The following is a 559,825-nucleotide window of genomic DNA, read 5'->3' on the forward strand; positions in this document are numbered from 1 at the left end:
GCCCCAGACAGCATCCATTATCATGATAATGCTTTCATCACTGTAAGGATTCCTCTGTGAGACTGTATTTGGCAGATGCTGAGGGTAGGGATTGTGGCATTTTATCTCTAGCACAAGGTTTGTCCCAGTAAGCAATGAATAAACATTTGTTGAGTGAATGAACGCAAGAACAGGGATGTTGAGCCAAGTAATAAACTACACAAAACAAGAGGAATGGGAAGGAATTTTTCTGAGATTTTTTTTTTGGCCGCTCTGCGAGCAGCTTGAGGAATCTTAGTTCTTGACCAGGGATTGAACTCAGGCCACGGCAGTGAAACCGCCGAGTCCTAACCACTGGACTGCCCGGGAATTCCCACATTATTTTTTCATACAGCTTTTGAGATGAAAGGAGTCCTGCTGACACCATTATTAGCTTACTGAGCCTATCGGCCACTGCTTTCCAAAGTGTAGGTCACAGGCCATCATAACACATTTATTTTAGGAACTCATAGCTAGGATTTTTTTTTAATTAAATTTTTTTTCATAGCTAGGATTTTTTAAGTCACAAAAATAAAAGAGAAAACAGTGTATTACAGGTAGTACTGAGTAAATGATGTATTGAAAACTTTTTGATATGTGTGTTCCAGGTCATGGGTCCAAAACGTATGGGAGCCCTTGCTTTAAGCAGTTGGGGGATACAGGAAAGGGCTTCAAATAGAGGGTGAGAGGAGATCAGATTTGCATTTAGAAAGAGCATTTACGGGTCGAGGGCTTGGGAGTCCAGCCAGATCAGGTCAGCAGTGGGGGAAGAACAGGCAGGTGAAGGTGCCGGTGCCTTTTCCTACCAAGGGCACTAGGGAGGGTCACAAGTCCGGTTAGGAAGGAAAGAGAAGTAAGTGGACTTGAGGTAAGTAGAGTTGTGAGTTGCCGGTGGGCCATTCTAGGTGAATTCAGATGTGGGGCAGGAATTCAGGCGAGATATTCCTATCAGTAACGGGAATTTGGGAGTTCTCTGCCGTAAGGCAGGAGGCCAAAAAAGTACTGCAGGTGGGTTTCACTGTTCAGGAAGCACCCGTGAAAGAATGGGCGGGGGTGGGGGGTGGGGGTGCGGTTTCTGCTAGAAAAGTTTGTTATCCCAGAGCAGACATTTAACCATGAGACAAGATTTAGCCTGTGCTCAGAATACCATCCTACAGAGCTTGTTACCCAGCACAAACCAGGATAAACACAAATTATGTATTAGAATAATGTGTGGGATCTCTGGAATTCAGTGGCCTTAAAAGTCATTCAGTTAAGTGGTTCCCAAACCTGTGTTTCAGAACAATTCATAGAGCTTTCTGATTATACAGATTCCAGGCAGGGCCCTACACCAAGCCTATGAAGTCAAAATATCCAAGGGAGACCAGAGAATCTCTATTTTCAAACAAGCTCCCCAAACTGGTAGCCATTAAAAAAAAAAAAAAAAAAAAAAAAGAGGAAATTTATCTGCTAATATGGAACCAACTCCAAGATGTATGAAGTGGAAAAAAGCGAGATTCAGGACAGTGTTTATAACATGTTGTTACCATCTGTGAAAAATAAAAAGTATGTGTGGCGGAATATGTACATGCACTTGTTAGCACAGACACAGGCTCTAGGAGACACACACACACAAAACTGGCCAGTGATGACCAACGGGGAGGAAACAGGGTAGACAGGGATGGGAGGGAGATTTAGTCTAGGCCTTTTTTGGTATCATTTGAATTTGTCTCATGTAAATGGATTGTGAACTCAGTAAATAAATAACTAAATAAAAGTCAAAGCTCCCCAGATAACTGTAATGTAGAACTAGGATCTGGGAACCCTCGATGCTAGGTACTCCTCACCCCCACAGCATCTAAGACCCTGGTTATACAGACTTGTGGACTGCTCATTCCACCTTGGAAAGCTTTGTTAGTTCTGACTTTCCTTTTTAGTGTTAATCTGAAACCTTGTAGCCTCCAGGGAGGCTCACGCTGCCTCAGGAGACCATGCAGAATAAATCCAATCTGGCTAACAGCACAGGTGGGTGAAAGAATGGGCACATGTAAAACATTAAATCAGCCAGGGTTATCTTTTTCAAATATAAATGTAAACCTTTCAATTATTTCCCATTGCCCTTGAGATAAATTTGCAGAATGTGGTCTACAAGCCCCTGCAGAGTCTGCGCCCTCTGCGTCATCCCCTCCCACTCGTTCTCTGCCATAAGGTGGGGAGGGGGGGACTCCTCCCAGCCTCAGAGACTTTGCTTAGGGTCTGTCCCTCTGCCCAGAACACGCTTTCTTCCACCTCCTAAGGACTTATCCTCCCGGACACTTCCTCAGAGATTCCCTGACAGTACCAGACCAGATCAGATTCCCTTCTTAAACACTCTCAAAGCAGTCACACTTTTTCTTCGCAGCATGTATTTGATCTATATGTACTGAGGGTTTCCCTGAATCAGGCACTAGAGTACAGAAAAGGAAAGGCGGGGGTCCCTATCCTTTTGAGTTTATGATCTTTTTTTGGGGGGGGATTAAATTTTCACAGAAATCAGTGTAAACACGTGGTGCCTGGAATGTGGATGGTAACAGGGGAATGTGTCAGTGAGGGTATCTGAGGGTAGAGCTTTCTCGAAAGGGTGGGTGTTAGCTGAGTGAAGAAGAGTATTCCAGGCAAATATCCAAGGAAGCATTAACCCTGTCTGTTTGGATCTGGCAAATTGGTAGGCTCACAGTAGAGACTGAATGAATGAGTGAACAAAAATCGACTTGCCCCAAAGCAGAGCTAGATTAGAATTCAGACCTCTCAATTCACAACACAGGGCTCTTCCCTTCCCCCCAGAGCTGCTCCAGGACTTTGGAGAGCATTCCTGAGTGAATGGGGAAAAGGGTTTGGTTAAATTATTCCTTTTCTTTTGCTTTTATTTCACAATCCATGGACCCAAACATAAAAAAAAAAAAAGTCATCCTCAACGTTTCATCAACCTTTTTTTTTTTTTTTTTTTTTAATATTTATATATTTGGGTTTCCCTGGTGGCGCAGTGGTTGAGAGTCCGCCTGCCGATGCAGGGGACGCAGGTTCGTGCCCCGGTCCGGGAGGATCCCACATGCCGCGGAGCGGCTGGGTCCTTGGGCCCTGGCCGCTGAACCTGTGCGTCTGGAGCCTGTGCTCTGCAGCGGGAGAGGCCACAGCGGTGAGAGGCCCGCGTACCGCAAAAAAAAAAAAAAAAAATTTATATATTTATTTGGCCACACCGGGTCTTAGTTGCGGCAAACTGGGATCTTTGTTGCTGCGTGCGGGATCTTTAGTTTCGGCATGTGAACCCTTAGTTGCGGCAAACTGGGATCTTTGTTGCTGCGTGCGGGATCTTTAGTTTCGGCATGTGAACTCTTAGTTGCGGCATGTGGGATCCAGTTCCCTGACCAGGGATCGAACCCAGGCCCCCTGCATTGGGAGCATGGAGTCTTAGCCACCAGACCACCAGGGAAGTCCCCAACAACATTTAAAAAGGAAAAAAAAAAGGTTCTCTAACATTTCTGACACTGTTTTCATTCCAATACTTGGATTGCTGGTGGAAATGCTTCAGTATGTCAACCTACTTGGGCAAATCTCATTCAGGAAATGTCTGCTCAGGCAAGGACTTTCCATTCCTTTAACCATGAAAGAAATATTGACTGTATAATTATAGTGTATGTCCATAAAAAAAGTTCAAAATGTTGACCATTGTTTCTTTGAAGATGGTAGAATTATGGATGATTTTTTAAAATTATAACTATCTGTATTTTCTAAGGCTGTAATTATTTTGTATTATTAGCATAATACAAACCTTTGAAAGCAAAACTTTTTATTTTTTTAGTTGAAGTATAGTTGATTTACAATGTTATGTTAGTTTCAGATGTACAGCACAGTGATTTAGTTATACATATATATATTCTTTTTCATATTCTTTTCCCTTACAGGTTATTAAAAAATATTGAGTACAGTTTCCTGTGCTATACAGTAGGTCCTTGTTGGTTATCTATTTTACATATAGTAGTGTGTATATGTTAATCCCATCCTCCTAATTTATCCCTCCACCTCAGCAAAAGCCTTTTTTTTTTTTTTGCGGCATGCGGGCCTCTCACTGTTGTGGCCTCTCCCCTTGCAGAGCACAGGCTCCGGACGCGCAGGCTCAGCGGCCATGGCTCAAGGCCCAGCTGCTCCGTGGCATGTGGGATCCTCCCGGACCGGGGCACGAACCCGTGTCCCCTGCATCGGCAGGCGGATTCTCAACCACTGCGCCACCAGGGAAGCCCAAGCAAAAACTTTTTAAAGAAATATTTAATGAATTTAACAGTAGGCCCAAAACAGAGGTAGTGGTCATAATCTCAACCAGACACCTAAAACAAATATACAATCTAAATAAGCAAGAGTATTTGCTCTAAACATGCTATCTAAAGACAAGTCCTCTTAAGGATTGATTGCTGTACCTCTGCCTCTCTCATAAAATCATTCATTCTAGGAGTCGCCACTGGTACAGGGGATGTAACAACAAATCTGGTCATCTATAAAATGGGGACAATTCCTGTCTCATAGAACTGTTTAAGAATTAAACGAATTAGAGCTTCCCTGGTGGCAGAGTAGTTAACAATCTGTCTGCCAATGCAGGGGACATGGGTTCGAGCCCTGGTCCAGGAAGATCCCACATGCCGCGAAGCAACTAAGCACATGTGCCACAACTACTGAGCCTGCGCTCTAGAGCCTGTGAGCCACAACTACTGAGCCCATGTGCCACAACTACTGAGCCTGTGTTCTAGAGCCCATGAGCCACAACTACTAAGCTCGTGCACAACTACTGAGCCTGAGCTCTAGAGCCCGTGAGCCACAAGTACTGAGCCCATGTGCCACAACTACTGAGCCTGAGCTCTAGAGCCCATGAGCCACAACTACTGAGCCCGTGCGCCACAACTACTGAGCCTGCGCTCTAGAGCAACGAGAAGTGAGAAGCCCGTGCACCACAACGAAGAGTAGCCCCTGCTCCCCACAACTAGAGAAAGCCCACGCGCAGCAACGAAGACCCAATGCAGCCAAAAATAAATAAATTTTTAAAAAAAGAATTAAACGAATTAATAGATAAAGCCCTTGGAACACGGGGACCTAAGCGCTACATAAGCGTTAGTTATTATTATATTTACGGTATTGCTATCCCAATGAGGTAAGAAAGGGTGGGAGAGAAGGAAATGACTCTGAGAAAATATACAAGGGCTAAAATGGAGGTGAGCAAACAATGCCGAGGCCCACAGTCCAGGCCGTAGGGTTAAGTCTTGTGGTCAGCGGCTCATGGCCAGAACTACCGGTTGGACAGGAGTCAGCGGTCCAGAGTTGGGCCCTGGTGTTCAGGAGGCAGAGCCCAGTCCTTGGGTCATTCACTTCCCTCTCTCGTGATAAAATTAGGGCCTGGAGGCCCAGGGTGGGAGAGGGGCCCGGACGGCCTTCTCCACCCTCCACATTTCCTCAGCTTGCGGAGCGCGGGACGGGGGGCCGATATAGCTTTGGCCTAACGGGGGTAAGTAGTGACTGGACTGCTGCTGGCTGTGGGAATTACGCTTCCCAGCATGCAATGGGTCAAGAGGTGCTTCCGGTCTCCCCCGGCGCCTCGCAGGTTCAGCTGGGAGTTTTCATTGACCTCCGAGCCCCTCTGGATCAGAGGAGCTCGGGTCCCCTCTAGGCCCCTCCCCTTTCTGAGGAGGGGTGACCTCGCGGAGTCCTGCGAGCTGCTTCCTTCTTCCCCTCTCACTGGTCCAGCCTAGCTGCCATTCCTGTGCGAGGAGGAGAACTGGTTACTGATTGGTGGATTCCGTTTGGCGCCAACTAGGAAAGGGAGGGCGGGGCATTGGCAGGCCCCAGTGAGCAGCTATTACCGCGAAAGGCCACCACGGCAGCGACAGCCCGGGAGGGGGGTGAAGGTCGGCCTGGTTTTCTGCACTCCCGGGCTGGGCAAGAGAGTGAAAGAAGAGTGAAGAGAGTGTGAGACCGGGCCGTGGCCTCGCGGTCTAGCCGCTCTCCCTCCCAGACCTGCCCCGCTTGTTTGGATTTAATCTTCAGGTTGCCGGCGCCCGCCCGCCGGCCTCGCGGAGTGAAGGGAAACCCTCGCGCCTGTGGCTGGCGCCTTCCGAGTCCGGACACCCACCCGTCCTCTTCGCTTGCCCGCGGCAGCAGCGTCCCTGAACCGCTGGGTCGTGTTTGTGTTTGACCCGCGGGCGCCGGCAGCTGAGCGCGCAGCCGAGGCTAGTGCCGGCGGGGCGGGCGCGGCGGAGGCGGAGGAAGAGGGAGCAGGATCCCTGGGAGGCAGGGCGCCGCCATGGAACTGGGCCCCGAGCCCCCGCACCGCCGCCGCCTGCTCTTCGCCTGCAGCCCCCCTCCCGCACCGCAGCCCGTCGTGAAGGCGCTGTTCAGCACGCCAGCCGCCGGGGGCCTGTCGCCTGTCACCAACCTGACGGTCACCATGGACCAGCTGCAGGGACTGGGCAGGTGAGGAGGGACCGAAGAGCGGTGCCTGAGGCCGCTGGCCTCCCAGACGGCTTTCGGGTAGATCGGGCCGGGAAACCGGCCGGGAGAAGAGCGAGACCTGCCTGTCCGCCGCTTGGGGGCGGCCCCACCGGCGGGGGCCCGCCACGTGCACCCGCCCCCCCCCCAGGCCGAATGTTGGGCGGGAGAGGCCGTTCGGACCCTCTAGGGCCGCCCTCAGCCCCGAGCCGGGCCCGGTAGGGGGTGGGGTCTGCCCCGACTCCCCACCTTCGCCACCCCTTTCGGATTGCCCTGTGCTCTTCTGTCCCTATCCCAGGAAGCTCTTTGAAATCTCCCTCCACGCGGGAAGAGCATGCCCTCCTAGGCGCTCACTTCCACCCTTTGCTGAACCACCTCGTAGGAGCTTAGTTTCCTGTGAGCTTTGTTTCCTTTTCAGCAAAGGGACGTGACATTTTCTTTCCTGGCGTTTGCAGAATCGTCGCAATCCCTCGCCCCGTGCACCTTCCGGATGTCCACCCCGATGCTTTCCTAAGACCAGGTCTTTTTATTCAACTTTCCATGCCCCAAATCTCCCTGCTCTTTTCCTTATTGCAAAAAATGCATCCCACTGTTTTTCTGGTGAAACTGCTTTCTCTTCAATCTTGGACGTCACATTTTCTAAATAAGCACATGTCTTTTCCAATCTCTGAAAAGCAGGAACTTGTCCTATTCACCCCTGCTCCTAGCTCAGTACCTAGAACACATGCTCTCATTTCAGGAAATACTCCAATAGTCATCTTTGTCGTCCTGTCCTCTAGTGTGACCCAGGCCATGCCAACCCACTCTTTTCTCATCTCCTTTTATGCTCAAGTGCTAACTGGGTGTTCTGGGTGGCCAAGTGTTCCGTGGTGTGACGTAAAAGTAATGATGGTTGATGGCAGCATGGCAACTTGCCATGTCATGGCCTGTCTCCTGTATGTAACCTTTTAATTATGTCCTAGAGCTATAGAGAGAGTTACTTTTCTTGGTTTCAGTGAGTATGAACAGCCACTGGAGGTGAGGAATAGCAGTCTGCAGAGAATGGGCTCCTCCGAATCAACTGATTCAGGTATTCTTTTAGTCTTAAACATTTTTATCATGTGTCTGCCGTGTGGGAAGCAATACTTGGAATTTGCTGAAATGTGCGCTTTCACCTAGAAACTTAGTTTGGTGAGTTGAGATAGTAAACAGAAAAGTCCGGCATTGAGTGACAAACACCCTTAACAACAGTACAAAGGAGCCCCTGTGGCAGTTTATGAAGAGAAGAAACGTGTCAAGTGGCCACAAGGAGATGGCTTGTGTTTGGTGTTGAGGATGAGTAGTAGTGTGAAATTAACCATACCACTCTACCTGGCATTCAGGAAATCTTACTGGTTAAAATGCTGGGTCAAATTATTGGAAGTATAATGAAATTATTTCAGTGAGCCTGCTATGGAGAAACCGTGCTAGTGCATTTTATTGTAATCTGTAAGTTCATGTTACTGCAAGGTATATTTGCACAGATGCTTTAGGTTAGGGAACTGCAAGAGCAAAAGTCTTAAAATGTAGGCTTCTTAAGAACCAGGGATAGGATTGTGGCAGTGTGGCAAGGGAGAATGTCAGGAGCAGTAACACCTAACTTCCTGTACGATTATTTAGACATCGTGGAGGAAAGGTGTGCGCTAGGCAGGCCCTGGTGGCTCTGGGCCACGCTGAGCAGTGTCTCCTCTATTCTGCTGCCGTTGGTGAGTTGAGCACCTCACTTGACGTTATTTTGTTGAAGGCAATAAATACTTGCCTTGCTTGTCAGAGAACATAATTGTATTTTCCAACCCCCTGAGTTGTGCACATGATCTGACAGGGTATAAGATATTTGAAGCCAAAACTATTCCAGAAAACGAGTACCTATTCTCGAGTTCCAACTCGTTCCGTGGTTGGAACTCACAGAAAGTTAGCCTGGGTAACCTCTATCTGAATAACGAAGCAATCATGAGGTTTGGTTTAGGAACTTTTTTTTTTTTGATTGAAGTATAGTTGATTTACAATGTTGTGTTAGTTTCTGGTGTACAGCAAAGTGATTTAGTTATACATATATATAGTTATACATATATATAGTTCTTTTTCATTATAGGTTATTACAAGATATTGAATATATAGTTCCCTGTGCTATACAGCAGGACCTTGTTGTTTATCTATTTTATATGTAGTAGTTTGTATCTGCTAATCCCAAACTCCTAATTTATCCCCTCCACCTCCTCCTTTTCCCCTTTGGTAACCATAAGTTTGTTTTCTACATCTGTGAGTCTCTTTCTGTTTTGTAAATAAGTCATGAGGTTTGGTTTAATTCACTCTCCTCAAATCCTATTTTCCATGATGGTATTTGCAAGTAGGAAAGGATGAGTAGATATACTATGAAAATATTTAGACTTTTACAAGTTTTGGCAATCATAGAGACTCAACTTCAATTCTGGCAAAAGTCCAAGCCATGAGCCTTTGTTGATGGCCTTAAAGAAACAGTACTAGTAGTTTTATTTATTTATTTCAATGACAAAGTGGTGTATCATGTATTAAATCCTGAGAGGTGTTTTGTTTGTTTGTTTGTTTGTTTGTTGTAATTTCCCACAGGCTTCTGTCTGGATTCTCCTGGGCCATTGGATAGTAAAGAAAAGTATGTATTCACTGCTTTTAAATATTTGTGTTTAGAAAAACTTTAATTAATTAATTAATTAATTAATTAATTATTTTTTGCGCTACGCGGGCCTCTCACTGTTGTGGCCTCTCCTGCTGCGGAGCACAGGCTCCAGACGTGCAGGCTCAGCAGCCATGGCTCACGGGCCCAGCCGCTCCGCGGCATGTGGGATCCTCCCGGACCAGGGCACGAACCCGTGTCCTCTGCATCGGCAGGCGGACTCTCAACCACTGCGCCACCAGGGAAGCCCCAAAAACTTTAATATTTTTAATGAAATTCTTCATGTTCTGGGCTGGAGCTCTGGATTTAGCTATCCCTAGTAAGATCCCTGGATCCTATAAACAGTCTGGTATCTTTTGAGAATGAGTAGTTTGTGTCAGCAGTTTTCAGAACTTCCCTTCCTTTGTTTTAGCTGTAATTTGGTGTTCTGTTCCGGTCTCACCCACATCCTTGCTCCGACTTCTGACATCATTGTCTTAAGAAAACCTTTTGTTTGTTTGGTTTTTGTTTTGTTTTGTTTTGCTGCACCGTAGGGCTTGCTGGATCTCAGTTCCCCGACCAGGGATTGAACCCAGACCATGGTAGTGAAAGCCCAGGATCCTAACCACTAGGCCACCAGGGAACGCCCTAGAACTTGTATATTTTAAAAGAAGACCTGGGCTTGCTTTTTTCACTAGAAGCCCAGTGGTGGGTATGTTTATGAGAACAGGACAGCTTCAGAAATCTATTCTTCCATCTTGCCTAAAATGGGAATGTTTGACTCTCCCCTCACCCCACCAATCTGTAGGTTTGCATCTGCTAATATGTATACCTCTTTACTTGCTTTATTCTCATTATTTACTTTCTGATTTCATTGCAGCCTTGAAAATCCCATGAGGAGAATAAATTCCCTGCCTGTAAGTTAGTTCCCTTGTTTATTTTGAGCCAATACCTATTATCTGCCCCTTAGCTACCAGTATAACCTTGATAGTAGACCTTAATTTATACAGACTGCTTTTCCTTACTTTATCTCATAAACATTCAAAACACTCTACCTAAAGCAACTTCAATAATGGCTACCTCTTGAGGGCTTTTTCTTCCATCTCTAAATATTAGAGTTTTATCCAACCAGGAAGGGGGTTCTTTTTATGTAGTGATGTTATTTTGGGGTTGATTTGGTACCTAAGTCCTTGCTGAGAGGGCTGTAGATGTTGTGAAGTTAGGTGTAAATCCATGTAGTGGGAACTTCTATCTTGTGTTCTTGCAAGGTGGAGCCCTAGCCACATTTACTGGTTACCCACTGCAGTGTATGAGGGGCTACGTCTCCCTAACCCACCACCACCATATGTTTTTTCCTTTAGAACTGAGTTTCCATTGAATTTTCATTTATGTACCCTAATTCCTCTTTTCACTTTGATAGCAGAAGCTCTTGGGGTGTAGCCCAGCTCTGAAGAGGAGCCATTCTGATTCTCTTGACCATGATGTCTTTCAGCTAATTGACCAGGATGAGAACAAGGAAAACGTGAGTGTGGCGTTAATCTACTCACCTGGGGGCAGAGGTCAAACCGACAAGTGTTCATGGCTTATGGAGAAGTAGCTGGGCTGGCTGCTTCCTGGGAGACTAAACCTTCACCAAAGTCATGATGGTCTTTGGAGTCAGAAAAACCTAGATTTGAATCCTACTGCTTGCTAGCTGTGACCTTGGCTTTTTTTTAGGCTTCTTTGTTTCTTTGTGAAATAGGAGTAACAGTCCCTCATAGGATTATTGTGGGAATTAAATAAGGATAATGTAGATAAAGCATTTCAAATGGTTCCTGGCAGGTAGGAGTTGCTCAGAAGGTAGCTCTGAGGAGGAATTATATCCATGAATACTTTATCTGGAAGGGTCTGGCCAGGCCTTCCTTGCCTCTTTGTGCTGACCCTGGGATGAGTTAGAAGTTTAGAGAAAGGCTTCTTGACAGTATTTGAAAGAACAGAGCCAACAAGTCCCAGGGGATCTCAGAGTAACTGAAATGGTAGCTTAGAGGGTGAGTTGGAGTGGTGCAGCCAAAAGTCCAAGAACTCCCTGGCCTGGCTTTTCTCACACCTGGCGGGGCCCCTTGCACAGAGTAGGCACCAAAAGAGTTCAGTGAATCAGCTCAACTTTCCCGGTCTTCTTTCTCACTGTATTTCCATATCTATGTATTTCCATAGCATACTTCTTATAATCTTCCAGACTTAATACTTCCAGAACCTACTGCTTCCATGAACTCTCCCAGTGATTCCTTTGGCAACTTGCAAGATGTCCTGAGGGAAGTACAGAAATGAGTTCCTGCCTTGAGTGCTTAGAACACTACATCTCCCTCTGTGTAGTACATTTAACCAAGCAGTCTAACGCTATTGTACCCATGCCTGGTCTCTCTCCCCACAACCCCAGGTTGGCTTCTCCCAGGTTTGCCTGCTTGGAGCTTCATTCTGGAGGGGAAACAGCATAGGTTAAAGAGCTCTTGCTCTGGAGTTGTCCAGTCGGGTTACGAAGCCAGATCTTCAGCACATCACTTAACCTATGGGCCTAGTTTCCTCATCTGTAAAGTGGGGATGATCGGATGGATAAATGAGCTAATGCACTGAAAGCACTGTATGGGCATGTAAATACTCTGTGATGTTAGCTGTGCTTAACAAGTTCTTCAGTGGATATTTTAGGGTAGGGGAATTATTAGTGCTATTAAACTTTAAGTAAATGAAATCATACAGTATGTATTCTATCTCTTCTGGCTTTCACTCAACATTATGTGAGATTCATCCATGTGGTTGAATAAACCAGAAGGGTTTTGGGGTTTTTTTTTCTCATTTTATTGAGAAATAATTGACATGTATCACTGTAAAGTTAAGGCATACAGTACGATGGCTTGATTTACATGTATTGTGAAATGATTACCACAGTAGGTTCAACTAACATCTATCTTCTCATATAGATACAATAAAAGGAAAAGAAAGGAAAAGGGGAAACTTCTCCTTGTGATGAGGGCTCTTAGGATTTACTCTCTTACCATCCAGAAGTGTTAGCTATAGTCATCATGTTGTCATTAGTTTTTTTCCCCATTGCTTTTAGTATGGAAAGCAGTAACTTTAAGTGTTTTTCACTTAATTATCTCCTATTGGTAGGAAGAAGATGGAAAATATAAAGGCCTCTTTTAAGTTTAGACTGAAAAGTTTTTATTCCTATTCAATTATATTGAAATGAAATTGCTTTCGATTTTAGAAAGTTTTTTTTAATTGAAGTATAGTTGATAGAAAGTTGTTGATTTAGTTTTTAACCCATAGTGTTTTGTGTACCTGGCAGATACTCATGTGTTTATTAGGAAATAAAGTGTTTGTGGTAAGAGAAAAAAGTGCTGTATCAGTAGTTAGCTTTTGACAGAATCTTTGAAATTCTTAATTACACAGATCCAGTATTGGAATTAGATCAGAAATGGGTTTGGAGGCAGGTGATCAATACCCACTCCCTTGCTTGTCTCCTGAAGCTATAGCTGAGACCCTAGAGCTGTTTTTCATAGACAGTGGATGATGTCTCAATTTATACTCTCTTGCAGGAAGGCTTTGAGTTTAAGAAGCCAGTAAGACCTGCATCTCGAGGCTGCCTGCATGCTCATGGAGTGCAGGAGGGTAAAGATTTCTTCACACAGAGGCAGAACTCTGCCCCAGCTCGGATGGTACGTGCTCTGGCTTTCATAGTCCTGGGAGTTCCTGACGGGAAGAGATGGAAGCACCCTCTTTAACCTGGAGTTGAAGCAGTAGCTCTTGCTGTCTTTACCTTGACTTTGTTTTTTGAAACTAGGCTCACATTTTTGGTGTTTCTGCTGTGTCTGGAGAGCAGACAGGCAGAAGCAGAAGTGAGAGGTGATATGTTTGAAATATTGGACTTGAGCAAGGAATATTTGACCTTGTCAATTATGGGAATTCTGCAGGCGTCCTGGGTCATTCTTCTGAATGTATGTATGGTGGGATTGTATGTCTTACTTCAAACTTGTCTTTTACAACGCGTCCTGAATGCTGAGAGGTACTTCCCAGAGTGATTTTGTTTGGAGAGAGCACTTGTCTTCTTCCAAACTTGGTTTATTAAGAACTATTATGTATCCCAGTGAACCCATTGCCTATAAGGCTACTTGACAGTATTTGGGGCCACTTGTCCCACAGTTATTTACTTGCCAGAGACTGTCATTACTTCCTAATTTCCTACTGATGATCTGACAGATAGCTATGGACTAGAGAGGCCCAGCTTGAGCAAAATGACCGCATTTGGTTTCCAGGTTTTCCTGGGAACTTGCATCTGAAAATACAGCTTTCCAGTCTGGCTTACGGTCTGAGGTTCAGGTTCAGCTAGTATCGCTACTCTGTCTAGCATTTGCACAAAGCAGTTTATGTTCTCCTGTCTTTAATCTTCATAAGCCTGTGAAGTAGCTGGAATTACCCCACTTTACAGACTGGGAAAGTGTGGTCAGGGAGGTTGGGTGATTTGCCAAAGGACACAGATAAATGAAGACCAGAATTAAACAGTCTGCTGATTCCCAAGTACACAATAACCCTCTGAGAGCTGGGTATCCAAAACTAAATATCTCTAGTGTACACCTGAAGAACACAGCACCAGGGTTTCCTGTAATCACTTGGCCATCCCTAATTGTAGGTGCTGAGGGTACAAACTGAAAGAAAGCCAGTGCTAAGTGCAATGGTTTGGCTTTTGATCATGTCAGAGGGTATTTCTTTCTTTTAAAAATATTTATTTATTCATTTGGCTGCATTGGGTCTTAGTTGAGGCATGTAGTATCTTCGTTGTGGCATGTGGGATCTTTTGTTGCAGCACACGGGGCTTCTCTCTAGTTGACATGCGGGCTCAGTAGTTGCAGTGCACAGACTCTCTAGTTGTGGCACATGGGCTCTCTAGTTGTGGCACGCGGGCTCTAGAGCGTACGGGGTTAGTTGCCTTGTGGCACGTGGGATCTTAGTTCCCAGACCAGGGATTGAACCTGAGTCCCCTGCATTAGAAGGCGGATTCTTAACCACTGGACCACCAGGGAAGTCCCAGAGGGTAGTTCTTTTGTATCCTTGCTTTTAGTCTCCAAGCACCATCTATATTTCCTCATAATGGCTTCTTGGTGTAGGAATCATGGAGAAAGAATTAGATCCTGTCCAGAGATTGTCATTTTCTATAGCATATCTGCACCTGGGGACGCCAGAAGCTGGGTTACAGAAATTGGTATTATACCATAGGGTGAGCCTTCAGTGGGTGCTGCCCCATGATAGAGTTACCTGCTCCTAGGCTCTGCTGGCTAAAAAACTGCCAGTGTGCCCAAGGTGTGCTCAGGTACACTTGTGGAGGATGAGAGGCAACCCAGAACTTGTTTTATATTGTGAAGCAAAGCTAGTGCCTGAACCAGAGTAGGCCAGCTGCAGAGAGGACCCCTAGGTGAGGTATCTACTCAGAAAAGCAGAGGGCTGCTTGAGGATTAATGCATTCATACCCCAAAGAGATTCGTTGCTATGGGAGAGAAAAAAATCTATCTCTGAACTTTTTTCCTGGCTTTGGGAAGTACCTGGAAAAGAAATAATTCATTATCATCAATGTTTGTATTAGCAGTGTTTATCTCTAGATGGTAGATTTTTGAGTGGTTTTTATAAATTTTCTATACTAAATATATATTCATTTTATAATGGGGGTTTTACCTGAAAAACAAGATAGGGTTGCTTAATGAGATATACTCTATATTTTGACTCCAGGAATGGTCTCTCTTAGGGAGAGTATAGTGGGGAGAAAAGCTTGGGCTTTGTGGTCAAACAGGTGAGCTGTGTGATCTTGGTAACCTCTCTTAAGCATCTGTTTCCTGATTTATTAAATAAAATGAACAGGATTAACTACCCTTAGTGTATTGTGAGGCTTAAATGGGATTATACATAAAAGGTTATATCCTAGTGTCTGGCACAAGTAATTCCTCAGTTAAAACTGAGCAGCTGTCATTTAAATTCCAGTTCCAAGTCTAGGATGGACTTTCTTTGTTGCGGCACGTGGGATCTTTCGTTGCAGCTCGCAGGCTTCTCTCTAGTTGCAGCACACGGGCTCCAGAGCGCGTGGGCTCTGTAGTTGGCGACACGTGGGGTCTCTAGTTGTGGCGTTCTGGCTTAGTTGCCCCATGACATGTGGGATCTTAGTTCCCCAACCAGGGATCGAACCTGTGTCCCCTGCATTGGAAGGTGGATTCTTAACCACTGGACCACCAGAGAAGTCCCTAGGGTGGACTTTCTAGAAATTTCTTGACTTTATATCCCTCTGTCAGAACTGGAGTTACAGAAGCGTTCTCTAGTCCCTTTTGTGGTTTCCATAGCGACCTGGTATCTTCTCACCCTTCCTCATTTTAGCAGATTATCACTTTGTCACAACCCCCATGCTGATCCCTGTTCACCAATTATAATCCTCAGAAAAAACAAACCTTGTCCTTCACAAGAGGCTAGCCCCAGATCTCATTGTAAGGTGAATTGCTCCTGGGGAGAGTTCTTTGTGAAGGCTACTTGGCCTGACTCTACTCAGAGCTGTGTGTGGACATCAATTCATTTATAATCTTAGGTTTCATTTTCCTTTGATTAGAGCTGCTAAAACTTCTTACAAAAAATATAACATGTTTTTCTCATAAAAACTAGTGACCCATCCAAGGAAGTCAAAGCTGATTATTTATTAACAAGCCATGAATTCTGTCTTGTAGCTTTCCTCAAATGAAAGAGATGGCAGTGAACCAGGGCATTTCACTCCATTTTTTATGCCCCAGTCACCTGTGACTGCCACTTTGTCTGATGAGGATGATGGCTTCATGGATCTTCTCGATGGAGAGAATCTGAAGGTACTATGTGTGTGTGTTTTCCCATCCATTTACTAACTACCCTGGAGAGAAGTCATCTGAAAAGGAATAGTGATCCCCCAACTGGCAGATATTTTTATTCATTTGTTGGGAATTTATTGAGACTGCTTCTAGCCTGATTAAATCCTATGGAGGAGTTCAAAAGAAGACACTGATATGATCCTTCTTACCCTGAAGGAGCTGACAATCCATTTTTCTGGCAAGAGATGTGAATCGGGAACAGTGGAAGAATAGCTGTCACGTGGTGTAAAGCTGAGGAGAACACGGTGCCTCCTCATGGCCCCTCAGGGGCATACCTTTAGCTATGCTCAGATACCGGGACTGTTAAGTGTTACTCTTTTCTGACCTTAAAATGTTGGGGACGGGGAAGGGGGTGAACATTAGAATGCTTCCTATCCAGGTCTTTCTGGTATTCTACAGGAAGAATTCTAAAGTAGTTAAACCAATGTTGTCTCTGCTGGACCTTTGTGATGCAGTTTTTCTCTGTTTAGAATGATGAGGAGACCCCGTCCTGCATGGCAAGCCTCTGGACAGCTCCCCTTGTCATGAGAAGAACTACAAACCTGGTAAGTCCCGGTGTGTCTAGAGGGAGCCACAGGAATCAAAATTGTTTCTTTTGAGATTCTGTGGTTGGGTCTTTGGGCCTTTCCCTTGACTGGTCGCTAGTGTTTCCTGGTGTTAATGCACACTGTTTTTTCAAGTTTGTTTGTTAGGAGTTTTTTTGGTTTTGTTTTTGTCCTCATTGGTGTGTGAGGAAGTCTGGGTAATATAAAATGCATGCAGTTCTTGTTTTTATAATTTCTAGTTCATCTCAACTGTTCGTGGTCAGTTAATGTCTTTTCTATACAACTCTGACCTCTCTATTAACTTCTTTAAGATCACTGGATAATGCTGGAAAATATCTGCTAAATTGAATTTAAGAGACTCAGTTATTCTCAAACTCTGTCAGATTTGGTATCAGCTTAGATTTTAACTGACAGCTTCATGGGTGAGCAGTTTGTATCTGACAAGGAATTTGATCTCAGGCAGCAGGAATAGAAAGACTTTTGCTACAGGTACCATCTGTACCCACCCAGACGATGGCTCTGTAGCAGATAGGGCTATCCTTCTTTAGGAGTGTTGACTGGAGAACCCTGGCCCAGAACAGAAAAAGGAGATGCTAGCCCTGCCCTGTTCTGATGGGGAAGGAGAGAACACACTGGACTACCATATTGTTTTACTTTCCACAGCTGAGAGAATGTGGAGAGACTGGAGCACATTCAGAGAACACCCAGTAGAAGGAGGAGACTCAGACTGTGATAGATATTATGGACTGGTTGAATAAGTTGGGATAGAAAGGCTTCGTTTGAAGAGGAATTAATTAGTCTTTTTTTTTTTTTTTTTTTTGGCCTCGCTGCGCAGCTTGCAAGATCTTAGTTCCCCGACCAGGGATTGAAAGCGCCGAATCCTAACCATTAGACTGCCAAGGAATTCCCTGAAAAACCTTCTCAATCTGAAGCCTTTAGTCTGAAGACTGTTTACTTTATATCATTCTTATTTATTTACATTCCTTAGCATCAGCACACTTGGCAAACAACAGTAACTCACAAAATGTCTCTCTCTCTCTCTCTCTCTGTCTATCTCTCTCTCTATATATATATATATTTTTTTAAATACCCACCTATCTATATAGACTGTAGGCTTCTGTTTCCATCAGGGACACTTTCAAACAAAGTCAGACGCAAGGCTGTGCCTATACAGGAACATATCCTCATTTATGCAAACACCTAGGGAAAGTGAGATAGCATCACAATACAAATACAGTTTTGAAGCCACTTACACATTATAGTAGATTAATGTGCAAAGTCTTGAAGCCACTTACACATTATAGTAGATTAATGTGCAAAGCTTTGAGGGAATAGGCTACCCCAATACAAATGTTATGATGAAATTTACTAGGTCCTTTTGAAAGACAAAATTATATACAGTGTGAGATTGCTTAGGAAATGGCTATCAGTTTTTTGTTTTTTTTTTTGCGACACACGGGCCTCTCACTGTTGTGGCCTCTCCCATTGCGGAGCACAGGCTCCGGACGCGCAGGCTCAGCGGCCATGGCTCACAGGCCCAGCCGCTCCGTGGCATGTGGGATCTTCCCGGACCGGGGCACGAACCTGTGTCCCCTGCATTGGCAGGCAGACTCTCAACCACTGCGCCACCAGGGAAGCCAGGTTATCAGTTTTATAAGTTGGATTTAAAAATCATGAATAGTATGTGTGGGCCCTTCACAGTTGGGGGTTTCCTTTCACAAACATAGTAGATTCACAATTGCTAGGGGCTGAGTTGGAACTGGGGTTTCTGCCCTTGAGGAGCTTACAGTTCTTCTGAGATCCTATTGAAAGCAGTAAGCCCTCTTCCCAAAAATGCTTCCAGCTCTCCTAGGTAAAAAACAACAACAAGACAAAACTGACCTTGCTTTTCTGAACAACATATTGTTAAAATAAACTTCTGTTAAAATAAACTTCAGAAAAATAAGGGGAAAATCCTTGGTCTCTAGGAGAGCCAGTGTGGGAGTGACACACTTGCTGGGGGACTATCAGGAACATTTCAAAGAAGAGGCAACACTGAAATTTTAGTATCAGCTTGAAAGGGAGTGGTTTACAGGGTATGAAAGTGTATTCAGCACAGAAGGAAAAGCCCTGCCAAGGAACACTGAGTTGTGAACGGGCTGAGATGAGTTTAGAGAGCTGAAGTCAGACTGTCTCTACCACTAGTCAGGTGGGCTGCCCTCAGACTCTGAGAAATTAGTCTTTAAAAGATCAAGTACTATAGCACATCTTCCTGTATTTCTTTTGGCTTTGTAAGTCTTTTTTTTTTTTTTTTTTTTTGCGGTAGGTGGGCCTCTCACTGTTGTGGCCTCTCCCCTTGCGGAGCACAGGCTCCGGACGCGCAGGCTCAGCGGCCATGGCTCACGGGCCCAGCCGCTCTGCGGCATGTGGGATCTTCCCAGACCGGGGCACGAACCCGTGTCCCCTGCATCGGCAGGCGGACTCTCAACCACTGCGCCACCAGGGAAGCCCCTGTAAGTCTTGAATTAAAATGCTCTGGTACAGGGCTTCCCTGGTGGCACAGTGGTTGAGAGTCCACCTGCCGATGCAGGGGACACGGGTTCGTGCTCCGGTCTGGGAAGATCCCACATGCCACGGAGCGGCTGGGCCCGTGAGCCATGGCCGCTGAGCCTGCGCGTCCGGAGCCTGTGCTCCGCAACGGGAGCGGCCACAACAGTGACAGGCCCACGTACCGCAAAAAAAAAAATGCTTTGGTACAATCCAGAAAGAAAAACAACTGAGTAGAGAGAAGGACTTTTGAACACAGTTTTGAAGGCACCCCTGCCCCCTGCAAACTTAGACTCAACTCTATTTTACTGCCTTAACTGGCTCTGATTTATAGTATAATCCAGCTACCTCACACCCTTCTGGATTAAAGTGGGCTGTTAAAGCCTGTTCAAGCCGCTCGAGCAAAGTGCAAATAATAAACTAGAAGGGAAGAGGAAGCCAAAAATGTGTCCCTGGCTGGAAGGTAACAGTTATTTGACTCTTAGGACCCTGTGCAGACAGTAGGCTTTTGAGGGCATGGATAGTCTTCCTCATTTCCGTATAATGTCAGCTTTAGAACATGTTCATTGAACACCAGGGACTTGGTGTCTACAGTGTGCGAGGGACTAGATAAATGGACAGTGTCTGTTTCCTAATTCAGGATGGATCAATCTTAAACCATCCCAGGAAGTCCTTGGTCTATTCTCTTTACGATTCAAGTGAGTGTATGTTAATGAAATACATTAAATGGGTCTCTTTCCCCCCCCACCCCCACCAAGGGCAATCGTTGCAAGCTGTTTGACTCCCCTTCCACGTGTAGCTCCACCATGCTGTCAACGTTGAAAAGACCAGACCGATCGCAAGAGGAGTCCCCACGTGGAAATAGGAAGCGGAGGAAGAGTGTGGCTGGGGCCAGTCCCAAAAAGGCAGCCAGTCCAAAGAAGCCCCAGGAGGTTAGTTATGCGGGGCGGGGGGGTTGCTCAAGGACTGTGATATTGTATCTTTCAGTTCTAAATTGTCCATTTGATTCTTTTTCTCTGCTGAGACTTACTGTTCTTGTTTCTCATTTGTTTCAATCATGTTCATAATTGCCTGTTGAAGCATTTTTATAATGGCTACTTTAAAATCCTTGTCAGGCAATTCCAACGTCTGTTTCTGGTGTGGCTTTCTGTTGATTGTCGTTTCCTATTCAAGCTGAGATTTTCCTGGTTCTTGATATGACAAGTGATTTTTCAGTTATATCTATATTCTTTGGGTATTATGAGGCTATGTAACTCTTCTGTTTTAGCAGTCAGTCCTCTGGTACTGCAGGAAGGTGGGGATGGAAGTTCAGGTTCCCTTGATATGCCACCTAGGGTGGGGCAAGCCTCATGTTTGCTGGGCAGGATTGGGAGTTCAGGCTCCCTTCTAGGCCTCTGCTGACACCTTCCCAGTGGAGTAGAGATTGGGACACTTAAGTACAGCTGAGCAGGGGTGGAAGTCTAAGCTCCCTACTTGTTGGGCCATGGAGTAGGGCCATAAATTTTTTTCCTTGGTGTTAGTTTTAATTTTTCTTGTGTCCTGTTCTATATAGATCTATAAATTTCCCACTATTTTAGGTTTGTCTCACAACTTTGATTGTAGTGTTTTTCATTGTCAATTAGTTCTAGGTATTTTAGTTCTTTTATTTCCTTGTGATGAGAACTCTTAGGATTTATTCTCAACAACTTTCATATATACAATACAGCAGGCTTAACTATAGTCATCATGTTGTACAGTACATCCCTGGTACTTATTTATATTATAACCGGAAGTTTGTACGTTTTGACCACCTTCATCCAATCCCCCTCCCCCACTGCCTGCCTCTGGTAACCACAAATCTGATCTCTTTTTCTATGAGTTTGGTTTTTGTTTTGGTGGTTGTTGTAATGGTTTGTATTGTGTTTTTAAAGTTTTTTCATTCCCCATATAAGTGATGTCATACAGTTATTTGTCTTTCTCTGTCTGACTTACTTCAGTTTCACTTGGCATAATGCCCTCAAGGTCCATCCATGTTGTCGCAAATGGCAGGATTGCCTTCTTTTTTTTTCGGTATGCGGGCCTCTCACTGTTGTGGCCTCTACTGTTGCGGAGCACAGTCTCTGGACACGCAGGCTCAGCGGCCATGGCTCACGGGCCCACCCGCTCTGCAGCATGTGGGATCTTCCCGGACCGGGGCACGAACCCGTGTCCCCTGCATCGGCAGGTGGACTCTCAACCACTGCGCCACCAGGGAAGCCCTGCAGGATTGCCTTCTTTTTGTATGGCTGAGTAATAATCCATTGTGTGTGTGTGTGTGTGTGTGTGTGTGTGTGTGTGTGTGTGTGTGTATCACAACTTTGTTATCCATTCATCCGTCAATGAACACTTAGGTTATTTCCATTTCTTGGCTATTATAAATAATGCTGCTCTAAACATGGGGGTGCAGATATCTCTTTGACATAGTGTTTTCATTTCCTTCTAATATATTCCCAGATGTGGAATTGTTGGCTCCTGGTTAGTTCTGTTTTTGATTTTTTTTTTTTCTTTTTTGTCTGTTTGCTGCACCACACAGCAGGTGGGCTGTTGGTTCCTTGACCAGGGATCGAACCCATGCCCCCTGCATTGGAAGTGCAGGTTCTTAACCACTAGACCTCCAGGGAAGTCCCTATTTTCAATTTTTTTGAGGAATGTCCATACTGTTTCCCATAGTGGCCATCCCACTTTACATTCCCACCAATATTGTACAAAGGTTCCCTTTTCTTCACATCCTTGCCAACACTTGTTTCTTGTTTTTGTTGTTTTTTGTTTTTGGCATCACCACGGGGACTGCGGGATCTTAGTTCCCAACCAGGGATTGAACCTGGACCCCCAAAGTGAAAGTGTGGAGTCCTAACCACTGGACCGCCAGGGAGTTCCCTCTTTTTTTTTTTTTTTTTTTAATTTATTTATTTATGGCTCCGTTGGGTCTCTGTTGATACGTGCGGGTTTTCTCTAGTTGAGTCAAGCGGGGGCTACTCTTCATTGTGGTGCTTGGGCTTCTCATTGCGGTAGCTTCTCTTGTTGCAGAGCACAGGCTCTAGGCCCGTGGGCTTCAGTAGTTGTGGCTCTCAGGCTCTAGAGCACAGGCTCTGTAGTTGTGGCACATGGGCTTAGTTGCTCTGCGGCATGTGTGTTCTTCCCGGACCAGGGCTCGAACCCATGTACCCTGCACTGGCAGGCAGATTCTTAACCACTGCACCACCAGGGAAGTACCCCTCTTGTCCTTTTGATGATAGCCATTCTTATAGTCATGAAGTGATATCTCATTGTACAATAGTTTGATTTTCATTTCCCTAAACGATTAGTGATATTGATCATCTTTTCATGTACCTATTGGCCATTTGTGTATCTTTGGGGAAATGTCTATTCAGGTTCTTTGCCTGCTTTTTAAAACCAGATTATTTTAAAGATGCAGACGTAGAGAATGGACTTGAGGATACGGGGAGGGGGAAGGGTAAGCGGCGACAAAGTGAGAGAGTGGCATGGACATATATACACTACTAAGCGTAAAATAGATAGCTAGTGGGAAGCAGCCGCATAGCACAGGGAGATCAGCTCAGTGCTTTGTGACCACCTAGAGGGGTGGGATAGGGAGGGTGGGAGGGAGATGCAAGAGGGAGGGGATATGGGGATATATGTATACCTATAGCTGATTCACTTCATTGTACAGCAGAAACTAACAACATTATAAAGCAATTACACTCCAATAAAGATGTTTAAAAAAACAGATTGTTTTTTCTCTATTAAGTTGTATGGATTCCTTATATATTTTGGATACTTACCCCTTATCATATAATATGTTTTGCAAATATTTTTTCCAATTCTGTAGGTTGTCTTTGCATTTTGTTGATTTCTTTTAATGGGCAGAAGCTTTTTAGTTTGATGTAGTCTCAATTATTTTTTATTTTGTTGCTTGTGCCTTAGGGGTCAAATCTAAAAAAGTCATTGCCAAGACTCATGTCAAGGAGCTTTTTTCCTGTGTTTTCTTCTAGGAGTTTTATGGTTTCCTGTCTCACATGTAAGTCTTTAAGCCATTTCAAGTTATTTTTTGTGAGTAGTGTAAGATAGGGGTCTAATTTCATTCTTTCACATGTTTATATTCCATTTTTCCAGCATGATTTATTATTGAAAAGACTGATCTCTTCATTGAGCATTCTTGGCTCCCTCGTCAAATACTAGTTGATGGTATTTACACAATTTATTTTGTAAACATGCACTTTCACTTTTCTTGTGGACTTGCTGGGTCCTAGGCTAGGCATGTGTTTAGCTTTAGCAGACACTGCCATATAGCTTTCCAAAGTGGTTGTCCAGTCAGCCCTCCGTATCTGGGGGCTCCGCATCCATGGATTTAACCAACTTTGCAATGCATTCTTACTGAGCACTAGCTGTACTACGTGTCATTTTACATGAGCATCCTTGGGTGCCCTGAAACCTATCTCACAGATACCGAGGGCTGGCTGTACTCAGAACAGTGTGTGAGAGTTCCAGTTCTTCCACATCCTTACCAGTAGTATCCGGTGTTGTTCATCCCTTTAACTTTAGCCATTCTGGTGAGTGTGTAGTATCTGATTTTAACTCTCATTTCCCTGATAGTTATTTTTCTTGGTCTTAGATTTTCTTCTCTATTACTCGGCCAAGTTTCTAGCCCATATTTCTATTGGGTTGTCTCTTATTTGTGGGAATGCTTTATATATTCAGAGATGAATCTTTTATTGAGAAGAATGCATATCTGCCCACTCTGGCTTGCCTGTTCTTACCTAATCTTGTTGTTTTGATGAACAATTTCTTGATTTTTTTTTAAACATGTTTTAATTTATCAGTCTTTTTATGTTTCGTGTTTTTTGTGTACTACTTAAGAAATCCTGGGACTTCCCTGGTGGTCCAGTGGCTAGGACTCCACGTTCCCAATGCGGGGGGCCCGGGTTCGATCCTTGGTCAGGCAGCTAGATCCCACATGCTGCAGCCAAGAGTTTGCATGCCACAACTAAGACCTGGTGCAGCCAGATAAATAAATATAAAATACACTAAGTGTATAAAAGAAATCCTTACTTCCCCACGATTAGTCCTTTTGACGTGTCCTTTGAAATATGAGTGCTTCATTGCTACTAATGACAAAGTGTTCCAGGTTTATCTTGTACATTTCTTGTCCCAGCCTGGAGTCTATCAAAAAGCTCTGGTTTCTTTTAGTGGAAAATACAGTTGACCCTTGAACAACATGGATTTGAACTGTGAAGGTCCCCTTATACGCAGATTTTTTTCAGTAAATACATACTGTGGTACTGCACGATCTGTGGTTGGTTGAATTCAGGGATGTGAGATGGTGGCCTTAACCCCCGTGTTGTTCAGGGGTCAGCTGTATTATTTAGGGAGCACACTGACCTAGGGGCTACTTACTGCAACCCTGGAGCTTCTCAGTGGGTAGAGCTAAGAAATACCTTTTTTTAGACTTAGCCCTAATTTTAATCCTCCTTTTTTTTTTTTTTTTTGCGGTACGCGGGCCTCTCCTGTTGCAGAGCACAGGCTCCGGACGCGCAGGCTCAGCGGCCATGGCTCACGGGCCTAGCCGCTCAGTGGCATGTGGGATCTTCCCAGACCGGGGCATGAACCCATGTCCCCTGCATTGGCAGGCGGACTCTCAACCACTGCGCCACCAGGGAAGCCCCCCTCCTTTTTTTAAAAAAAAAAAGGAAGTTTCAGAGCAATTCAGTTAGAATTGAATTCAGTTCAAATAATAGTATATCTAGTCAGTAACCCATATTCTTTTTTTCACTCTAGATTCAGTCAAATAAGAAAGGTATCTTTTTGCTAAATATGGATGTTAACATTTCAGTCTCTTCTTCCTGACATGTTCCAGGTGAAGGTTTTCATAAGTTCTGTTCAGAAGCCTGGCCTCATCCTCCACCTTTGATTTGTTACAGATTCTACATCAGTCTTTATGCCTGGTATCTTCCCCAGAAGGGACCATTGAGAATATTTTGGATAATGACCCAAGGGACCTTATAGGAGACTTCTCCAAGGTAATTGCACGCAGAACTGCTCTGTGATGCAGGATTGGCAGGGGGGTACCTAAAACGCCCCCCCTCAGCCTTCCTCCCTCCCTGAAGTGGCTCCTGGGGTTCCCCCCACCCCACCGCACTAAGGGGACGCAGTTTGAAATTTTTTTTAAGATAAGGAAACACATTCTTGATCAGGTGTATCTCAGTCTCTGTGGGACTATAGACCTTACTGGTGCTGGTCAGAGGTTTCAAGTAGGGAGCCACCCACCAGCCGCCTTGACACCAACCCAAAGACCAGGCTCTCTTGGAACTGTGTTTGTGATTATAAAAGCAGTATTGCAGAAAAGTGTAAAGAAGCAGAAATAAACCTCTAGCCTCACTGTATATAAGTCTGTATATCAAAAGGTTCTCTTAGAATGTCCAGGACTGAGACTAAATTTCTCCATTGTCCAGAAGAGCATGGCCCTCGAGGGAAAGGTCCTTAGGGAGGTCCAGAGGAAGGTCTGCTGATGGCCTGATACAGGTTGGCTGCCTTTGAGCTGTGGTGAAATGTGACACATTCCTGTGTCAGTAGTAGCTTGTTTAGCCACATATGATTTGAAGGTCCCCAGGTCAGTCTTTTACATATTAATGTAGCTAACATTTATGGAAACACTTATTATGTGTAAGGCAAAGATTCCAAAATGAGACACAGTTCCTTCCCTCAAAACACTTAACATATGGTCAGTAAGACATCATGCCACATGGACATGTACTACATGTATCACATGGTGGATTGAAGTAAACATCAGCACAGTGAAAGCAGCAGACTAAGAAATAAAAGGCTTGTCTCAGTCTCAGCTAGGCGATTAGGGAAGGTTTGGATCTGGACTAGATATTTCAACCAGGTGGGAGAAATAAGTGGATTAAAAATAGAAGACAACAGGGAGGGGGAAGGGTAAACTGGGACGAAGTGAGAGAGTGGCATGGACTTACATATACTACCAAATGTAAAATAGATAGTTGGTGGGAAGCAGCCGCATAGCACAGGGAGATCAGCTTGGTGCTCTGTGACCACCTAGAGGGGTGGGATAGGGAGGGGGGAGGGAGACGCAAGAGGGAGGGGATATGGGGATATATGTATACATATAGCTGATTCACTTCATTGTACAGCAGAAAGTAACACACCATTTTAAGGCAATTATACTCCGATAAAGATGTTAAAAAATAAATAAAATTTTTAAAAAAATAGAAGACAGTTCTAGTCTGAAGGGAAGAGCAAGCCAAGACCTGGGTGTGGTGTGTTCTTGCTGGTAGAAGCTTGCACCTGAATTGAAGCTGTGGTTGGTTGTGTTTGTCATAATAACCCCACATAACGGCCATGGGATTGGGTGAGCACTTGACTCGGCCAGTCAGCCCTAGTGAGTAATTACTGATGTGCCTGTCCTTCCCCCTCAAGTCTGGGCCCAGCCTCACTCATTCCACCTCCAGTGTCTAGCACCATGCTGGACATAGCAGGTGCTTAGTAAACAATGAAGTCATTCCTCTCTGTGTCCTTTATGTGCTGCACACAGTCTGGCTGCTGAGGTGAGGGTTCCTAACAAAAGCGGGAGAAAAGGGAAATCACCTGAGGTTTCTGTATTCAAGTCTGGCTTACTTGCTGGCTAACCTTGGACAAGGTACCTAGCTTTGACATATGGAAATGGGGATAATGTGCCTTATAGGTCTGTGTGAAAATTCAATGTCAAGATATTAATGAAGTGCCTAGACAAGTAACCAACATAAGTATTTCTCTCTCTCTTTCTCTCTCTTTTTTTTTAAGTGTTACCTCTTTCATACAGTTGCTGGAAAGCATCAGGATTTAAAATACATCTCTCCAGAAATTGTAAGTCATCCTTTTGGAACCTGCCACACATGGAATCTATGTGTTCCTGGCAGCCAGAGTTGATTCTCCTTGGCTTTCTCTCCACAGATAGCGTCTGTTTTGAGTGGCAAGTTTGCCAACCTCATTAAAGAGTTTGTTATCATTGACTGCCGATACCCATATGAATATGAGGGAGGGCACATCAAGGTATGGATTCCTGAGGCTTGTGGGCGAGCCCTGCTGTTGGAGGCATAGCAGGATCCCTGGACAGCATCTGTGATTTTTTTTTTAAAGGGGGAGGTGACACCTGGCTGCTCATTATAATGCTCACATGCTGGTTCTGAGAATTGTAAAAAGAAGCAGTGGGCGTGAAAGGCATTTGACTCCTGGTGCACTGAAAGAATGTTCCCTGGTCTGCACTAATCTCTACCACACTGTACGGCAACTGCTTCCTGTTCTGTCCCTCAGGCCATCACTATCACCATCAGGCATTTCTAAATGGTACCCACTGACTTCTAAGCCATGCCTGGACATGAAGCCATGAGGAGAAGCCAGTCTCTGGCAACATGTTCCAGTCTGTGCCAAGCCTAGTGATGCCTCTTACATTTATAGTTGCCTGGTTAGGTGGGTGTTGGAACATACTTTCCCAGGAAGAAAGTAATTGGTTGTGCCCTCTTAATCTTTTAACCAATAATATAGTGTTGAAATACGGTAAGGATGTACTTTAAATACAGTGTTAGTGTTTGCCACTGTCATGGCTGTGAAAGTCCCGGGCATTCACAAATACCACTCATACAGTGCACACAGTCATAACAGAATTTGGGGTGCCCATTTGAAGACCACTCTCGAAGAATCATTACTGCGAGTGTGAAACGAGAGTCTCTGGTGCCTTCACAGGGTGCAGTGAACTTGCACATGGAAGAGGAGGTTGAAGACTTCTTACTCAAGAAGCCCATCGTACCTACGGATGGCAAGCGTGTCATCGTGGTGTTCCACTGCGAGTTTTCTTCTGAGCGAGGCCCTCGCATGTGAGTGGGCTCCAGGGCATGGCCCCCGTGGTGCTTTTGTGGGACCACCTGTTGCACATCGAATGTCATTTCCATGCCTTAGCCTACACACATGGTGTGTAAATACCTAGTTTTGTAAAAGTATCAATTCACGTGTAACAGGTATTCTCTCAAATCCTTACCTGTTTTGCAGTCAATTGATTTCATGAACAGCTTCCTGGAGTGTAGTTTATAGGCTTGCCCTAACAGTTTCACAGTAGTCGTCGTGGAGGGCTTTCTGGCTTCCCCAGTCCAGCCTGTGACACAGGTGTTCCCTGTGCAACATCCCCCGAGGATCTGGCCTCTGCTTCATCACCCCCACTCCTGAGTTAGTCCTGGCTACTGCTGGGCATGGCTCACTGTCCAACCTTCCTTTGTATTGAATTAAACTCTGGCTCTTCCAGTTTCCCCCACTGTCCTTATTTCTACCTATGGGGCTACTGTTCTCAGGTGACATCCTTCAGGTACAGTGTGGTTGCTCCTTATGCAAATGCCAGAAAAGTGTGATGTCCTCTCTGCAAAACTTGATGTGATGCTCTCGAACACTTGTCAAATCCACGTTTGCAAAGGAGTGGGTTATGTTACCTTCACGTTATCGCCACATTAGAGGTGAAAAGAAATGCCGCCCACCCCCCCATCCCCACCCCTTATTAATAAGAACCTCTGTTAGGGCTTTGTTGACTAAGGCCCTGTTATAGTTTACTACAAAGATAAGTTTTATACCAAAATAAGTGAAAGTATAATTACAATAAAATAACATCACTTCAGATTTAAAATAACACTCTGATGCTCTAACAACATCTTTCCACACTCTCACTAATGGTGACAGGACTGGTTCTGAAAATGTGGTCAGAAGTGTGTGGTGGTATTAAAAAGCTAGGGGGGGTGCCAAACAGCTGCCCATCTGTGCTAGGTCCCTTCAGAAAGGACTGCCAGCCTGGACGTGTCAGGGGCTATTGAGGCAATGAAGGTACAGCAGTGAGTAAACAGGACTGACCTGCCGCAGGGGAGGTCCCAGTGGAGAGACGGAAGATGGTTGTGACAAATGCTGAGCAAACAGGGACAGAGGTGGCAGGGAGCAGTGCAGCTTCACTAGAAGTTTCCAAGAGAGACTTTTCTCATGGGGCTCAAGTTCTTGTGCCACCTTTTTATTTGGAACCATTTCAAGCTCAGAAAGAGTGCATGCTTCCCCTGATTTCATCGACTGGTGATATTTTGCTGCATTTGCACACACATAACTACAGGAGTATACAGTACACTACACAATAGTCCATTTTAGTACAGGATGCAAGTAGGTGCCCTGAGACAGGAACAAAGCTCAGAAGGAGGTAAGGGAGAGACACTGGTTGTGGAGGGTGGAGAATGCAGAGGGAAGCTGGCTGAGAAGCTGTCACCGAAGATTAGGTGCTGGTGGTGGCAGGGAAGATGCTGGGCAGAGATCAGTTGCTAGGGCTGTTTAACTTGAAAAGTTGGGAAGAGACCATCTACCTGCCAATACGAGGCAGTGGCACGGGCTGTGAACACTATTCCTGAAGATAATAGGTGGCCAGGAAATCACAAGTCGACACTGATTGTTTCCAAGAATGAAGGTAAAGTTGGGGAGATGTGTGTAAGGAACACTGCTTTTACTGTGTAGAGCTAACCATGCTTTGGCTTTCCTTCCCCTTTATAGGTGCCGATATGTGAGAGAGAGAGATCGGCTTGGTAATGAGTACCCTAAACTCCACTACCCGGAGCTATATGTCCTGAAGGGCGGATATAAGGAGTTCTTCCTGAAATGCCAGGTAAGATGGACTCTCTGAAGGGCAGGGGCCGCCTCTCCACCCAGATGTCTGGTGGTCATGGGTGTTTCTTGCCAGGGGTCTGGGGATTTGCCCTGCACACAGAAGGGCCCTAGAACCTGCTGAGCAGAGCTTTGCAGCCCCCAGCAGGGAGGGCGCAGGAGTGTGCTTATGAAGCAGGTGTGCCCTGACTTCGTCCTATCTTCCCGCCAGTCTCACTGCGAGCCCCCCAGTTACCGGCCCATGCACCACAAGGACTTTAAAGAAGACCTGAAGAAGTTCCGCACCAAGAGCCGGACCTGGGCCGGGGAGAAGAGCAAGAGAGAGATGTATAGCCGTCTGAAGAAGCTCTGAGGGTCTCAGTGCCAGACAGCAGCAGCCTGAGCCTCCCTCCCTGTCCCCCTCCCCTGTTTGCTATAGAGAAACTTGAGCAAAGGGGCCAGCTGTGTGACATTTGGAGAGAAGGCCTGAGGCTTCCATGTCTTAAACCTACCTCCAACTCTCCCAGGGCTGGAACCCAGAGCATCCTGCTGGCTCTTCTGTCCCTGTAAGTTGTCCTCCTTCTGCAACAGGACAGTCTGCCAAGGCTGTCAAGTGCCACAGCACAGTTCCAAGCACCAAGTCAAGATGTTCTGACTCCTCATCCCCCACAGCTGGATGAGCCGCCTGGGCCTCGTTGGGCAATGGCCTTCTTTCCTGAGGGGAGGGGTAGGAGAGTCCGAATGGAGAGAAGACTCACAAATGCTGCTGGCCAAATACCAAAGACAGCCTGCGAAGGAAAGGTCTTTGTGGGATAACCCATATCATTAATTTATTCAACTTTATCAGTCACTTTTGTTTCTTTCTTTTTTTGTAATCAACTCCTGGAGACTTTTATTTAACTGCTTCTTTAAGTTACAATACTGCCATCCTAGGTGGGGTTTTATCATCCCAGGGACTACCTCTGCCTTTAATTTAAAGAAAAAAAAAGAAAAAGGGAGGGGGAAGAAGAGGGACATGAACTGTGGGACAGAGTGTCACCCCCAGGAGGCGCTGCAGTACTGGGGCTGCTGCTATTTACAGCCAAGGACTGAGATACTGGTGGGAGCAGGCCCCAGACTCAGGCTTGGCTGCAGGACATAAGCTAAACCTCCCAGACCTACCTCGAAGGCCCCTGAGATCTACTGGGGTGACCCTGCTCACTGTGATGTTGCTGGTCTAGGAGTCATGGTCAGGAAAGCACTTGAGGCGGCTTCCATTGGGCCACCCCCAGGTCAGTGTTGGAACATGGTAGAGCAGGTATCCCAGTGTAGGCGGGCAGGGATGGGGGGCTCTACCAGATGAGGGAAGGGAGTATATATTGAGTGTCTTTCTTCTATTACTCTGATACTCTTTGATGGCTTCTATTTTAATTTTTTTAAAATAGTCATTTTATGAGTCAAGGAGTATCAAATCAATGTTGGCTGGGCCACCCAAGGTTGGGGAGAGGGGCTGGAAGCCCTGGGCATTAGAAGGGAGTGGGTGCTGGCAGAGATGACTATAGAATGTGTTTCTCAGGAGGCAGCGTGGTGGATTTTGAAGGTAAAACTTTGAGTTTATCATGTTTTGAGGGACAGGGAGAGATGGATTATCACCAGTTGCCCCTCATCTCATCCCACAGAAGTAGGGGTCTCAAAGGAACACCTCCCAAGGAGCTGGGGCTGAGTTGATTGATTCTAGACAGGCCTGTTTGGTTCCTGCTCATCCCCACCCTTAGGCGCTGGCTTCCTCACCATCTTTGCTCCATTGGGGTATAGCGAAGTTTTTCTTATACAGCAGATTCCGTCTCCCCTCTTGCCCCGGCTTCCTGTTCTGGGGGCGGGGAGAGAATCAGTGATACTGGAGATGACTGGTTGCTGTGTTATGGGTTTGAGTTGCATTTGACTATAAAGCAATCTTGTTAGAAAAAGTATGTGGGGAGGAGGGGAGCAGGGGGAGAAGGCCTCTTCCCCCACACACATTGAGACACATCTTAATTAGTCTGTAATCTTGTTTGTAGGGATTCTGTTGGTTGAATGCCTGAAAAGGGAGGTGGGATGGCCTTCAGAATGTACCAGCTTAGTAACACTGGTAACCAACTGTTGCAGGCTCTGAAAATAAAAACAGTCTTGAACCCCATGCTCTCTGCCTACTTCATAATGTATTTAAAGGGAATTGTGAGTCCCTTTAAAAGTTCTGGGACCACACTTGACTAAAAACCAGAGGCTGGGGCAGCGACATTTCTTTAAGAGGCCAAAGAGCTGTCATGTGGCCTGGCGTCAGGGATGGCCAGATGACCTTCAGTTATTACTCTGAGTCCAAAAACAAACTTGTGATTCAGGTTGATTTACAAGATGCAGTAGGGGCATGAAAAGCCTGCCTGAACCTCTGACATTCTCTTACAAGATGTATTAATTCATAGGATTGAGCAACAGACCAAAAGAGGGGCCACTGTAAAGGAGATAGGAGTTTCAGTTGTGTTCTGAAGGAGCCAGAGAGGATACTGCAGAAGGAAATCAGGCAGATGGTGAGTCATGGGCCCACATGCAACCAGAGAAACTTGGACCTGTAATGCTGGGGGCTATTGCCACAACGGATACCAGCTCGAGCAAAAGTCTATTACAAAATAGAGTGGTGCCAAGATAGCAAGTAATCTGTGTTCTTTTTTTGCGGGGGGGCGTACCACGTGGCTTGTGCGATCTCAGTTTCCCCACCAGGGATGGAACACAGGCCCTCAGCAGTGAAAGCGCAGATTCCTAACCACTGAACACCAGGGAATTCCCTCAAGCTTCATTTAGACATAGTTCCCTTCTGATTTGCCTCCATAGTAGAGGCATTATTCCAGCCTTTAAAAAAAAATTATAAGACAATGTGTGAAGAAAGGAAGTCCCCTGTGATACCAACCTCCAGTGAGTGTTACTGTTAACGTGCTCATAAAGATTTGGAGGAGAGAGCACTATCTCCTTCATCTCCCCACTTCCTCTCCCAGATGGTTTATTAACCCTTCCAAAGAGACACTGCATGTCTAAGCATGGCCACCCTACTCTCCACTCAACTTTTGTCACACCATTTTTTTAAACAGTATATATATGTAGGTATATATACATGTACATATATAAAGAGTTATGTACAATAATATCTAGAGGTGATCTTCAACTGCATATAAAGTCACATGGCTGTACTCTGTTTAACCCATCCCATATTACAGTACCTTCCCAAAGACAAGACTCCATATTCCTAATGAGAAGATTAGAAAGTTTTGATTAGTTAGACCACAAACTAAGTTTCATGGCAGAAATAGCTAAATATCTACCACAGCTATAAATATATTATTTGTACACATTTAAAAGTATATAAATGTTAATTTAGATATGCTGCTTTTTCTCAGTCTTTCAGAATGAATTGTTATTTAAACTCTTCAACATCTATTTCTATATCATGGGCTATTTCTGTATCATGTATTTGAGGTGAACAGTACTTTTCTAATTCATTTATGAAAAACTTTATGCCAAAACCAACTATCCTTTCTTGTAATTAGGGTTTTTTCATTTGTCATGTCAGTGTATATTTATGACTTCTATACGTGGACCTCTCACTGTTGTGGCCTCTCCCGTTGCGGAGCACAGGCTCCGGACACGCAGGCTCAGCGGCCATGGCTCACGGGCCTAGCCGCTCAGTGGCATGTGGGATCTTCCCAGACCGGGACACAAACCCGCGTCCCCTGCATCGGCAGGCAGACTCTCAACCACTGCGCCACCAGGGAAGCCCCACTACCTTTTTTAATCATGAGGAATTTCAAACATAAAAGAATAAGAAGCCCCTTTTCTGTGCATCACACAGCTTCAACATCTACTCAGAGCAAGTCTTGTTTCTCTTCACCTCACCCCATTTTGCTTTTTAAATTTACTTTGAGGGAATTCCCTGGTGGTCCAGTGGTTAGGACTCCGCATTTCCACTGCAGGGGGCAGGGGTGCGATCCCTGGTTGGAGAATTAAGATCCCACAAGCTGCATGGTGTGGCCAAAAAAAAATAAAATAAATTTACTTTGAGCAGGTAATACTTCTGGATTGTTGCCAAAGCTAGCTGGTCTCCTGTCTGGCCCGTTGTTGCCACAGTCACCTTGCTAAAATGAATAATTCGTTCAAACCATTCTTCCTTGAGAATTTAGTGTTTCTTTGCCTATAAAATGAAACCTGAACTCTAGCCCATGTGCTAAGATATAATCCCAGCCTTATTTGTGTTCATCTTAAGCTCCAATAACAGGGTGGTATTCTGTTTTCCAGAATGCACCCTGCCCTCTGAACTTTGCTTGTTAGAGCTGGAAGCTTGCCATGCAGAAAGTTTACATTTACTATTAAAAAAAAAACAAAAAACTTAATGGGCACCCACAAGGTTGAGGGCTGGTTAACTGAAAACCTTCAGCAAGAAAACTCATTAAAAAATTTGAGGACAACTGTGTGCAAGGCATGATCCCTTGGTTCAGATAAGAATTTTTAAAGGACAAAAGTATGTATAAAAAATAATTCAACACTCATATTCCACACACAGCTTAAGAGTAAACAGCATGGCTGAAGCCCCCTGCCTACCCCAGCTTGGTTATAAACCCTCCAGTCTTCCCGCATCCTCCTCAAGGTAACCATTATCCTTCACTGGCATGACTTTCCTAAGCAAGAAGATACAGAATAGTTTTTCATGTTTAAAACTTCTACATAAGTCTCTCCATTTTGTGCGCATTCATCTGCAACTCTGGTTTTTACTACTCTGCTTCTCACACTAAACCACATGAGGGCACTTTGCTCCAGGAAGGTCAAAACATGGGTCAATAGTGACTCGCTGGGCCAACCACTCCAGGGAACGAAGCTGCAAGTAAGCCACTTCTCCTTCTCTGGGGCCTTTTCTCATGGATCACAAAGGGCATTTGAAGTAGATGTTTCCCTGTGGCCACCCCTGTCCTAACATTCTGTGGCTCAGGTATTTGGATGGCCCTTTGGATACCCCAGTACCCACTTCAGGATCTACTGGGAAGAAGTACCTCTGTGGAAGAAGAGCTTGTTTTTTACATGCCCATTCAACAGACATTCGAATTGTTCCAGGCACTGCAGATAAGGAGGTGTGTGAGATGCAGGCTTTCCCTAAAGGAGCTCACCAACTAATGGGAGGAGGAACTCCTTAAAGATCAGGAGCCCTTGGGAGTAACACTTGCATGTAACTGAAGCTAGGATAAGAGGCAGGTTCAGAGGAAATGGCGCCCAAGAGGAGTGGCAGGAAGCACACCACAGAAGTGACCATTAAGCCTAATCTCGAGTAGAAGTCTCAGGAGAGAGAGGGCATTCCAGGAAGAAGGAGTAAATGGTACAAAGGTGACAGCATACCCTCATGAATGCAGGTGAGGTAAGAATGAAGTGTGGGGGTCAGGGGTGGTAGAGAGGGACACTCCTTCAATATGGAGCTGAGGGATCTGCTTCAGGGATCTCTGAGAGCAGGACTTCTCAGACTTAGCAGAAGAAACACTTGGGGAACATGTTAAAATCCAGGTTCTGGACTTCCCTGGTGGCGCAGTGGTTAGGAATCCGCCTGCCAATGCAGGGGACATGGGTTCGAGCCCTGGTCGGGGAAGATCCCACATGCCGTGGAGCAACTAAGCCCGTGCGCCACAATTACTGAGCCTGTGCTCTAGAGCCAACGTGCCGCAACTACTGAAGCCTGCGCACCTAGAGCCCGTGCTCCGCAACAAGAGAAGCCACCACAATGAGAAGCCCTCGCACCGCAACGAAGGGAGACCCCGCTCTCTGCAGTTAGAGAAAGCCTGCGCACAGCAACGAAGACCCAACGCAGCCAAAAATAAATAAATAAAATATATATTTTTAAAAAATGCAGGTTCTGATTCTGTAGGGCTGGGGCCTGAGATTCTGCATTTCTAACAAGCTCCTGATGCTGCAGGTCCTTGGACCACACTTTAAACAGCTAGCTTGTGTGAAGCAGTACAGTCGCTGATGGCAGGGTGGAGGATGGCTGGTTGGTGAGGAATGATGAGGGCATTGAAGAGAAGGGCAGTGGGCATGAGGACCTGATGAGGGCTGGGCAGGAGGGACGGAGGGAGGGATCTAGGTTCCTAACCTGAGGAACTGGGTAGATCCTTGGCACTTAGAGCAAAAAAATGCAGGAGGAAAGGAAGTATCTGCACTGAGGAACTATATAAAATTACCAGCCTAGATTCTTCACACATGTCAGTGTCATACACAACGGAGAGGCTAAGGAACTGTTCAGATTAAGGAGACTCAAGAGACATGACAGGGCTTCCCTGGTGGCGCAGTGGTTGAGAGTCCACCTGCCAATGCAGGGGACGCGGGTTCGTGCCCCAGGTGGGGAAGATCCCACATGCCGCGGAGCGGCTGGGCCCGTGAGCCATGGCCGCTGAGCCTGCGCGTCCGAAGCCTGTGCTCCACAACGGGAGAGGCCACAACAGTGAGAGGCCTGCGAACCGCAAAAAAAAAAAAAAAAAAAAAAAAAGAGACATGACAAGTAAATGAAATATGTGATCCTGGATGGGATCTGGGACCAAACAAAAAAACAAAAAGTGCTAGATAGGACATTTTGGGGACAACTGACCAAGTGGAAATATGGACTATTGATTAGGTTAAAATATTGTCTTGATGTTAAATTTCCTGAATTTGATAATTATAGGATATCCTTATTTTCAGGAAATAACACACTGAGGTTAAGGTTAAGGACTATGATGTAACCTACTTCCAAATGGTTTCATAAAAGAAACTGTGTGTGTGTGTGTGTGTGTGTGTGTGTGTAATAGGAGAAAGCAAATGAGGCAAATGTTAAAAAATAAATGACTTGGTAAAGTGGGTAGGGGAGTTCTTTGTACTATTCTTGCAGCTTTTCTGTAAGTATGATATTTCAAAAGAAAACATTTTAGGAGGAGGGGACAGCAGTGGACAGGGCGGGGTTTGGACAGTGGACTGTCCAGATTCCTGGGTGGTTAGGGGATGAACGTGAGGGGATTGCTCTGGAGAAATATCCAGGCTGGTGACAGCAACTTGTCCCAGGCATGCAAATGGCAGTTGAAGGGACAGGTGGAGAGAGGTCCCAGTGGGGGCGGGGACCCGAGGGAAGGGGAGCCAGAGGCGGGAGGGATGTCAGATCTCAGGGAGAGGGGGAAGGAGAGGGCGTGGAGCTGCAGGCCAAGTGCCCCAGGGAGGATCACAGAGATAAGGTAAACTCCGCTGCCTGTGGCCGGAATGTCTCTGAGACCTTGATGAACAAAGGCTGCCCACACTGGGGCGGGGCGGAGGAGTAGCCGGAGCTGAGTGATCTCGGGCAGTTCTCAGCCCCTTGTGACTGTGACCTGGCGGCAGGGGTGGGAGTTGGGATTACCTCCTCGATGATTCTAATATCTTAAGACTTTGGCCTTTCTGATTTCCAAGTGATGACGCCTGGAAGTAGTGTAAAGCCCAGTCTAGGGCTCCCTGTTTGCACACTCTCAGGACAGGGAGCTCAGCCCTTCCGGGGGGCGCATCACCTTCCAGTGATGGACAAAGCGGGTCAGGTCTCCGGGCAAAGTCAAATAGCCCACCCTGGCCCCTCCGCCCTCATTTTCTTTGTTCTCTCCTTTCGCCTCGCGGCGCTTGCAGGCGCGACCACTGCAAGAACCGGAGTACGCCACCAGGTGGCGACGGTGCCCCAAGGTTAGCCTCCTCAAGCATCTGCCTTCCAGCCTCTCTTCCCGGAATCAGCAACTGGGAGGAGTTGGGGGGGTCCGCGGGAGCCCCGCACCGCGCCCTGCCTTACGGCTGCATTCAAGGACATCCTGCCTGCCCCAGTGCAGGCAAAGTTGTGGCTTCTTTTTCAGCCTGCAGTTCCCAGTAGCCTAGTTTGAGCGTGTGCTTCATGTACCACAAGGCAGGGGCACCAAAAAGGGAAACAAAAAGAGGAGGATTCGGGTGGTTTATCAGTGTATATTTTTAATAAATACGTCAAAGTAGTTATTATGGAAGAACAACTGACTTTTGTTGCGTTTCTCTATGCTTCATTCGTAGTTTATTTTGGACGACACAGGGTGGAATCCATCTCAGTCTTTTCAATACCTAATTCCTTCCCTCTTGGATGGTTCTGACCAATTGCTAGACTCTAATCAAGAAATAAGAAGGCGGGGGTCAGGGGTGGTAGAGAGGGACACTCCTTCAATATGGAGCTGAGGGATCTGCTTCAGGGATCTCTGAGAGCAGGACTTCTCAGACTTAGCAGAAGAAACACTTGGGGAACATGTTAAAATCCAGGTTCTGGACTTCCCTGGTGGTCCAGTGGTTAAGAATCCGCCTTCCAATAAAGGGGACGCAAGTTCGATCCCTGGTGGGGGAACTAAGATCCCACATGCAACTAAGCCTGGGTGCCGCAACTACTGACCCCTTGCGCTCTAGAGCCCTCGCATGGCAGCTAGAGAGAAGCTCACAACTAGAGAGAAGCCCGCGTGCCGCAACGAAAGATCCCAAATGCCACAACGAAGATCCTGCATGCCGCAACTAAGACCTGATGCAGCCAAAGAAAGAAAGAAAAGAAAGAAAGAAAAAAGGCCTATGTTCTAATCCTGGCTCTGCCCTTAGCTAGCTGTGTGACCCCTGTGTGACTCTCTGGACTTCAGAGTTCTTATCAATAAAGAATGGGCTTGGATAGCACCCCCATCCCTCCAACCCAGGACTCCTCTCCCATTCTTGCACTCATGTTCTCACCTTTGCTGACACCTCTGGGGAATGCCCTTCTTTTTCCAGAGAATTTATTTATTCTTGTAAAAATGAGTAATATAATTGTTGAAATTTAAAACTCAGTTGATAGGTTAAGCTACAGATTAGACCCAATTGAAAAGATAATACACTGGAGAAATGTGCTAGGAAATTATTTAGAATGTAACTGTAAAACAGGTATTTATCATAACACTGATCAGGAGAGTAGGAAAGAGGTGGAAAGAGAAGAAATAAAACATAACGGAAAGGTCTCTCTACATCAAATTTGAGTCCCAGAGGAAAGAGTAGAGAAAATGGAGGAAAGTTAATTTTTAAAGAAAGAGTGCCTGAAGAAAAATTGGAATCCACAAAATCAAGAAAACCCCATGAATCCTAAGCAGAGTAAATAAGAAGAAATCTTCTGCTGGGCATGTAATGTGGGCAGAACACCAACGACAAAGGATCTTAAGCACACACTGAATCAAAGACTAGAGCCCTTAACACAGGGACAACTCAGCAGCTGCTCACCAGCAACAATGGGAGACTTAAGACTCTGGGAGGCTGTGCACAACGTGTTGAAAGTCAAGTTAGAATGGTGTAACTGGCAAAACCACCTTACAAGAACGAGTGTAAAACAAAGAGAATCACAGATAAACAAAAGAAACGAGTTCCCCACCAAGAGAACTGAACTAGGTGAACTTCTAAAGGATACACTTCAAAAGCATGGGAAAGGATCCCAGAAGGTCAGGGATCCGAGGAAAAGCACAATAATAAACATACAGATGTGAGTGTGGGAACAGGGTAGGTGGGCATTGCTGGCTCACATGCCCCCTCTAGGCTGTGTGCTCTAGAGACCAGGGACTATGAATGAAAAACAGACAAACTGACTCTGAGGGTGCCCCACAACATCACAATACTTCCATTCAAAATCCACTGCAGAATCTGCACCACCCTATTCACTGGAGATTATTACTAGGGTTATTTCCAGAGAGAGGACTGGTCAGGTTAACCAAGGTAGCTCTGACATCTTTCTTTCAAGATATTTTTTAAGTGGTATGTTATACATTATTGCAATCTTCAGTATTTTTCAAATACAAACAAGCAAAAAAAAAGTGTTTTTATTTTGAAACCAAAAGCAGTGAATCTGGGGATCCAATAGTCATTCAGTGCTTATATTCATAACAAACACCCATGGCTCCAGGTTACAAAAAAACAAAGGCTTTGAGTTGGCTACAAAAGAAAAGCCATCCTCCTGAGCCTTGTTTTAGTGTTTTTTTCTACCAATTAAAAGACATCTGGACTTCCCTGGTGGCGCAGTGGTTGAGAATCCGCCTGCCAGTACAGGGGACACAGGTTCGAGCCCTGGTCCAGGAAGATCCCACATGCCACAGAGCAGCTAAGCCTGTGCGCCACAACTACTGAGCCTGTGCTCTAGAGCCCACGAGCCACAACTACTGAGCCCGCGTGCCACAACTACTGAAGCTCGCACACCTAGAGCCCTTGCTCTACAACAAGAGAAGCCACCGCATTGAGAAGCCCATGCACTGCAATGAAGAGTAGCCCTCGCTCACCGCAGTGAAAGAAAGCCCTCATGCAGCAATGAAGACCCAATGCAGCCAAAAATAAATAAATAAATAAATTTTTTTTAAAAAGACATATTTTTCAAAATTTCAAAAGTAATGCACGTTCACTGTAAAAAATAAAAACAGCATGGAAATGCTGGTAAGTCTCATTGTCCTTCCCACCCTTCTTCCTAATCCCACATTCCTCTGAAGAGAAAGCCCCTGTTAACTTTGTGATGTCCCTTTCTGGACACTTTTCTATGTATTTATAATATATGATATGTGGTACATATGGATATGGATGTGTCATTTCTATTTAGATACATATACACCCATATATCTTTGTATAAATACATGTATATATACACATTTGCATATGTGTATATGTGTGTTTATATATATAACATATGTGTATATATACATATTACACAAATAAATATGTGTAGATATATGGATGCATACGTGCATCCGTATCTATATGTCTATCTCTGTCTCTCTCTATATATATATCTTAAATTTTTTTTGATATGGCAATTTCACTTCTAGGAATTTATCATATATAAATACTTACATGGGCTATATGTACAAGAATGTCCACTGAAGTGTTATTCATAAATATAAAAAGCCAGACATATATTATATCTATGTGTATATACATAGAGAGAGAGAGAGAGAGAGAGGAAAACAAAGTTATTTTTCTGCTGAAGTGCATATCTAGGAGGTCTTGCATGTCAGAGTGCGCAGCCACGCTTTATCCATGGTAGCGACCCAGGCTGCCATATGCACAGACAGTCATCACTCAAATGCTCCCCTAGGGCTGGATGTCTAGATTGTTTACTTCTTTTTTTTCTTTTTATATTTACATGTGATGCTTCAGTGAACATTCTTGTACATATAATTAAGTGCAAGTACTTATGCAAGATAATTTACTAGAAGTGGAATTACCAGATCAAGCGGTAGAGACTTCGACATTTTAATCAGTGTAGTCAAACTGTCTTCAACGCAGCCATGTCCATGTCCACTTCCACCCACTGTGTAGGAGTGTGTTGAAGACCTACCTGGTTTCCACATTGCTGTCATCCTTCTCTTGGTTGAATCCTCTCCCCAACGAAAGTGGGCTACTTGCCGTTTTCCAAACACCACAGCCACCTAATGTTCACGTTCAGGGCACTCACAGCACCACCCCACAGAACACTTCTTTCCTGGGCCAAGTTTGGGAAACGCTGTGTTAAACAATTTCCACCTGCTTTCCTTATTGCAGGGCTTCTCTGAATCCTTCACCTGTGGCACACATTTCAGGAGAGGAGAGAACATTTTCCAAACCTATTTACCCACAGAGCACTTCTTCCATGGAGCTGGGTTCCTGAGGACTGGCTTTGTGGACGCTGGTTTCTCTCCTCTGTGGCCATTCTCGCTAGATTCTCATGAGGTGGGGTTGCCTCCATTTCAGGGACGCGGACACTCGTGCTCATCGATGGGTGAGTCACTTTCGCTTACTTGGCCACCAAACAGCAGAGGTGGGAGTAGACGTTTGTGCTTCAGGTTCCAAGTCCAAGACTCTTTCCTGACTTTCTCCTAGTACGTCCAAGCCCCCTTCCTAAGACCATCAGTTCTGGATCTGGGCTTCAGCTTCTTGAGCCCAGAAGCCACCTCTGAGTGACTGCAACATTGCTGGATTCCTGTGAGACTTAATTTCCTATTTTATGCAGGAAGCCCCACTTTCCCTCTCTTTCCTGGGCTCGTGATGGGTCCTGAACAAATGGTTCTGAAGAAAGGGAGAAGTTGGGACCACTTGATTTAAGTTTGAAGAGGGAAGTAAATTGCACCTGCACCTGGGCGGAGGACACCTCCTGGCCACTCATGTTACTAGGATGCCAGGTCTCTCCCTGTACACGCACAGGTATTTTGTTTTCCTGAGCCCCAGTTCTAGACGAGTTAATACTGTGATTCAGTTGAGGTTCCCTCTCAACAATTCTGACCTGGGAGACACCCTGTCTCTCCCCTACTCCCTGCCCCACACCTACCCTGCACCTGGAAGGCGAGGGCAGCTGGGCTGGTGGAAGCTGGGGCTCCTCACCTGCCTGGCATTTGCCGGCACCCAAACAACTGGGTTGGGGGGGAAGCATGACAAGCCTTGGCAGCTGCCGAGCTACCCAGGCAGGTAGGGAAGGAGGCCAGTCGGGGCTGAAACAGGGTGTGACGACAGGTCTAATAACTAAGAGCTGCAAGTCCTGCCCAGACATCTGGCTGTCTCGGAAGGCCAAGTGTGCTGACAAGTGTGGGCTGACCCGGAGCCCAGGCCACTGGGCACCTGATGAGCGTGCTGGGTGAGGGAATGGGTGGATGGAAAGCTCACATTCATTATCTGCAAAATGCGGATAATAGCAGGGTGGTTTGAGAATGAAATGACAATACATATAAGGAACTTAGAATAGTTCCAGCAAGTACTCAAAAATGCCAGGTCTGACTGTGGTGAGTCCAACACAGAGGGTCCAGTTGGTTCATCTGTTATCCTCCACAGAACTCAAAAACAACAGACAAAATCAAGAGAGCAACAAAAATCACCTAACACCTTCAGGAAACCCCATAACGGAGCCCATTTTGTAGATGGGTAAACAGGCCGGGAGGGGCTGTGAGTCACCACAGATAACACCTGAGGCTGGCACATAGCAAGAGGACCTAGTCCATACCCCGGCTCAGGCAGAGCTGGTTCCTTCCCCCCCTCCACCCTCTCCTTAAATCCAACACCTTGGAGAAGGCTGCTGAGGCAGGAGAAGCTGCTGTTCACAGAGGAAAACACGGCCCTGAGAGGTGGGAGGGCGCCAACATTCTTTCCTCCACCAGACCCGTCCTCACTCCTGAGCCCACCTCCCACTGCCCCCTCCACTTACCCCCCCCCACTTCCGTGGGGTCACCTAGGCCTCTCCTACTCTAAGAAGTCTTCCCCCCACCCTGACTCAGCTGCCTGCGGGGCTCTGGCAGCACTCCCACGCTGGGCGGCCCCGTGGAAGTGGAAGGGCCCCTTCCTCTTCTGAATGACTTTGGTGAACCAGAGAGACTGGGAGTTACTTCCTGAGGTGTTGGCCAAAGCCAGGAGACAACGAAAATAATTCTTTACAGAAAGCTTCATCCAACAGCTATCACTGAGCACCTGCCAGGCACCAGGCACGTGGGCCCTGCCACTGAGAAGCCTCAGTGTGGGTGTTTCTTGACAGGTGGCTCATTCAAGGTGTTGGGTGTGGTGACCTTGACAGCGTTATGGTGGCCCAGAGTACGGACCAGGTTTCAGGTCTTAAGATCAGAAGAGTGAACTCTTTAATAAGCTCCAACTTGCTTCCTTCCGTGTAAGGGGGTCCTCACCCTCAAGGAGCTGCTATGGCTCTGCCGAGCTCCCTTCTGCCCTGCCTCCTCCTTGGACAGGGCTTATACCATAGAAAAACCATGGCTCTGTTGTGTCTGCCCCTGTAAAATGTGCACATTGCGTGATGTGGAGAAAATGCCTGTAAGCCACTGGGCACAGAGGAGGCACTCCATACACAGCTTTATGTCTCAGCCCAAATGTTCATTTTCCTTTCAAATGCAAACTTGGAAATGGAAAGGAAAATGTTCATTTTCCTTTCAAATGCCTCAACTTCCCAAGCAGTTTGGTCTCTGTCTGAAGGTCACAGCAAGGTCTCACGTTCCGGTTTGCCCTGCTGGCCTTTCCTGCCTGCTTCCTGCCTCCCGTGCATCCTCAGCGAGCCTCAGTGATTTGCCTATTCACAGATCTATGTTCCTGAACTCTGTTCCCTCTCATGAAACACCTTTCCTTCCCCCGCTTTGCCAATCCTTTTCACTGGGTTCGGTCCTCCTCCCCAGCATTCTCAGGCCCCCCAGGCAGCATTAATCAGCTCTTCCTCTGCTCTCCCAGGGGTTTTTCCATGCACTTATCTCATGTTTATCTTAGCTGCCATTTCTCTCATTCTCTTTGTGTTTCTCTGGCTCTCCCTATTCTCAACAGAGTTGGCCTAAGAGAAACTGAGCTGGGTAGAGGAGTTGTGTACTTTTTAGGGTATCATAGGGTATCAGAGCATGGAGAACGGGATCACCCCTGGAACCCATAGCTCAGCTGGACACAGTTTGTGGAATGCTCAGGGTCAGACTCGATGACTGCTCCCAAAGCTGGTGTCCAGGAAGGAGCTGCCTCAGGCCCCTCATTATTGAGGTTCCCACCTTGCCTGGGAGTGGCCACATGCCAGTGAATCCTGCCCCTGCACATGGGTGGGGCAAGGCCAGGAGGCTGTGTGTCTCTGAGCCTGTGCAGTGTGAGGCCTCCTTGGCCAGGAATCCATCTGAATACCTTTGGCCATCAGAAGTCTTGGATCCTGGCCCTAAGCCCCCGTAGAGTCACTGAGGCTCTGCTGGAAGGATTCCTTACTCTTTAATTAGGCTAAACGTATATAGGTCTCCCCAGCCACCCAGATTCAGTTTCAGGCCAGGACACAGTACACGTGGATTCTCTTTGGCTTCCCAGAAACTTTGAACATTCTCCTGTGCTGTGGACTCCCCCACTCTGAGTCCCACTCCTCTAGGTAGAAGCCAGACCTAAGCTTTACCAGACTCTTTACAGCTGGGGCACCACCTGGGCCCTGGGCCCTGCCCCATTATTGGCAGCTGAGAACCCAGATGGACACAGGCATCATCCAGATGCCATACCATGTTCTGGGCAGACTCCTGGTGTCCGGAGATAAATCAGAACAAGCAACTCTAATAGAGCCCCGGGGAAAAGACTACAGTGAGGGGAGGTGTCCTGAGTTCTGGGAGCAGAGACTATGGAGACTGGCAGGGAGAGGCCCCGTCTTACTCATTTATTAATGACCCTGTCCTTCTGGCAGTGAGGTGTCCTATAAAGTAAACTGGATTGAATGTCTGAAAACATGAGTTGGGGGACTTCCCTCGTGGTCCAGTGAGTAAGACTCCAAGCTCCCAATGCTCCCAATGCAGGGGGCCCAGGTTCGATCCCCGGTCAGGGAACTAGATCCCACATGCATGCCACAACGAAGGCCTGGTGCAGCCAAAGTAAATAAATAAATAAATAAATATTAAAAAAAAATTTTTAATTGAAAAAAAGAAATGAAAACATGAGTTGGAGGGAGTTGTGCCACTGTTTATTTGGTATCTTAGGCAAATCACCTCATCCTCAGAGCCTCTGTTCTCTTAACGTCACCCTGAAGGTAGTGGGAAGGTAAAACAAGGCAATGCATGTAAAAGAGCTTTAAAAATGGTCAAGCACTGTATTATTTTCTTTTTCGAGTGCATTTCATAGATTCTGGCACACTGTTAGCACTTGAAGGTTTCTGCTGACTAGATGAACGAACAAGTGAATGAACAAACGAATGGATGACCGAATGGATAAGAGGCACTCAGGAAATGCTTTATTAAAAATAAAACATAAACAAGAAAATTGCCACTCTTGACACACTATCAACTAATGAGCTGAGAATTTCACACACATTCCCTCACTTAATTTTCACAGTAACCTTGTAAGATGATTACTCCCATTAAAAAATATATATATATTTATTTATTTATTTTTGGCCGCATTTGGGTCTTTGTTGCTGCGCGCGGGCTTTCTCTAGTTGAGGCGAGTGGGGGCTACTCTTCGTTGTGGTGCACAGGGTTCTCATTGCGGTGGCTTCTCTTATTGCAGAGCACAGGCTCTAGGCACGCAGCCTTCAGTAGTTGTGGCACGTGGGCTTCAGTAGTTGTGGCTCATGGGCTCTAGAGCGCAGGCTCAGTAGTTGTGGTGCATGGACTTATTTGCTCTGCGGCATGTGGGATCTTCCCGGATCGGGGCTCGAACCCGTGTCCCCTGCATTGGCATGCAGATTCTTAACCACTGCGCCACCAGGGAAGCCCTACTCCCATTTTATAGATGAGGAAACGGAGTCCCAGAGATGTTAAGTAATTTGCCTAAGGTCACACAGCTAGTAGGTAGCAGGGCTAGGATTCACACTCCAGGCCTTCGTTCTCAGCTACTCGTTATAATCCCTTCTGCAGTATATGCACAGACATTTCCCAACCTAAGTCACCCAACCTCTCATTACTAGATAAAAACACAACTATAATCCACCACTTTGATGCACCTCTTTAACTCCTGTCAGGGCCACCATTTGACTTGGCAAATCCGGAGAGCAAGTCAAGGATGGCAGTTCCTGAGAGGCCATTTCTCTGAAAAGGTCCTTGTTTCTACACTCACTGGTGACAGGAGTGAAGTCTTTCCTGCTCTCTGAATCCTTTTGACCTGGGGCCTACATGTGCCCCACGGGTTTCCAGAGCGGTGCACCCAACAAATCTCTTCCTGTTATCTCATCTGCACCCGGAGGCCGGCGGGATGAAAAACATCAATTTCTTCGTGGTATAGAGCCCGAGGTCACTGCTGCCACAAGTCCGCACAGGTATGCAAACTCAGATCTTTGAGCCCTGAGGCCAGAACCTCCTTTACCAAATGGCATGGCTTAAGATTTGAGCCCGGAAACTACCTGGACATGGGAGAGGTTTATTGGAATGGGAGAGGGGAACTGGCTCAGGGCAAAGGGTCTTAGGCAGTCAGCCTTTGCTCAGTCGATTCTTTTGGGGCCCTTGCAAGGGACAGTGTGTGTGTCCAGGATAACAGCTTTGGTGCCCCCCTCGTGTGGCAGATGGAAGGACTCGGAAGTGGAGCAGGAAAAATACTTTCCCGTACAGCGGCTGGGATGTCCCTGGGAGAGAAGGAATAGAGTCTAGGTGTGTCAGACATGAAGTCAGCCAAACCAAGGGGAGCCAAATAGCAGCAAGAATCAGGGGCGTTGGGGTAGAAGGCCAGTGTCTGGGTCCTCGGTTTGCTCTGACCGCTGTGCACATACAGAGGATGCTACTTTTGGACCAGACAGTGCTGTATCCATGGGGACATCTAGTCCTAGTGATGCTCAGGAGAGATGAGAAACCCCAGGACTTTTAAGAGATCTGGGTCAATCCTGTTTTCATTCTCTTCCCTGCTGGCTGCTTTGAGCAGTTTAATTTAACTGAAAGGCAAAATCCTTTAATCACCAGTTCTAAATCAAGGCATGACATTTGGGGTAATGGAGGCGGGGAGGGCCGTGACTAGTGGGTAAGGTGAGGCTGCAGGGAGACAGGGCCTGGGGAGGGGTCTGAGTTTGATCTTAGCTGCTGACAGGAGAGCCTGGGCTTCCCATTAGCCCTTAGTCGCTAACAGTATTGGCTGCAGACGCTCCAAGGACTGGGAAGGAGAGACTTGGTAAATTACGATTTACCTTTAAAGACAGCATTTGGAAACACATGTCCACACAAGGGCACGTGTGTGAATGTTCATAACAATATTATTCATAATATCAAAAACTGGAAACAATTCAGGTGTCCATCGTTGGCGAGTGGATAAACCAATTGTGATGCACCCACACGATGGAATAGTACTCAGCAGTAAAGAGGAATGAACTCCTGACACATGCTATGACATGGATGAACTTCAAAAACATTATGCTGGGGCTTCCCTGGTGGTGCAGTGGTTGAGAGTCCACCTGCCGATGCAGGGGACACGGGTTCATGCCCCAGTCTGGGAAGATCCCACATGCCGTGGAGCGGCTGGGCCCGTGAGCCATGGCCGCTGAGCCTGTGCGTCCAGAGCCTGTGCTCCGCAACGGGAGAGACCACAACAGTGAGAGGCCTGCGTACCGCAAAAAAAAAAAAAAAAACAAAAAAACAACATTATGCTGACCAGAAGAAGCTGGCCACAAAAGACTACAAATTATATGAGTCCATGTATGTGAAATTTCTTGTAAAAACAAAACTTAGAGACAGAAAGCAGACCAGTGGTTGCCTGGAGCTTGGAGTGGACATGGATTGACCACAGATGGCCCAAGAGAACTTTTTGGAGTGGTGGGAATATTGTAAAACTGGATTGTGGAGATGATTGCACAGTTCTGTAAATTTACTAAAGCTTATCAAACCGTACACCTTAAAATGGGTGAATTTTTTGATATGTCAATTATAATATAATAAATACTTGAAGTCTTACACTTTTTTTTTTTTTTTTTTGCGGTACGCGGGCCTCTCACTGTTGTGGCCTCTCCTGTTGCGGAGCACAGGCTCCGGACGCGCAGGCTCAGCGGCCATGGCTCACGGGCCCAGCCGCTCCACGGCATGTGGGATCTTCCCGGACTGGGGCACAAACCCGTGTCCCCTGCATCGGCAGGCAGACTCAACCACTGCGCCACCAGGGAAGCCCTGAAGTCTTTCACTTTTGACAAGTCCATCCTGGAGCTCCCCTGTGTGCCAGGCTGGGAATAGAGACCCTCCACCTCCTCCTCACAAGGGAGATGAGGGTTCTCCAAGAGTAGCCTCTGGACCACCGGAGCAGCAGCCCCTGGGGGCTTGTTAGCAATGCAAATCTCAGAAATGCTGAATCAGATATGTGGTGGTGAGGCCCAGAAATGGGAACTTGAACTCCCCTCCAGGGGAGAGAGAACCATGGTCTAATGGAAGGGGGAGAGGAGAGCAGAAAGGTCATTGATGTTGAGCACCCACTGTGTGCAGCCACCGGACATGCCCGGAATGATACCATCCTCACAGCAACCTTGTGACATCAATATTATTGGCCCCATTTTGCAGACAAAGACGCTAAGTTTCAGAGAGGCTGACAGACTTGCCAGTTAACGAAAGGAGAGAGCTGGGATTGAACGACCAAGTTTCTGACTTGAAACACACCTGCTGCACTTGTGTGGACCTTGTGAATGTGAGCACCTTTCGCAGCACCTGGAAGCCCAGGGAGGAGACAGGAGAATCTCAATAAACACAGCCCCTCAGGTTCTATCTTGGCACTAAGTGTGGGTATGAAGAAATAAACAGTCAGCAGAGCACTGAAACTGGCCCAGGATATTCCTCAAGGCTGAGGCAGCAGTCTTTGTTTAAAGTTATATTGTTTACTCCCGAGGGACGAAGGGGTGGGGGAATTTGGAACTAGATGCTTGGACGGAAGCCCAGGAGGTCCTAGCTCAGTTCCTTGGGAGCCTGGAATGCAAAGGATTGGGGATATAGAGAACGGAACTTGGGGATCCTGGCCAGAAAACATGAGAGCCGCTGGAGACCCAGGAGGGCTGGTCTGTGGTTTCCAGATGCACAGATGACATCATGTCTGCCTGGCCTGCAGACACCAGTCCTGCACGGAGTGGCCCTTCCAAACAGTGGTGCCAGCTTTGTCCTGGAGCTTCTCAGGAAACTGAGGTTGAGCTGAGGTCTCCCTGCTTAAACCCAGCACTGCCAGAAGCTTGGCTCAATGCCGTACTTTAGGCCACCACACGTGAGGTCTCTTCCTGTGGTCTTTCAGTGCTGGTTGCTGCTGTCCGTTTGCCTTTGCATGGCCCTCCCACACAAGGTTCACAACCCCTGCCTTTCCTACTCTGATCTTGTTGACTGTTAGACTGAATCAAATAAAGAAACTCTTCTAGCCCAATTATTTTTTTGGTTGCGCCAGGTCTTAGTTGCGGTAGGAGGGCTCCTTAGTTGTGACATGCGAACTCTTAGTTGCAGCATGCATGTGGGATCTAGTTTCTAGACCAGGGATTGAGCCCAGGCCCCCTGCATTGGCAGCACAGAATCTTAACCACTGCACCACCAGGGAAGTCCCTAGCCCAACAATTTAAATGGGCAGAGAGGCTAGGGACTTACTCTAGGTAAAGGCAGGGCCAATACCAGAATCCAGAATCCTGGCCATGGAGTTATTTAATAATAATAATACCTATCCTTTGTGTAGAGTTTGATCATTTACAGAGCACTTTCATGTGTTGTCTATCTCCCTTGACCCTCTCACTAACCCTGTGCTTGATTTATAGATGAGCAACTTGGGGTTTATGGAACTTAACTGACTTGCCCAAGATCACTCCCTGGTGAGTGACAAAGCCAGTGCTCACAGCCAGGTGCTTTGGCCCCAAATTACTTGTGCAGTGCTTCATTCCTGATGATGTGAGCAACATCACTGGCACCCAGGGAAGAGCCAGGGGAGTCGCATGAAGCACAGCCCCCTTAGGTTCTATCTTGGAACAAAGTGTGGGTCTTTTTCTTGCCCATTGGCTGAACAGGGTCTTCTCCAGTGACTTTCCAGTCTAAACTGGGCAGGTGAGTCCCCAGCTTGAGCAAGTGACCTGGGCAAGAGCTTCTTCTGACTGCTGAGAATGGGACTGGACTGGTGAGTGTGTGACCTGCCCCCCAGGTCCATGGCAGCCTGGAAACAGCTCTCTGCTCCTGCTCACTGTGTTCCTTTCCATTGGTCTTCTCTGGTTTTTCGCATGCTGTAGATGACAAAACCCACAACCTCTCATGGTCAACCTACTCTCCCCTCCAATAGAGCTGCAACATGATGTCAATGAGCCTTGATTCCACTTACCAAGGGCATGCTGGGTTCTGGTACTTTTATACATCATCTAAAGTCCTCATAGCTCATTATGAAGGAGCCAGAACTGGAGCCCAGAAACAGGGTGATGCTGGCGTGTACAGCGTCATACTTATCTCCCATGCTTTTAAGGAAGGATGCTGAACACACCCATGAGTCTCAGGTCTGGGACAGGCAGGTACAGCATGTGGATGCTGTATCCCCTTGTGGGATCTCAGAGAAGTTCTCTGGGGCAGGGGCTTCCTTCCATACATAAACTGTTAACCATGCCTCTAGGCAGTGTTTTTCTCACCTGGGTGTCCTGAAGAGCCAGACTAGGCTGCCATGTCCCTCTCTTCAGGCTGGGTCTTGGGCATGCTGATTGCCTGGGATTCCCCATTGACATCAGTGCTGATCTCTGGCTGGGTTCTGGGGTGATATGTGCCAGGAGAAATGCCTGGAGGTGGTTTTCACCAACCTGCTTGAGCAGAGAGGGGTGTGGCCTGTCATGATGCAAGAGTCAGATGTGTGTTCCTAGCTATGGCTTCAGACTCTCTGAGTTCATCTCCTTCGACTCACTTGTGCACCCTTTTATTTTTATTATTAAAAAATATTTTAGTTGAATAAATTTGATGTGTAACGTTGTATAATTTTAAGGTATACAAGGTGTTACTTTGATACATTTAGATATTGTGATATGATTGCTGAAACAGCAATATTTATCTCATTTATAATGATAGTACAATATTCTTGTTTATATTTATTATACTGTGCTTACCCACCCCTTACGATGGGCTTTCCAGACCAAGAAAATGTGCTGACCAAGGTCATATCCCTTCTCTGTCTAGAGAACACACAGTCCACCCACTCCTGCCCAAGGGACAGATGGAGTCAGGGCCCAAGTCTTCAAGGAAGGCAAAAGCCAGAGTCATAGCTATAAAGAAGACCCAGGTGAGCCCTTTCACTGTAGAGAGAAACAGGCACTGACAGAGGTAGAAGGATTCGGCATGTCAACACTGAAGCATCAAGAAACACACATTATGCTCAAAGTAAGGATGCTCATAACACAATCATTTTTATCAAAAAGCATTTGAGACTTCCCTGGTGGTCCAGTGGTTAGGACTCCATGCTTGCACTTCCGGGGGCTCGGGTTTGATCCCTAGTTGGGGAACTAGATCCCGCATGCCGCAACTGAAAGATCCTGCATGCTTCACCGAAGATCCCAAGTGCTGCAACTAAGACCTGGTGCAGCCAAATAAATAAATAAATAAATATATATATTCTTTTTAAAAAGACATTAGCAATTATACTCCAATAAAGATGTTTAAAAAAAGACATTAAAAAAAGAATGCAGGGCTTCCCTGGTGGCGCAGTGGTTGAGAGTCCGCCTGCCGATGCAGGGGACACGGGTTCGTGCCCCTGTCCGGGAGGATCCCACATGCCGCGGAGCGGCTGGGCCCGTGAGCCATGGCCGCTGAGCCTGCGCGTCCGGAGCCTGTGCTCCGCAACGGGAGAGGCCACAGCAGTGAGAGGCCCGCGTACCGCAACAAAAAAAAAAAAAAAAAAAAAAAAAGAATGCAGTTCTGATGTATGCTACAACATGGATGAACATTGAAGACATTATGTTAACTGAAATAAGCCAGCCATAAAAAACAAATACTGTATGATTCTACTTATATGTGATACCTAGAGTAGTCAAATTCATAGATAGAATATAGAACAATGGTTACCAGGGACTGGGGCAGGGAGACTGGGGAGTTAGTGTTCAATGGGTAGAGAATTCCAATATGGGATGATGAAAAAGTTCTGGAGATGGATAGTGGTGTGGGTTGCAGAAGAATGTGAGGGTACTTAATGCCACCGAACTGTACACTTAAAAATTATTAAAATGGTAAGTTCTATGCTACATATATTTTACAATAACTTTAAAAAAATGTGTTAAGAGAGCTTAATGCTTGAATCCAAACTCTACCACTGAGAAAGTTCAGGAAGATAAGCTGTTACTTTGTCAAGTAAGTTTGGCAAGTAAAATGCTGCTCTGTACTTGTTTGAAATCCCACCGCCCAATGAGACTTTTCACTGTGATATTGTGATTTATAATAAATATATATTAGGCCTTCATCTCCATTCCTGGCTCCATTAGAACTCCATTAGAGTTCCTAAATCTCTTGAAGTTTCCTAAGCAGAAAGATCAATAAAGATATCTTGATATTCATAACAAACTCTGGTCAACCACACCCTAGTTTACATCAACCTAGTGACTTTTGGAAAGCACCTAAGGATGGAGGCTGGTTGCCAGGGAAACTAACCAGGTGATTAGAGGTTGGAACTTTCATCCCACCCCCTTGACCTCTGGGGAGGGCAGAGGGGCTGGAGGTTGAATCAATCGCCAGAGATTTAATAGATCCCATCTGTGTAAAGCAGCCTCCATAAAAATTCTAAAGGAGGGGTTCGGAAGGCTTCATTCACGTGTTCATCTGCATAATGTACATTTCTTGAATGATAACTATGCACATGACACTTTGTATACTAGTTATGTGGGGAATACAGACACATATAAGACATCTTCCCCAAGGGGACTACAGCAGCTAACCTGAGAGGTAATAAATAGGAATAATCATAATACAAGGAAGATGCTAAGTGATCAAGCTAAGGTTGAGATAAAGCTTTATAGGAGTTCAGAGATGAGAAGACTCATTTCCAATGGGGCAATCAGAAAAGGCTTCGTGGAGGAGGTTCAGGGCTGAAGGAGAATGGTCAATTCAAAAATGTTCAGGATCTAGCTATAAGGGGTGGGCTGGGGCAAGCTTTCTGGGTGAGGGCACAATGTGGGCAAAAGCAGGATCTGTAAATGTTTGGAGTGTGTGGCTCCTTAAGCTCCTCAGGACAGTGGCCATGCTGATCTAGCCGGTTCACTGCCCTATCCCGTGTCTGGCCTGGGTTGGCACACAAGGTACTCAGCAGAAATGTGTTGCTTTGAACATGGAGTGGTTCAGTATGGCTGGAGCAGAGGGAGCTTTCTGAGAGGCAATGGGGAGGAGGGTAATGTCTTAGTTATCCACTGCTGTGCAACAAATTACCCTAAACTTAGTGGCTTAATTCAACAAGATACATTCATTATCTCTCACAGTTTCTGTGGATCAGGAATTCGAGAATGGCTTGGCTGGCCAGTCCTGGCTTGAAGTCTCAAGCATTGTGGTCATGCATGGGCAGGGGCTGCAGTCATCTGAAGGCTTGGCTAAGGCTGGGGCATCCCCTTCCATGGGACTCACTCACTCACCTGGCCAGCTGGTGCTGGCTTTGATGGTGGGAGACCTCCCTTCCCACAGGGGCTCCTCCACAGGGCTGCATAAGTGTCCTAAAGACATGGTGACTGACGTCCTCCAGAGTGAGCGGTCCAAGAGGAAGGAACCAGGAGGAAGCTATAACTTTTTGTGTGTTGGCCTCCAAAGTCAGAGCACTGCTTCTGCCACATTCTAGGCAGTAGAAACAAGTCGCTAAGTCTGGCCCTCATTCAAGGGGAGAAGAATGAGGCTCCACCTTTGAAAGGGAAAAGTGTCTAAGAATTTTTGGACATATTTTTAAGTAACCACAGATAATGAGGATGGGAAGGTTTGTCTGTTCAGAAGTCATGGGCTCTCTGAGCTGAGTGGGACTCCAAGGGACCCAGCCTCCCATGGGGATCAAGCAGTCCTGCCCGCATGTCATCTATTTAGGGGACCATGAGCCCTGGCAGTAGTTGAGGCAGTATAAGTACACAACCCAGTGAAGACACAGCACCACTTGCTGTGGATGGAGGAATCAGAAGTGGCTTGGACCAGGGCAGAAGGTGCTCATCCTCTGGTGAACACATAACCTGAGGACATGAACCTCTTCCCCCGAGTAGTCAGGGAAGGGCCGCCAGGGGTGGCATCTGAGCTGCATTCTTCCGAAGATTTTATTGAGGCCACAAGTGCGGTGCTGGGGTTATCCGTGGAAGGTTGACCGCACATGGCCTGCCTGCTCAGATAGCATGGGAAGCTGCTCCTGGGAGCCGAGGCCTAGAGGGACCTCCACCCACCAAAGGGAGTCTACTCTCCTCTCTGCTCCTACTTCTCTGAACATGCCCGCCCTGCATGTGCCTTGCCATTTTTCAGCTTGCTGACTCTGCGTCTTTGAGAGACCTTGGAAGGCCCTCCCTTGCCTCTTCCCCACCAGTTGACTCTCAGGTGAAGCTTCAGGATTAGCTTAGTGAAAGGATGAGTCTGGGGAAGTCCTACTGTCCCTCAGGAAGCAGCAAATGCCACCTCTAGGCCTTTTCCTTTTGCCACCCCAGACTGGTGAGCAACCCTGCCCAATCCCACCTTCCCATGTGTGCGCCAGGACCCCGGGGCAGGCTTCTCAGGGCCTGAGTGGACTCTAGCTGTGGGGATTATAGTATGTATGTATATATATATATATATATTTTTTTTTTTGCGATATGTGGGCCTCTCGCTGCTGTGGCCTCTCCCATTACGGAGCACAGGCTCTGGACACGCAGGCTCAGCGGCCATGGCTCACGGGCCCAGCCTCTCTGCGGCATGTGGGATCCTCCCGGACCGGGGCACGAACCCATGTCCCCTGCATCGGCAGGCGGACTCTCAACCACTGCACCACCAGGGAAGCCCAATATAGTATATATTTTTAAAAGTCGGTGCTGGGCATATAGGACACCAAGTAATTCTTCCTTTTGATACTTCGGTTGTGAATTTCTGGGATTTGGCTGTGTGACCTTGGACAAGTTATGTAGCTTCTCTGAGCCTTCAGTTCCTTAACTGTCAGAAGGGGAACAGATACCAACCTCAGCCTCACTGTGAGAATTAAAGGAGATTATGTGTGTGAAACTTTGAGCTTTTCCTAGAACTCAGTAAGAGTTGGGGAAATGGGGCATTTCTGTCCTGTCTTGCTTGCAGGGCTGGTGTGAAGATTGGAAACAGGTGTCATGGGTGCTGGACCAAGGAGGGCCGTGACTGTCCTGTATCCTTTTCAGGTAAGTCACTACCTGTCCTCTGTGAACTTGGGGAAATGGAGGGAAAGTGTGGAGGAGAGAAGATAAGTCCCCAGGCTGTGCATTCACACATCACTTTCTTGTTATTCTTACAACCAGGGCAGTGGGAATTGTTACCCCTTTCACACTTTCAGCCCCTGAAGCTCAGAGGCTCCTGACCTGCCAGCAGAGCTCTTTCAAGCGTCAGCCCAGATCAGCCAGGAGCTGGAGCTGGACACCGCAGTGACACCCCTGACCGGGGAGGAAAGAGGTAAGATAGGAAAATGACAGTGGGGGCTGTGATCAGAAAGACACCTGCACATCAAGGGGAAAATTAACATTTGAGAGAGAGCCTGGCAGGCTGGTTGCAAGAAGCCTGGAGTAGGGAATTCCCTGGCATTCCAGTGGTTAGGACTCTGTGCTTCCACTGCAGGGGGCATGGGTTCGATCCCTGGTCAGGGAACTGAGACCCTGCAAGCTGCGTGGCAAAGCCAAAAAAAAAAAAAAAAAAGAAAGAAAGAAAAGAAAAGACTGGAGTAGAGAAGTCTCCAAACTGGAAGGAACCACAGGGAACAGTGGGGCCAGCACAACTGATTTACAGGTGAGGAATCTGGGCCGCAGAGAGGGATGGTGGCAACAGCAGGACTGGAAAGCAGGCTTCCCGACTCCCAGTGTGTTCATTCCGGAGGGTGCTGAGGGTGAGCTGCAGATTCTGGGCTGTGGCTGAGGGCCAGAGGGGAGGTCAACGGGCAGCCTAGACCTTCAAAGGGAACAGGAAGTCTTTAGGGAGATCAAAGTTACTAGAGAGCTGGGAATTAAGACAAGCTGAATTATCTCCCTGATTCACTTTCAGACTTCTCAGCTCCGGGAAGGTCATGTCTTGACCACTTTTCTGTCACAAAAATTGCCCCCCTTGTCAGCTGGCTAATAAAAGCAATAGAAAACTTTGACTTGCTGTTCTCCCCACTGCTGGCTGTTCTTCGCATTGCTGGCTGTCTCCACTGCCTTCCTCTACTCCTGCTGTCAGATGTCAAAGCCTTACACATACACACACTCAGTGGCTTCCCATTGTTTACTGAGTCAAAACCACATGCTCTTATCTGTCTTTTAATTCCCATCCCAGCCTGAGCACAGTTCAACTCATCGGCCTCCTCTCTTGCCATTCTGCCCCCAAAGTCTCTCTGCTCCCTTGCAGCTTCCCAAAAGAGCCTAGCATTTTCACGCTACCCTGTTTTATCTACTGGGATGCCCTTTTCCCCCTTTCCCTCTTCTGCGTTTAAAATCTTATCTTTTAGGCCCATTTCCTAGGACTCCTCCTCTCTGAGACTCTGCTTGACCCCTGCCACCATCCACTCCCAGCAGAAGTAATCACTTTCTCCTCTCCACTCCCACAGCAGAGAAAACTGGTTATTTCTCTACCACATCATTTATCAAACTCTGACTCACACTGTACAGTACTGGCTTTCCACTGCAACATTTTATTATGAAATATTTCACACATACAGCAAAGCTGAGAGAATTTTCCAGTTAACTCCCATTTCTCTGACATCTTGTTTCTACCGTTAACACTTTATCATCCTTGTTTTATCACATATCTGTCCATCTCTCCATGCTGCTATCCATCTATTTTTAAAAATAATTTTTTTTATTTATATTTGGCTGCGTTGGGTCTTTGTTGCTGCGTGCGAGCTTTCTCTAGCTGTGGCTACTCTTTGTTGCGGTGTGCGGGCTTCTCACCGCAGTGGCTTCTCTTGTTGAGGAGTGTGGGCTCTAGGTGCGCAGGCCTCAGTAATTGTGGCACTGGGGCTCAGTAGCTGTGGCTCGTGGGCTCTAGAGCGCAGGCTCAATAGTTGTGGCACACGGGCTTAGTTGCTCCATGGCACGTGGGAATCTTCCCGGACCAGGGCTCGAACCGGTGTCCCCTGCGTTGGCAGGCAGATTCTTAACCACTAAGCCACCAGGGAAGTCCTGCCATAAACATTCTTGAAGAAATTTTTGTGTGGATGTATGTTTTAATTTGGGGAGGGGGTAAGTACTAGGAGTGGAATTAAGTTTGTCTTTTTCTTCCTCTAGATTGTGAGCTTTTTGAGGGCTGATATATTTAGTCTCTACCTCTAGGCTAGTCTTTAGCCTCCACCATAGTGCCTTGGTACGTGGTAGATTCTCAGCAGATGTTTGTTGAAATGAAACATAATTCAAGCACAACCTAATTTTCCTATATTCCGTATAATATGTACCTCTCATTTAGCACTCTGTGGGCCCAGTAAGATGAGCATTGTTTCTTAATCTTCCCAATGAGCCTCTAAGGTAAGAATTAGGAACCAGAGGCTGAAAGAAGTTAGGTGAGCTGTTGGAGGTTACAGAGCAGGTGAGGGGAAGAGACAGAGACAGAATTTGAAACAAACACTGTTTTTTTGTTTGGTTTTGTTTCGTTTTATAATTTTTTAAAAAATATTTATTTATTTAGGCTGCGCCAGGCCCCCTGCATTGGGAGTGTGGAGTCTTACCCACTGGACCACCAGGGAAGTCCTGAAACAGACACTGTTTGTGTGAAGCCCCTGCATAGAGGAATCTCTGTGCCACTTTACTTCTCTGAGGGTCTCAGCTCCTTTAGCTGAAACCCTTGGAGTTACTGTTCCAGTTCACCTTTATCTGCTCTTAGGGGCTGGGCAATGTTGGCTATGAATGATTGTTTTCTAGTGGAACTCCAGATCTCACTTACCTTGATAGAGATCAACACTGCACCCATCCAGAAGGGACAGATATAGTTGACAACAAAATGCTGAGTGTCAACAGGTAACTGTGGTAGGAGAGGTGGAATGGAAAATACACCACTGTGCAGTCATCATAGGAAAGGTTGGTTTAGGCAAGACTCATCAATGGGTGACGAATCTGGGGAATAACTTTGATGAGGAGCAGGATCTGAGCATGTGGTAAAGCATCTCTCCACAGATTGCATATTAGTTGCAAGGGAAAAAATAGTAACAGTACACTGGAGAAATCAGAACACACCTTGTCTCAATGATCAAAATTAACATCACCAGTGATGGGCAGATGGTCACAGCATGCCTCCTAGTATGATATTCTGAGGACATGCCATTGTTCATGCAGTATTCTGACTGGGATGTATTGATATAAGCTGAATCTAACCACGAGAAAACATCAGACTCCCCGGATGAGATACATTCTAATTAAAAAAAAGGGGAATATTGAAGAATTTGTATTCTTCAAAAATGTTAATGTCATTAAAAAACATACACATATACACACACACAAAGGCTGTGAAAATATTCCACATTAAAGGAAACTAAAGAGACATGACAACGAAATGTGATGTTTGATCCTGGACTGGGTCCTGTTTTGGAGGAAGAAAAAAAATACTTTAAGGGACATTACTGGGTCAATTGACAAAATTGGAATATGAATGGTAGATTAGATAGAACTGAGTCAATGTAAATTTACTGAAGTTGGGACTTCCGTGGTGGTGCAGTAGTAGTTAAGACTCCGCGCTCCCAATTCAGGGGGCCCGGGTTCGATCCCTGGTCATGGAACTAGATCCCACATTCACGCTGCACCTAAGAGTGCACATGCCACAACTAAGCAGTCCACATGGTGCAACTAAGAAGGCCACATGCTGCAACTAAGAAACCTGTGTGCCACAACTATGAGCCTGCATGCCGCAACTAAAAATAATAAATAAATAAATACATTTACTGAGGTGAAATCTGTATTGTGGTTATAAGAAATAGCATCATTAGGAACACATGTTTGAACTATTTAGGGGTAAAAAGCTATGATGCATGTGATCTACACTCAAACTCCAAATATATTATTTGTGTGTGGTGTGTGTGTGTGCAGCACATAATCAAGCAAATGGGACAACTCTGAAAAAGAGGTGAATTTTGGTAAAGGGTACATGAGAGTGCTATGCACTATTTTATCCTTGCAACTTTGTATGTTTGAAATTATTTCCAAATACAGATTTCAGAAAATGCTTCCCCGCAAAGTCCCCGGAATCCTAATTCAATCAGTGTGGACTGTGCCCACAGGAATTCCATGAACGTGGGCAGCTCTTTCCTAAATATAAGTTAGTTTGTCCCAACCTGCCAAATCTTTGATCCCAAGCTAAGTGAAGAAGTGCCATGGAGCTAAGGCCGGCATCTTTTAAAAGAATCCCTTCATCTTTGTCTCCTCTCAGAACATCTTTCTAGAGCAGGCTCTCACCAGAGGCTTGTTAAATTGGCCAAAACTGCTTTCTGGCTTCAGAGTGACGGATGGTGAGCTCTGAATAGAGGGTCTGAAGTCTGGGTCCTGCCTCCTTCTCTCCTGCTGATCTGGTGCATGATGTTGGCCTCTTATCTGTGGGTGAAGGATTTGGACCAGAGCACAGGTTGCAAATTGGCAATCCAAGAGCCACTGGTCCACAGCTGTGTTTGGCCTAGACAGTATTTTTTTTTTTTTTTTTGCGGTACACGGGCCTCTCACTGCTGTGGCCTCTCCCATTGCGGAGCACAGGCTCCGGACGCGCAGGCTCAGCGGCCATGGCTCACGGGCCCAGCCACTCCGTGGCATGTGGGATCTTCCCGGACCGGGGCACAAACCCGTGTCCCCTGCATCTGCAGGTGGACTCTCAACCACTGTGCCACCAGGGAAGCCCGACAGTATTTTTAAAAAGGCTTAATTAGTTGTCGACACTCAACAACCAGGATACTGTACATAAACGTTTGGCTCCAGTGTGACCACACTGGGCCCACATTTCCAGGAACAGGCAGCAATTGGCTGGAGTTGGGATCAGCACCCTCCTGCTCCTCACGGCCCCCACCCCACTCTTTTATATTGTGACTAATCAATTTCCTCATTTTCAACTTCTGCTGGGCCTTTGGACTGGAAGATCTCTAAGGGCCTTCCAGTTAACATCTTCTCTGACCGTGGCTTATCTCTTTAGGGGCTTCAGATGCTGAACAAGAGGTTGGATGGAGTGAAGAGTGAGGTGAAGAAGCAATATCAGAACCAGGATGAGAGTTGTCTCAAGCATATTGAGACAAAGGGCCAGATTCTGGTTCAACATGGTGATATATCCGGTGGAACTCTAGATGGGGTGTGATGTTTGGAGTCAGAGTTGGGGAGAAGCTAGGAGGTTTTATTGAGACTGAGGGTTCAGAATGGAAAATGGAAGAAGAATTGGGGGAAAGCCAGGTGTCTGCTGAGCTGGCCAAGTGCCTGGAACTGAGGGCATTACTCTGAGCAGTCACAGTGATAGGGTCACAGTTGAGAGCAGTTTTGACTTGTAGCCAGGAAGTGGATCCTGGAGAGAAAAATGAAAGAGGAAACAAAATAATCAAGGTGTAGTGGAAAGAGCACTGAACAAGGAATCAAAGGATGGGGCTTCTAGTTCCAGATCTACCACTTACTAAGTGTTTGATGATAGGCATATCACTCCACATCCCTGAATCTGTTTCCTCAGTTTCCAAATAGGGATGATGATACTAGCCCTGCCTATCTCAGAGTTATAGAAAGCTTAACTGTAATACCAGAGAGCAAATCATTTAGCAACCAGGGAAGGACCATCCCAATGTGAGATGAAATTCAGAAGGTGTAATGCAGTGTTAGAATGTCAGGGCTTGAAGGGCCCTTGGAACATCTGCAACCCTCTCATTTCATAAACGATGAATTCGAGACCCCAAGAGGAGAAATTACACAGCAACTGTAGGGCAGAGGTGGGCACAGTGCTCCATTAATTTTAGAGTAAAATCCCCTTTGTGCTCCCTCTAGTTGTAGGTAAATGAAACTCACCAAAGGAAGAGAGAGCAAGGACCTAGCTAGGGGGATTTTGTGTTCAGGGAATACCCCAAAGTTGTGTTTTGTATCACATGCACTCAGAAGGAACAGGCCCTTGTAATTACTCCAGAGGTCACAGGAACAAGGAAACACTTAGTGAACCTTGAAAGAAGTAGTCTTATTTCAAGGGAGAGGAAGTCCCATCCTGTACATTACACAGCATGCAAGTGAGTGAAGAGAGAGGTGAGGCCATCTTGTTCTACTTCCCCTGATAGAGGTGAGCAACCTGAGGCCCAGGGATGGGAAATGGCTAGCCCAAGGCCATACAGCTTGTTCCTGGCAGAGCTGGGACTGTAACAGGGTTTCTCAATTTGGAGTCCAGGACTTTTACTCCATGTACCATTTGGGGTTGCATTTCACTGCAAATGGCATAGACCAATGGGGGCTTACACCAATGGAGATTTATTGACTAATGATGGCTTTAAGAGATAGGGGTTACTTTTCTCACTTCACAGGAAGTCCGGAGGTGGGCAGTCAAAGATTAGTGTAGCTGCTGGAAGATGTTAAGGACCTAGTCTCCTCCTGTCTTCCTATTTTCACCCTCAGCCCATAACCCATAGCTTTTGTCTTTATTGTCATAAGATGGCTGCTTTACCTCTAGGCATTGTGTCCATATTCTGGACAGGTGGAAGAAATGCAGCTGAGTTTGTCTTTTTACAAAGGCTTACCTGAAAGCTCTATATAATATATATAATACATATATAAAATATTCTATGTTACATATTAATATGTTGTATTATATATAACATGTAATATAGATTAATGAGTATACATGTATGTACATATACATGTTTTAAATATATATATATATATATATATATATATATACACACACATACATACGTATGTTTGCTGAATCACTATGCTACACCATTTTAAAGATGAAAGAAGGGGTGGGGGCAAAAAGCACCCGCCTGAGAGTAGGAAAATGGGTTTAAGTCTGGATTCTGCCACTTTTTTGTGGGTCCTCGACATGTTCCAATTACCTCACCTGAAAAAGGTTTGGGCTAAATGACCCCAAAAGACCCTTCTGGCTCCTAAGTTCTATTTCTCTATCCTATTTGAATTTGAATCCACGTAATTATATTTCCCTCTCCTCATGGAATTCTAACATAAACATCATAAATTATGATAAAAACTGGTATGTAAAAATTGTGTATTTATCTGACAAATGTTGGTACCAAGAAATTTCAGCCAGAGATTCCTACCTTGAGTGCATCAAGATATCTCCCTATATTTTCTTCTAAAAGTTGTAAAGTTTTATAACATTTTTCTATCGGAGTCTTACAATTCTGTTGTTAGGTTTATTCCTAGGTTCCATAACAATTTTATTGTTTCACTGTGATGAATGAGATTTTTTTTCTATCCCATTTTGTAATTGATGATTTTTGGTATTTAGGAATGCTATTCCTTTTTGCATGTTAACTTCGTATCCAGTAACCTTGCTGAATTCTTATTAATTCTAATAGTTTGTAGATCTTCCCTAATTTTCTATGCAGAAATTCATATTACCTACAAATCAGGATAGGCAGAGAAAACAGCCTGAGGAAGGTCCTGAGAGGGGAAAGTTCAGGAAACAAAGAAGGCAGATAATGCTGGACATATTGAGAAACAAGGCAGATGATGAGGGGTAACAGAGACAGCATCATTGCACAGGATCTTGGAAGCCATTTTCAAGATTGTAATGGAAAGGAAAGCTACTGAAGTAGTTTAGGTTAAAACTAGAGGGAAGGCTCTATGGTAAGCCGCTGGACTCTGCCCATGTTTGTGTCCTGGCCAACATTTTGATCAAAATTTGGATGAATAGGGCCTTCCCTGGAGGTCCAGTGGTTCAGACGCCATGCTTCCAATGCAGGGCGCTGGGTTCGATCCTTGGTCGGGGAACTAAAATCCCACATGCCCACGTGCCACCTGGCTCCGCCTTAAAAAAAAATTGGATGAATAAATATAAAGCATGATTTTCATGGATAATAAATATATTGGATAACCCTAAAATGTCTTCTTGTGAACTTGTAGAGCTTCAAGAATATATCCTTAGGGCTTCCCTGGTGGTGCAGTGGTTGAGAGTCCGCCTGCCGATGCAGGGGACACGGGTTCGTGCCTCGGTCCGGGAAGATCCCACATGCCGCGGAGTGGCTGGGCCCATGCACCATGGCCGCTGAGCCTGCGCGTCTGGAGCCTGTGCTCCGCAACGGGAGAGGCCACAACAGTGAGAGGCCCACATACCGCAAAAAAAAAAAAAAAAAAAAAAAAAAAATATATATATATATATATATCCTTAGACATGGGACTAGGTGTTTGCTAAGATTCCCTTCCAACTCTGAGATGCTGGGGATCTATGTTTTGTTTTTTTGGCCATTCCGTGTGGCTTGCAGGATCTTAGCTCCCCAACCAGGGGTGGAACCCCCAGCCCCCAGCAGTGGAACCTCGGAGTCCTAACCACTGGACGGCCAGGGAATTCCCTGGGGCTCTATGTTTTCATCCTGGGGACCCTGGAACTGAAGGGAATGTTCTTTCCTATTGCAGGTGTGCAAACAGAAAGTACCTATACCTTGAGAAACAATTAGGGCAGATCTATGTTTACACAAATAATTACCACATATGTGGTGAGTACTGTTAATAGAGAGGTATATAAGGGGTGCAGGAGGGTGTATATGAATTGGAGGGGGGGTGTCCAGAAGGTTGTGAAGCTTGGCAGAGGGCTTGGAAGTAGCCATGGCAGTATACAGGAAAGAGAACAGGGAACAGCATCCGTGTTGATGGAGGTGTTTCTGAGGCAGGAGGAGCATCTGGTAGGCCTGAGAAGGGAGAAGGAAGGGAATAACTGAGATGGTTGTCTAGCTTGGGATACACAGAACATGGTGACTCTATTACATTAAGGAAGAAGTGGAGGATTCCAACACTTTTGAATCTTCCTAGCCATCTGTCTTCTAAGGATTTCAAAGCCAATTCTATTCATAAAGCCTGGGATAGGCCTAGGGGCTGGTTATTCCAGGCAGCAGGGAGAAGGAGCAAAGTAACTTTTTTAGCTCCCACCTGTGTGTTTTTCTTCAATAGTAAATTCCTGCTTAGACCAAGTCAGTGGGCTTTGGTGTGAAGTAATGCTAATTTCACGAGAGGAAACCTATCTTTTTTATCTTTGTACATGTGCCGCTCACTGTGTGGCCCTTCCTGATGTGCAGGTACTCAGTCAACATCTGTTGGATGAATGAATTCAGGCTCGCAATGGTAGTTCCCCTACTTTGGAGTCTGGGTAAGGTGAGAGGGGGAAATCTCTGGGTTTGGGCCAAGACACCTGTCTTATTAGTTGGTGTGTGATCCAGATCAGTCATTTTAGTTTTCTGTGTTTGGCTTAAAGTCCTTTCCAGGGCTCCAAATTCGCAGTGCTATCCCTTTTCCACTTATCCTTTAATTTATTTAATTTTATTAAGTATAGTTGATATGCAATATTATGTTAGTTTCAAGTGTACAACATAGTGAGTCAATATTTATTTATTTATTTATTTTTGGCTGCACTCCAACGCTTGTGGGATCTTAGTTCCCCGACCAGGGATTGAACCCACATCCTCAGCAGTGAAAGTGTGGAGTCCTAACCACTGGACCACCAGAGAATTCCCAGTGATTCAACATTTAAATACATTACAAAATGATCACCACAATGTCTAGTAACCTTCTTTCACCATACAAAATTATTACAGTATTTAGTATTATCAACTATATTCCTTATGCTGTATATTACATCCCTGTGACTTACTTATAATTGGAAGTTTGTACCTCTTAACCCCCTTCACCTATTTTGCCCAACTCCTCACCCTCCTCCTCTGTAGCAACCACCAGTTAGGTAAGTCACTAAAGTTCTGTTTGTTTTCTCATCTGTAAAATGATCATAAAAACATGAATACCAACCATATAGGACTGTTGTGATGATTTAAATGAGTTATTAGGTATCACATACTTAGAGTGCCTGGAATATAGTGAGCATTCAATACAGTGTCAGCTATCACTTTTAACTTCTGGACCAGCGTTACCCAGCAGAAATGCAATGTGAACCAAACAGTAATTCTACTTTTTCTGGTAGTTACATTTTGTTTATTTTCTTTATTTGGCTGTATTGGGTCTTTGTTGCTGCGCGCGGGCTTTCTCTAGTTGCAGCAAGCAGGGGTTACTCTTCGTTGCGGTGCGCGGGCTTCTCATTGTGGTGGCTTCTCTTGTTGCAGAGCACAGGCTCTAGGCGCGCGGGCTGCAGTAGTTGTGGCACGTGGGTTCAGATGTCGTGGCTCGCGGGCTTAGTTGCTCTGCAGGGATCGAACCCGTGTTCCCTGCATTGGCAGGCGGATTCTTAACCACTGCGCCACCAGGGAAGTCCCTCTAGTAGTTACATTTAAAAAGTAGTAAAAAAGAAACATGAAATTGTTTTAAAATATATTTTATTTAACCAAAGATATTCAAACCTGCAATCAATTTTGTAATGACCCAAATTGTAATCAATGATTATGAATGAGCTATTTTATATATTTTTTAAGTCTCGGAAATTCGGTGTGTATTCTACACTTATAAAGTATCTCAACTTGGAACAGCCACGTCACTTGTGGCTGGTGGCAGAGCAGCCCAGGAGAGGCCCCCCAGCTGCGTCCTCATCCCGCTAGGGTTCTTTCCAGCGACCAGCTGGCCAGCGCCCCAGGCCCCGCCCCGCGCCCCTCCCAGGTTACGTCATGGAGCCACAGGCCCGGCCGCGTGTGTCCCGCCGCTCACATCCTCCCCGCTCCAGGCACCAAGTTCTAAAAGGAAGCGACGATCAATGCACAGAGCAGCGGACTAGGCCGGTCTGTCCTCCCGCCACTCTGGCGGCAGCAGGCGGGCGGGAGGCGGGCGTCTGAAGCCCCCGTGTGTACCTCGCCCCCAACGGCCCTCCGCTTGGCCGCTACCCCGGCGGGGTCGAGGCGGCGGGGCCGGCGCCTATTGGTCCGCCTCTGTCGTCCGCCCGCCCCCTCACCGCGCTTATTGGCCGGAGCCGCGGCGCCCGCGGGATAGGCGGTGGCGGCGTCCCTCCCTCGCGCCGGCCCTCAAGAGGGCGACGAGGAAGCGGCCTCTCCCTGCGTCCCGCCCCTCGGGCTCGCTCGCTGGCTCCCGGCTCCTCCCGGCTGCTCTCGGCCCTCTCCCGGCTCCCTCCGGCTTCGGCTCAGGCTCCGGCGCGGCGGCGGCGGCAGGTAGGTGCAGCGGCAGGCGGGGCCCGATCAGAGGGCTGGCTTCCCCACTGCCCTCGGGACTGCCCGAGCCTCGCCCCGCGGCCGCCCGGGACCCCACGAGGCCCGCCCGAGGCGGGGAAGGGCGGTGGCCGCCGGCTTCGGGACGCGGGGGCGGCCGGGCGCGGGGCCTGCGGGCGTGATCTTCCAAGTCTTCGAGGCGCTATCCGGGGACCCGCCGGGCGGGGCGGACTGAGAGTTCCAGCTGCTGGGGTCTGGAGCGGTGGGGCCGACAGGCACGCCTTGGGCGCGGGATGGGGCTGAGCCTGGGGAGCGAGGGTCGGCTGCAGCCTGGGGCCCTGGGTGGGGCTCGGGGACGTAGGAAAACTCAAAGGTTGTCCCGTGAGGTTTGGGGGGTCAGTTGAAGTGGGGCTGAGGCGAGCCTTAGAGAGGGTGCAGGGTCAGGCCCTGGGTGGGGCTCGGGGACGTAGGAGAACTCAAAGGTTGTCCCGTGAGGCTTTGGGGGTCAGTTGAGGTGGGGCTGAGGCGAGCCTTAGAGAGGGTACAGGGTCAAGGGTTACGGGAGGGGCTGGAGGGTGGTCGGGAGAACGGGGCCCCAGGCAGGGCTCTCCCTGCGTGCGTGGCCCTAGCACTGTTTGGGACTAAGCAAGTTTCTGGCTGCGGGAGTGCGCAGGGGTCGCTCGCTGTAAAGGGTGGGGATGCGAGGATAGGACAGGCACCTGGGGGTCAGTTGGAAATGTTACCCAGAACAGAGATTGTGATTTAGCACATGGGCCAGGTTCTCCGCTGGTATGTTGCTTGAGCTCTTCGGTGAAATTACCCCGTTGGGGGGTGGGTGGGGGCGATGTTAGGGTTTTGCTTCCATCCAGGAATGGGTAAATTAAATGCATTTGCTGCTTTGGGGAGGAGACAGTGATTACGCTTAGGTCTGTGTTTTAGGACCCAGACCTAGAGTGAAACGTGCTTCTCGGAATGGTTAGTGTTACCCAGCTTTCTCCTGGGAACCCCCTTTTCTCCTCACCCTCTTCGGTCCAGTTACAGTATTGCTCCCCAGGGCCTCTCGATTCCCTCTCCCTGGCTCCCTAGGATTGCAGTGTTTCTTGCTCTGCGTGTGTGTGTCTCCCGCCCATTTTCCTGCTGCTGCGCTTTTGGCAACTGCCTCTGCTCTTTCCCAGGGATGGTTGTGGCATTGCATCAGGGGATATTTGTGCTTGTAATTTGCTCACTCAGCCCGGGAAGAGGGAGAATAGTATGCTGCAGAGATGGGGGTGGGGTGGGGTGGGGGTGCCGTCAGCTCGGCTGGGCAGACAGAGAAATGGGTGTGGTGAGGGAATACAGCTGCTCTAGACCTATAGGGTAACACTGCCCAGTCATCAGCTCAAAGAGATTCAAAGAGCGGCAGCAGCAGCTATTTTTATAAATCAGTTCTGAATCCAAGTTGAGCACATGGATTTAGAGTGAACAGTTGTCATGCTCTAACTATTATGGGCTGGGTGTTTGGTAGACAACACTAGAGTTGCTAAGCAAGAGACTCCATCTGTACAGTGCAGGGGGTACTTTACTTGTAGCATTTTAACTGCGCTTCTCAACTCTCTTGCATGGGACATCTCTTGTCAGGGGATGTCTTTTAAATTGATGTGGTTTGGTGGTCCATACCGCTGCTTTTTTTAAAAAAATGAATTTATTTATTTATTTTTGGCTGCGTTGGGTCTTTGTTGCTGCGTACGGGCTTTCTCTAGTTGCAGTGAGCGGGAACTACTCTTCGTGGCAGTGCGCAGGCTTCTCGTTGCGGTGGCTTCTCTTGTGGAGCATGGGCTCTAGAGCGCAGGCTCAGTAGTTGTGGCGCACGGGCTTAGTTGCTCCGCAACATGTGAGATCTTCCTGGACCAGGGCTCGAACCCGTGTCCCCGGCATTGGCAGGCGGATTCTTAACCACTGGGCCACCAGGGAAGTCCCATACCGCTGCTTTTTAAATGAAATGTTTTTACCTCAATTATACACTTCCTTTCAAATTTGCCTAAATATAATAAAGCTATCATTTTTTGAGCACTTGCCATCTTCCAGGCACTAGTTGTTGGTGTTTATTTACAGAGGAAGAAATTGAGACTGACAGGAATCAAGGTCACACAGATAAAGTGGCATCCACACCAAGGTCCCTCTGACTCCCACAGTAGTTCAGAAACTGGACATTTCAGAAACTGGACATTTTTGGTTCACACAGGGGTGATTCAAGCACTTAAGAATTTATTCATGCAGAGTAATCTCACTGGAGACTGATAAGCCAGATATCAGTTTATTTACGTCAGGGACTTCCCTGGTGGTCCATGGGTAAGACTGTGCTCCCAATGCAGGGGGCCTGGGTTCAATCCCTGGTTGGGGAACTAGATCCTGCATGCATGCATGCCACAACTAAGAGTCCACATGCTGCAATGAAGATCCCGCGTGCCGCAGTGAAGACCCAGTGCAGCCAAAATAAATAAATATTTAAAAATTTAAAAAACTTATTTATGTCCAAAGTTTTAAGTGCCATATGCACATGGGAATTAATTATCCACTGGCCAGGGCACCTCCTTTGTTTCTGGGCAGCCAAATCAGTAATAAGGATGCAGTTGATTATAGAATTGAAACTAAGGGCACTGTAGGTTCTTAGGGGATGTTTTAATCAAGTCACAGAAACCTAGTGGGTCTGCTTTCTTTCTCCACTATGCAAACTCCTATTGGGTTGGCCAAAAAGTTCCTTTGGGTTTTTTTCCGTAACTTATGGAATATTTATGTTGGACAGTGCTGGGGAGGTTCTCACACATTTCCCCACTGTCTCAGTTTTTTAAGTCGTCTCTTCATATATTTGTCATACCAGCATATACTTACTTGAGTTAAAATTCCCAAATTTATAAATAAGTTTATATTACATATTAAAAAAGGCATTTTCCATTGTTTGCTGACAGTGAAGGAAACACCTGTCTTTCTTATGACTAGTGGCTTAACTTTATTTTTTAGAGGGTATGAAAACTTTTATTAATTAATTGGCTTTCAGGGGAGAGTAGGACAAGTTTGTCATACTTTTTCAAAATGGCTTGAGAACAAGGAAAGATACTTGCTTGCAGTTTTTATTTTTTTATTTTTAGCTGTGTTGGGTCTTCGTTTCTGTGCGAGGGCTTTCTCTAGTTGCAACGAGCGGAGGCCACTCTTCATCGCAGTGCGCGGGCCTCTCACTGTCACGGCCTCTCTTGTTGCAGACAGGCTCCAGACTCGCAGGCTCAGTAGTTGTGGCTCACGGGCCTAGTTGCTCCGTGGCATGTGGGATCTTCCTGGACCAGGGCTCGAACCCATGTCCCCTGCATTAGCAGGTGGATTCTCAACCACTGCGCCACCAGGGAAGCCCTTGCTTGCAGTTTTAATTTTGGTTGTAGGGTGGGGGTGGGAATGAGTGTTCCCTTGTGTGGTTTGAACCTCCCACCTACATCAAGATAGGTTGCTTAGTTTTAGAGATACGGTTCCTATTGATCTTAGGGTCTTGTTCTTTTTCCTAATCTTGTTTCTGAATTTGATGGTCCATCCTTTGGCTGTGTAAACTTTTGCTGTTGATACTTCAAATTTTTGACATGGCTATTTTCCTCCTCCTCCTTTTTAAATATTAAGCATCAGTCGTTGATATGTAGGTTTTATTTTTCTTTAAAAAGCGAGAAATCTGAGAGGAACATTTTGAAGTCATCTTGGTGTAGTTCATTTGACTTGCTCAGTGTGAAAAGGAAACCGAGTAGATATCAACTGATTTCACTTTGTCCTTCTAAATGGCACTCTTAGAACCAGGTTACTGTGGCCTTATTGCTAGGAGTGAGTATGTTGAGGACAGTGAGGGTCAAGAAAGGGGACAGAGCAAACTGATATATATGAGGGGTTTGTACATACTACCTTCTTAGAGCATTGTAGGCTAATTTCTCAACGCAGACCTTAGGGGAACTAATTTGTATGTCATTAAAATTTTAAGCTTGAAAGTCAGCCGAATGTACTTTTGTGATTCTTTACAGGTTGAAAAGTTAATCTTCTCACCGTAAAACCCATTAAAAAAATAATAAATAATTTTTGGCTGCGTCTGGTGCTGTGTGTGGGCTTCCTCTAGTTGCGGAGGGCAGAGGCTACTCTTTGTTGCGGTGTGTCAGCCTCTCATTGCGGTGGCTTCTCTTGTTGCAGAGCACAGGCTCTAGGCACGCAGCCTTCAGTAGTTGTGGCACGTGGGCTTTCAGTAGTTGTGGCTCGTGGGCTCTAGAGCGTAGGCTCAGTAGTTGTGGTGCACGGGCTTAGTTGCTCTGCGGCATGTGGGATCTTCCCGGACCAGGGCTCGAACCTATGTCTCCTGCATTGGCAGGTGGATTCTTAACCACTGCGCCACCAGAGAAGCCCCGTAAAATCCATTTTGTTAGTTTGCATTTAAGTATCGTTTGAAATGTATTTTTTTTTTTTTTTTTTTTTTGCGCAGTACGCGGGCCTCTTACTGTTGTGGCCTCTCCCGTTGCGGAGCATAGGCTCCGGACACGCAGGCTCAGCGAGCATGGGTCACAGGCGTAGCCGCTCCGCGGCATGTGGGATCTTCCCAGATCGGGGCACGAACCCGTGTCCCCTGCATCGGCAGGTGGACTCTCAATCACTGTGCCACCAGGGAAGCCCTGAAATTTATTTATAACCTTTCCTCACTCTCCCTAATTTTACAAGGTAAATGCAATTTTAAAAAACCTTTTATTTTGAGATAATTTTAGATTAGAGAAGAGTTGTAAAGATAGTACACAATTTCTGTATACTCTTTATTCAGCTTCCCTTCATGTTAACATCTTATATAATCATCATACATTTATCAAAATTAAGAAACCAACATTAGTTTTTTTTTTTTTTTTTTTTTTTTTTTGCGGTACTTGGGCCTCTCACTCCTGTGGCCTCTCCCGCCGTGGAGCACAGGCTCCGGACGCGCAGGCCCAGAGGCATGGTTTACAGGCCCAGCCGCTCCGCGGCACGTGGGATCCTCCCGGACCCGGGGCATGAACCCACGCCCCCTGCATCGGCAGGCAGACTCCCAACCACTGCGCCACCAGGGAAGCCCCCAGTAATGTATTTATTTATTTTTGGCTGTGTTGGGTCTTTGTTACTGCGCGCAGGCTTTCTCTAGTTGTGGCGAGCGGGGGCTACTTTTCATTGCGGTGCGCGGGCTTCTCATCGCGGTGGCCTCTCCTGTTGCGGAGCATGGGCTCTAGGCACGTGGGCTTCAGTAGTTGTGGCACACGGGCTCAGTAGTTGTGGCTTGTGGGCTCCAGAGTGCAGGCTCAGTAGTTGTGGCGCATGGGCCGAGTTGCTCCGCGGCGTGTGGGATCTTCCCGGACCAGGGCTCGAACCCGTGTCACCTGCGTTGGCAGGCAGGTTCTAAACCACTGCGCCACCAGAGAAGCCCCAAGAAATCAACATCAGTTTAATGGTATCAACTAACTTAGAGACTTTCCTCTGGTTTCCCCAGTTTTTCCACACTGGTACTCTTTTTGTGTTACAGGATTCAATCCAGGATACCACATTGCACTTTAGATGTCATGGTTCCTTAGTTTCTCCCAACCAGTGACAGTTTCTTGGTTTCTCCTTGCTTTTGACGCCTGACACTTTATTTATTTTTTATTTTTATTTTTTTTCCGATGGAAGAAGTTTAATTACTTTATGGGCGCACTCTGAGTCCAGTAGGAAGGGGAAAGGATCTGACAGCAGGACTAGGGGTTAGGGCTCAGGAGCTCCAGGTTCTGATCCATCTCTGTCATTTATCAGTTGTGCGGTCACAAGCAAGGATCTTTTTGTTGTTGTTGTTGTTAGTTTCTGCTTTATAACAAAATGAATCAGTTATGCATATACATCTGTTCCCATATCCCCTCCCTCTTGCGTCTCCCTCCCACCCTCCCTATCCCACCCCTCCAGGCGGTCACAAAGCACCGAGCTGATCTCCCTGTGCTCTGCGGCTGCTTCCCACTATCTGTCTACCTTACGTTTGGTAGTGTATACATGTCCATGTCTCTCTTTCGCTTTGTCACAGCTTACCCTTCCCCCTCCCCATATCCACAAGTCCATTCTCAAGTAGGTCTGTGTCTTTATTCCTGTCTTACCCCTATGTTCTTCATGACATTTTTTTCTTAAATTCCATATATATGGACGCTTGACACTCTTGAAGAATAGTGGTCATTCGTAAAGTGTTCCTGAATTTGCATTTTCTGTTTTCTCTTGATTAGCCTGAGGTTAGGCATTTTAGGGAAGATTACCAGAGAGATCGTATGCTCTTCTTGTCCCATCATATTTCGTATCAGAGGATATCTGATATCAACACGATTTATTACTGATGTTAACTTTGGTAGCTTGATTGAAGGTCGTGTGGCTGCCTGCTTTCAATAAAGTGACTCTTTTCCCGTTTCCTTACTTCATTTGTTAGAAGCTAGAAATGAGTCACCAAGTCAAGCCCACACTCTAGGGCAAGGGAATTTAAGCTCCACCTCCTGAAGGGATGAGTATCAAAGAATTTGTGAGCATAAGTTAAAACCACCCACAGTAATTAGTAAATATCTCTGTGAGGCTAAACAAAGATCTGATATTCTTAAAGTTTCATCCACTAATTTTAGCATTCGGCAGTGAAACTTGCCTGCAGCAGCAATTATTGTGTTATTCTAGTGGTGATTTTCTGTTTCCCTCATTCCTCCTACATTTATTATTTGGAATTCTTCTGTAAGGAAGATTTGTGCCTGTCCCCCATTTATTTATTTAATCATTTATATCAGTATGGATTCATGAATATTTTTCTCCCTTTGGATTGTAATCCAGTACTATATTTTGTTGCATAAATTCTTATAGCTTTGGCCATTTGCCACCTATGTTCTTTTGACATGAGGCCCCCCCCCCTTTTTTTTTGGATCACATTTTTACTTTCTGGTGCTGCAAGATGCTCCAGTCTCATCTTTATTTCCCCTGCCCTGGCCCTAGAACCAACCATTTCTTCAAGGAGCTCTGGTTTCTTTTATTGTAGAAGAATATTTAGAAACCAAGGTCTGGTTTCTAAATGAACTGGGTGTACCCATTGCTATTGGGATATCACTGCTTCCTGGCACTCTTAGGGAACAGAGCTGGGAAATATATGTATGTATACTGACCCAGGTATACACATACCTGTTTTGTTTTGTTTTGGCCATGCCTCGCAGCTTGCAGGATCTTAGTTCTCCGACCAGGGTTTGAACCTGCGCCCTCAACAGTGAAAGGGCAGAGAGTCCTAACCACTGGACCACCAGGGAAGTCCCTACACAGATCTGTTTCTGTATCTGTCTGTATATAAATATAAACATGGCTTCATACTGGTCTCTTCTGACTCTAATCCAGCACCACAGAGTTCATTCTAGCATTCACCTCCTTGCTTATTTGTAATTTCTTTCTCTGACAGTGAGAAACTTGGCTCTTATTATTTATAATAGATTTACTTAATAGTTCAACCGTAGTGTATGTGTAAAGTAGGAAAATGCAGGGTTTTTTTTTTTAGTATTTCTTTTTTTTTAATTTAAATTTTATTTTATATTGGAGTGTAACTGATTTACAATATTATGTTAGTTTCAGGTGGAAAATACAGTTTTAATTGTCACATAAGGTAAATTCTAAAGTATTTTGCAGTTAACTAAATTATATTCCTGTAATATTGGTATTTTAAATTACTATATTTCAGTTCCAGTGGAGAGGTGAAGTCATTTGCCCCTGGCCAAACAGGAAGTGAGTGACTGTAGCTGGAATTGGTGACCTATTCTCACTCCCAATGAAAAGCTTAATCCCAAGCAAAGCAGTCTCATCATATTAAGTATCTTGACCAATAGGTCAACCTTTATCCCTTCTTGCTGGGATTGTTCCTTTAAATTAAAGAAATTTCTGGGTTTTAGGGTTTTTTTTAAACTTTGGCAGTGTTGAGAGCAAAAATAATTCCTTTACTGGACTTCTTCCTACTTGTAGAATCATAGACTTGGTAGAGATCTTAGAGATAATCTAGTGCAGTTTTTCACAGAGTATAAGTGATTCATCCAGTCCTCTCTTTTAGGAAGTATTCCCCTAGACAGGGACTTCACAGCTGGTGGCTATCAATTCCAGGTTTGCAAATTTGTCATTTAGAAAGACTTCCTTGATAATTATCTCAGAGCTGCGTCCCTGCAGGTTTTATTCACTGGTTCTAATTTTGCTGTCTACAATTATTCCTTGTAGCTCCAATCTCCACTTTACAGCTATTCAGTGACAGTTATTTTGTCCCACTTAAATTTTTTGTTTTCCAGACTAAACAGTTTTTTCCTTCTAGCCACCTCTTCTGAAATGTGCTTTCTAAACTTTTTACCAGGTTGGGCATCATCCTCTGGACATGCTACAGTTTGTCAGTTTGTCACATATGTTCTGATCCAGATACTACTGTATTAGGCCCTGAAAGTAAAGTGATTAAGGAATTTAAAATGATCCCTGCCCTTGGGGAGCTTAGTTTCCATCAATATTGCTTTAGAATAAATTAGGTTCTTTTTTCTTTCAATATCCACTTTTCAGTGTTAGTTTATACTTGTCTGGTAGTAAGGTCACCTGTAAGTCTTTTTTTCTCTAGAACTGCTATTAACCCAAGTCTTTGTCCTCAGTTGGTTGTTTGTTTGGCTTTTTAAAATTAATTAATTAATTTATTTTGGGCTGCGTTGGGTCTTCGTTGCTGCACGTGGGCTTTCTCTATTTGTGGTGAGGGGGGGCTACTCATTGCGGTGCGCAGGCTTCTCGTTGCGGTGGCTTCTCTTGTTGTGGAGCACGGGCTCTAGGCGTGTGGGCTTCAGTAGTTGTGGCATGTGGGCTCAGTAGTTGTGGCTCACGGGCTCTAGAGTGCAAGCTCAGTAGTTGTGGCACACGGGCTTAGTTGCTCCACGGCATGTGGGATCTTCTGGCCCAGGGCTCAAACCCGTGTCCCCTGCACTGGCAGGCGGATTCTTAACCACTGTCCCATCAGGGAAGCCCCTGGCTGGTTTTTTGAATCTATGTGTTGGACTTTTTTACACTCCTATATTCCGTCTGTAACTCCTGATTTCTGTCCATTGTTCCAAAGGGGAATCCTGATTCTGTTATCCTTTGCCTTTGTTATCCTTTCTATGTCTATAACTTTGATATGTTCTTTCTTTATTTTTCCTTGAATAGATTAAGAAAATATTCACCTAGAGAATGCCAAGATCAGATCCTAGTAGTAGGTAATTAGAAATAAAACTTTATGCTTTATTTTCTCCTTACTTCTGACTTTATCACTTTATTTTTTTTAATTAAAAAAATTATTTACTTATTTGGTTCCACTGGGTCTTAGTTGTGGCAGGCAGGCTCCTTAGTTGTGGCATGTGAGCTCATTAATTGTGGCAGGTGGGCTTCTTAGCTGTGGTCCATGGGCTCCTTAGTTGTGTCATGCAAACTCTTAGTTGTGGCATGCATGTGGGATCTAGTTCCCTGACCAGGGATCAAACCTGGGCCTCCAATATTGGGAGTCTTAGCCACTGGACCACCAGGGAAGTCCCCTGTTCTTTTGTTATTGTTTTGTCTACCTTTCATTACCAGACATGAAGAAATTTTTTTTTTTTTGGCCGTGCTGCCTGGCATGTGGAATCTTAGTTCCCTGACCAGGGATTGAACCCAAACCCCCGTTAGTGGGATCTCAGAGTCTTAACCACTGTATCACCAGGGAACTCCCAAGAAATTCTTTTAAAAAAGCATCCTTGGGGGAATTCCCTGGTGGTCCAGTGGTTAAGACTCCACACTGTCACTGCAGAGGGCCCTGGTTCAATCCCTGGTCGGGGAACTCAGAATCCTGTAAGCTGCACAGTATGGTCAAAAAAAAAAAATTATGATAGATTCTTCTTTTTTTTTTTCAAATTCATTTATTTTATTTATTATTTTTGGCTGCGTTGGGTCTTCGTTGTTGCGTGCGGGCTTTCTCTAGTTGCAATGAGCGGGGGCTACTCTTCCTTGTGGTGTGTGGGCTTCTCATTGCAGTGGCTTCTCTTGTGGAGCACGGGCTCTAGGCACGCGGGCTTCAGTAGTTGTGACTTGCGGGCCCTAGAGCGCAGGGTCAGTAGTTGTGGCGCATGGGCTTTAGTTGCTCCGCGGCATGTGGGATCTTCCCGGACCAAGGCTCGAGCCCATGTCCCCTGCATTGGCAGGCGGATTCTTAACCATTGCGCCACCAGGGAAGCCCTAGATTCTTAAATATATATTTAATTACTGAGTCAGACAGTGTGTAAATTTAAGGCTTTTGATACATTTTGCAAAATTGCTTTCTGGAAAATTATACATTCTTACCAACGCTCATTTCATCATACCCTTGGTAGCATTGAGAATTATCATTAAGAAAATTTTATCATTAAAAAAATTATACATTAAAAATTGCTAATTTAATTGGTTAAATAGGAAAAATCTCACTGTTTTAATCACATCTGTCTTTTTTTAAACGGTGACAGAAAAAGTATTGCATAGTCATATACCTAATAATCAAGGGTAAGATTGGATCACTAAGAATGAGGTTCTCTGAAATAGCTGGTTGCCTAGTACTCAATCACTGTCCATTTTAGTGTGATTCTCTTGGGTTGGGTATAATTTAAGGTGAATGTCAGCAGGCTACCCAGACAGCTCTTCTTTAGCAAACTAAAATGGGGGTAACATTAATAATGGAGACAAAGAAATGTTTGAAGGATATTCTGAACAATTTTATATGCATAGTGTAGCTGAGGCTTGCTGAAATGCCTCAGGGGCAAACAAGCCAGTTCATCAGTCAGGAATAGGGGTGCCTTTCAACTAGTCTATCTTACAGGGTTGTTGTGAGAATTAAGAGATATGTGAATGGGAAAGTACCCTTTAAAATGCTAGTGAGATATTGCCTAGTGATTCATATGTATAGTCTTGGTGGATATGGAATTGGTGGTGTATTGGTGTTTTCAATGGAAATTACATTGTCTCTAAGTTTCGTTTTTATCATATATATAGTAAATTGGCCGTGAAACATGAAATTCATGGACTCATGAAACCACTTTGAGGCCCAGAATAATTGTCTTCTTTAAGGTCACATGCGACATTTGTAGCTGAGTCAGGACTTGAAGTTTAATCTCTAGCATTCTTTTTACTATGTTCAGCTTAATACCACAGGTACTTCTGTTATCTTCTTTGTGCATAGCACTGTGATACCTGCAGCAGGTGATTTTTTTATTTTAATTCTTTGTTTGTTTGGTTTTGTTTGTTTGTTTTTGGCCACAGCTTGTGGCTTGAGGGCTCTTAGTTCCCGACCAGGGACTGATTCCCCCCCCCCCCCCCCCACACAGCAGTGAAAGCACCTACTGGACTGCCAGAGAATTTCCTTTTTTTTTTTGCTATGTTGTTAAACTTTTTTTCCCCACAATTTTTAAAGCTTATAGTCCATTTATAGTTACTATAAGATATTGGCTGTATTCCCTGTGTTGTACAATATATCCTTGTAGCTTATTTTCTCAATTTATTTATTTATTTATTTATTTTTGGCACGTTGGGTCTTCGTTGCTGCAGGTGGGCTTTCTGTAGTTGCGGCGAGCGGGGGCTACTCCTCGTTGCGGTGCGCGGGCTTCTCATTGCGGTGGCTTCTCTTGTTGCGGAGCACGGGCTCTAGGTGCACGGGCTTCAGTAGTTGTGGCCCATGGGCTCAGTAGTTGTGGCTCACGGGCTCTAGAGCACAGGCTCAGCAGTTGTGGCACACAGGCTTAGTTGCTCTGCGGCATGTGGGATCTTCCCGGACCAGGGCTTGAACCTGTGTTCCCTGCACTGGCAGGTGGATTCTTAACCACTGTGCCACCAGGGAAGTCCCGTAGCTTATTTCATATGTAATAGTTTGTACCACTTAATCCACTACCCCTATCTTGCCCCTCCCCCCTTCCCTCTCCCTACTGGTAACCACTAGTTTGTTCTCTATATCTGTGAGTCTGCTTTTTTGTTATATTCACTAGTCTGTTGTATTTTTTAGATTCTACATGTAAGTGATATCATACAGTTAAATATGCTATTCTTTAAAACAGTTCTTCAAATGCTTCTTTCTTGGCCTTGGGGTGGTAATTAAGAGATGGTATTATTCAGGCAATCAGAAGCATAAAGATTATAGATTCTTAGGATTAAAAATATAAGGACGAACCCGTGTCCCCTGCATCGGCAGGCGGACTCCCAACCACTGCGCCACCAGGGAAGCCCTGTAAGTGGTTTTTAATATTATTGAGTACAGATCCCTTTGAGAATCTAACACCTTCTATGTATGCATATGTCTGTTTTGCTCTCATCCTTGAAAAGTACTTTTTCTGGGAATAGAATTGTATGTTTGCTTATATTTTCTTTCATATTGAATTTGTCATTCCATTATCTTTTGGCTTACACTATTACTGTTGGGAAGTTACTCTTGGTGTTCTTTTCTGTCAAGTATTCTATGGCAGTCCTAGTAGTTGATTATCTAAAAGTGTACAATTTGAGGGTACTTGGCTTATCCAGATTATGAGAACCTTGGGTGCCAGTGCATATAAGGGATATTCTGTGGCAATAATTTCTCAGGAATTTTTTGTTCTTTTGCCACTACCGCAGGCTTCTCTGTGTCCCCTGGGGTTGTGGAAAATTGGGTCTTGGTTTAAATCTGGTTCACCTTGAGAGGTAAAGTGGGATGTCTCTTTATAAGACTTAACCGTGGGAGGGCCCTGATTTCTGTCTCCCTTGCTCTGCTTGGCCCTTGAACTGAAGCTCTAGATTAGGGCTTCTCAGATTTTAGTGTGTATATAGAGGATATGGTTATAATGGAGATTCTGATTCTGAGGAACCAAATTCACCTATTGAAGAATATCTTGGTTGCTTCCAAGTTTTGACAATTATGAATAAAGCTGCTATAAACACTAACGGGCAGGTTTCTGCATGGACGTAAGTTTTTAGCTCATTTGGGTAAATACCAGAGACCACGATTGCTGAATTGGATGGTAAGACTATGTTTTGTAAGAAGCTGTCAAATTGTCTTCCTAAGTGGCTGTACCATTTAATATTCTCATTAGCAATGAATGAAAGTTCCTGTTGCTCCACATCCTAGTCGGCATTTGATGTTGTCAGTGTTTTGGATTTTGGCCTTTCATTATAATAGATATTTGGTGCTATCTTGTTGTTTTAATTTGCAATTCCCTAATGACATGATGTTGAGCATCTTTTCATGCTCTTATTTGCCATTATGTTTCTTCTCTTGTGAGGTGTCTGTTCAGATCTTTTGCCCATTTAAAAAAATCTATTTGTTCAAAAAATTTTTATAGGGCTTCCCTGGTGGCACAGTGGTTGAGAGTCTGCCTGTCGATGCAGGGGACGCAGGTTCGTGCCCCGGTCCGGGAAGATCCCACATGCCGTGGAGCGGCTGGGCCCGTGAGCCATGGCCGCTGAGCCTGCGCGTCCGGAGCCTGTGCTCCGCAACGGGAGAGGCCACAACAGTGAGAGGCCCGCGTACTGCAAAAAAAAAAAAAAAAAAAAAAAAAAAAAATATATATATATATATATATAAATTTATTTATTTATAGATTTATTTTTGGCTGCATTGGGTCTTCGTTGCTGCACATGGGCTTTCTCTAGTTGCGCCGAGCAGGGGGCTACTCCTCATTGCAGTGCACAGGCTTCTCATTTGTGGAGCACGGGCTTTAGGTGCCTGGGCTTCAGTAGTTGTGGCACATGGGCTTCAGTAGTTGTGGCTCGCAGGCTCTAAAGCACACGCTCAGTAGTTGTGGCGCACGGGCTGGTTGCTCTGTGGCATGTGGGATCTTCCTGGAGCAGTTATCGAACCTGTGTCCCCTGCATTGGCAGGTGGATTCTTTTTTTTTTTTTTTTCTTTTTGCGGTGTGTGGGCCTCTCATTGTTGTGGCCTCTCCCGTTGCGGAGCACAGGCTCCGGATGCGCAGACTCAGCGGCCATGGCTCACGGGCCCAGCCGCTCCGCGGCATGTGGGATCCTCCCAGACCGGGGTACGAACCCGTGTTCCCTGCATCAGCAGGCGGACTCTCAACCACTGCGCCACCAGGGAAGCCCGGCAGGTGGATTCTTAACCACTGTGCCACCAGGGAAGCCCTGTTCATTTCTCATTGTTGAGTCTTAAGAGTTTTTTGTATATTTTGGGTATCAGTCCTTTATCAGATTTGTGTTTTGCAAAAATTTTCTCCCAGTCTGTAGCTTATCTTTTCATTTTCTTAACAGCCCATTTTGCAAATCAGAAGTTTTAATTTTATTTTTATTTATTTTTAAAATTTCTTTGGCTGTGCTGCACAGCTTGTGGGACCTTAGTTCCCCAACCAGGGATTGAACCTGGGCCCGCGGCAGTGAAAGCGCAAAGTCCTAACCACTGGACTTCCAGAGAATTCCCTAACCTTCCTTAGTTTTGATGGGTTCTCTAGGACTTTGTTCTGTTGCAGTTTCTGCAGCATTCAGGAGCATAACTGTTAAGACTTTTTAGTAGGCAAGGAAGGTCAACATAATGACTTGCCTTGTGTTGTATAACATTCCAAAGGAAATGGATTAGTAATGTTATGAATGCCTGAGTTTGTACTAGTTGGGATGTGACCCAGGTATCTTTTGGTGATGGAACTGTTTATTGTTTACTGCAGAGTTCTGCTGCAAACTGACACTTCCTGAACCTGTGTATATTAAAAACTATATGATTGGGGGGGAAAGAAAAAAAGCTGTATGATTGGGATTTTAAAGACCAGAGGTTTGAGAGAGACATTCAAGAGTAGTTTAATTCTGAAATAATTAAGGCTTCATATGTCCATAGATTTAGTGGACCATAAAGAATCAAAGTAAGGATAGTTGGCCATTATTCTAAAGTTGATATCCTGGGTAGTTTTTATCTTTATCAACTTAGTTTATGTAGTTTTGGCTGTAACCCTGTACTTTTACTTGCATTATTCAGTCATGAAGTCTGTTAATTGGCTGTTAACTCTACTTTCACTTTCATTACTAATCATGAAGGCTGCTGATGCTGCACCTTTATTTTCAGATCAGGTGTCCATGCAGGGGAACTTATGTCAGAAAAGATGGCTGTTTTATTGGTTTTAAGTGAAGTGACAACACAGGTCCCTGTATACATTTTTTTCCTTTCATTAATGAATTGATTGGGTCTTTCTGGTAGAATAAGAGACTGTTTTGTTATTAAATGACGGTTTTGTCAGGTAAAAGGAGATGGTCACCAATTGTGACAGTTAATCTTAAAGACATTCTGTTCCAGATACATCCCATTTAGCCAGACCAGGTGAAATCAGACACACTGACGAAGAGTTAGGCGAGTAGAGTGAGGTTTTTGGCCTAAGGACATTTGAAAGTGGGTGGGTATACATAGTATTTATGTGTGCTTCTTGGTTTCTAAAGAATCTCTGCTATATGGTAATTTCAAATTTCATATGTGGTACTCTTTTTTTCAATTTAGGTTTATATTTTGTTATTTTTATTGAAGTATAGTTGATTTACAATGTTATGTTAGTCTCTAGTGTATAGCAGAGTGATTTTAGTTATACATATATATATATATATTCTTTTTCATATTCTTTTCCATTATGGTTTAAACAGGATATTGAATATAGTTCCCCTGTGCTACACAGTAGGATCTTGTTGTTGATCTGTTTTATATATAGTTCTTTGTATCTGCTAATCCCAAACTCCTAATTGTTCTCTCCCCTACCCCCTTTCCCCTTTGGTAACCATAAGTTTGTTTTCTATGTCTGTGAGTCTGTTTCTGTTTCGTAAATAAGTTCATTTGTATCATATATTATTTTAAAATTTTATTTATTTTATTTATTTTTGGCAGTGTTGGATCTTCGTTGCTGCACGCGGGCTTTCTCTAGTTGTGATGAGTGGGGGCTACTCTTCCTTGCGGTGCGCAGGCTTCTCATTGCGGTGGCTTCTATTGTTTCAGAGCACGGGCTCTAGGTGTGCGGGCTTCAGTAGTTGCAGCACGCAGGCTCAGTAGTTGTGGCTCGCAGGCTCTAGAGCGCAGGCTCAGTAGTTGTGACGTGGGCTTCCCTGGTGGTGCAATGGTTGAGAGTCCGCCTGCCGATGCAGGGGACGCGGGTTCGTGCCCCGGTCCGGGAAGATCCCACATGCCGCGGAGCGGCTGGGCCCGCGAGCCATGGCTGCTGAGCCTGCGCATCCGGAGCCTGTGCTCTGCAACAGGAGAGGCCACAGCAGTGAGAGGCCCGTGTAACGCAAAAAAAAAAAACCACAAAAAACAAAGACTGTTAGTAGTTGTGACGCATGGACTTAGTTGCTCCACAGCATGTGGGATCTTCCTGGACCAGGGTTCGAACCCGTGTCCCCTGCATTGGCAGGCAGATTCTTTTTTTTTTTTTGCGGTACGCGGGCCTCTCACTGTTCTGGCCTCTCCCATTGCGGAGCACAGGCTCCGGACGTGCAGGCTCAGCGGCCATGGCTCACGGGCCCAGCCGCTCCACGGCATGTGGGATCTTCCCGGACCAGGGCACGAACCGGTGTCCCCTGCATCGGCAGGCGGACTCTCAACCACTGCGCCACCAGGGAAGCCCTGGCAGGCGGATTCTTAACCACTGCACCACCAGGGAAGCCCTGCATCATATTTTAGATTCCACATATAAATGATATCATATGGTATTTGTCTTTCTGACTTACTTCACTTAGTATGATAATCTCTAGGTCCATCCATGTTGCTGCAAATAACATTATTTCATTCTTTTTCTTATGGCTGAGTAATATTCCATTGTATATATGTACTGCATCTACTTTATCCATTCATCTGTCGATGGACGTTTAGGTTGCTTCCATGTCTTGGCTGTTTTTTTTTTTTTTTAATTTGGCTGCTCCAAGTCTTGGTAGTGGCAGCAGGCTTCTTAGTTGCAGCATGCATGTGGGATCTAGTTCCCCGACCAGGGATCGAACCCAGGCCCCCTGCATTGGGAGCATGGCGTGTTACCCACTGGACCACCAGGGAAGTCCTTTGGCTATTGTAAATAGTGTTGCTATGAGCATTGGGGTGGACATACATGGTACTTTTAAGCCCTGCAAGCTTTCTTTCTCTTTCTTCTTGTTTTTATTTTCCCTAACAAGCCAGCAATAAATTGACTAAAATGATGAGGTAATATCTTTCTAGCTCATTGTAGTCTAAGTCTGAGTCACTGTTCTCTTTGTGGAAAAATTCCAGGATACTTTATTTTCTTGAAAGAGACTTTTTTTTTGACACTTGTTTTAAGGTTGTTTTGTTTAAAGCCAATGAAATGGAACTGTTCGGTTTTTTAAGCATCTTATTTTTGAAATGTTGCTTATATTATTCAATCTAATTCAATAAGTGTTTCTTTTCTTTTTTTTTCTTTCCTTTTTCTTTTGGCCGTGCTGTGCAGCTTGTGGGATCTCAGTTCCATGACCAGGGATTGAACCTAGGCCACGGTGGTGAAGGCTCAGAATCCTAATCCACTAGGCCACCAGGGACCTCCCCAATAAGTGTTTCTTGAGTGTCTGATATGTTCTAGGTTCAGTTTAGGTGCTATGGCTATAAGACTATGTAAGTCCTGCCTTAAGAAGTCCAAATATTTAGTATATTTGTCAGTTTTTTTAAAAAAATTAATTTTTATTGGAGTATAGTTGCTTTACAATGTTGTGTTAGTTTGTACTGTACAGCAAAATGAATCAACTATACATATACATATATCCTTTCTTTTTTGGACTTACTTCCCATTTAGGTTACCACAGAGCATTGAGTAGAGTTCCCTGTGCTATACGGTAGGTTCTCATTAGTTATCTACTTTATACATAGTTATCAATAGTAGTTTTTAATATAATTTTTAAATTCTATTTTTTAATTAAACCTTTAACTTGGAGATAATTGTAGATACATATGCAGTTGTAAGAAAACAATACAGAGAGATCCCTTGTACCCTTTGTCCAGTTTCCCTTCTGTGGTAGTATTTTGCAAAACCGTATAACAACCAGGGTATTGACATAGAAACAGTTAACAGTAAATGGTACAGCTCCTCTGGAAAACAGTTTGGCAGTTTGCCTGAGAGTGTAATTGCTGGGTCATGTGGTAGTTGCATGTTTAGTTTTTAGAGAAACGCCATTTACATTGATATAATATGGTGGTAGTCCAGGCTCTGTAAGTGGTCTTCACTGACACTGTGGTGCCTTTGCCGACTGCAGGGGTGAAGTCCTGGCTCCCCTCCTTGGCCTCTGACTTCACCCTGGAGAGGGTGTTGGGTGCCTCATTCCAGCCTGGAGAGGGCTTGGCCTTTACTGTATGGGTGGTGTTGGGCCCACTGTGTTTTCTGTGGTGTTTGGCTGGAGTAAAATGTTTATTGTCTAAAAGTTTTCTATCTTGCTAAGCTGCCCCTTTCCTGGTCCTTTGGCTGAAGTGAGCAGGCTTTTGTTGGAGTTTTTCTTGTCTGTACTCTTAGGTGTTTCTAGGTTGCCAGGCTCGTCATTTCCAATATTGAGATCTGTAAGGCAAAAAGGAAACCCAGGGAACTCATCACTTTTTTGTTCCTCAGGTTCCCAAGGTCCCTTGCCATTCTAACTTATTCTCTCTACCTTTCAGAGTGTTAACGTTTGTTTTATGTATGTATAATGTCCAGGGTTTTTAGTTGTACCTAGTGGAAGGAAGAGGAAAAGGTAGATCTTCTCTGTTTTCATAAAAGCAGAAAAGTTTTTATATTGTTTTTAAAATGATATTTATTTTTCTGTTTATGAGAATATATATTTAATGTAGAAAATTTAGAACATACAAAAATTATAAAAGAATAACAACATTTTGACATACATTCTTTCAGCTATTTTCTGTGAATATGCATACATATTTTTCTTGCTAAAATATGAATTGTTTATACTATTTAAGAACTTTCCACTTAACTATTATAAGCATCATTCTTTGTCAATAAATACTTACATATAATACCATTTTTTGTGGTATCAATTAAGTTGTAATGTAATCACATTCAGGAGGTGATCCGTATGTATTACTCTGCTAGGTTAAGTACCTGAGAGAGAGTTCCTGTACAAATAAAGGATGTACTGTTTCACATGAATCTCAGTGTTTAGACATTGCTTTTTTACAAAAGGGAGACTGAAGTAAACCAGATTTAGCCATTAGTTTCAGATACTCTGGGTGTATGGGTAGGTATTTAGATTTTAAAGTTTAAAAGTATCCACATGTCTTTATAAATGCTATTTTGATTAAAATTCTTGTTCATATTTTCCATTATGTCATAAGAGGGGTCATTATACTCTTCAGGAGAAAATCAGAGATAATAATGGCTTTCTTGTTTTTTCTTGGAGGAAATAGGAGATACCAGCAGTGTTTGTTTCAGTGAACCCTAGCATTAGTTTTCTGCTGGAGTTTGCAAAACATAAGCCAGAATGATTTAAATCATTTTCCATAGTGCAACTTTTTCTAATTGCTGTGTAGTATAATTCCAGATGTTCAGATTTATTGGGAAGTTTAAATTTCATAGATTGGAACTTTTAGTATTAGATGTCCAGGTTCATGTAGCAGATCTAATTAAAAATTATTACTCTTTCATTTTTTTCCACTTTGTATAATCTTTTTCTTAGTATCATGTGAATAGTTGCACTGTATGTCAAACTGAAACTAATAATTATAAAATCACTTTACAAATGAGCATAGATGTAGAAGTTTGTAATATATAGAGTTGTTTTAGTTTCTATTTCTTGAAATATGAAGGTGCATATGTCATAATTTGTTTAACAAGCAATCTTTCAACTTAGCATGGAGTCATTAATTAGACATGAAATTGAGATGTTATTGATCATATTTTTAAAACTTAATAATCATATTTATTTACTTTTTCCTTTCCAAAAGGGATAAGTAATGCTATGAAAAAAAATGTAAATTTAGAAAAAGGAAAAAAAATTACCAAGTTACTAGTTTTCATATTCTTTTACAAGCAGTTTACCATTGAGAAGTGCTCAGCAAGCTGTTTCCTCTTTGCCAGTCTCTGCAGCTTGTGGTTTGGGATGTTCATCACTATCTGGTAGTGAACCCCAAATGTCCCACACCAGCTTCATTGGGATCACCTGGAGGGTCTTTTAAAATAGTTTTGGCTTTCTGCCTTTTATTCTCATTTATTAGATCTGAGGTGGAGTCTAGGATCTGAATTCTTAAAAATAGCTTTATTGAGATATAATTCACATACCTTACAATTCAGCCATTGAAAGTGTACCTTTCAGTGGTTTTTAGTATTTTCAGAGTTGTGTATTTATCACCACAATTGATTTTAGAAGGTTTTGTTAGACCGTACAAAACCCCTGCCCCTCTTAGCCATTACCCCCTTAATTCCTCTATCTACCCCCCAACCCATGGGCCCCAGCCCTAGGCAACCACTAATCTACTTTCTATCTCTATAGATTTGCCTATTCTGGATGTTTCATATAAATAGAATCATACAACATGTAGTCTTTTGTGACTGGCCTCTTTCATTTAGCATAATGTTTTTAAGGTTCATCTGTATTATAGCGTGTATCAGTACTTCATTCCTTTTTATGGACACATAATACTGTATGAATATACTGCATTTTGTTTATACATTCATAAGTTGATGGACATTAGGGTTGTTTGTACTTTTTGGCTGTTATGAATTATGCTACTGTGAACATTTGAGTACACATTTTTGTGTGGACATTTGTTTTAATTTTTCTTGGGTATGTACTTAGGGGTGGAATTGCTGGATCAAATGGTAACTCTAGGTGTAACCTTCTGGGGAGCTGCTATATTGGTTTTCCAAAGTGTCTGTACCATTTTTCAGTCCCTTTAACAACATATGAGGCTTCGTGTTTCTCCATATTCTTGTCAACACTTAATCTGTCTTTTGGTTATATCTATCCTAGAGGGTGTGAAGTTGCAGAATCTGAATTTAAAAACAAAAGTTTCTCAAATGGTTTTGGTGGTCTATAGAATAGTAGTTCTCAGTGGGGGTTGGGGTGGAGATGTGGTTTTGCCCCCTAGGGGACATTTGACAATGTCTGGAGATGTTTTTCATTGTCACAACTGGGAGGGTACTTTTGGCATCTAGTGGGTAGAGGCCAGGGATGCTGCTATGCACAGGATAACACCCCACTACAAAGAATGATCCGGTACAAAATGTGAATAGGACAGGGGTTGAGAAACTGGTCCAGAAGAGAATTAAACAATTACAGATCAAATTTTTAGCTCACACATTGGCAGTAGGACATTATTTTCCATGCAAGATCTATATATCAAATCTAGAAAAGGGAACCTTAGGGACCTAAGAGCCTCAGTCTAGTTTAGTGTATAATATGTGCTCACTGAGAGCAGTGGGTCCTAGCCCAGAGCCTGATTTGGTACGTATTTGTTGAATGAAAAGATATGTGGTGGTAGTTTGAACTAAAGTGATTCTTAGTTATTTTATAATGAATGTCTAGATTGGTAGCCTCCACGTAGCTATATTGATTGTGTTTCCTCTCTTAAATTCCTCTACCCTACCAAAATCAATGATTGCATAAAAGAGTGTACATAAGGTCTGATTTTATAGTTTGTTTCAAAGAAAATATTTTAATGGATGTCATTAAAAAAGTCTCAACAGCCCTATAAATGAAATTAGAGACTGGCTGTGGTATGGCTTACTGGCAGAGGATATGTGTGTGTATTTTGAAATCTTGTGCTTTCCAGAGGTGGTGCTATTTAATGAGACTAAACGTGAATCCAAGATCTGTTTGTCTTCTCTCCCCTTATGTCTTCATTTTTTTTCTCCATGTTTGTCAGTTTTTGTCCTGTATTATGTTTGGTGAGAGGAAGGATTAAAGAAAGGTAATCCCTCTCTTAAATGTATTATATTATTATTATTTTTTAAATTATTAATTAATTTATTTATTGGCTGCTTTGGGTCTTCATTGCTGCGCATGGGCTTTCTCTAATTGCAGTGAGTGGGGGCTTCTCTTGTTCCGGTGCACGGGTTCTAGGTGCATGGGCTTCAGCAGTTGTGGCTCGTGGGCTCTAGAGCACAGGCTCAGTAGTTGTGGCGCATGGGCTTAGTGGCTTTGTGGCATGTGGGATCTTCCCAGACCAGGGTTTAAACCCCTGTCTCCTGCATTGGCAGGCATATTCTTAACCACTGTGCCACCAGGGAAGCCCCTTAAATGTATTATATTTTTGAGAAAAATCAGACATGTAATATAATATTTTTGAGAAAAATCAGACGTGTAATATAATATTTTTGAGAAAAGTCAGACATGTATTTTGTGGATATTATAACAACTTTTTTTCTTGTAGAGAAAAATACAGTGATTAACTGAAGTGAATTTTTCAGTTAAACTCTTTTTAAAGTCTTCACAAATGTGAAGTTTTCCAAATTAAAAAAAAAATTTCCAGAATGTGGTACATGTTGAGTGTTTTTTAAAAAGTTTATAATAAATTAAGACAAACAATACTAAGAAAATTTAGTACAGGAGTATTAAATGAAAACTGAAACTTTCTTCCTGGCAAGTGAAAATTGGTTTCTCATTGTTTAATTTGTATTTTTTGTAATGTGAGAGAGTCTGAATATCTTTTCATAAATTTATTAATCATTTGAATTTCTGTGAAGAGTTTGTATCCTGGGCTTATTTTTCTATTGGGTTGTTGATATTTTTCTTATTTATTTGTGAGAGCTCTTAGTATATAATAAAAATTAGCCCTTTATGTATTATTTGTAATACAAATATTTTTCCCCTTGTGTGTTGTTTATCTTTTGACTTGTTAGTTTTTAAAATGAGATTTCAATATTTTACTTTGATTTCTGGGCTTTTGAACTTTAGTAATAAAGTATTTCTTCCATATACACAAAGGTAATAAGTTCTGGAGAGCCTTCTTGATAGGGAAGTTTGCATGTGAGAAATTTAGTAAGATTTTAATAATTATCTTCTTTATATAGATGAGGAAACTGAGGTATCAAGAGATCACCAAACAGTAAATGGTGGTCACTTCATGCTTTTAGCCACTGTGTAATGCTTTTCAGTGGAACTTGAAAGTAAATCCATGAAAAAGTGAATCCATAAAGGCCCTTATTTTATTTTTTAACTTTTTATTTGTAAATATTTTGAACTCACAGGAAGTTGAAAATAGTAGAGTCTTGTGTACCCTTCACCCAGCTTCCCCCAATAGTGACATCTTAAATAGCTGCAGTATAATATCAAAACCAGGAAACTGACATTGATTGGTACATTACTGTTAACTACACTGCAGACCTTTTTCAGTTTTCCCTAATTTTTTTAACCTGCATTTGTGTGTGTGTGTGTAGTTTTTGTGAACCCCTTTCTTCAACCTGTCTTGGTCCTCTGGCAACCACTAATTTGTTCTCTGTCTGTCATTTTGAGAATGACATCAAATTGGAATCATACAGTATGTGATCTTTGGAGATTAGCTTTTTTTACTAAGCATAATGCCCTTGTGGCCCATTGTATGTATCAATAATTTGTTCCCTTTTATAGCTAAGTAATATTAGATGGTATGGATGTCATGTGTTTAGCTTTACACTGTTGACAGTTATTTGGGTTGGCTCATGTTTTGTTGTGAATAAAGCTGCTATGCACATTTGTGTATAGGTTTTTGAGTGAACACACGTTATCTTTTCTTTGGAATAAATACCCAAGAGTGTGATTGCTGGGTTGTATGGTAAGGGTATGTTTGATTTTTGAAGAAACTGTCTAACTGTTTTCTGGATTGGCAGTTCCATTGCATTCCAACCAGCAGTGTAGGAGAAGTCCAGTTTTTCTGCATCTTCACGGGCATTTGGTACAGTCAGTATTTTTATTTTAACTCCTTTAATAGATGTGCCTTTATTTTTTATAGTTTCTTCAAAAAAAAAAGAGCAGACAACTCATAATAAAACAACTTCAAATACCTTAAATTCATAATTTTTTACTTTCAGTTAAGTTTGTACTTTCTGTATTTGCATTTAAAATTTCAATGTTTTATTGCATGTGTGCATACAAAGACTATTTTCTGTATGGTCTTACATTTAATTATATTTAATTACTTTTAAAATTTGTTGTTTCTTTAATTAATTAATTAATTAATTAATTAATTAATTAATTAATTTTTGGCTGCATTGGGTCTTCGTCGCGTGCGGGCTTTCTTTAGTTGCAGCAAGTGGGGGCTACTCTTCTTTGCGGTGCATGGGCTTCTCATTGCGGTGGCTTCTCTTGTTGTGGAGCACGGGCTCTAGGCGCGTGGGCTTCAGTAGTTGTGGTACATGGGCTCTAGAGCAGAGGCTCAGTAGTTGTGGTGCACGGGCTTAGTTGCTCCGCGGCATGTGGGATCTTCCCGGACCAGGGCTTGAACCCGTGTCCCCTGCATTGGCAGGCAGATTCTTAACCACTGTGCCACCATGGAAATCCCCCTAAATTTTGTTGTTTCTTAACTACTACGTTCTATCCTGGATCAAATTGATAGGGAGATGCAAAGTGACCTGGGTTCTTGATATGGGTAAAGCATAAGTTAAACCCATTACTGAGCAAATCCACATGTATTCTGGGATAATTTCTCAACTTTCCCCACTTCATTCATTCATTCATTCATTCATTCATTCATTTATTTATTATTTTGGTGGGGGGAGTGCTGCGTCAGGTTTTAGTTGCGGTGTGTGGGATCTTCGTTGAGGCATGCGGGATCTTTCGTTGGGACAGGTGGGTTTCTCTCTAGTTGCGGCGTGCAGGTTTTCTCTTCTCTAGTCATGGTGCGCAGGCTTGGGCGTGTGGGCTCTAGTTGTGGCGAGTGGGTTCCAGAGCACATGGGCTCTGTGGTTTGTGGCACACAGGGTCTCTAGTTGAGGCATGCAGGCTCAGTAGTTGTGGCACACGGGCTCAGTAGTTGTGGCATGCGGACTTAGTTGCTCTGTGACATGTGGGATCTTAGTTCCCCGACCAGGGATTGAACCCGCGTCCCCTGCATTGCAAGGTGGATTCTTTACTGCTGGACCACCAGGGAAGTACCCCCACTTAATATATTACATAAGGATTATGACCCATGCTAATTTCATGTTCGCAAGAAGGTAATAACACTGATCTGGCATTGTTTACCCTATTTATTCACCTCTTCTTCCTGTATAACTGCAGTTCCACAGCCAGCTGTCTCCATCTCTTCTAAGACTGCATTACAAATATGTCTTTAGCTGTGTTGTCCATTTATGTCCATTTTCTTTACCCAATTGCCCAGTTCCCTATTTTTATATATCCTAGTAGGAGTGACTTGGGAATTTCTTATGCTTAAATTGAATCTGTTTTATCAAGTAAAGTGTAATCTATGTATTTTGAACTTTACATAAAAGGAATTCAGGGGCTTCCCTGGTGGCGCAGTGGTTGAGAGTCTGCCTGCCAATGCAGGGGACACGGGTTCGTGCCCCGGTCCGGGAAGATCCCACATGCCGCGGAGCGGCTGGGCCTGTGAGCCGTGGCCACTGAGCCTGCACGTCCAGAGCCTGTGCTCTGCAACGGGAGAGGCCACAACGGTGAGAGGCCTGCGTACCGCAAAAAAAAAAAAAAAAAAAAAAAAAAGGAATTCATATATAGGAAGTGATTATTATAACCTAAATATAATATTTTCCAGTGATTTGTTAGTCATCATTTCGTACAACAAATATGATGGCTCATAATGTAGAATCATATCCTTCACACTTGTTGAATCGTGTAGGTTTTACCCCTAAGCGCCTCACATGGCTATGATTTTGAGTGCTTGCTTTGTAGTGCTTCTGTCTCTGTACTTTATTTTATGGGGGGGAAAAAATCTTTATTTTTCTTTTCTAATTTTTTTCTTATAAGCTGCTGTGGTTTAGGAAACCAGATTTTAGAATTGAGTTTGAGGGGTTTTATGACATACTTTTGTCTGGTCCAAGGCAGGCTTGTACTGGGTGTTTCATGTATTGTTTCATTCAGTCCTTATAATATTTCTGTGTAGACACTTTCCTCATCTATAAAGTTGGGAATGATAGACGTTAGAGAAGATAAGGCCCAAGGTTGCACAGCCAGTAAAAAGACAGATTCAAATCTCAATCTTTTGACGATAAAGTGTATGTACTTGCATAGTACCATGCAGCCTTGCTTAGTAATTCCTTTCAGGTTTTTACTTGGTTCTTAAATACTAGATGTTGCCAGATATATGATGCTACTTAAACTAGGTGTGATTAGGAGGCACAGCATCCAAAGCAAGTGTATGAGATTGTAATACAAGGAGGTGATGGCTTGCTCTGTTATCCTGTGGCTTTCGTGTGTTGGTGTAATGGGAGAGGATCAGTGCATCATGATCAGTTTACAGCTCAGGAGCAACTCTACAGCCTATTTTAGTTTCAGAGTTATTATTGTCTGCCTTGTTCTTTGTCCTTGTTTTTTTCTTTTCTCCTTCATCCTTTTCTTTTAACTTTTTCCTTTCTCTCTCTTTGCTTTTAAGAGACAGGAAACCAGGGATGTGTTGTTGAAGACCTAGCATTTTTTCAAATACCTAATATTTATGTAGTTGATGAGTAGGCTTCACCAGGAGTTTCCTTTTGTTAACAAGTTCAAGAGAGACCACCATTCCAAATGAAATTTTATTTTGAAAATGAATGCAGTGAACACTGGCACTGAGAAAATAATGAACAAACATTGAAATGCCAACCTACTTCCAAGGAATCAGGGTTACCAGTTGTGTATTGTCATTTTGTCTACTTGCGATAAGTTGTTTTCTTTTTAAAGTTAAGCTTAATTATTCCCCCTTGGACTATTATTTATGTTTCTTCAGTTTTGAAATTCATTTGATCTTTTAAAATGGTAGCTATCTTCTGACCCCGTATAAGTTAAATAAATTGGGCCAGGCCACCTTACCATGTGAATTCCTGCCTTACCCTAACTTGGTCTTTGACACCCTGCTCTGGGCCACTATGGCTCCCTCCCCACCCCAAAACAAGGACTCTGACTTTGCTCTGCCCTACCTGATGCTTTAGGCTGAATTGTTGGCAAGGGGAAGAGGGTCAGATTCGATTTTGAGGGGTATAATTCTGATGACCATATGGAGAGTCGGGTGAGAGACTGTGTCTGAGGGCTGGTATAGAGTCCAGGTGACGGAAAGGGTTTGAATGAGGAAGGTCAAGCACTGTACAGTTCATGATGGTGATATGATTAATTATACAGGCTACCACTTATTGGACACTTATTATGTGCTAGAATTAATAAGTACTGTCTATGAATTTAACTCTCATAACAGTCCCATGATTGCAGGTCATAACATTTTTATTTTACAAATGAGGAAACTGAGTCATGGAGAGATTACATAACTTTCCCAAGTTTACCTAGCTCTACAAAAGGAAAAGCCAGGATGGGAAGTCAGGCAGTCTGATTCTAGAACCTGTGCTCTTGACTGCTTGGGGGTTTATTTTTCTAATCATTAGAGCTGTTCATTGGTGGAAGAGCTACCCTTTGACATAATGTGTGTCACGTGATGGTCATCAATCATCTACATCAAGGGTGGTTTGGTTAGATTACCCTGAGGGAGCTTTCTAGAAATGCCGAGATTCTGTGATTTGATATACAGGGACTCCTTGGTTTGCATGGTTCTGATATGCACAAATTTTACTTACCATGATTCAGTTAAATAACACCCATTCCCTAATAACATATACTACCTGTAATTGCATAAACTACAGAACTGCCGCTAGCTCTTCTCTCTACAGATTACTATGTAAATAACAGGTGTACATCAGTATCAGTGATCTGTCATCTCACTTCTTTCAAAGCCTGTTGGTGACTGTTCACTGCACATGTGTTATTCAGTTCATGCACAAATAGCAAAGCATGCAGTTCCGTTGCCTCCATGTCACCCAGTGATAAATCCATGTGACATTTTACAAAAATGGATTATTGAAATAAAGAAAGAACAAAGAAGAAGGTGCAGCGGGCTTCCCTGGTGGCGCAGTGGTTGAGAGTCCGCCTGCCGATCCAGGGGACGTGGGTCCGTGCCCTGGTCCGGGAGGATCCCACATGCCGCGGAGCGGCTGGGCCCCTGAGCCATGGCCGCTGAGCCTGTGAGTCCGGAGCCTGTGCTCCACAACGGGAGAGTCCACAACAGTGAGAGGCCCGCGTACGGCAAAAAAAAAAAAAAAAAAAAAGGTGCAGCAAAGAACCAAAAAGTTCACTTCCAGGGTTGGAAGTGAAATGCAAATCATATGTGAATGGAGTTACAGAAGAAATAACTTCACTGTGGGAATGTTGACACTACTGTCATTCAAAAGACTCTGGATATGCAGCTAGAGAAGCTCAGTGAAGGTGAGCTTATCTATGTAAATGAGGAAAATGGTTTGGTGAAAAAGATGAAGATATCCCAGAGGAGAAAGTGACATGGGCAAGAAATTTCACTTTTTTTTTTTCCTGTACGCGGGCCTCTCACTGTTGTGGCCTCTCCCGTTGCGGAGCACAGGCTCCGGACGCACAGGCTCAGCGGCCATGGCTCACGGGCCCAGCCGCTCCGCGGCATGTGGGATCCTCCCAGACCAGGGCACAAACCCGCGTCCCCTGCATCGGCAGGCGGACTCTCAACCACTGCTCCACCAGGGAAGCCCGAAATTTCACTTTTATTAAAAGAATTCTCAAAGATACTTTGTGACATTGAAAACACAAAGGATAAAATGCTGGAAGCTGATCCATTCCACATCATAAGTTAACTTACTCTTGATAAGTTTTTTCAAAGAAATTATAAATAATTTTCAATGTTTCCAATCTTTTACAGCATTCTAAATAAATGTTAGTTTTCCTGTTTTTTATTCTTATACAGTTATAAATGACAGAATCTTTAATGTTTCAACAAAAATTTTTAAAGATAAGAGAACAATTGTAATTTTCCCCATTTATTATTACTATCATTTTGCATGGTTTCAACTTGCATTGTCACTTTTTTGGTCTCACACCACTGCAAAATGAAGACTGCCTATACATAACTGTTGAAAGTTTAGTTTTTCTCTTCATCTTCTAGTGGTTCCCTCTAGCCTTTTCTTGCAGAAGTTTTTTTTTTTTTTTTTTTTTTTTTTTTTTTTCGGTATGCGGGCCTCTCACTGCTGTGGCCTCTCCCCTTGCGGAGCACAGGCTCCGGACACGCAGGCTCAGCGGCCATGGCTCACGGGCCCAGCCGCTCTGCGGCATGTGGGATCCTCCCAGACCGGGGCACGAACCCGTGTCCCCTGCATCGGCAGGCGGACTCTCAACCACTGCGCCACCAGGGAAGCCCGCAGAAGTTTTTATATGCATCTAACAACAAAGCATGTTTCTTTAAGCAAGCTTTGCTTTTTTTAAAAAAAAAAATTTACATACTGGAAAAGAAATAACATATCTATCTTCTGATAACAAGAAAGGAAATATCCTTTAAGTTGGTATTAAGGGCAGTCTCAGGAAAGAAGATGTTAGTTTCATGTGTTTGGTGCTCTGTGTCTCTTTTTTAGGGGGTAACAGTTTTATTGAGGTATTATTCACATACCATACAGTTCACCCATTTAAAGTATAGAAATCAATGGTTTTTAGTATATTTACAGATATGTGTGACTATTACCACAGTTTTAGAACATTTTCATCACTCCCAAAAGAAACCCAATACTCTGTAGCCATCAGTCCCTAATCTTTTCAGCACCCCCTCTTCCCAAGCCCTTGAGAACCACTAAACTTTCTGTCCCTCTAGATTTGCCTGTTCTGGACATTTCATATAAATGGAGTGATACAGTATGTAGTCTTTTGTGACTGGCTTCTTTCACTTAGCATAATATTTTCAAGGTTCATTTGTCTTGTAGCTTGTATTACTACTTCATTCCTTTTTATGGACATATAACATTCTACAGTTTGGATATACCACATTTTGTTTATTCATTCATCTGTAGATGGACATTTATGTTTCCACTTTTTCGCTATTATGAATAATGCCACTGTGAACATTTGTGTTCAAGTTTTTGTGTAGACATAGGGTTTCACTTCTCTTGGGCTTATACCTAGGAGTGGAATTGCTGGGTCGTATGTTTAACCTGTTGAGGAACTGCCATACTGTTTTCTATTAATAAAATGGCCACACCATTTTACATTTCCATTAGCACTATATGAGGGTTCCAATTTCTGTCCTTGTGATTATCATCATCCTAGTGGGTATGAAGTGGTATCTCATTGTGCTATTGACTTTCATTTTCCTGATGATTGATGTGCTTACTGGCTATTTGTGTATCATCTTTGGAAAAATGTCTGTTCAGATTATTTGCCCATTTTTTTCTTTTTTTGGTTGCACCCTGCAGCATGTGGGAACTTAATTCTCTGACCAGGGATCAAACGCACACCCCCTGCATTGGAAGTGCGGAGTCTTAACCACTGGACCGCCAGGGAAGTCCCTACCCATTTAAAAATTAGGTTATTTTGTCTTCTTATGACTGCTTTGTAAGAGTTTTTTAAAAAATATATTCTAGATATAAGTTCCTTATCATAGATATATGATTTGTAAATATTTTCTCCTAGTCTTTGTGTTGGGTTGTGTCTGTCTTTTCACTTTCTTCTCAGCTTTTTTTTTTTTTTTTTTTTGGCGGTACGCGGGCCTTTCACTGTTGTGGCCTCTCCCGTTGTGGAGCACAGGCTCCGGACACACAGGCTCAGCGGCCATGGCTCACAGGCCCAGCCGCTCCGCGGCATGTGGGATCTTCCCGGACCGGGGCACAAACCCGTATCCCCTGCATTGGCAGGCGGACTGTCAACCACTGCGCCACCAGGGAAGCCCTGTCTTTTCAGCTTCTTGATGGTGTCCTTTGAAGCCAAAAAAATTAAAATTTTGATGAAGTCCAGTTTAATCTTCTTCCCTTGTTGCTTACACTTTTGATGCTAAATTTAAGAAATTATTGCCAAATCCAGGGTCATGAAGATTTATCCCATGTTTTCCTCTAAGGGATTTATAGTTTTAGCAGTTGAATTAGGTCTTTGTTCCATCTTTTTTTGTTTTAATTAATTTATTTAATTTTGGCTGTGTTGGGTCTTTATTGCTGCGCACAGACTTTCTCTAGTTGCGGTGAGCAGGCCTCTCATTAAGGTGGCTTCTCTTGTTGTGGAGCACAGGCTCTAGATGCGTGGGCTTCAGTAGTTGTGGCACATGGGCTCAGTAGTTGTGGCTCGTGGGCTCTAGAGCGCAGGCTCAGTAGTTGTGGCACACAGGCTTAGTTGCCCCGCGGCATGTGGGATCTTCCTGGACCAGGGCTCGAACACGTGTCCTCTGCACTGGCAGGTGGATTCTTAACCACTGTGCCACCAGGGAAGCCCACTTTGTTCCATCTTGAGTTAATTTTTGTATATGGTGTGAGTAGGGGGTCCGACTTCACTCTTTTGCTTCTGGATATCCAGTTGTCCCAGCACCGTTTGTCAAAAAGACTGTTCTTTCCCTATTGAATTGTATTGGCACCTTTCTTGAACATTGACTGTAAATGTGAAGATTTGTTTTTGAACTTTCTGTTCTGTCCCATTGATCTTTATGTCTGTGCTTGTACTAGTACCACATTGTCTTGATTGCTATGACTTTGTAGTATGTTTTGAAATGAGGAGGTGTGAGTCTTCCAACTGCATTGTTCTTTCAAGATTGTTGTGGCTGTTCTGGGTCCTTTGAATTTCCCTATGACTTTTATTTTTTAATTTTTAATAAATTTATTTATTCATTCATTTATTTATTTTTGGCTGCATTGGGTCTTCATTGATGTGTGCAGGCTTTCTCTAGTTGTGGTGAGCGGGGGCTACTCTTCGTTGGGGTGTTCTGGGGTCTCATTGCTGTGGCTTCTCTTGTTGTGGAGCACGGGCTCTAGGCACGCGGGCTTCAGTAGTTGTGGCACGTGGGCTCAGTAGTTGTGGCTCGTGGGTTCTAGAGCGCAGGCTCAGTAGTTGTGGCACACGGGCTTAGTTGCTCCATGGCATGTGGGATCTTTCCAGACCAGGGATTGAACCCGTGTTACCTGCATTGGCAGGCAGATTCTTAAGAACTGCACCACCAGGGAAGTCCCTCCATATGACTTTTAGATTTAGCTTGTCAGTTTCTGCAAAGAAGCTAATTGGGATTTTGATGGGGATTGCATCGAATCTGTAGATGAGTTTGGGAGAAGTATTGCCTTCTTCCATTGTACCGATGGGGAATTCCCTCTTAACAATGTTAAGTCTTCCCATCCATGAATTTGGAAGATCTTCTTTCTCCATTTTTTGTATTTTTCAGAGTGCTATAAGTTTTGTGCTTCTTTTGTTAAATTTATTGTTAAATGTTCTTTTTGATGCTGTTGTAAATGGAATTGTTTTCTGAATTTCATTTTTGAATTGTTCATTGCAAGTGTTTGGTGCTATTTTAGTATTGACTTTATTGAATTTAAAACTTTCAGGAATCAAGGGTCTTCTTATTGGCTTATAATTACAAGACATGGAGGCTTGTATAGTAGCTTTCAAGCAGTTTGTGGTCAGACTTTGAGTTATTTAGTGATCACTTTTGAGCTATAGGCCACTTGTACTTAGGAGTTCCAAACTGATGACTACATATGCCACTTGTATGGCCAATGTGACTGGTTTTCAAAAGCCCTTTCAGTTATAAAGCAAATGACTTGGCAACAAAAATGCCTTTCATTCATATCATTCTTTTGTTTTTCTTGGTGCGAAGAGCTGTAGTTAAGAGAACAGTTAGATTTTAGTGGTTTACCAATTGCATTAGAGAAAGTCTATAAAAGGATTGTTGAGCCAGACAGCTTTCAGATGAAAAACCAGTCTCTTAGCAAGGCAGGAACCTCTTGCAGATAGTTTGGTTAACCTGTAGCTAGTGTAGGAAGAGTTGAAACTATGTCTTTTGAGATTAAATCTTAAATTATATGGGCATGTGTCTGATAAGTATAGTATTATCATCTACATCAGAATGATTTGGGGTAATTTGAAAGGCAGATTCCTGGGCTTCTACCCAGACTTACTAAATCAGATTCTGGGCATAGTTCTCTGTAATCTATTTTAAACCATCTTCCCAAGGGATGTCCACATTAAAGTTTGAAAACTGCTTTTAATTGTGTACCTGCTTCTCTTAAGAGATTATTTTTACCAGAAATTGAAATTTTCACAGGAAGCCCTTAAAAAGCAGGAACAGAAGATATTAGTACATTTTACATACTTCTGTTTCATTTATGTGTATGTGTGTGTGTGTAACTGTATCTGTGTGAATATGGGTCATTTTATGAAATGATTTTTCCCCCATGGGTTGTGATATAAAGAGAAAAAGATTAAAGGCCTCTGAATTAGAAAAATGTGTAACATATTTTGCATTATTTTTGTATCTGCCATGTTCATGGAACTGAGATAGGTGCTAGAGAATAACCAGAGATTACTGAACATTATTGCTCTTGAGCTCACAGTTTATAGTGGGTAATAGGCATATAAATAATAAAGTTGGTTGGTGGTGTACTAGTAGCACACATCATATAGCTAGAGTGCTCTGGAAGCCATGGAGGCTTTCATAGAGACAGACTGAGAGAGTAGAGGTAGGCCTTGAAAAGGTGGAAAAGAAAAATGGCATTTTAGTTATTAAGTGAGAGAGAATGATTTTAGGACTGAAGAAGAAGAATTGATATCTATATCTATATATCTTTGTAAGTTATTCCTAATTCAGTGTAGTGATGTACTTATCCACTCTTATTCATATACTGCCTACACTCATTCTTGTGTAGCACCCAGAGTGCATGGGCATCTTAAGGGAGCTTAAGGGAGGAGCTTAAGGGAGGTTCTATAGCTCTTATCACAGCTTTCCTCTTTCTGGAGGCACTCTTTCTTTCCTGCTCTTGGAACTTTCTTTACTGGAGTTTACTTGTTTCCTTTTCAAATTTTATTTCATGTTAGTGCTTGTATTACTGTCCTCATTAGATGTACTTGGACCCACTAAGAGTCCAGGACAGTGGGGGAGGTCTAGTTGAGATCTGGGGAAAGCTTTATGCATTTCAGAAGGGTAAACTGTGTGTACTTCTGTCTTTAGAATTCTTTTCAGGCTCTAGGCCAGTAATCTAACTTTAGCCTTTATCTCTCATTAGACTTTGTAACCATTTTTTTTGTTTTATCTTAAGGTAGGCTAACATTCACCTTTTGAATGTCCCACAGCTGCTCCACAAACTATCAAAGATTGTTAGCTTTTGTTCCTTATAGTTGTCTGCTGTAGAATCCTTTGTTTACATCAGCTGCCTTTAGTCACCTGATTCTCACATGCATACTGACACATACAGATTTAGGACGATTCACTCTAAATAGTGCTCTTGATCTAATTTGTTTTTCCTGAATGTTTTAGAGTAGAGGCTGATCACCTACCACCTAAGCAGAAGGAACTGCCTGGGCAAGGCTGTGGCGGTCCGCACCCTGTGTCACAGCATTTGGCCATAGCTGCATCTGTGACAGTATGCTGCTTGGAGGCCAAGCAGAGAAAGGGCACATCCATGTGCTTTGAATACCCAGGTGTATAATAGATGATGAATCACAACTTTTTTTAAGAATTAAAAAAATAGGGACTTCCCTGGCGGCGCAGTGGTTAAGAATCCACCTGCCAGTGCAGGGAACCGGGTTCGAGCCCTGGTCCGGGAAGATCCCACATGCTACAGAGCAACTAAGCCCGTGGGCCACAACTACTGAAGCCCCTGCGCCTAGAGCCCGTGCTCTGCATCAAGAGAAGCCACCGCACTGAGGAGCCCATGCACTACAATGAAAGAGTAGGCCCCACTCGCTGCAACTAGAGAAAGCCTGTGTGCAGCAACGAAGACCCAACACAGCCATAAATAAATAAATAAATAAGTTTATTTTTTAAAAAGTTGCTGCGAGAGACAGTGTGGGGTAACAGTTAAGAGTGGGGGTCCACTATTTACTAGGCAAGTGACCTCAGGCAAGTTACTTAACCTCTGAGTGCCATAGTGTCCCTATTTTAAATGGGGATAATAATGTACCTACATACTAGAATTGTTCAACATATTCTTTTTTTAAAATTAATTTAATTTATTTATTTTTGGCTGTGTTGGGTCTTCGTTGCTGTGTGTGGTCTTTCTCTAGTTGCGGCAAGCGGGGGTTACTCTTTGTTGTAGTGCACAGGCTTCTCGTTGCGGTAGCTTCTCTTGTTGTGGAGAACGGGCTCTAGGCATGCAGGCTTCAGTAGTTGTGGCACGGGGGCTCAGTAGTTGTGGAGAACGGGCTCTCGAGCGCAGGCTCAGTAGTTGTGGAGCACGGGCTTAGTTGCTTCGCGGCATGTGGGGTCTTCCCAGACCAGGGCTTGAACCCGTGTCCCCTGCATTGGCAGGCGGATTCTTAACCACTGCGCCATCAGGGAAGTCCTCAACATATTCATTGAATTGTTGTATGTAAAGTGATTAGAATAGTACCTGGAACATAAGCACTCAGTAAATGTTGAGGTAATGTTGGAGAAGAATCCTTATTTTTTCTTACAAATCTGACCCAGGGTACGTTCAATATTTGGTCTAGAATATGAAGTTTGCTTTTTAATTGTCACAATAATGATTTTTTGGGGGGCATTGAAAAATTCTAAAAGTCTTTTTGTTCACTTGCAGCCAGATATCAAAGAATGGGGGAAGTTCTGGAGGATAAGTAATTTTTTAAAATGGTCAACGTGTGAGCTGTTTTTTTCCTTATGATTTCTTCTTTTCCTTTTCTGTGCCTGTACAGTAAAAATAGATCTGGTTTCCTAGGTTATCACAGCTTGTAACAAAAAGCTTTTTTGATAAAGTTGGCTGTTGGGTCAGTGGGATGAGATCATTCCTTCCTAACTAGTTTGCAAAGTTTGAAGTATTTGCTGAAACAAAAGCCTGCCGGGTTGGCTAACCACACAATAAGCCTGACTTTGTGGGTATGTTCAGGGCAGGAGAGTGTGATAGAATACTACTGATATGTGGAAGAAGGTGAAAGGTGCTTGGCACAATACCTCCGCACTGTGGCTGGCCACGTGTGGAAAGAGATTAGAATGATAAAGGGGCTCAGGCCACACTTAAGGTTGGAACCTGGGTTTAGGCCTTCTCTGAGATGTGATGAATTAATTGAAAACAGTAGTCCTTCTACATTTGGATTAGTGCATCTCTAATGAAAAATATTTGGCATTTTGAAACTAAAGAAAGGTTGATGCCATGGAATTGTATACTTCAACATGTTTTTAAAAAATTTAAAAAAAAATAAAATGCTCAAGTGTATGTTCTGTAAATTTCATCTCAATAACAAAAGAAAAAGAAAAATTATTACGGATAACTGGGAGGAAAACTAATACACTCACTCTTCTGTTTGTACCAAATTGAGTTGAACACTTACAAGCTTTAACCAAGGCTTCAACTTTCACATCATGGATATTGAATAGTGGCACAATTCAAGAATTGATAATTAAATAGGAGACAAGAATCTGTGTCAGGAGGGCATGTCACTTAAAAAAAGGATAGCTATTTGGTGCTATTTCCAATAGGTAGGCTGGCTTATTTTGTTGACCTCTGAGGAAACTAAAGCTTTCTAACCTAGCATAGGAAGTGGTCAGAATTATAATACCCTTTATCTTGCCCTTGTTTCCTTCTTTGGAATAGTATAGGGCTGAGAGGAAATCCTGGTTCTAGTTGAGATTCAAGATGACCTTGAATAAGTATCTTTGTTAATCCCCTTAGCTCTTTTCTCACTTATAAAATAAGGAGTTTGGATTCAAATGCCCCTTTTTTGTGATGTGGTTGGAAATATCAGACACACATTGCTAAGTTATTTTGTTTTGTCTCTCTGAGTGTAATAAATAAGTCTTTATTAGAGTTGGTCACTGTTTGTGAATCTACAAATTAAGTTAGAATTAATAGTGAAACCGTGCACCTCAGATTGGGACTTGAACGCACACAGTTGGCACTCGAACCCAGCCAAAACCCAGATTGGGACTTGAACCCACGCGGCTGGGACTTGAACGTGGCCAAAACCCACAGTCTTCCAACTGAGATCACACCTGGTTTCAGGACTTAATGAAGCTCAGGTTCTTGATGTCTCATCACAGAAAGAATTCAGTGAGAGACAAAGTGATAAGTGGATTTATTTAGAGAGAAACACACTCCACAGACAGAGAGAGTGGGCCATCTCAGAAGGTGAGAAAGGAACCAGGATATGGGGTTGTCAGTTTTTATAGTGGTGGGTAATTTCATAGGCTAGTGAGTGGGAGGAGTATTCCAGCTATTTTGGGAAGGGGTGGGGATTCCCAGGAATTGGGCCACTGCCCACTTTTTCATCCTTATGGTCACCTTAGAACTGTCATGGCGCCTGTGGGTGTGTCATTTAGCTTGCTGATGTGTTACAGCGAGCGTATACTGAGGTTCAAGGTCTAGTGGGAGTCGACCTGTCCACCATCTTAGACCCATTTGGTTCTAATCCGTTTATGTCATGTCCTCAGGCTATGTCATTCTTTCAGAGGTTATGCCCTGCTCCCTTCTTTCCTGTTTCAATAGTACCAGTGGTAGAACTTCAGATTTGAAGCTTTAATGGAGAGCCAGCTAGTTTTCAGTGATTAGAGACTTGGACGTTACTTATACAGACTTTCTTCCATAGTAAGTTTCTCCATGGAATTGTAGATTGTGTGAGAGTGCAGTTTTTGGTCACGGGTCAGATTTAAGTTGGAAGTGAATACAGTTTGTTACTAGAATGTTAAAGACAGACGTTGTATACAGTTGTCCCTCGGTAGTCATAGGAGATTTGTTCTAGGACCCACTTCAGATACCAAAATCCCCTGGTGCTTAAGTTCCATAGCCAGCCCTCTGTATCCATGGTTCAATGTCCATGGATTCAGCCGACCGTGGATTGTATAAGTACTGTGCTGTTCTTTTCTTTAGATCTGTTTCTGAATACCTGTCCTAGGGAAAATAGGGGATATATTGTAGGCAATTTATATTTTTCTGTATTTCAGAAATTTCTGTAAATAAGGCCCAGGTTCATGATTTTTGATGCTTAAACAATGTTAAATACTGAAACGGCACTAGCCATTCAAGTGCTTACCTACAGCCATAGAGCAAACCCCCTGATCACTTTGGAAGTGTACATTTTGACCATGTTCAGAAGTAAAGACAACTTATAATGATTGCATCAATATTTTTATGTAAATAAGCCCATCTAAATATTTTTAAAATTAATTTTGTAGCTTATGGAAAATAGATTTATAGAAAAGTTGTTAGGATCTCCTTCTATTATTAACATCTTACATTAGTATGGTATATTTGTTACAATTAATGAACCAATTTTGATACATTATTATTAATTAAAGTTCGTACTTTGTTTGGATTTAGTTTTTACCTAACGACCCTTTTCTGTTCTGGGTCTCATCCAGGATACCGTATTACATTTAGTTGTTATGCTTAGGCTTCTCTTGGCTAGGACAGTTTCTCAGACTTGGTTTTTGATGATCTTTTTTTTCATGATCTTGACAGTTTTGAAGAATACTAGTCTGATATTTTGTAGAATGCCTTCAACTGGGATTTATCTGATCTTTTTCTTATGACTAGACCAGGGTTACAGTTTTTGAGAGGAAGATTATAGAGGTAAAATGCCATTCTTATCACATATCAAGGGCGCATACTATCAACATAACTCATCACTGTTAACGTTAATCTTGATCACCTGGTTTAGGTAGTGTTTGTCAGGTTTCTCTTTTGTCTCCCTTTTCATATTGTACTCTTTGGAAGGAGGTCACTATGTGACCCACCCACACTTAAGCAATCAGGGTTAAGTTCTACTACCTAGAAGCTGGAATGTCTAGACTAATTCTTTGCAATTCTTCTTCATGGTAGATTTATTTATTCTCCATCACTAATTTATTCAATCATTATTTATACCAGTATGGATTCATGAATACTTATTTTGTATTTTGGGTTACAATCCAATACTGTATTTTCTTGCTCAAATTTTTCCAGCTTTGGTCATTGGAAGCTCTTTCATTTGACCCCTGTGTGCCTTTCACATTCCCTCATTAATTAATTAATTATTATTTTTATAGCATTTCCTAACTTTCTGGCATTACAAGATGTTTGAGGCTTTGCTTGTATATTTTCTGTCCCAGTCCTAGAATTAGTCATTTCTCCAGGGAGCCCTGTTTCCTGTGTAAGAGATGGTATTAGAAACCAAGCCCTGGACACCAGGTGTGCTTGTTGCTTACTGGAATGCCCCTGAAGATTTTAATTAAACTTTATCTGTGTTTTTAAAAAATTAATTAATTTATTTATTTTTGGCTGTGTTGTGTCTTCACTGCTGCACATGGGCTTTTTCTCTAGTTGCGGCAAGTGGGGGCTTCTCACTGTAGTGGCTTCTCTTGCTGTGGAGCACGGGCTCTAGGTGCGTGGGCTTCAGTAGTTGTGGTGCGTGGGCTCTAGGGTGTGTGGGCTTCAGTAGTTGCAGCACATGGGCCCTAGAGCGCGCAGGCTTCAGTAGTTGCGGTGTGTGGGCTCAGTAGTTGGGGCGCACGGGCTCTAGGGTGCATGAGCTTCAGTAGTTGTGGCAGACGGGCTCAGTAGTTGTGGCTCGCGGGTTCTAGAGTGCAGGCTCAGTAGTTGTGGCACACAGGCTTAGTTGCTCTGTGGCATGTGGAATCTTTCCGGACGAGGGCTCAAACCTGTGTCCCCTGAATTGGCAGGTGGATTCTTAACCACTGCGCCACCAGGGAAGTCCCTATCTATGTTTGAACAGAGTGGAAATGTCATATTTATGGGAAAATATTTTGGCTTGTTCCTAATTTAGACTTCTTTCTCCCATTCTTTTCTCTTTTCTGTCTCTCCTTTTGCTGTGGTTTTATTGCAATATAGTACTAAATCTTAAAATATGTATTATGTAAAATACCATTAAACTAGTGGTCTGTAGCTGTAATATATAGAATTTTAAACCATTAGATTACTGCCTTAGGAAATAGGAGTATGCATTCTTGCTCTTTCCTTAAAGCAGAGGTATCAGGACAGAGCTTTTCATGTCATTGATTAAAACTCTTCAAAGGAGTTAGTGGTTGTTACTTCCAGAAAAGTAAGACGTTTTTTTTTTTTTTTTTTTTTTCTTTTTGCGGTATGCGGGCCTCTCACTGCTGTGGCCTCTCCCGTTGCGGAGCACAGGCTCCGGACGCGCAGGCCCAGCGGCCATGGCTCACGGGCCCAGCCGCTCCGCGGCATATGGGATCCTCCCAGACCGGGGCACGAACCCGTATCCCCTGCATCGGCAGGCGGACTCTCAACCACTGCGCCACCAGGGAGGCCCTAGTAAGACGTTTTTTAAAAAATTAATTTATTTTATTTATTATTGGCTGCGTTGGGTCTTCGTTGCTGCACGCAGGCTGTCTCTAGTTTCGGCAAGCAGGGGCTACTCCTCGTTGTGGTGCGCGGACTTCTCATTGCGATAGCTTCTCTTGTTGCAGAGCACGGGCTCTAGGCGCGTGGGCTTCAGTAGTTGTGGCACGTGGGCTCAGTAGTTGTGGCTCATGGGCTTATCTGCTCCGCGGCATGTGGGATCTTTCCGGAGCAGGGCTCGAACCTGTGTCCCTTGCATTGGCAGGTGGATTCTTTTTTTTTTTTTTTTTTTTGTGTGTGTGTTACATGGGCCTCTCACTGTTGTGGCCCCTCCCGCCGCGGAGCACAGGCTCCGGATGCGCAGGCTCAGCAGCCATGGCTCACGGGCCCAGGCGCCCCGCGGCATGCGGGATCCTCCCAGACCGGGGCACGAACCCGAGTCCCTTGCATCGGCAGGCGGACTCCCAACCACTGCGCCACCAGGGAAGCCCGGCAGGTGGATTCTTAACCGCTGCACCACCAGGGAAGTCCCCAGATGTAGGATTTTTGTAAAAATATGTTCATTTGGCTCTAAGTGTTGTCTTTGGAATAAAGTATCTTGATGTTAGGCGATTTGGTTAATAAACATATCTCTATCCTAAGGACCAGTCTAAATTCCTGTTTTGTATGGATTGCCAAAGTTTTTGTATTTGATTAGGTTGTAACATGAGCATTCGTGACTTAGTCTTTCATGGGAATGGCTATTTACGAGTAATTTAATCCTCTGTGAGCCTCACAAGGCAAACTTAATCCTAAATCTTTAAGTAGCAGTCTCAACTGATGGAATAATAGACAGGTGGGATTTATGTTTACCCAGTTACTGCAGCAATTTTGGCCAAAACATTTGAATTAGTATTCTGATACAGTATACTAATTAACAGAAATTGTGTCGCTTCTTTGTAAATAGCACATAGCTATAAGTACTCAGGAGAAGAGAGTATGTGAAAGGTTTTTCTGGTCAGATGTATAGACTTTGCTCTTTAGATCTAATGACAGCAGTCAGGAGCCCCTAAATCAACATACTAGTTTTTTTCTAAAAAAATGTACATTTGTATACACACCTAAAAAAATTAGTTTTTTTTTTTTTGCTGTACACGGGCCTCTCACTGTCGTGGCCTCTCCCGTTGCGGAGCACAGGCTCCAGACGCGCAGGCTCAGTGGCCATGGCTCACGGACCCAGCTGCTCCGCGGCATGTGGGATCTTCCCGGACCGGGGCACGAACCCGTGTCCCCTGCATCGGCAGGCGGACTCTCAACCACTGCGCAACCAGGGAAGCCCCCCAAATTAGTATTTTTTAACATAGTGCATAGTGCTTAGTATTCGGTTAAGCCATACAAAAATGCAGTTTTTCTAGGTCAAAAACAATCAAATATTGGGCTTCCCTGGTGGCGCAGTACTTAAGAATCCGCCTGCCAGTGCAGGTGACACAGGTTCCGTCCCTGACCCGGGAAGATCCCACGTGCCGCGGAGCAACTAAGCCTGTGCGCCACAACTACTGAGCCTGCGCTCTAGAACCCATGAGCCACAACTACTGAGCCCGCATGCCACAACTACTGAAGCTCACGCACCTAGAGCCCATGCTCCGCAACAAGTCACCGCAATGAGAAGCCTGTGCACTGCAGCGAAGACCCAATGCAGCCAAAAATAAATATATTTTAACCCCCCCAAAACCAATCAAATATCAATAATTTTATGTCGTTCCACTTAATAAATATTCAATACATTTTTTTTTTTTTTTTTTTTTTTTTTGCCGTACGCGGGCCTCTCACCGTTGTGGCCTCTCCCGTTGCGGAGCACAGGCTCTGGACGCGCAGGCTCAGCGGCCATGGCTCACGGGCCCAGCTGCTCCGCGGCATTTGGGATCCTCCCGGACCGGGGCATGAACCCGTGTCCCCTGCTTCGGCAGCGGACTATCAACCACTGCGCCACCAGGGAAGCCCTTCAATACATTTTGTTGACCTGAACAGAGTGAGATCATAGTCAAAATGGTAGGCTTAAAAAGGACTTCTGTATAATTCTTTTTTTTTTTAAATTAATTAATTAATTAATTTTTTGGCTGCGTTGGGTCTTCGTTGCTGCGCGAGGGCTTTCTCTAGTTGCAGTGATTAGGGGCTACTCTTCATTGTGGTGTGTGGGCATCTCATTGTGGTGGCTTCTCTTTGTTGCGGAGCACAAGATCTAGCGCGTGGGCTTCAGTAGTTGTGGCTTGTGGGCTCTAGAGCGCAGGCTCAGTAGTTGTGGCACATGGGCTTAGTTGCTCCACAGCATGTGGGATCTTCATGGACCAGGGCTTGAACCTGTGTCCCCTGAATTGGCAGGTGGATTCTTAACCACTGCGCCATCAGGGAAGTCCTGGATAATTCTTTTTACAAATAAAGGGAGGTGATTTGCCTGAGACCTTTTTATCCAGTTTATGGCTGAGGTAAAGAGAGGCCAGATGATCTGCCAATGGCAAATTATTTTAAATTTGACTTGAGATACTGTTAAAAGCTTGGATTTTTTCTTTCTCCTGTAGAAATAAAGACATAACCTGAAGCTGTGTATTTGACCGTAGACCTAGTGCCCACGGTACTCTTCATAGAAATGATCACAAATACTGTTTTCACATGATGTCTACTTACATAGTATAGTATAGTATACATTAATGTATACTTACATAGTATACATTAAAATTACTTCTTAGAAAATAAGGGGTTTCCCTGGTGGCGCAGTGGTTAAGAATATGCTTGCCAATGTAGGGGACACGGGTTCGAGCCCTGGTCCGGGAGGATCCCACATGCTGTGGAGCAGCTAAGCCCGTGTGCCACAACTACTGAGCCTGTGCTCTAGAGCCCACGGGTCACACCTGCTGAAGCCCACGCGCCTAGAGCCCATGCTCTGCAACGAGAGGCCACCGCAATGAGAAGCCCGCACACCGCAATGAGAAGCCCGCATGCCTCAACAAAGAGTAGCCCCTGCTCACCGCAACTAGAGAAAGCCCGTGCAGCAACGAAGACCCAACACAGCCAAAATAAATAAGTAAAATAAATAAATTTATTTTAAAAAAAGAAAATAAGGGGCTTCCCTGGTGGCGCAGTGGTTGAGAGTCCTCCTGCCGAAGCAGGGGACACGGGTTCATGGCCCGGTCCGGGAAGGTCCCACATGCCGCGGAGCAGCTGGGCCTGTGAGCCATGGCCGCTGAGCCTGCTCATCCAGAGCCTGTGCTCCGCAACGGGAGAGGCCACAACAGTGAGAGGCCCGCGTACTACAAAAAAAAATAATAATAATAAGGAGGTAATAGAGTAACAAATTATACAATGTTTTATGTAATTTATTAGTCTGTTGTGGTGTACAAAGTTTTTAATAATTTCAGCCATATTTTAAGATACAAGTCAGATATGAGAGCCAGTGTCAATCATACTGTTTGGGATGGATGCCTCTGAGATTTTCACAAGCATTTTTAAAAAGAAGTTTAAGACCCCTCATGTTTATGTGAGCAACTGTTTATATTACTGCCTTTTCTGTGGTCTTGTAACAAAAGAAGAACCTGGTTCTTTCAACAACTAGAGTAATTTTTGGAAAGTCTCTTTCTCATTTTATTTGTAAAATGAGTATGTTAGATATGTAAGATCCCTGTATTAGTGTAACTAATGCTGTCTAATATATCTAGCATTTCAGTGCTTTAACACAAAGTTTATTTCTTGCTTCATGTGGTGATTGAAGAATTCCAGCTCCTTTGCATTCATTTGGTTGACAACAAAGAGCACCAGCAACAAAGATCTCGTTGAATGTTTTGTGGGGAAGCATATTACTTCAGCTGGAATCCTGCTGTCTAGAACCTAGTATGGTTTCAACTGCAAGGGAGGTGGGTGGGAGATGTTTTTCTGAGTGCCTAGGAAGAAGAAAGGGGATTGGTTGAGCATTGAACATCTATGCTGTACTCCCATTCAGTTTGTATAATACATTCTTAGATTCTGTATTCACCACAAAAATCTCCTATTGCGTGCTACTTTTTGTACCTTTGATTACTCAGAATTTACTTCCAAATTTTCTTAGAAGAAATTTAGTTTGGGACTCTGTTATTTTGGTTTGTAAACTCTTTGGTGCTTGCTATATTTAGGAAAGTTTTTTGTTGTTGTTGTTGTTTTTTTACCCCAAGATGGTTATATCATGTTATTTTCTTTTGTAATTTCATTTCTGCTTAAACTTTTTTTAAACCTCATTATGCCTTGCTTATTTTTGAAGGATTAAAAATGCATCAATGGCAAAAATCTCCCATTGCTTATACAAGAAATACACTAGAATATTGAACACAGCCAACACCAGAGCCACCAAGTCATTGTCCACCCATGTTCAGTCTGTCAGCCCACTAGCAGAAGGGAGAACAGAGAAACCTTACACTGTCTTTTAAAGGTCAGCACATGCAGACTTGCAGACCAATAAAGAAGCACATTCCAGTGAGGAGGCAAAGTTCTCTTTGCCTTCTGCCCACTTAAGATTAAACTTAGAGTCAGCAAAAGCCTTTCAGCTTTGATTTCGGCTGCTGTTTTAGTTATCCCCCCCAACCCCCTTTCTGTGATCCATTATATATACCATTTTGTACTTAAGACCAAAACATATCATTCCTCATGCATCCATCCTATGTTAGTAAATCTGATGAGAATGTTGTAAGCCTAAGTATTAAATTCATTTTTTTCTTAAAATATATAATTATCTCAAAATAATGCCACAGTTCAGTTTGCACTGTATGTGAATCAATACTTTCTTGTGTAGTTACCCCTCTGGTAAATCAAACCCGCCCCCTCCCTGAAGTTGCCTTTTTTTTTTTTTTTTTTTTTTAGTTCCCGGACCAGGGATTGAACCCGGGCCCTTGGCAGTGAAAGTGCGGAGTCCTAACCACTGGACCGCCAGGGAAATCCCAGTTGCCTTTTTTTGTTGTTGGCAGAAAAATATATGCTATCTGTACCAAATGTCTAAGTCTGTAGCTTTTAAAAATTATACTGCTTTTGGGGACTTCCCTGGTGGTCCAGTGGTTAAGACTCTGCGCTTCCACTGCAGCAGGTATGGGTTTGATCCCTGGTCCAGGAACTAAGATCTCGCATTCTCAAGGGTGCGGCCAAAAAAAAAAAAAGACAAAAATTATGCTGTTTTTGGAAAGATTAGTTTTGTACAGAGTTGTTTCTAGATCCTAGTGCATAACCATCATCCTGGGATTTCTTTTTGTTTCTCATATAGGTTAATTGTACTATTACTTTGATACTGTGGCTTTCCTAGGATGCTGTGTTCATTTGTCATTTTCCTGGAGTCTGTGCTGAAAGTTCATTTTTAGAAAGGGTGTCTGGAAAGTAAACTTTTTGGATTTACTGCATGTTTGAATTTCCTGCTTTGGTACTGACTGCATAGATGGGTCAGGTATAAAACTCTAGGTTCAAAATAATTTCTCTCAGTTCTCAAGGCGTCACTCCATTGCTTTCTAGCATCCAGTGTTGCTATTAGAAGTCAGAAGCAAATCTGTTTCTCATAACTTGGTAGACAGTGCTTGGGGAAATTTTCTTTTTTTCTCCTTTCTCCTTTCTGTCCCTGTCTCTCTGCTCCCTCCATCATCCCTGTCTCCCCCATCCCCTTTTTTGCTGTGATATGTTATATGTACCTTTTTGTGTGTAAAATATGTGCAAAATTTAAAGATAATAAAAAGATAAATATCTATGAATCTACCACCCAACTTACGAAATTGGACTTTTCTAAACCCCTTATTGTCTCTTCCTTTTTGATTTTCTCCACGCCAGAGAGTATTGCTATTCTGAATTTGTGCCTCTGTTTGTGTTTATTTTATTGTTTATTTAATAAATGTTTTATTATGTTCCTGCCACATCCAGACTCTGTGCTAAATACAGTAGATTCAAAATAAAATGCATAGAAGATTATAAGAATGGGTCTAGTAGTGTGTCACACTTTATGACTCCTTTCACGCTGAATTCATATCTTACAATATACATATCACTAGGAATTAATCTTTGTGTTTATTTTAATACAGAGTACAAATGTATGATTCCATTAACACTATGTGTTGAAATTCAATCATGTTGATATGTATATCTGTAAATTTATTTTCAATGCTGTATTGATTTTATTATATGTATTAATGTAAAATTTAATCTGTTCTCTGTTGATGTACATTTGGGTTGTTATCAGGTTCTTGTTATTATGAATAATACTGCTTTCACATTCTTGTACATGAATGCAAGAGTTTATATACAAATTCTTATAAACAATGATATACTGTTGTGTAAAATGATTGTATCAATTTACAGCAGTGCAGGAGAGGCCTAGTTGCTGGTCATCCTTCCTGACGCTTGATATTGTCTGACTGTTTCATTTTAGCAATTCTGGCAAGTACTTATTGGATCTCAGAGTAGTTTTAATTTACCTATCCCCTGGTGATTAGTGAAAGTAAGCACCTTTTATGTTTATTGGATTTTTGGATAGGCTCCTATAAGAGGTGACTGTTATGTTTTATTGTGCTTTTTATTTGTAGAAGTTCTTTATATGTCCCATATATGAGTTCTTTCTTTTTGCATATTGCAGATATCATCTTCAACTCTGTGGCTTTCACTCTCTTAATGGTATATTTGGATGGATATAAATTCTTACTTAAATGTTGTCCAATTTATCATTTCTAGCCCTTTATGGTTAGTGAATTGTGTGACCTGTTTAAGAAATCTTTGCTTATTACCACATGAGCATGAAGAAGATACTCTTCATATTATCTTCTAGAAGCCTTATTTTCTTTTAACATCTTTATTGGAGTATAATTGCTTTACAATGTTGTGTTAGTTTCTGCTGTATAACAAAGTGAATCAGCTATACATATACATATATCCCATATCTCCTCCCTCTTGCGTCTCCCTCCTACCCTCCCTATCCCAGCCCTCTGGGTGGACACAAAGCAGGGAGCTGATCTCCCTCTGCTATGTGGCTGCTTCCCACTAGCTATCTGTTTTACATTTGGTAGTGTATATATGTCCATACCACTCTCTCGTCCCAGCTTACCGTTCCCCCTCCCCGTGTCCTCAAGTCCATTCTCTATGTCTGCGTCTTTATTCCTGTCCTGCCTCTAGGTTCTTCAGGACCATTTTTTTTTTAATTCCATATATATGTATTAGCATACGGTATTTGTTTTTTTCTTTCTTTCTTTTTTTTTTTTGCGGTATGTGGGCCTCTCACTGTTGTGGCCTCTCCCATTGCGGAACACAGGCTCCGGACGCGCAGGCTCAGCGGCCATGGCTCACGGGCCCAGCTGCTCCGCAGCATGTGGGATCTTCCCGGACTGGGGCACGAACCCGTGTCCCCTGCATTGGCAGGCGGACTCTCAACCACTGCGCCACCAGGGAAGCCCTGTTTTTTTCTTTCTGACTTACTTCACTCTGTATGACAGTCTCTAGGTCCATCCACCTCACTACAAATAACTCATTTTCGTTTCTTTTTATGGCTGAGTAATATTCCATTGTCTATATGTGCCATATGTTCTTTATCCATTCATCTGTCATTGGGCACTTACGTTGCTTCCATGTCCTGGCTATTGTAAATAGAGCTGCAGTGAACATTGTGGTACATGACTCTTTTTGAATTATGGTTTTCTCAGGGTACGTGCTCAGTAGTGGGATTGCTGGGTCATGTCGTAGTTCTATTTTTAGTTTTTTGAGGAACCTCCATACTGTTCTCCATAGTGGTTGTATCAATTTACATTCCCACCAACAGTGCAGGAGGGTTCCCTTTTCTCCACACCCTCTCCAGCATTTATTGTTTGTAGATTTTTTGATGATACCATTCTGACTGGTAGCCTTATTGTTTCATCTTTCACATTTAGACCTGCTATCCATCTGGAATTGATTTTTGTGTATGGTGTGAGGTAGAACTCAAGATATATTTTCCCCAATAGTTGGATATCCAGTTGACTCAACACCACTTATTGAAAAGACAGTTCTTTCCCTACTGCTCTGCATTGTCACATTTGTCATAAGTTAAGTGTCCATATGTAGTGGTTCTGTTTTGAAACTGTTCTCTTGTATTGGGCTCTTTCTTGGTGGTTGTGCCAGTACCACAGTGTCTTCATTATTGTATTTATATGTAGTAGGTTGAAGCATATGAAATGGGCACATTTTTAGTTCATCAGTTTTTAGCAATTTCATATGATTCAATCCAGTAGTAAGTTTTGATATACAGTAACTTAAGTTCTTCTAAGTTTGTTCTCTAATATTGTCTTGGCTATTCTTGGCTTTTTGCATTTTTATATAAAATTTAGAATTGGCTTTTGAGTTTGAATTAAAAAGAAAAAACTGGGCCTCCCTGGTGGCGCAGTGGTTGAGGGTCCGCCTGCCGATGCAGGGGATACGGGTTCGTGCCCCGGTCTGGGAGGATCCCATGTGCCGCGGGGCGGCTGGGCCCGTGAGCCGTGGCCTCTGGGCCTGCGCGTCCGGAGCCTGTGCTCCGCAGCGGGAGGGGCCACAACAGTGAGAGGCCCGCATACCGCAAAAAGAAAAAAAAAAAAAAAAAAAAAAAGAAAAAACTATTGGAATTTTGCTTGGAAATGTTCATTCTGTAGATAAGTTTGGAAATAGTTGACATTTTAAAAAATACTGAGTCTTCCAGTATATAGTACATAATCGTGATATATCTTGCCATTCTTTTTTTTATTTTTTTATTTTTTGCGGTAATGCGGGCCTCTCACTGTTGTGGCCTCTCCCATTGTGGAGCACAGGCTCCGGATGTGCAGGCTCAGCGGCCATGGCTCACGGGCCCAGCCGCCCCACGGCATGTGGGATCTTCCCAGACCGGGGCACAAACCCGTGTCGCCTGCATCGGCAGGCGGACTCTCAACCACTGCGCCACCAGGGAAGCTCCTGCCATTTATTTAGGTCTTTAATTTCTCTCTCTTTTTTTTTTATATGTTTTCTAGTGGTCATGGGTATCTTTCATTAAAGTTATTCTTAGTTTTTTTTCAAAAATACCATTGTCAGTGGTATTTTTGAAAAATTTGTTTTCCAGTTATTTTTGCTGTATGTGGAAATGCAGTTGGAGTTTTAGCAATTTACCTGGAGTTCAACAACCTTGCTAAATAAATTCATTTACTAATTCTAACAGTTTATTTGATTTTCTCTATATTTTTATAGTTATGTTTCCTGCAAATAATGCCAGTGTTTTGTTTTTGTTTTTTTTTTGGCTGTGTTGGGTCTTCGTTGCTGCGTGCAGGCTTTCTCTAGTTGCCGTGAGCGGGGGCTACTCTTCGTTGCGGTGCGCGGCCTTCTCATTGCGGTGGCTTCTCTTGTTGCAGAGCTTGGGCTCTAGTCACGCAGGCTTCAGTAATTGTGGCCCGTGGACTCAGTAGTTGTAGCTCGTGGGCTCTAGAGCTCAGGCTCAGTAGTTGCGGCACATGGGCTTACTTGCTCTGCGGCATGTGTGTTCTTCTTGGACCGGGGCTCGAACCTGTGTGCCCTGTATGGGCAGGCGGATTCTTAACCACTGTGCCACTAGGGAAGTCCCCAGAAACTTTAAAAGTTCTCTTGTTGCCTGTTATAAATGCATAGGGAAATGAAAAAAATAGGAAGATTAATATTTAGTACACTGTAATTTAAAACATTAGAAACTTTGAGAATTAAGATATTTTATTTCTTAGTAAAAAACTTACCAAGAGTAGTTTCTTCTCTTCTTGTGACTTATGATGTGGAATGGGCATCTTTTCTCTGCCTTGGCATGTTGTCATACTCCTTTCTAAGTTTGGATCTGCTTCCAGGATTTTATCGTTTGGGTTTTCAGTGTCACAAAGTATATTTGAGAATTCTTTTAATGTGAAGTTTCTTGCCCAAGTCACTTCCTCCGGGACATCCTCATCTTTTTCACCAAACACACATAGATAAGCTCACCTTCACTAAATTTCTCCGGCTGCATATCCAGAGTCTTTTTTTTTTTTTTTTAATTTATTTTATTTATTTATTTTTGGCTGCGTTGGGTCTTTGTTGCTGTGCACGGGCTTTCTCTAGTTGTGGTGAGCTGGGGCTACTCTTCGTTGCAGAGCGCAGCCTTCTCATTGCGGTGGCTTCTCTTGTTGTGGAGCACAGGCTATAGGTGTGCGGGCTTCAGTAGTTGTGGTGCATGGGCTTAGTGGCTCCATGGCATGTGGGATCTTCCTGGACCAGGGATCGAACTCGTGTCCCCTGCATTGGCAGGTGGATTCTTAACCATATCCAGAGTCTTTTGAATGACGGTAGAGTCAACATCCCACAGCGTAGCTGTTACTTCTGTAACTCCGTTCACATTCGATTTGGATTTCACTTCCAATGTTGCTCCTTTTTAGTTCTTTGCTGCACTTTTCGTTTTTGTTGACCAGTTCCCTCTTACAACTATCCTTTTTACAAAATGTCACATGGGTTTATCACTGGGAGACGAGGCAACACAACTGTTTGTGTATGAACTGAATAACAGATGCTCAGTGACCAGTCACTAACATACTTTATGATGTGAGAGGTCACTGATCTTGATGCACACCTGTTATTTATGTAGTGATTTGTGGACTGAAGAGCTAGCAGCAAATTTTGTGCTTTATGCAATTACTTACAGTTAATATACCATGGTAACTGGAACTTGAAACAGGTTGTTGAAGGACTCGTGTTATTTAGCTAAACTATGGTAATTGAAATTTGTGGATGTTAGAACCTTGCAAAGCAAGGACTGCCTGTATTTGTGACAGAGATTATATGGGCCTCAGAGTTTAAACAATTTATTATCTGGCTCTTTACAGAAAGTATTTGCTGACCTGCGATCTAAGTTCATAAGTTTACTTTTGCTTATAATTTTCCATTACTGTATTCTTGTCTGGTTTTGATATTGGGGTATATTACCAATAATCATATAGTAATCACTAGCAAATACCTAAAGCACATACAGTGTTCCAGGCACTGTTCTAACATTTTAAATATTAACAGATCCAGAAGTAGTTAATTCTGTTATCCCCAACTTATATTTGAGGAAGCTGAAGTAAAGAAGTTAAGAAACTTGCCCAAGGTCACATAGATACTAAATGGTAGAACCCAAATTTGAACCTCTGGTGGTCCAGTGTGGACCCCGGCCTCTACTACATTATACTTATATTGATATTAGTTTCATAAAATGAGTTGGGGAGCATTCTTTTTCTAATTTCTAGAGCTTGTGTTAGATCAGCACCTTAAATATTTAGTAGAACTTCTATATAACCCTTTGTAGGATATGTGTGTGTGTTTGTGTGTGTGTGTGTATTTGGAAGATTTAAAAATACTGTTTCAATTTCTTTAATTGATTTTGTACTGTTTAGGTTTTCTATTATATTTTGGATCAGTTTTTGTGATATATACTCTTAGGAATTGATGTTTTTTATCTGATCTTCAAATTTGTTGGCATAGTTTTATATTATCTTTTTTTCTCTCTCCTGCATTTGTGGCATTATTCTTTTTCCTTCCTGAAATTGTTCATTTGTGCCTTCTCTTCTTTTTTTGTCAGTCTTCCCAGTGGTTTGTTAACTTCATCAGTCCTCAAAGAGGAGTTTTGCTTTGCTGATCTCTTCTGTTTCTTTTTTTTTTTTTTTAAAGGATCAATCTTTTTTTTTTTAAAATATATTTATTTATTTATTTGGCTGCATTGGGTCTGCGTTGCTGCACGCGGGCTTTTTCTAGTTGCAGCAAGCGTGGGCTAATCTTCATTGTGGTGCACAGGCCTCTCATTGAGGTAGGTTCTTGCTGCATAGCACTGGTTCTTGGCATGCGGGCTTCAGTAGTTGTGGCACGCAGGCTCAGTAGTTGTGGCTCGCAGGCTCTAGAGCACAGGCTCAGTAGTTGTGGCACACGGGCTTAGTTGCTCCGAGGCATGTGGGATCTTCCCGGACCAGGGCTCGAACCCATGTCCGCTGCATTGGCAGGCGGATTCTCAACCACTGCACCACCAGGGAAGTCCATCCTCTTCTATTTCTTTGTGCTTTATTTTTGTTCATGATTTTATTTCCTTCCTTTGATTTTATTCAGATTTATTTTTATCTGACTCTTAAGATGTATGTTAACTAATTAATGTTTTTCTTCCTTCTCTAATATAAGCACTTAAGGCTGGAGACATTCTTGAATTCCCTCTTTAGATGTATTCCACAAACTTTGCTATATAATATTTTTGGTATTATTCAGTTCTAGTATTTTTTCATTTCTATTATGGTTTAACTCATGGGTTATTTGTAGTGTTTTAAAATTTCCTAATACATTAAAAAATTCAGGTTTTTATTTCTAACTTATTTATATGTTTCATAAATGTGGATTGTATAATAATTTTTAAAATATGAGACTTTATTTCCTAGTATACATTTATTTTAAAAAGAAAGTTTCATGTGTGCTAGAAGAGAAAGTGTCTTCTCCAGTGTACTCTGTAGTCCAGTAGTTGAAACCTGTATACTGAGTTGCTCAAAGCTTATATTGTATTTGCTGATTTTTGTCTACTTGACAAAAGTTGCTGGGAGAGGTATATTACAGTATCCCCCTATGAAGGAGGATTCATCTGTTTCTCCTCATTACTATCAGTTTTATGTATTTTTGCACATCTGTGTTGTTAGGTATGTACAAGTTTGATATTTAATATTGATAACTCTTAGTGAATTAAACGTTTTGTCATTTTATTTCTACTAGTGTTTTTTTGCTTAGAGTTGATTTTGCTTGATATTTATATACACCAATCTGGTATGCCTTTTTGTTACACAGTTGAATGTTTGGATCCACTTAACCAGCCAGTGTGTCCCTCAGCCAATGAGTGCCTTGACAAGGGTTACAGAAACCCGGCCCCCTTCCCTCATGGCGGCACTGACTCAGTGCTGCTGTTGTGCTCCACAGCTTCCCAGGGAAGAGGCAGAGAGGGGGACTCGGCTGAAACCAGTGCTGGCTCCCTTCCTTCTACATCTTTCTCCTGAGGGCACTCCCTCAATAAACCACTTCTATAAAAATCCCTGTTTCAGGCTCTGCTTCTAGTAAACTGGATCTAAAGCACCTACCCTCCCAACAAGGGAGAACTTTATCTCTTTCTAGTGTTAAGTTTTACAAACCCTGTTTTATGTTTCATTTTGATGAACTTTATCTTTAGTGTATTAGGTAGATTATTGCTTAATTCAGTAGCTCTCAATTGTGGGTGTCCTTCAGAATTAACTCTTAAAAACTGAAATTGCTCAACTCTGTCTCTGATTGATTCTGTTCCAGTGGCTTTTCACTTTTAACTCAGATCTTTTCCTCTATTTCAGGTAAAACGTTCAAAGTTATGGTAAATAATAACTTGAAAGATTCCTTTGACTTTTTACTTTGCTTGTTCAGTTTTCACTTAAAAGTATTGTTTCAGAGTCCAGTATTATTTCAGAGTCCAAGGCGGGCTCTGAAAGAGACACACATTGTAGATAAATAATTACAGAAGTATCAGCACAAATCCCTATCTCCTCTTAGTTCTATCTTCCATTTCCCCTCACTTTCACTGACATTTTCTACAATGAAGTGTGGCATACTGTGGCTCTGAACTTCAGAGAGAAACTTCACTTGTTGGAGAGGTTTTTTTTTTCTTTCTTTCTTTTTTAAATTTATTTTTGGCTACGTTGGGTCTTCACTGCTGCACGCGGGCTTTCTCTAGTTCTGGTCAGCGCGGGCTACTCTTCGTTGTGGTGCGTGGGCTTCTCATTGCGGTGGCTTCTCTTGTTGCAGCACACAGGCCCTAGAGCTTGCGAGCTTCAGTAGCTGTGGCACGTGGGCTCAGTAATTGTGGCTCGCGGGCTCTATAGCACAGGCTCAGTAGTTGTGGCACACGGGCTTAGTTGCTCCTCTGCATGTGGGATCTTCCTGGACCAGGGCTTGAACTGAACCTGTGTCCCCTGCATTGGCAGGCGGATTCTTTTTTTTTTTTTTTTCCGGTACACCGGCCTCTCACTGTTGTGGCCTCTCCCGTTGCGGAGCACAGGCTCCGGACGCACAGGCTCAGCGGCCATGGCTCACGGGCCCAGCTGCTCCGCGGCATGTGGGATCTTCCCAGACCGGGGCATGAACCCGCATCCCCTTCATCGGCAGGCGGACTCTCAACCACTGCGCCACCAGGGAAACCCGGCAGGTGGATTCTTAACCATTGCGCCACCAGGGAAGTCCCGAGAGGTTTTTCTTAAATAAAATAGTTCTCAAAAGCTAAGAGCTGATCAAGTGTGATTACTTCATCCAATTTCCCCAAGCCTAAGTAGCTTAAAATTCTATAATATATTTGTTACTCCTTGACAGAGACATGTGAGCTGATACTATAGAGATTTAAGCTATTTAATTATAAAAGTGATAGTAACATGATGGTGGTAGCTGATCTCTTGAACAAAAAACGATTTGTTTTTGTCACATTGCATCATGTTGTGCTTTTCTAAAAGCAGAGAGCTATTTTTGTTGCCCTGCCTAATAATGATAAGATGACCAGCATGGAGAGCTGGCTTGTCTGGTTACTCCTGGTTGGCTTTTTTTTCATGATTGCTCTGGCACGGGACATGTTTAGAAAGTAGGAGAAATGAGGTGAATATTCTTAATTACTGATGACCTTCCACCTTTAATCTGTTTATTCTTTTTTTTCTTTGAGGTTTTTTTTAAAAATTAATTTTTATTTATTTATTTTTGGCTGCATTGGGTCTTCGTTGCTGCACGTGGCTTTCTCTGGTTGCGGCGAGTGGGGGCTACCCTTCCTTGTGCTGCGTGTGCTTCTCATTGCAGTGGCTTCTCTTGTTGCGGAGCATGGGCTCTAGGCATGTGGGCTTCAGTAGTTGCGGCACGCGGGCTCAGTAGTGGTGGCTCACAGGCTCTAGAGCACAGGCTCAGTAGTTGTGGCGCACAGGCTTAGTTGCTCTGCGGCATGTGGGATCTTCCCGGACCAGGGCTCGAACATGCGTCCCCTGCATTGGCAGGCGGATTCTTAACCACTGCGCCACCAGGGAAGTTGCTGTTGATTCTTTTTCCAGTTCTGACTTTTTGTAGCTGTGGCATCTCTGATTAATTTCAGATTAGACATGGTTTTTATTAACTTCCATTTACCATTTTAGAACTATCTGTTTAGTTATCCCCTTCATTTTGTTGGCTTTTGCTGTTTCGGCCCATGTTCTGTATAAAGTAATCCACTCAGAGAAGATATACACATCACTTAGACATGGTCTTTCCCCTTTGGGACCTAGTAGGTTATAGGAGCTGCTAGTATATTCAGCTCTCTACAGTATAGATCTGACTGTACTGTTTGTTACAATAGAAGTATAGACGATGTATTCGTTCTGAATGGTACTGGGAGAACCGATTCTAAAAAGGAATCAGAGGAAAGGTGATAGGATGTGGACCTCAATTTCAAGACTAACAAGGAGGAAGTAAAGAGAATTTGAAGTGCAGAGAGCAATATGAGCAAGAGTACACAGTGATAAAGTCAGTGGTCTGCTTGTAAAATGGCAGCTGGTCCCATGTGACTGAAATTTAGGGAGCCCCAAGTGGAAAACTGCCGATGATTGTAGTAGGTGGTAGGACTGGGTCTTCTAGGATTGTTTGGCCTTGATATCACACTACTAAGGAGTTTTGTTTTGTTTTTAAGTAGGCATTGGGGTCCTTTTAAATCAACTGATATGTTTTCCTGATATTAGGAGTCTTCCCAACTGCCTTCATCCTTTAAGAAGAAAAGGTAGAGCAAAAAAAATTGATTTTGAAGTATAGTGATATCATTGTGTCAAGTTAAAGCAGAGACTGTAAAATTCCAAGATTTTGCCAGTTTCGTCACACCCTGATCTGTGTCTGGTGTTCACTGGGTCTCCTCTTAGCCTGATCCTCAATCCCGGTTTCATTTATAAGTGATTCATTTTCTCTGATTCTTTTTTTGTCATCTGTTAAAGTGAGGGAATTGGATCCTAGATTATTTGAACTGGTGTTTTTTAAAAAGCCTTTAGAAATCTTAAGGGTTTAGAAATAATTTATGGGTAAGAGTAAGCAAACTCTGAATAACTTTTTATCTGTTAGACTGAGGTTAGACTAACTGGGATGAAAGTGTTAAAAAATACTTTCTCTTTTTTCAAAATTTGGGGGCATTAGGTATTGAGAATCATCTTAAGTTTCGCTCTTCTTTTAAAAAAATTGAGATAAAATTGAAGATTTGGTCTTGAGGACAGTTATAACAGAAATGTAAGTGCTGTGTCATTGTCATCTCTTGTTTTGGCGCATATAACTGGACTTAAGCAGACATCATGCCATCTGTATCACATGGCTAACAGTGGGAGGTATCTAGTGTAGATTCTTCTTCTTGGGGAAATAGATTCAAATTCACTTGGATAGAAATGTGGCAGGTGCTTGTTTAGAGATCCAAAATGCATTCAGTCAGGACCGAATCTAAGCTGCCTGGATAGTCCCTGTAAGTAAGTAAGCTAGGCTTTAAGCCTTGTGCTGCAAGGTCTTGGGTATGTGAATATGTGTGTGCATGTGTGTGCAGTGGTTTTTTTTTTGTTTTTTTTGTGTGTGTGTGTGCAGTGTTTTTATACTTACAGGACAGGGCTTCCTAAACTAGCAGTGGGAAAAGGAACACTTTGTTTTGGGGACTACATGGAAGTAATGTGTATCAGTGTGTTCTTTCATATAGGAATGTCACTGGTTGATGGCCTCAGCTATTCTAGTAATCAAGGGCTCTCTCCTGTTGCTAATCCTGTGATGAGCAGGACAAATGGTGGTGATGAACAGAACCCCGCTGAGCCTGGAAATTCCATCACTTGGTCATAGTACAGCTGTTGTCCTTGTAGTGGGTAGGGAGGCACCTGGGGGTGGAAAGTTAATATATTCGACAGGGGGTTTGGAGTTTATTGCTTAGGACAGTCAAGATGTTGCTGAGCTGTCTGTTGCTGTTTCCAGTCTGGTTCTGGGGAGGAGCAGCAGAAATTTAGCTCAGCTTCAGGGATTATAAGTGCCTGTGAGCTGTATAAGGACCCCTAGAGGTCCTTAATAAATATTTGGTTTTACTTCGAATGAAATACTGTTTCACTTGAAAGTATAAATCAAGGTGTTCTAGTTAAATAAATTAAAAAGAGAACACAGCCTCCAGACAAATAAGGTTCTGCTTGATATGTAATAGGCCTCTGAAAGAAATTCATTAAAACAAATCTGAGGAATAAAGTCCCCATTTAGTAACTGAAAGCTTGCTAGGCAAACTAAAAAAATCTCATGTTGAATGTGAAATCTTTATGATGCAGACTATACCTTTAAGCATGTCAGATTATAAATGGTCTCTGGGACTGTTTGGGATGCTGGGTTTCTTCCAAGCTTGAGGAACAAGCCCTGCATTTTTGGCCACAGCACTGTCCTGGGATAACAGCTTAGTGCTGGCTTCAGAATTCTCTGTCATGGAAAAAAAAGTGTAGAAGAAAATATTAGCCCACATATCTTTACAGTTCTGTGTCTTGTCCATAACTCACCCCTCCACCCCACCCCCACCCCCCAAACAAAACAGAATATCCATCATGGGTACAATTTAAGTGGGTATTATGAACAGTCTCCTACCTTTAAGAATTATTATTAAATGTTTCTTTTTTAAATTGGTTATTTGGAACTCAGAATACATTTTCCTTAGATAAACAATGTTATAAATGATAATTTTGGTTCTAAACTAGTCCCAATTACTGAGAAGAAAGTTTTCTTTCTTTTTTCTAAAACTGACAGGCAGTGTTTTGAAAGGTGTTGAGCTTGCCTTTGGCATTGTCACCTCCCTTTCTCTTACCTCCTAGGGTCTCTGGGCCCACATACCTTCTCCCTACTTTGGTACCTTATCCAGGTCTGCTTTTTTCCCTGAAATATTCCATGTTGCTCAATTATGTCTCTTCCTTTTTATCCTAAAACCAGAAACTCAGACACTTCCAATGGAATTTATCTCTGGGGTTAGGAGGAAAGCTACTTGATAACTAAACTCACATAAGGTGGAATGATGGTCCTTCAAGGGGTGTATGTCCCTTTATTGCCCCCTTTAAATGGTGAAATAGGATTCTGTACTTTTAAAGAGAATGCTGGCTGCTGCATTGAGTGAATCTTGGTAGAAGTTTGGCTAATGTGACCAAGTGAAATGAAAATATTACAGTGGTTATGAAAAGTGTGTGAGTATGTTGGTGGGAATTAGGCTTCTCTTCTTCCTTTTCATGAGTTTTCTTCCTCCAGTTTAGTTTCAAAGCAGCACCTTTGGTCAGGGGCGGGGATGCGGGGAGGTTAGTAAGGGAGGACAGAGGCAACAACAGGCCATTTGCAAACTAGAATGCTAATTTCTCATCAGCCAGAATGAGCACAGATCCCAACTGAGTGACTATAGATATGACTGACCTAAAATTTTCACAAGGACTTCTGGGAGTTTGAAAACTTGCCCATACTTCTGTGCATTTAAGTTAGATATGAACACTATTTAATCTGTATAGACCTAGAAAATATTTTTAGTTCAGTAATTAATTCCGGAGTTTGTGATCTGAAGAAAACCATACAACAGAGAAGGCACTTGTGATCTCATTATGTATTCTTATTTATTCTTTATGAGCACATAGCTATTAATAGTAAAAGAATAGTCAAGAGGCCAAAATTCTCTTCTGTGCTTCATCATCATGTCCTGTCATTTCCTCTTGCCTTGGTTTACCTAGGTATTTTCAAAACGTTCTCACCAGATAGTCTCACATCAGGCATGAAGTCAGAATGAAAGATCAGATGTCCAGAGTGCTATGCTTGAAAACGGTACGCTCTTGGTGCCTGGTTAAATAATATGGGGCTTATTTTCTGGCAGAGTGGTGTCAAGTCTCCTTTGATGTTAGCCAGAACTGGGTGGAGTTTCTTAAGCTCCAGTCAGATTTGCTCAAGCAGGCACTGTGCACTGTGTAGTTGGTTTTTAGTCTCTCCCTTTGCCGAAAGGCTTTTTACCTTTTAATAAACCTGAACCCAGTTATAACTGAGAGTACTTGATGTATAAAATAATAGTCACACAGAGGATCTATATGAATTTTGTTTGTTTATTTCTAATTTAAGTGATGAAACTGAATTATAAGTAGCTTATAGAATAGTCAACCTCAAGAATCGTTTAACATACCACTCTCATTTTACAGCCTAGGGAACTCAGCCCCGGAAGGTGACTCACTCAAAACGATAGTGAGAATCAGACTGAACTAGTGAAGCATGGAAACTTCTTTAACCGGCTTTCGTTTCTTGCCTCCTATCAACAAATCCATTTAAAGTTAACAGAACAGGGAACTATATTCAGTATCTTGTAATAACCTATAACGGAAAAGAATCTGAAAAAGAATATGTATATAACTGAATCACTTTGCTGTACACCTGAAACATTGCAAATCAACTGTACTTAAATTTAAAAAAATCCAAACTCAGTTAATTTTCTCTATTATCTATACAAATAGAGGAGGGAAAGCATAAATAGTCAATGAGAGAATTTTTTTTAAAGTAGATACTTCTCATTAACAAGGGTATGTTTTTGAATTTTCCTGTATATCCAGATTTGAGAAGAACACTGTGTCAAATCCGTTTGTCCATAAAATACATAACTAAACATTTTAAGGCATGAATAAATATTGTGACCTTAAATGATTCCGTTAAATGTGGGATGACATTCAGTCATGAAGTTATTAAGATCAATTCTGGAGCACTTGCAGAACCAGCTTAACAGATCTGTAGAGCACCTAAGGAATTTATTATACTTACACATATTTTAGAATAGAATAACTATAAAATTGAGTAGTCTTCTCTTTAATTTATTGAAAACTGGGGCTTTTTGGCTAAAAGCCAGTATTTTCACTTCCACTAGCTAGTATTGCTTTTACAGGGTCATTTTCCGTAAGTAGATTGTGTGTGTGTGTGTGTGTGTGTGTGTGTGTGTGCTTAAATCATACTTCTATTTATATGTGATGACATGAAAAGAATAGCTAAACTGTTTTGAGATACAGATACTTGGTGGTTGGATGCATGTACTGGGAGCCAAGTGACCTTCCCACTTCCAGCTGTCTAATTTTCTATCAATTTTACCCTCTTAGGCTGAATTTAAGCTGCTGTTCATATTCCATGAACCACATGTCAGCCCAGAAAATGGTTTGGGAGGTTGGGAGGCGGGGAGGAGGGGAAAGATTACAGTGAATAAAAAGTTGCCCTTTGAGGGCTTCCCTGGTGGTGCAGTGGTTGAGAGTCCGCCTGCCGATGCAGGGGACACAGGTTCGTGCCCCGGTCTGGGAGTATCCCACATGCCGCGGAGCAGCTAGGCCCGTGAGCCATGGCCTCTGAGCCTGCGCGTCCGGAGCCTGTGCTCCGCAACGGGAGAGGCCACAACAGTGGGAGGCCCGGGTACTGCAAAAAGAAAAAAAAAAGAAAAGAAAAAAAAAAGTTGCCCTTTGAGAATCTGCACTCAGATAAATGAGGTTTAAAATGTATTGCTGGGCTTCCCTGGTGGCGCAGTGGTTGAGAGTCCGCCTGCCGATGCAGGGGACACAGGTTCGTGCCCCGGTCCGGGGAAGATCCCACATGCCACGGAGCGGCTGGGCCCATGAGCCATGGCCGCTGAGCCTGCGCGTCCGGAGTCTGTGCTCCACAATGGGAGAGGCCACAAGAGTGGGGGGCCGGCGTACCGCAAAAAAAAAAAAAAAAAAAAAAAAAAGAATTGCTGGTTTTGTCTGTATTTTCACCAGTGTCATAAATTAGGAAAAGTCTGAGAAGATTGCATGAAGTAAGTGTCATAATTACATATTTCTAGGACAAATAAATCTGTTGGGCTCTTATTGTATGTTGTTAAAGATGGTACAGGTGTTCCTTACAAGTTCTCTTTGACAATGAAACTGCTTAATTATAGACATTCTTTATTGTTTTTTGTTCATAACAGCTTTCAAAGGCTAACTGGTAATAATAGCTATCATAGATAGAAAAGGGAAAAGCAGTTCCTCTTTATGGAACCCTTTGACATATGTCAGGCCTTTGCAAAGTTCTTTATTTTTATTTTATTTATTTTAGTCTTGGCTGCGTTGGGTCTTCGTTGCTGTGTGCGGGCTCTTCTCTGGTTGCGGCGAGTGGGAGCTACTCTTCCTTGTGGTGCGCGGGCTTCTCATTGTGGTGGCTTCCTCTGTCGTGGAGCACAGGCTCTAGGCGTGCGGGCTCAGTAGTTGTGGCTTGCGGGCTCTAGAGCACAGGCTCAGTAGTTGAGGCTTAGTTGCTCCGCAGCGTGTGGGATCTTCCCGCACCAGGCTTAGTTGCTCCGCGACATGTGGGATCTTCCCGGAGCAGGGCTCGAACCCGCGTCCCCTGCATTGACAGGCAGATTCTTAACCACTGCTCCACCAGGGAAGTCCCCCATATACTTTTTTTTTTTTTTTTTTTGCCGTACGGGGGCCTCTCAACTGTTGTGGCCTCTCCCGTTGCAGAGCACAGGCTCCGGCTGCACAGGCTCAGCGGCCATGGCTCACGGGCCTAGCGGCTCCGCGGCATGTGGGATCCTCGCGGACCAGGGCACGAACCCGTGTCTCCTGCAAAGGCAGGCGGACTCCCAACCACTGCGCCACCAGGGAAGCCCCCCCATATACTTCTTAATTTCAGGTTATGTTTAAAAATTGAAAGCCTGGTGTTCTGCAAAGATGCTAATGTTCGAGACCACAGAGAGGGACTGCCTCCCCTAGGTAATTCAGAGAACATTGTCTGTATTTTTCATGCCAGCAGGGAACTAGTAAGAGTAGTTCAGTTGACAGAGCCATGTCCAAGTGATTCATGAAGCACTGCTTACCCCTACAAGATAAGGTCCATATTCCTAGTCCCTGGTAAAGAAAAGTGACTTCATTTGCCTGATAGTAATGAACCGTTTTTTTAAAAAAATGGGAATATAACCTAATCTGACCTCCTTTTTTTAAAGAATTATTCTGTGACATGATTTGGAAATTAAGATAAATGGAATAGTTGAAAGGTTTTTAAGACTTGAAATCAAAAGACCTGATTTGAATCTTACTGGCTGTAACCTTGGATAAATAGAGGGGTTTTTTTGCACTTCATTTTTCTTATTAATGAAAAGGACAAAATGGCACTTGCTCTATTTACCTCCCAGAGATGCAAGAAAAAGTGTTTACCTTGGGTAAGACTGTTACGGAGCTGTGATTTTCTAATCTATAAAATGGGGGAGGCTCTTTTAGCTCTAAAATTTTAGATTTTAATTCCTTTTTTGTTTAAAATGATGACAAGAGTTTCTAGGAATGTTTTTCCCTTTGCAGTTCTCATCATATGAAACATTTTTTCCCCCTTAACCAGGCAGTTGCAGTGGTGCAGAATGGCAGACCTCAGTCTTGCAGATGCATTAACAGAGCCACCTCCAGAAATTGAGGAAGAGATAAAACGGGACTTTATTGCCACCCTGGAGGCAGAGGCCTTTGATGATGTTGTGGGAGAAACTGTTGGAAAAACAGACTATATTCCTCTACTGGATGTTGATGAGAAAACCGGGAATTCGGAGTCAAAGAAGAAACCATGCTCAGACACTAGCCAGGCTGAAGGTAAGTAATTAAGCCAGACTGGATAGATAGGTTCAGAAAGTAGATAAGGGATTACGCTTTGGGTCATAATCTTAGAAACCTTTGAGGAAACTGAACTGAGTTTTTTAGTATAGGCTAGTAACTTTCTCTTTATCTAAATTTCTTGGAAACCAAGGAGGTAGGTTCATTACCCTTCAGTAGAGTATGTGTTCTTGAAGCTGTAGATTACTCTTAACCCTAAAGTTTCTTCTATAATGTCTCAATGGCTATATAATTTGCCTCTTAATTTCCTAAATTAAACTGTCTGCTGTGCCTTTTCTTTGAAAGTAGCTTTGTAAAGTTAGATACTTTAAATTCTGTATTTATACCACGACAATTTGGAACAGAGTTAGATGCCACCTGTCTTTGAGAGTAATCCTAGGTCAGGATTAAAAAATGGGTTAAACCCTTTAAAAGAGATTTGCTGTCTTTATATATTGCTGGGTCAGATTTGCTAACATTTGAATGAGGATTTTTGCATCTATGTGCATGTGGGGTATTGGTCTGTTGTTTTCTTGTGAGGCCTTTGTCCGGTTTTAGAACTGAGGTCATGCTGACATCATAGAATGAGTTGGGAAGTGTTCCCTCCTATTCTGTTTTCTAGAACAGTTTGTGTTGAATTGATGTTTTTTTCTTTAATGTTTGACAGACTGTCAGTGAAGTCATCTGGATCTGGAGTTTTCTATGTCAAATTTTTAACTAGGAATTCAGTTTGTTTAAGAGATACAGAACTGTTCAAGTTTTCTTCCTTTTCAAGTGAGCTTTGGTGTTTTGTATCTTTCAAGGAATTGGTCTATTTCCTTTAAGTCATCAAATTAATGGAGATAAAATTATAATATTACCTTATTCTTTTAATGTCTGTAGGATCTCTTGTCATATCCTCTCTGTTTTCAATTCCTGCTTGTATCTTTTAATATTTCCTTCCTTCTGCTTACTTTTAGTTGATTTGCTCTTTTTCTAGTTTTTTAAGGTGGCAGCTTAGATAATTGATTTGAAACATTTCTTTTCTAAAATAAGCATTTTTTTTAAAATTGAGATATAATTGACATAAAACATATTAGTTTCAGGTATACAACATAATGATTCAATATTTGTTTTTATTGTGAAATGATGACCACAAGTCTAGTTAACATCCATCACCACATATAGTTATGAATTTTTTTCCAATTGTGATGAGGATTTCTAATATCTACTCTCTTAGCAACTTTCAAATATAGTACAGTGTTATTATTAACTATAGACACCACGCCATACATTGTATCCTCAGGACTTATTTGTTTTATAACTTTTTTATTTTATTTATTTTGACTCCTTTCACCCATTTGCCCACCCCCACCTCTGGCAACCACCTAAAATAGGCTTTTTAAAAAAAAATTTACTTATTTTATTTTTGTCTGTGTTGGGGGTTTGTTGCGGTGCATGGGCTTTCTCTAGTTGCGGTGAGCAGGGGCAACTCTTCATTGCAGTGCGCGGGCTTCTCATTGTGGTGGCTTCTCTTGTTGCAGAGCACGGACTCTAGGCACGCGGGCTTCAGTAGCTGCAGGATGTGGGTTCAGTAGTTGTGGCTCGTGGGCTCTAGAGCTCAGGCTCAGTAGTTGTGGCACACGGGCTTAGTTGCTCTGCGGCACGTGGTATCTTCCTGGACCAGGGCTCGAACCCATGTCCCCTGCATTGGCAGGTGGATTCCTAATTTACTGTGCTGCCAGGGAAGTCCCTGAATATTTTTTAAAATACTGTTTTAACTCCAACATTGGCTTATTATATATATTTCTTTTAAAAATTGTTTTATATTTGACCTAGAGTTTACTGTGTATGTCAATTTCTTCCAGTTTGCCTTCCAGTAATATTCTACCATTTCATGTATAGTGTAAAATTCCATGCAAAATAGTAAATGTCCAGTTCCTCTGTCATTTTTTGTGTTATTGTCATACATATAATTTGACTTATGTTAGTTACTTACCTTGTTACTATTTTTGCTTTAACTTGTCAATTATCTTTTAGAATGAATAAAAATATGGGGAAAATATACCTTTAATTTTTACCATTTTGGGCATTCTTCATTTCTTTGTATAGACCCAAATTTCTGTCTAGCACCATAGTCCTTCTGCCTGAAAAACTTGTAACACTTCTTCTCTTATAGTACAAACCTGCTTAGCAGTGAATTATCTCAGCTTTGTTTTATTTGAAAAACAAACCTTAAGTTTTGGAAGGTACTTTTTGCTAGGTGTCCTATTCTGTGTTAGTTTTTTCTTTCAGTAATTTAAAGGAAAATTAGTTGTCCTACTTGCATAGTTTCCTATGAGAAATCTGTTACAATCTTGATCATTGTTCTCCCCTCACCCCCGCCACCTTCAAGGCTATCTTTATCTTGGGTTTTTAGCAGTTTGAATGTGTTGTGTTTAGGTGATATTTTGTTATTTGTCCTTCTTGGCTTCTCTGAGCTTGATCTGTGCTTTGCCTCTTTCTTTCTCTCTTCTCCTTCTGGGATTCCAGTTACATTTTTGTTAGATTTTTGAGTATTGTCCCACAGTTCTTGGATGCTCTATTTTGGGTACTTTCTTTTCATCTATCTTCAAATTCCTTGATTTTTTTCCTGGTTGCGTTGAGTCTAATGATGAGCACTCAGTGGCATTCTTTATCTTTAATATCTTTACTGTTTTTAACTTCTAGCATTTCTGTTTGACTTTTAGAGTTTCCATCTCTCTGCTGAAATTATCCATCTGTTAATGCATATTTCTATCTCTTCCACTATAGACTTTAACACATTAATCATAATTATTTTAAATGTCCGGTAATTTGAACATCTGGGTCATCTCTCAGTCTGATTATTTTGTCTCTTTATTGTTTTTTTCTGGTACTTTTTATGTGTATCTTAATTTTTGAGTGAATGCTGGACCTCACATGTAAAACAGTAGAGACTGAAATAAAATATTTATGCCTGGAAATGAGTGTATGGTCAGGCCACTCAAGATGGCTGTTCTCTTGCCCTCTGTACATTCCCTTCTCGACCAGTGCCTGCTTCACCTGTACCCTACTCACATGCCCAAACTTCCTACACTCTTGCCCCTGCTCCAGCTGGTGATCGTTTTTATCAAAGGCGTAATGAGGGGCGTGCCCCTCTGCTGGTTTCCCTGGTAACTAATGAACCCACCTGACATAATTCTCTTATAACTGGTAATCCTATGACTCCCTAACCCCTGCCGGCAGTGAAGACTGCTACCATGTCCTGCCTGCTGTCTGCCACACATGGTGGGGTGTTGCTCCAGGACCTTGCTTCAGCTGTGTAAGGTCCCCCATCCATTACACCGTTGATGTCTCTGTTGCTGACTCTGGGCTTTTTCTTTGATTTTAGAGCTGGGCAAGCACAGACCTTGTAGGCCTGCGAGGTACAACCCAACAATGGGCAACTCTTTTCTTTTACTAGTTAATTAATACTTTCAAAGGGTTAAGTCAATTTAGGGCACGGCTGAGCTAGGGTTGGGCTTTGTTGTTGCTATGATGGTCTTCAGTGCACTACTGGCTTCAAATTCTTCCATTTCTGGTGCGTAGAGTAGGGACTGGGATGCTGGAAAGCTTTTCTCAAAAGTTCTTTTCTGGGGCTTCCCTGGTGGCGCAGTGGTTGAGAGTCCACCTGCCGATGCAGGGGACATGGGTTCGTGCCCCGGTCCGGGAAGATCCCACATGCCGCGGAGTGGCTGGGACCGTGAGCCATGGCCGCTGAGCCTGCGCGTCCGGAGCCTGTGCTCTGCAACGGGAGAGGCCACAACAGTGAGAGGCCCGCGTACCGCAAAAAAAAAAAAAAAGTTATTTTCTCAAAGTTCTTGTTCCACTCCTAGCTTTTGGCCCTGCTGTGCACCTGTGCCTCAGGAGGATTTCTCTCCATGCTCTCCTCTCCCTTATCAGAAGAGGGATACCCTGGTAGTGGGCAGGAGTTTTTTTATTTTTGTTTTTTGGTCTTGGTTTAGGCTCAGGCCTGTGTGCATGCATCTTGTGGTTGAGTCTTTTTCTCAGTCATATTATCCCTCTTACATGGATGGTGTTTTCAAAAGGTATTGGCATAGGATCCTGGGCTAGGGCTCTTTCTGGCTCCTCCCCTAGGGTAAGAGGGGGTTTTCTTGTTAACTTCTTCCCCAGCTGCAGTGGGTCTTCACCCGGGCCCTGGGGCTGACAGGGTTTGATACTCCTCCCCCAGCAGCTTAAAGCTTCTGTTTGCCTAGGAGAGAGGAGTCCTAGGGCCCAGGGCTTCTTGCCTTTGCTTTTAGTGGCAGCTTTTTCCAGGTCTGCACCACCTAGAGCAGCTCTCTGGTCCCCCCTCTGCCTCCAGTCTTTCTAACCTGCAAGTGGGTATGAACTCCTTTTGTGTCTGTGGATCCCAGGGACCCTTTACTCTCATGCTAGCCTTCACTTAGCCTTTAGCAAATCGTTAAACTCTTTAGTTGAATTCTTCTCACCTGCTTGCATGGCACATGAGACACAGGAGAACCATTGCTTACCTCACATATCTCCTTGAGGGGAATGTCTTTCTTTGGATTCCACACTACTTGGTTGCCCTGAAACCTCAGCTCTCTGGTGAGTTCGTTTTTGTAGTTGAGTTGTAGTTGAGTTCGATTTTGTAGCTGATCTGGGTTTTTTGTTGTTGATAGGGTGGGAGTGACATTTCTTCTGGCTTTCTGTAGCCTGAGTGGAAGAGGAACTCCTGCTTCTTTTATATGTGCTTTATTTGGGGGGTGGAAGGGTAACCACAAGTGATCAGAAGAAATATTATTGAGAGTTTAAAATCAAATTATATCCGTATAAATATTTACTCTGAGAAAAAAATTGGATTCGTTAATGGAAAATGGAAATGTCTGTTCTCTTTTAATCCGTAACGGTCAGTGGAGTTATTTGTCCTTTGATTAACCTAAAAGGAACACTTTAGTTGGAAGAAAGGAAATGGTACAGAGTAAATATTTTAATAACTTGAGTCATGGCTAAGATACTCTTCCCATCCACATTAACTTACCCTCATCAGTCATAGGTGGAGGAAGCTTGCTCCTTTTCATTTAAAATCTTCCTTTAGCTGTGTGTGGCTCCTACCACCTGGGACTCAGCTTAGGTGGGTGAGGATAATGAGATAGATGGTAGCAGTAGATTTTCTCGTGGTTCATCTTGGGTGACTTGATCTATGTACCCTGAACTTGACCCAAGAGGAGGAGAATTTTTTTTTTTAGGAGTTTATTAATTAATTAATTTATTTTTGCTGTGTTGGGTCTTCGCTCCTGTGTGAGGGCTTTCTCTAGTTGTGGCAAGCGGGGGCCACTCTTCATCGTGGTGTGCGGGCCTCTCACTATCGCGGCCTCTCTTGTTGAGGAGCACAGGCTCCAGACGCGCAGGCTCAATAGTTGTGGCTCACGGACCTAGTCGCTCCACGGCATGTGGGATCTTCCCGGACCAGGGCTCAAACCCGTGTCCCCTGCATTAGCAGGCAGACTCCCAACCACTGCACCACCAGGGAAGCCCCGGAGGAGAATTTTTAAGAAACTGTTTTGCTTATAAAAATTATTAAATTTTTCCTGCTGATATTTTTAATATTTGAATAACCTGTAATTAACCTTCTTAACCACTGCGCCACCAGGGAAGCCCCATCACTGGTGCTCTTGATATGATTTTACAACAGGCTAACTTAGGCCAACTACTGGAAATTTATCAACCAGCTTCCTTCATCTAGATATAGAAAGGTTAGTTAAGTGGGTTACACATAATGGAACTCTCTGGGCAGTGGTATTTTTATTTCTTTTAATTATTATACACCTACCGTAATTGCCCTTAGCTTTAAAATGAGAGAGAAGGAAAGTGAGACTGGCACTTAGCACAAAGTAGGAAATGTTGCTTTTTTCCCCCCAGGTATAGTTCTTGCCCCAAACCTGGAAAAAATGATTTCTCCAAGAAACTATGATATTTCAGGTTTACAGTGTGGGTGCTAGGGATACCTTTTCTGTACTATATTCTTTCCCATTTTACCCCCATTTAGTTGTGAGTCTACAAGTATTTTCCCATAGCATTGCCGCCATAAAATACCTAAATAGGGCTTCTCTGGTGGCGCAGTGGTTGAGAGTCCGCCTGCCAATGCAGGGGACGTGGGTTCGTGCCCCGGTCCGGGAAGATCCCACATGCTGTGGAGCGGCTAGGCCCATGAGCCACGGCCGCTGAGCCTGCGCGTCCAGAGCCTGTGCTCCGCGACGGGAGAGGCTACGGTGGTGAGAGGCCCGCATACCGCAAAAAAAAAAAAACAACCTAAATAGCCAAATACCTAGAAATGAAACTGTTTTTAAACTTCTTCTAAAAATGCCTGTCTCCTTGGGAAACAATTCTCAAGATACTTTTTCAGAACATATGTATTACTTTTTTTTTCCTTCAGAAATGTTATCTTCCTAATACTTGTTCATTATCAGCTCTGTATGGCTCTGTTTTCAAGGCTAGGAAGACAAAAGACAGAAGCTTTCTCTCAGCTGTAACAGTATAACCTCTGTCACTCTTGTTCATTCAAAACATTGTCACAGATGTTTGAATGAACATCTAATACATTGTTGACCCTTAAACACAAATAGTTGGCAAATTTGTGGGTAAGCCACTTAATTTTTCTGTACTCCATGTGCTTAGATAGAGCACTTATGATATTGAGAGGATACTTACTCCCCAACATTCCAGGAGGTTTTTGAGGCTAAGAACTTATTTCTATAGAATGTTTTAATCTTAGGACAGTGGTTCTCAAAGTGTGGTTCTTGGACCAGCAGTATCACTTGGGACCTTGTTCAAAATGCAATCCTTAGGCAAACGCTGGGGATAGGACTTAGCAATTGGCTTTTTTTAAAAATTTATATTTATTTATGGCTGTGTTGGTTCTTCATTGCTGCACGCGGGCTTTCTCTAATTGGGGAGAGCAGGGGGCTATTCTTTGTTGCTGTGCGCAGGCTTCTCATCGCGGTGGCTTCTCTTGTTGCGGAGCTCAGGCTCTAGGCGCGTGGGCTTCAGTAGTTGTGGCACGTGGGCTCAGTAGTTGTGGCGCGCGGGCTCTAGAGCGCAGGCTCCCTAGTTATGGTGCTCAGGCTTAGTTGCTCTGCGGTATGTGGGATTTTCCCGGACCAGGGCTCGAACCCGTGTCCCCTGCGTTGGCAGGCGGATTCTTAACCACTGAGCCATCCGGGAAGTCCCAGCAATCTGTTTTTTAAACAAGCCCTTGCAAGTGACTTGGATGCATGTCCATGACTGAGAAACTTTGATCCTGGAGAAAGGTCCTAAGTAAGTCCTGGGAAGGATTATAACTAGATACTACAGAACTTTTCCTTGTTCAACTGACTGGGGCTTTCTGTTGTGGAGCTTTGTAACTACCTTCATTGGCCACCAGAGGGCGATGTTGGTACAAGCCTGACTTTTACACAAGAAGGAGGCCATGCATTGAGACCATGCTGAAGCCTCCCCATTTTGCCCAAAGCGCACTCACTGTGTGTCTCTTCTTCACAGCACACGTGCCCTCTCACCTTCTTCCTACTTCCCTTCTCTGCCAAATTGATTTGCCAGTGGTGGGACTCTGAAATCCCACTGCTGGGAAAGAGAAGAGATTGCAGGAGAAGAGATTAAAAAAAAAAAAACGTAAATTTCAATATCCTTATATCTCAGAGCAAGTGATTAGTTTAAAAAACTTGTGTTGTTTTCAGTGCTGTATGTATTTAGCTGAGAAAGTTTTCACTTCATGAAATAGGAGTCTGTCCCTCTGGGATATCAGAAAGAAGACAGTATAGCACCTTTCGAATGAGGACATACCCTACTGCGTATGTCCAGTAGGGTACGTCTAATCATTTCCAATTATTAGAGCCCAAGCCTTATCTCCAGAGAAGTATGCAAAGCTTTTTCCTACTCTAAAACCTAATTGTTTTTATGTTGTAATGTTTTTATTCTTCTCTTCTGAGCGTAGATTTTGAGATCGTTAGGTGTTATGTGTATGGTAGAATCTCTATCTCCCTTTTATTTTCTTCTAACCTCCTTGTGTTGCTTTTATTTTATTCTGGTAAATTGCTTATTTCTTAGTCTTGCAGTTATTACCTAGTCTGGTAATGTCATTTAAATGGGTTTTATATAAGGCAAAAGTAAATTAATTTCAGTGTTCTCTTGAGGTTACTTTGTAGTTTAGTGATCAATCTACAGTCAACAATCTATAATTGTTCTATAGGTAGGTCAATATAGTTGATCAATCTACAGTTAAACAACAATGAGAAGAATAATAGTTAACATGTACTTAACACTGTGCAATTGCCACGGTGCTGCCTCCAGTGTTATTGTGTTTAGTCCTCTTGGTGACCATGGGAAGTAGATATTATCCCGTCTTTCAGGTGAGGCTATTCAGGCTTAGGGAGCACAAGGGAATTGCATTTGATCATTTAGTTTATAGTGACAGAACCACAACCTGAACCCAGATCTTTTTTTTTTTTTTTTTTTTTTTGCGGTACACGGGCCTCTTACTGTTGTGGCCTCTCCCGTTGCGGAGCACAGGCTCCGGATGCGCAGGCCCAGCGGCCATGGCTCACGGGCCCAGCCGCTCTGCGTCATGTGGGATCTTCCCAGACTGGGGCGCGAACCCGTGTCCCCTGCATCGGCAGGCGGACTCTCAACCACTGTGCCACCAGGGAAGCCCTGAACCCAGATCTTATGATTTTTAAACCCCATGTTCTTTCTGTGAACCCTTACCATCTTCCTGAATGCATACTTTCTGATTGATTTAATGTCTCATAGATAACTATTTTTCAAAACTAAATGTTCACTTATTTAGATCAAAAGGCAGAATTATTAGACCTATAAACATTATGTTCAGGAAATGTAAATGGGAGTCTTATTTGCATAAAGAGCATGTACTTGAGGACTCTGCTACTAATTCATATGAATTTATAAAATCTTCCGCTTTCCTAGACAGCTATTTCACATCTTCTCTCTGTTCAGACCTCCAGCACTTGCTTTCCTGTTCATATTCTCAGTTGATGCCTTTTAGAACAGATAATCAGTAAACTCAATCAAAAGAGAGTTTATGCACCCCCCCATCTCCTAAACTACTTTTATCTGTGCCCTTTACTCTGCTATTACTTTTATTGTCATGAGTGAACTGCTCATGCTCTCACTCAAGGGTACTGCTATAGCAGTTGTCTCTTCTGTCTCCTGCATCATCAGTTCCTCTCTTCAGCTGGGCCATTCATCAGCATCAAACATACAATAATTTTTTCCTTCATAAAAAATCCTATCTCAATCTATGTCTATCTCATTTACTTTCTTTTATTCTGTTCCTTCTTTGAAAAAGGTGTATCTACTCCCTAATCCCAATTCCTTTCCTCTCATTCTTTCTTCTTTTTACAAAAATATTTATTTATTTATTTGGTTTTTCTGGGTGTTAGTTGAGGCTCACCAGCTCCTTAGTTGTGGCACGCGAACTCTTAATTGTGGCATGCGAACTCTTAGTTGTGGCATGCATGTGGGATCTAGTTTCCTGACCAGGGATTGAACCTGGGTCGCCTGCATTGGGAACGCGGAGTCTTAACCACTGCACCACCAAGGAAGCCCCCCTTTCATTCTCTCTTGAACCCACTGCCATCTGACTTTAACCCACACCATGTCACCCAGCTGCTCCTTTGAAGGTATACATTGCCAAGGATGAATCCAGGATGACTCAAGGTTTTGGCCTGAGCAACCAAAAGGAAGGAATTGTCATCTTGTAAGATTGGGAAGGCTGTAGAAGGAGTAGATTTTGAGGGAAAGGTAAGAATTTCAGCTTATCTGATAGTGGAGAAGATACCTAGTCGAGAGCAGTAGGCAGCTAGATAAGAGAGTCTGGAATTGAGAGGAGAGTTCTGGGCTAAAGATACATATTGGGAGGTTGATGATAAAGCATTGGCTAAAGGTGGTCTTCTACAAAAAATCCTTTACGAATGGGTTTAGATGTAATCTTCCAAGAACATTCCCTGACTTCCCTCTCCCATCTTCTCCCACAACCCCCTTTATCTTTTCGTCTTCCCCTTGGTAAGTGCCTTTCTTCCCTGAACCTTCCTTTCTCATGGCACTTGTAAGGTCATAGTTAAGCTATTTGTTGTCTCACACTTAAGCTACTCTAGAGTAGGGATAGTGTTTTGTTTATTTTTATATTCCTGCAGAATGACACATTTAGGAAAAGCAAAGAGGCACAGAATAGTTTAGAGTTTACCAGCAACCTCAAGTTGCACAGTGATAAGAAAACAGAGGTCAAAATGACAAGTGAGACAAGTGACAGGGTGGAACATGGAGAAGCACATCCAGTGACATCATGCAGAGTTTCACAGTCTGTGGGGAGATAAGGTGGGACTGGGAAACATGGTCAGATATGCGTTAAAGAGAGATCACTGCTCTTGGCACATGGTAGATATACAATCATTGCTCGTTAAACTGAATTGAAGTCATTTTATCTGTTATTGAACTAGAATCATTTTGTTCAGGTTTGGGTTATGTTAATGTGCAGACTAGCAAGTAATGAATGTCTACAAACTAAAGTGGTAGGTCTTGGGACTTCCATGGTGGCGCAGTGGTTAAGAATCCGCCTGCCAATGCTCAACATCACTAATCATTAGAGAAATGCAAATCAAAACTACAATGAGGTTTCACCTCACACCAGTCAGAATGGGCATCATCAAAAAATCTACAAATAATAAATGCTGGAGAGGGTGTGGAGAAAAGGGAACCCTCTTGCCCTGTTGGTGGGAATATAAATTGATACAGCCACTATGGAGATCAGTATGGAGATTCCTTAAAAAAGTATAAATAGAACTACCATATGACCCAGCAATCCCACTACTGGGCATATACCCTGAGAAAACCATAATTCAAAATGAGTCATGTTACCACAATGTTCACTGCAGCTCTATTTACAATAGCCAGGACATGGAAGCAACCTAAGTGCCCAATGACAGATGAATGGATAAAGAACATATGGCACATACAGACAATGGAATATTAGCCATAAAAAGAAATGAAATTGAGTTATTTGTAGTGAGGATGGACCTAGAGTCTGTCATACAGAGTGAATAAGTCAGAGAAAAACAAATACCGTATGCTAATACATATATATGGAATCTAAAAAAAAAAAAAAAAAAAGGTTCTGATGAACCTAGGGGCAGGACGGGAATAAAGACGCAGATGTAGAGAATGGACTTGGGGACACGGAAGGGTAAGGGTAAGCTGGGATGTAGTGAGATAGTGGCATTGACATATATACATTACCAAATGTAAGATAGATAGCTAGTAGGAGGCAGCTGCATAGCACAGGGAGATCAGCTTGGAGCTTTGTGATCACCTAAAGGGGTGACATAGGAAGGGTGGGAGGGAAATGCAGGAGGGAGGGGATATGGGGATATATAGCTGATACACTTTGTAATACCACAGAAACTAACACAGCATTGTAAAGCAATTATACTCTAATACAGATGTTAAAAAAAAAAATCCGCTTGCCAATGCAGGGGACATGGGTATGATCCCTGGTCTGGGAAGATCCCACATGCCACGAAACAACTAAGCCCGTGCACCACAACTACTGAGCCTGCGCTCTAGAGCCCGCGAGCCACAACTACTGAAGCCCGCGTGCCTAGAGCCTGTGCTCCACAACAAGAGAATCCACTGCAATGAGAAGCCTGCGCACCACAACAAAGAGTAGCACCCACTCGCTGCAGCTAGAGAAAGCCGTGCACAGCAACGAAGACCCAATGCAGCCAAAGATAGATAGGTAGATAAAAAATAAATAAAAAATGGTCCACATAAAAAAAAAACCCTTAAATTTTAATTTAAAAAGTTTCTGTAACCAAAGGCTCCTAAGCATTAACTTGGTCCAGAGGAGATTTATCATCACAATTATCAATACTAGTAGTACCCAGTTGATCACAGTTTTTTTTTGACAAATTATTAACAACCATAAAAGTTGAATCTGATTGGAAATGTTTTTCTGATGAGATTATGGGGACTATTAATTTCCTTGATTAGACCATAAATCTGGATAACTATTTTTTGTTAGGATGGAAAGGTTTTAACAATATTTAGTCCTATTGTTTTTATAGATAATAATAGCCGAAAAACCTTATTCACTCAGCTAAGTATGTGGGAATGGAAGCTTTATTGTGGTAATATCTTTAAATCTTTGAGTTACATGCTAAGCATTCCATAACTCAGTATTATTAAACATTATGACCCCTTTGAATTCTGGAAAAGCAAAGAATTGAGAACTACCTAACCTGGAAAGGATTTGTTAGTCATTAGATAATTCACTTTGTTTAGGGGTTTGCTTTTGTTTCACAGATGTGTGATAGTTTCTTTCATCCACAGAGGAAAATGACATATTTCTTTTTAAAAGTCTCCTATTTGCCGTATCAACATTGTTTCGCTGGGTGACATTTATTCTCTTTGAACATGATGCCTTTCTTTTTTGGTAGTAGTTTTCCTCAGTTGTTTGGCAATACTTGAGATTCCCTGTGATAACATGACTTTTCTACCACATGCCTCTGGCAGGGGTGTGGCAGTGCTGCCAGGCGTGGTGTGGGGCTCCTCCCCCCCAACTCCTCTGGGTATCACCATTCACCCGTTGGCTTCCTCTTGTGCCAAAGCATTCAGTCTCTGTTCCCATCTTGGGTTTGGCACAAAGGTGATTATGGTGGGGTGAGGGAAGGAAAGCATGGGGGAAGTGGGGACTGACCTGACAGCTTTTAACTGAGTCCCATCATCGCTGCTGTCTCTAAGCCTAGAGTACCTTGGAGTCCTGTTTTCCTGTGCCTTCTTTGGGCTGGGGTTTCTCCTTAGTGTGGTCTATCTGCTTCATTTTCTTGGATATTCCTTGTAATTTCTGCTCCGCTGGGGGGGGTACCCTTCTTGATTTCTAGATCTTTTATTACTTAATTTTTTTAGCAATCTTTCCTGCTGCTTCTAACTGCTTGTGATACTATGTTGAAGCTGGCCTGTGTGCTTCAGTTGGCTATCTATCCACTATTTAAGGTGCTCAGTTAAAACAGGACTTTACATCTGTGAAAGTCTTCCTTTTTATCCCCATCTCTGTTTCCCTGCACTCCATTCCTTAGCAGTTACCAGTGGTGTTTGGTATATTTTTTTCCCCACACCTTTTCTGATTATTTATGTGTGTTGTATGTCTTTTTGTGAACTACATACCTAAAATGGATTCCTTTTTTTAAAAAACATCTTTATTGGAGTATAATTGCTTTACAATATTGTGTTAGCTTCTGCTGTATAACAAAGTGAATCAGCTATATGCATACGTATATCCCCATAACCCCTCCCTCTTGCGTCTCCCTCCTACCCTCCTTATCCCACCCCTCTAGGTGGTTGCAAAACACGGGGCTCATCTCCCTGTGCTGTGCAGCTGCTTCCCACTAGCTATCTGTCTTACATTTGGTAGTGTATATATGTCATTGTTACTCTATCACTTTGCCCCAGCTTACCCTTCCCCCTCCCCGTGTCCTCAAGTCCATTCTCTACCTCTGCGTCTTTATTCCTGTCCTGCCCCTAGGTTCATCAGAACCATTTTTTTTTTTTTAGATTCCATATATATGTGTTAGCATATGGTATGTGCTTTTCTCTTTTTGACTTACTTCACTCTGTATGACAAACTCTAGGTCCATCCACCTCACTACAAATAACTCAGTTTCATTTCTTTTTATGGCTGAGTAATATCCCATTGTATATATGTGCCACATCTTCTTTATCCATTCATCTGTTGATGGATACTTAGGTTGCTTCCATGTCCTGGCTATTGTAAATAGTGCTGCAATGAACATTGTGGTACATGACTCTTTGAATTATGGTTTTCTCAAGGGTATATGCCCAGTAGTGGGATTGCTGGGTCATATGGTAGTTCTATTTTTAGTTTTTTAAGGAATCTCCATACTGTTCTCCATAGTGGCTGTATCATTCCCACCAACAGTGCAAGAGGGTTACCTTTTCTCCACACCCTCTCCAGCACCTAAAATGGATTCTTGAGTTAAACTGGTATTTCAGAATTTGATAGACTGCCAGATTTTCTTATAAAAAAGTTGTTTCAATTTATATTCCTCCAGTGGAGTATGAGATTACCCATTTTCCTACACCTTTGCCAACACAGGCTATTATCAAATTAAAAAAAATATTTTATCACTCTCATGGCCAGAAGACGGTATCATTTTTGTAATTCGCATTTTCCTATAGTCTGCATTTTATTTATTTTTTTTGCAATTTGCATTTTCATCTGAGGCAGAGTTTTGAAAATATGCATTTTTTCTTGAGCTAGGAAGAATAAATTTTATAAGCTTACTGTCTGAGGGTAAAAGGGAATTTATTTAGGCCAAATATGTTCTAGCTCATATTTGTTCTATCTCTCTGGATAAGTAAAACAATATGTGAAGCCCTAGCATGGTGCATACTGGGTATTTAATAAAAGTCTGTTATCTTTCATTCCTTTATTTTCCTCTTCTTCTTCCAGTTAGTTGATATTTTCTTTCAGTCTGCCTTGTTCTTTTAGGTTGTTCTCTTTAGTTGTTCCTCTGTTACCTGAGATTACAGAATGAATGATCTTTTCAATGAGTTTATATGAAAGATTTCTGCTTTGGATTTGTGGGACCCAGAAGCTTGGACATTGTAGTTTGCTGTCTTCCAAAGTAAAATCTTGCATTTTATATTTTAATAGCATATGTTCTAGATTTTTACTTGTCTTATGAAAAATATGTCTGTGAGGTTTTTTTTTTTTCTCCTAATCTTAGGGAACTAAGCATTATTTGACTTAGTTCCCTAATCTTTTTTTAAATTAATTAATTAATTAATTTATTTATTTTTGGCAGCATTGGGTCTTTGTTGCCGTGCGCGGGCTTTCTCTAGTTGCAGAGAGTGGGGGTTACTCTTCGTTGCAGTGCACAGGCTTCTCATTGTGGTGGCTTCTCTTGTTGCAGAGCATGGGCTCTAGGCACGCGGGCTTCAGTAGTTGTGGCTCGCGGGCTCTAGAAGCGCAGGCTCAGCAGTTGTGGCGCACAGGCTTAGTTGCTCCGCGGCATGTGGGATCTTCCCTTACCAGAGCTCGAACCCGTGTCCCCTGCATTGGCAGGCGGATTCTTAACCACCATGCCACCAGGGAAATCCCTGTGAGGTTGTTAAGTAAGAGTGATTTGTAGGCACCTCTTGGGTTGGCAGGCTGACTGCAGACTAAGCAGGTTGCTGAAATGTTAGATATCGTCAGAGCCTTTCAGAAAAGGTTGTATGTCCTCAAATTGATCTATACAATCAGTGCAGTCAAGATCCCATCAGGATTTTTTTGTATAAATCAACAACTGATTCTAAAACTTACATGGAAAAGCAAAGACACTAAAATATAACCAAGACAATTTTGGAAAAGACCTAATTTGCAGGACTTGTGTGACATCATTTCAAGACTTTATACAAATACAGTAATCCAGACATTGTGGTACTGGCAAAATGTATAGATTTATAGGTCAGTGGAACAGGAGAGTCCAGAAACAGACCTACACGTAATATGGTCAGTTGATTTTCAAGAAAGGTGCAAAGGAATCAGTGGAGTAAAGGAACAATTAGATGTCAACGTACAAAAATATGAACATAGACCCATATCTTATACCACGTAAAAAATTTAACTCCAAGTGTATCATAGACCTCAGTGGGAAACCTAAATGAAAACTATAAAACTTCTAGAGGAAAGCATAGGAGAAAATCCTGTGACCTTGGGTTAGGCAGAAATTTCTTAGATATCCCACCAAAAGCATGGAAGCATGAAGGAAAAAATGATAAATTAGACTTCATCAAAATCGAAAGCTTTTGCTGTTCAAAAGACACAGTTAAGAAAACAAAAATACATTTCTTGGATGTATTTTCTTGGAAAATACGTTTATGGGAGAAAATATTTGCAAAACTCATCTGATAACGGTTGGTATTCAGAACAACAAACAATCTTCAAAATTCAATAATAAGAAAATACACAACCCAATTAAAAAAATAGTCCAAAAAATTTGACTGTTCAATTCACCAAAGAAAATAAAAGAATGACACGTAAACAGGTGAAAAGTTGCTCAACATCCTTAGTTATTAGGAAATAAGATACAACTATAGTCTATAAGGATACCTTAAAAAAAAAAAAAAAAGCCCTCTGCTTCCAGAGCTGCTGGTGACTTCCAGGTAATCCTCATGTACAGGAGTAGTGATGGTGCCCTGGACTTTCTACATGGGTTGTTGTTGTTGTTTTAATATTTATTTATTTGGCTGTGTTGCAGCATGCGGGATCTTTCATTGCAGCGTGCGGGCTTCTCTCTAGTTGTGGCACTCAGGCTCCAGAGCTCATGGGCTCTCTAGTTGTGGCGCGTAGGCTTAGTTGTCCCACGGCCTGTGGGGTCCTGGTTCCCGGACCAGGGATTGAACTCGCATCCCCTGCATTGGAAGGTGGATTCTTTACCACTGGACCACCAGGGAAGTCCCACGTGGGGGTTGTTTTAAACGGCTCTGTGTCCTTGGACCATTTGGTTTGAATCACAGGTTCTAAACCTATGGTGCTTCATGATGGTTTTATTGAGTATAATAGTAACCTTTGACAATGTACAGAGCAGGAAAGACTTAGACTTGTTATTAGGAAAGCTTCTCCTGTAGTCGTGGTGCTTATCAGAGTTTGGATGCCATAGAAATCAATGGCTCAGTTCTATTCTGTGTTTCTAGATTTCCTTTTATTGGATCTTTAAATTTTGGACAGATTTTATCTGCTTTAAGCTAATGCTATGAAGAGTGACAAAAATTCTACTAGTTAGACAGTAGTTGCGTCTGTTTTTCATTTTTCTATCTGTCACAGTGGGTAATTATTCTTTGTGGTCATTGCAGGTACTTCATCTTCTCAAGCAACAGTGCTTGCCAACGGTGACCACGGAATAGAAGGGAATGATGCCACTGGTAAGTGATTTCCAGGAGTCCCCAAATGTGTGGGTGAAACAGTCACAGTAAACACCTTGATCAGCTCCTTTGAGGAGGATTGTTAGTGGAAGCGTATGGATTATTTCTAAGGGTACTCTTGTTCTTGGTGGTTGTATTTAAACCCAGGGCATCTGCCCCATAACATTTCCAACAATGGAAAGAGAGAATTTCATTTGATATTCCTTGAATATCTTTTGTAGTTGTACCACATAGGCGCTGGATCAGTCTTAACAATATGCTTTTGTTGCAGAATGACCAAAAAATTGTTATTATAATGGAGTCCTTTGGCTGCTACAGTTCTTTGGGCAGGTCTCATCCCTGAATGCACACTGTACTCAGTTTGCTTTCCATGGCTCAATGTTAGGAAACTTGTGAGCTGGAAATTAAAAGTTCTTTCCTTTCTGTTGTGCCCTCAGTCTGTTTTTCCTTTATTTTCCCCTTAACTGTTACTTTTGAAATCTGTCTCTGATGCCTAGCCCATTACCAGGACTAGCACTGAGTTCCTGTGGGTTCCCCCAGTGTATCTGAAGTGAGGAAAATTCTTGAAGCAGTAGCAGCGTCCATAGGGATGTACAATACTATGTAAATCTTTGTTTAGGTAGCTGATACGAGAGCCATGTTGAATTTTAAAAAATAACTGCACTTAATTAGCTTAAGTGCACAATCAGGCTGACACTGTTGACCCAACTGAAAAGACTTTTAACTGGGCATAACGTTTGCTTCACATTACTGCAGGGAGGCAAGTGCTAGCCATGTCTGTGTTCCTCTTCTTGCACGCATACCTTAGCCTTGAGAAGCCTTTCCTTGAGCCACCATAGGATTTCTCGGTTTCTAAGGCTTCCAAAAAGCCTTCTGTTATCACTAGCGGTTATTCCAGGATTTACTCTTTATTCTGTGACCTTTAGAAATGTTGTATACATCTTTGTATGTTAGGTTTACTGATGACTAGGTTCTATTAGTTGTGAATGATAGTTTTACCCAGTGACAATAAATCCTTATTAGCAACTCATTAATTAGGAACTCTTTACTTCAAAAGCTAGAAACAACCTGAAGTGCGACCTTATTTATCTTCCAGTTTTGTGAACTGAAATTTTTTTGTTTTTTTGATAATCTTAGTTCGTATGTAGTGTTGACTGTTTCTGTGTCTGCTTTGAAAGCAAAGGTCTATATAATTTTGGTTTTAAGAAAATGTTTGTAGAAATATCCCCATGATGAAAGGAGAAGAAGCTTGAACACAAACTTTTAAAAAATGAATAAATTCAGCTTTCTTTAATGAGGAGGCAGTGCTAGGGGAAGGAATGGCTTGAAGGGATTGATTTGGTTAGCCATTTGGAAGAATGAATGCCATTTTCATCCGGGAAGGAAATGACTACCACACTAGAGTAGGTTTCTTCTCCAGCAGGATGTCAGGTCTGACCAGAGGAGACTCAGACTTTATGTAGCAATTGTTTCCCACTGCCACAGCTTAATTGTGCAGGAAAAAAGAACAGGAAGAACATGCAGCCTGGCCCTTACCGTTTGAAGACTTCAGTTCTCTAGCTGCAAAAAAGAACCCAGCTGTTTATGAACTGCCCAGTGCCATTATGAGAGCAGGTCTTTCTGCTCTTGGACACCTCTCCACCATTGTGTAGAATATAGTTTGCACACCTGGGGAGATGTTGTGTTCTCAACCTGACCTCTTGACTATATTAAAGAAGGTGCTTTACTGAAAATATGCATGTTTCATTGGGGGTGGAAAGGAGTAGGGAGGGGGCCAAGAGTGCATGTTTTCAGAGCATGTTGTGACATCATTCTAATTTGGCCATCACTAACTGGAGCATGTAGCTCCATGCTCTTTTGGAAATTCCTACTTCTGCTTCCTTCAGAGTGTTAATCTGTAGTCCTAAGAGCAGACCCGCTCTGCTGACAGTGTATAAAGGGTTTATGAGCATCTTGCAATGTTGAACTTGCTGTTTACTAATGATCTGTGCTTTTCTACCCTTTCCTTCCCTTTCCTACTTCTTCCTCTCTTTCTATTTTTCTCCTCCTAGAAGCCTAGCGTGTCTCTCAACACTGGGGCTGCTGCAACACCAGACCAGTGATCTTTCCTAAGCACCGTTACACTTGTAAAACCTTCAGCATTTTGCAGAGCTTTGCTTTCCTTCCTGGACACGATATAGAAGAAGCTGAGGGTAGTTCTTCGGGGCCCATTTCTGCTGATGCCTGAGCAAACCACCTGCTTCCTTTTGTGCTCCGCAGGGCTTGATGGAACCTCGTTTCCCTTTGTGAGCACAAAGTACCAGATGAATTCTTTTTAATTTTAGTATTTTTATGAAGGTCATCTAATGTCTTTTATTTCTTGTTCTCTTTTAAAACTCATTTTTTAATTTAATTCAGTCTCACATTTTTCTTTTCTTTAAACATTTTTAGTTGGCCTTTTTCATTTGGTTTTCAGATCTTCAACCTGAATCAGGGTAATGTAGCAGCAAATGAGAAGGTGTGCTCTCATAAAGGGATCGAGGCCACCAGCACTGCCGTGAACCTCCCTTCTTCTCTCCCTCCTCCCTCCCTCTGTGAGCTCGCTTTTAGGGTAGATTCATCTTTCAGGCTACCTATGTTTCTCTCTACCTTACTAACATCTGAATAATTATAGCTATTTTAATTTAAAGTTCTCTAATTTAGAGTAGTTCTGATTAAACTTTGAAAAATATTTCCTGAAATGAAATCATCCTTTGTTATTTGCAAGTTGGGCTGAAATTGTTTCTATTACGAAATTATGATCTATTTGTCCAGGCTTAGATTCTCCTGAAAATTTGACAGCCTTATTATTGTGTGTGGAATTTCATATCCCAACTTTCTTAACATGATCATGAACTATCAAGATAATAATTGGGAAGTTAAGGAAAATGGAATCCTGCATTGTTAGAATACTGGGATGTTGATACAGATAGAAAATAACTTTTTCTGTAGCAACCTGAGAATGAAGTTAAATTGCAACACATTGAAGAACTACAACCAATTATTAGGTTTCTAATGAAATGATTATCTGACTGGACTCCAGCTCTGTTCAGTGTTAGCCTCCCTATGAACTGTGGAGGTGCCTTTGTACACCCTGAGGTGGGATTGGTGGGTCACATATAAATACCTGTGTGTCAAGTCCTTTACCACGAACCTTAGGATTTACTTTCACACATTCTGAGGATTGTCCCAGTAGGACCTTCTTTTTCTCATTCCTCATTTTCCCAAACTAAAAGCTAAAAAAATCTGAAACCATCTGGGACAAATACTGTGGAACTTTTCAAATGATAAGCTTTGATCGGATTTTTAGAAATAGAATATAAAACATGGGCCATGTTTTGAAATTGTAGAGGAGTTCTGGTTTAAGATCTGGAATGTGAGATACTCTTTAAAATTTTCTATCCTCTTACTGACTATGCAGGTTTGTATAATCACTAAGCTACTGATTATTTCAGATTAAATATTTGGCACCATGTTCTGAGGAAGATTTGAGATGTACATTGTTTTAGGTCCCCTGATACAAAACTACTTTGGGGATGGGAAAGTTAGAATATTATGAAAGTTTAAACCAAGACCCTGCAATGACTTCTGGAATTTAGGAAGCATTCCCTCCTGTGGTCCTGTGGCTTGTTCGTCTGCCAGGAATTCCTTCTGTGGGTTCTGGAGAGAAGACGCTAAGGGAGGCACATTTTAGAGGGAAGTGCTTATGCTAACATTCTAAGCAGTTGGTAAATATGAAAACTCTTAGCAAAGGAGAAAAATATGAAAAATACCATAGGAGAGCGCACCATCAAATAAAACATAGCTCTTTTCATTTGGCATGTAGTTGTTTCATATTTTTTTGTGACTTTTTTTCCCTAGCCAAGGAACTTTTCACAACTGTTAGTGCTAACTTTAAAAAATCATGCTTGACATCCTTCCATCACTTCTAACTAATCTCTGCAGTTTATCTAGGTGACAGGTGGGTAGAAAAGCCTGGGTGTGACCCCTGTGGTATAGCTGTGGTCAGAAACATACACTCACACTTCATTATTGACATTGATTTATTCCACTTTAATTTCCATTTTGTCATGTTTATTTCTCTTTGAAATTTGTTTTTTTCCAAATGTTTCTCTTTGAATTTATGGAATTGTTGAACATTTCTACTATCAGCCAGCTAAAATTTAGTGTATATTGTTAGCTCTGTTTCACTTGGATGTTTCATTTTGAAGGAAATAAATGTAACGTTTCACATATAGCTTCATATGAAGTAGCCAGTCCTGCAATGAAATGCTATATTGCCATCATGGTCACACCCAGTGGCCCAGGAGGATCTCACTGGTGAGGTAGCCAAGACCTGTCAGGGTTGCTCTATTGAAATGTGTTGTTTCTTATGTGCAATCTCTCTCTTTCTCTTTCTCTCTCTCTCTCTCTTGTTTTTTTCCTTCTTTGGCCCAGTGTTGAAGATGTAGAACTTTGTTTTTAAATAATATTTTTATAACTTTATTCACTCGCCTAAGTTTGTATTTTTTGTGACTTTAGATTTCAACAGTTTTGTATATTGGGACATTTTAATGTGATCATTGTGCTAAATAAATTACACTAATAAACATCTTACACCAACACCGTATGGACTGGATTTTGGTTGGGGTCTTAATTATTGAAGTATAATGTGGCCAGAACATGAGTTTTGTAATTAAAGACCCTTGAGACATGAGCTCTTGGTCTGACAAAGCTTCTAATCCGATTCATAGTAATTCCATAATTATATGGGCTTTTTACTTTTTGCCAGGCACCTTCACTTACGTTGTCATTTTGGATTATCAGAGTGAACTCCCTTTTATCCGGAATCTATAAGAGTTAAGAAGCCCAAATGACTATTTGATATTTTATAGCATCTGATGAGAAAGACAGTTGGCAGAGTAGCAATAAGAAGTTATTCCAAAAGACAGTTTCCATGGTGTATCAATTACTGTTAGATACTTTCTAACACTATACTTATGTTTTGTTTAGTCCAATTAAAATTCACATTCACAGTCTTCCTAAAATGCCTTTTGAATTAATATATAAAACGTGTTACATTCAATAACATTTTAATTTTGTAACCTTATTGTTTGATAATCTAGTAGGCTGTATCTGGGAAGAATTCAATGGAATGCCCAATTTCCTAGCCATTGTGGGTTAGTGTGTCTTTACAGTAGATAGATTTGCAAACGCAGTATGTTGACTGAATTAAGACGTTAAAAGACTGAATACCTAAGGTAATTTTCATGGCATAAAGAACTTTTTTAGCTTGGCAAACATTTCTTTTTATTAAGAAAGCTCAATTTAATGTTCTTAGGTTTCTTTGCATTAAGAGAGCTCAATAATCTGTTCTTAGGTTTGAAGCACAATAATTTAAGTACTGTAAAGAATAATTCTCAATCTTGACTAACCTTATAGGTACCCTAGGATTAAACTTTTGGTGATGGGAACAACTGTTGGGTTTTATTAGTGTATTCATTTTGATGAAAGTGAGATGAAACCCGGCTTCAGGTGGATTCTTCCTCCTTGTTGGCCTGGTAATATGGTGGGGCTGGGAGACTAGAGAGGGTTCTGGACAAAGACACAGGACTGGTGGGGCAGGAACAGAGTGTTAGTTTTATTTCTAAGTCATGCGTAAAACTGGATTATCCTCCATTTTATTTTGATGCTGTTTTCATTACAATGAAGGCTTAACAAGACTTAACCACAAATAAACATCCCTGCTGCCATGGAGCCAAATTACTGTTATTTACACTGGGGCTAGATGCAGTACACTAAGTGCTCCACAAATGGCAGTGTTACTGGTGGTTTCCATTGTGATCAGAGTCATGGCTTTTTATTGTGATAACTCTTCTGAATGGGATGTGTTATCATTCCCTCAGGTCAGCACAGCAGTGAAACAGTAAAACTGCTTTGTTAGAATGTCATGACACAGAAAGTATCCTAGGTGTTTCATCCCTGTCACTTGTATCATCAGATGGAATGCAAAGGATTTTGTATTAGATAAAATTTAAGTCATCAAAAATGTGAAATCTTATCAGAAAAATCTGTAATGTTAGAGTTTCTGAACAGCTATTGTAACCAACCCATATGCTGGCATTATAGCTCATAAATGAAGCCTGAACATAAAGCTGCACACTGTGTTCCTAGATGTAGACACAGCAAGGCAGCCATTCCCACTGCCCCTCCTCAAATCCTGAAAACAAAGCTTTAGTTTTTTTTTTCCTTTCTTTTTTCAGATATGCATTGCATTTTGGAAACATACCAGTAAAATACCAACATCTAATGTTTCTTAAAGTTTTTCTTTTTTGGTTTATTGTTTTCTGGTAAAAATATAAAACTTCTCAGGAAAATCCACATGTACCCATTAACACACATGTTATATTTACTTCTAGGGCGTTTAGGACTCCCTTGAAACCAGCTCAGGGACTGAGCTTAAGAACCTTCATCTAAGCAAAGCATTTAATTATACTGTGAGCCATTCGATTTCTATTTCTGTTGGAGTTTTGTGTTAAATGAAACAAAATAGCTTCTTCCTGAGCTTTGAGTGAGTCCATAATTCTGAAATACTTTTTAAACTGTTACCTCGTTTATATAATTTGCTTCTCTTTGTGGAATGATACTCTACCCTATGTCAAAAGGCATTTGTAAGTATGTAAAAGGCATTTGTAAAATACTTTATTTGTAATTCGGTAAGTAATATATGAATACATTCTCCTTTCTCAGAAAAACTAAAGCATTGTAGATAGAGCCACACTCTATCAGAGTCCAGAAGATTTTTACTCATAGAACTAACATTCACACACAGCTACTATAAGTTGATCTTGTATTTTTACCTGAATCTAGACATGAACAGATTCTTCTGTCTGATACATCTCATTAGTAATAAGGGTAACTGTCATTTGTATAACACATTAGAGTTTGTAAAGTGCTTTTGAATGGATAACAGTATCCATTTTTCATTTGAAGAGGTTGAACTTAGGTTAATAAGAGAGCTCCAGGCTGTACCCAGTCTGGGAAGAAGTGCTGTGCTCTTTCTACCACAGTGTCATGTCTCAGTGGATCTTCTTAAGTGCTAACTAATCATCAGAAAGGTAGTTGGAAGGAACGGAAGTTTGAAGGCCTATTTAAAGCCTTTCTTAGGCACTATCTTCTGGGAGAAAATCTAGGCTGAGGCAAGGGTTTTGCATGTAGGTAGTTTATTTTGAGAAGTGATCTCAGGAAACAAGAGTGGGAGACTGCAAAAAGTGAAAACGGAAAGATGAAAAACCAATACAGTAAAGTATTACTAACTTAGTCACTGCTGTGGACAAAGACAGCTTAGTCCTGTTGGATGGGATTTAAAGGGTGAGAGGCGGGGGGCACAAGTGGTGTCCAATTAACCAAGAGGTTAATTCAACAAAAGATTTGTCTGCCTGTACTTTATCATGGAATATGAGATCTTTGATTTCTATACTGGGAAATTTGACTCAACTCCATCTATCATGGAACTAATTTCCAAGCCTAATTGTTAGAAACTGTGTAACTAACCACAATTTTAGTTTTGGAATTTTCCATCCTAATGTTTTCTTTATGAATCAGTTTCAGTAATTTCTGTCTTTCTAGAATGTCCATTTCAATTAGGTTATGTATTTTGTTGACATACCATAGTTCTTGGTGTTCCTTTAGAAACCTTTTTATTTCTGTAACATTGGCGTTGATGTCTTCTCTTTTATTCCTGAATTGAGTAATTTGAGTCATCTCTCTTTTTCTTGATTGGTCTAGCTAAAGATTTGTCAGTTTCATTGAGCTTTTCAAAGAGTCAACTTTGGTTTTCTCTGTTTTTCTCTTTTTTATTTCATTTCTCTATTTCATTTATTTCCTCTCCAATCTGTGTTATTTCTTTCCTTCTGCTTGCTTTGGGTTTGGTTTGCTCTTCTTTTTCTAATTCTTTAAGGTGGAACGTTATGTTGTTGACTTGAGATTTTTTTTTTTTCCTTCCCTGTTATTGTAGGTATGTACAGGTATAAATTTCCCTCTGAGCAGTGCTTTAGCTGCATCTCATAAGTTTTGGTTTTCCTAAGTGTTGTGTTTTCACTTTCATTCATCTCAAAGTATTTTCTAATATCCTTTGTGATTTCTTTGACCTATTGGTGATTTAGGAGGGTGTTGTTAATTTCCACATATTTAGGAATTTCCCAAATTACTTACTGTTGTCATTTCCTAATTTCATTTCATGGGGTTGGAGAACTTTGTGTAATTTCAATCCTTTTGAATATATTCAGGCTTGTTTTATTGCCTAACATATGGTCTGTCCTAGAGAATGTTTCATGTGTATGTATGTTCTTCTGTTGTTGGGTGGAGTGTTCTATAAATGTCTGGTAGGTCTGCTTGGTTTATAATATTGTTCAGGTCTTCTGTTTCTTGTTGGTATTCTTCCTAGTTGTTCTATCCAGTATTAAAAGTGGTGCACTGAAGTCTTCAACAACAGTCATTGATGAATTATCTATTTCTCAATTTTGTTAGTTTTTGCTTCATATATTTTAGGGCTCCCATCGTAATGTTTTAAGGAGAAATTTGAATAATACTAATTTTTATATGCTTTTTACATTGTTCAAGGATTAATGCCTTGTGAAAAATTCTGGGGTGTGGATAAGAGGATGTATACAAATGATTATTCCAACTATGAGCTTCCAGCAACAGTAGGGAAATATCAGTCACTGGTAGAAGATTCAAAGTGCTTTTTCAGGATGCTCATCATTGCTAATTATCACAAATCAAAACTACAGTGAGGTTACCACCTCCCATTGGTCAGAATGGCCATCGATGAAAAGTCAAAAAATAACAAATGCCGGAGAGGGAGGGTATGGGGGAAAAGGGAACCTTCCTACACTGTTGGTGGGAATGTAAGTTGCAGCCACTATGGAAAACAGTATGGAGGTTCCTTAAAAAACTAAAAATAGAGTTGCCATATGATCCAGCAGTCCCACTCCTGGGCATGTATCCAGACAAAACTGTAATCCAAAAAGATACATGCACCCCTGTGTTTATAGCAGCACTGTTTACAATAGCCAAGACATGGAAACAACCTAAATGTCCATTGACAGATGAATGGATAAAGATGTGGTACATATATACAATGGAATATTACTGAGCCATAAAAAAGAACGAAATCATGCCATTTGCAGCAACATGGATGGACCTAGAGATGATCATAGTAAGTGAAGTAAGTCAGAAAGAGAAAGACAAATACCATATGATCTCATTTATATGTGGAATCTAAAATATCACACAAATGAACTTACCTATGAAATAGAAACAGACTCACAGACATAGAGAACAGACTATGGTTGCCAAGGGGGGGGCGGGGGAAGGGATGGATTGGGAGTTTGGGATTAGCAGATGCAAACTATTATATATGAACAGACTATGGTTGCCAAGGGGGGAGGCGGGGGAAGGGATGGATTGGGAGTTTGGGATTAGCAGATGCAAACTATTATATATAGAATGGATAAACAACAAGGTCCTACTGTATAGCACAGGGAACTATATTCAATATCCTATAATGAACCATTATAGAAAAGAAAAAAAGTGCTTTTTCAAAGGATTTTTTCCCTTAAAATATCAACTACCTTTTTTTGTAGAAATAGAAAAATCTGTCCTAAAACTCATGGAATCTCAAAGGATCCTGAATAGTCAAAGCAATCTTGAAAAAGATAAAGTTAGAGCTCTCAGTCTTCCTGATTTCAGAATTTACAAAATGCTACAGTAATTAAAACAGTGGTGATACTGGCATAATGACAGACATATAGTCTAAGGAATAGAACAGGGGGCCCAGAAATAAACCCTTGTATATATGGTCAAATGATTTTAGACAAAGGCGCTAAGACCGTCCAGTGGGGAAAAGATAGTCTTGGTTGTTGGGATGAAGGTGGATCCTTACTTTACACCGTATACAAAAATTAACTCAAAATGGATCAAGGATCTAAATGTAAGTGCTAAAACTGTAAAACTCTTAGAAGACAACATAAGGCAAAATCTTCATGAAATTAGATTCGGCAATGATTTGTTGGATGTGACACCAAAAGCACAGGCAAGAAAAGTAAAAATAGATAAATTGGACTCCACCAAAGTTAAAAACTTTTGTGCATCAAAAGACACTATCAATAGAGTAAAAAGGCAACTCATGGAATGGGAAAAGATATTTACAAAACATACATCTGACAAGGGGTTAATATCCAGAATATATAAAGCACTCCTACATTTCAACCACATGAAAACAACTTGATTTAAAAAGAGCAAGGGACTTCAATAGATACTTCTCCAAAGAAGATATATAAGCCAATAAGCACATGAAAAGATGCTTAACATCACTAATCATTAGGAAAATGCAAATCAAAAGCACAATGAGATACTACTTCACACCCATTAAGATCTAGGCTATTATTTTAAAGCAAACAAACAGAAAATAACAAGTATTGGTGAGGATGTGGAAAAGTTGGAACTCTTGCGCACTGCTGGTAGGAATGTAAAATGGTGCAACCATTATAGGAAACAGTATGGGAGGTCCTCAAAAAATTAAAAATAGAATTACTGTATGATCCAGCAGTCCCACTTTTGGATATGTACCCAAATGAAAGCAGGGGCTTTGTACAACCTTGTTTATAGCAGCATTATTCACAATAGTCAAAAGGTGGAAGCAACCTAAGTTATATATACATACAATGGAGTGTTATTCAGCCTTAAAAAGGAAGGAAATTCCAACATGTGCTCCAACCTGGATGAGCCTTGAAGACATTATGCTAAGTGAAATAAGCCAGTCACAAAAGGACAAATGCTGATGCCACTTAATATGATTCCATTTATATGAGGTACTGCCTATAAGTAATCAAATTCATAGAGACAGAAAGTAGAATGGTGGTTGACAGGAATTGGAGGGGGGGAATGGGAAGTTATTTTTCAATGGGTACAGGGTTTCAGTTTTGCAAGATGAAAAAAAAGTTCTGGAGATGGATGGCCGTGATGTTTGCCTAACAGTGTGAATGTACCTAATGCCACTGAACTGCACGTTTAAAATGGTAGACATAAATAAATAAAGCTAGCTCATTTAAAATAAAAGGTGACTTTCAAATTAACCATCGTGTACGTACAGACCTCTTTAGAATTAAAGTGTTGCTTTATATGTTAGCTGCCTTGTGGGTTTGTTCTAATTTTTCCAGTTGCAGGGAGAAATGCACAAATTTATAAACATTATTTAAATGCTAACCAGAGTTTAAAGGAACATTTTGTAAGAACATATGTAATATTAGCTAAATTCCGTGAGGAGGTTGGATGAGAACTAAGAAAATTTGAAATTAGAGCTTGAAATCTCCATTTAGATGTAGAGTTGGCATCTCAAATTTGAGGTCCTAAACTGTACTTCTGATCCCACCCCTGCAACTAAAACAAACAAAAAAACTAAAACCTTCTCCAGCTCTTTAAATAGAAATAGAATGTTCTCCTAGTTGCTCAGGCTGAATGTTTGCCTTCCCCTATCTTGCATCCCGCATCTATTTTGTCAGAAAAATAGATCTGGAACCTGACCACTCCTCACCAACCTCCTGCTCTTCTCTGATTTGAGCCACCAGCTCTCACTGTGACTATTGCAGTAACCTCCCAAATTAGTCTCCCTCCTTGCATTCATTTGCTCCTTATAGTATATTCTCAAAAGCACCCAGAGTGGTCCTGCACATAGATCATGTTATTCTTTTGCTCAGAGTCTTCCAGTAGTTTCCTATTTCAGAGTAAAAGCCAAAGTCCTTACCAGATACCATAAGGCCATGGGACAGGTGACCCCTGTCACCTCTCTGACCCCGTCTCCTGATTTTCCCCTTTGCTAACTTTGCTTCACTGGTGTTCTCACCACTGTTCCTGGACAAGCCAGGTGGGCCCCTGCCTTGGGCTCTGAGCACTAGCTGTTTTCTCTGTCTGGAATACTCTTCCCTCATATATACTCGTAGTTCGCTCTCCACCTTCTCAGCGAGGTCTTTTCTATCTTACCTAAAATTGTACCCCTTCCAGTTTTCTCCCCTACTTCTCTGCTTTAATTTTTCTCCATGGCACCTGTCGCTTTATTATTTGTACACATTAATTATTTATATTGTTTATTGTCTGACTTTCCCCACTAGAAGATAAATGTTATGAGACGGTGGGGCTTTTGTTTTGGTCACTGCTGTGGCCCAGCACCTAGACCAGTGTCTGGCATAGAGTAGGTGCACAGTAGCTATTGAATGAATAATCTTGTTGAATGTGTTTTTAAAAAAAAAAAAGTGGAGGAAAGAAATGTGGTTCTAAGGAAGGAGTCTGTTCTAAACTGGCAGTGTTATGTCTCCTAAGATGGAAGTTAGGTAGGCGAAAGGCTGGGAGGAGGCACTGATGGGAGCAGAGAGGGGAGCTCTGGGGGAGGAGCCACAGCAGAGCCCCTCTAGCAGTGAAGGAGGGGATTTCTGGGTCATTCTAAAGCATATCAAGACTTTGGCCCAGGGCTTCCCTGGTGGCTCAGTGGTTGAGAATCCGCCTGCCAATGCAGGGGACACGAGTTCGATCCCTGGTCCGGGAAGATCCCACATGCCGCGGAGCAACTAAGCCCGTGCACCACAACTACTGAGCTTGTGCTCTAGAGCCCGCAAGCCACAACTACTGAGCCTGTGTGCCACAACTACTGAAGCCCGTGCGCCTAGAGCCTGTGCTCTGCAACAAGAGAAGCCTCCACAATGAGAAGCCCGTGCACCGCAACGAAGAGTAGCCCCCGCTCGCCACAACTAGAGAAAGCCCGCGCACAGCAACAAAGACCCAATGCAGCCAAAAATAAAACAAACAAATAAATAAGTAAATAAATTTATTTAAAAAAAAAGACTTTGGCCCATAGATCCCTTGCTGTGTTTCTGTAGCATTTAAGAGACGTGGCAGGGAATTTTACATTTGTCCTTGAAACAGACATATCCTTTCCCCTCTTCCGTGGCAGAGCCTGAGCATGTGCCATTCAGCCCATTTGCTCTGATGTTACTCTCGTATCCCTGACAATGTTAAGTCTGTTATGGTTTTCCATCTCCCTCTTTACCTAATACATTTTCATGGCTATAACATTGTCACTGAGGTAAAAAAAAAAAAAAAAAAAAACTTTTTAAAGTAATAAAGACTTGCGCTATGATCTTTCTGCGCTATTGAGAAAATTACAAACTTTTGTCCTAGACCATAACAGCTGTTTTGTTTAACGTTGAAGAGGAGTGGGCCACCTTGCTGTCTTGTGTATAAACAGATTATCTAGCTTACATTTTTGTATATTGTGAAGTAGCCTGAGCAGTTTGATTATGTTTTCTTCCTTTCTCTTCACCAGCATTTTTCTCTGAGTAGGTGGTTCTTTCTGTTTGTTTCAGGCCTCATGTAGGCAAAGAACGTTAAGAGCAAGGTCAGATATAATTGCAATAATTTTTGACAGGTTATTGGTACATGTCTTTCTGGAAATAAATCCCCTTAGTGGTTTGTTTAAATTTGAGAAAGCTGTGTAAAGAACAGGCCTAGATCTACCACCTGCTAGCTTTGGTCTCTTAGGCAAGTTATTTGCCCTCTTTAAGCCCAAAGTTCTTCCTCTATAAAATGAGAACGAGTAATAAAAGAATTGTTTGTGTTAAGGGACAGAAAATATTTTCAGTGCTTTGTAACCTGGTTGAAGGGGTTAATAAATGTAAAATGATATTGGGATAATGATTAATGTCCACATAGAAAGTTCTTACGGGTTCAACCTAGTATATAGTTCTGCCAGTAAATCATTCTTTGGCCGTCAGCCCCTTTTCCTATTTAAATGAGTGTATAACAGTATTTTAATTGGATGTAACTAGAGCGCGTTTGGTGTCCTTTGTCTTTGGAGATTCTCTATTTCTAGAGGACAGAATTGAAGGCGAAACTTTAAAGGATTCCAGGCAAACTGAAGGAAGAGCCTTTGTTTTGTTCCTTGTGAGAAAATTAATTTAGGACTTTGTTACTGCAAAAACCTGGGACAGCTGATCCTCCAGTGGGGATTACAACAACTTGAAATGAGCTGAGAAGATGCAAAGATGTGTAAATTACAAATTTAAGTATTGACATTAGACTTCTTAGAGGTCTTCACTGAAGAGTTCTGCTCTCTGTTTAGTAAAAGTTAATATTTCTGGTCTTTGCTTTTCCGTGTAAAATAAAGAGCTAGTCTGCTGTTGCAGCTGCTGTAGTTGTTGGTCGTGAGCAGCAAAGATGCAGTGTGTTCTCTCATGCACACGATAGCCTTTTAACTAGAGCTTAGCATGTGCCCTATGATTTATTTTCTTTGCATTAAACGTCGCTCATTCTTTCCCCCATTTTTTCCTATAATGTGGATTTAAGTCATCTCACGGGTTGGTTATTTATTTATTTATTTATTATTGAGGTATAATTGACATAAAACACTATTAGTTTCAGGTGTACAACATAATGATTTGGTATTTGTACATGTTGTGAAATGATCACCACAAAAAGTCTAGTTAATATCCATCACCACACTTAGTTACAAAGTTTTTTTTTTTTCCCCTTGTGATGAGAACTTTTTACTCTTCTAGCCCTCTTGCTGATTTAATTCTCAGTATCTGTATCAATCAGGGCCTAGTCAGGAGACAGAAACCACACAGTAGTTTGAACAGGGAATTAACTACTGAGGGGTAGAGAGAACTCTAAAGAATCCAAGAATGGCAGGGGAGCAGTTACTACCTAGGGGAGCAGTTACTACTCCAGGACTGAGGCAGAGTACAAAGGAAAGAAAAATTTGGAAGAATACCCTCCTCCTCCAAAGCCAGCTTCTTATCTTGGATATCTTCACTGGATGTTTGCTGAGGAGATGTAGACCAAGGTTGGCAAACAGGAAACCGTACATGGAGGTGCTGCTGAATCACCAGAAAGCCAGCTTGGGGCACTGGCAGAACTTGCCTGAGAAGATGCTCACAGGAGTGCCCACTAAAACATGTTGGGATGAGTACCATTGGGTGTTCTGCATACCAGCAGAGCACCACAGGAGCAAGAAGATGGAAAAGCACGCTGGAAGCAGGAAGAGAAGCCCCTGCCTCCATCACCTTCTAGTAACCTTAGTATCATGCCAACTGGCAAAGGAGAAATGTTTACAGGGTCCAGCTCCATTATCACAAGCAGGGTAGTGAAGGGGCAGTTTGGAGCTGAGAAGCAATAAATTGATAACTGGCACAATCTACCCCTTTGGCTACTTAGCATCCATATGTACTTGTCTACATATGTTTGAGCTTTCACATATCAACAGAACAACTCTTTTGTTTGCATCTAACAAGATATAGCTGTCTCTCATATGATGAAGCAGCTTTCATCCTTTCCCCAAAATGAGATGCTCAGTACCAGTAGTCATGGTATTCATTGCTGGATATATTAATCACTCCTCAAATCACAGTTCCACTGAATATTCTTTTGTCAAGAGACTGATTGAAAAGTTAACCTTTGACAACTTATAATAATGGGAAGAAGGAAGAAAAGAAGAAAATGGTTAGAATGTACAAATAAACAGAATATAACAAAGAGAAAATATACAAAGCCATCAGAGTTCTCATTTCTGTAATTAGTCACGAGACCAGAATTGATATCTGTGAGTTCTTTCTTCAGCTACCCATTTTATGTTTCCCTTTGCCCTCAGCCAGAACCTCAGCTGGTAGAAATTCTTTACCTGGTGAAATGATCCAGAATTTCAAATTTTCATTTCTTCAGTAGTCTGGCCCTTTTTTTAGTTGCCCTAGTTTTCCATGAACCTTTATTATTGGCATGGAAGTATTAAGAGGTACCTCAGAGAATCCCTTGGGTTCCAGACATAGTCCTCCTTGCTTTTATTGTGTTGCAGCAACCCAGTTTTCCGTTGATAATGAGGCTCAATCATTCCAGCCAGTAAAGTAACCCTCTTTTTTCTGCCTGTTGGTTCAGTGGAATAAGGAGTCCCAAATGGCCATGTAGGAGTCTCATTTTCTAATGTGGTTGAACCGTTATATATGCTGGTAGGTATATTTCCTCCTTGGGGACTAAGACCTTCAAACTAACAGAACTCAAAGTTGCCAGGAGTTGAAGTGAAAATTCGATGAGTGGGTTATTGGATATAGTACTATTCCTCTTGATTCTCAGACCCACATATTATGGCTGTTGGGGAGATAGCACTCTATAAGGGTCTCTGATGCAAAGCATTACCCCATTCTTTTAGGGTGTTGTCTCCCAGCTGAAACTGTAACTGAGTCTTCAGTAGGTGATTATTCTATCTTTTAGTTAGGCCAGCCGTCCTGGGTGATGGGGTGTGACAATACCAGTTAATTCCATGGGCTTGAGTCCTTTTTTTTTTTTCAATTTGTTGTGAAATGACTTTATTGATTGAAAGCAGTGCTGTGTGAAATGTTATGATGGTGGATCAGGCATTTTATGAGCACTGGCAGAAGCAAGGTAGGCAGAGAAGGCAAATCTATATCCAGAATACATGTCTAGTCCACTGAGGACAAATCTCTGCCCCTCCCTAACTGCTCCCACAGTCCCCCCCATGATATAAGTTTAGTGTAATCAACTAGCTGGTCTCCCTGGGAATGGTACCCTATAGGAGGCTGAGTTCGGGTCTGTGCTATTGGCAGATTAGACACACCTGGCAGTAACTTTAGCCAGGTCAGCCTGGTTTAGGGGAAGTCCGTGTTGTTGATCCAATACATAGCCTCTCTCCCTACCATTGAGGAAGCACTGGTGGCTGGGGCAAGAGGCTGACTGATATCCATAGAGCATGTCATTCTGTCAACCTGGTTATTAAGGGCTTCCTTTACAATGAGTGCCCTTTAATGATTAGTCACTTGGGGCACAAATATGTTAGTATAAACAATGTAAATCTGTGCTCTGACCATCTCTCACTGCAGGCAGAGGGGCAACCAGATGTGCTGCTCAGAGTTCCACCCGCTTGGAGGATTTTCTCTCTGCACTGTCCTTCAGGGTTACCTTTAAGTGGGGCTGTAGTGCTGCATCTGTACCAGCATATTGTGCAGATCCATGTGTAAACCAGACTTCCCCATTCAGCTGGTCATATGGAACTCTTAGGAGGCTCTTGGCGTGGGTTAAGGGAGAGGGGGCTTTGCAACAGGAGTCAGAGTTGAGGGAGGCTGAGCCACCTGCTTAGGTAACTTACTCATATCTTTGGACCTGCTTGAATTTGGTCTCTTACATGTTTCCTCCTGATGATGGGTTGGTACTGCACATGCCCACCATTATGGTTGCATGAGTTAGACAACATCTAGTTCATGATGAGTAGCTCATGGTCGTGTGATCACATTATGCCCCATGGTTAGGCATTTAGTCTCTAGCAAGGCCCAATAGCAAGCATGAAGCTATTTTTTTTTTAAGGTGAATAGTTGTCTGCAGAATATAGATTTTCTCCCAAAATGTAGAGGTTTGGGCTCTCTAATTCTGTTATTTTTGCTTGCTAGACGCCCCATTCAGCATCCCTATTTGCCATGGACACTTCAACTGTCATTGGACCTACCGGATCATATATTTGCTGTGTCCTACTAATCAGACCCAATTAGCATAATGCCAATATATAGTGGGCCTGTGTGATATTTTTTGTTCAGCATCACTGTGGGCTATATTATAGGAGAACTGAGGTAGGTCCGAGGCAAGACTCAGAGGCATATAAAGGGCAAGTAAAAGCAAAGTGCTTCTGGTGGTCCTTGCAAATGAGTATAGAAAAAAAAGACACTAGCCGGGTCAGTAGCAGTATGCCAAGTGCCGGGACCATGTTAATTTACTCCAGTAAAGGTGCTGGTGTATCAGCTGCCAGATGGAAAAATCTAATTAGTTTAGGATTATCCATAGTCATTCTCCAAGATCCATCCAACTTCTGCACTGGCCAAACTGATGAGTTAAATGGGAATGTGGTAGATATCACCCACCTTTGTTTCTTTCAGGTCTGTGATAGTGACATTAATCTCTTTAAATCTCCTAGGTACAGAGTATTGCTTCTGGTTTAATATCTTAGTAGGGAGGGGATGTTCTGGGGGATTCCCACTCAGCTCTCCCTATTTTAAAGACCCTTGTCAATTATGTCTGTTCTCAATTATTCATCTAGGAACTAAGGAAATAACCGTAAAATGGGTCCATGGAACAATTGGGTCCACTGTGAGTTGGACTTGAGTTAAGCACTCCATCTGTTACCTGACTACCATAAGCCCTCACTTTGACTGGTTGGCCACAGTGGCACTTTGGAACCTCAGGAATTAGTTATCCCTAAAAGGTCCGGGTATTTCCTTTTCCCTAATCAATAGTCACTCTTATAAGTGGCCTTTGGGGAAGCGTAGAGGCAGGATTCACAGTATGCACTTGTGGGAACAATGCAGGATCCTTCCTTAAGGGGTCCTGGGTTTGTGAATTGACTTGGGTCTGGAAACGGGATGAGAGATCTTGATCCTGACTTATCAAGAACAGTTTTTACTACCAGGGGTAAAGTTTTTTCCTATTATACAGATCGATCTATATACAACAGGAAAAAACTTTTTAGCAGGCTCCCTATGGAACACTGAAATCAATTAACTACCACTAAAGCTCCTGGTGGGCCAAGGCATTCTGATTACTAATACAGCCCTGCTGCCTTTTATGGCAGATGTACCCACCTTGTCTTTGGCAAGTAAGTGCTGCCACTTGGCCTCTGCTATTCTAGGATCCCATGATCCCTATTGGAATCAGAGAATCCACTTCAGTGATGACATCCCCCATGGTCATACCTGGGGGTTGTGACAGCGCCTGTATGGCCTGCAAAGCATAAATACTTACATCTGGCCCTTTACAGATAAAGTTTGCCAACCCAGGTCTAGGGGAACCAGGTACGTACTACACAGGAGAACAACCACAGAGCTTTTCAAGGATGCAGATGGTCCCCCTGACTAATGTATTTCTCAGTGCCTTCTGGGAATTCTTGTGCAACTTAGATCACAGATGAAAAATCTATTGAACATTTCCATCTTCCTAAGCCTTTGGATTCTCTGCCGTGGAAACTTTGGCATCTCTCTCATTAAACGTAGGTCACTGTTGAGTCCAAATTTTAGTCAGCCAACTGAGTGAGCTGTTAGAGCCACTTCTAGCTGCATAAGTTAATTAAATTTGGAATATCTAGTAGGTGAACCTGTATCAATAAAGTAGGCCCAATATAGAATTATATTCTACCCTCCTTGGTCAAATGTCCTTAGAATCTATTTCTACACATGTTCCCCAGGTTTCTGCCAATATATTATTACCAGAGTCTTTTTTTGCTGTGCAAGCTATTTCCTTCAGAATCATAGTGTGTACCTGTTTCCCTAGACCTGGGTTGGCATTTGGTCTCTGTCACAAATACTCAACTCTGCTGCTGTAGCACCAAAGCAGCCCTAGACAGTACGTAAGCAAATGAGTGTGTCTGTGTCCATTTGTTTGTGGACACTGAAATGTGAATTTCACAAATTTTCTTTCCTCTTTTAATTTTTTAAACCATTAAAAAATGTAATAACCCTATGGACTTCGGGTGATAATGATGTTAGTGTAGGTTCATTGATTGTAACAAAGTGTACCACAGTGGTGTGGATGTTGATGCAGGGGGGTGGATGGTGGTACAGGGGGTATTTGGGAAATCTGTGTACCTTCTATTCAGTTTTGCTGTGAACCTAAAACTAGTTTAAAGTCTTGGGTTGTGGGCTGTACAAAAACAGGTGGCTGGGTGGATTTGGCCCATGGACTGTAGCTTACCAAACCCTGCCCTAGAGCATGCTGAGATTTGACCTGGTTATGGGTCTCCGGCAACAGAGGGTGGTTGTGGTGGGCGACGAGGGAAATGAGCGTCCTCTTTGAAAGTATCTGCCCCGGGTGAAGTTTTCTCAGGGATTTTAATCAGGAAGGCTAGTATCCGAGGCACCAAAGGGCCAGCTCCTTCTCTGGTGTGGCCCAGAGTGACTTGGGGCATCAAGGTGATAAATTTCATCTAGCTATAACTAGTTGTCTCCATTCCAAGTGTCATTATTCCATTCTTTTCCAGTCAGTGTCCTAATTTCACATGAGAAACTTGGTGAGACTGTGAGTTCAACAAATTTTGTAATGAAAAAAAAATTTATTGTTAACAATTTTAGACCTGTGGCTACAGGAAATAAGAGATTCTTTGGGGCTGTGATATACACTGTCTGGTTTTCAGGCTAACTCTCAGGGCTTGAGAGACCTGAGTTTGTCATTTTCTTTCTGTGAGCACTCAGTGTGTGCAGTAGGATCTATCCATACTACAGTTATTGTAGTCATTGTTACCACCATAACATTCAAGTACAACAGCTGGTTGGGCGGGCTCCCCAGGTACTTGCTTTAGTTTACACTTCAACACAATCACAGTTGATAGCTCAACTAATTGTATTGCCACTGTGTGCCATGGATTACTTAGCATCCTATTTCCCATTGGTAAGGTGCTTGTTAGCATTGAATTTAAACCCAAAGGTGTGACAAAAATCAGTCCCCACATCCCATGTTTGTAAGTCTGTCTTCTGGAATCACCCTGCTTTTGGTACCAATTCTGTGTTGGGTCCAGTCAGGAAACAGAAACATAGTAATTTGAACAAGGGAAAGTTAATATGAAGAATTACTAACACATAGAGATTACCCACTAAAGGGTAAAGAGAACTCTGAAGAATAGAGGAATAGCAGATATGGGAACTGAGGCAGGGTATATAAGAAAGGGATATATGTAAAAGAGAGCCCACCCAAGGCTGAGATTCAGACATCTTTGAAGTCCACTGGAGTGTGGAGAAGTTCCTGAGATGCCACAGGCTGAGGACTACCACTTGCTGGGGTACCAACAAAACTCTCTAGGAAACTCACTAGGAGTTGGCCAGGGTGACAGCTGAACTAACGCAAGGTCACCTGTGGGGTGACACTGAAACTCGTGGGGGTGAGCACCATTCGGTGTCCCACACAGCAGCAGAGCACCGCGGGAACAAAAAGAGAAGAAAACACATTGGAACCAGGCACATTTTATTCATTGCTTTATCCCTGGAACATGGAACATAGTATGGATACTTAAATGGTTGTTGAAGGAATAAATGAGTACAGCTCAAGATAACATTAGATTGTTGGTATCTTTGTTACGTTTGAGTCATTCCACTTAAAGAAAAACTGTAATTTGACCTGGTCCACCAATTGAAATTGTTAAATGTGAAATTCTGAATGGCTGAGTTAAAGGATACCTTCATTTGGCTTAAAGAAAATTGATCACCTGCTAGGGCACTGATGGACCCCTCTTCTGAAGATTTGGTGTGTGTTTGCATGCACTGTTAACACACCCTTCTTTAGAAGAACGGGCCACAGTTACAACCTGAGGGCACAAAAGTGAGTTTTCGTTGCATTTTTTTTCAGAGCAGAGAGGAAGCTACCGCATCAGGTGCCTGCAGTGATAATCCTTTTATCAGGCATTAGTAAACCAAAGAAACAGAGGTGTGTTGGGTCTAGGAGGATTCTGGCAGATTATTTGGCCTTGCCTCCCTTGTCTTTGTCGTTGTATGGTAGTTAGGCAGAGTAGGAAAGAAACGTGCCTCCGGTTGTGTGTGGAGAGGAGGGGGATTGACACCTCATCCTGCACCTAGCTGGCTGCCTCTCAGTGCTGCCCCAATAGAAGGTCTCACTACATGTTAGCTCTATGTCCGGAGGAGGAAGGGGTACAAAAGTCGTGGGAAACCAAACCCTTCCAAGACCCCACACTGCTGACAGACTTGTTATCTGAGTGTGAAGAAATCTTTTTGAATCTAAGGGAACCAGAAACAGTGAGAGTAAATTGTTTGGACATTAATTTCCTTCTTGGGCTTCCCTGGTGGCGCAGTGGTTGAGAGTCCGCCTGCCCATGCAGGGGACACGGGTTCGTGCCCCGGTCTGAGAAGATCCCACATGCCGCGGAGCGGCTGGGCCCGTGAGCCATGGCCGCTGAGCCTGTGCGTCCGGAGCCTGTGCTCTGCAACGGGAGAGGCCACAACAGTGAGAGGCCCGCGTACAGAAAAAAAAAAAAGATAATTTCCTTCTTGATTCGTGTGTGTTGTAGTGTTCCAGATCATATTCTATAATGAGAATGTTAAATATCCATGAATAATTTGCCCTACTTGGGAAAGTGTTTTTTCATTCTCAGTTTAGAGCTGGAATGTCAAGTATCCATAATTGTCTGGAACAAATTGGCAGGATGAGTAGAAGTCAGTGAAATATGGACTGTGGACATGAATGCAGTTTAATGTTCACATGTGATTTCTACCACAGTTGAGTTTTGATTATGGCTACTTGTAAAATGTTTTCTGGCTTTAAACCAAAATAATTTAAATACTTCCATTTATATACCCTGTTTAGCAGAATGTGGAAATAGAAATGGGGCTTATTATGAGTTATTGCTATTTTGAGGGAATATTTTAATTCCTATTTTGTCTGAAGAAAGAGCCTAGTTTTTATCTCTCTCTACTTAGGATATAGCTGTCTATCATGTCACAGGTACACAAACAGTCATGGTTTATGATGTCTGTTGCCCTGACATAATTATTAATTGTACTGTTTTTACTCTCAAGTGTATTAATCTGCTCTGACCAGGCAGACTTAAGTCTTTGAATAGGCTGATTTAGTTTAACATAAATTTCGATTGTTTAATAGCCCTGAACATTTAGAAAAAGTAAATTATATACTGATTATATTTTAGTATTCAGCAAAAAATATAATGTGAATAAAATTAAATGGAACAAAGGTATTGCAAAAAGTAGAATCTTAATTTGCAGGTTGTATCTCTAAGAAAAGCCCACCAGAGTTACCAGTATTTTTATGTCCAGATTAATCTTTTCCCCTCCAAATTGCAGTCAATTGTTCATTCAACAACCATTTATTGGGCACCATCTAGGTGTCAGGCACAGCATATGGGGCTGGGAATACTGAATGGGAAGACACACTCCTTGCTCTCAGTTGGCCAGCCAGAGAGCCATTGAGCAATGTCTTATATCACGTGTTTACGTGTAAGCACAGGCTGCCATGCAAACACTGAGGAAAGAAGTCCCTGTGTTTAAGAGGAGTGGTACACGCAGATGTTTCCTAGAGGGTGACCCTGGGAGGATGAGTAAGCTTAGAGCAGGCAGACAGTATGGGGGAGCAAAGTAAAGTATTCTAGATGGATAGAGCAGCTCATGTGAAAGAGTAGAGGAATGTGGGTAAGGAATAGTATGGTTAGCTGGGAACGACACTGAAACATTAAGACTGGCTTATATAGGATCTTATGTGATAAATTTTCTCTGTAGAGTCTAGGTTATGGGGAAACATTAAAGGGTTTTAAACCAGGGACTAATATGAACATGTTTTATGCTAAGAAGAGGAGCGTCAGACTAGAGGCAGAGACTCTTTAGTTGGTTGTTCAACTTTTCAAACAGATGGGCAATCTGTCCCTCACCCAACCCTAGATGTTTTTTGGAAGCAAATTCCAGGCATCATATTATCCTATCTTTATACCTGTCTGTATCTCTCAAAATCGATTCCTTTTTAAAACATAATTACCCATTCACACACACACCCCAATTCATAATATCAGATGTCCAGTCAGTATTCAATTCACCAGTATTTCCCCCAGTTATCTCACTTGTTTGTTTTTTAATAACTGGTTTGTTAGAATTAGAATCTAAAGTTCTTTTAATCCATAGATTCTTCTATAGGGATTTTTTTTCTTTAACACAGTTTGGATTTTGTTTATGTTTTAAAGATGCTTGAGATTTAATTGTGCTTATAACCAGAGGAGGAGAATAGAGATTAAAAAGCAAGTCTGGGGGCTGGAGGACTGAATGGCAAGGGACAGTGTGAAGGGCATACTTGCATAAATGCTGTCCTTGGAAAGGAGAATATAAGAATGCATTTCTTATATTCTCTAGTTGGGCATGGGTTTTTTTTATTATTAAAAAAAAGGTGGAAGATTATACCTCTCATAAATAGGAAGGAAAGGAGTAATGGTGGACTCATGTAGGTAAGTTTTCAATAGAGGACAGGGCAGTGGAAGAATATTATTTTCTATAAAGTAAGAGTTTATATGTTGGGATGGAAAATGCTGGAGAAGAGAGTATATGTAACAACCTCTTTGGAGAACAAGAAAGGAAGTTGTGTAGAGATACATGTTTTTATAGGAACAGTGTACATTCAGTATGATAGTCGAGTGTCATGGGAGGTAAAAGGAACAGCTGAAAACAATGTAGTGTTTATAGCTAAACTATTGCTAACTTAAGGTGTATTGTGGCCTCATGGTGGCATCCTTCACCTGAGCCCACTCTGGGGAGCATCCTGCAGGATTTCTTGTTTAAGCAAAACGAGCATACTGTGGGGTTTTTTTTTTTTTTTTTTTATGACATTTCCAAGACAAGCATGCTGGTTTGTTTTACAGCAAACCGAAAAGAAACTGTTAACTCAAAGTCATCATCTCTTTCCTGCTTGAGACCTTCAATGCTTCATTGTTTTCAAATATTGTTAGAGCTCTGGAAGTCTTTAAAAAAAGTCTCCGGCCATTTTAGGGATGGTCAAATATTATTCAAATCAGGAAGGTTGGTGAGCTTTTTGCCTGTTTAGTACAAAGGAGAAAGACATCCTAATATAGTTGGATATGAGCATTTAAATCTATTAAAGAAAGTAGAGTTGGTGGAAAATCTGAGAAAGGAGTTAGCTTTCTTCTGTCACTTTTTTTTCTATTTTTAGAAAATAGAAGTACTTAAATTTTGATTTTGAAATAATTGCAAATATACAGACAAACGAAAGAACAAATAAAACAAAGAACTTTTGTGTGTTTTTCCAGATTCACCAATCAATAGCATTTTGCCACAACTGCTTTGTCTTTCTACAATCAATGTGTGTATGGATATACACGTTATTTCCCTGGCCAATTTTGTTTTATATTTGTAATAATAATCTAAGGCATTCTCACATGTATTATAGTGTCAACAATAATTGAAAATATCACGTTCAAAGATTGCCTCCTGTCTTATCTGTGAAGCCCTCTTGCCAGCATTAATTTTCTTACTTCTCTTTACTTGTGTACTTTAAACATCTCCATCGTACAGTTTAGCCCTTAGTGAGATATTGTATTATTTTCTCATTTCTAAGATGGCTAAATTTCTATCACAGAACATAGTGAAGCCTGAACTTTGTCTTTGACTTCTTGACTCCAGGGGGAGAGAGGGGAGGTGTTGGGGGAGGGGGCTAGAAGAATGATAGTGGTAATACATAAGCCTACAGTGTAGTATGGAGAGGTGTGGACTAATATAATAGACTTTTATAAGTGGAAGGGAGCTTAGATACCAGATATTGGTGCAATGTTTTGATGATGTGGGTGAGAACATTGAGGTTTGAAGTAATTAAATGAGTTAATAACTAAGGTCTCTCCAAAGAGCTGGACTAGAACCTTAGTCTGCTGCCCCAATCTATGCTCTTTTTTGCTTCTTTATCTTTTTACTTGACTCTCCAAGTAAATAGCAGAATTCTCCAGAGGGACAATGTCTCTAAATACTCTTAAGGCATCAGCTCTCAAACTTTTTGTTATCAAGACCACTTTTCACTCTTAAAAATTGGGAAACTTTGGAGGGTGACGAATAGGTTCTCTCTCTTGTGGTGATGGCATACATAGTCAAGATTAATCAAAATATACAGTTTAAATATGTGGAGCTTATTGTATGTTAATTGTACCTCAGTAAAGCTATTTACAGAATTTTTAAGGACCCCAAAGAGCTTTTGTTTATATGGGTTATATCTATCAATATTTTTCAAATTAGATATTACAACTGAGAGACTTTAAAAAAGTATTCGTTAAAATAACAATAAATTCATTATACGTAATGTTAACATTCCCCCCCAATGTTTTTAATAAGTATACTTCTTAAAAAAAAAGTTTAGGGGCCTCCCTGGTGGCGCAGTGGTTGAGAGTCCGCCTGCCGATGCAGGGGATACGGGTTCGTGCCCCGGTCTGGGAGGATCCCATATGCCGCGGAGCGGCTGGGCCCGTGAGCCATGGCCGCTGGGCCTGCGCGTCCGGAGCCTGTGCTCCGCAACGGGAGAGGCCACAACAGTGAGAGGCCCGCATACCACAAAAAGAAAAAAAAAAAAAAAAAGTTTAGTAGAAGTTTACTAACTTAAAGTTAGTAAGTAAAACTTTAGTAAAAGTTTAGTAAGTTCAATAAGTATACTTCTTTTAAAAAGTTTAGTTCTGGTGAACTGTCTGGTTTAATAGAAGACAGCTGCATTCAATCTGTCACAATATGTTGTTTGAGTTGAAGTATATGAAGAAAATCCATTTCACTTATATGTGTAAGCTAAGAGAAAGGGTATTTTGATAGTTTTTTTTCCCGATAACTGTGGATATTCTTTGATTTGACATCAAAACTGGACAAGTGGTAGTTTCTTAAAGGTTATTTGCAATGTAGAATCTGAAACCATATCAATGAACTTTTTATATTCTCTTAAATATTAAGATCTCTTGGTCTGTCTTAGACTTGGAATGGGTGTTACCTGATAGAATTATTCTGGCTTTGATATATATACACAGATATTACTACTTGATTAATTGATACTTTTAAAATATTTAGCCATTTGCCCCTTCTGTTAAATGCTTCCAATTCACAGAAATAGAAACTGGCCACTATTTTTTCCCATTCTACATTTATAGGAGAACCAGGGTATCTAGGGTTGTTTCCAGTGCATTAAGTAAATTGCTTCTTTTTTGAATTTCATTTTTCATTCTTTTACTGAAATAGATTCTCTGAGTAGATTGCAATTATGCTAAAAAAAAAAACCACCACATTTATTCTGAAGGCTGTTGTTCCTGCAAGGGAGTTTTCCTGCTTTTGCTTGAGTTTTAAGAAGGAAATCTAGGTCAGTAACACTGAATGAAGATGTGGGAGTGAGCCTCTGTCAAACATGCTGTTTAATAACACTGTTGGCCAGGGGCTGTTCTGAATGCTGCTCCCAGGAGAGCCTCTCTAAGCTGTGCTGCGGCACCAATGTGGAGGGGAGATAACCAGAGTTGCATGTTCCTTCTCCAGAATGTGCGGGCAAAATGTACCCACTTCTCTGATTAAAAACTACTTTTCTCCAAAAGGTTAAGAAATGTAAGGAGAATCACAGCCTTTTAAAGTTTATTTTAGAACTGAGATAAATTAATCCTATGAAATATTACTGTTTTTAAAATATTTTTACTAATTTTTTTAAAGTTTTAAAAATAAATATATTTTTTTATTTATTTGTGGCTGCGTTGGGTCTTCACTGCTGCGCACAGACTTTCTCTAGTTGTGGTGAGCGAGGGCTACTCTTTGTTGTGGCACATGGGCTTCTCATTGCATTGGCGTCTCTTGTTGCGGAGCATGAGCTCTAGGCATGTGGGCTTCAGTAGTTGTGGCTCGCAGGCAGTAGAGCGCAGACTCAGTAGCTGTGGCGCACGGGCTTAGTTGCTCCGCAGCATGTGGGATCTTCTCGGACCAGGGATCGAACCCGTGTCCCCTGCGTTGGCATGTGGATTCTTATCCACAGCACTTTTACCAATTTTTAAAAAATAAATTTATTTATTTATTTATGGCTGTACTGGGCCCCCGTTGCTGCGCACGGGCTCACTCCAGCCGCGGCACTACTCTTTGTTGAGGTGTGCAGGCCTCTCGTTGCGGTGCACGGGCCTCTCATTGCGGTGGCCTCTCCCGCTGCGGAACACTGGGCTCCATGTGCGCGGGCTTCAGCAGTCGTGGCACGTGGGCTCAGCAGTTGTGGCTCTCAGGCTCTAGAGCACAGGCTCAGCCGCTGTGGCGCATGGGCCCAGTTGCTCCACGGCATGTGGGATCCTCCCGGACCAGGGCTCGAACCCACGTCCCCCGCACCGGCAGGCAGACTCCCAACCACTGCGCCACCAGGGAAGTCCCACTTTTACTAATTTTAAGAGCTATTTATTTCTCCACGTTTTTGTTTCCAAAGAGAATTATTAAGCGCATATTCTATTAAAACACCAGGGACCTGGTAGAAATCCAACCGACAATCTTCTTTTCTTTTTTTTAATTGAAGTATAGTTGATTTACAGTGTTGTGTTACTTTCCAGTGTACAGCACAGTGATTCAGTTTATACATATGTGTATATATGTGTGTTTGTGTGTGTGTGTATATATGTGTGTGTGTATATATATATATATATATATACACACACACACACACACACACACGGATATATATTCTTTTTCAGATTCTTTTCCCTTATAGTTTATTACAAAATACTAAGTATAGCTCCCTGTGCTATACAGTAGTGTGTATATGTTAATCCCAACCTCCTAATTTATCCCTCCCCCCTTCCCCTTTATTTATCCAAGTTTTTACCACTTTTTCTTCTTCCCTCCTCCATATGCTTGTGAACCTTCCCAGTGACACTGTGGTTTGTTCTTTGATTCATTGTAATTTTTCTGGCTTAAGCAAATGACCAGTACTTCCTGCTGAGTACTTTTGCGCAAATTGTATCTTGCCAGGTTTTGGGGGGATATAAAAAGGAATAGATAAATCAAAGGTCTTAAAATTTAATTTTAGAATTAAAATGCATTTTAAAAATTATAGGGCTTCACAGGTTTGTGCCCTGGTCCGGGAAGATCCCACATGCCGTGGAGCGGCTGGGCCCGTGAGCCATGCCCGCTGAGCCTGCGCATCTGGAGCCTATGCTCCACAGTGGGAGAGGCCACAACAGTGAGAGGCCTGCGTACAGCAAAAAAAAAAAAAGAAAAAAGAAAATTATATATATAGCACAACCCTATTGTGTTTCATGTTTTTTTTGTGGATTTGGTTTGGTTTGGTTTGGTGTTTTACTATAGATGAATGGTTTGTGGTTCTAAAAGTCTCAAGGTTACACCCAAAGTTAAGTGGGAGAGCCAGGACTGGAATCTAGATCTCCTGATTTGCAGTCCAGTTTTCTTTCTTTAATATCATATTTCTTTCTGATTTAGATTTCTAGCATGTGAAGAAACCTTTAGACAGCTCTAGGCAAAATACATATTTTTTACTTTTTAGACTTTTCCTCAATTAAAGGAACTGGGCATTGCATTTTCATCTTTGTTGGCTGCCTACAGCTAGTTTTTTGATTTTTTTAAACATGTAAAGTTTTTAGAATAACATATTTGGCTCAAAAGTCTCTTTCTTCTCTCTTGCTTTTCTCACCTCCCCCTTTTTTCTCTCTTCCTCTACCTCTCCTCCTCCCTCTTTTCCATTCTTCCTTCTCTCCCTCTGTCGTCCCTGCCCCCTCTTTGGCCTCATTCTCAGGCAGATTCTTTCAAGGTGGGAAGAATGATTACTGGCAGCCCAGGTGTAGTGTAGCCTTATGGCTCAAGTTCTAAAATGTCTGTATATCAGATTTCCCCAAAGGACTTTGGGACTGCCTGAATCACAGGTATACTCGTTTGGCCAGGAAAGCAAAGTACCACGATGGACAGCCATACCAGGATCACCTGGAAGGGACTGAGGTGGTTCCCTTTAGATGGGATACAGGCAGACAACTCTTGGATGCCACTCTGTTTGGCATTTGACACCCTAGCTATTCTCTAGCTGCCCTCTATGGAGAACTGCTGCCCCCAGTAAGTGTGTTCCAGCCAAATTAGTGTGCTCCTTACTTTCCCATTCTTGCCCGTGGTCTTAACTCATATTTTCCTCTGCTGGATATCTTCTCCACTTTGTCTCTTTCTCAGTCTCCCAGCTCCATTTAATTATAACCTCCTAACTATCCTTCCAGGTCCAGTTAAATTCTAATCTCCTGTGGAAAATATTCCTGATCATCCCATGACCATATTATGTGACCTTTAAACTCCAGTAGCAACACTTAATACATGTTATTGTAGACACTTATCCTATATGACCCATTATAGTTGTGGGACTATCATGTTCATAGTTTTCTAAGCACTTTCACATATCCTCCCTCAGCCTTATGAAGTGAGTAAGATAGGTACCAGATGTGAAAACTGAGGCTTGCAGAGGTTTGCATTGTTGGGTATATCTTAAACCCTCAGCTAGACTAATACTTGCTGCTCGGTTTCCATAGTGCCCAAGTAATGGTGTAATGGTGATGATAGTGATCAGTGTCTGTGAGAGCAGGACCTTTCACCGTTTGGTTTGCTGCTGTATCACTAATACCTAGAACAGTGACTGGCATATAGCAGGTGCTTAAATAGATAATTGAATGAGATATGGTTTAAACTTCAGGGGCTTGGACTAGGTGATCTCCTAGGTGCCTTCTTCTCTAAAATTCTAAGGTTGCCGCTAGGGCAGGGGAGGGGGGACGGATAAGGAAAGAGCCAAGGACATGAAATAGAAGCGGTCACAGATTTGTTTTTTTGTTAGTAATATGCAAATTATGACCACTAATACTGTTCATAAGAAATCTATCTGTCAATTAATAATTCAGAGTAAAATAATTCTTATTGGTGCTTCTTGTTTTTCTATTTCTTTTTTTGAACTCCCTGTAAATAACCCAAATCATGTACACCAGCAGTGTACAGCAGATAGGGAAAGAGATCAAAAAGTATTGAAAAGGTGGGAAGTTTGCCTGGGGAAAACTGAAGTGAAGAACCTCAATCTCTGTTTTTTTTTAATATTTCATATTTCTTGGTGCTGTTAATTCAGAGCTGCGTAATTACCAGTTGATTGGTTCTTGCTGTCTTATTGCTCTCCTGAGGATTTTACGTCTTTTGTTTCCATCAGCCTTGCGACTTTTTCTCCAGCACCATCTAAAAATCAGAATGTGGCAGATATCAAACTGGACCTATATATATATCTGCTGAAATAATGATGAGTACATATAAGCTACTACGAATATTAAATCACACAGTTAACCCAGTTGGACTATAGTCAGCAATGGAGAACTTCCTTGTGTTGAAATGCCATTTAAATTTGGCTCTCTTAAAGCCAAAGGAGGGACAGAAAAGAGAAAGAATCCTGGGGAGAGACCAAAAGGGGGAGGGAGGGAGTGCTTTGAGGGGATGGAGAGGTTGCATTTCAACCTCTGGAGGTCTTAGACATGAGTTTGCCAGGGCCACATTGCAGGATGTTTTAAGTCCCTTCTGGTAGATGCCATAGCTGAGCTGTATTGCTGAGTTTTTCTCTAATCCCTGTCCCCAGGTTGTACCATAACTAATGGTGTATTTACTTCTGTACCTTTGTCATTTATTGATAGTTGACCTAGGGAATAGCTATGTGTGGAACATCCTCTACATCCATTGTAAACTGTTACTGATGAAAGATGATTATGATGATCAGTTTCCATCTTAAAAAGATATTCATGACAGATACTGCCTAAATTTTAGAAAAAGTCTCTTCTGAAGAATTGATTTGCTTCCTTCTCTTATAACTTATAGCAGAAGTTTCTTAGTTGTATGCAGGTCTGGAGGCCTGGAACCTTCAGAGAAGAACAACTGCCAGAAGCTCTCTTTGCCAGGTGGAACTTGGGAGGCTTTGTCATGTACAGTCTACCTTCAGCAGATAAGTTTCTCAGAGATTAGGCATTTCACTTACATAAGAGTTTTAATTATAAAATTATAATTGAAATATCTTAAGTAAAAATACAGTATATTATCCCCCTTCCATTCTTGCAGGCATGGAAGATAACTTAAAGTCCACAGATTTATTATGCTTAAGTAAAAATGTTTAGAGAAAAAAAAATAACCTCAGATATCTAACATTCTCTTGGGATGTGTTCCTGAAGGAACATTTCAGGGAATGTAATCTAGGATAAAATTTTTTTTTCATTCCTCTTCCTCCTCTTTCCTCAAACGCTTCATGTAGTTGAAATCAGATTTAGGTGATTCTATGAAACATGAAAATAAAGGACAATCATGAAGGGGAAAATTTGCACTTCAAGGCAACCTGATGAGTTAGCTAGTAATAAAGGAGGGACAGTTCTGCCACTTACCCTCGAAGTTTGTCTTGAGACTAGCAGCAGGTATGTGGATCTTTTTGAAGTACCCTGTGGCTGAGCCTTCTCCTTCTCCCAGGTACATCTTTTTAAAGTCCTAGTCTTTTTTCCAGAAGCAGAGCAGTAGGGAAGCTTCAACCGTGTTCGTACTGTAGCTATTCAGCCTTTCAAAACTTCTTTCCTCGCTCACTTCCATACCCTTCTCCACAAAAATTCATAGCCCCCAACAAGGGAAGTATATGCTAAAGGCACATACCTGGGAGTCCTAGATTTTTTTTTTAACCACTTTATTGAGATATAATTTACATACTATAAAATTCACCCATTGTAAATTTACAGAGCTGTGCATTCATCACCACAATCCCATTTTTCAAAAATTTTTTTTACCACCCTTAAAGTTATCTTGAGTCCATTTACACTCAGTCCCCATCTCTATTTACAGTCTAGGCAACCACTGATTTGCTTCTTATCTTTATAGTCATCTTTTCTAGAAAACTCATATAAACAGAATCATACAGCATATAGTCTTTCATGTCGTGCTTTTCTCACTTAGCTTATTAATGCTTGTGAAGTTTATCCATCCATGTTGAGGTGTTTATCAGTATTTCATTCCCATTTACAGCTGAATAATATTCCAATATATGTACCATATTTTGTTGATCCATTCATCAGCCGATGAATTTTGTGTTTGTTTCCAGTCTTTAGCTATTATGAATAACATGGCTGTGAACATTCATATATTGTCTTTGTATAGATATTTGTTTTCATTTCTCTCGGGTAGACACCTAGGAGTGGAATTGCTGGGTCATGTGATAAGTCTAAGTTTAACAGTTTAAGAAACTGGCAAAGTCTAGATGTAAACTCTTACATTTTTCAGCAAGGGTGCCAAGATAAGTTAATGGGGGAAGCACAGTCTTTTCAAGAAATGGTGCTGGGAAAACTGGATAGCTGCATGCAAAGGAGTGAAGTTAAGACCCCTACCTAACACCATATAAAAAATTAACCCAAAATGGATCATATACGTATATGTAAGAGGTAAAACTATAAGACCTCTTACAAGAAAACATGGGCATAAATCTTTGTAACCTTAGATTAGTCAATGGTTTCTTAGATACGACACCGAAAGCACAGATGACCGAAAAAGTAGATAAACTGGACTTCGTTGAAATTAAAAACTTTTGTGTTCCAAAGACATCATCAAGAAAGTGAATCTTACATTTCAATAATAAAAAAACCAAGTAGCTTAATTTAAAATTGGGTAAATTATTTGAATAAACCTTTCTTTGGGGAAAGAAAAACATAAAAGTGACCTTAGATAAGCACATGAAATAATACATAACATCATTAGTCATCCGGGAAATGCAAATCAAAACCATGATGAGATACCACTTCACACCCGTATCTAGAATGGCTAAAATAAAAAAAGATAATAGTAGGTGTTAGTGAAGATGTGGAGAAATTGAAGCCCTCAGACATTACTGGTGAGATTATAAACTGGTACAGCCATTTATATACATTTATGGAAAAGTTTGGCAGATCCTCAAAATGTTAAACATAGAATTGCTGTATCACCTAGCAGTTCAACTGCTGAGCATATATACCCAATAGAATTGAAAACGTATGTCCACACAAAAACCTGTACTTGAATGTTCATAGCAGCATTATTTACAAAAGCCAAAAATAATCAGATGTCAACAGTGGTACCTTATAACTTTTGTTTCCTGTTTCTATTTGAAGGGTCTCCAACTGAATTCCTTGAAGAGAAAATGGCCTACCAGGGATATCAGAACAGCCAGAACTGGCCAGAAAATACAAACTTTTGCTTTGAACCCGAGCAAGTGGTGAATCCTATCCAGACTGGTAAGTGCAAGGCTTGCTTGTGACTGCTGAATGTGAACTATGACATAAACATGGAAAAGCCACAATCACCACTGTTCAAGCTGTTTTCCAAAGCAACTGCAACATTTTATATTCCCACCAGTAAATGAGATAAAACATTTCAGCCTAAATATAGCTTGTAAAGCACAACCAAGGTATAATTATTTCCCCTGAACATTTAGTTGACCCTTTCTCCTCTCTATTTATCCCTTCTTCTGAGGCAGGTACCCCTTTGTTTTCGCCCCTTCAAAACCTGTTTTGAGTAAAAAGCTGAAATTCATATTCATTGAGGACTAAACGATCAATAGTACCTTAGAACCTTAGTGCTTCCAAAAGGAATTATTATAGCACTAATAGCACCATTTGTCAAATGCCTATTTTGTGCCAGGCACAGTACTAGAGCCTCAATATACATATTATCTGCGTTTCTTACCTAACTCTGCCAAGTATATATTATCCTCATTTGACAAAAAAAAGAAAACTAAAACTTATACCCAATTTGTATAAAATTCAAACTAATTTATAGAGACAAAAAAAGCCTACCTGTAGTTGCCTAGAGCTGGAAGTGGTGGGAGGGATGGACTGCAGAAGCACCTCAAAGCAGTAGTCGATACCTCCACACCAGAGTTAATCAGATTGAGAGCTCAAGTTATTTGTTTCCACTTATATATGGTTTCTTTTTTGCTATCTAACTTATAAGGTGCCCATAACTGGTTCCAGATGATCTAGTGCTTGATGTTCTGTACCACTCTCCAGTCATTGGCTGTCCCAGATATACGTAATTTTTGAAGAAAGCTTTAATGAGATGTAATTCACATACCATACAATTCACCTATTTAAAATGTACAATTGAGTGGATTTTAGTATATTTACATATATGTACACCTATCACCAGAGTCCATTTTAGAATATTTTTTGTCACCTCATAAAGAAACTCAGTACTCCTTAGATTTCACCCCCATCTCCTTATCCACCCCAGCCCTAAGCAACCACTAAATCTACTTTCTGTCTCTATAAATTTACCTATTCAGGACATTTTGTATGAATGGAATCATCATGTTAATATGTGGTCTTTTGTGACTGGCTTTTTTCATTTGGCCCAGTGTTTTCAAGGTACATGCTTTTTTTTTTTTTTTTTTTTTTTTTTGCGGTATGTGGGCCTCTCACTGTTGTGGCCTCTCCCGTTGCGGAGCACAGGCTCCGGACGCACAGGCTCAACAGCCATGGCTCACGGGCCCAACCGCTCCGCGGTATGTGGGATCTTCCCAGACCGGGGCACGAACCCGTGTCCCCTGCATCGGCAGGCGGACTCTCAACCACTGCGCCACCAGGGAAGCCCCAGTACATGCTTTTTTTTGGCATGGATTAGAACTTCATTCTTTAAATGGGCATGTAATATTTTGTATGGATACACTGCATTTTGTTTATTCATCAGTTGACGGACATTTGGGTTGGTCTCCCCCTTTTTTTTCAAACTATTGTAAATAATGCTTTCTAAAGCATTTGTGTACAAGATTTTGTGTAGATGAAGGAATGTAACCTGGATTGGAATTGCTGATCATATGGTAACTCTGTTTAATCATTTAAGGAATTGCCAAGCTGTTTTCCAAAGCAACTGCAACATTTTATATTCCCACCAGTAACGTATGAGGTTTGTAATCACTACATCCTTGACAACACTTGTTTTCCCTTTTTAAACAACTGTAGCTAACCTAATGGGTGTGAAATGGTATCTTGTGGTGATTTTGATTTGCATTTTCCTAATGACTGATGATGTTGATTATCTTTTTATCTTTTCATGTGCTTATTGGCTATTTGTATATCTTCCTTGGAGAAATGTGTATTCAGATCCTTTGACCATTTTCTAATCGGTTGATCTTTTTGTTGTGCTGTAAGAATTCTTTATATATTCGACATACTAGATGCTTATCAGATTTATGATTTGCAAATATTTTCTCCCATTTTGTGGGTTGTCTTCTGATTTTCTTGGTAGTGTCCTTGGAGCACAAAAATTTTAAATAATTAATTAAATTCATTTATTTTTGGCTGCGTTGGGTCTTTGTTGCTGCACATGGGCCTTCTCCAGCTGCGGCAAGCGGGGGCTGCTCCTCGCTGCGGTGCGGAGGCCTCTCATTGCGGTGGCTTCTCCCGTTGCGGAGCACGGGCTCCAGGCGCACGGGCCTCAGTAGGTGTGGCACGTGGGTTCAGTAGTTGTGGTGCATGGGCTCAGCTGCTCCGCGGGACATGGGATTCTCCCGGACCAGGGCTCCAACCCATGTCCCCTGCATCGGCAGGCGGATTCTCAACCACTGAGCCAGCAGGGAAGCCCAGTTTTTAATTTTGATGATGTCCAGTTTATCTAGTTTTTCTTTTGTTGCTCAAGCTTTGGTGTCATATCTAAGATTCCATCGCCAAATCTGATGTCATGAAGATTTATCCTTATGTTTTCTTCTAAAAATTTTATATAGTTTTAGCTCTTATATTGAGGTCTTTGATCCACTGTGGGTTAATTTTTGTGTATGGTGAAAGGTGTAGGGGTCCAGATTCATTGTTCTTCATGTGGATATCCAGTTGTCCCAGCTCCATTTTTTGAAAAGTCTATTCTTTCCTCATTGAATTGTCTTGGCATCCTTGTTGAAAATTTGTTGACCATAGATATACAGTTTTGTTTCTCAGCTCTTAGTTTTGTTCCATTGTTCTGTATGTCTGTCCTTATGCCAGTACTACACTGTCAGGGTTACTGTTGGCTTTGTGGTAAGTTTTGCAATTGGGTAGTATGAGTCTACCTACTTTTTTTTTTTTTTGCGGTACACGGGCTTCTCACTCTTGTGGCCTCTCCCGTTGTGAAGCACAGGCTCCAGACACACAGGCTCAGTGGCCATGGCTCATGGGCCCAGCCGCTCCGTGGCATGTGGGATCCTCCCAGACCGGGGCACGAACCCGCATCGCCTGCATTGGCAGGCGAACTCTCAACCACTGCGCCACCAGGGAAGCCCGAGTCTACCTACTTTGGTCTTCTTTTTGATGATTGTTTTGGCTATTTTGTATCCTTTGCAATTCCATATTAATTTTAGAGTCAGCTTGTGAATTTCTGTAAAGAAATCAGCTGGGGGACTTCTCTGTGGCGCAGTGGTTAAGAATCTGTCTGGCAATTCAGGGGACATGGGTTCGATACCTGGTCTGGGAAGATCCCACATGCCATGGAGGACTAAGCCTGTGCACCACAATTATTGAGCCTGCGCTCTGGAGCCCGTGAGCCACAACTACTGAGCCCTTGTGCCACAACTACTGAAGCCCACACACCTAGAGCCTGTGCTCTGCAAAAGAGAAGCCACCACAATGAGAAGCCTGCGCACCACTGCAAAGAGTAGACCCCGCTCGCTGCAACTAGAGAAAACCCGTATGCAGCAACGAAGACCCAATGCAGCCAAAAATAAATAAATACATTAATTAATTAAAAGAAAAATAAATCAGCTGGGATTTTTGATAGGAATTGTGTTAAATCTGTAGATCAATCTGGGGAGTTTTGCCATCTCAACAATATTAAGTCTTCTAATCCTTAAACTTAGAATGTTTTTCCATGTGTTTATATCTTACTTCTTTCAGCAATATTTTTGTAGTTTTCAGAGTGTAAGTTTTATACTCCCTTTTGTAAAATTTATTCCTAATATTTTATTCTTCTTTATTCTTATGAATGAAATTGTTTTCTTAATTTCATTTTCAGATTGTTCTGAATCTGAATTGGTTTTTGTATATTGATCTTGTATCTTCCAACCTTGCTGAACTCATTAGTTCTAATGGTATTTTAGTTGATTCCATAGGATTTTCTGCATATAAGATCATGTCCTCTACAATAAAGTTTTACTTCTTCCTTTCTAATCAGGCTGCCTTTTTTTTCTTGTCCTTGCTTAATTGTCCTGACTAGAACCTTCAGTACAATGTTAAATAGAAGTGTCAAGAGCAGACTTCCTTGTTTGTTCCTGGTCTTAGTTAGGGAAAAACATCCAGTCTTTTACCATTAAGCATGGTCTTAGCTGTGCGGTTTTTGTTGATGTCGTTCATGAGATTAAGGAAAATGCCTTCTATTCCTAATTTGTTGAGTGTTTGATTTATCGTGAAAGGGTGTTGGATTTTGCCAAGTGATTTTTCTGCATCTATTGATGATCATGTGGTTTTATTTTTTAATTCTGTTGTTATGTATGTATTCCATTAATTGATTTTTGGATGTTAAACCAATGTTGCATTCCTGAGATGGATCCCATTTGGTCATGGTATATAATGAGTTTTATATGCTGGCACATATGTAAACATTTGTTGAGGATTTTTTCCATCCATGTTCAGAAAAGATACTGGTCAGTAGTTTTACTTTCTTGAGATGTCTTTGTCTAGTTTTATATTGGTCTCATACAATGAGTTGGGAAGTATCCTCCTCTCTTTCATATTTTTGGAAGTGTTTGTGAAGAATTGATTTTCATGCTTCTTTAAATGTTTGGTAGATTTCATCAGGGAAGCCATCTCAGCCAGGGCGTTTCTTTGTGAGTAGTTTTTAATTACTAATTCAGGGCGATGGCTCCAGTGATCCCCACCTCCTAGTATTCACACCCTTGTGTAGTCACCTTCCACATTGTACCATGCTTGGGCTATGTGACCAATAGAATAGATGGCAGAAATAATGGTATGCCATTTCTAAGATTAGATTACAAAAGACACTACAGTTTCTGTCTTGGTCACACTGGGTTTACTCACCCTGGCGATAGCTGCTGCTGTGGAGAGGCACACGTGGGGAGGAACAGAAGCCTCCAGTTAACAGCCATGTAAGTAAGCCATCATCATGTAGGCAGGTTCTCCAGCCCGAGTCAAGTCTCCAGATGATCGCAGCCCTGGACAGTGCCTTCACTGCAGCCTTGTGAGAAACTGTAGTGGAGGTGGGGAAGAAACAGATTCTGGGAGACTTTTTTTTTTCATTTTATTTATTTATTTTTTGGCTGTGTTGGGTCTTCGTTGCCGCACACGGGCTTTCTCTAGTTGCGGCGAGCGGGGGCTACTCTTCGTTGCGGTGTGTGGGCTTCTCATTGCGGTGGCTTCTCTTGTTGCGGAGCTCAGGCTTCAGTAGTTGTGGCATGCGGGCTCAGTAGTTGTGGCTCGTGGGCTCTAGAGCGCAGGCTCAGTAGTTGTGGCTCACGGGCTTAGTTGCTCCGTGGCATGTAGGATCTTCCTGGACCAGGGCTCGAACCTGTGTCCCCTGCATTGGCAGGCAGATTCTTATCCACTGCGCCACCAGGGAAACCCCCTGGGGGACATTTTGAAGGTCAAGTCAGCTGGATTTCCTGACGACTTGGATGTGGTGTATGAAAGAGAGAAATCAAGGATGACTCCAGGGTTTTGGACCAAAAAGATAGAATGCCATCAGAGATGGGAAGACTGTAGGAGGAGTGATTTGGGAAACAGGTTACATTTTGGCTTTATTTTATACATTAAGTGTTGGCAGTTTGATACAGAAGTCAGGAAATAAAGGGAGAGGTTGAGATGACTGGAGATACAAATTTGAGTGTCATCATCTTATAGATGGAATCTTAAACTGTGAGATGGATGAGATCACTAAGAGAGGGAATGTATGTAGGTAGAGAAAGAAAAGGTCTTCCTCTGTCCCGCAACCACTCAGTTCTTTAGTGCTCAGATTAAGTATTTGTCAAGTGAAGACCTTCCTTGACTTGAACTAAAGTATATCCATCTCCTAAATGTTTTCAACCCTGATCTTGTACATCTTTGGGTTTTTAGAGCACACAGGGTCTGCCATATCATATGCACCTAGTAAAATAGTAATGAATAAATCACAGAACTTTGTAGAAACCTTTGATTTTTACATGTGATTTAGCATTCTTCCCCTCCTAATGTGCGAACCATACCACAGTTGTTCTCATTGCTGGTTTAAGTGTCCTGTTTTCCTTCAGCAGAAGTGTGAGAGGCAGAGCAAGCAGCAGGTACCCCAAACCAAGTTAAGACTGGGGAGAATGAAGCTTTCTAATCTGTCTAGATTCTAGCTCCTCTGCTGTTCTGAAGCAGCAGCACTGGGGCCTCCTCCAGCCCCAGCAGTTTCTCAGTTTCCTTTCTGCTCGTTCATATTCTGCAGTGCCACGCTCTCCCCTAAGCCTGAAATCCCTTACTAGAAGAGGGAGGGGCAGCTGCCTCAGAGCCACAGGAATGAACATTCACTTAAAGCCTGGACTTCAGTGCAGCTGCCTCTGACAATGGAAGTGCCTAAAGGGAATTAGCATTCCCTGAGGAACTAGTTAGAAATGCAGGTTCTTAGGGCCCAGCAGCGGGTTTTTATAAGCTTTCAGGCTAATTCAGATGTGTGTTGCATTTCAAGATGGCCTCCTTGGAGAGCAGAATTCTTGCTTGGCCTGAATGGCTTTGCTCTTTTTTCATGTAAGAAGGTACAGAGTTTACCTGATGTTTTCAGTGCCTTTACTCATGCCAACTCCTGAGTCTAGAGTTCATTCTTTCCAGGTGCCAGCAGTTCACCTTGTCTCATTCAGACAGGTGTTTTTTTTGTTTTCTTTTTTTGCGGTACGCGGGCCTCTCACTGTTGTGGCCTCTCCCGTTGCGGAGCACAGGCTCCGGACGCGCAGGCTCAGCGGCCATGGCTCACGGGCCCAGCCGCTCCGCGGCATGTGGGATCTTCCCGGACCGGGGCACGAACCCGTGTCCCCTGCATCGGCAGGCGGACTCTCAACCACTGCGCCACCAGGGAAGCCCTCAGACAGCTTTTGAAATGCAGTTTTCTTCATGCTCTCCACAGGAGGTGAAAATGTCTCTTTTACTTGTTCTGTGTTTTTTTTTTTTAATAACCTAAAATGAATGTCTGCTCTGTAAATACATATTGAAAGTTTAATTATATTTGTACTCTCACCTCCTAATATATTATAGACTCGAGCATTAGTTGTAGTTTTAGTTTTATGTATTTGTTGGCTGTCTGATTTAGATAATTAAATCTTAGAGAATATGAGATTATGTATTTTTAACCTGTCACAAATGAATTAATGAATATTTGATTCCCCACCACATTCAATCACATATTATCTCAACATATTTAACTCACTGTTGGTGACACACATGTAGCTAATCAGTATTCATCAGAGGATAATAAGGAATGATAATCTTTCTAGTTGTGTTCATTGGGAATGAGTTTTAAATTCCTTCTTTATTCCAGATCCCTTTAAGATGCACCATGATGACAACCTGGAAGATTTGCTCTTTCTCTCCAGTGGAACAACCAGTGCTTCAGCATCTGCAGAACAAAATGATCCCCTGAAAGACAGTTATGGTATGACTTCTCCAGCTGGATTTATTTCTTAACTCCATCAATTAATTTGGCTTTTCACCCATCACCTTTGAAGTGAATCACTAGGCAAAGTCATGTTTAGGGGCTCTGGCTCTGACAAGGCTCCTTCTAGATTAGTCACAGAGAATTCACAGTTGGGCTGCTCAGGGTCAGCTCACCTCCTCTCATGGGATCTTGAATCCTATATCCTAGGGCCAGGTTCTGTCTCCACATTTTTATTAGTTCATGGCCTTCCGCAAGTTATGTCCTCCCTAAACTTTGGTTTCTTTATAAAATGGGGCCACCACTTGTTCTTACCTTAAAGATGTGGTGTTGATGAAATAAAATGTATGTAAAAGTACTTCGCATAGTTTCTGGTACATGGTAAACTAAACGTTAAACAGATCTTAGTTATCAATTAGTAGTTTCCTCATTCCTGGTTTTGTATAACTTGACATGAATGTGGCCAAGGTACTGTAGGGCAGGCAAAACTTTACTTCTACCCATCTTTGGTTTTCAGTTGAGACTCTATAGACAGGTTAATAAGAAAAAAACCAAATAGTTTATTAACGCATGCAACATACATCACATGGGAGGAAAGTAACTCAAAGGTGTAGCTTAGAAATTCAGTTTGGGACTTCCCTGGTGGCACAGTGGTTGAAAATCCGCCTGCCAGTGCAGGGGACATGGGTTCGAGCCCTGGTCTGGGAAGATCCCACATGCCGCGGAGGAGCTGAGCCCTTGCGCCAGAATCACTGACCCTGCGCTCTAGAGCCTGCGAGCCACAACTACTGAGCCCGTGTGCCACAACTACTGAAGCCCACGGGCCTAGAGCTCATGCTTCACAAGGAAAAGCCGGCGCACCTCAACGAAGAGTAGCCCCTGCTCGCTGCAACTAGAGAAAGTCCGTGTGCAGCAACGAAGACCCAACACAGTCAAAAATATATAAATAAAAAAACATATGACCCAGCAATCCCACTACTGGGCATATACCCTGAGAAAACCATAATTCAAAAAGAGACATGTACCAAAATGTTCATTGCAGCTCTATTCACAATAGCCCGGAGCTGGAAACAACCTAAGTGTCCATCATCGGATGAATGGATAAAGAAGATGTGGCACATATATACAATGGAATATTACTCAGCCATAAAAAGAAACGAAACTGAGCTATTTGTAATGAGGTGGATAGACCTAGAGTCTGTCATACAGAGTGAAGTTAGTCAGAAAGAGAAAGACAAATACCGTATGCTAACACATATATACGGAATTTAAAAGAAAAAATGTCATGAAGAACCTAGGGGCAAAACGGGAATGAAGACGCAGACCTACTTGAGAATGGACTTGAGGATATGGGGAGGGGGAAGGGTGGGCTGTGACAAGGCGAAAGAGAGGCATGGACGTGTATACACTACCAAACGTAAGGTAGATAGATAGTGGGAAGCAGCCGCAGAGCACAGGGAGATCAGCTCGGTGCTTTGTGACCACCTGGAGGGGTGGGATGGGGAGGGTGGGAGGGAGGGAGATGCATGAGGGAAGGGATGTGGGAACAGATGTATATGTATGACTGATTCACTTTGTTATAAAGCAGAAACTAATTAAAAAAATAAATAAATAAACTTTAAAAAAAAAAATAAATAAATAAATAAATAAATAAATTTATTTAATAAAAGAAAGAAATTCAGTTTGTGTAGCATCCTCAACAAAGAATATTAAATTTGTAGAGAAATGACAGGATAAAGGAAAGCAATTTTATACTTCCAAGAGTCATACTTCGGGAAGGTAAGTATATGGGAGGGAACTAATGGAGTCAGGTTTGTTTGCATATTCCTTTGGTGCCCTGTCTGGCCTGATAAGTGTCTCTTGCCAGTGAAAGGAAAATTTATGTCCTGCCTTTAGGCAAGAAGGGAGGAGCTTTTTCTCAATTTGCTGTTTGCTTAATTGCCTTCAGCTCAAAATTTTTATGTCAAAGGGGCATATTTTGGGGTAACGTGTTCTGGTTTCCTTCAGTACCCATCATCAGTAAGTCCCACTTCAAATAATGCGTATAATTTTGTATTTGTAAAGATCCTGGCTAGTAGTTATATGTTTCACTTATGCTTTTCTTTGGCCTGATGATCTCTTGCAAGAGGGTTGTTAAATGAGTTGACTTTGATGCTATCCATCTAGTCTCCTGATTTGATTTTGGTTTTGACTCCTGTTTTTTCAGCTCACTACCTAGGCAGTTACTTAGTTGCATTGACTTCTTTCTTTACAGCATCTTTCTTCTCTTCCTCTGTGCTCCCTCTGCTTTACCCCAGTGCAAGCCCCTATCACTTCATACCTAGACCACCTCAGTAGTCACCTATCAGACTTCCTGCTCCCCTTTAAAATTAAATCTGAATATACCTGATCATCTGACTCCCTGTTTTGTATTCATTGTCTCATTTTTATGTTTAAGACCTTAAGACAGCACCCCCCACACACTTTTTTTTCTTTAAATTCTCTGGTTTTCTGGATTCTTTCTTCTACTGTTTGTTCTAATCCCATTTTCCCTCTCTGGTATACAAGATCTGTTTGAATCAGACTAATCTCATAGTCCCAGAAACATTCTTGTCCTGTTGGCATCCTTGTTCTTTTCTTTGCTCAGTGAGCTCTCCATCCTTGAAATTGACTACTCTCTCCTCTCTTCCTGCTCTTGCTTCTTCTCTGAAGCCTTCTGTGACTGTGCTGGTCTCATGGTTCTTTTGAAATTCTTATAGCATTTAGTCCATACTACACAGTTTACCTTATTTGATATATGTCTGTCTTGCCTCTCTACTAAATTGTAATAATCTTGATGGCAAGGACCAGGCGATACTAAATCCCATGTGATATTAGGTCTGGCAGAGGACAGCATAATAATAATGCTTTTACATCTGTCTAGTTCTTAATAATTTACAAAGCATTTTCACAAAAGTGTCTTCTAATGTTGGAAAGGGTTGTATGTTAATCTCACTGTACAGATGAGGAAACTGATTCACTGTCCCTTACTGTATGTTACATTCTATCAGTTGTGATGTAGGAGCAAGAGCTCGTCCTTTGCTATTTTTTATTTATTTATTTTTTAAATATCTTTATTGGAGTATAATTGCTTTACAATGGTGTGTTAGTTTCTGCTTTATAACAAAGTGAATCAGCTATACAAATACATATATCCCCATATCTCCTCCCTCTTGCGTCTCCCTCCCACCCTCCCTATTCTTTGGTGTTTTTGAATCTTTGTAAAACATTGTAGAAGGTGGCCAGTCAATGTCCATCAGCAGCGCAACAGCCTAACAATTAGCCAAAACCTGGAGAATGTCAGCGGTTTTTACTTCAAAACTTTCTTGCTTTGTTTCTCGTTGGTCCTTTTGGCCTATGTCTTTTTTTTTTTTTTTTTTTTTTTTGCAGTACGCGGGCCTCTCACTGCCGTGGCCTCTCCCGCTGCGGAGCACAGGCTCCGGATGCGCAGGCTCAGCGGCCATGGCTCACGGGCCCAGCCACTCCGCGGCATGTGGGATCCTCCCGGAATGGGGCACGAATCTGTGTCCCCCGCATCGGCAGGCGGACCCTCAACCACTGCGCCACCAGGGAAGCCCTGGCCTATGTCTTTATGGCAATATATAAAGCTGGTTTTAAATATCAAATGTCTTTTTTCCCCAATGTTGACTGAGTCTGAAAAATGTATTTGTGTTTCAATATTAGGTGTGTTTCCCTGTGACACATTTGCTCCTGCAGCTGTTGTTCCTCAGGGGTGGTCTGTGGAAGCTCCAAACCCTCCACGTTCAGAATCCTTCATTTCCCCTGAGGCCATTACACAGCCTCTGCAGCCTACAGCAGGTACATTATTAGGATCCCTGTTTATCACTTAATAGTTACAGTATCAATAATCAATATAAAGCATCAGACATTTTTGAGCCTTGTGCAGCAGTATAGGTAGGTAAAATTTTCACAACTGTCACAGATGTTTCTAAACTTAAATTACTGATTTCAAAGCTGGAGGAATTAAGTTGTAGTTGAAATATAACACTTAGGGCCAATGGGCAAAGACAATCCCTCTGTAATTCAGGGCATATTTAGACCTCTGGGGGGTTTTCTTGATATCCCACAGGTTCCCTTCCTGACACTAATTGTGTACCTGTGTTGGTTTTTTGGACCTGTGTTTTTTTCTCTCCTTTGCCTTTCCTCCTCCACTCTTTGTTCTGCCAGTATTCTATTCTTCTAAGTATCAGGACTGTCGAAGAGTAGGCACGAATGCATTAAGTGGACAGCTTTTTAGTTATGTTTAGGATGTTATGGTCACAAAAGCCAGATACTCTCGTGCCCTAAGAAAGTAAGTTTTGAATGAAGAGCTATGAGCAGACAATGATGGATCCTAAATGTCCAATTTATTTCCCTTAGAGCCTGCTGAGGAGGTAGAAATGGCATCAGCAGAAGAGAGAGCACCAGCAAAAGCATTGGAAATGATGATGGGACTGAAGCCTGCTAACATGGCACCATCTCGAGAGTCAGAGATGGTCCTGGCCAAGGATGTGGCGCCAGCCACAGAAACAGAGGTGGCATTGGCTAAAGACACGGAACCACCTACCGAACCAGATGTGGCCCTGGCCAAGGACATGGAATCATCCATCGAACCAGATATGGCCTTAGTAAAGGACGTGGTACTACCCCTAGAAACAGAGGCAACCCCAGTTAAGGACGATGTATTGCCCACAGAAACAAATGTGTCTTTGGCCAAGGACATGATACTGCCCACAGAAACAGAGGTAACCCCAGCCAAGGACATACTACTGTTCAAAGAAACAGAGAGGACACCACCTGTAAAAATGGATTTGGCCCCAGCTGAGGGCATGATACCACCTACAGACCGAGAGGTGGCCCCACCCAAGGGTGTAGAATCACTTTCAGAAATAGAGGCGCCACTGGATGAGGACGTTGTGTCATCCACAGAAATATCCTCAGCCAAGGAGGTAGCCCTGTCCTCAGAAACAGAGGTGGCCCTGACTGGGGATATGGTACTACCCCCAGAAACAGAGGTGGCCCTAGTCAAGGACATGGCTGCACCTCCAGAAACAGAAGTCACCCCAGTCAAGGACATGGCTCCACCCCCAGAAGTAGAGATGGCCCTGAGCAAGGACGTGGCTCCACCTCAAGAAACAGAGGTGGCCCTGGGCAAGGACGTGGTTTCATCTCCAGAAACAGAGATGGCCCTGGGCAAGAATGTGGCTCTACCCCTACAAACGGAGGTGACCCTGGCCAACAATGTGGCTCCAGCCAAGGATGTTGCAGCATCCTCAGAAGCAGAGGTGGCACCAGTTCCTGTTAAGGACGTGGAAACTGCATGGACACAGGAAGAAACAAGTGAGGATTCCCAGTTAGAATCTCTCCAGGATGAAGGACAGTCAGCTGTACCTCCTCTCATGATTTCAGCAGGTATGGGCTTACACTTACTTGCAGTATTTGTCTACAAGGGTGTAATCTCCAGAAGGGTAAGGGACAAACGTCATGCCAGGTAAAATAAAGACAGTCAGTCACACTGTACTTCGCAAGTCTATACACATTCTTGCTCCCCTAAACAGTTCTTTCTCACCTTTACCCTCCTCCAACCGCCAACACCTTCTCCATCCTTGTTCTGTGCTCATCTTCCTGTTTTTCTTATAGATGATTGAAGCAATAAAAGAGAACATTCACAAACTTCCACTCTCTCATCTACCTAACTACTTGTATCTTTATCCATAGACTCTGCCTTCCCTCCTGTTGCCATCAGCAAACAGTCCCTGCTCCTAGTCATGAGGGGCAGCATCTTTGTCTTGCACTAGATCCCGTCTTCTCTTGTCTGCTTACACACATTGCCCTGGCCATTCTCTTTTCTTGCCTCTCACCATGTTTTTCCCCCTTTACATTGGATCATTCCCACCACCATAAAAACATTTGTTATTTTTCCCTTCTTTTAAAAAAAAAAACCCAACCCTCCCAACTCCCCCTTCCAAATGCCACTCCATTTCTCTCCTGCCCTCATAGGAGCGTCCCTCATTCCTCAAAAACTGTGTCCGTTTCCAATTTCTGGAAGGTGGAGAAGTAGCTGAAATGGTGCTTCTCTGAAACCTGTGTGGTTTTTACTTTTACCTTTAGAAGCAGTCACAGCCATGGGCCAAAAGCACAACTTGCCAACAGATGAGGATTCTGTGCCAGAGGAACTAGAGCAAAAGAAACCGTTCAGTAGTCAACCTTCTGAACTTCCTTCAGAGACCTCAGGTATGTCAGGAAAACCAGGTGGCCTGTTTGAAAACGCTTAAACTGGGAAAGATGGGGAGGTGGTGGAAGACATTGTTCGTGGTTATAAGGTGGTGATCAGCAGGACCGTTTACGAAGTCAGCTGTCTTTCTTAAACAGACTTCAGTGAGCTTTATACATTTTTGATGGTAAGCCAGAAGCACGTGCATGTGATTATCAACTTAGTGATTCTCTGCCTCCTTTTCTGTGATTGTGGTGAGATCGTGAACTTGAGGGCAGGGACCAAGATTTACTACACTTGGAATCTCTACTGCTTTGAACACTGTCTAGCACCAAGTGGGAGCTAAATAAATGTATGATTTTTAAAATACTGTTTTAGTGACTCAACATATCATTAAAGATTTCTCAAGTCCTTATTGTGTATACACCATGCTAAGGCACACAGATACTTAGGCCTGGGTCCTGGTCCTTTTCTAGCGTGCATAGTGAGAGAAGTTCCCAGGCGTGAACTCTGAAACCAAAGATTTATATAATAATTGAATTAAATAGTATTAGAAATGGCACCAAATAGCTGCTGATTAATTGCCAAGTTAAATGTTATAAATGCTGTGGGTTGCTAAAGCCTAGCAATTTTTCAGGAAAAAAAATAATTGGCCTGAGGTATTAAGTAAAGGGTAGGATTTGGAGGACATTGGAGGGATAAAGATAAGGACAGAAGTCACTATTTGAGTATTTTAATATTCTGTGAGGTCATTTATTGCATCAAACTTGACAAGAGTTGTCCTAGACCTGCTCTCACCGGGTCTCTTTCCAGGATCTTGGATCCATACTGCATTCATTGACTTAGAGGCAGGAGGTTGGACTAATTGACTTCCTGAAACTTTTCCAAGGGTGCTCATCCTAATTGTTTTAATTCATTATCCTATACTTGGCATTATGTATATATCTCTGTCTTTTGGGAAGTACCTTTAGCAACAGAACATTGAAATCTAGTACATTTGTGTTTCAAAGTAGGAGGCTCTGGTTCTGAAATAATGTGACTTTTTCTCTGGACAAAATACTAATTCAGTATCTTTTCTTTTTTTCTTTCTTTTTTTTTAAAAAGAAGTATAATTCTGTCCTTCTGGTCTGTTTAACAAGCAATCGGTATAATACTGATAAGTAATTAGTATAATATTGGTGACAGACTCTTAGAATTGTAAAATCATACTCAATCAATTAATCAATGTCACCAAAAAGAGGAGCTTACCATCTTGTTACTATCCTGGGAATTATGTACTTATTAAAAATAATAACAAATATAAATAAGTATCAGAGGAGATTTATAGGCAGTAGGTGCTTATTATACAGATTAGAAGATCTCTGTTTGAATTTCTTTTATCAAGTTTCGAATATTTTGTAAATACATTTTGTAAAAAAAAATGTCTTTACCCAAGATGATGATCTTTGATTTTTGTTAAATATTTACTAATCCCAGTTAAGAGTGAGAAATGTTTTGGAAAAAAACTGTTTTCCTAAATGAATTGGTATGTGGGTTGGTGAAAATAGACTACTTAAATGAGTCACTAAATGGACACTTTCTTAAAGAAACAATAACAAGGGGTTTTCTGTTTGGAATTTTGGCCAACTTCATGTATTGCAGGTACCCTTCCCACACAAGCCAAAAAAGCGTGCAGACCCAGTGATCGCAGGTCCGCCCGGTCCGCCCGGCCCGCCCGGCCCAGGCTTGCCAGGGTCCCTCCTGAGCTGCTGGGAGGCTCTTCTCCATGGAAGACTCTTGATCCTGGGCTGGGCCCCTGCCCTTTGTCTGAGTTGGGTTGGGTTTCTGGTTCGTCTTCCTGTGGTGAGCCTGGGAACCAGAGGAAAACTATTCATGGTGACTTCCTTGAACCCCAGAGGGATCTTGGCAGGGAGTCCTGGGATATAGAAAGAACACCAATGATGATGAAGAAAAAAAAGAAGAAACCAAAGCAAAAGAGATACTCTCAGCCCCGGGCTGGGGGACCTTGGGATGATGACAATGCAGATGAGCCTAAAGGTCATCCCTTTGCCACTGACCCACAAAAGTCAGGTGTTCCCCCCAGCCAGCCTACCACTGTGGGCACAGAACATGGACTGGTATCCAGAGAAAACTTGAAAAAGGGATGTGAAATTGACTCCAGAGCAGCCAAACTGGTAGCTGAGAACTTTGTTTCACAGGGTCTCAGCATTCCTTTGTGTCCTTTGGAAGAACCCCCGAAAACTGCAGTAAATTCTCAGCCCAAACTGAGAGTAGAGGCAGAGGTGAGAGGTAACAAGTCAGCACCACAGAGCCAAGACAAGAAATTGCTGCAGCAAGATGAGTGCAAACCACAGCCCGCACCCCACCTCAAGACTCCTGTGGATAAAAACCAGACAGTAGGCTCCCTCAATCTGAAAGGACCCCTGACAGAAGTTTTTTCACACAAAGTAGAAATTCCTTTGGAGATCAGACCCAAAGAGGGTTCCTCTCCTGTCTTGGACCAAGAGGCTGTGGGTGGAGTTTCAAAACCCAAAGCAGCAAAAGAACTGCCTAATTCCATACCCACTTTGACAGCAGGTAATCCATTAGTAAGTAGTCTAAAAGAAGGGAATGATGAAAGTAAAATGACTAAACTGCAGAATGACAAACAGAAAGAGTTTTCTGAGGGAGCTGAAGAGGTTAAAGAACTAAAAAAGGAAAGTATTCCCAAGGAAAGACAGGAGAACAGCATCTTTGCTTCTGAGCAGCCGCAGGACACGGTGTTAGCTCAGGTTCCTGGACTAGGGAATGAACCATTTAAGAGAATGGCAGGTGATGGCAAAAGCAGGAAGGGAAAGGGAAGTTCTGGGAAGATGAGAGCAAGTTCTGGGAAGGTGAGAGCAAGGTCTGAGCTGCTGTTGCTTGCGGACAGCCAGAAGGACAGCAGAGCTGTTCTTGTGCCAAGTGAGCCAGCGCCTAAAACGGAAAGAATGGATAAAAGCGAGGAGCTGGGGCTGGGTTCTTCAGAGCAACCAGGGACCGTGGCTGAGCTCACTGAGGCAGTGGTGATGCGGGACCTTAAGGAGATGACTGACCTGAGGGTGGCAGGCACCTTGCAGGCGTTGATTCCTTTGGGAGATGGGTCAGGCATGATTCAGACTTCCGGTGCTAGAACAGAAAGAGGAACTATAGCCATAGACATGCATGTCGGCAACCAGAGCGAGGAGGAAAAATGTCCTTGGATGGATCATGAGGCAGCTCCTTGGATTTCTGAAAAGCCTACAAAAAGAGGCAGGGAAGACAAAAACAAAAAGTTTAAAAATAGTTATTCCACACAGCCTGCTAGAATGGAGAGGAAGGAAGAAATCCTCAACCCACCTTTTGTAGGGAAGGGTGGGGATATTGGTAGTACTCCCCATCAAAACAGAGAATTAGAACTTACTTTCCCCATAAATCATGACCCTTTGTTCTCACGTATATCAGATACACCCACAGTGGAAGGAGTTGACCAAAAGGGTGGAAATGTTGAGGTTAATTCTTCTAAGCTTGGGGCTCTTGGCAGGAACAAAACAAACGCAGGCAAGGATTTTGCTGTTACTGAACCAGCTACCAAGGTGACAGATGTGAGCTGCCAAGACCAAATCCAGGGGGCAGGATTTGTTCCTTCAGTACCATCTGAGGAGAATAAGACAGGTGTGGCCAAGGGACATACTGCAGTTGCTGACAAACCAAATAAAAGGAGTAATGATGGAAAAAGCAAAAAGATTAAAAATAGTTTCCCTGAGAAGCACATTCTGGAGAATAAGATAGATGCAACAAAAATACATGTTCCCATGGAAACCATAGGGGACCACAGAATTGAAGGAATGGGCTATGTGGATGAAAATAGAAATATTACATTTACCTGCCCTAGAACACCACCAGGATTGATGAATAAGACAGTCCCCCTAGAGGCTCAGGAGTCAGCAGCCTGTGAAAAACTGCCCCCTTCTACTTTTCAAGTAGTAAAGGAAAGTGATTCACTTCCAGACACCTTGGCAGAAAGCGGGCAAGAGACAGCTCCAGCCCAGATTTCCAAATTATTAGAGGTAGATAATTGTAGCAAAGCTGATGAAGAAAGACCCAAGGCTCCCTGTGCTGTTGTGCCCTCTATGAGCACAGGAGGAGTTGCCCTAACTCTGACAGCAGCCACAGAAACAGTTAACAACCATGGAGTTAGCTGTCTTCAGAATAAAGGTGAGCTTGCTGGTCCCATGAAAAATGAAGCAGGGGTAGATGAAGGGCATGTGATAGGAGAATCTGAGTCAGTGCCCAGTGGTGCATCAAAGCACTTAGTAGAGGAAACCACAGAGCCAGCAGAGGGGCACCTTCTTTCTGGCGTGCTCATAGAAGATCAAAGCCTGGCAGGTGGGGTCAGAGTCCTAGAAGCATGTGCAGATAGCAGTAATTTTCCAACATGTCCAGTAAACAAACAGAAAGAGTCTGAGGAAGGTTCTGCTCCAGTTCCAATTCTTGACCTAATGGGAGACAAAGCACAAAAGCCCAGTTTCTGTGAGGACCAACGTGCTGAAAATAGAGATTCCCAGGGCCCAGATAGTTTGAATAAGGAGGTAGATACGACTCTTTTGCCTCCAGAAAGTGAAAAGGATAAATTGGAAGAAATCAGTCTGGATTCTGAAATCAGAGAAATGGCATGTGTTTCCTTGGCACCACCAGAACTCCAGTCAGGTGTCTTAGATGGCAAAGTTGAAGTGACTCCTTCAAGGGTGGTAGATGAGTTAGTAGTGACTGCTTCCAAGGCTCTTCAACTCCCAGAACCCAAAGACAAGATCTTGGAGGCACCTGAGAAAATGACAGAAAAATCTGAACCAAAGGCACTGGGACAAGGGAAGAAGGAAGATAAAAGCAGAGCAGCAGAACCCATGAAAGGCTACATGAGACCCACCAAGTCCCGAGGACTCACTCCACTTTTACCAAAATCTACAGTCCAGGAACGAGAGCGATCCAAGCAACTCAAGTCCAGTGGTATGAACCTGCCGTGGGGAAATGTGTGTGCTTGTGGCTTTTGGTCAGCATCAGAAAGGCAAAGAGCTTGTGCTTGGTTCCATCCAGACTCTAATCATTCTTGTTAACCATTGGTTTGTTGGCATGAAGACCTGTAACTGCTAATTATGTGTTTTCTGCAGCAAAGGCATGCCTTGTGTCCAGCTTGGGAGGCTGGTGACTTGGTTGCATGCCTTTTTACCCAGCACTGAACCTTGACTTTCAGGGGAAGTTGAATTTCAAACAATAAATTGTTTAGCAGAAAGCCTATCACCATCCACAATATTCTTAAATTTAAAAAAAAAAGTGTGCCTCCTATGTGTAAAGTTTACAGCCAAATTTTAATCATATCATTATTTTGTATAAGGATTCACAAGAGGAAAGAAAACATTTCATGTCCAGCTGTGTGGGGGGGGGATTTTTTCTTTTCCAGTATACATATGTAACTTGTGCTGGTGGGACTAAATATCCAAATTGCTTTTGGATTGAATGAAAATGAAGCCCTTATGGTAGCCTCCACCCAGATTGGTAGGCACAGACTTTATTTGTGTTTCTAGAAGTGGGAAATGATCTCTCAGTGATGCAGTTCTATCTTTTACCAGTTTGTTGCTTACAGCCATTGGCCCACGGTTTCACAGGGGTTAGAGTTTGGGTATAGCCTATGTCCATGAAACATAGTCCATATCCATGGGCAAGTCTGTAAAACTTGCCCATATAGGATTCCTCATAATTTTGCCCTTTTTGCCTCTAATCAGTGAAGTAATTGAGAGGAGACTGAGAAGATGATGATTCCTTTAAGATTTAGAAATGTTAAGGTTTTTTTTTCCCCTGAAAAGTATACATCTAATTATGGCCTTTGAGGTTGTTCACAGCCTAAAAATGATGCTATTACTTAATCACTGTTTCCCAGCTTGCATGATGCAGCTACTAACTCCAGAAATGAAAAAACACTGGTTGGCCTTGGTGTAGCCAGTTAGGCTTTTGGAGAGGCTTCATCATGAGATGGTGTTCTGCATGGTATGGACTTGTTTTGGGTAAAGCTTGTGCTATGCATGAATATGTACCCAGGAACGTGTGTCGTGTGAGTAGAGAATGCTAGAAGCTATTATTTGCATAAGACATTCTGATCTTTTCGGTTTTTATCTTCCATTAGCTACCCTGTTGCCAAGGCAGAAAATGATGTTGTATGTAAGGTGCTTTCCAGCTTTCATTAGAGATTCCCAGCCCTCTCTCCAGTTCATTAGTTTTAGGTTCTAGACCAGTTCTTTGGTTTCAGTGGTAATTAAAGGATAACATGTAAGTTTTCTGAAACTTAGGCATCTCTTTTAGCTCAGTATTACTGAAAAATGTAGGAAGAGGATTTATTCTGATTCTTGAGGAGGCAAGCCAGGTGCTGTAGAACTTTGGGGCTCCTACCTTGACCAGGCCACCCTCAGCGACATGTGTTAGGAGTAACCTTGTAGAGTGGCTGAGGAGGGAGTGATGTATCTTGGACAAAATATCTTCTCTAAATTCTATCACACCCCTTCCCTAAGAACAATCTATACTTTTTTTATTTTGGTAGGTAAAATTAAGATTTTCAAAAATAAACTTTTGAATAGGTTAATACATTCACATGGTAGAACAGGATATGCAGTAAAATGTAAGTCTGCCTCCCTCTGTTAACCCCCATCCAAGTTTCCCTCTCCACAAGCAACCAGTGTTAACAATGTCTTACAGTCCTTCCAGACAATTTACGCATAAAGAATCAATGATATATATATTTCCTGATTTTATAAAAGTGAGACATATCATGCATACTGATGTGTACCTTGATTTGTAAGCCTAATTATTTTAGAGCTCTTTACAAATCAGTACAAAGAAAGGGGCCTCAGTCTTTTTAAATAGCTGTATAGTATTTCATTGTATGGAGATACCCTAATGTATTTTACCACTTCTTTATTGATGGATGTGGAGGTGTTTTCCTTTTTTTTCTATTAGAAGCAAGGTGCGTAAACTAATCTTGTATATACAGAATGTCAGACTTACGTATGTACATACTTATACAAATACATCTGTATAATAAAATGGGGCTCTGGGTTAGAACCTCTGATTTGAAGAACATATGTTTATCTTTTTGGTAGGTGTTGCCAAATTGTTCCTCATAAGGGCACAGAGATGCACCAGAACTATACTCCCACCCTGAGCGTAGACCAGTACCTGTTCCCCTGTACTTTCTCCTACTAGTGTGGTTTTTCTTTTTTGTTAAGGTGTGCCAATCTAATAGGTAAAAAATTATTACTTGGTATAAATGTATTTTGTGTTTTACTTCTTAAATGACTTCCTTTATTATCCAGTTTATAAAAGCCATCCCTGCTCTGAGTTTATAAAAATATTTTAAAATTTTCACATTTTTAATCTTTGATCAGTCTAGAATTTGCTAATTTGTTTCTGTGTGTGTGTGTGTATTTTGTTTATGAAATATGAGATACGATTACTTGGTTGTCTCACTATATTTGTATATTCTGTCTCCCTCTGAAATGCCGCCTTTGTCATGCTCTAAGTAACACAGTGTGACTTAATAATATATTTTAATATCTAATAGGTCTAGCCCCACATGTCACCCTATTTTTCAGAGTTTTCCTGACTATTCTTGCTTGTTTATTATTTCATATGAACTTGACAATTGGCTCATAGGTTTGTGGGGGGAAAATCCAGTCAGTCTTGTTCTTGAAATCACATTAAATGTATAGATTACCCTAGGGAGAGTTGTTGCGTATGTTGAGTTTTTCTGTCCAACATGTAATACATGCCATATTCAGTAACATCACGTGTTCAGGCTTACGTGTCTTAGTCCCTCGCTGGTGTTTTCTTTGTGCAGATCTTGTATGTTTCTTCTCTTTTCTTTGGCCTCACGGCTTGTGGGGTCTTAGTTCCCTGACTAGGGATTGAACCCCCACCCTCGGGAGTGAAAGTGCGGAGTCATAACCACTGGACTGCCAGGGAATTCGCAAGATCTTGTATGTTTCTAATAATGCTTATTCAGAGATGTTCAGAAAGCAGGCGAATGTGCAGATGCAGAGCTTTAGGCAAGCCTGGGCTCTGAGGCAGGGGACTGAGTGCAGTGGGGAGTGCCTGGATTTGTGATAGGGAACTAGGCAGGGTAACCCCTTGTGGGTTCATATGGGCTCTGATGTTTCATGCATGACTGGTAATAGACCTGGCCTTGGTAAACTTTATTTTTGTTCCTCACTTCGAATCATTCATGTTAACTCTCCTGTGGTCAGATGGTGTTACCCATGGTTTTCAGTGTTTGGACAGTAAAGATATTATTAGTGGTGTCCATAAAAATAATAGCATCTGCCACCTATTGAGTGAATACTAAGTGTCTAGTTGTCTGTAGATAGGTAGGTGGATAGTCGTGTACACACACACACGCACACACACACACACACACACCAGTACTTTGAAGGATTCTCTCCATTTTACATGTGAGGAAATGGAGGCTCTCCATGTTGAGGTCACACTGATAGTGAAGTGGCAGAAATAGAATTTAAACCCAAGTCTTTCTGACTCTAAGGCCCATGCTTTCCTCATTCTTGCCTCAGAGGAACCTTCCAGAAGTTTTAGGTTCTTAAAAATAAAAAGATGGGGCTTCCCTGGTGGCGCAGTGGTTGAGAGTCCGCCTACCGATGCAGGGGACATGGGTTCGTGCCCCGGTCTGGGAAGATCCCACATGCTGCGGAGCGGATGGGCCTGTGAGCCATGGCCGCTGAGCCTGCGCGTCCAGAGCCTGTGCACCGCAACGGGAGAGGCCACAACAGTGAGAGGCCCGCGTACCGCCAAAAAAAAAAAAGAAAAGAAAGCTAATCAGAGGCTAATTTAGGATTAGAATCTAGGTCTTTTAAGTCTGTCTAGCATTTTATTCTCTAGGCAGAGACTGTGTTTGATTTATTCCTGTGTTCTCCCTACCACCCAGCATAGAGCTTTACTGTATATGATGTCTAATGACAGTTTTTAAATTATAATTGAGTTACCTTTTGCTACGCTTATCTTCTTTGGAAGTAGGGAAAGTGAATATACTGCTAAAGTCTCTTCCAGCTTAATGATTCCTCTCCTGTTATTTTTTCATGTCTAAAGTTTAGGGAAACTTTAGCAGAAGGTTTCTTCACATATTATGCATGTTGTTCTAAGTAGGGAACATTGAGATACTTCCGGAAATCTGAGCTCAACTTGTCCGAAAAGGACTTCTTTTGGGACCGTGTGTTTTGTGCAGGGAAGAGCAAGGTTGAAAGGGCGATCCTTACTGGACTCTGGTATATGCGATGGCTCCACAGTAGTCGCTCCCATGGAAGGAAGCCAAGGAGAGCTGTGAGTGGCAGTGCACTTGGCATGTTGTTCTGTGAGAGGGACAGTTATCATGGGTCTCCATAGATAGGCCCTTCCCTTTGCCATAGTGAGAGCCATTTCTCCCTTTTATCTGGCTTCATTTCTTTTTCTTCAGTTTTCTTGAGCCCATCAACAGTCTTCCAACAGCTGGGAATGTCAGTTTATGGTGGGAAATTCTTTTGGTGTGAAACTTGGAGTAATTTATAAACCTCAAATCCTACCTAACAGTTTCAAGGCCCTTGTACATAAATAAAATATGCTCAGCAGATGAAAAAATCATTTGTAATTTTAGAGCTCACTACAATCTTACAACTGGAGAAGTGCCCATTTGGTAATATCTTTTTTTAAAAATTAATTAATTTATTTATTTATTTTTGGCTGCGTTGGGTCTTCGTTGCTGCACGCGGGCAGGGGCTACTCTTCGTTGCGGTGCGTGGGCTTCTCATTGCGGTGGCTTCTCTTGTTGTGGAGCTCGGGCTCTAGGCGCGTGGGCACTAGAGCGCAGGCTCCGTAGTTATGGTGCTTGGGCTTAGTTGTTCCGTGGCATGTGGGATCTTCCCGGACCAGGGCTCGAACCCGTGTCCCCTGCATTGGCAGGCGGATTCTTACCCACTGCGCCACATCTTAAATGTAGTGCCATTTGTGAAGTTTCCTAATCGCTTTCTTCCCACTTACCCTCTCATTCTCTGGCTTGTTTTCTTCTTACTAGCTGTATATTAATGAAATTTATTGGGAGATTCTATATGTTCAATAACTAAAAACAGTTATTGTTTATTGAAACTTACTATATGCTCAGCACTCTCTTAAACTCTTAACCCTCAAACAGTTCTGTGCTACTGTTCACCTTATTTGAGCCAGAGCATCTAAATGTTCTGTGAAACAAGTCCAGCAAATATTGGTTGTTCTACTTTAAAAGGAATTTCTTCCCCTCACACTCCCTCACTTTTACCTTCTGGCTGACAGCACTGGAAGATTAAGAAAGCAAATGGGGCTTCCCTGGTGGTGCAGTGGTTGAGAGTCCCCCTGCCGATGCAGGGGACACGGGTTCATGCCCCGGTCCGGGAAGATCCCACGTGCCGCGGAGCGGCTGGGCCCGTGAGCCATGGCCGCTGGGCCTGTGCGTCCGGATCCTGTGCTCCGCAACGAGAGAGGCCACAACAGTGAGAGGCCCGCGTACCGCAAAAAAAAAAAAAAAAAAAAAAAAAAAGAAAGCAAATGAAAAGCAAAAGCAACTTGCTTCTTACTTTTGGTGTTGCAGAAATTTTTACTCCTTTAAAATATGAAGTGGACAGTAGAGGGGACGTCCATGCTTATTTTTACCTGTGACATTGAGTAGGTCATCTCAGATATAAGCAGATTGAAATTGCTAGTTTTTAAACTGTTCAACAATGATGTAATTTGTATAAGTTTAGACAAAAAGCTGATTGTCATATAAACATTTTCTATTGCTCTGCAGATAGTGAACACTCAACATGATTTGGATTTTTTAATATTTAGTTCATTAATTCATTCAGCAAACACCAGGTAACATTATTCCCACATTCTAAGGGTCAATCAAGAAGCCACAGCTTTTACTCCTCAAGGATTCCAAAGTGGGGAGATAAACACATAAACAGATAATTTTACTCTAGTGAGAGAAGTTCTATAATAGAAGGATGAGCTATATGCCATGGGAATACAGAGCAGAAAGTAAGTCCTCTTAGGAGAGCAAAAGAAAGCTTACTGGAGGAGGTGACATTTGATGGGTCTGGAAGTTTGAAGAGCTGATAAGCAGGGTAAGGCATTCTAGGGGATAGACTGCATAGAGGCATAGTGAAGTGCAAGTGCATGGAATATTTGAGGACTAGCAAACATTTGGGTGTGACTGGTATATACATCATGTGGGGAGCAGGGAGAAACATTCTGAGACAAGATTGGGGAGAAAAGAAGGTAAGCTCTTCAAGGGTCCTGAGAGTCGTGTGTACCTCCATGAACAGAGGATCTTAAACTTTACACTGGAGGTAATTGGTGGAGGGAGTTGGGCTTTTACCTAGTTTCCTTGCATGAATCTCTTATCTTTTTCAGGGAGGCTATGCTAGGTTCAGTGCTCAAAAGGCCTGGAATTTCCAAGTTGTACTTCTTGGGGGACTTTTCATCTGTAAGCATTTTAATGCTTTTGCCTGTTAAATGACAAAAATAATGCAATTTAATAATGAGTGTGATGTCCTTTACTTAAGGGAGAACAATCCATGGATTAGGGGAGTACAGCAGACAACAGTGGACCGCTCTTACCGAGGGATTCTGGGCAAGAGCGAGTTTTATAGAGCGTTATAAGCGGCAACTGGGAGAAATAGGGCATGACTGGCTAGGAGGCCTGGGGTTTCCTTATAAGGCTAACAGGTCCAATTTTTTAGGGTAAGGTGAGCTAACTGAAGCTGAGTCGTAGGATTGTTTGGTGTGTTTTAGGTTTCCTTGACAGTGAGGTGCTTTCCTTGACAGTGAAGTACAGGCTGACTTAGATTTAGATTTGTGGGCCAAGCCACTGGGGCGGCCTCCATTTTGTGGGTCCTGGTAAATGAATTACCTTTATCAAGGGTCACGTAAATCAGATTACTAGCTTCAGTTTTTTCATTCTGTCTGCCTCCCATCTTTTGAAAGTTAATCAGGAAGAATCACGATTTTCTTGAGTTAAACATGTACTTAGAAATTTTTCTAAGATTTAGTAGAATATGGTTTTGAAATGTTTTTGCATACATGTATATTTATATATAAACAAACATCATTTTCTTCCAGGTAAGAAACTAGATTGCAGCTTCACAGTCTTCAGCTTTTATTAGTAGAGTGTCATCCATCATTGTAATCAGTAGACTTATCGACTTTCATTGTAATGATAATTTATTAGAAATTGTTTCCTGGAGACAGTAACAGGGAACATTTGGTCAATCTGGAAAGTAGTTTTGTTGCCTTGGTAAGTGAAAGAATGCAGAGAAACCAGTTGTGGAGGTATCAAAACCAAGGCCCTGAACAGGTTGAGTACTAGCTCAAGGCACAAGGCAAAAACAGAAACATCTGCCAGTGCATATGCTGAGATCAGAGACCTGCAAGCTGTGCCAGAGCCCTTGGAAGCTTGACAAGTTGTTATACAGTCTGATAAAAGAGAGGTCGCCTTCTGACCGGACACATGGGAGTCCATACACTTTCCTCAGACTCAAACAGAATGGAACTTAAAAACCTTCAGCCCAAAGGACATTCCAAATCGGCACCTGTCTACATGAGTTTAACGATGGGAGAGATCAGGTCAAATGATAGAAGTCCGTGAAAGGAATCCGTCCATTCCTCCTTGAGCAGAACTTTTTTGAGAGCCTACTTAAGCACTGTATCAAGCACTGTGCTGGGCACCTGCATAGCAGAGGTGGACAGGTCTTATTCCTGCCTTCTAGAAGCTTCCAGGAAAGGCACATACAGAAAAGATTATGGTGTAGTTTCCAAATCCTAAGAAGAAGTAGAACAAGTACAGTTCTGTGTAAACATTAAGGATTCAGTTCAGGAGTTGGGGGTCTAGGAGACTTTACAGAGGAGGTGACATTTCTGTGAGTTCTGAATGAGTAGAAGCAGAACCCAGAGGCAAGGAATTCTAGTGGCAGCTGAGTCTAGAATTTAAGTCTTCAGGTTCTTAAGTACATTTCTTTTTACCTGGGCACGCTCAGCTTTCTAAGACTTCATGTAAGTTCTTCATCCGCCAACTTGATAAAATATCACAGTGACTGGGGTGGGGGATTGAGTTCCTTGATGCAGCTCTCTCCCATGGGTGAATGTGCATTCCTGAGTGAGATTGTGTTTGTAATTCTGAATTGGACTAGGGCACTGACAGGGTCATCCTCAGGTTTTACTAATTATGCTGTACTAGATTTTTCTCATTGTTTGCCATCCAGGTAGCAGTCACCTCATTGGGAGAGAAATAAACACATTAATTCTTGTTCCGTGTGATCTCTTCCTTGGTACGTGTTGCAAAACAATAGTGTAATCAAACTATAAGCCACTCTGTCCCCTCCCCTCTGTAAAAGCCTCTGGATCTCCACGTTTTCTTAGTGAAGCTGGGGGACCTGCTTGCCCACTCAGAAGCAGCAGTGAAGGGATGCTCACAGCACTGAGCACTGTAACAGGACACCAACATAAATGTAAGTCCACTTGAGAATGGAAAATAGTAGCAGACAATTGCTAAGGAATAAGACACATCTTCCTCATTCTTTGAAAGCCAGAATTTGACCATGTTTTTATCACCAAGCCTTTATATACCCAAGACTCATCTCTTATTTTTTCCCATTACTAATTAGAATCATGACCCTCCTGGCACCACCTTCATTTTTCATTTTATTATACATCCTTCCTTGCTTTTCCTTGGTGAGAGCTTTGCTGTAGAGTAAGGTGACCCTAGTTTCTTGCTAATGAACCTTTATTGTGCTTTCGCATGTATTGCTGCTAAGCTACTTAAGGTCAAGGGGAAGGAGAGGTGTATACAAGTTCATTTAATGTTCAGGACAGAGGTTAAGTTCACATTTTTTCCATCATTGCAACACTGCCACTCCTGACCATGAACATAGCTCTGTGTTAGGTACTGATGCTAATGCAGGAAACATATTAGGGTTGGTTCTTGCGCTCTAGTTGGGAATTGAGAAAATTATGTGAAGGGTATGAATAGCAAGTAGAGAAGTTGAGTAATGGGGACAGAGGCTCCAGTTAAGGAAGCTGTCTTGGGCTGGGCCTTGGTAATCTCTTCACTTTTTTTTTTTTTTGTGGCTGCATTGGGTCTTCATTGCTGCACGCAGACTTTCTCTAGTTGTGGCAAGGTGTGTGGGCTTCTCATTCCAGTGGCTTCTCTTGTTGCGGAGCACGGGCTCTAGGCACGTGGGCTTCAGTAGTTGTGGCTCGCGGGCTCAGTAATTGTGGCACATGGGCTTAGTTGCTCCGCGGCATGTGGGATCTTCCTGGACCAGGGCTCGAACCTGTGTCCCCTGCATTGGCAGGCGGATTCTTAACCATTGTGCCACCAGGGAAGTCCACCTCTTGTATTCTTGATAGACTATTTCACAATATCCTATGTTACTTCAATTAGTGACTTACAGGCTAGGCAACAAAAATCAGCTTTGTCCAAGGCAGAGTTTTTCCTATCCTTTCAGTGTAACTTTTTTTTCAAGAATTTTCTCTCGTGGGTCCCTCAATCCTGAAAGTACAGTTTGTAAATTCAAAGCTCAGGGCAGCAAAGGACTATGCTGAATTAAATGGGGGCAGTGGGCTCTGGTGGGCGGCTAAAACCCTAAGCCACAGATAGCCAAGGTCCCTAAGTCCTAGAGTTCGGAGGAAGATGAACTGCTGCAGTGTGTTCCCGTGGCAACTAAGTGATCAGCAGGCTGGAAAGAGCAGGCAGGGCTGGTGCAGGAGGGAGAGACACATCTTGTCCAAGAAACTAAGAGGGATCGGAGCAGGAGTAAAAGTACGAGCATGTATTGTCACACAAGTGTCTTACAACTTGGATACATGTCCCCAAAGTGCTGATCACTGAAACCTTTTAATGAACCGCTTATTAGATGCTTGCACAATGCAGAGCTACAAGATGGAGCTCTCACTGGGCTTTGGGGACTCACTCACGTCAGTTTTCAAGTGAATTTGATAAGTTGTTATGACAGCAAAACTACTCTTCCTCTGAGAAATGAATGCCTCCAATTTTGACATTACATTAAGTTTCCTTTTTTTAAGTGAAATTTTGAGCAATTTTTTGGAGTCTTTGTTCTTTAAGGGTTATGGCTTAGGATTGGCAAATGAGTCTTATTTTTAAAACAGTTTTTTGAGTAGGTGACAGTGGAAGTGTGGGCATAGTGTCACATAAGCGAGTGTGTGGGTACACACGGTGAAAGCCGACATCATTACTATCCTCAGTACCCAGATTAGCACCATCCCGTGTTTTAAATTGCAGATCTAAACAGAGTGCCAGTTAACAGGAAATTACATTTTCAGTTTAACAGTGGCATTCGATTGTGCAGAAAGGAGCAGGTTCCTTGCTTTCTCTTTCTTTTTCATTCATTCCTTCCTTCTTCCTTCGTTCCTTTCACACTAGTAAATATATTTATCATCCAACTGCTTGAGGAGAGAGGAGTGTTGGGTGATAGACAGGTTTAGTCATGAATGCTGGGGACTTGGTGTGATGTCACTGCCAGCTCTGTGATCATAGGTGGTGTTAGAGCTCCAGGAGCGGCGGGGAGAGCCGTGGAAGAGGCGATGTCGCTCTCACACAGGCAGCCAGCCTCACGCACTGCCACTCCCGGCCAGCTCTGTCAGGGCCAGCCTACACAGTGCTGGGTGGATTCCACAAAAGAAATGAGCCAAGCTGGGTTTGAGTGGCAGAGGACAGAGGGCAAGCTGAATGAGATCGGGCTGAATGTCAGCATGGACGGGCAGCTGAAAGACGGACTTGTGAAGAATGCCAGCTTCCTGGAGCAGAATAAGCACTGCTTCTTTGAGGGGAAGCTAGACAAAGAGCTCGGCATTGAAGCACAGGACAAGGAGTATCAAGCCACCTCGGGTCACCTTGCGAGCAGGTATGTGATTGCAGACAGCTGCCATCCCTTGGAGGGGAACTCGGTGCACCAGAAGACGGCCGCGTTACATCTGGGACCCAGAGAGGGGCCAGACAAAAACAAAGCCACTATAGTTCCGGGGACGGTGGCAGGGAAGAATGTGCCGGAGACAGAGAGCCAGCCAGATCTGGATTTCCCTGGGGCTGCTGACATGCCCACCCAGTATGTTAAGGAGCAGGAAACCAGTGTTTGGAACCCCAACTTTCATCCAGTGTCAGTGGCTCAAGACCCTCAGCACTCAAGGGAAGGAACTCCAGGAAAGGAGAATGACATCCCTGCTGGCTGCCAGGTGATTGGGGTGGTGAGTGATAGCTCTGGGCAGCTCGAATATGAGTCCTCCCTAGCGGTGGCTGTAGCCCACCCAGCCCCCACTGTTGCACACTCACCCGCTGCCATTCCACCAATCACTAGGGTCGAGTTCACCCCGGACTATGTGAATGCCAGCTCTCATATCAAAGACCATGATAAGGAGTTGGAGAAATTGAGTTCTACTGAGGGGGGGGCTTTGCTTGACCAAGCCCCCCAGCAGAAAAAGGCAATGCGCCGGGCCCTGTCTGAGTGCTCTCATCTCTCAGTCCCCCCAGCTGTCAACCTTGCAGATAAGTATCCTGAACTTCCCGCCCAAGAAGAGCTTTCTTCTGGCCTGCTACCCCTCACCAGTAGCCCAGTGCTGAGTCCCACACCCAAAAAACTGGGGGCTCCTGCCATCAGGCGCTCCATGTCGGTGGCTGAGGAACAGACAGCCAGCCACAAACTGAACCCTGGAGAACTGCCCATTCTGTCTACTGAAGAGATACCTCCTCTCAACTGCGAGGAACCAGTGGCCAAGAGGAGAGAAGAACTGACCCACTTCAACAACAGCAGCGGCAGCTCTGGGAAGAGGGAACTGGGCACTGCTGGGTTCTATCTCCATGGTAAGCTGGAGCAGATTCCTGAAGTAAGCAGCAAGGAAAAAGGACAAGAAGATACTAGTGAAACTAGAGCGGATTCATGCTTCCAAGTCTGCCGGGGAGGTGAGAAACAGCCAGGACAGACAGTTCTGGCAGGGAAGAAGGAAATTGAGGTCACCACAACCCAGAGCACTCCATCGTTCCTGTGTGAAGAGACCCCACGTGATGGTATGTTTCTAAATTTTGCCTCCATGGGGAACAAGCAGACAGCAAGGAAGGAACCAAAGTGACAGATTACCGGCAGGAACGTTAGGCGGCTCGTTCCTGCTTGGAGCCTGTGACTACCCAGGGAAAGCTGAATTCCCTTGCATCGGAAGGTTGGGGAGAGTGAAGCGAGAGAGTGCACAGAGTGACTCTAGCTGGGTCAACCTGCACGTCTCTTGGTGTGACAGATGGTGTGGACTGAGGGCGTGGGCCGAATCCTGTCAGAGAGGGGTGGGCATAAGACATAGAGCCCCTTACTTGACCTCATGTCACCCTGCCCATCCCTCCCCCCATCCTCCCACCCCTCAGCTCCCTGTTGGTTTGAACCAGATGATTCCCGAGCCCTAAATCATCCAATCACAACTGATTGATTTCCTTGCTTGAAAATCTGTCACTGTGGATTCACAATGGCTTTATCAGCACTAACCTCCTCTCATTAAGTAGCGCAGTCTGGGTGCAAGCTCTGTTTTCCGTTTTGCTTTTGAGAACGTTTTGCTTTTGTTCAAGCTGAAAAAGAGCCTTTTAAAGCTGGCTATTTAATATTCTTTTCCTGTTCTTCATGTTTGACCCGGTCTTGCTTCTAGTTTTCTCTCTGTGTATGTGTGTTAGGAGGATTTGTGGGGAGAAGGGGAAAGTGGACAGTGGAGAGACTTGTGGTTAATAAACAGCTAAATGTTGCGGTCCTTGCGGCTGCCGCTTTGTCTTTTTTCCTGGCCCTTTCTTCTCTTCCCCACCCCCAGCCCTCCACGGGTGTTATTGTTGGTGGTCTTACAAAAGCTTGTTTTCCTGAGTCCAGTTTGTGCACAAAGGACCGTGATTCACAAGCTAGTTAATGGAGATTTACAATATGTGTTTTGTTTGTTATAAAAATAGCCTCTCTTCCTAGGAACCGTTTCCTCTAGTATTTATACCTCTCAGTACATATTTACAAAAATGTTTTACTCATTTTTTCTTAATATTAGCAGTGGTATTTTCTAGGGGTAAGGGTAAGTGGAAAGGACCCTTGAAGACTGGCAGGTGTGTGACGTGGTTTTTTTTTTTTGTTTGTTTTTTTAAATAGAGGTGGGCAAAAAAGCATCATATCTCCTCCATGATTTCTTATGACTCCAAGATGGTAAGACTCAGGCGTTCTATGCTGCCGCTTCCTTCTAACTGTAGCGGAACTGTAAGGGCCTCCTGGATAGGACTGTCTCATCTTTGTTTGCTTGATCCCCAGGTGCCCAGTTCAGTGCCGTATACCTTCTAGGTGGTAATGAGTGAAGATTTTTGTTTATTTCAGAACAAGTTTGTCCTAGTTCACACTAAGAGAAGTCCACGCTGGTAGGAAAAAAATGTCAGATGACTGACAAACCTCACTGATCTGTTCACCTAATAAATGTTTGAACGCTGACTGCTAAACTCTATGTAGATAAAGCTATATAAGGATTCATTGTTCACCATACCTATCATATGCCACTACCTAGGCCCTGGATATTGTCCTTACCCTCGAGCGACTTGTGATCTAGTTGGGGTGGCAGGGGTCGGGGGGGGGGTTGTATGAGAGGATTGTGAATCATGAAAACTTTTGGGAGGAGGTGGCCTTGGAAGCCTAACAACGTGGAGGGAAAGCCTTCCAGGCAAAGGTATGAAGCTCAGACAGCTCATATTAGGTAAAAGAACAATGACGAGTATTTGTGGGGCTTCTCTTAATTATTATTTAGTTTCAAAGAACAGAAACACGCTCATAGGAACTCAAATTTATAAAAAGCTATTTGTTGACAGTCTCAGGGAATCCTATTGCAGGAAGTGTAGCCCAGCTACAGCCATTGTGTGTCTCACTTAGGACCTCTGCTTTGCCCTGAACATGTGTTCCATTCTCTTCCCTTCTGGAAACTGTTCTCTGCCGTCTCCTACTTTTTGCTTCTTTTGTGTCTCTGGTCTGTACAGGACATTGGTTGCCATGGTTTTGGGTTCTGTGCCCTACTTTATATCTCAGGAACCCAAGGTTGCTTGGCTATAGTTTTCATATTTTCTTTCTTTTAGGGAAAGAATGAGTAAATATATCTTATTGTCTCAGCTTGGTCCAGTCACCTGTGTGCCAGGAACCAAAGCCTTCTTCACCAGTCTTGGCCATTTTGAGCTGCCCACTTCATCTGGGGCTCCTCTGGAGAAGGATATGGGTTGAGCAAATATGCCAAAGCCATCTGTACATCTGTGGCAAGAAATAATGGGATAACAAATCTAGAAAGTTGTTTGGAACCCAAGCTTAGTTGTTCCCTGAGTTGTTTAAACCTTACTCCCATGTTCAAAAAACTGTCCTGACTGCCTATGACAATAAATAAAGTGGCCCAAATTTGGCTTTGAGAAGATTCACCTGTTCTCAGTAGAAAAGATAAACTGGAAGACAGAGGATTGAAGGCAAAAAAATCCCATGATGACAGTTGGATTCATGTAGTAGTAAAAGGTGAACTACTGAGGACATGATAGGGAAAGTATACCAGAAGTGAAATCAACTGGACTTGAAAACTGGGTGTGGAAGGTGAGAGGGGGTGGGGGGCGGGGGGGGGAGTTGAAAATGATGCTGTGATTTTGAGCCTGGGTTTTCCAGCGAGTAGTAGTACAAATAATGGAAAGATGCAACAGAAGGGAGCAGTTTTGTGTTCTTTTTGAACATTCTTCTGTGCAACTGTAGGGATATTTGGGTGGTGGTCTCTAGCAGTTGGCTGGTATATACCCCGGAAGCAAAGGAGGAGGGTCATGGTGAGAAGCACTATCTGGGAGGAAGACTGTGGTTTCTGCTTGTGTGGTGGTCAGGCGTTTTTCACTGGGTGACACTTAACTTGTGCAGGTTGAGATCTCAGTTGCATGTTTATATCATAAGCAGTGAGACTTCATGAAGTGTTCATGTTGTTTGCTGAAAAATCCTGTGCTTACTGAAAAATGTTCATGGTGGTCTGAGGCCAGTGGCCAGTGGCAGCAAGTCAGACATTTGGTGAGATATTCTTTCAGCTTGCTGTAGAACAGAGGCGTTACCAATACCTTGCAAGGTGGGGGTGGTTTTCTTTCTTCATATTTTTAAAACTAAAAAAGTTCCGTTTTCAACTAGAAATGCATATGGTTTCAAGCATCAAAAAGTACAAGATGCTATACATTAGAAAATCTCCTTCCAAGGGAAGGTGACATTGATTCACTGTTTCCTGTTCCTCTCTTCTAAATACAGCTAGATACTCTGGAAAGAATGCGCCAGATAATCAGAAAAGGAATCTGAAAGGTAGAAGGGAGAGGGCAGGCTGGATAGGGCTCAGGCCTTGAGGAAGGACAGTGCAGTGAGTTCCCTGGCTTTTCTTTTTAATCTTCCATGTGTCCTGGTCTGGGCACTGGAGAGTGTCTACAACCCGGAATCACCAACAAGCATAGATAAAAAGAAGAAGAAAAGGCAAAAAGAAAGAAAGAAAAACCTGCTCTCTTTTGACCAAAGACCAGGAACGGGGAAGCCCTATTTCCCTCCCCATATCCAGCAGTGTTGGTGGACTCAATCTTCTTGCACGTACAGTGTCAGCAGAGGTCATCAGGGCCTACCTGTTGTGCACTTCACACCTGGCAGCAGTTGCAGGCCTGATCCACTCACAGTGGCAGGGAAGCTCATCCCGCCCCCACTAGGTGGCAGCACCAGCGGCACCAGCCTTCTACCCAGTAGCAGAAGGAAAGGTAGGTAGGTTTCCCGCTACACTCTTTCCTCCATCATCAGGCCAGTTAGGTGCTTCCTGCTCCCAGTGGCTTCAAAACAGGAAGTCCACCAGCATCAGGCAGCCAGAAATCAGGCCAGGAGAAAGTCTGCATTCCATGGGTCCAGCATCACTCATCCCCCACCCAATGAAACCATCTGTCCCACGGAAGTGCCTTGAGCCCTTGCAGGCAATACCAACAGGGATTGAGTGACAGCCTCATGGAACCAGAAAAACACAGCAGGCCTGTATTGCACTACAAGGGCCCTGGGAACTAAATTGTTATTGAAACTACCTGCACACTAAATTTAAACAGTGATTACCTGCTAATATACAAAAAGGATTTTAAAATCCCTTCTTAAAATCCATCATAAAATTATTTCAAGAAGTTATGAATTCTCTTGAAATAAATGGAACTAGAAAATCTCAGCAAAGAAATAGAAGTTATGGGCTTCCCTGGTGGTGCAGTGGTTAAGAATCTGTCTGCCAATGCAGGGGACATGGGTTCGAGCCCTGGTCCCGGAAGATCCCACATGCCGCGGAGCAACTAAGCCCATGTGCCACAACTACTGAGCCTGCGCTCTAGAGTCTGTGAGCCACAACTACTGAGCCCACCTGCTGCAACTACTGAAGCCCGTGCACCCTAGAGCCCATGCCCCACAACAAGAGAAGCCACTGCAATGAGAAGCCTGCGCACCACAACGAAGACCCAACGCAGCACATACACACACACACACACACACACACACACACACAATACAATGAATAAAAACTGGTAGAGCTGAAAGGAGAAATAAACAAATCCACAGTTGTAGTTGGGGGCTTCTACATCCCACTCTAAGCAATTGATAGAACTACTGGACAGAATATTAGTAAAGGTAAAGAAGAATTTAACAGTAACATCAAACAACAGCATCCAATTGACATTTATAGAAATTCCACCTAACAACAGCAGAATATTCTCTTTTTTTAAATTAGAGTATAATTGCTTTACAATGTTGTGTTAGTTTCTGCTGTACAACAAAGTGAATCAGCTATATGTATACATATATCCCCTCCCTTTTGGACCTCCCTCCCAACACCCCCCGCCCCACCCTTCCTACCCATCCAGGTCATTACAGGGCACCGAGCTGAGCTCCCTGTGCTATACAGCAGGTTCCCACTAGCTATCTGTTTTACACATGGTAGTGTATATATGTCCATCCTAATCTCCCAGTTCATCCCACCCTCCCGTTCTCTATTCCTGCCCCACAAATACGTTCATCTGTACCATTTTTCTAGATACCACATATATGCGTTAATATACAATATTTGTTTTTCTCTTTCTGACTTACTTCACTCTGTATGACAGACTCTAGGTCCATCCACATCTCTACAAATGAGCCAATTTCATTCCTTTTTATGGCTGAGTAATATTCCAGCCATATATGGATGTGGTATATATGTACCACAGTGTGTGATGTATGTACCACATCTTCTTTATCCATTCATCTGTCAGTGGACATTTAGGATGCTTCCATGTCCTGGCTGTTGTGAATAGAGCTGCAGTGAACATTTGGGTACATGTGTCTTGTTTGTTTGTTTGTTTGTTTTTCGGTACGCGGGCCTCTCGTTGTGGCCTCTCCCGTTGCGGAGCACAGGCTCCGGACGCGCAGGCTCAGTGGCCATGGCTCACGGACCCAGCCGTTCCACGGCACGTGGGATCTTCCCGGACTGGGGCACGAACCCGTGTCCCCTGCATCGGCAGGCGGACTCTCAACCACTGCGCCACCAGGGAAGCCCAGGAAATTGAATTTTTAATTAAAAAGCTTCTGATGGTTTCAGTGGAGAATTTTACCATACATTTAAAGAATAATTAACACCAATTTTACACGTTCTTTGCCAGAAAATATAAGAGGAAGGAGCACTTCCTAACTCATTATATGATGTCTGTATTATCCTGATAACCAAAATCAGGCAAAGACAGTACCGAACAAACTACAGACTGATATCTCCCATGAACTTAGATGCAACAATTTTTAACAAAGTACTAACAAATCACACCCAGCGGTATATTAAGATGATTATACACAACAGCCAAGTGGAGTTTATTCCAGGTATGCAAGGCTGGTTCAATAATCAAAAACCAATCAGTGTAATCCATATCAAAAGTCTAAAGAAGAAAAATCATAAACACATAAAATTCATTCAACAAAATCCAACACCCATTTATGATAAACTGTCATCAAAGAATAGAGGGAGAACCTCCTCAACTTGAGAAGGAGCATCTACAAAAAACCTACAGCTGACATCATAGTTAATAATGAAAGACTACATGTTTTCACCCTAAAGTTGGGAACAAGGCAAGGATACTTGCTGTCATCACTCTTATTTAACATAGTACTGGAGGTCCTGGTTAGCACAGTAAAGCAAGAGAAGGAAATACAAGGCATATAGATTGGAAAGGAAGAAAAAAATCTGGCTGTGTTTGTAGATGATATGATTGTTTATGGAGAAAATTCCAAGGAATCTACCCTCACAACCCCTAGAACTAATTAGTGAGTTTATCAGTGTCACAGGATACACTATCAACATGTAAGAAACAATTAATTGCATTTCCATTTAGTAACAATGAACCTATTTTATTCAAAATCCTGTAATAAATATTCGTAGCAGCTTTACTTATAATAGCAAACAGCCAGAAACAACCAAAATGTCCTACAGTAGGTGAACGGTTAACCTGTGGTACAGCCACACCATGGACTTCTCATGTACAACACAGATGCACCTCAGAAGCGTGTTGCTGGGTGAAAGAGGCCAGCTACAAAAAGTAGGACACTGTGTGATTCCACTTATATAATATTCTTGAAATAATATTTTAGAGATGGCAAGCAGATTAATAGCTGCCAGAGATTAAGGGATTGGAAAGGCAGAGGGAGTGGGGTGGCTATAAAAAAAAAAAAAAAGGGTAACATGAGGGAGCTCTGTGGTGATGGAACAATTAATGTGTTTTGATTCTTAGTAGTGGTTACATAAAGCTACACATGTAATAAAATGGCATAGAACTGCTTACATACGTGCACACACACACACAAATGAATGTATGTAAAACTGGAAAAGTCTGATAAGCTCTCTAGATTGTACCAATATCAGTTTCCCGGTGTACTATAGTTTTATGCAGGGTGTCATTGGGGGAGACTGGGTAAAGGGTACACAGAACCTCCCTGTACATTTCTTTGTAACTTCTTGTGAATCTTTACTTCAAAACAAAAAGTTTTAAAATAAAGCCTCCTAACGCTCCCTAGTTTTGTGCCTGGTCCTCCACCCCATCCCAAAATTAAGTCACCATTGTTTTGTTTCATCATCGTTCTTCCAAAGACTTTTTAAAAATGCACGTACAAGTATATTTGCAATAGAAGTGTATTGTCTTCTAGACAATGGTTTCATGTTATACCTACTGTTCTGTGCCTTTTCTTTTCACTGAGTAGAGATCGTTCCCTATCAGTCATGGTTTATTTTTTCAAATTCAGAGATAACATTGATACTTCTGCCATATGCTTTAACCAGTTTTCAGTTAACAGACTTCTGGGTTCAGTCCTTTGCTTTTAGGAACAATGCTCTGGTGAAAGACCATACACATTTGCTATTTTGCAGGTATGTGAATATATCTCTAAGATAAATTTCCAGAAGTTGTAATTCTGGATTAGAATTTATTTGTACTTGTAATTTTCGGAGATACTGCTAGACTGCCCTGCATCTGATTTGTACCATTTCACACACTTCCAGCAGTGTATGTCCTCACATTATCCCCAGCAGCTCCTTTGAGATTTTAGGACTTTTTGACAATATGTTAGGTTAGAAATGGTATCTTTTCATATTTTCAAAAGTGATTTGTATTTCTTTTTCTGTAAACAGTGTTCATATTCTTTCAGCCATTTTTCCTGTTCATTTTCTTTTTGGCCTTTATAGGAGTTGGTTGATTTGTAGGAGTAGTTTATGTAATAAGCTCTGTGTCTTTGATGTGAGGTTCAATACTTTTTTCCTGTTTATCATTTGCCTTTTGACTTTCCGTATTGTTTTCTGGGGCACGTGGAAGCTTTTTATTTTTCTGTAGTCCAACTTATCTTTTGTGGCTTCTAGATTTTGTGCCAGTTAGAAAGGTGTTCTCCACACCCAGGTTATAAATTTCATGGTATTTTAATGCTTTCTGGTATAGCCCTATTGAAATCTGGAGTCACCTCCCCACAGTGGTGCTGCTGGGCGTAGCCTTAGGCTGTAGACTTTATTTCTGGCCCTGGATCTGATTTCATGGGTCTCCTCGGCCTTGTTGGAAATCTGGGTCACTGCTAGAACCAGATCAAGTTCCTCTCACATCCTCCATAAAGTGGTGCTTTACAGGGAAAGGAAGGAAGGGGAGGACATTGGATGATCTTCTGGCTCTTATCCCATCTCTCAGCAACCTTTATTCCAAGAGATAAACTCTAGTAGAAGTGGTTTTTGTCCCCTATGTGCTCTGGGAGTTAGTGGTTGGGTGACAGAACCCCTTTGCCAGTCTCCAGGGAAGGGAAACGAAACTTCAAGGGCCATTTCCTTCCACTGAGCATTTGTGCAAATCCTAGTTAAGTTGCTTTTCCACAGGGACAGGCTGCTTGAATCCCTGGAGTCTAAAACTGTCCTTTGTCACAGTGAGGGGGACTTGGGAGTCTTGTCCACTTTCAGCAGCATAGCTCTGGATTTTCTCAGAATGAAGTGCTAGTTAGTGGTGTGTCTCTGCAAAGACTTGTGTTTTCGCAATGGGTGTGAAAAACATTTGCTTAGCATAACTTTTCCCCCTTTAGGAATAGCCAAACTAGAAGAAGGACGGCTTACTGGGAGTGTGACCGGAAATGACATCACCGCCCCTCCAAACAAGGAGCTCCCACCAAGCCCAGAGAAGAAAACAAAGGTAGGTGCCAGAATGGTGGGTTGTCTCTGCTGTAATTTTTAAAAACTATCTTCTGCTTATTATTGCTTGAGTCATGCAAATGAAATTTCTTTTTTCTGAGCTATTATGAGTCCTTCCTCAAGTTTGGACATGCTTAGAAAATATTTTATATTCCCATTTTACCATGGTGGCCTAACTCAAACTTTTAAATCTTTGCTTTTGACCGTATTATCTTGAATATCTGTTCTGTAGATGTTGTTTCTGCTTCCCTTAGCAACAATAAAAAAGGGAATTACAGAATTATTCAGAAATCCATTCTGAAGTCTCTGTTAATGAAAAAGGAGCACAGATTTTTAAGGTGGATCATAGCTCCAGACATTTATTGGTACTTATTGCAAAGTACAAATACCACATTTTAGTGTGGGCTTAAAACAGGACGTTGATATTGCCTCATAGAGGTGCAGATACTAAATAGCCTAATCACCTGCTGGTGACTTTCTTCACAGAATTATTGCAGGCTTCAAAAGTTAGTTAATTGTTTAAAGTTATGACTGAATTTAAATCTTCAGGTGCCAAACTGCTGGAATTTGTGACACTGTCATTAAGAAATAATTCCCAGTTTTCTTTATCTGCATCCTGGCATCTTTCCACTATTTACTGAGCTCAGAAGAAAGGAGTGCTAATTTTCAGTTGCATCTATCCTCATTGCTTATAATTTTACTTTGAATTGTGCAATTTATACTTTTTTTAAAATTTGTTTTTATTCTTGTCTGTGTGTTTGATGTTGGCCTTTAAAAAAAAACCAACAAATCAACTTAAAGCCTTTGGCCACCACTCAACCTGCAAAGACTTCAACATCGAAAGCCAAAACACAGCCCACTTCTCTCCCTAAGCAGCCAGCTCCCACCACCTTTGGTGGGTCGAATAAAAAACCCATGAGCCTTGCTTCAGGCTCAGCACCGGCTGCCCCACCCAAACGCCCAGCTGCTGCCACTGCCAGGCCTTCCACCTTACCTTCAAAAGACGGGAAGCCCAAGGTAAGTAGTCACCTGAGCACCGTGCCAGGGAAAAGTTTTCCCCTCCGAGTGTCAGGTAGTCAGGCTCTGTTGCTTCCAGACATGGAAGCAGGCTGGTGGAACTAGGGGAAAGGAGAGGGCAAAGGGGGAAGGGTAACTCAGATCATTTTGGGAGCTCTTGATGCCGACATGAAATTCGGTGGCCTGTTTTCCTTTGTGCCTTTTCTGCCCTGGCTGGAGGCACTCTTGCCTCTGCTCTGGCTCCTCCTTTCTCCCAGCTCCTCCTCACTCTTCGTCTGTTTACATACTGGTTAACCAGTTTCCCCACATGCCAATCATATACTCATTTTTTGTGTAATTCCGCCGTCAAATTCCCAGTCAAATTCAATTCTTTGTCTTTCTTCTTAATCATCCCGCAGAAGTGAATTTCCTCCATTAGTTGATTCGTGATTAGCTCTCCCAGCTTATCTTCCAGCAGATTCCAGCATCAGGTGGTAACTTACTTTGCTTTTGGCATTAGGCTACCTCTCACTGGGCTCCTTCTGCAGTTTTTCAGTTGTCCGGGTCACCCACACGTTATTGCTTAGAAACGGGTCAGTTTGGAACAGCAGTAGCTTCACAGGTTTGTTCTTGGAGGAGAGGGTGGGTGGAATCTGTGACTTCCTTTTCTAACATCTTGTTTTCTTTGAGAAGGGCCTTTTAGGTCAGCCTGATATTACTCTTTTTTTTTTTTTTTTGCGGTACACGGGCCTCTCACCGCTGCGGCCTCTCCCGCTGCGAAGCGCAGGCTCAGCGGCCATGGCTCACGGGCCCAGCCACTCTGCGGCACGTGGGATCCTCCTGGACCGGGGCACAAACCTGCGTCCCCTGCATTGGCAGGCGGACCCTCAACCACTGCGCCACCAGGGAAGCCCCGATATTACTCTTTAAAATCATGATGAGGAATAGTTTACCATGTTGAAATGTCAGTGTTTTCATTTAATCTTGTAAAGCAAACTGGTGGAACCTAGGAATTATAGGCTAGGTTGAAACCCTGGCCAAGAAACTGAGAAATCCTAGTATAGACTAGGAATTATAAAATCTCATAAAGCTTTCTGATCCTCATTTACCCAGTTGACACTGCTTTTCTTGATGTTTAGAAAACAATTTATTTGAATAAGAGGGCAGAGGGAAGGTGGCTGGAGCCATGGCAGCAGCTCCTCCCTGATACAAATCCTGGGGGAGACAGAAGGAGGCCATGGGAAGAAGGGGGTACTGTCTAGTGAAGTTCACTCTGTAATAATAACAAAAATGAAGCATACTGTAGTGGTGTCTTTATAGACATTAACTCTTTTAATTCTCTCTCTCAACAACCCATAATGTGGATTTTAGTATCCTCATTTCAGAGCTCAGTTAAATAACATTTCTGTAGTCCAGTGCTAATAAGCGGCAGAGCCCGTATTTGAACTTGGGTCTAACTCCAACACTGGTGCGCAAGGCCTCTATCCACACTCTTGTTTCCTGTCTTTTTGCCATGCAGCTTTTAGACAGCATTTTGAGATACTGCTGACCTGAAGAGGTGATGTGCCTCATAATGATTACCGTTGTTTATCTTTTAGATAAGAAACAGATGGAAACATTTTGAGAGATGGATAAAACTAAAGCCTAATGAAATTTGGTTTTTCCCTTATTTGGTAGAAAGATTTATAGGAGCAAACAAAGGGGAAAAAACTATTCAGAAAAAACAAGATCTGTGATTCTGGCAGAGGAGAAAATATAATTGAGAAAACAGGAGAGTGACTCCAACTCTGAGAACAGGCTGGTTCTGCAACCTGCTGAGGCCAAAAGCCTGATGTCTAAAGAACATCACATCCTTTAGAGATTTCTATCTCGAGCAACTTTTTTCTAACTTATTTTATTATTCTTACTCTTACTAGCAAAATATAAGACCCCACCCGATTATTCTGACTCATAGTATTGAAAATTTGAAGGAGACCCCAGATAGCATCTGGTTTAGTCTTTACATTTTAGAGTAAACAGAGCAGGAGTCCCTCTGCACGGAATCCCACGACATGCTCGAGGCAGAGCTGGTAGCTGGACCACTTCCCCTGATTCCAGCCTTAGGGTTCTTTAACACCATGCTTGGGCCCTTCGTTTGTAGGAATGGTCACTACCCTGCATTTGCAGGGTTAGATTTTATTTAAATGCTGCCAGCCCTTAATTTCTGAGAACCTCCTTAGCTGATTTTCCGTTTAAGCAGTATTCTGCTTGTCGCCACCAACATACTACCCTCTGTGTGGCCATTTCTCTTGGAGTATAAGAGCTGGATCCCCTTTGTCTGTTGTTTGGCTTACTCTCTTGAGTAACATGGTATATTTGCTTATCAAAACAGTCTGTTCATTGCCTATTCCTGTAGAAACCAGGCTGTATTGATTCCTTCCCTTCCTTGATAGTGACTACATGCCCAGCCTCCATGGAAGAGGAGCTAGAGTGACCCAGATGGCCTGTGTCTGCACTTGAGAGGCTTTTCCCTTTTGCTTTCAGTCAGAACTGTGGCATTGGCCTCCTCATTCCCCCTGTTGGTCAGGCCTGCACCCTTCACTGCCTCTTCTCACTGTCCCTGTGCTCTTACAGAATCCTCATCCTCCCATCCCTAACATCACTTATTATCAAGGCTGGTCCGTAGCGATCCTTTGTTCCAGCCTCCTTTGTCCAGATGAGGAAATAAAACCCAGAGAGGCTCAGTGATTTGCCCAAGATCACACTGTGAGTTGGGGGCCTGCCTGGGGCTGGAGCTTAGACCTGACTGATTTGGCCAATGCAGTTTCCAGCTGCAGCTCCATCCTGTTCGGAATTCACTGGGTGCATCTTAGCCAAAAGAATGGCTGAATTTGACTGAACATTTTAAATTTTTTGTTTTATGTATTTGTTTGATCTCTGGTCAAATATTAATACCTTAAATACATAAGTATTTAATGCAGTGGATCCTGAGGCAGACATACTTTGTGGTGTGGGGTATTTTCAGGGCTGTTCATTCTCACTGGTTCAGGTTGGATTCAGGTGGTTTGACTCCCTGTTTCCTGATCCCCAATCACACGGCACCCTACATGGCCATTTCTCATGTTGTGTGGAGGACTTTGATCATATAGCCACATATATTTCCTATCAGTGGCTGCCAAACCCACAGTACCCCTGCTTTCTGGCATAAGCTTATATGGAACCATCCTTTGGCGTGACTTCCTCGGCCTATTGCTGACCTGCAGCTCTTATTCCCACTTTCCTATTAGCAGCCTGTTGCAGAGGCAAAGATTCCTGAGAAGCGGGCCTCACCATCCAAGCCAGCCTCGCCATCCAAGTTGTCCTCTGCCCTGGCCGGTAGGCCTGGCTCCAAGAGCACCCAGACTGTTCCAAAAGCCACAGCAGCTGCCACTCTTGCCTCAGCTGGGCCAAGCAGTAGGAGCCCCTCTACACCCCTGCCCAAGAGGCCCACTGGTGAGTACTGCGCTTCCCTCCCACGGGAACCAGTGGGGAGGAGGGTGGGGCCTTGGCTTTTTGCTCCAGCCATAGCGCCAGCCGGCATCACAGACAGCTGTGCAGACCTGTTTGTGCACCAGTCCTTAATGAGGTCTGTTGAAAAGTGATAGCCTCGATCTCCATGTGAGGTTAGTAAGTATGTGTATCCAGAAAAATCCTGAGTGAAGGGGATTCTCGTGAATTCCAAGGTAGAATTTACTATTCCTTTCTTAGTAATGCCACAGCACCCAGCACGTTGTGTTCGTGGACTTTCATGATAAGAAATAGGCCATTCAGAGAAAGGCCACGTAGAAGGGAAGGCATTGTCAAGACTGCAGAAAAAAGTAAGACACAGTGCTTGACCGTGGACGCTCCATCAGGGCGTGGTCTTTACTTGGCTGTCTGATTTACTCGTTTGTTCTCAGATACTAGCACAACCCCTGGCTCAGACAGTTTAGTAATCGTTGAATGAATGCATGAACCTCAGTTTTGGATGAGCCATTCAGTAGGTTATTTTGTTAATCGTGATGTTAAAAAGTATACATTTGTGCAGCGGTCAAGACTGAGGGGAAACCTGCAGACATCAAGAAGATAGCTACGAAGTCTGCACCAGGTAAGACCCCATCCGCCGCTTCATGGATCCCAGATTTAAACCCCCACCTCTTCCATGGCTTTAAGGCTCCCTTTGCTGTCTCCCCTGCACACCTGTTATCTCTCACTCCCACCTTTGCAGCTGACGTGAGTCGCCCAAAGAGCACCTCCACCAGTTCCATGAAGAAAAGCGCCACCGTCCCTGGGGCGGCACCCCCAGCAGGGGTGACTCCCAGCCGCGTCAAACCCACAGCCACGCCTCCCCGGCCCTCTGGGACTCCTTCCGTGGACAAGAAGCCCACGTCAGCCAAGCCCAGCTCCTCTGCCCCAAGGCCGGGCCGCGTGGCTACCAATGCTTCTGCCCCTGATCTGAAGAATGTCCGTTCCAAGGTTGGCTCCACGGAAAACATCAAGCATCAGCCTGGAGGAGGCCGGGTGAGTCCAGGGAGCTTGGGGTCCTCGGCAGGCTGGCCCCTGCTTCTTCCCCTGCCACATCTAAGCACCGTTCCCAGGCATGTCCTTGCATCGGCTCAAGGGGCCCACCATGCAGGGAGCAGTCAGGACGTTGCATTCAGTGTCAGGGAATTTCATCCTGGGCTCCGCCTCCCAGCAGCAGCAAGCAGGTGGCTCTGAGCTTTCTCTTCTCCTCTCCTGTTCTGCATTTTGGGGTTTAGGCTGACATTTTTGGAGGAAAAAGTGTTCTGCTTTACAAAACAAACAGAGGAGGCCTCTGAGCCTTGAACAGGTGAGAGACACTGGGCGGGAACCTGGTTTGTTCTGTTTCTTACCCCTGCACTGTGAACAGCAGGATAGGCAGAAAGAAGATGGACCCTGCACTGTGAACAGCAGGATAGGCAGAAAGAAGATGGACCGCCTCTTTGTTCTCTAAGCTGTGTCTTGGGTGGAGAGTCTGTCTGAACGAGGACTAGTGTCCTCTTGTGGCCAGGGTGACTTGCTGCAAGCCCCTGGCTTTCCTAAACAAAGGACCTAGATAGAGTGTTGAGATGGAGAAGCATGGCTGGCCACAGCGCTTCACTTTAAGGACTTTCTGGGTGCATCCACCCCAGAATTATTTGTTAACTATTAGCAACCACGGGGATTTTATGTGTGAAAAGGTGTTGGCAAAAGTCCAAGTTCAAAGTCCCGGGAGCAGCAACCTTCTCACCTCCTGCCTCATTCTCTAGCACTTAAACCACCACCACCAGCGTGCGCCTCCCCCCGCCCCCCCGCCACTCAGGATAGGATACTTAAATTGCTTCAATCCAGAGCTGCTAAAAAATTGAAGAGGGTCCAAAATGAAGCAGAATCCTGGTGCTGTTGAAAGACACTGATGGAAAACTGGGATAAGCGCCCAAGAGTTGCTTTTGACAAGAGATTATGGCTCTAACATACCCAGCCAGGCATCTGGGGCTGTGGTGCTGATGGCCTGCCCATTCCCCACCCAGCCCATGCTCTTCTTATGTTTTCATGGTGCAAAAGTTGCAGGAGGTCTTGGTGAAGAGTTGAGTAACTCAGTCTGGTGATGAAAGTATTTTCTGTTCCAACGTACCTGAGGGTGTGGCACTTCCCATCATGAGTAGTGGCTCCCTGTGACCATGGCAGCTTGCTTGGGGCATATCAGAACATGGGGCAGGGGGGTGGGACATTGTGATTTGAAAACCCCAGTACACACTCAGAAGAGAATTGCTCACTTAGCCTCCTTCTTGCCTCTTCTCCACGAATGGTGTCTTGAACTCTTCCTCGTGCCTCAAGTCTGGTCTGTAGCCCCTCTCCCTCCAGCTTGGTCTGCCCTGGCAAATCGGTGGTTTTTTTCTAGGAGCAAGGGTGACCTGCTTCTGCATGGTGGCCTGGCCTGGATGCGAGTCCCCTTCAGCCTTCTTCCCTTCTTAGTATCTAGGCTCTTGTCCTCTTGGTTTGAAATTTGCCCTCCCTTTATCTCCATCTAGGCCAAAGTAGAGAAAAAAACAGAGGCAGCTGCTCCAGCTCGAAAGCCTGAACCTAACGCAGTCACTAAAGCAGCCGGCCCAATTGGCAGTGCACAGAAACCGCCTGCTGGGAAAGTGAGTTTTATTTAGACTTTTACCTCTTGAAGGTAAAAGCTGGTCAACTGTTTCTTCCAGCCTCAGTCACTTTCCCTTCTATTGCACTTTTTTCCTATCCTTAACTAGTTTCTACTTCTCCCCGTGTTCCTTCCTCTGTGTTTGATGACTCAGGCATCACAAAATATTCTCTATTAACCTGAGAGTTAACAGAGCTAGGAGCCCACTAGCCCTTTAGGGAATATTTACTTAGCTGGATAAAATGGATCCAAACACTTTCAGTCACTTCCTTCACTCTGACCTTGATCTGAAACACACCCATTATGTACACAAACACACACAGAGTACCCAGCTTCTTCCTCGGTAAGACATGGCACTGGTAACCTTCCAGCAATAGGAACCCTGGAGCCCCTGTGCTTCAAGTTCAACTGAAGGCCCCTCTCAACACCTCTGGGTGTGGAGATAGCTTCATTTGTCCTGGTTCTCCAAGGACCTCTGTACTGAAAGTTAGGATGCTGATTCCCAGCGAAAACCCACTCAGCATAGGGATTGCACCGTCACCTGGATGCAGCAGGGAAATGCTAGGTTCTTTCCCCTTGTCTCCACACCCTGGAGCCAGGGCCCTCCTCTTGCCCTGGGAACCTTCTGCCCTTATCTGTGGCAGGTAGGTGGCCAGGGCAAGGACTTTGTATGGTTGGCAGGTGGGGAAGGCTGCGCCATGGTTCCTGAGAGCTTCTAGAGGTCCTGTAGGTCTCTGGTTCATTAGGAACGTGGTTTGCTCACCAGTTATTCATCATTGACGTTGTAAAGAAGGCAAGAACAGTTGGAGTTTCTCAGGGTAGATTACTTTGGGGAGAACCCTTCAGTTTGGGGGCGACATCATTTGTGAAGTGCTCTAAGAAAAGGAAGGAAGGACGCTGGCAACTATTCCTTCTTGAGAAGGCTCAAAAAGAATTCTTTGTCCCAGATCTTGGATCCTGAGCCTTTGTGTTGCTCCGTTCCAGGGGGAGCCGTTTATATGCAACACAGTGTGCAGGTGCCCCCCCCCAGATTGTGCCTCACTGCAGCCCTGCCCAAAGCCTAGTCTCTTCACATATGAAACAGGGCACAGGATTGGACATCTGGAGGATTGTGGAAGGGGTTTTACCCTGGAATCAAAAAGAAGACTAGACTTAAACCTCAATTGCACTGTGCTTTCTTGAGTCCTGAGACAAGTGGGCTCTGCGTGGAAGTGTGGCTTCGGCCTGTGCCCCCTGGTGCCCAGGGTTCTGCATAGCAGGTCCAGCGGCCTCTGGTCCCTTCCTTCCCATCAGCGTCAGATCTGGGCCGTGAGCCAGCGGCCCCGGGCTTCTCCACACAGCCTTTGCTTCCTAGAGCAGGTCTGGCTGCAGGGATTCCAGGCCCCAGATTTAAGGGAAGTGCCGTCCTTGGGTGAGGACAGGTCCGGATGAGCAGGACCCTTGCAGAGAGGAGCGTCGGGGAGAGAGCAGGCGGGGGGTGGGCCGTGGCTGAGTGGGCATTGGGGCCACTGCTGTCTGTACCCTGCGAACTGCAGCCGGCCCCCAGGAGCAGTGAGGATGCCCATGTAGCGCTCTGGCGACATCTTCTGTCCTTGTGTTGTTTGTTCGTGTTTTCACTCTCTTTCCTGCTCCTTCCAGTTCCTTGGCCTGTGCTTTTCCACAGCTGTTCTGCTGAAGGTGGGGTTTTAACAGCACTCCCTGCCGCTCATCGTGGTCACGTGTGTACTCACTGCCTGCCCCGTGTCGGTTCTAACCAGCCCTCTCCCTTTGTGTTGTTTTTTCTGTTCTCTAACACTCCAGGTCCAGATAGTCTCCAAAAAAGTGAGCTACAGCCATATTCAGTCCAAGTGTGGTTCCAAGGACAATATTAAGCATGTCCCTGGAGGTGGTAATGTAAGTATGCGCTCGGGGCCGCTGGCGTCTGAGGCACCCTGGAAAGAGGGCCGCCCCGCGCTGGCGGGCGAGCGGAGTCGGGGGGACCCCGATGCTCAAATGTGTTCAGACTGAGTGTTTCTGGTGAGCCCTAAACGACAGCTGGGTGACACCCACTTGGCATCTTTTGCCCCTGTGGGTGGGAGGCCTTAGGGGTTCAGAGACCTGGTCTGAGGGACGCGGTCTGTCTCGAGTCTGCTGTTGAGGATGTAGTGGTCCTCACCTGGAGACAGGTGTCCGGACTTCTCCAGAGCCCATCCTTGAGTCCTTGCTGTTGTAGAGCAGGGAGTTTGTGTTCCACGTGCTCCCACCCCTCCTGTGCCCTCCCTTCATCTCTGTGACTCTGCTCTTTCTCCTCTCCTCTCCCTGCTTCCTTCCCCCTCTTTTCTTTCTGCTCTCCTTCCCCCACTCTTTCCCTTTTCCAACCCCTCCCTCCTATTTCCTTTTCTTTTTGGCTCTTTCCCTCTCCCATCCAGACATCCTGTTTATCATGCTGCTACTCTGTGCCACCCGTAAGATCTGCGCTAGGGACACGGGTGACTGGAGCTCATAGGGAGGTCCTGGTCTAGGGAGAGATGGGGTAGGTCACCACTGTCATCCCGCATGTGGAGAACACACTTGCATTTGCCACGTCCCTGTGACAGAGCCCTGCCCTCACCGCCTCTCCCCTCGCTTCTCTCCCACCCCAAGAGGGAGAGAGCTGCCCTGTCCTGGTCTCCCTTGGGTTCATTCGGTTCCTTCTCTCTTCCCTGACCTGGATTAAGTCCCGCTCTGCTTACCCTCTTCATTTTTAGGCTCTGTCCCCCCGCCCCCTCGGTGGTCATGTCGTCCTGCCCATGGCTTACAGAGGGCCTGACCCTGCAGTTCTGCTGTGAGGGTGCAAACATAGAACCCCTCTTTCTTCCCCCCGCACAACTCCCCTACTGCACGTCCTTCCTGGTCATCTCCCCACCACTGGCTCTTCCTGGCGTGGGCAGAAACTGCATCCTTGGCACTCGGGTGGCCGGTTCTTGGCCAACTTGGAAGTTGGCCAGAGATCAGCCATCCCAGTGTGGAAAGGCAGAGGTGGGTGAAGCTTTTAAAGGCAGTGTCTGGTTAAGGTGAGAAAGATCCAACCCGTGAAGGGCACAGGTAGGCACTGGCCCTACCTTTTCCTCTCAGGCTTTGGCCTAGATGCAAACAGAAGGTGAACAGGGATTCTGAGGGAATTGGGTTGCGTGTGTGTGTGTGTGTGTGTGTGTGTGTGTGTGACACAAATGCATTTCTATATGTTGTGTGGTGTATGTCAGAGCTCTGAAAATAGTCCTCGTTTATCCGTCACCTAGTATGGTCTTCCCACACTGCCTACACATGACTTCAAACAAGATTTTTTTGGTGAGGGAATATACTTTTTAAAAGAGTTTTCATTTTAGGAGGTTTCCTTAAACAGCAGAGCATTAGGAAAATGCCTGTGACAGTGTTTCCAGTGGGAAGATGAGGGTAAACAGCCTGGACTAAGGCGCTGTCGTGCCTTCCATCAGCCCCTCCATAAAGCCACTATAAATATACCTGTGTATAAGAAGGGTGGCCGCCAGCCGTACGTGTCTAACCCCATTCCCCCACAGGGCCCCCCTTCCCCCCAGAGAGAAATTCTGGGGTTACCACAGGGATTCGTGGCTTGGAACAGGATACTGGTCAGTACTCCCCACATGTTCCCACGTACACATAAACATGCCTCTTGTTGAGAACTGAGAGGACATTGGGTGAGAACATGGCAGCTACTTCTGTGGCTGACCCCAGTTTAAATGTTGCAGCAGTTTTAGTTCCATTTCACCCTTGCAAGGAGGGGTGTGTATTTATCTATTTATTTATTTATGGCTGACTTGGGTCTTCGTTGCTGCACGCGGGCTTTCTCTAGTTGCGGCGAGCGGGGGCTACTCTTCATTGTGGTGCGTGGGCTCTAGGCCACGCAGGCTTCAGTAGTTGTGGCTCACGGGCTCTAGAGCGCAGGCTCAGTAGTTGTGGTGCACGGGCTTAGTTGCTCCACGGCATGTGGGATCTTCCGGTCCAGGGCTCAAACCCGTGTCCCCTGCATTGACAGGCTGATTCTTAACCACTGTGCCACCAGGGAAGTCCCTAAAACTTTTAATTATAGAAATTTTCAAACATATACAAAAGTAGAAAAAATGGTAACATGAACTGGATGTACTTTTTTACCCAGCTTCATTTATTATCTTTGTGGCCAGTCTTATCTATAAATGCCCACCCCAGTTATTTTGAAGCCAGTTCTAGTTATATCTTTTATCTGCAAATATTCTAATATGTAACTTTAAAAGATAAGAACTCTAATATACATATGTATATAATATAAAATCCCATAGCATGTTAAACAGGTTTGCTTAATCAGGAAACAAGTAAGGTCCATAAGTTGTGATTGGTTGATTTGCATCTTATGATCTTAGGTTTCTCCTACTCTACAAGTTCCCTGTTCATTTTTTCTTTTTTCACGGTAATATTTTTCAAGAGTAAACCGAGTGGTTTGTCCTAGAATTTGGACTCTGCTGAGGATGTCCCCATGGTTTCACTTAACATATTCGTTAGTCCCACAGTTTTCTTTAGATTGATTCAGACTTGATTTTTTTCCCCACATTTTTGCAAGACGTTCATAGGCAGTGGTGGTGTTTCTGTCAGGAAACATAATGTCTCACTCTTCTCGTCGTCTCGCTCCTCGTGATGCTGGCGGCTGTTGATGCCCAAAACCATGAGTTCAGTGAAGGTGCACTGTGGTGAGACTCTAATTCTGCTGTCCCTTCTTCATTTATTGGCTGGAATACATCTATAAAGCGGAACTTCCCCTCATCAACTATTCTTTTTTTGAGGACTAGGTTCAGCTGGGGCACACTGTCAGCAGGTGTGTGGGCTACACACCCTGGCGAGAGCCCAGCCGTGGCGAGTGACCTCTGTTGACTCCTCACAGGTCATCTCAGGGATGGCGCAAGATGAGCCTGTCACCGTTGCCGAGGACACGTGGTGGCTTGCTTTAGCAGCTGCCAGATCTGTGGCTGGGAAAAGTGCATTTCCCCAAGCTCCTGTTTAGGGAGAATTGCAGCCTTGTTGGAAAGATGAGCCAGAGTAGAGGCTGCTGTTTTGATGGTAGTAGGTACGCTATAGATGATGATTGAGCACATGAAGTGATTAGTGTACAGCTGGTGGTGAGGTCCCTCCAAGAGGTGGTATGAAGAAGAGATGGACTGAGGTTAGAGCCAGGGAAGGCTTTGGAGAAGGCGGCCTCTGACCTCGGGTTTGGAGACTATAAAGAGAGCATGGGTTTGGACCTGCCAGTACACCCTCTCTCTCTGAGGCAGTCATTTTTTTATGTGTTTTTCTCCTCAGGTTCAGATTCAGAACAAGAAGGTGGACATCTCTAAGGTCTCCTCCAAGTGTGGGTCCAAGGCTAACATTAAGCACAAGCCTGGTGAGTGGTGCCTCCCTTGTCCCAGGTTTCACCCCTATGTCTCTGTCCTTCCATGAAGATTCCTGGAGCCACACACCCAGGGCACAGCAGTAGAAACAACGTAGTCCTCAGTCCCTGTCAGGGAGGGGGTATTCTGGGCACTAACCTTTTAGTTGGAGGAGGAACAGTGTGTAAGGTTTGCCATTTGCACCAGCAGCATCTTGAGGACCTGCCGTGTGCATATGGCACTGTTGACCTAGGCCTAGGGGAAAGGTGCGCTATGGGCTAAGAACTCTTCTCGGCCTCCCAGGCAAACGTTCAGGAGCTGGTGCTGAAGGAGCTCTGGAGAGTGGTGGCCGGGCCTTGCCTGTCAGACTCAGGAGCAAAGGGTATTCCCCAGCAGTGAAGCATCCACCACCAGCTCCAGCAGGAGATAGGGAGCCATTCAATAATGCCGCCTTGGCCTGCCCATGTGGATCTTGCCACTACAGCAATGAAGACTCTCCTGCCAGCAGCACAGGTGGCCTGGCACCCCCGCGGAGGCCTGTGAGCCGCTGGCAATGTTGTCTGAGCAGGGCCTGCGTTCTTGCCTCGGCTGTACCCTAAGAGCCTCGTGTGTCCTGGACCCTGGGTCAGCAGCAGATTTGGGGCAGGGCCGTATCTGTAGCGGCAGGCACACTGGCTGACAGGTCTGGTGTCTCAGAGATCAGTCTCCACGCCACGGGCCAGATAAGGCGAAGGCAAAGGAAACTCCCTTCCCTCTCAGCAAAAAGTGTCATCCATTTTAGAAGGTGTTCTGTTTAAAAGGATCAAAACACTTTGGCCCTTAACTACCCTTCATTTTTCCTTCTATCTGGAAAATCCACTCTTGTGAGATACCTCCTTCCCTAGTGACACTGAGTGACTTGAGGTCCAGTTTTTGCAAGGGGCCAGAAATCCAGTGGGTAGGATACCTGGAGAATTTGGCAGGAAGCTAGGTGTTGAGGTCGGTGATATGAGCCAAGAGGAGATGGGAGAATGAAGAAGGGCTCAAGGGAAAGCCAAGCTGAGGGCCCGGTTGGCCAGTGACAGTGCTTTTGTCCTTGATCCCGTGGCTTCACTCTGGCTGAGCTCTGAATGTTGCCTGTGTACAGACTGCCTCCCCTCTGTTCCCGCCTCTTGCCTTCCCTTCTTTTCATGACAGTGAGATTCAGTTAAACTGCTCACCTAGACCATACTCCATCCTGTGAGTCACTGGCCCGCTGGTGACTTTGGGCAAGTCACTCCTCTCCTCCAGTATCAGTGCTGGCAGCTGGAACACCAGGATTCCAGGATCCTGACCCTGACCAACAGGGTGTTTATGAGGCTGAAAGCATGTGTTCACTGTGCCTCTTCCTTTGTCCTCAGAGCAGGTCACTTTTTCCCTATTTCTATACTGGGCACATCCCAGTCCTTGGCCAGCCTCCTGGCTTTGCCTGTAGGGGTATTTCTCTGCCACCCACAGTGACCCATTTCTGTTTCATTCCAGGTGGAGGAGATGTCAAGATTGAAAGTCAGAAGCTGAACTTCAAGGAGAAGGCCCAGGCGAAGGTGGGGTCCCTTGATAACGTGGGCCACCTGCCCGCAGGAGGTGCCGTGAAGGTAGTGAGTGGGTCCTGGTGGGGACACAGCTGGGGGGTGGGGTTGTGCGGCTGGAGTCTGGGTCCCAGCAGGTGGGCACCTGTCACCGCCCCTCAGTCTCTTCAGGGGTCATGTTTCACCCACACCATTGCTGTTTCCATCGTCTGTCATCAGTCCTGAGCAAGGCAGGAGAGGTGAAGAGGCCCCAGCCCGGTCACCTCTCACCTGTCCAGCTGGAGACGGAATGTTCTCCTGAGAGCCGTGGCCTGCCTTTTTGAGCCCATCTCAGCCATGTTCAGAGGGTCAGGGCTGGAGTGCAGGTCCCCACAAGGCCGGGTTCTGTGTGGTACGGTTCTCGCAGCACCTCCTGCGACGGGAGTGTTCGGTACCTGCTCTGTGTCAGGCTCTGTTCCAGGCCTGGGAGCGGGATGGCGCATTTTTAGCTGCCTGTGAAGGCAGGCCCGGCATCCACCCCCTCTGGAGGCCTGTGCGCACTTGGGCGGCGGGCTTCCCATCCTGGTTGGGCCTCTCCTCCCTCCCCTCCCCCTCTTCCCTCTGAGCTCCTTCCACAGTACCGTGAGACCTTTTGTCTGCCAAGATGCTGTCTGTCCTTTGTTCAGTGTCATCGGGTAGCGGGGGCCGTGGGGGCAGCGCCTTGCCGGCTTCCAAGCCTGAGGGTGGCTGCAGCTGCTCAGGGAGGGGTGGGCGAGGGAGAGGGGACGTGAGCAGTGCTCCGGGCCTTCCCCCTGCATCTGACCGCAGCGTGGCTCCATCCCAGCCCGCACTTTGTCCCGCCCCCCTCAGTGCTCCATTCAAGCCCGGACTAGCTCCCTCTGTCGCAGCCTCTCAGGACATGCTCCACACCTTGTGAGGGGCCGTTCTCTGGTCAGCACCCCCGGGGCATTAACTTGGGTGTAGTCACTTGTCCCCAGCCCGTCGGCCACACGACGGGCGCACGCAGACCAGGGCTCGCCTGGGCCTTTCTGACCGCAAGTCTTTTCTTTACTCACATCACCTCCCTTTCTTATCACTTCTGGAACTATTTTTCTAACACAGAGGCCCATTTCTTTCACTGCTCTGATTTCTCCTGTTGTCGCCTTTGGGCGTTCCCGGCACGGGTGTGCCAGCTCGCCAGTGCCTCCCAGCAGCCCTCCCTCTTGTGCTCTGGACTCACACTGGGTGTCCACGGCCACCACAAGGTCTTCCTCGCCAGGCCCCCACAGTCTCCCTCACACCTCCTTGGACACCTTCTTCCCTCCTGTGTCCCCAGGCCCCAGAAAGGTGCCCAGCACAGAGGCGGCCTGTGTCAGGGGCGCATGAATGATGGGTACACGGGCAGCGCTGCCCCAGGAATGGCCGAGAAAGCCTCTCCGAACACTCGCATGTGCAGGGAGTGCCCTAGGATCCATTAGGTCTGAGGTGGCGGCCTGCACCCCTCAGGAACTGGTTCAAGCTCCCGGAGCTCCCTAGCCCTAGTGGCTCCAGACCCACAACTTGAGATCATTCCTTAGTTTTTTTGCTAACAGTCTGCTGTCATAAGTGTTTTGATCTGGCATCAGCCTTGTTGAGAAGCCAGGCACCTTTCACTTCTCACGTCAGAGGCTTCATGAAGCCTTTCGTCTCCCAGAGGAGGCTCTCAGAGCGTGTCACTAGCCAGGCTGCACTGCTCTACTGCCCCAGAGCCTGAGTTCTTACCCAGCACCCTGCCACCCAGGCCAGGAGTTGGTCTGGCGGTGGCGGGGGAGGCACCTGGTCTAGACTCCCAGGTGACTGTACCTTGAGCCAATGGGGAGCCGCAGCAGCGGGGGTGGGGACTGTGTGTGAAACCCACCACCATCACCATCCCACGCCCTCCCCGACTGACCCTGCACTGTCTCCCCCACTGTTTCATTTGTAGACTGAGGGCGGTGGCAGCGAGGCCCCTCCGTGTCCGGGCCCCCCAGCTGGGGAGGAGCTGGCCGTCCCTGAGGCAGCGCCCGAAGCTGGCGCCCCCACTTCAGCCACTGGCCTCAGTGGCCACAGCACCCTGGCAGGGGGTGGTGACCAAAGGGAGGCCCAGACCTTGGACAGCCAGATCCAGGAGACAAGTAAGTGGCTGGGCTCGGCCTAAGGGCCAGCCAGGGGCCCTGCCACTGGCTGCAGATTGAAACTCCTTTGTTTTCTGACCGGAGTGTGGCCTGAATTTTAACGAAGCAACCTTTTATTTTCCAGGCATCTAATGATGACATTCTGGTCTCGTCTTCCGTCCCCCGTGTTCCCCCTCTTGTCTCCCCCGTCACCCTCTCCCTTCCCTCCTCCTGTGTCACTGCAGATTGAGACCTACAGGCTGACGTTCCGGGCAAACGCCAGGGCCCGCACCGACCACGGGGCCGACATTGTCTCCCGCCCCCCTCCACTTCCCTGGCGGCCCCAGCTCAGGCACCTGGGCCCCTAGCTCCCTCTCCGGGGCTGCCCTCTAGGCCCTCCCGCCTCCCTCCCTCCCGCCTCACTTGCCCGGGGTAGCAGCAGCCCTGTCCCCACGCTCCCTCCACTCCCAGCCCCAGGCCCGGCTCCCTGCTTGGCTCCCTGTCCTCACCGTTGCGCCGCTGCTCCGCGGAGAAGGTTGGGTGGAAAGTGGAGTGTGGGGGGCTAGTTCAGGACCTCCTGGGATCTGGGTGGCGGGAGCCGGAGTCCAACCTCCTCTTCGTTTGTTTGGGTTTTTTGGACCAAACCCAAGAGAAACTGACATACCCTCCCTGTTCGCTGGTCCATCTGGAGGGAAGAGTGGAAGTGGATGTCCACGTGATGGCTGGGTGCTGACCGCGTACCCTAGAGCCTGCTAAGCCACTGCCTCTTCCTTTGACCCCCCGGTGGCGCCCACCTCGCAGGTGGCGCCAGGCACCTCTTGCTGCCCTCCCCCAGGTCGGTCGAGGCAGCGCTGCCTGTCCCGCTGCTTCCCACACCCACCTGGCTGCTGTCACACTTTATCTTTTTTTTTTTTTTTTTTTTAATAACCTGAAAACCGGTGGAGTAGTTTTGCAGGTTGAAGCCATGTCTGAATGAAAGTCGTTGGTAGGTGTTAAAGGAAACAGGGAGGGGAGATCCTGACGCCTCCAACCGGGAGGTGAGGCATTGGAGGCTGCCCTGGCTTGGGCAGCTCGGGGCCCCCGGCCCCGGAGGTGGTGTGGGCAGGGCAGGCGCAGTGGGGGGCTGTGGGCTAGAGGGCAGGCAGGGACCGCTAGGGGCTGGTCGGAGTGTGGACTGGTGGTTCCGGCATTTTGTGTGTATGCTGCTTTTCTTTTCTAACCAAGAGGCTGGTTTTGGCATCTATGTCTGTCTCATTCCCTGGGATCTGGTGGGAGACAAGGTCTGGCTGGAAAGGGCCATGGAGGTCAAATTCCTCCTAGCCTCCAACCTAGGACACTCGAGCCCTCAGTTGCCAGGGAGCCCGATGTGTTCAGAACTCATGTGGATAGTGGGGAATCAAGTCTGGAAATTTAAAAATAAGTACATGAGATGGGCCATCCAGGCTCCCTTACGGCCTGACTGGAGAGGGGAGAGAGGAGAGGCGAGGCCAGCCTAAGGGGTGTGTCCTGGTTAGGCCTGGTCTTGGGATGGCTGCAATGATAAGTCCCAGGAATTGTATTGACACGAAGATTCTTATTGCACTTGTATTTTTTGTATTAAAGTTTGCATGGTTTCTAATAAAGGATTAAAACGTAACAGTTTGTAGTGAAATGGCCTGGGAGTCTCCAAGGCTTCTCCTCTGGAAGAGCATTTTCCGCAGTGCAGACTTGGCCCCTCACACTCCCCACCTCCTCCTCTGGCATCCCTTGGCACTGAGAAGGTGGGAGCTGTTGACCTAGGATCAGATTCGAAGTCCACGTAGAGGGAGGGTGTCTGGGCTGGGCAGGTGCTCTCCCTTTCTGAGGTAGCATTTTCTCCAGGGAGGTTCGACACCAGCTCCCCAAGCACATACCAAGAAATTGCAGGGGTCTTGTGGAAAAAGCGCTCCCAGGGCCAGAGACTGTCCACACAGTGCTTCAACGGCGCCAGGGACATCAGGGCATCCGTGTTTTGTCTGCAAGAAAGGGTGAGATGAAACCGGGAGGAGCAGTGGGAGGTGGGGTGCCAGATGCAGTGGGCTGACAGTGCTGGGCCTAAAGGTACCTGCACCTGTGTTGATGCTGGGGTGGACAACAAGCTCTCGGTCCTTTTACTCCGTTGGCCAAAAGGTAGGGGTGGGAGAGGTGACCCCGGCGGAGAGCACTCTAGGGGGCGCTGGAGTGGTCAGTGTTCTGAAAGGTGGTTTGGTCACAGCTCCCTTGAAGGGTCCCACAAGCCAGAGAAGCTGAGAAGGCCGCCCTGACAGGTGGGACCAGAGGCCGTGTGTGCTGTGTTCTATTCTGCAGCCGTTGGGGCTGGAACGTTTCTGTACTTCCCCATTTGCTTATGGCTCAGCCGTTAACCATGTTGATCTGTGATTGTTGTTACGATTTCCAGAACAAATAAAGCTCGTATGTCCCACCACGCAGGCCCTGTCTTCTGTATACATCCTGGTTGTCTACGTCTTCAGCATCCGAGGCCCCCACAGCCCCCAGCTTGTCCCCTCGCATCGAGGGACAGCGGGCAGTCTTGACCTCAGCCCCTCGTCTGTGAATCTGTGGCTGTGACCAAAGGTTAAGGCTGCTTGTGGAACTTCTCCCTCCCTCCCGTTTGCCTGGGTTAGCAGGTGGCAGCCAGCCAGAGAGGATCCACGCTGCGGGCCCTGCCGCACACGCAAGGACACTGCCTCCCACCGCGGCTATGACAAAGACAACTAGACTGGGCCAAGCAGCACAAGCCAAGAACCCGCATGAGTGGTTCAAGCTCCTGAGGGCTGGGTTCTAAGCCCCTTGCTCTCCTAAGACTTTGGGGCCCTCCCTTCTGAGCCTTCACTCTTCCTCTTGGTTTGGGGAGCCCCAGCGGATAGCGATGCTCACAAGGGATAAATAGAACTTTATTTTAAATAAACATTTGCACTCTGTACATGGCCCCAGCGGAGACAGGGCTTAGTCGTCAGCTGTCTTCCGCACGTCAAAGCTGCCACAGGGCCCGCGCAGCAGCTCCGCCAGCAGCGCAAGCAGCTGCCCGTGCTCCTCCTGCACGCAGGGCGGCAGTGCAGCCAGCTCGCTGCGCAGGCTCCGCTCCACCATGCGGCCCAGGGCCCGGCGCAGCTCCCGCAGCAGCCGCACGGTGCGTGAGTCGCCCTCCAGCCGCAGCAGGTCGCTGTCACTAAGGGAGATGGTGGCCCGGCGCCCATCATCTGGAGGAAGGGAGAGACGCGGGGAGCCCGGGTGAGTGAGGCCGGACCCCTGAGGAGACAGAGCAGCAGGAGGAGCGGTGGGGCGGGAGGTGTGCAGGTACCCACCACGGATGTGGACGTCCCCGTCGGTCAGTAGCAGCACAGCTAGTGGGTGCACCTGGGAGGAGTCCCGGACAAAGACGCTGCCGTTGGACTTGACAGCCATGAAATACGTCAGCCATCGGCTCCGTAGCCGTGTGGCCTCCCTAGGGAATGAAGAGCTGGGTGAGGCCCCCTGCTGAACCACCCGAGCTGCCCCGCCCCAGCCTGACAGTTCCTCCACCTGTTAATGGTCGACTTGTGCAGCAAGATGTTGCCGGATTTGGTCCTATATGTGACACTGTTGGGCTTGAACTTGCCCTGCCGGGTCACCTTGCCCTGCCTCACCTGCAACGATGAAGGAGAAAGTGGGTGGGATGAGCAAGGAGCTGGGATGGAAGGAGAGGTCGTGGCCTGGGGCCCCCTCCCCAGGGCAGCACCTGGATGAGGTTGGGGTAGAGACCCGCCATCAGCACACCCTTCACCAGCTCCTCCTCCTCACTGTACTCGTTGCACTGGGCAGAGGCCAGGGTGCAGTCCGAGGGCTTCCCCACCAGGAAAGCCTCATAAATGTTCTCTGAGAACTGCTTGATGAGTCCTGGGGAGGCAAAGTCAGGGTGAACCTAGGGCCCCTGGTTCACAGCTCACGGTGCACCGGCCCAGTGCGAGTGGGAAGGGTGGAGGGGCTCAGGGCAGCTCGGGACCCGCTGACCGTGGATGAAGCGCAGGCTGGGCGCATAGAGCAGGTTTTCCTCCAGGTAGTTCTCACGAGAGCTGCGGTCCTGCCAGCGCAGCACCTCCTCCCAGCCGGACACAGCCCGCACGAACGCCAGGTGGTCACTGCCACTGTCGTGGCTCAACAGTGCCTTCACCTGGGAGGGGAGGAGGGTGCCAGGGTCAGGGGGCAGGGACCAGAGGAAGCCACCTCGGGACCGAAGGGAGCGGAGGGCCGGAAGGGAGAGCAGAGGACCACGCAAAGGCACTGGGTCTGACCTTGTCCACCTCCGCCCGGTTCTGCAGGCTGCTGCTGAAGGGGTCCCGGGTGAGGCAGGAAACGACCACTAGCAGCGGGTGCAGGCAACGGAAGATGGCAGCCAACACTATGGCCTTGGCCAGCCGTGGGTCAGTGGAGATGTGGGCCAGGCGCTGCCCCAGAGTGGTCAGGTACTCCCGCTGATCCAGCACCCCTGCAAGCTCAGCTGTCAGTCCCGCCCCTGACAGCCACTCCGCAGCCCAGCCCAGCCCGGCACCACTCACCGATCTCCTGGAGCAAGATCACGGCCTCGTCCACCGCCTTGATGTTTGGACTGTCCACGGCCTTGGAGAGGAACTCCACTGCCTACAGCACCAACGAGGCAGAGCCTGTTAGCCCGCACCCCACCTGCACGTTCCCAGGGCCCACCCCGCCCACCACCGCCGCACCGTTTTCTCTGGCATGTGGATCTTGGCTTGCAGCACCAGGTTCTCAAGGGGCGTGCGCAGGATCTCCGGCACCTGGAAAGGGGCCATCTTCTCCAGCCGGCTCCGTGGGAAAAGGTGATAGGCAAAGCCTGACTGGCAGCGGCCCGCCCGGCCCCGGCGCTGGATGACGTTGGCTCGTGACACCCACACGGTCTCCAGGCAGGACACCTGGGGGAGGGGGCAGGTGAGCAGCCACACAGACCACACGCCTTCCTTCATGCTCCCCTGCGCCTGGCCTTCACCTCACTCAGCTCCTCAACTGCCCCCCACAGCAGGGACACTGAGATCCCACAGGTGTGGCCTTCTCCAGACACACAGGCCCAGGGTAGATCTGGGCTGGGGCGGGGCCAGGAGATGGGTGCCACCTTGGTCTTCAGGTCGTAGCGTTCCTCCTTGTGCAGACCGCTGTCCACCACGTGCACAATGTCATTGATTGTGATGGAGGTCTCAGCAATGTTGGTGGCCAAGACAATCTTGCGCACCCCAACGGGAGGCTGCTGGAATATGGCCTTCTGGTCCATCATGGGGATGTTGGAGTGCACTGGCAGGCAGCAAGAACACACTGGTTACGGGCACTGCTCCAGCCAAAACCTCCCCATATGAGGGCAGGCAAGGATTTTGACCCTATTTTGATGAAACTGAAGTCCAGATCAGTAATATGCCCAGTAGAGGTCACAGAGCCAGCAAAAAAGTAGTGCAGCCTATTAAGAAACCCAAGGCCCTGAGCCCAGGTGAGTCACTCCCCAGGACAGAGGGCAAGCCTGGTGTCAGGGGCCACCATCCGTGCACACATGCTCTCACCTGGCAGGATGAGGTACTTGCTCTCATGCATGCCCAGGGCCTCCTGGAGGCGTTGCTGCACTCCTTTGATCTCCTGCCACCCTGGCAGGAAGCAGAGGATCCCACCTGTAAAAGGCCCTGCAGGCATGAGCTAGTGGCTCCCGGCAGATGGAGAGCAGAGTGGGCACGGGGCAGAGGAGAAAGCACCCACCTGGTTCCCCGCGGGCATCAATGTGCAGAACCAGATCAGTCACGAGGTCCAAATCGAGAGCGCATTCATCCTCAGACTGGGGTGGGGGAAGAGAGGCCAGTCACAGCCCCGGGGCCAGGGGTCGTGCACAGGACACGGCCACCGTGACTCGGTGAGGTCAAGGCACGTGACACGTCACCTCCAACCCTCACCACACCCTTGTCAAGCAGGCCTGATCATTCCCATTTCTAGCAAGGAAACCAAGGCTTGGGAAGGAGGAGGGGAATCCATGGAGAAAAGCCCAGGAGCTGTGGGCAGGACGGGGCGGGCGTATCCCCTCACCTCGTGGTGCCGATGCCGGTGTGGGTACTGGTGCTTGCCCAGCTTGGCCAGGATATCCTCCAGGTAGTGCTCCTTGACAGGGTACATGAAGCCGGGCACCTTGATGACAGGGCAGCCACCAAAGTAGCGGGAGAAACGCTCATTATCGCCTGTGGCACTCATGAGCACCAGCCGCAGGGCCGGGTTGAGCCGCTGCAGGCCCTTGAGCAGAATCAGCAGGAAGTCCGTGTTCACGTCCCGCTCGTGCACCTCGTCCACGATGACGTGGCTCACACCCTCCAGGCTGGGGTTGCTCTGCAGCTTCCGTAGCAGGATGCCCACTGTACAGAAGAGCAGAGCCCCGCCTCGGGCTGGAGGCTTGCTTTCCAACCGCACCTGGAAGCCCACGTTCCGGCGCAGGGAGGGGCCCAGTTCATGGCTGACCCGCTGTGCCACGGACACAGCCGAGATGCGGCGCGGCTGAGTGATGATCACGTTGCAGCGAGCACCTCGGCCCTCGGTCACGTAGCGCTCCAGGAGCAGCTGGGGGATGCGCGTGGTCTTCCCACAGCCCGTGTCCCCGGCGATGACCACCACCGGGTGCTGCTCGATGGCACTGAGGATGGTGTCCCGATGAGGGTCCACAGGGAGCTGGGGGGCCTCCTGCCAGACCGGCCCTCGCCGCCGCCACAGCTCCAGCAGGCTCTGGCTCAGACGCAGCTCCTCTGTTTCTGACAGGGGCACGTAGGGCTTGCCTGTGATAGGGTCACCCAGCGGCCCCGAGTCCTTGCCCAAGGGCAAGATGTCATCACTCTGCAGCCGGAGCTCTGGGGAGATCCATGAACTGTCCATGGGGTACTGGGGGACGGGAGAGGCAAACAAAATGGTGAAGAGAAATACCTTCTTCTCATTTACCCACAGCCAGCCAGCCCCTCCACATAATTCACCTTGGCCAGAAGCTATGGCCCACCCGCTGGGCAGGACTCAGTCCTCAACTGCCCTGGGACCCTCGTGGGCAAGACAGGACTGCTCAGGGCAAGGGTGCGCCCAGGCTCCATCCCCAGTGGGGAAAGCGGGGAGTCACTACCACCTGCTGCAGGTGAAAGCTTTTGGTCTGGGTAGATGAAGGCGGGCAGGTGAGGAGGAATGTGGGGATTCTCTTACGTGGTTCAGGAAGGTCTCTATCTTGCGGAGGATGGGTTCAGGCACCTGGATGGTACACGGCCGGCGCTGGGTCTCACCCAGCTCGCGCAAGGAGGCCAGGTTATACATGGCGTGGGTGAGCGGCTCGTTGTTCCGGTCCACCAGGCCCAGGCTCTGCAGAGGGGACACGGGCGGCTGGTCTATGCCTATCTCTCCAGAACTGACCCAGACCTGCTCAGGAGCTTGAGAGAAGTCGTGCAGAGCAACCTCTTTTCCAAGACATTTTTGGGTTTGGGCCGATATGGTGCAAGAGGGAGAAATTAGGAACCAGGAAAATGTTAGGTCTCCACCAAAAAAAAAAAAAAAAATGTTAAAAATGATTCAAGCAAAACCAGACCTGGCGTGTCTGAGTGTTACAGCCCCCACCCATGCAGACGGGCGCCACAAAGAATCCTCTCCCGAGCAGCCGGAGTCCCCACAGCAGCCCAGGCTCACCTCCATGAATCCCCACCTGAGACAGGCAGGCCAGGCCCTGAGCCACCCCGGAACCCAGTCGCAGGCTCCTGTGCCTTCACTGCCCGCCCACCCCAGCCATCCCTGACACATTTCACGTCCAGCTGCCACACCTCCACCTGTCTCTGCATGACACCCAGTCCACTGTACAAACGTACATGGAAGTTCCCAGAAATACCTACTTATGCAACTTGATAAAATAAACCACTGGAAGGGAAACTCTGTTTTATTTCCCTATATGCCCAAAGCCACCCCACCAGAAATAAGACAAAGCATTCCAACACATTGGGCAAATGTGGAAAACCAGTCATTTTCCCCTATAGTCTGTCATGTCTGGATTCCGCACACCCTCCAAAACCCAGAGCAAACACTCCCTCCTTTAAGAAGTCTACCTGCACAGGGACCAATCTCCCTCCCCCGCCTCCTCGTGCCAGAACAGAAGAGGTGCCAACAGGGCCACCTTGCTGCAGGGGAGGCCTCTGTCCTTTCCTGGGACTGTGAGAATTTACCTACAGCCTCTCTGACCGGGGGCAGTCAGCTGCTCTCAGAACACTGCCGCCACCTAGAAGCTTGCTCCTTCCTGAGACAGGCCTCTAACATGCTGAGGGTCTTCTTCTCATCACTTTTTTGTCTGTTTGTTTTTGTTTTTTGTCAATGCATTTATTTTTCAGTTTCAATCTGTAACGGTTGCTTCATAAAATCAGTCAACGAAAAGTGATTTTGGGGGGACAAATGCAGACTTTAGCAGATTGAACAATGGTGACAGGTGCAATCTTATTCCAGCGTTAGTTTTCACAAATTTGAATTAAATGCTCCCAGGACAGTGGAAATACCCTCCTAAAACAAGAGTTCTTGGGAACAAGTTCATCACTGTTTTTGTCTATCAAATTAAAATTCAGGCTTCCTCAAAGTTCTCCCAGTTAGCCCTAGTTCTGTCCTCTTGAGCCACAGGTAATGACACATCCATTCCCTCTCACCACTTACCTGAGCCCATCCCTCTTCAGTTCTCCAGGATCTTGTTACCCCTCACTATCAGCTCTATCTAAAATTCAGTTCCCAGAGCCAAATGTACACCAAAGGTATATCCGACCATTCAGAGTAAACAGGGGCTCCTTCCTCTCTTATTCTGCAAACCAGACCCCCACGGGTTCAGGTAACTCCCACAACTGGGCTATCAGCTGACCTCCAAAGCCACTTCAAAATGACTGCTAGCTGTAAGCCCCACTGCCTTCACCTGGATGTTGATCCCTTCAATATTCATCCTAGATGAACGTCGCATGGTTTGTTTTGGCCACAAAGCCCAAGTTATCAAGATCTTTCTAGATACCAAGTCTGTCCCTCAACAGAGACATCATTTCTCCAGCTCCATGCCATTCAGAATGATGAGCATGTCTCCTCCTGGCTTCACCCAGGTTCCAGCCAACAGTGCTGAAACGGCTGAGCTCATGGGCAAAGCACCTCCACAGGGACTGTCGAGAAGCCCTGGAAACAGCACCCCACAGCCTGACAAGCAAGGCTGGGACACCAGATACTTATGTGCCCAGGCCAAAAGCCTGGCAGTGGTATATTTCATTTCCTGGAAAAGTGGACCATTTGCCAAGGGTAGCAGTGAGCTCCAAGACATCTCATGCATCACACTAAGGACCTTGCACTCACCTTCAGCTTCTTACAAGCCAGGGCTGCCGCCTTATTCTCTGCCTCTGCTTTGCGACGCCCTTTGGCGACAAAGGTCATGGGACAGGGCCAGAGTAGGGTGAGGGTGGACAGCTTGGTCTTGGTGCCCACAGTATGGAACTGCATGAGGTTCTACACAAAGGGCAAGAGAGATGGTTACAAAAAGGCAGGGAATGAAAACATCCAGGAGTTCTCAGAATGCCAAGGGATACAGAGATGGATTTAACCCCCATCTGAGCAGGTACCAAGCATCAGCCACAAAAGAAGTGCCACTGGACAGGCAGAAGCCAGCTCTGTGGGGCTGCAGCTCCCGGATCCTGGCCTTGCTTCTCCTGTGGTACCACGATTTCACTCCAGGAAACGGCATCTGGGCAATGCCACTACCTGCCCTCCTAGCCCACTGTCCTCTCAGCACTTTCAAAGCAAACAGGTGTGATGGTAGCTGCGGGTTGAAGCTGTCAACACAAGCTAAGAACCAAGCACATCCCGGGGGATCAAAAAGGCCTTGTACCTGGAGAGAAGCTGTGCTTAACCAAAGCCCCTCAGCCTGACAACAAAGATGAAAACCTCAGCAAGTCAGCCACCCCCTCCCCAAACCCTCCTTTCCTGCCCGCAACCCTTGAACAGATATAGGTCTTCCACTCCTACAGTCCCCAGCCCCCTCCCTGTGCTCCAGTGTTCTGACTTCCAATCTGTCCCTGCTGCTTCAACCCTCCGAGGACCCGGAGTTCCCCCAGCTGGCCCAGGCTGGGCTTGGAAAATGGGCATCTTCGGCCCTCCCATACACCTGTAGTCTCCCTCCCACCTGGTCTGGAGGAAAACCAGACTTGACCAAGCCAGCTCCCCAGTCACACATACTTATAGGAGACCCAGCTCACCTTGGCTGTGGAGGACGATGTCGCTATCTGAATCACCTTGGCCAGAAGGTTCTTGGGAAGCGGAAACTGGGTCAGAGCCCTAATAGCACTGTCGTCATCTGTCATTTCAAAGGAACCCCCCCTGGGAGGACCGAAAGTTTAGGTGAAAAAGCACTCTCTCTTCCTGGGCCAATTTCACCTGCTCTGGAGACCCAGGGGCTAGGATACTGCATAGTTGCAGGAAGCTGGGGCATTTCCACTTGGCCTGTGATCCTCTCACAGACACAAAGCACACCTGGCACTCCCTCAGTTCCCCCAAACAGATAGGAGGGTAGGGGCAGGGGGCAGGCAGAGTAGTTACTGGGCCTCTGAAGGACCCAAGTGTGAGCTGGAGAGAGGGTCCGTGCTGCTGCTTCACAAAAGCCCAGCCATACAGTTCATGGCCACAAGTGGCTTTCCCCAAGAACAGGTAGGTGTACCAATGAATAACAGAGACACGGACTGAGATGTGGGGCAGGGGCCCTCCCATCTCAGAGAAGACTCCCTGGGAACACGCCCCACCCCATGTCAAGGTGCAGCCAGCTTCCCCTGTATTCCCTGCCCCTGGCTGTACCTCGAATCCCTGAGTGGGGTGTGGGAGTCCTGCTGGGCCATAGACAGAAATTCAGTGACATCAATGGTCCCCTCTTCTAGCTCTTCCTCCTCATCCTCCTCTTCCTCCCGGCCCAAGGAGCGGGATAGGCCCCCAGGCCCCCCTGGCCGGATGCTCTCAGGGTTCAGCTGCCGCCAGGAAGTAGGTGGCATGGTGGGTTCTGGGCGCCACCAGCTGTCAGCCGGAGAGCCAAAGCGATCAGCTAGCACGCGGTACTTGGCTGCATCAAACAGCTCATTCCGGGGACCCAGCAGGCCCCAGCCCTGGGGAAAAAAGGGGCGTTGTGAGGGCCCATACCACCTCGCACCTCAGGCTGCTCGGAACCTGCCCAGTTACACCATAAGTCCCTCATGTGTGGGAGCCAGGCTTTTTCACCTGTCTACTCACCTCAGGCCCTAGTCCAGAACTGGGCACAGAGAGAGCACTTAACATGTCTGGCTTCAACAGATGAAAATGACAAGGTAAATTCTTACAGCTCTCAAGACAAAAGACCAAAGAAACAAAACAAAACAAAGAAAAACCCCACAGGGCAACAGGAAGCAGATGCATTCACAAAGTGATCTAGAAAGCTTCAGTGAGTGTAGCAATTAGGAAATATGTCGTCTACACCATAAAACAGATATACCTCTGACACAAGAATCCTATGCTGGCAACATACTCTAGAAATCACACCAAACGTTTTTAAAGCCAATTATACAAAAATATTATTTTAAAATATATTACAGTTTCATTCTTTCCTAGAGAAAATCAAATAAGACATTTGCCGAGTCTCTAGCATGTACAAAGCAACATGCTTGCCACCCCGGGCACCATCAGGAGGGATGAGACCTGGTCTCTGCCCTCAAGAAGCTCAGAATCTAAGAGGCAGGAGAAAAATGCAGAAAAACAGAGTCTAAAGAACAAAAAAATAAGCAAGAAGCTAGAACAGGAGTAGCACGTGAATAGAGCACAAGGTCAAGAAATTCAAGTTGGGAGTGGTAAAGACAACATGGGTAAGCCAGGCGCATCAAGAGGGTTTCAGACATTACAGCCATGTGACAGTGGACGGCAGGTGCCAGAATCCAGGCACCGCTCCACAGTGCGGCTTCAGCCACACCTGACTTGTAACAAGCTGAGGAGTGACCACTCGCTTCTTAAAACTCTCTCCTCAGGGACTTCCCTGGTGGCTCAGTGGTTAAGAATCCGCCTGCCAATGCAGGGGACACGGGTTCGATCCCTGGTCTGGGAAGATCCTACATGCCGCGGAGCAAATAAGCCCATGAGCCACAACTACTGAGCCGGCGCTCTAGAGCCCAAGACCCACAACTACTGAGCCCATGTGCTACAACTACTGAAGCCCGCACACCTAGAGCCCGTGCTCCGCAACAAGAGAACCCACCACAAGAAGCCCATGCACTGCAACAAAGAGTAGCCCCTGCTCGTCACAACTAGAGAAAGCCCGCATGCAGCAACGAAGACACAACACAGCCAAAAATAAATAAAATTAAATCTTTAAAAAACAACAACAACTCTCTCCTCAGATTTCTGAAAGAACCAACTGTAATTTTTTTTTTTTTTTGAACCAACTAAAATTTAAAATGTAATCAGGTAGCTAGTGGGAAGCAGCCACATAGCACAGGGAGATCAGCTCGGTGCTTTGTGTCCACCTAGAGTGGTGGGATAGGGAGGGTGGAAGGGAAACACAAGAGGGAGGAGATACGGGGATATATGTATACATATAGCTGATTCACTTTGTTATACAGCAGAAACTAACACAACATTGTAAAGCAATTATACTCCAATAAAGATGTTAAAAAAAAAAAAAAGTAATCAGGAAGGGACTTCCCTGGAGGTCCAGTGGTTAAGACTTCGCCTTCCAATGCAGGGGATGTGGGTTTGATCCCTGGTCGGGGAGCTAAGATCCCACATGCCTCGCAGCCAAAAAACCAAAACATAAAACAGAAGCAATATTGTAACAAATTCAATAAAGACATTAAAAATGGTCCACATCAAAAAAATCTAAAAAAAAAATAAAATGTAATCAGGAAAATTCTATTCACAACAGCAACAATAACCATAGCCTACCTAAAATGAACTTAAAGGAATAGACTTACATATTTTTTAAAAGTATAAAACTTGGTAAAAGGACACAAAATATGGGAATTCCTGATGATGAAACTTTTTTGCGTAAAGAGACAAAAGCCTCCTAAATTAACCCATGTAACATAACTCCAATCAAAGTCTGGACAGACTTTTTGGGCACTTGACAAATTGTCAAATCTGTGTGGAAGCACAGATGCATGAGAACAGTAGGATTCTGTGACAGAGAATGTGGAAAGGGCACGCCACACACATCCACACGCATGAAAGCACAGTCACTCAGGGCAGGGCAGTACGGGTGCCTGGCCCAAGGCTCAGCCTCCACGCTTCTGCGTCATGTCACCGCCTGCTTACAAGGACGATCTGATTATACAGAAAACACATACAGCACCCTCCCCCTTGGCCTTCCCCAGGACGCCAGCATGCTTTACCTCCCTGCCTCCCACTCACACCCGCCCCCCAAGGCCATGAGGTGTTCCTGATGATGAACACCCACCCAACCCGCTTCCCTTCCAGGGCTCCCCGTGCTGGCTCATGCTTCCCCACCAACCCACTCTTCCTCCCTCCTCCATCTGACCAGTCACTGTCTTTTCCAGCTCTTTAATATCCCCAGAAGAAAGCTCCTGCACTGCTGCTGCTGGCATTCTCACCTATCCTGTGCCCCCATCTCTGGTCTTGCCTGACCCCACTGCTTTTGGGGACTATTCCTAAAGGCAAACTCAGCTGTGTCATTCCACCAATTACCACCAGTCAGCAGACCTAGCATCCACAGGATCAATCAAGACTCCTACCTGAGATACCTAAGGGCTTGATGTTCTGGCTCCTGCCCACCTGTTCGCACCATCGCCAAGCACTCAGACCCACGTTCACAATCCTCCAGTTGCTCGCGTGCACCCTGGTTCCATGCCTCTGTGCCCTCTATCTGGAGTGCCCTCTCCATCCCTGTCCCTGGAAAACTTCTACTCACTCTTCAAGAATAGCCTGCTTTATTCAGGAGGCTGAGGTGCACCTCTCCCCTCATGTGGGTGCTTCCTCTCTGGGCTGTGGCTGCCCCAAGAGCACCTTCAGTCACCTCTGTGCTGCCAGCACGTCACAACAAGCCTGAGGGCAATGCTTAAGAAACACATCTAGTTTGGGAGGAAAAAAGCTGAACAAATTTGAGTACAAATATTGAGGAATGAATGGGCTACACACTCCAGAATATGTAAAGAACTCCCATAACTCAACAACAAAAAGATTTGACTAAAAAATGGGCAAAGGACTTAAAGAGACATTTCTACAAAGAAGATACATAAATGGCCAATAAACACAAGAAAAGATGCTCAACATCACTAATCATTAGGGAAATGCAAATCAAAACCACAATGAGATACCACCTCATACCCATTAGGATGACTACGATAAAATAAATAAATAAAATGAAAGAAAATAACAAGTGTTAGTGAGGCTGTGGAGAAATTAGAACACTTGTGCACTGTTGGTGGGAATGTGTAATAGTACACTATGGAAACAGTGTGGCAGTTCCTCAAAAAATTAAGAATAGAATTACCATATGATCTAGTAATTCCAATTCTGGGGATTAAAAGCAGGGTCTTGAAGAGTTATTTTTTCACTGCAGCCTTATTTCACAATGGCCAAAAAGTGGACCCAAGAGTCCATCAATGGATGAATGGATAAACAAAATGTGATATATACATACAATTGAATATTATCAGCCTTTATCAAGAGAGACACTTGCTACAACATGAATGAACCTTGAGGACGTTATGCTAAGTGACATAAACCAGTCACAAAAGGACACTGTGTGATTTCACTTATGTGACGAGTAGTCAAATTCGCAGAAATAGAAAGTAGAATGGTGGTTGCCAGGGGCTGGGGGGAAGGGAGGATGGGGAGTTGTTTACTGGGTATAGAGATTCAGTTTTCCAAGATGAAGAAGTTCTAGAGACTGGGTGCTCAACAACGTGGCTGCACTTAATACTACTGAACTGTACACTTAAAAGTGGCTAAGATGCTAAATTTTATATTTTGTGTATTTTACCACAATTAAACAAACATACAAACAAAAAAGGCTATGAGCATAGATAGAGAACAGAGAACGGGCTGGGGAGGAATGTGATCACAACTTGCTGCACATGGTCTTGGTTTAAAGTGCCTTCTACATCCAGGCAGAAAAGCATCCTCACCCTCGGCACTAGAGACATTTTGGACCAGGTAATTCTTTGTTGTGAGGGGCTGGCCTGTGCATCGTGGGACGTTTAGCAGCATCCCTGGCGTCACACCACGTAGCACTCTTCTCCTTGTGGCTGCCAAAAATGTCTCTAGACGTTACCAAATGTCCCCTGGGGGGCAAAATCCCCCTGAAATTGAGAACCCCTGAGGTAGAGGTGCTCTAAGGGAGACGGCGGTCTCCAAGACATTCAACACAGAAAGGATGGTTGAATTTCTGAGAGAGAAGATTTCCCCAGGCAGAAGGAGTACAGAAAAAGGAGATGTTTATAGAGAGTGGGAGAGGAAGAGAAGCCTGGAGTGACCCAGAGACAAGGAAAGCAGGTATAACCCAGGGGCTGAGGAAAAGATGCCCCGCAGTGCCAAAGCCACAGACCATTCAAGCAGAGCAAGGACTGAGGAGAGGCTGGTGAGCCTGGCAAAGCTGCCCCAGTCAGCCAACAATCACCAGGCGCTATGAGGATGTGAAGGGAACCAGCAACCATGGCATGGGCTATGATGCTGGAGTGGAAAGAATGCAAACCACAAGCACGGAGAGCTGTGTGCAGGGAAGCAGGGCCTGCGGAAGGGGTTAGAACACTGAAGAATTTTTTTTGGCTGTGCTGTGGGATTGTTCTCTCTTCTTGACATGCCAAATGTAACTCTGTAAGTGATGGAAAACATTGTCCTGCGCAGACAACCTCATGACTCTTTTGGCAATTTAAATGTAGTCATTTTAAAGCCTGAAAGCTGCATTTTTTTTTCATCCTAGCTCAGGATGTAGTTTAGTGACCAGAATTGAGAAGAATGTGCCAAATGAGCATCTATCAGGTGGATTTTGGGCTATCATTGCAAAAGTGGAATAAATTTATAAATTTAATATCCTTAGAGTAAAAAGTTGGGGTTGGTTCCCCCAACCAAGGATCGAACGTGTGCCCTCGGCAGTGAAAGTGTGGCATCCTAACCACTGCACCGCCAGGGAATTCCCCAACACTGAAGAATTTTTGATGCTTACAGAAAAGAATCAGATGAGGAAAGATCTGAAAATTAAATAAAAGCGTGGGAGACAAGATGGAGGAGACAGAGAGGACAGAGAAAAGAGAAGGGTCGTGTGGGAGACCAGGACAGGAAGAGGAACCTTGCCTCCTCAGACCCAGGAGGAGCAGTGACAATGAAGGTCTGCAGACCATGAGCGGGAGAGAAGCTGAAGGAATACAGCTTTGTCCTTGTCGAGAGCAAAGACCTAGGAATGTGAGGAAGATTCAAGGTTGGCACAGCCATGAAGGGAGCCAATTAGGGATGGAAAGAAAGGCTGGGAACAACAATGAAGGTCTAGGAAATGCTGCGCAATCAAGAACTGAAAGCAACCCACGTCCAACCACTGGGAAGTGAGAGAAGTGACTATTATTCTTCCGTTGTAAGTAAGAGAGGACTATGTGGCTACAAGGAAAAACCTAAATACATGAAATAACAGGGAAAGAAAAACAGAAACCAAAATAGAAGTCTCACCATGGTGCTGTACAGAGGGAGTGTTCTCCATAAAGGGGTTCTTCTCTGTGGTTTTTGAAACCACAGAAAGTAGATAACTACAGTGGCAAGAAAATAATATTAATCTATTCCATCACTGGCTGAAGCAAAAAAGGAACCACAAGGTGGAAAGGGCTTAGGACAGGTGAGTGGTTGAACACCCTGCCAACCTAAACCTAGGTGCAGCTGACACCAGAAAGACCTCACTTCAGGAAGCTCTCAGGAGGGAGGTTTGCATGGTTTTCGCTAGGGGAGGGTCACCTTGAACAGCTGGCAGGCCGCAGCCGCAGCCTGCCTCTCAGCGTCGATCTTCTTGCTGCCATAGCCTTCTACCTCCACGCTCTTGGGCCACTTTATGTGGAGGGTGACTTTCTGAGGAAGAGAAGAGAGAATCAGGACCGCTGCCTCTCTAGACTACAAAGGTATAACAAACCACATGGAGAATCAACAGCAAAGCTGGAGACCTCACGGCAGCAGGCCTGAGTGCAAGACAGAACCCCAATCCCATCATTAACTCCTTGGAAGGCTCAGACTCCCCCACCCTCAAGCCACTGTCCCACCTCAAGCTGTTCTGCTTCTTCAAAGTGCCATGTTCTAGCCAGAGGGCAAGGTGGGACCCATCTTTATCCTTAAAATTTTTCATTCAGAATGGTTTGCCTGCATGCTTCCTGTGGGTCCCAGGACCTACACGGCTCTAGGAGCAGGAATTATCATCAACTCTAACCCTCTACAGTTCCAGTTAGTTGGAAGGGACCAAATCCAGGGCCCAGTATAGAGGCCTATCTTACACAAGATGAGAACATCTCACTTCACTTGCCCGTGTTCCCCTTCCCTAAACCAGGCTCTTCTCCAGACTTAGCTTTGCTCTGAGATTCTCTGCTGACCATTCTCAATTCAGAAAACCCACTCTATGGCCTCCCTGACAAGAAATCTGAGAAAGGAGCAGCCAGTCTCCTTCCAGAGAATCAGACCAACATGTCTCCTTGCCACCAGCAGAGTTACCTTTTTCTTTGGTCCATTTGTGTGCACGTAGACCAATTTGTCTTTTGCATGTGAGATGCCAAGGGCTCTTCCAATCACACTGTTGAGAAGATTTTTGGGCTGTGGAAACTCTTTTAATAGGTCCCTAGAAGCTAAGAGAATAAGAACAAAAGCATTATAGTTGTGCTTTTTCTTCTAAAAACTCCATGGGGTGTGTATCAGGACAACCCTGGACTGGATACTGAGGATGTTGGCTCATGATCCCAAACCACCCAGGAGCATCTTAAAAAGGAGGGAGAATGACTTCAGGGTTTACAGGGGACAGTGGGGCTAGAGCCAATGCACGATCATCTCCTGAAAGAGAAGGGCCAACGCCCCCCACACCACAGAGGGGAACCAGCCAGGATCCTCTTCCCCACCCAAGCTCCCGACTTAACACATCAGCTACAGAAGCCTACATGGCAACAACCACCCCCCCAATCTGATGTCTGAAAGAACGCACTAAACAAAAAACAAAATCAACTACACACACACAGTGGAGATCAAGACAATGCAAGGCCCCTCCTAAAATAACAGACACACAACAGGGAGGATTGGCTGCGGAGTCTGAATACCAGGCCCCAGTCCTCAACTCTACCTCAACACCATGCAAAAGGCCACCCAAGAGCCAGATTATGTGTAGGGACACTGATTAGAGACCTCCTTAGCTTAGACACGGGCATGAGCTATTCCTCCCGGGAGTTCACTGCAGTGAACCAAGTGGAGGCAGGATGCATCAAACACCGTGAGAAGTTGATTGCACTTTGGATTAATCCCAGAGCACAAATGGGTGAGGTGTCCACCTAGAAGCAGCTTGTGCCAAACACAGGACTTAGACCATGAAGAAGCCTGCTGAGAGTGGCTGAAAACTAAAGGAAGAGCCCCAAAGCACCAGAGTGGACCTTCAAGAGATGCAGAGTCAGAGACCAGCAGAAGGGATGGGAAGCCTTTTCATTCTCCACCCCCAGTCTCTAGCATTATAATTCAGCTCCAAAAAGTAATTTTGTAGGGGGTACATATATGCACCTGTGCACCTGCATGCATCAATCATAAGTCACCTGGGGAGCTTCTTCACAGCACTGCCCACCCTGATCCCCACAGGGCACTTGAGAATGGCAATGATGTTAGGCAAGTCTGTTTTTTGAAAAAGCTCCTCCAGGAGTTCTGCTGTAGCTCTGCTGCCTGGGTTGAGGCTATTTCCTTGGAGCAGACTCCTGTGTCAACTGGCCAAGAGGGAGGAGTCTGCCTGGCCCTGTCTCCCTCTAAATGTTAACTTGTAAAGCAACTGAGAATCGAGTAGTCGAGAAACAGTATGTAAGTAGACTCAAAGGGGTTCCATCCCACAGGACGACCCAACTTTAAGTAGCCCACTAGACACACATATAACAGCAGACGTGCCCTGGTACCCCCTCCAGCTCTATAGGGCAGAGGCTGGCTCTCTCTGTCCATCCTTGATGGGCAGGGATGCTCTTACCAGTTTCATTTCCTGCACCATTCAGGAGGCACCGCGCTGGGGTCCACTAGAGCAATCATTCTGTCTCTATTCGAGATTCTGAAGTCTCAGGTGTATTTTGAGCTCTTTGCCTTTCTCACAACAGCGAGGATGTGCTTAACCTTGATGCTCTAACCCTTGCCACCGACCTGGCAGGAACTGGACGTTTACCTGTTTTCCCCAACTCCCTTGTGGTACGCACCTATCACCTATTGTTGCAAGGTGCAAGCGCTCCAGTCCCAGAACCTCCGCGCTTGGGGACCATTTGGGCCTGAGCCACACTGAGCTTTACAACAGCAGGGCTCCAGCCCGCCACTGAATGGCGGTCTCAGCCATACAAGAGAGGGCCCGACCCCAGCCCGCGCCCCTAGCTCTGTTATCCCCCGAAGTCAAGGGCGTCGCAGCCTGGCTGCCTCTGCCCTCACCGTTCACCATGCTTCCGTCGCCTTCCCCAGGCCCGTCGGGGGCCGCCCCCGCCTCAGCCTCAGCGGCCGCCTTCGTGCGGTCGGGGTGGATGCAGCCTGTCGAGAGGCCGCGCGGGCGTCCCTGTCGCCCGGGGGTGTAGGGAGCCAGCGGCCGCAGGCGCGGAGAGACGCCGGCGGCCAGCGCCATGAGTCTCCTGGCGGCCGCCATCTCGCTCCCGCCCGCCCCCGCGACTCCGGAGCCCGGCAGGGACAGGATAGAAGGACAGGAGCGAGCGGCCCGGGCGCCGCGCTCCCCCTGCCGGACGGGCGGACCCGGGACCGAGCCGAGATGGCTCCCGCCCCACGCAGCCCAGGGCCTCCAGCGCTGCACGCTCCAGTCAACCGGTGCGCCGACCAGACCAGGGCTGGAACCCTGCCGAAATCACTCCCCCAGTAAATCCAACCCACAGACTCGTCATCTGAAGCTGAGGCAGGAAGAGAGAGTGGGGTTTCTTGGGAAATAGTACAGGCCTTAGCTTAATGTCCATCCAAGGAAATGAACTTGAAGTTCCCTCTAGGTCCTACCCATTGTGGATAAATACCTCCCACATGCCTTTGCAAATTGGTCTGCACTCCCAGCCAGCAGAGCGTACGATCATTGCTAAGCTGGGGCACAGCCACCTCATTTAATGGCTTACAAAGTAAACCTGGTGAAGAATCTGGAGCCAGGACAGGGAAGACCTCTTGAACATAAGCAAACCAGGTTTACTCTCCAGAGCTGGAGTCAAAGATGTAACGTACCCAACTTGGACACTGTGCCCAAGAATTGAGCTGTTCCTGCAGTGAAAGTCTGAAGCTGCTGTTCCATGCTTGTTTGAAAGCCAGATGGGATTCTGCTTCCAAACTACTACACCTGGGTTCTGGCCAGGCTCATTCCTCTCCCTCTTCTGGCACTGAGGAGCAGGGTTTTGGGTCAGGTGGGAATCAGACTGGATCTGCATGTTGGGGCAGCGGCGGTGACAGCAAGGGCCTCAAGGTCTCAATCCCTTGGAAGGAGGCCTTGGTCAGAGGTTGGCAGTGCAGTTGGGGTGCAGCTGGCAGTGGGGGGCTGTTTGTTGTTTGTTTTATAATTCTAGATGTGATTCCGATGATCCCCTGAAGAGCTTATTAAAACATTACTGGGAGCCAACCCCCCCCCCCCGAGAGTTTCTTAGTCATTAGGTCTGGAATAGGGCCCAAGATCTGCATTTTTAACAAGTTTCCAGATAATACTGAGGTTGCTGGTCTGGGATCACACACAGAACTGCTGGCCTATGGCAAGAACATGGGATTTGAGTCATAACACTTGGGCTTAGACCCAAGTCTACCACGTGCCAGCTGTGAACCTTGGGCCATTTTATCACTGGGGGAAATTAGGACAAACTTGCTCTACTCATTTGGTATGGCTGTGGTTAATATAAAATCGGAATGTTTGGAAGGGGGCTTTGCAGAGTGCTCTGATAGAGACGCCTCTGCCCTCTGAGATCTGAGACAACAGGGGACAGGTCCCTTAGAAGCAGACCCAGAGCAAAATGGGGCAGCTTCAACTCCTGCTCCTCCATTCCCTCCTCAGTGGGTTTTTAACCAGGAAAGGGCAAAAAAGGGAAGGTGGCCCTGGCAGCAATGGTCTGACGTCACAAAGGGACATCACCATCCATGTCAAACACCCCTACCCAGATCATCCATATAGGGATGGCAAAACCCTTGGGGCAGAACATGATTTACAAAGGCTTTGAATTTGGCCAAGTGGCACTTTAATTGGCCAAAACCTAAGGCATCCACCCAGCTTCAGGAGTACTTTTCAAGGATTGTTAGCAGCCCAAATTCCCTCAAAAGAATCCAGAAACTTAGCAAGCTTGGGAGTGGCAGCAGTAGCTGAGGCCAAATTTGGAAAATTATGGCGTCTGAAAGCTGAAGGAGGCAACAGCCTAAACCTCATCTGGAAAGCAGGGCCTGGGTCTATCTTGGTGCTTCAGGAAGCCCTCAGAATAGCACTCTGCTCTGACAGCCACTTAGGCTAAGGCTGAAATGCTATGATTTCATGGATTTGCTTCCAAAGGGGCCAAAGTGGAAAGATACACACAAAGTAAGATTGTCCATGAGCTGTTCATTGTTCAAGCCAGGTGATAGGTACATAGGGATTTACTATACTATTTTCTCTATTTTAGAAAACATATTTCAAACAGATATTTGAGATTTTATGTATAAAAAAAAAGGTCAGGTGATGCCAACCAACTAGTTGGTTCTCTGGGCGCTCTTTGTCCCCTTTTCCTATTTCATTTACTTCATCTGGGTTCTAACAGCTGGTGTCACCTTGAGCATATATTTCACCTCCGCAAACCTCATTGCCTTTTGTAAAATGAGGGCAACTCTTAGACCAGCTCTTGGAACCATTCTGGTTCTGTGATCTCCCCATTGGTCTAGAGCAGGGGTGGCCAAAGTGTAGTCTGAAGACCAAACCCACCCACTGCCTGTTTTTAAAAATAAAGTTTTATTGGAACATAGCCTTGCTCACTTGTTTCTGTATTATCTATTACTGCTTTCATGCTATAATGGCAGAGTTAAGTAGCTGCAAGGGAAACCATATGGCCTGCATAGCCTGGAATGTGTACTCTCCGATCCTTAAAGAAAGCTTGCTGACTCCTGCTTTAGAGGACCTTGAAGAAAGTTAAAGAGGCTCAGGCATGCCCCTGGTTCCTTTCCACCAACATTAAGCTTTCTCTTCCACTCTCCATTCTTTGGGGAGAGAAAGTTGACTCCTCTGCCTGTGAAAAAGAAGGGAAGTTCTGAAAAAAGGAAGGGTTTACTGGCTCAGAGATCTCACCATCACTTCTGGATCAAGAACAATGTCTGGTACTCAAAGTGCTAAACAATGACATCTAGAAGCACGGAATTAAGGTTAAAGGATCTTCTGAATACACAGGAGGATGTTGTAGTATTCTAAACTTTGGAGGCCCCAGGAAAAAGCAACAGGAGGAAGCCCAAGACAGTATGCACTTTGGGCAGACCAGAGAACTTCTGGAGGGAAAGTGAGAGGGACCACTGACAGCTGAAAAAACCAGACGTCTCAGCCAAAGTTCTGTCAACTTAATCATAGTTAGATATTTTATGGATGGTCAAAATGGCAAGAAATGGTCCACCTGGTTGGCAACGAGAAAGGTAAGGGGAACAAAAAAAAAGAAAGAAAAAAGAAAAAGAAAGGTAAGGGGACCTGCAGGGGCTGGGTGGCCACCCTGACCACCCAACACATTCTCACGGCTCTCCCATCCATGTATGTATAGCCCCAAGGTCCCTTGAGGTAAACCACCACACCAAGAGGTGATACGTCTATATCAGGGAATGGACAGGACCAGTCCTGTGGTCCCCAGAATCCTGCCAGAAGGCGTGTTATCCCATGTTGCTTTCTAGCTGCTCTACATCTCAGATCTGCATGGGTGGGGAAGATTCGCAGGGGACGGTTGGGGGCAAGTTTCTTAATTTATTCATCCTTTACTTTGGAATGTGGCCTTGGTAAGAGGTTGGCCGTAGAGGGAAGGAAGGGTAGATTGGGAAAGGAGGTGATATTTTTTTCCAATTCCAAATCTGACTCTGATGGGCACTGTAACCTATTTAAGTGGCCACTATTTTCTGAGCATTGTTTTCCTATTTGAACACCGGAGACATTGTTTCTGCCCTGCATTTCCTTCTTCTGGACAGAGGTACCAGCAAAGCCTGCAGGGAATCAGAAAGCATGGCAGAAAGGTCCAAGAGTCACGTGGACTAAGAGATTGTTGCTTCCGTGATAAAGGAACAGAGGCAAGAACGCTTTATAGCTTAAAAAAGAAAGAGAAGGCAAAGATGCATATACCCAGATACCTTCTGGAGGTGGAGCTGTAAGGAGACAATCAGGCTGGGGGGCAGGGGGAGACGGGTGTCTGTCTTCCTCTGGGGAAGACAGTGCAGGCCTGTTGGGCTGCCCCACAGGGAGCAGCTGCCCCTTCCAAGAGCAGCGGCCTTCTCCTCTGCATGTGCTCAAGGAGGCACTGCCTAGCCATGCTGCCTGGTTAATCCCAACTAACCATCTTTAAGCTTAGCCAAAGCACATCTGACACTCTCAGAGCCACTCACCTGCCATGTTGGAAATGTTAACGTTCAGCCTTTTCGAGTTACAGGGCATTTTAAGAAAGAAAGAAAAAAGGGCAATCAACTCTTGTTTTGGCAACGGTAGGGGGTGGCATTTCCTTAATACCTAAGTCAAATGGTCACAGGGGCCAGAAGTACTTATTTCTATACTGCTGTCTACAGTCAGGGCCACTGCGGCAGGAGGGCAGTGCATGTAGAAACCACATGGGAACACGGCAGCAGTGTGTGCTGCAGAAACTGAGGTGCTGTGTGTTCCCCGCACCCTTCCTGAGCTCTTGACCTTCAAAGCACTTTACAGACAGAGCCTGAAGTGGACATGCTGTCTCCAAATAAGGGAAAGACTCTATGAACTATAATAGTGTTCTTCCACTAAAAAACTGAGGGAGGCGTGTGAACAGGTGGCCAACGGAGTTGGGAAGAGCAGCTGTCAGGACAAGAGGCCGCCAGGAGCACTGGTCTTAGCAGACCTGGAAAAGATCTAAGTTTGAGGGAAGAGAAGAGACACTCACGAGCAGAGATGCTTCCCTGGGTCCTATTACTGGCCCCATCCCTGGGTACCAGTGGGATCTGAGGTCAGCTGTCACCTGTTGGGGAGCTTTGACATTCTCCCCAATCAAAAGGAGACCCTACCTTGCCAAATGGACTGAGAGACAGATTCTAATGTCAGTAAAGTGCTTTGAGGTGCTGGGGGAGATAGGGAAGTGATTTGTCGGGCATCCCCAAAGCCTCCAAGATGGAGGGCACTAGGCCGAGTCGGGCTCTCTGTTCTGGCCCTGCTGCAAGCGCCCTGAACTTTCTGAGGCACCTGAGCCAGAGACTGCCTAGAAGGTCCAAGCCCTCTGATTCTCCACACTGGTGCCAGACACCCAGACTGAGCCTAGGCTTTATTCCTGGTCACACCAGGAGGCCCGACAAGACTGAAGGGTCTAAGCCAAGTGGCCAAGCATCATGAAATAACCCAGACCTTTCCAAATGATGTCTCCCTGAGGGCTCCGAGAGCTCTGCTAACCCCACTTACTCCTCACCCACTTTCCAGAGGCCTATGGCCCTGGCACCCGGGGTCCTGCTGCCACCCGCCTCCCCAGAGTCCCTGGACCAACCTGGTGATGGAGGCATGGCTCCTCCCTTACCTCGAGAAATGGTCCCTCCAGGAGCAGGGTTGACACACATGGGTGGAAGACGTGGTGGGGGAAGTTTGCACTGACGCTGCCTGTGCTGGGCCCGATCTGGGGAAAGAGAAAGGGCATCAGGGTGACATGTTCTCACCCCTCACAGTTACGAACACCTGGATTGACTCACCCCAGAGCACCCGTGAGGAGCTCTGGGCAGCAGAGCTGCTGGACCATATCTGGAGCCAGTCACAGGTTCTGAGAAACAGTGCCACCAATGCCACACAGAAAGAAGGCATTGTCTTATACAGACATGATACGTGACAGCCTCGTACAGATCCCTTCTTGGCTCTCAAAAAAGCCCTCAAACTCTCCCTGTTCTTTTAGCCACCCTCCATGAGTGTAACGCCCATCCCATGTGCTTCTCTACAGTCTCATGGTACCATGCACATCACTGGGGTTCTTCCACTTATCTCTCCTCCACTTACGTAAGCTACCCCTGTATCTGCTATGGGTTCCCCAGATAAGCCATCAGATCTCAAATTATTCTCTCCCTCTAAGAACTGGTGAGAGAGGGACTAATTGACTGCTGGTGTCCTCCCCAAGAGCCAGTATCAGATCCACCCTTACCAGCCTTCTCCTTCTTTCTAAAAGTTAATGATTTACTATTCCAAATATTTCCATTCATTTGGAGACTAAATACTACCCATCAGTGGGTACATAAAAAACATTTTTAAGGAGTTTCAAAATTTTGATATACATGAACTAAAATTAAGACACTCACTGAGTGTTCCATGGGAAGGTGGAAATGTATGACTAAGAAAGGTTTAAGGTCTTTAAAAGCACTGAAATGGTGAAAACATCAGATAATCACTGGTCTGGGGGAAAAGGTGCAAGAGCTCTCTGCTCTCTCTGCCCCACATTTTGGTATAATAAATGGGGCAGGAGAGGAGCAGGGAGAGACAGTCATACACACTCTACACACTTGAGCAACAGCCTGTAGTGCTAAAATGATGCCCTTTTCTATAATGCAAATTAGCTCATGTACAATTGGTAAATGGGGGAACAATATCAGTAAACATAAGAACCCTTGGTTCAAATCTGATTTTTCTAAGGCAAGGGAACTAAAAAACAGGAGTGAAATGAAAATTTTCAGCAGGAAAAGAAAAAGCCCCTTCAGCTGTATTTTTTAAAAATTAAAATCAAGTGCCTGTAGGGAATCGAGGTGGTAGATACATGGGTGGTCACTATACAACTTCTTCAACATTTCAGTATTTCTGAAATTTTTTCATAATAAAATGTTAGGGGAAAGCAGGTACTTGCACTCAGGTCCCCTTCCCCCACATTCCCAGCGGCACACACTCATTAATGGCTGCCCCACGGGCTCAGAGCTCCACCTCCACCTGCGTGTCTCAGCAACTGCCAGCTCCATTCTCATTAGAAGGCTCAATGTACATTTGTAGCATCACACTGAGCTGCCTGCTTTGGTGGTCCAAAGCTCCTTCCCAGGTACCAATGACTGTTTTTGTCATCTTCTGGTCATAAAGTTGCAGGTGTACAGCCTCAACTCTATTTTTCTCATAAGCCCTCTTAAAACATTGCAGGTGTGTGATTCTGCAGAAAACGTATGTACTGTTACAGCAGAAATGTTGCTACTTCTGGAACAAAGTGCCTAAGATCAAGGTTATCTTGGAACTAATTCCAGCTTTGCCTTGAAGCTAAGGTTGTAAATGACCAGCTCAACCTCTCCTTTCCTGTTTGAGGAAGGTCTTCATTCATATCCAAGGATGCTGGCTTGAAAAATGAGAGAATAAATGATTTGATGATTATTTTATTTCATTAAGCATTTTCAGTAACTGGGGGAAGGTTGTTACAATTCCACAACAACATCACTGAGCCCGCTTCTGACCACTGGAGCTGGAGAAAAATTGAACATTCTTGTGGTTGATACAGTATTTTTCAAAGTTTTGTGCTGACTGTAAAAGACTCAGCTTGCTCTTTGTGGCCTGATTCTGATGGCATTACAGCTGAGAGACAAGAAACCTGTGTTAAGATGCTGGCGAAGGCAATAACAGGTAACTTACCAGGCACACAAGTGTTCTAGTTGGGAGGCGTTGGCAGCTCTGTTTAACTACATAATAGGAAAGATGGTAGCCCCAAGACCCAGTGGGCCACCGTCCACAACGCTGCAGGGAATTGCTAGGGCCATTACCTTCAGAACCATCAAATGGCCCATTCCATTAAGATCGTAAAGCCCTGAGTGCCAGAAAGCATCTCTGAAACACAACTATCTCTACCCTAGTGGCTTGTACACAGCAGGTGCTCAATTTTGCAGCCACACAGCACAGTGCATGTTGAGGCCAGGCTGTCACTCTCCAGAAAAACATGGGCTACAGGGCTGTACCCCAAACAGATCAACCTCCTATCATTTATTAAAGGCCTGCCAACCCATGGCTAAGGGCTGGGGACAGACTACAGCCAAGTGCTTTTCCTATATCATCTCTAAACTTCACTATACCCCTGAAGACAGGGGCTGGGAAACAGGTAAGTTAACACGTTGTTAGTGTTAGTGGGGACCAGATTCGAACCCTAGCCAGTCTGAATCAAGCTTTATACCATGTTAAATTTTCTCTCAAGATTCACAATGCCCTAGGGAGCTCATAATTTCACCATGAGGAACAAAGAAATACATAAAAACTCCATAAGAGATAAAGAAGTCCTATACAACAATAAAGTGTCACAAGGCCACCCATGACCAATTGCCAAGGTCATGATGCAAACCACAAATGAGACCAGCATTCATAAGACAGGAGAAGGCATTCAGCCTTACAGCCATGAAAAGACAGGTTTGCCTGAAGGAAAAATTCAAATCAGCAACTCTTTCTGATTAATGGTTTTCCCGGACACCTTCAAGCATAAAACGGTTCTTGGTAGAAACACAAAACATTTACCTGTGTGGAAAGCGAGGTCCCAAATCAGACTCTGTCCGATTATTATGTCCTGAAGCTACTTAATACCATGGATTTGTGAATTTACCAGGTGTCAGGCCCTGTTCTAAGCTCTTTACACATAGTAACTCATCTGATCCTTGGAACAACCCTATGCCCACTTAAATAGTAAGGAAGGACGCACAGCGAGGCTCAGGCACCACCCAAGCCTCCTCGGCCAGCGAGAGGCAGAAGTGAGATGTGAACCAGGCGTCTTTGGCTCAGGGAGGTCCTGCTGCCTCCCACTAAGCTGAGTGCTGACAGTGTCACCCCTGAAGGAAAACCTCTTGAAGAAATCAATTTCCAGCCTAGAAAGCAAAATCACAAATGCTAGAAAGGAACTTTGCCCCGAAAACTCTCTCATCTGATACCATTTCCCTATCACAGGGAGGAGGAGGACTGTGATTTTATTGGGCTCTCCATCTCTTTATGAAATCAGTACTGTTAATTCAGACTCTCCCACCAGGAGAGAACCTGTCTTCATCCTTTTACAACTGGGTGGACAACAAAGCCCACTGAGGAGGAGATAAACACAGAGCAATTAAATGTACTTAATTTTCAGCTCAAAATGTGCTATCCACACTAAACTCAAGTTCAATGTTTCCCTTTTCAGACACAGTTAACCAATACAACGAGGATGACAGATTAATTTTTTCATGCAATATGTAAACAGATCGAGGGGCTGAAGACAAACAAGGAGACAGGAAGAGGCTGCTCTGAGACCTGGAACATCCAGCCTCCTTCTGGCCCCATTCAGTGGGTTACACAGAGCACCATCTGGCCAAGGTTTTCCAGGCCTCTACGAACATAAGTTGGAGAGGAGACACAACTGGGAGGATCTTTTTCATCAGCAGTTATGACCATAACTGTGGCCATATGACCATCCGTCAGAACCATAACAGGATGGCCTGTTATGGTCCTCATTTATTTGTAAAATGTGCCCAGCTTAGGAGGCTCACAGTCAGCTTCAATACAGGTGACACAGGCCTTTTATTCTTTATTCCCTTAAAGAAGAAAAGTCCTGCTCCTATCTAAGATATACAATGCCCTTGGGATCTGGCCCCTTCAAGTCTTCACCACCTATATCTCTTCCTGTAAGCAGCCCTTGAATGCTACCCTCGCGCCCTGCCATATCTCAATTCTGCTACTGCTTATGCAATCCTCTCACCTCAGCTGCTGGAGGGTACTGATTTCAAGACTTGCCACAATTTCTCTAACCACTAATATAAAACAATGACTCAATCCATTTCCACCAGCTTTTACTGAGTTCTGTCGTGTGCAAAATGCTATGCCAGGTACCATGGATGATAGAAGAGCACAACAGGCCCCGGCTGTGGGGAGCTTCTAATATAGTGATGCAATGAGTAATTCAGATAGACTAAGCACGAGAAAGTACAGATGTGGTGCTGAGGAAATCAGAGAGAAGAGAAATGGTCCTTGGTTGACAGAATCAAGAATGGCTCACAGAGGAAATGGTGTAAAACACTGGCCCAGAAAAATAGTAGGATTTCAATAAGCAGCGAATATGCAGGAGAGGGTATTCAGGGAGAGGGGTGGCTAATGTACACAAAGGCCTAGACAAGGGGTGGCAAGGGTTATAAACACCACGCAGGAGGAAGGCTAAGAAAGGACTTTGGAAAGTCATCCAAAGAGGGGCGTCCAAGGACTACACACTGGTGAGGGACTTTCACAGCCTTCATAGCTGCCTGTTACAGGGAGGAAGGGCCTGAGGCCACAAGCGCAATTACATTCTTACCTTTTCTGAATGAGTCCAGGCTGAACATTTCTGGCCAGGAGGGAAAGCTGGAATCCTAAGAAGAAGGAGGGCCGAGAGACAATGGTTAATATTCATGGTCCAGGAACCCACAGAGAAGATTTCAATAACACAGACAGCACTGTCCAGAAGACAAGAAAAATGAAGCTCTTCACTAATGAGCCCCACCTGCTCCCAGTCTTAAGGATGGAAGGGCCATCTCCACTACAAAGTAATTACATGTCTCTGTTTCTAATTGAGAGCTTTCTTCTTTTCTCTGTCCTAAACTCCCTGATCCCTGCTAAACAGAAAGGGATGCATTCCATCGTGAGAGACATATATTTCCACCTCATCACAATACTTGCAGTTATCCTGGGACGTGTAGGAAGAAATGAAATCCTACATGGACCCCTTTTTTCATGTGGCGTCAGGAAATGGGACTGATGATTGCCTTATGAACAAACTGGTGTACTGGGCTTTCATAAAACCTAGTCAAGCCCCTAGGAATGGGACTTGACTGAGAGTATTCAAGAGTAACTGTAGAGTGATTCAAAATAAAAAGCTTTTCATGGCGGAGTCTCTATGAAATAACAAATATTAAGTTAAGGTTCAACTGCTGGCCAAAAATTTTGCTGCATTTTGCTCATTAGTACATTTAACTGAGGAATATACCTTGAGACTTAAACACACACACACACACACACACACACAAATAAGTAACACCTCTGGTTTAACAATTTTGTTTTAAAAAACACTCCAACTCACACTTACAGATTTTTTTGTTCGTCTGTATGTTTTGTTTTGTTTTGGCTGCCCCATGCGGCATGCAGGATCTTAGTTACCCGACCAAGGATTGAACCCATGCTCCCTGCAGTGGAAGCACGGAGTCTTAACCACTGGACCACCAGGGAAGTCCCTACAGATGTTTCTAATACTGTAGTACTCTTGGGTTGGTGCAGTAATCTTATGTGGCATTAGTTTAAAAACATCTACACAACATTTTAGCAAATCATGATGATGTCCAACATTACTACGAGTCTAATGGGGCCTACACTCCTGTTCCTGACTGCTATTCCCTCTCATTCTCAAATCATGGGGAGGTGGGGGGTGGAGGGCTGACCTGGGGACGAATCTTTCAGGTCCATAGCAGGTCTGCCCTGATGGCCTCCTCTCCCCCAGGGATGCCGGAAATTTCAGCCGATAGGATATGGTAGCTCAGAGAGAAAACTTCAATACAATATCAACAATAATACAATTTACTTTAATGTTACATTCTATAGACTCCTTCTATCCAAATTAAAAGGAGTGTAATTTGAGATTCTAATTTTAAAGAAACTCTGAATATTATAAAATCTAAAACATCTAAGCGATTATTTTTTAAGAAACAATACTTTCTTCCTAAGAAGTTTTAAGTTCATTTGCTCGTAAACAGACTCTTGGTTTTGCTTTTTTAAAAAGCCCCTGATCCTCTCCATGCCAACCAAGGCTCATATAGCACTATCTTTTCATGTATCAGTCTTAAAAAATATACTATGAGATTCAAGATAGGATCTTTTAGAGATATTTTACAGAGCTCTAGAAAATTTCATAGAGATCTAAAAGAAAACCGCCTTCCTGGTTATACAGTATTATGTTAGAAACCTTTATGGTTTAGAGTTTCTCTAAAATAATCTAGAGATAAGTTAAATAATATTATGTCAAGATTTCTTGCATAATGAAACCTAACTCCAGACAGAATCACTATGAGATGATTCAAGGACAGAGAGAGGGTATAATTTAAAATGCCCTTCTTCCAAGACAGTCACAAATGGATTCAATACATGCCTTTTGCTTTACAGTGTGGCTGGGCATGAGACCCACCACTGCTTTGTGTGCATGGCTAGATCAACTTACCTTACAAGAGCAGTGACAGTCTCAGATTTTGTGGGCTTTTGAACTGGAGCTGAATTCTCTCTTTGCTATTCCTCATCACGAGGCTGGGCCTCCTCCTGGGAAGTACAATGCTGGGTCACTAAAGTGATGGCCCCCGCAGGGAAAGAAAGTTGCTCCGGACCACTGAAATTCATCTACTAACTCTGACAACAAGGACAAGTTATGTTAGTGGCATGAAACACACACAGTACACTTTGGCCTCACTTCAGGACCTGCCATGACGCACTCTATACCCATCACATTGTGAGCTGCCCTACATCCACCTGTAAGATACCAAGAAAGATATGTCATGGTAAAGAGGGATGTGTAGTCCCCAAAGCATTTTCTCCACGCCCAGAGCAAAACTTACTTCAGTTTTGAGTTCTACTCCCATCTGACTATCATATGAATCGATCTAAGGTAGATAAAGAAGCTCTTCCAGATTGGGAAAATAACAAAATTAAATGCTAAGTACCATTTTTATAGTTTACAAAGTACTTCCACAGACTTTATCTCACTTAACCTATGCAACTACCCAGTGAGGTAGGAAATATCCTTCCCAGAGAAGGAAATTGAGGCAGATTTTCCCAGAGAAGTTTACACAACTTGCCCAAGATGATATAACTGCCTCAGGGCAGAATGCAAACCTGCAGTTAAGGTACTGAGCTCCAGAGTTTTCCATGCTTATACCATACCACTTATTTCCATGATATCATGCTGTTTCCATGATATCATGCTGTTGCCTATTCATTCTTTGAAAGAATATTTCATACTGACATCTTCAAAGCCTGAAAGAGGAAAGAACTTTGATAAATTCTGGACCACGATTCCATAAATTAAAACACTTTGAGAGTAAGTATCTTTTGGGTAAAGGGACAACCTACATAGGAAGAAAATGCAGCAAAGGATGTACTTCCTGCACCTAAAACAGCTACATAAATAAAGACCACTATATAAATCCCAAATACTACATCAAGAAAAAAAATTCTCCCTCCTGGAAACTTCAAGAGTTAAGTGTAAATTATAAAATGTAGTCAAGACCCACAATGACGGCGGGATTACCGCCTTTAAAGAAACTGCAAGGGAAACCATCAAAGTCTCATTTCGCTCTGGCCAGTAAGTTGCAACCAAAAACAGGTTGAGAATCTGCAAGTAGCCATCTGCAGTCCACTTGCTACAGCGTATGACAAGCCCCTGTGGATGGGGGTTGCAAAGTGGACAACCTCTGCCTTGCAAAATCACAATTAAGGTGACCAGTGTTGCTACACGAGGACTAATTAGACAGCATGCTAACGCCATACTCCTGGCTCAGGGGCTCTGAGGACCCCTGGGACTCCAGTTCACTGCAAACAAAGGACCCAACATGCATTAGGTCTTCCCCTGCGAAATGGGGCAAGTCACCACCAGCAAACAAAGAACACCTCACCCCTTGGCCTCCCCCAGTGACAAGGTCGGTGCAAAAGGGGGCAAACCAGGGGGGCCAGAATGCACCAGGCCTCTTTGTGGAAGAACGGTCCAGGCGGCACGGGGGCAGACAAAGGTCCCAGGGCACTCCGGGGGCTTCCTCCAGGCCCTGCCTCGGGAAACAGAGCATCCCCTGAGACGGAGGCGTCGTTGCGCCAATGAAGCGGCCTCTCCCGCGGCCCCCGCGGTGCCCCTGGCTACGAGGCCCGCCCTGGCGGACCGGTCTGGCCCCCGCCCCCGCCCCCGCCCCGGCTCCATGGCAACGGCAGGCCGAGGCCTGGTTGCTCACGGCTCGGCCCGGCCGGCTTCCCGGGCAGGCCTCGGATGCCCGGCCTGCTCCTCCGGCCCGCCCGCTTCTCCGCCCCACTCTCCGCCAAGCCGGCGGTCGGACCCGGACCCCTCCTCGCGCTGACCACCCACGGCCGCGGTAAGCTCCTCAATGGGGCACGAAAAGGGAGAATCAAAAGCCCAATTCACCTGTTGTTACAGATGTGAAACAAGCCTCGGTGCACCGCGCATGAGCCAAGGGCCCCCCCAACCACGGCCGGACTACAACTCCCACCAGCGGCAGCGCGGCTCCTTCCGGGTCCCGTGGCGGAAGTCCCGCCGGCCGGCGGCGCTCCCCGCCCCGCGCCCCCAGCCCCGCCTCCCGCGCTGGACCTCGCGTCTCTGCGGCTCTCGATGTGGTCCCTCGCCTGGGGCCTGCAGTGGCCGCCCAGGGCTCACGCCGCCGAGCAGCCAACCGGCGGCGAGACCCCGGCGCGTAGCCCAATGGGGGACGGCCGCGGCGGGCGAGGCGGGACTTCCGGCAGGGTCGCGAAGGGGGCGGGCGCGCAGGGGGCCCTGGGGGGTGCCGAGAGAGCGAGTCTGAGTGTCTGGGTTCTCGCAGAGGGTTAGCATCCGGAGTGTGAGAGCGGCAGGGCCTTCGGGTCCTCTGCGCGCCTGACCTGCTCCTCCCGCTGCGAGTGAGCAGGCTGGATCAGGGCTGAGCCAGGAACGAAATCCAGCTCGCGCTCCGGGCTTCCACCCGCCTTCCTCGCCGCGGCTCGTTGCCACGCCTCTTCTCTTCTCCATCTCTGATTTTGTTTCTTTAGGGAGATGAGAATTTCTGCCTCACGAGATTGTTACGAGGATGAAATCTACGTGATGGCGCGTTGTAAACGGTACAACGCTAGGGAAAGGACAAGGTGGCACTTGCAGCTCGGAGTGCTGCTGGGCGGGACCTTCCCCTCCGCCCTTACGTCTCAGAAGTGAGAAAGGGCCTTATCCCCGTTATATGCAGCAGTCCTCCAGGTGAGGCTCCTGTGTGCGTTCAGTGGAATCCAATTTCAAAAGGAGACATCTCGGTGGGGGATACCTCGGAAGCTGGGTCAGGATTTTACAGCTGGAAAGACCTAGAATATGCTTTTAAGATGTGGCCATATCCCTTCATTTTTGTCCAAACAATTAAATTCAACAAGTATTTGTTATTTACTTTCTCTCTGCGTTGGACAGAAGGGTGAGGGAGGTGAGCATGGACCATCATTCATTTAAATAATTATTCTCTATTTTGAGCAGGGCGTGGTGCTATGACGTGTGGGGATGATCCCTGCAAGAATATTGATATATAGCAGTTGATAGGCAGGTGTGGAGAATGCAAAGACCCTGCCCCCAAGGGGCTTAGGGCCTAGTAGAGAAGATGAAAACCTGCGTAAAGCAAAAAGAAAGTTATAAATGCTGGGGAGGAAGAATAAAGTATTCCAGGGGCAGAGAGAACCATGTGAGCAAAGGCATGCAGGTGGAACAAAGGGCAAATCCTAAAACTATTCGGTAGTTCAGTGTGAAGAGAGGGCTGGGTATGTGAATGTTCTTTAGAGGAGATAGAGCAGAAAAAGCAGAGTCAGGAATGCTACGCTAGGATTTTGACTTTATTTTTTTATTTTTTTTTATTTTTTGCGATACGCGGGCCTCTCACTGTTGCGGCCTCTCCCGTTGCGGAGCACAGGCTCCGGACGCGCAGGCTCAGCGGCCATGGCTCACGGATCCAGCCGCTCCACAGCATGTGGGATCTTCCCGGGCCGGGGCACGAACCCGCATCCCCCGCATCGGCAGGCGGACGCTCAACCACTACGCCACCAGGGAAGCTACTTTATTTTTAATCAATTATTTTTTGTAAGACATTTTCATTGTTCTCAGTATGAGAGTAAAATACAGTATTTTAGGGACGTTATTCTGGAAGTGTGAGGGTAGAGTTGGCTGGGAAAATATTAGCTAGGATACTAATTAGATGAGTGTAATGAGGGCTTGAACTGTGCTCAGCAGAGAAAAAGACAAGAAAGATAAGGAGAGGGTGATTGTAGAGCTCCAGGCTGGTCCCTGGCCACAGGTGTGTGGAGACCTGACTTTGTACCCGAGTGACTGGAGGGATTATGCACTGTTAATATGATTAAGTTGGAGATAATAGATTCAGCTTTATTCAGATTGTGTTTGAAGTGCTGTTGTGAATGTTAAATGTTGTGGTCTCTGCTCCAAAGGAAATTCTAATCTGCAAGAGAGGATGAGAAAAGCGTGCAAATAAGTCTTAAATCAAAAGCTAGAGGCGGCACTGCAAGAGGCACAAGTAGAACATTCTAAACTTTTTCCTTCTTGCACATTTTATGTTTTTAGTTTTGTCCCTGAAGGTCTTTTCTTATTCTTGAACCTTGGACTCTTAATGAATGGCTGTATCTGGTGAGGCTGATAGAATGATCCATTTTATATCAAAGTGAGTGCCAGTTAGTGTCTATCTTTTCCCTTCCCTCCCATATATTTTATCTCTTATTTTCTAGTCATTACTTTAACACTGCCTTATTTTTCTCATCCCTGTCCAGTCCCTAGATTTCATTCTTTGCTAACATCTCTGTCTAGAAACCGCCACTTCTTCTGATGTTTCCTACTCATTCTTCAAGGCGCTACTTTGAGCTTCTATTAGCAGTTTATTCTTCCGTGTGTGGTAGCCCTATTGAGAATAGTGCTGCTGTGAACATTGGTGTACAAGTATTTGAATACCTGTTTGTTTTCAATTCGTTTGGTGTATACGGAGGAATAGAATTGCAACTTTGCTTTTTTTTCTTTTTGGCCGCACCTCTCATGCTTGCAGGATCTCAGTTTCCCGACCGTGGACTGAACCTGGGCCATGGCAGTGAAAGCGCCAAATCCTAAGCACTAGCCCACCAGGGAACTCCCAACTTTGCGGTTGTTTTTTTTGTTTTGTTTTGTTTTTTGTCCACTCTGCGTGGCGCGTGGGATCATAGTTCCCCGAACAGGGATAGAACACGCTCCTGCACTGGAAGCGTGGAGTCTTAACCACCAAACCACCAGGGAAGTCCCCCAACTTTGCTTATTTTTAAAAGACAATTAAAACCATGAAACACTCTTAGCATTCTTTCTTCAAGTATTGGTAAGATTTGTTTTCTGTCTCCATCTGGGTCTCTGCTCAGATGTTATCTCAGAGACAGCTTCCCAGACCGCCTATGGATTTATGTGTGTATTCTTACTTACCAACTGTTTCTCCCTAGAATACAGATCCTTGAGAGCAAGAACTTAATGCTTTGTTCACTACTGTGTCCTAAGCACATTGCACAGTGCCTGGTCCTATTCAGAAATAAGTACTGAATAAGTGTTGAATGAGTGAGCACTTTCACCTGGGAGGCTGGTTCCAGTTTAGGGAAACAAGCACTCCTATTGGGGGGACAGAAATTGGTAGTACTTTTTTAAAGGGTGGTTTGGCAGTATCGGATTTAAGATGTGCATGCCCTTTGACCCATTTCAGTTCCAAGAGTGTATCTAACCATCATCATGAATGTGTGAGAAAATCATTGGTGCCTTATACTTAATGTTTAAAAAAACCCTACACATCTCTTATTAGGAGACTAATTGAACGAAATAGAATATATCTGGGACTTCCCTGGTGGTCCAGTGGTTAAGACTCCACACTTCCAATGCAGGGGGCGCAGGTTCAATCCTTGGTTGGGGAACTAAGATCCCACATGCTGTGCGGCATGACCCCCCCCAAAAAAATACATCTGTATTAGTCTGCTTGGGCTTTCAGAGCAAAGTACCAAAGACTGGGTGACTTAAACAACAGAAATTTATTTTCTCATAGTTCTGGAGGCTATGAGTCCAAGATCAATGTGCCATCAGAGTTGGTTTCTGGTGAGACCTCTACTCACAACCTGTAGACAGTGTCCTCACATGGCTTTTCTTCTGTGGTTGCTTGGAGAGAGAGAGGTCTCCGGTGTTGCTTCCTCATGTAAGGACACCAGTCCTATCATATTAGGGCCCCAATCAGAGGACCTCATTTAACCTCAGTTACCTCCCTAAAGGCCCCATCTCCAAACACAGTCACATTGAAGGTTAGGTATTCAACATATAAATTTCAACATATGGACACAATTCAGTCCATAATAAAATTAATTAAATGAAGGAGGAAGCAACAGTTTAAAAGGATGAGCTAGATCTAGTGTACAGACATGGAAAATATACAGGAAATGTCAAGTAAAAAAAGCAACTGCTATAACCAGTACGTTTATGATTCCAAGTACTTTTTTTTTTTTTTTTTTTTTTGGCTGCGTTGGGTCTTTGTTGCTGTGCTTGGGCTTTCTCTAGTTGCAGTGAGTGAGGACTACTCTTCGATGCAGTGCTCGGGCTTCTCATCGCAGTGGCTTCTCTTGTAGTGGAGCATGGGCTCTAGGCGCGCGGGCTCTAGAGCGTAGGCTTAGTAGTTGTGGCGCATGGACTTAGTTGCTCCGCGGCATGTGGGATCTTCCCAGACCAGGGCTCAAACCCGTGTCTCCTGCATTGGCAGGTGGATTCTTAACACTGCGCCACCAGGGAAGTCCTCAAGTGCATTTTTTTTTTTTTTTTTTTTTTTTTTTGCGTTATGCGGGCCTCTCACTGCTGTGGCCTCTCCCCCTGCGGAGCGCAGGCTCCGGACGCACAGGCTCAGCGGCCATGGCTCACGGGCCCAGCCGCTCCGCGGCATGTGGGATCTTCCCAGACCGGGGCACGAACCCGTGTCCCCTGCATCGGCAGGCGGACTCCCAACCACTGCGCCACCAGGGAAGCCCTCAAGTGCATTTTTTATTTTTATCTTTTTATCAATTTTTATTGGAGTATAGTTGATTTACAATGCTGTGTCAGTTTCTGCTGTGCAGCACAGTGAATCAGCTATACACATACACATATCTACTCTTTTTTAGATTATTTTCCCATTATAGGTCATTACAGAATGTTGAGTTCCCTGTGCTATACAGTAGGTTCTTATTAGTTATCTATTTTATATTATATAGTAGTTTGTATATGTCAATATCCCAATTCATCCCTCCCCGCCACTTTCCCCCTTGGCAACCGTAAGTCTGCTCTCTACATCTGTGACTCTGTTTCTGTTTTGCAAATAAGTTGATTTGTACCATTTCTTTAGATTCCACCAAGTGGCATTTTTTTAAAAAAAAAAACATGTTTATATGTATGCTTATGTAAGCACAGGACATTTCTGAAAGGATATATCAGAATTCTTAACTGTACAGCTAGGTCAGATTCTCTCAGTTTTCAGTTAATACTCTTCTATGTGGTTTGCTTTTGGGGAGCCAAAAGTATGCATTCCTTTCATGATAATAAAAAGTAGAAATGAAGTATTTGGAATATGTAGGGCTTCTGAGAAAGAAATGTGGTTACAATGGTAGCTGTTAACACACCTATGCTGGCAGCTGTGCATACCTTTTCAAATATATTCAACTCAGATGTACATTTCTTTTTATTTATTTATTTATTTATTTATTTATTTTTGCGGTACGCTGGCCTCTCACTGTTGTGGCCTCTCCCGTTGCAGAGCACAGGCTCCGGACGCGCAGGCTCAGCGGCCATGGCTCACGGGCCCAGCTGCTCTGCGGCATGTGGGATCTTCCCGGACCGGGGCACGAACCCGTGTTCCCTGCATCGGCAGGCGGACTCTCAACCACTGCGCCACCAGGGAAGCCCTGTACATTTCTTTTTTAAAATTTACTTTCTATTATGAATAATTTCAAACATACACAAGTAAAGAGATAGTGTGTGTTAGGTGAGGCAATCTGCCATGGACCCTGAGCACCCCTGCAAGTTCTTGTTGGGTATATCAAGAGTGCAAGGCCCTGACTGCTCTTTACCTGGGCTATTTCTCAGGATTGTGTTTTCAGCAAGCAACCTTGAGGGAAGAAGTATTATCTCCCCCATGACAAAGGGCAGACTTAGCTTCCACTTGCTATAAAAACTGAATCTACCAAGCTCAGTGTTCCTCTCTGGTAATGAAATCCATTATGTGAGCAGACAAAGGTGGTCAGCCCTTTGTGTCGCACCCAGGAAACTTGCGGCAGGAGAACTGTTGCAAACCAATATGAATGTCTGGCAACTGCTTTTGCTGTGATTAACATCCTTTGTGTCTGACCCGGGGGCTTGTGTCTTCTGCCATCATCAGTGGAATAGTAATAGGGTAGCTACCAGTTTAGCTTGTGTAGGTTAAAATTCCAGACCTGCACCTGCATAGTTCCTGTCAGTACAATGAACACCCATAGTCCCCATCTTTCCCAACTAGTTTTAACAGTTATCAACTCAAGGCCAAAACTGCTTCATCTATAAATCCCCATCAGCCAATGTCCACCACCCCAGATTCTTTTAATTAGATTATACCATTTCATCTGTAAAAATTCTGGGGTGCATTTCTGTAAGATTTTTTTTATTCAGCACAGTCACAAAACAAATATCATACTTTTAAAAAGCTGGTAAATCCTTAATATAATTTTTATAATTCTTAACTATAGATAAATTCTTTTGGGTAAATTTGAATCTTATCCCTGTCCTTTGCACCAATATTTTAAGTTTGGTATCATTGCAACATCAAAACATGAATATAGTTTATTTGTTGACTTTCCATGGGTTAATTTTTTGGACCTCAAAGTGCAAAGATAGGGGAATTTGGGTAATGAAGTATCACGTGTTTAGGTATGCAGTAAACACAGTTATAAAATCAATTACTTCTGACAGAAGCTCTAGTTAATGTCATTGGCCAAATTGTACAAGTCAATTATCCCCAACCTTATAAAATATTTATTGGTAAAACTGGAAAGAGAATGTGTAGCTCCCAGGCTGCTTTTTAGCCATCACTGTTAACCATGGTACTGCCAAAGGACCAACATTTAGGCTTTTTAGAAAAGTGAATGAAACTGACTTCTGGTCAAGATAGTACACACTTTGATGCCACTCCCTTTGCTCAAAACACATGGTAGAATTAACAAGAAAAGATTGAAATTACATATCCATATTCAAAAGCAAGATAAACTCTTTTGTTGACCAGGAACAGGAGCTGTAATCTTGCTGGGCTATGGATCCAGAAATAGAGGCAGTCTGGAGTTTGTAACTTAAAAGGTAACAGATTGAAGGGGTGGGTAAAACCATGGCATGTGGCTAACTGGGGCCTGGATTGCTGTTTGCAATTAGGAATTTAGTTAGGGCTCCCTAAACTCAATAGAGGTTGAAAAAACTACATCCCATCTGTGCATGAAGACCTAGTTTATATTAAGTTGAATACTTAGGAAGCAGACACAACATTGAATCCAGACCTAAGTCCAGCTACCCTCTCACTTAGTGCCTGGAACTCCTGTCTCCCAAATTTCATGGTGCGAACAGAGTCTCAAATTACTAATGTAAGACTTGTTTCTGGTTGGTGTTCCTGGAGAATTGGGTAGAGGTTACCACAAAACCATGAGGGGAGGAAAGATAACATGTACGGGGAAACTTTTTCCATTCATGAAAAGCTTAGAAGTTAAGCTTCCAAAACATACAAGAAAACCTAGCCAAAAGAAAGATAACCAACAAAATCAGGATCAAGAGATGAATTCACTGTAATTGAAATGAAAATAATGGAGCGAACTGATAATAACTTTAAAATAAATATGTTTAAGGACTTCCCTGGCAGTCCAGTGGCTATGACTCTGCACTTCCAATGCAGGGGGTGCGGGTTCGATCACTGATCAGGGAACTAAGAACCCCCATGCCTCGTGGTGTGGCCAAAAAATAAAGTTAAAAAAAAACCTAAAACAAATATATTTAGAACACTCAAAGACATAAAGGAAGGATACCTTTTCTAGAAGAATAAGAAATTGTGAAATAAAAGTGGTCAGAAATGAAATGGTAATGGTAGATATTTAAAGAACCAATTAGAAATCCTAGAAAATAAAAATGCAGTTATTGAATAAGCACATCATGAGCAAATGAACCAACGCTTAGGGCAATAATGCCCACCCCTGATTCAGAAGGAGGACTAAGGTCTTATTTAAGAGGAAGATAAGAAGGTGAATGATTTAGGATTTTGTTAGAAAATTTTATTTAGCGTATAAAAGGAATGTAAATATAACTACTAAAGAAATAGAAATATAGTTCTCCAAGCCACTCAAAGGGAAATAAAACTAATAACTGAACAGAAGGCAGGATATAAGAGAAGCAAAGAAAAAGCATGGTAAACAGAAAAAATACATATATATGAGATGATAACAGTACATCAAAACATAGCAATGATCACAATGAATGTAAAAGATTTAAACTTTGCTCCTTTTTGCCCTTACACCGGGGAAGTCAGTGACCAAGCTAGTCAGAGGTTTTTTGGTGCCAGGCCTCTGTCCTTTGGGTCTTTTGAGTGGGACATGTAATTCTTCTATTCAGCGCTAGAGGTCAGCAGCGTTCACTACTGTATTTCTTCCCCCTAGGACTCTATAGTACTTCGGTCAGATTCTCACAAAGCAGGAATGCGTTTCTTTTAGACCTGACTTATCTTTTATCTAAGACTCATTCCCAAATTAAAAAAAAAAAAAAAAAGTATGGTCCTTAGAGTTTCAGCTGCTCAAAATAGTTGCCAAGGATGTATTTAACTGCCTGGTAGATCTAGGGAGCCAGATTTTTTGATGGGCATTGGTTAGATGTTCTGTGAATATGGCTGCTATAGCTACAGAATGAGGCTTCGAGCCATAGCTAGAGAGCCTTCATTGGATCTTAGGGCAAATAGATTTATACAAGATATTGTCTTTACTGTTGTTGAAGACTGTTATGAATCTTTCTGGCTAACCGTTAACATTGAAAAATCTTATGGTTTGTTCACTCTCTTGGTGGTGTACTACCAGATAGGATTCTTTTTCTGACTTTTGCCTTTATATTTGCTCAAAAGTTTATGGGGCTTTGTCTTAGCCCTTCCTAGGAGAAGCAGAGAACCAGGAGGGATTCATATGTGGGAACACCCTTCTGCTGTGACCAGTTGTCCAATTTTGCCATTTTCATCTTTACTATGTTAATTAGTGTTAGTGGCTGTTAGTCAAGAGTCACTGACTGCAAATAATACTTGGTTACTTAGGCTGAGTTTGAAACCAGTAATTATGTTTAACTTGTGTTTAAGTAGGCAATGGCTCATTTTAACTTCATTTAGCTGATGTCACGTGGGAACAGAATAATTTCCTTATGCTACTAAGACCTTAGTATATTACTATGGCCCATTGTAGATGTCTAATAACTTTATGGAATGAGTATGAATTGGCTAATGGAGTCTTTTCTTTCCAGACTGACTGCCAAGGGAAAGAACTTTTAAAGTTGAGCTGTGAAATTCATCCTTGTTAAGTGGCTTTTCCAGAACTGAACTATGCCATTTGTTAAAGCTTTAAAAGACATAGTGAATGTTCGGAATTTCTACCTTGGATGTGAAGGTACATATTTGTATGCAGAAAAACAAAAGAAAATTGAATTTTAAAAATAAAATTTAATGCTGAAACCCCTGAGCAGTTGAAAGTATTATTAGAACTGGTAAAACGAATCTCTGGTGCAGTAAGTCAGAGAATCTCTGGGAAACAGTAATAATTGGAGAAGGTGTGGAGAGGAGCTTCTGGCTGTCTCCAGTTCATAAGCTGGGTGGTGGTTACACAGGGGGTCCACTTTGGCATAATCTGGCGAGCTCTACACTTATAATTTATATGCATTTCTGTAAGTAAATCACCCTCCACTAAATTTTTTTAAACTGATATTTACTGAATTCTACTTTAATTCAAACTGCATCTTAAAGTTCCTCAGGTGAAGGAAACTTCTCCAGGTCCCTGGTCTTTAGCCTGTCTTGTCAAGACTTTGGTTCCTTCGGGTTCCAGGAGGCCTACTGAGCAGTGAGTCTTCCCCAGTTTCTTCCAACTATTTGGTTGGCCAAAAAGTTCGTTTGGTGTTTTCCATAAGACGGCTCTAGTGGCGCTTAGTTGTCTTTAACTTCATTTGAAACAATCTTGTTAGACTGTATTGTGACAGCTGTCATATCAGCGTGCATTTAGGGAAAAACTTATCAAAATTGGTGAATTTTTGTGTAGCCATTTTAATATTGAAGATGGAAGAAAAAAGCAACATTTTTGGCATATTATGCTTTATTATTTCAAGAAAGGTAAAAGTGCAACTGGAACACAAAAAGAGATTTATACAGTGTATGGAGAAGGTGCTATGACTGATCAAACGTGTCAAGACTAGTTTGTGAAGTTTTGTGCTGGAGATTTCTCGCTGCATGATGCTCCACGGTCAGGTAGACCAGTTGAAGTTGATAACAATCAAATAGGTACATTAACTGAGAACAATCAACGTTATACACACAGGAGATAGCTGACATATTCAAAATATCCAAATCAAGCATTGAAAATCATTTGCACCAGCTTGGTTATGTGAATTGCTTTGATGTTTGGGTTCTGCATAAGTTAAGCAAAGAAAACCTTCTTGACCATATTTCTGCACGTGATTCTCTACTTAAATGTAATGAAAACATTCAATTTTTAAAACAAATTGTGAAGGGTGATAAAAAGTGGATACTGTACAGTAATGTGGAATGGAAGAGATTGTGGGGCAAGTGAAATGAACCACCCCCAACCACACGAAAAGCCTGTCTTCATCCAAAGAAGATGATGTTGTGTATATGGTGGGATTGGAAGGCAGTCCTCTATTATGAGCTCCTTCTGGAAAATCAAATGATTAATTCCAACAAGTACTGCTCCCAATTAGACCAACTGAAAGCAGCACTTGACGAAAAGCGTCTGGAATTAGTCAACGGAAAACGCATAATCTTCCATCAGGATAATGCAAGACTGCATGTTTCTTTGATGACCAGGCAAAAAGTGTTACAGCTTGGCAGGGAAGTTCTGATTCATCCGCCAGACCTTGTACCTTCGGATGTCCATTTATTTCGGTCTTTACGAAATTCTCTTAATGGAAAAAATTTCAATTCCCTGGAAGACTGTAAAAGGCACCTGGAACGGTTCTTTGCTCAAAAAGATAAAAAGTTTGGGGAAGATGGAATTATGAAATTGCATGAAAAATGGCAGAAGGTAGTGGACCAAAAATGTGAATACATTATTCAATAAAGTTCTTGGTGAAAATGAAAAATGTGTCTTTTATTTTTACTTAGAAACCTAAGTCACGTTTTGGCCAACCCAATAAGACTCACAAGGGATCCAGAAGTAATGTCACCACTATCCTTCTGAATGTATTGTAGTGTATGTTTCAATTTAACTGTCCTCTGTACTTTCATTAGAGAATGAGTGGAAATGACCTTGGAGCCATAACTCTGGCCAGCACATATTAACAAATTATTAAACCTGGTTTGATCTTTATTCCTACTGTTATATAAAAAATTGTCATAAGGCTTCGACTGTAGTGTGAACTATATCTAAGTACGTTTTTTAAATTGTTGAAATAATTTCACTAACAGAAAAGTATAAAGAAGAGTGCAGGGCTTCCCTGGCGGTGCAGCGGTTAAGAATCTGCCTGCCAATGCAGGGGACACGGGTTTGAGCCCTGGTCCGGGAAGATCCCACATGCTGCGGAACAACTAAGCCCGTGTGCAACAACTACTGAGCCTGCACTCTAGAGCCCATGAGCCACAACTACTGAGCCTGCGTGCCTAGAGCCCGTGCTCCACAACAAGAGAAGCCACCACAATGAGAAGTCCATGCACCGCAATGAAGAGTAGCCCCTGCTTGCCGCAACTAGAGAAAGCCTGTGTCCAGCAACGAAGACCCAACGCAGCCAAAAATAAATAATAAATAAATAAATAATTTTTTTAAAAAATGAGTGCAAAGATTTCCTGTATGTCATTTACCAATTTCCCCTCTTGTTGATACTTTATCACATTTACTTTATATTTTCTTTCTCTTCTAAAAGTTTGCAGATGTGATGCCCAATTACCCCTAAATACTTTTTTTTTTTTTTTTTTTTTTTTTTTTTTTTTTGCGGTACGCGGGCCTCTCACTGTTGTGGCCTCTCCCGTTGCGGGGCACAGGCTCCGGATGCGCAGGCTCAGCGGCCATGGCTCACGGGCCCAGCCGCTCCGCGGCATATGGGATCCTCCCAGACCGGGGCACGAACCCGTATCCCCTGCATCGGCAGGCGGACTCTCAACCACTGCGCCACCAGGGAGGCCCTCCCCTAAATACTTTAGTGTGTATTTCCTAAAAATAAGGAAGATCTCCACATAACCATCAAAATGAAGAATTTTGATTTCACATTGATGTAATACTATCATCTAATCCACAAACGTTATTCAAATTCTGCCAGTTGTCCCAATAATGTACAGGATCATGTGTTACGTATGTTTGCTATGTCTCTTTGGTCTCCTTCAATCTGGAACAGTTCCTAAGTCTTTCCTTATCTGTCACAACCTGAATAGGTTTTAAAGGTGCCGGCCAGTGACTTTGTAGACTGCTTCTCAGCTTGGATTTGTCTGATGTTTCCACCTGATCAGATTTAAGTCAAGCATTTTGGCAGGAATGTCACAGAAGTGAACTATCCTCTTCTCATCGTGTGGCACGCCATGCTGATTTATCCCATAACTGGCATCGTTGCCCTTTAAAAAAAATTTATTTATTTATTTATTTATTTATTTATTTATTTATTTATTTATTTTTGGCTGCATTGGGTCTTCGTTGTTGCGCACGGGCTTTCTCTAGCTGTAGTGAGGGGGGGCTACTCTTCATTGCAGTGCACGGGCTTCTCATTGTAGTGGCTTCTCTTCTTGTGGAGCATGGGCTCTAGGCACGTGGGCTTCAGTAGTTGTGGCTCTCAGGCTCTAGAGCACAGGCTCAGTAAACTATGGTTTCACTATGATGTGTTTAGGTATGGCTTTTTTTTTTTTCCTTGTTGAGATACTTGGTCTCCTTGATTCTGAGGATTATTGCTGGAAATAAAGCAAAAATTATCAGGCATTATTTCTTCATATATTACTTCTGCTACATTCTCTTTCTTCTCTCCTTCTGGAAATCTAATTAAATACATGTTGTACCTTTACAGCCTCTATGTGCCTTACACTGTACTCTATCTTTTCTTTTCTTATTTCTCCATGCTTCTTTCTAGATATTTCTTTTGATTTTCTAGTTTACCCAGCTGTATCTAATTTTCTATTAAAACTACCCATCAACTTATCAATTTCAATTACCCGTAATGTGTTTTTCTTTGTATTTTATTTATTTATTTTTTAAACATCTTTATTGGAGTATAATTGCTTTACAAGGGTGTGTTAGTTTCTGCTTTATAACAAAGTGAATCAGTTATACATATACATATATCCCCATATCTCTTCCCTCTTACGTCTCCCTCGCACCCTCCCTATCCCACCCCTCTAGGTGGTCACAAAGCATGAGCTGCTCCCTGTGCTATGCAGCTGCTTCCCACTAGCTCTCTATTTTACATTTGGTAGTGTATATATGTCCATGCCACTCTCTCACTTCATCCCAGCTTACCCTTCCCCCTCCCTGTGTCCTCAAGTCCATTCTCTACATCTGCATCTTTATTCCTGTCCTGCCCCTAGGTTCTTCAGCACCATTTTTTCTTTTTTTTAGATTCTGTATATATGTGTTAGCATATGGTATTTGTTTTTCGCTTTTTGACTTACTTCACTCTGTATGACAATCTCTAGGTCCATCCACCTTACTACAAATAACCCAATTTCATTTCTTTTTATGGCTGAGTAATATTCCATTGTATATATGTGCCACATCTTCTTTATCCACTCATCTGTCGATGGACACTTAGGTTGCTTCCATGTCCTGGCTATTGTAAATAGAGCTGTGATGAACATTGTGGTACATGTGTTTTTCAATTTTAGAATTTCTATGTGCTATGTGCTATGTCTGGGAAGATCCCACATGCCGTGGAGCAACTAACTGAGCCTGTGGTCTAGAGCAACTAACTGCGCCACAACTACTGAGCCTGTGGTCTAGAGCCCATGAGCCACAACTACCGAGCCCGTGTGCCACAACTACTGAAGGCAGCACGCCTAGAGCCCGTACTCCGCAACAAGAGAAGCCACCTCAATGAGAACCCTGCGCACCTCAATGAAGAGTAGCCCCTGCTCGCTGCAACCAGAGAAAAGCCTGCACGCAGCAATGAAGACCCAACGCAGCCAAAAATTTAAAAATGAATGACATAAAATAAATAAATCTATTAAAAAAAAGAAAAAAACCCTCAGGCTCTGACACCTCATGCCAGGCTGCTCTCTCCGTGGAGAGGCTTTCCTCACCTGTCTCAGGCTCTGATCAAACATGCCAGGCAGCTCTCCCATGTGAAATCCCTTCTCACTCCACCTAGGCTCTGATATCTCATGGCATGTTGCTCCTCTGTGTCCTGAGCACTCTCCTTACCACATTTGGGACCTGATATCCTGTGCTGGGTTGCCCCCACATGGATGCCCTCCTAACTGTTCTTGGATTGTGACATCTCACAAGGGACAGCCCCTCAATCACCGTGTGGATGCCCTTCTCACCAGGCTCAGACTGTGACACCCCAATCTGGGCTGCCATAGCCTCCTTCCCTGTGCAAACAGATGCTCACCTAATAGCTTTTGGAATAAATTGTTCAGGATAGAAAGGGAAGAGGAAGGAGAGAAAGAGAAATATTTAGTTTTTAAAAATCCAATCTGAAATTTTTGCATTTTAAGTGAAACCTTTTTGTTCTAAGAATTTTAATGCAATTACTGATAAATTTTGGGCCGGAGCTACCATTCCGTTTTCTATTTTTCATTTGTCCCTATACTCAATTCCACTCGTTTACTGCCTATTATTTTCTAACTCTACTATTATGGATGACGTACACAAGTCTCTACTCTTCTACTGGTTCACTAGAAATTAAACGTGCATCATTAATTTTCAAACATTAATGTTAATCAGTATCTTTACCTTCCTTCTTAGAATACTACCATTTCTCCACTCACAACTTACATACTATTTTTGTTAAATATTTAAATTCTACATTTTAAAACCCCACAAGACACACTTTGTTTTATGCAGTAAATATTGAGTTACCCACTGTTTACCACTTTCTTTGCCCTTCATTCCTTTTTGCAAATCAGAAATCATTTTTCTTCTGATGTACATCTTTTAGAATTTCTGCAGTTTTACTGAAATGAATCTAATAGAGAATCTCTTTATTTATCATGCTTGGGATTTGTTAGGCTTCTTGAATCTATGAATACCTGTAGTCATTTTTAGGTAACTCTCAATCATTATTTGGTTATTGCCTCTACTCTCTCTCTCATCCTCTGTGACTCCAGTTCCATGTATATTAGAACTTCTCACTGTATCTTCTTTCTTACCCTGTCCCCCTTGCCCCCTGCCTCCCGTTTTTTGATCTTTCTGAACTTCAAGAATTATTTCGTCTGACTTATCTCCCTAGTTCGCTGATTCTTTTGCTATGTCCAATCTACTGCTCAGTATGTCCAGTAAGCTTATAATTTCATTTATTATATTTTCTCATTGGCTCTTTTTCAAACCTATCACTTCTAACAATTTTCCAATTTTTGGATGAAAGTTTCAAACTTATATTTTATTTCTTAAAAATAAGCATAGTACACCTTAAACTAGTATATTTTATGTCAATTATATCTCAATAAAGCTGAGAGAAAAAAGAGAAAAAAACCATAGTGGTTTTATGGATTATATCTAATAAATTCAATATTTGAAGTCCCTGTTGGTCTCTTCTCTCTTTTTTTCCAAATTTTTAATTGTGGTAAAATACACATAAAATTTACCATGTTAACCATTTAAAAAATTTTTAATTGAGATATAATGGACATATAACATTAATTTCAGGTGTACAACTTGATTCAATATTTGTATACACTGCAAAATGATCACCACAATAAGTCCAATTAATATTCATCAACTTACATAGTTACAAAAATTTTTTTCTTGTTATGAGAAATTTTAAGGTCTACTCTCTTAGCAACTTTCAAATATGCAATACAGTATTATTAACTATAGTCACCATGCTGTACAGTACATCCCCATGACTTATTTATTTTATAACTCAAAGTTTGTGCCTTTTGACCCTCTCCACCCATTTCTCCAACCCCTCACCCTCCACCTCTAGCAACCACCAATCTCTGTCCTCTGTATTTGTGAGCTTGTATTTGTTTTTGTTTTTAGACTCTGCATGTAAGGGCGATCCTGTGGTATTTGTCTTTCTCTGACTTATTTCACTTCACTATCTTAATCATTTTTTTTTAATTTTTAAAATATTTAATTAATTAATTTATTTATTTTTGGCTGTGTTGGGTCTTCATTGCTGTGCATGGGCTTTCTCTAGTTGCAGTGAGCGGGGGCTACTCTTCGTTGCAGTGCACAGGCTTCTCGCTGCAGCGGCTTCTCTTGTTGTGGAGCATAGGCTCCAGTTGCGCGGACTTCAGTTGTTGTGGTGCGTGGGCCCAGTAGTTGTGGCTCATGGGCTCTAGACTGCAGGTTCAGTATTTGTGGCACACGGGCTTAGTTGCTCCGCGGCATGTGGGATCTTCCCAGACGAGGGCCCAAAACCGTGTCCCCTGCATTGGCAGGCAGAGTCTTCTTTTTTTTTTTTTTGCGGTACGCGGGCCTCTCACTGTTGTGGCCTCTCCCGTTGCAGAGCACAGGCTCCGGACGTGCACACTCAGCGGCCATGGCTCACAGGCCCAGCAGCTCAGCGGCAAGTGGGATCTTCCCGGTTCAGGGCACGAACCCGTGTCCCCTGCATCGGCAGGCGTACTCTCAACCACTGCGCCACCAGGGAAGCCCCAGGCAGATTCTTAATCACTGCGCCACCAGGGAAGCCCCATCTTAATCACTTTTAAGTGTACAGTTCAGTGATATTAAATACATTCATCATGTTGTACAACCATTACCCCATCCATCTCCATATCTCTTTTCATCTTGTAAAATTGAAACTCTATACTCATTAAGCAATAACTCCTCATTTTCTCCTCTCCCTAGTCACTGGCAATCACCATTCTACTGTCTGTGTTTAAGATTTGACTACTCTAAGTGCCCCATATAAGTGGAATCATGCACTATTTGTCTTTTTGTGACTGTCATTTTATTTAGTATAATATCCTCAAAGTTTATCCATGTTGTAGCATATGTCAGAATCACCTTCCTTTTTAAAGCTGAATAATATTCCATTGTATGTATCATATTTTGCTTACCCATCCCTCTGTGGATGGATACTTAGCTTTTGGCTACTGTGAATAATGCTATTATGAACGTGGTTGTACAAATATTTCTTCAAGACCCTGCTTTTATTTTATTTTATTTTATTTTTTAAGACCGTGCTTTTAATTTTTTGGGTATATATCGAGTAGTAGAATTGCTGGATCCCATGGTAATTCTATTAATTTTCTGAGGAATCATCCACAGTGAGTGTAATATTTTACATTCTCACCAACAGTGCACAAGCATTCCAATTTCTCCACATCCTTGTCCATACCTATGATTTTCTGGGGGGTTTTAATAGTGGCTATCTTAATGGATATAAGGTGGTACATCATTATACTTTGGATTTGCATTTCTCTGATGACTAAAGATGTTGAGCGCCTTTTCATGTGCTTATTGTCCATTTGCATATCTTCCTTGGAGAACTGTCTAATCAAATCCTTTGCCAATTTTTGAATTTTTTTGTTCTTGCTGAGTTTTAGGAGTTCACAATGTATTCTGGATATAAATCCTTCATTATATGATTTGCAAATATTTCTCCCTCTCTCTGGGTTGCCTTTTTACTCTGTTGATATTTTTTTCTTTAAAAATATTTATTTATTTACTTATTTATTTATTTGGGTGCACTGTGTCTTTAGTTGCGGCACGTGGGATCTTTGGTTGGGGCATGAGGGATCTTTTAGTTGTAGCATGCGGGCTCTTAGGTGCAGTATGCGAGATCTAGTTCCCCAACCAGGGATTGAACCCAGGCCCCCTGCACTGGGAGCCCAGAGTCTTAACCTCTGGATCACCAGGGAAGTCCCTGTTGATATTCTTCTGATGCAAATTTTTTTTAATTTTCATTAAGTCCAATTTGTCTACTTTTTCTTTTATTGCCTGCATCTCTGATATCACATCCAATAAATCATTGTCTTTGGTGTCATATCCAAGAAATCATTGTCAAATCCAATGTCATGAAGCTTTTGCCCTATGTTTTCTCCTAAGAATTTTATAGTTTTATCTCTTATATTGAGGTTTTTGATCCATTGTGAATTAATTTTTGTATACAGTGCGAGGTAAGGGTCCAACTTCATTCTTTTGCATGTAGTTATCTAGTTTAACCAGCACCAGTTGTTGAAAAGATTGTCCTTTCCCCATTGCACGGTCTTGGCACCCTTGTCAAGAAAATCGTTTGACCATACACACAAAAGTTTGTTCCTGGGCTCTCTATCCTTTCCATTGATCTATATGTCTGTCTTTATGTCATACCACACTGTTTTGATGAGTTTTGAAGTCAGGAAGTTGAGTTCTCCAAATTTATTTATTTTTTTAAAACTTTTGTTTTGTTTTGTTTATTTTAGATTCTACATGAAGTTTAGGATGGGTTTTTCTATTTCTGCAAAAAACATCCCTGGGATTTTGATAGAGTTTGCATTGAATCTGTAGATTTCTTTTCATATTGTAGACATTTTAAAATTATTAGGTTTTCCCTCCATGAACAGAGGTATGTTTCCATTCATTTATGTCTTGTTTAATTTCTTTCATTGATGTTTTATAGTTTTCATTGTACAATTATTTTACCTCCTTGGTTACTTCCTAAGTGTTTTATTGTTTTTGAAGCTATTGTAAATGAAATTGTTGAGATTTCCTTTTCAGATTGCTCATTATTAATATATAGAAGAAATGCAACTGATTTTTGTGTGTTGGCTTTACATCCTGCTACTTTGCTGAAATCATGTATTAGTCATACAAGTTTTGTTGTAGAATCTTTAGGGCTTTCTATGTATAAGATCATATCATCTGCAAACAGATATCTTATTTCTTCCTTCAATTTGGATGCTTTTTATTTTTTTTTCCTTGCCTAATTGTTCTGGCTAGAACTTCCAGTACTATGTTGAACAGAAGTGGTGAAAGCAGGCATCTCTGCCTTGCTCTTGATCTTAGAGGAAAACTTTGTCATTTACCATTGAGTATGATGTTCACTGTGGGTTTTTCTGTTATTATAGTGAGTTTCCTTCTATTCCTAGTTTGAGTTTTTTTTTAGATCATGGAAATGTGTTCAATTATGTCAAATTATTCTTCTGCATCAATTGAGATATCATGTGTTTTTTCCCTTTACTTTCTTAATGTAGTGTACTACACTGATTTCTGTATGCTGAACCACCTCGCATTCCAGGAATAAATCTCTTTTGGTGTAAAATCCTTGTAATATACTGCTGAATTTGGTTTGCTAGTATTTTGTTGAGGATTTTTTATCAGTATTCATAAGTGATATTTCTTGTAGTGACTTTGTCTGGTTTTGAGATCAGCGTAATGCTGGATTCATGGAAAGAGTCTAGAGGTGTTCCCTCCCTTCAGTTTTTTGGGAAAAGTTTGAGAAGGGTTGATATTAGTTCTTCTTTAAATGTTTGGTAGAATTCACCATTGAAGCCATCAAGTCTAGGCTTTTCTTTGTTGGGAAGTTTGTTTTTGTTTTTTTTTGAATTTTATCTTATTTATTTTTTTATACAGTGGGTTCTTATTAGTTATCTATTTTATACATATTAGTGTATATATATCAATCCCAATCTCTGTTGGGAGGTTTTTGATAACTGATTTAATAAGTGTATTATCTTGTTTTTTATAATTTATAAAAATGGATACATTGTTTTAGATCTAAATCATTTCAATCTTGACCAGACTGCTTTTAATAATCATCTAATAAAATGTTATGGAATCTATTCCTCAGCAGCTTTGATATTATTCCTTGACTTAAATATTAACACTTTTATTTGAATTGAAAAAGGAAGTAAGACTTTTTCTGACAAAAACAAATTTTTTGCTGATTTGACAATGACTAGCTTTGTCAATTAGGTTATATGACAGACATTTTCCATAAATTGAATAAGCTCAATGTTCGGCTCTAAGGTCTAGATGAAAATATACCTAATCCTTGTGATAAAAGTATTTTACCAAAAATATTGTAAAAGTTCAATGAAATAAGCAATATTGTGATTTTCTCAAGCAGATCTGAGTAAATTGATTTAAACAAGATGCTTCTAAGTTAAAGGTAATAGGTATAATAGTCCTTGTCAGGAGTCAACAAACTATGGCACAGGCCCAATCTGGCCTGCCACATATGCTTTTTTTTGTGTGGTAAAAAATATATAACAATATTTACCATCTTAACCACTTTTCAGTGCACAATTCAGTGACATTAAGTACAGTCACAATCTTGTGCAATCATTACTACTATCCATCTCTTAAACATTTTCATCATCCCAAACAGAAACTGTCTGCCTCCTGTTTTTTTGTTTTTTTTTTGGCTGTGTTGGATCTTCATTGCTGAGCGGGGGCTACTCTTCGTTGCAGTGCGCGGGATTCTCATTGCAGTGACTTCTCTTGTTGCGAAGCATGGACTCTAGGTGTGCACGCTTCACTAGTTGTGGCACACAGGCTTAGTTGCTCCACGGCATGTGGGATCATCCCTGACCAGGGCTCGAACCCGTGTCCCCTGCATTGGCAGGCGGATTCTTAACCACTGTGCTACCGGGAAGCCCCTGCTACCTGTTTTTGTAAATAAAATTTTACTGGGAACACAGCCATACTCACTCATTTATGTATTGTCTACAGCTGCTTTCGTGCTACAATGGTAGGGCTGAGTAGTTGTGAAATAGAACATATGGCCTGCAAGCCTAAAACATTTGCTATCTGACACTTTATAGAAAATATTTGCTAAACCCTAGTCTTTGATACATTTTAGAGAAGCCTTTTGGTATCCTTCCCAGAAACTGAGAAAGCTAATGACTGTAACAACTGGCATCAATCATACAGTTTCCAATTCTTTTCCTCAAAATTGAAGAAACCTAATCAACTCTTCACCTGTTGAGCAATAAAAATACTTCTTGATAGATTGCTATGTGAATTTAGCTTGCAGTTTGGAGAACTGTGTGAAAGGTAGAGTTCACCGCTAAACACTTTAGCATGCATATTTTGAATAAGAGTTCAGTATTTGTTTACTGTTCTTTTTTTTTTTTTTTTTGCGGTACGCGGGCCTCTCACTGTTGTGGCCTCTCCCCTTGCGGAGCACAGGCTCTGGACGCGCAGGCTCAGTGGCCATGGCTCACGGGCCTAGCTGCTCCGCGGCATGTGGGATCTTCCCCGACCGGGGCACGAACCCGTGTCTCCTGCATCGGCAGGCGGACTCTCAACCACTGTGCCACCAGGGAAGCCCTGTTCTTTTCTTTTGAGGGGAAATTTATAGTAAAATGCATACATTTTCTTTACCATTCCATAATTGGTATACATCTGTGTAATGCAAATCTATTTCAAACTACAACTTATTATCACCCCAGGAAACACTCTCATGTCCCTCCTTCCCCTCCACTCCCCAGAGGGAACCATACTTCGGAGTTTAGCCTGTTCTATACCTTCATATATATTGAATTGTACTATATATATCCCTTTGGGTAAGATTTATTTCACTCAGTATAATATCTGTGAGATTCATCCATAATGTTGCTGTACCAAGTTTACTCCATTTGGTTATGTTAATTTGTCAAATGGGTTCTTGCTCTTTTCATTATTGAGTTGTAAGAGTTCTTTCTATATTCTGGATATGTCTCTTATCAGGTATATAATTTGCAAATATTTTCTCTCATTCAGTGGGTTTTTTCATTTTCTTGTCGGTATACTTTGAAGCACAAAAGATTTTAATTTTGATGAAGTCCAATTTATTTTTTCTTTTGCTGTCAATGCATTTTCCTCCAGCCTTTCTTCCTCTACTCTATCATTCACACTGCTGCAGTAGCTACACCGTAATCGGTAATTCTGGTCATGTCATTCTCTCTGTTCAAGCTGGTTTTCTAATGCTTACAGGATATTCCAAATTCACTGCCACCCAATAACATCTCTGCTTCCACTCCATGGGCTTAAGGAGTTTCACCAAGTATGCTTTCACACTTTAAAGACTTTGTTCCAGTTTTTTCACGCGTTTGAAATCTCCTTTCCTCCCTGATCACAGTGTCTTCATTCTTAAAAGTTGGTCTTAAAAACTCACAAGCAATTAGTCACTTGCTGTTCAGGGGTTAGATAGCATTAAGTTCAAAACCCCATAGTGGCCAATCATATTTCGTTAATAATTTAAAATTATTTGTCTTCTGCCTCCCTGTAGGTCATTCACTCATTCATCAAATATTTATTGAACATCTGTTAGATAACAGGTACTGTTCCCAGCACTGAGGGTACACCTGCGAACAAGTCAAGACTAGGCTCTCATGCAATTTATGTGGAAAGTATTCAATAAGAAAATAAGAAAAATACCAGGTCATGGTGAGTGTTACGCCGACAATGTCGAGTATGATTGTTCAAGATTGCATGGTCAGGGATCACTTTTCTGAAGTACCTTTAAGCTATGATTTGAAAGCGCCTGAGTGACAGAGGGGATCAGCTGTTGCAAGGGGTGGTGGTCCCAAACAGGTGTTTACAAAGGACGACAGGGTCACTAGGTCTGAGGGCAAGGGGGCAGGCGCAGATTCCCACCCGGCGTGTGGGTTCCTCCGCCAGCACCTCCGCCACACCCTAAACGGGTTCTTCTCTCGGAACATCTCACGCCAGTCCTTTTCTCCCCGGCGGTGGCAGACGATAACACAGAACCTCCGTGCAGTAGCAGACTGCATAACGATTCGACGCAGGTATCCGGGAATCAGCCACACCCGAACAAGCCGAAGCTGGGTGGCGGAGACTGTGAACTATCCTACAGCCTGGCGGAAGAGGCGGAGGGAGGAGCTTGTCCTAGGCCCGCCCAGAGAGAGTACTGCGCATGCGTATGCGCGTGCTCTCGTCACTTAGGCGCCGGTCCCGAGAAGGGGCGGGGTCGGCTCTCCGCGCCGGAAGGGGCCTGACTGGGCGGGGCCGGGAGGCGGAGGTGGTGGCTGTGCGCGCGCGTGCGAACGAGGAACGCCGCGAGGGCCGGGGCGGGGCGGACGGGCCAGGCGGTGGGGACGACGCACGGCGACGATGGCCGCGGCGGCGGGCGGCGGTGGGCTGGGGGCGACGGCGGGCGCTGCGGGTGTGGGAGGCGCGGCGGCGGCCGCGGGCCTGGCAGTTTATCGGCGGAAGGACGGGGGCCCGACCAGCAAGTTTTGGGAGAGCCCGGAGACGGTGTCCCAGCTGGATTCGGTGCGGGTCTGGCTGGGCAAGCACTACAAGAAGGTGGGTTCGCGCGCTCGTAGAGGCCGGGAGGCCACGCGACGGGGGCCGGGGGCGGCTACTGGCCTCGCGGGCTTCTGGCCGCCCCTCCCCCCGCGCGCCACGAGGGACAACAAAGGCAGGCGCAGGGCCCGCCACGCCCCCGCGGTGCTCTCTCGGCGTCCGCGCGCCCGGGACTCCCCTGGTCCTCCGAGGTCCGCTCTTGGGAGCCCACGCACCCCGGGCGAAAACCCCTGCCTGCTCCTGCAGGAGCAGTTCGAGCTCAGCGACCCGGAGGGTGTGAATCTTCCTCTTTTGTTGGCTGCTTTAGGTGTGTGAGCAATGATTATTAAAACTGTCTGAGCCAGAGGTGTAAAAGCGGCAAGTTTTGTTTAGAGACTAGTCTTCAAAGTCAAGTGAGGTGACTAAGCTTTTACTACCTGCTGTTGATATGCTAAAGACGGACTATGGACGATTGATTGTACTCGGACGTTGGTTACAGCAGGTTAATATAATGAATTACAGTATTCATGAGAACTAATATTAAAAAATGACGGCTTTGAGCTTCCCTGGTGGTGCAGTGGTTGAGAGTCCGCCTGCCGATGCAGGGGACACGGGTTCGTGCCCCGGTCGGGGAAGATCCCACATGCCGCGGAGCGGCTAGGCCTGTGAGCCATGGCCGCTGAGCCTGCGCGTCCGGAGCCTGTGCTCCGCAGCGGGAGAGGCCACAACAGTGAGAGGCCCGCGTACCGCAAAAAAAAACCGCAAAAAAAAAAAAAAAAAAAAAGACGGCTTTTACTTCACTACTTCTGGTTATGTATAGTGGGAGTGCAAGAGTTAATGTTCACTTGTGGCTAATGTGAGGCCTTCCCTGAGAACCCCATTCATGTTAGATCACCCCGCTTTCATATCACCTTTGTTTTCTTCATACCACTTTTTGAGATTATTTTCATTTACCTGTTTGCTCTACCTTTGGAATGTAAGTTCCGCTGAGTCAGTGGTATTAAAAGTTGTAAGTTAGCCTCTTGTTTATAACATGTTTTTTTAGCTTCCTCTTTATGTAACTATTTAGGAATGACTCCCTTAGAAGGTGTAAGGACGCAGACTGCCAAAAATACTCTTTGCCCCCAAATTTCCGGAACACCCTTTTCAGTTCTCTACTTCCCCCGTTGTGGACCATAGCCTGGGGCAAGGACCTTGTTAGGCCTGTTCACTACAACGTGTCCTGGAACATGTTTGATCCTCATTGCCTCGCCCTTAGTAGTTGCTTAGTAAATATTTGTTGGAATGAATGAAAAGATAGTCTAGGAACCTACTCATTTGGGGTGTACAGCGCAGTGGAGCCTGTCAGCTTTTGGAAGTTGTTAGGCATGGGCAGGGATCTTGGGTGCTTTTGCGTTCCATTGTGGTACTCTCAGAAATGACCATTTCTTATCTGAGGTTTTAGGAAGTGAGAGGCGATATATATTTTGATTTACAATATATTTTTTGATTCTTTGACTTTTCCCCCCCCTGAAATTTTGCAGTCACATTTGGGATTGTAGCTTTTTCTCATTTACATGTAGGTAGACAAGAATATTGTTTTCCCTTGTACAATGGTAAATTGGTCACTTTTTTGGTGTTGGCAGTAGAGCTTCTGGTAGTAGCTAAGGGAATTGAATATATTTATATTTTTAAAGTATTGTTTATCATGTGCCCTTCAGCCAATACTTTGGGTCTTAAATTAATATACCTTAATGTATTTTTCCCCCCAGTCTGGATTTTTTACCCCAGTTTTATTGAGATGTAATTGACATATAATATTATATGACTATATCAATGTAGCTTTAACAAAGAGAAATAGGAATATTCCTTTGGGTAGCAAGGAAGGGAAAAGAAAAAGGGAAATACAGTAATAGTAATTTCTACCTCTCCAAACTCTGCATCTATTTGCGCCCAATTTTAAGAGGGCAGCTTTAGGCTTGGATAATCTTTAAAAGATTTGTTTGGGTGGGTGAGGAAGTGGCTGTGAGGCTGATTGCAGGATTTGTCCCAAAGTGTTGAAGACAGTAGGCTAATGTTGGCTCAGTGTGCCTGAGGCCTTAAAGACAAAGTTAGTTAGGTTTGACCTCTCAGGGTTTCATTAAAGCTAGAGTGTGTTTCTTGGGCCTACTCAGATTAAGAATTGTATATCCCTTGGGCCTGACAGTCAGAATCCTATCAGCCTCTGAGAGTGGTGTTGGTGTGGTGAAAATATTTACCAGAAGGTTCTTTGCTTCCTCTGTACAGGATATATCTCTACCTGGTATACACAGTGATAGGTTTTAACTAAACTTTTCTGTTGCATTTAATAGTGTGTTTTCAAATTCATAAATCTCAGCAAATAAATGAAATAAACATGACATTGATAGTAGCATTTTTATTGATCGGTTTATGTATGCACTCAGTGAGCACCTGAGCATCCACCTTACCCAGGCATTTAAAACATAAGTCACTTAAATCCTCACAGCAGTCCTGAATGATAGATATTATTTACTTCATTTTCCACCTGAGAGACACCTGAGGGTGGAGATTTAAGTAACGTCTCTAAGAATTAGTTAGGAGTGGCAAATTTGGAAATCAAAGGTCTGCCTGGCTCCAACCCCGCCTCCGCCTTTTTTTGTTGGCTGCACATAATCCCTCTCTTTAAGGAACTCACAGTGTTGTGGAAAAGATAGACATAGGCACCTACTTATAAAAACCCAGGTGATTTCACATTAAAAGAGAACTTCCTTGTATTCTTTTTGTCTTCTGAATGCCTATAGGAGGTGCTCAGTAAATATTTGTTCCATGAATGAACAGATTAACTAGTATAGAAACCTGTTTATTTAGGCTTTGTTGATCCATTTGGCTTAGCAGTACAGAAAGGAGAGTGAATACTTTTTGACTGGGTTGAGCTTCAACTAGTGAAAGGAGTCCAGAGGAGGTGACCACTTTAGGTACGCGGAAGCTGAAGCACAGAGAGGTTAACTGTTTGCCTGAGGTTGCATTTTCAGCCCACTAGCAGTGCGGAAGCTTGTTTATCTACCTAAGCTGCCTGCTTTATATTACTGGGTGCATATCTTTCATCCTAACTTTGAAAGATATATTTCTATCCATAGTTCAGAGTGATTTTCAGATGATAAAGCCTTGTGAAGGTGAAGTATATCTATAAGCCATTGAGTTAGTTCCCAGGTAAGTTTCTTCCCGAAGTTTGGCTAACCCCTGAAATAAGATTTAAGATTTTAGGATGATTTAAATAAAGATGCTTTGGATTTAACGAAGATTACTAAAATAGAGTAGATTGCCCAAGGAAGGCATTTCAGTGCCCTTTACATGAAGTATTTAACAGTTTAAGACTATTTTTTTTCTAGATGGGACATCTGCTACAATAGAATTGTTTACGGATAAGTTAAACTTTTGATACTATATTAATGTCACAGGGAATATAAAGCAGATTTATTGATAACAACTTTCTAAACATATACTCCTAACTTTTTTTTTTTTTTTTTTTTTTTGCGGTACGCGGGCCTCTCACTGTTGTGGCCTCTCCCGTTGCGGAGCACAGGCTCCGGACACGCAGGCTCAGCGGCCATGGATCACGAGCCCAGCCATTCCGCGGCATGTGGGATCTTCCCGGACCGGGGCAGGAACCCGTGTCCCTTATATCGGCAGGCGGACTCTCAACCACTGTGCCACCAGGGAAGCCCACTCCTAACTTTCTTAATCAAAATACTTTGAGACTAAAAAAATTTTTGTTGTCTTAAATAAAACATTCTGTTGAACTTTTTTTTGATCAAAATATAAAATTTTTATGACTGAAGTAGTCTATATAAATTATTAAATTTTTTTCCCTTTAATCAGGATTCATTATTTTGAAAGCTATTAAGAACGTTTTATGTTTAGGTGAGATTTTTGGAAGCAGTTGAAATGAACTTATGTCTGTATGGGATAGTGGAATGAGCATTACGTTAGGTTGGAAGACGTGCGTTCAGTACTCTTGGCTGCTAATTGGTGTCATTGAGCAGGTGACTTGACTTCCATGTTTTAACTTTTCATTTGTAAGTTGGGAGTAAGACTGTGACTCCCATAGACAGTTGTTCGAATCAAATGAGATAGTCCTCGAAGGTAGGATTATATAAATTTGAGGCGGTAGTGATACTTTTGCCATGTATCATTTGGTCCCCCTGCTTCATTCTTATTGGTTAAATAGAATGTTACTCTTAGAAATTTTTAAAAGTCGATTTAAAATCTTATAGTCGTACATTGACTGCCTTTTGAGAGGGTATGAATCTGACATTAAGTTATTAATGTCAGATTCAATTTATTAGTTAAAAATGTCATCTCTTGGGCTTCCCTGGTGGCGCAGTGGTTGGGAGTCCGCCTGCCGATGCAGGGGACACGGGTTCGTGCCCCGGTCCGGGAGGATCCCGCATGCCGCGGAGTGGCTGGGCCTGTGAGCCATGGCCGCTGGGCCTGCGTGTCCGGGGCCTGTGCTCCGCAACGGGAGAGGCCACAGCAGTGAGAGGCCCGCGTACTGCAAAAAAAAAAAAAAAAAAAAAAAGTCATCTCTTGCGTACATTTTAATGTTTGATCGTTTTTGTGGGTGATTTGGAGAAAGTAAGTGGAGTTAAAAATGTTCTATCGTTTAAAAATTGGATCTTAAAATACCTAAGATAATCATTTTGATTGGGCTTTGAACCTGGCCATCTTTATTCTGAAACTGTAAGGTTGTCCACATGAAATCTTTCTCATTCTGAGTGACAATAAATGAAGCGTGTAGATAGTAGTGAAGTTTAGAATATATACAAAGCTATGTATATAAGTCATTAAAAATTACTTTTTGCCTGGAGGGTTGGTTTGTTTTTCGCCGAACAACCTTCCTCCAAATGGTGTCTTTCAGGTTTAGGATTTGGCGCTGTTCAGTTGTCTGCAGGTATATGAAAAATAAAAAGTTATGGTTATTAATTTTTCACGTTGCTTTACCATGTGTGGAAAAACTTGCAGTACATTATGTGATTCCTTTGAGAAGCTTGTACTTACTAAAGATTATAAAGTTATCTTGTGGGTATGTACAACATACTTTGCCAGTTCTGTGGGTTAGACTTGAAGAGTTTATTAAAGATTATACTATGTTGAGTATTACTGATTACTTTCAAAATTGAGTATTACTTATTAAAGATTTACTATATTGAGTAAATTGGAAAAAAAATCTGATGTTAAATTTTCACTTGAAAGTTTATAGTCCTCAGAGAAGTAAACTTGGTTTTTATGGGAATTGGCATTGTAGGAAAGGGGAATTGTAAGAAGTTTTTAACATTTAAAAATTGCTTCCCTGGGGGCTTCCCTGGTGGCGCAGTGGTTGAGAGTCCGCCTGCCGATGCAGGGGACGCGGGTTTGTGCCCTGGTCCGGGAAGATCCCACATGCCGCGGAGCGGCTAGGCCCGTGAGCCATGGCCGCTGAGCCTGCGTGTCTGGAGCCTGTGCTCCGCAACGGGAGAGGCCACAACAGTGAGAGGCCTGCGTACCGAAGGGGGAAAAAAATTGCTTACCTGGTTTTTAACTTCTTTATAATAAAATGTGTTTTTTAACTGAGATATATGATAATATTTGAAGTGGATTTTTTTTTAAAGTCCAGTGGTTCTTAAAGTGTAGTTCCCAGTCATGTAGTGTCACGTGGGAACTTGTTAGAAATGCAGATTCTTGGGCCTGACTTATTGAATTAATAAGTGGGGCTAAAACTTGAGAACCATTATTTTAGACTAACAGAATTGACATCTTATGTGCTTAATTGTATGAAACTTGTTTTCAGTTTTTGGCTGATGTCTGACATACTTGTTTCACTTTGTGGCCTTAAGGAAATGTGTTTTTACTGGACACCTTTAAATTAAATAAAAGGAAGCTATCTGTAAGGATAAAAAGGAGTAGTGTACAACAGGGATAGGCAGACTTTTTCTATAAAGGTCAAGAGTAAATATTGAGGCTTTGTGGGCCATGCAGTCTCAGCTGCAACTGCTCAACTCTGCTGTTGCAGGAAAGCAGCCATAGACAATGTGCAAATGAATGAGTGTGCTGTGTTTTGATAAAACTTTATTTATGGACACTGACATTTGAATTTTATGTTATATTCATGTGTCATGAAATATTATTTTACTTTTAATTTTTTCCCAGCCATTTAAAAAATGTAAAAACCATTCTTAGCTTGTGGGCCACACAGAAACAGGCAGTAGACTGGATTTTACCAACCTCTGGTCTCGGGGATTTCATGTAAAATAAAGCATTCTGGACTTCCCTGGTGGTGCAGTGGTTAAGAATCCGCCTGCCAGTGCAGGGGACACGGGTTCAAGCCCTGGTCCGGGAAGATCCCACATGCCGCAGAGCAGCTAAGCCTGTGTGCCACAACTACTGAGCCTGTGCTCTAGAGCCCGCGAGCCACAACTACTGAGCCCACGTGCTGCAACTACTGAAGCCCACGTGCCTAGAGCCTGTGCTCCGCAGCAAGAGAAGCCATGACAATGAGAAGCCCCACTCACTGCAACTAGAGAAAGCCTGGACACAGCAACGAAGACCCAGTGCAGCCAAAAATAAATAAAATTAAAAAAAATAAAAATAAAGCATTCCAACAAAATACCAGTCTTCATCAAAGTTAACTGCATGCTGGCTGTTCTATTTAGAGTGGAAAGCTAACATACCTGAACAAATAAAAATTTGCGAGGATACTAAGCTTTAAGAAGAATTGCCCTTTTATATTACGCAGTTTGATTGACAGTAGCACATCTTGAGAGCCAGTCAACCTAAGGCGTAGTAATTAATGTTAGACTGTGTAGCTGATATTTTGCTGTATATGTATCACTTAGACATTATTTATTGCAAGAGAAACATTATCTTGAAATGTTGGGTGGTACTGGGAAAGAGGTTTTTTCCAGGAAGAAAACTTTAGTTTTTTAATGGAAGGAAGTATAGATGTTTTTTCCTGCTCAGAATTGGAGGTTAAAAAAAAAAAATTAATGATGGCTTTTCAAAGTGATAGTGAGTGCTTAATACTAAGTTAAATTTTTACATTTAATTGAACTCAGTAATTTATGCTTTCACTGTCATGTACCCTGTATCTTTCCTTGCTGTAATGCTCGCTTGCTGTCTACCATGAATTTGGCCTTCTTGACATTATTCACATTAGCATGGATAACTTTTCATGTACATTTGTTTTAAAAAAATTTTATTGTGGTAAAAAACTTATAAAATTTACCATCCTAACCATTTTTAAGTGCCCACGCATGTATTTTTTTTAATGCATAAAAACAACCATTTTATTATGCTTAGAGTTCCTGTGTGTCTGGAATTTGGATGGGCACAGTAGGGCCAGTTGTCTCTGCTCAGTGGTGTCTGGGGCCTTGACTGGGGATGTTTGATGATTGGGGGTGACCTGACAGCTGGGGGCCACAATCACCTGGAATCATCTTTACTCATGTGTCTGGTGGTTGTGCTGTCAGTCTTCTGAACAGCAGCTGGGGCCTCTCCATGTGGCCTCTCAGTGTAGCCTGGGCTTCCTCAGTATGGTGATGTCAGAGTGGTTGGACTTTATTGTTTTTCAGGGCTCCAAAGGTGGGTGTCCCAAAAGAACTGTATGGAAGCTGCATGATCTTTTTTGATTTATCTTCAGAAGTCACACAGCATCACTTCTGTTGCATTCTAATGGTTTTAAGCAAGTCACTGAGGATGGTCCTGATTCAATAGAGGAGGGCCATAGATCCCTACCTCTTGTTGAGAGGAGTATCAAAGAATTTGTGGACTTGTTTGAAAAACTGTAATACAGTTGGCTCTCTGGCCACATGCGAAATATAGTGGCCAGTATGTCTCATTCCATTATATTAGGTTGGCCAGAAAGTTCGTTCGGGTTTTTCTGTTACATCTGATGGAAAAACCCGAACAAACTTTTAGGCCAATTCAGTAGCATCAGGCTCAAGTTTGAGGTCCAGGATCTCACCATCTAATTTAGGTCCAGGTGCAGATGAGATGACACTTGGGTTTGGTTTCTTGGGCATAGTATTTCTCATTCTTAAGATGTGTTAACTGAAAGGACATGTTATCTATCCCTCCCCACGGCTCCCAGTATTTATGTAAGTGTCTCAGACACTTAAAAATCTGCCACCAGGCCAGTACTTAGGTACTGGGAAGTAAGCTAACATTGTCTTCCTTTGTCTTCTGCACAGTTGCCCCAGTTTTTGAGTCTCTGTCTTTATCTTGCAGTATGTTCATGCGGATGCTCCTACCAATAAAACACTGGCTGGGCTGGTGGTACAGCTTCTCCAGTTCCAGGAAGATGCCTTTGGGAAACATGTCACCAACCCGGCCTTCACCAAACTCCCTGTAAGTACATCAGCTTATCACACTGGGACATCTTCAGTTTCTGTACTCTTGGGTGCAGGCTACAGCTCTTTATTTTGCTGCTGCTATCCTATAGAATAGGAAAAAGGAGGAATCGCTACAGAATTTTAGCTATAGAACACTATTGCTTTTGAACTGTAGGAAGCATCTCTTTCAGAAGTCATTTAAAATTTGCATTAAACATCACAACAATTATTACCTAGACTTAACTGTTAACATTTTACTATGTTGTAGTTTCCTATTGTCTTTACTGTACTAAGTCTTTTCCATTTTTTCCTCCTGATTCAGTTCTTGTGGCTAGAATGTTGTTTCTTGGAATCTTTTTATATTTTGTAGGTGGGATTCTTCTGAGCTTATGTGAGAATATGATTCTGTTCTCCTTGCAGTTGGTATTTTGACTGAAAGTTTGGCTTGGTATAGAAATATTGGGTTATGCCTTATTTCCTTTTGTAATTTGAAGGTTTTGTTCTTCTCAACATTTGATTTTGTAGAGAAAAATCTGATACTACTTGTTGATTTCCCCCTTTTTTTAATTTTTGAAATTTATTTATTTGTTTGTTTATGGCTGCGTTGGGTCTTTGTTGCTATGCGTGGGCTTTCTCTAGTTGCGGCGAGTGGGGGCCACTCTTCGTCATGGTGTGCAGGCTTCTCACTGCAGTGGCTTCTCGCTGCGGAGCACAGGCTGTAGGTGTGCGGGCCTCAGTAGTCGTGGCATGCGGTCTCAGTAGTTATGGCTCGCCAGCTCTAGAGTGCAGGCTCAGTAGTTGTGGCGCACGGGCTGAGGTGCTCCATGGCATGTGGAATCTTGCCGGACTGGGGCTCAAACCCATGTCTCCTGCACTGGCAGGCGGATTCTTAACCACTGCGCCACCAGGGAAGTCCCTGATTTCCCCTTTTAATACTGATCTTTAAAATTCATAAATATGTCTAGTTATCATATGTCATGATCCGAAGACTCAGTTATGTTTCTTTAGCTCAGGGAACATTCAGTCTGTTAGTCTTCTCTGCCATCCTGTATTTCTTTATATTTTTGAACTCTGATTGTACAAATACTAGATTTCTGGGAACTATCTGTCCTATATTTTCCCATAATTTTTGTCTTCCATTTCTCTGATTCGGGTTTTTGTAGTTTCCAGTCTGCTGTTTGTTGCCTCTACTGAATTTATTATTGGTAGACCTTTTTATAAATCTCCAAAGCTTCCGATTTGTGTGTTCTTATTTCATCACTAAACTTTTTGTTTTAATAACTCACTGATTTCTCAGATATAATTGAGAATAAAAAATATTGTTTTATTGATATTGCAGTAAATCTGTTCATTTCACTTATGGTATTTTTGTTATCCAGAAATTTATTTTCATTAAATATATGGATGTATTTTTTTGAATCACGTTGGGAAGCTTTCTCCACTTGTAGGTGATAAAGGATTTCAGCCATGTGTTCTTCTAGTATTTGTAGAAGAACAAATTTCTACACTATTTGTAGGTGTCATTTTTCACATGTAACTCTGTTATCCATTTAGAATTTATCTTGGTATTCATTGTGAGCAGTGGATCCAGTGCTCACAAAAAAAAAAGCAGTTTTATCTTTTTTCCATATGATCATCTGGTTAACCCAACAACATTTATTAAAGGGTGCTGCTTTTCCGCATGATTTCTTTTTTTAAGATTTTTTTTGATGTGGATCTTTTTTTGTTAAATTTATTTTATTTTTGGCTGTGTTGAGTCTTCGTTGCTGTGTGTGAGCTTTTGTCTAGTGGGGCGAGCAGGGGCTACTCTTCATTGTGGAGCACGGGCTCTAGGCGTGTGGGCTTCAGTAGTTGTGGCGTGTGGGCTTCAGTAGTTGTGGCGTGTGGGCTTAGTTGCTCCGTGGCATGTGGGATCTTCCCAGACCAGGGCTCGAACCTGTGTCCCCTGCATTGGCAGGCAGATTCTTTTTTTTTTTTTTTTTTCGCGGTATGCAGGCCTTTCACTGTTGTGGCCTCTCCCGCTGCGGAGCACAGGCTCCGGACGCGCAGGCTTAGCGGCCATGGCTTACGGGCCCAGCCGCTCCTCAGCATGTGGGATCTTCCCGGACCGGGGCACGAACCCATGTCCCTTGCATCGGCAGGCAGACTCTCAACCACTGCGCCACCAGGGAAGCCCTGGCAGGCAGTTCTTACCCACTTTGCCACCAGGGAAGCCCTGATGTGGACCATTTTTAAAGTCTTCATTGAATTTGTTACAATATTACTTCTATTTTATATTTTGTTTTTTTGGCCATGAGGCATGTGGGATCTTAGCTCTCTGACCAGGGATTGAACTCATACCCTCTGCATTGGAAGGTGAAGTTTTTTTAAAATAATGTTTGTTTTTATACTGCTTTTATTTTAATTTTTAAATTATTTATTTATTTATTTATTTAGTTTTGACTTAGTTGCAGCGTACGGGCTCCCCCTTGCGGTGCGGAGGCTTCTCTCTAGTTGTGGCATGTGCGCTTAGTAGTTGCAGCACACGGGCTTAGTTGCCCCGTGGCATGTGGGATCTTAGTTCCCCAACCAGGGGTCGAACCCACGTCCCCTGCATTGGAAGGTGGATTGTTAACCACTGGACCGCCAGGGAAGTCCTTTCCTCACTGATTTGAGTTCAGCAAATATTTAGCATTTGATTATATGCCAAGTTCTGAGAATTCAAGGAGTAATACAGTGTATTGTTTGTCTTCAGGGGGCTTACTTACCCTCTAGTGACCTATATGAATAGAGCCTTTGACTTTCCTCATGTCAGGAAATGTTTTCCAAGGGAAAGGACATTTGAACTGAGTCCTGAAAGTAGAGTGTGAGTTCTTTAGGGACATGCTGGAAGATCGGATTTTCAGGCAGTGATAGCAACATATAAAAGCCTAAAGGCTTTTAATGTAGTTGCAAATAGTTCAACAGGGTTAGAACTGAGGGACAGTAGGCAGAAATATGGGCCAGAATCAGTCATAAAATGACAGGTTTACTGTGTTAGAAGTGTGGCTTTTATCTTGAAAGTGATTAGGAAACACAGCAAGGGGGTAGAACTTTGTGATTTTTGTGTGTGTGTGTGTGTGTGGGGAGGGTGGGTTGTGGGGCTGAAATAAGAAAGAATTGACTGGGATGACTACACTGAGCAGATTGCTTTCTCCCTACGGTGGAAGCCAGAGTATAAAAGCAGGTTTCTGGAGAAAGGTACTCAGTTTAGTCTGTGTTGAGGTTGGCTCTCCTGTAGGTACCTCAGGTTTAGAAATCCTATAGGTAGTTGGAAATGAGATCTGGAGTTCTAGAGAACAGGTTGAATTAGAGGAAGAGATTTGGGAATTACTGGGTACTGGTTGAATTCACATTTGCAGAGCAAGATCATTCCTTTTATTTTAATTATTTTTTAGCTAATGCTTTCAAAATACCTATTTCTTAATAATATGTGATTTAAGTTATATATATGTGTAGTATATTGGCATTATAGTAAGTACATGCATATAATTTATAAATACATGGTTAGATACTGGAGGTACTTGCTCATTTTTTTTTTTTTTTTTTTTTTTTTTTTTTTTTGCGGTACGCGGGCCTCTCACTGCTGTGGCCTCTTCCGTTGCGGAGCACAGGCTCCGGACGCGCAGGCTCAGTGGCCATGGCTCACGGGCCCAGCCGCTCCGCGGCATGTGGGATCTTCCCAGACCGGGGCACGAACCCATGTCCCCTGCATCGGCAGGCAGACTCTCAACCACTGCTCCACCAGGGAAGCCCTCATTTTTTAACAAATGGGAACTACTCCACTCAATAATCAGAATATTTCATTTTCTGAACTATGTGACCAATTGAGGTTTTTGGGTAACTTAAAATTAATTGAAAGTAAAAATTTGCAAGAGTAGTATAAAGAACTTTCACTTTCATTTAGAATCCCCAATTTTTAGCATTTAACCACATTTGCTTTATCATTGTCTTTTTCTCTGCGTGTTTGGGCATATTATTCTGAATCATTTGAAAGCTTCATGTTCCTTTACCTCCAAATACTTGAGTGTTTATTTCCTGTTCTCTTATATTATCAACTGGATTAGAGTTATCAAATCAGGAACTGGTTGAAGTTTTCATCATTTAAAACACTGTAATATAATACAGATTACATTTTATCAAGTATAAAATCATTTAGAATAAAATTTACATGTAGCTTTATATGAAGTATTATATGTAAGGTGATTCACATTGTGTTTTTGGTATTTCTAATTAGGATTGTATGAGTGTCTTAAAAAACAGTATTTACGAGGGACTTTATTTGTGGAATATTTAACTCCAGGGAAGTAAACCATTATTGTTTTTCCAGATTTTAAAGATTAGAGAAGAATATTTTTAGGAATAAACCAGAATTAAAAATAATTCATGACTTAGTGCCATTGGGACCAGATGTACTTCTTTTTCTCTCAGAATAGTGTTTAGCTTTTTTCCAAATGAAAGGGATTGATATAATGTGTAATGGTGTAAAACAAAGATGGAGGAGAGAGACAGTAAAGCAGAGAATGTTTTAGTGAAACATGTAAGCTATTTACCTTAAAAAGCTTTTTTTCCTGAATAAACTGGACTGGTGTAGGAGTTCACTGTTTGGGCTGGGTTTTTTTTTTTTTTTTTGATTTTTTAAAAATCAGAATGGAACTTCATGTACTAACTTCCTAAGTCATATTGGATATTAAACAGCTGGCTCAACATAGGGTAGGTTCTATCTAGTGCTAATTGAGAAGTTAGAAAGATTTAGGGGAAAAAAGTACTTTGTAAGGCTAAAAATATATTGCATAGGCAAACATAATATGAATTGAAATATTTTTTACCTCCACAAGTAAAAATTCTTGTTATTCCCTAATCCCTTCAAGGCTTAGTACATTTGCATGCATAACACAAACATAATTGTAACTACAGGCTAGACAATTTTGTATTCTACTTTTAAATTTATATTTAATTTATTTATTAAAAATTTTTATTAGAGTATAGTTGATTTACAATGTTGTGTTAGTTTCAGCTGTACAGCATAGTGATTCAGTTTTATATATATATATATATACATATATTCATTCTTTTTCAGATTCTTTTCCCATATAGGTTATTATAGAAAATTGAGTGGAGTTCCCTCTGCTATACAGTACGTCCTTGTTGGTTATCTATTTTAAGTTCATTTATATCATTTTTAAATTTTATTTTATTTATTTATTTATTCATTTTGCTTGCCCCAGGTCTTAGCTGCGGCACGCAGGATCTTCATTGCGGCATGCGGGATCTTTAGTTGTGGCATGCGGACTTCTTAGTTGCAGCATGAGAACTCTTAGTTGTGGTGTGCATGTGGGATCTTGTTCCCCAGCCAGGGATTGAACCTGGGCCCCCTGCACTGGGAGCACAGGGTCTTAGCCACTGGACCACCAGGGAAGTCCCTATATCATTTTTTTAAATTAGATTGCACATATGAGTGATATCATATGATATTTGTCTTTCTCTGTCTGACTTACTTCACTTAGTATGAAAATCTCTAGGTCCATCCACATTGCTGCAAATGGCATGATTTTGTTCTTTTTTATAGGTAAGTAATATTCCATCGTATATATATATACCACATCTTATTTATCCATCCACCTGTCAATGGATATTAAGTTGCTTCCATGTCTTGGTTATTGTAAATAGTGTTGCAGTGATCATTGGGGTTCATATATCTTTTTTAATAAATTTATTTATTTATTTTTGGCTGTGTTGGGTCTTTGTTTCTGTGCGAGGGCTTTCTCCAGTTGTGGCGAGTGGGGGCCGCTCTTCATCGCGGTGCGCGGGCCTCTTACTGTCACGGCCTCTCCCGTTGCGGAGCACAGGCTCCAGACGCGCAGTCTCAGTAGTTGTGGCTCGCAGACTTAGTTGCTCCACGGCATGTGGGATCTAACCAGACTAGGGCTCGAACCCGTGTCCCCTGCATTGGCAGTTAGATTCCCAACCACTGCGCCGCCAGGGAAGCCCCATATATCTTTTTGAATTATGGTTTTCTTCAGATATATACACAGGAGTAGGATTGCTGGATCAGGTGGTAGTTCTAGTTTTAGCTTTTTAAGGAACCTCCATGCTGTTCTCCATAGTGGCTGTACCAATTTACATTCCCACCAACAGTGTAGGAGGTTTCTCTTTTCTCCACACCCTCTCCGGTATTTATTGTTTGTAGACTTTTTGATGATGGCCGTTCTGACTGGGGTTAGGTAATATGTCATTGCAGTTTTGATCTGCATATCTCTGATAATTAGTGTGTATCCTTGCCTCTTTTGTCATGTATTAATTAACCATAGATGCATGGGTTGTATTCTACCTTTTAAAATAGATCATAAGGGGACTTCACTGGTGGCGCAGTGGTTAAGAATCCGCCTGTCAATGCAGGGGACACGGGTTTGAGCCCTGGTCCAGGAGGATCCCACATGCCGTGGAGCAACTAAGCCCGTGCGCCACAAGTACTGAGCCCGTGTGCTACAGCTACTGAAGCCTGCGTGCCTAGAGCCTGTGCTCCACAACAAGAGAAGCCATTGCAATGAGAAGCCCGCGCATCAAAACAAAGAGTAGCCCCCGCTCACTGCAACTAGAGAGAGCCTGTGCGCAGCAACGAAGACCCAACACAGCCAAAATAAATAAATAAATAAATAAAATACCAAAAAAAAATAAAATTTCATTTTACTTTATTTTTTTTATTGAAGTATAGTTGATTTACAATTTGTTAATTACTGTTGGACAACAAAGTGATTCAGTTATACACGCATATATTCTTTTTTTATATTCTTTTCTGTTATGACTTATCCTGGGATATTGAATATAGTTCTCTGTGCTACTGAATATAGTTCTCTGACCTTGTTGTTTATCTATTCTATATATAAAAGCTTACATCTGTTAACCCCCCCAAAATATGGAACACTTAACAAATTGCGAGTCATCCTTGTGCAGGGGCCATGCTAATCTTCTCTGTACTGTTCTGATTTTAGTATGTGCTGCCACAGCAAGCACTCCTGTAACTTTTTTTTAAAGTATTATTTTACGTTTTGGAAACCAGCACTAAAATATGGTTGTCTTTAATCCAACTTTAGTCAGAAGTCTTGATGGACTTTAAAACCAGTTGATTTTGCCTAAAATAAAGCTCATTCATTTCTTTTTTAAAAAATTAACTATTTTTTGGGCTGTGCCGGGTCTTAGTTGCGGCATGTGGGATCTCTACTTGAGGCACGGGCTCAGTAGTTGTGGCGCACGGGCTTAGTTGCCCTGTGGCATGTGGGATCTTAGTTCCCCAAGCAGGGATTGAACCCGCGTCCCCTGCATTGGAAGGTGGCTTTTTTTTTTTTTTTTTTTTTTTTTTGCGATACGCGGGCCTCTCACTGTTGTGGCCTCTCCCCTTGCGGAGCACAGGCTCCGGACGCGCAGGCTCAGCGGCCATGGCTCACGGGCCTAGCCGCTCTGCGGCATGTGGGATCTTCCCAGACCCGGGCACGAACCCGTGTCCCCTGCATCGGCAGGTGGACTCTCAACCACTGCGCCACCAGGGAAGCCCGGAAGGTGGCTTTTTAACTACTGGACCACTAGGGAGGTCCCTCATTTATTTTATTTTTTAATTTAGTTTAATGTATTTATTTTTGGTTGCATTGGGTCTTTGTTGCTGCATGTGGGCTTTCTCTAGTTGTGGTGAGCGGGGGCTACTCTTCATTGCGGTGTGCGGGCTTCTCATTGCGGTGGCTTCTCTTCGTTGCAGAGCATGGGCTCTAGGTGCGCGGGCTTCAGTAGTTGTGGCATGTGGGCTTAGTTGCTCTGCGGCATGTGGGATCTTCCCAGACCAGGGCTCGAACCCGTGTCCCCTGCATTGGCAGGTGGATTCTTAACCACTGTGCCACCAGGGAAGCCCCCTTATTCATTTCTTTTCTTTTTTTGTTTTTTATAAATGTATTTATTTTATTTGTTTATCCTTGGCTATGTTGGGTCTTCATTGCTGCGCATGGGCTTTCTCTAGTTGCGGCAAGCGGGGGCTACTCTTCGTTGAGGTGCTCAAGCTTCTCATTGCGGTGGCTTCTCTTGTTGCGGAGCACAGGCTCTAGGATTGTGGACTTCAGTATTTGTGGCACATGGGCTCAGTAGTTGTGGCTTGAGAGCTCTAGAGTGCAGGCTCAGTAGTTGTGGCGCATGGGCTTAGTTGCTCCATGGCATGTGGGATCTTCCCAGACCAAGAATTGAACCTGTGTCCCCTGCCTTGGCAGGTGGATTCTTAACCACTGTACCACGAGGGAAGCCCTCATTCATTTCTTAAATTGAAATAATGTAAGATCCTGAATCTCCACCAAATAGTTTCTTGAACCAGGTGTTATGGGAAGAGCCCCGAGCTTAGGAATTAAATAGCCATATACTACCACTCTGCAACCTTGTGTGAAGGCACTTCGACCTGTAGTACCATTTCTGGGAACGTGTTCCTTGCCCTACTGATCCCATGGCATAGTTGTTAAAATCACATGATGTGTGAGAATAAAAGCTCTTTGAGAAATTAGAAGTAGTATGTAGTACTTTAAGACATAAAAAGTAGATTGCTGACTTGTGTAGCAAAAGTGTTTTTGGGGGGCTTCCCTGGTGGTGCAGTGGTTAAGAGTCCGCCTGCCGATGCAGGGGACACGGGTTCGTGCCCCAGTCTGGGAAGATCCCACATGCCGCAGAGCAGCTGGGCCCGTGAGCCATGGCCGCTGAGCCTGCGCGTCCGGAGCCTGTGCTCCGCAACGGGAGAGGCCACAACAGTGAGAGGCCCGCGTATCGCAAAAAAAAAAAAAAAAAAAAAGTGTTTTTGGTAAAAGTAAAAATGTACATGTAAGGCATACATATTATTTAAACATTTATTATACTAGTTTGCTATCAACTCCAGTTCTTTTTTTTTTTTTTTTTTTTTTGTGGTACGCGGGTCTCTCACCGCTGCAGCCTCTCCCATTGTGGAGCACTCCGGACGTGCAGGCTCAGTGGCCATGGCCCACAGGCCCAGCTGCTCCACGGCATGTGGGATCCTCCCGGACCAGGGCACGAACCCGTGTCCCCTGCATCGGCAGGCAGACTCTCAACCACTGCGCCACCAGGGAAGCCCTCAACTTCAGTTCTTAAGGAAGGTCCCAAAGAGCCATGTCTTCTTGTTTCTCTTCAACTTATGTTCCAGAGATAGTGTATTTTGTGTAAATGAGCTGTGAACCTGAGAACTAACAGAATGCTGTAGTGCCCTTTGAATTAAAGCCAGATTTTTCAGTTGAACATTGATAAGTCTTGCTTTACCTTCTTACTCACTGCAAGTGTTTAGTATGTATTTATTGGTTGATGTACCTTTGCTGTGATGTTAGTAACTGTCTCAAAGACAGGGAGAGTGGAAGGCTCCTTAAAAAAATAAGCTAGAGAGCTGAACCATATTTACTTTCTGAAATTGAGCTTTTCTTAAAATATCTACAAAAATGTAAAGCACAATACTGACTGATTTTAAAGCAACTATCAGAACTCAGTGAAATGATTATTACTTTTCAAAAGGAAATATGTTGAGGAGATTGATACACAAAGTTTCAAGGGACTATCATTAAAATTTTTGGAATTGATTTTCAAATTGTCATAGGAACTTATATAGGGTTTTTATATCTATCTTTGGTGGAATGTAATGAATACTTTAAGGGTAAAATTTGTTGTCAAAGCCAGTTCTGACAAATAAGGTCATGTGATTCAGCTGGGTAGTACTATTTTGGGACATTTTAAACAAGTCACAGTCTGTAGGCTATCTCTCAGTGACACTTTGGAATTTCTACCCATTAAGTGTGACTGACTTCATGGCAGGAATTCTCATGAACTTGGTCAGTCTGGTGTAGAGGAAAGGATGGGAGTTTGAGGGCTGTCACTTCAATGATCTGTTTCCTTTATTTGAGTCAATAAACCATGCTTTGTGCTCAATAAATTTTAGGGAAAAGAAAATTAATAAGAAAAGGCTTAGAGTCGTCAGAAAAAGGAGTTGGATCTGATTCTTGGTTTTATAATTGTTCCCTTCAGAGTACCTGAGTGGCAGGAATAAATGGGCAGGTCTAAGAGGAATCTATTGTCTTCAGATTTTTCACTTAGAACAGTTTTTCCTGATAGACTTCTTTTTGAGCTTTCTGCTCCTGAAAGTGTTCTGTGGCAAAGAAGCATTAGAAAACTAGGAATCAGTGAACATTATGGTCCCTACAGGTTTAAGTTTTTTTTTATCTGTATCTGAGAATGGTATTGTTTTGCCAAGATCATGCTAAATTCTAGGACTTTCTGGAATGGGGGAGGAGAAGACCACGATTAGCATGTAAGTCTGAGAAGCAAGAACAAAAGTACTTGTGGAGACAAATCACTCATCTTAGTCACCACAGGAGTGGTGCTACACTCTTGGAGTGACTGGAGAAGTTCCTGATGTCCATGGGGTCCAATCTAGCAGGGAGGGCAAAACTGTAAAGACTTCAGACTGCAGCCTGGATCTCCTTAGAACAAGGACATTATCTTACAAATACAGTTATCAAATTTAGGAAATTTAACATTGACACAATACCATTATCTACTATATAATCTGTCTTCACATTTCACTAATTATCTCAGAAATGTTTCTTATAAGATCTAAACCAAGATCCCACATTTCAGTTATATCTCTTTAGTCATGATTAATTTGAAATAGTTCAGCCTATGTCTTTGTCATTCATGACTTAAATTTTTAACCACTGGACCGCCTGTTCTTCATGACTTAAATTTTTGAAGCATACAGACAAATGTTAGATTTGTAAAATTCTTCCATGTTATTACTTGTAGTTGCAGTTTGTTCATTCTGGTTACTGTTTAAGGGTTTGGCAAATTTTTTCTTAAAGGGACAAATGGTAAATATTTTAGGCTTGCAGGTATATGGACTCTGTCACAACTACCCAACTCTGTTGTAGCATAAAAAGCAGCCAGAGACAATTACCTACATGAGTAGGTGTGACTGTGTTCAAATGAAAATTTTAAAAATGGGCAGCTTGGTCATAATTTGGTATCCCTTGCTGCATAGTATTTCACTGTGGGCATATTGCACAATTTATTTATCCAGTCTACCATTGATGGGTTTTTGGGGTTATTTCCAGTTTAGGGCTATTGCAAATAGTGCTGCTGTGAATATTTTTGCATATGTCTTCTGGTAAACATAGGTATTTATGTCAGTTACACTCCCACGTGTGGAATTGCTGGGTCACAGGGGGTGCATGTTCAGCTTTAGCAGATATGGCCAGTTTTCCAGAACCCTTGTGCCAATTTATACTCTCACATGCAGTGTACAGTGTACAAGCGTTCTAATGCTCTACTTTCTCACCAATGCTTGTAAGTTGTCTTTTTAATTTTAGTTTTTTGGCGGATTTGTGGTGATACACATTGTTTTGTAGTTGCTGATAACTAATGAAGTTGAGCACCCTTTTATATTTTGCACCATTGGGCTGTCCTCTTCTGTTTTTTACCAATTTTTTTAAAAAATTAATTATTTTTGGCTGCATTGGGTGTTCATTGCTGTGCGCGGGCTTTCTCTAGTTGCGGCAAGCAGGGGCTACTCTTCGTTGTAGTGCGCAGGCTTCTCATTGCAGTGGCTTCTCTTGTTGCGGAGCATGGGCTCTAGGTGCACGGGCTCCAGTAGTTGTGGCACGCAGGCTCGGTAGTTGTGGCTCGTGAGCTCTAGAGCGCAGGCTCAGTAGTTGTGGTGCATGGGCTTAGTTGCTCCGCGGCATGTGGGATCTTCCCGGATCAGGGCTTGAACCTGTGTCCCCTGCATTGACAAGCGGATTCTTATCCACTGTACCACCAGGGAAGCCCCTGATGTGTTTCTCGAAGCTGAGGATTTATATCCTTTAAAATTTCTCAGAAACTTTAGCTTTTATTCTTCTGTGTCTAGTTGTCTAATTTTCTGTCAGCTGTGCTTTTACTTTCATTGGATGGGTTACATATATATATTTCTCAAGCCTTTCTCTCTTTTTTAGTGTCCTTAATCACTTTATGTATTCTAATTTTACAAGCCCTGTCATGTTGTTTCTATTATCTGAAAATGTTAGGATTCTAATCTTGCTGTTAGCTTTGTCTGTTGACTTAAAAACACTTAATTATGTTTGAATTGTGGCCTGTCAGTTCTCTTTCAGTGGAAGTTTATTTGGGAATCCTGTTGACCTGGGTTGAGAATTTGCTCATTAAGGCATTTCAGAGGACCCGCCAACTTTAGGACCGATTCTTTTTTGTTTGTTTGTTTTGGCTGCACTGTGCAGTATGCTTGATCTTAGTTCAGGGGATCAGGGATGCAGCCTGTGCCCCCTGCATTGGGAGTGCGCAGTCTTAACCACTGGATGACCAGGGAAGTCCCTAGGACCAATTCTTATGTTAATTTGGCAAGGGGCTCCTACACTAAGTATTGATAGTGTATGTCTCCAACTCAAATTATCTTGAGGCGGAAGCTTGTTTTCCTCCTTAGTTTTTAGCTGGCATATATTTTTTCTAGCTTATCCTTTCCCTAATGGTGCAGCCTGTTGATACCCCTGGTGTTATGTGTGTATGTGTGTGGTAGGTGATTGTCTTAGTTCTAATGTCCTCACTTGCATAGGTCTGTAGTCTTACTTCCTGACCCTGTAGAGAAACTCAGACCCTAGCATTTAAGTTATCAAGGTTGATGTTACTTACCTATTTAATCCCATTATCCCCAGCCTCCTGTCACCCTAGAATTTTAGTTTTTAACTCAACAAAATTGCCACTTTGACTTTTAGTTTGATTTTTTTTTTTCCTTATTTTTGTCCCTGGGGATTTGTTCTCCTTCTAATTCAGCTACACATTTAAAATAATGTCTGTATTTTTTATCCAACATGTATTTTTAGTGGTAGGGTTTTCTGGTTATTTAGCCTGCCATATTGCTAGAGCCAGCAACACCTTTTCATCTGTAAAATGGGGTGAAGACAGTGAACTTGTGAGGAGTAAATGAGGTAATATATATAAAGTGCCTCATGGTAAATTCTCAGTAATTGGTAGTAATTAGAATACTTTTCGTTCTCCTCAAGAATAAGAATACTACACCAGTGATTACCTATGATTAGAGGTGATAATTATAACACTATTATCATTTCTTTTATTAATAAACTTGGGAAATGTTTCTAGAAAGCATTGTTTTAACGCAAAGCAGTTAAAATACATAAAGAAACTTATGGAATGTTTAGTGTCTTTGTACTTTGTGAGGTAAAAGGATTCTGGACTCTAAGTGATAGGTTTTTTCAATTTATGAAGATGACTGTGATCTTCTGTTAACATTCTTGGTTTCTGGCTCATGTTCAGTTTCTGCTCCTTTATTCACTTCCTCACATCCGCTTTCTGGCACAGTCGTTCATTGATTAATAGACCCAAACAAGGCATTATAAATGTGTATGTTCTCCTCACACAAACGTATACCATTGTCGTCCTTTTTACTGCACGTTGGCACTACCTTGTCTTTAATGAATAAGTCAAAAAATAAAGAAATAAGGACACTACGGCACAAGGTTAAAGCACTTTTAAGTATTTCAGTTAGGTTTATCTTTTTTAAGGTTTACTCAGCTCGGCAGAATTTTAAGTGGGCTGTATAAATAGGTAGGATGAGACCACTTTATATACATCCAGAATAAGATTAGATTAAATTTCCAATTTAGTCAGAGATGTAGCAGCTTATCAAAAGCAGTGTGGTCACACAACTGGGAATAGAAGCAGCCTGTTAGAGCTGTCCCTGACCCCCAGAGTCTCTAATTGGGGTATGCAGCTGCTTAGATAACTCACCAAAGGCAGGCTGCCGTTGCTGGCTCTGGAAGGCTCAAGTTTCGGTACCCTATTAATTTTTAGGTTTTTCAGTACTATTCAAGAGGAATTTACTCTTAACAATCTGGCTTCTTCAGAGAATGTTTAAGAACTTGAGCTCTGATATTTGAACCACATCCAGCGGCAGCTTGAGCAGACCCTGTTCAGGGTGAGTGTAGTTGGGATGAGGATTGAATGAGGAAGTACAGTCAGGAGCCAGTGGGTGTCCCTGAGAAGTCTCTTGTCTCTGCCTCCAGCTTTGCATCCCCTGACTCTGGTCTACTACACTTTTATGTGGGTGATACTGATACTGAGCTTGTCAGGAGGACCAGAATCCCAAATCCATTTCCATGAAAGCTCTAAGAATCCTTGATGTATGACGAGGTCCCTATTTGTTCTTTTGTTTCTTCTGCCACATCTTTAAGAATGTTTTTCTTACTGCACTTTATTACTAGAACTAGTACCCTTGACAGGTTTGTGAGTCTCCCTCTTTCCGTTTATTCAGATCTTACCATTAGAAAATTGAAGGTCTCAGTTTTCTACCTCTTCATTCATCACTTGTCCCTATAGTTGTTGATAGAAGTTATTTTGTCTGTCTTAAGCATATATCTGATAATATTTTAATTTCTCAAATTAATCTGTCTAGAAATTGACTATAACCTTAAATTACATGTAGAGATGTTTTATTGTGATCTGCTCAACATATATTTCTCAGTAGCTTGGATCTGAATTTTTAAATGATTTTAGTACAGTAGAACTGTTGAGAAAAATTTTATGGATTACCTACATTGTCAGGTACTCCGCTGAATATTGATGTTAAAGATTTGAATAAGACACTATTCCTGTCCTCAAGGAGTTTGAATAACAGATAAATCTATAAACCAGTCATTTCTGTATTACGCTGTGAGTGTTGTGCATGTGTGCAATAGTGATATGCCCATGTGGTTGGCGAGAACATTTTATCTCAATCTCTGGGCAGTTCAGAGACGGATTAGTAGGAGAACTGAGTCTCATTCTACTCTAGTAGGTACCTTTGCACATTATTCTAGTTTAAGCGCCAACACTACAAAATTGTAATGTCTTATACATTTTCTCAGATAAATAACAAGTTGTCAGTGAGAAGACTTGCACCCAGATGCTTTTGTTTAGAATATGTAATGCAGCTTTTGAAATGTACCAGGAATAGTGTTGGGCAAAAAATTAGGAACTCAGAAACCCATGTAATGTTTAAAAAGCAACGAGATAACCAGACTGATCTGTGAGGCTTACTTGTCTGTTTAATTTGGAAGAGCTCATCTTAGTGATTCTTAATATTTCTTATTTTAAAACATGCTATTTATTTTTAACTGTAGTAAAATAAACATAACAAAATTTACCATTTTAGTCATTTTTAAGTGTATAGTTCAGTGGCATTAAGTACATCTACGTTGTTGTGTAACTGTTACTACTATCCATCACCAGAACTTTGTCATTTTCGTAAATTGAAAACTCTGTACCTGTGAAACAATAACTTCCATTCCTGTCTCTCTCCAGACCCTACCAACCACCATTCTGTTTTTTGTCTCTCTTAATATTTGATATCATGTTTTTTTACATTATATTATTTTGTAATAATAGTTTTCAAAGGAATAAATGAATGGTATATATATATATATTTGTGTGTGTGTGTGGTACGCGGGCCTCTCACTGTTGTGGCCTCTCCTCTTGCGGAGCACAGGCTCCGGTCACGCAGGCTTAGCGGCCATGGCTCACGGGCCTAGCCACTCCGCGGCATGTGGGATCTTCCCGGATCGGGGCACGAACCCGTGTCCCCTGCATCGGCAGGCGGACTCTGAACCACTGTGCCACCAGGGAAGCCCTGAATGGTATATTTTTAACACTTCATCTTTTTTTTTTTTTTTTTTTTTTTTACTGTTTTATATTTATTTAATTTATTTATTTTCTTTATCTTTTTGGCTGTCGGGTCTTAGTTGCAGCATGCGGGGTCTTCGTTGCAGCATTCGTTGCAGTGCGGGCTCTTTGTGGCGTGTGGGCTTCTCTCTAGTTGTGGCATGTGGTTTCTAGAGTGCGTGGGCTCTGTAGTTTGTGGCACGTGGGCTCTCTCGTTGAGGCACATGCGCTCAGTAGTTGTGGCATGTGGGCTTAGTTGCCCCGCGGCACGTGGGATGTTAGTTCCCCGACGAAGGATTGAACCCGCGTCCCCTGCATTGGAAGGTGGATTCTTAACCACTGGACCACCAGGGAAGTTCCTAACACTTTATCTTATTAGCCTATTTGATGATCACATTTATATTAAATTTTTACTTCCAAAATATGGAAGTCATTCAGCATTCGATTTATTTGAGCTCTGCTTTTATAATCCATAAAGTGCAAATCTTTTTTAAATTGTTGCACAGATTTTAGCTATAACTTAAATGCATAGTTAAATATAGTTATACCGTGTTTCAGTGGTCATTAAAATATTATAAGAGTTCAGTTATAATTTTTCTAAAATTTAATGTCAGGAACCTAAATTGGAAAAAAAAACCCTAATATATACTAATATTTCTTATTCAACAGGAGAACCATATTGGAAATTGTGTGTTACTGGAATTTTCCACATTTTAAAAATCAAATTTTAGGGGCTTCCCAGGTGGCGCAGTGGTTGAGAGTCCGCCTGCCAATGCAGGGGACACGGGTTCGTGCCCTGGTCTGGGAAGATCCCACATGCCGCAGAGCGGCTGGGCCCGTGAGCCATGGCTGCTGAGCCTGCGCGTCCGGAGCCTGTGCTCCACAACGGGAGAGGCCACAGCAGTGAGAGGCCCGCATACCTCAAAAAAATAAAAATAAAAATAAATAAAAATCAAATTTTAAATTTACCAGCAGAGTTTTGTAGTATATCAGTATTTTGTCCATACTATTATAGTCCATATATAGTCCATACTATACTATAAAAGAAAAAAGTTTTTTTCTTTTATTGAAGTATAGTTGATTACAGTGTTTCAGGTGTACAGCAAAGTGATTCAGTTATACATACATACATTTTTTTTTCAGATTCTTTTCCATTATAGGTTATTACAAGATATTGAATATGATTCCCTGTGCTATACAGTAGGTCCTTGTTGTTTACCTATTTTACACATCGTACTGTGTAGCTGTTAATCCCAAATTTTCAATTCATTCTTCCCCCCTTCCCCTTTGGTAACCATATGTTTGTTTTCTACGTCTGTGAGTCTGTTTCTGTTTTGTGAATAAGTTCATTTGTATCGTTTTTAAAAATGCTTTTTTTTAAATAAATTTATTTATTTATTTTTGGCTGCATTGGGTCTTCGTTTCTGTGCGAGGGCTTTCTCTAGTTGCGGCGAGCGGGGGCCACTCTTCATCGCGGTGCGTGGGCCTCTCACTGTCGCGGCCTCTCTTGTTGCAGAGCACAGGTTCCGGACGCGCAGGCTCAGTAGCTGTGGCGCACGGGCTTAGTTGCTCCGTGGCATGTGGGATCTTCCCAGACCAGGGCTCGAACCCGTGTCCCCTGCATTGGCAGGCAGATTCTAAACCACTGCACCACCAGGGAAGCCCCTAAAAATGCTTTTTATTTTTATTTTTTAAATATTTTTCTTTAATTTTTTGGCTGCACCACGTGGCACGGAGGATCTTAATTCCCCAACCAGGGGTCGAACCCATGCCCCCTGCACTAACCACTGGACCACTAGGGAATTCCCCATTTGTATCATTTTTAAGATTCCACCTATGTGATATCATACGACATTTGTCTTTCTCAGTGTGACTTACTTCACTTAGTATGATAATCTCTAAGTCCATCCATGTAGCTCCAAAAGGCATTATTTCATTCTTCTTTCTGGCTGAGTGTTATCCAGTTTTGTGTGTGTTTGTGTGTGTATACACCACATCTTCTTTATCCATTCAACTGTTGATGGACATTTAGGTTGCTTCCATGTCTTGGCTATTGTAAATAGTGCTGCTGTGAACATTGGGATGCATGTATCTTTTCAAATTAGAGTTTTCTCTGGGTATATGCCCAGTAGTGGGATTGTTAAATCATATAGTAGTTCTATTTTTAATTTTTTAAGGAACCTCCTTACTATTCTCAATAGTGGCTGCCCCGATTTATATTCCCACGAACAGCATAGGAAGGTTCCCTTTTCTCCACACCCTCTCCAGCATTTATTGTTTGTAGACTTCTTTTTTCTTTTCTTTCTAAAATAAATTATTTATTTATTATTTATTTTTGGCTGCATTGGGTATTTGTTGCTGCGCATTGGCTTTCTCTAGTTGTGGCGAGCCGGGGGCTACTCTTTGTTGTGGTGTGTGGGCTTCTCATTGCAGTGGCTTCTCTTCACAGGCTCTAGGTACACAGGCTTCAGTATTTGCAGCACGCGGGCTCAGTACTTGCAGCTCGCGGGCTCTAGAGCACAGACAGGCTCAGTAATTGTGGCGCACGGGCTTAGTTGCTCCGCGGCATGTAGGATCTTCCCGGACCAGGGACTGAACCCAGGTCCCCTGCATTGGCAGGCTGATTCTTAACCACTGCACCACCAGGGAAGTCCCTCTTTGTAGACTTTTTGATGATGGCCATTCAGACTGGTGTGAGGTGATAGCTCATTTTAGTTTTGATCTGCATTTCTCTAATGATTTGTGATGTTGAGCATCTTTTCATATTCCTGTTGGCCATGTGTATGTCTTCTTCAGAGAAATGTCTATTGAGATTCTCTACCCATTTTTTGATTGGGTTGTTTGAGCTGCATGAGCTGTTTTATATTCTGGAAGTTAATCCCTTGCTTGAGTCACATTGTTTGCAAATATTTTCTCCCATTCCATAGGTTGTCTTTTCATTTTGTTTATGGTTTCCTTTGCTGTGCAAAAGCTTTTAAGTTTAATTAGGTCCCATTTGTTTATTTTTGCTTTTGTTTCCATTACTCTAGGAGATGGATCCAAAAAATATTGCTGTGATTTAAGTCAAAGAGTGTTCTGTCTATGTTTTCCTTTAGGCATTTTATAGCATCTGGTGTTACATTTAGGTCTTTAATCCATTTTGAGTTTATTTTTGTATGTGGTATTATAGAATGTTCTAATTTCATTCTTTTACATGTAGCTATCCAGTTTTCCCAGCACCACTTATTGAAGAGACTGTCTTTTCTCCATTGTATATTCTTGCCTCCTTTGTCATAGATTAATTGACCATAAGTGCGTGAGTTTATTTCTGGGCTTTCCGTCCTGTTCCATTGATCTGTGTGTCTGTTTTTGTGTCAGTACCATACTGTTTTGATTATTGTAGCATTGTAGTATAATCTGAAGTCAGAAAGCGTGATTCTTCCAGCTTCATTCTTCTTTCTCAAGATTGTTTTAGCTATTTAGGGTCTTTTGTGTTTCCATGCAAATAAAGTTTTTTGTTTCAGTTCTGTGAAAAATGTCATTGGTAATTTGATAGGGATTGCATTGAAACTGTAGATTGCCTTGTATGGTCATTTTGACAATATTGATTTTTCCAATCCAGGAACATGGTATATCTTTCCATCTGCTTGTGTCATCCTCAGTTTCTTTCATTACCATCTTACAATTTTCAGAGTACGGGTCTTTTGCCTCTTTAGGTAGGTTTATTCTTAGGTATTTTACTCTTTTTGATGTGATGGTAATAAATAGGGTTGTTCCCTTAATTTCTCTTTCTGATCTTTTTTTGTTAATGTATAGAAATGCAACAGATTTCTGTATATTAATTTTGTATTCTGCAACTTTACCGAAGTCATTGATTAGCCCTAATAGTTTTCTGGTAATGTCTTTAGGATTTTTTATGTATAGTATTATGTCATCTGCAAACAGTGACAGTTTTACTTCTTCCTTTCCAATTTGGATTCCTTTTATTTCTTTTACTTCTCTGATTGCTATGTCTAGGGCTTCCAAAACTATGTTGCAGAAAAGTGGTGAGAGTGGGCATCCTTGTCTCGTTCCTGATCTTAGAGGGAATGCTTTCAGCTTTTCACCATTGAGTATGATGTTACCTATGGGTCTGTCATATATGGCCTTTGTTATGTTGAGATATATTATCTCTATGCCCACTTTCTGGAGGGTTTTTTTTTTTTTTAAACGGTACGCGGGCCTCTCACTGTTGTGGCCTCTCCTGTTGCGGAGCAACAGGCTCTGGACGCGCAGGCTCAGTGGCCATGGCTCACGGGCCCAGCCGCTCCGCGGCATGTGGTATCTTCCCAGACCGGGGCATGAACCCATGTCCCCTGCATTGGCAGGCAGACTCTCAACCACTGCGCCACCAGGGAAACCCTCTGGAGGGTTTTTATCAGAAATGGATGTTGAATTTAATCAAAAGCTTTTTCTTCATCTGTTGTGATCATATGGTTTTTATCCTTCAGTTTGTTATGGTGTATCACGTTGATGGATTTGCAGATATTGAAAAATCCTTGTGTTTCTGGGATAAATCCCACTTGATCATGGCGTATGATCCTTTTAATGTACTGTTGGATTTGGTTTGCTAGTATTTTGTTGAGGATTTTTACATCTATGTTCATCAGTTATGTTGGCCTAATTTTTTTTGTTTTGTTTTGCGGTATGCGGGCCTCTCACTGTTGTGACCTCTTCTGTTGTGGAGCACAGGCTCTGGATGCGCAGGCTCAGCGGCCATGGCTCACGGGCCCAGCCGCTCCGCAGCATGTGGGATCCTCCTGGACTGGGGCACGATCCCGTGTCCCCTGCATCGGCAGGCGGACTCTCAACCACTGCGCCACCAGGGAAGCCCTATGTTGGCCTAATTTTTTTTAAATAAATTTATTTTATTTATTTTATTTTTGGCTGTGTTGGGTCTCTGTTACTGTGTGCAGGCTTTCTCTAGTTGCGGCAAGCGGGGGGCTACTCTTCATTGCAGTGCGCAGGCTTCTCATTGCAGTGGCTTCTTTTGTTGCAGAGCACGGGCTCTAGGCTTGTGGGCTTGGTAGTTGTGGCTCGCGGGCTTAGTTGCTCCGTGGCATGTGGGATCTTCCCAGACCAGGGCTCAAACCCATGTCCCCTTCATTGGCAGGCAGATTCTTAACCACTGCGCCACCAGGGAAGCCCGGCCTAATATTTCTTATTGTACATTTTAAAAATCAGATCTTAAATTTACCAGTGGTGTTGGTGGTATATCAGTATTTTGTCCATTTAATGTTTTCTGCTGAAACAGTTTGATGTATATTTTGTAAATCCTGTTTTTCATAGACTGTTTACTTAAAGAAAATTTTCTAAAGAAAATTAGAAAAATTTCTTTGTACCTCAGTTTGTTCCAGAAGTATTTAAGGAGGTTATTAAATTAGAAGTTGTTTATAACTTTGAGTTTATTAAGCTTAGAATTCAGACATGAGTAATGTTGTCAGAACTTTGATTTTTCTCATGTGTAACTTGTATCATTTTTTAGGCAAAATGTTTCATGGATTTCAAAGCTGGAGGCACCTTGTGTCACATTCTTGGGGCTGCTTACAAATATAAAAATGAACAAGGATGGTAAGTTTTTGTATTTATTTGCATGTTTTGCTGTGATTGAAGTTTTTGTATTGAAGTTTTTCAATGTTAAACCTGTTCCTCCTTTGTGTGGTGTTAGAGAATTCTATAAGCACGTTATGATTAATATCCAAAGTATGTTGTCTTTTATCTAGAGCCCTAATTTACTTTTTGTCTACATCCAAGAAAAATATCAAACAAATGTTGCAGTTATTATTCAAGTTATTTTTCATATATGGTTGTATGTAGATAATAGATGAATGTGCATTATTAGCAAATTGGAAGGTAGGCTCACTGTGAAATACATAAATGTGTATTATAATATGCTGAAAGACACATTATATATTGTTTTATTGATTAAACGAGCATGAGAGTTTGTTGTTATAAGAGGGTAGCTTTCTGTTTTTCAGTTCTGTTTTCAGCTCTGCTGTTGCAGCTCTTGCCAGAGTATTCCCTGATCTAGGATTGACAGCATGTCTGGGTACTCTCATATATGGTTTGTACCCTCACTCTGGTTTCCCATTTGGAACTTTTTACTGGTTTTCTTGTTCAGCTTGTATCTCTTCCAAGTCCGACCTGGACTCTTGAGGACAGAGTGTCAAAGTGAAATGTCTTTTCCTAAGTCATTGTGTAACTCGCTTTGTGTGCCAGTACAGTGAAATATTTTTATCTGAAAAGATTTAAGATGGTTTAGAAGGATATGTAAAATAAATCGTCTTTAAATTAAAAATGGGGCCAAAAAAGAAGTCAAGGATAGAGTTAGAGACTTTAAGAGGAATGAGGAGTAAAAGTTTTCTTCTCAGATTGTACCAGAATTATCCTCTTTCCAGTATAATTATACACCAATTGCAGTACACACCTTCCCCATCTCCTGTGACTTATACACTTGCAGTGAGTGGATCACTTATGTTCCAACAGTGCATGTTTTAGTAATTGCCCACCCATTTCGACATCTGAACAGTGGGCTATCATCTTGATACTGCTTCTGACTTGCCCCACGCCCAACATACTGTTCTGAACCTTTGTTTTCCAGTCGAACCTCACAGTGTAGCTCCAGAGTTTGTTGGTTTCCTCATTATGGCCATTCTCTTTTCCTGTTGTTTCTTTTTGTTTCTGCTTTCTTACTTACTTCCTGCTTCCTCTTAGGTTCCAGTGATATCAGGATGGAGTGTCATGTATATGAGGTTGAGTGGGAACACCTGGTAATTATTGGTATATTTGTGAATAGACAGTACAGATTAAGAGTCCAGAATTAGAGGGACTCCCCTGGTGGCACAGCGGTTAAGAATCCGCCTGCCAGTGCAGGGGACACAGGTTCAAGCCCTGGTCTGGGAAGGCCCCACATGCCGTGGAGCAACCAAACCCACGCGCTGCAACTACTGAGCCTGCGCTCTAGAGCCCGCGAGCCACAAGTACTGAGCCCACGTGCCACAGCTACTGAAGCCTTCATGCCTAGAGCCCGTGCTCTGCAACAAGAGAAGCCACTGCAGTGAGAAGTCCGTGTACTGCAACGAAGAGTAGCCCCCTCTCGCCGTGATGAGAGAAAGCGCCGGTGCAGGAACAAAGACCCTATGCAGCCAAAAATAAATAAATACAATAAATAAATTTATTTAAAAAAAGATTCCAGAATTAGTGTGTTTGACTTTGATCTTTCTGGATGTCTCTAAATAGTGTTAAAAAAAAAAAGGAATGTCTTATTTGTAGTGGTTTTTTTCTTTTCTTTTTTAATAAATTTATTTATTTTATTTATTTATTTTTGGCTGTGTCGGGTCTTCGTTGTTGCCCGCACGCTTTGCTCTAGTTGAGGTGAGTGGGGGCTACTCTTTGTTGCGTGTGTGTGGGCTTCTCATTTGGGTGGCTTCTCTTGTTGCAGAGCATGGGCTCTAGGCGCGCGGGCTTCAGTAGTTGTGGCTCACGGGCTCTAGAGTGCAGGCTCAGTAGTTGTGGCGCACAGGCTTAGTTGCTCCGTGGCATGTGGGATCTTCCCAAATCAGGGCTCAAGCCCGTGTCCACTGCATTGGCAGGTGGATTCTTAGCCGCTGCGCCACCAGGGAAGCCCTTATTTGTAGTTTTTCAAGTGTAGTTATATATAACCGAGGGACACCAAGAAGGATGGTTTTGACATACTGTGGAAATCCAAAAACATTTCCTGAAGGAGAGATTAAATGCAACCACGTTCAACCCAGTAACAGAAAAGTAAATGTCAGTGCCCTCTTGTAGAGTGATTAGGACCTTGTTTATTTTCTTACAGTTCTAAACAGGTTGCTATATGTTGTAATCATAGTCAGTGCCATTCAAAGAGATTATTGAATGAAAATATTTTGTATTTTATTAGTTTTGCTTGGCAGTGGTAATCTGGGTTCAATGAACATAAATTTTAGGATTAGTCTTTTTTTAAAAAAATTATTTGGCTGCACTGGGTCTTAGTTGTGGCACGCGGGATCTTTGTTGCGGTATGTGGGATCTTTAGTTGTGGCATGCGGACTTCTTAGTTGCAGCATGTGGACTTCATAGTTGCGGCATGCATGTGGGATCTAGTTACCTGACCAGGGATCGAACCCAGGCCCCCTGCGTTGGGAGCATGTAGTCTTACCCACTGGACCACCAGGGAAGTCCCTAGGATTGGTCTTAATATGAGAAGTAACCTTTTATTTTTCCATATAACACTATTTGCTACTGACACTTATTTCTTACAGACAAGGTCAGACCTTTTTGTTTAAGTTAGAATGACACTTTTCTTTCTACCTTAAGACTTGATTGTTCAACTTTTATCTCCTTCTTCAAAGTCTCCTTCAGATTAAAATATTTTGTTTCAGTTTTTTTTTTCGTGGTATGCGGGCCTCTCACTGTTGTGGCCTCTCCTGTTGTGGAGCACAGGCTCCGGACGCGCAGACTCAGTGGCCATGGCTCACGGGCCTAGCTGCTCTGTGGCATGTGGGATCTTCCTGGACCAGGGCACGAACCCGTGTCCCCTGCATTGGCAGGCGAACTCTCAACCACTGCGCCACCAGGGAAGCCCTTTGTTTCAGTTTTTACCACAGAAAGTCTCTGGCAGTGGCTTTCAACTTTTAGGCATCACTTGGAGTCCTTGTTAAAAATATAAATTACTGGGCTTTATGAACATAGAGTGTCATCTACTAAGCTTGGCGTGAAAACAGAATCTGCATTTTCAAGAAGCACTCTAGATGATCCTAAGACCACACATTGAGAAATGCTGGTTAGTCAGGTTGTCATTTAAATGAAAACGTGGTTTAGATCTTTTAACTTGTGAAGAATTATCCATTTTGATAGCATAGTTTAAAACACTGTTTTCTGTTAGTCATCTAGCTTTTTAATTAAAAAAAAATACATATATATTTACACACACACACATATATATATAGAGAGAGAGAGCGCTCCGTGCAAGGGTTCAAACCAATTTCCTTATCCTCAAAGTCACATACCTAGTGGGATATAATTTTTTAGTCCACTTTTGTACAGTGGACCTCCCTCTTCTTCCCATATGGGACTACCTATTTCCAGTCTCTTATATCTAGGCTGTGTACCATTCTTTTGGGATGCAGCATACTAGACCTCTTACTGGTGATGGTCTTCAGACTTTTATAGCTTAGCCTCATTAAACAAAGCCCCTTACACTCGAGGCCAACTTTGGTCACCTCCCATGCAACTGTTTGCTGTACTGTTGCTATTTGCCTTGCCCCCAGCTCAGTGCATTTTTGTTTTGCCTTTTAGAAGTTTGCTTCTGAGGCCCTTTACACCGCTTTCCCAGGAGTTAAAACTCATTCGCTAGGATTCATTATTGATTAGTTTTATTCAGACTTTTTTATGCATGTCTGAGGATGAGGAGAGAACATCTCTAACTATATTAACAAGAGGTAGCGAATTTAGAGCAATACAGCTAATAAGGCCTTTTTGACAGACATTAGGTATTGTCTTAGATTGAAAGGCTGCTGCAAGACATTGCCCAGCAGATTACCAGAGGAAACTAAAGCAGAAGACTTATTAATTAATTAATAAACCCTCAATGGAGAGCTTATATTTACAGCCTAAATGGCCCAAAGTTTTAAGTCAGAAAGAAAGAAAATGTGTTCATATGTAGTCTCTCTCTGTAGGTCTTAGGGTAATAATATCTCTTTCAATTTTTTTTTCCCCTTTTCTAGAGCCCTCCTATGAGGCCTGCCCAGTGCTAGCTTCACTCTGAAATTGTCAGATGGAATCATAATTGTATTGTTTCTTGTTATTTCAACTGAAGTTGAAATAACAAGAAACATAATACAATTGCCAAATCATCTTCAAACAGAATTGTACTAATTTATTGTCCTACCAAAATGTATTGAGAGTGTACTTTTTCCCTGGCCAATAGTTGTATTTATTTGTATTACCTCACCTTTTGATCTTGGCAGTCTGTGATAGAGTCAAAAAAAAGGTTTTACAGTTTTAGTTTAATTTGCATTTCCCTTTTGGGCAGGTTTGAGCATCTTTCTATATTATAAAAAGTAAAGTTTATTTGAATACCCTTGGTAATTTCAGAATAAGTCAAAATCTTTCAACTAAAGGTTATACTGTATTTACCTGATTTCTTTATTTCAAGTTTTCTTAATATTCATATATGTACTTTTGCTTACCTAGCGTACTGCAGATTGAGGAAAACTTTAATGTGTCATGTTATCAAATCATTGTTTGGGAAACCATTTTAGTTTATTATTATGGAAAATATAAACTATACATAAAAGAAGAGAGTAATATAATGAGCTGCCATGTCTAATCATGCATCTTCAGCTTTATAGAATTTCATCTGTAAATACTTCTCTGTGTATTTATTTCTAAAATTAGATTTTAAAAAAGCATAATAACAGTACCATTATCATAACCAAGAAAATTATCAATAAGTTTTCAATGTTATTAAATATCTACTTAGTGTTCAAGTTTCCCTGATTATCTCATGAACATTCTTTATATTTTGTTTGAATCAGTATCCAAACAAGATTCATACGTTGCAGTTGGTTCATATGACTCTTAAATCTGTTTAAAAATTTCTGATTTTCCTTCTCTTTCTTCTTTTCCTCGAAAATAATTATTAGTATTTTTTACAAAAACAGCTTGTCTTGTAGAATTGTATTATGTCCTAGATTTTGCTGATACATCCCTAAGAAGATCATTTACCACAGTCTTCTTAATTTCTAGTAAAGTGATAATTAGATCTGGAGGTGTGGTCTGATTCAGTTTCTTTTTTTTTTTAGCAGCAATACTTTATAGACAGTGTTGTGTTTCTCCATCTGGAGGCATATAATGTCTGGTTGTTTCTCTTTTTGTAATGGACAGTTGATGTTCAATGCCTAGAGTCATCTTACCTTTAAAGTTGTAAAACTTACCAGGTGACAGTATTCTAATTTTGAAAAAGATTAGAATGTAGATATTCTAATGTGAAGGTATAGATCCTTACTGTTATTCAGATTATTCCTTGTTAGAGACTTTTTCTGTCATTCCTTCTTTATTTATTAGCTGGAATACTTTTCTAAAGAGGAACTTCACTCTTCAGCAATTGGAAAGGCAGAATGAATTCTTGATTCTTTCTGTGTTAACAGATTCATTTAGTTTTTAATCTCCATTTGCAGACAAATCCACGCAACCCTATTTTAATTTGTTTAATGGTTGCTTTCAAACTATTTCTCAGATTTCTAATAGAGATAATTATCTTCAGCTCCAGTATCTGAATCATTTGTTAAGGAAGCAGTTTCTCTGTGCATAGTAAGTAAAGTCTTCTTTTTTTTTAAATTTTATTTATTTTACTTTTGGCTGTGTTGGGTCTTCGTTTCTGTGCGAGGGCTTTCTCTAGTTGTGGCAAGCGGGGGCCACTCTTCATCGCGGTGCGCGGGCCTCTCACTGTTGTAGCCTCTCTTGTTGCGGAGCACAGGCTCCAGACGCGCAGGCTCAGTAGTTGTGGCTCACGGGCCTAGTTGCTCCGCGGCATGTGGGATCTTCCCGGACCGGGGCACGAACCCGTGTCCCCTGCATCGCCAAGCAGGTTCTCAACCACTGCGCCACCAGGGAAGCCCTAGTAAGTAAACTCTTTAAGTAAGCAGTTCTGTAAGTGATGCATTCCTGGATCTAGTCCTGTATTATCAGAAGCCCATGAAAGAGCAACCCCTTCTTTAGAAAGGGGAGACACTCAAATGTCTCTACTTTTATTGTGCTGAAAGAACCAATGGAAGGCTGTCAGCTGTAATAGTGTTGTCCTGGTTAGTTGGTTGCTAATCTGCTGTCTTGCCAGTTAATGCAAATTGCTTGGAATTTCTGACCTACCCCTTCCTCAAAAGAGGTTAGGGAAGGAGGATACTCAAAAACTTAAAAAAATAAAGGGGGGTGGTGGTGGTGAGATTTAAGGAAAAGTTCTGTGTACCAAGGATAAATCAAGATACAGTTATCTGGGATGGAGGTCCCTCTTATCTATAAATGTTATTTTAAAATCTAACTAGTCCTATTCTGAATTACCTATATCTGTGCTTTAGTGGACACTTTGCTTAGTTTCTTAATTGGCATTACTTTAGGAAATGTTTCAGTCTTAGCACAGTAATGAAAAAGTCATAATAAATAAATATTAGACCTTGGTCAGAATAAAGCCACACATTCCATTATCCACAGGGCTGTATAGGTCAGAAAACCTGGTCCTTGTGCTCAAGGCATCTAATGCAATGTCTTACCAGCAAAATGACTGGGGCTGTAACAGCAGGTGCACATGATGTATTAGTAACATGAAGGAAGACAGCAGTAGCTTCATAGAGGAAGAGACTTGAGGACTGATTCTGGAAGCGATAGTATCAAGCCCATTGAGTGGGTGGTGACATTCTAGAAAGGCTGCAGAGTTAGAAATGTTGGAGGTGTGGGGAGCATTGCAGGATAAAACAGGATGACCCGAGGATTAAGAGCATGAGCTCTGGACTCAAACTGCTTAATCCTAGTTAGTGCATGGTAGTAATGATTTTAAAAAAAAGTTATGACCATGATTAACATTTATTGATCACTTACTAACAGATTAAGCATAAGCACTCTGGTAAGCTCTTAACATATATACTTCATTTAACCTTCACAAAAACCCTTAGGGCCCATTGTACTCATGAAGAAATTGATCCTTGGATCAGTAAATCACTCAAGACTACATAAGGATGGGATCAGGATTAGAACCCATAGCAGTTTGACTTCACAGCCAACACTCTCAATCACTAAGCTATACTCCTCTCCCTGGAATTAAAATGGAACAAAAGTAAAGTAAATGTTGAATAAAAAATCATGAGGAAAGAAGCATTCAGATTTGTAAAGATTTAACCCTATGGAAATGACTAAGAATAGGCAAAGACAACACCCCCATGTTATGCTTGAGTACTTAGATAAAGAGACATTGAGGAAGGATTTCAAATAAAGGTAAATAGACGAATTTTACCACATTTGGGACAATAGTAGGCTCTAAGAGAATTACAGGCATTGTTGAATTTGAACAGATGACTTTTAAGCATATGTAGATAGACTTTCCATATACTTGAAGAATGGTATAGTAGTTCAGTGTCTTTGGATCTGTGGACTGCTGTGTGATGTAAAATATCTTAGGTTTAAGGAAAACAGGGGATGCTTCTTGGAATTCGTAGATCATTTTGACTGGAGTAGATCTTAATGTCATAAAATTTAATGTTTTATGAAGGTGTTGACACTGATTTCTTATACTGCTGAGAGAATATCATACATTTTGTAGAGTGCTATTTTAATTTCCAAATCTTTCCAACTCATTTGCATTGGATATTAAAACTAAGTTTTCACTTTTGTTTAAGGTGGGAGACAAATTAACTGATGATTTTCTTCTCTTACAGGCGGAGGTTTGATCTACAGAATCCATCCCGAATGGATCGTAATGTTGAAATGTTTATGAACATTGAAAAAACATTGGTGCAGGTAACTCAAAGTTAGATTATTAAATTTTTTTTCCTTTAGTGTACTTTCAGTTCTAAGATTGGCTTTATTAGATTGCCAAAAGATCAAAGGAAGGAAAGTTTTCTGAAATCTATTGTTATATTATTTTTGTGGGTTTTGGGGGATTAGAGCTACAAAGAATGACTAAAACTTGTCATTTATAGAATATTTTTTCTTAAACTTTTGGTAAAATAATCTATGATATTTTTCTTTATTAATTTCACCTAATCCATTATTTGAATCTTTCATATTTAATATAAGTATTCTCTCATCCTGCTAGTCCCTTGTGTATACAGTCATTTTCTTTCTTTTGTTTTGGATTTGTTTCATGGTTGTACCATAAATATAAATCTTATTTCCCCAACTAGATTATAACCTGGAGAAGAGAACACTTAATTTTCTTCTTTTCTTTCTTAGTGTTTTTATTGATAGGTAATTTTTAGTGATCACTGAATAACCTTCCTGGGGAGAGGCAGCTGGCAATTCTGCTAGGTATTATCATTAACTTAATGCCTGAAACTTGTCTCACAGACTATTAACTTGGAGAAATAACTGAGTGGTTTTTGTTTTTTGGTTGATTTTTGATGATAGTTTGGGGAGTTAATATGCATGTTTTAATCATTGCTATTTATAAGATTAGAAATGGGGGAAAAGAGCTATAATCCACAGTTTTGATATTTTAAGTAACTTAGATGATGAGCCAAAATGGGCATCCCTCCCCATGTATTCTCCCCCAACCTCCACTTCCCAGGTTAGGTGAAAATGCTACATTAGACTTAGACTGTTAAGGTAAGTTCAGGTAAATTGACTACGGGGATTAATTTATCAGTATGGTACCTTAATGAAAAAGATAATGAATTTCTCCAGGTCACGAGTCTCAGCAGTGTTTTGTGCAGGTGTACCTAGCTGCAGAGAAGGGATCTGGGAATGGCATTAAGTGGCCTGCTGAACACCTAGGTTTTATATTGAAATACGACTTTTACATTCTCTACCAAAGTACGTCTTCCTATTTTAAGCAGTATGGCTTTGAGTGCCAACTTTTGCCATTAGGGTAAATGCATAAATAATGTGACATTATTTCAAAACCAAAAGAATTTCAAAATCTGTTCTTTTATCCTCAGAGCAATTGTCTGACCAGACCCAACATCTACCTCATTCCAGACATTGATCTGAAGTTGGCTAACAAATTGAAAGATATAATCAAACGACATCAGGTAATATACATGATCACTTCAGAAGCCTTGTGTAGTATAAATTTCTTGTGAATCTCAGCTATAATACCTTTTGATATCTGTATATATATACATTAAGTGAAAGTTTTCTCTCTTTTGGTTCTTACAGTACCAAGTTTTCTTTTCTCTCCACTCACCTCCAGTTCTTAGCCTAGAATAGCATTTTCCCCCTAGCATTATTGAGATATAATTGACACATAACATTGTGTAAATTTAAGGTGTAGAGTGTGATGATTTGATACATGTGTGTATCCTAGAGTAGCATTTAATAAAGTCGTTGGTATGGATTCATCATAGTCTTACTATGAAATATGTTTATGTAGAGTTAAAGAGACCAGCATACTGTGCATCACCATAATTATAAAGTCAAACAGAGTGAGAGCTGGTGACACAGTTCTTGGTAGGAGGAGATCAAATATTACCTCAAGTAAACCTGCCTCCCCCCGTTATATGTATTGTATTTATATTTGTAGCTTTGAAAAACTGACTGGAAAATTCTGTTTTCCCCATAAGCTTACCTTGTCTTGGTTTACATGTACCAGTGCTATATTCTGTCATCTTCACCTCCTTTCTCTAACTTCATTTTAGGCGAAGACCTTGCATATTTATGCATGTGTAGGTCTGTGACTACATATGTGGCTAAACTGTAAGCAAACTTTTGTCATGGTAAAGTAGCTGAGGATGCTCAGAAGATAGTTTTTTGAAATATCATTTGAATGACAGTTTTACCAATTCTTAGAATTAGTTGAGAAGCCTCATGAAATATCTGTCTTTTTTCTGCTGCAAGAGAAATTGCTGGTTGAATTATGTTTTAGCATTTAGTAAAATATCTTCCAAGTTCTCAAAGCAAATATTTCTAATATTGGGTTGGCCAATAAGTTCATTCGGGTTTTTGGTAAGATGGTACGGAAAAAACCGAACTAACTTTTTGGCCAACCCAGTACTTTTTAAAATTGGAGATTTAGTACAGCCTTTTTTCTATGTATAACATCTGGACCAAAGAGAAGGGTAATAGGATTGTGCCTTCAGTTCAAGCAGTCTGAAGTCCACTTCCTTTTTTTTTTTTTTTTTACTAGCATATGACTTTGAACAAATCACTTAACCTTTTCTCTTTTAGACTATCTCTTTATTGGAGTGACTGTCAAGTATAGCTTAATTACAGGTGGAATGTTAGAGGGCATAAGTGGAACAAGTTAACAGGCTGGTTGTTGATTTCAAGCTGAAATTATATACTGTTATTGCTACCAAATCATCCTGAGAAAAGTTTATGTATTTTCCTACAATTTATACTGAACGTTTATCGCTGTCATATTTCTTATTTTCTAGGGATAACCTCCAGTGAGATATAAAGATCTTCCCGGTTTCATAGAATGTTAGGGAAGAGATCCTAAAAGCTAATAATAATACCATTATTGAATACTGATGATCAGGCGTTTGCTCAAGCATTTAAAATGCATTAATAACTCCATTGATTGAGCACTTACAGTCTGCCTGTCACTGTTGTTAGCTCATTATGTCTGTTAACTTAGTCCTAACAAAATTCTTGTGAAATAGGTTTTATTGTTACCACTCTATTTCACAGAAGACACTGAAGCACAAAAAAATGAGATACTTGCCCATGTCATGTTAAGTAGTATATGGTGGAGCTAAGGTGCAAACCCAGGCCTGTCTGATGGACTCCAGAGGCCAAAGTCCTCAACAGTGTGCTCTTCTGACTGTTGCCTCGCACATTAGATGTTGACATCCCCTTCTCAGCCACTCCTCTGGCTGTTAAAAGTGTGCTCAAACACTTCTAGTGATTAAGAATTCCTTGCCTTATTTGGTAGCTACTTCATCTTTATTTATTTATTTATTTTCTTAATCTTTAGATAGCCCTAAATATAAGAACTCAGAGTTTTCTTGCAGCTGAAAATAGCATTATTATGTTTTTCTAATTGTAGTATTTAGTAAATATTCATTGTCAAAGACAAAAATTAGGTAATATGTTAATGTGCTACTTACACCTGATTTTAAGACTTCTCATCATTCTTATGGTCTCTAGAATGAGCACTTTTGTGTCTGAATGACTTCCAAGTCATGTTCTAGACTGTATGTAGTATTATAGCTGTGGCCTAGCTAGAACTTGACTTTAGCATTCTAACATTGACTTAAATCAACAGACACATACATGCTAGAGTGAAGTCAAATGTCCATCCTGTATGTATGTAGCCCTAGGTTATGTCTCATGGCCATAAACTTGCATTGATTTACTTCAAGTAATATTGATAATTTGTGATGACTTTGGAGTAACTTTCAGAATTAGTTGGAGGTATTCAAATTACTGATAAGGTTAGCCAGAGAGAGAGAGAGAGAGATACAAAGAGAATTAGCTGGGGACTTCCCTGGCGGTCCAGTGGTTGAGACTTTGCCTTCTGTGCAGGGGGTATGGGATCGATGCCTGGTTCTGGGAGCTAAGATCCCACATGCCTCGCGGCCAAAAAACCAAAACATAAAAAACAGAAGCAATATTGTAAAAAATTCAATAAAGATTAAAAAAAATGGTCCACATCAAAAGAAGTCTTTAAAAAAAACAACAAAGAAAATTAGCAAAGAGGTATTTGTATTATTTTCCTATTCAATGATGTAAACTGTGTCTGGATAATTTATTTTTGTTTTTTCTTGTTAATCACCATCCCTTTCCTTGACTAAAAATAATGAAAATATTATAGTTTTAAAATACTGCTCTCAAAAAAATATAAAAAGTAGAATAATGCCTTTATAATTCATAGGCAGTTTGCATCTGGTGAGACGTCTCATAGTTTGTTTGCCATATGTTTTATTTTTACATTACTTCTTCATTTGCTTTCCAGGGGACATTTACTGATGAGAAGTCAAAAGCTTCCCACCACATTTATCCATACCCTTCCTCACAAGAGGATGGTAAGTTAGTTTTTGGTTATGAACTGATAAACTGATACTTCACTAGATTTTAAATTATATTAGCAGAGGTTTAAATAATATAACCAGCTTTAAAAAAATAAGAGACTTTCAAATATTAAATAAATATCATAGATGATTTAAATTTATAGTTTTTTTTTGCTGCATTAGGCTTAGCAAACTAATTCTGTGATGTCCAGTTTTCTGATCATTAGACTTATTTCTTTGTTGGTAATCATTATCTGGGTGTTAAGTCTAGGCAAGCCTTATACATTATATGTTAACTATGTTTATGTTCGCTATATCTCTTGTGTTCTGAAAATTAAGAAAAATTGCAAGACAGAAGAACATCTCTTGGGAGGATTGGCTTACTGACTGTCTAAACAGGGCACCTCAGCAATATTTTTTAAATTAATTAATTAATATTATTTATTTTTTATTGGTCTCAGGCAACCAGCTCTTGGTTTCATTGAATTTCTCTAATGCTTTGCTCTTTTCTATTTGATTGCCACTCTGATCTTTTATTTCCTTTCTGCTGCCTACTTTGGATTGAATTGTTGTTCTTTTTTTTTTTAATTAATTAATTTATTTTTGGCTGTGTTGGGTCTTCGTTGCTGTGCGTGGGCTTTCTCGTTGCGGGGAGGGGGAGCTACTCTTCGTTGAGGTGTGTGGGCTTCTCATTGCGGTGGCTACTCTTGTTGCGGAGCACAGGCTCTAGGTGCGTGGGCTTCAGTAGTTGTGGCTTGTGGACTCTAGAGCACAGGCTTAGCAGTTGTGGTACATGGGCTTAGTTGCTTTGTGGTATGTGGGATCTTCCCAGACCAGGGCTCGAGCCCATGTCTGCTGCATTAGCAGGTGGATTTTTTTTTTTTTTTTTTTTCCCCGGTACGCGGGCCTCTCGCTGTTGTGGCTTCTCCCATTGCGGGGCACAGGCTCAGCGGCCATGGCTCATGGGCCCAGCCACTCCGTGGCATGTGGGATCTTCCCTGACTGGGGCACGAACCCACATCCCCTGCATCGGCAGGCGGACTCTCAACCACTGCACCACCAGGGAAGCCCGGCAGGCGGATTCTTTTTTTTTTTTTTTCTGTACGCGAGCCTCTCACTGTTGTGGCCTCTCCCGTTGCGGAGCACAGGCTCCGGACGCGCAGGCTCAGCGGCCATGGCTCAGGGCCCAGCCGCTCCAGGGCATGTGGGATCTTCCTGGACTGGGGCACGAACCCGTGTCCCCTGCATCGGCAGGCGGACTCTCAACCACTGTGCCACCAGGGAAGCCCCGGCAGGTGGATTCTTAACCACTGCGCCACTAGGAAAGCCTTCAGCAATATTTTAGTTTGGTGAATTTATATTGGTTCAGATTCTGATCTTCAGCTGTGCTATCATAAAAGTTGATTTTGTCATTGGCCAGAGTTCATTAGATCTATGGAAACTGATTTGTGCTAACCATTCTTTCAAGGGTTGGAAAGTTGGGAAACAAACTGAATTAACTAACAAGGTTAATTAATTTAGATTGAGAAATAGATCTCTTATAGGGATCAAGTCTTCTTGTAAGCACAACATATCCATGTAGGACACCTATATAAGAAGCCAAATTATATCAGATTTGAATGGCTAATGTTTTTTCCTGACCAGTGCAGTTTTGCTAGAAGTCAGTAACAAAAAGATTACGAGATAATCCCTGATGCTTGAAAATTAAGAATTATATTGCCATATAATCCTTGGGTCAAAGAAGAAATTACAATGGAAATAGAATATCTTTGGAGCTGAATAATTATGAAGTGAATAATAAAGTGTAAGAACATTAAATTTTGTAGGATGCAGCTGAAGCTGTGCCCAGAGGGAAATTTATATCTTTAAATGCATATATTAGGAAAAAAGAAAGACTGAAAAATCAATGGTCCATAAGAAATTTATCTCAATAAATTAGAAAACAGCAGCAAGTTAAACCTAAAGGAAGAAGGAAATAAATAGTAAAGGTAAGTGCAAAACTTTATGAAGTAGAAAATATATAATAGCAAGGTGACCAGCAATCTCAGAAATGGTTCTTAGAAAAAACTAATAAGGCTGTTAAAGTCGTGCTGCAAATAAATGAGAAAAAGAGAAAGAATAATGTCAAGAATGGAGGGGGGACATCACTACAGATCCAACAGATATTACAAACAGTTGTAAGAGGTTAGGTTGGTTGGTTGGTTGATTGCTTGCTTGTTTGTGTGTTTGGTGTCAAATCTAAGGAACTATTGCGTAATCCAGTGTCATGAAGTTTTATAACTGTCTTCTAAGAGTTTTATAGTATTATCTCTTTTCATCATCAGTTTTGATGCTGAAAGCTTGATTTTATTTGTAACAGTCATAATTTTAGCTCTATGATTATGATGCTTTTATAAAATGTGAAACTTCACTCTGCCTTCAGTGTTTAATTGGTGGTTTCTCAGATTTTATCCTGTTAGGTAATAGCAATTGGTATCCACTAGATGGAGGTGGTGAATAGCTGTTGATGATAGCCTTCTGTTTCTGGCTGACTCTTTTTCACTAATAAGGCTGGTATAAAACATGTAGGTTGTGAACTTTTTGAAAAAAAATTGCCTTTTAACAAAAGATGTGAACTGTAATTGTTACATCTAGATACTTAATGATTCCTTATTCATGCTGGTTTTGTTTTTCTCCTTTGTTTAGTATAGCCTCGATTACTATATACTAATGCTTGCTTGGTATTGCTATCAGTAGTAGAGTAATTATTAGGAGATAGCATTTAAATTTTAATTTTAATATATTGGAAGTTATTTTTTAATGTAAAATGTGATTTTTCACACTATAGGATTTACCTTAGAATAACTGGCTGTCAAGTAAATGTTGACTCTCAGTGAAGCTCTGTGTTGGGCTCTGTACAGGTACTGTTTTAGATAAGTGTGCAGATGATAACAATACCAGCCACAACACATTACAAACCATGTTGTAAAACCCTTGCAAATGCGGTATACCTTTTATGAAGATTAGTTAAGTTTAAAATAAAAGATGACATTTAAGATATTAGTAATATTTTGAGTATGGCATGCTAGAAGGGGGTACAAGTTAAGCAAAAGCATAGAGGCAATAAATTATGAAATTTGAGGAAAAGCAAATGGCAAAGTTTGGCTGTGTGTCTTAGATAGTGGGAAATAAGTGGGTAGGTGAGAGGACCTGTGTCTGATTTAAAGAGGCTTGTTTTTATTTGGTGGATGAGGGAGAGGGTAGACAAATTTTGATGATTTTGGTCAAGAGAAGCATGCAACTGTGGCTGTAGTAGGAAAATTTTCCTGGGAGCTGATTTCTGGGATATCAGATACAAGGAGACTGGTTAGAGAACAGGACCCATTGGGAAGCTCTGAATTAAATTGCTGAGTGAGTGGGTATGTTAATCATTGGATGGGATAAATTCATATATCAGGAGAGCAAAGGAGATAGGTGGCAAACCAGGATGGTCCGTATCTTAACAGTCAAGGGAAAATAAGGAAAGGAAAGCATTTCCGGACAAATGAGGTGGGCAATGGAATTTTTCTACAAAGAAATCAAAGTGAAGCCTAAGACAGGGCATTTGGTCAGTCAGGAAATAATTTGGGAATGAAATTTCAGTAACTTGGAAATGAGAGCAATTTGTAGAGTTGGTGGAATATCGCTGGTTTCCCAGGATTTATGGCAGGGAAAAGAAAGTGGAGGATGGCACCCACCAGACGGTTTGGGTTTTGTCTTTCAGTGGTGGCTTTACAGTGTATTTCTGGGCAGAGCAAAAGTAAATTGAAGCACATAGTGGAGTTGAGACCTGGTAGGGATAAAGGGCTTGGTTTAAGAACATAGGTTGAATTACTGGTTTTAGCAGAAGGAATATGTAGTTCCTCAGAGAAGAAAATAAATGAAGAGAATTCTTAAAAATTGACATACTGTTTAGAAGAGGAAAACAGACTAAATCTTGTTCAAAATAAATTATTTAGATGGACAGATAAGTCCCTTCTGTTTTCTTATCTGTTCTTAATTCTTTTTTCTTTTTGTTCATCTGACTTGATAATTTTAAGTGGCCAGGTTTTTAAAATTTTTTATTTTATATTGGAGTATAGGTGATTAACAATGTTGTGCTAGTTTCAGGTATACAGAAAAGTGATTAAGTTATACATATACATGTATCTGCAAATGACCAGTGTTTGAGTTTGCTGTTTATTTCTTCTGATTGGCCAGGTCTGATGTTGAACCCCTCTAGAGAATTTTTCAGTTTTGTTATTATATTCTTCAACTCCAGAATTCCTGTTTGGTTCTTTTTTATAGTTTCAGTCTCTTTGTTGATGTTCTTAATATTGTTCATATATTGTTTTCCTAATTTTGTTTAGGTGTTTAACTGTGTACTCTTGTAGTACCTTGAGCCTCTTTAAAACGGTTATTTTGAATTTGTCAGGTAATCCATAGATCTTTGTTTTTTTAGGGTTGGCTTTTGAGATTCATTTTATTCCTTTGATTGGGCCATTTTCCCTTTCTCTTTCTGTGTCTTGTTATTTTCTGCTGTGTTTATTTATTTATTTGTTTGTTGGCTGCATTGGGTCTTCGTTGCGGTGCATGGGCTTCTCGTTGTGGTGGCTCCTCTTGTTGCGGAGCATGGCTCTAGGTGCACGAGCTTCAGTGTTTGTGGCACGCAGGCTCAGTAGTTGTGGCTCATGGGCTCTAGAGCGCAGCCTCAATAGTTGTAGCACACGGGCTTAGCTGCTCCATGGCATGTGGGATCTTCCCAGACCAGGGCTCGAACCCGTGTTCCCTGCATTGGCAGGCGGATTCTTAAGCACTGCACCACCACGGAAGTCCCTTCTGCTGTGTTTGTTTTATGCGTTTGAAAAAACAGCCACACCTCCCAGTCTTTATGGTCTGGCTTTGTACAGGGGAAGACCTTCACCAGTCAGCTCAGCTTGAGATCCTGGCATCCCTCACAGTTTCTGGGCTTGAGTATGTAATTTCTCAGTTAAAGAGGTTTGCTGGTTCCTCTTTCAGGAATTTATAATCTCTTGCTCTCTCTAGTGTCTGTCTGCTGTACCACAAGTTTGCTGTTGCTGCAACAAGCCACTGAGTGAACCCTCTTTGATCTCTGGGGTGCCCAGGCTTCCAGAGTATGCTGGTTCCCCATCAGCACTCTGAGTTAGTTAAGACAGAAACCTGTCCCTTGGGCAGCCCACCTAAAAGCCAGAACATTGGATGTTTATTCCCTCTAATTTTTCCCTGCCAAGGAAGGAGTTGGGTTCCGTGTGCTTTCTCCTCATGACAGCAAGCTGAGCCAGCCATCTGTGGCACTGTGTTTCTCTGGTGCTACAGTAAACCTCTGTGCTCTTTTTTCTTCTCTGTGACCACCACACATCCAAAATATGCCAATTCCATTAGTGTTCCAAGCCAGGTGAGACAAACTAGTCCCTTGGCAGCCCCCTGAAAAGTAGGAACGTTGAACACACATCCGCTCTTCTTTTCAGCCCAAGGGAGAAGCTGAGAGCTGAGCTTTTCCTCCTGATCTTGCTGAGCTCTGCTGGCTTGGGGGAATTGTAATTGTGGTTGATATGAAATGACTTTTCTTACTGTTTCAATGCAGCTGTTCTCAACTTTGAGCTTCCCTGGGGTAGTGCGACTTCTTAATTGGTTTCCGGGCTTTTTGGATGGTATATTGTTAAGTCGTCTCTGGTGGAACAAAGTCTGAGCCTTCCTGTCTGTCACTTTGCTGACATCACTTCCTGTGTGTTATTGCCTTTTATGGTCAAATAACATTCCATTGTATGAATATACTACCTTTTGTTTAGCCAATGGAAAGTTGATGGACATTTATTTATAATAATAATGACATTATGTTTATTTATGTCCAAGTTATTGTGTGGACTTATGTTTCCAATTCTCTTGTTTATACCTAGACAATGAATTGCTGAGTCATACTGGCAACTCTATGTTAAACATTTTGAGATACTGCCAACCTGTTTCCCAAAGTGGTTGTACCATTTTACAGTCCCATCAGCATTGTATGAAGATACCAATTTTGCTACATCCTCATCAACACTTTCTATTTCCTGGTTTTTAATATTAGCCTTTCTAGTGAGTGTCAGACAGTATCTCTTTGTGATTTTGATTTGCATTTCTCTAATTGTTAATGAATTCCAAGTATCTTTGCATGTGCTTTTTGGACATTTGTATATCTTCTTCGGAGAAATGTCTATTCAGGTACTTTGCCTATTTTTTGTTGGATTATTTGTCTTTTTATTGTTAGTTGCAAGAGCTGTTTATATATTCTAAGTTTGGACTAAATTTTACTTGTAAGATTAAGGTTTTTTAAACTGATTCTGTGTAACTTATTGTCATCTCCGGGAATAGTGTGAATTCACACCTCTAACTTTTAGTTATTTCTGCTACTGGGAAAATTTTCAAACAGTTAGTGTCACAATCTTTATGAAAGTCAGCTGTAGAAAGGATAGATATCCTTTTTTCTTTACCTCCTAAAGCTGCACAACCTTTGAGATAGATTTCGTATTCTGTGTAAAAGACAGCTCTTACTAGAGAGTCTCAGTATATTTTATTTATACAGAGCAAGTTCTGAAAGGCCCACTGGCCTTTTCACTTTTTCCTTGGCCATCTTGGGATATCGGGTTAAGGAACGGGGCCTGATTTCTTTCAAGATAGTAAGTCGAGCAGTTGGATACTTAAAAAAGGGCATAAGCATGTGGGCTTCATGCTTTAGTCAGTGAAGGTGGGGCTATTTCATGTTGAAATTGGCAATGAGAAGCCAATTTTACTTGGCTGATTTCACTTAGTTTTTCTATTTTGCTATTATGTGAGCTTCAAGGGGCTTACCTCATCATTTCCCTTTTAGTACTAGAAACAAGTTTTCTAAGCTAAATTTAGACTACCAAAGGAGTCATAAGTACTGAAATGGAGATGTGATTCAACTGTGATTAAATGAACAAGAATCATGTGATTATATAAATTTGCACCTATCTTTGGTAAGGAAGCTTGAAATCAAAATATCTACATTATGTGATCATATTGTTTACACTCTTGTTGGGAGGACTATATCAACAGATAGGAAGTCATTAAAGAATAATAAAAATAGTATTACTGTTAAAACCTTTGATGTAGCACTATAAAGTGCTATAGGACACCAGAGAAAGTGGATCTGGAGGAAAAAGAATAGTTGGTAAAACTTTCATCAAGGAGATGAAGCATGACTTACACCTTGAACGATGTGTAGTAATTGCAGAACTTCACAGAAAAAGGGAGGAGAGGTTCTGTATGGGAAATGAGGCAGTAAAGAATATAGTGATATTGATTTGGATGGATCTGGAGACAAATAGGCAGGTGAATGGGAGGGGAGAGTATTTTAAATACTAAAGTAGACAGTTGGTTTTGTCAAGAGCGATGGATAATAGGCCTAGAATCTAGAAAGTCTGAATACACAGCTGAAAAACTTCCCCTTAGTATGGCAGATAACATTCAATTAGGAGGAAGGATTTTGGGGGAGGAGCTTACTAGCAAACCAAAAACTCTAGGTAAAAGTTAAGTCTAAGTAATAGCTTATTCATTTGTTTTGTCGGATTGACTGAAGCTTTTTCTTTTTCCCTTTCAGAAGAGTGGTTGAGACCTGTGATGAGAAAGGACAAGCAGGTGTTAGTGCATTGGGGGTTTTACCCAGACAGGTAACGTTGATATGTCCTTACATCTGGTATAAAGAGTTTTGTCAGTGCAAGCCAGAGTTATTTATATATAGTTTCGCTTTCTGAATAGTGACAATTTTGTTGATTTGTTTCAGTCATTGAACTCACTTCTTTTGAGTATTCTCTTACTGACTTTCTTATTTATTAAGTTATGGATTTCAGTGAAGTCACAGGCTCTGTTTATCTTAAACTGATGTGTTTGCTGTGTTTGCCAAAAGAGTCCTTCAGTATGGTATTAGACTGCTAATTTAGATTTGTTTCCTTTAAGAAATGAATTTTTCTTCTGGGTATTTTATGACTGGTTAGTTTTATTTTATTTATTTATTTATTTTAAAATACTTATGCCATTCTATTATGGATGAAATTATTTTATGTCTAAAAAAGTATATATCATAACTCATACCGTGTTTCAGTATCTAAATGTGCATAAAGAATATTATAAACAAGAACAAATGTCAGCGAAAATGGTGGTTCTTGTTTAGTTAAAATTATGCCTGCATAGGGGGCATTTAGGAATAAGGATAACCTTTCATGTACTTCATCTTCTTAAACCTACAGTAGAGCTGTTTAAGTGTTCATTTCACTATTTTCAAGTGGAGAGACTCTCCATTGTGGGTTTTTCATGTCAGACCAGTCTTCTTTCATCTGTATCCACATCCACTTCAAGCCTTACCATATTATTGGAAGCAAATCCCAAACATATCATTTCAATATTTCAGTATGTATTTCTGAAAGATAAGGACTCATTAAAAAAATAATAAGCACAATACCACTGTCAAACCTAAAAAATTTAACAGAATTCCTTAATGTCAAATATCAAGTCATTGTTGTCATATGATTTATTTGATTGATTGATATTTGTTGGAATTAGAATTTAAACACATCTTGTGATTAGTTGATATGTTTCTTAAGTATTTTTCAGTTTATAGGTTCTCCCTGTGGGGAAGCCCACCCCGCCTTACAGTGTATTACTTAAGAAACCGGGTTGTTTGTCCTGCAGAGTTTACCACAGTGTGGAATTTTTTATGGCATCACTGTGGTGTATTTGAACATGTTTCTCCATTCTCTGGAGTTGCTCAGAACCTGTTTCAGTTTAGGGAAGGAACAAGACTTGCATAGGTGTGTGTTCTTCATCAGGAGACATATAATGTCTGTTTATGTGTTGTTTTGAAGTTAATCTATTTGAGTGACTTTATTTTACTTATAAATATATTTTTTGAGGAAGAAATACGTCTTTAGATATCTTCAAACTTTTAAGAATATATTCACAGTTTTCATACAAGTTGACTTAATTAGAACCAAATCAAGTCAGCTTGCTTATCAACCTTTTTTGAACCATAATTGACCACTTTACATGAGCTAACATTTTTTTTAAATTAGTAATATTTAAGTAAATACTTTCTAGAGAACATTTCTTACTTTGAGGCTTTAGGTATTCATGGCACTATTAAAACAAACTTTTCAGTATCATAGGAACTATTACAGGAACTCAGTTTGCCTTTGAAACACTTCGGTGGAAACTCAAATTTATGACAAACTACATAAAGTATAGGATTGAAATGAATTTTATAGTAACACATTATAAGGCATGTTAGCTTGTTTGCTAACCTTTTGTTTATGTATCAAATAAACTATAATGGCTGGCTCATGTCCTGCCTTCTCAAGGGGCCTTGTTATTTCACTTTCTTAACTATAGTTTGTGCCCTCACTTCTTATTGTAACATTTTCTTTTCAAGACTTAAAGAATATAAGGTTTTTAATTTTTTTTACTCACCATTGCAGTCTTTACCTGGAATAGTTAATTAATTGGCAAAGGAACTTTTTTTACCAGCTCATGTTTAAATGTTCCTAGAAAACTTACCAGAGTGCTGTTAATAGATCTGTTGAGCTGTACTTGTTCCAAATGCTTTTCAGCTGACTTCTGAGAAGTGGCTAAAGGAAGCCAATGCTTGTTACTATACTTACATTTCATTTAGATATCACTTAGCTTTATAATAGTTTATTGGCCAGTATAGGAGCATTGATAAAGTTTTAATTTGGTAGGTAATTTTATGCTTATTTCAAAATTGTGGAGTAGGGGGGAGTGATTTATATCAGTGAGCTGGATTTCACTGATAAGAGAACCATTGAGCAAAGATATGTAAAGATAGGAGGGAGTGAGCTAGATGGATATCTGGGTAATGAGGAGCATATGTAAAGGGCATGATGTGGCCACCGTCTGATATTCAAAGCATACCACTAAAGCACAGGAGTGAGGGGAGAGTACTAGGAGATGAGATCATAGGACCAGATCATGAAGGGCCTTGGCAAACCACTGTACGGATTTTGACTTTTAACTCTGAGTTCGGTGGGAGCTGGAAGGTTTTGAACAGTGAGTGATGTGGACTGACTTAGTTTTTTAAAGGATTGCTCTGGTTGCTATGTGAAAAATGGACTCCCAGGGCCTTTGGGTCAACATGGAAGGGTGAGAAGTTATATAGATCCTAAACATATTTTGAAGGTGGAAGTGGTAGAAGTTGTTGATAGTTTGATTATAGGATGTAATTGAGAGTGAAGTCAAGGATATCTTGCAAGTATTTTGGCCAGAACAACTGGAAAAGTGGAATTGGCATTTCCTGAGAGGAGGATGATTGGCTAGATCACATTGTTGGAGTTAGGATGGCATTATATATTGAGTTTTGAGTGTATCATTATTGGGTTTGAAAGCTTTATTAGACATGTAATGAGAGATGTGGAATTGGTAGTTGAATTTATAAGTGCAGAATTCAGAGAACAGGGCAGGTATGAGATTTCAAGTCATCAGTATATGTTTGAAGGCATAGAACGGCGTGAGATGATCATCAAGAGAATGAATAGGTAAGAGGATTGTTCCAAAAACTGAAACTTGGGGCCTTCCAGTGTTGAAGAGGTTTGGGAGAAGAGGAGAAACTGGCAGTGGAGACTGAAGAGAGAGGCTTGTGACTAGAAGGAATGCCAGATGATAGTACTGTCTTAGAGGACCAATAAGCGAAATGCTCTGAGGAGTGATCAACATGTTGAAATTCTGTGGACTGAGGCTTTTAAACTTTGGGTTTTACGACGTGAAGGTTACTGTAGACCTCTGCAGAAGAGATTTCTTGTCAGAGTGTTAGAGATAAAAGTATGTGATAATTTGCTATTACTGGATCCTAATAGCATTTCTAAAATGTATTTTTACCTCTTGATCAGAGTCTTTTTATGAATGAATTTGGGTTCTAATTTGTTTTTCCTTTTTTCATTTTCTTTACAGCTATGATACTTGGGTCCATAGTAATGATGTTGATGTGGAAATTGAAGATCCACCAATTCCAGAAAAGCCATGGAAGGTGAAAGATCCTTTTTAAAACAAAACTTATTCTTACATAACTTAATAGCCCTTCTTAGCTGTTCTCAACAGCAATGTTTTAAAGAGATACAGAATGATGATTCTTCCTTTCTTGTCATCCTATTAAGAGATACCTATGGTCATGAAGACCTCCCAGGTCTTAGATCAGATATCTGCAGTGATATTTGAGGAGACCCCAAAGGAAAGTTAGATTGTGGTTTGAGATAGTTGATAGTGTTAGGAGTGGAGTTGAACATCGTTGATGATGTCATTTAGGAAGGCTGGAAGCGTTGCCTTCGTGGCTTTTATTATGATACAGACTTCTCTTACTAATCATTTCTATTATAATGGTTTCAACTTTTAACGTGGAAATAATTTTGAAAGTGCAGGAATAATACAAAACAAAGTACTGTTTTATACTCTTATTCCAGATTCCTGTTGTTAATTATTATTTAAAAAAATATTTATATATTCATTTTTATTTGGTTGCGCCAGGTCTTAGTTGTGGCTTGTGGGCTCCTTAGTTGCAGCACTCCGGGTCCTTAGTTGCAGCAGGTGGGCTCCTCAGTTGTGGCCTGTGGGCTCCTTAGTTGCGGCATGTGAGCTTCTTAGTTGTGGAATGCAAACTCTTAGTTAGCGGCATGCGTGTGGGATCTAGTTCCCTGACCAGGCATTGAAACCGGGCCCCCTGCATTGGGAGCGCAGAGTCTTAACCACTACACCACCACAGAAGTCCCCCCTGTTGTTAATTATTGAAATAATTTATTACCTGATACAGGGCCCATATTCCATTTTCACCAGTTGTCCCACTGATATAATAAGCTTTATACTTAGTTTTTCCCCTGATCCAGGATCCAGTTCAGGATCACACACTGTATTTAGTTGTCACATCTCTTTAGTCTACTTTAATCTGGAACTTTCAGCCCTTCTTTTTTCTTCTATGACATTGACATTTTTGAAATATATAGGTCAGTTGTTGTTTTAGAATGTCCCTGAATTTTAGTTCGTGCATTTCCTCCTTATTATATTCAGGCTATGTATTTTTGGCTGCAGTACTCCATAACTAATATTGTGTCCTTCTCAGTGCATCATATTGGCAGCCTCATATTGTCCATTTTTCCCATTATGGCTCATAGTTTGATCATTTGTGAAGGTACTGTCTGCCTGGTTTTCCCACTGTAACATTGCATTGTTTTTTTTCTCATTGACATTTAAAATATTTTATAGGGAAATACTTTGAGACTACATAAATATACTTTTCTTCATTGAATTTGTGTCTGAAGGTTTGCTCATCCATTAATATTTTCTGTGACTGAATTAAGTTATTACTGGTGCTTTTCTAATTCTATCCATTCCATCTGTTCTTGCAGTTGGCATTTTGCAACAGGGACAAGCTTTCCCTTCTCCCTTTATGTGTGTCTGTGGTCTATGCATTCACAAAGCAGTGACATTACTACCATTCTTCATTTTGATGAATTATCTAAATTTGGCCAGTGGGAACGCCTTTAAGCTGCCTCCTGTGACCTTTTGGCATTATTTGATGCATTTTTGCATATCTCCTACTTTCTGGGACAAAAAGATGTTCCAAACTCCCTTTTTTTAAAAAATTTATTTATTTAATTTTTGTTTATTTTTGGCTGCGTTGGGTCTTTGTTGCTGCACGCGGGCTTTCTCTAGTTGCGGTGAGCGGGGGCTACTTTTTGTTGCAGTGTGTGGGCTTCTCCTCGGGCACCAGGTGCACGGGCTTCAGCAGTTGTGGCTCGCGGGCTCTAGAGCGCAGGCTCAGTAGTTGTGTTGCACAGGCTTAGTTGCTCCACAGCATGTGGGATCTTCCTGGACCACGGCTTGAACCCGTGTCCCCTGCATTGGCAGGCAGATTCTTAACCACTGCGCCCCCAGGGAAGCCCCCCGAACTCCTTTGTAATTTTCCCATCCCAGTCGCGGAATCAGTATTTTTATAGGGAGCTCTGCTCCTTTCCATGGGTGATTTTACATGATTTTTATTGACTTTTATATTGTGTAAGGAGCACTTAAACTGGATCGAAATGTTAGATTTTAGACTTGGTTCAACCTATTTCTAATTGTGTGACTTTCAGAAAGACAGCCTTTGAGCTTTAGATTCCATATGAGGAAAATGGGATTAACCAAAATTAGTCTTTTTTTAAAAAAAAATGTTTATTTGGAAATAACTTCAAACTTACAGAAAAGTTGCAAAAAAAAGAATAGTACATGGCATACCCTTTATCCAGATTTGCCTGTTAACATTTTACTCCCATTTTGATTTATCATTTATAGTCTATATCTGTTTATAAATGTTTTTTCTGAATCATTTGAGATAAAGATGCATATATAATGGGCCTTTACTCCAGTAAGTGTGTGTTTACTAGGAATAAGAAATTCTCATACATAAGCACAGTAATCAAGTTCATTAAATTTAACATTGACACAATATTTTAGTCTACTATCCATATTCCAGTGTTGCCACTTGACCCAGTAATTTTTTTAAAATTAATTTTTATTGGAGTATTGTTGATTTACAGTATTGTGTTAGTTTCTGCTGTACAGCCAAGTGAATCAGTTATACATAGATATATATCTACTCTTTTTAGACTCTGTTCCCGTATAGGTCATTACAGAGTATTGAGTAAAGTGCCCTGTGCTATACAGTATTAGTTGTCTCTTTTATATATAGTAGTGTGTATATGTCAATACCAATCTCCCAATTAATCCCCCCCGCTTTCCCCTTGGTAACCATAAGTTTGTTTTCTATATCTGTGACTCTATTTCTGTTTTCTGAATAGGTTCATTTGTACCATTTTTTTAGATTCCACAGATAAGTGATATCATATGATATGTTTGTCTTTCTCTCTCTGACTTACTTCACTCAGTATGACAATCTCTAGATCCATCCATGTTGCTGTGAATGGCATTATTTCATTCTTTTTTATGGCTGAGTAGCATTCCATTGTATGTATGTACCACATCTTCTTTATCCATTTCTCCGTCAATGGACATTTAATTGCTTCCATGTCCTGGCTGTTGTGAATAGTGCTGCAATGAACATTGGGGTACATATATCTTTTCGAATTATGGTTTTCTCTGGATATATGCCCAGGAGTGGGATTGCTAGATCATATGGTAGTTCTATTTTTAGTTTTTTAAGGAACCTCCATACTGTTCTCCATAGTGGCTGTACCAATTTACATTCCTACCCACCGTGTAGGAGGGTTCCCTTTTCTCCACATCCTCTCCAGCATTTATTGTTTGTAGATTTTTTGATGATGGCCTTTCTGACTTGTGTGAGGTGATACCTCATTATAGTTTTGATTTGCATTTCTCTGATAATTAGTGATGTTGAACATCTTTTCATGTGCTTTTTGTCCATCTGAATGTCTTCTTTGGAGAAATGTCTGTTTAGATCTTCTGCCCATTTTTGGGGCTTTTTTTTTTTTGACATAGAGCTACATGAAGTGTTTGTATATTTTGGAGATTAATCCCTTGTCAGTCACTTCGCTTGCAGATTTTTTTCTCCCATTCTGTGGGTTGTCTTTTCGTTTTGCTTATGGTTTCCTTTACTATGCAAAAGCTTTTAAGTTTAATTATGTCCCATTTGTTTAATTTTGTTTTTGTTTTCATTACTCAAGGAGGTGGATCCAAAAAGATCTTGCTGCAATTTATATTGGAGAGTTTTTCTGCCTGTGTTTTCCTCTAAGAGTTTTATAGTACCCAGTCTTACATTTAAGTCTTTAATCCATTTTGATTAAAATGTTTTTTATAACATTTTTTGGGGAATTCCTTGGCAGTCCAGTGGTTAGGACTTGGCGCTTTCAGTGCTGGGGCCAGGTTCAATCCCTGATTGGGGAACTAAGATCCCACGTGCTGTGCAGCCAGAACAAAACAAAAAAGCCCATTTTTTTCCTGTTACATAATTCTGTCTAATACCAGCTATTGAATTCCTCTGTCATGTCACTTTAGTTTCCTTTAATCAGTAACATTACCACAGTGTTTCTTTGCCTTTTAACAATGTTTTTGAATTTCAAAAGAATACTTCTCATTTGGAATTTCTGATCTTTCCTTGTGGTTGATTCAGTCTCTGCAGTCTACTTAAAATGCTGCATGAGTCGTGTGTCCTTCTCAGGGCATCATATTGGCAGGCATGCTGTGTCCATCTGCTCCTCACTGGTGATCTTCTTTCTAAAAAAAAAACTTATTTATTTATTTGGCTGTGCCAGGCCTTACTTGCAGCACGTGGGATCTTCGTCGTGTCATGTGGGATCTTTAGTTGTGGCATGTGGACTCTTAGTTGCGGCATGTGGGATTTAGTTCCCTGACCAGGGATTGAACCCAGGCCCTGTACATTGGGAGCATGGAGTCTTAACCACTGGACCACCAGGGAAGTCCCTCCTCACTGGTGATCTTAATCACCCAGTTAAGGTGTTCTGTGATGGCTCCACTGTATGGTTACTTTTCCCCTCCATTTGCAACTTATAAACAATTTGTGAAAGATTCTTTAGATCATGGAGATATCCTCCTTCTCATCAAAATCCTCCCTCTGTCACCCAGGTTTAGCATGCACTTAGAATTCTTGCCTGAACCAGTCTTTTCTTTGATGATTACACAGCAATACTTTTCCACTCCAGCCCTTCCCTCCACGTTTACCAGTTGGCTTTCAGAGTTCTCCTGTAAGCAAGAGCCCTTCTTTTTCCCTCTTTTACTTATTTATTTATCTGTCTGTTGTCAGTGTGAATTCATGGAATTGTAATTTTTCAGTGGTCAGTAATTCATTACTTCAGTATTTTGTGCTGAGGTTGTTTCATATTTGGCCACTGGGAGCCCCTTCAGGCTGGCTTGTCATCCTTGTTTTTGTTTTTTTTTTTTTAAGATTTTTTTGATGTGGACCATTTTTAAAGTGTTTATTGAATTTGTTACAGTATTGCTTCTGTTTTATGTTTTGGTTTTTTTGGCCATGAGGCATGTGGGATCTTAGCTCCCCGACCAGGGATCGAACCTGCACCCCCTGCATTGGAAGGCAAAGTTTTAACCGCTTGACCACCAAGGAAGTCCTTGGCTTGTCATTCTTGTGACAAGCACTTGTCATTTTTGAGCACCTCCTTTAGGGCATAGTAGGATGTTCCAGGTTCACTTAGTACCTTCCATTCCTCATGCCTAGAATCAGCTGTTTCTCTGAGGCGCTCTCATTTCTTTCAGTAGGAAAAGGTATTAGAGACCAAAATCTGGGTACAGGTATGCTCAGTGCTACTGAAGTATCTTTGCTTCTAGGTCCTTTCTGTTCAGAGCTATTATGTATCTGTAAACTCAAATGCAAACAGTAGTTGAGTACACATATATGTGCATATACACATAATATATATATATATATATATATTAGAAATAATGAGGCCATAATGATACCTTCAGTTCTAATCTGCCCCCACAGTGTTCCTTTTTGCCCTCCCCTACTCCATATTTATATGTCTCTTCTTCTGAGAGTAAGAATCTTGGCTCCCAGCATCAACACATTTACCTGGTTCATGAATACATTCAAATTAGTTTCAGAATTGCTTTGCCCCTGCCACTATCATAAACAAAAATACTAAAAGAGTTCAAGATATGTTTGTGGTTGTCCTGCTCCCCTAGCCCTGCCCAAGACTGAGGGTGTATTATATATTGGCAAAGAGTGTGTTCATGAGTTACCTGGATGAACCTTTTTTCCCCTCCCTTCAGTGTGGTGGTTACTTATTTGAAGTATTGTTAGGTTTATTTCTTTCAGTTTGTTTTCAGTTTTGGTGTTTGGTAGTTTCTACTTTAAGGTACTATGAAAAATGCTACTATGAACTTTCCTGAACATACATCTTTTGTGTTTGTTCATAATGGAATTACTGGATCTCAGGGAATGCAAACATTCACTTTTTCTAAACAATGCCATATTGTTTCCAAATGGTTGTAAAAATTTATTTTGCTAAGGGTGTATAAGTTTTCTGGATGCTCTGTATCATGGCCAGTGCTTGGTATATTCTTTTTTTTTTTTTAATTTATTTAATTTATTTATTTTTGACTGTGTTGGGTCTTCGTTTCTGCGTGCGGGCTTTCTCTAGTTGCAGTAAGTGGGGGCTACTCTTCATTGCAGTGTGTGGGCTTCTCATTGCGGTGGCTTCTCCCGTTGTGAAGCATGGGCTCTAGGCTTGGGGGCTTCAGTAGTTGCAGCATGCAGGCTCAGTAGTTGTGGCTCACGAGCTCTAGAACACAGGCTCAGTAGTTGTGGTGCATGGGCTTAGTTGCTTCACAGCATGTGGGATCTTCCCGGACCAGGGATCGAACCTGTGTCCCCTGCACTGGCAGGTAGATTCTCAACCACTGTGCCACCAGGGAAGGCCTGCTTGGTGTATTCTGACTTAGTAATATTTACCTATCTAATGGATGTGAAGTGGTGTTTCGTTAGGGTTTTAACTTGTATTTCTCTTATTACCAAATAGCTTTGTCATCTTTTCATGAATTCTTTGACCTTTGGTGTTTCTTCCTCTATGAAGTGCTTGTTTCCACCTTTTGCTTTTTTTTTTTTCCATTGCGTTGTCTTTTTCTTTGTGGGTGTTCTTTAGATATTCTGCATACTAACATGTGTGGTTACATCACCAGTTACCTGTGTTAAAAATACGTTTTCTGGGCTTCCCTGGTGGTGCAGTGCTTAAGAATCTGCCTGCCAGTGGAGGGGACACGAGTTCGAACTGTGGTCTGGGAAGATCCCACATAACTGTGGAGCAGCTAACCCCGTGTGCCACAACTACTGAGCCTGCTCTCTAGAGCCTGCGAGCCACAACTGCTGAGCCCACGTTGCAACTACTGAAGCTCGCGTGCCTAGAGCCCGTGCTCCGCAACAGGAGAAGCCACCGTAATGAGAAACCTGCGCACCACAACGAAGAGTAGCCCCTGCTTTTCGCAACTAGAGAAAGCCCCCACGTGCAGTAACGAAGACCCAATGCAGCCAAAAATAAAAAATAAAATCAAATAAATAAATTTATTACAAAATAAAAATTTTAAAAATAGGTTTTCCTAGTAGCTTACCTTTTTGTTTTCTATCCCAAGGTCATCACGATATTTTCTTAAATCATCTTTAAAAATTCTTTAGTTTTGCCTTTCATATATAAAGATCTTTAATCTACCTGGAATTAATTTTTAAACATGTTATGATGTAGGGAAAAAAAATTTCCCCATATGGTGTTAGATCAGCTATAGTTTCAGGGTGGAAAAATATTGAAGCTGGATTTCTCTCCCCACTGATCCAGGCCATTTCTGTTAAAAGTAAATTTTTATGTATGTCGTGATTTGTTTCTTGACTCTATTAAATAAAGTTTTATTAGTTATTTGTTCTGACTTGAGTACTCCCACTTTTTTCTTCTTCAGGAGTCTTTTGGGTCTTTGCTGTTTTGTGTAAAGTTTAGAATCAGCTTGTTAAGGTCCATATTAAACAAACTCATTGGGATTTTGATTGGAATTAAATTTAATCTGTAGAACAACTTGGAGAAAACTGATATCTTTATAATACTGAGCCTCTCAATTTGTGGAGGCAATTTATTTAGGTCTTTTATATCTTTCAGTTAAGTTGTATAATTTTCTTCACATTTCATTGGTCATCTCAGAATGATCATATAGTAATTAATGTATATTTTTGGAAAATTTTTCTCTATTAAACCTCATATATGGAGTGTCAGTTGGATAAAACTACTTTTCATTTTACAAGGGTTGGCAAATTATAGCCACCTGTTTTTGTATATAAAATTGTATTAGATCACCACCAAACCCATTCATTTATGTATTTTCTGTAGCTGATTGCGCACTACAGCAGCAGAGTTGAGTAGAGACAGAGAACATATGGCTTGCAAGCCTAAAATATTTAGTATCTGACCCCTTCCCCCCCCACCCAAAAAAAAAGCATACCAATTCCTGCTATATTTGTGTTGTCCCATTATCTTCAGGGAAGATGATTTTAAACAACAACAATAACTACCTTTAAATGTAATCTGAGAGGTTATAACCAAACTATTCTCATTGAAAACTTGAAAAAAATGTGAACTGTGCTCTCTGGTGTTAGAACTACTCAGCTTCCAGCATTGTCTAGCAGTTTCAAACATATATCTTTGTGTGTAGTCAAATCTAGACATCTGTCTAGTCAAACAGAGTTAAGTTGTAACTTGGAAAAAAATGTTGATTAAAGGGATAAACTGTATGACTTGTGAGCCACATAACATTGTAAAGTATTACGAAAGGATTTTTAGAAACATACTATGTTGAAGATCATAGTTGTCAGAAGTTTAGGACTGGGCTTGATAGCAGAGTTTACCATCGTATCATTTCATAGGTAAGGAAACTGGGTTACAGAAGTTAGATAATTTTGCTGAAGGTTGCACAACCTATTATATTATTCTGACCCTAAGGTGTTTTTATGAGACAGGTAATAGAGCATAGTGGCATAAGAGCTTAGGCAGAGCTCTGTGCAAAGCTTTGCCTCTTGGTAGCTAAGTAACTGGGCAGCTTGCTGACACTCTGTGCCCCAGTTTGCTGATTTGGAAAACTGGAGAGACTAACCTGCCTTGCTTAGTGGGATTAAACAATATCATATTATATGTAAGGTGTTCAGCAGAGTGCCTGGCACAAATGATTATTAGTTGTCCTTACTGTCCTAACATACTTCCTCAAGAGAATTCTCTCAGGGTCTTCTGGATAGTAAAGAATGTACAATGTGAATATTCAGCTCTACTTTTAAAATATATACATACTTATGAATAATTTGGAAAAGACTATTATGTTTTCAAATGCTGTGACATAAATTTTTCTGAATTACTGAATTAAATTTTTCTGCAATTAATTACATCACTGAATTAATTTACCCTTTTCTTGAACATAGTTATGGCTTTAAATAGATGTTTTCTCTAATTAGCTTAAGGTTTCTCGTGCTCTATTTATATATCCCATTCTCATAATTTATATATATAGGAGTCTTTTCGAGTTACATTATTTAAGGTCTTGTATTCTCCTTGATGGGTATTAATTTTGTGTTTGTGTGTGTTACTGTGTAGCTCTAGTTTTGGGAGGAAAAGAGGCATGTAGTCAGGTCGATGTCCTTCTTAAAGCATTATATGATTCAGGCAATATCCTTAACAACCAATGTAGTAATGTTTCCTTTTTTTAAAATACAAGCGGGGAGCAGTGGGGAGCTTAGATTGACAAAATATTTTTATTGGCAAGTCCATATAGTCTCTTAGTGATTGCCATGTTGTAGGTTTTTACTTCTTGAAGGCTTCATAGCTGTAGTTGCTGCTCTCTTTTGCTCTCTTTGCTCTCATGTTAGTATTTTAATGATTCTTGACTGGGCATGTTAATTGCAACACACACACACACGCGCACACACACACACACACACCACCCATGACCGAACAGCAGTCCCACACAGGAAAGAAGTTAGTCCCCAATTCCAATTGTGCTCACTTTGAGAAATACTGTTGAATAAATAGAAGTATTATAGAGGCTAGGCCTGTGGTTTAAATATCTGTATATATCTGTATCTACATGTGTATCTATATAACATCCAGAAAACCCTTCCTTTTATTCTTAGAAACATTAACAAAAACAAAAACAAAAACGAAAGAAGTGGCCATGTAAAGGACTGCGAAGAACCCCAAATCTGACTCTCACTTCTCCACCCTGTCCCAACTTTGGCTGTCCCTGAAAGGCCTCTTTAGAGCACCATGTGTACTTGACAGGGCTGGGCAACATGTCAGTAGATGTCCTCTTTCATCATTTCTTAGAATGTTATCGAATGTATAAACCTAGAGACATTTTTTATGCCTAAAGCAATGATTTACTTTGGCCTTTTGCCTTTGAATGTTTCTGTCACTGATTTTTGTGAAGATGAAGATGCCACAATTAGTGAAATAAGCCAAATAGAGAAATACAAGTACTGCATGATGTGTAATCTTTAAGGAAAAAAAAAAAGTCAAACTCCTAGAAACTGTAGCAAAGTGGTTGCCAGGAATTGGGGGGTAGGAGAAATAGGAAACGGTTGGTAAAAGGGTACCAGTTTTCAGCTATAAGATAAATTAGGTCTGAGGAGCTAATGTCAAATGTGACAAAAGTTGATAACACTGTACTGTAAAGTTGAAATTTGCTAAAAGAGTAGACTTAAGTGTTCTCATGTGCACGCGCGTGCACACGCAAGATGAATATGTGAGGGGATGGATATATTAACTTGCTGGGGGGGTGAATCCTTTCACCATGTGTATGTATATCAAATCACAACGTACACCTTAAATATCTTACAGTTTTATTTTTCATTTACACCTAAATTAAACTGAAATAAAGAAAAAAGATGACATGATTATCTAATTTCAGGGTCTTGGTTATCAAAGCCTCAGTCTACACAAAACCAGTCTTGCTTTTTTTTTTTTTTTTTTTACTGTTTACTCAGTAAAAGACATGGAATCACAATTGAAATGGTTAAGTTGCCACTCATATGTCACTAATAGTCTTTTTTTTTTTTTTTTGCGGTGCACGGGCCCTTACTGTTGTGGCCACTCCCATTGCGGAGCGCAGGCTTCGGACACTCAGCCTCAGTGGCCATGGCTCATGGGCCCAGCCGCTCCACGGCATGTGGGATCCTCCCGGACCGGGGCACGAACCCGTGTCCCCTGCATCGGCAGGCGGACTCCCAACCATTGCGCCACCAGGGAAGCCCTAATAGTCGTATTTTTAAACTGTTCTATGCAGTTGAGGCTTTGAGTGTAATAAATCAGCTACTTTCATTTTGAATACTTTAAAAACTGTAGTGATTTATTATTTATGTAGATATTCATGCTTTGATGTGATTTTAGGTTCATGCAAAATGGATTTTGGACACTGATGTTTTCAATGAATGGATGAATGAGGAGGATTATGAGGTGGATGAGAGCAGGAAGCCCGTGAGTTTTCGTCAGCGAATTTCAACAAAGAATGAAGAGGTATTTGGTTTGGCACCATTTTTCTCACTTGGTGTTTTCTTCTTTCTTGGCCTGAATATTATCAAATCTTCATTAATAAACTCTCAGCCATCAAGTGTATATTAAAGTTACTAAATGACCATAACAACCATCTCAGGAGCTGGCATCCCCCAAAAAGGGGCATGAGAATCTCAGAGGGTCATTAAGATTTAAAGTAGCCCATGCAGTGTGCAAGGTAGTACAACTGATTTTGTTCTCTAGATCTGAGTATTAATTTTGTGAACCAAATGTCATCACAGTCTAATTTAACTTAGCTGTTCATTTTCCAAGGGAAAACTGATTTAGTTTTAATATTTTTTAATAGCTTTGTTAAGGAACATATAGTAGTTTGTATAAAGTATAGGCCTTAAAGGTCTCATAGTTACAGTTCAGTCCTTTTTTCAGGTAGGGGGACTTGACATTTAATACTCTTTAATCCTTTAAGAAGCCCAACCATTTAAATATTTATCTGTGTTTCTTTATAAGTCACAAGTTGGGAGGTGGGTGTGTCACTAGAGGAAGACTTGAGACTGAGGAGAAGGCTTAGATGTGTTAGTGTTGGGTTATGACAGCTTCAGATAGACACCTGTGATTCCGGAAGTCTTTTTTCATTGGGGACACTTAAGATTTTTGCTTTTGGTTTTGTATTTTAGTTTTTTGAAAAAAACCTTTGAGACATATACTTTTAACCAATAATTTAGAAAGTGTAGTTCTTTCATACCTATTTTCAGCCCCAAGACTTTCTTACTAAAAGTCTGTCACACACCATATATTCTTTATCTTTAAGAAAAATATTTAAAAACTGAGTCTTTTTCATATCTTTTTATTTTTAGTTTATCCCTATTTGCTTTGGATTTTTTTTTTTTTTTTTTTTTTTTGCCTGCGTTGGGTCTTTGTTGCTGCGTGTGGGCTTTCTCTCATTGTGGCGAGTGGGGGCTATGCTTCATTGCGGCACACAGGCTTCTCATTGTGGTGGCTTCTCTTGTTGTGGAGCACAGGCTCTAGGTGCACCAGCTTCAGTAGTTGCAGCACACGGGCTCAGTAGTTGTGGCTCGCGGGCTCTAGAGTGCAGGCTCAGTAGTTGTGGCACACGGGCTTAATTGCTCCGCGGCATGTGGGGTCTTCCTGGACCAGGGCTTGAACCCGTGTCCCCTGCATTGGCAGGCGGATTCTTAACCACGGCGCCACCAGGGAAGTCCCAATCATTAATGTTTAATTGATGTTTTAATCTCTGATTCGTTTTTCAACCTCAGATGCAATACTTTGGATCATTTTAGGTGTATTTTCTTTATTGTCTGTTTTACTGAATTGGTATTAAATTTATCATCTACAGGCTGACTTTTGTATATTGATGTATGGCCTGCAACTATGCTGAACTCGTTTATTAGCTCTAATAGTTTTTTTGTGGATTCCTTGGGGTTATCCATATATAAGATCATGTCATCTGCAGATAGGGATAGTTTTACGCCTGTGGGTTGACTTTTAAATCATAAATTGAAATCTTGTAAAATTTTACCTCTTTTGAGTCATTTTCTCTTAAATTCCTTTTAGTGATGAACTAGGAGTAGTTTCTGGTACATTTTCACAAGATCATTCAGCCAGTCTTTGTATTTCATTAATTTAATAGCATGTGTTTCATATTTTTCCAGTGGTTATTGAAAATGCTTTTCCCACCTGGGAACACAGAATTTGAACAGGAACAGTTTTTAGTTGTGAGGGGTTTGGGCATGTCTGTTTTGTAGCATAGTTTGAATACCTGTGGGATGGTTCTAATATATCCATTGATGATGCATCACCTGGAAGGTCAGGGAAAGTCTCCTGGCTGCTTATGGTCCAGGATGCTTAATGTTGTGCCTTTCATTTCCTCTGCACCATTGTGTTTGGTATTACCTTTGTGAAAACTCACCTTTGGACAAGGGTTTGTAGAAACTGAGGAGTCAGCAAAGCTACCTGATATTTACTTCCATTTACTTCTTCCTAGCCAGTCCGAAGTCCAGAGAGAAGAGATAGAAAAGCATCAGCTAATGCTCGAAAGAGGAAACATTCACCTTCCCCTCCACCTCCCACACCCACAGAATCCAGGAAGAAGAGCGGGAAGAAAGGGTAAGAACTGCAACATGATTCAGAAGGCACTGAAACAGACTAAAGAACTTTGCAGATTTTTACATTTACATTGGACATTTGTCTTACTTTGACTTGGTTCTAAGTCTTTGCTTTGATAGCTCGTCTTGTTATGGGATGTTATCTGATGGGCATCTTATGTCATTTTTATACATTTCTATCTCTGAATAGAACGTTTTTTCTGTATCAATGTATGTATTGAGAAGTGTGACTGGTAAGGAATTTAAGAAATTATATTCACCAGAGTTACTGTCTTTCTCCAGTTTTACCACCTGTCCCATACATGATCCAAATGACTTATAGAGGAGTTGAACCTCTGTCTGCTCCATATTCTGCAAATTGCAGCAGTGTAGTGCCTTATTCAGTAAGTCACGTTTGTACTTAGTGAATCTTACTTGAGTAGAGATTGTGGTTTCTATTGAATAGAGGTTTCTATTGTGAGGATTAAGTGAGACTTTAAAGACCTTGCACAGTGCCTGGCCTGAAGTAGATACCTATAAATGATAGACAGTACATAATAATTTTATGATTTGTCTAGCTCAAAACATATTTAGACTTTTTTTTTTTTTGATGTGGACCATTTTTAAAGTCTTTATTGAATTTGTTACAATATTGCTTCTGTTTTAGGTCTTTGGTTTTTTTGGCAGGGAGGCATGTGGGATTCTAGCTCCCCTACTAGGGATCGAACCCACACCCCCTGCATTGGAAGGCGAAATCTTAACCACTGGACCACCAGGAAAGTCCCTCAAAATATATTTTAAGCAATTTTTCAGAGGTTATAGTTTAGTTTTAGAAAATGACAGTTTGCAAAATTTATTCTTTTCATGTGGTAGTAAATTTGTCAACTTTCTGGCTGTTGTCAAGTAGATCTTTACAGTGCAGTCATCTTCTCTCCATCAGCTTCCTTTTGTGACTTTCTTCTCTAGCCAAATTTCCTTTTGTTGCCCAGAACATGCCTTGAATCATGTTATTTCTTGAAGGGTAAGTTTACTTGAAGCATTCTTAACCATGCGTAGAAGCTTTTAGGGAAGCTAAGAAACTCTTATTCAGTTTTATAAATAATAATAATGAGTCAGTTACAGTTATAAAAAGAGTTTTGTTATTTTATCAAGTCACATGTACTGTGACAGAAAAATTAAAACAACAAAATAGGTTTTTCTTGGGGATTATTGAGGGTAAACTTATCTCTTAAACTTGCATTCTGAAACTTACTGTTGATGTTTAGAGATTTCAGAGCTACCTGAGATCCTTGTAAAGAATATCATAACAACTTTTCCAAATGTTTCCGGGCCTGAAATCGATGTGCTACTCTCCCCTTCATGGGCTAAGATGGTGCCAGGACATGAGTGGTCACAGAACCAAAATGTGATGTCTGGGATGCTCACAGTGGTGTCATTTAGCCTCTACTCTGAGTATAAAACCCACCAAATTTAGTTTCCCAAAATAAATGTATGCGCGTCCTTTATTTGAATGCATCTGCCTTCTAATGAGCAGGACTTTGCTCATTTAAGTCTCCCCTTAGAATAGTCTATTTAACTAAAACATCTTGAAACCTGTTTTCCTAACATTTGTTATATTCATCTTCCCTGCATCTTTTCTTCATTTTGAAGTATTTTACGTCCTTGCCACCTTTAGTTTCATAGGCTTAAAAAAATTGTCATGTAATTTTTATTAAACAAATTTTTTTTACTCTGTATACCTTATTCTAACCTATGCCAACATGTTGTCCCTCTAAAAAGAGAACTTGGAGCGTTCTCTCAGCAGTGTGAGGACTCAGCAAGCTCTTTCTCCATTCTGCCTCCCTTGCCGGTGTATTCTAGATGACTACCCCAAAACGGGAAATTTTTTTTCTTAAGCTTTTATGCTTTTACTCATCATCCTGAAACATTGCCAACTTTTTAGCAAATTGTTACAGTTCTCTTTCTCTGAGTTGTATTTTTGTGGTCCTTGTATTCATTTCTTTGTATTGGTACACATCACATTATATGAGGTAGTTAATGATTTCTGTCCTGAATTCCCTGTAATTCCTCAAGGTAAGGAATCATTCCATTCTTGTTTGAACTTTAATATGCTTTCTGGCATGTGTTAGTTTGTTTTTGTTTTTGTTTTTGTTTTTTGCAGTATGCGGGCCTCTCACTGTTGTGGCCTCTCCCGTTGCAGGGCACAGGCTCTGGACGTGCAGGCTCAGCGGCCATGGCTCACGGGCCTAGCCGCTCCGCGGCACATGGGATCTTCCCAGACCGGGGCACGAACCCGTGTCCCCTGCGTCGGCAGGCGGACTCTCAACCACTGCGCCACCAGGGAAGCCCTGGCATGTGTTAGTTTTAAAAATAAATGTTGATTTGATTGAATTCAGGTGGTGAAAGAACAATGGCAAATTTTTTTGTTTGTTTGTTTTTTGCGGTACGCGGGCCTCTCACTGTTGTGGCCTCTCCCGTTGCGGAGCACAGGCTCCGGACGCGCAGGCTCAGCGGCCATGGCTTACAGGCCCAGCCGCTCGGCGGCATGTGGGATCTTCCTGGCCCGGGGCACGAACCCGCGTCCCCTGCATCGGCAGGCGGACTTTCAACCACTGTGCCACCAGGGAAGCCCAGAACAATGGCAATTTTTACAAAATACAAGTTAGTACCGTCCTAAGTGATTTTACTTTGCAGTTCCTGATGTTTGGATGATACAAAGAGCTAGGAAAATACGAAAAACCAAAAAAAACAAAAAGCAGTTTTTTGTATATACCTTTGAGAAAATTTCTTATGTAAGTGCTTCTTTATGATCTGAGATAAAATATGTGCTGTATTTCCATAGCAGATATTTTTTTATTACACTAAGCACCTTTTAGGATACTGTCTGCAAATTTGTATTGCAGAATTTCTGTGGTCATTTCTTGTGCCTTATAAGTTTTCTTTTCCTTTTGACTGGTTAGAAGTAATTTGGGGAATGTATCTAATTTTTTTTATTTCTGTTTGTCTTTTGAAGTGATTCTGAACGTAGATTCTCTAACAGTGTAGTTAAAGCCTCTGAAATTGTTTGCTGTAAGTAGCTATCGTCAGTCTTGTTTGTGATTATGTATCTTTTATGTTTTAGCCAAGCTAGTCTTTATGGGAAGCGGAGAAGTCAGAAAGAGGAAGATGAGCAAGAAGATCTTACCAAGGACATGGAAGACCCAACACCTGTACCCAACATAGAGGAGGTTGTTCTTCCAAAAAATGGTTTGTATCCTTTTGCCTAGACTATGAGAGTGTTAGACGTGATTTAATTATTCTCAGCGGTGCCATGGGATGATTCACTTCTTGCTCTGTGTCTCCAGTTCTTAACGTTCAAATACTAATAGATTCCCCCTTTAAGGTTAACATATGTGAAATTCCCTCTTTTCCTATCTTTTGGTATACTTTTGCTATTTATCGGGAATACACAGTGATCAAAAATTCTCGAAATTTAGTAATGCTTTAAAGTTAATGGTTTTAAAATCCCAACAGAATCAATATACGTATGAAAAAATGGAGTACGTATCTATGCACAATTCAACCTATTTAAATCAGTTATTGGGAGGCAGATGTTAGACCTTTTTAACTGTGATTGTGGATTTGTCTGTTTGTCCCTTTATTCCTGTTAAATTTTTTTCTTCCTGTATTTTCTGTACTTTGAAGCTCTGCTGTTTAAGGGCATATACATCTAGATCATCGTTGTTCTTCTGATGAATTGAGGCTTGTATCATGACTCTAGGTGCCATAATAGTGCTTGTCTTGAAATCTAGGTTCTCTGATAATAATAAAGCCTCATCTCACCACATCCTTTTCATTAAATTTCTATGTTTTATTAGTCCCCACTGTACTTAAGACTTCAGCAGTCCTATAAATTTTTTCTTACATTTTATGTTTTCAATTTGTACCTCTCCCGCATTCTTTTACTTTCACTCTAATTATGTAAAGCATTGCTTTTAAACATCAATTTGTGGAGACTTAGTTCTTTCCCCCAATATACACATTTTCTGTTTTTAATTGGAGTATGTAGTCCACTTAAATGTAACATAATTATCTATACGGTTGGGTTTAAGTTTACAATCATGCTTTTCTTTTCCCATTTGTCCCTCTCATTTCCTCTTTAGCTTTTAATGTTCTATTCTAGCCCCTCGCTATTTTCTTTTCTTTTCGAACTTATTTTGTTTCTTTTATATATAGCATAGTTTTGTTTTTTTGTGGTTTTTTTGGCCATGCAGCACGGCATGTGGGATCCCAGTTCCCCAACCAGGGATCGAACCCATGCCCTCTGCATTGGAAGAGCAGTCTTAACCACTAGACCGCCAGGGAAGTCCCTAAATATAGCATAGTTTTAAACTTCACAGAGCATAAAAGTCACCATTTTAAAGTGTATTTTAATCACTCCAATGGTTTTTAGTAAACTCACTGTGTTGTGCAGTCATCACCACTGTCTTAATTCCGGATGTTTTCATCCCTGTGAAAAGAAACTCTGTAATTATTAGGAGTTAGTCCAAATTATTCCCTTTCCCCATGTGTTGGCAACCACTATACTACTTCCTGTCTGTATGGATTTTCTTATTCTCTATTTGCTTTTTAGCTATATTTTTCTTAGTGGTTGCTCTAGGGCTTACAGTATATAATATATCCTTAATTTATCAAATCAATTTAGAATCGTTGTCTAGTTGAGATAAAAATGTATGAAATTTACTGTAATATAGTTTAACCTATGCCCTCTCGTGTCTTGTAATGTTTTCATGTATTTTACTTTGATGTGTGTTGTAATCCCTACATTTTTCTTTTTTGTTCTTTTTTAAGTAGTCATTTGTATTTTTAAGAAATGAAAAATATAGTCATCTATAATGTTATATGAGTTTCTAAAATTCACCGTGTTATACAAAATTGGGCAATAAAAACCACACAAATATATTTTAAAGGTCATATAGAAGAGAAAATTCACAAAGGCAATCAAAAGAATAATTTTAAATAAAAACTATGAAGGTGGTGATAGTCCTAAGAGATAGCCATATAAAACTGGGAAGCTATAATAATTAATGTAGTATGGTTTAGACACAAGATTCGGCTGCATTCATCAGTGGAATAGAATGGCCAGTTCAGGGACTTTTCTGGTGGTCCAGTGGTAAAGAATCTGCCTTCCAGTGCGGGGACACGGGTTCTATCCCTGGTTGGGGAACTAAGATCCCACGTGCTGCGGGGCAGCTGAGCCCGAGCACCTCAACTAGAGAGCCCCAGTGCTGCAAACTACAGAGCCCATGCGTCCTGGAGCTCAAGCACAACTACAGAGCCCACGCACCCTGGAGCCAGCACGCCACAACTACAGAGAAGCTCTCGTGCTGCAACGAAGAGCCTTTGTGCCCGCAATGAGAGATCCTGCATGCTGCAACAAAAACCCAACGCAGCCAAAAAAAGAAAAAAATAGAATGGGAAATTCAAATGTAGATCTATATTTGTGAATAAATTTAAATTATTATGAATTTAGCAACACAAATATATGGGAAAAGATCAGACTGTTCCACAAGTCCTGTAAATTTTAGTATTCTTCTTTGTATCTTATATAAGAATTTAAACTTCAGGTGGATTAAAGTGCTCAATTTAAAAACAAAACTGTAGGGACTTACCTGGTTGAGCAGTGGTTAAGAATCCGCCTGCCAATGCAGGGGACACGGGTTCGAGCCCTGGTCCGGGAAGATCCCACATGCCGCGGAGCAGCTAAGCCCATGCGCCACAACTACTGAGCCTGCACTCTAGAGCCTGCGAGACACAACTACTGAGCCTGCATGCCACAATGGCTGAAGCCTGTGTGCCTAGAGCCTGTGCTCCGCAACAAGAGAAGCCACTGCAATGAGAAGCCCGCAGTCTGCAACGAAGAGTAGCCCCCACTCGCCGCAACTAGAGAAAGCCCACGCGCAGCAACGAAGACCCCGCGTGGCCCCCAACACAGCCAAAAAATAAATTAATTAATTAGTTTAAAAAAATAAAATAAAAACAAAACTATAAAAGTAAATTTCCAAATACTAATGTACTTTAAACAAGTGTTAGTCTTAGAGAAAATATTCATTACCCATTTAACAAACAAGGAATTAAAACCCTAAATATGTATAAAGATTCTTAAACCTTATGGAATAAAGTACAAAGTATTATGTACTGGTAATTTTATTAAAAAACCTGGGATCAATAAATGTATGAAAAGATGCTTAATCTCACATAACCAAGGATATGTAAATCATTAAAGTAACTTTTCATCCATGTGATTTCCAAAACTTAGAAAGTAGATGATTCCCAAAGTACAACTGTTTTGAGGAAGTGAGTACTCTCAAATGCTATTGATGGGAGTATAAATTGATGAAGGCACTTAACACAATTTGGCTATATCTATTAAATTTAAAAAACTGTACAATAACAGTTTTAATTTCATAATCCATATTAAGTAATTACATGCATGCATAAAGATAACTATAAAAGAATGTTGATTACACAGTAATGAAAAATTGAAAATAAATAAAGTTTCCATTGACATAGGGCTAGTTACCTCATGATCCACTCATGGAGACAGAGTGTCTATTAAAAATGAAAGAGACGTAACTAAAAATACATGGAAAGATCCCACAGGCACACTGTTACAAAAGTAGAAACCTAAGTACAAAAGTAGAAAAGTAAAGTACTAAGGAAATAAGCACAGTATGATAATTTTATATCTGTAAGATTTTAAAACCCTCAGAATGTTTTGAAGTCTACATAGATGTATAAAAGGTATTGGTTCTCCCTCAATTTGTCTGTCTTAATGAATGGCACAGAAATGGGAATCCACAGGTGCACAAAAAAACCACAAAAAATACTTTTGGTAAAGGGGTTGAAAGGTTCTTTTCAGGGTTTGCTCTCTGCATTTCTGTATTGTTTGCTTTTATGATGAAAAAAATTGCTGCTTATTTAATTACAGAATATTGTCTGTTACGTTAAGTGTTAATGTTTCTCAGCTGGGCTTGCGGTTTTTACATGAAGGGGGAGTAGGTTTTACACAAAGGTAAGTACTGAATGATGGTGGAGATGCAGTGAGAGTCGTGTATTTTTTAATCTTCTATTCTGTTTTCTTAAAAACAAGTTGAACTTTCCCCCTAAAACATAATTCTTTTTTTTTCTTTCTTTCTAGTAAACCCAAAGAAAGATAGTGAAAATACACCTGTTAAAGGAGGAACTGTAGCAGATCTAGGTAAAAATCAGAAAATCTGTACAGTTTTGTCTCTTGAATATGTCAGCTCCCTTGATAATCCTTTCTTTACTGAGAGATTTCAGATGCTATGCTTTCTAGCACAGATATTATCTATGGCTATGTTAGTACCGTTGTTGTTTAGTTTGCTACCATATTAGGAAATTTAATTTCTTATGATCCACTCTCTCCATTCTTACTGATCTGCCTCTCTCAGAGCGTAATGTCTTCCTACAAACTAGCAAAGGTGGTAATATTATATCTAAATCAGAATATCTCAGTTTTAAAGAAACAGTTATAATTAGAGCACTTTTTATAATCTGCCTGAAGTATTTGTTTCACAACGTGTGCAAATTGATTTTGTGTCTTCAGACCTAAAATCTGTTGACTGTTAATACTTTGTAAGCCAACAGAAACTTTCCTTGCGACTTCCCTGATGGTCCAGTGGTTAAGACTCCACTGTGCTCCCAATGCAGGGGGCCAGGGTTTGATCCCTGGTCAGGGAACTAGTTCCCACATGCATGCTGCAACTAAGAGTTCGCATGCCACAGCTAAGAGCCCGCATGCCGCAACTAAGACCCAGTGCAGCCAAATAAGTAAATATTTTAAAAAAGAGAAAATTTCCTTAACGGGATAAAATGAGAGTCACATCATCCTTTTACTGTATTTTCCAGTTATAGAGTACACTTTCACAAGTAAGGTCTAATTCTTGGATGTGCTTTGAGGGTAGTCACTTGTTCTAGTTTTTAAAAGTAAGGATAGTTTTAAACATCTTTGTTCCTGAAAGTTATATATATAATCTCATTTACTTTCTCCATTTGTAAAAATCAAAGGGGATCCTCATGTTTTCAGTATATATTAAATTTATGAATTGATGGGATTTTAGACCTAATAGGGATTTTCAGGATCTCCTTATGTGGAACATGAGACTTGTATTTCACTGTGTCCTAGTCAAGTGAATTCTGTATTTCAGATAAACTGCTGTGATTCTTGATGGCAGACATGAGTGTGTGTTTGGGAGAGTTTTTCTACTTCATTTCACTAAATACATCCTGCTTTTTCTGGCATAAAGCCTGTCATTGTACATCAGTGGGTGATTCTATTTTTGGTTAAGTTGAAAGTAAAGCAGAAAATTGTCTTGATGACAGTTTATATAAAGGTGTTATTAGGTCAACAAAATAAACAAAAAAAAAGATACTGTCAAAATCCTTCTATCGTAATTGTTTTTAACATTATTAGTAGAATATGGATCTTTAGTAACTAGTAGTAATTTTCATTTTCCATAAGTTTATATCACCTGTGATACAGCCGTCACTTATCCACTGAATTGAAGACCAAGAAAGCAAAAACTAACTATAAACAGTCTTTTGTTTTATATTCTTAATAATGTGAAAGGGTAAAATATTGTTAAGACTTGAATACTCTTCACTGGGACAATTTGTTAAATAGAATGATAGTTTATATTTTTAAACTTATATCCCAAAAAAGAATAATTCTGTAGTTTTAAGGGAGTGGACAATTGTCTTTTTAAAAGTGATGTGACTATTAGAGTATTTTTGTCGTAGATTTTATCAGGGGAGTCAAATTGAAGCCAATTTTAGGAAAAGGATGGGGTTCCAACTGGATTAAAAGTTTTGGTGTATAGGGTATAGGATATGTTCCCATTGTATTTGTGAACAAGTTGAGGTCTCAATCAGGAGTGCTGTGGCTGTGGATGCTGCTGACCATAGCTGGAGAGTTTGGCTCTTTGGAATTTGAAATTGTTGTCCTGGCCTTTCATCCAGGGACCAACAGGCTTCCCATGTATCATTTAAGCATCTGACTTTCTGTATTGGCTATAACCTGAACCATGCCAAGGGTGACTGATCCATCAGCTGAGAATTATTGTTCAGAGTTGTTTGTTTTTTAACTGATCCATATTTTGCCTTATATGTCGCTGAGCCAAGTATACCCAGTCATTTCTTTCTTTTGTGAGATCTCTGGAAGGTCAAGATTCAGGGGCTGAGGTGAGAGTGTATTTACCCACATCTATAAGGAGGAAGAGAACATTTATTGAGTATTACCATCTAGGAGTCAGAATGAAGGGTGCCCCTCTTACTTTTGTATTATCAGAAGTCTATTTCCGTTGGGTACCAAACTCCTTCAGGGATGAAAATCTGTTAAAATAAAATGAAATAGTATAAGTTGACCAGAGAGAGTTCAATCATTATATTGTACTACCACCATTTAGTGAGAAGTTGATTATCCTTTGGTTTACTAAGACCCAAAGGACCGAAAGTTCATTTTTGACGGCCTTACCCAGAATTCTTTCTGTTAGTCACTTTCTAAGAAAAAAATAGTCCCTCTGCAGAGTTGAATGACTCAGTGTTGGTAGTGCTGTAACTTACCCCACGTCTGCTTTTAGCGGATGTTTGTCTCTAACTTACAAATCAAGGAACAGGGTCCATCTTTATGTTACGTGAGTACCTGTCAGGCGTCATGCTACATATGTTTGCGTTTCTCCATAAAACCACGTTAGCCCTGATTCATTGATTAGGAAATAGAGACTGGAGGGATTCAGTAACGTTCCTAAGTGTACAGCTATTAAGTGAGAGAGCACAGATTCAGATCCAGGACTGTCTATCTTTAGTGCTAAGCTTTGTATCATTGCACTCTGCTCTTGTGTCCCGCTCATTTCTCTCAGCTTCTGTTCATGCTCACAGTTTTGTGAAGTCATGGGGTACATCCGTACCTGAGGTTCTTTGATTTGGCTTCTTCCTCTCTCGAATGCTTGCTTTGTCCTTCTCTCAAGTTGCAGCTTAAACGTCACCTTTTCAGAGAGGATTTCCTCTATATTTGCTCTGAAGGATCCACCCACCCAGTTCCTCTCTAAAAGGTATTTTGTTTTTAGTCTCTGTATAGCTAGCAGTTTTCTTTCTTTTTTTTTTAACATCTTTATTGGAGTATAATTGCTTTACAATGGTGTGTTAGCTTCTGCCTTGTGACAAAGTGAATCAGCTATACATACACACACATCCCCATATCTCTTCCCTCTTGCATCTCCCACCCTCCCCATCCCACCACTCAAGGCGGTCACAAAGCACCGAGCTGATCTCCCTGTGCCATGCGGCCGCCCCCCACCAGCTATCTGTTTTACATTTGGTAGTGTATGTATGTCCACGCCACTCTCCCACCTCGTCCAAGCTGACCCCTCCCCCTCCCCATATCCCCAAGTCCACTGTCTAGTACATCTGCATCTCCATTCCCGTCTTGCCCCCAGGCTCTTCATGACCACCGTTTTTCCCTTTCTTAGATTCCATACATATGTGTTAGCACACGCCATTTGTTTTTCTCTTTCTGACTTACTTCACTCTGTATGACAGACTCCAGGCCCATCCATCTCGCCACAAACAACTCAATTTTGTTTCTTTTTATGGCCGAGCAATACTCTATATATGTGCCACATCCCCTCCATCCATTCATCTATCGATGGACACCCAGGTTGCCTCCATGTCCTGGCTACCGTATATAGAGCTGCAGTGAACACTGTGGTACACGACTCCCTTCGAACAATGGTTTTCTCAGGGTATATGCCCAGTAGTGGGACCGCTGGGTCGTATGGTAGCTCTATTTTTAGTTTTTAGGGAACCTCCATACTCTTCTCCATAGTGGCTGCATCAGTTTACATTCCCACCAGCAGTGCAAGAGGGTTCCCTTTTCTCCACACCCTCTCCAGCATTCATTGTTGTAGATTTTTTGATGATGGCCACTCTGACAGGTGTGAGATGGTATCTCATTGTAGTTTTGATTTGCATTTCTCTAATGATTAATGATGTTGAGCATTCTTTCATGTGTTTGTTGGCAATCTGCTTATCTTCTTTGGAGAAATGTCTACCCAGGTCTTCTGCCCATTTTTGGATTGGGTTGTTTGCCTTTTTGATATTGAGCTGCATGAGCTGCTTGTAAATTTCAGAGATTAATCCTTTGTCAGTTGCTTCATTTGCAAATATTTTCTCCCATTCTGAGGGTTGCCTTTTTGTCCTGTCTATGGTTTCCTTTGCTGTGCAAAAGATTCTAAGCTTCATTAGGTCCCATTTGTTTATTTTTGTTTTTATTTCCCTCTCTCTAGGAGGTGGGTCAAAAAGGATCCTGCTGTGATCCATGTCATGGAGTGTTCCGCCTATGCCTTCCTCCAAGTGTTTAACAGTGTCTGGCCTTTCATTTAGGTCTTCAATCCATTCTGAGTTTATTTTTGTGTATGGTGTTAGGGAGTGTTCCAATTTCATTCCTCCACGTGTAGCTGTCCAGTTTTCCCAGCACCACTCACTGAAGAGGCTGTCTTTTCTCCACTGTACACTCCCGCCACCTCCTTTATCAAAGATAAGGTGACCTTATGTGCACAGCTTTACCTCTGGGCCCTTCACTCAGCTCCACCGATCTACACCTCTGTTTTTGTGACACCACCATACTGCCTCGACCACCGTAGCTCTGCAGCACAGCCTGAAGTCAGGGAACCCGACTCCCCCAGCTCTGCCTTTCTTTCTCAAGATTGCTTTGGCTATTTGGGGTCTCCCGTGCCTCCATACAAACCATGAGATCCTTTGCTCCAGTTCTGTGAAAAATGCCAGTGGTAGTTTGATAGGGACTGCACCGAATCTGTAGATTGCCCTGGGCAGTATATTCACCCTCACAATGTTGATTCTTCCAATCCAAGAACATGGCGTAGCTCTCCATCTACCTGCATCATCTCCAATTTCTCTCATCAGTGTCCCATAATTTTCTGCATACAGGTCCTTCATCTCCCAAGGTAGGCTTACTCCCAGATATTTCATTCTTTTTGTTGCAATAGTAAATGGGAGTGTTTTCTCAATATCACCTTCAGATTCCCCATCATTAGTGTATAGGAATGCAAGAGACTTTTGTGCATCAATTCTGCATCCTGCTACTTGACCAAATTCACCAATCAGCTCCAGTAGTCTTCCAGTAGCATCTCCAGGATTCTCTGTGTATAGTACCATGTCATCTGCAAACAGTGACAGCTTCACTTCTTCTTTTCCAATTTGGATTCCTTTTATTTCTTTTTCTTCTCTGATTGCTGTGTCTAAAATCTCCAAAACTATGTTGAAAAATAGTGGTGAGAGTGGGCAGCCTTGTCTTGTTCCTGATCTTAGTGGAAATGGTTTCAGTTTTTCACCATTGAGGACGTTGTTGGCTGTGGGTTTGTCACACACGGCCTTTATTAAGTTGAGGTAAGTTCCCTCTGTGCCTACTTTCTGGAGGGTTTTTATCATAAATGGGTGTTGAATTTTGTCGAAAGCTTTCTCTGCATCTATTGAGATGATCATGTGGTTTTTCTCCTTCAGTTTGTTAATATGGTGTATCACGTTGATTGATTTGTGTATATTGAAGAATCCTTGCATTCCTGGGATAAACCCCACCTGATCATGGTGTATGATCCTTTTAATGTGCTGTTGGATTCTGTTTGCCAGTATTTTGTTGAGGATTCTTGCATCTATGTTCATCAGTGATATTGGCCTGTAGTTTTCTTTCTTTGTGACGTCCTTGTCTGGTTTTGGTATCAGGGTGATGGTGGCCTCGTAGAATGAGCTCGGGAGTGTTCCTCCCTCTGTGTATAGCAGTTTGCAACATTTGATATCTTATTGTTTGTTTATTTTCTCTTCCATCTCCTGCCACTTTTAACTGGAATATAAACTCCATAAAGACAGGGACTTTTTCTTGTTCATCATTGTGTCTTTAGCATTTAAAAAAATAAATTTATTTGTTTATTTTATTTTATTTATTTTTGGCTGCACTGGGTCTTCGTTGCTGCACGCGGGCTTTTCTCTAGTTGCAGCAAGCAGGGGCTACGCTTTGTGGTGTGCGGGCTTATTGCTGTGGCTTCTCTTGTTGCAGAGCATGGGCTATAGGTGCATGGGCCTCAGTAGTTGTGGCTCACAGGCTATAGAGTGTAGGCTCAGTAGTTGTGACACACGGGCTTAGTTGCTGCGCGACATGTGGGATCTTCCCGGACCAGGGCTCAAACCCATGTCCCCTGCATTGGCAGACAGATGCTTAACCACTGGGCCACCAGGGAAGCCTGTGCCCTTAGCACTTGGACGGTGGCTGGTGCATAAAATTTAGTTAAATGTTTGAAGGCTTGTTCCTTATAACCTGTTAAAATACTACTCATCTTCTTATATCCTCTAAAGTAGGGGTTGGCAAACTTTTCTAAAAAGGGCCAGATAGTAAATATTTTAGGCATTTTGGGCTATAAGGTCTAAGTTACAACTAGTCAGCTTTGCCATTGTAATGCAAATACAGCCATTCATAATATATAAATAAATAATCATGGCTTATTCCAATAAAACTTTTATTTATAGACACTGAAATTTGAATTTCAGTTAATTTTTGATATGTCATGGTATATTTATTTTTCTATTGATTTTCTCTTTAATCATTTAAAAATAAAAAAATCATTCTTCACTTGCAGGTGTGATAGGAATCCCCAAGACCATCCCCAGGTTTGGAGATTCTCTAGAAGGGACTGATGGAGCTCAGCATATAGTTGTACTCACGGCTGACATATATCACAGCAACATAGGAAGCATAAACAGATCATAAGGGGAAATAACACAGGCAGAGTCTGGGTGCAGGCTTCCTTACACTCTCTCCTTTACGTGAGGAATCGCACAGAGTGTACCCTTCCCACAGCAACACACATGCAGTGTTTTCACCTAGGGAAGCTTGTTTGAGAGTCTAAGATCAGTGTTTTTACTGGCAATGTAGGGTACCCTCTGCCTCACACATACCAGAATTTCAGGCTGCAGAAGTTTATCATAAGCTGCGTTGTGCACAGTCTAGGCACAGCGAACCACCCTTCTTATCAGTTAACTATTGACTAGGAACACACTGAGAGTCAATTTCCCAGATTCCATACAAAAACAGGCAGTGGGCCTGATTTAGCTTGTATAGATGTAGGTAGCTTGTATAGGCTGTAGATCCTGACCCCTGTCTAAGCTGTTTATTTAGTGCTTTTCAAATAGCAGATTCTTGGAAATATTTGTTTGAAGGAATAATGAAAACAATGGCTTCCTTATGTTCTCTTTAAACTTTACAGTGCCTTAGTCACTGCCAAGGGTCATAATAATTATATAAAAAGTAAATGTTATAGGAACTTAATCATGTAATTATTTGTGCTGTAACCTCTTACCTTTTCCACCATGGCACTTTTACTTTTCACTATGGAAGTCAGCTGCTTAGTTTAAATTATACATGGATTTGCCTTTGTTCTTTTGCAAGACTAACATTTAGGTCCTGTAGTCCCCTATCCTCAGAAGGTATTAACACTCTTGCCAGGACTTTGTAGGGATTAATTATCACCTCCTTCTTTACTCCTCATTCTTTACTCATTTCCTCTGGGATCTGAAATATCATTACTTTGTTTCACTAAACCTCTGGAGGCAAGAGCCCAAACCAAGTTCCTTACCTATTATTAAGTAAGATCATGACTAAGATTGTAGCCCAAATAGTATTTAATTATAAGTTCCATATTGTTGGAGAATTTTAATGATTTTTGCTTTGAATTTTTACTCATCTCTGTGCTTCTGTGTACAATTCTAATTTACTGAATTATTCAAGGTGAATTAGCTTTAATAATGCTCTGTTTCTTTCCTTTTCTCTGGCCAGTATCAATTCCTTAAACCTTAAGGTTTCCAGGTAATCGAGAGAGCATTTACCTGTTAAATGAATTACGTGTTTTGATTTTGCAGATGAGCAGGATGAAGAAACAGTCACAACAGGAGGAAAGGTAATGATTTAGTTAGGCCTGGTGCAACAGTAACTCTAAGGGTCCTGTGTATCGAGCAGTAGAAACACTGATTCGGAAGTTTCCTTAGAAATATTCTATTTTGAGGTCCTTCTGATTTTTTAATTTCTTCCTAACACACGCCCAAAATAGTCTGTCTTTCTTGACCCACCCCCCAAATTTTATCAAGAAGAATTTGCCATTTTCCCAGGTAGTATTCCTCATACGCTATAGTTTCTGGTTCCATTACTCTCCTGGTTGCAAGTTAATAATCAGAGCTTCACAATATTCCAGGTGAGCAGGGACTGTGCCTTACTTTGATTTTCTCACTCCCATTTCTATTAGTGCAGCCCCAGTCCACAACTGATGTAGCCTTTGATCATACTCTTCACCTTTTTTGAGCCTTAAAGTCAGCTACTTGCTGTTTCATCAATTTTGCTGCAGAGACCTGTCAATAATTAGGCTGTAGGATGGTGTTGGATTTTAGGCAAGGTTTTATTTCTCTTTTTAAATAAATGGCACCTTGTTTATTCAGGTTGTCATCTCTAACTGTGTTAAGATGTGTAACTAATCCTTAATCTCCTTGAAATAACTTGCTTAATGCTGAAAATGGTTAGTTCTTTTTTTCCTCTTTCAGTGAGTTAGAGAACTTCCCCCATAGTGACACTTATTGTTGTTTTGTACACAGTCATGAAATGAAAATATTCATGACAGGATTTCAAGGAAAAGTATTTCAAGAAACTCTACTACAGATGGCTCTTTAGCTGAACTGTTCTTATGATTTTTTTCTTTAAAATCAAACTTCTTTATTCAAAGAGCTACTCATAAACATTTATGAATATTACATTCATAAAAAGATGTCATCTTTTAGAGTAGAAAGTATTGGGTGGCAATAAAGGAGACCAAAATAGAAAACCAAAGAATTAACGCCCCCTCCCCCTTTTTTTATGCCAAGGGTGGGAGTACTTTTGAAACTATGGACAAGTCTGTTATGTAACTTAAACCTAAGATGGTTAGAGGTGGTTACTCTAACACCAGTCCCATGATGTCATCCTGCTGCTTTCCTCACTGAGATGATTAAACTGTAGACTGTCAGCCTTTATTCATTTCAATACCAGCCTCTCCCTAGTTTTCCTGAATAAAGAAAATTTTCTGAATTGAATCACATTGAATTTGTAGAACCTATGCCACAGAAACAAATTAACCATGAGCATAGATTTTGCTAGCTTCCCTGGTTTGGGAAATAAAATTCCTTACCTTTGTCATCAATATTAACACATTTGTTTCAACATCATTTAAGTAACAACCAGAGTTTCTTTGATGATTTCATACATTAAAGTTTTTTTTGATATTCATTGATCTTAAGGAAACTACTGTCTTAAGTTTCTAGCAGTAACTAGATCCTCACCTAAAGTAATATAACGCAGGAAATTTAGGTTGATTTAAGTTAAAGGTAGAAACTAAACTATGGAACCTTTGTAAAAGAGTATGATGCAAAATTTGACTGGTTTCTTAACAGAAAAGAATTTTATAAGATTAAAAACAGTAGAAACACCACAGATAAAAGGTTGATAGATAGAACTCTACACAACTTGAAAATATCTGAATGTTAATAAACTTATTTCCTGTAGTATTCTTTGTGAAAATGTTTAATCTGAAGTTAATTATGAAGAATAATTGTGATAAATAGAGATTGGTAGATGCTCTACAAGCTATCTGGTCTGGATTCTTCAAGAATTCTAATGTCATAAAATCTCTCCCAAAAAGGAGGCAGGGGTTAAAGGAGACTAAGAAGACATGAATACCATATATAATATGGACTCCTTGATCAGGTTCTGTATTGAGGAGAAAAATCTGTAAAGGACATTTATGGGACACTTGGATCTCCTTGAATATAAAGCGTATGTTAGATAATATTATTTGAAAGTAATTATTACTGGGGGAATTCCCTGGTGGTCCAGTGGTTCGGACTCCATGCTTTCACTGCTGTGGGCCTCGGTCGGGGAACTAAGATCCCACATGCAACCAAAAAAAAGAAAGTAATTATTACTGTTTACTGGTAGCATAAAAAATGTTCTTGTGTTTTGACCTAAAGCAGTACTTTTTGAAATGATTGTATTAGCAAAACCAGGTTTTTAGGTGGAATCATTTGCAAAACCTTCCATAAATGTGACAAAAGTCAGAACTAATTTTCAGCAGTAAGAGTGGTTAAGAGTGTAGGCCCTCTAGCTGCGCTTTCTGGAGTTTTATCCTGTTTATGTCTTGTTAGCTCTGTGCATGATTTTCTCATCCACAAAAGAGATGATAAACAGTACCTGCTGTTATTGTGAGGAATAAGTGAGATATTGCACATACCGCTGTTGGCAGATACTTAGTACTCAATCTTTGGGATTGGGGAAACCTTATCATTATGTCTCAGTGTCCTTGTGTTACCTCCTTATAAATTGAGAACTAGTAATTTAGATTTGTGATTCTAAGATTAGGTAAAACTAGACAAATAAGTAGCAGGCTATTGTGGAAAAAGTTTTGGGCTTTCTATGAGTTGATTCCCTCATCTGTAAAAAGGAGGAATAAAATATGCTGTCTTATCTGGACATCTTGTGAAGGTACCTTAAAAACTGTGAAAGGCTATTTTTACTTGAAATTTGTTTTCCTGGTCCTTGAAATTGGATCAGCTAGCTGCATTTTGTGTAACCTGCTATTAGAAGTTTGAAAGCTATTCCATATCTCTCTGTAGTTCTCTTTCTCTGAACTTTGGCTTCTTTTCTATAGGAAGATGAAGATCCTGGCAAAGGTGATCAGAGTCGGTCAGTTGACCCTGGTGAAGATAATGTGACAGAGCAGACCAATCACATTATTATTCCTAGCTATGCATCGTGGTTTGATTATAACTGGTGAGTAGGTCGCTTACATCTGTGAACATGGTAATTAGGAGTGGGAAAACTTTCCTTGAAATTATATTGTGCTCAGGACTTCCCTGGTGGCACAGTGGTTAAGAATCCGCCCGCCAATGCAGGGGATGGGTTCAATCCCTGGTCTAGGAAGATCCCACATGCCATGGAGCAGCTAAGCCCATGTACCACAGCTACTGAGCCTGCACTCTAGAGCCCACGAGCCACAACTACTGAGCCCACGCGTTGCAACTACTGAAGCCTGCGTGCCTAGAGCCTGTGCTCCACAACAAGATAAGCCACCTCAGTGAGAAGCCTGCACACCGCAATGAAGAGTAGCCCCTGCTCACCACAGCTAGAGAAAGCCTGCATGCAGCAACGAAGACCCAACGCAGCCAAAAATAAATAAATAAATTTATTTTAAAAAAAAATTGTGCTCTTCTGCCCAGGTCCCCTCATCAGTAATCACTGTCACACTGGATGAAGGGGAATGGAAAGTTATTTTAACTTTGGAATGTGTTCTTTTGGTTGTTTTACTTGGGGATAGAAACTATTATGTTGTAACTTAGGGTTATAAAATTTTGTAAACTTGAACCTGACTCATTTGGAGTCAGTTTTAGTTCAGACAGGCAAATGCTTGAGTATTTAATAGTTATAAAATATTGATGTTCATTATATGATTTTTAAACATTATGGAAATATTTAAAGAAAAATTCATCTTAGTACCCAATAAAGGCTTCATGTTAATCGGAAACAGGAGCCCTTTCTTGTATAAACCCTGGCATGTAAAAGAGTTCAGGAAAACAGCCTCTTCAGCACCCTCCCTGTCATTTACCACAGCCACTGTGGCATCCTTGGAACATGGCTGGAAATAAATGGAGATGTACATATCTTACTTATTGATTACTTATGAAATGTAACTTTCACGTCAGGCTGATTTTTGTTGGACAGTTTTTTATTTTTAAATGTATGTACCAGAACTCCAAATAGATGTTAGTTTCTTTAAGGTACTTTCATTGGAAGGCTGTATATTTAGTCTAGTGATGCTGCCCTTACAATCTCGTGGTCCTGTGCTTATATATATATATATATATATATATATATATATACCTTTTAAAACCAACTTAAAAGAATAGGGTGGATGGTCCATTTGAGTCATACCTTATTTTTGTCCAAAACCACAATGTACGGCCTCTACTATTGAGACTTTTCAGCATACTTTTTTTTTTTTTTTTTTTTTTTTTTGCGGTACGTGGGCCTCTCACTGTTGTGGCCTCTCCCGTTGCGGAGCACAGGCTCCGGACGCGCAGGCTCAGCGGCCATGGCTCACGGGCCTAGCCGCTCCGCGGCATGTGGGATCCTCCCGGACCGGGGCACGAACCCGCGTCCCCTGCATCGGCAGGCCGACTCTCAACCACTGCGCCACCAGAGAAGCCCCCAGCATACTTTTAAAAACAAACTCTGAATGCTGTTCCTCATTGTTTTGAATAAGTAGAAACTGAAACAGAATAAGTATATTGCTTTTCTTTGAAGGTCAGTCTTCATTACATTGATTATTATGTTAAATTACTTTCAAATTTGGAAGTTTCATTATTGTTATTTGTAATTACAGATTAAGATTCAGAATGGCTTGAGAAACTAGCATTCTCCCCTCAAAAAAGGGGAATGTCGTAACAGTACATAGTGTTCTAGGTTTTTATAGGTTACAGAAACACTTCCATTTGCGTGGTGATCTTTGCACGTCACAAAGTGTGCTGTTAGATGGCCAGTAGAGGTGTTAGTTATATCCCTATTTTATAGATAACTACAGCCTCAGTTGAAGTGGTGCAAAGTTGCAGAGTTGCTAATTGGAAGAACTCAGGTTTTCTGATTCCAAATATCCCACTCCTTCTACTACTTGACTCATTCTCAGAACCTAAGGAATCAGCTGCTAGTACTTCAAACATAGATTTTTGAAAAAGAAAGTGCTTGCGATTAAACATTCTTGTCTGTTTTGTTCTTGGTGAAATTGTCTTTGTGGCCTCTTCCTAACCTGTAACATAACAATGAGAGTTATATTAGGACCAGTTTATAATTAATTGCTTACAGTTATTCTCCTTATAATAAACTTGGAAATTGTACATGTATCTATGGAACATAAATTCATCTTAGAAATTATCTTCCTGTAAGTTTCCAGGTGATTCATTTTATTTATAGTATTTGGTAGTATCCAATTCAAATAATTTAAATGTTACCAAATAATGAAAGAGTGAATGCTTTTATTTGTATTCACAGGCTATTGATTTGCTCTTTCCCACCTAATCTCTGTACATGTTGCATATCTGGAAAGGCACTGAGAAACTAAAATGTGTCATCAGGAAAAATATTGATTAGCATTGATGTCAAAACCTTTGTGCTAAATGTACAGTTGGTTTCAGTTGTAGAGTGTTTTAGGCCTGATCATTTCACATGGTCTCTATAGTGCTTATCACCTGTAGCATTTTATAAAATTATCAGTGCTTTTTATCTGAATGTTAAAAATTAGTTCTGTGATCTTTTTTTTTTTTTTTTTTGTGGTACGCGGGCCTCTCACCGCTGTGGCCTCTCCCGCTGCGGAGCACAGGCTCCGGACGCGCAGGCCCATCGGCCATGGCTCACGGGCCCAGCCGCTCCGCGGCATGTGGGATCCTCCCGGACCGGGGCACGAACCCGTGTCCCCTGCATCGGCAGGCAGACTCTCAACCACTGCGCCACCAGGGAAGCCCCTGTGATCTTTTTTAAAAGCAGTAAATCACTGAACTATTTTTAAAAATTCAGTTCACCACAAAGTTTCTGAGGGCTGGATGAAAAGGTGCATTAACGTTGAGCCTGAGAAACCGATTACAGTCAATTTTGTTGTCTTTTGGTCGATCATTCATTTCACCAATTTGTTGCCATGCCAACTACTGTGATTTTTGTCAGCCAATTTCCAAAGAACTTTTCCTAATTTGTGGCTCCTCATCTAGTTACAGTGTGTTATGACAAGAACATAAAATCTGAAGCCTTCAGTATGTTTATAGAACTTTCTGAGTTTGGTTATGGGAATAGAAAAACTACAGTAAGTATTGGGGGTGAGAAAAGGAAAGCTTTCTTTAGCTCTATATATTATATATAACTTTATAAATATATATTATATATATTTTTTAATTTTATTATTACATACTGTTATTACATAGGAACTTGTGTAATCAGTTAAATTTTGCAAGTAGTGCTCAGTTTTTGGTTTTGTCAGTTTCACTTTGAAAATTAAACAAGCTTAGCTCAAATTTCAGGATTTTATTTTTCAAAGAGGATTCCTAATTGTCTTTTTCCCCTTCAGTATTCATGTGATTGAACGGCGTGCTCTTCCTGAGTTTTTCAATGGAAAAAACAAATCCAAGACTCCAGAGATGTGAGTGAAATGTAAAGATGTAAATCCTGATACTGTTACATATTTTAGTGGGACCAGTATTAAGAAAAATTAATATTTGGATGTGTTTGGCAGGGGGTTCTTAAAGCACCCTTCTGAGTTAATCTTTGCTATTGTCTGAAAGTTTACAAATATCTTACTCTGTTCAGAGCAGTGTTCATATCTCAGCTACACAGTACTCCTTGCTTCAAAGGAAATTGTTTCAAATTTTTTCTTCCTCAATCTTGAACTGTTGATACATACACATCAGCTTTTGCAGCTAAAGATTGAATTCAGTAACAGATACTCACTAAACTGAGTTCAGTTTTCTCCCTAACTCACCTTGTAAGTACCTATTTGTTATTGATTATATGTATTATATATAAGCTAGGAGAAAATGAACCTTTATCTTATTTTCCTTATGAATGACTTTTAATTAAAAGAATGCCAAGGGCTTCCATGGCAGTCCAGTGGTTAAGACTCCGTGCTTCTGCTTAGGGCACAGGTTTGATCCCTACTTGGGGAACTAAGATCCCACATGCCATGGGCTGCGGCCAAAAAATTTTTGTAATAAATAAATAAGAGAATGCCAAGTATGATGATAATAGCTGCATATAAATTGATCTTAATTACATAAAGCATTGTTGTGCTTTTGCATTGGAAGCAGAAAAACTTTTATTAGAAGGAAGAAGTTCATTAGGAAGTATTTTTATCTTTGCCTGGTGACCCTTAATTACAGACTTCCAGAAATCCTTGCCCCCTAAAATAAATCCGTATCTATCACACTATAATTACCTTTCTGTGTCTTATCTTCATAGTGTTAATCTGTTGTCTGTTATACACATGTGACTGTGCAAATAGATGTCTCTTGTTTAAATTGTTTAGGGAAGGATGCTTTTACACACAAAGCACATGGGTGTAATACAGAAAATCAAATAATATTTTTTCGTGGTAGATTATCCATGATAGTTTGAGATTCTAAGTTTAGGTGTCACAGCTAATTTCAGCTTTTCATAACAAAGCTGTAAGGAGTCATTTAAAACCAGAATCAAAGATTTGGCATAAGAAGCCCAGTCAGGTTTTTTCACCTATTTAGACATGGTGTATTCTTCTGGCTAATTTGCCTATTGCCACCGAATTGCAAATTGCCAGTATTTATAAATACTTACAGTTCTTGGCAGTCTGCTATTTAGAAGCACAACTTAGCCCATTTAAACGTAAATTCACCTTTCAATCTTTGTTTATCCAGCTGTGCTTATACAGGACTCTTTGAATAGTATACCTTTTTTACTCTGATGTAGCTAACTTCAAGCTGCTAGTCTTTTGCTTTACTTTTGTGGTAAGAAGTTTTGCTTGGTCTCTACCTTCTTTACACACTTGTTTTAAGTATTTTATGGCAGAAATGCTTGGGTACACTGTGGATGTGGAATCTGCTATGACTTAGAATCTCAGTTTTTCTCTCCTTTTTTATATGGCTTGTCTTACCTCTGAGTTTGGCTTCATAGGTTCTACTTGTCGCATAGCTGGGATCTCTAAAAAACTGATAGTCAGGAAGTATATAACCATTGTCAGAGCCAGAGCCAGAGCCACCACACTTTGCTGAATTCTAGCTCCACCACTTAACCAGCCTTGTGGTCTGGGACAAATTCTAGTTGTGTGTGTGTGTGTGTGTGTGTCTGTGTGTGTTTTGTTTGTAATTTTCTTGGCCACTGTGCCTCACGACATGCGAGATCTTAGCTCCCTGACCAGGGATCAAACCTGTGCCGCTTGCATTGGAAGTACAGAGTCTTAACCACTCGACCACCCGGGAAGTCCCATAGGACAAATTCTTTAACCCTCATCTATAAATAGAATAATAATAGATCCTACCTTATAGAGAGATTGTGAGGATTAAATGCATTACCACACAGAAAGTGCTTAGACCTATGGCTGGCACACAGTAAATGCTAGGTACGTAGTAGTGTAGTTAGGGAGACAGCCTGTGTAACCAAGTGTTACTTGCAAATTCTGCAGGCAACTAAGGATTATTGATTGACCTCTGTGACCAAGGTTGTACTTATTTTACTTCACACTGTCTTCATCAGATTACTCTATTGTGCTTATTATATGTTAGTAGACAGTTGTTTTGCATTTTAGGGATTCTTACTCTGAGTTACACTTATGACTGTAAGTACTCAGTACATTATCACTATTGTTTGTTGGACTGTTGTCTTAACTTTTTGTTGTATTTGGTTGAGGAATATGGAACTATTTGGCTCTGTGAGTTACTGTTTCTGAAAGGATGTGTGTTCACCTTATGAATTTTGCCATTACTTTTTAGATACTTGGCATATCGAAATTTTATGATCGACACATACCGCCTAAATCCCCAGGAATATTTAACCAGCACTGCTTGTCGGAGGAACTTGACTGGAGATGTATGTGCTGTGATGAGGTAAAAATGTCTTGACTTTTTCTCAGATATTTCACTGCAGGTGGTTACTGATACATTGCTAATGTTAGGTTGACTAAACTGGATGTTTTCTTGTTTAATAAAATACCTAAAGCATCTTTTTTTTAATTTTTATATTTTACATCTTTTATTGTATGGTCTAATCATAAACTGACTGTAGATGGAGAGTGGGTTAGGGTGGGGAATGGATAAGCTCTGTGCCCTAAATCTGTCTAAACAAAAAAACAAAATGTAGGTCTCCTCCTGTGAGTTTGGTTTATGTGTGAGCTCTTTGACCATGGACCTACATGAGCATTTGTTCCCTCATTTCTGTTATTGAAATGATTAGACTTTATACTAGATTTGGAGGTACTATGTTCCACATTATTTTGAGTTTGTAGAAATTGTCCCTCAAACCAAAATTGTCAGTTACTTTGTGATGGTTCATAGCCTACAAGAGAACACGTTTACTTAGGGTTTTTTTTCATTTGTTTTTTAATGAAATGTAATAATGCTTATTGAAGATGATGAGGTACATTCTCTAGATTTTAACTTTAAGAGCTTTATCCTTCAGGGTTCATGCCTTTTTAGAGCAGTGGGGGCTTGTTAATTACCAAGTGGATCCAGAAAGTCGACCCATGGCAATGGGACCTCCTCCGACTCCTCATTTCAATGTATTAGCTGATACCCCCTCTGGGCTTGTACCTCTACATCTTCGATCACCTCAGGTAAATTAGTGCAGCCTTTTTTTCAGGTCTGGGTGGTAATAGACAACTACTTGTAGCATTTATATTCATGAATTACTATTATAGTCATATAACAATGCTGTTCCTAAGCTGATAGGTTATGTTTGTTTGTTTTTGTATGTTGTAAATGTTTGAGTCCATAAGAATATTTAGTTGTTTAAGATAATGCTCTCCCATTAATGCCAAGAGTCTATGCTGTATCCTGTTACAGATTTGCTTTCATAACTCATGGCTCCTTTATCACTTCTGCCATCAAAGACACTAATAAAGAAGCAGACTGTATAAATGTGTTAAATTGTTCAGAACTGCTTCCCCTTCCTAACATTTGGAAAGTGGACATCTATGCACACGTTCTTTTTTTTTCTTTTAATCTCTTCTATAGAATTTTTTTTTAATTTACTTAATTTATTTATTTTTGGCTGTGTTGGGTCTTCTTTGCTGTGCTCTGGCTTTCTCTAGTTGCGGTGAGCGGGAGCTACTCTTTGTTGAGGTGCGTTGGCTTCTCTTGTTGCGCAGCACGGGCTCTAGGCACACGGGCTTCAGTAGTTGTGTCTAACGGGCTCTAGAGCACAGGCTCAGTAGTTGTGGTGCATGGGCTTAGTTGCTCCGCGGCATGTGAGATCTTCCCAGACCAGGGCTCTAACCCGTGTCCTCTGCATTGGCAAGTGGATTCTTAACCAGTACGCCACCAGGGAAGTCCCTTGAAAAGATTATTATGTCAATTGGATTATGTATACCATTCAGTTGGAATAACACGAATCTAACCTATATACTGCCCTCCACTGTGAAATATTAAAGAAGACTTGTCTATTTTCTCTGTGACTTGAGAGACAAAAAATATATATGTATATTTCTTACATGTTGAATTTTTGTTAGAAATGTAGTGTAAGGTGTAGGTATTTATTTTTTTGTAGAATCTCTAGTGGTTTAAGTGCCAATATTAACCATCCTTAAAAGCCTCTGTCCCTTTTACTTTGTAGAGGTTAATACAGCCATTTATCATTTATTTCACTCATAGGTTCCTGCTGCTCAGCAGATGTTAAATTTTCCTGAGAAGAACAAGGAAAAACCAATTGATTTGCAGAACTTTGGTCTTCGTACTGACGTTTACTCCAAGAAAACCTTAGCAAAGGTAAGGATTTTTCTATAGGGACATAAGGACGGACTACAAGCTAGCATGTGCTCTTTGTCCTTCTTCCTTCTAAGAAGCATCATTTTCCATAAGAAACTTTTACTTTTTGTAGGGTAAGGAGGTGCTTTCTACTTAAATCTGATGACATTTTATAAAAGTCACTTATCTTACCTTTTCTTAGTATGGTTAGAAGATAGGTGTTTAAAAATAACTATGATTAATGTGTTAAAATGAGGGGGAAAATGGAGAATTTCAACAGAGAATGGGAATATATAAAAAGAATCAAATACCTATTGAACAATTGAAAATATACTGAAATTAACCCATTGGATAGGTTTAACAGCAGGCTGGGCACAGCAGAAGACAGGATTAGTGAACTCAGGTTAGTAGATACATTGAAACTGAAGCAGCAAGAGAAAAAGAAATTAGTTGAAGTTGAGGGGACAGGACAAAGAGAAAAGGGTACAGAGACACATGAGATACAGTCAAAAGAATTAATATTTATCATTAGAGACCTATGAGAAGAGAAAGAACGGTACAGAAGCAATACTTGAAGATGTAAGGCGTAAAAATTTTCCATAACTAATGAAAAGATATCAACTCACAGAATAAGAGAGATTGAACATATCCATATTTGGATATAGAGAAAACCATACTCAGGCAAATGGTGCTTAACTTATGTATGTATGTATGTATGTATGTATGTATGTATGTATGTATGTATGTATGTATGTATGGCTGCGTTGGGTCTTCGTTGCTGCGGGCAGGCTTTCTCTAGTTGAGGTGAGCGGGGGCTACTTTTTGTTGTGGTGCATGGGCTTCTCATCGTGGTGGCTTCTCTTTTTTTTTTTTTTTTTTAAGTTTATTTATTTATTTTTTTAATTAGTTTCTGCTTTATAACAAAGTGAATCAGTCATACATATACATCTGTTCCCACATCCCTTCCCTCATGCATCTCCCTCCCTCCCACCCTCCCCATCCCACCCCTCCAGGCGGTCACAAAGCACCGAGCTGATCTCCCTGTGCTCTGCGGCTGCTTCCCACTATCTATCTACCTTACGTTTGGTAGTGTATACACGTCCATGCCTCTCTTTCGCCTTGTCACAGCCCACCCTTCCCCCTCCCCATATCCTCAAGTCCATTCTCAAGTAGGTCTGCGTCTTCATTCCCGTTTTGCCCCTAGGTTCTTCATGACATTTTTTTTTTTTTAATTCCGTATATATGTGTTAGCATACGGTATTTGTCTTTCTCTTTCTGACTAACTTCACTCTGTATGACAGACTCTAGGTCTATCCCGTGGTGGCTTCTCTTGTTGCGGAGCACGGGCTGTAGGCACGTGGGCTTCAGTAGTTGTGGCACATGGGCTCAGTAGTTGTGGCTCGCGGCTCTAGAGCAGAGGCTCAGTAGTTGTGGCACACGGAGTTAGTTGCTCCACGGCATGTCGGATCCTTCCAGACCAGGGCTCAAACCCGTGTCCCCTGCGTTGGCAGGCGGATTCTTAACCACTGCACCACCAGGGAAGTCCCGGTGCTTAAACTCTTAAAGCTAACATCTTAAATCAGCCAAGGAGCAGGAGGGTTGGGGAAGGACACATTAAATTCAGAGGCACAGGGCCTCCCTGGTGGCGCAGTGGTTGAGAGTCCGCCTGCCGATGCAGGGGATACGGGTTCGTGCCCCGGTCTGGGAGGATCCCATATGCCGCGGAGCGGCTGGGCCCGTGAGCCGTGGCCGCTGGGCCTGCGCGTCCGGAGCCTGTGCTCCGCAACGGGAGAGGCCACAACAGTGAGAGGCCCGCATACCACAAAAAGAAAAAAAAAAAAAAAAAAAAAAAGAAAAGAAATTCAGAGGCACAATGATAAAACTGATGTCTGACTTTTCAACAGAAATGATAGAAACCAGAGGACAGTGTAATAATATTTTTAAATGCTGAAAGGAAAATTGTCACTCTGAAATTCTGTATCTGGTATCAAAAACTGACAGAACAGAAAGGAGTAATAGGCAGACACTCAAGTATAGTTGGAGATTTCAACAATCCTTTCTCGGTAATTGGTAGAACAAATAGAAAGTCAGCAAGAGTATTAAAGACCTACAACACCACTATCAACCAATAAGATCTATTGGTATTTATAGAAGATTCTGCAAAATAGCAGAAACACATTGTTTTAAAGTTCTCGGGGGGACTTCCCTGGTGATCCAGTGGTTAAGACTCCACGCTTCCACTGGAGGGGGCGTGGGTTCGATCCCTGGTCAGGGAACTAAGATCCCACGTGCTGTGCAGTGCAGCCAAAAAGTAAAAAAATAAAAAATAATAAAATTCATGGGGAATACTCAACAAAATGTACACAATTCTGAGCAATAAAATTAGTATCATAAGTTTTAAAAGATTGAAATTATACAGTGTCGTTGTATGATTTTATACATATGGAATGAATGTGGTTGACTCACCACAGCAAAATTAAACTAGAAACCAAAAATAGGAAAACAGTAGAGAAGATTAATAAAATAAGAAGATGGTTATTTGAAGAGATCGATAAATTTGATAAACCTCTAGCCAAGAGTGATCAAGAAGAAAAAACACAAATCCCTGATCAGGAAAGAAAGAGTACATCACTGTTGATTCTACTTATATATAAAGGCAATAAAGAATATGCTTAACAACTTCGTGGTAATATATTTGACACTTTGATGAAATGGGCAAATCCCTTGAAAGCAACAAAATATAAAAGTCGGGACTTCCCTGGTGGTGTAGTGGTTAAGACTCCGTGTTCCCAATGCAGGGGGCCCACGTTCAATCCCTGGTCGGAACTAGATCACGCATGCTGCAGCCAAGAGTTCGCATGCCACAACTAAGGAGCCTGCGTGCTGCAACTTAGGAGCCTGCAAGCCACTACTAAGGAGCCCACCTGCCACAACTAAGACCCAGTGCAACCAAATAAATAAATACATTTTTTTGAAAAACCAAGATATAAAAGTCTTCCCAGGATAGAGATAACTTGACATATTAGGTTAAAAATAATGTCCTCCAAAGAAATCAGGTCCTCATGTCTGTAACTTGTAAATATTACCTTATATGGAAAAAGATTCTTTGCAGATGTGATTAAGTTAAAGATTTTTTTTTTTTTTTTTTTTTTTTTTTTTTTTTTGCGGTATGCGGGCCTCTCACTGTCGTGGCCTCTCCCGCCGCGGAGCACAGGCTCCGGACACGCAGGCCCAGCGGCCATGGCTCACGGGCCCAGCCGCTTCGCGGCATATGGGATCCTCCCAGACCGGGGCACGAACCCGCATCCCCTGCATCGGCAGGCGGACTCTCAACCTCTGCGCCACCAGGGAAGCCCTAGTTAAAGATTTTTAAGATGAGATAATCCCGTATTATTCTGGTGGGCTCTGAGTACCATCACATTTGTCCTTATAAGAGAAAAGTATAGAGATTTTACAGACAGGAGACTGTAAAATCCATGTGACCTTGGATGCAGTTACTGGAATGAGGTGGCTACAAACCAAAGAATTCTGGGGCAGCCACCAGAAGAAGGAAGAGACAAAGAATTTAGTCTCCCCTAGAGCTTCCAGAGGGAGCATTGCCCTGCTAACACCTTGATTTTGGTCCAGTCATAATGATTTTGAACTTCTAGCCTCCTGAGCTGTGAGAGGATAAATTTTTGTTATTTTAAGCCACCAAGTTTGTGATAATTTTTTAGAGCAACCACTAGAAATTATACACTTGAACCACCTTATTCAAGTGTATAATTTATACATTGTTATACAATATCTATATGTAGTTAAACATCTTCCTAAAAACAAAACTCTATGCCCAGATGATTCTGCTGATGAATTTGTACCAGGCACTTAAGGAAGAAATAATACCAATCTACACAAGCTCTTCCAGAAAGTAAAAGTGTAGAGAACATGATTATAGCTAAACATATATGTACCCAATTATCCAACTTCTGGCTATATAGACCAGATAAATGGGTTTATAAAAGAATGTGCGAGAACATCCATAGCAGCCTTATCCAGGATAGCCAAAAACTGTAAATAATATAATGGGTAAATTGTGGTTTATTCAAACAATGTAATGCTACACAGAGATGAAATGTTTCACTTCTTCATATAACAATGAGGTTGAATCTGCTTACCATAATATAGGACAAGAAGCCAGACCCATAAACTACATACTGAATGGTTTTGTTATTATAAAATTCAGATCTGCAGAAACTAGCCTACGATTGTAGAATTCAGAATAGTGTGTATCAATACTTTCGTGGTTTGTTAACAACTGGAGGTTAAAGGGCTTTTGAGTATTGATTTGAGTGTTGTTACATGGGTGTATAAGTAGAATTGTAGTCACACTGTACACATAAGATTTGTGTATTTTGTTGTACATATATTTTACCTCAATAAATACAAAAGAAAGAAATTCTAAAATCATGTAGAAACCCTGGCCCTGATGAAGTTACTCAAGTTGTAACCAAGAGGAGAAACATTAACTGACTTAAGCCAGTAGGAATGGGGAAAATCCTTTCTATGCTTTGTGGCTGAGAAGTGGGGAAATGGTTGCTGTGGACCTACCCAGTAAATGCCATTCATGTCTAGGTTATGCAGATCTGCCCTATATTTGGGTCTTCTTTTTCAGAATTTAGATGAAATATTGATGAATTTTGTTCCACTCAGGGCTCCATATCTGATTGGTGGTCACTTCTGATGTTTGTTCATTAAGAGTAGCCTTTGGGGGGATTCCCTGGCAGTCCAGTGGTTAGCTCTCACTGCCAAGGGCCTGGATTCCTGGTCGGGGAACTAAGATCCCACATGCTGCCAAAAACAAAATAAAAAAGAGTAGCCTTTGGTTATCTTAAAGTAATCCTCAAGGAGTCTGAGCAGTGTATTGGGAGTTAAAGCTACATACATCTTTTCTTCCTCACAAAGGCATACTTTAGGCTTTTAATCCTGCAATTCTTAGATTCCTCTTCTTATTCTGTATTTAAAGACTAGTTATTTATATTTATTTATTTTTTTATTTTTTTGGCGGTACGCGGGCCTCTCACTGCCGTGGCCTCGCCCGTTGTGGAGCACAGCCTCCAGACGCGCAGGCTCAGTGGCCATGGCTCATGGGCCCAGCCACTCTGTGGCATGTGGGATCTTCCCGGACCGGGGCACGAACCCGCGTCCCCTGCATTGGCAGGCGACTCTCAACCACTGTGCCACCAGGGAAGCCCAAGACTAGTTATTTTTAGTACATTTTTTGCAAATGAACACATATTTCATAATGATATGGATTGAATATTATGGAGACCTAATAAATTATAATTTTTACCTGCAGTGTATACAGCACAATCGTGCAGAAAGGCTGAGTCAAATGAATTGAGAAACTTTATTGATACAAAGAAATCATGGATTATAGAAGTTTTCTCTTCATTTCTTAAATTGTAATCTCCCAAAATAGAATTTTCAGAGAAGGGATAATATGTTAGAATGTGTATTTTGAATTAGTAACATATGTGGCTAAAGAATAATGTCAAGTATACTACACAGCCAGTCCTCTCCATGAATGGAGTAGAATCTGCAAATCAAGAAGTATGAATCAATTGATTTAGTTTTACACGACACAGACTTGGTTTTCTTATAAATAATAGAAATAAGTGGTCTAAGTAATCCATGTCTAATGTCTAAGTAGTCCACAAGTCCTTGGTAGATAGCAAGAAATCTTTGAAATAAGCCAGCCTTTCTGTTGGGAGTTTTGGTTCTTTATGTGTTTTATTCTTGTTACTCAGGGACTTACTTTGGTGGTTTGCAGAAAACAGTCTGCAGAACTTAGAAGGGAATCCTGATGAGCTCCATATTCAACCTTTAGGAATGAGTAAATAATTTCTGAATTTTTTTCTTCAGAGTAAAGGTGCTAGTGCTGGAAGAGAATGGACTGAACAGGAGACACTTCTACTGCTGGAGGTAAGCAGATTAGTGATGGAGCCCCTTTATTCATATGAGATGGGTGCTAGCTTTCTGTGACTAGCATTTTAAGTATACCTTTGGAATTTATCCTGAAATTTTTCATTCCATGTAATGAGTTTTAATAGAATTTTCTTGGGCTGTTGCAGTTTAAATACCACACTGGGGGTGATGTGCTAGCTGTCAGTAGGGGAGATCAAGCCTGGATATGTGTTGTTTTGGCTCAGGTTGTGTTCTTTTTGTTTTAAGTCTGTTGCCACCAATTAAATATTGCAGATTTTCCAAAGCAATCTAGATATCTAACTCTTCCTCCAAAATTAGAAGATCTGGCAACTCTGGGCCCTTATTCTCAGATAGCAATAATTAGCTGGCTGGCCTTGGGTAGCAGATGTTCCTTGGAAATGGGGCATTTCTTCATAGTCCAAATTTTCTTAACTTAGCCCTCCTCAGTCATTGTAGATTAGTTCCCTAGTGCTTGTATGCATTTGAGTGTACAACCTCCATATTTCCCCAAAGGATTTCTGAGAAGTGGATGAAGATACCTGCCACTGAAAAAAATTATCTTGATTATGAAAGCAGAAGACTGTGATAAGCCCGTGATTATGCATCGTGTCTCTGTCAGTCAGCATATTGAATGCTTTTTAATTTCGTTATGTCTTTAAGAGATTCTTGCAAATTCTTACAGAACTAGATCTCAGAACTATTTCTACTCTGAAGGGTAGGAAAAAGAGAGTATTTGGTTTCATATTTATCAGCCATTTCCAAGGAAGGACCATTTGTCTTTAGTTATAGAACAACAATTGTTGGGGTAAAATGGAGATTTCATGACACTACTTAGTATTTGTGGATAGTATGTGTGGGAGCTGAATTAGGACCAAATGAGGAAGTTTATTGTTAAATATGTTAGGAATGCTTTTGCCTACGTGGAACAGAAAATCTGACGAGCAATACATTAAACCAAAAGAACTTTGGTTTTTTGTTCAACTAGATTTCTTCAGATTGGCAATTCCAAGATTCTTTCCACTGTTCAATTATATCATCAGGTCCCTAGTTTTTCTGTTGTTTTGTTCTGCCTTCCTTAGCTGTCCACATTCTGTCTCTTTGTGTTCTGGTCACAGGAAGGCGGTAGTTAGTTCCAGATTTCTCATCCCTATTTAAAACAGGAAGAGAATTGGAAAAGGCACCTGGGGACTTCTCTTCCTGGGCTCTTCTTGTGAGGAAAAGCTTTCCCAGAAGCCCCTCATCAGTGTTTCCTTTCTATCTCACTGATGAAATGGGTCTCATAGACACCTAGTACTGCGTGTGATCCTGGGAAAACAAATACATGGCTTTCTAGTTTCTATAGTGGGGTCATCCTGGAAGAAGTGATGATTGCTCCTGGTAATTACTGGCAGCATCTACACCAATTATAACTGTAACATTAGAGCAGTGAATTTATGGAGGAAGAGAGCTCCCTTTCACTGGAGTACTGCATCTGATCAAAACTTGTATATCGTATAAAATATGCAATTCAGAAATCAACTATCAAATAAAAGATTAGACTAGGTCAGCAGTTCTCAAACTTTCTGGGCTCAAGAAGCACTTGTACTCTGAAAATTTTTATTGAGGACTCCAAATAGTTTTAATTTATGTGACTTTTATCAGTTTTTTTTTTTTTTTTTTTTGCTGTACGCGGGCCTCTCACCGCTGCGGCCTCTCCCATTGCGGAGCACAGGCTCCGGACGCGCAGGCCCAGCGGCCACAGCTCGCGGGCCCAGCCGCTCCGCGGCACGGGGGATCCTCCCGGACCGGGGCACGAACCCGCGCCCCCTGCATCGGCAGGCGGACCCTCAACCACTGCGCCACCAGGGAAGCCCCTATCAGTATTTTTTAAATTAAAGATTAAAACTGAGAAAAATATTTAATTCACTTAAAATAACAGTGAACCCCTTTTGAGTTAACATAATTAACATTTTTATGAAAAATAGCTTTTTTTTTTTTTTTTGGTTTTGTTTTGTTTTGTTTTTTTTGCGGTACGCGGGCCTCTCACTGTTGTGGCCTCTCCCGTTGCGGAGCACAGGCTCCGGATGCGCAGGCTCAGCGGCCATGGCTCACGGGCCCAGCTGCTCCGCGGCATGTGGGATCTTCCCGGACTGGGGCATGAACGTGTGTCCCCTGCATCGGCAGGCGGACTCCCAACCACTGCGCCACCAGGGAAGCCCTGAAAAATAGCTTTTGAAAAAAGGTATTAGTGAGAAGTATAGCATTTATATATTTTAGCAAGTCTATAATGTTTGGCTTACTAGAATACAGCTGGATTTTCATATTTGCTTTTCTACCAGGTATGTTGTTTTAGTTTAAGTATATTAGAAAAGTCTGGTATCACCTGGATATGTAGTTGGAAGCACGAGAAGTATCTTAATGGCCTTTTCAGGTAATTATGAATATTCTTCTTTGATACAGACATCTCCCTCCTTTTTTTTTTTTTAAACAAATTGAAGGTTTGTGGAAACCCTGCATTAAGCAAGTCGGTTGGTGCCATTTTTCCAACAGTATTTGCTCACCTTGTGTCTCTGTGTCACATTTTGGTAATCCTCACAATATTTCAGACTTTCTTATTGTTATTTTATTTGTTACAGTGATCTGTGATCAGTGGTCTTGAATGTTACTCTTGCAAAAAGATTACACACTGAAGGCTCAGGTGATGGTTAGCATTTTTTAGCGACACAGTATTTTAAAATTAAGGTACAGTGTTCTTTTTAAGACATATAATACTGTTGCACACTTAGTAGACAACAGTATAGTGTAAACATAACTTTTATATGTGCTGGAAAACCAAAATATCCATGTGACTTGCTTTATTGCAGTATTCGCTTTATCTCAGTGGTGCAGAACTGAACCCGCAGTATCTCTGAGGTATGCTTGTGTTACATTAAAACTTGACCACTGATAGTTTCTTAAAGCTTAGATGCAGCATGGAATCCATTGGTCTCTCTTGCCCTTGTAATGGATCTTTTATCCATGTATGGCTGCATAATGTCTTTCATTGATAAATTGGAAAATATTGGTTTACTGAATTATGCAGATCTTCCAAAAGTTGATGCAGTTCATGATACAGTATGAAAAAGTCTAATTTGATAATACTGTGACCAATCTCAGTAGAAAAGTCTTTTTAAAAGTAGAACAAGTGGGACTTCCCTACTGGTGCAGTGGTTAAGAATCTGCCTGCCAATGCAGGGGACATGGGTTCGAGCCCTGGTCTGGGAAGATCCCACAATGCCGCGGAGCAACTAAGTCCATGCACCACAGCTACTGAGCCTGTGCTCTAGAGCCCACGAGGCACAACTACTGAAGCCTGCGTGCCTTGAGCCCGTGCTCCACAACAAGAGAAGCCACCGCAATGAGAAGCCTGCGCACCGCAACGAAGAGTAGCCCCGCTCGCCACAAACAGAGAAAAGCCCATGTGCAGCAGTGAAGACCCAACACAGCCATAAATTTTAAAAAATAATAAAATAAAATTTTAAAAAATGAGCTTTCGGGCTTCCCTGGTGGCGCAGTGGTTGAGAGTCCGCCTGCCGATGCAGGGGACACGGGTTCGTGCCCCGGTCTGGGAAGATCCCACATGCCGCAGAGCGGCTAGGCCCGTGAGCCATGGCTGCTGAGCCTGCGCATCCGGAGCCTGTGCTCTGCAAGGGGAGAGGCCACAACAGTGAGAGGCCCGCCTACCGCAAAAAAAAAAAAAAAAAAAAAAAAAAAAAAAAAAAAAAAAAATGAGCTTTCATGGCGGATAAGTATTTTTCACAATTGTAATTTTCACTTAATCATTGACAACAAACACCATCAGTTGTTTTCCTTGGAGTGACTTTTTTTTTTTTAAGTCTTTATTGAATTTGTTACAACACTGCTTTTGTTTTATGTTTTGGTTTTTTGGCCACGAGGCATGTGGGATCTTAGCTCCCCGGCGAAGGATCAAACCCATGCCCCCTGCATTGGAAGGCAAAGTCTTAACCACTGGACTGCCAGGGAAGCCCCTGGAGTGACATTTTTGAGAATCATTGTTTATTTTTGGATAAATGTCTGCCAGATATCTGTGTCTGTAAAACCATGGTGTGTTAGCAATTCGTTCTAGTGATGATATTCAGTGAAAAAAGTGGCTACTTGAACTTGAAACTCAATCACAAGTGCTTTTCCTTTCGACAGCCATCATGCTTTGAAAGTTGATATTTAGTCCTCTTGTGTACCTCCCATTTCATAACACTGAAGATTAAAAACACATGGGCTAAGATATTTAGATTCAATAAAATTAATAATCTTTACTGTTTCATCAAGGAAATGTTTAAGTAAAGTTGGCTTATTTTGCTTCTGCAGGTGTGTGGCACTGAAGAATAAAATGACAAGACAGTATGGTGCCACTGCCTTGATTCATACTAAGGGGTCATACTAATTGCTTTTGCACCATTGAGCAAATGTCAGCATAATGAACGGACAGTAATGTCCTAGTATTATTCTGAAAATGATTTTGATCTTTCAGTTCCTGTGAAAGGGTCTGGTGCTCCATGAGTATCCAGACTACACTTTAGGATATTTTGGGCCTGGTGATGGCTCATGTTTCTGCATTGCTTTAATTTGATTTTGAGTTGTTCCAACAGTTGTGGTTCATTAAGAAGTTTTAGTGGTGTATTAACTCTTCCCTTTTCTTTTTTACACCCCTCTTCTACTTTTCCTTATTCTCTCTTTCTCTCTCTCTCTGTGTCTCTCTGGATCAAAATTCAAAAATATTTGTTCCTTTTGAGTTCTTAACACTATTTTAATTTATTCTTATCCGCCCATTGAGTATCAGTGATATGCAAAGAGCTTCTTTTCTGAGCTCCTTTTTATTTGTTTCAACGCTATCTTCTCTAGCCATATGTGCTATGGATATTAATTTTAAAGTTCTCAGTATTTGTGGGGGAATGTATGGGATATGCTTTTGTATTGCTTGTTTAGAATCTGTGGGCTCTAGGGAGAAATTCAGTTGTGCAACACTACCTGAAACAACAGGCTCCTGTCAGTCAGCTCTTTTCCTTGCTGCACATTGATACTCAAAATTTTCTCCTCTGCTACATTAAGATTTGTGGATAGTAAATACAGAGTGAGGTCAGAATGGCTGAGCTACTGTTTAACCTGAGCATATTCAAGAAAACCACAGTATCCCCACACAATAGTGCATTTTCTCTCCTGCAGGTGGAACCTGTACAGTGGTTGATTTTTCTTTTAAACATGCTGTTGAATCAACAGGTGTTGTCTGCACTTACACAAAGAGAAAAGACTTCCTAACAGCATTGTTTACCATTAACACCTGTTTTTATAGCTTATTGGTAATTAATAGCTTAAGAATATGAAGTCAGAAGAAAAATTTTTAATCGATTTATAACCAAAAACATGGTCAATTTCTCCCTGATAGATCTGGAAGATTCATTAGGGTTTATTGTTGTCTGCCTACCCCTACCCTCACCAGAATCATACCATTTTATCGGACAAGTATATCACACAGGCAGCTTCCCAAATATTTAGGATTATTCTTTTTTTTTTTTTTTTTTTTTTTTTTTGCGGTACGCGGGCCTCTCACTGTTGTGGCCTCTCCCGTTGCGGAGCACAGGCCCTGGGCGCGCAGGCTCGGTGGCCATGGCTCACGGGCCCAGCTGCTCCTTGGCATGTGGGATCTTCCCAGACTGGGGCATGAACCCATGTCCCCTGCATTGGCAGGCGGACTCGCAACCACTGCGCCACCAGGGAAGCCTTAGGATTATTCTTGAGACCACCACTTTTTTTTTTTAACCTATCCCATGCTTCTCTTTTTTTTTTAACTTCTTTTTTGGAGTATAATTGCTTTATGATGGTGTGTTAGTTTCTGCTTTATAACAAAGTGAATCAGTTATACATATGTCCCCATATCTCTTCCCTCTTGCATCTCCCTCCCTCCCACCCTCCCTATCCCACCCCTCTAGGTGGACACAAAACACTGAGCTGATCTCCCTGTGCTATGCGGCTGCTTCCCACCAGCTATCTGTTTTACGTTTGGTAGTGTATATATGTCCATGCCACTCTCTGACTTTGTCCCAGCTTACCCTTCCCCTCCCCATATCCTCAAGTCCATTCTCTAGTAGGTCTGCATCTTTATTCCCATCTTGCCCCTAGGTTCTTCATGACCTTTTTTTTTTTTTTTTTTTTTTAGATTCCATATATATTTGTTAGCATACAGTATTTGTTTTTCTCTTTCTGACTTACTTCACTCTGTATGACAGACTCTAGGTCCATCCACCTCACTACAAATAACTCAGTTTCGTTTCTTTTTATGGCTGAGTAATATTCCATTGTATATATGTGCCACATCTTTCTTTTTATGGCTGAGTAATATTCCATTGTATATATGTGCCACATCTTCTTTATCCTTTCATCTGTTGATGGACGTTTAGGTTGCTTCCATGTCCTGGCTATTGTAAATAGAGCTACAATGAACATTTTAGTACATGACTTTTTTTTTTTTTTTTTTTTTGCCGTACGCGGGCCTCTCACTGTTGTGGCCTCTCCCGTTGCGGAGCACAGGCTCCGGATGCGCAGGCTCAGCGGCCATGGCTCACGGTCCCAGCCGCTTCACGGCATGTGGGATCCTCCCAGACCGGGGCACGAACCCATGTCCCCTGCATTGGCAGGCGGACTCTCAACCACTGCGCCACCAGGGAAGCCCTCCATGACTCTTTTTGAATTATGGTTTTCTCAGGGTATATGCCCAGTAGTGGGATTGGTGGGTCGTATGGTAGTTCTATTTTTAGTTTTTTAAGGAACGTCCATACTGTTCTCCATAGTGGCTGTATCAATTTACATTCCCACCAACAGTACAAGACGGAGACCATCACTTTTATTTAAAAATACTTTATTTGATATGGTTTCTTATCAAAGCACAGTTATTATATGGAATGCTGCAGGTTATTGTTTTTGATTGTGTTACTACAAATATTGGGGGCATAATTTCAATTTTGCAAATAACCAAAGTGGAATCTATTCATTGGACAAATGAATGCAGTTTGAAAAAGATCTTTAATTGGTAGACATGCATAAGATCAAGAAGATGGAGTCATGTTTGAGTAAGATTTCATTTGTAAAATGCGTGAGGAATTTCACGTGTTTCACCTGAAAATGCATCATCAGTATAAGAAGCCACAAAACGCATCATCAGTATAAGAAGTCCTTACAGCAGTTTGAAATGGCATTGATAGAATCAGGGTGCCAGAAAGAAAGAAGAAATAGCACCATTCTATTCCATAGTGACTAAGGGGATTTTTAAAAAGAGGCTTTCACGATTTCTCTTTTTTTTTTTTTTTTTTCTTTTTTTTTTTGCGGTACGCGGGCCTCTCACTGTTGTGGTCTCTCCCGTCTCAGAGCACAGGCTCCGGACGCGCAGGCCCAGCGGCCATGGCTCACAGGGCCAGCCGCTCCGCGGCACGTGGGATCCTCCTGGACCGGGGCACGAACCCACGTCCCCTGCATCGGCAGGCGGACTCCCAACCACTGCGCCACCAGGGAAGCCCTCACGATTTTTTTTAAGTCCACAACTGATTACAGTATTCTTCCTGGTCATTTATCATTGTCCCTGGCTTTGAAATTGAGAAAACTTGAATCTGTGAGCTTGTTGGTTCTACCTGGTTAACTTTTCTTTCTCATGCCTGCTTTGCTTTCTCATGCTTTGTATTTATTATCCCTTAAGTAATTAATGGCCATAAAATCTTGCACCTACAAAGAAAATCCATGATAGGTATTAATATTTGTTTATCCGTAGATGGGTTTCTCATTTTATACTGGCCAGATTATAGAAACAATAGCATTAGAAGGTATTCAGTAAGCAGCCTCAAAGATTTTTCTCACAGTGTGCATCCACTTGACCTACTTTGCCTTGATATGCAACCCAAGAAATATTTTTTCCTGTGTAATTTTATTTATTTTTTCTTGATATACAGCTGATTTACAATATTGTGTTAGTTTCAGGTATACAGCAAAGTGATTCAGTTATATATATAATTTTTCAGATTATTTTTATTACAAGACATTAAATATAGTTCCCTGTGCTATACAGTAAATCTTTGTTGCTTATCTTCCTGTGTAATTTTGAATTACACTTTAGATGAGTATATCTTCCAGTAAAAAAAAAATTGTCCTGAGGAAAGCCTTTTTTTTTAAATACAGGGGTTTTTTGTTTGTTTGTTTGTTTGGTTGGTTGGTTTTTGCCGCTCTGCTTGGCTTGCAGGATCTTAGTTCCTTGACCAGGGATTGAACCTGGGTCCCTGGCAGTGGAAGTGAAGAGTCCTAACCACTGGACTGCCAGGAAATTCCCCAGGTTGTTTTTTTGATGCTTGGAGCCATGCAAAAGTCAGATTCCTTTTCCTGCTTTAGTCCCGTTTCCTGTGGTTAAATTGAGCACATTTTATTGGGTACTGTGTTTCAGGCACTGTGGTAGATGCTGTAGATTGAGATGGCTAGGCCATAGTCTCTACAGTTAAGGAATTCATAGTCTAGTCTGTGACAGAAGCCGATTAAAACACAATTAGAGGTATGACTGGAGCATGAGAGGTACAGAGGAGTGGCTGTGCAACTGGGCTGGGTGGATGAGATATAATGGACAGCTTCCTGGAGTGCGGTGCTGGTGTTGGTTCTAGTACATGATATTTCCAGTGCAGAACAAACTGTACATAGGCACAGTACTTAGGAACAGTGTTGTGAGATCTGGGTATTTCTGGAACATTAAAGAGTACAGAGGTGAGGTGGAAGAAGTAGCAGAGCCCTGGTCATGTTTGGCCTTAATTCTGTAAGATAATGATGAACACTGAAATAGTTTTGGGCAGGAGAGAGATGGTGTCCTGTGTCAAACATACTTCACTCTAGCAACAGGAAGAAGGATGAATTTAAGGGTAGAGAGACAGGCAATTCTAAGAATCCAAGTAAGCAGTGGTGAAGACCCCAGTGATGACAGGAGGAATGAAAGTGTTTTGTAGTGTAAAATGTCTCCTAATAACTTTTCTGTATATGTCACCCTTCTCCTCCTTCCCAGCCAGTTGGTCACTATGTTGTTTTGAAAACATCTCTTCATTCTGCCCCTCTTATGTAATGCGAGTGCCCAGGCTCAGAACTTCACTGTTTCTCAGCCTTGTGCTCTGGCTTGAATTTTGCATGACAGTTCCTTAGCTTTATTCTGGAAAAAAACCTTCCTGAACTTTCTTATTTTTCTCTGGCTGAAGGAAAATGAATAAAGAAAGAAACTTTTAGAAATAAGTTTGTTTGAAAAGGTTACGCTAGAACATGTCAAGAAAATCTCTACCCATAATCAGAAATTTACGACAGTCTCAGTTATATGTTTCTGGCCCCAGGGACCCTAATGAGATAGATTGATTTTTGTTTTTTGTTACAATCTGGGTCTTTTTTCTAAAGTAATTCCTTTTAGAACTACCCAAAGCCACAGACTGTCCACAGGATACCCAGAATTAGCCTTCTTTTTCAAGGGATTTAGTGAGTAAGGTGATTTGCTGGCTTGGGTTTTTGAGGAGTCCTGTACCACTCCAGTGAGAAAGAAAGCCTGGAGCAACAGTTGGAGTCCAGATTTAAGAATTCACTGAGGTGGTGGGACTTCCCTGGCAGTCCAATTGTTAAGACCCCATACTTCCAGTGCAGGGGGTGTGGGTTCGATCCCTGTTCAAGGAACTAAGATCCCGCATGCCTCATGGCATGGCCAAAAAATAAAATTAAAGTAAAATATTTAAAAAGAATTCACTGAGGCAATAAACATGGAGAGAACCTTCATCATGGTGAACTCACCTTAACACAGTATTAGCAAATCAGGCTCTACAGTAGGGTTTTTAGCCACGCCACTGTTAACATTTTGGACCAGATAGCTTTTTTGTTGTGGGGTCTCTTATGTGCACTGTAGAATTTTTAACAGCATCCACGGCCTCTACCCACTAGATGCCAGTAGCACCTCTCCAATTGTGTCAACCCAGAATGTCTCCAGCCACTGCCAAATGTCCCTAAGGAGACACAATTGCCCCTGGTGGCAAGTCATGGCTGTAGATAGAACCATGTGAGAGTAGTAACTTTGGTAGCTACAGTAGCTCCCCAAGAGATTCTTTTACCCAATTCATTCCTTGACTTTCTCAGCACAACCTATTTGTGGCTTCCTTCATATTCTTCTATCTCCCTCCCCCTTGGAGACTGCTTTTACTGTTTTTGTTGGAGTTTTTCAGCATTTTCTCTGAAAAGTTAAAAAATTTTAAACTAGAAATGTGTGTACTCTATGAATTTTAGCATCAGTTTCGGAATTTTTAACAAAAAAATGTTTGAATGGGATTGCGTTGAATCTGTAGTTCAGTTTGGAGAGATTTGACATCTTAACCATATTGAGACTTCTAATGAATGAACACAGCATATCTCTTCATTTATTTAGGTCTTTGATTTCTCAGCATGTTTTATTTTTTCCAGCATATTGGTCTTACACATTCTTCATTATATTTTTTCCTAAGTATTTCATTTTTGTGCTATTTTAAATACTTTTTTCCAGTTAAAAAATTTTCATTGCTAGTATATATAGAAATATAATTGAGTTTTTCTATTATCGTTTTAACTGGTGACCTTGCTGAACTTTTTAGTTTAATACCTTTTTTTGTAGATTCTGTAGTATTTCCTATATAAACAATCATGTGTGTATTAATAAAAACCAATTGTTCTTCCTTTGTAATATGCATACCTTTTATTTATTTTTCTTGACTAATTGAGAATTTAATATAATAATGAAAGCAATCATAGCTACCTATTTTCTTATGAACAGTATAACCATTTTCGTTATTGTTTTTAAAGTCTATCTAAAGAACAGTCACAGGCTTCTGATGTCATTAAATACTTCCTTGTTACCTGATATTAAAGCTCCTGTTTTTTTCCATTATAGGCTTTGGAGATGTATAAGGATGATTGGAACAAAGTGTCAGAACACGTTGGAAGTCGCACGCAGGATGAATGCATCCTCCACTTTTTGAGGCTTCCCATTGAGGACCCATACCTTGAGAATTCTGATGCTTCCCTGGGGCCCCTGGCCTACCAGCCTGTCCCCTTCAGTCAGTCAGGAAACCCAGTCATGAGCACTGTTGCTTTTTTGGCATCTGTGGTGGATCCTCGTGTGGCATCTGCTGCAGCCAGAGCGGCTTTGGGTATGAACTTTCTTAAGCCATCTCACCAGAGTAACAATTTCAGATAATGGTTTAATACTTCCTTTCATGCTAATTTTATCTCAGATTTAAGTATTATTGGCTGTTATATTCATTTCAGTTATGTAAATAACAAAAAAAAATCAGATATTACCCCTTGAAGATACCATGTTGTATTTGAAGTATTATAATATTTTAAACTAAAACACTTAAAATGTAATAATTTTCAAACTAAGAGCATTTATTAAGAATTTAGGGCTTCCCTGGTGGCGCAGTGGTTGAGAATCTGCCTGCTAATGCAGGGTACACGGGTTCGAGCCCTGGTCTGGGAGGATCCCACATGCCGCGAAGCAACTAGGCCCGTGAGCCACAACTACTGAGCCTGCGCGTCTGGAGCCTGTGCTCTGCAACAAGAGAGGCCTCGATAGTGAGAGGCCCGCGCACCGCGATGAAGAGTGGCCCCTGCTTGCCACAACTAGAGAAAGCCCTCGCACAGAAACGAAGACCCAACACAGCAAAAATAAATAAATAAACTAATAAAGTCCTACTCCCAACATCTTCTTAAAAAAAAAAAAATTAGAGGGACAAAACAGGTTTTTAATGGTATGTTTTGTGATTCATTCAGAATTTTCTATAATTGGCAAAAAGGAGTCATTTAACATTCTTGGATTACAATAATTCTAATTAGAATTTTCTCATACCATAGAACTCTTTCTTGAATTTCTGGTTGTTTTATCCTTATTGTTGTCTTGATTAAAATCTGGCCAGCAGAGTTAGATGAAATTTAGGCAGCAATTTTTTATTCTTTTTTATTATTTTTAAAATATTTATTTAGTTTTGGCCGCACCTTGTGGCATGCGGGATCTTAGTTCCCCGACCAGGGATTGAACCAAGGCCCCCTGCAGTGGAAGCGTGGAATCTTAGCCACTGGACCACCAGGGAAGCCCCTGGATAGCAGTTTTGATTGTTACTAATAGAAATTTAAAGATCTCCTGTTTATATAGTAAGACACTGTGACATGTAAGGTAAAACTTAAGAGTCATAGAATTTCATTACTGTACATGTTTATCTCCTTTGGCCCTCTTGATTTGCTGGGGTAGATCAGATCGAGTCTCCAGAAAGGTCACTAGGTTACACATGATACACTAATGTTGTGTCAGATTACCTAGTTTACATTGAAGCAAATATTTATGCAAAACCAGATCACTGTTCCATTTTTATTCTTAAACAGAAGAGTTTTCTCGAGTCCGGGAGGAGGTACCACTGGAATTGGTGGAAGCTCACGTCAAAAAAGTACAAGAAGCAGCACGAGCCTCTGGGAAAGTGGATCCCACCTATGGTTTGGAGAGCAGCTGCATTGCAGGCACAGGGCCAGATGAGCCAGAGAAGCTTGGTGAGTCATTGCTGCCCCCAAGGACAGGGATAATAGGTGTTGGTATTTTCCTGTCAGCTTGCTAGAATAATTGGGTCTGCTTGCACTTAAGAGTGAGTACAATGATCAATAGAAACTTGCATCATAAAAAATTAATGTATAATTTTTTTATCTCTTCCTTTTATGATAGAATTTTTTAAATTGTCTGATAACCGTTTTTGTTTTATTTTTGGCTGTGTTGGGTCTTTGTTACTGCGTGCAGGCTTTCCTCTTGTTGCGGCGAGTGGAGGCTACTCTTCATTGTGGCGTGCAGGCTTCTCATTGCTGTGGCTTCTCTTGTTGCGGAGCATGGGCTCTAGGTGCGCGGGCTTCAGTAGTTGCAGCACGCGGGCCCTAGAGCATGCAGGCCTCAGTAGTTGTGGTGCGTGGGCTCAGTAGTTGTGCCTTGCAGGCTCTAGAATGCAGGCTCAGTAGTTGTGGTGCACGGGCTTAGTTGCTCCACGGCATGTGACCTTTTCTCCGACCAGGGATCGAACCCATGTCCCCTGCATTGGCAGACGGATTCTTAACCACTGTGCCACCAGGGAAGTCCCCTCATAACTGTTAATAATATCACAGTTGTGAGGTGTCTGATGCCTGTTTTTAGATCTAGGTTTTGAGCATATAGACATAAGAATTCAGAAAGGACTTTTGTGGTTATTTTAATTTATATGTTGCTGAGTAGGTTTAAGTTTACTGTTGTTTTGGGTGATTTTTAAATTGAAATAAAATTCATGTAAAATTCTTCATTTTAATCACTTAAATGTATGTAATCCAGTGGCTTCTAGTAAATTCACAGTATTGTTCATTCATCACCACTATCTAATTCCAGAACATTTTTGTCACCCCAAAAGAAAAACCCCATACCAATTAAGCAGTCACTTCCCATTTTTTCTCTCCTTAGCTCTGTTGACCATTACTCTGCTTTCTGTCTCTATGGATTTGCCTATTCTGGATATTTCCTATAAATGAAATCATACTATTGTGGCCTTTTGTGTCTGACTTCTTTCAGGTAGCATAGTGTTTTCAAAGTTCATCCACGGTATAGTGTAATTCAGTACTATGCTGAATAATATACTTGGGTGGATATACCACATTTTACTAATCTATTAATCAGTTCATGAATATTTGTATTGTTTCCGCTTTTTCATTCTTTTGAATAATGCTGTTATGAACATTCATGTACAGGTTACTTGGTGATTTTCTGCTTCTTGGGTATGTAGGAGTGGAACTACTGGATCATGTGGTAATTCTTTATTTAACTTTTTGAGGAACTATCCAGCTGTTTTCACAGTGGTTTTACCATTTTGTTTCCACTAGGAATATATGAAGGTTCTGATTTCTCCACATCCTTGCCAACACTTGTTTTCCCCTTCCCTTTTTAAAAAAAATACCCAGCCTAGGTGTGTGTGAAGTGGTATCTTATTGTGATTTTTATTTGCATTCAGTCTGGGGAGTATTGCCATCTCAACAGTGTTAAGTCTTTCAAGCAATGAATATCAGATGTCTTTCCATTTATTTTAGGTCTTTAATTTCTTTAAGCAGTGTTTTGAAGTTTTTAGTCTTGTATTTCCTTTGTTAAATCTTTTCCTTTGTATTTTATTCTTTTGAATGTTGTAAATGAAATTGTTTTTCTGATCTTAGGGGGAAAGCTTTTAGCATTTTATCATTAGTATGATGTTATATGTTCGATTTTCATAGATGCCTTTTATCAACTTTAGAAAGTTCCCTTCTGTTTCTGTTTTGTTGAGTGTTTTTATCATGAAAGGATGTTGGATTTCATCAGCTGCTGGGGTTTTTTTGTTTGTTTTGTTTTGTTTTTGCTGCACGCACGGTATGCAGGATCTTAGTTCCCTGACCAGGGATGGAACCCGTGCCCCTTGCAGTGGAAGCGCAGAGTCTTAACCAGTGGACCACCAGGGAAGTTCTCATCAGCTGCTTTTAATGTATCAATTGAGATGATTGTGTGGTATTTTTACTTTATTCCATAAGTAAATATTTATGTGTTACATATTAATTGAGTCTCACCTGTTGAACCACCTTTGCATTTCTGAGATAAATCCCACTTGATCAATGTGACTAATCCATTTAATATTCTATTAGATTAGGTTTGCTAGTATTATGTTAAAGATTTTTGCATCTATAGTCATAAGGGATATTGGTTAGTACTTTTTATTTCTTGTGATATCTTTGTCTGGTTTTGGTATCAGGGTAATACTAACTTCTAAGAATGCTTTAGAAATTGTTCTAACTTTTGGAAGAGTTAAAGAAGTATTGGTGTTTGTTCTTCTTTAAATGTTTGGTAGAACTTGTATGTGAATCCTTCAAGTCCTATGCTCTTTTTAATGTTTTTTTAAATTGAAGTATAGTTGATTTACAATGTTGTGTTATTTTCTGCTGTATAGCAAAGTGATTCCATTATACATATATTAATTTTTTAATATTCTTTTCCATTATGGTGTATCACAGGATATTGAATGTAGTTCTCTGTGCTATACACTAGGACCCTGTTGTTTATCCATTCTGTATATAATAGCTTACACCTGCTAACCCCAACCTCCCACTCCATCCCTCCCCCAATTCCCTCCCCCTTGGCAACCACAGGTGTGTTCCCTGTGTCCATGAATCTGTTGGTTTTATAGATAAAGTTCATTTGTTCATATTTTAGATTCCACATATAAGTGATATCATATGGTATTTGTCATTTTCTGACTTACTTCACTTAGTGTGATAATCTCTAGGTCCATCCATGTTGCTGCAAACGGCATTACTTCATTCTTTTTTTACAGCTGAGTAGTATTTCATTGTATATATGTATCACATCTTCTTTATCCATTCATCTGTCAGTGGACATTTAAGTTGTTTTCATGTCTTGGCTGTTGTAAATAGTGATGCAGTGAACGTTGGGGTGCATGTGTCTTTTCAAATTACGGTTTTCTCTGGATATATGCCCAGGAGTGGGATTGCTGGATCATATGGTAATTCTATTTTTAGTTTTCTGAGGAACCACCATACTGTTTTCTTTAGTGGCTGTATTTAAAATGTTTTTTGACTACTGATAGAAAATCTGTTTACTTGCTATAGAAAGTGTATTCTTTTTCTTCTTGAAACAGTTTTGGTAGTTTGTGTTTTTCTAGGAATTTGTAGATTATCAAATTTGTTCACCACACACACAAAAAATCATAAAACCCTAAGTAGAAACAACTCAGATATCCATCAACTGTATGGATAAGCAAAATGTGGTATACAATGGAATATTATTTGACCATAAAATGGAACAAGTGTTAACATATGCCACATCATGGAGGAACCTTGTAAACATTTTGGTAGGTGAAAGAAGCCAGTAAAAAGAGACAATATAGTATGTAATTCCAATTATATCAAATGTCCTGAATAGGTAAATCTATAGAAACAGAAAGTATATTAATGATTGCTTAGGGTTGGGAGGAACAGGGGTAAAGGGGGATGATAGCTAAAGGGTATGGGGTTTCTCTTTGAGATGATGAAAATGTCCTGAAATTTACTGTGGTGATTGTTGTACATATCTGGGAAGATACTAAAATTCATTGAATTGTACTCATTTTAATGGGTTGATCATATGGTGTATGAATTATATCTTGGTAAAGCTGGGTTTTTTTAAAGTTCATAATGTTTTTATATTCCTTTAAAATTTTTTTAATTATTTATTTATTTTTGGCTGTGTTGGGTTTGCGTTGCTGCACGTGGGCTTTCTCTAGTTGTAGTGAGCGGGGGCTACTTTTCGTTGCAGTGCGTGGGCTTCTCATTGCAGTGGCTTCTCTTGTTACAGAGCACGGGCTCTAGGCATGCAGGCTTCAGTAGTTGTGGTGTGCGGGCTCAGTAATTGTGGCTTGCAGGCTCTAGAGCGCAGGCTCAGTAGTTGTGGCGCACAGGCTTAGTTGCTCTTCCGCATGTGGGATCTTCCTGAACCAGGGCTTGAACCAGTGTCCCCTGCATTGGCAGTTGGATTCTTAATCACTGCACCACCAGGGAAGGCCCTGTATTCCTTTTTATTTCTGTGAGGTTGGTAGTGTTTCCATTTTCATTCCTGATAATAGTAATTTGGTCCAGTTTTTTTTCCTTCATCAGTCTAGAAAAAGGCTTGTCAATTTAATCTTTTCAAAGAACCAACTTTTGATTTCAGTGGTTCTCTGTATTGTTTTTCTATTCTCTTAATTTATCATCACTCTGATCTTTATTATTTCCTTCCTTCTCTTGCTTTTGGTTAAGTTTGCTCTTCTTTTAATAGTGCCTTAAGTTGGAAGATGGGATATTGATTTGAGATCTTTCTTCTTTATTAATGTAGATAATGTAGACTTTCATAGCTATATAAATATCTCTCTTTTTGCTGCATTCCATAAGTTTTCATATGTTTTGTTTTTGTTTTCGTTCTTCTCAAAATATTTTGCAGTTTCCCTGGTGATTTCTTCTTTGACCCATTGGTTGTTTAAGAGTATGTTTTTTAAACCACTCAGTGGTCTTAAGCTATTCTTCCACAAACTCTTAAAATGGAAAGAGGTTGATAGAAAATAGTTTCTTAAAAAAATAAAACAGCATGTTGTTTACTTGTACCAATTTGTGAATTTTTTAGATTTCCTTCTGTTATTAATTTCTAGTTTCATTCCATTTTATTCACAGAAGATAATTTGTGTGATTTCTATTTTTAAAATTTTATTGAGACTTGTTTTGTTGCTTAACATATTGTCTGTCCTGGTGAAAATATTTTGTATTTTGCTATCATTGAATGGTATCTTCTATGTATGTTTGGTGTGGCTGGTTTATAGTGTTGTTCACGTTGTCTGCTTCTTTATCTTTTTTCCTAGTTGTTCCATCCTTTTTGAAATGTCTTGAAATCTCCAACTATTGTGGGTGGACTGTATTCCTTTCTTCAATTCTGTCTGGTTTTGCTTCATATATTTTGAGACTCTGTTGTTAGTTGCATGTATGTTTATAATTGTTATATCTTTTTGATGGGTTGACCCTTTTATCATTATATAATATCTTTCTTTTTCTCTTGTAACATTTTTTGTTTCAAAGTCTGTTTTATCTGATGTCAACATACCACTCCAGCTGTCTTTTAGTTGCTGTGTTTTCATGGAAAAGCTCTGAGTTCATTACCTCTGAGTTCTCTCATCTGTAATAAGAAAGAGATGGTTAGATACTCTCTATAAAGTGTCATTTAGTTATGCCAGTCTGTGATATTGGACAAATGATATTTTTGCTAGTAAGGACTTCTATCTGTTTTTGTTTAATTGATCTTGAAGAGGAGTAGAATTTTAATAAAGTAGCTTCATAAGCAGTACTTGACTTCTCAAACGAGAAGTGTTCCTATATAAGAGGGTAATTTTCACATTAAAATACAGTAAAAATACTGTTTTATATACAATTATCAGTAGTGTATTTCCAACGTTTTTTATGTTGTTCATTAATTTTTTTCATTCATCATGAAACAATTTCTGAAGAATAATTCAAGCTAAAGATTTATTGCTGTCATCTTGCCTAATAGTTCTGACTTTGTATCAGTTGTATGAAATTTATACAACCTATGCTTCAGCTGCAGTGATTTTGTCTTTTTCATTTATTCTTATAGGATAAAGATAATATGAAGTAAAAATTTAAATTGTCAGCCAATATGCCACAGATGATACCATCTGAACTCCTGGTGCTCTCTTCTAGGTGGTTTGAGTAGGTACCAGTAAGGTCTCTTCTGGCCTAAAATCTTAGGGTTTCCATGAGTTTGCATAGGGCCTACCCCTGTTGTTTTCTCTACTTTCTTGAAAGTGTCAATCTAGCAGTTTCATTTTGCAGATAATGGAAACAGATTGTCAGATTAATCAAAGCTCTCTAGTCTTCAGAACAAATTATTGACCTAACTGTTCTTGATATTGGTTACTAATCCAGAGTACCAAGACTTTGAGTTAAAAAGTAATTTACAGTATCCACAGTATTTCTTAGTTTGAAAACTCACTTATTTTCCTTTCTCTTAGATGGAGACTGAAATTAGCAAACCAAGCCACATCTCTGTTGCTCTTTGTTGATTCTGCACCATGAGGCAGTGCCCAGCTCACGCCAGGAAAACCTGGGTCTATTGAATGCCTGGGAAAGGTCTTACTTTCCTCAACTTTTTTTGTGTGTGTTTTTGGTTCATTTGTAGGGTCTTTTGGTTCCCTGTGGTCATGGAATTGAAAAGGGTTGGCAAAGCCTTCTTATTTGATTCAAAGAAGTTTCTGTACTCTGCAAAATCTGGGACATGGTTTTACTGTAAATCTGTTTTAAAATTTTGGTAGATGATACCATAAAGGATTAGTGGTTAAGAAACAGGTTGTGAAGTTGGCCATTTCTAGTTTAGTGGGATTTAAAAGAGGACCAAAAAAAAAAAAAGAAAAAAGAAAATCTAGCAACCTTAGTCCTGTGGGGCTAGATTTTCCTGATTCATTAGTGAATGTATGATTTGTAAAGCTTGGATCAGACTGCTGCAGGAAGCACTGGAGACTACAAAGGGTGATTCTTTGAATGGCATGAACACTAAACTTCATTCGTAGGACCTGGAGGTAGCCTATCAGGTAACCTTTCTGAAGTGCAGTGTATACTCACTAGTTGCAGCAATAGAATTTGGGTCCTTTTACCATTTAATAAGGGTTAAGGAAAGTACCAGGCTAATATGAATATTTCTAAATGAGTTGTAGACAGAATTCTATAACTAATGCTGGCCTATTACAGTTAAAGTGATTTATATTGGCCTGAGACTAATAGAATAAATTAGGAAACAACAAATGGTGCTCCCTGTAGAACTGGCTCAGCAAAGTTGTGGTGGGGAGTCAATAGTATATCTCCTGTCTTTCTGAACCACATTACAAGTTCAGAGTTCAAAGAAAGGAAGTATCAAATTTACATTTAAACTTATACTTTATGTAACAAAATAGTGCCTTATTACATAGTACACAGATTTGAGATAGAATGATGTAGGTTTCCTTATCAAGGTAATATTGTGCCTGGGTGGTAGATTAATCATACTTTTTATTGTGATACTTAATTTACAGTTACACTAGTAACTTTTATGTATTAATGATGGTAAAATGATAATATGGGAAAAAATAAGTAAGTTTCCTTACGAAATACAAGACTGGATTTCTCTCATTAGTCTATCTAACTTTTTATTGTGGATTTGGGGGGAAGTATTTGGTGAAATAAAAGTTAAGATAGGTGAACACTAGGTCTGAAACACCTTATTTTTCATTTATTAGGAGGCTTCTCATGGAAATTATTTAGGGAAGTAAGTGTTGTCAAAAGGAGTTTCTTTTTTTTTTTAAGATGTTGGGGGTAGGAGTTTATTAATTAATTTATTTTTGCTGTGTTGGGTCTTCGTTTCTGTGCGAGAGCTTTCTCTAGTTGTGGCAAGCGGGGGCCACTCTTCATCGCAGTGTGCGGGCCTCTCACTATCGTGGTCTCTCTTGTTGCGGAGCACAGGCTCCAGACGCGCAGGCTCAGTAGTTGTGGCTCACGGGCCTAGTTGCTCCGCGGCATGTGGGATCCTCCCAGCCCAGGGCTCGAACCCGTGTCCCCTGCATTAGCAGGCAGTTTCTCAACCACTGCGCCACCAGGGAAGCCCCAGGAGTTTCTTTTCTTTTTTTAATAAATTGTTTTCTAATGCTGGTGCTGCCTTTTTTTTTTTTTTTTTTTTTAATTTTTGGCTGCATTGGGTCTTCATTGCTGTGCATGGGCTTTCTCTAGTTGCGGCAAGTGGGTGCTATACTCTTCGTTGCGGTGCGTGGGCTTCTCATTGCAGTGGCTTCTCTTGTTGTGGAGCATGGGCTCTAGGTGCGCGGGCTTCAGTAGTTGCAACATGTGGGCTCAGTAGTTGTGGCTTGCAGGCTCTAGAGTGCAGGCTCCATAGTTAATGGTGCTCAGCTTAGTTGCTCCACGGCATGTGGGATCTTCCCGGACCAGGGCTCGAACCCATGTCCCCTGCGTTGGCAGGCGGATTCTTAACCACTGCACCACCAGGGAAGTCCCAGGAGTTTCTTTAGCGTCTTTTAACACTGTAATCATTGATTAGTATCTACTGATTTCTCGAAGTTTGTATGGTTTTTGTTTGACTAGAGACCATTCGAGGAATAGAAAAAATAATACTGATATTTGAGACCTTTTTTATTTAACCTAAAAATATTATGAGATTTTATTTGCTTTCAGTTATAGGGGAAGGTGAGAGAAGTTAAGACCAAAGAAATTAAGAGAAGCTTTAAACATTGCTTAGAAGTCATCGGAAACCAACATTTCTTTCTCAGTACCCATGTTTGTCATACATTATATAGGGGTTTTCTGTTTCGTCATTTAAGGTTCTTTTCAGGACAACCCTTTGGAGAAAGTGACATTGTTATTAAGTAGAAGCAAGGAAACTAAGGTGTTGGCAGGTTACATTGGCATGCTTGTTAAGAATGGAGTAAAATTTGAACCTAAATGTCTCTGACCCCAAAGCTCAACCTCTCTTCCCTGTAGCATACTGCCAGAAGTAAAATATGTAGGAATGTTTGTGTATTTTTCATTCATTGAACAAGGATCATTAAAGGTCTAATAACTCCATTGTATGTATTACGTTATATACTATGGCAAATGCAATAGGAAAAGACCCGGCCCTCCCGAAAACCGAGGCTCTGCATAAGGAGACAGGCAAGAGTGACTGTGGATGTTTCATCTATACAAGATTAAGTGCTGAGAAACTCACAGCAAAATTCAGTGTATGAGCCCATACCACATAACCATTCTTAGATGGGATATCAGTTGTTGTTGTTGTTGTTGTTTTTGCGGTATGCGGGCCTCTCACTGTTGTGGCCTCTCCCGTTGCGGAGCACAGGCTCCGGACGCGCAGGTTTAGCAGCCATGGCTCACGAGCCTAGCCGCTCCGCGGCATGTGGGATCTTGCTGGACCGGGGCACGAACCCGTGGGATATCAGTTTTAAGCTAAACTTTTTTTCCCCTTTTAACTCCGAGATAAATAAGACTGTAAATATGTTGTGTTATCATGGCGTCTCATTGTGTTCTGGGTGCTAGGGTACTGGTAAAGCCAACCAAAATTCCTGCCCTTGTGGACTTTATATTTTATAGGTGGAAGATAGACAGGCATCTAATATGTAAAAGTTAGAATGTATAAATTAAATGTAAATATGTAGAAAGAGTGTGTTGGCTGGTAAATGGCATGGTGAAAATAGAGCAGGGACCTGTCAATAAGAGTGAAGTGTGGGGAATTGCAGTTTTAAATGGTCAGGGAATGAACGTCTCACCAAGAAAGTGGCATTTGAGCAAAGATGTAAGTGGAAGGCAAGGAAGGGGGAACTGTGTAGACATCTAAGGTCAGAGGGTTCCAAGCATTGGGAGCAGCCAGTATACAGGCCGCTGGACAGGAGCCGCCTGGCGTAGCTGAGGAATAGCAAGGAGAATCATGGGCAGGTAGCTGAATTGCAGGGTAGAGGAGGTCAAGGGAGATTATGAGGGGCCTTGTGGGCCATTGTAACATTTTAATGTTTACTCTGAGGTGGAGCCAAATGAGGGGTTTGAGGAGAAGAGTGTCAGGGTCTGACCTATGTTTTTAAGTTTTATTCTAGTAGGTTGAGAATAGACCCCATCTAGGAATTGTTAAATTTGATTTATTTTTCAGATAACGTACGTAATATGTTTGAATATTAAAGATTTTTATTTTATCACTAAGCCTTTCATTAAAGAGCTTCATTAATTTTTTTTTTAATTTGACCTAGAGACTAAACAAAATAGCCTTTCTGATAACCTGTTTACTTGTAGCCAAACATACGGAAATGTTGATAGGATAGCACAGTGGACTCTCGTATCCCTACCAGTTAGGGTCGAGTGTGCCATTTTTATCTGTCTAGGAATCTAATAGACAAGTTTTAGTTTATTATTATTTTGGTGAATTATTTCAAAGTAAGTTGTAGGCATCATGATTCTTTGTATCCCCTAAATAATTCAGCATGTGTCTCCTAAGAATAAGAACATTTTCCTAAATAAATATCATAACAGAATGACTCTCAGCCCCTTTTAGGTCATCAGCCCTTTCCCCTAGAGAGGTGGACTGTATATGTGTATTTAAGAACCTGTCAAGAGTCTGTCAGATACTTATTATTGTACCCTCCACTTGTATTTCCTAGCCTCAAGTATTGGTTTTATTTTATTTATTTATTTTTGCTACTGAGTAGATTTACTGTCTGTATCTTAATTCTGGTTTAGAGGATTTTGAAAGATTAAGTTCATTGATACTTTTTCCTTATAACTGACTATGCTTTTAAGGAAATTGAATCACAAATAGAACGTTCAGAGAAGATTCTTCTATATCAGTGAGTGGATTAACACCTTATGGAATACAGGACTCCAAGGAGTGTATCTTGAATAATTTGTCACAGCTCTGTGTAGAAGAACCCAACTCATTACTCCTAGTTTTGAGAAGGTTAAGAACTAGTCTGGAGTCCATCAGGAGATTAAGAAGAGCATCCTGATAATAATAATGTTGAAAAGGTCACTTTCTAGGAACATAAAGCCCAGAAGTGATTGTTACAATTCTTGCCTCAGATACTATTCACAGCATTTAATAGCCTCATTCTTCTCACCCTGAGGATTCCCATAACATCTTTAAAATCAGGCAGTTCTAAAACACCAATATGTGAAAACATGCTAGGCTAGTGAACCTCAGGAAAAAGTGGATCAGTATTTGATCTTTGACTACGTCATGTGGAGTGGGCTTCTCTCTTCTCTTTGTCACTGTTTTATTTGAAGGGCTCTTTCAGATCTATTTCAAGAAGCATTGAAATAGAAATTCAGACTTCTGAGCAGCTCACAATAGGACATTGAACCTCTAAGGACTAGTTAGGATTTAAGTGACTTGCCTAATGAACCATATTTATTAGATGGTAGGATAAGAATTTTTAGGAAGAAATTGGCTTTCCTTATGTAATACAATTGTCTGCCTTTGGTGACCTTTTTTTGGGGGGGGGTCAAATCAGGTATAACTATTATCAGTTACTTGATATAGCGCTCTTGGTGTGGGGCAGTTATGTAAGACACACGAAATACCCTCTAATAATTGGGGCTGTTTTTTGTGATGAGCTACATATACATGGAAAAATAATTCAGTGTTGGAGGATTGGAGATAGAATGAAGTATACAGTATTAATTGTTCAAGGAGGACTGTAGATAGGAAGTGCTGTAAGAATGAACACAGTGGGACGTGTAATTTTAGGCTAAAGAAGACTTCACAAAGAAAGTAGGATTTGAGCTGAATGTTGAAAAAAGAGGTTTAGAATGTCACTGAGCCTGATTGGAACAAGTACAGTATTCAATTCTGTAGAACGATGTGAACAAAGGCACAGAGATGGAAGTGGAAGGTTGTTCAAATGGCAGGAAGTAAACCAGGTTGGCCACAATACAAAGTTCAAATAAGGATGTAGAAAGAGAGCAGCTTACAGACGTAGGTTGGAGCTAGGTTATAGAGAGTTTGATACAAGGCTCGCGAGCCTGGTTAGACCGTATATTGCCAGCTTTATGGAACGTTTAAATTTTAATACAGGGAATGACATGGTTAGTCTCCCAGAAGTGTCGAATGAGTTCCTACCATTCTCTCCTTCCCTGGGAAGACAAAAATTATTGGACGCACATTTCTAAAATGTTTTGGTCTCAGGACTTCTTTGACTTTTAAAAAATATCAAGGAACCCAGAATGCTTCTTCAGTTTATTTGGATTATATCTGTTGACATTTACTATATTAAAAGTTGATAGTGGGAGGGCTTCCCAGGTGACACAGTGGTTAAGAATCTGCCTGCCAGTGCAGGGCACATGGGTTCCATCCCTGGCCCAGGAGGATCCCACATGACGTGGAGGAGCCAAGCCCGTGCGCCACAACTACTGAGGCTGCGCTCTAGAGCCTTTGAGCCACAGCTACTGAAGCCCGCGTGCCTAGAACCCGTGCTCCGCAACAGGAGAAGCCACCACAGTGAGAAGCATGCTCACTGCAACGAAGAGTAGCCCCCGCTCACTGCAACTAGGGAAAGCCCGTGTGCACAGCAACGAAGACCTAACACAGCCAAAAATAAAAAAAACAAACAAATAAATAAATAAATTTATTTTTTTTTTAAAGTTTAAAAATTGGTACTAGGAAACTTTTAAAAAATAATACATAGGTGCACATTTCTATAGCTGACTTCATCATGCAGCCTCTGGAAAGCCATACGGCACATTTGTGCGAGATGAGAGTGAAAAGGCAAGTAACATCTTTGTGTTGCTATGAAAATAGTTTTGACCTTGGGAACCCCCAGGGTACCTAGACCACACTTCGTGAATCACTGAATTAATCACCCTGTCCTTGAAGAATATTTATGGTGGGGGAGGGGATATCATTATAAAAAAGAAATACAGTTATAGGTAGAGGCACATGTGGAGGAAACATGATTATTTATGCTTGGGTCAGTTAGGGAAAGCTGCACCAAGGACGTGACCTTTTAAACAATAATGAAAAAGGTAGAAGGAATGAACATAGGTGGCATATTCTGAAAATAGTACAAAGAAGTCTGTGGGGAGCAGGTACTGTGGCCAAGGGCAGCTTTGTAGGTTTGGGGCTGATTTTGAAGGGCTTTTACCTTGTAGACTTTGAGGAAGATGCCAGAGAGTAGAAGTAACGTGGTTCTGTCTGTTTTAGGAAGTAACTGCTGGCAGTTTACAGATGATGTGTAGGAAATGGAGAGTATTCTCACCAAATCGTAATTCTTTCTAAAAAGCATCATTACTTATTCATAACATACTTTATTAAAGGCAGGTATTTTGCAAGCATTTAATTCTCTCCTCAAAGTTAACTTCTCCAGTTCCCTCAACTTTTTTTTTTTTTTTTTTTTTTTTGCGGTACGCGGGCCTCTCACTGCTGTGGCCTCTCTCGTTACGGTGCACAGGCTCCGGACTCGCAGGCTCAGCGGCCATGGCTCACAGGCCCAGCCGCTCCGCGGCATGTGGGATCTTCCCAGACCGGGGCACGAACCTGTTTCTGCTGCATCGGCAGGTGGACTCTCAACCACTGCGCCACCAGGGAAGCCCTCCCTCGACTCTTTGGGGAATGGTTTCTCTCTCTCTTTCCTCATTTTGGTTTTGCGAACCATATTATTACTAGACTGAAAAGCGCACTGCATTGCAGAAGCTAGGAGAAAGGGTTGGTGACTGGAAACCAAATAGTCTGGTGGATGAGACCATTTTCTATTTGTAGTCTCTGAAGACATTGTTATCATGGATGCTAGATAATTTGCTTCTCACCCTTGGTTGAGGTTCCTTCAAAAGTTTAGGAGGTACAGTAGTTATCTATTGCTGCATAACAAATTACCACAAAATTAGTGGCTTAAAACAAGATATATTTATTATCTCATAGTTTCTGTGAGTCAGAAGTCTATGTACAGCCTAACTTGTCCTCTGCTTAGGATCTCAAAAGGCTACAATCAGGGTGGCTGGACTTCAATCTCATCTGTTGAAGAATCCACCTCCAAGGTCACTCCTGTTCTCAGAATTCATTTACTTCCAGTTGTAGAATGGAAAGCCTCAATTTCTTGCTGGCTGTCAGTTGGAAGCCTCCCTTAGGTCCTAGGGCCACCCAGGGTTCTTTGCCATTTAGGCTTCCCCAGCATGGCAGCTTACTTCATCAAGCCAGCAAGGAGAGTCTCCAGAGCAAGTAACAGCACAGGGTCTTATATAAACTAACATCCTGTCACCTTTGCTGTATTCTGTTGTGGCTAGAAACAAATCACAGATGCTACTCACACTCAAGAGAAGGGGTTCATACAAGGACATGAAAACCTTGAGGCAGGGATCATATGAGGCCACCCTCGCGTCTCACCACCAGTGTCCCTCAATTTCCAACATTAAAGTTGAGACCTTGAGAGTCCGACAGTGTCTTCAGAGTATCTTTGTTCATAAGCAGGACTATCATATTAGCATGAATTTTCTATCACAGAGGTTAGCAGACTTTTTCTATAAAGGGCCAAATGGTAAAAACTTTAGGCTTTTGCAGACCACACAGCCTCTGTCGCAACTACTCAATTCTGCCTTTGTGGTGCAAAAGCATCCATAGACAATACTTAAATAAATGAGCTCGGCTGTGTTGTGATAAATTTTTATTTACAAAAGCAGCCATCGTTTGCTGACCCCTTGTCGATCAGATTGGTCAGCTATCGCTGACCCATTAGTAACATTTTAAGAGAATGGGACATGGGCAGGTCATTTTATAAAACTAACTGGTCCTTTACAGAAAAGATCACATGGGGAGGGTAAGTCAGATAACAAACCAGATTGGGAAGGATCTTTGGCAGTCCAGGGAAGAATGAGAGCCCTTTGTTTTCCCTGAAGCTGTGCCAAAGGCCACGGAAAGGGCTCATGTTAATAGAGAGATAGGGCCTGGGTCCAGCCAACTGAACTTTCTGATAATATTAATAATTGTCATTGAGCACTCACTATGAGCCGGACAGTTATTGCATTTTACATGAAATAATTAATTTAATCCTTAGCACTACCCTTGTGAGGGAAATAATAATAATTCTCCTTTTGTACATAAGCAAACTGAAGCCGCTGTCAACTAAGGAGCTTGCCCAGGGTCACTTGAGCTGGTAAATTGTGGGGACAGGATTCGTACTTAGTCTGTATCCAGAACTCATCCTATTTTTCTAGAGCAGGAGTTAGCAAATTTTGGTTCTTGGGCCAAATCCAAGTTGCCAGCTATTTTTATTTAGCCCACAATATGAGAATGGATTTTACATTTTTTAATGTTTGGATAAAACCAAAAGAATAGTATTTTGTGATATGCAAAAATTATATGACATTTAGATTTCAGTGTCCATGAAGTTTTATTGGAACACAGCCACACCCATTCACTTCCAAGCGGCTTTTGTGGCTGATTTTGTGCTACTATGGCAGAGTTGAGTAGATACAACTAAGACTGCGGGGCCTGCAAAGCTGAAAAGAGTTACTATCTCACCCTTTACAGAAAATGTTTACCAACCCGTTCTACAGCATAAAGAGCTAATTGTAAACTGTGATGTTGGTATTTTCCCCTGGCTGACAAGGCATTAATTACCTGGTAAGAGGATTTTTTTTTTTTTACTTTCTCTTTCTTTTTGTCTTTGGCATGTGGCTCACTAGTTTATGTTATATGCTTCTTATTTAAGTTGGGAATTTCATTTTATTTATTCTAGTATCTTCTTTCATTAACTCTGCAGACATGGGTCAGGCCATATATTTGTAGGGAAAGATTCTCAACCTTCTAATTTATTGACACCAACAAGGTGACATTAAGGGAGGGGACTTCTCTGGTGGCACAGTGGTTAAGACTCCACGCTCCCATTGCAGGGGTCCTGGGTTCAATCCGTGGTCAGGGAACTAGATCCCATATGCCACAATTAAGGAGCCCACCTGCTGCAACTAAGACCCGGTGCAGCCATATAAATAATAAATAAAATAGATATTTAAAAATATGACATTAAGGGATATGTGAGCGTCTGCAACCTCTTCAGGGTTTACAGTTCTAGTCAGAATTCAGACCAAAGACAAGCGTGCGTGCGCGTGCCCTCTCTCCTTCCCTCCCTCTCTTTCTCTCTCTCTCTCTCTCTCTCTCTCCCCAAGAATATGTCTAATAGCAGCTATAAAAAAATGTTGATAGAAGACACTTTACATACTCTTCCACGTAGCATCTTGAGAAATACACAACTCATAATTAAACTCTTAATAGACATCTCCTTAAAAGTCTGAGATTTTCCCCCTTACAGAGGATCTGTCTGTAACTGCACCATCATTATATGAATAGATATTAATATTATGTAACTCTTCATCTTGGAATCATAGCTAATTAAAGAGCTGATACCAAATTTGGCTTGCCTTAAAATAGAGAGAGAGTGTTATCTTTTTAGAATGCAGAGCTATAGGTTGTGATTAGTTATTTCAAATGTAGATTATTTTTATTAAAAAAATTATATTTTTCATTGAGATGACAAAAAGAACAAGTAATAAAATAAAACACAGCACAGCAACTAGAAGATTAGTACATCAGATTTATAAAGAAAAACATAAATACTATAGAAAAGTAAGTAAAAGACAAGAACAGTTATTTTACAGAATTTTACAGAATGACATATGACCTGTAAATTTAAGATACTCAAATTAGTTGTATGAGAAATGTAATTTAAAACCATAAAAGGACATCATTTTACACCTGCTACATCAGCAAGAGTCTAACACTAGGAAGGTGTTGGATCAAGTGTTACTGGTCAACTTTGGGAAAAAACTTGGAGTTTCCTAAAACAGTGCTGCTCATGTTCAAGGTTCAGTGTTCCAAAATGTTCAATGCTCTTTTCTCCTTTCCTTTATTAAGAAACCTACTTTATGAAAAAATGACAACTGAATTAAAGAGAGCTTAGTGATGCATACTTCTTAACTCGGTGTGGCAACTGGTCCACACTTCAAGTAGCGCACTGCATCTAAGCAAAACCCTATGTGTGTACACTGTGCATTTCTCCCACATAATACTTATTCAGTGTGTAATTGTTGACTCAGCAAAGGTGGCCTAATGCACATTCAATTAAGAGTAACTTGTGAGGTGAGATCAGCTCAGTGCTTTGTGACCACTTAGAGGGGTGGGATAGGGAGGGTAGGAGGGAGACACCAGATGGAGGAGATATGGGGATATATGTATATGTATAGCTGATTCACTTTGTTATAAAGCAGAAACTAACACACCCTTGTAAAGCAATAATACTCCAATAAAGATGTTAAAAATAAATAAAACACCTGTATGATTCTCAAAAAAAAAAAGAGTAACTTGTGAGGTTTGGGAGCTTAAAAAAACTCCCATCTGCATTTGGGTTTTTTGTTCAAGTCATTTTATTGTTATATTTTAATGTGTCTTAATGCATGTTACGTATTTCATCTGAACTAATTAGAATATTACCAGTAATTTCTTTCTGTTTCCCTCTTACCTAATCTTTTCCCCTTCCCACTCCCAGCCCTAAGAATCCTGAATTTTTTAATATTGTTCAACTACATTTTAAGCAATTTTATTTTTAATATTTATTTATTTTATTTATTTTATTTATTTATTTTTTGACTGTGTTGGGTCTTCATTGCTACGTGCGGGCTTCCTCTAGTTGCGGCGAGCAGGGGCTACTCTTCGTTGCGGTGTGCGGGCTTCTCATTGCGGTGGCTTCTCTTGTTGCGGAGCACGGGCTCTAGGCACACGAGCTCAGTAGTTGTGGCACGCAGGCTCAGTAGTTGTGGCTCACGGGCTCAGTAGTTGTGGTTCGTGGGCTCAGTAGTTGTGGCTCGCAGGCTTTAGAACGCAGGCTAAGTAGCTGTGGTGCACGGGCTTAGTTGCTCCATGGCATGTGGGATCTTCCCAGACCAGGGCTCGAACCCGTGTCCCCTGCATTGGCAGGTGGGTTCTTAACCACTGTGCCACCAGGGAAGCCCATAAGCAATTTTTAATCACAAAGATGTACTTAATATATGTTGGTTATAATTTTGTTTGTTTTTAAGCTTTAGAAAACATGGTAGATTTATACTTCTAAGACTTTTATTTTTAACTCAGTATTTTATTTTCAGTATTTATTCATGAAGTTGCATTATCCATGTAAACATAGTTAATTTATTTCCACTGCTGTAAGATATTCTGGTATGTGATTATAACTCATTTTAATTATCCCTTCTCTTATTGTTGAACAGACAGTTTGGGTTGTTTCCTGTTTTTCTATTTCAAACATGCATGTACATACAATCTTGTACACGCCTCACAGTGTACACATATAGGGTTTTGCTTAGATGCAGTGCGCTACTTGAAGTGTGGACCAGTTGCCACACTGAGTTGAGAAGTATGCATCACTAAGCTCTCTTTAATTCAGTTGTCATTTTTTCATAAAGTAGGTTTCTTAATAAAGGAAAGGAGAAAAGAGCATTGAACATTTTGGAACACTGAACCTTGAACATGAGCAGCACTGTTTTAGGAAACTCCAAGTTTTTTCCCAAAGTTGACCAGTAACACTTGATCCAACACCTTCCTAGTGTTAGACTCTGCTGATGTAGCAGGTGTAAAATGATGTTCTTTTATGGTTTTAAATTACATTTCTCTTACAACTAATTTGAGTATCTTAAATTTACTGGTCATATGTCATTCTGTAAAATAACTGTTCTTGTCTTTTACTTACTTTTCTATAGTATTTATGTTTTTCTTTATAAATCTGATGTACTAATCTTCTAGTTGCTGTGCTGCATGTGTTTTCTCTCATTTTATTACTTGTTCTTTTTGTCATCTCAATGAAAAGAAGTCCTTGATTTTAATAGAGCTTTGTCTTCTGTTTTATGGTTGGCACTTTTTGTGTTGTGATTAGGAGATGATTCAAGTTTTTTTTTAATGTGTCTTTATCTAGAATTGATTTTTGTTAGCATATCGAAACGCAGTTGATTTTGCATGTTAATTTTATACCTAACTGCCTTGTAACGCTGTCATTTCTAATAACTTTTCTGCAGATTTCTTCTAGGTATATAGTTTTATTCTCTGCAAATCACAAGTATTTTCTTCTTTCCTTTCCAGCCCTCTTTAATTTCTTTTTCTTTGTCGACTACCTAGACCAAGAATTCTATGGCAGTATCAAAGGAAAGTAGTAGTACTGGTATCCATGTCTTGCTCTTGATTTTAAAGGGGATACTATAGGCACCTCTCCATGAAGAATGACATTTATTGTAGGATTATCAGTAACAATCTTTGGGGGGCACAGGAACTTTCCTTTTAGCCCTTGTCATGAAAGCTAGCTTGTCATGAAAGATACTGAGTTTTATTACTTTTTATGTGTGTGAGCAAATAAGTTGATAGACATATTAATGTTATATCACTCTTCTGTTACTGTCATAATGTACTGCCTTTTTTTATATACTACTGTTTTCTGTCTTTAGATATTTTGTTTAGGAGTGTTTCATTTGTGATTATGAATGAGATTTAGTCTAGTGTCCTCTCATATTCCTTATCTGTTGTCCGTATCTGATTTTGTGAATCAAGGTTATACTGGCCTCACAGAATGAGTTAGAAAGTATTCCCTTTTCTCTGTTCTCTGGAAAAGTTTATGAAGATTATAATCATCTTTTGCCTAAAAGTTTGGTAGAGGGCTTCCCTGGTGGCACAGTGGTTAAGAACCTGCCTGCCAATGCAGGGAACATGGGTTTGAGCCCTGGTCCGGGAAGATCCCACATACCGCGGAGTAATTAAGCCCATGAGCCACAACTACTGAGCCTGTGCTCTAGAGCCTGTGAGCCACAACTGCTGAAGCCCACACGCCTAGAGCCCGTGCTCCGCAACAAGAGAAGCCACCGCAATGAGAAGCCCGTGCACCGCAACGAAGAGTAGCCCCTGCTCACTACAACTAGAGAAAGCCTGCGTGCAGCAATGAAGACCCAATGCAGCCAAAAATAAATGTATATATTTTTTTAAAAAGTAGAATTCCCCAGTAAAAACATCTGAACCTGTGGTGTTTTTGTTTTTTTTAAACTATTTCAGTTTTTCTGTTAGTATACTTCTTTTTCTTCCCAAATCTGTTTAGTAAATAAATTTTCTAATAATTTGTTCATTTAATCTAATTTTTCTATTTTATTTGGCCTAAAGTTTTTCACTTACACTGTTTTATTAAAGTATAGTTGATTTACAATATTATATTAGTTTCAGATGTACAACATAGTGATTCAATATTTTTATAGCTTATACTACATTTATAGTTATTATAAAATATTGGCTATATTCCCTGTACTATAAAATATGTCATTGTTGCTTATTTATTTTATACCTAATAGTTTAGACCCCTGTCTTACCGCTCTCCCCTTCCCTCTCCTCACTGGTAACCACTAATTTATTCTCTATATCTGTGAGTCTTTCTGTTTTGTTATGTTAGTTTGTTTTATTTTTTATATTCCTCATATAAGTGATAATATAGAGTAGTTGTCTTTCTGTCTGATTTATTTCACTAAGCATGGTACCCTCCAAGTCCATCCATGTTGTTGCACATGGCAAAATTTCATTGTTTTTTATGGCTGAGTAATATTCCTGTGTGTGTGTGTGTATTCGTGTATTCCACATCTTCTTTATCCATTCATCCTTTGGTGTATACTTAGGTTGTATCCATATCTTGGCCACTGTTAAGTAACTGCTGCTACAAACATTGGGTTGCTTGTATCTTTTTGAATTAGTGTCTTCATTTCTTTGAATATATACCCAGGAGTGGAATTGCTAGATCATATGGAAGTTTTATTTTTAGTTTTTTGAGGAACCTCCATACTGTTTTTCCATAATGGCTGCACCGATTTACATTCCCACCAACTGTATACTATGGTTCCCTTTTCTCCACATCCTTGCCAGCATGTGTTATTTGTGGTCTTTTTGTTGAGAGCCATTTTGAAAGGTGTGAGGTGATACCTCATTAGGGTTTTGATTTACATTTCTCTGATGATTAGCAACTTTGAGCATCTTTTCGTGTGCCTATTGGCCATCTGTATGTCTTCTTTGGAAAATGTTTATTCAGGTTTTCTGCCCATTTTCTAATTGGAGTTTTTTTTATATTGAGTTGTATGAGCTGTTTATATATTTTGGATATTAACTCTTTATCAGTCATCTTTGCAAGTATTTTCACCTCTTCAGTAGGTTGTTGTCAACTTCCTTTTTGACCTTTGCTTTTTTATCAATAGTTATGACCTTTCTTCTATTCCTAATATTATTAATTTGTGCCTTTCATCTCTTTTCTTGATCTGTCACAGAAGAGATATATGATTCTGTTATATATTTAAACTCTATTTTTTAAATTTCTTTGATTTTTTTTTTACTCTTGTAATTTTTTTCTCCCTCCCTCCTATATTCTGTTTTTCTTTTCTATTTTCTTAAAAAGGATGTACAGGGCTTCCCTGGTGGCGCAGTGGTTGGGAGTCCGCCTGCCAATGCGGGGGACACGGGTTCGTGCCCCAGTCCGGGAAGATCCCACATGCCGCGGAGCGGCTGGGCCCGTGGGCCATGGCCGCTGAGCCTGTGCGTCCAGAGCCTGTGCTCTGCAACGGGAGAGACCACAACAGTGAGAGGCCCGCGTAACGCAAAAAAAAAAAAAAAGGATGTACAGCTTGTAGACTTTGAACCTTTATTTCTTTTCTAATGTAAAAATAAGAAGGCTTATTTCACATTTACATTTCCTCCTAAGTGCTATTTTTATTGATTCTCAAAATTATATTTCCAAGCACAGAGAAATTTATATTTTAAACTTCTAATTTAATTGCATTGTAGTGAGAGAAGTTAGTCTGTATATCATTGACTTTTTGAAATTTGTAAAAACTAGCTTTATGGCTTAATATGTGATCAGTTTTTTTTCTTTTTTTTTAGAATGGATTAAACTTTATTGATTTGTGTGTGTGTGTGTGTGTGTGCTGGAAGATGTGATCAGTATTTTTTTTAATGTTCCATGTAAGCTTGAAATTAATATGTATATATTCTCTAATTGTTAGGTGTAGAATTCTACATGTATATGTTAGAACCATCCACTGTATGTCTTAATTGAGACAAGTCTGTTCAAATTCCCTACTGTGATGTACATTTTCATTTTCTCTTTGCCACTTGGTCAGTTTTTGCTTTATATAGTTTGACACTCTTATTAGGTTCCTAAAAGTATAAAAAGTTAACAATTTTTTGGTGAATTAAACCTTTTTCATCATTATGTTTTACCGTCTACTTCTAATAATACTCTATTCTTAATGCCTATATTGACTTACAGTACCACAGAAAGGCTACCGCCATTCCTTGGATTCGGTTTTGCCTGGCATATCTTTTTCCATGTTTCCATATTCCCCATTGTCCCGTTCTATATATGGATCCTTTCTTTAGATGTGTTTTACAGTTTTGTAATTCTCTCTTCATCTGGTTTAATCTGTTTACCCTGACTTCATTTCTAGGAAATATTTTTATCTTTTGGGTTTTTGTTTTTTTAAATTTCTGATCAACTCTAATACTCTCATGTTGATGGGAGATCTTTATGATTCTCTACACATTGCATCCATAGCTACACTAGATTGAGGGTCTGACAAATCTCATATTGGCAATCCTCAGGTTCTGAATCTGTTGATTAATGTTTCTGTTCAGTCTTAGTGGCTTTCTTTCTTGATGTTTGCTCTTTGTTGAGCTTATTACTCTGATGTCTTTTTGGCTAAAATTGGAATTGGAAAAACTATCTGCAGAGGATGCTTCTGCTGCTTTTTCAGGTAGCCAGGGGTTGCCACTGGCTTGAGATCACATTGGCCATCCTTGTGGCTGTCTCTCTATGCAGGAATCCTAGGCTTCCTTTCCTGCCCTGCAGCTGGCTAGTCCATGGGCTCAACTTCCTGATGGTGAGGTATTAGAAGCAAATATGTCTAGGCAACCTTTCCCTTTCAAATTCCCAAATAATCAGAACCTGGTCCCACTACTTCCACACTCTGATCCCACTTCTGGTCTGTAGGCCTTGGGCATTTTGGGGAAGGTGGTGATCTTTAAAAGCTCTTCTACCTGATATGAGATTCATGATGTCTGAAAATATCATGTCCTTTGGAGCTCCTATTCAGCTGTAATTCTGGAAGCAAGAAGATCCTATTATATTCTTAAGAGTTGGAAAAATAGAGATTTTCCTATTTGGTAACTTTAACACTGTTAGTTTTAAACATCATTGTTTAATATGTTTAAATATTCTCATTGAGTATAAATGCTATTGGCCTTATAATTTATGAGGACAATATAAAATTTAAGCTATAGGGTACTTGAATGTTTTTATTTAAAACCACAACAAACCCTCATTATGTTTGAAACATTTGTTTATGTATAAAGTTCTAAACCCAGAAATATTTATCTGATTGTATCATGTTTTTGTTTTTAAGTCTTTGTTAACTTTTTATCTACAGGATGTATTTAAGGCCTCCTTAGCACAACATTCAGGTCTCTTCATTATACAGCGCTTATCAGCATTATCTCCCTCTTTTTGATCTCTCGTCTCTTTTCTAGTCTCACCACAACTTAAATTTCCCCTACTCCCTTGAGTCTTTTTGCCTCCTTTCCTTGAAATGTCCTTCTCTATACAAGTAATACCACTGCCCCCGCCCCCCACCCCCCACCCCCCAGCCATGTCTGCCTCAAAAATTCTCATGCAATTATAATCCTTCCCTGACTGAGATAGCCATACCCTCTGTGCTTCCCACAGTGTCTTATCTGTACACAAACACAGTGGGCTTGTTGGCTTATGTCCTCCCCAGCCAGAGTGTGATGCTCTTGAGGTTCAGTGAATCTCTAGCTCTGCACTGTTTCTCTAGTATCTGACTGACTCAATATATATAACTTGTTAAGTATCTTTAAAAATAAATTATTTTTGCCTTTTTTTACTTAAAAGGTGTTTTTGAACTTTAATTTTTATGCATACAGAAAAATGAAAACCCTCAGTGGGCAGTTCAGTGCATTTTCGCAAATTAAACACAGTCATGTAAAGGGCCCCAAGATCAAGAAACAGATCATTACCGGCACTTAGCACAAAGCCACTCTTTTTTTTTTTTTTTTTTTGCGGTACGCGGGCCTCTCACTGTGGTGGCCTCTCCCATTGCGGAGCGCAGGCTCAGCAGCCATGGCTCATGGGCCCAGCCGCTCCTCGGCATGTGGGATCCTCCCGGACTGGGGCACGAACCCGTGTCCCCTGCATCGGCAGGCGACTCTCAACCACTGTGCCACCAGGGAAGCCCCAAAGCCACTCTTGAACCCACCCCTTTCCTGGTTAACCACTTTCCTGATTTCTAACACCACGGATTACTTTCATCTGTTTCTGAACTTTAAATTAGTAGAATCATAAAGTATGTGTTATTTTATGTCAACCTTATGCTTGTGAGATTTGTCCGTATTACTGTGTGTGGTGGTATTTCAGACACTTTCACAGCTTTTTTTTTTTTTTTTTTTTTTTTTTTTTGCTGTACGCGGGCCTCTCACTGTTGTGGCCTCTCCCGTTGCGGAGCACAGGCTCCGGACGCGCAGGCTGAACGGCCATGGCTCACGGGCCCAACCGCTCCGCGGCATGTGGGATCTTCCCAGACCGGGGCACGAACCCGTGTCCCCTGCATCGGCAGGCGGACTCTCAACCACTGCGCCACCAGGGAAGCCCCTTTCACAGCTTTATAATAGCTTTTACTTTTCCCCCACATTGTACTACTACTTGTTTTTATTCCTTTGCTTGTAGAAGGAGCTGAAGAGGAAAAAATGGAAACAGATACTGATGGTCAGCAGCCTGAAAAGGTAAAAAATCAGTCTGTCTGAATTCTCCCACAACAGGCAAGCCAGAGAGCACTACCTTTCACAGCATAACAGTTTGGGTTTATTTTGATCTTTTGGGTCTCTCTCAAAGGACTATAAGTGATTCTATCAGCCATTTGGGCTTTGCTGGTTTAAGTTTTTGCTGAATATAGTTCTTTGTTCTTTGCTGAATATAGTTCTATAGTTTCTATAGTTCTGTAGTTTCTATATAATTTTATATAGTTTTATATAGTTCTATATAGTTTTCTATAGTTTCTATAGTTCTTTGCTGAATATAGTTCTCTGTGCTATACAGTAGGACCTTGTTGTTTAAACAATGCTGTGCATTTTAAATGCTCTTAGTCCTTCTAGCCAACTAACCATTTATTTATTTGTTTGTTTGTTTAGTTATTTAGTATTTAGCCAGTAAATAATGAAAGTGAGTCCCACTGACATTCCTTTGGACACTGTATCCCTAGGCTTATAGCAGAGAGGGTGGGGACTTTGTGCTTTGGAGACTTAAAGTCTCGTGAGCACTCATGAGTTGAGGGTAGTGAAAGGTGGTATTTCTCTGAATTTATTAATTTCTTTTCCAGTTTTTCTCTCCAAGACCTTTCTGAACCTAATCCATTTCTTCCCAAAAATAGTGGAACCTTTTGTTATTCTAAGATAATATCACTTGTAAAAGGACAATTTTTTTTCTCATTCTCTCTCCTCTTCTTTTGTAACCCTTTCAGGCAGAAAACAAAGGGGAGAATGAAATGGATGAAGGTGATAAAGCTCAAGATGGAGAAAATGAAAAAAATAGTGAGAAAGAACAGGATAGTGAAGTTAGTGAAGATACCAAATCAGGTAATTTGAGGAAACTCTTCGGACTTTATTATGTAAAACAGTAAAAGCACTGGAGAAATATAGGCAGTTAAATTGTGTAGAAATATTCCCTCATTTATTACGTGTTTCTTAACATAACAGTAAATATGCATTTGAGTTTTATTTTGCACTTAGGTACCAGTGCTGATGCTAGTGGCTACGTTGTTTTCAGTGATATATAGACAAACAAGTTGTTCAGCTGTGACTGAAGTCACCACACAGACCTGCCATTTTATTTCCAGTCCGTTGCTGGCGTGTCCCATCCTGCCTGACTCGAAAGACTTGCAGAAGTACTCTGTTCTCAGCTTCTGATTTTCTTCAGACCCTTGGGTTTCCCAGAGCATTTCATTGACTGATGAGCAAACATATTGGTCTTAGGGCTTAGTTCCCCTGAATTTTCCTTTATATTCAAGGGAACTACACAGAGAGCTTAGAGAAATAAAGAAAAGACAAAGTGTACTATTTAGAACATCCATCTCAAATAGAAGCAGACTTACATGCATGGAATGGTTCAGTAGAAATCTTAAGAAGCAAAAGGCACTGAGATCTCTTTGTAGCATCAGTCTTAGTTCATCATGTGGCAGAGGTGAGAAGTAAGATGGCCTATTGAGACTGGGCACACTGGTAATAAAGCTTTCTGGTTTGGTTTTTTTCCCCCCCAGAAGAAAAGGAGACTGAAGAGAACAAGGAACTCACTGATACTTGTAAAGAAAGAGAAAGTGATATTGGGAAGAAGAAAGTAGAACATGAAATTTCTGAAGGAAATGTAGCCACAGCCGCAGCAGCTGCTCTCGCCTCAGCTGCAACCAAAGCCAAGGTTTGCCCCTGACAGCTCTTTTCCTAGTGCTCTCTTAAGCCGTGAATGACTGTACTGTTTTGAGGTTCTTGGGAACATTTAGTATAAAGAGCCTTGCACCCCATAGGAGATGACTATTTGCTTGAGTGACATTTCTCGGTTAGGAATTCCACAGGCAGGAGAATGGTGGAAATAGCAGACTTGATCCTAAAAGGTGGCTGCCTTCAATTTATTCATTGTGTCCTTCAGTCTTGTGAAGACTTCAGTGATTGAAGGCAGAATTTAAAGTCTCTCTGCAGAACGTGTCTTGGACTATAGTTCCAATAATTTCTACCAGATTGAAGTATTTGTAATTTTTAAGACAAAAATCTGTTTCCCTGTATAAATACTTCACCCTCCTCTTACAGACTGAAAGAGAGGGAACCTAAATAGCTCTTTTTCTTCTTGAATTTGCCAGCTTTCCTGGGGGTGGTTTTCTCTATTTATAACATAGTATTGGCTTCCCAACATATTTAAGAAGAAAAGAGAATGTCATTTTCCCTGCTTTGTTTTAATTTAGCACTTCAAAGCATTCCAGGCATGAATATGTCAAGTTTTTAAAAATCTATTTACCCCTTTTCTATTTTACCCTCAAAAGTAGTTTCCTGTCATTATAGGTCACCACATTTCAAGCAGTGGTTACTAGAACATAGCTAATCGTTTTATCTTGAGCTGTTCTTGATCCATTGGTAAAGATGTTTTTCATGGTCTTTAATTCCCCCAGACTGTTTAGCTGCTGTGAACTACTTCTCCAGGAGTTTAATCTGTGTAGTATGATTTATAACAGATCCATAGATGACCCAGTTCAAACCATAAGACTACTGTTTTGAGAGCCTACCCGTCTGACGTAGATGCAGACTGTGTCGGGGAGGGGTGTTTACAGGTCACAGTCTTGCTGAGTCAGTTCAGACAGATACCCCAGCTGAATGTTACTTCACAGTAGATCGAGGTTCTGCATAATCATACTAGCCAGTCTCTTCCAAAGATGCCTCCTGATCTTCATGGTTCTTAAGTACAATTTTAGGTATTTTCTATCCTCTACCACCCCCAACCTCTAGGAATTTATGAGGTGTACTCTTGTTTAAATGAATACTGATATAGACACCAGTCTGACTGTTGTTTCACATTTGTTTGGTTTTGTTCTTCCTTCACTGGAAGCATTTTTTTTAGTCTCTGTCTTCTGCCAGGTTGGACTCCTGGCTATCTCATTGTCTCTAAGCTATCCAAGTTCTTACTGTTCATACTGTCATCAGGGATATCAGAGACCTTAAGGATTGTCTTGGGCACATTTTCTCATTTTATAAATGAGGAGCTGGAAGCCAGGAGGGCTTCCTTCCTGTATGCCTTTTATCAGGGCATAGCACAGCCATCCACCCAGTCTTCACTCAAGTCACTTTTGACTCCTCTCATTCTTTCATTTTCCATAGCTGTTCAGCCACCAGATCCTTCCTGGTGCTCTAGTTCATCCGATAATGCCCAGGCCCTCCCACCCCCGCACCCCATCATATATTGCCTGTTTCCTTCATCCCATTCTCTGTTCATCAGCCAGAGTAATCTTTTTTGTTTTTCAATTGTTCATTGAAGTATAACTTATATACAAATAAGTAGATATATATGTCTACAACTAATGAATGTTTTCACAGGCTGAACCCACCTGTAGACTCACAAACAGCACCCATATCAAGCAACATAACCTTACCAGCTCACCAGAAGCTTCCTCACGTCCCTTCCAGTTACTGTGATTCCCTTCAGGAGTAGATGCTAGCCTGTCTCCTAACACCATGACTTCATATGAAAGGAATCATATGCAGAAGAATCTTTAAACAAACAAATATGAGCATGATACTTTCTTAAATAACCTCCCTGTCTCTCTCTCGATCTCCTTAGGGAATTTGGGAGTTTTTCATGATCGGGACCCTTCTCACTTCTCAAGTGTCATTTCTTGCCTGTCTGTCCTGAACTGTTTCTTGCAGTTCTACCAGACAAACTGCCCCCCTCTCCCATCTCCAGCTGGGCTTTTTTGGATACCCTCCCCTTCACAGAGCACGCCTCTCTCACTGTTCCTTCCCATTATTTCTCCTCTCTATATTACTATGCGTGCTTCACTGTAAGTTGCCAAAGAAGGAACTAAAATGGTAGATTACCATAAAAAGTTTTACGAATGCTTCATGATGTTTTCATAGCTGTTAATATGTGCAGCTTTGGGCACAAAAGTTTGTATACTGTGTACCACTGACCACTTTGCCACAGCTGTTTGACTCCTTCACTGCTTTTATGGATCAATTGCCCTGGCCCTTGGATAGTCCATGCAAGGTTTAGAAGAATGTCCAAAGAACATTTTCTTTCCAGGTCACTGAATTTCTACTCCCTCATCATCACTCAATCTTACTTCTAATAACTGGGAACTTGGGTCTTCGTTCTCAGAACACCTATGTCTTCCACTGATTCGTGAAAGTGTTCACATGCTCATGCTACATGACTTGGCACACATGAATTGTTCAGTGCCACTTATAGCTGGATCTGATACATTTCACAGCACACATAATCATTTTTGTACTACATGGTAATTAAGGGGTAAGGAATTCACTTAAATTACTGTAATTAGTACAACTTATCTAGCCTATCCAAGTTATCTCTTATTCTCTCTTTGTTCTTCTCAATCTGTAAACAGCTTTGTTATTAAGCGTTTTCCTTGATACATTTTAATTGTTTGTCACACTCTGACATGGAGTGGTAATTAGAGGTTCTAGATCTAGCTCCAAAACAGATAGGGTGGGCATGCTGTCTGGCCTTCCCCACCCTTGCCATATGAGGAGCTCTTGGGTTTCACATCCACTTTTTCATTCCAGCTACTGACAAGCTGTGGACTAACCCACCTGAAGAGTGGTATGTGGGTGTGAAAAGGAGCGCTGTTGGCTGGGTGCTCTCCATCCCTTCCATCTAGGTTTAGCTGGAAGTAAGAATACAGAACTACTGCTGGAATAAACTTAGAAACTCCAGAAAGTAGAATAGGTCCTCTTTTATCAGCTGCAGTAGGATTCAATTCTTTTAAGATAGCAGAAATCACATTTTTTTAAGAACACACAGACATTTCCTTCAGATTTTTTCTACTACCACCCCATGCCCACATACTTTAAAAACAAGGTTTGTCTTTATGGTAACTGAGTGTTAGTTCTGGAGCAACAGGAAGATTTCTTTCTTTTTTTTTTTTTTTTTTTCGCGGTATGCAGGCCTCTCACCGCTGTGGCCTCTCCCGCTGTGGAGCACAAGCTCCGGACGCTCAGGCTCAGCGGCCATGGCCCACGGGCCCAGCCGCTCTGCGGCATGTGGGATCTTCCCAGACCGGGGCACGAACCCGTGTCCCCTGCATCGGCAGGCGGACTCTCAACCACTGCGCCACCAGGGAAACCCCAAGATTTCTTTCTTAACTCTCAGAAATACCTCATAACTTGATCCCTTATGCCTAAACTTCTTTCTTGAGATAGGAAAATTTTCATTGTACATTTTAGTCACAACGGTTTACCAGATAAACATTGATTGAATTGATTTGCATTATACGCATTGATCATTGATGCCATCTCTCTTTATTTGATGATACCGCGGAGAGGAGACAGAAGGAAGAATTGACCTATTTGATCATTTTGCCTGCAGTTAGCCCTGTTCACTTCCATCCTTAAATGACTAAATAGAAACTACTTCTGTTCTACCAGCTAGAAGCCGTGATTTTTTATGTAAAGTTCACATAGCTGTCCCGATCGAGTTACTTTTTACCATTAATCATTTTTTAGGTTGTTTCTCCCACATTCCATACGTCATCTGTGTCACAGTCCCAGACCATCTTATTCTTCTTAGGTTCTATAAAGCCATTATGTGAAGAGTTGGGGCTCTCTCTATAGCCCTGTTTTTGGAAGGCCTTGGTCATCACTGTTGCCAGATCTGTTAAGAATCCATAGCATGAGCATTAGCAGTATTCCTGCTCCAGTTATCCATTGCTGTGTAACTACCATGAAGCTTAGTGGCTTAAAATCATAATCATTTTATGATTTCACATGATTTTTATGAGTGAGAAATTCTGGCAGACTCAACTAGAAAAATTCTGCTTTGTGTGGCGTTGGCTAGTTTACTGGGTATTCTTCTCATGCCTGGGCTATTATGGAGAGCCTGAGATGGCTTCACTCACACGCCTGATGCCTAGGCTGGGGTGTCTGTACCACCTGGAGGCTGGCTGGCATCACTGTCTACACACAGCCTCTCTAAGAACTTATCCTGGGCTGCTTCATACTAGGGTGGTATCAAAGTGTTGGACTTTTTTATGTGGCAGCTTGAAACTTTAAGAGAAAAGTGTCCTAGATGATAAGAAGGGAAACCTGCCAGTGTCTTGTGGCTTGGGCCCATACCTGACACTGTGTAACTTCTACCGAGCTCTACTGGTCAGACATTCTGTCCAGATTCAGGGTGATGAGGGGATATAGAGGCCAACATAGAAAACAAGGTTACAACAAACATTTCAGGACACTGGTATCAACCAGGCAGACAACAAAAGGAGAATCGGTTGCTCTTGAGAAGTGTTAGAGCTTCAGCTCAGAAATTGCAGAAAAAGTCAGGTGTTCCAACATACATGTAATGAGAGTCCCAGAAGGAAACGAAAAAGATGCAGGGAAATTTTTTAAAAAGGGAAGAAAAGAAATTGCGGCTGATTGAAAACTTGTCAAATTTGATGGAAGACATTAACTTATAGATCCAAGAAGCTCAATGAAAAAATATAGGAGACCTGCTGTTAAAGATACTTAGAGGCCCTCCTCTCTAGCAGAGGCATACCCTTACGATTCTTAGAAACCCTGCTATGCACTCCCTTCAAAAGGTCTAACAGCCAGGCACACCTGGAGCTATTTACTCTGAGTTCAAATTTTACTGTAGTGCTCTGGATTTGATCTTTGTCCTAAAGCCATTTCTAAGTTTCAAATTCTTGCTGGGAGTAAGCAGTGATGAGAAACAGTTTTATTTTCAAACCCTGCTCTGTTTCGTCTAAATTGTACCTGAAAACTGAACTCTTACTTCTTTGGTTCCTCTCCTTTCTTATATAAAATACAAAAAGAATGTTTACATTTTGCCTGGAAATCACTCCAGCCAGATCCACAAATTTATTAATTACCCTATTTTCCACATCACTAGTGTGACAATGTTTCCAAACTTTGTGCTTCTATATAGCAAAGATCTACTTCTGTCCAATCTACAGTAATATTTCCCTCTCTTTTAAGCTCTCACCAGTGGTTTTCTTGAGAATGAACTCACCACATGATCCCACAGCCAAAGTCACACTTTAGGTTTTTGTTCAAATAGCGCCCTATTTCCAGGTACCACATTTTTTTTCCAATAGCAAAACTTAGTGGTTTAAAAAGCAAACCATTTTATTATATCTCATGATTTTGTGAAATTTGAGCACCGAACAGCTGGGTGATTCTGCTCCATGCTTTATCTGTTGAGTCATTTAGTGGTATTCACCTTACAGGTAGGTTCATCTGGGAGGGTCCAAGGTAGCTTCCTTAAGTCCTAGTCCTTGGCAGGGGTAGCTGGGTCCAGTTTCCTCTCCATGTAGTCTCCAGGTCTCTCCCTGTGGTCGCTTCAACACAATGATCATATACTTCTCACATGGCAGCTTGGGGCTCCCAGAAAGAACATTGCAAGAGACAAGACATGGGAGTTCCCAAGCTGGGACCCAGAAAATATCACCGCTATTTTCTGTAGGGCAAGGCAGTTAGAGAGGAGGGGTCGTAGACCCTCTCTCTCCAGTGGAAGAAAGGCCAGTGAGTTTATGGCCGTCTTTAACCTACCACAAGTCCCTTCTAAGAATTCCCCAGGAAAGTAGCCACTAAAATATCAATTGTTAATTGTTAATAATAGACATTGGGTGATAACTAAAATCCTTTGGATTTAGAATTTAAAATTTTAGTTCGAGCTTTGCCATTTACCAATCTCTTAGGCAGCTAACATAACTTTCCTGAACCTACATCATTTTTTTTTAAATCAGAGGTCCTTTCTGACCAGTTTATCGATGAGAATCAGTCAAATTTATGTATAAAAAAGCATTCTAGGGAATTCCCTGGCGTTCCAGTGGTTAGGACTCTGTACTTCCACTGCAGGGGGTCCGGGTTCGATCCCTGTTCAGGGAACTAAGATCCTGCTGCAAGCCATATGACACTGGTGTGGCTCCCCAAAAAAAGCATTCTGTAAGATGGAAAGTGCCATACTTTGATTATTCAGTATTTGAGTGGCCATTATGTGCCAAACACTCTACTACAGTACTAGGTTTATTTTGATGCCTAAAATAGATATGAATAGTCCCTGCCTCTTAGGAGCTTAAAATCAGTCATTAACCTTGAACCTCACAGTCATTTGAGTGGAGACATTAGACTACACATTTTAGTGTGAAGGAAAAGAAAAAAAACCAAAGAAAATGTTGGAAATGTAACCTTGAGGAGTGACTCTATTAGGTGAAATCTAATTAGGGATTATATACTATTCACAGTTTCTTGGAATGAAACTCTTTTTCTCTCTCACACATAGACGCAACACATAAATTTATTCTACTTTTGCACAATGATTTTCATACAGGTTTTGTTTATAAATGGATTACTGTCTGATAGATACTTATAAGCCCTAACAACGAACGTTTCATGTGTGTTATCACACAGTGATTTTAGAATTTATTGAACTTTTTCATCTCATTGATGTAGAAACAGATCCATAGAAATGAATGATAGGGGCTTCCCTGGTGGCGCAGTGGCTAAGAATCCGCCTGCCAATGCAGGGAACACGGGTTCAAGCCCTGGTCCGGGAAGATCCCACATGCCGCGGAGTAGCTAAGCCTGTGCACCACAACTACTGAAGCCCGTGTGCATAGAGCCCGTGCTCCACAACAAGACGAGCCACTGCAATGAGAAGCCCGCGCACCACAGTGAAGAGTAGCCCCCGCTCGCCACAGGTAGAGAAAGACTGCGTGCAGCAACGAAGACCCAATGCAGCCAAAAATAAATAAATAAAATAAATAATTTTTTTAAGTGAATGATGGGCCTAAAATTATGTAACTAGTGTAACTAGTTATGGACCGAACTAGTACCAAAACCCAGATCTTGTGATCCCAACCAACCCAGAAACGTAATCTGATAAAAATTCTTCATTCCAAGGAAAGCGTTTTCAAACATTTTACAATTAGAAAGCCAACAGCTAGCTTAAAACAGTGTCCATCTTTTTTTTTCTTTGTTTAGCACCTCTGCTGTACTAACTATGATTTGAGTTCTAATTTGTAGGGACCCTCCCCCCAAAAACAGGGAAAGATGGAAACAGTTATACAGTATTGTCCGTTCCTCCCTGTCTCTCTGTCACCTTTCTTACTGCCCAGCTTTGCTTCTAGGCTTTCATCAGAACTGAATTCATTTCCCAGTTGATTTAACTGCAACCTTTGGCAAGATATTTAACTTCTCTAAGCTTCAGTTTCATTCTGTATAAAATGGAGATAACATGTTTCTTGGTAGGTTATTATTAGAAGTAGTGTGAAAATACCTACCAGGGTGTGTAGTGTGACATATTTCGTCCTACTCCCATAATGCATTCCAACAGTTAACTCTCACTTTTACCATCTTTTTTTCTTCTTAAAGTACACAGAAGTGGTATTTGGATCTGATCCATTAGCAACTTTGGTCCAGTGCTTAGTAACATTTGTCTAATCACTTCAAGCCCCTGTGAAGTCTTTTTAATTCCCTTCAGAATCTACTTCTTAAGCCTTTCTGACTTCTGCTGACTTCTTGGATGGTACATATATATCACCAAATCCATAAATTAGCAGAATTTCTTAGAATCTTTAATAGCAGGAAGCATGCTGTTTCATGAAGAAAATTTCTTGTCTTCTTCCAGATCAGAATCTCTTACCAGTAAAAATATGAATAGTCATGGAGGTTAAATCAACAAAAAGAATCTAGTAATGTAGGCGGTCTAGAAATGTAGGAGATAGAGAAATGGCACGTTAGTGAGTCCATTATGGTTCAGTCAGTAGAATTCAGATAGTGAGACTACATAGGAACAGGCCAGTTCTTTCAGAGAAATCTACTGTTGTATCTCTTCTCTTATAAATAGGGATTGCAAGATGGAAGAAGATGAGAAGATGCAGTGATTTGTTTTAAATAATTCTATACAGAAAATCAGGGTTTATATTTTATTTTTATTTTTATTTTATTTATTTTTTGGCTGCGTTGGGTCTTTGTTGCTGCACACAGGCTTTCTCTAGTTGTGGCGAGTGAGCTTCTCATTGCAGTGGCTTCACTTGTTGTGGAGCATGGGCTCTAGGCGCGTGGACTTAAGTAGTTGTGGCTTACGGGCTCTAGAGCACAGGCTCAAGTAGTTGTGGCGCATGGGCTTAGTTGCTCCGTGGCATGTGGGATCTTCCCAGACCAGGGATCGAACCCGTGTCCCCTGCATTGGCAGGCAGATTCTTACCCACTGTGCCACCAGGGAAGCCCTATATTAATATTTATATAAATGTTATTAAGCCTTGAAATATGAAAACGCCAAATTTAATGTGCAACATTAGTTCTGTTTTCACTCAAAACCCAGATGTGATTAACCACGCCAATGAATAGTTCTTACATTTGAGGTGGGTTAATTTTTATACATATTAAAAAAATTTTTTTAACTAGAAATCAGACTGAATAATCCTATAAATCTTTAGTAATGCAACTGCCATAGAGTTTAGAGATTCAAGTTTTGATTTGTTTTTTCTTGAGTTTTTTACTCAAATTTGTTTCTTTAGATTGAAGGCCATGCTTTGCTGGTTATATTCTCATCCTGCATTCAAAGTGCCCAAGTTTACTTCTAGAGATTTCTAGTGGTTTTTTAACCTTAGTCGCAGGAGAATTCTAGGCTTTGGATAAAGGCTGCCTCTTCTCCATGTCCTCTCTACTCCCCACCTCATCTCCTTATTTCCTGCATCTCTAAAGTTGCCAAGCAGTCATAAATATGGGGCTTCCTAGGGCCTTGACTTTGGGGAGTGAAAGTCAAGTGAATAGATAAAATACAGTGCAGTAAGAACTGTCATGGAGGCTGTGGGAGCCGTGATGTAAGGGAGCTACCCAGAGGAAGTGATGCCTAAGGCCAGGTCTTAAAAGACATGTTAGAAGCGGTCCAGTGCAGACAGAGGAGGGTCTTCCAACAAAATGGGCTTTGAAGGTACAGCAATGTTACTGCTCGCAAGTTTCAGGCACCTACCATGTTCCAGGCACTGTTCTAAGTACATCCTGTGTGTCCTCTCAGCCACCTTGATGTGGATACAGTTATTTTCCAGCTTCATGGATGAGGAAGCAGTCACAGAGAAGCAAGGTAACTTCTAGGCCATAGTTATACAGAGGCAGTAAGCAGTCTGCCCCACCCCACCCCACCCGCCGCCCTTGCAATGCAGCTTATGAATTAGAGAAAAATGTATTATAATTCATGGGCCAGAATGGCAAGAAACTCTTAGCATAAAAGGAGACAAGGTGAGTACATATAAAGCAAAGAACATTTTAAAACATCTAGGGACTTCCCTGGCAGTGCAGTGGTTGGCACTTCACGCTCCCAATGCAGGAGGCCCAGGTTCAATCCCTGGTCAGGGAACTAGATCCCACATGCATGCCGCAACTAAAGATCCCACATGCGGCGGCAACAAAGCCCCCCACACACAGCCAAATAAATGAAGGGAGGGAGGGAGGGAGGGAGGAAGGAAGGTAGGCAGGCAGGCAGGCAGGCAGGCAGGCAGGCAGGCAGGCAGGCTAAAGCTGGTCCAGTTTAAATTCTCAGCATAATCAAACCACCCTTAATGCATGAGGCAGTAAAATATCATTTGCCTAGACAGCTACTTATTCAATATCTCTTCCACATCACACCTTATATATCACATTTTATAGTCTTCAAACCAGGATTTTAACCCCTTTCCCCCCACATGATAGTTATGTAGCCTTGGACAGGCCTTTTTTTTTTTCCTTTTCACTTTTTAGATTCATAGAAGTTGCAAAAATATTATAGAGCGATTTTGTGTGCTGTTCATCAGTTTCCTCCAATTGTAACATCTTATTTTTAATTCAATAATTTTTATTCTAGTATTTTTTTCCAGTGACGTTGTTCATTACATACACTTTGGTTCTTTTAGTGTTTTTCCTAATGATTACACAGTTCATTCTTGAGTTATTGCAATTTAATCCAAATTATTTTTATAACTTCTTCAATAATGCTAGAACCTAAGTTCAGTTTTCCCTGTCTGGTGCTTCTCAGTTCCTATCTCCATTTCAATTTCTTCTTTTAATGGAAGAGGTTTTTTCCTTCTGTTCAAAGAACTCTCTAGAATTTCTTTTTTTTAAAAAATATAAATTTATTTATTTGTTTTTGGCTGCGTTGGGTCTTTGTTGCTGCGCGCAGGCTTTCTCTAGTTGTGGCGAGCAGGGGCTACTCTTCGTTGCGGTGTGCGGGCTCCTCATTGCGGTGGCTTCTCTTGTAGTGGATCGCGGGCTCCATAGCACAGGCTCAGTAGCTGTGGCACACTGGCTTAGTTGCTCTGCGGCATGTGGGATCTTCCCGGACCAGGGCTCGAACCCATGTCCCCTGCATTGGCAGCTGGATTCTTAACCACTGCGCCACCTCTTCTAAGAATGTTTTAGTGTTAGCTCTTACATATAGATCTATGATCTACTGAGTTAATTTTTGTGTATTATGTGAGGTAGGGGTCCAAATTTATCGTTTTGTTTCTGGATATCCAGTTGTCCCAGCACCGTCTATTGACCCACCTTCTGCCCTTTTTAAAAATTTATTATGCAACTACTGGAATATATACAGAAGTAGACAAAATAGTGTAATGACTCTGTACCCCTCACCCAGCTTTGGTTATCATTATATTGCCAGTCTTTTTTCATTTGTCCCTATTTGCTTTTGGCCTGTTTGTGCCACCCTGTTAACTTAGGACTTCTTTCTTAGGTTGAGTCTGTGATGTCCGGATCTCATGTCTTTTATCCTTTTCTCAGTTTACACGAAGTTAACTGGAGCATGTCCTTCAAAAGCATGTGTAGGATTTTGAGTCCTTGATTTTGGAAATATGTCTTTATTCTGCACCTAATTGGTTTAAGTTGTTGTACTTGAAATTCTAGACTGAAATTTATTAGCCCTCAATTTGGAAGGCATTTTTACCTTTGTCTTCAAAAACCTAGTTTTTGCTTTTGAGAAGTCTGTGACAGTCTGAATTTTTTGTTGTAACCTGTTTTTTTATATCTCATTAGAAATATAAAATTGCATAACACGGTCAGTGATAGCAGGCTTAGAATCATGTAATCTTTATTTAAACTTTTGGTGTTATTGATGCAGCTTAATGTAGTTAGGGAGGCAAACATGACCATTAATAGCTGTAGATTCTTTCATAAAATCTTTTGCTTACACTTCTGAATCTTCTTGCAGATGGGTCTCTATAGGTATAAAACTATATTTTTCTTTATCAACTGTAAAAGAGTGAAAAATAGGGCTCTTATTTAAGTGTTCTCTACCAGTTTAGTTCCCAAAAGCCTATGTTAAACTCCTCCTGTATGTTCATTCCTTCTAGATTCTATAAGAAACACAGATCAATAAGTCAGCCACTCTGTGTTATTTCTCAAAACCTTGTGTAGAAGCAAGATAAGCACATAAATTCAGTAGGTGTAATAGTGCAAAATAGTGTTGGGAGTTTGTTGGTATAAGCTCTTGGATGGTGTCTGGAGAAGGTGGTATTGATCCTTTGCATGTAGTCAGGACGTTGGCCAAATGTGCGATCCTCATCCTCTCTGAGTAATGTGGCATCTTTCTCTGTGTGCTGCTGACTTGACAGGAAGCATGAGTAGGACTCATCAGTCCTGTACAGGGGAGTGAGTGGTACATTCTTCCAGAATAACCTCCTGTCTTATACCCTGTCCCCAAACTAGGGGTGGAATATTGTTCACCCCCTCCTCTCTGTTCACAGTGGACACTCAGTGGGGGCTTTGCATCTGAGTGTTGATTGCTGAAGGAGAGCACTGCTTGCCTGCTCCTGGACAGTTCATAAGGAGGGAAAAACAGAGTTACAGAGTGAGGGTGGGAAGTAAGTGGGTGGTAGATGGGGAAGTGCCTTCCAGGCCATGGTGTCCTCCTTTGCCTTTCAAGGCCCTGATTCAACCTTTCCTCCTTGGTGGGCTCTTTGAAGAGAGTAGATTAGCTTGGGAGAAGTTTCCTTTTAATCCTTAATTTCTGGTATTTATAGATTTATATCTATATATAGACTTATATTTGTAAGTACCAGAAATTCAGGCATGGATAGTTGTTGTTGTTGTTGTTTAATTCATTCATTCATTTGTTTATTTTTGGCTGCGTCAGGTCTTTGTTGCTGTGCATGGGCTTTCTCTAGTTGTGGCGAGCGGGGGCTACTCTTCGTTGCGGTATGCGGGCTTCTCATTGCGGGGCTCGTCTTTGTTGCAGAGCTCTGGGTGCGAGGGCTTCTGTAGTTGTGGCATGCGGGCTCAGTAGTTGTGGCGCATGGGCTTAGTTGCTCCACAGCACGTGGGATCTTCCCAGACTAGGGATCGAACCCTTGTCCCTGCATTGGCAGGTGGATTCTTAAAACACTGTCCCACCAGGGAAGTCCCTGTTATTTTAAATTGAAATAAATAGTAGATACATGCAAAGGGGGGGCATCCAGGGTGCCATTCTTAATTCCATAATTCCCACTTTCAATAGTAATTTCAGCATTTCCTTACTGTTTATTAAGCAAACATTTACCTAAATACTTTGAATGATTTTTTTGCCCTTAGCACTTGGCTGCCGTGGAAGAGAGAAAGATCAAGTCTCTGGTAGCTCTCCTGGTTGAGACACAAATGAAGAAACTGGAGATCAAACTTAGACATTTTGAAGAACTGGAAACCATCATGGACAGAGAGAAAGAAGCTGTAAGTAAGGGGAATTTTATAGTGGCTTTTTCACAATTAAACTCTGACCACCTTTCATAAAATACGAGAAATAGAAATAGAGAAAATACAGTAACGTAATTTGTTGGTCTCCGTGGCTATTGTCTAACCTTTTTTCTGTGTTTGCTTTGCCCTTTCAAAAGGATTATCAGCCAGTGATGATAAATAAAAGGAACTCTGAAAATAATTATCTAAACCTCAGCTTCTTACACCTCTTGGCTTTCCAGATACATGATGGTATCAAATTCTCCCTTCTATAATAGTTGGATGTTAGACTTACTTTATTACCTATTTGTTACCTTCCCTCTCCTGTATAGGGAAGGGCAGGTGGAACCAGCCCTAGCAGAGTACTGGTAAGCAGTATTTTCTCTGGCATACACTTGATATAAAGATGTGGCCCAAACAGGACAAAAAGAATTATGAAAAAGGCCAAGAATGAGGAAGGAAGCCACAAAAAGTAAGAAACATATAATCAGGGGAACATTTGGTTATTTCAAGGGATTTTTTGGAGAGACAGAGATGAAGTTCTCTGGAGAAATTTGGGGTTTTTTGTTGTTTTTTGTTTGTTTGTTTTGAGAAATTTGTTTTTTAATGAGTTGACCAGGAAAGGAATTAATGCCTTTCTAAACAGTGGGCTAAATTTGAGGATTTAGTTCGGACTTTTTCTGATTTTCTGATTGTTTTGACTTTTTTAGCAGCATACAAGATACTGGTATCTCTAAATGGGAGAACCTTAAGTTTAACCATTCCAGAAGAGTTTTAATTTTAAGGATCCATTTGCATTTGTTAAACTCTTTCTTAGTGGTTAATCCAAGCAAGTCCTCTGGCAGATTCTTCATGATGAGTAGCTCAGTAACTATCACAATAGCCCGTTTTCATTTTGTCCTAAGACCTGTTCTTCCACTTACATTCTGGCCCCATGAGGAAGAGGCTGCTTCAGTAACTATCCTACCCACACCCTATGCTACCTCATCCCCACTTCCCTAATCCTGTAAGTATCTCTCACATCACCAGCCCTCTCCTGTCCCAGGAGCAACAGGCCACCCCAGTCTCATCTCCATTGCTCTCTGTGCACCAGTCATGTCACAGCACGCCACATGCAGGCTTCCCTCATGGCCGTGTGTGTTCTCTGCCACCTGAGTGCATCCTGCTCTTCCACCAGGAAGGCCTTTTTTCCTACTCTTTGCCAACCTCCTGCATCCCTCAGCCCTGAACCTGTGAGTGACATGCCCTCCCCATTGCTTCTGTAGCAGCCTAACAGAGCACTTACTATATTGTAAATGCTAGTTCACGCGCCCGCCTCCCATACCAGAGCGTATTCTCTTTGCGGGCAGAGTTTGTTCAGTGTCTTTGTTCACACACAGCTGGCACATCATAGGCCCTTGTTTACATGTATGTTGAATGGATGTATGCCAGCATCAGTGTCAGAAGCTGGGAAAGTGGAAAGGAAAGTTTACCCTGGGGGACCTTACTTTAGTTTAACAGGGAAGACAGTCAAGAAGACAAATAACAATATCGTGTGTTCAGTTCTTAAGGGAACATACATGGAAGATGCGGAGAAGGAGAGGGTATTAGAGGAAACTTCCTAGAGGTGAGCTGGAGCTTTGAAGAGTGAGTGTTTGTGTTTATCTTACCCTAATAAGCTGCCCTTTTGTCATTTGATAGCCATTTTTGGGGTACTTGGGATAACAGGGGGCTACATAATGGATTATTGGCACATGCAGAATTCAAGTGATCATTGCGTAGTTCCCACTGGCAACCAGACGCCTTGCTGTCATTCATGAAGCAGAACTGGTGTTGTTAGCCTGGAAGATTGGCATGACCCTCTCTGGGCATTTAATGCAACTATGTCTAGATTGTCAAGGGGCTCTTTTCTCAGCTCTAAATTGCTTTATCTTCAGAGGGTGAACTTGTGGATTCCTCACTCTTTTAAACCCCCCTCGTGGAACTGTCCCCTGGAATAGCAGAGTCCTCAGTCCCTTCCCAGTTCTCTCCACTGATTCTCAGACATCCTTGTGCTCTGGATTTCTCATAGTTATTTCTCTCAAATTAATCTGAGTCCACTGGGTTTTTCTTACTTGAATCTATTTTTTTAATCTTAAATTCTAATTGAGCACATAAAACATTTTACAGAATAGTCTCTGAACAAAACAGCACAACCGAAAATGTGGGAAAACATCCTACTGAATCTTTTTCACCACACAAGGTTGATCTTCTCAAGTCCTTTGGTGGTCGGCCTGTTTTTTCTTAATCAGCATTTGGGACAGTAAAATTCATTTTATAAGACAGTCCCTAGCCCTAGCCACTGAATGTCAGTAGCATACCTGTATTAGTTATTGCTATGTAAAAAATTACCCCAAAGCAGCGACTGAAAACAGTATCTCACACATTTCCTGAGGGTTAGGAATCTGAGAGCAGCTTTCCTGAGTGGATCAGGCTCAGGGTCTCTGGTTAGGATGCAGTCTTCGTAAGGTTCAGCTGGGGCTGGAGGATACCCCTCGAAGCTTATTCATGTGGCTGTTGGCAGGAGGCTTCAGTTCCTTGCCACGTGGGCCTTTCCATAGTACTCCTCATGAAGTGGCTTCCCCCAGAGCAAGTGACTGAAAACAGCAAGAACGTGAAAGAGCACCCAAAGTGGAAGCCACAGTATCTTTTATAACCTAAACTTGGCAGTCACGTTCCTGTGCTCCTGCTGTATTCTCTCAGTCCCACAGCCCAACCTTGATTCTGGGGTTGGGTGGGGCTGTGGGCTGGCAGGGCTCAGTGGAGAAGGCCTAAATATTAGGAAGCGGGATCACTGGGGGCAACCTTGGAGGCTCACTATCACAACAGCCAAAAAATCCTACAAACTTTAAAATGGCTTCCATTCATTTCATGCACAGTAAGACATAATCTATTTTTCTCCTTCCCAGCACTAGTTATCCTGTCCTTCCCTGTGGGCGAGCAAAGCCGTGGCTATTTTCCTACTGATGATTTCCTCTCCTCACAGAACTGTTGTGGGGATTAAATGAGAGAACTATGGCATGTGCCTGGCACACTGCCTAGAACACAGAGTAAGTGTTCAGTAAATATTTCTGTGCCTCCCTTTATGCAAACCAATAATCAACAATTATATATTAAATTCTTAATATTTATAAGTCTTTGTTGGCTTTATGAACATTTAGAATCCAGCAGTGATGCTGGGTGGGAACATGAGGCCATTTCTTTGTTAACCATTCTCATAGACGAAGAGTCTAGAGCTTAAACAAGGTACACTTCATGTATGTCAGATCACACAGTTCATAATAACAGAGCTGGGTCTCAAACCTGTGTTTGTTCAGCTCTGCGTTTTTATCTAGTACTTCAAAATTTATAAAGAAATGAGCCATTCTTAACCGCATCTTAACCTAGAGACTCTGAGATATGCAAGGTTTTGATACCCTTTGTTATGACTCATGAAAGTTGAAATTGTGGACAGGGGTCAGGTCAGCCCGGAGCGGTGCATTCTAACCCACTGCCCAGTGCTCTGCCTACCACACTCCTCAGTTCACTGTAGGTGAGGTCCTGCTTATCTTTAACTAGTAAGCAGTAGCTTCAGGACATGCGTTTTTGAATTAAACATTTGGTTTTGTTTATATAGCAACAGATTTCAAGAATCTTATCGTACACTTTCAGAATCAGATAAGAAGTTTCTTTCTCTCTCTAATGATGTAAAATCAGATGTTCTCTTGAGTCTTAATTATTTAGAAATTAAGAATAAGGATATAACAATTTAATATCTTTTATAGATCTTATGTATACAGCTATAATTAGAGCTCAGTAGCTTTTGTTACAGTCCTCTCATAAAGTACTAATATTGGAGGAAGTCAGTTATGGAATATACAGAGTCTGTCCAGGAATTGACATGATAAAGACTTTTTTTTAAATTTACTTATTTTTATTTATTTATTTTTGGCTGCTTTGGGTCTTTGTTGCTGCACTCAGGCTTTCTCTAGTTGCGGTGAGTGGAGCTACTCTTTGTTGCGGTGCGTGGGCTTCTCATTGGGGTGGCTTCTCTTGTTGTGGAGCATGGGCTCTGGGCATGCGGGCTTCCGTAGTTGTAGCACGTGGGTTCAGTAGTTGTGGCTCGTGGGCTCTAGAGTGCAGGCTCAGTAGTTGTGGCACACAGGCTTAGTTGCTCCGCGGCATGTGGGATCTTCCCGGACCAGGGCTCAAATCCATGTTCCCTGCATTGGCAGGCAGATTCTTAACCACTGTGCCACCAGGGAAGCCCGATAAAGACTACTGACCCCAGTTGAGGTGAGGATGCTGAGCTGGCCCTGGGTTCGAAACTGAGAGGGTCTGCCCAAGTGTGTAGCCTTCCGTGCCAAGCAGATAGCACACATCACTCAAGAGAACAGGTGTCAGACATGGGCTGTATTGGGGACTGAAGAGAACTGGAGGGCCTGCGTCCTACCTAAAGCATTCTTACTTGGATTAAAGGGGGAAAAATAATACTTTGAGACCAGTGAGAATCTCTGTGTTGATCTCATTTATAGCTTCTGTACTTAATGCTCTCATTTGACTAGGTATAGAAATTGTATACCTTTGAAAAGAGAGACATCGTAGGAAACTCAAAGCTGTGAGAAACCTGGACCCTGTCCTTAAGGAGGTGAGAGGGTAGATGAGAAACTGACACGAAGATACCACGAGGTAGTGAGGCTATGGAAAGTCAGAGGAGGGGAGGCCGTGATTGGCTCAGATTATCAAGGAAAGCTTCTTGGTAAAGGAAGGACTGATCTGAGTTGTAGAAAAGGTCCAAATCCAAAACTGTGAAGAGAAAGGTATGATTGCTGAGGAGACTGAAGAGTCAGCTTGCCCAGAGCTGATGGATTTCACATCATAGATGATGGATTAAGTTCATTTTTTCGTTTGGCAAATGTTTATTGAGCACCTACTTTGTTCTAGGTGTATTAAGTACTGGAGATAACACTGGTGAATAGAACCCAACAAAACTCTTTGCCTTGGTAGAGCTTAAATAATTAATGAAGGATGTTAGATATTATGTTCTTTGTATGTGTATGCATGCATATATACTGTGTATGTATACATACCTGTATGTTTCAGGCTGGGTAAGTGAGATTGGGCGGGGCAAGGGAAGGATTTCAGTTCTAAGTGGTGTCATTGGTGTAAGCCCTATTGAGAAACTGAGAGTTGGGCGAATGTCTCTAAGCCTTAGAAACAGCCAGCATTAGAGACTCTGAGGCAGGAGCGTGACTGACATGTTTGGGAACTAAGGAGTAGGTGGGGTGGGCTGGGACATGAGTGAGTGGGGAGAGGTAAGATGGTGAAGGCAGAGATGATGTTGCCCTAATCACAGAAGTCCCTGTAAACCATCCAGAAGCCTTTCATTTTACTGTGATTAAAATGTGGAATTGGGCTTCCCTGGTGGCGCAGTGGTTGAGAGTCCGCCTGCCGATGCAGGGGACACGGGTTTGTGCCCTGGTCCGGGAGGATCCCACATGCCGTGGAGCGGCTGGGCCCGTGAGCCATGGCCGCTGAGCCTGTGCGTCCGGAGCCTGTGCTCCGCTACGGGAGAGGACACAACAGTGAGAGACGCGCGTACCGCCAAAAAAAAAAAAAAAAAAATGTGGAATAATTGCAGGGCCTATTTTATTTATTCCATAAAAATGTGGAATACATGCAGAAAACTGGCATCATTTTCCTTACAGTTAAGTGGCGATCAGTCTCTCTGCTGTCTGTAGAGAATATAAAGTGACAAGTTTAGAAAAGGGGAGACTGGTGAGGAGGCTGTTGGGAAGTCCACGTGAGGTGGTGGTGGGCCGTGGAAGTGAGGAGAAATGGTCAAGTTCTGGATGGATTTAAAGGTATTACTGATGGGATGTCCTCACACACAGGGTGTAGGGTTAGAAAAGTTTGTGGTACTCTGTGATAAATTAAGGAAAAAAGAACAAAAAGTTAATTTTATACTGCCCCAGGAGAGTTGTATTTAACTTTGTTTTCTGCATATTTGTAGTAATTCATCTCTGTACTGCCTGTCATATAATTGAAACTGTTATTAGACATGCACAGTGACATTGTGGATAGTTTTATTTGAGATTAAGAAAGCTGTACTTAGGACTGAGCAGGTTTACTTCTGATTCAAAAAAAGACGTAGGGCCTCAGGCAGCAAGCACTTTACAAGGACAGAATGACAGTCACAACAGTGGTGCCGTGTCCCCCTTTGGATTTCTGCCGCCAGTGGAGCAGAAAGATGCAGTTGTGTTGTTTTGTTTTGCCAGAGGTGTAAGAAGGAATGAGTATGTCTGGTTTTCTCTTAAGTGGATGTCTGGTTACTGATACCAAACCTTTCAAAGTAAGGTGTGTTTACTTCAGTTCTGAGGCCAAGTAGTCAGAGGCTTCAAGTCTTGGCTGGTATTTCGACCCATAGCAGTGTAGATGGATTTTTGAGGCCCCCACCTTCTTTTACTCTTTCCCCCCGCCCCCCGCCTCCCTGTTCTATGCAAATGAAGTTGGGAGAAGAGCTCTGTGTGAACTTCAGCTGCACTTGCAGCTGTGTGTGTGTTTGGGGTCTTGGTGTAGAAAAGTGCTCTGTTATGTTCCGGTTCCACTTGTATTCGGCTGCTTTATACATACACAGTGTAGGAATGAAGGGGGAGAGGAAGGCAGGGTTTGAACGCAGTGGGGGTGGGGATGTCTTCAGATCAGGGCCACAGGCAGCTTTGTATGAATCTGGGTTCCCTAGAGCCAGATCGGAGCCTTGAAAGAAAGTGAACAGCTTCATTAGCGCCCTATTTACATGAGTAATTTACACTATCCGGTTTAGCTGTTGGGGCTTTATAGTCCTTGGAAATAGAAAAGGGAGAGAAGAAAATCAGGTTATCTGAAGCATATAACTTGGGTAATTTAAGTATTTTGTTTTGTGATTACAAAAATAGGTGTGATGAAAATTTTTCAAATAATAAAGAAATGGATAAATTAAAAAGTGTCTTCTACCCTCAGTTTCATTCCTAGGAATAATCTCTGTTAATAGTTTAGTGTCTTCAGAACATTTTCAGTGTGTATGTAATGTTTATACATGGGCACAAAGGTTTTTTTTTAATATAATTGACATATTGTTGTTGCAGCTTGCTTTTTTTTTTTTATTCAGTGCATCTCAGACATAAATGTACATCAAAAATAGTACTTTAGGGCTTCCCTGGTGACGCAGTGGTTGGGAGTCTGCCTGCCGATCCGGGGGACGCGGGTTCGTGCCCTGGTCTGGGAGGATCCCACATGCCGCGGAGCGGCTGGGCCTGTGAGCCATGGCCGCTGGGCCTGCGCGTCCGGAGCCTGTGCTCCGCAGCGGGAGAGGCCACAACAGTGAGAGACCCGCGTACCGCTAAAAAAAAAACAAAAAGTACTTTAGGGGCTTCCCTGGTGGCGCAGTTGTTGAGAGTCCGCCTGCTGATACAGGGGACACAGGTTCGTGCCCCGGTCCAGGAAGATCCCACATGCCGCGGAGCGGCTGGGCCCGTGAGCCATGGCCACTGAGCCTGCACGTCCGGAGCCTGTGCTCCACAACGGGAGAGGCCACAACAGTGAGAGGCCCGCGTATTGCCAAAAAAAAAAAAAAAAAGAAAAGAAAAATTTGCCCAGTACTGTCAAACTCTCCTCAAAGATTCCCACATTTCATTGCCACAAAAGTGAATGCAGTCTTCAATTGGATTTAGTAACAGTAAGATATCTATAACAAGAGAGGTATTTCTTTTGGATGGTGGGGCCAGATGTGTCCATAAACTCTGTTGCATGTGCCCTAGAACAGAGGTGGCCCTTTGGAGCCGACTGGTAGCCTGCTGTCTGGACGTTGCTCTCACTTCAGAGGACCTATTCATTCCACGTTGGATCTAAAGCTTAAACTGGGTTCTTTTCAGGGATGTGTGTGTTTAATCACATCCTTTTTAATTCTTCTAATTACCTTTTAATTACCTTCTGTGTTTTGAAATGACGAGTGAAGCTCAGGAAAAAATAGTGTAATTGAGGTTAGTTCATTTGTAAACTAGGAAGATTGGGCAAATTTTTCTTTCCAAGATTAATACTTCGATACTAAGGTCAGTTCCCAAAGAAAGGCTGGTTCAGTTAAAAAAAAAACAAAAAACCCATTGAGATAGGTAAGGCAGAGACTAATATTTCCCTTCAGAGACACACAGTCTTCCTCCAGTAACAGTTCAGCTTTTTATAAAGCAGATCTTGACCTATATTCTGGAGTTCTTACGTAACTGCTGGACTTCAGCCGACCTGTCCAGACCAATAGTGGCTCAACAAAAACATAGGTTGAGGTCGTTTTCTGGCAACCTCTTAAGTCTAACCTCAGCAAAGTGCTTAATTTCCTGGAAAGAATAGTTAGAAGAAAGCAAAACCTTTCTGGCCATAGCACTTAACGGTCAGAATCTTTAGATTCTGTTTTTTCGGTCTGCCTTTTACTTACATTATCTCACTGATTAGTCATCTTGCAGAGCTGGACTTCCAGAGGATTCTCTTGCTGTTTACACCTTGCAACTCCCTTCTGATTATGAAAAGAAGGATACGTTAAACTGAGCCAGGGTTTAGCCTTTTCGGGTCACCCTTAGAAAATGAAGAGCCCGCACCAGCCTGTTAGACCATGGTAACACCGTGTTTCCTCCCTCCTGTGATAACCCTCAACCACTCACAAAATCATTCATTTCAGATCTTCTCCCAAGGGAGACTCTCTGCAAGCCAGCTAACCAACACCGGGGATATAAGCGTTACCATCTGTTCTTTCCTTTTCTTCTCCTCATCTGGCCGTGCCACTTGTCTTCATGCTGTGTCCACGGCCTGTCTTCCAGCACCCCATCCGTCTATAGACATTCCCTGCTTGCTACTCCTGGTAGCCAGTGAGGCTTCTCACTAGGTTCCACGGGGACTTCTCCCCAAGCTGCTCTCTGCTAAGAGCCCAGATTCATAAGCTAATTCTCATGGGTATTCCACTTAGATTTTGCTAATGATAGTATGTAGTATTTATCTATAAAACTGACTATTCCTGAAAGCTAAAATGTTACATTTCCTTAACTTATCAAATGCCTTGGAGTAGTGCTCTCCAACAGAAATACATGAGCCATATATGTAATTTAAAATTTTCTAGTAGCCACGTTAAAAAAAAATTATAATGGTTTTGTTTTTGGCTGCGTTGGGTCTTCGTTGCTGTGCGTGGGCTTACTCTAGTTGTGTTGAGCGGGGGCTACTCTTTGCTGCGGTGCACAGGCTTCTTACTGAAGTGGCTTTTCTTGTTGCAGAGCACGGGCTCTAGGCGTGGGGGCTTCAGTAGTTGTGGTACTTGGGCTCAGTAGCAGTGGTTCGCAAGCTCCAGAGCGCAGGCTCAGTAGTTGTGGTGCACGGGCCTGGTTGCTCCACAGCATGTGGGATCTTCCCAAACCAGGGCTCGAACCCATAACCCCTGCATTGGCAGGTGGATTCTCAACCACTGCACCGCCAAGGAAGTCCCTATAATGATGTTTTATTTAATCCAGTATATGTATATAATGATATTTTAACATGTAGTCAATATAAAAATTTTATTTTTTTCATACTGAGTCTTCAAAATTCAGTGACTATTTTACATTTATAGTATATCTCATTTCAGATTAGCCACATCTCAAGTGCCCAAGAGTTGTTGTGGCTGCTGTAGAAATGCTTCCCAGTGAATAAAATCTTGCTGTCAAAAATGATGAGATAGAACATTATAGAAAAGCACTAGTGCTAGTAACCCTCCATATGATCTTTATACTACTTCCAGAAATCTGGATTTTTATTTCCGTTCATGTTAAAGGTGATTTTCTCTGTCAACCCTGGGTTAAGTTAGTTTTCATAGCCTTTAAGGTGGGCTCCTTTTTCTGAGCTACTGTCAGGCATATGGTTTCTGAATTTCCTAACTTCTCTGTATTTTAATTTGAATCCCAGAAAGATTATCTTTCTTTAAAAATAAACTTACTTGTTTTTATTTATTTATTTTTGGCTCTGTTGGGTCTTCGTTGCTGCACGCAGGCTTTCTCTAGTTGCGGTGCACGGGCTTCTCATTGCAGTGGCTTCTCTTGTTGCGGAGCATGGGCTCTAGGGGCGCGGACTTCAGTTGTGGCACTCGGGCTCAGTAGTTGTGGCACTTGGGCTCAGTAGTTGTGGCTCGCAGGCTCTAGAGCGCAGGCTCAGTAGATGTGGCACGCGGGCTCAGTAGTTGTGGCTCACGGGCTCTAGAGCACAGGCTCATTAGTTGTGTGTGGCACACAGGCTTAGCTGCTCCGCGGCATATGGGATCTTCCCGGGCCAGGGATAGAACCCATTTCTCCTTCATCGACAGGCGTTTTATTAACCACTGCGCCACCAGGGAAACCCCCAGAAAGATTATCTTGAGTATTGAAATGCTTATATTCTTCAAACCACGATTCATGTAAATTTTTATTTAGGCTTCTAAAATATGCTGTTGTGAAAGTGTCACCCAGTATAATTTTGGGTACTTGGAAGCTAAGATTTACAATGGTACCGCCAAAGTTCCATATAGAAAATGTGTATCTTTGCAGCTAAGGCCACGACCACTCATCCAGAGGATTTAACTCTGGTGTCACATTCTAAAATAGTAACCAAAAGGATCACATGCAGAAGAGAGCACCCGGAAATGTTGGTTGGACTTGAAATACTAGTATCTGAGGAACTATTAAGAGGACAGGAGAGGCTTGTTTCACCTGGGGAAGAGTAAGGCAGTCATGGAAACAGTTTTTTAAATATCTGAAGGCCTGCCAAACAGAGGGAATTACAAGTGTCCTGAGTAGAATAGCCCCCCACCTGGTGAAGGTTCCAGGGAAAGGCAGGCCTTATACTTAACATAGAGAAGAACTTGACTTCATTCTACTCAGGAAATAATGCCTTTTCTTTCACTGTGGTTGTTCAGGAGAGGAGGTGACTATGTAACTGTGATGAGCTATGGGGAACTTAGGCATCATGTAGATATCCTGTGTTGGCATCCAATTCTGAAAGCCTTTCCTGGTTTAATTTCTCTTCCCCTTCCTTTCCTTAACAGTTAGAACAACAGAGGCAGCAGTTGCTTACTGAACGCCAGAACTTCCACATGGAACAGCTGAAATACGCTGAGTTGCGAGCCCGACAGCAAATGGAACAGCAGCAGCATGGGCAGAACCCTCAACAGGCACACCAGCACTCAGGAGGACCTGGCCTGGCACCACTGGGAGCAGCAGGGCACCCTGGCATGATGCCTCATCAGCAGCCCCCTCCCTACCCTCTGATGCACCACCAGATGCCGCCGCCTCATCCACCCCAGCCAGGTGAGAGGAAGACTCTGCTCACCACTCAGTCTGGGGTCATCCCTGTTGCACAGAGCATCAGAGGGGCAAACCACACTGTTGGTGATTTCTGACTAAAACTGTTTAGAATGTCCATTGTCATCTAGGATATTACACACAAGTGAATCTGCTTTTATAGCCATCACCACATAATGCCTGCCATGTTCTCTTTCCAGGGTCCTCTTGGCATTATGCCTTTTTCTTGGGTGGGTCGGCAATATATCCCAGAGATCCTTAAAAATTCATCCTTGGATTGTCTACATTTTTTTTTTAATTTATAGACATTCTCGAAGATAGACACACACAAAAAGAATAGCACAAATGAACTCTTATGATAGCGATCATCACCTTTCTGCCATTCTTAACTTTTTGTTATAAAAATCTTCTACTGTAGACAAAAGTAGAGAGAATAGCATAATAATCCCCCAAATACCTATTGCACGGCTTCAAAATTATCAACATTTTATCTCTTCCTCCTCGCTTTGGTGTGAGAGAGAGACTTCAAAACGTATCTCTGACCAATGGAAATCTTATTCTTTAATATAACCTACTATATTACACCCAACAAAAGTAACCATAATTCCTAATAACATTAATTAAATGTCGTTGAATGCTTCATTTGTTTGAATTCGCTAATAGTTCTCTTAAATCTATTTTAATGTGTTAACAATTCACCCTCCCTTTTATTCTTCTTTTTTAAAATGCCATTCATGTGTTTGGCTCTGCCCGATCTTGCACTCAAAGTGCATGGTGTCATTTCACATATCCTTCCCCCTCCTTTCCTCCCTCCCACACGTCTCCCATAAATAAACCACAGGATGGCGCTGGATATTTTAGCAGGTTCAAGTTCACTTTGGCGGTGCAGGCATTTTTCCTGTAATGTTGGTTCTTTCCTGGTGGTGTTCAGATTGGTCAGTGGTTCTGGTGTTCCAGAGTTCCCCATTAGACTCACTTAAGATTGTACCTGCCATTGAGAGTTGCTTCCTAGATCAGTTACTTTATCAAGTGTTGCAAAATGGTAAGACTTCTAAATTTATTGTTCCGTCTGCATTAAATTTATATTTCTTCTATGTTTATTAGCAGTGATTCTTTTATTTAAAAAGCTTTTCTTCACCAATCATTTAGTTACCCTGAAAATCCTTACAGGAAAGGATGGATAAATGCTTCATCCTTTCCCTTTATTTTTCAGTTGCCTTAATAATGAGTTCAACCCCTCTGCCAAGTCACCCCCACACACACACAGTCTCCAAAGGTTACCAATAAGGGTTTTTTTTCTGTTGTGTGTGTATGTTTTTAATATTGTGAATTTATATATTTTTATGTGTTTCAGTCTATTATGGACCTTACTCATTTTCAAGCTCAAATTGTCCCATCTTTTAGCTCACGGGTTCCCCTTCAGGTTGGCAACTATTCACCACATTTTAACAACCTTGAAAGTCGAGCTCACGATTCTTTCAAACTTAACTACTGACATCATTAAACCTAAAATATACCTTTAATTTCAGCATTCCCTCCCTACCCCCAGCAATATTCCTTCCCTTCCTAGAGGGTAATATGTATGGCTGTGTGCTGTGTATTATATTGCTTTAGTAACAGTCTTCCTGTAAGATTTTTATAGGTACTTTATAATCATGTGTCAAGTGCCTGCCAGAGCCAAAATTTGTGCTTTCTGGGGAGGTATGCAAGTTCTCTGGCCAGGGCGTGTAGAGGTGAGCTGAAATAAAAATAGAAAAACCCTTGGAGGCCTGAGAAGATTCCCGACATAACTAATGTCAGTTGCCCTGACTTCCTCAAATGGCAAAATTTCAAAATCTCATGGAAATAACCTCAGGCATGTTTGCCTGAGGAAGCCATGACGGAAAAAACTATGATCTGACAACTTGTGTTACCAACATGAATTTTTAATTTACAACCCCAAACATGTTTAGATATTAGTTCTTCTTGCCTTGACCCAAAAATGGGGCTAGGTTGACTTTGGGAAGCATTCATTTTCATATGCACACACACACACATACACTCACACTCACACTCACTCACTCACTCTCACACACACTATTAAATTGCAGTTGGTGGAATTTTCTACCATCATCTGACATGCCACTTGATCTAAATGACATTTGTGGAGATAGTTTTAGAAGTCTGCCAGGCTCATGCCAGGCTCATGACACAGGATACTTGATTTCTCAGTTTTCCTGTCTGTCTGCTTGAGTGGATCTTAAAACCTCTCTGTGAGATCTAATTTTCTTCCAAGTTAAAAGATATGAATGCTTAACAGAGAGATGATCACAAAGTGATTTTTCAAAAACAGTTATTTTAAAATTTTAATTCCTAAAACTCTTGGGATAAATGTTTAGGAAGGGGTTCGCTGTGGCTCCTTGGTATTTGGTTCTTAATGGTGCTAAAGCATTATCATCCACAGTAACTGTTCACAGAGAACTTCTCAGGAGCTCCACCATCTGCATTTAGAAAAGATACCCTTCTACCTTTTTTTCTAAATTACATCCTGGTGAGAACAGGTGTTTGTATGCCAGGCCCTTCACCCGCAGTATTTTTGCTTACTTCTCATTGTCCTGCCTTTACAGTTGAAGAGCTGGTGCATGCCAAGGCCATGTCGCCTTGCTGCATGGTGGAGCCAGGATTCATACTGGGCTCCTTCTATTCCAAAATGATGTCACGATGCCACCTTCCGTGATGGAGGACCAAGGGGGTTTAGAGGAGACTCAGATACAGCTCTTCTTTTAGGGAGACAGTGGTAAAAAACTAGGGTTCATAAAATAGCCTTTAGAATAAAAATAGGTTATGTTTCTCTTTTTACTTTCTCACAGAAATAGGCTTTTCTTAAGTTAATTTTAAAGAAAATGATCATTGTGTGTATGATGAGAGTGTTTTTTAAAATCTACTTTAAAAAACTATTCTTTCTTCCTTCCTCCCTTCCTCACTCCCTCCCTTCCTCCTTCGCTCCCTCCCTTTTTTTTTGGCCACGCCATGCTGTGTGTGGGATTTTAGTCCCCCCAACCAGGGATCGAACCTGCGCCCCGTGCAGTGGAAGCATGGAGTCTTAATCACTGGACCTCCAGAGAAGTCCCTCTTTTCTTAAACATTTTTTATTGAAATGTAATGTACATATGGAAAAATACACAAGCTATAAGTATTCTGCTTGATGATTTTTAACAAAGAGAATATACCTGTGTAACCAGTACCCAGAAGCCCCCTCATACCCATCTCACTCTCCTCCCTGCCCTTGGGTAACAACTGTCCTGATGTCTAACATCATAGACTAGTTGGGCTGGGGTTTTTTTGGGGTTTCTTGGGGGGCCTGCGTTGGGTCTTCATTGCTGCGCACGGGCTTTCTCTAGTTGCGGCAAGCGGGAGCTACTCTTCATTGCAGTGCGCGGGCTTCTCATTGCAGTGGCTTCCCTTGTCGCAGAGCACAGGCTCTAGGTGCGTGGGCTTCAGAAGTCGTGGCTTGTGGGCTCAGTAATTGCGGCACGCGGGCTCTAGGGCGTGAGGGCTTCAGTAGTTGTGGCACGCGGGCTCTAGAGTGCAGGCTCAGTAGTTGTGGTGCACGGGCTTAGTTGCTCCTCAGCATGTGGGATCTTCCTGGACCAGGGATCGAACCCGTGTCCCCTGCATTGGCAGGCAGATTCTTAACCACTGCACCACCAGGGAAGTCCCTGGGCTGGTTTTGAATGTTATCTGGATGGACTCACATACTGATTTTTGTTTGTTTGCCTTCTTTCACTCTTGCTGTACGTGTCTTTCGCTCTTGCTATTCTTTCTTCTTGTTGTACATGTCTACTTTGGGGCTCTACCATGATTTATTAATCCATTCTCCTGTTGATGGACATTTGGTTCATTTCCATTTTAGTTATTACGAATAGTAACTCCTGCTGTGAACATGCATGTGCACATGTCTTTTGGAGACATAGGTATACATTTCTGTTGTGTGCGCCCCTAAGTGGTGGATTTGTTATGTTCCTAGAATGGGTCTTAGGATATCCATGTATTCACATTAGTTGATGCTGCCAAAATTTTGCCAAAATGATAATGCCAGTTTACATGCCAGTTTACAATGCCACAGTTTACATCTCTCTAGCAGTGTATGAGAGTTCCAGCAGCTCAAGGTAATCATTTTTCATAGTTTCCCCTTTTGTGAGATTGTTTTGGAGTTTGAATGTAAAAATCAGGTGTGTTGGAAAGTAAAATGAAGAAGAATAAATTGAACCCACTAATTAAAAGCTTTCTTAATATCGACAGTTCAGAAAAGGCTGATTGTATTGTAACAGCTGAGTCTTGTACACCATATTCTAGGAATTGGCTAAAGAGGCCTTATATATCAAAGCAAGTGAGGGAGTCTGTAGTGTTTTAGGTGGAGAAGAGCTTTAGTCTCTTATTTGCCACAGGTGTAAGTTAATAAATGGGAGCATGGTCCTTCCAACTAATATTTCCTAGGTTCTAGAAAAGTTAGCAGGCTACAGCGTTTATGTTAGGAGCTGAGGGTAATTATCCAGGTCAGTTTGCTAGGTTTTGGTGTTTGGTCAGAATTTATGGTGTGTGAAGGAAGGAGAAAAATCAGCCTCTGAAAACCAGCAAGGTTGGGGAAGTGGTGAGAAGAAAGTCAAGACAAATATATTACTGAGTGGTGAATTTATCCAACTCTCTGACTTCTTAGAATTTAAATAATTTTGTAGATAAATCACATGTAATCTTTCTCCACATATCTGGCCATCAGTTAGTGGTAGAGCCCATGAAAATATGGCTCATTGTTGTGAATCTGCCAGACTGTCAAACACGTATGGTCCCAGGCACCAGCGGGGCTAGTATAAACTGACACCTGTACATACTCCATTTAGTTTGTACCTCTGCAGTCCTCCCCTCCCCCCTTCAATTCATTCAAATGCTTAGAATTTTTGTATAGAGAGTACCATCTGTACGCTGCTGTCTCTCTTCCTGGGCTTTTAGTATTTGGTCCTACTCCTAACTCACCTGGGAGCTCCAGCTTTTTGTAGGTTTTGTTCTTATCTGTGATAAAGTGCCCCAAGTTGATTTGTTTCCACCAAACGGATAGTCAGAGGAAGAATCTGTAGTATAAAGTTGGCAAATGGAAACTGGAGGTGGCCATAGCCATCCTTATACCACCCTTAGGTTTTGTTGCTCTTCGTAAAATACACGGCACTACATGTCGTCTTTTCATTTAAATTGAAAAACAATGTGATTTCGTAAAGTGATTCCTAAATTAAAGGCTTGCTAGTTCTTCCTGTAAGACTGCCATTCTAAATGGCACAAGGTGAATAGTCATGACAGCCATCAGTTCTTGAGCACATGCATGGTGTCCCTTGCCCACACCCTGGACCATTGTATTCATGACAGCACATGGGGAACCAAGGAGAGTGGCCTGGGTAGTGGCTGCTGTTTCCTGAGGTGTTCTTGATTGTGAGCAAGGAGGACACTTCTGACTGCAGGGGGTACCCTCCAGGGGCCTTGGCACCTACAGTCATCCCTCAGTATCCACCAGGGATTGGTTCCAGGAGCCCCAGTGGGGGATGCATGAGTATCCATGGATTCTCAAGTCTCTTATATAAAATGGCACTGTACAGTGAATTCAGTCAGCCCTCTACATCCGTGGATGCAGATCCCTTGGGTACGGAGGAACGGAGGGCCAGGTGTATTTACAGGAAGATTACCTAAAAATCTAGTATGTAAGTGCAGTGTAAGCTCTGCCCTCCCCTTGGGCTTTTGAACTTAGTTGTAGGGCAGGAATAAAGAGGTAGATATAGAGAATGGACTTGATGACGTGGGGTGGAAGGGTGAAGCTGGGGCAAAGTGAGAGTAGCATCGACATATATACACTACCGAATGTACAATAGTTGGCTGGTGGGAAGCAACAGCGTAGCACAGTGAGATCAGCTTGGTGCTTTGCGATGACCTAGAGGGGTGGGATAGAGAGGGTGGGAGGGAGGCTCAAGAGGGAGGGGGTATGGGGACATGTGTATGCATATGGCTGATTTGCTTTGTTGTACAACAGAAACTAACACAGTATTGTGAAGCAATTATACTCCAATAAAGTTCCATTAAAAATAAATAGTAAAAAATTAATTAATTAATTAATTAATTAATAGTAAATGAGGCACTCTTGAGTATTCGTGCCTCATGGATCTGGAGTGAGCCACCTGCATTGGGGAAGCCTTTGTTATGTGTCTGTGTGTGAAAAGCAGAGAGAAAAGGACATGTTGGTTTAAATATCGTTATGGTTTCCTCATTAATAAAATAAGAATTTTTAGAAGTGCCTAAGAAAAATCAGAGTAGGAATTGATCTGATTTGATGAGAACTCAGGGATGGTAGAGATGTTTTAATAATAAAACTAGAATATTTGCATCAGTAAAATATTGGTTGTTCAAGGAAATTTCAAGCAAGGCATTAGGCACTCGTCTTTTAAGCCCCCAAGTTAGCCCCCACTTACAGAACCCTCCCCGTGGGAAATACTACTTAGGAAAGGATTACAACTACTCATCACTTCCCAGCCTCCCCTCTCCACCCAACTCAGAGCCCCGCACTGAAGAGGGAAAAGGACTAGCTCGTCACATCAGCCAAGTCTTTATTATCTGCGGTGCCTTTGGTCCTGCTTGCATGATGTGATAACAAGGCTGCTGTGCTGCTTTCCGGAGTAGCAGGTTATCCTCACAGAGAGAACAGTTAGGGCACAGTCTTCAACAAAGAGCGTCTGTGCCCCCCCCGGAAGCTGCTGTGGGAGGAGCAATCTCCAAGGAGCCTGGGCTTCCCCTCACTTGGCCCCGATTGTTATTTCTGTTCTCTGGGAGACTCAGCCCGAGAGTGTGCCATGGATGGATAGAAACAGCAATGAAATGTGCTTAAGATTGGAAATTCATAGGTTCCCTTCCCTAGTTTTGTGTTCCTTACCCACCTGCCTCTCCCATCCCAAAGAATAAAAATAAAATCCTTAATATTCTATTAGGCATGGTGGCCGTAACGCTTTAGTATAAGATCTAATAAACCTGAGAATGTAAGGGATTTTTCCACTAGGCAAAGCCTAATTTTAGCAAACCTTTCCATTTTTCAGGCTTCAGATGCCTGCTGTTTTTTTTTAAAAAAAAAAAAAAGCTTGTATGTAGGTCAGACTCCCACCAGTATATGCTTTGATACTGCTGTTCTGAAGCCACATCTCTCTATCTCTCACCTTCCTCTCTACTGGAAAAGGAAATACCTGAATTTTTTTTTAATGGAAAGTACATATACACACCCTTTATTTTGTTTGGTAAGGCCTGCTCCGGTTCATTTTAGATATCTGTAGGTCAGACTTATTCATGTTTATTGAGTTAATGGAAATGCCTTCAGACATTGTCATCCATTTAAAAGTGGTAAGGGGCTTCCCTGGTGGTACAGTGGTTAAGAATCTGCCTGCCAATGCAGGGGACACGGGTTCGAGCCCTGGTCCGGGAAGATCTCAAATGCCGCGGAGCAACTAAGCCAGTGCGCCACAACTACTGAGCCCACGTGCCACAACTGTTGAAGCCCGCGCGCCTAGAGCCTGTGCTCCACAACAAGAGAAGCCACCCCAGTGAGAAGCCCGCGCACCACAATGAAGAGTAGCCCCGGCTTGCTGCACCTAGAGGAAGCCTGCGTGCAGCAACAAAGACCCAACACAGCCAAAAATAAATTAAAAAAAAAAAAAAAGTGGTGAGACCTATATCAGAAAGCAGAAAACCCAAGGACATTTAGATTACTAAAGGACAGGGGTTGGGTTTCCCTGGTGGCGCAGTGGTTAAGAATCCACCTGCCAGTGCAGGGGACACGGGTTCGAGCCCTGGTCCAGGAAGATCCCACATGTCTCGGAGCAACTGAGCCCGTGCACCACAACTGCTGAGCCTGCGCTCTAGAGCCAGCGAGCCACAACTACTGAGCCTGCGTGCCACAACTACTGAGCCTGCGTGCCACAACTACTGAGCCCGTGCGCCGCAACAAGAGAAGCCACCACAGTGAGAAGCCCACGCACCACAACAAAGAGTAGCCCCCGCTCGCCACAACTAGAGAAAGCCCGTGCGCAGCGACAAAGACCCAACACAGTCAAAAACAAAATAAATAAATTTATTTTAAAAAAAAGAAATCGGCTTTTCCACGGAAAGAAATACCCTTTTAAGGCAGGGTGGTGTAAAGGAAAGGAGAATGAGCCTTAGGGTCACACAGCTCAGTCTCTTGTTCCTTGTGACTTTCAACCAAATTCCATAGCCTCTCTGAGATTTCGTTTCCTTATCTTGAAACTGGGCCCTTACTTCAGCCTTCCTAACAACCTGAAGGATTCCATGAGACAACTGTCTTTACCTGGGAATTGACAGGCCCCAGCTCAGAGCAACATTCTGTACCCTCCTTGTCCTCTAAACCCACTGCCATAGGCACCCCAGCACCTCTGGGTGGCACAGGGGCATCGCCTCACTCTTGGTGTTTCTTGCTTTCCTGAGAAATGTTTGTCTGTGCAAGGTCCCACAGTGGAAGTAAACTGTTTTTCTTCTAGTTCTTCCTTTTTGCTGCCACCTTTCCCAAGGAGCCATTGTCCTCTCATACCTTAAATACCCATACCCCAGTGGCTTTATGGCTCTGTTTGTGACAGGAGGATAGAAGAACTTTGTTTTACAGAAAGCTTCAGGATTTATAGCAAGAGAAAGGAAAGGTTTTTTCCAGCTGTTGGGCAAATAGCCTTGGAAAACCCTAAAGCTACTCTATCCCAGCTTGTTGCCATAAAGATGTAGGGAAATAGGTAAATGGGCCACTGCCGCTGAGCAGGTAGCTTTGGAAACAGCACTGATGGGCCTGACAGCCGAGCCTGCAAGGCTTTTCCCATTGTGTTTTGGTAGGTATCACCTTGTGTCCATGTGCCACTGATTCCTCTTTGCCAGATTGTTTCTGGAGCTAGGTATGTGTTGAATACCTGACCCATCACTTTATTGGCAGCAGCGTTTGTATCACATAGTCTGCTGGAAGACAGATGGGCCCCCTTCCACCAGACCTTCATCCTCAGAGTGCACTGTATTGCAAACACCAGATCTGAAGCCAGAGTACCCAGGTCAGAGCTGGGCTCCCCTATTTATACACTTTATGACTTTGGGTGAGCTACTCAGTCTTTGTTTTCCCCTTTCATAAACGTGGTAACTTACAACAACAGAAATGTAGGTCTCGCAATTCTGGGAGCTGCTAGAGCAAGGTCATGTTCCCTCCAGGGGCTCTAGGGGAGAGTCTGTTCATTGCATCTTCCAGCTTCTGGTGTGTGGTAGCATTCCTTGGCTTGTGGCCACGTCTCTCTTTATTCCATCTTTACCTTCCTTCTCCTCTGTGTCTTTTCCTCCATGTGTCCCATATAAGAACACTTGTCATTGGGTTTAGGGCCCACCAGAATAATCTAGGATGATCCTAACTCAAGGTCCTTGACTTAAATCTGCAAAGATGCTTTTTCCAAATATGGTTACATTTACAGGTTTCAGGTATTAGAATGTGTGCATTATCTGTTTGGGGGCCACCATCCAACCCACTGCAAGGTGCTGTAAAGTATATTTGATAAAATTATTTATTGCAGGAAGCAGAGCAGTTTCCGTATTGTTGATATAGTGAAGAAGAAAACATGGTGTCTGGAATTAAAGTTTACCTCTCAGATTTTTTTTTTTAATGCTGACTTTTATATGAAGTCCTTTCACAGGAGCTGTTTCATTTGAGCACAGAATAGTGTGGTAGAAAGAGAATTGGATTTAGAATCAGAAGACTTGGATCTCATTCCTCTTACAAGTTCTGTGACCGTAAAGAAGTCTCTTGACTTTTCTGAGCTTCTGTTTACTGTCTATAAAATGAGAATATTTGCCCTGCCTCTCATAAGGCAGAGCCAGTGGCATAATAAGGCACCATAAGAAATAGACAGTTTCCCTGATCATACAGCGAGAGTGCAGCAGATATTTAGCATCACTCTTTATAATAATCTCAGGAAACTGAGGCTCCGGGCATCCTAAATGACTTGTCCAAGACCACTCATCTGGGTCGGCGTGAAGTGGAAGTGAGATCACACTGTTCAGCTTCCAGTCACGTTCATCTTCACTTTCCCTGTCGAGAATGGTATTGGGTGGCTCTCTGACTGGGATGCTCACTGGTCAGCCAGGAGTTTGGACAACCCACACGTTGCTCTAGACATCAAAGTATAAAAACTCTGTCAGACTGTTTTGGACGACATTGGTTAGGACTGAACAGTTGTGTGTCTCTTAGCACACACCTGGTCTATGCTCTTCCTTCTTTCTTTCTCCCTTACTCAGTACTCTTTCTGGCCTTTTTTGTAAAGGCATTCTTCAGTGTTCTGCTGTTGCTTTTCTGGAGAGAGAGACCTGAGACGGGCTGGCAAAATGTTCTTCCTGACTTGCTCAAGGCCTCTTGTCCAGGTTGAACTGGGTAGAAGGAGGGAATCTGCACCCATTGATAAACACAGGCCGTATTATCTGTTCTAGTGAATGGCTTCATCACAGCAAATCCATTGAAAGTGTCCTTTCATCTCCAGGTTGGGATTCTGTAGGTCTGGACTTCATACTAGGCCTCCTGCCCCCAACAATAGCAAAAGTATCTCCTCTTGCCCTGTCTCACCACCTGGAATACCATCAGAGAATCATTAGTAGAGACTCAGAGAGTGGGAAAAAAAAAAGCATTGTGTTTAGTAATGGCCTCACAGGTGTTTGGTAGGAAGGAAGCTGGGAGAGTTACAGAGGACCCTGATTCTTAGAATAAGGCTCTGTGTGTGCTACTTATTGCCCATTGGAAACTTTGAGAGTTCTGTATCTTCCCTTCACCTCATCTCTGTGTTCCACTGGAATGACAGCCAATTCCGCACCTCCTGTTCCCAAAGCAAAGGTCCTTCCCCATTCTCTACACTTCACATTGCCAGTTAGGTGCCAAATCCGAATTCTTTCTCCTTCTCAGCTTCATACTCACCCCTCCTCCTCGTTCTCTTACCCATCCCCAGGAAGCCTGTAGGGTGCTCTTCTCAACTCTTATCTACTTATCCTGCCCTCATGCAGCCCCGACTTCTCTGCAAAAGCTCTCTTCCTCTGCTCTAGGCTCAGACTCCTCTACATCCCTTCTTAAAGCTTTCCATCACACAGAAAATCAGGCCCATGTTCCTCGTTTCTCCAAAACCTTTCACCCAGTCCCCTGTAGCCTTACCGGCCAAGTCCCTCACCCCATTCTGTGTGTGTGACTCGTCCGGTCCCCTTTGCTTTGATTCATGTCAGACAAACCAACCATGGACAACTTGGCTCTGTAGCCTGGGCACTTTTTTTAATAACCTTTTGAGCTTGTTACTCCTCGGTGAAATGCAGGTGATACATAATAAGGTGATGCAGTTACCTCAGAGGGGATGGCGAGTATGAAGATGCTACGTATAAATGGAACAATATTCATATTATTTTCTGATTATGTAACTCAGGCTAGGCCTTGTGCTTAGGATAGTCTGCTGTTATCCTGTTCCTAATTCCCCTCCTTCACTTTATATACACAATATCCAAAGTCCCAAGTCATTCACAAGTTGGTCTTGATTAACCAGAAGGTATTGTTTTCTTTTACTTCTTCCATAGTTTTCCCTTGATTTGCCTGCCACACCTTCATGTGTACTCATCCTTTGTATGGCTTGTAATATACTTGGCATTTGTTTTTTTTATCTCTTGTGTCATTCCCTACGTGGATAGACTCTTCAGCATGGCCTAAATCTGTCCTAGCACTGCGGCACAGGCACCCAGCTTTAATTACTGAAGTTCAGTGGTGTAGGAGTAGTGGTAGTGTCAGCCCAGCACCTGCTCTTGCTTTCTCTGAGGTGATTTGATCAAGTTGTCCTCCAGCAGATGGGTCTCTGGGGCTCCTCTGCTGTACTTTTGCATGATTGCATTATAGAGCACAGGAATGTGGGCCAAAGGACCCAAAACTTGCTGTCTTTTTCATTCTGAGGCATAAGGTTGATGCCTCCCTATGCTTTTAAAAAATAGTCCCCCAAAGACAGTGGACCACTTCTCTTCCTGACTCTTGTATCTCACTGGGGTTCTCTTCATTGACACCCTGTAGTGAAAGGCTCCGCTCTTTGAGTCCTGGCTTATGGAACAGACACTGGAAGTAGATGGTGTGAGGCTTGAAGCTTTGTGTGTCTTTCTTAAGACAGGCCTTTTTCTAAGCACTGACAGAGAATTCTTCACTTGAGTTATCTCCAATACTGCTCTGTATATTTTAGTTGCCAGTTAGCTGTCTGGTAGTCCCATCTTCCAAGCTTGAACCTCAAGCGTTCTTATTTCCAGCTGTCTCAGGACTATGCCTAGAAGCCTGTGTTCAGTTTCATATAGTTGACCTTACATAGGTGTGTTAATGTCCCTAGATTAAAAAAAGAAAGAAAGAAAAAACTGCAATAGGGCTTCCCTGGTGGCGCAGTCGTTGAGAGTACGCCTGCCGATGCAGGGGACACGGGTTCGTGCCCCGGTCCGGGAAGATCCCACATGCCACGGAGCGGCTAGGCCCGTGAGCCATGGCCACTGAGCCTGCGTGTCCAGAGCCTGTGCTCCGCAACGGGAGAGGCCACAACAGTGAGAGGCCCGCGTGTCGCAAAAAAAAAAAAAAAAAAAATCAAAGAAAAAACTGCAATAGATTCTCTTTCCTTATTCTGTAGAGATTATAATTTGTCCTCATATGTAGCTTCAGCCTTGGTTTGTGCCCATTAAACAGTTCTCCTTTGTTTGTGGCTCTTTAAAGCCAAGCCCAGGAGCCAGACCGCTGAGTTGAAGAATTAATACATATCCACCACCATATCTAAGGCAGGTGTGGCTAACTGCAACCAAATCTGGCCTATCTCCTATTTTTGTAGGGACCATAGGCTAAGAATGGTTTTTACAGTTTAAGTGGTTGGGGAAAACTTGAAAGAATGTTTATGTCACATGAAAATTGTGTGAAATTCACATTTCAGAGTCCCCGTAAACAAAGATGTGTAGGTAGCCTATTTGTTACACATTGTCTGACTGCCTTCATACTACAGTAGCAAAGTTAAATAGTTGTGACAGAGGCCATATGGCCTGCCAAGTCCAAATACTTACTGTCTGGCTCTTTACAGAAAAAGTTTGCTGAAAGTTCTAAAGACTCAGTGTGAAACTGAATGCAAGAGGTGTTTCATTGTCCTTATGTCTAGCGTCTCCCATTATGCACATCAAAGCAATAGGAAGAGGTGAAGGAGTTGCCTGTTTCCCGTATGTCTCCCCCACCGTGGTTCTCCAGAGCCAGTGCTTCCTGGTTGGGGAGAGAGGGAGAGATTTTTTTGTGAACAGGACTTTAGGATTCCAATTAGAATCCCTTTTTAATTGTGATTTCACAGTATTGATCAATACCCATTCAGGCATACACATTCCCACATAACCTGTGCATGAAGCTCAATCTGGACTGAGCTTCAGTCCTTGGGCTGTGCACTGACTTGCTGTTAAAGTCCTTCTCTCCGCTCCCTGTGGTCTTTGCTTGGCATTTTGTGTCCTCAGGAAGATATTGGACAATCCATTGTTCACCCAAACTAAACAGAATGAACGCTTTCTTTTAAGGATGTTTGGTAACTGCTTCTTACAGCTACTGCCTACCTATAGCAGGGTTTAGGGTAATCATTCATATCACAGATCTGCCCCATTATCCCTCTGTCCCCCCACCCCACCCCAAATTAAAAGCTGGACAGAGAGATTATTACAGATTATTGCTCTGTTGATCTTTCTGATTGTTTTGGAGGGTTAGGTATTTGTCTGTATTTAGCAGTCTCGGGCAGTGAGTTGATTCCTTTTTTTCCTAGTACATTTACCTCAGTACTTTAAATCTCCCTCCACAGGTCAGATACCAGGTCCAGGTTCCATGATGCCTGGGCAGCCCATGCCAGGCCGCATGATGTCCACCGTTGCAGCCAACATCCACCCCCCTGGGAGTGGCCCTACCCCTCCTGGTATGCCTCCAATCCCAGGAAACATCTTAGGACCCCGGGTACCCCTCACGGCACCTAACGGCATGTGTAAGTAGCAAGGTGGGAGATGCATTACCCCCGGGTCTTTTAGGGAGGGCTGTATACAGGGAGGCAGGCTTTTTGTTCTCTCTGGGGTTTGACAGGTCCATGGACAGTATGACCTGTGAGAGTGGGTTCCAAAAGACTGGTTTTTTAGTCATTGCTCTTCAGCTCCCCTGATGGACAGGTACCCAGGTGATGAGTGCAAAGTTAGTCGGGCTCTTATGCCATACATAACCTTCATGGCATGCACTCGTGACTCCAGGGTCTGTTGGGAGGCCAGGGGCATGCCTTGCCCACTCCTGATTAAGCCTATGTAATTTGAATCTTGGAAGACATACAGAGCTACTGGTAGTTATTTTCCCTATAGGAGCCTTTTATGGATTCAGGGTTTAAAAGTGGTAGGTGTAAAGAAAAGAATAGGATCTGGTTTAGGGCAGGAATAACAAGTAAGTTTCTTGTAGCCATTTTGATATATTCGTAGTGGCTGCTTAGACTAAGGAAGGAGTATTCGGGCTGTGTTGAGAAGGAATTTGAGGTCTTAGCAGGCTCCATGGAGAAGGCACAGATGCTGCTGAACGATGTCTGCCTGGTGGTATGTGCAAAGCCAGCTAGCTCATTTCTGCCGTGGGGCCCTTGTTCTGCTTCAACCCTGGCCTCCAGAGGATTGCATCAGAGCCTGGCCTGCTCTTTACTCCTGTAGACCAGGAGTAACGATCCCAAAATGCAGCCAATAGTGGCCATGTTCCCAGCCACATCTGTGATCCCAGGTCCATTTAGAAGTCACGTATGTGAGGAGGAGTTAGCCCCTGTTCACAATACAGAGAGCTAGGACGCAGACGAATTCCTGGCCTCCAGGAGCTTTAGTTGGGAAAATACGAAATGAACAAGTGGATAGTAGTATAGGGTTTATCATAAGTTACACGAGGCTATGAAGTGACTTGAGTTCACTGTAGTTCTCTGGGAGACTTCCTAGGGCCAGGAGGCAGGGACTATCGACAGAGGTACATCTCCTTTCTCATTGGACCCACAGGGGCAAGGACAAAGTAGCTGCACAGAAGAAAGACAGCAGTTGAGCTGGGTCAATATAGGATCACAATAGAAAAAAGTATCTCTGTTGAGTCAGTGATCAGAGGCCATAGTCTAGTGGGTACCTCTTTTCCTTGGCAAGAAAATCCTTGCCTTGCCGCCTTACAGGCAGTACACAAATGTGCTGGCTGATAAGGAGGTTTGACCAGTTTGCCCATCCCCTTTGCAGAGATAATGTCATTGGTCTTTACCACTGTCATGTCCTGCTGGTAACCCACGATTTGTGTACAGGATTCCATCCTAAAGGGCCCTCAGTGGAGCACCTTGAGAATGTGGAAGGTTTGCTCCCGATCACTTCCTGCCACAAGTGAATTTCAGGGATTCTGAACCACTGACTTGGCTCCAGGGCACTGGGCAGGCCTCATCAGGCAAGTCGCTTCCCGTCTCCAGGCCCTGGTTTTCTCCACTGCAAGATGACACAAGGGATTAGATCAGTGGGCTTCAAAATGCTTTGAAGAGCCTTAGCAGTTTGGTGGAAACCTCCTAGGGGGAAAATTGGGTGAATTGACTGGTAAGGAAGGCTGCAGTTTAATTATTTGTTTCATGCGTTTTCATTTCCGGCAAAATCTAGTTTAAAAATTCCTGGATTAAATTATATCCGGGGTTCCTTTGAAAAGCAGCTAAAATTGAAACAGGAAAGAGCCCCAGACACTCATACTAATTGTTCCCTTCAGGACCTGACCTAGTTTTGGCCAAAAATCCAAGGACTGCAGTTCACGAGCTGTGGGGCCTCCCAGGACTGTCCAACTTGTCAGCAGCTGTCTCAAGTGAAGCTGTCTGGCCCTGCTGGAGATAGTTAATATCAGCAAGAAGTTTCTGATAATCTGTTTTGTGCCCAGCTAGGCTAGGCACTATGAGAGAAAGAAAAGAAGACACAGAACTTGCCCAGGAAGGAGCTTATCATTTAACTGAAGAAATAAAATTAGCAGTGAGAACCATTAAAATACAATAAAATCAAAATATAATTAAGTTCTGAAAAGGTCTGGAGTGATTCTTGGAAGGGGTGGGCCTTGAAGGAGATTGGGGCAGGTTCAGACACCTCCCCACTCCCCCAACCTCATGGGTCAGGGGAAGCAACATGAGCAGTGACCTGGAGGTCCAGATGGACCTGCACCACGTAGATCGCAGCAGCAGCAGTGCCTCACAGGTGATAAAGAAACCTCCTTCTTAAGTCATTTTTCTCTGAATGGGCTCTTCCCCGAGCCCCTGTGTTTCCAGCAATGATGAGTTACTTCTGGATGTGTTTGCAGATCCCCCTCCGCCGCAGCAGCAGCCACCTCCTCCACCACCTGCAGATGGAGTCCCTGCGCCTCCCGCTCCAGGCCCACCAGCCTCGGCTGCGCCCTAGCCTGGAAGATGCAGGGGACGTCCACGCCCAGCGCCACCAGCTGGAGTGGGGATGACAGACAGGACTTGTATTCCTCAGCTTCCTTGGGTTTCTTTCAGGATTTTTCTTCTTGCAGCCCCAAGCACACATCCCATATTTCCCCATTTCTCTTGCCACCCCTGTCCGTGCTCTGACACATCTTGTGTTAGGTCCTCCTCCAACTCTCGGGGAAGCCTGTGGTGACAGTGTGCCCTGGTCATTCCTAAAAATACCCAGCGTCTCCCTGTCCTGGTATGGGGTATGCTGACAGTTTATCTGCAGGTCCTGTCAACATTAGTATTTCTATGTCTGTCATTTTTGCTCTCCTGCGGTTTTTTTGCTTTGTCTTATGCTTTTATGGATAATGCTTTATAATCATTATCTTTTTCTCTTTTGGGGGGGTCGTTATTGCTTTAAAGGAGAGCATCCTAAGTTAATAGGAACCAAAAAATAGTGATGGGCAGAGGGGATAGCCAGAAGGGATAAACCTTAAGGCATTATAAGTGACCTTATTTCTGCTTACCTGAGCTAAGAATGGTGCTGATGGTGAAGGTTCATGAGACTTTTGCCACACATGGATGCACCAGAATTAAAAGAGATGGGGAAAGGGATCCCACTGATTTCATCCCTAGTGAGGACTGTGAGAGCCTCCAGCCTGCCCCTTTAGTCCCTGGTAGGGGAGAGCACAAGCATTAGAACAGATCCACTTCTTCCCCAGGCCCACTGGTTCTGGTTTTCTATGCAGATGGTTTGTTAGATTCTGGGGGCGGGGTGGGGGGGCTTGTTTTTCTGAGGGCAGTGTGAGCTTTGAGGGCTGCATTTGGGAGGCATTCCTTAGTTCCCTAGACTAGCCAGGAAAGTTGGGCGTGTAGGGCAACGGCCACCCAATGAATCTAGCCCACTATTCACTGCTTTGTATGCATTCTTTTTTTCTCCCTCTTTAAAAAAAAAAACCTTAAAAAATAAAAGAGTAAGTAGATAGTTCTGATAAACATTTTAGCTCATGGAACTTGGTTAGGTTGGCTGGGGGTACAAGTCCCCAAACTACCTCTTGCAGTAGCCAGGGTGAAGGATTTAGTGAAGCGGTACTTTAGGTTTGAGATGGGATTGGAGAAGTGGGGCAGGATCAACAGCCCCTCATCCCTTCTCCCTTCCCTGTCTGAGATCTCACATTCCATCTATCACAGGGTTGTCAAGGAGATGCTGTGGGTACCAAGGAACTCAACTTGGCAATCAGAGCATCATGCTTTTGAGGGTGAGGTGCTCGGGCTAGGAGAGTGGAATACCATTCCAGAGGAAGAGCCACAAAAATGCCTTAATATGAGCCCATTTCTACCCCTGCTGATGAGTGACTTAAAGAGTTCTTGGTTTTCTCTTCTTGTCCTTCTTCCTTCCCCTCTGTCTTTCCATGGGTGGGGAAAGGGTGTTTTGAGTAGAGCTTGATTTCCAAAGCACCTGGCCTCTTCACAGTCTCAAGTGGCAGTTTCATTTAGAATGCAAAGTGGAACATCTTTTGGATACCTTTTCTATATATTCTATAAAGCTTTACATATGTGAGGGTGTGGGAAGGTGTTTATAAAACACCCTAGAACTTTCTTCCTTAATATCAGAAAGCAAAAAAAAAAAACGGAAAAAGTTAAACCACAATTAAGATTTGCCTTTCGAACCCTCAGGTGTTACCTCTAACCAGGTGGCCCTGGTCACCATCAGAGTACTGGAACCAAGGAGACCTTGTTCCTTTTTTGAGTTTATTCTGGACTCTTGGAGTGGAAATGAGCTTGTTCCTACTGGAGTTTAATTCCATTGCTTTTGACTCCAGAAAGACCCCCGTGCCTTTTGACAATGGCCAGGGTTTTATTTTCATACCAGTTTTTCCCAAAGGAAACTCATTCCAAATACTTACCTTTTCCACTGAGGTCTTAGAAAGAAAATGGAATTCTGGTTCATACTGTGGTCTCTTGTAACCTCAGGTCTTTAATGTGATCACTTTCAAATTTAAAAGATCCAGGTGGAATTATTTTTACTATGCTGGTAATCTACAGAATACCTAAATTCTTACACTGTTATGTTTCAGTATAAGTGGTGACTTTTTCTCTTTATGTCTGATCTGGTTTCATTCCTGTAATACAGCCAGCCGATTTTGTGAGGGGGGGAATAATATGTGGTTTTTGTACAAACATGTTTCTCAATGTGTTATTTTGGAAAAGTGAAGAGAGGGGGTTTTGGGAGATTGGAAGAAGTTCATCAAGAAGGCCTAATCTCCCTCTTTTTCAGTGAATAAATGGAACATGAATTTCTGGATTCTAGTCCCATTCTCTGCGTTCATGTACCAGTTTCTTCATGTGTCCCAAGAAGAGTCTAAATATTCAGCCTCACCTGGTCTTGGTCATCAATTAATGTTCAGTGGTGCGGGTTTCCTGACTGACTGACCACCTTCTCACCTTTATGAGGCTTAAGGAACATATGGTTGATGTGCCTTGCCCACTTTTTATTTCCATGGTCAAAGTGGAGAAAGATGAGTGGAAGTTCTCCAGGAAGGGTGGCCAACATCCTGGCACCTCCAAGAGAGGAGTAATTTTGCTTGGTGCAGTAGAGAATGTTTGTCAGGTTGCAGTTTAGACAGCCTCAAGTTGGAGGCCGGCATTGAGGGCAGATGATTCTGTGAACTTTGATACGCTGTTATGGACAGCCTTTGAGCACCCACAGGTGCACGTCCTGTGCAGAAAACAGAAACCAGTGCTTTCAAGATGCTTGTGAACCCAGTGGAGCAAAAGAAGCGGATTCTGTGTCTGCCAGGAGGTGAACACTTGGCTCTTCACGGAATTGTGTCACCTGATTGTGCTGTGCTTTCTGACCTGTTCGACTCTTCCCTCTAGTAAAGAGTGCTAGAGCCAGCTGGGTCTCACAGGACTCCTACACTTCCCTCAGGGTTGAGGAAAGTTAATCCTTGATTCAGTCTGAAGACTGGCTTATAAACCTGAGTGTGAATTCTTTTTAGAGCACACCAAGACATGTACAATTAACCAGGTTTCCACAGGTTCCTCAGATCCTTGCTGTGGAATGATTCCCCCAAATGCGATTAAGAACAGCAGTTTTCCAACTTCAGTGCAGGTCAGGATCACCTGTGAGTTTAACATACCGCTTCTGGGCCCTATCCTCAAAAGCTTCTGATTCAGCAGGTTTGGGGTATGTTCTGAAATTTTGCCTTTTTAACAGATTCCCAGGAGATCCTGATGCAGCTAGTCATGGGACCACTCTTTGAGAACTACTGGTTAAGAAGATTGTATGGTAGAGCAAGCTCTCTGCAGTTCCTGACAGTCATTCTGTGAGCCCGTTAGTCTAGTAAACATTTGAGAGCCTACTGTGTGGCAGGCACTAGAACTTGGATGCAGTCATTATTATGAATAAGGTAAGGCAAGGCCCCTGTACTCCAGGCTGCTTACATTTTTGTAGAAAAATGGGGGATAAGGTATATGGTCTGGAGGATACCAGACCTTAAATAGTTTAGATAGTGCCAAGTGCTCATGAAGTAAAAGGAACAGTCAAGTCAGTTGTTTTCTGGGGGACAGTGTATATTAGTCTGTGAATTGAATGTTCTTCCATGATTTCTGTTCTGTGAGGTTTAGTAACCTGAGGGTTGACTTTCATTCCTGAAAACCTCCATATGAATAATCAGAGAACTCTTTCATCTGGATACCCAATGTATCCAATGCCAACTAACCCCTGTTCTTTCCGCAAACCTCTGCCTGTGATTTTTATTATAAAGCCCCTGCTTTCTACAGTTCCAAGAGCATAGCTGTTATTCAGTTGCTCCACTATAGTTGAAGGGGGACTTCCTCCTGGGAACAATGTGAAAGCACCTTGATCCCCTGTTAATGGATTATCTCCACTTAAGTCATCTTTCAGAAAGAGATGGAAAGATACATTCTTGAAGGAAACGCTGCCTGCCTTCAAGCCCAGGACACTTGACGTTGGACCTCCTTGTGAACAGCTCCCCTGAACTTCATTTCCCTGTGGCTTGCTTTAGCCCTGCCACTACTCTTGTCATTAGGAAGCACCTTTGATCCTGAACTCCTTAATACAGAGCTGAGACAGGACTGCCATACCCAAAGGGTGACTAAAAGGGTAAAAGAGAGTTCTGTGAATCAACCTAGACAAAGTTTCCAAAATTAATTATAGCTACTTCTCTCTTGGACCACCCATCCCTATTCCAGCTCTCATGGGACCCCAGCGGAAGAGAGCCTTGTCCCCTGTCTTCTTGCTCCTGGCCTGCCCTGTAGAACTGGAGCCATCTTTACTCCTTACTGCCCCCAGAGGCCTTTCCAGGCCCCTCCAAACCCATGGGGAGCAGCCAGGTGACTGATTTCTGGCAGCCACCTTACACCACCACCTACCCCTAGGGTACAGCCTTTGCAGGCCTCAGCAAAATCACCATGCCTGAATACAGTACAGTCACCACTACTGTCAAACAGCTGTGACACGAAGGAAAACACCTCCGCACCCTCCCACTGTGGTGCTGCGGCTGTCTTCCCTCGCTATCAGATGGTCCTGAAGGGTTTAGGAAGTGGGCGGGGCTCTTGATTTCTTTGGCTGGTTTGGCCCTGACACTAATGGATTTCCCACGGCCATCCAAATTGACTGTGGCATTCCTTGTTCCAGTCTGCATATTCTGCGTTAGCTGTGGGGTTCCCAAGAAGCACTTAGGTTGCCTGCTGAGGCAGCGGGACTCTTCTGCAAGAAGACAAGCCTGGTTGCTCAATGTCTGAGGCTGTGTTGACATGTGCTGTGTGGCTTTCTCCCAGCTGACTTGTCTTTGGGGTAATGAAGTTCAGGGGACTTGCCAATTTTGTAGCAGACCCACTCCCCAAACAAGATGACCGCCTCCAGGTTGTAATGTCTTTTCCTAAGATGAGAGCACTTGTGCAAGTTGAGAATCCAGAGCTTCCAGAGAGAGGAGGTGGTCAGCACAAAGAACTCAGCCCCCACCCCTGCCCCTTGGCTCTTCCCTTCTTCTTTTAAAGGTGCAAGAAGGACCAGTCCCAGCAGCCCATCACCAAAAATGTCACAGAGCTGACTGCCCTGCAGCCCAGAACCAGGTATCTCTATGCAGCACACTGGCAGGAGAGAAGCCATGCTAGATGTCCCTTTCTGACTGATACAGGACGTAAGTCTGGACTGCCGTGTTGTACTCCATTAAGAGAGCACAGCATTAACTTTTAAACACCCAGGTGGAAGTGGTGGGCAGGGAGAGAGGCTGGGCTTCCATTCTGCCAAGTGAGGCCCTACCTCTGCATCCTGATTCCTCTTCTGAAATTAAGAAGCAAGAATGAAAAGCCTCCATATTAAAATGAAAAGATTTGAAATTAAGATCTTAGTTCAAATCCTAGCCTTACCACTTCATTAGCATGATCTCAGCGCCCATTTGCAAGTGTGTGAAATGACCAGTAAAACATTAATAGTATGGTTTTGCAGAATAAGACAAATTAGAGCACTAAGAAAACTAAAAACTCAGAAAAATGGTAGTGGTTACTACTGAGGACTTAAAGCCAGGAACTGAGCTACTTCCCGTTCAAACTGAAGTATGCCCCCAGCGATGGCAACAGGAGCAGCTATGCCCTGGACAGCAGCCCCCTGGCAAAGTCAGTGGCTTTCTATGCACAGGGCGGCAGGCTGTAGCCATGGCAATGGGCCTTGTGCCTTCCTTGGTACTGCCAAACCCAGTGGGAACTTCAGAGGCATGCAGAAGCCATTGCCTCAAAGCATCCCTGATGCCCAAATGTATGAGACTTGAATGTGGGGACGTGGGTGTAAGCCCTAGAGGTCAATTTCCCTTTCACTGTCCAGTTTCTATGCCTACCCTAGTAGCCCTTGTGCCCAGAAAAAAGAAAGTCACATTCATTTGACACTGTGGTTATTACCACTTTCACACGAGATGGGTTACTGACTCTCCCAAGGTCACACAGATCTGATGCCGAATCCTGCTGTTGCAGTCACACTCCACTGTCTTGAGCTTCTGCTATCTGTCTTGTGGAGGTGTCACCTAACCAGGTGTGTTGTGCTGGGTTCTGAAACTGCTGGTGAGATCTGCTAGTGAGGATCAATGAAACTGAATGGCAACAGTTGAGTTAAAATCCCCAAATAAAGTAGTAACAGAATCTGTCTCCAGGGAAGGGAAGATGGTCATTGAGGAAGGAGATAGTTCATATTTTAACTTTATTTTATACCATGTGCTTGTTTTACTTAATTCAAAAATTGAATTTAAAAGGATATACTTAAATATTTAACAAAGTATATTAAAATGAGCTAATAAACTGGGGTAAGTAGAGCTTTAACAGAGAGATGGAAAAAGGGCCCCCATCCAGACCTTTCTTGTGAAAAACACAGGAGTGGTTGTCATGCTCTAGGCACCAAAGGACCCATCTGTGAGGCTTCCTTCCCACAAAGACTGGCCTCAGGAAGGAGGAGGTGGGCATGTACACCAAGGTCCTCCACTCTGACAGCCATCACCCAAGAGTCAGGGAGACACACAGAAGAAGAGCAACGCAGAGACTTGTACATAAGGCCAAAAAAAAAAAAGCTACAGGAAAGCAGAGATGGTGCATTAGTGCCTCTGGCAACAGGCAACTGCAAAGTCCTGCCTGGCCCTCTGCTCAGAAAAGTTTGTATTTCAAACTGGTATTTACTCTCCCAGTGGCAACATGAAGCCATGGAAAGAGCCTCAGCAAGTCAGCCCCTTTGCAGGAAGCTCCAGACCCACGGTTCTGGGGTGGGAGTACGATGGTTGCCATTCATTCATTTACGCCTCCTCCCCACCTTAGCGAGCCTCCCTCTACAGGAGGAGCTGTACACTCAAGTGTCTTGTGGTCCAGCAGAGAATTGCTGTAGACAATGAGATCAGGGCCAAAGTGTCTAACTACTTGGGTCAGGCTAGGAAGGCTTCAGGGATGGAAAGGTGATAGGAACTGAACTTTCTGGGTTAAGGAGTTTGCCAGGCAGACCTGGAGAGGAGGGAACAACCAGGACAAGCAAGGAGACTGCAGCAGATCTAGTTCCAGTGAGAGAAAACGAACTTTGAATCAAGGCAACCCCATCCAGAGACGTGTACTAGAAAGAGATTAGGAGAATCTCCATCTTGGTCACTTATGTGATTCCCTAGTGACAGAAATGAGAGTTTCTCAAATACCAGAGTTGCCACATCTCGAGCAGTGACCCCAGATACCATTTGGGTTACTAGATCAAGAGGCAGACAGTCGGTCTGGTGGACAAATTAGGTGACTAGGCCGTGACTCCCCAACAAGCAGGGATCCAGAGATGAGTGGTTTTGGACGGCAGCGTGAGCTTTGGACAGGGCCAACAGACTTTAACACGTGGCCTGGCGTCCGCGTGTCCCCAGGCTGTGATCTAGGCCGCTAGCGACTACCCACCAACCTGAGCTTTGGTGGCCCGGGACACATGGTGTGGGCGATGTATCCTGGAGAGAGAGGAAGGAACCGGCATTAAAGGCCGCTCCCCAGGCTGCCCTGAGGAGGCGAAAGGGAAGGCACTGTAGCCACAGTTCCAGGAAGGTCTTGCCCCCCTGCCCCCGGGATGCGTTCCGGCCGGCCTGGCTGTGCAAGGTCGGGGGCTTTGGCTGCAGACGGATTAGGTCTGATCCGATTAGGACCTGGGAGGTCCACTTCGCCCCTTTGCCTGGCGCTGTCAGCGACCGTTCCGCCCTCGTGGGGACTCGGAGACCTCCCGGAGCCCCTTCTCCGCCCCGAACACAGGGTTGGCGCAGAAATCCGAGAGGCTCCGTGCCCCCCGGGGTTGGCTCACTGCCACACCGCGGGCTCGGGCTTCCGCCCCCTGCGGCCCTGCCGAGCCCCGCCCCGAGCCTGCGGGTGTCTGCGCCCCCGCCTCCTTGCTTGTCGCTTGGCGGGTGGGTTCCTCGCGGGTGGGGGCCCCGTGCCAGCCCTCCACGGGGAGGGCGGAACCTCGGCCCCGCCCCGCAGGTCTCCCGCCAGTGCACCGGCAACTAACGCCACCCGCGGCGCTGTGCGCCTGCACCCGCGCTACCCAACGTCCGTGTGTCTCCGCATCCAGAGCCGGGGGTCTGTCTGTCCCCCTGGCAGGCGGACTGAGCAGGGCAGGCGTCAGAGCTACGTGCGGCGGGGCGGGCGGGGTGGGGGCGGCGCAGAGCGCGGCAGCCGCGGCGAGGGAGGCGGGGAGGCGCGGCGCGCCGGGGACAGCGGCGGACGGCGGCGGCGGCGGCATGCGGCTTCTCCCGTTGCCCATCGTGGGCTGATACGCCCGCAGCACCGGCGGGAGGCGCGGCGGCCGGCGAGCCGAGGGCGCAGCCAGCCGGGCAGACCGCGGACAGCGGTCGGGACGCCGCGCCATGGGTCGAGCCGAGGGCGGGGTCCCGGGTCGGGGGCCGCCGCCGCTGCTGCTGCTTCTGGGGGCCACGCTGGTCCTCGCCACTGGGGCCGCACCGGGTAGGTACAGACAGCGACCGGGACCCCAGCAGTTCTCGCGCCCCACCCTGAGCCAGAGTCCCACTGGCTTCGGGTACAGGCGGAGTCCGCGAGCTGTGGCAAGGGGGCGGGGCAGCGCCTTGCCTGCAGCCCGGGCGGGGGAAGGGGCGCAGGAGGAGATGGGGGACTTGGGGGAGGCCGAGTGGTGGGTGGCAGCCCCGGCTCTGGTGTGCGGACCCAGGTGTTGGCTGGGGGAGGGGCCTGGCGGGCGGAGCCTGAGGGTGAGACTTCGAGGCGGGACCTGGAGGTGATGGGGGGGCGAGAGGATGCGAGTTCGGGGCGGGGCCCTAAGGGTGCGACTTCTGGGCGGGACCTGGAGGTGGAATGGAGCCCCGAGGGTAAGATTTATGCCAGGAGCTGGAGTCGGGGGCCTCCCTGGTTAGACTGCGGGTGTTGTAGGGGGCGGGGCCTGAGCGAGGAAATGTTTGGCTGGGTGTGTTCCCTGGCTGATGGGGCGGGCTCGGGGCGGGACTTAAAGATGGGGCGTGGCCTTGGGAAATCTTGAAGCTGAGGCTTAGGGCTGGTGGGGGTCTGGGAGAGCAGCCGCGGCGGGGCGGGGCGCAGCCTAAGGCCCTACCACGCCCGCCGCCCTGACGCCAGGCCCGTCTCCCTCCCGCCCACAGTGCGTGAGGCGAGCAGAGCCGTCGAGGCAGACAGGCAGGTGAAGAGAGTCCTGGCATGGGAGCCGCGTGCTAACGACACGCGGGAGAAGGCCGGCCCACCAGCAGCTGGGGAAGATGAGACCTCTCGGACTGCGCCCGGCGGCGAGCATGCGGTGATGAGCCCTGGGGTCGGGCCAGATGAGGCTCTGGAGGCATCGGCGGCGGTGACAGACACAACCTGGCTGGAGGCGGACAGCCCAGGCCTGGGCGGAGTGACGGCAGAGGCGGGCAGCGGCGACACCCAGGCCCTTCCAGCCACGCTCCCGGCTCCCGACGAGGCCCTCGGGCAGTCATCGACGCCCCCCGCCACCCCCGAGGCTACAGAGGCCAGCGGGCCACCCTCCCCCACCCCTGGCGACAAGCTGAGCCCAGACCCTGAACTCCCCAAGGAGAGACCCTTGGAGGTTTGGCTGAACCTGGGAGGCAGCACACCTGACCCTCATGGGCCAGAGCCCACGTACCCCTTTCAGGGCACACTAGAGCCCCACACGGCGTCAGATATAATTGACATCGACTACTTCGAAGGATTGGATGGTGAGGGCCGTGGCGCCGACCTGGGGAGCTTCCCCGGGTCTCCAGGTACCTCAGAACACCACCCTGATCCTGAGGGAGAGACCCCTTCCTGGAGCCTGCTTGACTTATACGATGACTTCACCCCCTTTGATGAGTCTGATTTCTACCCTACCACATCCTTCTATGATGACTTGGATGAAGAAGAGGAGGAAGAGGAGGATGACAAGGATGCAGCAGGAGGCAGAGACCTGGAAGATGAAAATGACTTTCTAGTGCCCACTGAGAAACCTGGTTTGGGGCCCGGGACAGGCCAGCCCACCGGTCGGTGGCATGCTGTCCCTCCACAGCATACTCTGGGTATGGTCCCCGGCAGCAGCATCGCCCTCAGGCCCCGCCCAGGAGAACCAGGCAGGGACCTGGCCCCAAGCGAGAATGGCACTGAGTGCCGCAGTGGTTTTGTGCGACATAACGGCTCCTGCCGGTCAGTGTGCGACCTCTTCCCAAGTTACTGTCACAATGGCGGCCAGTGCTACCTGGTGGAGAACATAGGGGCCTTCTGCAGGTAAGGGTGTGGCAGGCAGGTTGCCGGGAGTTTGTCAGAGAACTGCTGGAGAGGGCATGGGAGGCTGTCTCAGCAGAGAGGGGAATGTGACAGGCACAGCTTCCCAGAGGTTGTGCATTCACAGAAATCCCAGGTCAAGGGATAGTCACAGCAAATATTCTATAGAATTACATCTTACGTGCACTTCCTGTGATCTCATCACTAGGAGAGTTTCCTCAGAAATAAGATTGTGTATTTCCTCTAAGTGTTGTGTCCTTTACCAAACCAGTAAACTGTAGAGGCAAAACGAAGGGACTCGGCTAAAGATTTTGGAAAAGGCCTTTGCTGGCTTGAGGACAAGTTCTTGTTGGCGAGTTCTGACTAAACTAGTAGAAGGCGTAGGCCCATAAACGTACTGGGAGGAGAGATAACTGCTGACCACTCCCTCTGAGCCATGTGTGTGGCAGGAGGAAGGCCCTGTGACCCTGTGGGGCACATGCCTGGGGTGGCACATAAAGTCACAGTGAAGACCTTCTCATTGGGAGCAGACCCAGAGAGCAGCCACTAGAACAGGTCAAGTCAAGCAGAGTGTCTTTCCTGGCATAGCAGTTGTGGGGTTTCTTGACTTTGGGTAGTGGCTTTGCCCCTCCTACCTTGATTGTTGTCTTCCTGGGGATACCCAATCCAGCGTACTTTAAAGACCCAGAGAGTTTAGTGTCAGAGTAAGGATATTGTCTGCAACCACCATCCCATGCCTCATCAGTAATTACCCCATACACCTGCCGTCACGGCAAGGTAGTTAACCTGCCGGAGAGCTCACTGGCTTATTCTGGAAGAAGCACAAGTCCGGGGTGACCTGGGTGGTTTGCTTGTCTCCATCCTTTACAGGACCTAGAAGTGGCATGGAGGCCTCAGATTCTTCCTGGGACTTGTTTCCACTGGTCCTAGGAGGAGCATTTCTGTAATCTGGGTGTCTCTTTTTAAAGTGTCATTCCTGATGTCTCTTTTTCTTGGTCTCTTTGGAGGTATGTGAGGACTTCAAATTTCTGTAGGTCTTAATGTTCTGGTAGAAGAATAACATACAGAATGCATGAATGCTGCACCTTTGGCATTAAACCTTAAGTTCCAGTTGCTTCCCATGAAGTTCTTCTTCCCTATAAATGATCATGACTTTAGCGTCACTCATATAGGATGTGTCCACACGGTTCTGATTGGAGTTGTCCAGCCATTGCCAAAAAGAGGAACTGTGATCAAGAAATTATGGCAACGAGACCTTGCTGGTTGGTTAAGGGCTACCAGAAATATGAGGAAACCCTGTGATTTTGCTCCTCAGCCTCTAGTTGGGGGGACTACAGTAATGATTTTAGCCTGGGAACTATGGAATCTGCAAAATCGTAATCTTCCAACCTATTAGGGGCCTGAGTTTTCACCTTCAAAGTAAGCTCCCTATCAGAGTATGAAATTTGGAGCCCTTGCTGCCTCTGGAGAGCTAGACAGTTCCCAGAACCTCCTGGAGCTATCAGAGGACTCCCAAATGGAAGAGTAAGTGTGTCTTCACTGAGCAGCATGCCTGTACTGACCATGGATCCTCCAGTGGGTCCTGCCTGAGAAGGGCTTCACACAAGTCCACTCCAGCTCCCCTTGCACAGCTTCCATCCCAGGATCACACTGGGCCTCTCTACCAGAGATTCCTCCTCTGGTGGGTACACCCAGGCCCAGCCCTGGCTTGGAAACTGTTTTGCATTCCACTCACAGGAGGCTGCTGAGCCCTTGGTTGCATACTGCAGCATGCCTTTGTCTCTGTCACACCGACCACTGCAGAGAAATGAGCAGAGCTATGGCAGAACTTCTCTAGAATGGTCGGTTAGAGGGATCTTCTTTCCCCGCCATCTTCCAACAGCCCCCCACGACTGCAAAGCGGCAGTTGGAAAAGAGAATTCCCTGCTAGCCTCGTATCCCTGCCCTGTTCTAGGTGTGGAGTACCTAATTCTTCCATGCAAAATTTCCCCATTTATGGACCCCTTTCTCTTGTCTGTCATTCACCCTGAGGTTCATGTCCTCCCTCCTTTGCCTGCCTCTGTATCCTTCCACATTTTTCCTCTTTGAAGCAGCCTGGTTCCCATGGAAACAGCAATGTCACTGGAAGAGTTGGAGCCTGGGAATGTCCCAAGGGCAGGAGAAAGTCACTCAACGAAAGGACTGAAACCCACCCAGAGGGTTGATTCTCACTCTGTTTTCATGACAGTTCTCATGGTAGTAGGACTGGAAGCTTTAGGGGCAGCACTTTGGGGGCTGCAGAGATAAGGGAGAATATACATCTGTCTTTGTGCTTGTCCTTGTCTGTCGCTTCCTTATTTTTCAGTGTCTGGTTAGCCACGTGAACTAGATGGGACTGCAATGCCACAAGATAGGTTTTTCACGTTGTGTAGGGTGGATCCTACTACTTTGTAGCTGTAGCTCCTATTGGTCTTGTTTTCCATCTTTTTTTTTTCACCAGAGCCCAGGGGGGTTGGGGCGGTCTGGGGGTGTGTGGGAGAATCCTGTGATTATTCTCACTGAGGTGGAAAACGAGGGTTCCCTTCCCTCCTCGAAACTGAGTTTGCTCAGTTTCTCAGCTCCCCGGCTACCTCATTTGTGTCACGAACCTCTTCATGGAATGGTTGTAAGGACAAGGCAACAATAGCAGCCATAAGGTCTGCACAGATGGGGGCCCCAAAGTCCCACTAGGAGCAGGCTGTTGAGGGAAGTCCTGGGGTCAGGGGCCAGGCCCTCAGTGCGGCCACGGCTGCCAGCCCATCGCCTCAGTCTCACCCTGTCACCGCTGCAGGTGCAACACGCAGGACTACATCTGGCACAAGGGGATGCGCTGCGAGTCCATCATCACTGACTTCCAGGTGATGTGTGTGGCCGTAGGCTCGGCCGCCCTTGTGCTGCTCCTGCTCTTCATGATGACGGTGTTCTTCGCCAAGAAGCTCTATCTGCTCAAGACAGAGAACACCAAGCTGCGCAGGACCAAGTGAGTCTGTGACAGCCAACCCCACCCCATCTGACCGAGGGATGTGGTCCTGAGTGTTTCTGGCACCTGCCCTCCATCCCTGGTTGTGTTTTCCATACCAAAAATTCACCCGAGTGTAACCATTCCTACACAGAATGTGCTGGAATTGCAGCAGAGGTTAAGCCCCTGTGGCACACTGCAGCTGCCCAGCACCATTCCTCACGTGCGTGCGTGCGCACGCGCACACACACACACACACACACCGCTGTATAGAAGGTGCTTAGAAAAGGTAACCTGAGTATAGCAGCTCCCAACTCTGGTCAAGTAAGTCACTGTGCTCGGTCCCCCACCCCCACCTGACTGCACCTGCTTCCGGGGTCTCTGACAGCCAGTGGCCAGCGTGAGGATTTCGCTCACAAATCAGCATGAAGTGACTCCAGCTCCCTCAGATCTGCCGTCACTCAATACCAGCTTCTCCTCAGTGAGAGGGTCTAGCACTGCAGTGCGTTGCTTTCCAAACTTGTCAATCCTTGGTCCAGGCAGAAGGGCAGAGGACTCAAGGAAGCCCTCCTAAGTAGAATGTGGGGGATGGTGAGACCCCGGCCCTCACTTTCTTCACTGTGGATTCTAAGGGCCGTGTGGGGATATGGAGTCTCATTTCAGCTCTTCTCTTAGCAGAGGAGTGACTACTGTGCACATGTGAGAATCAGCATGCATTTACCCTTTAAGTCCACGCTTGAACACTCAAATGTGACCTTACACACTATGAGAGAATCACTGTGATCACTAAGCAAAGTAAAGAACCTTCTGAAATGTCACAGAAGGAGGAGACTGGAGTTCAGCTTCCTCGGGACCCAAGAGACAATTTATGCAGAACTGCCCCCCACCCCCCCTTTCAACCTGTTGTCCAAGTAATCCCCTCCCCCTGACCCGAGACTCCCTCCAGAGAACGTGACCGAAGGACTTGCCCCGGGTCCTGGGAAAAGGACAAAACGCCATCTGTTGCTCCTTTGCTGGGTGAACTCGTGAGATGTGCAGACGCCAGCAGCTCTCTGCAGCCTTTCAGCTAACCGTTGTGGGCCTGCAAGGGCCTCTGCATTGTGCCTGTGCATTGAGGCAGGGCTGCATCTGTGCCTGTGATCACAAGCCAAGACCCTTGGCTCCTCATGCTGACACCAGGGGGTTGGGGTGGCGGGGAGGGTCAGGGTGGGGATGGGACCACCGATCAGGGCTGCTGCTGATAGGAGAGAAGAAGCAGCTGCCAGGCGAGTGGAGAAGCAAGAGCTGAGACCCAGGGAAGGGCCTCCTTCTAGGTCGTCCTCCTGTAGCTGGTTATGCGTTTTGTGCAAAACGTGGCTCCCGCAGCCCTTCAACTCAAATGGCGCCTCCCTTTTTTCCCTCTGCATACCTTCCTTCTTTCCCAAGCCTGGTTACTGCTCTGAAAATGCTACATGTACCCAGTGCACTACAGATACTGCTGCAGTTTATTGATTCTAAGATACACATTTTTTTTCACATATTAACGTCTCTGAAACTGGATTGTGTCTTACAGTCGCTGGCGTCTTATAACCACTGTTGGCCTAATGGCAGTCATGATGTAGTTGTAATTGTCTGGCATGCACAAACGTGGTCATAGCTGTTCATATCATTGTCAGTTCTTTATCTAAAGTCTAAATGAGCTCCTTAAAGTGTGTAATAAAAACTCTAGGAGATAAGAAAGCATTGGATCATGGTTTAAATTGTAGAAGATTTTTCTTAGTGGTACATCAAATAGTGGTGCATCTGTGGCATTTGATGAAATACAGTACCTGACCCATGAAGCTTCTATCAGATTTCGCTGTGATCGTTTCACTTACATTTTTCCCTTCTCTCTTCTGTCCTAACCAGCAAATTCCGGACCCCATCTGAGCTCCACAACGATAACTTCTCCCTCTCCACCATTGCCGAGGGCTCTCACCCAAACGTAAGGAAACTTTGCAACGCTCCCCATACCTGCTCCCCCCATGCCTGTGCCTTGGCTCTCTATGATAATGTTATCTGTCAGGTAACTTGTCTTCTTCACATCTGTCCTTGTGCAGGTTCCAGCCCCTGGCCACATCTCTGGTCCACTTCAGAGTGTGGAGCCACCCTTCAGAGCTCTGAGGATCAGGATAGGGCAGGCAGTTGGGGCCATGAAAGTGAGAATAAGGGCGTGATGGTGTACCACTTCCCGGACAAGCAAAGTTATACAAAGTACAGAAGATCTGTTTCTAGGATGACACATGATTTTTAGCTTCATCTAGGCTTTAGAAGTCTGATTTTTGTCTTTCTATTTTCTATATCAAGGAGAAAGGCTCCGCTTTCATTGCTAGGGAATTTCCTGCTGGTCATTGAAGCAAATGGTGGTTGCTCTTTGGGATGAGTGGGGAAACCTCTGGAATGGCTGGGAAAACAGTGTCTTTGACACTGTTTTGAGGACCCTAAAAATGAGCAGGCTTATATACATTGGTTACGGCTGAGGTAAGCACAAAACACTTATGGTAAGGTGGAAGCATAAGTGTAGGGGTAAATCTGCCCTTAAGAGTATAGGCTCATAAATATAAGTTGAAACCCAATAAAGGTCCCAGTAGACCATTTTCTAAAGACACTGGCCCAGTGTGTTATCTGGACCAGACTAACCAGTCAAATACTCGGTACTGTCAGAATTTCAGAAATAAAGCAGAAACCATCCAAGCCCCAAATCATATCAGATCCAAATGCAAGAATTCTGCACATGACACAGGCTCCATACCTCGAGGTAAATGCATCATTACACAGATAATGGAGTGAAACTAAGACTTTTCAGATGGAAACAGTGGAGTTTAAGAGGAAATTTTGAAGAAGTTCTTTGAAATAATGGACCATAGAGTATAAGAGCTCACAGGGGCCTTCACAGTCTAGGCCAGTGCTGTCCAGAGGGACTTTCTGTGAGATAGAAAAGTTGTGTGTCTGTACTGTCCACTACAGCAGCCATCAGCTACCTGTGGCTTCAGAACTCTCAGAATGTGGCTAGTGCCACCATATTGGACAGCACAGATCGAGACCATTGTCTTCTTTTTATAGGTGGGGAAAGTGTAGCCCCAGAAGGGGAAAGAGAGAATAATAGTACATGAGACCTTCCTTGATTACCAAATCCCAGAAAAGAAAAGCTTGGCCTGGTGGAGGAGGAGCAAAGGGGTCTATTTAAAATAAGAAATGAAAGAGGCCAATTTAGGATAATTTTTTTAAGTCTTTGATATAAAGGGTAGAGAAAGAACATACTTGGTATGCACCAAGATATTAATAAGTTCAAGGTGGACATAATAACCAAGAGAACAACATGTCTTGTAATCGCTGAGATTGGTAACCACTTTAATCAACCCACAAGGATATAGGATGAGCCTTATCTTGGGACACCCTATCCCTACCTTACCAGGCCCCTTGCAGTGATGTGCATTTAGTTGTCATTTATGGACTACTAGTGAATGATGGCCTGCCATGGGGTCTCTCAGGTCCACTGTCTGATCTGCCATCTCGTACATGTGAGACAGCAAGCCTGACCCATACAGTGGTGCCTGCAGTCAGGGTGTTTATTGTCCATGGAGTGCGAGGGTCCTTAGCAAAGTTTCTGACTCATGCATTTCAGGCACCCTTGTTATGTCCACCTTTCCTCTTCACAAAGATGGAGGGGAAAGAAATAGCTCCTCTTGGAGGCCTTGGTTGTATGAGCCAATACAAAGGTTTCCAGTTCTTCTTGGCTGAGCCAACTTTGTGAAAGCAAGGCATTTGTCCATGAAAGCTGCCACTGACCTTGAGTTCAGAATATGGCAAAACAGAGGGGCTTCCCTGGTGGTGCAGTGGTTAAGAACCCGCCTGCCAATGCAGGAGACATGGGTTCGAGCCCTGATCCGGGAAGATCCCACATGCCACGGAGCAACTAAGCCCGTGCGCCACAACTACTGAGCCTGCACTCTAGAGCCTGCGAGCCACAACTACTGAGCCCGTGTGCCACAACTACTGAAGCCAGCCTGCCTAGAGCCCGTGCTCCCAACAAAAGAGTCCACCACAATGAGAAGCCCGAGCACCGCAATGAAGAGTAGCCCCCACGTGCCGCAACTAGAGAAAAAAGCACGTACGAAGACCCAATGCAGCCAAAGATAAATAGATAAATGAATAAATTAAAAAAAAGAATATGGCAAAACAAAAATGGAATGGAGCAGGGTGGTCAGCCATGGTAGACTCTGCCTGAGAAGGGCCATGGGGTTGTCTGGGCAGCACTCGGGGCATCCCTCAGCGAAGTCGTGCTCTCTAGCTCCTCTTGGATCTTGAGGGCCATTTCCACCTGGCATCCTTCCCTCAGCTTGTGCCCCAGGACACATGCTGTCCTCTCTGCCAAGAGAGCATGTGAGGGGGTGACTCTCCTGTCCAGCAGGTGGATTTTCTACAAACTTCATCTCTAATTCCCTCCACCCAGCCCAGAAGTCAGACTCGGTCATAGTCAAGATCTTGTGGGCACTGACAGTTAAGACAGTTGCCGCTTTATGATGAAGTGGAGCCCTAGCCCTTGCTTCAGCCACCACAGTGGTTGCTTACAAGCGATGCTAGCAGCAGGATGAAAGTGAGAAAACCTCCAGGTGAGCTAGGAGCTGAAACGAGGGCACCTGAGTCAAGCCTGCTCATTTAGTCTCCCCATCCCTCTCCCTTCACCCCTCAAATTTCCTTGTTGGTTTTGGCATCTCCTAAAATTTTGGAGAGTTTTATTTATCTTAGTAGAGGGGTTATTTCTTTTACACAAGTCAAGGAGATTGAATGGGTCATTTTCCTACCCAGTTTCAGTGATCTCTATAAGCCACACTCTGAAAAGATTTCAAACAAACAAAAAACCATGCTGCTTTGGATCTGGTGTGGGAAGGGTCCGTGGCTGGTGTCTGTGTAGGGGGCGTGTCCCTTTCCTTTGCTACATGCATCGCTCTGTGCTGTTCCTCGCCTGGGCCCTCTGGACTGACCTGGGGCCCTGTGGCTGGTGAGCCAGCGGCTGAGTGCGTGTGAGTCTTCTGGAGCTGAGCAGCCAGCCTAGGAAAGGAACTTCGGGAGGAAAAGGAAAAGCCCAAAGCTCCTCAGCCCCTGCTGTTGAGGTTTGCCATTTTCCAGGAGGAATGGCAAGTGTGTAGGAAGCCGGGCGCTCTCCAGCTGCACAGCATGAGTGAAGTCACCTGAACTCCACGGGCAAACTGCCCAAGTGCTGAGAGCCACCCTGTTGGTTCTCACAGCTGTGCTGTTAGAGCAATGCATGGCTGTAACTTGGTCCTCCGGCGATTTGACAGACCTTCCAAAATGTCCCTTAGTGTTTCCCACCGCCATCCCACCCCCCAGTTTAAACCTTTCTTACTTCCCAGTCTCTGTTTCTTCCATGTATTTGGTAAAACACTGACTGCCCACCCCATTCTGATAGAGGCTTGTGTCTGGACAAGTAGGCGTCCAGGCCTGAACCCCTGGCTGAAGGATGCCCATGCGGCTGGGGCAGAATGCCAGAAATAGTTCCCAGGACTTAGCCCAGAGGGAAGTCCAGTTCCCTCTTGATGAGGGACTTCCACCAAATCAAAGGTGCATAATCCTTCTGCTGAGGGATTCAGCAACCCTAGGCTTAAGAGGATGGAGTTCTGAGGGAAACACTTGGACTAGGATAGCTCCATCTTGGTCTAGACACGCCCTCACCCGTTCTACATGTTGAAGGTACTTAGCTCATCTCATAGCATTGTCTGGATATCTGTGTTCCTTATTTTTAGGATCTACTTTTTCTTCTTATTGACCCAGAAGGCAGCTTTCTCATCTGTCCAAATCCCATAAGCCCTCACGGTGCCAGTTTTAATTTGGGTCCCCACCCTCATGGCATCACAGTTTTGATGCCCAGGTCTATAAGACTCACTAAATCCACTTTTTTCACATTATGAGAATATCCCTGTGCCCCTGCATCCCCCCAAGGTGTGTGTGACGGGGCGGGAGTGGGGGCAGTTATCTTGAAAAACATGAAAGTGATTTCCATGCTTGTAAGAGGAGAGGTGAGTACAGGCCATCCTGTTTTGCTTCAAGTTTTGCTGTGATCCAAAGTCCATTCTACTCAGGGTCTCAAGCAATCATGCCCAGCGTCTTCCTCCACACAATACAGAAGTTCTGCCTCATTCTGCTTCCCTCTGTATAAAAAACCTGTGTGTGTGTGTGTGTGTGTGTGTGTGTGTGTGTGTGTACAAAATACACCTAATATATCAGGGCAATCTTTCCATCTCAGCACATATACATTTATGCCATTGAACAGTTTTTTCTAAACCTCTGCAAGCAGTGGTAGAAAATATCAAGTGCCTATGCGTGCTGTGCGCAGCTGCCTTGCTTGAAACCTGCCTCAGCACAGGATGAAGTTCATTTCCTCTTGTGCTTGTCTCACTGGAAATGGGGAACATGTGTTCAGCTGTTGTCTGTAAATTACTGCTGAGGTCTTTGAAACTCTATCAGATTGTTCTGTTGAAGCTGGTCTTCTGGGAAAGTGCTAAGTGAGGCTGGAGCAAGGGGCAGGTAACAGTGATTTCTGCATGCACGGTACGTTTAAACACCCGTAGCAACTGATGTAGGCCTGGAGCCTTTCCCTACTTTCCAACTAGTCACTTGCCTGATCTCGTGCCATTATGGGTCAAATTCAGTAGCAGGGAGCATGGACAAGAGCTCACAGTTTTTTGTGTTTTTTTAAATTTATTTATTTGTTTATTTTTGGCTGCGTTGGGTCTTCGTTGCTGTGCGCGGGCTTTCTCTAGTTGCGGTGAGCAGGGGCTTGTCTTTGTTGCGGTGCATGGGCTTCTCATTGTGGTGGCTTCACTTGTTGCAGAGCCCGGGCTCTGGGTGCACAGACTCAGTAGTTGTAGCTCGCGGGCTCTAGAGCGCAGGCTCAGTAGTTGTGGCGTACAGGCTTAGTTGCTCCGCGGCATGTGGGATCTTCCCAGACCAGGGCTCGAACCTGTGTCCCCTGCATTGGCAGGTGGATTCTTAACCACTGCACCACCAGGGAAGCCCAAGCTCACAGTTTTGTGGAGAATGCCCTGGTCCTTAAGCACGATGAGTACCTTGAATTTTGGTTAAAGCAAAAAAGGTCTGAGCTAGCTGATCAGATAGGGACTTTACCCTTCTTGCCATCCATGAACCTGCCTGGGTAGCTACACGACCTCTTTGATCAGCACAGTTCCAAGCACTTGAGAAAGAACTGAGGCCCATTGAGTCGCACAGTGTAAAATCCCCTCAGGCGGTCCTAAAGGAAAAGAGTAGTGGGAAGGCAGGCACTGCTGTAAGAGTTCTCTGAATGCAGAGCCGGAGCCCTGTGTACTGGTGTGGGTTTCCTGAAAACCTTTAACAAATTCACTTCAGGTTCAGGAAATTGTCATAGGGCTGCAGGCAGCACACGTGGATAGGCAGGAGGGCACGGGTGCCAGTCAGAGATGGGTCGTGAACCAGCAGCACAGGGCTTGGATTGAGGAAACACCTTGTCAGTTAGCATCTTTTGGTAGATAAATTCTGATAGGAAGAGGCTCACACATCTCCAGTCTCTAGTCAGAGAACATATATTTGCTGTGGGGAGAGAGGCCCTAATTTTACCGGGAACAGCTCTGCACCTGACCACAGTCCAGTTTGTGCCCTACTGAATACACCGACAAGTCATGTTCCTGATCAAGACCTTTTTGTGAGAGCAGAACTCAACAAGATGGAGGGCCGTGTGAAGAGGGGCCAGGCAGAGCTCACCAACAGGTGAGGCTTTAGAGGGACCAGGCCAGGTATTAAAAGGGACTGTTTCTCCCCAGTCTCTGCCAAAGAGAAAACCTCACACTGGCCTAAGTTAAAGGTATTTGTAATGAAATTACCTGTCAAGGTTTCATCTATATCTGGCCAGTGTTTTTGAGGGTGTTGTTCCTAAAAAGTAGCTGCTAATGAGTCCCTTTGGTTCATTCACGTCTCAGAGCTTTTTTCCTTTTTTCAATTATGATTCTTTCAGCCAAATTGAAAAGTCTGAGATGTTATTTGATCCCTCTACCCACTGTCTCCTTGCCACCCCTCCCTCACCTTTTTTTCTTCTTTCAGGATGATTCTAGTGCTCCCCATAAAATCCAGGAAGCTCTCAAGTCCTGCCTGAAAGAGGAGGAGCCATTTAACATTCAGAACTCCATGTCGCCCAAACTTGAGGGTGGCAAAGGTGACCAGGCCGACTTGGAGGTGAATTGTCTTCAGAACAACTTAACCTAAAGCAGAGCAAGAAGAGAGGAAATGGGGGTGGGGGGTGGGGGGGGAGAAGAATTATCTCCTCTTGTACAGAGTATTTCTTGTAACCATTTGTTAAACTCCTTTCTTTTTTCTGATCTCATGGCATGCTTTGGTGTATTTTGTACAGGAGGGAAAAAACACAAAATATGCAAAGAACCTAAAGAGAATTGCATACATTGGATTGTTTTGTCTGTGCTGTCTGTACATTGCTTCTGCTGCTGTGATTTCTAAACCTATGCTGTTATTCAACTGACTTTTTTTTTTGTACTTTGACCCACCTTTTTTTGAAATACCAGTAAAAAACAAAGTTCTTGAAATAAAACTTTTTAAAAAGCCATTTTCCTGATGTCATTTTTTCTACTCCCTACCCCTTCGTGTCAGTTTGAGTTGAATTCTTCCCTTCATTAAAGATGTGTATTTATACGAGTTTGAAATCCCAGAAATGGTCTACCATCACTTCACAGCTTGTCCTGTGTCCTTCTCGCTAAAGAAAGGACAAACTGGAAATGTGGGTAACTTAGGCAGCATGGAAGGAAAATCATTAGTCTGGGGAGCCTTTCAGCACTGATGGGTCGTCTCACTTGGGAGAAGTGTACGTGCGATGCTGAACCATCCGTTGATACAAGGCGTATCCTTTACACACATGGCACACCTGTATTAGTTTCCTGGGGCTGCCATAACAAATTACCACAAACTGAATGGCTTCAAACAGCAGAAACGTATTATTCTCTCACTGTTCTGAAGGCTAGAAGTCTGAAATCAAGGTGTCAGCAGGACTATGCTCCCTCAGATCTAGGGAAGCCCTATCTTTCCTTCTTTCATAAATATTTATTCAGCACATACTCAGCCAGGTGTTATGGTAGGTGCCAGGAACTCTAGATGAATAAGATAGACCCTAACCTCAAGAAGTTAATGGTGTACTTGAGAAACAGTCTTATAAACAAATAATTATAATACAGTGTGTCAATACTTAATAGAGGTATATACAGAGCTGTGAGAGTTGGAGTTATGAATTCAGAAAGGCTTCAAGGAGAGAGGTTTAAATTGGACTTTGAAGGATGAGGGGGCATTTTTCAGGAAGATGCAGGAGAAGACATTCAAGGCAGAGGGAGAATACTCACAGGAAAGTCGTGCTATGTGACTAGAGATTGTGAGAGAGAGAGGTCTTACATGATGAGGTTGGAAAGGGCAATTTAGGACAGATTGCCAGGGTAGACGATGGTAAAGGCAGAGAGAATGGGGATTGTAGCAATCCAGGCAACAAATGAGGATGGATTAGAGAGAGTGTTAAGAGTTCAAATAGCCAAAATTACTGACTACTGGTGGGGAGAGTTTTCTAGAACTTTGCCTGTGTTCAATCTGTGATAATTCCAATAACTGGAATCCCCATGAGTATGTTTCTTTTGCCTAATTTCTGCTGATTCCCTCTGATTTGTCTCCTCTTGTGCCTCATAATTTTTTATTTTGTGCTGGACATTGTATTTGAAAAATTGTTTATTGAGATTTTCAGATCTAGGATGACTCTTCCTTTAGAGGGGGTTTTTGTTTGCTTCTGTCACATGGCCGGGGCACTAGAATTCTAAGATCACATTATTCCAGATTCAAAGTTGGAGATTTCCTGGCCACTGAAGGCAGACTGCGGACCTATCAGATTGTGCAAGGACTGGTTTGCTTTTGGTTCATCCTTACCCCTTAGGGCACAATCATCTGGGGTCTCAGCCCAAAACAGGCAGTGGTTTATCAGTGTCCCACCTTTGGTGGACCCTGAACTCCAACACCCCCCGACCCCCAACCTTGCAAGCCTTTCAGAAACACACAGCTCATTCTCTTAGTCACCTCTTCCAAATGGGCAAGTGCCTCCAGGGAAAAGTGGCCCTGAATGCTGGGCCTACCTGTCTGGCTTCCTGTCCTCTCTGGGATGTCAGCCTAACAATTCTTTAGAATCTTGTTTGCTTGTTGATGCTTTTAAGATGTTTGTACAGCCTTTTGATTGTCCTTAGTGGAAGGGTTGGTCCAATTCACCTAGTCTCCCATTTACTGACAACAGAAGTCCTCTGTTTTCATCTTGGGACTCTTGCCCAGATGGCATTCCACCGGTGCCATGAGCTCAGTCTGCTCCTTGCTATTGGATAAGGCTGCATATTGGGATTGTTGGCCTGTGTGTATTATGGTTTCCTAACCTGACCCATATCCACTTTGGGAGGTTGGCATGGTTCTGCTTAGGACTTCCTGTAATCTCTGATTTAGGGGATAGACCTGTGTTTCATGGATAAGCACCTCTGGATCGTTCACAAGGAGGCCCAATCAAGAGGGATTGTATGTGAAAGCACTTTGTAAATTCTAAATCCCATCCAGACACAAGGGTTTGTTAGTATTATGAAATGCAGATCAAAGCCCTTGGCCCTATCCTACCTTCATAGCACATGCAGGAGGGATAGGAAAACCCAGATCAGAAGGCAACAGGAGATAGTGCAGGCCTAATGAATAGACTTACCTCGTGTTGCCAAGAGTCTTTGACCCAAAGAATGGGCTGACGTGTTGGAATAGGATATATTGATGTGTATCTGCACCAGCCCTCTTTCCTGCCTTGTGCTTGTGCTTCTCGGTGTTTATGCTCCATGGGGCCAGCCAGCATCCTCTCTGGGGACCTCCAGCTCTGCTGTTCCCTCCCTCATCTGCGCCCACAATAATTGCCTAGCACTGAGACGTCCCCCTTCAGCATCCCCCTTGGTGCTTTTTTTTTAGAGGATAGTCCCTGGAGACCTTCTTTGTGCTTTTTCCACCCTACTTCACAGCTTGTCCTGTGTCCTTCTCGCTAAAGAAAGGACAAACTGGAAATGTGGGTAACTTAGGCAGCATGGAAGGAAAATCATTAGTCTGGGGAGCCTTTCAGCACTGATGGGTCGTCTCACTTGGGAGAAGTGTACGTGCGATGCTGAACCATCCGTTGATACAAGGCGTATCCTTTACACACATGGCACACCTGTATTAGTTTCCTGGGGCTGCCATAACAAATTACCACAAACTGAATGGCTTCAAACAGCAGAAACGTATTATTCTCTCACTGTTCTGAAGGCTAGAAGTCTGAAATCAAGGTGTCAGCAGGACTATGCTCCCTCAGATCTAGGGAAGAATCCTTCGTTGCCTCTTCCTAGCTTCTGGTGGTTGCCAGTAATCCTTGGCATTCTTTGGCCTGTAGTTACTCCAGTTTCTGCCTCTGCCTTCACATGGTTGTTTTCCCTCTGTGTGTGTCCTTGTCTCTGTGTCTTCACAAGGCCTTCTTATAAGGACATTGGATTTAAGGCCCACCCTAATCCAGTATGACCTTGTCTCAACTTGATTACAACTGCAGAGTCCCTATTTCCAAATAAGGTTACACTCACAGGTACTGGGAGTTAGGCCTTCAACATACCTTTTTGTGGGGGACACAGTTCAACCCACAAATACACCTTACTATTTACAGCACACTTTCAGATTCATGTTCTCGTCACATCCTCACCAGAGCCTGGAGACCAGGCCTTAGGACAGGAAAGCAGCAGTGACAGTATTAGAAACCAGACCTTGAACTTTTTCAGTGTCCTTTCCCCTGTATGACATCACGCTGTAGACACTATATTTACAGTTCCTTGTCCTTTCTCATATCATTTATAGAAATAAAAAAGTTATCCTGTACTCCAAAAAGCAACACTAAACACCAAACTCAGGGCTAGAAGGTCTCTCCATTTAGGAGTCAAGTGACCTCTCTGAGCCTCAGGTTCTTCACCTGTAAAATCCCTATCTTTTAACAGGACTACCTGGGCATCAGGGATAGAGCAATGACCAAAACGGACAAGAAGCCCCGCCTGGTGGAGCTTACTTCCCATGTCACGGGGTCATACGAGGTAAAGTACATGGAGGGATTCTGAGACACAGAAGGGGCTGTACAAAACCACCTTCAGGCCCAAGGGAAAGGTGAGTCCCTGCAGGGGGATGAAGGCGGCTTTACTGAGATGTGTAAGTACCGCCACTGCTGAGAACTGTAGCAGAGGCTCTTCCCTCAGCACAGGTACCGGAGAGGCTTGGGGGAAGAATGTGGGGCTCCGCTAAAGCAAACTTGGAAGTAATTTTGTCTCCTGAGTGTGTTACAATGAGATTCTGCAAAGTACATAGGAGCAAAGATATGCATAGGTACCCAAAGAGATCAGATGGCCAGCCAGACTCTGCAGTACTCTGGCCGAAGGTTTATCAAAGCCAAGGAGGAATGTGTCCATCAGAGGGCTTAGCCTCCTGGTACACGTGTCCTGCAATTCTGAGGTGTATACCTAGGAGCAGAATTGCTAGGATGGAATTTAGCCTGTCTTTACCTTTACAAGATAATGTCGAAAGTGCTTATTATCAACTAACAACTCCCACCCACAGTGGAGGAGAGTTGCTTTGCTCCACATCCTTGCCAAAACTTGATATTGTCACACATTTTCAACTTTAGCCATTTTTTTTTTTTTTTTCTTTTTAAAAATATGGAACGCTTCACGAATTTGCGTGTCATCCTTGCGCAGGGGCCATGCTAATCTTCTCTGTATCGTTCCAATTTTAGTATATGTGCTGCCGAAGCGAGCACAACTTTAGCCATTTTTATAGGCTCCCTCATGGTGTGTAATTGTGATTTTAATTTGCATTCCCTAATTATTAATGAAATGGCACCCCTTTTCATATGTTTATTCATCATCTATATTTCTGCTTCTGTGAAGCACCTGTTTAACTCTTTAGCAAGTTTATCTATTAGATTATCTTTTCCTTACTGATTCCCGGGTATTCTTTGTTCTTAATTTTATTGAAGTATAGATGATTTACAATGTTGTGTTAATTTCTTCTGTACAGCAACATGACTCAGTTATACATATATATTCTTTTTCATATTCTTTTCCATTATGGTTTGTCACATGATATTGAATACAGTTCCCTGTGCTATACAGTAGGACCTTATATCCATTCTATATATAACAGTTTGACAGGCATTCTTTATATATCCCATTTACGAGCTTTTTATTGGTCCTATGTGTTGCAAATATCTTTTCCCACTCTGTGTCTGGCAGTTTCATACTCTTCATGTTAACTAAGTTAATATTAAAGTTAATTTTTATTTTTATTTTTTTTGGCCATGCTGCATGGCTTGCAGGATCTTAGTTCCCCAACCAGGGATTGAACCCATGCCCCCTGCAGTGGAAGTGCAGAGTCCTAACCACTGGACCACCAGGCAATTCCCTTAAAGTTAATTTTTATGAAGTCAAATTTACCAATCATCCTTTCTGTTTACAAAATCATTCCTGAAGAGTTGCTTCCACCTAGGATACTGAAAGTCACATGAGAACATCACTCACACCCTAACAGCAAGAAAAAGTCAGATAACCCACACAGTCACAACTTCATGAGCCCAATCAGAGAGCTAAGGTCACAAAGCAGCTAGACAATTTGAATTACAAAGGGTGATAAACCCCTGCAAAGAGACACAGAGCACATGTACTTCATCCATGGCAGAGCCCAGGAGGAAGAGGTAGTACCACAAAAGTAGGAAAGAAGACAGCTAAAATGTCAATGAATTCATAAAGGCAGAGTGTGAGCTAGCCTGACAGTTCAGAATCCCAGCTCCAGAGCTCCAGACATAAGGGTTGTCTACAGCCATTCACAAGCTTCAAAAACTCTCCGGGGGACTTCCCTGGTGGTCTGGTGGTAAAGAATCGCCTTCCAATGCAGGTGATGCATTGATCCCCGGTCAGGGAATTAAGATCCCACATGCTGCAGGGCAACTAAGCCCGTGCGCCACAAACACTGAGCTCACGCGCCTCAACTAAAGAGCCTGCGTGCCGCAAACTACAGAGCCCATGCGCCCTGGAGCCTGTGCACTGCAACAAAAGATCCCGCATGCCTCAACGGTGATCCCATAAGACCTAACGCAGCCAATAAATAAGTTAAATTTTTAAGAAATTAAAAAAAACTCTTGGGTGTGGGGGGAGAGCAAGAATCCTTCTGCCATCAGTTCCAAGCAAAAGTATGGGGGAGGGTAAAAGTAAACCCGTACAACCCTGGGGGAGGGGTGGGTCCAGACCCTGCACTGATACAAAGGTCTGCTACCACTGCAGGAGGATCTGAAATCTTGCTCCCACCTAAGACTCCTCTCAGATACAAATCTGTTTGGCTGAAAAGGAAGGGAAGGGCAAGAAAGTTAAGAAACCTCACCTTGAGACTCAGGTGCACAAAGCCTGCCTCAGACTGAAGCTAGACCAGGAAAGCTGATAAAAGCTGCCCTCACCACAGACCTCACCCTGATTAACAAGCAACAGCAGTTTACTGCTGGGTAGTAGAAAAAGCGTGAAGAGATTTCCCCTTCTCTGAGGTTCAAGAATACAGGGCCTGATGAAACTGGAATGCAGAAACAGAAAAACACTCCAGCGTCCCAGGCCTCCCATTAATCCAAAGGCAGCAGTAGCCCACCATTGGAGGAATTACAGCAACAAGAAACTCACACTCAACCCTACCACCAACTTGACTGACTCAATCCCTATACTGAGAACCTAACAGAAAAAGAGGCATGCCCAACTCTGGACATAAATACTATTTACCTGTCTCTACTGTTCTTTTACACACAACATCTAGCATTCATTAAAAACTCAGAGACAAACAAAAAAGAAAAGAAAAACAAACCACTGTCAAATGATAAAATGGTCAAAACAACCAGACCCAGAGATGACCCAGATAATGAACCTATCAGACAGAGACTGATCAGTATGTTAAAGGATCTAGTAGAAAAAATAACAGCATGCGTAAACAGATGGGGAATTTGAGTAGGAACATGGAAATTACAAGAAAAGTAATGAAAATGCTAGAAATAATACCAAAAAGATCAACACAAAATGGGAAATTAAAAAATCCTTCAATTACATTAATAACATACAAAAGACTTCAAAACAAGGAATATTACAGGGATAAAAAGGATTATTACATAATGATAAGTTCATCAAGAATACATGATAATTCTAAAAATGTATATACCTAATGACAGCTTCAAAATATATATATTGAAAATTATATCCTTTTATTGAAATAAAAGGATAAATAGCTAAACTACACTTATATTTGGTGTTTTCAACACTCCTCCCTCAGTATATGGAAACCAAAAACCATTAAAGATATGGAAGACATGAATAACACTATCATCCAACATAATCTAATTGACATTTCTAGAACATTCCTCCCTACAACAGCAAAATACAAACTATTTTCAAGTGCACATAGAACTTTTGTCAAGATAGATGATATTCTGGACCATAAAATAAATCTCAAAATTTTAAATGCTTTGAAATCATACAAAGCATGTTCTCCAATTACAATACAATTAAATTAGAAATCAATAACAAAGATATCTAGAAACCCCCACCTCCAAGCATTTGGCAATTAAACAACACATTTTTGACCCATGGTTCAAAGACTAAATCACAAGAGAAATAAGAAAATATTTTGAACTGATTGAAAATGAAAGCACATCAAAATTTGGGGAATACAGCTAAAGCAGTGCTTGGATAGAGATTTATAGCATTAAATGCTCTTATTAGAAAAGAAGATTTCAAATAAATGATTTAAGATTCCATCTTGGGCTTCCCTGGTGGCGCAGTGGCTGAGAGTCCGCCTGCCGATGCAGGGGACACGGGTTCGTGCCCCGGTCCAGGAAGATCCCACATACCGTGGAGCAGCTAGGCCTGTGAGCCATGGCCGCTGAGCCTGCACGTCTGGAGCCTGTGCTCCGCAATGGGAGAGGCCACAACAGTGAGAGGCCCGTGTACCGCAAAAAAAAAAAAAAAAGATTCCATCTTAATAAACTAGAAAAAAATGAACCCAAAGCAAGCAGAATGAAGGAAATAATAAAGATCAGTGCTGACATCAATGATACAGAAAGAGAGAGAACATAAATGAAACAAAAACTAAATCTTTGAAACAATTAATAAAATTTATAATCTCTAGCCAAGACTGATCAAGAAAAACAAAGAGAGAAGACACCAAGGACATAATAATCAAGAATGAAGAATGGAAAAAAAAAAAAAGAATGAAGAAATGAAGAAAGGGTCATGCAGCACTACAAGTCCTACAAACATTAAAATAATAACGAAGGAACTCTGTGAACAATGTAATTACCAATACCTTTGTTAATCTCAATTAAAGAGATAAATTCCAAGAGATATGGGAACGTGTGTATGTATGGCTGATTCACTTTGTTATAAAGCAGAAACTATCACACCATTGTAAAGCAATTATACTCCAATAAAGATGTAAAAAAAAAAAAAGACAAATTCCTTCAAAGACAAATAGTACTAAAGCTCAATCAAAAGGAAATACATAGGGCTTCCCTGGTGGCGCAGAGGTTGAGAGTCCGCCTGCCGATGCAGCGGACACGGGTTCGTGCCCCGGTCTGGGAGGATCCCACATGCTGCGGAGTGGCTGGGCCTGTGGGCCATGGCCGCTGAGCCTGCGCGTCCGGAGCCTGTGCTCCGCAACGGGAGAGGCCACAACGGTGAGAGGCCCGCGTACCGCAAAAAAAAAAAAAAAAAAAAAAAAAAAAAAAAAGGAAATACATAGCCATAATAACCCTATATTTATTAAAGTAATTTGTAGTTAAATTGAACTTGATAAAATTTTTATAGCATTTTTAATTTTGATAAGAATTGAGAATTTCTGTCCTTAAAACATTGTTAAGAAAATGAAATGAAAAGAAAAAGAAGATGAGCCAGAGAGGGGAGAAAATATTTGCAAAACACATATCTGATAAAGGACTTGTACTCAAAATATATAAAGAATTCTTACAGTTCACTTATAAGAAGACAACTCAATATTTTAAATGAGCAAGGATTTACACAGACATGTCAACATAAAAGATGTGGGTAGCAAATAAGCTACCAAAGATACACGTATATCATGGAAAGATATACAACATTGTTTGGTCTTTAGGGGAAAGCAAATTAGAACTATAGTAAGATACCATTACATACCTAGTAGAATTGCTAAAATTAAAAAGGCTGACAATACCAAGTGCTGGTGAGGATGTGGAGCCACTGGAACTCTCAAACATTGTTTCTGGGAAAGCAAATTGGTATAGCCACTCTGGAAAATACTTTGGTATTTTCTTATAAGGATAAACATACATGCAACACAGTAATCACACTCCTAGATATTTACTCAGAAGTAAACTATATGTTTATCCAAAATCTGTATATGTATATATATAGCAGCTTTATACATAATCACCAAAAAAAGAAAACCACCCAAATGTACATAAACTGTGAATGGATAAATAAACCATGGTACAGCTGTATGATGGAATACTATTCAGCAACAAAAGGGAATGAATTACTCATACACACAGCAACATGGACGAATGTCAAAAACATGAGTCTGGGGCTTCCCTGGTGGCGCAGTGGTTGAGAGTCCGCCTGCCGATGCAGGGGACACGGGTTCGTGCCCCGGTCCAGGAAGATCCCACATGCTGCAGAGCGGCTGGGCCCGTGAGCCATGGCCGCTGAGCCTGTGTGTCCGGAGCCTGTGCTCCGCAACGGGAGAGGCCACAACAGTGAGAGGCCCGCGTACCGCAAAAACAAAACAAAACAAAACAAAACATGAGGCTGAGTGAAAGAAGCCAGAATCACAAAGTTTCATCCTGTATGAATCCATTTATTTTGCATCCTTGGAAAGGCAACACTATAGTGACAGAGAATAGATCAGTGGTTGCCAGGGGCTGAAGGTGGATGGAGAGAATTGATTGCAAAGATGCATAAGGAAACTTGTAGTGATGGAAATATTCTATAACTTGCTTGCGATGATGACTACACAAATATACATATTTGTCAAAATTCATGAAACTGTACACTTTAAAGGTTTTTTTTTTTCTTTTGCGGTACGCGGGCCTCTCACCGCTGCGGCCCCTCCCGTTGTGGAGCACAGGCTCCGGACACACAGGCCCAGCAGCCACGGCCCACGGGCCCAGCCACTCCGCGGCATGTGGGATCTTCCAGTGGGATCTTCCCGGACTGGGGCACGAACCCACATCCCCCGCATCGGCAGGCGGACTCCCAACCACTGCACCACCAGAGAAGCCCGAAACTGTACACTTTAAAAAGATGAATTTTAGGGCTTCCCTCGCGGCACAGTGGTTGAGAGTCTGCCTGCCGATGCAGGGGACACTGGTTCGTGCCCCAGTCCGGGAGGATCCCACATGCCGCGTGGAGCGGCTGGGCCCGTGAGCCATGGCCGCTGAGCCTGCGCGTCCGGAGCCTGTACTCCGCAACGGGAGAGGCCACAACAGTGAGAGGCCTGCGTACTGCAAAAAAAAAAAAAAAAAAAAAAGATGAATTTTATACCTTGTGTCAGGACTCCCCAAGATCATTCCCAGCTTTAATGATTCACTAGTAGGATTTATACAACTGGGCATTTGTCCAGACTCACAGCTAAGATTTATTATAGTGAAAGGATACAAAGCAAAATCAGCAAATCAAAAAGGCACACAGGGAAAAGTCCAGAGAAAACCAGGAGCTTCTGGCAGATTCAACACAGCATATGCTTAATTCCTCCAGCAACGAATTGTGACAACACATTTGAAATGGTCTCTATCAGGGAAGCTCGTAGGAGACTCAGAGTTTTTACTGGGGAGTGGTTATGTAGGCACCCACTGCTTAGCACGTACCAAAATTCCAGTCTCCCAGAAAGAAGGCAGGTGTTCAGCATAAACTGCATTCTTTGCAGAACAGTTTAGGCACAGTGGATAGTGTCTAAACTCTTACCACTTAGGGAACAGTGAGAACCCTTCCAAAATCTTAAGTTCCCAGATGCTAGCCAAGGGCCAATCTTGTAAGCAGGTCTTTCTAAGGACAGAATGCTCAGACCTGCTATGTTAACTCTTTTCTCCATATACCTCAAAAAACCTACCCAAAAAAGAAAAGAAATCGTTCCCTATCTTGAGATCATGAAAGTATTTTCCTAAATAATCTTTTTTTCATAATAAACTTTCAAAAATTGAAGAATAATTCCATATTTAAAAAAAACTTTGTTTGCCTTTCACATTCAGGTCTAAAATCAGTGGTGCGTTAGAGGTGACTCGTACTGGCTCATGAGAAATTTGTTAAATTTTCATGCATTTTGTGAGCCAGTTGTTAAACATAGCAGTTATTAAAAATTAACCTGTATAAACTTACAATAAACAAAAATATTAGAAACAAAGGTAAGGGGAGACTTACCTGGTGGTCCAGTGGGTAAGACTCCGCACTCCCAAAGCAGGGAGCTAGGGTTTGATCCCTGGTCAGGGAACTAGATCCCGTGTGCTGCAACTAAGACCAGACACAGCCAATAAATAAATATTAAAAAACAAAACAACAACAAAAAAAAAACAAAGGTAAGGGAATTCCCTAGTGGTCCAGGGGTTAGGACTCTGCGCTTCCACTGCAGGGGGCATGGGTTGTATCCCTGATCGGGGAACTAGGATCCCACAAGCAGCGGGGCACGCACAAAACAAACAAACAAACAAACCCAAAGGTAATAAATAGTCAAAATTCATCACTTCCTTCTCTTCATGTCAGTTGAATCTGTATGTTGGAAATACCATCTATGTAGTGCTTCTGTGGATTTTTTCCCCTACTCCGCTTTCCCGCTTTCTATGACCTTATGCTGGTTACTTGGAATAAGCCATGGTAGGAGTGTTTATAATGTGGAACTCAGTAAACACTGAAAGTCAGGGATTGTTTCCTTTGGGGAATTAGTAGTTAAACATTCATCAGCACACTGCTGTCTGTAATCCACCTGCAATTGATCTTTATAAATGATATTAGGTAGGGATCCCATTTCTTTCTTTTTTTTTTCTTTTGCAAGTAGATATCCTGTTGGCCCAGCATCATTTATTTATTTATTTATTTATTTATTTTAATTTTTTACATCTTTATTGGAGTATAATTGTTTTACAATGGTGTGTTAGTTTCTGCTTTATAACAAAGTGAATCAGTTATACATATGTTCCCATATCCCCTCCCTCTTGTGTCTCCCTCCCTCCCACCCTCCCTATCCCACCTATCCAGGTGGTCACAAAGCACCGAGCAGCATCATTTATTGAAAAGCCTACCATTTCTCATTTTCCCACTTTTCTGAAGTGCCACTTTTGCATTATTCAAATGTGTGCATATGAATGGATCTGTCTCTGAGTTCTTTACTTTATTCGTTTGGTCTACTTATCTACCTCTGCACCACAGTCACACTGTGTTTCTAGGTTCATAGTAAGCCTTGATATCCAGTAGTCCAAGTCCTCCCACTTTCTTTTTCAAAGTGTCTTGGCAATGTTGAGTCCTTTGCATTTCTACATACATTTTAGTACCAGCTTGTCAGTTTCCACCAAAACAAACAAAAACATAGATAAAAATCTTTGACATTTTAATTGGAACTGGATAGAATCTATAGGCCAATCTGAAGAGAATGGATCTTTACAATATTGTTGTCCAATCAATGAACATGGTCTATCTCTCCATTTATTTGGGTCTTCTAGAATTTCTCTAAAGATTGTTCTGTGGTTTTCTGCATGAAACATGTCTGCTGGATTTCTTTCTAGGTACTTTTTTTTTAATGGTATTGTAAGTGATGTCTTTTCAGAGTTTTTCATTTTCTGGTTTCTATTATATTTTATACAGAAACAATTATTTTTAACATTGACTTGATATTCAGCAACCTTGATAAACACTCTTATAAGAATTTATATGTAGATTCTTTTAGATTTTCGATGTAGGTATATAATCATATAATCTACAAAGAAAAATAGTTTTAATTCTTCCTTTACAATTCTTACACATTTTAATTCTCTTTTTTGGTTTATTGCACTAGCTAGGACATGTCAGTACATTACGAATAGATAGGGTGAGAGCAGGCATCCTTGTGTCATTGCCAGTCTCAAAAGGAAAGCCTTCAAACTTTTATCATTAAAAATAATGTTTGCTTGGGGCCTCCCTGGTGGCACAGTGGTTGAGAGTCCGCCTGCCGATGCAGGGGATACGGGTTCGTGCCCCAGTCTGGGAGGATCCCATATGCCGCGGAGCGGCTGGGCCCGTGAGCCGTGGCCGCTGGGCCTGCGCATCCGGAGCCTGTGCTCCGCAACGGGAGAGGCCACAAGAGTGAGAGGCCCGCATACCACAAAAAGAAAAAAAAAAAAAATAATAATGTTTGCTGTAGGCTTTTTTGTAGATACCATTCATCAAATTAGTTTCCTTCTATTCATAGTTTGCTAAATGTTTTTACTTTGAATAGATGTTAAATTCTATCAAAAGCTTTTTTGCATCTATTGAGATAATCATGTAATTTTCCTCTTTTATCTTCTTAATACATAAAATTACATTGATTTTTCAAATGTTAAACCAATCTTGCAATTTTTGAATAAATGTAACTTGGTTGGATGCATTAACCTTTCACTTTATTGCTATGCTAAATTTGATAGCATGTATTTTTAGAAATTTTGCATATAGATTCCTGAGTGAGGTTGGCCTGTAACTTTCCTTTCTTGTTAGGTGTTTGGTATCAAGGTTATGATAACCTTATAAAAGGTATTGGGTAGTATACTCTTTTTTATACTCTCTGGAAGAGTGCCTAATATTGGCACCATTTCTTCCGGTGAAGCCATCTGGGCCTGGAGTTTTGTTTGTGGAACGTTTTCTTAGCAGTGGATTTAACTTCCTAAACAGTTACAAGATTGTTAAAATTTTCTACTTTTGTGTCACTTTATTTATTTATTATTTTTTTTTTTTGCGGTACACGGGCCTCTCACCACTGTGGACTCTCCCGTTGCGGAGCACAGGCTCGGGACGCGCAGGCTCAGCGGCCATGGCTCACGGGCCTAGCCGCTCTGCGGCATGTGGGATCTTCCTGGACCAGGGCACAAACCCGTGTCCCCTGCATCAGCAGGCAGACTCTCAACCACTGCGCCACCAGGGAAGCCCTTTTGTGTCACTTAAAAATTTTTTTTTGTTTATTTACCTATTTATTTAGCTACGCCAGGTCTTAGTTGAGGCGTGCAGGATCTTGGCTGCCGTGTGTGAGACCTTCGTTGCGGGATGTGGGATATTTTTTTTAGTTGCGACATGCGGGCTCTTAGTTGCGGCATGCATGTGGGATCTAGTTCCCTGACCAGGGTGGGATCAAACCCAGGCCCCCTGCATTGGTAGTGCGGAGTCTTAACCGCTGGAGCACGAGGGAAGTCCCTTGTGCACATTTTTTTTTTCTTTTTTTTTTTTTGGCGGTACGCAGGCCTCTCACTGTTGTGGCCTCTCCCGCCGCGGAGCACAGGCTCCGGACGCACAGGCTCAGCGGCCATGGCTCACGGGCCCAGCCGCTCCGTGGCATGTGGGATCTTCCCGGACCGGGGCACAAACCCATGTCCCCTGCATCGGCAGGTGGACTCTCAACCACTGCGCCGCCAGGGAAACCCCCTCCTCTTGTAACTTTAATGTCTACAGGATCTATAGTTGTGTCCCATCTATATTCCAGATATTGGTTATTTGTGCCTTCTTTCTTTTTCTTGATTAGACACAGGAGGCTTATCAGTTGTGTCCTTTCAAAAAACCAGCTTCTTGGGTTTTTGTTGTTCATCTCTGTTGTACATTTGTTTTCTGTTTCCTTATTTTATTTTTATTATTGCCATTCTTTAACTTTCTTTGAGTTTATTTTGCTGTTCTTTTTCTAACCTCTTTATGGATGCTTGGCTCATTATTTTTCAGTCCTTCTTCTAGTATACCCATATTAAGACTATGAATTTTACTCTAAGTTTTGCTTTACTCAGTAGTCTTTTTTTTAAGACTATTTTTTAAAGAGAAGTTTTAGGTTTACAACAAAATTTAGAGGAAGGTACAGAGATTTCACATATACCCACTGCCCTGACACATACACAGCCTCCCTAATCATCAGCATCACTCACCAGAATGGTACATTTCTTTACCAGGACACATTGGTAACCTACACTGACACATCAGAATCACCCAAAGTCTATAATTTACCTTAGGGCTCACTCTTGGTATTGTACAGTCTGTGGGTTTGGACAAATATATAATGACCATTATAATATCATACAGAGTCGTTTCACTGCCCTAAAAATCCTGTGTTCTGCCTATTCATTTCCCCCCTTCAAAAAAACCACTGAGCTTTTTATTGTCTCCAAGATTTTGCTTTTTCCAGAATGTCACATAGTTGCAGCCTTTTCAGTATGTAGCCTTTTCAAGTTGGTTTCCTCTCAGTGAGTAACATGCATTTAAGTTTCCTCCATGTCTTTTCTTATTTATTTATTTGTTTGTTTGTTTATCTATTTATTTATGGCTGCGCTGGGTCTTTTCGTTGCACGCTTCCCAGACCAGGGCTCGAACCCGTGTCTCCTGCATTGGCAGGCAGATTCTTAGCCACTGCACCACCAGGGAAGTCCCTCCATGTCTTTTCTATGGCTCGATAGCTCATTTCTTTTTTTTTTTTTTTTTTTTTTTTTTCTTTTTGCGGTATGCGGGCCTCTCACTGTTGTGGCCTCTCCCGTTGCGGAGCACAGGCTCCGGACGCGCAGGCCCAGCGGCCATGGCTCACGGGCCCAGCCGCTCCGCGGCATATGGGATCCTCCCAGACCGGGGCACGAACCCGTATCCCCTGCATCGGCAGGCGGACTCTCAACCACTGCGCCACCAGGGAGGCCCCTCATTTCTTTTTAGTGTTGAGCAATTTTCCATTGTCTGGAGGGACAGCTTATTTATTGATTCACCTGTTGAAAAACATCTTGGTTGCTTCCAAGTCTTGGCAATTAAGAATAAAGCTGCTCTGAACATCCTTGTGCAGATTTTTGTGTGCATATAGTCTTCGACTCCTTTGGGTAAATATCAAGGAGCATGATTGCTGGGTCATATGGTAAGAGTATGTTTAGTCTGGTAAGAAACCGTCAAACTATCTTCAAAGTGACTGTGCTATTTTACGTTCCCACCATCCCACGAGCAATGTATCAGAGTTCTTGTTGCTCCACATCCTTGTCAGCATGTGGTGTTGTCAGTGCTCTGGATTTTGGCCATTCTAACAGATGTGTAGTGGTATCTCATTGCTGTTTTAATTTGCATTTCCCTGATGACATGTGTTATGGACTGTCTTTTCATATGCTTATTTGTCTTTGGTGAGGTCTCTTTTAAGGTTTTTGGCTTATTTTTTAATCAGGTTATTTTTTTTAATTATTGGGTTTTTAAGAGTTCCTTGTATATTTTGGATAATAGTCCTTTATCAGATGTGTCTTTTGCAAATAATTTCTCCAAGTCTGTGGCTTGTCTCCTAATTCTCTTGATATTGTCTACTGTAGAGCAAAAGTTTTCATTGTAGTGAAACCCAGCTTATCAATTAGTTCTTTCATAGATAATGTTTTTAGTATTGTATCTAAATGGGCATCACCATAGCCAAGGCCATCTAACTTTTCACTTATGTTCTCCCCTAGGAGTTTTATAGTTTTGCGTTTTACATTTACATCTATGATTCATTTTGAGTTAAATTTTGTGAAGCATGTAAGATCCATATCTAGATTCATTTTTTTGCATGTGGGTGTCCAGTTGTTCCAGCACCATTTGTTAGAGAGATTATCTTTGCTCTCTTGTATTGTCTTTGCACCTTTGTCAAAGATCAGTTGACTATATTTATATGGGTCTATTTCTGGTTTTCTATTCTGTTCCATTGATTTATTTATCTGTTCTTTTGTTTATAGTATTTCTTTATTATCTATTTAATTTCCATGGGATCTGTAGTGATGTCCTCACTTTAATTTCTGATATTAGTAATTTATCTTCTTTTTGTCATAGTTAGCCTGACTAGAGGCTTATTGATTTTATTGATCTTTTAAAAAAACAGCTTTTGGTTTCATTGATTTTCTCTATTGTTTTCCTGTTTCCAATTTCAATTATTTCTGCTCTAACTCCTATTTCTTTTATTCTGCTTATTTTGGATTTAATTTGCATTTCTTTTTCTAGTTTCCTAAGGTAGAAACTTAGATGATTGATTTTACACCATTTATCATTTATCATTTATGTTATCATTTTACACCACCTCCCCCTTGTTCAGTCCATTTTACAGCCACTTTGGACTTCCTTCTGTTCCTTGAAAAGCAAGCTCATAGTTGTATGGATGGCTCCTTCTCATCCCTGGTCAAATGGATATCCTTAATGAGGCCTTGCCTTACACTCTGTTGCAGAATTTGTTAATTGCCTACACCACTACCATATGGTGTCCCAGTCCTAAGAACCTTGTTCTTGTTTCATTATTATGCCTCCTCTTAAAGACCCCATGTTCAAAGTAGATCCTGATTGGTAACCCAGTCAAGGTGATCCCTGCTACCTTGCCAGTGATTGGTTTTAATCTTGAGTGTGTGATGCTGCTCTGGTACATGAGGTGGGAAGGAAAGTTTGCTAGAGGAATTCTGGGGAAATTTTCCTATCACCAGAAAGAGCCGATCTCTTCAGTGAATATGTCATGCATGAATGCAATGCCTGGCACTTCAGCAGCCATCTTGAGACTCTGAGGGGCACTAGCCCGAGGGCAAGGCTAAGGATAGCAAAACAGAGAGATAAAAAGTGACTGGTTCTTCAAAGATATTTAGCACCAGAACTGGCTAGTTCTGGAGCTGCCCAGCCTCCAGGTTTCTTGTTACTTGAAACCAAAAGCATTTCAACTTTCACCTTCTCTAATGTGCTCCCCCCCATCCAACACACACATCTTCCCCAGTAGGATCCTCATAATATTTATTGTTACCTGACACTTTTTATTTTTCATTTGACAAATATTTACTGGTATTTACTATGTGCCAGACACAGTTTGAAGTACTTTACAATTATTAACTCATTTAATCTTTATAACTACCCTGTGCAATGGATACTTTTATTATCCCCACTTTCCAGAGAAGGAAGCTGAGGCACAGAGGTTAAATAGCTTCCTCCTGGTCAGAAGCTAGAGTAGGAGCTGGGATTTGAACCCAGGCCTTCTGACTCCAGAGTCAGTGTTCACAACCACTCCATTGCCTCTCTGGTTTTTCATTATTGGGTTATTGTTTTCTGTCTGACTTCCATATCGCTTATTGAGAGCAGAGATCCTGACTGTCTTGTTCACAACCATGGCCCCAGGTTCGGTAGGTAGGCAGCAGTTTTGTTGAATGAATGAATGAATGAATGAATGGTAGACTCTGGTTCCTTGAGAACAGGGCAGTTTCTTGTTTGCATCCATGGCCCCCAGGGCTGGAATAGGGCTGAGCTTTCCTCAGGGTGTACTGACTGGGGCCTGTGGAGTGAACCCATTTCTGGATCCACATGATACCCATCTTTGGGACCCCCAGGGGAGGCCTGTGCAGAGGTCCCAGGAGGCCTCAAAAGCATGGCCCTTTGTTTGGCTTTGCTCTCTTGTAGCTGGGTGCTCTCACACCGGCTCCCTTTCACCCCTTCCCTGCAGAAGAAAGGGAGCTGGCCTGCTTCCCCCTTGGCACTAATGTGCTCATTTGAAGTTCCTGAGGCTAGGCCCAGTGGGCGCCTGGGGCTGCCACTGTTAATCACACTGCCTGCTACTGCCTGCCCACGCGGCCGGCTTTGAGGGCTGGCCAGAGCCTCTGGTGGGAACTGCTCATTGGCCTAATTGGGACTCTCTTGGGGGGCGGCCGGCCCTGCTTCTCACTTGTCTTTGCTCTGGCTGCTGCTTCACCCTCTCCAGGAGGACAGCATGCTTCCTGATCCGGCCGGCTCTGTGGCCAGCCAGGGCAGGAGTTCACCCTTGTTTTACAGATGGAGAAACAGAAACCCTGGGGTAGACTGGGTCCCTGCCCTAGGCCACAGCAAGGCCAGGCAAGGTTGCCAGGAGTAACCACTAGAAAGCCAAGTGACATGGCTCTGTTCCTCACTCTGCTGGCAACTGGAATGAGTTCCCACAGGAAAAAAGACCTCCTTTTGGCTCCTATGGCCACCCGGGTACTGCCAAGTACCAGGCACAGGACTCTGGCTTCTGGCATTCATGAAGATGTGTCCATGTGAGAATTGTCACACCCCCCAGAGACCCTGCCAAACCCACAAAAAGGCAGACGAGAACATGGCCAATAAAAGTAGAGGGCAGATCCCCTCTGAAGCATCACGGGGAAAGCTGGGCAGCCAGGCACTCCTGTGACTTCTCTGCTCTGTGCCTCCATTTACCCTTCCTGGAAAATGGAAAGAGTTTTCAGATGCGTGATGGCAGGACCGGGGGGACCTTGTCTGTGAGAGGCTTGCAATGTGACTTACACTAGTCACACTCACAGAGCCTCTCAGGTAAGGAAGAGCTTAATTATCAGCTGGTCCTGGTCCTCTAGCTGTGGCTTAAATCAACTCTAGGAAATCCCCAAAGATCCTGAGCCAGCACAGCTGGCCTTCCTTCAGCAAGAAGGTGCTCACTTCCTCCCACCATTGTCCATTCTTTTTTTTTTTTCCTTCTGCCACCTTCCCTGCCTTCTTGTTAAACGGGTCATTTTTCTTCCCTGAGTCACCGCCAGCTCCTAGTTCTACTCTGGGTGCACTTAGAATGAATCAGTCTCTCTTTTCCTTTGATGATCTTTTCAGGACCAAAAGACAACCAGAATGCTGTGCCTGAACCTTCTCTCCTCCTGGCTGAAGGTCTTCAGTCCCTTCAGCCATCTTCATGTGACAGCTCTATTGGCTGATGCCTGGGTGCTCTTCTCAGAGCATCCTGGTGGGTCCAGAAGGGGTCTCTGTACCCCAGGTGTGAACCCAGAGGCGCCACTTGCCCCAGGTCAACCCAGACATTCACAGGGCTGGGGCAGATCCATATCTGAAAATTCCCAAGTTATGATTCAAGCTAACCATTCAATGAGCAAACCTCAGCTTTGACCTTCATACCTTCCCAATGACTTGGAAGGCTAAGCTTGAACTTAGGGTTCTTGGACTCAGGAGTTCTGCCCCAGAATGTGGTGGGGCGGTGAGAGCAGCCCTGCTGTCCCCAGCCTGGTCCCCTTCCCTCTTACCCCTGGCTCCACCTTCCACGTGAGATATTTCAGGAACACGCATGGGGACACCTCAGTTAACATGTCCCATCTTTGTTCACACCACTTGGCCTCTCAGACACCATCCTAGGGAAGAGGGCCAGGAAAGTAGGCTTGGAGCCATTTGGGCAAGAGATTCTGGGGTCCCGGGTAACAAGTGTGGTCTGGAGGGGAGAGTATGTGCCCTGAGCAGGCATGTCCCTTGGCCCTGAGGACCCCTTGCCCCATGAGGACAGTCAGAGCCCTCCTTACCTGGGTTCGAGGGCCTCACTCACTGGCCCTGTTCCCACAACGAGCATCACACATCCCTCTGTTGAGTCATCCTGAGCTGATACCCATACCATCGCTGATGTCATTTTCCTGAGGGAGGTGATGACTCTATTTGTTCCACTGGGTTTGGGGGCCCATGTGCTGGATGGGGCCTTATGAAAACTGAGTTTCCTATTCCTAACCTGTTAGGACTGTTTCAAGCCCCAGTTCTGTCCTCCAGGAACCACAGAGGAGCTAACTACTCGTGTCTCTGCCATCTGTACATTTGCGGGATGTGCCATTCACACCCCAGCCAAGCCCATCATAAGTCGTCACCCAGCCCCAAACCTGGCTCTTTCACCTGGTGTCCCTTCGTCTCTGGCTACGCTGGTCCCAGGATGAAGGCTTAGTGATGCTGAAAGCCAGCTCATGATGCAGGGGAGGGTGAGCAGCACTGTGTAAACTGTAAAGCTCCTGCTGTGCGGCTGCTTCCTGGGTGGCTAGTTGACTTTCTGGGCCCATCAGCTGGGCTCTAGGTGGCAGATTGCCCACACGGCACTTCAGGCTGTGATGGCTTACAGGCCCCACCTCCCATGCACTGCTCCAGATCCCCAGATCCGGCTGGTCAGGGTCCAGCCCCAGGCCAAGCTTCCCTGTCAGTCATCCCCCACTACCCAGTCCCTGTCATCTCTGCCCTCCCCTCCACATGGTCTGGTTCTGTCCCTCCAGCCCATCTCTGCTATGTGCCCACCCAGATCCCCCCAAGAGTGTGGTCAGCAAGCCAGTCCCTTAGGCACTGTCCCAGCTGCACAGAGCCACCTTTCCTGAGGCCACCCCCTTCCCAGGATGGCCCACATCCAATGACTGATCCAAGTGGGGGTAAAAAGCTGGCCATCTTGACCCAATGCCAGACAACCCTGATGGCCCATTTTGGCTCCAGACCTCCCTGTGTGGTCGGCCGAGGCTGCCGCTGGTCTGCATCATATCTTGACTTCTCTGGCATATTTGCAGACAGGAGTGTGTCAGTGACAGCAGCTTGATGACAAAACTTGAAAGTTTTCTGCTTAACCCTTGGATGACCAGCATATTCCTCTACAGAAACCCTCAGTTATTCAAGCTTTATTGAACTGTGATTAGTAAACTTCATAATAGCTACCAGGTATTATGCAACATACTCAACAGCATAATTTCATTTCATTCTCATGACAACCCTCAGATGTATGTGGGCATTGCCTTTTCTGTTAGTTTGGCTTTTTTAAATTTTAGTTGATGTACAATATTATGTTAGTTTCAGGTGTACCACGTAATGATGTGATGTTCAAATACATTACAAAATCATCACCACGATAAAGTCTAGTAACCATCTGTCACCATACAAAGTTATTACAGTATTATTGACTACATTCTTTACACTGTACATTACATCCCTGTGACTTATTTATTCCCTCACCTATTTCCCCATCCCCCTCTCCTCTTAAAACCACCAGTTTCTTCTCTCTATCTATGAATCTGTTTTGTTTGTTTTGTTTTTTAGATTCTATATATAAGTAAGATCATATGGTATTTGTCTTTCTCTATCTGACTTATTTCACTTTAGCATAATACCCTCTAGGTCCATCCACGTTGTAACAAATGGCAGGATTTCCTTCTTTTTTAAATTTAATTTATTTATTTTTATTTTTATTTTTTGGCCGCTCCGCACGGCATGCAGGATCCCAGTTCCCTGACCAGGGATTGAACCCGTGCCCCCTACAGTGGAAGCTCGAAGTCTTAATCACTGGACTGCCAGGGAAGTCCCAGGATTTCCTTCTTTTTTCTTCTGAGTAGGAACCTGAAGGTCAGTGAAATTAATCGAGGGTGCACTGCTGGGAAGTGACTATTTCACTCAAGATGTCACACGTCAGACCAGCATTTCATATTTTCCACTGCTTTTGATGTTTATTAGGTTTACACAAACTACATTTTTTCTTAAGAAAAAAACATGAACTTAGTCACGTTATTCCCAAGTACACAGTTACAATAATGTCACATATCCCTATATGATTTTCTTATTTATTTTACTTTTTTTTATGAAGTGTACAGAGAGAGGACCTATGATATTTAATAGGGTATTTCTATAGGGTTTTTTTCCCCCCCAGACTGGTATTTCTTTTTTTTCTTTTTTTTTTTTTTTGCAGTACGTGGGCCTCTCACTGTTGTGGCCTCTCCCGTTGCGGAGCACAGGCTCCGGACGCTCAGGTTCAGCGGCCATGGCTCACGGGCCCAGCCTCTCCGCGGCATGTGGGATCTTCCTGGACCAGGGCACGAACCCGTGTCCCCTGCATCGGCAGGCGGACTCTCAAACCCTGCGCCACCAGGAAAGCCCCAGACTGGTATTTCTTATCTCTTAACCTTCCTATCTGTTTGTTCAAATATCTTTACCCAGGCAGAATCTTTATGCTTTTATTAATCCTTTAGGGAAAAATATTTTGAAATTTCTTTTTTAAAAAATCTATCCTTTGGGCACAGTGCTTATTTTCTGGTTTCTCAGTGAAGTCTTCCTCGGTGCATTTCCCATGGGGCCCGGGAGAAGTGAATCCATGTGGGTCGAATGAGTGACGATGAATGAATGAATGGTTGGATCCACAGGGGTGTGAAGTGCTGTGATGGTGTGCGATGAGTGTCAAGTACAGTGAGAAATCTTTGGAGAGCTATTTTAACCTTTCTGCTCTAAGCCACACCGTGGTTACTGTGTAAGACCCAGGCACACCACGTGGCAGCTGTGTTTGGAGTACAGGACGCGTGTTGAGCAGGGTCCCAGCAGCACATCAGGGCTGTGAGGGTAGGAGGAAGGAGGGAGCGCTGTTCTTTTTCTGATGCCAAACAGAGAGCCCTCCACACTGGCTGTAATTATTTTAAAAGCAGAAGCCACTGCGGGCTCCAAGCCTGTGCCCTGGGGTCCACCATGGTGAGGAGGTCTGGGGAAAGAGGAGGAACCCGCAAAGGGAGTGGAAAAGGAGGAGTCAGGGAGGCAGGAGGATCACCAGGCGAGTGAGCCGAAGAACCGTGTGGAGGAGTGATGGTCTGTGTGACGTGTTGCTGCTGCTGGACTGAGATGATGGCAGTGGGACCTGATGGTGCGTTAGCAACGTGGAGGTCACTGGTGACCTTGAACGAGCAGGTCCATGGGGTTGGTGAGGTTGGAAGCGTGATTAGAGCAGGCTCAGGAGGGAGTGGGAGAAGAGGCAGCCCACAGTGTGCCAGGAGCCCATTGCCTGGGGCTCTTTGTGTGGAGGCTGTGGGGCCCCATGTTTTGGGCCCCATGGGTCTGCAGCACAGACATTTTGCAGTGTCTTGTGCGACCATGGCCAGCTGTTCTCCCAAAACCCTTGGAAAGCCATTTTCAGGGCTGCAGCTCCTTCCTCCTGAGAGGGGCTGTCTTCTCCTCTTCCCCCAGCCCGATTCCAGCCACCTGCCCAGCTCCTGTTTGCTCATCCAAGTCCGCACAGCCTTGCCCAGCCTCCCTGGGGGTCGGGAAGGCTGGGCGCACCCTCCCATGGCCACACTGGTGCTGTGGTGCTTCTGGCTTTATGGGAAGCGTCTGTCCCTTCACTCCTCGGAGACCCTGGGTGGGTGTCCCATCTCCCACCTTTCAGGGCCCTGTCAGCCTCAGCTGAGAGCTGGGCTCAGTCTATGCTTCCTGAAGGAATGGGTGAGCCCAGAGAGACCCTGTGACTACCCAGTCGAGGCCCCCCTTATTGCTTGAGGAAAGGTCTGGGCTCCCAGGGGAGGGAGGCAGACCCCTGTGCCAGTTCACACCGGGCGGACTTGGGTCTCTGAACTGGCCTGTAGATCTTGGGCAGGCAGGTGCTCAGACTTTCCTGGGCCGTCCAGCCCCGATAGATCCCTTCATCACGGTCTGATCCCTTCATCATCAGAGGCCCAAGTGGCGGTTACATTCAGCTGTGCAGTGAGTTGGCCGGGGCGCCGGCCCTTTGTGATGGGACTGGGCTGGCACAACCGTGTGAGGCGAGGGACGGCTGGCAGGGAAATCAGAGCAGCCCTCTGCCACCAGCTCCGGCTTTCCGCTGGCGATATGATACATAAGAGGATTAGGGCTCAGAACTCAGGACAAGGGGCTTTTATTCTCAGCACTGCATTTTCATTGGCTTGCAAAGCCTTAGAAACAGGAAAAAAAGTTGAGGAGGGACTGCCGGATCTCTCACCCTCCAAGCCCTGTGCTTTAGGGGAGTACAGGGAGCCTCAGCCCCACAAGGGGGATGGTTGACACCCAGCCCAGTCCAGGTCTGCCTGAGGTCTGATCTCCAGGGCCTGGGGACACATCCTCCCCTGCTGCAGAGGCCTGAGCCACCTGCGGGCTGCACAGGAATCCCAGGATCCTGGAGTGTCAGGATGGAAGGAAACGTACAGCCACATGTTCCAGCCTCCATTGAAATTCCCATGGGGGAAACTGAGCCCCAGAGAGAGGCCATGACTTGCCCAGTGTCACTCATTGAGGGAGGGCCTGGGCTGGGCCTGGAGGGAGGAATGTGAAGGACAGGGACTGCTGGGCCGGCCTGGGAGCCAGGCCTGGTCCTCCAGGACCGCACTGAGGCTGATTTCTTTCCACCATTGGTTGGGTTTGCCTGCTTTAGAATTTCTTAAAAACATAATCATAAAGTACGTACTCCTTTGGATAAGACTTCTTCCTCTCAGTATAATGGTTTTGGATGTCAAATGGATCAGTACTTTGTTCCTTTTTATTGCTGAGTATATTCCACAGCTTATCTATTCACCAACTGACGGACATTTGATTTATTCCCACTTTTTTGTCTATTACAAAGGAAGCTGTTACGAACATTCATGCACAAATCGTATTTTTATCAAAAAATTTTATGATGGGGAGTATCATAAGATTTTTTTATGCGGAGTATAGAGAATAATGTAGCAAACACACTTTAATCAGTATAAATATCTTGCCATATTTGCTTTTTTCTTTTAAGAAGAAAACACATATAGTTAAAGCCTCTGATATATGCTTCCTCTTCCTCCCTCCCCAGAGATAACCCCATTCAGACTCTGGTGTTTATTATTCTCATGTATGCAGTTGGCAGTTTTACTGGGTAGAGTCACTCATTCCATTCAACAAATACTGAGCACCTACTATGGGCAAAGCACTGGTCTAGGCACTGGGGGTACAGCAATGAACCTGACAGGAAAAAATCCCTGTTCTTGGAGGGATGACATACTAGTATGGTGATATTAAATAATTAAATCTATACTGTGTCAGGCAGTGGTATATGCTGGGGAGAAAAATAAAGCAGAGGGCTTCCCTGGTGGCGCAGTGGTTGAGTCTGCCTGCCGATGCAGGGGACACAGGTTCATGCCCCAGTCCGGGAAGATCCCACATGCCGCGGAGCGGCTGGGCCCGTGAGCCATGGCTGCTGAGCCTGCGCGTCCGGAGCCTGTGCTCCGCAACGGGAGAGGCCACAACAGTGAGAGGCCCGCGAACCCCCCAAAAAAATTAAATAAAAAATTAAAAATAAAGCAGAAAAGGGAGACAAGGAATGATAAGGTGGGAGAGTGGCTTGAAATTTTAAATAGGGTAGTCAGAGAAGACCTCACTGAGAAAGTGTTCCAGTTTCTATGGCTGTGTAAGAAATAATTCAAAACAAGTGGCTTCAACACAAGAATCATTTATTACCTCCCATGGTTTCTGTGGGTCAGGAATTTGGAAGCATCTCAGCTGGGGGTTCCTCCCATGGGGTGTCTCATGAGGTTGCAGTCAGAGGGGGATGGGCTGGGATCACCACCTCAAAGCCTCCTTCACTCACATGTCTGGTGTCTGGCCTGGGTTAAGACCAAAGTGCTGGAGACTAGCCCAGCTGGGGCTCCCTGGGCATCTCCCTCTGTCTCTCTGTGGTCTTTCCACTTGTACTCTCCAGTAGAGCAACTCCAGGGCAGCCAGACTTTTTTTTTCTTTTAGTTTATTTTTGGCTGTGTTGAGTCTTTGTTGCTGCGCGCAGGGCTTTCTCTAGTTGCGGCAAGTGAGGCTACTCTTCACTGCCGTGCGCGGGCTTCTCATTGTGGAGGCTTCCCTTGTTGCGGAGCACGGGCTCTAGGTGCGCGGGCTTCAGTAGTTGTGGCGCACCCCCTCAGCCAGGTCTGCCTGAGGTACAGTCATTCTGGGATATCAGTAGTTTTGGCAGGATTCTCTTTCACTATCTCTTTCCCTGACCACACCTGGCTGTTAAGCTCCACTAATTGCAAGCTGATTGCTCCACTGTTTTCAATACTCCCCTGTGGTATAAATTGTTCCACAGACTAATCCAAATAAATTCGGGCTCCTTTGAAGGGATATCTCTTAAGGTCAGTGCTTGAGATTTGTTCTGACCCCAAGGTAGCTCTTCTTAGCTATATCTTTCCCTGGTTCTCTCTGGTAAACCAACCAACCTACCTACAGTTTTGCTTATATCTCTAGTGAATATACCAATCTCTTAACTGCTTTTCACTTACAACCTCCATTGTTTCTGAAAGCACCTCTAGGTTTGAACTTCTGTTGCAAATGAAGTCAATCCTTTTGGGAAGAATTTTGGGACTCCCTGCCTTCTCCTCACCCGGGGCAAAATCTCTGAGCTGTGGCTCTGGACAATGGCTGGGACAAGGCACATCTCCAGGCGCTGGTCACTCTGTGGAGGTGGGGAAGTAACTTCAACTCTTCCTGGCTTATCTTCACCTTATGAGCCAGGTTGAGGACATTCAGGACCCTGGTATTCTCAGTGGCACTGCACCCAAGCTAGAGCCTCCGTCTCACCAGTGGAACCTGGGTGGGCTAAGGGAGCCACCAACTGAGTCGCACTCACCCAGAACTTAGCCTCAGCAACAGGTAAAGGATGAAAAATGCTGGCATCCTGTCCCTTGGGTCAAGATGCTTCTCCAACTGGGAGCTGGGGGGAGAGGAAGCCCTAGTGTTCTTGGCTGCACAGTCTAGAGTGGAGTTTCCATCTTGCTGAACTAGGACGGGAGGGGGTGGGAATGGGACTGGTTCAAATGCCATAGCTTTCACTTTTCTTACCCAGTAGATTTTTTGAATAAATGTTTCTTCATTTGCTGAATGCCCTTAGAACAATTTCCAGGGACTTTAAATGGCTGGGTTTCTTTTTATAATTGTCACCAGTTTGACTGGGGAGTGGGAATGCAGGGCTTCTCACATTGTTATGCTAGAGGTGGAAAACCGATGGACAATTAAGAGTACCAGGATTTTGCTTTGGATATTGCAATATGTCAAATCACCAGGTGACTGTCATAGGCAATGAAGTAACATTTATATTTTCTGCATCTCTGTAGTTCTTTCCTGTAAAAAGACTTTGAGGGTATGCAGAACAGAAAGCATAAGACAATCCCCCCGCTCCCGTTTTCACCCATTTTTTTGGTTTTCTTGCCCATCTTGGCACACAGTGCACTGGGTAAGACAATGGAGCAGCAGCAGGTAGAACACAGGGCCCAAGACCGGTGAGCGCATGTGGCCAGGTGTCCCCCTCAGGCATCTCATCTGAGAGCAACTAGACTTTGAGAAGGAAAAAAAGTTGATGGGCATATGAAGATGGTCTGGCTGAAAGAGCACAGGAACTGGGGCCTCGAACACCTCTGGTTTAAACTCATCCTGACCCCCTCCTCCTCCTCTTGTGTTGCCAGTGATGCCTCCCTCCCCCTCCTAGCCCTTCACCCCCTGCCCGAGGGTCTTCTCACTTCTCCAGCCTGCACAGGTTTGGTTTGCTTTTGTTTTAATTAATTTGTTTATTTATTTTGGGCTGCACTGGGTCTTCGTTGCTGCACGCAAGCTTTCTCCAGTTGTGGTGCGCGGGCTTCTCCTTGCAGTGGCTTCTCTTGTTGCAGAGCACGGGCTCTAGATGCACGGGCTCAGTAGCTGCGGCTCGTGGCTCTAGAGCACAGGCTCAGTAGTTGTGGAGCACGGGCTTAGTTGCTCGGCAGCATGTGGGATCTTCCCGGCCCAGGGCTCGAACACATGTCCCCTGCATTGGCAGGCAGATTCCCAACCACTGCACCACCAGGGAAGTCCCCTGCACCGGTTTTTAAGATTTCTCCCCTCCCCACCACACAGCTAGGCCCGGTTCAGCCCCTCCTGGCCTCCTGCCCCACCCCTCCTAATGCAGCCGGTGCTGTGGCTTCCGTGCCCTGTCTAAACTCCCACCTCCTCGTCAGCATGGCACCAACGCCCCGCCTTCCTCCCTCGTGGTTGCAGCCCCTCACAGACTCTCCGCTGACATCAGCTCTGACTTCCCCTGTGTGCTCTCCCTCTCACCCCAAGCAGTCTCATGTGCCCTGAAGCTCCTCCGACAAGAGGGGCAGGCTCAGCAGACCACTTGGGGCACTGGCAACCCAAACTCCCGGGCAGACCCTCGATCAGCAGGGAGGAAGCTGAAAGAAAAGTAAGTGTTCCAGTCACCTGTCCTGCAGGGGCACTGTTCTGGGGGGCTGTCTACATGCTCTTCCCAGACCCCAGCTCGACAACACACACCGCCCAGGCCTCTCCAACTTCTGTCTCCCTCTCTGCTCTGGGGTTCCCTTCCCAGTAAGTGACATCAGCTCAGCTCAGCCTTTTGCGGGAGCCAGGCTAAGAACTCTCCTCTCTCATCTGCTGCAACCTTCTCAAAAGCACACGTCCTCCCACTTTACCAGAACAACCACAGGTCCATATCCCCTTCATTCATTCATTCATCACACTTATTTAGCACCTACTGTGTCACAGGCCCTCTTTTAGGTGCTTCGTTTATAAAGAGACAGAATCCCTGCCCTCACCCAGCTTACATTCTAGTGAGGAGAGGCACTGGGTAGCAAACTGAATTATGAGTTAGACAATAAGTTCTACAGAGAAAAAAAATGCAGGGTGGGAGGTGGGGAGTGCTAGGGGTCACACTAGCTGAAGCACATGCTCAGGTGGATTTCGGGGTCAATGCCCGTGAAAGGAAGTGGGAGGAAACAGGACCGGGCAGAGGGAGAACCTGAACAGTGACACAAGTCCAACAAGACCCTGCTAGGGCGTTCTGGAGCAAGTATCCTCTGCCGGAATGCGGCTCCCCAACGCCGGGGCGGAAACCACCGGGCCTCAGGCCCCAGGCCCCGCGCTTCCCTCGGTCAGCAGACAAGGGCGCTCTGTGAAGCTGAGGTGGACTCTGGCAGAACTGGCAGCTGTAGGTTGTATGGCCATGGCTCCTGTCTGCAGATCCTTCTGGAAAGGGGGTCTGGGTGGTGTGACTCCATGTCTACTACATGGGACATGCTCAGGGAAGGCCTCAGGGAGCAAAGCCTTGAAGGAGTCGGGGAAGGAGCCCCGCAGACCCGTGGAGGAAGAGTCTTACAGGCAGAGGGAACAAAAGCGCGAGGCTCTTGAGTGTGGTTGCGTCTGAGGCCTCGAGAAGCAGCAGGGAGGCCGGTGGGCCTGGAGGGCGTGAGCAGCGGGCAAGGAGTCCAGAGCAGGAGCGGGCCAGCCCTGGGAGGCCAGGTGAGGACTTCAGCCTTTGAGCGGGAGTGAGCCATGGTGGGGGGGTGAGGGGTCAGGGCGGTGGGGACACTACTGAGGAACAGGAGAGCCCATGAAAAATCCACTGCTGGGCTTCCGGATTGGGGAGGTAAGGACGCCAGTGATCCGCGGCCCTGGTCAAAGGCCTGCGAATCAACTGTGCAATGAACGCTCGGGGTTTGTTAGCCCGGCAGCTTTAGCTGGTGTCTGCTGCCCTCCGGTGGACATGCTTGGGATTACCCAAGCCTGCTTTCAGCTTTGCTTCTCTACTTTTGCCTGCAGTCTGTGGGTTTTGCAGGTTCACCTACAACTTGGGGATATAAAAACTGTTTTGTCACAGACGGTGGAGGTGTCAGGCACTTGGAGGAAACAGTTCATCAGCTTAGAGACAGGACGGCAAGGGGAAGCTGTGATGTAGATGCAGCAGTGGCTGGAGCAGGGCTGGGGCAGGGCCATGTGGTGTTCTGTAGCAGCAATGGTCATCAGCATCCAGAAGCAGGGAGGTGGGGCTGGAGGATGCACCCAGGGTGAGGAGCTGTACAGCAGGTGCTGTAGAGAGGAGAGCAAGGTGAAGACACTGAGGGTGATTGCCAGAGAGCTCTGAAGTCCAGGGCACAGTCCCTGATGGGGAGGGAAGGGAATGCCGCTGGGAAGGCCCAGCTAATGGAAAGAAAATGGACACGTTGAAGACCTGTAGGTCAAAACGGATCTGGAGATCTGGTTGAGTGAGGGTGTGAGAAGACTGGACAAAGAGGGAGTGGCGGGAGCCATGGAGCCACTGGAAGCATTGCTGATGTTGGAACCCAGGAGCCTGCACTCTGGCTGCTGCTGCAACTCTCTACCACCGCCGCAGCCCATAGTCACCTGCTGCTGCTGCTGTCATAAGAGTCACCACCAGCAGGAAAAAATGGCTTCTTCCAATTGGCAAAACAGTCTGGAGGATGTAGTTTTCAGGCTTTCAGTCCCTTCCATACAGAGGAGGGCGCTGCAGCCCAGGGGCAGTACCAGCTTCTTAACTGCTATGTAAAAACCCCTTCTTCCTTTTGTTCCTCCAGTTTCTTCCAACACCCTTTGACCCAATTTCCTGCATCATCAGATCCTTCTGTCTTGGAATTTTCTGTATTTACATTGGTCTGTCCAACACATGCATACACTATGACTAAGGGCAAATCCAGGTATTTGAGGATCTGAGGCTTATTCAATGGGGGAAAGTAATTCTCTTTAAGAAAAGGAATACAGGGACTTCCCTGGTGGTCCAGTTGTTAAGAATCCACCTTCCAATGCAGGCGACACGGGTTTGAGCCCTGGTCAGGGAACTAAGATCCCATGTGCCACGGGGCAGCTAAGCCCGTGCACCACAGCTACTGAGCCCGCAAGCCCACGCGCCACAGCTAAAGAGAAGCCCGTGTGCCACAACGAAAGATGCCACAATGACAGATGCTGCAATGAAAGATCCCACGTGCCACAACTAGGACCTGACACAGCCAAAAATAAATAAATAAATATTTTTAAAAAAAGAATATCACCAATTTGCAAAACCCTAAAAAAAAAAAAGAAAAAGAATACAACATTATGAATGAAAAATGAGCTTTATTAGCTTTATGGTAAATTCACTTTACATCCCCAACATACCCTAGATAAACTTGCACATGTGTACCAAGAGACATGGTTGAGTATGTTCACAAGGGTCTTCATTGTAATAGAAAAACCCGTCACTATTGATAGGAAAATGAATAAATACATGAAGAGCCAATATTTTACATTAAAATGATACCGATCCTCCTCAAACTCGATCTAAAGATTCAATACAATATGGATCAAATTACAGCAAGGTTAAACGAAACATGCTACTTCTAAAAGTGATCTGGGGAATTTCCTGGTGGTCCAGCGGTTAGGACTCTGAGCTTCCACTGCCAAGGTTCCTGATTCGATACCTGGTTGGGGAACTAAGATCCCTGCAAGCTGCACAGCCAAAACTAAATGAAATGAAATGAAAAAAAAATAGGTGATCTGTGTCCCTTACTTCACCACAAACACAAAAATCAATTAAAGATGGATTAAGGGCTTAAATGTGAAAAGAAAAACTTCACAACTTTTGGAGAAAATCTTCTATATCCTTATGACCTTTGGGGTAAGGAACACTTTCTTAAAGAGCTCATACAATAAAAGACAATTTTGCTAAATTTGGGGTCATCAAAAGATAATCCACAGACTTCCATTTCCATCCAAGTTAGAGTAACAAAGACTAGATTAACCTTCTTGCTTAAAACAATGACCCCCCCCAAAAAAGATGAAATATGCAAATATATGAAACAACAACTTTAAAGACATTGGACATCAGGTAACAAAGGACAGTGATCCATGGGAAAAGGGAAAATAACAAGATGAGCCCACTGATTGTCCAAGCCCACTGCCTTCAGTTTCCACACAGGGAGGAGGAACTAAGGTGTAATTATCCAGGAGCTGAAAAGATGGAGCTGAGGGTCTGGGGAGACCAAGGCTGCCAGAGTTCATAGACATCAGAAAAGTACCAGAGAGGAGAGAATTTCACAGAGAGAGAACCTAGAGATCTGCAGAGGGTCATCCTTCAGTATTCAGCATGTGAGGAAACTACCAGGGCTGGGGAAAGAAGCATCAAGAAGAATAAGAGGACTGCACAAACTAGGAATAGAAGGGAACTTCCTCAACCCAAACAAGGGCATCAGTGATAAACCCACAATTGGCATCAAGCTCAGTGGTGAAAGATTGGATGCTTTTCCACTAAGAGCAGGAACAAAACAAGGATGTCTGCCCTCGCCACTCCTATTGCACATTGAATTGGAAGCTCTACTTAGGGCAGTTTGGCAATAAAATAAATATGAGGCATCCAGATTGGAAAGAAAGAAGTAAAATTATCTCTATTTGCAGATGACAAGATCTTATATGTAGACAATCCTAAGGAATCTACTAAAAAACTACTAGAACAGATAAGTTCAGCAAGGTTTCAGAATACAAGATGAATACACAAAATCAACTGTATTTTTATACACTTGCAATGAACAACCTGAAAAATAAAATTAAGGAAAAATTTCTATTTACAATTGCATAAAAAAGAATAAAATACATAGGAATAAATTAAACAAAAGTGCAAACCTTGTACCCTGAAATCTGCAACACATTGTTGAAGGAAATGAAAGAAGATCTAAATAAATGTAAAAATATCCAATGTTCATGAATTGAAAAACTTAACATTGTTAAGATGGAAGTACTCTTCACATTCATCTACAGATTCAATATAATCCCTATCAGAATCCCAGGTGACAGGGATTCTTACCTCACATCATATACAAAAATTAACTCAAAATGGATCCATGACTTAACTGTAAGAGCTAAAACTACAGAATTCTTAGAAGACAACATAAGGGTAAATCTTTATGACCTTGGATTTGACAATGGATTCTTAGAAATGACACCAAAAGCACAAGCAAACAAACAAAACAGTAAATAAATTGGACTTCATCAAAACTATTGGGTTGGCCAAAAAGTTACTTCCATTTTTAAGTAAAAATAAAAGACATTTTTCATTTTCACCAAGAACTTTATTTTTATTTATTTATTTATTTATTTTGCGGTACGCAGGCCTCTCACTCTTGTGGCCTCTCCCGTTGCAGAGCACAGGCTCCGGACGCGCAGGCTCAGCGGCTATGGCTCACGGGCCCAGCCGCTCTGCGGCATGTGGGACCTTCCCAGACCGGGGCACGAACCCGTGTCCCCTGCATTGGCAGGTGGACTCTCAACCACTGTGCCACCAGGGAAGCTCCCAAGAACTTTATTGAACAACGTTTTGTTCTACTACCTTCTGCCATTTTTCAGGCAACTTCATAATTCATCTTCCCAAAACTTTTTATCTTTTTAAGCAAAGGACTGTTCCAGGTGCCTTTTACAGTCTTCCAGGGAATTGAAATTTTTTCTATTAAGAGAATTTTGTAAAGACAGAAATAAATGGAAATCCGAAGGTGCAATGTCTGGTGAATATGGCAGATGAATCAGAACTTCCCTGCCAAGCTGTAACAGTTTTTGCCTGGTCATCAGAGAAACATGCAGTCTTGCATTATCCTGATGAAAGATTATGCATTTTCTGTTGACTAATTCTGGATGCTTTTCATCGAGTGCTGCTTTCAGTTGGTCTAATTGGGAGCAGTACTTGTTGGAATTAATCATTTGGTTTTCTGGAAGGAGCTCATAATAGAGGACTCCCTTCCATCCCCCCACATACACAGCATCACCTTCTTTCGATAAAGACCGGCCTTTGGTGTAGTTGGTGGTGGTTCATTTTGCTTGCCCCACGATCTCTTCCATTCCACATGATTGTACAGTATCCACTTTTCATCACCCATCACAATTTGTTTTTAAAATGGAACATTTTTATTACCTTTAAGTAGAGAATCACATGTGGAAATACGGTCAAGAAGGTTTTTTTCACTTGACTTATGTGGAACCAAAACATCAAAGTGATGAACATAACAAAGCTGGTGCAAATGATTTTCAGCGCTTGACTTGGACATTTTGAGTATGTCGGCTATCTCCCACTTGGTGTAATGTTGATTGTTCTCAATTAATGTCTCAATTTGATCGCTATCAACTTCAACTGGTCTATCTGACTACGGAGCATCATCCAGTGAGAAATCTCCAGCACAAAACTTCACAAATCACTTTTTTTTTTTTTTGCGGTACGCGGGCCTCTCACTGTTGTGGCCTCTCCCGTTCCGGACGCACAGGCTCAGCGGCCATGGCTCACGGGCCTAGCCGCTCCACGGCATGTAGGATCTTCCTGGACCGGGGCACGAACCCGTGTCCCCTGCATCGGCAGGCGGACTCTCAACCACTGCGCCACCAGGGAAGCCCGATAAAGCCAGATTTAACAGGAAACAGTATTTCTCTCAAGGATGTGTGTGTGCTGGAGTCTCACGTAACACGTTTCTTTGAGAGACTACTGCATTGTTACTGAAAAATTTATTCTCTAAAAACAAGACTTTACTGTGTGAAATCATATGTCAAGTTGCTCCAGGAAACAACTACCAAAAACATACCGCTTGTTGAAAAGGTTGGATTAATTACTCATTGCTGTGAAAGACAATGCAAAAGAAAGAAACCATAGGGAGTGTTATTATAAGAGCAATAGAACAGAATTAAATATTTGAGGTTGTTAGGTGATTTGGAGGAGGGTTTGCATGGGATTGGATATTGTAACAAAGTGAGGTTAATCTTTTTTAATTGAAGTATAGTTCAGTGACAAAGTTTCAAATGTATAGCGAAGCAATTAAGTTATAAATATATATATGTTATTTTTCAAAATCTTCCATTATTCTATATTAAAGGATATTGAATATATTGTAGTATCCTGTGCCATATAGTAGGTCCTTGTTTGTTATCTATTTTATATATAGTAGTGTGTATATGTTAGGTGTGGAGTGATACATAACTCTGGTTTTGATTGCATTTACTGATTATTACTGACATTGAGCAACTTTGGGTGCACTAGTCTTGGTTCAGCTATAGGAGGGCTCAGCTGGATCTGGAGATTGTGGTCCCATCCAGAGAGCACCAGGCACTACACGTCTAAGGGGAGCTCATTTGTTGGCACATCCTCCCCAGCTCCTGTGGACCCACGAGAGTTCAGCGTGGGAACAAAGCCTGCTCAGGCCCCAGAGACTGACACCATGCCAGGTTACCGAGTACTGAGGGGAATATATAAAGCATTTATTTCTTTTTTAAACTTAATTTTTACTTTATATTAGTATAATTGATTTACACTATTGTGTTTGTTTTAGTTGTACAACAACCTGATACAGTTATACACATACAGACATGCATACTTTTGTGGATGCTTTTCCCATATAGGGTATATCAGAGTGTTGAGTAGAGTTACCTCTGCTGTACAGTAAGTCCTTGTGGATTATCTATTTTATACATGTTGCTCTGTATATGTGAATCCCAACGTCCTAATTTACTCCTCCCCCCATACCTTTCCCCTTTGGTAACCAACAATTGTGTTGTAAGTCTGTCAGTCAGTTTCTCTTTTGTAAATTAGAACATTTGCATCAGTTTCTCGATTCTATCTGTAAGTGATATTGTATGAGATTTGCCTTTCTCTGTCTGACTTCCTTGACTTACTCTGATCACCTCTAGGTCCATCCATGTTGCTGCAATTGGCATGATTTCATCCTTTTATATGGCTGATAAATATCCCTTTGTATACCTATACCGCATCTTCTTTTATCCATTCATCTGTCGATGGACATTTTGGTTGCTTCCATGTTTTGGCTATCGTATATCATGCTGCAAGCAATGGTGGTGTGCATGTGCCTTTTCACATGATGGTTTTCTCCGGATATAGGTAGGCCCAGGCGTGGAATGCCGGATCAGTTGGTAGCTCTGTTTTTGGTTTTTTTCTTCAGGAACCTCCGTACTGTTGTGCATAGCGCTTGTTAGCAATTTACATTCCCACCAACAGCGGAGGTGGGTTCCGTTTTCTCCACGGCCTCTCCCGCATTTATTGTTTGTAGACTTTTTGGTGATAGCCATTCTGACTGGTGCGAGGTGATCCCTCGTTGTACGTTTGAATTGCGTTTCTCTAAGAATTAACAATGTTGTGCATCGTTCCATGTGGTTTTGTTTTAAACAGTGTGAGTACAGTTTCCCTGTTGAAGTTGACTGCTTGAAGGTCTGCCCTGTCTTGAATTCTTTTGATTACCTCCCCAAGGATCTCTCTTGGGGGCAGGTGTCATTTACAGCCCTGCAGGCTTTGTGAATATTAAGTGCCCATAAGCAGCGGGGTTAAAGTTGTTGTTATGGGAAACCACCACAAGGCAGCAGCATTTCCTCCTGCCCAACTCTGGTTACTAAGGTACAGGGGCCTTAGGGCTAGTTCTGTTCCTGGGTTGTGAATTAGAGTGGAATGTGCCAGAAGAAACACCCAAGAACTTGTGTTCCTTTTCTCATTCCCCCTTAGCCTCCCACCCGCTCCCCAGACAAATCCCAACCTCTGTCAAATCGCTATGCTGAGGGTGCTGTCGTATATAGGTGGGGCGCCTCTAAGGAAAGAGGCTGCACGTGGGAACCCCACCACCAGGAGACGTGCAGACAGGGTGACATTTCAAAGTTCTTACAGCCCAGGGGGTCCACCATTCTTTGGGTGCACTAGGCTTTGTTGAGGTGTAGGAGGGCCCACCAGGATCCAGAGACTGTGGTTCATCCAGAGGGGACCTGTCACTACAAGTCCAAGGGGGGCTGCTTTGCTACAGGCCCCAGGACAGTCCAGGCTTGCGACTCAAGTCTGCTCAAACTTTAGGGATGTGACACCAGCCCCAGTCACCGAGCTCTGATTGGAATAGAATAGGCATTTCTTTCTTTTTTAAAAAAAATAATTTTTGTTTTCTGTTGACATATAGTTGATTTACAATTATGTCATGTTGTTGTAGGTCTATGGCAACGTGATCCAGTTGTATATATTCATGTATCTGTTATTTTTCGGATTCTCTTTTTATGTAAGTTATTACTGAGTGTTGAGTAGAGTTCCCTCTGGTGTACAGTAGGTCATCTTTGCTTATCTGTTTTATATGTATTAGTGTGTATATGTTAATCCTAACCTCCTTATTTAATCCTCTCACTGCGCTTTTTCCGTTTGGTAACCATAAGTTTATTTTCTCCCTGTGTGATTCTGCTTCTGTTTTATAAATTAGTTCATTTGCATCAATTTTTCACTTCTACCTATAAGTGATATCATATATTTTTCTTTTTCTGACTGATTTTACTTTGTATGGTCACCTCTACGTTTGTCTATGTTCCTACCAATGGCATTATTTCATTCTTTTTATGGCTGAGCAATAGGATTAAATTCTATGGTTCACCATGTTAATATGTGTTAGTATAGGGTGGTCTAACTCACGTGTGGCTATATTATGGGTATGAAGCGGCACTCATTTTCTGGGAAAGGGGATATTTCGGTTTTGTCTTAGACAATGTTCATGTTCTGTGGTCAACATTATGATGGAATTGTGTAGTTTTGTCTTTATCCATCACAATGAGGCTGATGTTGTTTTGTGAAACTGTTCACACTCGACAGGAAAACATGGAGACCTAGCTTTGAGTGTCAGGGCAGCCCCTCGATGCCCCTGCCTGCTTTCCTCTTTCTCACATAGCAGTAATTGTGAAACATCCACTCTTGGCTGGAGGATCTAAGTGATTTTGACACATAGAGACAGGAGCCTCCATTTCCAGCCTAGATGCAGAGCTTCAGATAAGTGACTACATTCCACATCTATCTTTTTTAAAAAAATAAATTTATTTATTTATATTTTATTTTTGGCTGCGTTCGGTCTTCGTTGCCATGCATGGCCTTCTCATTGCAGTGGTTTCTCTTGTTGTGGAGCACGGGCTCTAGGCACACAGGCTTCAGTAGTTGTGGCTCGCAGGCCCTAGAGCGCAGGTTCAGTAGTTGTGGTGCACAGGCTTAGTTGCTCTGAGGCATGTGGGACCTTCCTGGACCAGGGCTCGAACCCGTGTTCCCTGCATTGGAAGGCGGATTCTCAACCACTGTGCCACCAGGGAAGCCCCACATCTATCTTAATCTTCTCATTTCCATGGAAACCCTGGGCTACTTTGCAGTACAGGCCACATTTTGACTTTTTCTTCAAACAGCTGTGCTCTGATGTGAACCCAGATCCTCATACAACTTTCTCCTGTGCTTGTTGATAGGCCCGTGGGCTCCACTTGTTTGCTATCTCCCTCACTGTAGTGATCAAATAAACTTGACTTCTTTGAATTACACGTTTATCCCTGGGGATGTGAGGTTGATTGGGCTAGAAGAAAACTATACATGGTATAGTAGATATAAATGGTATGGAAAAAAAAATAAAAGCGGGGGAAAGGATAAGAAGTGCTGGGGAAGGGGCTGTTGCGATTTAAATAGGATGCTTACGAAACACCTCGGTAATAAAGTGACATCTGAGCAAAGATCTGAAAGAAGTGGGGGATTTTTTGAACGGCTGAGTATCTAGGAAAAGAGCTGCAGAGGAAGGGGAAACTGCAAAAGCCCCAAGGAAGAGCTTGCAGAGCGTGTTTCAACCACACTTGGTCAGTGACCCTACGTTGACAACCTCTTTAATTCCGAAACCTACCCCCACTCCATCGTTACTCCCTTATCCTGCTTTTTCATTTTTCCATAGAACTTTTCAATATATCATTCCGTGTTCATTATGTTTGATTTCTGCTTTGCGCGAGGGAGGGCATCTTCGCCAGTCTGGGTCGCCGATGCAGCTCGAACTTCTAGCAGTGTGGGGCACGCCGCAGGAGCTCGACAGGCCGTACTGACCGGAGGCCCCGGGCCGGGGAGAGAGAGCGGTCAAGGTAAGGAGGAAGAGACCGGTCTTCTGGGGCCTCGGTGGGGGGAAGCCCCTGCTGGGTACCCGCAGGTAAGGAGCGCACCTCCCAGCGCCCCGGTCCCCCGGCCGGATGCGCATCTCCGCGCGTGCGCCGGGTGCGGCCCGGGTCAAGGCGCCCGCCCGATTGGCTGCGGCCGGCGCCTAGAAGCGGCGTTGCGCGTGCGCGCTCCTTCCGCGCGGTCTTGTGGCGTGCGTTTTGCTCTTCACCCTCCGCTGTCTCCGCGGCAGCCCCATCTTCCCGTCTAGTGTGCTCGTTCCCGTTGCTCGGAATGTTCCCGGAACTCAATAACCTTCTCAATACCACCCCTGACCAGGCGGAGCAGGTAAGAGATTGCACGGTCGGGAAGGGGGCGCGTCCTGGGAGCGTGGCGGAAGACCGTACGGGAAGCGCACGCGGACCCGTGAGAAATAACGCGACGTCCGGGGATCCCGGGGCGCCTGGGAGTTGTAGTCCAAAGAGGGCCCGCCCGGGGCTGGCCTGGACATTTGGGCTTGTGGGAGGTGGGCATCTGGCGCCTTCTCAAAGGCCGTGCGTGCCCTTGAAAGTCCATAGGAAGCATGTCCGACGTTTGGGTTGGCTTAAGTTCACAGACGTGTACCGGGCGAGCCCTTTGTGTGTTCAGTGTGGTGGGAGTTCCGGCGCCCCAAAAGAGGCTGCCTGAGAGGAGAGGAGAGTTCGACTCTCCACCCATCACGTGGGACCAGCTTCTTAACCACCCTGAGCCTCCCTCTGGCTCGGGAGCGCTCGGCAGGTCGCAGTGAATGCTGCTGCTCCTCTTCCTCTTCGTGTTCTCGAATAGTGCTCTTTGAAGCTGCTCTCAGCCCACGTTGGGTTGTAGGAGTCCACCTTTGGCACCACAGGCTCGCTACTCTTGTTTTCTTCTCCCTCCTTCTCACACTCTAGGGCATTTCGAAAATTTCCACGCTTTCGCCCAAGGGTTACCTCTCCTAGGAATATACCTGACTTATTTCATAGCTGTTGTCTTTCTGATGAAATGGTAAGCTCTTCCAGAAAGACAAGACAGAAAGGGTGTAAAGCCTTTTTATGACTCCCTAATGCCTGGCAAATAGTATTCAGTGGATACTTGTGCATCTTAATTGCCCAGCAGTTCTCTGCCCAAGCCTCCAGATGGCGCTGGTTACCTTGCCAGTTACTACTAGCACCTCCAAAGTCCAAGCCCAGGGCCACAGGGAATGGAGCATAGAAGTGGGCGCCAGGAAATGACAGATGGCGCTAGGGTTAACCCTCAAGTTCTGCTAGTGTGATCTTTCATATTTTATAAGTGAAAAAAATCACAACAGCACAGAGATGACCTTCCCTGTCACTGAGAAGGAACGAGGGGTGGCTGGAGCAGGGCAGCCAGGCCCTGCAGAGACCATTGTTAGAGGTCTTCCCAGGGCTCTCCATGATCAGAGAGCTCTGCCTGAAGCAGTTTCCAGGGCCTTTGGGAGGAGGACTTTGATACTGGAAGTCTCTGTCAACAACTACTTCTTCACTCTCCCCTACCTAGGGGACAGAATTGGAAGCAGGATTAGAAATAGGGAGGAAGCTGGATCAGATGACTTTTTAGAAGACCCCTTAAAATCTTGGCAGTCAGTGATTTTTGTTGCATTCCATGATAAAAGCTTCCTTTGTTCAGGATTTAATTCTCTCCAAGACTGGTGTGGAAGAGAAGGGATTCTATTCTTTATTGCCTTGGGAATTATGAGGTTGAGATATGCTTGCCTATAATGAGTGACTTAATACCAATCATTTTAATTATTGGTTTTTCCATAATTTTGACTTATTTTCTTCTTTTTGTGGTTAAATACACACACACACACACACACACACACACATATGCAGAGTCTCCAGGTGTAGAAATTTAGGGGTGGATACAACCGACTAGATTTTGACACTCAGCTGACCTCTTTCCTGGGACTCTAATTCATCTTTTTGTGTTCTTCTTAACTTTTAGGGGAAACTGACTCTACTCTGTGATGCCAAGACAGATGGCAGTTTCCTTGTGCACCACTTTCTCTCCTTCTATCTCAAAGGTATGGACTGTAGAAAAAGAAAACCCAGGCAAAAAAAAAAAAAAAAGCCTGATTCAGGAAGCAATAGGAATCATATTAACTAGCCAGGGCTTTGGTGTTCGGGCAGCCAGATGGCTGTTTATCAGGTAACTGATTACTGGACCATCTGGTTCCGTCTCCTAGTCTGCCAGAGAGTGGCATGTGCTCCCTGTATCCAGTCCCGCCTTCCACTTCTCCACGTCCTGCATAGGCACTGCCTCCCTGAGGTCCTTGTGTGGCCTTCTCATTTAGTTGCTCCTTGGTCCTTGTCTATTTTGAAGTCTCTAGGCACTTGACCCATTAACACTTTGCCCTGGCAGTAGATGCTTCCTAAAGAACACAGGGAAGAAAAAAGCATGGCCATTGCAATTCACACACAGAAATTGATTAGAAGAAGAAAACAGCCAAATGAAAAAAAGACTTATTGATTCTCCTTGTGTCCCCACTGAGCCAGGCCAGGAAACAAGGTAGACCTTTGGCACTCTTAATTGTAATAATTTACAGCTTTGAAAGTTATTTTCCTTTCCAGATGATGTTATTGTCAGCTTATAAAGACCAAGAGAATCTACAGATAAATTATTAGAATTAATTATGTTCATAAGGTAGCTAGAGCTTCTTTGTGCTCCCCTTGTCTCCTCTTGGGTATAAGACTAGTTTAAAAAATCCATTGTACTTCTGTACACCAACAAGCAATTAGAAAAATAGAATTTTTTAAAAACCACAATTTATTTTCAGTGGAACAAATTAAGATTCCTAGTACTACCTCTCACAGAGGAAGTACATCTTAGAATCAATGAAATAAGGTATAATTATTAAATACGAAAAAAAGTACATCTTAGAATCAAATTGGGTGTGTCAGGTTGCAAGGCTTCGGTTCTCTAGTTCTGCCTCATTGCTTTTGTTTCCAGATGTATGAAGTATACGAGACTGATTGTAAGTAGAGACTTTATTAAAAATCAGTTTATTTTATTTTATTTTCCAGCTAATTGTAAAGTCTGCTTTGTGGCACTCATCCAGTCCTTCAGTCACTACAATATCGTGGGACAGAAGCTGGTAAATACTTTAGAACTCCATGATGGGATCCCTGAGTGAGTGTGTGTGCCAGGCATGTGTGAGTGTACTGTCAGGCTGGGCTTCCCTGTTTGGGTTGTGGAGAATTTAGCAAGGGAGGGACTAATGAAATCATGGAATCCTGAAACCCTTCTATGAAGGGCTAAGGCAGAATCTCTATGTGTTTTGTTAATTTATAAAGTTTGTAGAACCAGATCTGGTGTGTGTTTTTTAAAAATATTTATTTGCACTGGGTCTTAGTTTCGGCAGGTGGGCTCCTTAGTTGCGGCTTGTGAACTCTTAGTTGTGGCAAGCATGTGGGATCTAGTTCCCTGACCAGGGATCAAACCCGGGCCCCCTGCATTGGGAGCACAGAGTTTTATCCATTGCCCCACGAGGCAAGTCCCAGATCTGTTGTTAATTAATCAAACCCTTCTCTGTTGAGTCTGGACCAGTTAAGTTTTTCTCCTTCTCGGTGTGAGCTTTAATCTTGTTCCTAGTGAGTGAGAGATCATAGCTTGGTCTGCTGCCAAGTTGAGTGCCTCCCACTGTGTCTCCCTAAGTCTAGGGCTTAGGACCCAAATGTGGGGAGAGGCAGGCGCTTTTGTCATGTGCCCCTTACCTCATCTTGGTTTGCCCCTCATCTCATTAGATGCAGCCAAGCAAGAATAAGATGGCCCAGAGGCTGGTGAACCTCCTGGCCTGGCTTGGCCCATTGCTTGTGACCTGTGGCCTGGTGAATTTACTGGGTTGTTATTGTAGTGTTTTCTTTTTTTTTTTTTTTTTTTTTTTTTTTTTTTTGCGGTATCCGGGCCTCTCACTGTTGTGGCCTCTCCCGTTGCGGGGCACAGGCTCCGACTCACAGGCTCAGCGGCCATGGCTCACGGGCCCAGCCGCTCCGCGGCATGTGGGATCTTCCCGGACCGGGGCACGAACCCATGTCCCCTGCATCGGCAGGCAGACTCTCAACCACTGTGCCACCAGGGAAGCCCTGTAGTGTGTTTTTTTTAAAGTCCTGCTAGGATTTTTTTTTTTTTTTAATTTTTTGGCTGCGTTGGGTTTCTGTTGCTGTGCGCGGGCTTTCTCTAGTTGTGGCAAGCAAGTGCTACTCTTCGTTGCAGTGCACGGGCTTCTCATTGCGGTGGCTTCTTTTTGTTGCTGAGCATGGGCTCTAGGTGCACGGGTTTCAGTAGTTGTGGCACGCAGGCTCAGTAGTTGTGGCGCACGGGCTTAGTTGCTCTGTGGCACATGGGATCTTCCCGGATCAGGGCTCGAACCTGTGTCCCCTGCATTGGCAGGCAGATTCTTAACCACTGCGCCACCAGGGAAGTCCCTTGTAGTGTGTTTTTTGCTGTTTGTTTTGATTAGGTCAGCCTCAGAGAGGGAGAGAACCAGGCCACCCATCAGCAGTGATCTTTGAAGTGCCAGTCATACTATTGGGCCACATCACTGCCTCTTCTCTGATGGGGAGAAAACAATGAGAGAGTGAGAGAAGGGTAAGCTCTTTCTCATCCTTTGCAGGGAAGGGAGAAGTTCCTGTGTTAGAGGTCAGATCATGAGCTCGGGGAGCACTGTCATGTCACGGACATGTATTGCACAGGTCTGTGAGGCATGTCTGTGGCCCTAACATCTGTTTTTATAGATGAGAAAGTTGTATATTCTCATATCCAGTTTGGCTGCTTTTTCTTTTACCTTGGAATCATCAACACGGCAGGAATGACGTGCACAGCACTGGGTGTGCAAAGTATTAGAGCGTGAGCTTCCATCCTCTTGGTGTATTATTGTTCTTACATCAGGAGAATGGTAATGAGTGAGAGCAAAGTTGATGATCAGGGATCCTTCTCTCTGCCAGGGTGGCTACTGTTGTTAAGGGTGTTACATATAGTGAACTCTGGTGTATGAATGAGTGATTGAGGCCTGGTCTAGGGGCATGAGGAGTCTAAGGAGTTCCATGTCACCTGTCTCTGCACAGACAGAATGGTGGCTTGCACATTTAGATGGTGTCACCATCTCTGGGTGTTTGTTGAAATGCACATTCTTGGGCCCTGCCCCCAAGGCTTCTGGTTCTGGAGATCTGGAGTGGGGCTCAGGGATCTGCATTTTAATCAGGTATCTCCAGAGATTCTTAATTGCATGTTTCATGAAGACCTATATTTAAGGAGTGCTGGTCTAGAGCAGGGGTTGACCAACCACAGCCTGCACCCCCTGTTTTTTGTAGATAAAGTTTTATTAGAACACAGCCAGCCCCATTTGTTCATGAATGGTCTATGGCTGCTCTTGCTCTACGGTAGCAGAGTTGAGTAGTTGCAGCAGAGAATGTCATCCTGCCACCGTCTTTACTGTTATTATTTACTTACTGTATTTTTTTGAATATTTGAATTTTCTTTATTTTTTTATACAGCAGGTTCTTATTAGTTATCTATTTTATACATATTAGTGTATACATGTCAATCCCAATCTCCCAATTCATCCCACCACCACCCCCCCACTTACTGTTTTTAAGATTTTATAACTACATGCCTTTAAAAAAGAAACTTTATATTACCATTATAAATTAAAAACCAGTACTGGGTAATCATAAAAATAAATACATAAGCAAAAGAAAGTAAATTAAAAAAAAATGTGACAGGTAAATGTAAATGCACATCTGAAAGCAGAACGGAAATTGTGTGTTGGGAACACCCAGGGGAGGCAAGACATGGGCTCCTCCGGAGGGGGGACAGGCACACGTCTGCAGGGTTCAGAACGTGTCTGGAGCCCTCTCGTGAGCTGCAGTCTAGCCTCTCTGATGGGTCCCCCGCAAGGCACAGGAACTCACTCGCCTCTCCTTCGGGTGTAGGGTGTCAGCCTGACCACAGCACGGGAATGCGGGCAGCTCGTGTTCCTCGAGGGTCTCAGGTCCGCGGTGGACGTCTTCTTTCGGCCTCAGGAGGAGCCACACCCCCTGCAGTTCCTCAGGTCAGTCAGCCCACGACCCAGCCCAGAGCACACCTGGCAGGTAGGCCCAACGCAGGGTTGCTGTGTGATTCCTTCTCCTCAGTGTATGGGAGGGCAGAGCTGGCTTCAGGAGTCAGATACCTCCCTGGTGTCACAGCATTATCGGAAGGTCCTTGGCTCTGACCGTGGGCCTGAGAGTGTGTGGCTGTCCCTGAAGCGATAGAAAGCGTTATTTGCTGGACATGTGGCAGAACAGTGTGCTTTGCTGGTTTTTCCAACCCTGGCTCACAGCCTTAGCACACACTTCTGTTCCGTTCTTGGCTTGATCCGGGGTCAGCAAACTATGGGCCATGGGCCAGCTACCTGTCTTGGTAAATAAAGTTTTGTTGGAATAGCCACACTTGTTTGTGGCTTGTCCACAATACTTGTTTGTATTGTCCCTGGCTGTCTGGCACTACAGCAGCAGAGGTGAGAGTTGAGACAGGGACCGTACGACCCACAAGCCTAAAATATTTACTGTTGGCCCTTTAAGAAGACGTTTGTTGCCTGCAGGTTGGTGTTCCTGCTTCTTGTCTTTCCTGAGCATCAGTCACAGATGTAGCAGATGCCGCACCTGGCTGCTGTGCTTCCTCCACCCCAGGGAGTCTGTACGGGACCTCTCCCCGCTCTGCCCTCCCTCAGACTCAGCCTTACATAGTGGCCGGGCTCAGTGTGGAGTCAGAAGGCCAGGTGTCCTGACCCTGTGTGTGTGTGGCCTGGGGCACAGTCTTTCGCATCTCTGAACCTGGGTGTCTTGTCTGAATGCGTGGGCCTGGTTTACACCTGAGCCCAGGTTACAGGGCACTGTTGTCCCTGCTGTCAGTGGGGCTCAGCCCTGGAGTGGGGCAGTGGGGCTAGTGCCTGGGCCCCGGTCCCCGACCTATTGCTGGGAGACAACTGCTGTAGTCACTGGGGAGATGGAGGTAGCAGGGCCACCTGTGTCTCAGAAACAGGTCGGACCTGGTATGCACACGAGCACACCGGTAGCTCTTAGACTGCTGCCCTCACCCCCAGGACACTTGAAATGTTGCTTAACTTTCATACCCAATTGTGACCTCCTGGGAAGGCCTCTCCTGCCCAGTCCCAGTGAGTCTTTCAGATGCCTTAAGCTCTTGGATTGAGAGGCTGTATGAGCCTTGGGGGCTGTTTATTTCTGTGTCTGCCAGTTTTTAGCACAGTGCTTTGTACCTAGTAGGCATCAGGGAATATTTGAACTGAAGTAAATGTACTCACGTGTGCACGCGTGCCTTTTCTTCCCAGCCAGATCGTGAGCCCCTTGGTGCCAAGGACTGGAATCCAGTTCCTTCCCTCCCCCTAACCCTTTCCTGTGGTGCTGCACAGTCTCATAAACACTTGTAGAGCCCGTGAGCTCTCTGGTAACTTTTGCCCTGTGTCCCAGGGAGGCCAACTCTGGGAACCTGCAGCCGCTGTATGAGTTTGTGCAGGAGGCCCTGAAGCCCATGGACAGTGGAGAGGCTGCCTGGAGGTGCCCGGTGCTGCTGGTGGACGACCTCAGTGTGCTGCTAAGCCTGGGCGTGGGGGCAGTGGCGGTGCTGGACTTCGTCCACTACTGCAGAGCCACCGTGTGCCGGGAATGGAAGGTAATCATGGGCCTGCTCCCTGTGCTCCTGCCTGTGACCCGTACGGGCCGACAGGCCCAGGCCTCACTTGCGTGCAGTGATCTTTTCTGTTTAATTGCTTGGGGCTTTTGCTTTACCCTGGCAGGCCCAGGGACCTTTCAGTCAACGCACCTTGCTCTCCACTACCTGCCACTGATGAAAAATAAGGCCCTGAAAACTAAAAGGGTGCCCGGCACTGTCTTTAACGGGGCTGGTCATTGCGGTACTGCGGCTGTCCCCGCTCTGCCACGCGCTGTCATATTGCTCTGAGTGTGTTTTGAAGGTTGGCTGAGATAATGGGTGTAAAACTGCTTTAAAAATTGTGAGGTGAAAAAAAAAAAATTGTGAGGTGAAGGGACCTCCCTGGCGGTCCAGTGGTTAAAACTCTGTGCTTCCACTGCAGGGGCACGGGTTCGATCCCTGGTCAGGGAACTAAGATCCCGCATGCCGCAAGGTGCAGCCAAAAAAAAAACCCCCGAAAACCAATATGAAAATTGTGAGGTGCAATACAGGGATAGGGTGTAACCTTCATTGTCAAGTGGTGAGGCAAGAATAGAAATTCTGCCATACTAGAGATTTTAACAAAATAGAAACAGCTGTGGTGCCCATCTCCCAGGAACCAGACAGCAAGAGTTAAGTGAGGGGAAGCTTGTAGCACGGCAGCTCAGCGTGTGGTCCACGGGGCCAGGCTGGGTGCAAAGCAGTGGGGAGGGGGTAAATGGGTTGGCCAGGGGTGTGTGGATCCAGCAGTGCATGTTGCTCACCTCCTGCGTGTAAGGTCCTGCCTGGAAGCTGGGGTCAGGGGACCTTCTGAGGCCATCCTGGCTACAGTCACAGGGCCAGGTGCCAGGGTGATGGGGAGAGAAGGGAAGGAGGAGGAAATGTATGGGGCTTGGAGGACACAGTTCACTGGGGCTTGTGGAGGGAGTGAAGCAATCAGTCAGCTGCTGCAGCTCAGCCTGCTCTGTGGCCCACTACCAACCTCTTTTTGTAAAAATACTTCTTTCAGTTGAAAAAGTAGAACTTGGGAATAGTTCAGTAAAGAAAAAAAGAAGATATAAACAGTATAAAGGCTATTTTAGCCAAAAGTAACTGTCTCTTTTCCTCCGTTGTATATCCTTCCAGAGAGTCTATGCAGTCATGAACACGTTTGTATGTACACTTGTTTCCCCGCATTTTTCTTCACATTATTGGTAACCTACCATTCACACAGTTTGGTACTTCTTTTCTTTTACTAACACACAGTATGTTTTGGTGTCCATTGCCCCAAAACAGAACACACAGATCTGCTTTATTCTTTTTAACAATTGGACACTATTCCTTGCTTGTGGATGAATTGAGCTGGAAGTACAGGTTGGATGTGCTGGTGAAACTATCCAGCAGATGATTGCAGTTATGGTCCTGGAGCCCAGGCATGGGTGCTTCCCACACAGCAGATGCTACAGCTGGGAGGCTGATCTGTGAGAGGGGTGCAGGGCAGTGGAGGCTCTGAGAGCCCAGCACACCCTGGTCCTGGCGTCCCTTCCCATCAGTCTCCATCATGGTCTCTGTTGCAGGGAAATGTAGTGGCCCTTGTGCACGACAGTGGAGATGCTGAGGACGAGGAGAATGACATCCTGCTGAATGGCCTTGGTCACCAGAGCCACCTGATACTGCGGGCTGAAGGCCTGGCCACTGGCTTCTGCAAGGATGTGCATGGGCAGGTGCGCAGGGACTGGGGCTCACTGGGAGCTGCTCGCCTCCCGAGTCTAGGCTGCCCATGGGATAGTGTCTGGCTGTGGGGTGGTCTGGTTGGGGCGTGCCCTCAGGTGGAAGGGAAGCCTCAGAAGTTGTGTGAATGCAGGTCAGAGTCTGCCCCAGGTGGTGCTTGGCCCCGTGCACCAAGGCAGGTTTTCCATGGTGGTCCATTTGCAGCCAAAAGGGAGCTCCTGAAGAGAAGATGGCTGTCTACAGGGGAAGGCAGTAAACAGCGGAATTCCTCTGCAGGACCACAGCAGGCTTTGTGTATTCAGGCCAACACCGTTCCTTTTAAAATAGAGACTTGGGATTTCCCTGGTGGCGCAGTGGTTAAGAATCTGCCTGCCAATGCAGGGGACATGGGTTCGAGCCCTGGTCCGGGAAGATCCCACATGCCGCGGAGCAACTAAGCCCGTGTGCCACAACTACTGAGCCTGCGCTCTGTAGAGCCCGCGAGCCACAACTACTGAGCCCACGTGCCAGAACTACTGAAGCCTGCGCACCTAGAGCCTGTGCTCCGCAACAAGAGAAGCCACCGCAATGAGAAGCCCGTGCACCGCAACTAGAGTAGCCCTGCTTGCTGCAACTAGAGAAATCCTGCGTGCAGCAAGGAAGACCCAATGCAGCCAAAAAAAATTTTTTTAAATAAAATAGAGACTTGGGGAGGCCATTCCCCTGGCTGGCGTTGCCGCCCCCACTGCTGCCTCTGCCTGGGATGTTTGGAGTACTTAGGTGGAAGCTGAGTCCTGCCCTGGGAGGGAGGTCAGGTTCTCCCCACGCCCAGGGGCTGCCGTGGTTCTCTGCCTTCTGAAACTTCTCTTTTGGGATCACCCCAAAGCCTTTACCATCTCTTCCAGGTTAACTTCATGTTGACCACTTTTGACCCTTTAAGGGTGGGTGGGCGTTTTGGCCCAGAGTCATTCAGAGTCGGGTGTGGAAAACAAAGCACAGGCCCAGAGATGCTGTGCTGGTGGTGCGCCCCTGGCATAGCCTGAGGAGAAGCTTCTGCTGGCAGCTTACGGCTCTGAAGCCAGTCAGCCCCCCATAGCTTTCTAGTCACTAGAGACAAATGTCCAGTCTTCCTGAGCCTCGGAATTGAATGTACACATTCTGTGGTGTTGATTTTCAAAATTCATCTAGCCAAAAAGTACAAAACCATGCACACAGAAAAGACCAAAGGGAGATACACAAAAATACTTTAATGGTTCTTCTCTGGATGGGTTTTTTCTACCTTTTACTTTTCTTTGTCTCTCATGTTTTCTGTAATGAGCAAATATTACTATTGTAATGGAGGGGAAACATTTATTTTTAGGTGGCTGGTAATAAGCTTTGTTTTGGAAGTCAGCCCCATTACTGCATGGTGCATGACCTCAATTGAAGGTCACCGATGAGGCAGGAAGGGTTCACAATGGAGCAGGTATTTGGGGGTGCCTTTCCTCTTTCACTCTTCTCTTTGTCACTAGCTGAGGATCCTGTGGAGGAGACCATCAGAGCCCGCAGCCCAGCGAGATCGGAGCCTCACTTACCAGTACAAGATACAGGACAAGAATGTGTCCTTTTTTGCCAAAGGAATGTCTCCTGCTGTTCTGTGACCTGATTTAGGGGCAGCTGAAGCTACCTTGGACTATTTTTAGTTGTGAAAGATAAAGCAACTGAGCAGAAATGGATCTTTACACCTTTGTTGTGGACTGGCAGTTCCACTGTGACCCAGGGATGGTGGAATGGTGCTGTGATGGTTTGCCTTTGTTCCCCTGGGCCCTGTTTAGAAAACACATGAGGAAGCTGCAACCCTGCCTCAGCTGAGATGCTGCATGTTGAACTGGGTGAAATGGGTCCTCTGGAGCCTTCCTCGTAAACACGCTTTAGCCCCAACTGCCCATTTTTGGTTGTGGTGCCTTTCAGAGCCAGAATGGGTGTGGATGTACTAGCCAGGAGGCAGTCCTGGATGGCACGTGTCCAAAGTGACAACCAGGATATTCGTGGCCAGCACAAAGTGAGTTCCCACCTCATGGCTTCCTGTGGATTGTCTCATTTAATTTTCACCTTCATCCTGAAAAAGTATTTTCTTCTTCAGTCCAGTCAGGAAATAGCCTTCGGGAGGTTTGGAAGCATGCTCAAAGCTGTAGAGCCTGCTGCCAGTAACGGAGGCCTGACTGAAGTCCACGCTTGCTGACTGACCCTCATGGAAACCAGAGGCAGGCTCCTGCCCAGTTCACGAGTTGGCTCTTCTTATTTCTGTTGTAGCTGAGCACCTGGCCCATATGCTGAGGAGACCAAGCCATCGCGGGCCCGGCACCCTGGCCTTGGCCACACGAGGCCCCATGTAGGGCACAGGTGTGCATGGCCTTGGTGAGGGGGAGAAGGAATGTTCTTGCTGCCAGGTAGGCTAGGACCTTGGGGAGGAGCCAGTGTCTCCCTCACCTGTGAAGACTGAAGGCGGTGAGCTCTTCCCCAGCATCCTGTAGATGCCACTTGCCACACTCAGCCCTTCAGTCAAGGTCACCTCTGAGTATTCTCTTAGAATGGGTACATTTTATTGTATGTACATTATACCACAAAGAATCTGATTTTAAAAATAAATAAAATGGAAAAATAACACTGCAGGGACTAAGGAAGTTTCATATCCATTGTTTAATTTTAACTTTTTTTAAACATTTTTTAGTCTTTGCAAAAGGGAACAATTTATCACCCCACTCCTCAAGTCATACTGACTGTAGTGTTAGGTTTCCCATTGAAACAGTAGCTGCTTTTCTTCTTAAAATACTGCAGACTTGATAGAATATTTTAAAATTATGAGTGTAACTTAAAAGAAAGTAGTCATGAAAGAATCCAATGATTCTTTTATTAATATGTCAGTATTTATACAGCTTCCTATGAGCTGCAGTTCTGAATGGGTAAGGCACCACAAAACATTTTTTGCATGATATGCTATTATATTTCTTCACTTGATTTATAAATGTTTTCATTAAATTTTTAATGTTTAATGGCTACTTGGCATTTTTTGGTGTCATTATATTCTAATTTGCTTAGGTATTCTCTGGGCATGTCGGGTTCTGATTTTTGTAATTATAAATTATGCTGTTATGAATTTTACATCTATACCTGTTTGGGGATGGGGGTAAGTATTTGTTTCCTTAGAACATTCATTCATTCAACAAATACTGAGCACCTTCTGAGGGTATGACAGTGACAAAGTAGGTCCCTGCCCTTGAAGATCTGATGTTCTAGTAGAGGAGACAGAGACAGTCAACAGAATTGAGAATTAAGAGACATAGAGTTATTAAAGTAAGACAAAGTTTATCAAATATTCTTTAGTCCCTATTCTATATTTTTTACAACTGGCCATCTTTTTTTTCCAGGTTTTTTGTGTGTGTGTGTGCGGTACGCGGGCCTCTCACTGTTGTGGCCTCTCCCGTTGCGGAGCACAGGCTCTGGATGCGCAGGCTCAGCGGCCATGGCTCACAGGCCCAGCCGCTCCGCGGCATGTGGGATCTTCCTGGACCGGGGCACGAACCGGTGTCCCCTGCATCGGCAGGCGGACTCTCAACCGCTGTGCCACCAGGGAAACCCTAAGAGACATAGAGTTAGACCATGATAAGTGCTCTAAGTAAAACAGGGAGGAGGCCTACAACGGGTGAGGAATGATGACATTTTAGAGCCTACTCCCTGAAGTGGAATTTCTGAATGAAAGCATGGACTGACCCTCACATGTCATCAAGTTCTTCAGGATGATGGCGCCAGTTAACAGTGATCTATAGGTTTCTTCCACCAACGTTGGGTTAATGACTAGGATATAATTTTCTCTGTTTTCCCATATGTATAGAGTCCATTCCTCACCCTTAATTATTTATCAATTAAAATCTGGTGTCAACCTTATTTTTTATTTGTAATATTCTGTTTTATTTTAATTTTTTTTCTTTTTTTTAAAATTACTTTTTGGCCGTGTTGGGTCTTCGTTGCTGCACGGAGGCTTTCTCTAGTTGAGACGAGCAGGGGCTACTCTTCGCTGCAGTATGTGGGCTTCTCATTGCGGTGGCTTCTCTTTGTTACGGAGCATGGTCTCTAGGCACGCGGGCTTCAGTAGTTGCAGCGTGTGGGCTCAGTAGTTGTGGCTCTCGGGCTCTAGAGCGCAGGCTCAGTAGTTATGGCGCACGGGCTTAGTTGCTCTGTGGCATGTGGGATCTTCCCGGACCAGGGCTTGAACCTGTGTCCCCTGCATTGGCAGGCGGATTCTTAACCACTGTGCCACCAGGGAAGTTCTTTGTAATATTTTGGAAAGTAAGATTTTATCATTGTCTTTGTTCGTGTATATTTTTCTACATTCTGGTTTTTAAAAACTAACCTTCAGAAACATTTTTTAAATATTCAGATATATTCAGATATATTCATTAATTCAAGAAATATTTGTAGAACACCTATTTTATATAAGGGGTTATTAAGATAAAGACATCTGCTGCACTCTAATGGGCATAGAAAATAGGAACTTCATGTGATGCAGTGGAGAAGGTGATGAGGACCATAAAAATAATTCAAGTTGGAGGTCCAGTGGTTAAGACTCAGTGCTTCCACTGCATGGGGCGCAGATTTGATCCCTGGTCAGAGAACTAAGATTCCACATGGTGTGGCAAAAAAAAAAAAAAAAAAAATTTCGGGGAGGTGCTGGTGGTGAGATGAATTGGGAGATTGGGATTGACATATATACACCAATATGTATAAAACAGATAACAAATAAGAACCTGCTGTATAAAAAAAATAAAATTCAAAAAATTTTTCAAGTAATGGGGGGCTGATAGGTTGATGGTCATAGGAAAGAGGGAAAGAGTGGTTATTTCCCCTCACTTTTTTTTTTGAATTGAGGGAGCAGAGAGTTGGGGAAGAATTTATGGAGGCAGTACTATTTGAACAGGATCTTGGAATGTTCTATTTTGTCTCTGACGGTATCTTAGTTCTTCAGGATTCAGAAATGTATATTTCTTCCTCAGTGGAATGAAGGTGCTATTCTTTGTTGTTTTTTTTCAACTTTAAAGTAATTTTTAAAATATGCTTAAAATTTTGACTTGTTTAGAATTTGTTACAGTATTATAATTTGTTTCCATGCTGATAACTAAATAGCCAACAGTATTTACTAAAAAGTAATGTTCTTTTCTCTTTATGTAGTTCTGATTTATTTATGTGTAAAGTTCGTAAAATGAACCCTCTGAAGTTTGTCTTTAGTAGGTATTGAAAAGTTAGTGTATGTCTGTATCAAGAGTCTTCATTAAAAGGATATTGTGCCCACTTATTTATCCAGATGACATTCACCACCTCTTATCAAGCTCTAAAATATTCTTCAGGACTTTTCTCTCTCATTTTAAAAATTGTGTTATTTAAATAAATAATTCTATTTAAAAAATAATGAAGAAATTAAGGTAGTACCCTCTTATTAAATGCTTTTCAGTATTGGAAAAGTATCTGATTTTGTTGATCTTTCCTTGGTGCCTTTGATAGAAGAGTGCAGTTGACTTTTTAAAATTTATAACTTATCATACATTTTTTCTGAACTACTACTTCTAATAATTTTTTTGAGATTCTTGAATTTTTTAGATATCTTTTTTTCCTTTTTGTGGGTATTGTTAACATCTGCAAATAATGATACCAACCTCACTTAATTTTACCTTAAATAACTTTAATCAGCATTTCAAAATTTGTTAAATAAGAGTGGTGTGAAGGTATTTGTTGTCTAATTTTCTGTTTTTAAGGGAATAGAAAGCATTTTATATAGTAATACTTTTTTTTTTTTTTTTGCGGTACGTGGGCCTCTCACTGCTGTGGCTTCTCCCGTTGCGGAGCACAGGCTCCGGACGCGCAGGCTCAACGGCCATGGCCCACCGGCCCAGCCGCTTCGTGGCATGTGGGATCCTCCCGGACCGGGGCACGAACCCGTGTCCCCTGCATCAGCAGGCGTACTCCCAAGCACTGCGCCACCAGGGAAGCCCTATATAGTAATTCTTAATTTTAAAAAATATATATTATCAGGTCAGTTTTAAAAATAACCTTGGAAAGGTAGAGAAGGAAGAAATGTTCCTCATCAATTTCCTGTCCCTCTTTTAAAAAGTTTAACCAGTAATCATTGTATTCTGTAGACTTTCTCAGCCTCAGTGAGGTAAGGCACTGTTTTTCCTGTGAATGTGGTGAGCATGGTAACACTTCTGTCTCTGTTGTATAAGCCTTGAATTCCTCTTATGGTCTTATCTTACTGGTATTTGTTGTATTTTCTATAACCTGCTGTTTGCTATAACCTTGATAAGATTTTAAAATATTTACTATTGAGATTTATTTCTTGTGATATTATACCTTCTATATTTGTGAATGAAGATGACCTATAATTTTTTGTTTACCTGTGTTAGCCTGCTCAGGTTTGAGCATTAGAGCAATATATACCTCATAAGCCATGTTGAGGAACTTGCTGCCTTTTATATCCTTTGTAATTCTTAGTGCCTTTTATTGCAACTTAGGTCTTGCATTGGTCAAGGTCAGGTAACTTCTTGGAGATAATTTACAATTTTTTCTTTGTTATTGGTCTTTATCATTACTTTTCTTTGTTATATCAGTTTTAGTACTGTTTATTTCTGAAATCGTTATCCATTCTCTTTGTTTTTCTGAAAAAGTATTTGTAAACCAGATATACAATAAGAGACTTGTATCCAGAATATATAAAGAACTCTTACAATTCAATAAGATGACAAATAATCCAGTTAAAAGATGGATAAAAGATTTGAATAGACATCTCACTAAAGCAGGGATAGGAATGGCCAACATGCACATAAAAAGATGCTCAACATCATTAGCCATTAGGGGACTACAAATTAAAACCACCATAAGGACTTCCCTGGTGGCACACTGGTTAAGAATCCGCCTGCAAGTGCAGGGGACATGGGTTCGAGCCCTGGTCCGGGAAGATCCCACATGCTGTGCAGCAACTAAGCCCGTGTGCCACAACTACTGGAAGCTGCATGCCTAAAGCCCGTGCTCCACAACAAGAGAAGCCACCGCAATGAGAAATGAGAGGCCCATGCACTGCAACAAAGAGCAGCCCCCACTCACCGCAACTAGAGAAAGCCCGTGCGAAGCAATGAAGACCCAACACAACCAAAAATAAATAAATAAATAAATATTTTTAAAAATCACCATGAGATACCACTACATAAGCACTAAAATGGGTATATCAAAAAAACCAGGGGACTTTCCTAGTGGCACAGTGGTTAAGAATCCACCTGCCAGTGCAGGGGACATGGGTTCGATCCCTGGTCCAGGAAGATCCCACATGCCATGGAGCAACTAAGCCCATGTGCACAACTACTGAGCCTGCGCTCTGGAGCCTGCGAGCCACAACTACTGAAGCCCATGTGCCTAGAGCCCGTGCTTGCAACAAGAGAAGCCTGCACACCGCAACGAAGAGTAGCCCACCCCTCACCTCAACTAGAGAAAGCCCGCGCACAGCAACGAAGACCCAATGCAGCCAAAAATAAATAAATAAATAAACGTATTTTTAAAAAACAAATAAAAACCTGACAATTACAAGTGTTAGCAAGGATAAGGAGAAATTGGAACCCTCATACATTGCAGGTGCGAACGTTAAGTGGTGCAGCCACTTTGGAAAACAGTTTGGCAGTTTCTTGAAAATGTTAAATGTAGATTTCCTATATGACCCAGCCATTCTCTTCCTATGTATTTACCCAAGAGAAATGAATACATACATCCACATAAACACTCATTTTTTTTGAATTTTTGAATTTTATTTTTTTTTTATACAGCAGGTTGTTATTAGTTATCTATTTTATACATACTAGGGTATACATGTCAATCCCAATCTCCCAATTCATCCCACCACCACCACTGCCACCACTTCCCCCCTTGGTGTCCATACGTTTGTTCTCTACATCTGTGTCTCTATTTCTGCCCTGCAAACCGGTTCATCTCTACCACTTTTCTAGGTTCCACATATATGCGTTAATATATGATATTTGTTTTTCTCTTTCTGATTTACTTCGCTCTGTATGACAGTCTCTAGATCCATCCACATCTCTACAAATGACCAAATTTTGTTCCTTTTAATGGTTGAGTAATATTCCATTGTATATATGTACCACATCGTCTTTATCCATTCCTCTGTCAGTGGGCGTTTAGGTTGCTTCCATGATCCGGCTATTGTAAATAGTGCTGCAGTGAACATTGGGGTGCATGTGTCTTTTTTTTAAAAATCTATTTATTTATTTATTTATTTATGGCTGCGTTGGGTCTTTGTTGCTGCATGTGGGCTTTCTCTAGTTGCGGCGAACGAGGGCTACTCTTCGTTGCTGTGTGCGGGCTTCTCATTGCGGTGGCTTCTCTTGTTGTGGAGCACGGGCTCTAGGCACACAGGCTTCAGTAGTTGTGGCACACAGGCTAAGTAGTTGTGGCTCTCAGGCTCTAGAGTGCAGGCTCAGTAGTAGTGGCACACAGGCTTAGTTGCTCCACGGCATGTGGGATCTTCCCAGACCGGGGCTCGAACCCATGTCCCCTCTATTGGCAGGCGGATTCTTAACCGCTGCACCACCAGGGAAGTCCCTACATGTGTCTTTTTGAATTATGGTATTCTCTGGGTATATGCCCAGTAGTGGGATTGCTGGGTCATATGGTAATTCTATTTTTAGTCTTTTAAGGAACCTCCATACTGTTCTCCATAGTGGCTATATCAGTTTACATTTCCACCAACAGTGCAAGAGGGTTCCCTTTTCTCCACACTCTCTCCAGCATTTGTTGTTTGTAGATTTTCTGATGATGCCCATTCTAACTGGTGTGAGGTGATACCTCATTATAGTTTTGATTTGCATTTCTCTAATAATTAGTGATGTTGAGCAGCTTTCCATGTGCTTCTTGGCCATCTGTATGTCTTCTTTGGAGAAATGTCTATTTAGGTATTCTGCCCATTTTTGGATTGGATTTTTTTTTCATATTGAGCTGCATAAACTGTTTATGTATTTTGGAGATTAATCCTTTGTCCATTGATTCGTTTGCAATATTTTCTCCCATTCTGAGCGTTGTCTTTTCATCTGGTTTGTGGTTTCCTCTGCTGTGCAAAAGCTTTTAAGTTTCATTAGGTCCCATTTGTTTACTTTTGTTTTTATTTCCACTACTCTAGGACGTGGATCAAAAAAAATCTTGCTGTGATTTATGTCAAAGAGTGTTCTACCTATGTTTTCCTCTAAGAGTTTTATAGTGTCTGCTTTTACATTTAGGTCTCTAATCCATTTTGAATTTGTTATGGTGTTAGGGAGTGTTCTAATTTCATTCTTTTACATGCAGCTGTCCAGTTTTCCCAACACCACTTATTGAAGAGGCTGTTTTTTTCTCCATTGTATATCCTTACCTCCTTTGTCATAGATTAGTTGACCGTAGGTACGTGGGTTTATCTCTGGGCTTTCTATCGTGTTCCATTGATCTATATTTCTGTTTTTGTGTCAGTACCATATTATCTTGATTACTGTAGCTTTGTAGTATAGTGTGAAGTCAGGGAGTCTGATTCCTCCAGCTCTGTTTTTTTCCCTCAAGATTGCTTTGGCTACCTGGGGTCTTTTGTGTCTCCATACAAATTTTAAGATTTTTGTTCTAGTTCTGTAAAAAATGCCACTGGTAATTTGATAGGGATTACATTGAATCTGCAATTGCTTTGGGTAGTAAAGTCGTTTTCACAATATTGATTCTTCCAATCCAAGAACATAGTATATCTCTCCATCAGTTTGTATCATCTTTGATTTCTTTTATCAGTGTCTTATAGTTTTCTGAGTACAAGTCTTTTACCTCCTTAGATAGGTTTATTCCTAGGTATTTTATTCTTTTTGTGCAATGGTGAATAGGATTGTTTCCTTAATTTCTCTTTCTGATCTTTTGTTGTTAGTGTATAGGGACGCAAGAGATTTCTGTGCATTAATTTTGTATCCTGCAACTTTACCAAGTTCATTGATTAGCTCTAGTAGTTTTCTGGTGACACCTTTAGGATTCTCTATGTACAGTATCATGTCATCTGCAAACAGTGACAGTTTTACTTCTTTTCAAATTTGTATTCCTTTTCTTTCTTTCTCTTCTCTGATTGCCATGGCTAGGCCTTCCAAAACTATGTTGAATAACAGTGGCGAGAGTGACATCCTTGTCTTGTTCCTGATCTTAGAGGAAATACTTTCAGTTTTTCACCATCGAGAGTGATGTTTGCTGTGGGTTTGTCGTATATGGCCTTTATTATGTTGAAGTAGGTTCCCTCTATGCCCATTTTCTGGAGAGTTTTTATCATAAATACGTGTTGAATTTTGTCAAAAGCTTTTTCTGCATCTATTGAGATGATCATATGGCTTTTATTCTTCAGTTTGTTAATATGGTGTATCACATTGATTGATTTGCATATATTGAAGAATCCTTGCATCCCTGGGATAAATCCCACTTGATCATGGTGTATGATCCTTTTAATGTGTTGTTGGATTCTGTTTGCTAGTATTTTGAGCAATTTGAGAATTGCTCAGAATTGTTGAGAATTTTTGCATCTATATTCATCAGTGATATTGGTCTGTAATTTTCTTTTTTTGTAGTATCTTTGTCTGGTTTTGGTATCAGGGTGATGGTGGCCTCATAGAATGAGTTTGGGAGTGTTCCTTCCTCTGCAATTTTTTGGAAGAGTTTGAGAAGGATGGGTGTTAGCTGTTCTTTAAATGTTTGATAGAATTCACCTGTGAAGCCATCTGGTCCTGGACTTCTGTTTGTTGGAAGATTTTTAATCACAGTTTCAATTTCATTACTTGTGATTGTTCTGTTCATATTTTCTATTTCTTCCTGGTTCAGTCTTGGAAGGTTATGCCTTTCTAAGAATTTGTCCATTTCTTCCAGGTTGTCCATTTTATTGGCATAGAGTTGCTTGTAGTAGTCTCTTAGGATGCTTTGTATTTCTGCGGTGTCCGTTGTAACTTCTCCTTTTTCATTTCTAATTTTACTGATTTGAGTCCTCTCCCTCTTTTTCTTGATGAGTCTGGCTAGAGGTTTATCAATTTTGTTTATCTTCTCAAACAACCAGCTTTTAGTTTTATTGATCTTTGCTATTGTTGTCTTTGTTTCTATTTCATTTATTTCTGATCTGATCTTTATGATTTCTTCTACTAACTTTCAGTTTTGTTTGCTTTTCTTTCTCTAATTCCTTTAGGTATAAGGTTAGGTTGTTTATTTGAGATTTCTCTTGTTTCTTGATGTAGGCTTGTATTGCTATAAACTTCCCTCTTAGAATTGCTTTTGCTGCATCCCATAAGTTTTGGATCGTCGTGTTTTCGTTGTCATTTGTCTCTAGGTATTTTTTGATTTCCTCTTTGATTTCTTCAGTGATCTCTTGGTTATTTAGTAACGTATTGTTTAGCCTCCATGTGTTTGTGCTTTTTACGTTTTTTTCCCTGTAATTGATGTCTAATCTCATAGTGTTGTGGTTGGAAAAGATGCTTGATATAATTTCTATTTGCTTAAATTTACCAAGGCTTGATTTGTGACCCAAGATGTGATCTCTCCAGGAGAATGTTCCATGTGCACTTGAGAAGAAAGTGTAATCTGTTGTTTTTGGATGGAATGTCCTATAAATATCAATTAAATCTATCTGGTCTATTGTGTCATTTAAAGCTTGTGTTTCCTTATTAATTTTATGTCTGGATGGTCTGTCCATTGGTGTAGGTGAGGTGTTAAAAGTCCCCCACTATTACCGTGTTACTGTTGATTTCCTCTTTTATAGCTGTTAGCAGTTGCCTTTTGTATTGAGGTGTTCCTATGCTTGGTGCATATATATTTATAATTGTTATATCTTCTTCTTGGATTGATCCCTTGATCATTATGTAGTGCTCTCCTTGTCTCTTGTAACATTCTTTATTTTTATTTATTTTATTTTATTTTTTTTGCGGTATGCAGGCCTCTCACTGTTGTGTCCTCTCCCGTTGCGGAGCACAGGCTCCGGATGCACAGGCTCAGTGGCCATGGCTCACGGGCCCAGCTGCTCCACGGAATGTGGGATCCTCCCAGACCGGGTCACGAACCCGTGTCCCCTGCATCGGCAGGCGGACTATCAACCACTGCGCCACCAGGGAAGCCCAACATTCTTTATTTTAAAGTCTATTTTATCTGATATGAGTATTGCTACTCCAGCTTCCTTTTGATTTCCATTTGCATGGATATCTTTTTCCATCCCCTCACTTTCAGTCTGTATGTGTCCCTAGGTCTGAAGTGGGTCTCTCGTAGACCGCATACATATGGGTCTTGTTTTTGTATCCATTCAGCGAGCTTGTGTCTTTTGGTTGGAGCATTTAATCCAGTCACGATTAAGGTAATTATTGATATGTATGTTCCTATTACCTTTTTTTTTTTTTTTTTTTTTGTGGTACACGGGCCTCTCACTGTTGTGGCCTCCCCCGTTGCGGAGCACAGGCTCCGGATGGGCGGCCATGGCTTATGGGTCCAGCCACTCCGCGGCATGTGGGATCCTCCCGGACCGGGGCACGAACCTGTGTCCCCTGCTTCGGCAAGCGGACTCTCAACCACCGTGCCACCAGGGATGCCCCCTATTACCATTTTCTTAATTGTTATGGGTTCGTTTTTGTAGGTCCTTTTCTTCTCTTTTGTTTCCCACTTAGAGAAGTTTCTTTAGCATATGTTGTAGAGCTGGTTTGGTGGTGCTGAATTCTCTTAGCTTTTGCTTCTCTGTAAAGCTTTTGATTTCTCCGTCGAATCTGAATGAGATCCTTGTGGGGTAGAGTAATCTTGGTTGTAGGTTCTTCCCTTTCATCATTTAAAATATATCGTGCCACTCCCTTCTGGCTTGTAGAGTTTCTGCTGAGAAATCAGTTGTTAACCTTATGAGAGTTCCCTTGTATGTTATTTGTTGTTATTCCCTTGTTGCTTTCAACAATTTTTCTTTGTCTTTAATTTTTGTCAGTTTGATTACTATGTGTCTCAGTGTGTTTCTCCTTGGGTTTATCCTGCCTAGGTCTCTCTGTGCTTCCTGGACTTGGGTGCCTATTTCTTTCCCATGTTAGGGAAGTTTTCAACTGTAATCTCTTCAAATAGTTTCTCAGGTCCTTTCTTCTCCTTCTGGGACCCCTATAATGCGAATGTTGTTGCATTTAATGTTGTCCCAGAAGTCTCTTAGGCTGTCTTCATTTCTTTTCATTCTTTTTTCTTTATTCTGTTCCACAGCAGTGAATTCCATCATTCTGTCTTCCAGGTCACTTATCCGTTCTTCTGCCTCAGTTATTCTGCTATTGATTCCTTCTATTCAGTTATTGTATTGTCCACCTCTGTTTGTTTGGTCTTTAATTCTTCTAGGTCTTTGTTAAACATTTCTTGCATCTTCTCAATGTTTGCCTCCATTCTTTTTCCAAGGTCCTGGATCATCTTCACTCTCATTATTCTGAATTCTTTTTCTGGATGGTTGCCTATCTCCACTTCATCTAGTTGTGTTTCTTGGGTTTTATCTTGTTCCTCCATCTGGTAGAAAGTCCTCTGCCTTTTCATTTTGTCTATCTTTCTGTGAATGTGGTTTTCCTTCCACAGGCTGCAGAATTGTAGTTCTTCTTGCTTCTGCTGTCTGCCCTCTGGTGGTTGAGGCTATCTTAAACACTCATGTTGATGTTCATAGCAGTATTATTCATAATTGCCAAAAAAGTGGAAACAACCCACCAATCATCTAATGAATGGATAAACAAAATGTGATATATCCATACAATGAAATGCTGTTTGGCATAATTAGAAGTGAAGTACTGATACATGCTATAACATGGGTGAACTTCAAAAACTCTATGCCAGGGGCTTCCCTGGTGGCTCAGTGGTTGAGAGTCTGCCTGCCGATGCAGGGGACGCGGGTTCGTGCCCCGGTCCGGGAGGATCCCACATGCCCCGGAGCGGCTAGGCCCGTGAGCCATGGCCGTTGAGCCTGCGCGTCCGGAGCCTGTGCTCCACAATGGGAGAGGCCACGACAGTGAGAGGCCCGCATATCGCAAAAAAAAAAAGAAAAATCTATGCCAGACACAAAGATTATGTATTGCACAATTCTGTGGGACTGGGGGTGAGAAAGGGAAACAATCCACTAGCTTTCTTTTCGGGATTATGAAAATGTTCTAAAGTTAGATTATGGTGATAGTTGCACTTTGCTATACTAAAAATCATTGTACAGTTAAAAGAGGTAAATTTTATGGCATTGAAATTATAGCTACTGAGGTTAGGATCCTGACTCCCTCACTTAGAGCTCTGCTTTAGTAACAAACAGTCCCCAAATCCTAGTGACTTACATTGACAAACATATTCTTCACTCACATTACATGTCCAGGGGCTGTGGGTCATTGCTACAGTTCTGCTCCATGGCCTCTTGGTCTGGGACCCAGGTGGAAGGAGCAGTCCCAATTTGGGACTGCTGTTTTCCTGGCCAAGGGAAAGAACAGGAGGCTCACCCACACAAGCAATGGCTCTTAAGGCTTCTTCCAGAACTGTGTAGATCACGTTCATTCACACTCCATTGGTCAAAGCAAGACACATGGCCAAGGCTGACAATGAAGTCACTCACCCTGCAGGGAGGCACCACAGTCACTTGACAATGGGCTGGGCTGTGTGTATGATCTGCTTACAGAGAAGGGAACAATGAAGTAATCGACTATAATCACCTTGCTCAAGTGACTTAACCTCTCCGGGCCTCAGTTTCATCATCTACAAAGTGGGGAGATAATAAGCCTGTTTCATGGATTTAAAGGGTTGTCAGGGTGAAATAAGTGATGACGTTTAAGGTAGCCCTGGCATGTAGTTTAAGCATTAGCTATTGCCGCAAAGCCTTACCTTACAAGGCCCTGCTCATAGAACATCCCCTTGGTGATCCCCGCTCTTTGGTTTCCTGCCAACCAACTCCCTTCCATCCACAGCACTTGGAAATTCAGTGACAGAATTTCAGGGACTTTGGGTTGTGCAGATTGACATTTGATGCTGCCCCTCCGTGACCTCCAACAAGTTGTTAAAGCTCTAGGTGCTTTACTTCTTGCATCCTTAAAATGAGGTGTATCTTACCTGCCTCTAAAGGCCATCATGAGGATTTTACGAGGTAATATATTGTAAAGCCCATCTCTGGCAAGGAGACAACAATCAATAGTTTGTCATTATTATTGGCAGCTATTATGACCTTAGTAATATTCTTTATCATATTGCCTGTCAGGTTTTGTTTAAAGGTATGCACTGAGACAACTTCTCTAGTGCAGAGAACTGATATCCCTGGCCTCTGACACATAGTAGGAACTTGACAGGTAATAAAGGCTTTGAATGACTACTAATACAACATGGAGATGTTGAATATTTTTAATGACTGTATCATGGTTATTAAAATGGCTACTGGTTGTCGGAATCTCAGTGTTTTACAATCTAAGTGTTTTTAATATTCTTTATCATATTGCCTGTAAGGTTTTGTTTAAAGGTATGCACTGAGACAACTTCTCTAGTGCAGAGAACTTATATCCCTGGCCTCTGACACATAGTAGGAACTTGACAGGTAATAAAGGCTTTGAATGACTACTAATACAACATGGAGATGTTGAATATTTTTAATGACTGTATCATGGTTATTAAAATGGCTACTGGTTATCGGAATCTCAGTGTTTTACATGTGTTCATAGCGATGTAATTTTTTTGAAAGCCACAGAGGTCAGTTTTCTTGGTTGCATCTTGGAACCTGACTCCTAAGTCCAGGTTCCCTGAGGTTGAGTTAATTTTCCTGGCTGCAGAGCAGCTGCTGCTGCGTGTCAGAACCTTAATTCAAACCCAAGGAATCCAGTCCTGAAGCAGCCCTTTCCACTTTATCACATTGCCAGCTGCCATCACTAATGCTTAACTCAGGGTGAGCATGAGTGTTAGTGCAACTGATTGCAAGGACAGAGCCCTCCCATTGTGAAACACCCTTCTCTGTGTCCATGACAGGCTGAGGTGGCTGGTCAGTGGGCTGGAACCCAGAGTCCTGTGGTGGCCTGCTTGGTCAGTTATCAGAGTGACCTTGGGCAAATCTCTTCACCTCTCAAGGAAGTTTTCTTCATCTGTGAAATAGACCCAGCCCCTATTTTTCAAGATTGTCCTGAGGTTTGGCCCAGCATGGAATCCCAAGAACTGGGAATTGTTATCACTTCTGGATGATCTCTAAGCTCCACTTAGTTTTTTTTTTAATTTTGAATTTACTGTGGGGAGCAATCTGAAGTAAGGTTGAGCTTTGGCTAGTTAGGGCAAAATAGAGCTTGTAGCCAAAAAGTATTGCCGACCTCTTCAGTAAACAACACATGTTGCCCACCATCACGGCATCAGCCACTGCAGCTGCCTGCCTCCCAACAACCGTGCACCCCGAGGGGCATTCAGGATGGATGCCCCTCATAGTTAAGATGTGTATCAAAGGAATGATTTCAATGAGCCCAGACTCTTGCCCCTTCCCATACTTGAGATATCTGTTTTTGTGATTAGCAGTAGTTTTTTGGATATTTGACTACGTTTTTATCCCCCCAGCAAAAACTGCTATATATCCTGGCTCACTCCCTTACCTCTTTTTTTTTTTTTTTTTTTTGTGGTACGTGGGCCTCTCACTTTTGTGGCCTCTCCCGTTGCGGAGCACAGGCTCTGGACGTGCAGGCTCAGCGGCCATGGCTCACGGGCCCAGCCGCTCCGCGGTATGTGGGATCTTCCCGGTCCGGCGCACGAACCCGTGTCCCTTAGCATTGGCAGGCGGACTCGCAACCACTGCGCCACCAGGGAAGCCCTCCCTTACCTCTTTGAAACAGTTCCTCAGAGCTATCTGAGAGGCTGTTTCCAGGCTATAGTCCTCAATAATGTCCTCAAGTAATACACCATTTTCAACTTTTAGGTTTTGTGTTGTTTTTCAGTGAACTTTTAGGTTGTGTGTTGAGTTATAAAAACTAAAATCAGGTATCTGCAACTTACCTGGATATGCATAACAAATAAGATGGATTGATAGGTGGATAAAGGTTTTTTGGTTGTTTTTTTTTTTAAGAAAAACGTGATATTATGCAAAACATTAATAGTTGTGGAATCTAGAATATAGTGTTAACTGTATGGTTCTTTCAGCTTTTCCCTATGTTTTCATAATAAATTCTTGGAAAAGCCCTAAAATCATGGCCACTTCATTCAGCTCACGGGGGACATTCAGTAGTGGATTCACCTCGGGCCCATGATCCTTAGGTTCCTCAGAGGGTCCCCAGTGGTTCTTGTGCAGCGGGGGACTCTTGACAGTGCTGCAAGGCACAGAGGCACTTAACTAAGTGCTTGTCAGTTTTGGAGGCTCTTGTTTTTGGGGGAAGGTATCCAGAGCTTGTTGAGCGTCATTCCCCCATAAACACGGGTGAAACGGTTGGGTGGGGAGGGGACGGGGAGTAGGAAGGGTGACAGGAGTGCCCAAAAGACAGACTAGCTAAGTCCCTGTGGTAGGGGTTGTGAAAAGACAGGTCTCCAGCAATCTCTGGAGAGAAGACTTTGGTCCAGTGGGCCTGGGGTGGTGCTCAGGGAGACTCCGACTTCACTTTAAACATTCCCCCAAGTGACTCTGCTGTGAGGCAAGCTTGGAACTGCATTCTTTGTAGGAACTTGACAGTAAAGGGAAGAAACTGGGACTTGGTCTGCACGGTGACATTCACTCAGAAAACTAAAAAAAATGGGTAGACTTTATATTTGCCAAAAGGAACGAGGCAGTGGAGAGAGAAGGAAAAACTGGTGACAGAGATCTGAGGTCCTTTTTGCCCAAGTTTTCTGAGGGGCCGGATGATGGCACTGCAAGGGATCAGACGTGGCGTGATGTGAGATAACGGGTGTAGGTAAGGCTCCCCACACTGCTCTCTATTGTTGCCTCTCTAATTTAAAAATAACAAAAAAGAGTTCTTCCTTTATAAACATTCTAATCTAAAGCCAAAAGCCAACTCTGAATACAGGGCAAAATCTTAAAGGTCACTCTGGGCCAAGGTCAATTGTCCCCACTCGTATGGTCAGGCTACTCAAGATGGCTGCTCTCTTGCTCTCTGTACCTCCCCTGCCCAAACAGTGCCTGCTTCACCTATATCTTATGCACCTGACTGACCTTCCTACGCTCCTGCCCCCACCCCAGCTGGTGATTATTCTTATCAAAGGGGCGTGCCCCTCTGCTGGTTTCCCTGGTACCTAATGAGCCCACCTGACGTAAATTCCCCTATAACTGGTAACCTCTCCTTCCACTTGGGAGTGAAGACTGCCGCCATGTCCTGTTCACCGTCCACCGCACACAGTGGGGTGTCGCTCCAGGACCTTGCTTCAGACGTGTAAGCTCCCCCATCCATTACACCACTGACGTCTCTGTTGCTGACTCTGGGCTCTTTCTTCGGTCTTGAAGCTGGGCAAGCACAGGGCTTGTAGGCCTGTGGGGTACAGCCCAACACCATTATTGTTTAATTTTACCATGATAGTACTGTGGTGGGCAAGGAGGAAGGCACGACTTTGGAGAATTTGGAACAGGGTTGATGGGAAGGGGCTGTGAAGAAGGCCTGTGAGGGGTGAGGTGGCTGGAGCTGCCTGAAGGGCCACCTCTGATTTTAGCCTTGCATTGTGGTTATATCTGCCCTTTTTGCAACCCCAGCGCTGCTACCCTCAAGGGCAGGAACAGGATCTATCTCCCATATCCAGATAGCACCAGGGTGGGTGCGGGTAAGCTGAGGGGAGCATGCCCAGGGCAGCAGGGTGGGGTGAGGCTGCCCCCTGGCACTTGAGACCTGTGTTCACGAGTACGTGGGGTGGTGTGATCAAGGTCCCCATGGGCTGGCCCACAGGCAATCACCACGGGCAGCATCCCAGGATGGGCCAGTGCTGGGCCTGCTGGGACCTGCACCCTCATCTTGGGCAAAGCCTCCCCTTCTCTTGTGAGACCGGGTAACGAGACCTACCTTGGGGTTTTCAGGAAGGTCAGATGAGAGGACATGTGCAAAATGCTTAGCTCAGCATGTTGTCCAACCCAAGTTCATGTGCTGGGCGCACAGTGAGGCCAAACAAATGGAAACGTAGGCGTTTGGAGCAGGGAAAGGTTTATTCCAAGGGCCACGCGAGAATGGGCAGCTCTTGCTCGAAAGACCTGAACTCCCTGATGGTTTTCAGGGAAGAGTTTGTATAGGCAAAATTTGGGGTGAGGGCTGCAGGGTGGTGTTCCAGGAATCTTGTGCTCAACCTGAAGTTATCCTCCACCTGGGTGGGGGCCTTAGTTCCAGTAGAAGAACTCAAAGTGATATATTGTTATGTAAATTCCTCGAGGAGGAACTAGGATTGTTTTCACTTGTTTCTGCATTCCCTCACTTCCTTGATTAGTAACTGTTTGAATCTGCCCTTTGGAACTCAGGGAAGGTCAAGGAAGCTGAAGCCTTTTTCCTACAAACAAGAAACGGGGACACGGAAAGGCTTTGCTACCTGGGAGTGTTACCTGAAAACTGGGCTCACCTCTTGGTGGGTATCAAGCCAATAAACACAACCAAGCCAAAGACTGGGAGAAGGAATGATTATTACTCGCAGCAAGTAAGGAGAACACCAGGGATCTTTCCCAAAGCAGCGTCTCCCTGAACAGCAAAATTGGGAAGTTTTAAGCTAAGGCTACATGCATATTCAAGAAGGGGCTTTAAGCAGAAGAGAATTCAACATAGAATTGGGGCAAAGGTCGACAGAGTCCAAGCTTTAGTTGATTGAAGTCAGGAGGGTCAACATCATCATTCTGTCCTTCACCTGGATGGGGGCCTTGGTTCTTGCAGAACTCAAAAATACACTTTGTGTGTATCCCTTGAGGAGGAACTAGAACTCTGCTGTATCACTGCACTATTGTTTGACTGCCTTTTCTCTGTTCCTGCATCCCTTTAATCCCTTAGATCATGAATTACTGAGACCTGTTCAAGGGCAAGCATTGTGGCCAGGCTTAGATCACAAAATATCGTGAAAGCCATTCCTGGTTCTTTCTCCGGGGACCCCCTAAGTTATCTGCTTATAGGAGGGCCCCACAGGGTCCTGCTCGGTTTCAATGCCCCCGTTTCTCTGCTACTCCTCAGTCTTGAGGGAAACATGTATTGGACAAGAAAGGGAGTAACATTTTGGGTAGAGAGGATAGTCATAAACCCGGCAGAGGAACTCGGTTTTAGGGGGACTTGGTTTCAGGCACCTGGTGAAGAGTAAACACTCGACGGACATAGCTATTGC

General features: G+C 43.1%; 7 protein-coding genes across 25 annotated transcripts; 6 read left to right on the forward strand and 1 right to left on the reverse strand.

Annotated features, from left to right (window-relative positions):
- The first annotated feature begins 5,828 nt into the window (after positions 1-5,828).
- CDC25A (cell division cycle 25A) lies at positions 5,829-31,939 on the forward strand. Of its 3 annotated transcripts, none has more exons than XM_081247291.1 (15): positions 5,833-6,489; positions 7,500-7,573; positions 9,109-9,151; positions 10,032-10,068; positions 10,575-10,673; positions 12,724-12,843; positions 15,883-16,017; positions 16,527-16,601; positions 19,886-20,059; positions 25,064-25,162; positions 26,943-27,005; positions 27,093-27,191; positions 27,882-28,012; positions 29,703-29,814; positions 30,025-31,939. In XM_081247291.1, exons 1-15 carry the CDS (start codon positions 6,320-6,322, stop codon positions 30,163-30,165), a joined length of 1,572 nt encoding a protein of 523 aa, XP_081103417.1. In that variant the 5' UTR covers positions 5,833-6,319; the 3' UTR covers positions 30,166-31,939. The 3 variants fall into 3 exon arrangements, with proteins under 3 accessions (XP_081103418.1, XP_081103417.1, XP_081103416.1); XM_081247290.1 differs by having other exon boundaries at positions 5,834-6,489; positions 10,572-10,673; XM_081247292.1 differs by lacking the exon at positions 12,724-12,843 and having other exon boundaries at positions 5,829-6,489; positions 10,572-10,673.
- Positions 31,940-66,319: 34,380 nt separating this feature from the next.
- Positions 66,320-238,229, forward strand: MAP4 (microtubule associated protein 4). Of its 12 annotated transcripts, none has more exons than XM_081245427.1 (20): positions 66,331-66,551; positions 129,209-129,450; positions 146,356-146,424; positions 180,137-180,259; positions 187,491-187,604; positions 191,307-191,441; positions 192,003-193,034; positions 193,737-193,856; positions 195,478-198,840; positions 219,513-219,619; positions 220,420-220,635; positions 223,881-224,085; positions 224,660-224,719; positions 224,840-225,132; positions 226,644-226,757; positions 228,557-228,649; positions 232,061-232,142; positions 233,629-233,741; positions 235,618-235,807; positions 235,932-238,229. In XM_081245427.1, the coding sequence occupies exons 2-20, from the start codon at positions 129,228-129,230 to the stop codon at positions 235,937-235,939; spliced, it is 6,660 nt and encodes a 2,219-aa protein (XP_081101553.1). In that variant the 5' UTR covers positions 66,331-66,551; positions 129,209-129,227; the 3' UTR covers positions 235,940-238,229. The 12 variants fall into 12 exon arrangements, with proteins under 12 accessions (XP_081101556.1, XP_081101555.1, XP_081101553.1 ...); XM_081245425.1 differs by having other exon boundaries at positions 66,334-66,551; positions 193,734-193,856; positions 223,884-224,085; XM_081245426.1 differs by having other exon boundaries at positions 66,337-66,551; positions 193,734-193,856; positions 236,032-238,229.
- LOC308623271 (uncharacterized protein) lies at positions 209,026-212,448 on the forward strand. The gene has a single exon (XM_081245438.1). It carries the CDS (start codon positions 209,386-209,388, stop codon positions 211,015-211,017), a length of 1,632 nt encoding a protein of 543 aa, XP_081101564.1. The 5' UTR covers positions 209,026-209,385; the 3' UTR covers positions 211,018-212,448.
- Positions 238,230-238,677: 448 nt separating the features above from the next.
- DHX30 (DExH-box helicase 30) lies at positions 238,678-269,356 on the reverse strand. 5 transcript variants are annotated; one of them, XM_081245435.1, is made up of 25 exons: positions 269,266-269,332; positions 268,751-268,897; positions 267,307-267,401; positions 266,534-266,640; positions 265,417-265,471; positions 260,695-260,790; positions 259,550-259,578; positions 253,490-253,620; positions 252,749-252,859; positions 246,635-246,936; positions 246,043-246,163; positions 245,147-245,296; positions 242,999-243,151; positions 241,856-242,692; positions 241,535-241,610; positions 241,345-241,449; positions 240,909-241,084; positions 240,505-240,711; positions 240,340-240,421; positions 240,076-240,269; positions 239,795-239,954; positions 239,523-239,680; positions 239,327-239,430; positions 239,110-239,249; positions 238,678-239,004 (listed from the first exon to the last, which is right to left on the reverse strand). In XM_081245435.1, the coding sequence occupies exons 4-25, from the start codon at positions 266,556-266,558 to the stop codon at positions 238,751-238,753; spliced, it is 3,666 nt and encodes a 1,221-aa protein (XP_081101561.1). In that variant the 5' UTR covers positions 266,559-266,640; positions 267,307-267,401; positions 268,751-268,897; positions 269,266-269,332; the 3' UTR covers positions 238,678-238,750. The 5 variants fall into 5 exon arrangements, with proteins under 5 accessions (XP_081101561.1, XP_081101560.1, XP_081101563.1 ...); XM_081245434.1 differs by lacking the exon at positions 268,751-268,897 and having other exon boundaries at positions 269,266-269,356; XM_081245437.1 differs by lacking the exons at positions 259,550-259,578; positions 268,751-268,897 and having other exon boundaries at positions 269,266-269,356.
- A 22,897-nt stretch (positions 269,357-292,253) lies between these two features.
- SMARCC1 (SWI/SNF related BAF chromatin remodeling complex subunit C1) lies at positions 292,254-471,674 on the forward strand. Its single transcript, XM_081247501.1, has 28 exons — positions 292,254-292,463; positions 300,684-300,803; positions 322,032-322,117; positions 329,974-330,055; positions 331,195-331,287; positions 334,155-334,224; positions 341,828-341,897; positions 345,184-345,259; positions 356,121-356,246; positions 358,246-358,367; positions 361,467-361,591; positions 365,526-365,585; positions 373,331-373,368; positions 376,138-376,259; positions 379,594-379,665; positions 381,983-382,096; positions 382,668-382,821; positions 383,858-383,971; positions 389,852-389,911; positions 400,857-401,115; positions 402,344-402,505; positions 426,817-426,872; positions 427,607-427,721; positions 428,402-428,556; positions 441,399-441,533; positions 452,599-452,860; positions 466,753-466,929; positions 469,260-471,674. The coding sequence occupies exons 1-28, from the start codon at positions 292,269-292,271 to the stop codon at positions 469,355-469,357; spliced, it is 3,318 nt and encodes a 1,105-aa protein (XP_081103627.1). The 5' UTR covers positions 292,254-292,268; the 3' UTR covers positions 469,358-471,674.
- Positions 471,675-477,620: 5,946 nt separating this feature from the next.
- CSPG5 (chondroitin sulfate proteoglycan 5) lies at positions 477,621-491,181 on the forward strand. Of its 2 annotated transcripts, XM_081246795.1 has the most exons (5): positions 477,621-477,849; positions 478,512-479,625; positions 482,432-482,620; positions 484,487-484,562; positions 490,712-491,181. In XM_081246795.1, exons 1-5 carry the CDS (start codon positions 477,753-477,755, stop codon positions 490,871-490,873), a joined length of 1,638 nt encoding a protein of 545 aa, XP_081102921.1. In that variant the 5' UTR covers positions 477,621-477,752; the 3' UTR covers positions 490,874-491,181. The 2 variants fall into 2 exon arrangements, with proteins under 2 accessions (XP_081102921.1, XP_081102922.1); XM_081246796.1 differs by lacking the exon at positions 482,432-482,620.
- Positions 491,182-530,286: 39,105 nt separating this feature from the next.
- On the forward strand, positions 530,287-542,562 carry ELP6 (elongator acetyltransferase complex subunit 6). The gene is made up of 7 exons (XM_081247601.1): positions 530,287-530,458; positions 532,094-532,172; positions 533,173-533,243; positions 536,080-536,198; positions 537,616-537,817; positions 539,392-539,538; positions 541,036-542,562. Exons 1-7 carry the CDS (start codon positions 530,405-530,407, stop codon positions 541,162-541,164), a joined length of 801 nt encoding a protein of 266 aa, XP_081103727.1. The 5' UTR covers positions 530,287-530,404; the 3' UTR covers positions 541,165-542,562.
- The last annotated feature ends 17,263 nt before the right edge of the window (positions 542,563-559,825 follow it).

The sequence above is a fragment of the Mesoplodon bidens genome (genome assembly GCF_964165515.1).
Source record: "Mesoplodon bidens genome assembly, chromosome: 10".
NCBI classification, from domain to species: domain Eukaryota; kingdom Metazoa; phylum Chordata; class Mammalia; order Artiodactyla; family Ziphiidae; genus Mesoplodon; species Mesoplodon bidens.

What these genes read in the sequence shown, in the direction of transcription:
- CDC25A (XM_081247290.1), top strand. Translation starts at nt 6,320, where the DNA reads ATGGAACTGGGCCCCGAGCCCCCGCACCGCCGCCGCCTGCTCTTCGCC. An exon ending in CTCCGAATCAACTGATTCAG is followed by an intron (nt 7,574 to 9,108) that starts GTATTCTTTTAG and finishes AATTTCCCACAG; the next exon opens with GCTTCTGTCTGGATTCTCCT. An exon ending in GGAGAATAAATTCCCTGCCT is followed by an intron (nt 10,069 to 10,571) that starts GTAAGTTAGTTC and finishes TCACTTTGATAG; the next exon opens with CAGAAGCTCTTGGGGTGTAG.
- MAP4 (XM_081245421.1), top strand. Translation starts at nt 129,228, where the DNA reads ATGGCAGACCTCAGTCTTGCAGATGCATTAACAGAGCCACCTCCAGAA. An exon ending in GCCTCTGCAGCCTACAGCAG is followed by an intron (nt 191,442 to 192,002) that starts GTACATTATTAG and finishes TATTTCCCTTAG; the next exon opens with AGCCTGCTGAGGAGGTAGAA. An exon ending in ATCAGCCTGGAGGAGGCCGG is followed by an intron (nt 225,133 to 226,643) that starts GTGAGTCCAGGG and finishes ATCTCCATCTAG; the next exon opens with GCCAAAGTAGAGAAAAAAAC.
- LOC308623271 (XM_081245438.1), top strand. Translation starts at nt 209,386, where the DNA reads ATGCTGGGGACTTGGTGTGATGTCACTGCCAGCTCTGTGATCATAGGT.
- DHX30 (XM_081245433.1), bottom strand. Translation starts at nt 255,632, where the DNA reads ATGGCGGCCGCCAGGAGACTCATGGCGCTGGCCGCCGGCGTCTCTCCG. An exon ending in CATCGTCCTCCACAGCCAAG is followed by an intron (nt 245,297 to 246,042) that starts GTGAGCTGGGTC and finishes CCCTTTGTGTAG; the next exon opens with AACCTCATGCAGTTCCATAC. An exon ending in GCTACGACCTGAAGACCAAG is followed by an intron (nt 240,712 to 240,908) that starts GTGGCACCCATC and finishes CCCCTCCCCCAG; the next exon opens with GTGTCCTGCCTGGAGACCGT.
- SMARCC1 (XM_081247501.1), top strand. Translation starts at nt 292,269, where the DNA reads ATGGCCGCGGCGGCGGGCGGCGGTGGGCTGGGGGCGACGGCGGGCGCT. An exon ending in TGGGGGTTTTACCCAGACAG is followed by an intron (nt 341,898 to 345,183) that starts GTAACGTTGATA and finishes TTTTCTTTACAG; the next exon opens with CTATGATACTTGGGTCCATA. An exon ending in GGTTGTTCTTCCAAAAAATG is followed by an intron (nt 361,592 to 365,525) that starts GTTTGTATCCTT and finishes CTTTCTTTCTAG; the next exon opens with TAAACCCAAAGAAAGATAGT.
- CSPG5 (XM_081246795.1), top strand. Translation starts at nt 477,753, where the DNA reads ATGGGTCGAGCCGAGGGCGGGGTCCCGGGTCGGGGGCCGCCGCCGCTG. An exon ending in AACATAGGGGCCTTCTGCAG is followed by an intron (nt 479,626 to 482,431) that starts GTAAGGGTGTGG and finishes TCACCGCTGCAG; the next exon opens with GTGCAACACGCAGGACTACA. An exon ending in ACCAAGCTGCGCAGGACCAA is followed by an intron (nt 482,621 to 484,486) that starts GTGAGTCTGTGA and finishes TGTCCTAACCAG; the next exon opens with CAAATTCCGGACCCCATCTG.
- ELP6 (XM_081247601.1), top strand. Translation starts at nt 530,405, where the DNA reads ATGTTCCCGGAACTCAATAACCTTCTCAATACCACCCCTGACCAGGCG. An exon ending in CCCCTGACCAGGCGGAGCAG is followed by an intron (nt 530,459 to 532,093) that starts GTAAGAGATTGC and finishes CTTAACTTTTAG; the next exon opens with GGGAAACTGACTCTACTCTG. An exon ending in TCTCTCCTTCTATCTCAAAG is followed by an intron (nt 532,173 to 533,172) that starts GTATGGACTGTA and finishes TTTATTTTCCAG; the next exon opens with CTAATTGTAAAGTCTGCTTT.